The sequence below is a fragment of the Tachypleus tridentatus genome, chromosome 7 (assembly GCF_004210375.1).
Source record: "Tachypleus tridentatus isolate NWPU-2018 chromosome 7, ASM421037v1, whole genome shotgun sequence".
NCBI lineage: Eukaryota > Metazoa > Arthropoda > Merostomata > Xiphosura > Limulidae > Tachypleus > Tachypleus tridentatus.
This window is the reverse complement of record NC_134831.1, coordinates 61,027,844-61,584,019: the sequence shown is the minus strand read 5'-3', so window position 1 is coordinate 61,584,019 and position 556,176 is coordinate 61,027,844. Positions and strand designations below refer to the sequence as shown.

Sequence of the window (556,176 nt, the reverse complement as noted above, 5' to 3'; positions counted from 1 at the left end):
CATTAGTTGTGGATGAAATAAATTTATTCTTCATAATAACAATTTTATTTTACTCTTTATCAGGATGGTACAGAGGGGAAAAGAGAGCCACAAAGTTCGCTTTTCAAAGAATTTGGTGTGAACCCACTGACCACTCAAGCAATTGCTACTTCTGCATGGTGGACCCTTCCAAACGTTGGGCTGGCAAGAATGCAGCTGCTATTATGTATCCACACCTCTTGATAAGGAGTCTGCAGCCTTCAAGTACCTTCGAGACTTCTTCTTTAAGGTCAAACCTGGTGTTTTCGTTGGACCACAAATACAGAAGATCCTAAAGTACACAGAATTTTCCAAGAAGCTCAGTAGGAAGGAAAAAAAAGAAGCTTGAAGCAGCTTTGTTGTAGTGGTTCGAGGCTTCTTGGCCAAAAATTATGTGGAATTGGTTGAGGCTCTGGTGAAGAACTACGGCAAAATGGGCTGCAGGATGTCCCTAAAAGTTCGTATCCTTGATGTTCATCTTGATAAATTCAAGGAGAACATGAAAGCATACTCAGAGGAGTAAGACGAGTGCTTCCACAAAGATATACTGGACTTTGAACGCCACTACCAAGGGGCATATAACGAAAACATTATTGGAGACTGTATTTGGGGATTGATACGTAAAAGTGATTTACATTACAGTCGCAAATCTCGAAAATCTACTCACTTCTTAACATTTTTGTATAACTTTAGTATAAATACATGTAAATCTTGATTCATATGTTGTTTTATGTTGTGTAAATGAAAATGTGCAAATTTGTCCGTTTTTACATAGAAAATAGGTTAATTTCTAAATTTCATTATCCAAGTCACAAAAGCAAAGTTTGAAGAGAATAATGGCCATTTTCTGTACTTTTACAACAAAATCAATTAAGAAATAACACATACTATCCAGAAACATAATTTGTGTTATATGGTGAATTCAGTTTACTCTGAAAAAGAAATTTAATTGGTTGCCTCTTTCTGAAAGATTCGACGTTTTCCTGATATGTATTAAAGTATTTATTTTAAATATCTCGACTAATGTTAATGAAATATCATTCGTTTGATTAAAGCTATGATATACAAAAGTTAATTACGCTCTATTTGAAGCTTTATCAAGTTGTTATAGTCCATTCTGCCACATACACTCATCCTCCATCTGACGACTGTTTATCTTTACAGTATCTCAGCAGCATAATTTCCACTGACAAAGTTTGTGTTGTCAAGGTTCGTGTCTAATGCATACCTTGCCTTCTTGCCTATGCTTGTAGTGCCCAATTGTAATAACATTAAGTTTACTCTGACGTATCATAAAATTTATAATTTGTACAAGTAGAACTTAAATTATCACTGAACACAAAATCATAAATCTCATTTAATTTAAAAGTTGCATTAAAGTGTAAATATATGTTATATTTTTAAGATTATAGTTTCGTTACCTTTTTATGAATTCACTGAATACTTGTACTAATAGTTATTCTAAATACATCACCCAAGCAGTTAATGTATTTCTGATAATAATTTGTTTTGCTATCTCTCTGCCATATAATGGCTCAGTGGTAAATCTGATAGCTTATAATGCTATAAATGAGGTTCTAATACCCATGATGTGCACAGCACATATAGCCCATTTTTTTCTTTGTACTTAATATCAAAAAATAAAAAGACTATCTCTGCAGTCCTTTTCCTGAAGCAATTTATCTTCCAATATTCTATTATCTTATTTTCGTATGTGCCATGCATTTGTCACTTTCTCATAAATAGAATAAATGAAAGTTTTGAAAAGTTTAATGTCAATGAATTGTTAGCATAATACGTGGTCAATAAAGTCATGAAAATGGTGTCATTCTAGCTCTCTTTATCCCTTTTTATTCTATTCAGTTCACACCTGTTCTGGCCATGGGTGAAACAACTGTGATGCTGCACATTGTGCGAGAATGTTGGCAACCAGTATCCTTCAGTAATAGACCAGATGATATCACGAGTTAATGATTCCTCATATTTATGAATGAGAATAACTAGTCCATCGGGTAATGGTGCTCACTATGGGTAACCCAAGGCTTCTCATCAAGTTAAAAACATGAAATTTAAATATTCGTGTATAATATTTTTCATTATTTGCTTAACCTCAATTAAATTTATATAAATTCAATATAATTTTTTTCATATATTATACTAATCCACAATAAATCATATGGTCACGGTACGAATATTTTTTTTTCTTACGTATTCCGTGATGTTGTCAGGTGTAACTGACTTTTTGAAGAATATTTACTGTGTCCACTATATAATGTGTTAACATGTGTATTGTCCTTTCTTGAAATGTTGTGCCTCCCCCCAGTAGCGCAGAGGTTTCTATGCAAACTTACAACGCTAGAAACCGGGTTCCGATACCCATGGTGGGCAGAGTACAAACAGCTCATTATGCAACTTTATGTTCAACAATAAACACGAAATATGAAAGAAATAATGTGTTATAATTTAAGAGAAATATTGTTAAGTAAAGTACTCATGATTAAAAAAGAGAGAGAGTTAAATACTGAAGAAAGATACAAAAGAGATGTCAAATCCAAAAGTTCTTTTATGAACATTATGGTAGGGAAAAACAAATGATTTATGGTTGCCAAGATATAATGACATTTGGTTAATCTAAGACTGTATGAGGCAACCAGAGGAACTAAATTTCAGCTCTGGCCAAGACCAGTCAGGAAAAATTGGATTTGTTGCTGACGGTCAATGTCTGTTAGTCAGAGATATTTCTCTAGTGGGTGAGACAGTGGGCACTAACTGGAGAAGAATGACAACCAATGAGACAGTAAAAAGCTTCTCCAAGTTAGGAAATATCCTGCCAAGGCGAGTTTTGATTGTGAAGAATAATGGATTGGACAGAGTACCTTGATAAGCTGCAGGTGAGAAAAACTCAAAACTTCTGTCTTGAACAAGAAACTGATTACTAACATAAGAAATAAGGTTGCTGAGTATGTATGCTTTATGATACCCATGATCCCGATCGTATTTTAGCCAGGTTATGACTAACAACCTTCAAAGGGATGGATGTAGCCATGACCACCAAAGGTTCCTGTGAAAGAAGCCAAGCAGATTTAAACTCCAATGTTTAAAGTAATAATGTAGAAAAAGCAACCATTTTCACTTTTTGCCATTTTTCGTTTTTGCTTATTTTAGAGGAAAGCCATATTGAGTTATCTGCGTGTTCATTAGGGAAATCGAGTACCAGGTTTTAGAATTAAAAGTCTGTAGACTTACCATTGTCCCACAGGAAAACAATCAGTTTCGTCTCATAGCTCAACTTTTCTAAAAGTATTAACACCAAGTGGTGAATTCTGCCACATTAATTCCAGAAAACTAATGAAGCTCAAGATGAGTTTCATCACTGAATTAGGAAAGTATTGCAAATAGCTATGCCAAGAGGTTTAGGGGACAGTCCAGTTTTCGCATGGAAAAAAATATCAAGTTCCTCGTTAACATGGGATCAGCCAAAACACTAGTGGTCCTTGCAGTATATCAAGTTTTTAAAGTAAGATCAACATGTTGGCAAGTTGATACCAATTTCATTCTGTAAATAGGATAAGGATGAAAGTAAAGGCAAATTGCTGACTTTCTCTTGCAGTTTTTACTATATTCCAACTATTTGTATCATCAGGATATGTGTACTGCATAAATAATTGGCTAATTTTGCCGGTGCTTTTAATGAATTAAGAAAGATATCTGATTCGGGTGAGATTAAGCTCAAGAGTAGTGAACTCCACAAGTATATGTAACAGTGGAAATAGCAGTACCTCCATACGCACAACAAGTGGTATTGGATGGTCTACTACACACAAAGCTAGGGGAGTTGTCTGTTCAAGGAATAATAAAGTTCCAGCATACTTTTCTAATTATGGGCAATCAGCTATTCAGCTTTAAACTGGATTAGTCACTGGTATTGCAGCAAAGTAGAAAGTAATGAAGGCTAGTGGTAAAAATAAGGTTATATTCATTACATTATGTCTGAAAGGAAATACATTGCTGCAATTACACCTGAAATCCTTGATTGAAAATTAAGTAAACAATCTGGATCAAATGCAGTGAAAGTAACTCAGTATTATTTTGGCTTAATATATCAGTGTATTTGTAAGACCAGGTGATTGATTTAGTAATACATCAATGATCCAGCAACCACTGCATCAACTTCCTGGGATATGACCAGTGCTGAAATATATGTTGAAGGATGGGATCATACAACCTTTGGAGAGTATTTGGTCGTAATAGTAACTATAAAGAGAGAGAATGTATTTTGTGACTGTTTGTTGAACTTAAACGGTTAACCCACTTCTCAAAGACAGCAGCACCATAGCCAGCTTTTACTAAAACTGTAATGCACTTTAAATGAAATGAGAAATGTGAACAGAAATTTTGATCCCTAAAGTTAGTTTTATTGGGGCTCCAGTGCTGTCATATCTAAAAGAAGAGAGTGAGTTTTTATTGGACACCAATCTCATTGATAATGGAACTGTAATAGTTGTCGCACTTGTGTGAGAGAGTAGGATATACTTGCGTGTTAGCCATACATTCACAGCTCCAGAACAGGGACACTGCACAACAAATAAAGAACTGTTTGCAGTTGTGATCTTTGTAAAATGCTATCATTATTATTTGCATGATAGAAGGTTCATCATCAAGATAGACTATGCTTTCCTAAAATGATTATTGAATTTTCAAAGTCATGGAAGGAATGAGTGTATGTTATATAACAACCCTGAAGTAATATAACTCTGTCACAGTGCATCATCTGCACCTGAAACATAGAAATGCAGGTGGGTGATCTCGCCAAAGGATGACTTGATTAATTTTACCTGAAAAGTTGTGTCACTGATAATTTATTTCTTGATTTCTGAAAAGCAAAACGGGCTGCTTTCATGATTCTTAGATGGTAACACGTTAAATACCACATCCACAGAGTCAAAACTTTGGAAAGTAACCTGAGGAGGTTATCAAAGTAATTTTTTTATGTAAGTTAGAGACAGTCTGTTATAAGCTTCTAGAGTGTGTGGCAGTATGTAATGGTTATGTATATAGCAACACATATATATATATATATTTGTGTGTGTGTTTGTGATTTACCCCTGTAACTGAACATTACATAAAATCATTCACGTGTATCTAACATAAATTCTTCGGTTACACAAAAAATACAATGATCAAGCATCATGAGAATAGGAACAAATGATTTTACCTGACCACTAAGACTTTGTGACATGAAGTTGTTGTGATAACTGACCTATAAGGTATTTTCACTAATGCTAATAAGAGAATATTTAGCAGGTATTGAGGTTTAACAGGAGGATAAGTTTGTTTGTTTGTTTTTTGGAATTTCGCACAAAGCTACTCGAGGGCTATCTGTGCTAGCCGTCCCTAATTTAGCAGTGTAAGACTAGAGGGAAGGCAGCTAGTCATCACCACCCACCGCTAACTCTTGGGCTACTCTTTTACCAACGAAAAGTAGGATTGACCGTCACATTAGGACGCCCCTACGGCTGGGAGGGCGAGCATGTTTGGCGCGACTCGGGCGCGAACCCGCGACCCTCAGATTACGAAGCGCACGCCTTAACGCGCTAGGTCATGCCAGGCCCGACAGGAGGATAAGAGCAACTAAGAAACTTACACTATATCTAGAGAGATGACGTAGATTTATTTAGTGTTTTTCTTTAAAAATAGTGCAAGATATTTCAATTAGACTGAATTTAAATTTTGATGAGGGATGAAATTATCTTTAGTAAATGAAATTTACAGACAGAAACTTAAGTATTATAACAGATGTGACAAGTGTGAACTTCGTGTAACCCGTGCTTTTTTGATTGTGATATAATATTTTAAGTATATTGTGAAGGGTTTAAAAACACTGTTTTCCAAGTATTTTATTAATATTGTTTCAGTACCAGGTGCATTTATAATGTATGTAAATATTAGCTTTTCTGGGGGGATGAGGGGGGCTCAGAAACTAATACCCACATAATTAAATTTTATAAATCGCACCAAAACTAATACTATGCTCGTAATTAGAAGAAGGTCTTAAGGAGAGACAATATTAATGTTCGTAGATCTTGCTGGTAAACAAATGGTTTAATGTCGTATAAGCTGTGTCAACTTATGTGTGTGTAAGAACCAGTTTTGCAGTCTATACCCAATTCTTTATTATCGAAGATTGTCTCTGTTGATGTGATAACCAAATGGTAGAGAGAAGGATGATGCTGGCTTTAAAAGTCAGATGTTTTGGCTGTTATCTGACAGGAATAATGACAGAGGATATTATTCAAGTAGAGACCCGATGAAGCCAAGGGATCAGAAGACTTAGTTCACCATAGACGAGCCTATGGATGAAGATATGTTGATTGCCATTAGATAGAACATGGAAAATCTCACTACCTTTGTTATTGTATTGGCATTCAAGGTTTCTTGGGCCAAGCAGCTCTCATTATTTGTGGGAAATTCTTCAAAGCTCATGCCCATACTGGATCTACTAACTACTGACGGAACAATAGTAATAATGATATCACCTCCTGAATCCTTAAAAGCTAAGACTCTATCCTGCTGGATGAGGTTTCATTACAAAAATATTAACACAAACAGATGTATCCTCACCACTGGCAGGAACACTATATACTAACATAGAAGAGCAACTTTCTGGAGTTTAGATTCTCTTAAGGTTCAACAAAGATCTAGAGAGTCAGAGCAGGAAGGTTCTCCTAACAACCATTACAGCCTCCAAAGGTGAGATAGTCAAGATCAATGATGCCACTGCCATTTTCACTACCGCCACTATGAGTATGCTGGTTTGTGGAATATCTTCTCACCAGTATATGCCATAAATAAAGGATTAGAAACACTAGAAATTAGTTAGATCACTGTCCAGCTGAGAAAAATGAGCCAAAGAATCTCTAGCTTAACAATCATTGAGGGACAGCCTACCAAATATCCAAAAGATAACTTGGAGTGAAACTCTCAGTACAACCACTTAAAGTAATTACCACCTCGCAAACGTTAGAGCATGTTCCCATCTATAAAATGTACTGCCAGAAGGTGGATGCCAGATGAACCAAAGCTTGGGTTTTTTAACAAGTGAAATAATATCTGGTTACTGTGGAGAACTATGCCTTACTCATGGTTCAAGGGAGAGTATTTCACTCTTGAGATGAGCTCGTCAACATCAACAAGGTCCTTAACAAAGCTCAGAGCGCTGTGTGAAATACTATCACAACAGTTAACCATAAGGGTACAGGTAAGTGAATAAAACATTTTGTACTTTTCTGTTTATATCATATGTGTGTGTACATGTTGTTTGTTTTATTTTATTTCTTTGCACCCTTTTCCTTTTTCAAGAGCCTCTTTAACATAGATATTCATATATATATATAAAACACATATTACTAAAACTTAGTTCTTAGCTCATAAATGGTTACTATAATGTAGTGTTATTAAATTTTTCTTATGGTTAAATGTATTATTTTTTCCTTTTGTGTCATAAGAAAAGCTATTTCTTATGTTGTTCTGCGATTTCCTTTGAAGAGTTTCTTCGTTTTTTGAGTAATAAAAATATTTTATTAGTCCTTTTATTTAACTGTGAGTGATTCATTTTTTGTACATTGTGTCAGACACTTCATTTAGTAATATATGTTTCATTATGTTGTGGTAAGGAGTATTATCCATGTTAAAGTGCGTAGCTGATATGACAAATAAGTTGTATTCCAAAGAAAAAGGTTCTTTTAATCTTTCATATACTTTGTTGTGATTACAAATGATATTCTTTTAACACACAGACGTTGATGCTTTTTGGTGTTTTTTATAAAGACTAATTTAGTGTCATTAAGTTTGCTGTGGAAGAAACTATGATTTTGTATTTTTTTTTAATTTATGTAATTGCCTGTTTGATTAAAAGGGTTTGCTTTTGTAGTGTAGTAAGGTTTTTGTTGTTGTTGTCAAAGAGGTATTTCTGTTTCGGGATATAGTTGTATTGGTATCAAAGTTTCCTAACTTTTAATGGTAGTTTCGTCACAAAAAAGGCAACAAAACTCCTTGGTAATTGCTAGAGTATTAAGTTAATTGGTTTTGAATTAACTTTAACTGTTGGCTTGGGGATGAGCCTCAAATAAAGAGGATGGGTTTATTATGCAGATATGCCATAAACTTTTAATTCCATCATAGTAATAAAGAATTTTCCAAAAAATGCTATTAACTTAGTGTCTATGCACTTTTTGCAAAATATGTGGTCAATAAAGTCGTTAAATTGATATTGATATAGCTCCTTTGTTCCTTGTTATTTCATTTAGGTCAGCCATATTCTGTATATGGGAGACATGACTGTAATGTTTCACATTGTGAAAGCACATTGACAGTCAATGTTTTACAAGGGTAAACAAGATGGTGTCTGGAGTTACGGCGTTCCATATGTTTGAATGAGAATGACCATTTATGTTGGCAATGCTAGTTGCGATGAGTAAATCCAACATTTCCTATTAAGTAAGAAACGTTAATCTCAAGCATTCTTATAGAAGACGTTGAGTAAATTAGTTGACATTAATACCTTTCGATAAAAGAAATCCAGTATAATCAATTTACAAGGCCATTTAATAGTAGCCATCCAGCATTCGTAGGATGTCTTACTTGTGTCTTTGATTGGTTATAATTGCTTTTTACTATGTGTTAAGCATTGTTTCCAGTCTATTTATTTCGTCACTCAAACTTACAGGGGATATTTAAATCACTGTTATTGGGCAGTAGTCTACAAGTATAATGGATATTTAAATCACTGTTATTGGGCAGTAGTCTACAAGTATAATGGATATTTAAATCACTGTTATTGGGCAGTAGTCTACAAGTATAATGGATATTTAAATCACTGTTATTGGGCAGTAGTCTACAAGTATAATGGATATTTAAATCACTGTTATTGAGCAGTAGTCTACAAGTATAATGGATATTTAAATCACTGTTATTGGGCAGTAGTCTACAAGTATAATGGTAATTCTAGGAAGTTTTTAGTTCTGTGAAAATGCTGCTTAAATAATATAACTTTCTTAATAATGTGAATATAGATTACTAAAATTTAATTTAAAATATAATAAATAAAACTGATAATGAAAGAAGCCAAACAAGTGTGCAGAAAAGATTGTTGACACAAAAACTAACTGGATGAATGACTGTGTATAACGTATTATGACTTTTAATAATGATAATGACTTGAGCACGTTTACGTATTTTATATGCTATTAAGAACATAACTAAATCATATAAGCAGTACACTTGTATTTCTTGCACAGAATACTTTCTAAGCTAACCAAAACTGCACAAGAATAAAACACATAAGTCATTGTTTCTTTGTAAATATATAAAGTGTTTTATAACATTTTAATTTTTAAATCAACCAGATATAATCTCTACTGACTTCTTATTCATTATTTCCCTTTTTAAATTGTATAACGATACATTCTCAGCTCTATAGCTATTACTTACGTAGAACACTTCAACTTCCAAAGATTTATTTATTTTATAAAATCGTGTTCAGAATTAGCTGCATATGAAATATTATGGTGACCACATCTTCTTCGCTCATATCATTTAATATGTAAGAAGACAGATGTTAAGAATGTTTTGATCAGCATAAAACAAAAGCTGCTGTGCAACATATGTTCTTCAAGATAGCAGTTTACACGTGAGTTTACATCAGGTCTGGTTTGTACTTTACAATTCTTTATTTAATTTTTTTGGAAGAAGCTCACGTGTTCAGCCAATCAAGTGCGTAATAAGACAACATTATCGCACGAGGCCCTTAAATACATTTTAAATTTTGTATATGAACGTGAGGAAAGTTTTTTTTTTTCATTTTTAAGCAACAGCAGTGTTTAAGAATTATTTTAAACGTTACAACAACTAAAATTACCAGAAATTGTTACAACGAGAAATGCAATAGTTTGTTACATCTATTCATAAAACTACCAGTAATTTTCTCTAAAGGTTTATGCAGCTTAGCAATAAGAGAAAGCACATTATATTTATATGAATTCGTGTATCCCCCAGTAGCACAGCGGTGAATCTGTGAACTTATAGCGCTAAAAACCGTGTTTCGATAGCTGTGGTATATACATTCAACAGCGAAACGTCTGATGGAAGTTATAAGAAATCACATGAAGTCTTGAACAAAATTATACCAGCCGTCGAAAAAACGTAGTGAAAATTTATGCTATAGAAATAAGATTATTAATTTATATCGTATTATACATCATAAAAAGTTATTCGTGGAGTGGGTGGTGTTATAATTATTTTTAATATAATTATATTGCATCATTAAACTGTTCCTTCATAAAAAATATTAACATTCAGTTATATTTAATTGATATCTGAATTCTAAACCTAATAGTATGTACATATACAGCACCTATATCCAGGGGCGTAGATTTTTTACACCCGATGGGGGATGTTTTTTAAACCCGATGTTTGGCCTCAGCTTAGGAAATTGACTTTTGGCATTGTTTCACGATATATATATATAAATAGCTTACAAACTATAGATTACATTTATTGTTAATAGACGATTAAATCAGCAGTATAACGCAATAATGAATTAAATATCTCCTTACTACTATTGGTCTAGGTTTTCAACGTGTTTTCATAATTGATAACGCCTGTTATAAATCACCCGAATGCGTTGGTGATATCAATGAGACAAAATCCAAATACCGATGTAAGTCTACTCAGACGTCATGGAAACTCAAAGATAGATGGGAAATCCCCAGTGGATTTGGATGCTATTTCCACAGGCATTATCCGTTATGACAATAAGTTGGCAACATGAGCCAATAACAACAATGCGATGTAGGTATATATATATACAAGAATATATATTAGTGAAATTAAATAATTTATACCTAAGTGAAGATAAATGAATAAACAAAATCATGAGGAAGGATTGAGTTACAAACAGTAAATCCCAACCTCTGGATAGAGATCCTAGGATAGAAGCTACAACGTGGAATTATTGTACATAAGGATCACTTTTTAATAAAAGTGTGCAGCGTATTTTTAAAAACATTTATATTTATGTGTTTTGGTTTATGGCTTGAGTATTTTATGGTTATAACAAGAAGATATATATAAGAAATTTTGAAATTAACCAAAATTACACAGTAAAGCACATTGGTACACAGACAGAAGTTATACTAAAACAAATAAAACCAATATGTAAGTGGTACACAAACACTTACCGTACTATCACTAGCACCATGTTATACATATTTATGAACAATGGAATTTTAATATTTTTTATTATTTATATGTGGAGACATTATTAACTCCTGGGTGACTCCACTGTAAGAGGTAAAATCCTGTGATAGATCGTGTTTATTTTATACTACTTAAAAATAAAACAAACAATTCTGAGTTATGTTACTAAGTTATATAAAATTTTTTGTGTAATTCAACAGCTTTAGCAAACTAGTTAATCTGGGTACCTGCTTATTATTATTTATAAATTTTTAATTGTTGGAATAATTATTCTAAATGTCTGTAACAATAAAAATGAGATGAACAACATTTGCTGGACCTAATTAATTCTTTTTCTCTCATAGAACAATTTTGTAATCTTAATAAAGTTCCTCACTGTACGACTTTAGTACGTCCATTGTTAAAAACAGTCATTGTCCACTTTTTGTTTCATCCAACCATCTTCACTTTTCTTTTGCTCTTCGTATGCATTCTAATATTCTTATGTTATTGCTACTTAATAGCACTATATATTGTAAAGTTACATTCTGACTATGTTCTGACACAATGTTACGAAGTTACGTTATTACTACTTATGCTACGTATTATTCGGACACTACCAACCAATTCCATGTCATTACTGGACAGCTACTGGAAATGTTTTATAAACGTATGAGCTGATGGTGGGGTATTTTATTCCAAAATACAGTAGCATACATCTGATACGTTACTGTATAATCCATCTGAGGCCTTAAAAAAATTAAGGTTAGTATACGGCCTCAAACAAATAACGTTTTTGAAGACATAACGAGTTGAATATAAAATAATGAATATACAAGGTCAAGCAACAACGACAAACCTTTGCCCTTAAGAAATGATTCAAAATAACATTAGTTAAGGGGTAGAATGAATCAGGTTTAATGTACAACCTCAAATAACTGACATATGTTTTAAATATATTCTACTTGACACATAGAACATTAAGAGAACAAAAATGTGTTTGTGTTTTTCTTTTAGCAAAGCCACAACGGGCTATCTGCTGAGCCCACGGAGTGGAATCGAACCCCTGATTTTAGCGTTGTAAATCTGTAGACTTACCGCTGTACTAGTGAGGGGCAGAACAAAAATGAAAAGGAATTGTAAACTTTTATTCTCAAATGTTTCAAATTGAAGTAAAGTGTAGAACACATGGAACAAGTTATACACATTAGTGTAGAACACATGGAACAAGTTATACACATTAGTGTAGAATACATGGACCAAGTTAAACACATTAGTGTAGGATACATGGACCAAGTTAAACACATTAGCGTAGGATACATGTACCACGTTATGTACATTAGCGCAGGATACATGGATCAAGTTATGCATATTAGCCTCAGTAAGTGATATTACCAAACATACCATGCGACATTCAGAACACAAGGTACCAATAATAATAACTGAAGTTTTTATCCATTTGTAGATAGTTAAGAGGCTTGAAGATCATACACGTGTCACAATTTATGGATCTATATACAATGGTTTAATGATAAATTGTATTGTGGTTCAAACTGTTGAACACACAATTAAAAGAAACAACAAAAATATGAACTAAACTCAGTTTCAGTATGAAAACAACAACAGAATAACCTGTGTCACTAGAACTGTTCGTGAAAATAAGATAAAGTTGAGTCTTATACTTTATTCATCTGATTTAGAAATGTTGGTTTCTTCACACTGAGCGATATACTTTGTTCTAGAATATGTCTACAGAGATCCTGTGGGCTATATGTTGTGTCTACCGAGAGGAATCGAACAACTATTTTAGAGATGTACATCTGAAGATGCACCATTGTATTATCAGAGGACATCACGAATATTAACATTAGAATCACAAAAGCATCAAAAACAGAAACATTTTTGATACAGACCCAATTAAGCCCATTTAAAACAATACTCCATCCCAGCCCACAGTTATGATTATATATATATAGGCTAGCATGTGGAATACAGCCTTAATATATAAACTTTTGTTAATATGTGAACTACTGGTAATTTAATAACCGTGTTGGTCCTAATATTTTTATTATTTTATTGTCAAACAGGATCAGAAGTTCACCAGTATGAAAATATAACTTTTGTTATAACTTGTCAGTGTTGAGTCATTTTAACAAATTAATTACACATATATCACAAAACACATTATATTATCTCAGAAACTGTAAGTATATTTAGCAGCATGTAGGTGGTACTTGCTTTACGCGAAATGTGAATATTTGGATAGAATCATACATTAAAAACTTTACTAGTATATAGTATATACATTTAAAAATATACATGTAGCGTAACGTTAGAATACAAGCGTTGTGTAGATAAACAATTAGATCTAGATGTTAGGTCTAACGTACCGGCATAGCCAGGTGGTTAAGTTACTTGAGTTGTAATCTGAAGGAAACGGGTCGAATCCCTGTCACAACAAGCATACTCGTCGCGTTTTTAGTCCGGGGGAAGGAGGGGGGAGCAATTACTAAATTAGGGATGACTAGCTCAGAGAGTCTTCGTGTAGCTTGGTGTGAAATTTCAAAAACAAACAATATAGGTCTAACACTTATAAATGTAGTAAACGTTATCGAAGAACCTCAAGTTGTAGGTAAAAGGGATGACTAGCTCAGATAGTCTTCGTGTAGCTTGGTGTGAAATTTCAAAAACAAACAATATAGGTCTAACACTTATAAATGTAGTAAACGTTATCGAAGAACCTCACAAACAAGTTGTCTCCTTAGGTAAAGAAAGATGTCAATCATCAGCACACATGAAATACTCTTAAGTAAGTAAAGGTAACACTGCGTAATAAAGTTTTTACTTCTTGAACACTGTTGGGTATTCCTTATAGACTTTTGGCTGCTGATCACGAAATTTACATCCATATTTGCCCATCACGCACCGTTTCATCGAAATCTTTAGTTTCACCAGGACATTGCTACAGTGGAAAAACGATATCAGGGCAACTGGAATCCGTCAATGCTTGGTGACTACTGTTGGACACTGTAACGTGATGCATCGGACGTTGAATACAAACGAAAATCAGGAGCAAAAAACTTTTAATTATGTTGAACTTAATAGCGTATTAGAAACATAAACGCAATTAAATACATTATTGCCGGTAAACAGTTAACTGTCTATTTCTCAGAGTTCCTACGTGATGAAACAAAACCAAAACTATATTTGTGCATACCCCCCAGGTACCTGTCACATTCAGCAAAAACTTTTCAGAAAGCAAAACTTTTTTAAAAAATTGTTGTGCAGTGTGATTATACAGAACACATCTGGGTCCAGTTTAATAATTTTTGAACCAGTTGTTTACTTTCGACTACATTACCAAAATGAACGAGTCTGATACTGTACACCCAGCCTATTACAACACATCTAAACTTTTTATACCTTCAATATGAGGCACTGAACCCTAGGTAACTGAAAATATCTAGGTATTCTGTATCTGGAATGTCCATAACTGTATCTCTCTGAACAAGTGAACAAAACTAATGAATCGGCAGCTAAGTCTGTGGTTATTGTTGCAAAGTTGGAATAGGAGTTCGTCATAGACATTCCAAATTACTAACATTTCACTTTATCTAAATCATCAGTCAAAACTGTAAACACAAAACTTTCCTGCATGTAATAAACGCTACAGAAACTCGTCTTACTTACACACAAAATGTCATATAGTAAAACTAGCTCCGTTTTCAGTCAGTCACGTCTACAAGTGTCACTGTGACTTCTGAGACATCAGTATGGGTGTCACTGTGACTGAAGCGAAGATGTTATCGGTGTGAATATTGTAAAAATGGTGTTATTACAGTAACTTATAGTAAACATCCACTTCAACGTAACTATATCGAAATAAAAGTTATCACCGCTAGCCGTTCCTAACTTAGCAGTGAAAGACTGCGAACTCTTCAGCTAGTCTTTCAGTCATGAATAGTGGGATTGACCGTCACTTTATAAGGCCTCAATATCATAGCGACATCAAAATGCCAAATATTGTTGCTACTGTACCACTGGAACCTTATATTCAAGATGTTGATTTTGTTATTCAAAATTATTTTAATATAATATTCTGAACCATGTCTGTACTGCTAAAAAATATAAAATGTGATCGTATTAAATCATCACACATGAACAATTTCAATATTTCAGTAAATGTAGAAATGTTTTCTTGATCGGTTTCTGTTAAATAATAATTTAGTATTGAAAGAATCAGGTTGGATCGAACATGTTATGAAGATTTAAAAACTTGTTTGTTAGAATCTTTTAAAGAAGCCTATCTAATAATAGTAGAACTATAAAAAGATACGATAAAATGTAAATTAGTTAGTAATTTGTATTTTCAGTAAATGGTTGTATTGAAATTAACAAATGTAAAGACATTCTTCATGTTGGTCAAGAAGCATTGTAATGAAAATATATCAGACAAACTGTCTGTTTACTGTTTAAAGAATTCAGACTTTAGTTGTTGTTTTTTATAATTTTATTTATACAGCATACCTACAGTTTTGATAAAATCTTATTGCAAAAACATATACATAATTTCAATTATTCGTATCAATAAATAATCTGAACATGTGGATATAATATCTTTGAATCTCTTCTAAATAAAATGTTTCAACAATATCCTTACTATAATTGATGTTTCGGACTACATGGAATCAGATATTACTGTTATGTCATTTAAATGTGTCATTACATCTGTGATCTGCCTTTACAGGTTAAACATACAGATAAGTTATGATGGCAAATATTTTGCATAAAGAAAGCCAAATAATTATACTTTTGAACTTACAAACAGAAAGAGCAGTAGATAAGTTCATCTACAATGATTTATATGTAAACTGGGTTACACACATAAAATTTGAATACAATTTTGGTAATGTCGATTTTCAGCTTTGATTTACATCTGTAGTGTCTATATTTTTTAAACAAAAAGCTATTGTACGTTGATTTACACCGTAATTATATTTCCGATAGATACCATTTCTCATATGATGGCTTTACCGTTCAGTTTCTGCCGCTACTAGTTCCACCTACCCAAGGTTTCAACAGGATCATGACTACTTCCACTGTCGCAGCTGCTTCCAAGAAAAGAAGCACCAGAAGTGTGACTCGAGGTATCAGTGTAAGAAATTATTACGATATCTTACCTAAACTCACATTGACTTGGTTGAGGAAACAGTGATGAGCACCCTTCGGAAAGTGTCCAAATCCATCTCTATGAAGTGTAACATCCCAACTTAGAGGAATACACATGTGGGAGAACGCTCATAACCAGATAAGTCTTCGCCTATCCTGACAGTATGTTTCACTAAACTGAGTGTTAAAAGAGGATGACATCCTTAATTGTAGATATGATGGTTGGTCCACCTTTCCTATGGTAATGAGTGATATCTTAGCCAACACAGTACATCTAGACTAGTCTATCTCGTTTGCATACCACACCTCCTGGGAATCAACCTTTTGAAGAAGATATTAAGGAGGTTTCTTAACCAACTAATATTATTTGGTTGGTTCAGTACCTTTCTAAAACCAGTTCTTCCACAAAATGACCAGCAGGAGATTGTACCCACCAGTTTTCTTGTATACAATAAAGGAAAAATGATACATGGAAATGAAAAGTAAATAAGCTATATGTGCAATTAGTCCAAAAGCCACGTTTGAAACCGGAGAGTGGTGATAGTGGGATGATAATTATACACTGAGTCTGATGAATGAGTGATATCTAAGGGGAAGTACTAAGGGGTAGATATTTTCTGAAGAAGGATCAGGACTGGAAATTAAGTTTTAGCTGGCCATAAAGGTGTTATCAAAAGGATAGATGCTGGTGTGGAGTGATTGACGGATAAAACCTTGGGAAGGAAACATGCAAATATATAGGTAACTTGGTCCAGTCTTGATAGAATTAATTTACCATCTAAGCAGAACGATATGGTACTGGGGACCAAAAAGTATGACTTTTCTTTCTGAGATGGGTGGTAAATGTGTACACAGGTTGAGTATCTTACTGATTGGATAACTATCAGAACACTTGGATATTGGAAGAACACACTGTGCAAAGGTTCTTATAGTAATTAAGAAACGGCTACCAGGTTTTATTGATCCTGCCATACTCAGTGACAGATGTGAAAGTGAGTGTGACTCAGGGGTATAAGGACTTTCATTAATGTTATCACCCACAGAAAAGAAATTACTTCACTAGTAGACAGATTAGGAGCGCATCGACCTAAACCAGAGGTTCTTAACCTTGTTGTAGGTACTGAACCCCGGAAGTTTCGTTCAGCCTTTGCTGAACCCTTCGTAATTGGAAAAATAAAATATTTTTTCAAATTCAAAACATAAGCAGATATTTTATTAGTGCACAAAATGAACAAAGCCAACAAAACATGAATTTCACACAAAAACAATAACATAACTCAATGAATATTTACTGCAAATCAATGTGACTTTTGCTGTTGCCTTTCAGAGACAAGTTCAGAAATGCACGGCTTCACCTTAGCAAGTGCCACTCTCATATCATTTTCGCAACAAAGTCTGTTCCTTTTCTTCGTCTCCGATTTCAGACACATCTTCGATCTTACTTACACAGTCGTCCAGCAGGGAAAAGTTTGCGAAGTTATCATTCTCTGTTCGTCGTTTCCATAACGGTAGCTTTTTTTTCAAAAGCCTTCAGGTTTTCTTCCGCTTCGATGATGTTGACTCCACCGCCCTGCATCTGTCGATTGAGATTATTGAGAGCATTGAAGATATTGGCCATGTATGCCAAAATGAAAATGAGCTCAAATGTTTCAAAGCAATCTGCATGACAATGTTGGTGCTCTCGCAAAAACAGGATTAATTCCACACGCATGGCAAAAACACGATTCAGCACCTTTCCCCGGGATAACCACCGAACGTTAGAATGGTACAAAAGTACCTCGAATTCAGAACCCATTTCATTACACAGCTCTTTGAAGATGCGGTGCTTCAGGGCACTATTTCGCACAAAGTTCACACATTCCACTACAATTTTTAATACTTCTGACAGTTTTGAAGGCAAGGTTTTTGTTGCCAACGCATGCCTGTGCAGAACACAGTGCGTTACAATGATGTGTGGTGCATCGGCTTTCACCAGCGCACCAAAACCAGAGTTTCGTCCCAGCATGACTGGAGTTCCGTCCAAAAAAACTGCAGAAACCATATCCCACGAAAGATCATTGTCTCTGAAGAGGTCATCTACAAGTTTCTTCACGTCAGCTGCCTTAGTTATTGTTGTAAGATGCTTACAAAATAAAAAAATCTTTTTTTATCTTGTCGTTCTTCACAAGGTGCATGAATACAACAAGCTGGCTTAGATTGGAAACGTCGGTGGTCTCGTCGAGTTGAAGGCTGAATTTTGCTGTGCTTGAAATCAGATCTTCAACTACTTGAACCAAGATGTGATCACTCATGCCATCTATATCTATTCTGCTGCTGATGGTGTCGTTTGAAAGAGAAATTTGGGATAACTTATTTTCAGCAGCTTTTCCCAGCATGATATTCGCCATCTTCAACGCAGATGGTTTTACGAGTACTTCACTAATGATGTGTGGTTTGCTCTGCTTTGCGATCAAGTACGCAACATCGTACGATGCTGTGAGGATCGGTTTGTCGATGGGTACAAAGCCGAGAACAGGCAAAGTAGCCTTTTCATCTAACCTGGCTCTCTTTACTTTGAATTCAGCAAACGTTGTGTTCTTGTATTTCCTATCTCCATGCAGCTATAGGGAGTGTTCTCTTAGTTTTGCTGGTGCTAGACTAGAATTTCTCAACTTGGCATTGCAAATCATGCATTGAGGACGCTGACTCCCATCATGTTCCGTTATGCATGTGAATCCATATTGTACGTATTCGTCCGACCACTTTCTGTTTTTGCGAGACATAGTTAGTATGGAGAGATTGAATGATTAGGAAAAAATCACAAATGACGCACAATTACTACAGTCTCAAGTCGACTGCTAAGCGCACGAAGTTCCCTGCAGCATAGATATTAAGGCCAAGTGATGTGACGAGATCAACCGCAGCCAATGATGGCCAAGTGGAGCATGACGTCACGAATCATACACGTGGGGTGAACGGAACGGACACACGCACAGTGTGGGTGTCTTGACCTCTGCCGAACCCCTAAGACTGACTCACCAAACCCCTGGAGTTCCATTGAACCCAGGTTAAGAACCACTGACCTAAACGAAACGAAAGAAAATTCGGACCGATTGAAAAATGTGTTGAAAAATACTCCCAGGTGAAGAGGGTATGAAAAGTAATATGAAATTTAAGATTCGTGTTCAACTGGAGTGAATTTTGAAACTACAGTGACTTAATAACTGCACAAAATAAAAAGTAATAAACTGCCTGAAAAACGTTATAGTAAAAGCAGGAAGGAAAAAATTTAACACATCATAAACCTATTGTGTCAAATGTAAAGATGAAGATTGGAAACCCTATTCTATTATCTCCTGTTGGTTAGTTCAGAATAAATCTGGTTTTGGAAAGTTAACATTTCACACAGAGATTATATCTTCTGTGAACATCTGCCTTGAGTATCTGCATGACACTAGTTTTCAGGCAACTTCAACCTAAACTCACGTGATTCTTATTAATGGATAATGATGCTATTGTTTACTAGCTCCCTCTATACTACTCCACCCGTGAAATTTCATTATTGCGAAGGAAATATGTCGTAATTACCCAAAAGGACACATATGCATCAGAAAACTTGTGGGTGAAGCGGCTGTTTGATAAGCATATCATATACAGATAATCTGTTTTCACGTTCATTGGTTCAAATACGTGAGAATCTATACAGAAATCCATTGGGTAGATACCGAATCATGACGGTCAAGTGTTTTAAAAAAGAATTAAAAATCTGATACCTGCTCTATGATTGATGTAAAAATTCACCACAAAATTGTCAGAATGGATCATAATCAAACAAGCCACTAACAGTGGTAAGGAATACAAACATGTCCAATGAACAGAACAAAGGTCGGGCACACTGATTGGAGGAATTGCTTATGCTGGTACATAAGTTTAAGATGAGATTGTTGTTCCATGAAGTATCCCAACCAGTAAACATTAACACTTCTGAAGGTGTGTGGCTTTGGTACGATTCAGAATGAGGGAACCAAAACAGTAGTAATGGATTATTTTGTCAATTCACCTAAGATAGGTTTCCACCATCAAAAGTATAAAGATAAGACTGGAGGACTCTTTCCATGAGTATCAAAAGAGAAGGCTATCTTGAATGTAATTACGAAACCACAGCCAAAGTCAACGGAGATGTACAGCAAACGCTCTAACCACGTGACTGAAATTATAGGAGACAATGTAGTGTTTGAAACAATAAAATATAGCACCAATGGATGAAGAAAAGGCAGAATCTAGAGAACTCTGCAATGAGAATAGGAAGAAAGGCATTTGAGATATAGTCCTTATAATGGAGTAATGGCCCAATGAAGTGAAGAAAACTTTTCCAAATAAAAACGTTGGACAGTTTAATAGCTAAACCCTCTCCATGTCTTTTTAGGGACACCAAGTAAAACCTTGTGAGAGGATTGGTAAATTTCTTCACACCTAAAAAGGTCAGAATAGATTCTAAAGAGAATGAAACTAAACAGGTTAAGAACTGATAGCAAGGGAAAAAAGAACTGGAGTGAAAGCCTATGTGTAGGAATGGTTGTAATCCATCCGTTCTTTGACATGTGGGACCAGAGGAGTAAAAATTCTATAGAACAAGCCACACCAGAAAATAGGATGGAACAAGAATCATTCCAAAGGAACCAGCATTTCTATGAAGTACTTCTGATATGAGATAAAGACATGAAGTGCAAGGAGGCAAACAAAGAAGATTCAGGAAAAGACAGGGTAATTGTGTGCTTGATAGTTAAACTGAACTAAATGGGTCGGTCAGCTGTCCAAACATTCAAAATTTACACCACAGTTTGTGAATCTAGATATTGAATATAAAAATAACTATAATTCTTAATCAAGGAATCAGTAAGACTACGAGGACCAAACATATGTTCCTGGAAATGTGGTTGGTCTAAAAAGAAATCAGTATATATGCAAATGTAAGTAAATGAGGAAAAAGAAGTAATGAATCAGGATTAGATTTATACCAAAGGGATTGTGAAAGAATGAAAAAGACCTGGAATGGAATATACATGAGAAATTATGCCCGCATAATGAGAGGATGATTGAATACTGTCCTTTAGGTGTATTGTGTTGGCAAGGATGCTCCCCACTCTATTCTGGGAAAGGAGGTGGACTAGTTTATATGTATTGCGTTTGCTCTGATGTCCCTCCTCCCCACCATGGGAAAGAAGGTGCACCAGCCAGCGTATCTACAGTTGAGAATATCATTTTTATACCCAACTTAGTGACCCGTACTTTCAAGATGCTAGTAGAGTATACCTGGTTTGTGCGTTATCTCACTAGTGTGTTCCTCCAAGAAGAGAAGTCACACTCCAACCACATCCTGAGGACACTTTCCGAAAGGTGTTCATCTAGGTTCCTCCACAAAGTCAATGTGAGATTCTCAATGAGACTCCTGTTATTATTTATGTGTTTTTAGGTAAGATATCGTTTCAAAGTTGATGTTTTCTTACACTGAAAATATATTTCCGTTAGATACATTACTCTCCTCACACTTCTCATTTCTGGTGCCTCTTTTCTGTCAACTTTGAAGATTGTGTTCTACAGCAAATAGGAAGCCAGCTGCCAGCTTTGACAATAGAGTATGTTTCAGCGAAACGTTGTGCTTGCTTATTTACATGCTACAACGCAGATGAACCAAGTTGAAACGTGCGGTAGATGAGAGTTTAAAGGCGAGTAGAACTAAAAATATTTTCGCATGATGAAGGTTGAACTGAACAATAATAGCTGTTGTGTGAGAACAAAAAGATATTCTATCGAAAATAGTATGAAACTAGATATTTTAGACTATGTGCAATAATCTGATATAATTTAAAATATTTTAAATATTTTTCAAAACGATGCCTAACAAAACATTTTGCGAATCATTTTACATTGTCCTTCCAAAATAAAATGCCCCTGCTAGTACAGCGGTATGTCTCCGGATTTACAACGCTAAAATCAGGGATTCGATTCCCCTCGGTGGGCTGAGCAGATAGCCCTTTATGGCTTTGCTATATGAAAAACACACAAACACACACTCCAAAATAAAATTTGTATCAGCTAATCAAACATTTTCAATACTCTGAATTCATCCAATTAATGTGGCAGATAAACAGAAATCTCTGTTCTCCTTCGTCTCTTCTTATAGTTTCCATTAACACTTGAGCCAGTAATTTCAAGTTATCTCAGCTATTTATGCTGCAGTATATTTGGTAGAATTCTGAAAATCAAAACAAACCATTAAATATAACTATGTAAACAAAAACTCAACATTTAACATGACAAACGATGATGCAATAATATCTAAAATCAATATTTAAATAAAATCAGGACTAGTAACTTTATATCAAGTACAAAATATCTGAATAAAAATATTAATAAATAATTTATTGAAAAATATATTGAGAAATAAACATTGTTGCAAGCATAATATTAAAATAAAATTAAATAATATTATGTGTGTATGTTATTTCTGTAGTAAAGCCGTATCTGGCTCTCTGTTGTGTTAACTGGGAATAATTTAAACCCTGATTTTAACGTTGTAACTCTGTACAATAAGTGCTGTACCATATGGGGACTAAATTATATTAAAAGATATAAAACATGGTACTTGTTATATGATGGTAACCAAATGCTAGGATTAAATGTGTTTAAATTATCTGTATGTAACTGGAACTAATGATGAAACGACACCGGGTTAACCATCATAGAATATTAAGTTGCTATTGTGGGTTATGTAGATATAATTATCCTAAATTTACTAAAATCACGAACTAAAAGCAAAATTAATTAATAATACAACAATATAGTATAGGCTCTCTATTAACCATTGCAGCATTATATTATATTCAAAAAATATATTTTAGTAAATCCAATATAAAGAATTACGTTGTATTTTCTAATCTTACTATTATCTAAAGGGCATGGCGTGCGTATTTGTATCTATGTGACCGAAATAATAAATACATTGTGTCACTATCTATTAAATGGCACCACACGAAAATCTAAAAAAAAAATTCCACTTTGGTATTCTAAATTCAGACAATTATGAAAATAAGTACGATACGTACGACAAACTTTTGTTTATGAAAGAACAGAATTTTAAAATATTGTCCTCGTAACAAGAACCCGACTTTCACCAGGACTAAATGAAGGTTTGATTATATCTTTATTGAAGTAATTTATAAATACAGTTTCAAGGAAAGGAGTAAAAAAACTGTTAATTTTTAAATAAACGATAACACACTTAATAGACCAAAAATAATGTTTGCTCAGCACAATGAGAACAGTTTTCCACTGTATTAATTACTGCAAAAAATAAAATTTTTGTCTTAGAAAATGACCCATTTTTCTAAATTTTTTTAGTACGACGTTATCTAAAACAGCCCAGTATTTGCTAACCATTATTACTAAGCCTCTCACAGGTTGCAGAGTGAAGTGAATGTTACTAGTTTTCTGACTTTTGTTTCTTATTTCAGTAATTTAATTCAGATTTATAGAATGGTCTTATGTGAATATACAATTAAAATATTTATACAAAATTTTATACCAACAGATTGCACTGGTCGAAATAAATACTTGTGGAATGTAAGGTGGGTAATTTTTTTCTATAACATTTTGTTCTTTCTTCTCAAAGTACGGCTTTTATTTTAATGTCTGGTCTCCATAGTTTCTATATGCAAATATTCAGTAATATTGTGGTTCAATTTTTTGTTGTCTTTTTTCGCAGTTTGTAATGGTTGTAAGTGCAACGATACTCTTGAATCAGTTGTTGTAACGAAATGACGTAAACTAAAGAGAAGGAACATGACAGAAAAATAAAACTGATAAGTGAGGGGTAGCACTGGGAAAACTCAGAAGATATTCAAAGTTGAGTGATGAAAACGAAATTTTATCCTTTAAATATAATAAAGAAATTGTGCCTAGATTATAAATAAAGGGTATTTTCTCGCGATCACGTGTATGACGATTTGTCGGTGTAGATCTCAGAGCAACAAGTTTTAAATGTGACAAATTTTTTTGTCGTTTGTAGATTTATTCTGTACATACGACTTTAACCTTTTATATATATTTATTTATATATACTATATGTATGTATTATATGAAATATAAAAATAGAGAGAACCACAAATGTTTTAAGATTAGATTAAAGCAAACAAATAGATGTTACTAAGAAACAAATATTTAAAGTTGAAAGGTATACACAGTTTACTAAGTGATAAAAACAAACTGTAAGATTGTGTGATACTCGTGTTTTTTTAAACTATGCTTCATGGAGCCCTTGAAATCAATGTATTTCTCATTTACTTTCTATGTTTTAAGAAATATAACTAAAATGTAAATATTAATGAATAAATAGTAATATGCATGTGTATATTATACAGTAACGTACGGTAGCCGAAGTAGTATACTTTTGTAGGCCAATACGTAGTTAGGCCTACTGCATTTGTGTTATTGTCTAAACTTAGGTAAATTTAACACCACATTATACCACATTCAACACTTAACAACTTTAAAACAAGAGGTCGGTAAGTTTTATGAGCAAGTGCACAAATAACACCTTCATACACATATGCTGGGAAATTCGACAGACATAAAATAGATGAGCAGTAACACTGAAACACCTGTGACCTCAGATCCTACAGTATTTACTGAACCGGCGAAACATTGAACCATATAATAAATATTTTCACTCATTTTAATTACAATTTTATTAGCCTTAGATTGTTTGGGAATTTCGCACAAAGCTACTCGAGGGCTATCTGTGCTAGCCGTCCCTAATTTAGCAGTGTAAGACTAGAGGGAAGGCAGCTAGTCATCACCACCCACCGCCAACTCTTGGGCTACTCTTCACACCAACCGCAAACGCTTGGGCTACTCTTTTACCAACGAATAGTGGGATTGACTGTCACATTATAACGCCCCCACGGCTGAAATGGCGAGCATGTTTGGCGCGACGGGGATGCGAACCCGCGACCCTCAGATTACGAGTCGCACGCCTTAACACGCTTGGCCATGCGGGGTCGCTTAGCTTCACAGAGGTTATATAGTAATGTTACTTACTAGTTGTATAACTTTTGTTTTTTACTTCAAGAATTTAATTCAGAATTATTCAAAGAACTTATAAAAATATATAATTAAAATATTTATACAAAACGTTATACCTACAAATTGTACTGGCCGAAGTACCCATGGAATGCAAGGTGAGAAACTTTTGACTATAAAATTTAGTTCTTTCTTCTCCCAGTTCGATTCTTACTTTAAGATTTCGTCTCCTTAGTAACTATATGCAAATATTCAATAATATTACGCTTCCATTTTATTGTTATCTTTTTCAGTTTGTATTGGTTGGAAATCAAGCAATAATTGTCAATCAATTGTTATAAAGATATGACGTAAGCGAAAGAAAACGAAACTAAAGACATATATGAAACAGATAAGTGAGGGATAGCAGTAAGAAAAGACAGATGTTCAAAGTTGAGTTATGAAAAAGACAATTTCTCCTTTAAAGGTAGTTAACAAATTGTACCTAGGTTATAAATAAAGGGTTGTTCCGTGTATAACGGCTTGTTAGTGTAGATTTCTAATCAACAAGTTTTAGATGTGACAAGTTTTATTTGCCGTATTTAACCTTATATATATATTATATGTTTCAGGGGCGTAGATGTTTTACACCATATGGGAGGGGGATGATTTTGTAGCCACTTATGTTGACTGTTCAATTTGCAAATTGGTAATCTCTGATTACGTGAACCTGAAAGCTGTAAACATGCAGTCACAGAGTAATCTTGTTCCCATGATACTTCAAGGTTTCCATGTAGGTTTGTAAAAGTGAGGTGTTGTGAACAGTTTTCAAAATGTTAATAAAATAAAGACAAATGTGTCACAAATTAACTGCCACATGTATTTATTCCTGCACACTGTACAGTATAAAAAAATGGTTATTACACTTGACAAGGTTACTAATAACTTTTATTGTATGAATTACGTTTTCAAATATTAATAAAATTAGTAATTACCCTTGAAAGTTTATATCTACTGAAAAACTGTTCATGTTGTTTGATAAAAATAATTAAAATGTCTTTGCGAACTCGTGAAAATTACTCATCAATAGAATGTAGCACATAATTATTCATACTTTTCATTCAAGTAAGATTCATTTAGTCCTCTAGCTTACATGTTCCCAAACGTAGACCTCCTTTGTGATGATCTGTTTATGAACTCTTTCATAAGCTCTTCTATATTTATCTTGTCGACCTGTGAGTGTGACAAACTGCCACATGGTTGAGGCGGCACTTCTATCCAGAAATCTCTGCACAACGGCTTGAGTTTCAGTTGCCCAGAGATTTCTGGATAGAAGTTTATAACCGAGTTGTCAATCTTGCCAGATGGGATCATGTTCTCAAGTGCCAGATATTGCCTCAAGTCATTGTTATCTGCATTGAATCTAGTGGTCAGATGTTCTATCACTGTGTCTACAAATTCAAAATATTGGCTTCTGTAGTAATCTCTACCTGTTGCAGAATGGTGTGCTGAGCCATTACCTGTGATCCTTCTGGGGGGGTCTGCGAATGCGTTGTAGTTCAATAGGCACCAGATCTAGGGAAGTTACCTTTTTCTCAGCTTCATCAAATATCTTGTTGTAATTTTCCTCTGTTCGCAATACCCGCAATTGCTCAGCTGTCATTGCAGGTGCTTCAATCATGCCAGATGCTGTCGCTGATTTTGCTTGGAATGCATGGTTTAGTTCCTCTAATGCAGCTAATGGATGCTGAGCCGTCAACAATCCTAAAACTGTCTTTCCTTTGTCAAATATGTCCAGCAGACATTGTGCTTTCACTGCTGCATCTGATTTTTCATTTGCTAATTCGGACAAAGAATCAACAATGGCACTGTAGTGATCATTAGCACATGTAATTGCAGATAGGCGGCACAACCAACGTGTTGGACACAGTGGGCGGATGTATTTAACTAGACCATTGTGGCTGTCTGACGATACAATATTTTCAAAGATTGTCTTGTATTTGCCTGACCTCTGAAGCAAGACACCAAGTTCATGTACCCATTGGATAGAATCTTGAACACATTCACAACTGCATGCTACATTATTAAATTAGCCTCGTGTGCTCAGCAGTGAAAAACAAAGCTGACGGTTGCTTCTTTTTTATTTTTGCCTGGCATTCACTGCACGCACCACTCATGTTACCGGCTTCATCATAAGTTTGTGCTCTTAATCCTGACAGTGGTAAATTGAGTCTACTCAGTACATCAAGTATAGTCGAGGATATTGTTTCACCAGTTGTATTGGAAACACTGTACAAACCAAGAAATGCGTCATAGACGTCAAGGTTCTCATCTACGTATCGTACACATGTTGCTTCCTGTTCGGCACCTGTAACATCTTGAGTGCCATTAACCATTAATGCAAAGATTTCACTTTGCTGCACTTCATGTACTATGTTCCTCAGTATTTGATGGCTGAACATCTCCATTATTTCATTGTGAGCGTGGGGTGATGTGAATGTGGTTTTCTTTGACAAGTAGGCCGTCAACTCAACTCTTCCAGGAACTTCATTAACTGCAGGAAGTACCCCTCCGTATCAGTATGTCCACGTAATGCTAAACCTTGACGCAGTATGAAACGTAAACTTCTGAATATTTTGGCTAGACTTCTTTTGCGTTCTTCCTGCTGCTTCTTTTTACCATCATGTAGCTGGACAGTTACTGGAGTTACATCAAGTGAACCTTCTGGAGGTATAGCGAATCTGTGCTGAGAGGAGGATTGGTGTTTGTTGAATTTCTGTTTTGCCTTTTTCCAGTTGCAAAAACCGGTGGATATGAAGGTATACTCCAGTGGCCTCCCCAATTTTCCTGTAAAAAGGCCTCTATTTTCCGCCTTGGCACAATGAAAGCATATGACTTCTTGAGTCTGATTGTCGAAGTGCAGTCATGGGAACTCATGAAACCACTTGCCCTGGAAGTTGATATTTTGAGATTTTGCTATCTGTCGTGGTATTAGTTGTGCTTCTGGATGATATGGCTTTCCACACTGTATCTGTGGAGTGTCAGATTTTTCATTACTGCACAAACTTGTTTCACAACTATCTGGTGGATCATGATGTGCAATAGTTGCACAAGCATTTTCAGACTTGTCCTCTGATGAACATGGTATTTCTTCTGTATGACAAGTTTTTATTCCTTTGCTTGAGGAATACATGTAATAACGTTACAAGCTCAGGGTATGTGATGTTACACGTGTTAAGGCACTGATCGTCAGACCAAAATGACAGTAAAAGTTGTGCACTTTGAAAACGGAGGAAAACATCGGATTTTTCGCCAAAACCCATGCGTGTTGAATAAATTTGTTTGAGAGATCTGCAAGTGCAACATGTGCAAAATCCCTATAAAAGTGACGGGTTCTCGGTTTCCATAGTTTAGTGTTAAGCCACCGACACGCAATACAGTTACGCCAAGACTGGCTTAAGCACAACGCAACAACTCCATTCGTCGATTGGAAGCAGGCGAATTTCGATCAGATGTTGCCAGAGCTGTGAATGTCCACCCAAGCACCATCACAAGGCTATGGAATCGTCACCAACAACATGGATCAACTCGTGACTGTCCACGATCTGACAGACCTCGTGTGACCACGCCCGCACAAGATCGCTACATCCGGTTATGTCACCTTCGGGATAGGACCACCACTGCGAAGTCTACTGCCTCAACCATACCAGGGCTGCGTAGGATTTCCGATCAGACCGTACGCAACCGTCTACGAGATGCAGGAATCCGACCTCGACGTCCAGTCAGAGGCGTCATCCTCACCCAGCAGCATCGTCAAGCACGGCTGCAGTGGACTCGGGCACATCGGGTATGGCTTCATCGACGATGGAGGCATGTTTGGTTCAGCGATGAATCACGTTTTATGCTTTGTAGGCAGGATGGAAGGACCCGTGTTTACCGTCGCAGAGGTGAACGTTTTGCAGCAAACTGTGTGCAGGAAGTTGACAGATTTGGTGGCAGCGTCATGATGTGGGCTGCCATCACTTCTATCCAGAAATCTCTGCACAACGGCTTGAGTTTCAGTTGCCCAGAGATTTCTGGATAGAAGTTTATAACCGAGTTGTCAATCTTGCCAGATGGGATCATGTTCTCAAGTGCCAGATATTGCCTCAAGTCATTGTTATCTGCATTGAATCTAGTGGTCAGATGTTCTATCACTGTGTCTACAAATTCAAAATATTGGCTTCTGTAGTAATCTCTACCTGTTGCACATTCGAGGGAATCTTACGGCTCAACGATACGTCGATGTGATTCTTAGGTCCCATGTGCAACCCATCATGGTGAACGTCAATGACGTTTTTCAACATGAAAACGCCCGACCTCACACAGCCCGACTCACCACTGTCTTCTTGAGACACCACAACATCAACGTTCTTCCCTGGCCCTCCAGATCACCAGATTTAAACCCCATCGAACATCTTTGGGACGAGTTGGACCGATGTCTGCGACGGCGACAACCTCAACTGCAGACTCTACCTCAGCTTGCAGCAGCTTTGCAGGCTGAGTGGACAGCCATTCCACGGGATGTGATTCGTCATCTCATTGCTTTTATGGGCAGGAGATGCCAAGCATTTATTGATGCTCACGGGTGGCATAATCGTCATTGACGTTGAGTGACGTTAAACTTCAACTAGTGAGCGTGGACTTCGCCTTTGCAGACTTTGGATGTTCAGCAGTGAATGTGCAAAGTTACACACATGTCATACAGAACTACCCGGAATAAACTTTTTAACCATTTGTCTCAAATTTTGCCTTTTGCGTTTCTTTCTTTGAAGAGTATATTTTGTTACCAAAATCCGTTTGACTATACTTGTCGGATGATTGATTTTCAGTTTCTGTGAGCGGAGTGGATATTCCGTCAGGTTGTAAGACAGGTACAGGTTGCTTAGGAGTCCTTGGTTTGATTGGGTGGCGTCGGGGGCGTTCGGCACTAAAATTAAAGATATGGTAGTAGCAGCCATTCCGTAGAATGGTATCGGCAATATGTTTACTGGGTGTTACAACTTTCATGAAGTTTGTAGCTTGACGGGAGGATTTCGAGTAAATCCGGTACACGGCGTATATCACGGACTTGGTTTGGTTTTCAACTGCGCATTTTATTTCACTTGGTTGAATGGAGTGGTGTACTCCTCTCAGGAAAACAGTGAACAGGTTAGTAGGGCTCTTGGCGGGTGCACATCTGATTTTAATAGGGGTATTCCACGGTTCACAAAAGTAGGATAAGTTCTCAGGCGTTGACGGCTGGAGGAGAATTCCCCCTAGGCGTAGAATTCGCGTTCTGGAAGGGTCTAAGGAAGCGCCAGGCTTAGCCTGCGCAATAAACGTGGCAATTTGAAGAGGAGAAAGGTGAAGCGGTAGGTCGTTGACGATTACCGGCGGGACCGTTGGCGGGATCGGCACAGCAGAACCAGGTAATGAGAATGTCATTATGGTATTGCAGGAGGAGAAAAACACGTCTGACTAGCTCGGTGTCAAGGCTGGGAAAAAAGAATGGAAGTTGGAGGAAATAGGAAGAGGAAATACTTGGTAAGTATTTAGGTTAAATTATAATTTCGTTCTCCAAAGGTGAAAGAAAAATAACCAGGGGCGGTCAGAAACTATTGTTTTCTTCACCCCACACGAGGCAAGAATAAATTAGTCAACTGATCACGGAGATAATTAAGTGAATTAGAGTGGCTTGTTGGATGTTGATCAAGAGCGATGGTCAATAGTGACCTTGAAGTTGACAGATTAGTGTATTTAATTGAGGAGAAGCGTCGGAAAACAGCTGAGAAGCGGTTCGGCCAGCCGGAGAGAAAACGAAGAACGAAGGGAAAGGTTCAGCACAACACTCACAAGCGTCCGAAGAATTGTGTGGTGAAAATATAGTCGACGTGAAGTGAGCAGAGAGATGCAAACACAGTACGCCGACATGATTAAGACTCGTGACTTGGATGTACTAGACTTAAAACACTTATAATTTGGATACTTAAAATATTGATACTAAAGTGACGGACCTCTCTTCAGGGCTGGGATCTATAGATCCTATGAAACGGAACTTTTGCTGTGGGGGGAAACGGGAGTACCCCGAGAAAACCCACTTTCACGACCAGGGCGCCGAATAAAGGCCCTGGTCGTGCCCGGAAGAAGAGCTGTATGGAAAGAAAATACACAGATTAATAACAAGAGACATGGAAGTAGGACTGAACTGTACAATGTATTGAAGTCGGACTCGCGAATCTCACAGTGAATATCGAGCCGACTAACCGCCTGGGCATCGCTGGGACAATAATGTGTGCTAGTTACAACACAAGTAATTGCAAGTTTCTCGAAAAATACTTAAACAATCACAAATATATTATATTTCTGTTAAAGCTCATCAAAAGGCAAACATGTTGTGATATAATGTCTATAAGCACGTCTATTAAATAAAAACCTAAACAAAAACTAGCAATACAATTCGAGTAGAGGCTTCAGGCCGTTAAAATCGCTCCTCTTGTGTTCTAATTATACAAGAAAATACAATATTTTTACAATCTGTGATAAGAGAACATATTGTTCTTTTACCATAAAACACCAGCACTTTATTAGAAGGCGGTGATAATTTGAAATTTCTTGGATTAATGAGGGCCACAAACACAGGTCAAATGAGCCCTGTTGTAAAATCGAGGCTCAGACTAAAGGAAGCGGAGGGGGTGATGTAGGGCGAGTCTGGATCCGAGCAGCCCGAACCTGTCCTTAACTGTACACTGAACGTACGCTACGGTCAGCGACTTCGGCAGCTAAGGAGAGTAAGGCGTTCGACAATAAAACCGGCTAGACATGCATAAGAACAAATAGCGTAGGAAAACCACACAAAATACACATAAGATTGATGCAGCTACAAGCTACAAATGGCCTGCAAGATCTAGATCACAGGAGTTTACGCTTGGAGTAATATTTTCGAATTTCATGCTCTGTTCAATCTGTTGTGATGAAAACTTTACTTAATCTTACACTACGTATAAGACGTAGGTAGATTCTGTGATAGTGCTTGCAAGCCTTGCATGTATACTTAGGCCTATTGACTGATACTTACGAACTATCGCTTAGATCGAAAAGCTTAGAAGCACGCCTACATTAAAGATGTACATTTCGGCTTCTGAAAAAGCCTACACCTAGGCCTAATTATGTAATTCGATTGGTAAGAACAGGAGAATCACAAGAACAAACACACAGTTTGTAGGCCTGTGATGCAATGAAACAATTCAATAGACCAAACTGTAGGGGGTATGGTTGTATGCACCATACCCCCCACCTAAAGTGAAGGGGGGATGTATCCCACTCATCTGCCCCAGGATCTACGCTCCTGCCTGTATAAAATGTTTGTTTTGTTTTTTGTTTTGAATTTTGCGCAAAGCTACAAGAAGGCTATCTGCACTAGCCGTCCCTAATTTAGCAGTATAAGAACTAGAGGGAAGGCAGCTAGTCATCACCACACACCGCCAACTCTTGGGCTACTCTTTTACCCACGAATAGTGGGATTGAACGTCACAATATAACGCACCCACGGCTGAAAGGGCGACCATGTTTGGTGTGACGGGGATTCGAACCTGCGACCCTCGGATTACGTATCAAATGTTATAACTCTTTTATGTTTTATAATAAGTTACGCTGTATACCAACATATATTGTATCATATTTTACTTGATTGGCGGTTATTAGACTACCTGCTTTAAATTTATCCTTTCTAAATTAAGGACGGCTGACGCAGAAAGCTCTCAGTCAGAATAGTTTTGCGCGAAATTGGACAAAAACAAAATTTTATTTTGTCCAATCCTAATATACTGACAATTTATTTTAATATTATCATTATTATTATTAATAATTTCATATATAAAGACGATATCTAATAGTGTCACAGCCTATTCCCTATTTAATATAAATTAATCGCATATTATTAATTCGTACATGTAACTTAAAATTTATCGTTGGTAACATAAATTGAATGAAGACAAAAATATACTATCGCCTGACACAAACGGGTCTGTTTAGATAAACATAATCTGTGTTCATAATATCCGACCCTAACAGACATAATTCATCTCGACATGCCCAGCCAAATGATAACGGTAGCTCATGGCGATGCTTTTCAGGAACCTCAGTTAAATATTTAAACTACATGTAACGTGCTATTAATTTTACACTCATATGAAAAGGGTACTGAATATATAAAGGTGACCATTTGTGCTTGTCGGTGTTTAGTCTTCGGGTCAACTTTCACACTAGCTCCGACACTGAATGAAAATATACATTATTTTGTAAACAGAAAATAAAATTATCATTGGAAATAAAAGCGAAGTATTAAAAATTATAAATGAAGCTGAAAAATTAAATTTCTGGAAATAAAAAAAGAAATGATAATACACTGGAAATATAATACAATATGAAATGTTACAATGTGCATATAAAGGTAAAGTATTAAATACTGGAGGAGATCAGAGTGCAATATTTTAACATTGGAGATTGGAGTGAAAGATTAGAGTCTAGATTCGAAGCTGAAGTATTAAAACAAATCGTTAATTAAATGCATTTATTATTATCATTCAATCTACTTTAATCTAAACTGTGCACATTATAATGTCCTAACTCTTTCGAGAAGTTTTGAAATTGGTTGTATTAAAGAAGTAATGGTTTTAATTTATACTTAATAAACAAATGGTGATATCCTAGTGTTTAACTCCTTAATGAAAAATTTTCTTTTAGAAATAAGAAACTGCTGTGTGCAAAATAATATTATTCAGTTATGGATCTTCAAAGAAACAGTCCGATTACCGAACAAAATGGTCGCTCTTTAAATAGATGTATTAATGAAAATATATTTATAATAAAATACTCAAGGTTTAGTGTATTCAGTACGTTGTAGGACTACTAGAAAGTACTGGAAAAAATGAATTCCAGCCATGTATATTTTGATAAAATTACAACGTTGTTCTAGATCAATTCCTTCTCGACTTTTTGTGTTCACACTGATCTAGCATAAAAATATTTTGTAACCAAATTACAAAATTATGATTTTGAAACATATTTTATTGTTGAGCAGGTTTTTTTATTAATTATTTGATGGAATAATGTGAAATTCGGTCCACGTAACAACATCGAAGTAATCAATTTCTTTTATACTTTTGCTATAAACTATGTTCACTTTGATATAAGTTATGTCAACGTCTCAATATAAACTGTAAAGGGTGCGCCTAAATTAATTAAGTTGGTAGATAGATAAACACGTAACTTACTAGACAAGCTGAATAGCAGGAGAGACGCGATAATTAACATTAGATAACTTTTTTGTCAGTGAATATGTCACAAAATTCGCATTGACTACTCACTGCCTACCACTAACTAGTTACTCGTACTTATAAACAAGTAGCAAAATTCGTTTTTCAAATATAAAATGATGTAGGAATGGAAGTGCCAAAGATAGTACAAACAAGAATGTTAGGATGATATAGTTATACACAGATCATCACTACAAGACCTCGTAGCACGCGCATTTTACAGTGTAACCTTAAATGTTAATACTGAAAGTTACCTAGGTATAATCTATATATACACCCTTGTGCAAATTAATTGAAACAATTTTTTGCGTTTTATTTCTGAGAATCCAAAAATTACTCACAAATTAATACATGATATGACCGCCTTTATTTTTCAGAAGATCATTAATCCGCTTTGACATTCAGTCCACGAGTTTACTGCAATCTTTACTAATTTTTGGATCGCGGTACCACACCTCAATTATGGCCTCAATTAGCTTATCTTTCGTAGTACAGTCTTTCATTTACAAAATGTTTTATTATTTGTTTTGTGATGTTTTCCCCCGTAATGAAAGTTTGTATATTCTATGAATTTGTGTGTTTAAACTAAATATTATGTGCATCGATTTTGTTTCACTCCTTCACTTCGTACGTAGTATAGGAGTTAGCTGCCTAACGACACCGATTGTGTACTTTTAAAATATACTGAGTACTCTACGCGTTACACTTGTTTAACCTGTGACTGCTAAGTAATTCAGTTGCTACGACAACTCCAAACCAAGTTCAAAATACAACTCTAATGTTTCTTCATTTTGTAACTTTTTCCGTGACGCCATTTTGGATCGAAAGTGAAACAATTTGTAAGTAGGTCAAATGTATGTATGGTGCTGACATCTATCGTTGAAGTTAGGTATTATTGAGAACGAATTAACTCGTCCGTGACACTGTGTTACCGATCGGCGTGGACGAGTTATCTTGTCGACGGCACTGAACAGGTTAATGTTCTTCTGTTGTGGGCTTGTAATTCCTGTTTTACACTGTACTTAAGCTTTCAAAAGAACAACATATTTCTGTAAAAAAACTAACTTCGAGGGGTAATGATAACATAATTTAAACTAGAATCAATATTTCATTGTTATTGTTGTTTTAATACTAGAGATTGTTACTAAGTGACGAGATCGTTCACTGTTCATAAACACAGACACTGAATACTTCAAACACAAATCTCAATACGTTTTTCATCCACTACTTACTTCTCGTCACTACTCAGTTAGTTACTCGTATTTATAAACAAGTGATAATGTGGTGGGTTGTTCACTTTCTAAAATAAAAATGAATGTCAATAATCTTTTAAAGAAAAACTCTTCCGTTTTCCAGATTTCTTGTTATTTTAATTTCCAGAAATCATCAGTTATTTACAGCGTTATTTCACACTTATTTGGACTATGAACAATCGGACTCATTTAAGACGTCCTTAACATATGTTTATCGTGTTCTTTTGTTACAGGTGGTAGATAGTAAAGTTTACAATTTTTGTTTAAATTATTTTATAATAGTTATTAAACATACATACTTTTGATTCTATTTTATACAGTTATTCCTAAATTATTATGCTACATCTTATGTTGAAGAAACTTTAAAATAAATTAATTTAGTCCACTGAAATGATGAAGCCAAACTATATCAATAGTTTCAAAATATTCATTGTTCATAGGCCGTTAAAATAGCTGATTTCTTTAAATTGAGATATGGCGAAATGGTATACCTTAATGTATATATAGGTAAGAACAATCGGCCTACTTAACAGACTAGTATAATTTCATTTTCACTGTGCAGAATTCATGAAAAGTTTGGGTATTTACGAAAGCCAGTGTTAAAATTAGGATTTGAGATCGCATTTGAACAGATCTCGTCGAGTACGTTGTAAAACATACTTTTACTTGTTTTTCTCTTAACTAATAAAAGATATAACAAATTAACAACAATTTCAAGGGGAGACACTTTTTTGTCCACTCCTACAAATATAAGAAATCGCAAAAAAATTTGCTTCATTGCTTTAAAATCCGGGCCCGGCATGGCCAAGCGTGTGAACCTGGACCATCAACTGGCATGCTGCATTAAACCAGAGACTTACGGACTTATACAATGAAACATAAACCAAATCAATACTAAGAACGACAGAGACAAAAAGATCTGCCACAAAAAAAAAAACTAGAAAAACTAAGATGCAAACAACAGAAAAGACACCAACACGACAAATCGTTGACTAACCTCATAATTAACAGATCCGACCGACAATTAAACACAGACGAGATACATCTACTTAACAAAGGACTCAACTTCGCAACAGCACCTATGTACATTCCAACCATAGAAATCAAAACATGTTTAGAAGATCTAGCCAGGAGACTTGTGATACTTTCTACAGAAAACAAAAACAAGGAAACAACCAAAAACAACCAACAGAAAGAAGACAACATAGATAATTTTATTGACATCCAACAGCCAAACTTCCCAGGTAAAATTTTATATTTTCCAGAAACACCTAAAAACAACATCTTAAACGATTTTTTCAAAGAATTTTCTCACAAAACCATCAACATAATTTTACAAAACAGAAAACTAAAAACAATCTTACAAAAAGAGACATTAATTCCATTAAAAACCTAAAACAAGACAAAAATATAAAAATTCTAAAAGCAGATAAAGCAAACGTTATAGTCATAATGAACACAAATGAATACATCCAAAAGACGAAGAACATCCTATCAGACACAAACAAATTTAAACCAATACACACAAATCCAACAAAGACACACGAATAACAACTAAACAAAATACTACTAAAAATGAAAAAAGCCAACACAATTTCAAAAACACTTTATTTCTATCAGCACAAGACCGACTCACGCACACCACAAAAATACAGCATCCCCAAACCTCATAAACCAGATTGTTCATGACGACCAATAATGTCCACATATGAATCGTTTAATTACAATCTTGGTAAATACATAGCATGGGCATTCTCCAAATATGTAACATCAGCCAGCTCATTCAACAAAGACTCTTTTAATTTCAAGACTAATCTAAATCAAGTTGATCATAAATCCTCAATGGCCAGTTTCGATGTTATATCCCTCTTTACAGAAGTTCCAACCACTGAAGCCTGCAAGATAGCCTTAGAACTCTATATCCGAGACCCTAACCCAACTATAGACATTCCCAGCAACCAATTAGCAACCCTCATAGAATTCACCACGATAAAGACAAACTTCATGTTTAACAACCACAACTATATACAAACAAATGGCCTAAGCATGAGCAACCCAGTATCACCAGTTCTAGCCAATATTTTTATGACACAAGTTGAAACACAAGCAATTAACACAGCATTACATCCACCACTATACTGGTACAGATATGTAGATGACACGGTTGCGTTATTCAGATCTACAGAACACACACTTAATTTTTTCAATCACATTAACTCTATACATCCCAACATTAACTTCACATGTGAACAGGAAGAAAGCAATCAAATATCATTTCTTAACCTCAAAATTACAAGAACCGACACACAATTCAAAACAGAAATTCACCGAAAAATCACCCATACTGGACTATACATTCCTTGAGACTCAGCACATGAAACAAAACAAAAACTCAACATACTAAGAAACCAAATAAACACGGCCATAAAACTATGTTCACCAGATAAAATTAACGATGAATTAGACAAAATAAAACAATACTTCATCAACATCAATAAGTTTCCTCCACAAACCGTAGAAAACATTATACACACACACCTTGACAGAAAGCAAAATCAACCAACAAAAGTAAATATATCTCATGAATCAAAAAAATCACGAAACCATATACTGCTGCATACCATATATTCCCAACATCAGCAGACAAATAACCAACATTTGGCCAAAACTAATAACAAAATATGACATTCCAGTTAATACCAAATTTATTCAAAAACCAGGCACAAAACTGAGGTCTATACTATGTAAAAACTACACTGACAAACACCACACCAACATTATTTATAAAATACAATGTGATAACTGCCACGACTTCTATATTGGAGAAACAAGTAGAAAAATGGAAACCAGATTCAAATAACATAAAAGTCACCTTCACACGTTTTCGAACAAAGGCTGCCCAAAATACACTCAGATACGAAACAAAATTATTTTCAAAACCACGAACAGTAACAAACAAACTCCAACAGACACTCATATCACTAAACAACCATTACTACAAACTCCAACAGACACACAGATCACAAACTCCAACGACCCACAGATCACAACTAACTAACACGTACATACGCAGACGTCACACGCTCGAAAACAACACATACATTCAACCCCACAGAATTCACTAGAAATTTATTAGCAATGCTAATAGAATTGAATGAATTCCCTGTATTTGAATCAAGGCACGAATCACTCAAGGCTCTTTGTAGCCTTGCAAGTTATTACTTTCCCCATCTCAAACCACACCATCTTTCACTTAAAATTCATGCAAGGGAAGTAAAACAACACAATGATACAACACATTAAAATTTTACACATTAACTGCCAAGGAAACCTCAAAGACAAATGAATAGAAATACACAACATAAACAAACATATAAATGCCAACATTATCATCGTATCAGAAACACTCTGCACAGAGAAACAAAATACCACAATCCCCGGATTCATCACGCACAGCATACCTTACTCAGAAAACAACAGAGGTATAATAGCCTACTTTAGCACAGAAATTTCGCATTTAATATCAATAGAAGATTCCTTTAGATCTAACATAAATGAAACCACTTTTTGTAATATACACTTTAACAACCGGCTAACTATTCCGATTCTAGCCATATATTGTTCACCATCTAAAGATATTGACATTAACTTCCTTCAAAAATGTGTAAATCGCAAACCCAAACCAATTATTATTGGGGATTTTAATTCTCCGCATACAGAACTAAGGGGAAACAGAAACACACGCAGAGGGTTGTGCATAAAAAATTTTCTTTTTAGTAACAAAATGCAACTAATTAACGACCATACACCTACACACTTTTCAGCTGCCAACGGCTCATACGATGTACTTGATTTCATCATAGCACCCACGGACACAGTAAACAGAATCTCTAACTTTAAAGTACATGATGAAATCACTAGTAACCACTTCCCCATTTCATGTATGATTCAGCCTCGTCATCCTGCCGTGGCGTACGTGACTTCCTCTGCATACACCAATACCAAAAATAATTTCATATCCAGGGATAGCAGAGTAAAACAATATAATTGCATCAAATACCATTTTTCAGTTTTTGCCCAATCTGCTCCTAAATTGACACAGTATTGCAGGATAACACGAGAAAGACCACGCAGAATAGGTTCCTTTGTAATTTCACATATAATTTCGGAAAAATATCGCTGGTGTATATTCCTCAGTCTTAGAACGAACTATGTAACCATTATTGTTAAAATTCTTGAAAACAGAATGCCCTTCTTTTCAGTATTACTACTTTCACGTATTTTTATTGCATTTTTAATGCTTATTATGTTTTTAATTTTAAAAAAGTACAATTTCATATTATTTGTTACTAACGAGTTGTTATGTTCCCCGTCCAATGGACGGGTACTCCAGCTACTCTAAATTTTTCACATCCTCTTCTGATATGTGCCTCTCGACATCTAGAGAGTAACACTATACTATTTAAAAACTATTATCAGTTGATGTGTTTCACTGTAAGTTAAACTCAAACCTCTTCTCTAGTCTTTGGTATATACTATGTCCACTTTGATACAAGCTATAACGCAGGTATACAAACAACGTTTCGATATAAACTGTAAAGGGTACGCCTAATTTAATTAAGTTAGTACATAGATAAACACGTAACTTACTAGACTAGCTGAATAGCAGGAGAGACGCGATAATTAACATTGGATAACTTTTCTGTCAGTGAATATGTCATAAAATTCGCATTGACTACTCATTGCCCACCACTAACTAGTTATTTGTACTTATAATTAAGTAATAGAAAATAACCCAAAGTAACAATAAAACAAATGACACGTTACTGTTTAAAATAAATCATAATCTACTCTAAAGTTGGAGTCTGAACTAAGTTACGAAGCCTCATACCAAACAAACATTTCTCGAAATTTAAGTTAATCGAAATCACTCTAATAAAATTGTCAAGTTAAAGTAAATCACAATACGCAAACGTTGAAGTAAAACACGAAAAAACAATGATCAAGGATAAAGATAAAAGTGAAAGTTTAGCTACTTTAAAAGACAGATGTTAAACGTGATCGAGTTTTTTTTTTAGTGTAATGTAGCAATGCATGAATGATTCGTCACTTCTATAAGCGTCCTCCCCTAGTGGATCAGTAGAATGTCTGTGGACTTACAACGCTAGAAACTAGGTTTCGATATCGTGGTAGGCAGAGTAGATAGCCCATTGTATAGCTTATGCTTAACTTTAATAAAGAAACAAACTTATATAAACATTACTTTCCCCTTAGCTTACACTATATTACAGTACAATAGATTAACAGTACCAAGTGGATCCGTTTCTATGTTGAAAACATACCGTTGTTAGCTCCATGGCTTCGTTTTCTCATGGTAAAACTTTATGCTTGAGACTTAGGATGCTAAACTGAAGCGTTTGATTCCCCTCGGTGGACACAACTGACAACCTAACTTTGCTCTAAGACAAACAATCATTTTATTCCAACATGAGGAATACTTTTATTGATGGTATAACATACAACATGAAATGACAGATCTTTGGTCTGTCTTCTTAGGGTATGATTATATCTAACAAGCCCATAAAGAGCACTTAGAAACTATTGTTTCTCTTCAGCCCCATATGCAAAATTAAGGTTTGGCCATACAACAAATTAAAAGATAACATACGCTACAAGAAAGGTATAATGAATACCGATAAACTTTGAGAACATTTATTGAAAAATTCCTTCTTACAAGGATAAGTTACATACAATCTGAATAAATATCCGAAACTTGTGCAACAATCGGGGGGAAAAACACCGAAGTGAAGAAAAGGAGAGCTGATCTTAACTGTGGTTTGAACTTGGTGTGAGAGTGACGGTTAGTCAGGATCACGTGATACGTATACGGAGGTGACATCAGATGCATAGTAAAGGCAAGGTGATCTTTGACTGTCTGCAGTGACCAAGGCTGTTACACAAGTAGTGGGTTCTTGGATTAAAAATGATGTGTAATAATTAGGAATTTGTTAAGATTAAAGGTCAGTACTAAGCAATACAGAGCTTACATGTATTTAAAAAAACACAGGTATTAAATATAAAGAAAATGATGTCACTAGTTGAAAGAATACATGGAATGGACCTTACTAAATATAGCATTTTTAGCCACTGTCGCGAGTTATTGAGAGGTCGTTGCTTTGGTGATTTCTATAGTTTCTAAACAGTTTCTTTCATTTCTAGTTTTGGTTGATGTAGGAGAAAACTTTCATTCCAAAGCGACTTTGTGGCCAGTTTTATACTGGTGATACGTTAAGGAAGATATCTGAAATTCACCTCTACTGATGCGACATTGGTGTCTCATGTATTTCTTTCCACATTCACACGGGACACTACGTATGTATCAAGTATTCTAAATACGACTGGTATGGGTATCGAAACTTTAATCAAAGTAAGGTACAGAACAACATTTCCACCTTCTTAGGTCATCTTCAGGTTAACAAAGAGTGTTTGTATATAAGTTTTATTTTTATTCGTTTAGCATAAATTATTTTGTGTTAGTAAGATGTCAATCTTATATGAAGGTTTAAATGCAGTTTTCACATCAAAGCTCAGTTTGTTGAATATGCTAGTAATTTCACTGGCAATATCTGGCGTAGGAGGGAATGAAACAAACTTGCTATGTTTTATGTTTTTGATAGGTTAAAGATTAAATTTAACATAATATTTTCTGTGGTTTCTGAGTTTAATGCAAGCTTTATCCGTGATACTGGGATTGAAACCTTTTGGTTATGCAACAACGTTCTTTAAGCAGTTCTGTTCAATTGGTGTAAAACTTCTATGGGATGTATAACACGACTTACGTGAAGCAGGAGACTGTTTTCTATGACAGATCTTATGTGTGGCAGCATGGTGACAAAATGGGGCCACCTGGTGATAACTTTAGTATTTCCCCTTTTTTATATTAACCTCTGAAAAAAGTGGAGCCAACTGTTAGATTCTGCTTCACGTGTGAAAATCATGACTTTGAATCTCAAAGTGTTTAAGAATTTAATGAAATTGGGCACTGTATCTTTCCCGAGTCGCCGTATTTTCAAGACTGCTGAGTGGCCCACAGTGAGATATTCAAAAGCTCAGTATAAAAGCATTCTACTTAATGAACTAAAATGGTTTCAGCTTTCTTATGGATTCGTAAATATCTGTCATCTAATTTTTAAAGGAAAAAACCAGCAAGAGTTAATAAATAAAATGAAAGGAGTCCCGATGATATTACTGACCCAGCATGGGCATGCTCTCGACGACCTGTGTATCTTAAACACATTTCATGTTTCTCGATGTGAATGAATTTGTTTCTAAACAGTTCTTCTTCTAGAATTGACACGTAGAGGTCAGTCAGTAGAACGGATACTCGGGATCACATCACTAATCCATCATTTTATTTGTAGAACCTGCCCTCGTATGTAAAGTAAGGGTTGTTTAAGCAGTATTCTGTGAGCTTAATAAGGTGGTCTGTTACAAAATCGTCTTCAAGTTTTTCTCTTAGACTGTGTAAGGCTTATTCTACTGTGTTACGTATTATAATTTATTTCGAACGAGTCTCCAATTTATTATATTACGTATTTTAGTATTGGTCTTTCAAATGCCCTCCTCTAGGACAGCGGTAAGTCTACGGATTTACAACCTTAAAATCAGCGGTTCGATTTCCCTCGGTGGGGTTAGCAGACAACCCGATGTGGCTTTGCTATAAGAAAAACACACAAACACATACTTTTAAATAACCAGAAACTTTAATTTAGAAGTTAATTACATGTTAGTATGTTTTAAATTTTTGATATTTGCCAACGAGATCGATACACTATTTTCTTTCTTAACAAAAATACATTTATTGTACAAATAACAATACAATCTATAATAACAGTTATTACAAATAGTTTTCACAAATAATGATTTGTCATTATAGAACAGTGTCACAAACTTAGAAACAATACTGAGTCTTTTATCCGATTTCGAACTGAATATTTTAACAATGATCCAGGTCCACGATAAGCAAATTAATTCTGATTTGATATTGTTACACCTTACTTAAGCTAGCTTACTTGGCTGGCCTTATGTCACTGACTGTTTACCAATGAAAATATTTAATGTTCTCGGATAAATACTAACATTTGAAGCAAATTCATTGAAGTTGAACGGTTTTTAATATTCCAAATCTATAAATATTCCTGGTCAAATTCTGTAGTTTTTCCGACTAATAAGCATTAATCATAACTATAGTTTCCGTGGTTTACAGTATACTGATTGTAACTGACCAATAATAATATGTCTCTTACCGCATCGATTTGTATATTTTAAGGTGACATTCTCGGAGGTTCAACATAGCACCCACACATTTACAGAAACTTCAACGAATACAAAATTCAGTTCTAACTTTGGTATATAAAGTACCACGTAGCACCTCATCCACATTTATGCACAAGTATGCGAACACAGACACAATATCTGAAAGACTCTTGCATAATTCTCTAAAATATTTCAATAAGAATTGGCATAAGAATGATTTAATGTGTGATCTCGACAGATACCACGTACATGATGTAAATAGTCCTAAATACCTCTCCCTTTTAACATGTATTTAAGGAATGTTGCACAAGCTGGCCACCTTGCACTAGACACTTAATCCTTGTTTTTCTTTTAATTATCCTAAATTTTCTCATTATTATTATTATTATTATTATTATTTTAATTTTATTGTTACTACTAGTAGTAGTAGCATTTTCTCCATGGAGAAAAGCCACATAAGAAGAAAAAGGAGAAAAATACAAAAAATATATATATATTAAATGAAAATAAAGTATATATATATATATATATATATGAAAAATGCAAAAAATCAAAATGAAAATCAAAGAGAAGACAAAATACAGAAAATATATTAAAAAAAAAAAAATTAAAGGTAAAAAACGAACCTTTTCTTGTGCGTCCATGCATGGACTGTGCCCTGAAATGGGCCTGAGTACGGTGTTATACTTTTACTCTGGCCCAAAGCTATAATAAAACAAATCCCTGAACGACAGACGCTATCAACGTTCGGGAGGGAGGAAGAGGTCTAATGTACTTGACCCTCCTGGGTATTGACCATCAATACCCAAATACCCACTCAGCGAGACTCGACTCGGAGGTTCAACAATGTTCGAAAACAAGCTAGCGTTTTTGTAAAACAAATACTGTTTATTCTTACTCTCAAGAATTTTCTAGAAATTGGCAAGACTTGTGCGTTACACATCAAATAATATACGTCATATACATCAAACTGCAACAAACATAGATATTAAAATAAATGTATAACGGTAAATCCGTTACAACAGTTATTGAGGTAAATAAAGATTTAATGTCAAATATACTAAGATATCTTCTTGGTTTACTTTGAAGTTTATGATTCTATTGACAAGGTCTAGTTTTGTTTGTTTGCAGATGAGCACAAAGATACACAATGGATTATCCGTGCTCTGCCCGCTTTGGGTATCGAAACCCAGTTTTTAGCAGTCCACATAATATTGCTTCACTACTTGAAAGTGACAGACTCTAGATGATTTCTGAGAGAATATAGGTTTATTTCAAGTAAAGGGTTTATTCTCTTATCTAAGAATTTAGCAAACTTTTGTAATGGTGAGCCTATGCTAGATACTATGGATCTAGGAATGCTATTTTTGAGAACTTCTGATAGGACGTAAAAACGCTGGGGGTTTAGTAATGTGTGAGGATAAGGAAAGTTTTATAGCTGTGAGAATAGGACAACTTTCAACCAGTTTCTAATGCTTGAAGAGCTCTACTGGTGGGATTAACTTTGAATTCGGTGTATGATCCATCATTTAGTAAGGTGTTGAAACCTGCTTTCTCAGGTATTTTATTTACAAACACAATCGTGTTTGTCAGATCTCGTTATGTGTATCTTTCTGTTAGTTTTTAATTATTCTAAGACTATGACTTCTTGTTTTTTAAGGTTAACTTTTGTTTTGGTTTTTCTTATATGTAGAAAGTACACAAATTCTTCACCAACCCAAATTAAAATGCAGGATACAGTTTTCAGCTTGCTGACTATCGATCGTCTTATTACTACCATATCGTTGAGGAACATCTGTGATTTCTTTAAATACAAACCCTTGCCGAAAATAATTGGAGAAAGAACACGCCGACTTCACCGGGGTAGAACTTTATATTCAACCATTGATCCTAGAATATTTTAACTACCTTAGTGCCCCATGGAACTCGGAGTCCATCGTCAAATGTCATCCAGTTACCAGTAGTAACCTATTGGCATTGTTTTCTAGAGAAACGTGGACTTGTTCATTACTACTCAAGAATTCCGTGAATCTTTCAATGCCGTCTACCTTTCGACGATCCACGACATTCACCGTATTGTCACCAGGACAACAATAAGAACGATATCATTTACCAAAGTTGAAGCTACATTCACCTGGACCACGGACTTATCATTTACTAGAAGTTTATCTTTGGTTTCTTCTACTTTAGGAGAGAAAAACCGCGACCAAAACAATAAAACAAGACTACTTGGACTACCACCAATGACAACGCCTCTCCTACTGACGAACCTGCCGACCACAACCGCCGCGATGCTCTTCCGTTTTCCAGACGCCTCCCTCTAAACTTCCCAGTACGACAACCCAGAGTGTCTTTTCCAATAATCCCAACCTACAAGTCTCTGTATCTACCTAAATCAGAAGGTGCTTCTCATTGAAGAACCATGACCAAGTGATCCCAACAACTTCACTCAACACTCCAAAACATTATGAACAAGACAAATAAAGCAGCTGAGGCCAAGATCTCTCTGAAGTTTTACCTATCACATGTGTGACGAGTGGTTAGCTTTATGGGTAACTAGATATACTACCATAACATTCCTAGCATTTTCATGTGTCTCGACTACAATATCATCACTCATTCAATGTTTTCAAGCTAACATCTTGGGCACTAATCGGACTTCCATTCGGTCCCTACTAATAAAAGCAAGTTTTCTCCGGTTTCTCCACCCATCATACTTGTATGAAAATGAATCAAGAAACCTCTTCAGGGCTTTGAATACATGAATCTCATGTCACCATCAATAGGTGCCGTTTGTTCGAAATAGTTGTCAAAATCACATCCATGGCCTTGATCTTGAACCAGAAGAGAGACTTTTGTTACATCGCTCACATACTCACTGGCTTTGTATACAGATCATATCTGAAGAAGAGAGACTTTTGTTACATCGCTCACATACTCACTGGCTTTGTATACAGGTCATATCTGAAGAAGAGAGACTTTTGTTACATCGCTCACATACTCACTGGCTTTGTATACAGATCATATCTGAAGAAGAGAGACTTTTGTTACATCGCTCACATACTCACTGGCTTTGTATACAGATCATATCTGAAGAAGAGAGACTTTTGTTACATCGCTCACATACTCACTGGCTTTGTATACAGATCATATCTGAAGAAGAGATATTTTTGTTTCATCACTCACATACTCACTGGCTTTGTATACAGATCATATCTGAAGAAGAGAGATTTTTGTTTCATCACTCACATACTCACTGGCTTTGTATACAGATCATATCTGAAGAAGAGATATTTTTGTTTCATCACTCACATACTCACTGGCTTTGTATACAGATCATATCTGAAGAAGAGAGATTTTTGTTTCATCACTCACATACTCACTGGCTTTGTATACAGATCATATCTGAAGAAGAGATATTTTTGTTTCATCACTCACATACTCACTGGCTTTGTATACAGATCATATCTGAAGAAGAGAGATTTTTGTTACATCGCTCACATACTCACTGGCTTTGTATACAGGTCACATCTGAAGAAGAGAGATTTTTGTTACATCGCTCACATACTCACTGGCTTTGTATACAGATCATATCTGAAGAAGAGAGATTTTTGTTTCATCACTCACATACTCACTGGCTTTGTATACAGATCATATCTGAAGAAGAGAGATTTTTGTTTCATCACTCACATACTCACTGGCTTTGTATACAGATCATATCTGAAGAAGAGAGATTTTGTTTCATCACTCACATACTCACTGGCTTTGTATACAGATCATATCTGAAGAAGAGAGATTTTTGTTACATCGCTCACATACTCACTGGCTTTGTATACAGGTCACATCTGAAGAAGAGAGACTTTTGTTTCATCGCTTTCTTGTGTTTATAAATCGCTGATTGGCTACCTACTATTAAACTTCATGTTTAATGTTTTCCCATCATTTCAATTATAACCAAAACTAAATAAATAAATTGTTCTAGCGATAATTCCACACATATACACCTACGGCATTGAGCTGGATCGGTGTTTTATATTTATTACTGCATTTGAATTTTTTTGTGCATGCGAACCCATTGTTTTCACCGCACCATAAGCAAAGGGACATTAGTCTATACGCTATAGCTCTATGGCCAGATCTGAGGTAGTTACTGCCAGACTTTAATTGCTTGGGTTTGTACCATTTCAACTGTTTATCTCTGGTGCCACACTGCTATGCCGTTGCTTATGCGAACTTTATATTTTAATTTCTGACTTTTATTAAGTTTGTGTTTGCTTTGGTCACTACAGATACGATCCTTTCAACCTTTAAGGCTTATTTCCACGGAAGTCAATACCTCCTTAACCTTTCCCACTGCACAAAAACAATTTATGCCCGTAGTTATGAAGGCTTTAACCTGAGTTCTATTTTCTGACAGGTGTACTCTTATATTTTCGGGTTAGAAGGCGTTTTGTGGCCGTTGTTGTAATAAAATTTTCTTAGTTTTGCTCCCTTGACCAGGACCGTTTAAATTGTATTAATATCTGTGATGGATTTGCATATTTTAATTTTGAGGTTAATTCAGGTTATGTGTAATTACCATGAACACCCTCAATTAGTATTTTCATTTTATTATCTCTGTGCGTCTTCCTTTAACTGACACTAACGCTTTGAGCTGCATTTGAATTATTTGAGGTGGATGCGGTATAGTACTTATTTTATGTTGTTTTTTCTAACTACCTGTGTATCATTGTTTGAGCTTTCCAATGCTTGTGTAGTTTGAAAATTTGTATCAAAGTTAGTAACACGTACTGTCCTTATCAAAAGCTGAGTACTCTTTATCAGCACTTTCTTTCTGTATTTTCAACATCAGTTGATTGTGTAATTTAGCTATCTCTGTCAACGCTTTCCGAGCCTGATGTGGAGCAAATCTAATCGAGTTGATCACTTCGAATTCTTTTTACAAAAACTACCCTTTCCAAAAAGTTATAATAAGGGTAACTTCTTGATTAAATAAAAGCAGTATTCTGTTGTAACTAGGGTTAAAACCTCTGACAAGGATGGAAGGGGGTGAAACGAGAGGAACTGTCAAACAGAATCCAGCAAAAAAAAAACACAAAAACAACTGCTTTCGAGCAATTAAAGCGACATAGGCGAAGTATTAGCGAGGAAGATTCTACTTTAAATTCATGGTTTATTTCTGGTTTAAGCATAAAGCTAAACAAAGGACTATTTGTGCTCTACCCATCATGGATATCGAAATCCAGTCTCTAGCGTTATCTATACATACGCCGCTGTGTCAACTGCAGGGCTTCTATTCATGAACATGGCTAGTAAAGGTCCACTGGTATGTTCATAAAATTACGGACGTTCTTACTGCGCATGAGACGGTTGCATGAATGCGCGAACGTTGTTACCGTGAACCACTTTAAACCACACTTATTGAAAGAGTGAAATGACCACTGAGCTCGGAATCTTCCTAGATCTTATAACCAAAACCACGTCCTGAGATCATACACGGTCACAAGCTATTGGGACCAAACGTGGCATACGTTCTCAAGTACCAAGGGCAGGTGCACTAACGGGCTTTGATTTCTGCAAAGGGCCCTTTTGAGGTAGTTGTAGAAGTAATTGGGGTTAGTGGAGAAGCTTCATTGGTATAATGGAACCTGTGTAAATCGCAAAGTGACGTTTAAACCTTGCAACGAACTAAGGTATTTCATACTAGTTCTTGTAACACACCGATCACGATTTGAATGGCTCAGGGTTCATTAATTGAATTTATTCTTTATTGTAACGTGACCAACAAAGCAAGACCATAAGTAATTATCTGTATTACACGCTTTGCTCAGTTTATAATGTATTGTATTCTACTGACTTTTATTATGTTCGTGATTCTCTGTTACTTCTTCTACATTCTGTAAATACACATATTAGTATTGATTTATATCAGTCGAAACTATAACTTCATACTCGAAAGACATTTTGGAGGTTTCAAGTTCAAGGAAACTGATAATTTTTTCGGCCTCGCATAGCCTGGTGATTAAGGTACTTGACTCTCAATTCATTTATCATGGGATCAAAACCTTGCACCAGACACATTTACCCTTTTATCTGTGGGTACGTTATGTGACAGCCAATTCAATTGTACTTTAATAATTTTGCCGTAACGAAAACAAACTAATTGAAGCATTCCCAATTGGGAGTTAGCGTGCAGAACTGCGAATAAGAGGGTCCATGGTTCATGTACGGTTTTCACATGATCGCAGTATGGTCTTTGGGGCTAGGGCTATGTTTATAGTCATAAACATCACTGTTAAATCCCACTATTAATTGCAATGGCAATTAGATTTATTGACTTACTGCTTTCTCTGTAAGTGGTTAGGGCACTTGGTTAGCAATCTGCTTGTTTCTATATTTGCCAAATATGCTCGTCTTTTTACCCACAGAAGGCTTATAATGTTAGGTTAATCCTACTATTCCCTGGTGAAGAGTAATTCAAGAATTGGCAGTATGGTATCTTAATATTGTTGTATCATACAATAGAACAAAGCAATGGTCTTAAAGTAAATATCAGGTCATCCCATATGTAATGTCGTTTTTGGGGTTAGGATAAATTTAATTGCATATTTCTTGGCTAAATGAAGTTACTCTTAAAGTCATACAAGTTATATGGGATGACTTGATAGCGTTAAGTGTAAGTCAGTTCATAAGTCAGAGGAACACATAAGGCATATAACGTTTTACGAGTTCAGAAAAGGGGAACGTGTTACGGAAGCTACGTGAAGCATTCAAGAGGTGAACGGTAATGACATTCGAAATGTGAGGAAGTGTCAAAGATGGTTCAATAAGTTTAGAACTGGTGACTGCAGTTTGACATATGCACTGAGTGTCCTGTTGAGTTTGATAATGACTTGCTTCTACCAACACTTAAGGAGAATTGTAACGTAACTGTTGAAGAATTAGCCCCCAAACTCAATTCATCTCCTTCCAATGTCCATCGACATTTGCAACAACTTGGTAGGGTTTCAAAATTGGGAAAATGGGTACCACATGAGTTGTCAGCTAATATTCTGAGAAAACATCTTTTCAAGCTTCGTTTTTGAAATGCATAGTGACTGGAGATGAGTACTATATCAAAATGTTAAGCTCCGCCAACAGTGGGTTAGTGCGGGAGAACCAGCTGAATCTCAGCCATAAATGAGCCTGCACCCTAGGAAGGTTTTACTTAGTGTTTGGTAGGGAAAAGGTGCTGTAATACACTTTGAATTGTTACAACCAAACCAGATAATCGCTGCTCAACGATACTGTCAGCAACTGAATCGACTGAACACTGCACTAAAAAAAAACCGCTTTGGTGAATCGGAAAGGAGTTGTTTTCCACCATGACAATGCATGTCCACACACCACTAGGATCACTTACAGAAAAAGTGGATAGCTTGGCTGGTAGAAACTTCACAGTCCTCCTTATTCTCGTGGCACTACTTTAGATTATCATCTTTTCAAAAGCTTGCAACATCATCTCAATGAAAAACAGTTTACTTTTATGGATTAGTTAAAAAATAGCCTTTTTACCTTTTTGTCTCAAACCACCTGATTTTAATAAGCGATATATCGAAAATATTTTGAAACATTGGCAGACTGTTATTGAAAGTGATGGAAAATACAAGTTGTTATTTGAGATCCTTTTTCTCAAAAAGTGTTTGTTTGTCTTTTGAATTTCGCACAAAGCAACTCGAGGGCTATCTGTGCTCGCCGTCCCTAATTTAGCAGTGTAAGACTAGAGGGAAGGCAGCTAGTCATCACCACCCACCACCAACTCTTGGGCTACTCTTTTACCAACGAATAGTGGGATTGACGGTCACATTATAACGCCTCCACGGCTGGGAGGGCGAGCGTGTTTTGGCGTGACTCGGGCGCGAATCTGCGACCCTCAGATTACGCGCTAGGCCATGCCAGGCCCCAATTTGAAACGAAAACGTTGTGAAGGATTCAGATTTTCCTACTGTTTATTCTCTTATCTTCAGCTTTTGTTTGGTATACAGCAGCATACAACCTTAAGAATAAACCAAATGTGAAACGTAATTTATTATTATAGATTTAAAAAAAAACTCTTTTATAACATAACATAAATATAGCAATAAATATTACAATTTTGATACACAATCACAATAACACAATTAAACAGGCCAAACTTAAACAAAAACAGATCAATCCACAACAGCATTCTTCTACTCTATGGAGAAAGGTCATATTTTTCTCCCCAAGCAGAAACCAAATAGCATCCAGAAAGTTTTTTGGTTTTATGGATAGTCAGTCGTCTTGTAGCAGTTTCCCTTGAAAAAGTATGTGACCCCATTACTCCAGCAAAATACAGCATCAACTGGTCCAATTACTGCATGGGGAGGAATGACAGCTATATTTAAAAAGATCGTTATATTTTGAATTTACAATGCATTGAAAAGTTTCTAAGCTAGTGTAAGTAAAAATTGTTAGTACATTTATAACTAATGATATAAATATACACGAAAACCTTGCTCAAAATAAACAAATGTTAATAAAAAGTGGCTGATATATATTTTTGGGCATTTAGAATATGTATTAAAGTTGATTAACAAAGCCAATAATTATTTATTTACATCATGAAAAAGAAAACGAATTTTTTTTAGTGGCCAGATGTATTTTGTATTTGTCATTGACATTATTAAATGCACAATGAACTATCTGCGTTCTACATATTGCATATATCGACACTGAATTTTTAGTGCTATAAGCCCTCAATTGCTCATCGCTAAATCTGAGGGCTTATGGTTAAGAACATATTTTCCTAGAATCGGGGAAGAAACCATAACACCACAAACCTTTAATGGTGTTCAGAAATAACCAAAGGAGACGAAAATGGAAGAAATACGTTTGTCATTATTAGTATCATAATTATTAACAAATACAAAAAACTGTACAGAACTATATAAATACAGTCTTCTTAATTTATAAATACTAAAATAATTATTTTCAAAATATAATACAAAAACACTACGAAATTCATGTTATATTAAACATCTACATGTGTAATGTGTATAATGAGACAGATTCTAGGGACATAATGAACAATGTTTAGAACAGAGTTTAGAATGACTTTCAATGAAATCCGTTAAAAGCGAAATGTATTTAACAGAAAATTTAGTTTGGATAAAGATTTTTTAAAAACGTAACTTACATCACTGCCCACTTTATAAATAAACTTATTGTTTTACTTTAGCGACTCAGAATAGACTTTTGGTCTGTTCTTTTTAAACAAGAGCTAGGGCTACTATCAGCACGGGAAGTTTATACCAAACTCAAAATGCGTTGTACTTGTTTCACCTGATAATTTCCTATCCCATTTCTCATTTCTCCTATCGATAAAGCCATTTCCTTGAAAGATTAATTACAGAGGAAATATAACTGTGCAACGCAATACTGTAGTACTCATGTTTTGAAAATAAATAATCGACATATCAGGCGACTGAGAGGTCAGTTAACAATAAATGTAAATTTTAGGTTATTATTTATAAAGTGGTAACTGTTGTACTTTATCCTAATAATTTGATAAGAATAAACAACTTACAGGCCAAATTGTGGAAGGTAAAATCTTTTAAAAGCAATTGTGCTTTACTTTAAAAACTGGCCTTTATCAACTGAAAAATGCGTGTTTCTTTTGCTCAACAGACTTGAACGTGGGCTACATGGTTAACACCAGGTACATATTAAGGGTTGGGAGAGAAAAAGCAGCTACATCATGGACCCTACCACTCGGGAGCCCCGAAAGAAGAGCATGTTTAATATTTTTACCCAAAGTAGGGGCGTGTATTTGGCCCGGCATGGTCAAGCGTGTTAAGGCGTGCGACTCGTAATCAGAGGGCCGCGGGTTCGCATCCCGGTCGCGCCAAACATGCTCACCCTTTCAGCCGTGGGGGCGTTATAATGTGATGGTCAATCCCACTATTCGTTGGTAAAAGAGTAGCCCAAGAGTTGGAGGTGGGTGGTGGTGACTAGCTGCCTTCTCTCTAGTCTTACACTACTAAATTAGGGACGGCTAGCGCAAATAGCCCTCGAGTAACTTTGTGCGAAATTCAAAAGACAAACAAACAAACACTTGTATTTATTGAAGTGGCGCTGCAGTAGGCACAGAAAGTCTTTGGTTTGAGACTGTACTCTTCGCGCTTTCAGTCATGAACGCGTTTTAAGAGTGACAGTCAATCCCGCTATGATATGGCAATGTTTTTTTTTACTAAAATTGGAATAATGTAATTATAGCTCTTTCTCTAGTATAAATATGAAAATGGATATTGAGAAGTGTATTTGTAGTTAAGCACAAAGCAACACAATGCAATGGGCTGTCTGTGCTCGTAACGTGTGTCGAAACCCGGTATTTACCGTTAGTAGCCATAAGACGTGTCATTTAATCACTAGAGGGCTATATTGGGAAAAGATAGGAAATACTAATAAAAATACCTTTTATATATAAAATTTAGAATATCTGAGTAAAGCTTTTGTTGTTTAGGTTCTCACAGAAAATCTTTTACTTCAGTGTGACGCTTCTCGCTAGCTCCCTCTACCCAAGCTCAGTGTTAGTAATGACCCCTTCCAGTTCTTGCAATAAAAGTTGTGTAGTAATTTCGTACTAGAATGTCACTTAGTCTAATTTGATATATAACTATTATAGGCTGCAACAACCACATATTGCAAAGTTAGTATCATGTTCGACCCACAAAGAAGTAGTCTACCAAAGGAACATGGAGTGCAATAATTATAAAAAACTTTTAATGAAAATAAACTATTTATGTAAATCGGAACCAAGTCAATTTGAACGTTGTATGTATATATAATAATTTAAATAAGCTACATAATCTTTACAATAGATATATATTAAAAACTGAAAAAGTAGTTAACATTTTAAATCAGTACAGATAGATTTATATTAAAACAATAAAATAGCGTGAATACATTATATCCTAACCTTAGATTAAACATAGATTTATATTTTTGAAAACAAAAACAAAACAAATATAACCTTTAAACAAACATCACACGCTGGGTCACAAATAACAACGTGAATCATTATATGATATAATGTGTTCTGGTTTTTAAATTATTGGTGAAAGTGAAACCCGGAATGTAAGATAATCTCTGTAGTTGTGTTTGTTTGTTTTGAATTTTACGCAAAGCTACTCGAAGGCTATCTGCGCCAACCGTCCCTAATTTATCAGTGGAAGACTAGAGGGAAGACAGCTAGTCATCACCACCCACCGCCGACTTTTGGGCTACTCTTTTATCAACGAATAGTGGGATTGACCGTTTCATTATAACGCCCCACGGCTGAAAAGGCGAGCATGTTTGGTGTGACGAATATTCGAACCTGCGACTCTCAGATTACGAGTCGAATGCCTTAACCCACTTGGCCATGCCAGGCCTATAGTTGTGATTAAGAACGTTTCAAACTATATAGTCAATAAGCTTAGTTTACTCTGAAGCGTGAAAAACCCACACACAACCTTACAATATGCTGAAAGATGCCAAAAGGAAAAATAACTGATCGTCAAAATGTGATATATAATGTTTCAACATTATTCTCTGATTAAATAAATGTTGCACTGTTTCAAGTGTAACTATGACTCTTAAGGCAGCTAAATGCCTTGGAATCTAATTAATGACGCGTATGAATGGATTAACAAACAAACAAAACAAAAAACTGACAATTGTTTCGGCTTAAAATTTCCAGTTCTCTGAGGAACTGGAGATAACCAGATGTGCTCAGAAAGATACTTCCTCTTCGCCCCACTTTTGATTTGAGGATTAGATCGAGCGATCCGAAGAGAAAAAGAAAAGAAAAACTAATTTAAGAAAATAAATAAATTGACAAAATTAAAAAATTAACTATTTAGAAATAACCGAAAGAACAAAAATCGTGCTGATACAAATGATAAGCGAAAAACCGGCCACGTGCACCCGGTCTGCGTGAATATTCCAAAATCAACGGCCGATATATGACTTAGGATCATATATCGGCGTGGATCTATAAATCCGATGCCAAATTATTGATGTGGGGGAAACGGGAAAATCTCGAGAGAACCCACACTCACTTCCCAGACCAATTTACTTGGGAAGTGCCTGAGCTGACAGCTGGATCGAGGAACTGGAGGTGAAACCTAGAACAGGGATTGAAGTTAGTATATATGTATAGAATTTAAGTGTCAGAAACGTGATAAGAAGATTTGTAAATGCGCCATGAGTTTGGTGTAGCGACTAATTTGGAAAACTGTTTCGTGAGAGAATTTCTTACTTTCGCAGACCTGTAATATTTAACTGCAAGTTAGCGGATCCTGGTATTTGTTTTAGGTAGTTAAATATGGTAGGGGAATATATTTAGGTAAGCGATAAGCTATTCTGATCACACTGTATTGAAGGGATTCTAATTTGTTCAAGATATTGTGTGACATGTTACATGTGACCATACATCCATATTCGACTTGTGACCTAATACATACCTTATAAATGATTAAGAGGGATTCCGGAGAACACCCAGCATGGGTGCCTCCGATCTGCCTTAAGTATGCAATGCGTTGCTCGGTTGATTTACGAATGCGACTGAAATGATTGGTCCAGACTAGTGACCTATTGAAGGTTATGCCTACAAATTTAATTGTTTTCGTGAATTTAGTGTTTGTATTGAGTAGTTTTATTGTGAGTCGATTCAGTTTTTTATTTTTATTCTCAGTGGTGGCGCCAGGATATTTTCCTCAGGGTGGGAAGCTGAGGGGGGCTGAGGTAAACTGTGGAGGACTTCCCAAAATGCCATCAATATGAAGTATAGATGGTAAATTATAATAATGTAAATACCAAGGTACATTTCAGAAAGGTGTGTTATTTTGAACTGCGGTTTCAATGCAGTTTTCATTGGAAACTCATACTCTGATTAATAATTCATTATTACAAATTAGAAATAATCTGTTTATGAAAATATGCGTATATGTAAAAGAGGAAGCTCACCTAAATTCCACCCAAGGTAATACATAATAATAAAGAAAATCAAGATTAGCTCAGATTGAACATTTAATATACCATTAAGAGTAAAGCTACAAATCAAAAGAAATATAACATAAAGATAGAGCTTACATAGGAGAAACGAATTATCCCATGTGACGTTAATACACTCTGAAGAAAAATAAGGTCACTATCAGGCTAATTATCGTTCATCATGTTGTGTTTATAGTCAATATTACTTCAAAACAATGCGCCTGTTCTGGTGATTGGCAGCAAATGTGTCTATAACAGCATCAATCTCGAGTTGTTTTGCCCTCTTGAAGTTTAGTGATATGACAGCAAGGTTGCTGGTGTGGTTGTTACCACTGCTGTTGCGCAAGTATGTCTTGAGAAGCTTCAGACATGAGAAACTTCTATCACAGGCAGCTGAAGTGACAGGCAGGGTCACAGCGATGCATACAAGTTTGTCGAGATCCATGAAGGCATCCTTGTATGGCTCCAGCATGGTTGCAAACTCCAATGGTGTGGATATTTCCTGGCAATTAGCCGGTTCAACTGGTAGACCTCCAAATTGCCACGTCATCATCATATTGAAACGCATAAGTATATGTAAGTTTGGGGGTCGGAATGTCGTTAACGTATATAATATAAAGTAATGGGCTAATAGCAGACCCTGCGAGACGCCAGCCTTAAGTGTGAAACAATGTGAGAGTGCCTGATTCACTCGTACCTTTGCCTGTCTCTTAGATAAGAAACTCGATATCCACCGTATGATTAAGTGTGGGATTTGTAGACTGTGTAATTTGAATAGTAGCCCGTTATGCCAGACACAATCAAATGCTTTTTTAACATCCAAAAACGCTGCTACTGTCATGTGTTTGCGGTTGAAAGCTTGAAATACTGTTTCAGTGAGTCGAACTAAATGGTCGCTAGTTTGTCTTTTGTGTCGTTAATGATATTGTGGGTTTCTAAGAAAAACGTGAGTTGGCTGTCAATAATTTTTTCCAACAGTTTACCTGTGGAATTCATAAGACTTATGAGTCAGTAGCAAGCAGGATTCTGTGGGTCAGTGCTTGGTTTAGGGATGACTATTATTATCGCTGATTTCCAGTGTTTAGGGAAATACTCTGTTGCTAATGGTAAGTTGTGAAGTGAAGTAGTGTGTATATGTGCCTGGGAGGTTTTTAAGAATAATGTTTTAATTTGATCTTCGCCAGAGGCAGTGTTCTTGAGTTAGAAATGTGTATTTTAAGTTCAGCACATGATATAGGGCGAGATATATCAGCGTGGGTGTGAGCTACATCATTGTCAGATAAGTGTGCGAATTTGGGTTGGAAAATATCTTGGTTGTTAGCTATGAAGTTATTGACTGTATGATAGTGGTTAACGCCGAAAGATGTAGGTTTGGTGTTTGAAAGGCAGACTCGAGATATTGTGCAAATATACTGGCTTTACCATTGTTGTGGATGTTGCGCCACGGAATGTAATGACAGAGTTGACTTGCATCTTAGAGTTGTTATATATTGATTTGAACTTTTATTCAGAAAGCTGCTGGATCTTCCTTACTCTCATTCATTGAGATACAAAAGTTTTCCCAGTTGATTTATTGTGATGTTGTGAAGTACACGAACATTAGATATATGTGGTAAGAGGTTCGGTGTAGAAATGGCTAGATCTAAAATGTCTTGCGTGCTGTCTACAAGTGTGTCTGTTGGTGTACCATCGTTAAGGACCGAGAGGTCATTTGTTTCAATGAAGTCATTAAAAATAGTCCTGTTCCTGTTTGTTTTGTTGTAGAAAGTTGCTGTGTTTAGAATTGAAATCTCTGATAAAAATGACTGATGTGTTCCTGTTGAGAATTTGCTGGAATAGATTTGTGTCTACGGACAAACGTGCGAATACGTATGTTGAAACTATTGTGAATGCAGGTGTGTTAACAGGGACGAATCTACATACTAGAACTTTGTTGTGACTGGCGCTACTTGTTTCATCGTATGTTACGCTGATGTTGTTTTTGTGAAGTAGTGCGACACCTCTTCTGTTGTTGTCTTTATGGCTAGAAATAATAATGGCAGACTGAAATTGCTATTTTTGTTTAGAAAAGTTTCATTTATGCATATGATGTCAATTCCACATATACGACAAGTTTCGTATAGTTCGAACTTCTTGTGGTGTAAGCCTCCTTGAATATTTAGAATATGTAGAATGGAAACCATACTTACCTAGGACTGTTGGCATCCATAAAGCGTCTTTCCTCTATGAGCGTTTTCAGGGACTCGTGGCGGTTTCCTGGGAGCTGGAAGTAGAAACTTGTCGCTTGACAAACTTCACGACAGAAGACCATTCCAAGGAACGGGTCTCTCATTGATGCCTCTGCAACCTCAATTACAAAATAGATTAAAGCTTCACACAAGTTCACATATTGTAGAGGTGATTGAACCTCCCTCTCTTGTCGTTTTGCTTTTAATCTTGTGACTACTTCTGTATACGACTTCGGCTGGACTTTTGCTTGAGAGGGTTTGTTCCCCGGCTCAGCTTGACTGTTCCCGGCTGTTGGACGTCCTTTAGCCAGAGTATTTCCATGCTGGAACTGTTGGCTTACAGTTGATTTAGTATTGTCCAGTTGGCCTGAACCTCTCCTTATTTGTGCAACTTGCACGAATTTGGAACATCTTTTATATGAAGCCGCGTGACGGCCCTGGCAATTTGCACATCTCATATCCTCACGTGATTTGGGACAGTCAGAGACTTGATGCTGTTCACTGCATCGTACGCATCTGGCCGTAGCTGAGCAAGCGGCTTTGGGGTGCCCGAACTTCTGGCAGTTGAAACATTGGATAACACGGTGGTTGACTGACTGTTTGGCTGTTTCAACTTTGTGGTCTGAAAACCACAGATTGATACCCCCTTGTAGGTGTAGGTTAGCTTTCTGTTTGTCTTGCAGAGTAAGGCGTATTAATAGGGTTGGCATACCAGTATGGAATGATTTAATTTGCTCCAGATGAAGCGGGCTAATTTCCTGAATGAGCACTTCTTCACATAGTTCCTCAATGGTGATATTATGTTGTACCTCTCTGATTACTACGACCTGGCTGGAGTGGCACAAGGGACGTGTACAGAAATTGTGGCCCCTTGGAAAGCTGAGGGCGGCCAAGGCTTGAAAAGGGTTGAGTAGTGTCTTGGATGTGTGGTTTTGACAACAATACCCCCTTCAGGCATTTTTCGGACGTCGTGGAACTGGACTTTTGGAAATAGATTTTTAAGTCCTTTTGCAACGTCCGTTGTCTGAAGATCGGCATCACACCTTCGATGATAATATCTGGAGGGCCGAGATTTGCTGTCCTGGTGATACTAGAATCCATGGTGGGGGAGTTGGAAACACGTGATTCCCCCTTTCCGCTGTCCTTCGGAGTTGTTAGTTTAGTGACGCTTCTTTGATCGGGGTAGGTGACCTCACAAGCATCGGGTCATTAGCATCAGGTGAATTAAGGTCGAGCAGTGATTGAGCTCCCTCGGTGTCTGACGAGGGTAGAGATTGCTGCGAGACAGACGCTTCTGTCGTCACCTCGAAAAAAACTTTAGTGGCCGCCTGTTGTAAAGCACGAAACTGTTCCGGGGATAGGATTGGAGCTGCGTGCATGTCAGACGACTTTGAAACTTATTCGGACCCATCGAAGTAATAAGGCGCGAGGTTAACGTTATCAGCCCTGAAAAGGGCTAGGAAAAGAAATCCGATTAACCTTTGTTCGCTGTATGATCAGTCGTAAAGCACGTCTAACGCAGACGAAAGAAGCCTCTCGGAATGAATCAATGACTGGTGAAAAAAAATGGATTAGATTAACGCGATTCCCACTGTTCCTATCTACTATCTAGCGAAACCACAGCGAATGGAACGAACAGGTTTGGAGAAATCAGCGGGAAAAAGAGGTGTCAACAATATGCTGAAAGACTAGTCATCACCACCACGTGTTTCGTGTGAAACACGTGCTGTTTGCAGATTACATTCACTTTTTTAACTGGTTAGAACAGTTTGCCAGTCGATACCGTATTACAAATCGATAGCTGTCCCTAATTATTAAAGGCAGGTATTATTCCTACAAATAGAAAATAATTATAGTCACACAATTATGATGTATTTCAGTTAACCTGATGATGACCTAGGAAGGTCGAAACGTTGTTCTCTCCTTATCAATAAAAGTATTAATACCAATACCAACCGTTGTGAGATACATTTTTAACTTCAACAGTGTCATTTTTATTTATTAGTTTATAGTTGAAATGTGTACATGCTCATTTCATATAATAAATACAGTTTGTATGTTTGTAATTAAAGAAAACTACTTTTGTACTCTGTTTACCAGTTAATATCAACTCTGACCAGGTAGACCATATTTTATCACTTTGGTGTAAGTAAACGTAAGACTATATTGCTGGAGTATTGTAACGTATGTAACTCATTTTGTATCTCATTATGTATATATATAAAAAGAGAGTGAAAAATTTAAAAGATTCCACTTAACAAAACATGCAAAACTTACTGTTAGCAAGTATTAAACAATTATGCCACTCTGCAATATTTGTAGCAGATGCAGTTAAAATGTATTTCATTCAAAATTATTGTATATTTTTAGAGTTCTTAGTTTGGAAGCAGAGATTGGTTCGAATGACGCTAACTTTACCTGATTTGACAGCAGTTTGCTAATTGGAAGTTAACCGATTTTCTTACAGAGAAGATAGCAGCAAGTGATGTCTAGAAATAAAAAGAACGCGTTAAAGCTCAACTACAAAAGGCAGGTTTTTATGTGAAATATGTTTGATATGAAAGTCTGGCTTTATTTGTTTATTTTGTTTTCTCTCTCTGTATGGGTATTTGGGTATTGATGTTTATCTACCCAGGAGGGTCAGGTTTCGTTAACCTCTTCCTCCTTCATTGAAATGTTGGTTTTACAACTGCCAATCGTATTTATATATGGTACACGAGGGCCAGAGTAACCCGCACTTACTTATGTAAAACGTTTACATAAAAAACTCTTTAAATGTTAAGTAATTAATCCCTAAACTAATGTGGAGTCTAGTTAATAGGTGGCCTTTTATTTCTTTAGGAAATATACATTCACTGGGGAAAGGTGCTTTGGTCTATCCTCATCATGTAAACAGTATCTGTCAAGTTCGCTTACTAGTTCACTTTTTTCTTCAGTTTTTGTCAAAATAGTTTATTGTACTGTGTAGGAGTCCATCTGCTATTGTTTTCATGTGTGCGTATTTGTGCATGAATTCAGATGATGTTGTTCTGGGTACTTTATAAGCTGTTGTGAGTAGTGTATCTTGTATTGTTTGTAGTTGTTTTTTGCCTACAATGACGGGTCTAATGTATGTTTTATACATACATTATATAAACTACTTTTTGTGTGAGTAAATAAACATTTGTGTACTAGTATTTCTATTGGTGTTCAGCTTTTCTCCAAGAATGTCTTGGTCTGTTGGTTAGGGCTCTCAATTTGGAATCTGCTGGTCGCATGTTCGAATTCTAGTCATTGAATATGTTCATTCACTTAATCGTGAGGACGTACTATTTTGATGTTTAATCCCGGTGTTCGTTTGCAAAAGAGTAGCTAACAAGTTGGCAGTGAGTGGTACTGAGTAGCTACTTTCGCTAAGTTCTATCAGTTCCAATATTATGGGAAGGTATGCTCAGATAGCTCACGTGAACCTTCATGAAATTCTGAAAATAATAAACCATTGTTCAGCTACAGAAACAGAATCTGAGCTATAACGTAAATATTGTCGTATCGAGCGCATTTATTTATTGGTCGGATAAGGCAAGACTTAACTGTGAATCTCTCCCCTGTTTTTAAATATTCCTATAATATTTCACACAAATGTAATCACCAAGTAAACGATCCGCTATTTTTCTACTTTCCTTCAGTGTTTTGTTTATTTCATTCAACGATATTCTGAGATACATTTATAACATTCATATCAGAATAGTAACCATTCTTACTAAAGATCCGACAGAATAAATATTCTATACTTTATCTGAATTCCAGACGTGACTTAGTTGAAGTAAAGAGACAGAAACAAATAATCTTTGTGTGCACAAAACACTAGACAGCATAGCAGCACTCTATACATATTGATAGCATTGTAGCAGAATAAATTATGAAGATATAAGAGAACCTGGTTTATACTGAAAGAATCAACAATCTGTAATTATTGATGCCATAGAGATAACAATGTTCTAGATGTGTCTCTAGATCATCACAAACCCATACATTTCTTAAGTTGTAGATATTTTTGTTTTATTTTTGCACAAAGTTATATTCTTGCTTTTAACTTAGCTTTTACCACCGAAGCGGTTTCAATACTCAGATATTTGGTGAAACTTCAATACTAGTTACAAATACTTTTTACACATTGAAAATTATTCAAACACTTACTCATTTTTTATTTTTTTAAACTAACTGTTTCTTTCTTTACAGGTATTATTATGTAACGCTATAAGTTACGTTAAGAAGTCATTCCAGTGCAACTTGTGAGTATTACGTTTACTATTCCATTTTTTTACAATTTTGAAAATTTTTTTTCTGTTCTCATTGCATTGCTTTTGTTCTCTCCTTGGTGTTTTCTAATGTAAAGAGTGTTTAAAACAGCAAAGTAATATTTTTGTTATGATTTCTTATATTTAAATATTTTATATTTTATTCATGTGTGATACTTTTAGCACCACTAAAACTTTGTTAAACGTGATCCGTTAACGGGCCCGGCATGGCCCAGCGTGTTAAGGCGTGCGACTCGTAATCTGAGGGTCGCAGGTTTGCATCCCGGTCGCGCCAAACATGCTCGCCCTTTCAGCCCTGGGGCGTTATAACGTGACGGTCAATCCCACTATTTGTTGGTAAAAGAGTAGCCCAAGAGTTGGCGGTGCGTGGTGATGACTAGATGCCTTCCCTCTAGTCTTACACTGCTAAATTAGGGACGGCTAGCACAGATAGCCCTCGAGTAGCTTTGTGCGAAATTCAAAAACAAAAAACATAACAAAAAGATCCGTTAATTCTTGGTCATACAGACAAGTTTTCTATCGGTAGCGTTGGGCATGTCAAACCGATCTACAACAATTTAAAAAAGGTTTGTTGGCGTTCTGAATAATTTACATTGTTTATAATTTATAATAAGCACAAGTGAACGGTGAGTTGTACAACAGATATTTCACCAAAGAGTCTTTTATTTGAGAGGGGGACCTTAATGAACAGAGAATTATTTAATATGAATCGATATTAAAAGATTTATAATATTTATATTGATTCAGATAGACAGTAATTATTAAAAAATGCTATCAACTCAATCAATTAATAGTCTGTAATAATTAAACATTTTTACTGATGTTTATCAAGTGTAAATGTTGCACACTTCAATTTATTGTTGCTTTCTTGATTTTTTGGGGTAAAACCTTTATCTATAAAGACAACATGACACTTAAAAGATTATTCTCATCTTACAATTTCTGTTCGTAAATAAGAACTCAATTTTAAGAAATATAGTTCTCATAATATCTGCAGAGTAAAAATAAAATAATACTGGTATGTTAACTAGACTGATTCTTCTTCGCTTTTATATACATTAGAATATTCCTTTTCACTCGGTGTCAGTTTACAAAATGAGTTATTTTAAGAATTTAAACACAATTAATGTTTCGCCAATTATTGGAATAGTTTGGTTTCAATATTTCAGCAGTCTAAATTATTTTATGTTAAAGTGCTTTCAACTAAATTTAGTTTATAAAAGATACTACGCAGTTCTTTCATTTTAACTGTACTTTACAACTAACGAAACTATGGACTTGTGCAAGACCACATGATGTGGTTACATAATGCTGAAATAAGTAATGCTTCTACTTTCGCATCTTTCAACACTTTGCTTCATGTACGCTTCAAAGAACCATTAGTAATAAATCAAGCAACTGTTCTTTCACGTTTTATGAAGCCAACATATTTACGTTACATTGAGCTATCTTCCGAGTCCACCGAGGGGAATCGAACCCCTGATTTCAGCATAGTAAATCCATAGGAGAGGGGAGCACTGATTATGTAAAACACAGACTTGACAGGCGTGTTGAAACCGTTAATAATAAAACTTCAAGATACACTACAAACATTATAAACATCTTAGGTTATAAAATATTTTTTTGAATTTCGAATAACTTTTTGATATTATATTTATGTTACCACTTGTTCATTTCAGGCCAGTATGTAAGATCGTTAATACAGTTTACAAATGAAAAAGTTAATGCACAATTCTTGTGTTTCTATGAGTTATTCATATTTTACAATAAAAACATTTTATGTTCTCTTTCGATAATATAAGCTCAGCGGTATGTCTGCGGACTTACAACGCTAAAACCGGGTTTCGATACCCGTGGTGAGCAGAGCACAGCATTGTGCAACGTTGTGCTTAGTTCAAAACAACAACAATATCAACTGCGTATGTTTTACAACAACTGGGGAAAAGTTCGGAAAAGATAAATCAGAAAATATAAATTATATTTAGCTTATCTGGATAATTCAGTCTCTTCAGACAAAAGATCAAATGCCAGGTAATTATGCCTAACTTAATCTTTTATGACAATTTACACAAGACGAATTTCAATTTTAACAAGTATGTTTGAACAACTGATACAACTCTCTATTTATATTTCATACATAAAATTCATGTTTCGTCAAAACAAATAAGCTATCATGAATATATGTAAACAAAGAGTATGGACTTAATTATCATGCAAATACTGAAACGTTTAACAACTAAACTTAATACTGAAATTCTGTCGATAAAACTTCAAACATGATTTCATGTAGGCCACAACCTTTACAGTAAGATTACAAAACATACATGTATAATATTTTATTGTAAACTTCAACTCTGGTATTCATCATATTTATTGTTCCAACGATAGAGTGACGTAACTTCACAGTATTTAACACATTACATACCTACGTGAGAATAATCTAATTCTTAGAGTTACAATATTGGTCATTATATATCAGCTGAAATGCATTAGTTCTTGTTTCATTATTATCAAATATTGCAGGATAATAGAACAGGTTGATTACAAAGTTGAAGTCATTAACTACCATACGACTAATGAACATAAGTCACTAGGATAGTCTAACTGAAAAGAAAGAACATAAAAACTGTACGCTAACTGAAATGTGGCAGATTTGTATGAAAGTTTTTAATCTTGGCAATCCAGTATTTTATAATTCATAAATCATTCAGTTTTTGTTATTCTTAAATAGTAAAGGGTATCAAACAGTAAGCAGAATTTTCCCTTGGACAAATATGAAGAATACAAGGCTGTGAGTGAGTGTTTTCTTATAGCAAAGCCACATCGGTCTATCTGCTGAGCCCACTAAGGGGAATCGAACACCTCATTATAGCGTTATAAATCTGTAGACTTACTGCTGGACTAACGGATTAGCGAAGAACACATGGTAAACTGTAGGATGGACGATACTGAATTATTTTGTGTTTAAACAATTACGTTCTGCAGAAGATAGGCTATGTATAGATCTTGTTAAGTGATATTTGTAAACAACAGCACTTTTAAGCAACAAATATGTGATTTATAGACTGAAAAATAAAATAATAGCTTAAAATGGAAAATAACTTCATAATCTACCCTCAAATTTCGAGAATGTCACGAATGTACCTTCACCTTTCCTATCATTATATAAAGTGGAATACTAGATAAATTCGCTTGCTACTGACATTTAAGTTCAGTGACTTACAAAACCTGTTTATAAGTTAGTCTTGCACACAACTTGTATCATAAGAAGCAACAAGATTTTAATATTTTGCCAACTTTTTACTTATTTTTTTAAAGAGTCAAGACAAGAATGTATTCACATTATTTGTGATAAATCTTGGACAAAGTCGTCTTTTCCTGACTTCAACTTTTGTTAATAAATGTTTTAGTGTATGAGATACCTTAGATGTATGTTATTTTTCTTAAATTTATTTATGATACCAGATTACACTGTGGTTAAACACGTTAGTTTTAAGCTGTAGAGGATGGGATTAACGTCCAAACCCCAACACATCAGTGGACAATCAATTTAACTAGGGATTTAAAGTATGTGATATGTTTGTAAAGATTCTAAACAAACAGAAAATTTGATCATGTTAGCTCAAATCACTTTGGGGAATGATCCTTGTGTTTTGTTTACGGTGATTTATTCTGTTTGACTGGCATCATGTTAGAACAAGTTCATACCTCTTGTGTTATTACATTAGGTTGTAGGTTAGTATTTTATACACTAAGATGTTTTCAAAAACAGTATATTAGTAAAACAATTTTCCATGTAATACTGTCTCTCCATGGAACCAGAGTAAAACAACACAACTTGTAACACCATCCATCTTTGTAAAACACATGTAATATAGTTAAAAATATAAATGAAAATTATAAACATAATTTGAAACAAAGTCGAAACTAAAATGCAATCTGAAGAAAAAATATGGTAACCCTGTTTTATTATATAAACACCATATTCCTATAGATATACACGTAATATTAAATATTTAAATGAAAACTGTAAAAATCAGCTGAGGCAAGTGGAAGTCCATATACAGTCCTAAGAAAGTACAGGAACACAGTCGACCTATAAAAACTTCTTTGCATTTGAAAAACACACACAATACACCTAGTAAAACCATATGCTGATAGAATCTCATTAAAACCTTGTAATAATAGCACCATCTACCTATAGAAATACTGTCAGCCTTTGTAAAACATATGAAATATGTATGTGAAAAAAGTACAAAATAACTGTCAACACCAATAAGATGAAATATTTTGTCCAGATCTCGCTCACTTACTGTTCTACACAGTAAAAATAATACTCAGAATATGATTGTTATTGTGGTAGGTTTTAAAATCGTTATTTTAAGTCTTCTTATTAATAAAACTTATACTCTACAGGGTGGCCCGTAAGTCCCTATTCATCCAAATGTTATCATATGTTATTCAATTATGCATGTATTATAATTTTTTTCTTTTGTTTCAGAGAAATATTGCCGATTTAAGCCCATTTACACTTGAAAATGTCTCACAGAACATGGCGTTGCATAATATTGTGCAGCGAGAATGAGGGACAGCACACAGATACACTGGATACATAAGATATATGGATGGGAAGGAACTTAGAGCCACCTTGTAGTAGATAATTAGTAACATCATTTTAGGATAGTGTAAGAAAACTCACATCACTTAACATCAAGTACAAGGTAAGAAATATTAACAGTTTTATATCGAATCATTATAACACAATTAAACATATCAAAATGTAACAAACAAGAGATCAATTAATATAACGGTATTCTGAATAATTCCAATGATTGATGCAATTTTCTGAATCTGTATGTCACCTTACATCTGCTTCAGTTTTTTTCTCTATGGAAAAATTTGGTCTATTCCTTCACCCAAAGCAGAAAATGGATTGCAACCAGAGAGCTTTTCACTTCTGTCCTCATACTTTTTGTAGCAGTCTTCCTTAAAGAAGTATGTGGCTCCATTACTCCAGCGAAATACGGCATCTACTGGTCCTGTCATACCTCCCCATGTTGTAACTGGACTACACTTTGACAACATATTATTTTCGTCATCGTATCGGTAATAGCAGTTTCCCTTGAAGAAATATGTGACTCCATTACTCCAGAGGAATACAGCATCAACTGGTCCAGTCATTCCTCCCCATGCAGTAATTGGACTACAGTTCGACAACTTGTTCTTTTCATCATCATATCGGTAATAGCAATTTTCCTTGAAAAAGTATGTGACTCCATTGCTCCAGCGAAATACGGAATGGACTGGTCCAGTCATTCCTCCCCATTCAGTAATTGGGTGACATTTTAATGAATTATTATTTGACATTTTATTAGTTTTCTCCTGATACCGGTAGTAACAATCTCCCTTGAAGAAATATGTGATCCCGGTATTCCAACGAAATGCAGCATCAACTTTTCTCATTTTCTTGGTCCACGTAGAAATTGGTATACACTCTGAAAGACTATTATTTTTGGTCTCATATCTGTAGCAACATTTTCCTTCAAAAAAGTACGTATCCCTATTATTTCTTAGCAATACAGCATTTATGGGTTTACTGATTCCTCCCCAAGCTGAAATTGGCTTACATTTTGTGAGATCATCGTGGTAATAACAAAAACCTTTGAAGAAATATGTGACTTCATCAGTCCATTGAAATACAGCATCTAGAGGCTTGAAACTACTTGCTCCCCATAAGGCTATTGCTTTGCATTTAGATATTTTGTTTTGTTTGTCTTCATACCAGAAATAACACCCGCTTCTGAAGAAGTATGTGATACCATTACTCCAGCGAAATACAGCATCAACTGGTCCAGTCATATTACCCCAAGCAGCAATCGGAGTGCATTTTGATATCTTATTAGCTTTATCATCGTAGCGGTAGTAACAGTCGTTTTTAAAGAAGTATGTAACTCCATTACTCCAGCGAAACACGGCATCAACTGGTCCAGTCATTCCTCCCCACGCTGTAACTGCGACGCATTTTGATATTTCATCAGTTTTGTCCTCATATCTGTAATAACATTCGCCCTTGAAAAAATATGTTACTCCATTTTTCCATCGAAATACAGCATCCACTGGTCCAGTTAGCCCACCCCAAGCAGATAATTGTCTGCAATTTGAAATCTCGTCCGTTTTGTCTTCGTAGCGGAAATAACAAGAACCTTTGAAAATATATGTGACTCCATTTGACCATTTAAAAATTGCATCAATTGATGGAAACAAGGATTGCAAAATTTCCATTCCATTCGAATTCAGGTCTTTTTTATTAGTTTGAGTTACTTGAGAAGAGGAGAACTGGAAAATGGTGAGTAAAAGAAAGATCCACATTCCTCTTGAAATGAACCTAAATGACATTAGACAACGTAAGACAACATCAAATTAATGTTTTGACTTAAAATATCAGTAAGTGCTCAATGATTATGATAAATTTTATCCATGATTAAAATATTACAACAAGAGGATCAAAAATATGAACACCGTAAATAATTCATATATATATATATATTCTATAGAGTAACTACAGAAGCATTAATATTTTTCTCTTAATATTTTATGGTTACGTTTTATTATACTTTCAAGATGATATAGTTTTCCTTAAACTCGGTAAATCTTTTCAGGCGAGAAAAAGCTTAGAAATTTAGATATGCATAGTTACTCTTCCTATAGAAAATATTTCTATTGTATAACACCTTTCAGAACACTCCCAGTGGCTCAGGATAACTCTGAAACAATTATGACTCTTAAAAACTAGGTTTCGGTACCGTACAGATGGCTTATCGTTTAGATTTCTGATTAAAAACAAAAACTTCTCAAAATAATTATTGGATAATCAGACTTTCATATACTCTATCTATAATATGACAAAATTAATGGTATTACAAAGTTCAATAATATACCTAAATTTATTATTATTACAATGCACGTTTTGTAATTCGATATTTTGTGTAAACTACTCGAGATTATACCTATTCGGTACCAGAGGCATTACAGCTTTTTGGGTATGGTGCATGTAATCATCTCCCTACAGTTTTGTCTGTTGAATTGTTTCATTGCATCACAGGCCTACAAATTGTGTGTTTGTTCTTGTGATTCTCGTGTTCTTACCAATCGAATTACATAATTAGACCTGGATGTAGGCTTTTTCAGAAGCCGAAATGTACATCTTTAATATAGGCGTGCTTCCAAGCTTTTCGATCTAAGCGATAGTTCGTAAGTATCAGTCAGTAGGCCAAAGTATACATACAAGTATCGTGGCAACAAGATTACTCTTTGACTGCATGTTTACAGCTTTCCGGTTCACGTAATCAGAGATTACCAATTTGAAAATTAAACAGTCCACATAAGTGGTTGCAAAAATCATCCCTCCATCGGATGTAAAAAATCTACGCCCCTGCACTCCGGGCATATAGTATAAAAAAATAAAACAACACTTTCTTAGAATTAGAAAGAAAGCAATGACACTCCGAATCTTGAATTGTGTTCAGAAGTAACGACAGGCAGACAAGAAAGGGAATTAATACTTTTCTCACTATTAGTATCACAATTATTAACAAATACAACAAAAAACACTATACAAGCAACAGAACTCCAGTCTTGAACAAAATATTTTCATAATTTATGAACACTAAAATCATTATTATTAAAACATAATACAAAAACACTACGAAATGCATGTTATATTAAACATCTACATATGTAATGTGTATAATGAGACAGATTCTAGGGACATAATGAATAATTTTTAGAACAGACTTTAGAATGACTTTCAATGAAATCCGTTAAAAGCGAAATGTATTTAACAGAAAATTTAGTTTGAATAAAGATTTAAAAAAACAACGTAACTTACATCACTGCCCACTTTATAAATAAACTTGTTGTTTCACTTTAGCGACTCAGATTGGTCTATTCTTTTTCAACAAGAGCTATGGCAAACTATCAGCACGGGAAGTTTATACCAAACTCAAGATGCGTTGTACCTGTTTCACGTGATAATTTCCTATCCCATTTCTCATTTCTCCTATCGATAAAGCCATTTCCTTGAAAGATTAAATACAGAGGAAATATAACTGTGCAACGCAATACTGTAGTACTCATGTTTTGAAAATAAATAATCGACATATCAGGCGACTGAGAGGTCAGTTAACAATAAATGTAAATTTTGGTTATTATTTATAAAGTGGTAACTGTTGTACTTTATCCTAATAATTTGATAAGAATAAACAACTTACAGGCCAAATCGTGGAAGATAAAAAAAGTAGTTGTGCTTTACTTAAAAGACAGTCCTTATCAACAACTGAAAACGCGTGTTTCTTTTGCTCAATAAACTCGAATGTGGGCTACATGGTTAACACCAGGTGCATATTAAGGGTTGGGAGAAAAGAAGCAGCTACGTCATGGACCCTACCACTCGGGAGACCCGAGTGAAGAGAAATTTTAATATTTTTACGCAAAGTATGCACGTATATTTATTGAAGGGGCGCTGCAGTAGGCATCAGAAAGTCTTTGGTTTGAGGCGTATCGATACTATATTCTTCGCGCTTTCAACCATGAATGCGTTTTAAGTGTGACAATCACTCCCGTTATGATATGATATGCTTTTTATTTACTAAAAATGGAATATTGCAATTACAGCTCTTTCTCCAGGCTGTCTGTGCTGTACCCATAACGTATCTCGAAACGCGGTATTTAGTGTTGTTAGCCATAAGACGTAACATTTACTCACTAGGGGGCTATAATAGGGAAAATAATGGAAATACTAAAAAAATAAATATTTGGTTTGCAAATAACTGAAATTTTACTTTTTTAATTGGAATAACCCGTAAATGTATATATATAAGAATTTCGTTTTGTTTTCATTAATGAAAATTTAGTATATTCAAGTAAAAGTTTTGTTGTTTTGGTTGTCACAGAAAATCTTCTACTTGAGTGTAATACTTCTCGCAAGCTTCCTCTACCCAGATCTTAGGTTAGTCATGACTCCTCCCAGTTCTTATAACAATGGTTATGTAGTAATTTCACACTATAGTGTTACCTAGTATAATTCGATGTATAAACATTTTAGGCTGTAACAGCAAATGCAAATTGCATACTAACTTTCACAACATTAATCTGTATTGAAAATTGAATTGTATTTCGGGCTAGAAATAGCTAAAGTTTTTGCTCTAGGGCTACAAGTCCAAATCATCATCGTTCGCAACCTGTTATCCCAGAAATCATGTTCTAGATTTTATACGCTATAGGAGTTTTGGTCAAATTCCATAATTTGAACAGACAAGAGTTTTTATAGTCTATCAGTTCAAAATTATGGATAGCTAGAAGTAGATAACCCTCGTATAGTTTTGCGTAAAAATTCTAAATACAAACAAATTAGCATTGTGTTAATAATCTGTTATAAAATTCCGTTTATTTACTGATTCTAAAATAGTAAAATTTTAAGAAACAAAAAATAAAGTCAGTTATAAAAGATAAGTATATTGTAATAGTTAAAACAAAGAGTACTTAGCCAGTATTTGATCAGTGAGAGTTTCTCTGAAATGAAATGTAAAGTTTGTTTGATGTCAAGTACAAACCTACACAATGGGCTATCTGTGCTTGTCCACCATGAGTATCTGAACCTGCATTTTAACGTTATAATTTCACAGACATACCGTTATACTAAGTCTAATTTAATATGGGAAGGACTACTATATTGTATGCTATAATAAATGCATTTAATATGTTTGTTTGTTTGTTTTTGGATTTCGCGCAAAACTATTCAAGGGCTATCTGCGTTAGCCCTCCCTAATTTAGCAGTGCAAGACTAGAGGGAAGGCAGCTAGTCATCACCACTCACGCCAACTCTTGGGATACTCTTTTACCAACGAATAGTGGGATTGGCCATCACATAATATCGCCCCCACGGCTAAAAGGACGACCTAAAGGAAAGAGCGAGAGAAAATGAATAAACGTAGATGCTTAAGCCAACAACGTTTCACATTCTTACCACCTTTTGTTGTCTGCAGCCAAAAGTTAGTTGCTGTCTTGTTAAAAACTGAAAAAAGTAGTTAACGTTTTAAATCAGTACAACAAAGAGCTGAAATCTATAATTATTACATTCCGTTCAATTATCATTTAAGTACTCTCATTGTCAATGATATTTTCAGATGTATTCCAAGTAATATCTCATGTGGTTTAGTCAGCGTAGAATGTTCAAGTCAAACCGAAATACATATATTAAAACCATAACGCAAGGTAATCATAACAGTTGTGACTAAAAACATTTCAATTATTATAACCAGTAAGCTTAGTTTACATTGAGTATCAATATGCTTAAAATATCAAAAGAAAAACATATAATCAGAATATAATATAGGTTTAACTAACTGTAGCAGTGTTTCATTGTCATTTGATTAGTTTATAGTTGAAAGGAGGTGTACATGTTGATTCCATATAAAATAAAAACAGTTTCCATGTTTGTTATTAAAGCAAATTAAACTTTGTTTACTAGTTAATATGAACTTTGACCAGATGCCGCTTACTTTGCTTCTTTGGTGTAAGAAAATGTAAGATTATATTGCTAGAGTATCATAACGTATGAAACTCATTTTTGATCTCATTATATGTATTGATAGAGAGTGAGAAATTTAAAAGAATCCACTTCAAAAACATGGAAACTTAATGTTTCAAATATTATATAAGTGTTTCACTCTTTTGTGTTTGTATCACATGTAGCTAAGATGTATTTATTTCAAAATTATTGCGTTTTTAAGAATTCTCAGTTTAGAAGCAGAAATTGGCTCAAATGAAAATAATTTTACCTGACTTAAAAGCATGCAAGATGCTAATTAGTAGTCAACTAATATCCTTGCAGAGAAGATAGCACGTGATGCACAACAATGAAAAGCTATTTTTTAGTTTGAAGAATATTTATTCTATTTGGTTTATTTTGAATTTCGCGTAAAGCTACACAATGGGCTATCTGTGCTTGTCCACCATGAGTATCTGAACCTGCATTTTAACGTTATAATTTCACAGACATACCGTTATACTAAGTCTAATTTAATATGGGAAGGACTACTATATTGTATGCTATAATAAATGCATTTAATATGTTTGTTTGTTTGCTATTCAAGGGCTATCTGCGTTAGTGGTGCAAGACTAGAGGGAAGGCAGCTAGTCATCACCACCCACCGCCAACTCTTGGGCTACTCTTTTATCAACGAATAGTGGGATTGACCATCACATTATAACGCCCCACGGTTGAAGCGGCGAGCATGTTTGGTGTGACGGGGATTCGAACCCGCGTCTCTCAGATTATGAGTCACGTGCCTTAACCACCTGGCTGTGCCGGGCCGGTAGCTTGGAGAATAGAAAAAGATTCTGGGACGCTGCGCACTAGAATACAACTACAAAGAGAACTCTGCTAGTTTTTATGTGAAATATGGTTGATATGAAAGTCTGACTTTATTCTTCTATTTTGTTTTGTGAAGGTAAAGCCGAGATAGCCCCTCTAAGGCATAATTGTAAAACGTGTCTTTCGTCTAAAACTTTGGTAGAATTTTCTGTTTAATAAAGTTGGATTTTGTTGTACATCTTAGAATATATTACATGGTGATTTATGTTAGAAATCATTTAGTCGTTACAAGTGTAAAGCTTATGTATATATATATACCCCCGCTAGTACAGCGGTATGTCTCCGGATTTACAACGCTAAAATGAGGGGTTCCCGCTGGTCTCAGCAAATAGCACAATGTGGCTTTGCTGTAAGGAAACACACATACACTCACTTGTGTATATTTTATATCTGAAGTTAGCCTAGCTTATCTAAATAAATGATGCGCTTACGTTTGTCCGTCCCACCAACTTTTCTCACAAATTTGATTAAACGCTACAAATCTCACATGGCTAAAAGAGCTTTTGTCCGGAGAGTCTAGATTGCATATTAGCTTCTTAATTCAAAATCGTCTTACGTGTATTCAGGTCTGGCATGGCGAAATGGTTAGGGGCGCTCTACTCGCAATGCGAAGGTTGTTCGTTCAAATCCTTCTCCCACCAAACATGCTTGCCCTTTCAGCCATGGGGCGCTTAAATATAACGGGTAACCCCACTGGTAGTTGGTAAATGTAGCGCATGAGTTGGGGGATGGGTGGTGATGTCTAGCTTCCTTCCTTTTAGCGTTTCACTGCTAAATTATGCATGGGTGTCGCAGATAGTCCTCGTGTAGTTTGGCTCGAATTTGGCAAACAAATTTTTTTGTTTAGCCAAGTTTTCAATGGAATGAGTTTGGTAGACGATACCAGATTGTCGTTGCTATCACGTGATGACTGGCTTCAATTTAAACTTTAGTTTTTCATTTTCAAAGTATTTGACCAATAGTTAACTGGAATGCAATTTCATTACGACTGTACATTTACTTTTCTTTGCAATAATATAGCTTTGGTTCGTTTCATAGATTGCTATAAAGACCTTTTAGCTACTTTTTGTTATTTACTTCGGTTTTGTGTAAATGCTTTTGCTTCAGCTGGCTGGTAAAACCGTGTCATACAACGAATACTCATTACTTTATCATACTCTGTACACTAACATAAATACTGTTGCCTTATTGTTTACTTTACATGTGATTTTAATTAATAAAGTTACATACATAATGTTTTTCAGATACACCAGAAGAGTACAAGAAAATGTAGCTTATAAAGTTTTTGTAAAAATGATAAAATAAGAAAAACTTGAGCAAAGCCGGTCAGTGTCAAAGCAGCGTGTCTGCGAACACTAGAAACCATGTTTCGATAGTCATGATGAGAAGAGTATAGATCGCTTCGTGCTTAATTCTAAATGGCATGAAAACCACTGGAAATATTTTACGGGCCGAAACTGGTAGTTTGGTAATGTTTTTATCAGAGGATGATAAACGCCAAATTGTTACTGAACCGTTTATTTTTGTGAATATTAATAATGTTTTATTATTGACAATAATAATTTATTACTTATTCTACAATTCCAGCTTATATTCTTTAAATCGTGTTAACTTTTTTTTTGGGTGATATTTTAGGGGTGACCATCACACCCAAAGCTAGCTGCAAACAATCAGTGATAGTGGAGTTTGGGACGTTGTGGATTCTAACATCTGTAACGTGATTTTTATTGATAACTGTCTTATTTTGCACCTGTGTTTCAGAATCATGTTTGATAAACAAGATATTCCGAAAGCTTTTGACAATTGTTGCCGTATTTGACTTTTAAAATGGTAGCATTTGTACTTTCCACACAAATGGCAAAATGCGTTAGAGTAAATGAAACTATGAGAACTTAGACATGGTCAAATATGTCAATCAAAAGGGTTTGGCATCCTGGATCCAAAAACTGCAGTTATACCTTAATTCGATCATGAGATGAAGGAGGTACGAGTTAAAAGTTTGAATTAATAGAAACAAACAAACAACTCAAAGCCATACTTTGAGCTTCTGTGCCATGGCTAAAAATCGGATAAAAATTATATTGATCATCTGTCCATCAACTAACTTCACATAAAAGATTTTGTTGTTTGATAAGCAAGTACTTAACTATGATTCTCGTTACCATTCTATATTATGTTTTTTCTGAATAAATATTTGTTTGTTCATATAAACGACACATATATCTAAACAGTCACGTCAAGAAATTCTAGATGTATACCAGTCTCTACTGTTGAACCAGAGTGGTTTGTTTGTTCTGTAATTTTCACATAAAGCTCCACAAGAACTATCTGCATACAGTCATGCCTAATTTTCAATCAATAATCTATCCTTCTAATAATCAAGTCACAACATGAAAGTTCGAAATGTATCTCGTAGTACCACATCTCAATCCAAGACCCTTGAATCTCCAGTTCAAAACGTTATCCGCTGGTTACACACAAGTATTTTGACTGTTATTCAAAACCTAACCTTTCAGCAAAAAATAGTTATAATTTGTCTATTCCTTCCCCTTTTTTATTTGAAAGTTGAGTATTTATAACTTTTTAATAAAATTATCAAAATACAGGCTCTCCAAGAGGGCAGAGAGACAGAAGAAATAGCTCCTGGTTTAATAGAGGAAAAAAGGGAAAAGTTAATTAATAGAGGGGTGAGAGCATACAAATATTTTTCTGTTGCCCATGGGAACTCTTGGCGGCTGTGGGCTTGGATAATTTTTTTAAGTACTACTTTAAACACATTTTCATTATATTGTTTTCCCATTTACTTAACTCCATAATTACAAAATAAAATGAGAAACTCAAGTTTACAAATTTCGATTTATTGCTCTTATGATATATGATTCCTCTGAACTAATTATCTAGCGACACCAACTTATATTTTTAATTACGTATTGAGTAATCCCCGCCTATTCACTAAAACTGTAGAAGATTTGCGAGTGTTAGAATCGATAATGTATGTAAATACTAGTGCATCATCGGAACTTGTGCAGGCTGAAATTCCTGGAAGCGCCAATAGACACTTTATATTACTGTTCTGCTACAGTTGGTGTATTTTAAACCTCGAAAGCTATAACTGTGATTAACGATAATTGATCGGGAACTTTAGATATTTGACCAGGAACATTTATAAATTTCGAACATTACAAACAGTTTAACTTCAATGGATTAACAGCGGGCCCTAGTACTTTTTACGAAGAAATAATATACTTCAGAGATGGAAAACTTATATGTTATCAGAGTTAAGTGAATCGTACGGTATCAACTAAAAATTAATTCGCTCATCGTAAACCCTCGATAAGATGTCCAGTTCCAGACCAAGCAGAAAACTCAATATTGTTTGCGAGTTTGCAGAACTTTTTCATATGAATCATTATTTCTAATAACCGTTATTATAAACTGTAGCACAAATGTACAGGCTACATAGTGGAATGTAAGGGATCTAGAACATAGTTTTTGTGTAATTTTTTATTATTCAAATCTTGAAGGGTCTGATATTTACCAAAAGTGTTTGATTTGTAGCAGGTTTATTCAATGTTATATGTACTTCTTTAATGTTCAAATATGTGATTAGTACTATAATACATGTTTAAAATTCTCTACGTCCAGAAAACTTTCGATCAGGACATAATAAACTGGAAGCTCATCCGAAATAAATCGCAATGAGTAACAACATAAATTGATAAAATATATTTTAAACTTTATTAAAAGCATAAGACAGAAAAGTTCAGCCGAAAACAATTCCCAACCCTACAGCCCATGGCACAAATTATGTCTATATCATATCAGCATGTATTTAATATTAAAACTATAAAACCGTGTTTAATAATAATCGTAATAAAACATTTTCCAATACATCAACGACAGAGCAACTCCGTTATTTCATAATACCGATATCTCTCGTTTAGCGCATTTTTGTTTGAAAATGTTTTTATATTACTTCATTTTTAGGGAACATTTCAGTTCGTGCAGTCAGTAGCGAGAGCAGTTTTCAATTTTGCGCGACTTTGAAACTGAGAAAAAAAAAAAGAGATACTCTAAACTCTGAAAAAACACAAAGCTCTGAATTACACAGAAATAACAAACAAAGCGAGCAAGAAGAAAGTGAATAAAAAAATAAAAAGTTTGATCATAACTACTATAAACAACTGTAAAATGAGTTTTATATTAGCAACGCTCTCAAGGCAAACAAAAACTTTAGCGTAAAACGAATAAAGGGAAAGAGTGTTTTGCATATTATATATTACTCTAATTGCCGTACATGGACATGTCCTTGAAAGAGGCCAGCGTACGTGCTAGAAAGCTTAATACAGTTCCTGATCTTCAGCTAGTAATTATATTAATATTTTCATGGAATAAATAGTTAACATTGTGAAGAAGGAATAGGCCTAAGGTTAGTACACTTTGCCAGTCGACACCGTGTTACAAATCGATAGCTGTCCCTAATCATTAGAGGCAGGTATTATTCCTACAAATAGAAAACAATTGTAGTCATACAGTTATGATGTCTTTCAGTTAACCTGATGATGACCTAGGAAAGTCGAAACGTTTTTCTCTCCTTATCAATAAAAGTATTAATACCCATACCAACCGTTGTGAGATACATTTTTAACTTCAACAGTGTCATTTTTATTTGATTAGTTTATAGTTGAAAGGTGTACATGCTCATTTCATATAATAAATACAGTTTGTATGTTGGTAATTAAAGAAAACTACTTTTGTACTCTGTTTACCAGTTAATATCAACTCTGACCAGATAGACCTTATTTTATCACTTCGGTGTAAGTAAACGTAAGACTATATTGCTGGAGTATTGTAACGTATGTAACTCATTTTGTATCTCATTATGTATATATATAAAAAGAGAGTGAAAAATTTAAAAGATTCCACTTAACAAAACATGCAAAACTTACTGTTAGCAAGTATTATACAATTATGCCACTCTGCAATATTTGTAGCAGATGCAGTTAAAATGTATTTCATTCAAAATTATTGTATATTTTTAGAGTTCTTAGTTTGGAAGCAGAGATTGGTTCGAATGACGCTAACTTTACCTGATTTGACAGCAGTTTGCTAATTGGAAGTTAACCGATTTTCTTACAGAGAAGATAGCAGCAAGTGATGTCTAGAAATAAAAAGAACGCGTTAAAGCTCAACTACAAAAGGCAGGTTTTTATGTGAAATATGTTTGATATGAAAGTCTGGCTTTATTTGTCCATTTTGTTTTCTCTCTCTCTGTATGGGTATTTGGGTATTGATGTTTATCTACCCAGGAGGGTCAGGTTTCGTTAACCTCTTTCTCCTTCCTTGAAATGTTGGTTTTACAACTGCCAATCGTATTTATATATGATACACGAGGGCCAGAGTAACCCGCACTTACTCAGGCCTCTTTCAGGGTAATGTCCATGCACAATCTATACATACACTTGGTGCAAAAAAAAACATTTCTCTTGTAGTTCCATAGATTATTTGCACTTTAATTAGTTATGTACTAACTATAAAACGTTTACATAAAAAAATCTTTAAATGTTAAGTAATTAATCCCTAAACTAATGTGGAGTCTAGTTTATGGGTGGCCTTTTATTTATTTAGGAAATATATATTCACTGGGGAAAGGTGCTTTGGTCTATTCTCATCATGTAAACAGTATCTCTCAAGTTCGCTTACTAGTTCATTTTTTCTCCAGTTTTTGTCAAAATACTTTATTGTACTATGTAGGAGTCCATCTGCTATTGTTACCATGTGTGCGTATTTATGCGTGAATTCAGATGATGTTGTTCTGGGTACTTTATAAGCTGTTGTGAGTAGTGTATCTTGTATTGTTTGTAGTTGTTTTTTGTTTACGTTTATCCATGCAGGGGCTGTCTAGTCAATGACGGGTTTAATGTATGTTTTATATATATTTATGATGTTGTCTGCCGTAGCTCCACTGTTTTTGCCAGTTAGACTCCTAGTATAGTTTGTTCTTCGCCAAATATTTGTTCTAATATTATTTATGTGGTTTACCCACGTAATTTTTTAGCCAAACGTAAGTCCTAAAAATTTTGCTGATGTAGCAGTCTGGAGTAGTTCTCCATTCATATAGATCTGTGGTAGTGCTTTTTTATCCATTTTGTTTTCTCGGTATTTGTTCGTTTGTTTTAAAGTTCGCGTAAAGCTACGGCAGCTGTCCCTAATTTAGCAATGGAAGGCAACTTGTCATCGCCACCATATTAGGTTATTCTTTTGCCAACCAATAAATGGATTAACTGTGACATTATAACGCCTTCACAGCTGAAAGGGCGAGCATGTTTGGTGTAATGGGGATTCGAATCCACATCCTCAGATTACAAGTCAAGCGCCCTGACCACCTAACAGTATTTATATTAGTATACAGAGTATGGTAATATTATGAGTATTCATTGTATGTGGATGTAAAGCCGAGTTAGCCCCTGTAAGATAGAATCAGAGAATGTGTATTTCGTCTGAAACCTTGGTTGAATTATTTGTTTAGAGTACCTTTAAGTTTCACGTTCATTTTCACTCATAATAACTTTTTATTTTAATTCAATATTTGCCCGTTTTGATTTACTTTAACATGAGAAACTCATCAGTGACGTATATTAACTGACATTTTGACTAGTGATTATGATTTATATCAATAATAACATATCATTGCTTCATTTTTATTTGTGGTTGTTTTATATCAAAGTTTGGGGTTTTTGTTTAACATAGAGTAAAGAACATCAAACTGATAAAAGTTTTTAAGTAAAGACTTGACATTATTATTATCCATATGATATGCAACGCAACACACTTGCCATTATTATTATTATTATATAAACTGCTTTTTGTGTGAGTAAATAAACATTTGTGTACTAGTATTTCTATTGGTGTTCAGCTTTTCTCCTAGAATGTCCTGGTCTGTTGGTTAGGGCTCTCAATTTGGAATCTGCTGGTCGCATGTTCGAATTCTAGTCATTGAATATGTTCATTCACTTAATCGTGAGGACGTACTATTTTGATGTTTAATCCCGGTGTTCGTTTGCAAAAGAGTAGCTAACAAGTTGGCAGTGAGTGGTACTGAGTAGCTACTTTCGCTAAGTTCTATCAGTTCCAAAATTATGGGAAGGTATGCTCAGATAGCTCAAGTGACCCTTCATGAAATTCTGAAAATAATAAACCATTGTTCAGCTACAGAAACAGAATCTGAGCTATAACGTAAATATTGTCGTTTCGAGCGCATTCCTTTATTGGTCGGATAAGGCAAAACTTGCCTGTGAATCTCTCCCCTGTTTTTAAATATTCCTATAATATTTCACACAAATGTAATCACCAAGTAAACGATCCGCTATTTTTCTACTTTCCTTCAGTGTTTTGTTTATTTCATTCAACGATATTCTGAGATACATTTATAACATTCATATCAGAATAGTAACCATTCTTACTAAAGATCCGACAGAATAAATATTCTATACTTTATCTGAATTCCAGACGTGACTTAGTTGAAGTAAAGAGACAGAAACAAATAATCTTTGTGTGCACAGAACACTAGACAGCATAGCAGCACTCTATACATATTGATAGCATTGTACCAGAATAAATTATGAAGATATAAGAGAACCTGGTTTATACTGAAAGAATCAACAATCTGTAATTATTGATGCCATAGAGATAACAATGTTCTAGATGTGTCTCTAGATCATCACAAACCCATACATTTCTTAAGTTGTAGATATTTTTGTTTTATTTTTGCACAAAGTTATATATTTGCTTTTAACTTAGCTTTTACCACCGAAGCGGTTTCAATACTCAGATATTTTGTGAAACTTCAAAACTATTTACAAATACTTTTTACACATTGAAAATTATTCAAACACTTACTCATTTTTTATTTTTTTAACTAACTGTTTCTTTCTTTACAGGTATTATTATGTAACGCTATAAGTTACGTTAAGAAGTCATTCCAGTGCAACTTGTGAGTATTACGTTTACCATTCCATTTTTTTACAATTTTGAAATTTTTCTTTCTGTTCTCATTGCATTGCTTTTGTTCTCTCCTTGGTGTTTCCTAATGTAAAGAGTGTTTAAAACAGCAAAGTAATATTTTTGTTATGATTTCTTATATTTAAATATTTTATATTTTATTCATGTGTGATACTTTTAGCACCACTAAAACTTTGTTAAACGTGATCCGTTAACGGGCCCGGCATGGCCCAGCGTGTTAAGGCGTGCGACTCGTAATCTGAGGGTCGCAGGTTTGCATCCCGGTCGCGGCAAACATGCTCGCCCTTTCAGCCGTGGGGGCGTTATAACGTGACGGTCAATCCCACTATTTGTTGGTAAAAGAGTAGCCCAAGAGTTGGCGGTGGGTGGTGATGACTAGATGCCTTCCCTCTAGTCTTACACTGCTAAATTAGGGACGGCTAGCACAGATAGCCCTCGAGTAGCTTTGTGCGAAATTCAAAAAAAAAAAAACATCAAAAAGATACGTTAAGTCTTGGTCATACAGACAAGTTTCCTATCGGTAGCGTAGGGCATGTCAAACCGATCTACAACAATTTAAAAAAGGTTTGTTGGCGTTCTGAATAATTTACATTGTTTAAAATTTATAATAAGCACAAGTGAACGGTAAGTTGTACAACAGATATTTCACCATAGAATCTTCTATTTGAGAGGGGGACCTTAATGAACAGAGAATTATTTAATATGAATCGATATTAAAAGATTTATAATATTTATATTGATTCAGATAGACAGTAATTATTAAAAAATGCTATCAACTCAATCAATTAATAGTCTGTAATAATTAAACATTTTTACTGAAGTTTATCAAGTGTAAATGTTGCACACTTCAATTTATTGTTGCTTTCTTGATTTTTTGGGGTAAAACCTTTATCTATAAAGACAACATGACACTTAAAAGATTATTCTCATCTTACAATTTCTGTTCGTAAATAAGAACTCAATTTTAAGAAATATAGTTCTCATAATATCTGCAGAGTAAAAATAAAATAATACTGGTATGTTAACTAGACTGATTCTTCTTCGCTTATATATACATTAGAATATTCCTTTTCACTCGGTGTCAGTTTACAAAATGAGTTATTTTAAGAATTTAAACACAATTAATGTTTCGCCAATTATTGGAATAGTTTGGTTTCAATATTTCAGCAGTCTAAATTATTTTATGTTAAAGTGCTTTCAACTAAATTTAGTTTATAAAAGATACTACGCAGTTCTTTCATTTTAACTGTACTTTACAACTAACGAAACTATGGACTTGTGCAAGACCACATGATGTGGTTACATAATGCTGAAATAAGTAATGCTTCTACTTTCGCATCTTTCAACACTTTGCTTCATGTACGCTTCAAGGAACCATTAGTAATAAATCAAGCAACTGTTCTTTCACGTTTTATGAAGCCAACATATTTAATGTTTATCATTATAAAACATACCTTGCACTAATTAAGTATGTGTGTGTGTGTTTCTTTACGGTAAAGTTACATTGAGCTATCTTCCGAGTCCACCGAGGGGAATCGAACCCCTGATTTTAGCATAGTAAATCCATAGCAGAGGGGAGTACTGATTACGTAAAACACAGACTTGACAGGCATGTTGAAACCGTTAATAACGAAACTTCAAGATACACTACAAACATTATAAACATCTTAGGTTATAAAATACTTTTTTGAATTTCGAATAATTTTTTTATATTATATTTATGTTACCACTTGTTCATTTTAAGACAGTATGTAAGATCGTTAATACAGTTTACAAATGAAAAAGTTAATGCACAATTCTTGTGTTTCTATGAGTTATTCATATTTTACAATAAAAACATTTTATGTTTTCTTTCGATAATATCAGCTCAGCTGTATGTCTGCCGACTTACAACGTTAAACCGGGTTTCGATACCCGTGGTGGGCAGAGCACAGCATTGTGCTTAGTTCAAAACAACAACAATATCAACTGCGTATGTTTTACAACAACTGGAGAAAAAGTTCGGAAAGATAAATCAGAAAATATAAATTATATTTAGCTTATCTGGATAATTCAGTCTCTTCAGACAAAAGATCAAATGCCAGGTAATTATGCCTAACTTAATCTTTTATGACAATTTACACAAGACGAATTTCAATTTTAACAAGTATGTTTGAACAACTGATACAACTCTCCATTTATATTTCATACATAAAATTCATGTTTCGTCAAAACAAATAAGCTATCATGAATATATGTAAACAAAGAGTATGGACTTAATTATCATGCAAATACTGAAACGTTTAGCAACTAAACTTCAATACTGAAATTCTGTCGATAAAACTTCAAACATGATTTCATGTAGGCCGTACCCTTTACAGTAAGATCACAAAACATACATGCATATTATTTTATTGTAAACTTCAACTATGATATTCATCATATTTATTGATCCAACGATAGAGTGACGTAACTTCACAATATTTAACACATTACATACCTACGTGAGAATAATCTAATTCTTAGAGTTACAATCATGGTCATTATATATCAGCTGAAATGCATTAGTTCTCGTTTCATTATTATCAAATATTGCAGGACAATAGAACAGGTTGATTACAAAGTTGAAGTCATTAACTATTATATGACCAATGAACATAAGTCACTAGGATAGTCTAACTGAATAGAAAGAACATAAAAACTGTACGCCAACTGAAATGTGGCAGATTTGTATGAAAGTTACGTTAATCTTGGCAATCCAGTATTTTATAATTCATAAATCATTCAGTTTTTGTTATTCTTAAATATTAAAGGGTATCAAACAGTAAGCAGAATTTGCCCTTGGACAAATATGAAGAATACAAGGCTGTGAATGAGTGTTTTCTTATAGCAATACGTGATCCCGGTATTCCAACGAAATGCAGCATCAACTATTCTCATATTCTTGGTCCACATGGAAATTGGTATACACTCTGAAAGACTATTATTTTTGGTCTCATATCTGTAGCAACATTTTCCTTCAAAAAAGTACGTATCCCTATTATTCCTTAGCAATACAGCATTTATGGGTTTACTGATTCCTCCCCAAGCTGAAATTGGCTTACATTTTGTGAGATCATCGTGGTAATAACAAAAACCTTTGAAGAAATATGTGACTTCATCATTCCATTGAAATACAGCATCTAGAGGCTTGAAACTACTCGCTCCCCATAAGGCTATTGGTTTGCATTTAGATATTTTGTTACGTTTGTCTTCATACCGGAAGTAACACCCGCTTCTGAAGAAGTATGTGATACCATTACTCCAGTGAAATACAGCATCAACTGGTCCAGTCATATTACCCCAAGCAGCAATCGGAGTGCATTTCGATATCTTATTAGCTTTATCTTCGTAGCGGTAGTAACAGTCGTTTTTAAAGAAGTATGTAACTCCATTACTCCAGCGAAACACGGCATCAACTGGTCCAGTCATTCCTCCCCACTCTGTAACTGCTACGCATTTTGATATTTCATCAGTTTTGTCCTCATATCTGTAATAACAATCGCCCTTGAAAAAATATGTTACTCCATTTTTCCATCGAAATACGGCATCCACTGGTCCAGTTAGCCCACCCCAAGCAGATAATTGTCTGCAATTTGAAATCTCGTCCGTTTTGTCTTCGTAGCGGAAATAACAAGAACCTTTGAAAATATATGTGACTCCATTTGACCATTTAAAAATTGCATCAATTGATGGAAACAAGGACTGCAATATTTCCATTCCATTCGAATTCAGGTCTTTTTTATTAGTTTGAGTTACTTGAGAAGAGGAGAACTGGAAAATGGTGAGTAAAAGAAAGATCCACATTCTTCTTGAAATGAACCTAAATGACATTAGACAACGTAAGACAACATCAAATTAGAGTTTTGACTTAAAATATCAGTACTCAATGATTATGATAAATTTTATCCATGATTAAAATATTACAACAAGAGGATCAAAAATATGAACACCGTAAATAATTCATATATATATATATTCTATAGAGTAACTACAGAAGCTTTAATATTTTTATCTTAATATTTTGTGGTTACGTTTTATTATACTTTCAAGATGATATAGTTCTCCTTAAACTCGGTAAATCTTTTCAGGCGAGAAGAAGCTTAGAAATTTAGATATGCATAGTTACTCTTCCTATAGAAAATATTTCTATTGTATAACACCTTTCAGAACACTCCCAGTGGCTCAGGATAACTCTGAAACAATTATGACTCTTAAAAACTAGGTTTCGGTACCGTACAGATGGCTTATCGTTTAGATTTCTGATTAAAAACAAAAAAAAACTTCTCAAAATAATTATTGGATAATCAGACTTTCGTATACTCTAGCTAGAATATTACATAATTAATGGTATTACAAAGTTCAATAATATACCTGAATTTATTATTATTACAATGTAAGATCCAGGTGACACGTCTCGTAATTCGATATTTTATGCAAACGACTCGAGATTATACCTATTCGATACTAGAGGCATTTCAGCTTCTTAAATAATGAGAAAATATTCGTTAATAAGGTTTATGGCAATCTGGGACATTATCTGGAATAACTCTTTTCTATACAATTGAAATGTGTATGACAGATATCATTATTGACCAAGTGACACATTTTCATTTGGGATTCAAAATGAAAAAAAAAAAAAAGTGTGTTCAGAAAAAACTTTCAACTTACTAAAAACTACAAACTCGTAAAGTGAAACATGTCAACTGTTATAGGAGCGCACAGTGAAATTCAACAGAATATATCGCTCAAGCAATCATTTTTCTATTTTTCTTCCTTTTTCATAAGACACAAAATAACCATTTGCACAAATTTGATAATAAATGTAATTAGAAAACAAATAAAATACACTTGAAATGCATATTCAAAACTTCAGAATTTGTCATTAATAATGAAATGGCTCTAGGAGAAAATAAACAGTAAATAATTCTTGTATAAAACCATCATTTTATTTTTAACATTATAAATAGCTTGATAATTTATTTTCAAGTACAACATTAATTTACGTGATGAAGACTATTATTTGAATAATAAAAAATAGTAAAATATCCATAATTAGGCAACATTAAGCCTACTTTTCAAGACAGTTTCAACAATTTTAACTATGTTCTTTTCTTACTGAATGATTTTACCAATATTAAAGCTACTTATGTTAACACTATTCACTATACAAACTTGAATATATATACATTTTACCCATGTGTTTTAATAGCTCCTTATACATAAAATTAAAACAGATATTTTTCAAAAGATCTTTATATTCTGAATTTACAATGCAGTGAAAAGATTATAAACTAGTGTAACTGAAAGATTGTAATGCATGGATAACTAATTATGTTGATATATACGATAAAACGTGATTGATGGAAATAAACAACTGTTAATAAAAGCGTCTAAAATATATTTCTCGTGATACATTAGGAATTCGTATTAAAGTTTGTTGGCAAAGCTAATATTGCGTTCAAATAGTGCAAAATGTAACATCATAATAGAAACAGATATGAAGCTAAACAGTTATTTAATTATTTATATAATAAAAAGATAACTATATTTTTTGCTGGACATCTTATTTTATATTTATCATTGACACTATAAAATGCACAATGTGCTATCTGTACTCTACACACTTCAAATATGGAAACCGGATCATTATTTCTATAATCTTTCAGACTTAGCAATGACTCACTCAGACAGGGGCGTAGATCCTGGGGAGATGGGAGGTATACATCCCTCCCTTCATTTTAGGTGGGGGGTATAGAGCATACAATCATCCCCCTACAGTTTCGTCTGTTGAATTGTTTTATTGCATCACAGGCCTACGAATTATGTGTTTGTTCTTGTGATTCTCGTGTTCTTACCAATCGAGTAACATAATTAGGCCTAGATGTAGGCTTTTTCAGTAGCCGAAATGTACAACTTTAATATAGGCGTGCTTCTAAGCTTTTCGATCTAAGCGATAGTTCGTAAGTATCAGTCAGTAGGCCAAAGTATACATGCAAGTATCGTGGCAATAAGATTACTCTGTGACTGCATGTTTACAGCTTTCCGGTTCACGTAATCAGAGATTACCAATTTGAAAATTAAACAGTCCACATAAGTGGTTGGAAAAATCATCCCCCATCGGATGTAAAAAATCTACGTCCCTGCACTCCGGGCATGTAGTATAAAAAAATAAAACAACACATTTTTTAGAATCAGAAAGAAAGCAATGACACTCCGAACCTTTAATTGTGTTCATTAGTAATGACAGACAGACAAGAAAGGGAATTAATACTTTTCTCACTATTAGTATCACAATTATTAACAAATACAACAAAAAACACTATACAAACAACAGAACTCCAGTTTTGAACAAAATATTTTCATAATTTATAAACACTAAAATCATTATTATTAAAACATAATACAAAAACATTACGAAATGCATGTTATATTAAACATCTGTATATGTAATGTGTATAATGAGACAGATTCTAGGGACATAATGAATAATTTTTAGAACAGACTTTAGAATGGCTTTCAATGAAATCCGTTAAAAGCGAAATGTATTTAACAGAAAATTTAGTTTGCATAAAGATTTAAAAAAAACAACAACGTAACTTACATCACTGCCCACTTTATAAATAAACTTGTTGTTTCACTTTAGCGACTCAGATTGGTCTGTTCCTTTTCAACAAGAGCTAGGGCCAAGTATCAGCACGGGAAGTTTATATTAAACTTAAAATGTGTTGAACCTGTTTCACGTGATAATTTCCTTACCCCTTTCTCATTTCTCCTATCGATAAGCCATCTCTTTGAAAGATTAAATACAGACGAAATATAACTGTGCAACGCAATACTGTAGTACTCATGTTTTTGAAAATAAATAATCAACATATCAGGCACTGAGAGGTCAGTTAACAATAAACGTAAATATAGGTTATTATATATAAAGTGGTAACTGTTGTACTTTATCCTAATAATTTGATAAGAATAAACAACTTACAGGCCAAATCGTGGAAGATAAAATCTTTTAAAAGTAGTTGTGCTTTACTTAAAAGACAGTCCTTTCTCAACTGAAAAACGCGTGTTTCTTTTGCTCAGTAAACTCTAATGTGGGCGTATCGATACTGTATTCTTCGCGCTTTTAGCCATGAATGCGTGTTAAGTGTGACAGTCACTCCCGCTATGATACGATATGCTTTTTTTTTACTAAAAATGGAATAGTGCAATTACAGCTCTTTCTCCAAGCTGTCTGTGCTGTGCTCATAACGTATCTCGAAACGCGGTATTTAGTGTTGTTAGCCATAAGACGTAACATTTACTCACTAGGGGGCTATAATGGGGAAAAGAATGGAAATACTAACAAAAATAAATATTTGGTTTGTAAATAACTGAAATTTTACTTTTTTAATTGGAATAACCCGTAAATGTATATATATAAGAATTTCGTTTTATTTTCACTAATGAAAATTGAGTATATTTAAATAAAAGTTTTGTTGTTTTGGTTGTCACAGAAAATCTTCTACTTGAGTGTGATACTCCTCTCAAGCTTCCACTACCCAGATCTAGGGTTAGTGATGGCCCCTTCCAGTTCTTATAATAATGGTTATGTAGTAATTTCACACTATAGTGTTAATTAGTATAATTCGATGTATAAACATTTTAGGCTGTAACAGCAACTGCAAATTGCATACTAACTTTCACTACATTAATCTGTATTGAAAATTGAATTGTATTTAGGGCTAGAAACAGGTAAAGTTTTTGCACTAGGGCTACAAGTCCAAATAATGATCGTTCGCAACCTGTTATCCCAAAAATCATGCTCTAGATTTTATACGCTATAGGAGTTTTGGTCAAATTCCATTATTTGAACAGACAAGAGTTTTTATAGTCTATCAGTTCAAAATTATGGATAGCTAGAAGTGTATAACCTTCGCATAGCTTTGCCTAAAAATTCTAAATACAAAACGTTAGCATTGTGTTAATAATCTGTTATAAAATTCCGTTTATTTACTGATTCTAAAATAATAAAATTTTAAGAAACAAAAAATAAAGCCAGTTATAAAAGATAAGTATATTGTAATAGTTAAAACAAAGAGTACTAAGCCAGTATTTGATCAGTGATAGTTTCTCTGAAATGAAATGTAAAGTTTGTTCGATGTCAAGTACAAACCTACACAATGGGCTATCTGTGCTTGTCCACCATGAGTATCTGAACCTGCATTTTAACGTTATAATTTCACAGACATACTGTTATACTAAGACTAATTTAATATGGGAAGGACTACTATATTGTATGCTATAATAAATGCATTTAATATGTTTGTTTGTTTGGGCTATTCAAGGGCTATCTGCGTTAGCCCTCCCTAATTTAGCAGTGCAAGACCAGAAGGAAGGCAGCTAGTCATCACCACCCACGCCAACTCTTGGGATACTCTTTTACCAACGAATAGTAGGATTGACTATCACATTATAACGCCCCCACGGTTGAAGCGGCGAGCATGTTTGGTGTGACGGGGATTCGAACCCGCGTCTCTCAGATTATGAGTCACGTGCCTTAACCACCTGGCTGTGCCGGGCCGGTAGCTTGGAGAATAGAAAAAGATTCTGGGACGCTGCGCGCTAGAATACAACTACAAAGAGAACGCTGCTAGTTTTTATGTGAAATATGGTTGATATGAAAGTCTGACTTTATTCTTCTATTTTGTTTTGTGAAGGTAAAGCCGAGATAGCCCCTCTAAGGCATAATTGTAAAACGTGTCTTTCATCTAAAACTTTGGTAGAATTTTCTGTTTAATGAAGTTGGATTTTGTTGTACATCTTAGAATATATTACATGGTGATTTATGTTAGAAATCATTTAGTCGTTACAAGTGTGAAGCTTATGTATATATATATAACCCCCCCGCCAGTACAGCGGTATGTCTCCGGATTTACAACGCTAAAATGAGGGGTTCGATTCCCCTCGTTGGGTTCAACAGATAGCCCAATGTGCCTTTGCTGTAAGAAAACACACGTACACACACTTGTGTATATATTATATCTGAAGTTAGCCTAGCTTATCTAAATAAATAATGCGCTTACGTTTGTCTGCCCTACCAACTTTTCTCACAAATTTGATTAAACGCTACAAATCTCACATGGCTAAAAGAGATTTAGTCCGGAGAGTCTAGATTGCATATTAGCTTCTTAATTCAAAATCGTCTTACGTGTTTTCAGGTCTGGCATGGCGAAATGGTTAGGGGCGCTCTACTCGCAATGCGACGGTTATTCGTTCAAATACTTCTCCCACCAAACATGCTTGCCCTTTCAGCCATGGGGCGCTTAGTTTGTTTGTTTTGGAATTTCGCACAAAGCTACTCGAGGGCTAGCACAGATAGCCCTAATTTAACAGTGTAAGACTAGAGGGAAGGCAGCTAGTTATCACCACCCACCGCCAACTCTTGGGCTACTCTTTTACCAACGAATAGTGGGATTGACCGTCACATTATACACCCCCCACGGCTGGGAGGGCGAGCATGTTTAGCGCGACGCGGGCGCGAACCCGCGATCCTCGGATTACGAGTCGCACGCCTTACGCGCTAGGCCATGCCGGGCCAGGGGCGCTTAGATATAACGGGCAACCCCACTGGTAGTTTGTAAAAGAGTAGCGCAAGAGTTGGGGGGATGGGTGGTGATGTCTAGCTTCCTTCCTTCTAGCCTTTCACTGCTAAATTATGCATGGGTGTCGCAGATAGTCCTCGTGTAGTTTGGCTCGAATTTGGCAAACAATTTTTTTTTGTTTAGCCAAGTTTTCAATGGAATGAGTTTTGTAGACGATACCAGATTGTCGTTGCTATCACGTGATGACTGGCTTCAATTTAAACTTTAGTTTTTCATTTTCAAAGTATTTGACCAATAGTTAACTGGCATGCAATTTCATTACGACTGTACATTTACTTTTCTTTGCAATAATATAGCTTTGGTTCGTTTCATAGATTGCTATAAAGACCTTTTAGCCACGTTTTGTTATTTACTTCAGTTTTGTGTAAATGTTTTTGCTTCAGCTGGCTGGTAAAACCGTGTCATACAACGAATACTCATTACTTTATCATACTCTGTACACTAACATAAATACTGCTGCTTTATTGTTTACTTTACATGTGGTTTTAATTAATAAAGTTACATACGTAATGTTTTTCAGATACATCAGAAGAGTGCAAGAAAATGTAGCTTATAAAGTTTTTGTAAAAATGATAAAATAAGAAAAACTTAAGCAAACAGGATGATGGACGCCAAATTGTTACTAAACCGTTTATTTTTGTGAATATTAATAATGTTTTATTATTGACAATAATAATTTATTACTTATTCTACAATTCCAGCTTATATTCTTTAAATCGTGTTAACTTTTTTTTTGGGTGATATTTTAGGGGTGACCATCACACCCAAAGCTAGCTGCAAACAATCAGTGATAGTGGAGTTTGGGACGTTGTGGATTCTAACATCTGTAACGTGATTTTTATTGACAACTGTCTTATTTTGCACCTGTGTTTCAGAATCATGTTTGATAAACAAGATATTCCGAAAGCTTTTGAAAATTGTTGCCGTATTTGATTTTTAAAATGGTAGCATTTGTACTTCCCACACAAATGGCAAAATGCGTTAGAGTAAATGAAACTATGAGAACTTAGACATGGTCAAATATATCAATCAAAAGGGTTTGGCATCCTGGATCCAAAAACTGCAGTTATACCTTAATTCGATCATGAGATGAAGGAGGTACGAGTTAAAAGTTTGAATTAATAGAAACAAACAAACAACTCAAAGCCATACTTTGAGCTTCTGTGTCATGGCTAAAAATCGGATAAAAATTATATTGATCATCTGTCCATTAACTAACTTCACATAAAAGATTTTGTTGTTTGATAAGCAAGTACTTAACTATGATTCTCGTTACCATTCTATATTATGTTTCTTCTGAATAAATATTTGTTTGTTCATATAAACGACACATATATCTAAACAGTCATATCTAAACAATCAAGAAATTCTAGATGTATAGCAGTCTCTACTGTTGAACAAGAGTGGTTTGTTTGTTCTGTAATTTTCACATAAAGCTCCACAAGAACTATCTGCATACAGTCATGCCTAATTTTCAATCAATAATCTATCCTTCTAATAATCAAGTCACAACATGAAAGTTCGAAATGTATCTCGTAGTACCACATTTCAATCCAAGACCCTTTAATCTCCAGTTCAAAACGTTATCCGCTGGTTACACACAAGTATTTTGACTGTTATTCAAAACCTAACCTTTCAGCAAAAAATAGTTATAATTTGTCTCTTCCTTCACCTTTTTTATTTGAAAGTTGAGTATTTATAACTTTTTAATAAAATTATCAAAATACAGGCTCTCCAAGAGGGCAGAGAGACAGAAGAAATAGCTCCTGGTTTAATAGAGGAAAAAAGGGAAAAGTTAATTAATAGAGGGGTGAGAGCATACCAATATTTTTTTGTTGCCCATGGGAACCCTTGGCGGCTCTGGGCTTGGATAATTTTTTTAAGTACTACTTTAAACACATTTTCATTATATTGTGTTCCCATTTACCTAACTCCATAATAACAAAGTAAAATGAGAAACTCAAGTTTGCAAATTTCGATTTATTGCTCTTATGATATATGATTCCTCTGAACTAATTATCTAGCAACACCAACTTATATTTTTAATTACGTATTGAGTAATCCCCGCCTATTCACTAAAACTGTAGAAGATTTGCGAGTGTTAGAATCAATAATGTATGTAAATACTAGTGCATCATCGGGACTTGTGCAGGCTGAAATTTCTGGAAGCGCCAATAGACACTTTATGTTACTGTTCTGCTACAGTTGGTGTATTTTAAACCTCGAAGGCTATAACTGTGATTAACGATTATTGATCGGGAACTTTAGATATTTGACCAGGAACATTTATAAATTTCGAACATTACAAACAGTTTAACTTTGCAGAACTTTTTCATATGAATCATTATTTCTAATAACCGTTATTATAAACTGTAGCACAAATGTACAGGCTACATAGTGGAATGTAAGGGATCTAGAACATAGTTTTTGTGTAATCTTTTATTATTCAAATCTTGAAGGGTCTGATATTTACCAAAAGTGTTTGATTTGTAGCAGGTTTATTCAATGTTATATGTACTTCTTTAATGTTCAAGTATGTGATTAGTACTATAACACATGTTTAAAAGTTTCTACGTCCAGAAAACTTTCGATCAGGACATACTAAACTGGAGGCTCATCCGAAATAAATCGCAATGAGTAACAACATAAATTGATAAAATATATTTTAAACTTCATTAAAAGCATAAGACAGAAAAGTTCAGCCGAAAACAATTCCCAACCCCACAGCCCATGGCACAAATTTTGTCTATATCATATCAGCATGTATTTAATATTAAAACTATAAAACCGTGTTTAATAATAATCGTAATAAAACATTTTGCAATACATCAACGACAGAGCAACTCCGTTATTTCATAATACCGATATCTCTTGTTTAGCGCATTTTTGTTTGAAAATGTTTTTATATTACTTCATTTTTAGGGAACATTTCAGTTCGCGCAGTCAGTAGCGAGAGCAGTTTTCGAATTTGCGCGACTTTGAAACTGAGAAAAAAAAAAGATACTCTAAACTCTGAAAAAACACAAAGCTCTGAATTACACAGAAATAACAATCAAAGCGAGCAAGAAGAAAGTGAATAAAAAATAAAAAAGTTTGATTCTAACTGCTGTAAACAACTGTAAAATGAGTTTTATATTAGCAACGCTCTCAAGGCAAACTAAAACTTTAGCGTAAAACGAATGAAGGGAAAGAGTGTTCTGCATATTATATATTACTTTAATTGCCGGACATGGACATGTCCTTGAAAGAGGCCAGCGTACGTGCTAGGAAGTTTAATACAGTTCCTGATCTTCAGGTAGTAATTATATTAGTATTTTCATGGAATAAATAGTTAACATTGTGAAGAAGGAATAGGCCTCAGGTTCACCTGATCATTCGAGGTCTATAAGCCAACAGTAATTAAAAACCCGACAAATAACGAGCGAAAGCAGCAGAGTGAGAAGCAGAGATCTACATTGAACCTACACTTTCATTCCCACAAGCTCGGCCAAAAATAATCAATCGAGAAGAAACACGCACCTGCGCATTCGTGACATCCGCCATATGCCTTATTTTATATCGTGGTATCATTGTGATGTGTTAAGAGTGAACTGCATTGTTATTTAAAGAGAAAAACTGCTGTGAAATAAACATATAAAGCCATTAGTGTAAAGTCCAAAGCACCGACAAAGGATAAATCATTGCATAAGCTATATAGGTAGGCCTAGACTACATTTGTTTATGATACTTGTACGAATATCCTCTCATTTTCAGGGTTATTTAATGTTATATATACTTCTTTAATGTTCGAGTATGTAATTAGTACAGTAAGACATGTTTAAAATTTTCTATGTCCAGAAAACTTTAGATCAGGAATTCTGGTATTATATATATATTATGGCAGTGTCTAAACGAAGTATATGTTATGTTTACAACACGAACTGTGTATTTATTACTACTTCCTCTAATAATTCGTTGTAGTTATTCCCTTGTACAGAAAGTATAGAACTTGACTGTAGCATTACCTATTTTTCTGTATATGCAATTTAAAACTGTAAGGAAACTAGGAGTGGAGAGTTTTAGTATAAGTGGTTATTGCTACAGGCTACATAATGGGATTTAAGGGATCTAGAACTCAGTTTTGTGCAGTTTTTATAATGCAAATCTTGAAGGATCTTATATTTACCAAGTGTTTGATTTGTAACAGGTATATACGTAATAAGAGTTTTAACGTGTATCTGAATACTTGTTGGAAATTATTGTTGAGAACATTTTTCATCATTTAGTGAACGACAAAGCTCGTTATTATTAAACGTAATATTTACATATCAAATTACAACAAACAAGGAGCGCAATTTACCTTTTTCCGTCCCTGATTTAATAATGTAAGACTAGTGGGAACGAAGGTAGTCATCACTGCCTACCGCCAACTCTTGGAGTATTCATATGCCAATGAACAGTGGGATTCACTGTTACATAATAGTGTCTCACAGCTGAAAGGGCGATCATGTTTGGTGTGGTGGGGATTCAACCCAGCAACTCTCAGATTACAAGTCGAGCGCCCTAACTACCTAGTCATGCCGGGCCTCAAAAATCGAAGAGAAAAAATTAATGTTTTTAAAGTTTCTCTATGGAGTACACACACACACGCACACACATATATTATTTATAACGTCCTTATTTTTACACCTGTTGTCATAATTTCTTAACTATGCATTAAGTACTTACTGATTTTTAAGTCAAAACATTTGTTTCGATCACTTTTTGTCTTTTATTCATTTTGTAAAATATTTTAATTATAATTTAGGTTCTTTTTAAGAGGAATGTGGACTTTTTTTTTATTCGCCGTTTTTCAAATCTCTGCCTATCAAGCGACTGAAACTGATAAAAAAGAACTGAATTCGAATGGAATGGAAATATTGCAGTCCTTGTTTCCATCAATTGATGCAATTTTTAAATGGTCAAATGGAGTCACATATATCTTCAAAGGTTCTTGTTATTTCCGCTACGAAGACAAAACGGACGAGATTTCAAATTGCAGACAATTATCTGCTTGGGGTGGGCTAACTGGACCAGTGGATGCTGTATTTCGATGGAAAAATGGAGTAACATATTTTTTCAAGGGCGATTGTTATTACAGATATGAGGACAAAACTGATGAAATATCAAAATGCGTAGCAGTTACAGAGTGGGGAGGAATGACTGGACCAGTTGATGCCGTGTTTCGCTGGAGTAATGGAGTTACATACTTCTTTAAAAACGACTGTTACCACCGCTACGAAGATAAAGCTGATAAGATATCGAAATGCACTTCGATTACTGCTTGGGGTAATATGACTGGACCAGTTGATGCTGTATTTCGCTGGAGTAATGGTATCACATACTTCTTCAGAAGCGGGTGTTATTTCCAGTATGAAGACAAACATAACAAGATATCTAAATGTAAAGCAATAGCCTTATGGGGAGCGAGTAGTTTCAAGCCTCCAGATGCTGTATTTCAATGGACTGATGAAGTCACATATTTCTTCAAAGGTTTTTGTTATTACCACGATGATCTCACAAAATGTAAGCCGATTTCAGCTTGGGGAGGAATTAGTAATCCCATAAATGCTGTATTGCTAAGGAATAATAAGGAGACGTACTTTTTTGAAGGAAAATGTTGCTACAAATATGAGACCAAAAATAATAGTCTTTCAGAGTGTATACCAATTTCTACGTGGACCAAGAAAATATTAATGAGAGATTTTTCTCATATTAACCTGAGAAGAAGTTCCAAATTATCTACTGGTGTATAAGATTTATTAATAAGAAAGTTAAGAACATTAAGCTTCAAACCTATAACAATCATATTCTGAGTATTATTTTTAATGTGTAGAACAGTAAATGAGTGAGATCTGGACAAAATATTTCATCTTACTGGTGTTGATGATTATTTTGTACTTTTTTACTTACATATTTCATACCTTTTACAAAGGCTGACAGTATTTCTATAAGCAGGTGGTACAATAATTACAAGATTTTAATGAAATTCTATAAGCATATGGTTTTATTAGGTGTACTGTGTGTGTTTTAAAATGCAGAGAGGTTTCTATAGGTCGACTGTGTTCCTGAACTTTCTTAGGACTGTATGTGTACTTCCACTCGCCTCAGGTTATTTTTATAGTTTTCATTTAAATATTTAACTGTATTACCTTTATATCTATAGGAATATGGTATTTATATAATAAAACAGGGTTACCATATTTTTTCTTAGGATTGCATATAGAATTCGACTTTGTTTCAAGTTATGTTTATAATTTTCATTTATATTTTTAACTGTATTACATGTATTTTACAAAGGTGGATGGTGTTACAAGATGTGTTGTTTTTCTATGGCTCCATGGAGAGATAGTATTACATGGAAAATTGTTTTACTAATATATTGTTTATGAAAACATCTTAGTGTATAAAATACTAACCTACAACCTTATGTAATAACACAAGAGGTATGAACTTGTTCTAACATGATGTCAGTCAAACAGAATAAATCACCGTAAACAAAACATAAGGATCATTCCCCAAAGTGATTTGAGCTAACACGATCAAATTTTCTGTTTTTTTAGAATCTTTACAAACATATCACATACTTTAAATCCCTAGTTAAATTGATTGTCCACTGATGTGTTGGGGTTTGGACGTTAATCCCATCCTCTACAGCTTAAAACTAACGTGTTTAACCACAGTGTAATCTGGTATCATAAATAAATTTAAGAAAACTAAGATACATCTAAGGTATCTCATACACTAAAACATTTATTAACAAAAGTTGAAGTCAGGAAAAGACGACTTTGTCCAAGATTTATCACAAATAATGTGAATACATTCTTCTCTTGAAGCTTTAAAAAATAAGTAAAAGTTGGCAAAATATTAAAATCTTTTTGCTTCTTATGATACAAGTTGTATGCAAGACTAACTTATAAACAGGTTTTGTAAGTCACTGAACTTAAATGTCAGTGGCAAGCGAATTTATCTAGTCTTCCACTTTATATAATGATAGGAAAGGTAAATGTACATTCGTGACATTCTCGAAATTTGAGGGTAGATTATGAAGTTATTTTCCATTTTAAGTTATTATTTTATTTTTCGATCTATAAATCACATATTTGTTGCTTAAAAGTGCTGTTGTTTACAAATATAACTTAACAAGATCTATACATAGCCTATCTTCTGCAGAACGTAATTGTTTAAACACAAAATAATTCAGTATCGTCCATCCTACAGTTTACCATGTGTTCTTCGCTAATCCGTTTGTCCAGCAGTAAGTCTACAGATTTATAACGCTATAATCAGGGGTTCGATTCCCCTTGGTGGGCTCAGCAGATATACCGATGTGACTTTGCTATAAGAAAACACTCACTCACAGCCTTGTATTCTTCATATTTGTCCAAGGGCAAATTCTGCTTACTGTTTGATACCCTTTAATATTTAAGAATAACAAAAACTGAATGATTTATGAATTATAAAATACTGGATTGCCAAGATTAAAGTAACTTTCATACAAATCTGCCACATTTCAGTTAGCGTACAGTTTTTAAGTTCTTTCTATTCAGTTACACTATCCTAGTGACTTATGTTCATTGGTCATATGGTAGTTAATGACTTCAACTTTGTAATCAACCTGTTCTATTGTCGTGCAATATTTGATAATAATGAAACAAGAAATAATGCATTTCAGCTGATATATAATAACCAATATTGTAACTCTAAGAATTAGATTATTCTCACGTAGGTATGTAATGTGTTAAATATTGTGAAGTTACGTCACTCTATCGTTGGAACAATAAATATGGTGAATACCAAAAGTTGAAATTTACAATAAAATAGTATACATGTATGTTTTGTAATCTTACTGTAAAGGTTGTGGCCTACATGAAATCATGTTTGAAGTTTTATAGATAGACCTTTCAGTATTGAAGTTTAGTTGCTAAATGTTTCAGTATCTGTATGATATTTAAGTCTATACTCTTTGCTTACATATATTAATGATAGCATACTTGATGAAACATGAATTTTATATTTGAAATATAAAGATAAGTGTAATTTATATTTTCTGAATTATCTTTTCCAAACTTTTCCCTAATTGTTGTAGAATACACACAGTTAATAATATTGAAAGTAAGGATGAAACGTTTTTATTGTAAAATATGAAGAACTCAGAGAAATACAAGAATTGTACACTAACGTTTTCGTTTATATACTATACTGAAAATTTTAAAAATATGATAATACAAACATAATGTATGAAGGCTGTATGAAAGCCAATAAAGTATTTTATAACCTAAGATGTTTATTGTTCTGTATCTTGAATTTTTGATACTAAAGGTTTCCGTATGCCTGTCAAGTCTGCGATTTCACATAATTATTGTAAGGTGTGTTCTATAATGTTAATCAGTAAATATGTTGGCCTTATAAAATGTGAAAGAATAATCACTTGATTTATAACTAATGGTCCCTTGAAGGTTACATGAAGCAAATTCTTGAAATATGCGTAAATAGAATTTTTGTCTCTCAATTTTGTAGAAAGGAAAGCATTACTTGTTTTAGCCTTGTCAGGTAAACATGCCACGGTAAAGATAGAAGAATTGCACGCTGTCTTTTATAAACTAAATTTAGTTAAAAACACTTTAAAATAAAATAACTTAGATTGCTGAAATGCTGAAACCAACTTGTGCCAGTAGATGGGAAAACATTCATAATGCCTAAATTGGAATCTCGGGAATAAGGAATATTCTAAAGTATATATAAGCATGAGCAATTGGTTGAGTTAATAGACTAGTACCACTTTATTTTCACTGTGCAGTAATTATGGCTTATATATTTCTTGAAATTGAGTTCTTATTTACGAACAAAAATCATGAGAAGAGAATGATCTTTTAAGCGTAATGTTATGTCTTTACAGATAAAGGTTTTACCCAACAAAATTAAGAAAGCAAAAAAAAACTGAATGCACAACATTTTCACTTGATGAACTTCAGTAAAAATATTTAATTATTAACTGAATGAGTAGATAATATTACTTGAATAATTACTGTCTATCTGAATCGATTCATATTACCAGTAATATTTTACTCATTAAGGTCCCCCCTTTCATCTGAAAGATTCTCTGGTGAGATATTTGTTGTACAACTTAACGTTCACTTATGTTAATTATAATTTTAAAACTATGTAAATTATTTAGAATGCTAAGTCACAAACCATTCTTAAAATTGGTGTAGGTCGGTTTGATATGTCCAACACTACCAATAGGAAACTTGTTTGCGTGAACCGGGATTAACGACTAACATTTGACAAAGTTTTAGTGGTGCTAAAAGTATCACGTATGAATATAAAATATGATACTGAAAATAAGAAATCACAGGAAAAAATATTGCTTTGTCGTATTAAAGCCTCTTTACATTTGTAGACAAAACACCAAAGAGAGAACAAAAGTAATGCAACGAGAAAAAACAAGAAATATTTCAAAATTATAATAAAATAAAAAATAAGTGTAATACTCACAAGTTGCACTGAAATGTCCACTTAACGTAACTGTAATAAATAACCTTGTGACGTTACATAATACTTGTAATGAAAGAAACAATAAATTAAAAAGAAAGAAATTAGTGTTTTATACTTTTTCTAGGTTGAAAATTATTCAAAGTATTTGTAACTATGGAAGCTTCAACAAATGACTGACTATTAAAAAACGGTGGTGAAACGTAAGTTAAAAACAAACATATAATCCGGTGGAAAAATCAAAGAAGAACATCTGGCTTCAACAAATCAAGGAATGTATGGGTTTGTGATGTTCTAGAGACACATCTAGAACTCTGTTATCTCTATGGCAACAATAACTACATATTGTTGATTCTTTCAGCATAAACAAGGTTCTCTTATATCTTCATATTTTATTCTGGTACAATGCTATCAATATGTAGATAGTGCTGCTATGTTGTCTAGCGTTCTGTGCACACAAAGATTATTTGTTTCTGTCTCTTTACTTCAACTAAGTCACGTCTGGAATTCAGATAAAGTATAGAATATTTATTCTGTCGGATCTCCAGTAAGAATGGTTACTATTCTGATATGAATGTTATAATATCGGATCGTTTAGTTGGTCTTTACATTCGTGTACAATATTACACAAATATGTGTAAACATTCACAGGGAAATCTTGCCTCCAACCCATCAACGAAGTTGCTCGAAAAGACAATATTTAGTTTAAGCTCATCTCTCTCTGTAGCTGACCAGTAAGTTGGTTTCCGATTTACTAAATTTCGTAAAGTTGGACTAGAGCTATCTGAGCGTGACCACCCATAGTTTTGGAAATTATAAAACTTAGCGAAAGTAGCTACTCAATACCACTCACTGTCAACGAATAAGCTATTCTGTTAAAAACGAACAAAATGTTTGATCATCACAGCAGAACGTTGTCCTCACGACTGAAAAAAACGAGCATATTCTGTGATCAAGATTCGAACATGCGATCAGCATATTACAAACATCTCATGGTGTCCAGCCTTTCTTCTAGAATATCCTAGGCACTAGGAGAAATACAAGTACACAGATGTTTATTTACTCTCACACACAAAAAATAATATATAATAAGAAAAACAAAACGATGGCAAATGTCTGGCAATGCATATCGAATAAATAAGATTAATGTCAAGTCTTCACTTAAAAGCTTTTATCAGTTTGATGTACTTTACTGTATGTTAAACTAAAAATCCCCAACTTTAATAGAAAACAACAGTACGTAAAGATAAAAGAAATGACACGTTACTCTTGAAATAAAGCATAACGGAATCTAAAATTCAAATATGAAGTAAGTTACAAAACGTCATTCCTTTCTACACTTGTCGAAATTCCAGTTAATCTAAACCAGTCTAATAAGATTATCATGTTAATGTAACAACATGCAAGTACTGAATTAAAATATGAAAAGTTATCAAGAGTGAAGATAAAAGTGAATTTTCAAAAAAACTCTGAACAGATAAGTCAACCAACGTTTCAGATGAAACACACGTTCTTTAATTCTGTCTTATAGAAGCCATCTCAGCTTTACCTTCATAAAACAAAATACATTAATAAACCCAGACTTTCACATCAAACAAATTTCACATAAAAGCCTGCCTTTTGTAGTTCAGCTCAAGTGCGCAGTGTCCCAGAATCTTTTTTTCTGTTCTACAAGATAAAAATAGCTTTTTATTTCCAGACATCACGTGCTATCTTCTCTGCAAGGAAATCAGTTAACTACTAATTAGCACCTTGCGTGCTTTCAAATCAGGTAAAATTAGCGTCATTTGAGCCAATTTCTGCTTCCAAACTGAGAATTCTGAAAACTCAATAATTTTGAAATAAATACATCTTAACTACATGTGATACAAACACAAAAGAGTGAAACACTTATATAATATTTGAAACATTAAGTTTCCATGTTTTTGAAGTGGATTTTTTAAATTTCTCACTCTCTATCAATACATATAATGAGATCAAAAATGAGTTACATACGTTATGATACTCTAGCAATATAGTCTTACATTTTCTTACACCAAAGTAGCAAAGTAAGCGACATCTGGTCAAAGTTCATATTAACTAGTAAACAAAGAAGTTTAGTTTGCTTTAATAACAAACGTGGAAACTGTTTTTATTTTATATGGAATCAACAAGTACACCTCCTTTCAACTATAAACTAATCAAATGACAATGAAACACTGCTACAGTTAGTTAAACCTATATCATCAGGTCATCCCGTAAGTAATGTCTGATTTTAAGTTCAGAAAAAGGGAAATAATTTCAAATTATTTTAATATTATTTAATCAATAATATATGCTCCATTATTAATAATTACTTCCTGCCAACGATTCACAAGCTTCTGAATATCACTTCTATAAAATTATTGGGGTTTGGAGGAAAAGAATGTAGAGAGGGTAGTTTGAACATCTTTATGTGTTCCAAGCTCTTTTCCATCAAGATAGTTCTGCAAACTTTGGAATAGATGATAATCAGATGAGGCAAAGTCTGGAGAATAAGGAGGATGTGGAAGTTTTTCCCAATCTTGCTCTTCAATCTATGCAGGTGTGATCCTTGCTGTATAAGTCGTGCATTATTTTGGTACAGCACAATACCTTAACGATTGATCAAAGCAGGCCTCTTTTCTTTTAGTGCAACGTTCAAGAGCTCTAACTGTTGAAAATAGAAGACTGATGTAATTGTTATATTGAGTGGCAGCAACTTAAAGTGGATCACACCAACAATATCCCACTAAACGCTCAGCAAGACTTTCCTAGGGTGGTAGTCTATTTTGGGCTATGCTTTAGCCAGTTTACCTGCACTGAGTCATCGTCTGCGGCGCTTAACATTTTTATAATATATCCATTTTTCTCCTCCAGTCACTAACCTGTTTAAGAAAGGTGAGTTACGTTCACGAGAGTGCAGAGAAGTGGAAATGTCTACTCTTGCTTTAAGGTTGGCTTCTGTCAAATCATGGGGAACCCATTTTTCAAGTTTTGACACCTTTCCAAGCTGTTGCAGATGACGGTGAATTGTTAAATGGGTTGAATTAAGCTTTTGTGCTAGTTCTTCAACTGTTACAGCATAATCTTCATCATGTGCAGCCAGCAGAAAGTCATCATTAAAATCAACAGGACGACCTGAACTTGGTGCATCACTTAAGCTATAGTCATCTGATCTGAACTTCTGAAACCACCTTCAACATTTTCTTTCATTGAGAGACTCCACATCATAAACACCTTGAATGTTTCGTGTAGTTTCTGCTGCACTATTGCATTTTTTAAACTCGCAAAGCATTATATGCTTAATGTGCTCCTCAGACACATCCATCGTCATAAGGGTTTATTTGATTAATGATCTGAAAAAGTGGAGTTGGGTTAGTTTCTTTTATTTGTCTGAACGTTTTACACACATCCTACTACATATTTTGGTCACTAAAGTATTCTAGAAAGACAGAAATTATGATGCACTTTCTGTATTAAATTTTTGGACATTACTTATGGGATAACTTGATATATTTTGATGGTATGTTGTTTTTCGTTTTGATATATTCTAGCATATTCTAAGTATTACTTTTCATGCTCAAAGTAAACTAAGCTTACTAGTTATAATGATTGAAATGTTTTTAGTCATAACTATTATGATTACCTTGTATTATGGTTTTAATATATGTATTTCGGTTTGACTTAAACATTCTACGCTGACTAAACCACATGCGATATTACTGGGAATACATCTGAAAATATCATTGACAATGAGAGTACTTAAATGATAATTGAACGGAATGTAATAATTATAGATTTCAGCTCTTTGTTGTACTGATTTAAAACATTAACTACTTTTTCGCTTTTTAATATATATCTATTGCAAAGATTCTGTAGCTCATTTCAATTATTATATACATTCAATTTTATACATACAACTTTCAAATTAACTTGACTCCGTGTTACATAATTAGTTTAATTTCATTAAAAGTTCTTTATAATTATTACACTCCATATTTCTTTGACGTTTTGTACGTTTGTTTGGGATCAGGCACAAAGCTGCACAACCGGTTCTCTTGCTCTTCTCACTACGAGTATCGATATCCGGTTTCTACCAGTGTGAGTCAGTAGACATACCGCTGCAACAATGGGAGCCTCTTTTGTGTACTGACTCTCTCTGGGCCGAAAGTGACCTGGTAGTTAGAGATAAATGAGAAGTAAAGACTAAACATTTTCAGCTGTAGATGCATAATTAAAGTAACAGTTAATCCCCTTACTCGGTTTAAAAAAGCTGGTCAAAATTTTTCTGGTGGCATGAAATGATGGTTGGCTATTTTCCGTCAGTAGTTAAAAATAAGGCACAGTTACACCTAAATATCAAGAGTTGATTTGTCCACGTCCGTATGTGTGCCATTCTGGTTGAAAATTCCAGTAAGGAAAAGTGAGGTAAGATGGTATCATTTATGATGTGCTGTCGTATTGAGTAAATTATACATAACTGTATTTGCATGAGCATGTACATAAACACAATTATGGAGGGTGCAGTATTTTAAAGTGACCAAAACACCACTTCAGTTTTTTAATTTTTCTGCTTTTTAACAAAGTTGATTTAAAATGAACACTTTAGATTTCTCATAGTTACAAAATGTATATTTTAGATAATTTTATTTTACCTAATGCCTTCCAGTAACATAGCGGTATGTTTGCGAACTTAAAATGCTAAACAGCAGATTTAGATACCCATGGTGGACAATGAATAGATAATCCATTAAGCATTTTGTGCTTAACTTCAATTTACTCTAATTGGTTAAATTTACTTTGCAGAAAAAGAATATAGTTAAAACTGAAAAAACAGTCTTGAATGAAGAGTCGAATGTTGCTTAAGTATAAAGGCGTTATTACTCCATTATGGATTGACCGTCACATTGTAACGACCCCAGACTGGTAGGGCAAGCATGTTTGGCGCGACGGGGATGCGAACCCACGACCCTCAGATTAGGAGTCGCACGCCTTAACACGCGTGGCCATGCCAGGCCTTCTCTATCGCTAAAAGTTTTACAACTTCACACACGCTGTTGAGTCTTCTCTCTGGTGTGGAACTTCTTTGCTACCTTATCGATGGTTCACGATAAGCGAATTAATTTCAAGTTGATGTAACTAAAATTTACTCAACTAAGTACAAGCTTGCTCTACCTGCGTTCTTCGCACGTCGAGTTCACCACCACTGAAGTTAAATGATTTCTAATATTCGAAATTTACAAACGTTCTGGTCAAATATTTGAAGTTCCCGATTGATAAGCATTAATTACAATTGTGATTTTCGAGGTTTAGAATATACCAACTGTAGAAAATTAATAACATATATTGTTTCTATGTGTGTCGAATTAGTTATATTTATAGGTGTGAGGAGTTTCTAGAAAATTTCAGTTTTCACAACAATATAGACGATACACTATTGTTGACTTTTAGATTCGAGAATCTCGTACAATTTTAGTGGATAAGCAGAAATATCGCAATAAGATTTAACAGTTTAAGTTATGTTCATTTCAAAATAAACATTCAGCTTAAACAATCATCGATATCAAAACAGATGTATGATTGTAAATACATCACTATTCATAATTTTGGCTCGACATGGCCAGGTGATTTAAGGCGTTTGACTCGTAATTTGAGGGTCGCGTGTTTGAATTTCCATCACACCACACATGCTCGCCCTTTCAACTGTGGGAGCGTTATAATGTGACGATCGATCGTACTATTCGTTGGTAAAAGAGTAGCCCAAGAGTTGGCGGTGGGTGGTGATGACTAGCTGCCTTCCCTCTAGTTTTACACTGCTAAATTAGGGACGGCTAGCGCAGATATCCCTCGAGTAGCTTTGCGTGAAATTAAAAAATAAACGAACAATCCTCGTACTTCTTACTGCAATCTCCCTAGAAGACGTATGCGGCTCCATTACTCCAGCGAAATACATCATCTACTGGTCCAGTCATTCCTCCCCATGCAGTAATGGACTACACTTTGACAACTTATTATTTTAGTCATTGTGTCGGTAGAAACAGCTGTCCTTGAAGAAATATACGACTCCAATACTCCAGCGAAACACAGCATCCACTGGTCCTGTTACTCCACCCCATTCCGTAATTGGATTACACAGTTACAACGTATTATTTTTGTCATCGTATCGGCAATAGCAGTTCTTCTGAAAGACGTATGCGACTCCGTTCGACTACGTAAACACTGTATCAACGTCACTTGCTTGATTGATAGACACTTGAAGAATGACGAAAAAAAAGAAAGGTTCACACTTCCGAAATAAATATAAGGTATACCAAAATAATTATTTCATTGAATATAAAAGAGGGAAGATAAGCAACCAACTAAAACAAATGACTTAAAGAAATCAACAAAACATCCATAATTATCAGTGCCGCGTTAAGGCACTGGTGATTCTTGAGGGCAGTATAAACTGGCCTCTATCTCTTCGTTTAAGAAAATGCCATATAATTTGATATATGAAATGTATTACTCACAAACAATTACGGAAAAAATATACAAGATTTGTTATTATATTATTCCTATTTTTTGTGGTTCGCGTTTCATCATACATGAAAACAAAAAGTTTATTATCATAAATAATTCACGTGTATATCCTGTATTAGAATTTCTTAATTTACGGTCCACAAACCGCAAGTGGTTCATGGGCTCCTTTCAAATGGTCTGAAGGGCCGAACGAAGAAAATGGAGGCCTATGACAAGGATTCCTTTTAGGGGTCTTTTGGGAACTTTTATACTTTTGGTATGATATGTAACTTTCCATTTCATCTATTTCGTCCAAATTTCAGAGAATTTATTTTAAAGAGATCTAAATGGGGTAAAGAAAGGAAAACTAAGAAGTGGTACAATATTATTAAAAATATCAACCCCCAAAACCCATGACATCTATAGACTTGAACAGTTTTAATCTTTTGTAAAAAGAAAAGAAAAAGAGAGGGCTATTTTTGTTTTTCTATATCTATTTATATCTTTTGTTATTATCACTTTCATCAAATTTTATTTTTAAATTTTTAACTCCTCGGTGTCCCTGAGTAGTTGCCTTGCCTTTAATTCAACCCTGGTGGTCTTGGAAATATTGCACAAGTACTGAAAGGAAGCAACAGCTTACAGATCTTGGATCACATTGTAGTCTGAAGGAGTAAAGTAAAAATAAAATAAATATGAGGTGTTTCGCGAAAAACTGTTTTGAAAATCGCTGCTTTGTAAATAGCTTTAAAGAATATTAATTATTGCTTCATACGTAAAGAGTGTAAAACACAAAACCCGATTTTTTTATTTTTTTTTTGCACAATGAAAAGTCAGGTTTGTATTATTAGTTACTACAACCTTTTAGTTTCAATAGTTACCATCAGGGCTAGCGTCAATGTAGTAAGTGATCAGCTACAACAGTCAACTAACAAGGAGTGTTAGGGAAATCGTAAATGAGGGATTTCATACGCTAAACAAGTAATCCAATAGAACATGTCGATTTCCCCGTGTCTCAGGCCCGGCATGGCTAAGCGTGTTAAGGTGAGCGACACGTAATCTGAGGGTCGTGGGTTCGCATCCCCTTCGCGCCAAACATGCTCGCCCTTTCAGCCGTGGGGGCGTTATTATGTGACAATCAATCCAACTATTCGTTGGTAAAAGAGTAGCCCAAGAGTTGGCGGTGGGTGGTGATGACTAGCTGCCTTCCCTCTAGTTTTACACTGCTAAATTAGGGACAGCTAGCACAGATAGCTCTCGTGTAGCTTTGTGCGAAATTCAAAAAACAAAACAAACAAAAATAAATCAATAGAGAATTATTTGCAATAACTTTGTAATAACTGTTATCGTAAATTGTGTTATTATTTGTACATTAACATATATTTGTGTTAAGAAAGAAAACTGTGCATCAATCTTGTTGGCAAGTGTCATAAACTAGAGAGACATTTAAGTTTATTTAACTTCTAAATCTAAATTAGCATTTAACTCAGTTTCAAGCAATTCGAAATTGTAACACGTTACGAAAAAAATTTGTCTCGTCGGAATAAATTGTAATACGTGACCTAATACTAATTAAATGTGATAACATATGTGAAGTGTTCGCGATGTGTAGGACAGTGCAATAACGAATTAAGAGAAAATATGTTGTAACCATGAATATAAATGTAGATGGCCTACATAGTCGGAATAAGTGTGAGATATTCTTACCCTCGTTTAAACTGAAATTAATATTTAACAGAAATAGATAGCATCTCACAGGGAAAAGAAGAGGTTACAATTATCTGACTTCCCTGGTTTTTAAGACCGAAATCCCGACGGTGAGCGAACGAACCAAAATCAACACAGTAAGAACAAATTAAAAAAGAACAATGGGATCAATACTAGATAAAACAACAGATCCCAATTAATTTTATCACAGATAAAATGGTTTACAAACAGCGGAAAAACAGCATGAACATGCCCTGTACTTGTAATAAACAACACACTAACATGTACAAACAAGGATAAGGCAGAAGCGTTTAAACAACGCCCACAAAACACATTTGAAACAGATAGATACAGACATAAAGACACACTTCTATAGACAAGTTTACCAGCAGATATTACAAAACTCGGATATATTTACAAATCTTCCTTCCTAACAAAGGAACATAACACAGAAAACAATGAAAACGACCACACAACTCGCCAGGTAATAAAACTTAGAATTGATACAATCTATAAATGCTACAAAAAAAAAACAAAACTTCCAGGAGAGGATAACATCCTAGCCATACTCCTCAAAAAAAGTACTCGAAGATTGTTTGACCACTTAACAATTCTTTTTAACTTATTAAGTTCTGGATACCTCCCACTTTCTTGAAGCAAAAAAACAATAATGCTCTTTAAAAGAGGAAAGCCTGTTGAAAAGCTGAATAGTTGCCGTTGAATCAGTCTGATCAGCTGTTTAAACACAGCTCTAGAATCAGCCATGAGCAAGACTTTCTACTTATAAGTCACATCAAAATTACCGAAAATTCAAAACGGGTCAGAAAATTCAAATAAGAGATCATCTAGTTAAATTAACCAAATTCATAGTACATTGTTTTAAAAAAAAATACAACCCACTCTCACATGATCTCAAGAAAGCATTTAGTACTACAAGGCACAATGGTCTCAGTTTCAGAATAAAACTACCCAGCGGTATTATTCGTTGAGTATCCACTTTTCTGGAACATACAAATTGCAGAGGGGATATATTTGAAGTATTTCATTGTTGAGGTAGATGTCCTTCAAGGAGGAATAATTAGCCGAATTGTATTCATCATATATGTTAATAATATGCCCCTAGAAGACCTAAGTTCGCATTGTGCAGAAAATATTGCCATTTGGAAGAGAGAACCGATTCCAGCAATAGCTGCTCCCAATCTACGACCAAAATTAGAGTAGTGGAATACTGTCGAAAATAAATGTTCCTTAAAATCAACTAAAAAATACCAATAAATTCTACATGAATGGTACACGACAACATCATCTGAATTCTTTGGCCTGACCAACGATCATAAGTTAATGTGGGCTAAAAGTTATTGTTTATTAAGCACAAAGATATACAAAAGTCTATCTGTGCTCTGCCCACTACGGTTATCGAAACCCGATTTCTAGCAGTATAAGTCCTAAAACATACCACTGTGCCATTAGGGGGCAGGGTTATACATAATATAAAAGCGCAAGTTTAGTAACACATGAACTATGCAAGGTATCTAGACAGGAAAAACTCCTGGAATATTTAGCTAACAATATACTCAAAATATATAAAGCATTCATCTATCCAGTCCTAGAAAACTCACGCCCAGCTTGGACAAATGCAGAATAGACACACATTAAAAACCTAAAAGCAATACAGAATGCAGTACTTACAGCAGCTTACCGAGTATTAAGTTGCACATGATCAGTCTTTCTACACAAATATTTCTTGATAAACTCGTAGTTCTCTAAATTACTTTTCGAAAAACTGGCATAAAAATTTTGTAAATTTCATCGTTTTTGTGTACGTTATGAAATTAACTGCATGCATCTCTCGCCAATTAATTTCTATGTTAAAATTAAAATATAAATTGATACCATCTATATTTATCTTAAGTATTTAAATCGGTTTAAAAGAGTACTTAATATACAACGCTCTCATAGTAATTAAATTAAAGAAAAATATGTGAAATGCAACCAGAATTGTTCACGATGTGTGCGACTTTTACGCATTAACGAACAAACAGAAAGTATGTACCTCGTGTCGAATGTGATTATGCTGTTGCATTTACTCTCGTCCCATGTTATAATCAGAAGAATATTCAAGTGTAGACTAACAAGTACAGACAGAACAAGAAGTACCTGACCCTTCCAGGTCAACAAAAGGAGATGCATCCCAATTTATATGTCGACAAACACCAGCCCCAGTGAATAATAATAACCAAACCGAACTGAAGTACACTGTTGGCCAATGAACATAGAGAAAAAATATGCATTTTGTGTTGTTGGACTCAACAACTTATTTCAGTAGAGCTTCAAAAGATGAAAATAAGAAAAGAGAAAAAAAAAAAAAAAACCTTTTTAGCATTTAATAGGGAAAATGTGAACACTATGAAATTAGCCAGTGGCGGCACCAGGGGGGCTTGAGCCCCTCAAAAATGAGCCAAGCCCCCTCAGCCTCCCAATATTGTTACCTACATATATTCATAAAATATAGAAAAAAAAATCGTTGTTGTTGCTTAACAATTAACATCAAAGAGACATAGGTCTGTAGAATTCAACGTCTTCATTAAAACAGAAGTTTGTGTCATGCGTCCCATAGCAACGTACTGAATGCACTGAAACTCATGCACTGTATTGCTACTCCCTGTGTAATGCCATTCTATCTTGAGCTTTGACGAGGATTAGACATCCACGTTGATCATCAGGGATTTTACTTGATAAATCAAAGGTTTCACAGGAATTTACCCATTAATTTCATTTATCTTTTATTGAAAAGTAAAACATAGCATGCATGTATAAGTGTATTGTGCATAGGTCAAAACTATGAAGCATTTAGCCGGTGTTGTGTCCTCTGTGAGATCATTTTGCATTGTGTATCAGCCATCCAAAATTGTACTGATGATCGTGACATACACTTGAAATAGTAACTTACAATCCAATTAATGTTATACTTATAATTAGATAATAACCTTACATGTTAACTGACCAAATAATATTTCTAAACAATTGTAGAATGAATTTTGAAATTGTCATTGGGCTATTTAGAAGTACCTAATTTAATGTAATGTAGTAGTTACATTATTGTAACATGTGCTTGTCACACTTATGATAATAAGAACAATATTACAATCACAGTTTGACCTGTGTGAATAATGTGAACTTATGAAGAAACCTAATACAATCTGTCATCTCTGGTCTCTCAGAAATGAGAACTGAAGCAGCATGGAAAGACTTGGAAGAGTCTGCTAAGGATATGTGTAAGAAAGTGGGAATATGCACTGAGACGGTGCATCAAGGTGGACAGCGATCTGCTCCCAGACACCTGGACGAATTCATAATCACATCTAGTACTGGCCAACACCAGAATGAACCAACACCAGATGCCAGAAGACACACCTTCTATGCCATCATAGACAGGATGATCAACGAGATGAATAGAAGATTCTCCTTTGATGGCTGCAGTGTTCTGATGGGTGCAACTGCATTGAACCCCAAACATTCCACATTTCTGGACAAGCAAGCACTCTTAGGAATGGCAGCAAACTATGGTGTGGCAGAGAATGACCTCGCAGTGGAGGTCCACCAATTGAACCAGCTAATTTCCAGGAAGAAAGACAAGGGAAGGAAGTATCCACATCATTGGAGCCATACAAGCATACCTTCATGGATCTCCACAAACTTGTATGCATCGCTGTGACCCTGCCTGTCACTACAGCTGCCTGTGAGAGAAGTTTCTCATGTCTGAAGCTTCTCAAAACATACTTGCGCCACAGCAGTGGTAACAACCACACCAGCAACTTTGCTGTCATATCACTAAACTCCAGGAGGGCAAAACAACTCGAGATTTATGCTGTTATAGACACATTTGCTGCCAATCACCAGAACAGGCGCATTGTTTTGAAGTAATATTGACTATAAACACAACATGATGAAAGATAGTTAGCCTGATAGTGACCTTATTTTTCTTCAGAGTGTATTAACGTCACATGGGATAATTCGTTTCTCCTATGTAAGCTATATCTTTATGTTATATTTCTTTTGATTTGTAGCTTTACTCTTAATGATATATTAAATGTTCAATCTAAGCTAATCTTGATTTTCTTTATTATTATGTATTACCTTGGGTGGAATTTAGGTGAGCTTCCTCTTTTACATATACGCATATTTTCATAAACAGATTTCTAATTTGTAATAATGAATTATTAATCAGAGTACAGGTAAACATCGATATAAAACGCATCGATAAAGCGCGATAATCAGTTGGGCGCGATGGGGTCTTAGGCCCCAAATTTTTTGGGGTTTCTACAGAGGCCGCTGCTTAATATTACCACTGCTTAATGTAATCAGCCGGTTAATGTGATCAAAAATCAAAAACCAAATCCACTTCAATCTTTTTGTATGGTTTTCACGCCGCATATTGTGATCAAACCCCGGCCTGCATGTAATAATTCCTGGCGCTGTCAACTGCAGTAAAGTACATAATCTGCCAGTCATAGGATAGCTCTCAGTGCGTAGGCAAGAAGTATCAAAACTTTATTTTCATTAAAACCACAAGTCATCCTTGATCGACGGATGGATGACGAAGGATGAGTCATATACACTCATGCACCAGTGACAGTGGCATGAAGTGCTGCAAACGATAGCGTCAATGTTGAAACCATATAAATTTCTAAGAAACAGCTCGCTCCCCAGAAGCTTTCAGACGAAATAGTTTCTTGAAATCTGTGACGTCAGCTATTCCCTTTATTCTATTATCGCCGAATAACTGAAAGGTCTTGTAACGCCAGCTCGTAGGCAGAATTTCGTCGACCGAATCAATTTTATCGTGAGTGAATGGGATAGTGACCATCCGGTGGCGACAGACTGCGATTTTCATATTTTTTCAACATACAGCGTATTTATACCCATGGAGAAGAGAGGCACCAAAAGGAATGCTTACACAGTACAAGAGAAGATACAGATTGTGCAGCGAATTCAGAACGGGGAAGCAAGGACCAAGATTATGAAAGAAATAGGAGTTCCAGAGTCTACACTTCGAGGTTGGCTGAAGAATGAAGATCAACTGAGAGAATTCTGCAACCAGGTAGACAGAATGACAGGACCACAGAGGAAGAAAGCCAAGACAGCAGCAGACCCAGCAGTGGACATGGAAGTTTATGATTGGTTTGTGAGACTTCGAGCAGACAACATTCCCATATCAGGACCCATGGTCCTTGCAAAGGCAGAGAAGACCTACCAGCAACTATACCAGAAAGAAGATTGGCAGCCCACCCATGGATGGCTACAGAGATTCAAGGAGCGGCACGGCATCAACCAGATAAAGATTTGTAGAGAGGCAAAGTCGGCAGATATAGAAGCAGCAGTGGAATTCATCCCTCAACTACAGGATTACATCAAGGAGAATAACTTGGAACTGAACCAGATCTACAATTGTGATGAGACAGCACTTTACTACAAGGCTATGCCAGATGGGACATTCGCACTTCGGACAGAGACCCAGACATCAGGATACAAGCAAGTCAAAGACAGAGCAACTTTACTTTTCACCTGTAACTGGAGCGGCACCCACAAGATTCGACCACTACTCATTGGCAAGTTTCGACAACCAAGATGTTTCCATCACCTCAACATGAAGACACTACCACTTGACTACAACAGCAGCAAAAACGCATGGATGACAGCAACAATCTTTGAAGAATGGTTTCATCAGGAATTCGTCCCAGCGGTCAGGAAGCACCTCAGAACACAGAAGAAAGAAGAGAAGGCCGTACTACTATTGGATAATTGCCCAGCACACCCGCCGGCAGAGAATCTCACCAGCAGAGATGGAAAGATTACCGTACTCTACTTACCCAAAAACACCACCAGCAAGATTCAACCACTTGACCAAGGGATCATCGCCAGCTTCAAGAGAGAATACAGAGCTCAACTGGTCAAGGCCATAGTCGATGATATCAGCAACGTACCAAAGCTCTTGAAGAAGATGACCATCAAGGACGCCATCTACATGAGCAGCATAGCATGGAACAAGATAAGCCAGAGCACCATCATCAATTGTTGGAATAAAGGACTCAAAGAAGCAGCGCCAGAACCACAACCAGAACCAATAGAAGAAAAAGATGACATTTTCCATGGATTTACAGCAGAAGAAGTAGCAGAGGCAGAAAGGAAGTTTGTAGACTACCAGGATTGACAACCCTTGTGAAGCAGTGGGCCGAGATTGACGAAGTAGCACCAGTTACCCAGCCACCCCTCACAAATGAAGAGATCCAGAAAACAATAGAGAACCCAGCGGCAGCACCCACAGATTTTACCACTCCAGATGAAGAAGAAGAAGATGCCCCATTCCAGAAGAACTCGGGAATTGCATCACCTCAACTCAGGCAGTACAGTACACAGAACAACTTCTATATTGGGCAGAACACCACAATCTAGGAATTTGCAAGATACTACAGATCCAGAACCTAATGAGAACTGCAAAGAGGATGCGGAACCAAGGAGGAAGACAACAGACATTTGTGGAGGTTTTGAAAGAAAGAAGACTACTGAGTAACTATAAATTTGTGCATTTCAACTTGTTTTATGTGCTTACTATATTTTATTGTTATTAAATTTTTGAAAAATCCGTTTTTGTTTCAGTACTGAATTCGTATTTTAAACTTTGCCATGACATTTTTTTATCTGGTAATTATTTGACTTCAGTTTGTACTTAGATTTTAATAATTAGTAAATAAATTATCAAAATTAATTACTATATGTATTAACTTTTAAAATTGAACTAATTTTAATCAGCGTCTAATCGTAAAAACGATCACATGATTGCTCTGACGGAACTACTTTTAGAATATCAGCCCCCATCAAAGTAATGAATTCGATAAACTTCTTTAGAATTCTGCTTTTACATTTAATTTCAGTCTTAAAATTGAGTTTAATAAATAAAAAAAAATGCTATATCATTGGTGTAAGTAGTTTTGTTTGTTTTTCTTTATTTCACTACAAAACGCGTAAATTTTGCATTATCGCTCACCCCGAGGGTCAAAAAAATATATAATCAAATCGGTATAAGACGCAATCAGATATAACGCGGTCGAATTTTTGGACCCCAACTAGCGCCTTATATCGATGTTTGACTGTATGAGTTTCAATGAAAACTGCATTGAAAACGCAGTTCAAAATAGCACACCTTTGTGAAATATACCTTATATTTATATTATTATAATTTACAATCTATACTTCATATTGATGGCCTTTGGGAAGCTAGCCTAAATACTCCACAGCTGGTCGAAAGTTTAAGACCTTACCAAAAAGAAGTCCTAAACAGGGTAGGAAATGCCAAACAAGAGGTCTCAGTAGTGAGTTGCATGGCCGTCATTGCAAACAACTTCAAACATTCGCTTTAGCACGGTCGATATAAGCGTTTGCAGAAATCTGGTTGGAATGTTATTCCACGTAGTGAAGATGGCTTCACTGTTAGAATTGACGTCCATTTCTATATACTTCCCTTGTCATCCACCCCCAAACATTTTTCAATGGGGTTCAGTTCGAGCGAACATGCTGGATGGTCCAAAAGAATCACGTTATTCGCCATGAAAAAGTCCTTTTTCCTGCGGGCATTGTGGATTGCATCGTTGTCCTGCTGAAAGATCCAGTCATTTCCACACAAGCGAGGGCCTTCAGTCAATAAGTGTGCTCTCTCCAACATGACAATGTAGCCAGCTGCTGTTTGACGCCCCTGTATAACCTGAAGCTCCATTGTTCCATGAAAGAGAAAGCACCCCAGATCATGATGGAACCTCCTCCACTGTATCGTGTAGGAAATGCCTCCGGTGGGATATCCTTATCGTGCCAGTAACGTTGGAAGCCATCTGGACCATCCAGGTTAGATTTTTTCTCATCAGAGAACAAAACCTTCTTCCACTTTTCTACATCCCATGTTTGGTGCTTCTCAGCAAAGTTTAACCTTCGTGGTGTGGAAGGAGGCGTGGCCTTTGAAGACGTTATCGGTTTTTAAAGCCTTTCTCTCGTAGTTGCTTTCTTATTGTTTTTGAGCTGCATTCTGCGTCCATAAGGGCCTTAATCTGGTTCGACGATCGGCTGTTTCTTGCCGGACAATCCGTCGAATCCTCCTGCTCAACGCCGGCGAAAGTTTCTTGGGCCGACCACTTGAAATTATTGTTCCGTATCCCTCGGAGTCTTGTAAGAAATTTGCAACAGAAGTTTTGCTATGCCCAATCTCACCAGCCATGTTTTTACCAAATGTAACACAGGAGATGTCAGTGGGAGATGTTGACAATGCTAATGCTTGAACAGAAATGACTAAATTTCGTTACGTGTTTACCGATTAAGGCTTCGTTTCTGTATGGTCTTAAACTTTTGACTAGCTAGTATTTAGGCTAACTTCGTAGTGTTCACATTTTCCCTATTGAATGCTAAAAAAGTTTTTATTTTTATTTTCCCTTTTCTTACTTTTATCTTTAGAAGCTCTACTCAAATAAGTGGTTGAGTCTAACAATGCAAAATGCATATTTTTCTTTATATTCATTGGCCTTAAGATTTTGGCCAGCAGTTTATATAATAAAAGTGAATGGCACTTGTAACAATAGTCCCTGAATAGCACAAGTCGCAATAATTTGACACCTTTAAAGACAGTTAATCATAGCAGTTGAGCTTACAAGAATTTTGCCAACAAACTTCAAGCCAAATAATATTAGTTTTACGAGAACAAACTGCAGAAATGTAACTTGCATTAAACTTAGACAAAGGTTGAACTAAGACTGAATTTACTCCACTCTCCTTTGTGACAGAATAATTATTTTGCTTTTTTTAATACTAGATTCGAGTAATTGAGAATCGAAGCTGATGAGTATTCTGCTTTTATCAGAAAAATCATCAAACTCTATCTCTTCTTACACAGCTTCGCTCTTTCACATGTTAATGATACCTATATCTTATATTTCTGGCAAAACTCTGAGCTTTTTCTTATGAGGCAATATTTATATAACACATTCTCGTGGGACATTTTTTGACAACTAGCACCTTTCTTTAGCATCTTTAACACGAGTTAAATTTGTTTCCAAACGGACTAATTAACAGCAGCATACAGTAGACATCTGATCCAATATTCTTTCTTCATCTGCAAATGCTGCCAAAACAGTTAACAGTTTGCGGTGTCTGGTCCATCAGACTTGAACAGTACAGAAAAATGCTGGAATTCCAGATTCCCAGGATAAAATCACGGTTCTGCTCTTGTTCGTGAACTATGAACTTTTTTTTCTGGAATTAAAAGTAGTGTTGAGTGTTAACTTAAGTACGCTTTCAAAAGTAATAAGACCAAAATGCTTTGCTGTTCTAATAAAGGGTACTTACGAACATAGCTGGATCTATAAAACAGTTGTGGTACCAACATCCTTGTTTGAGTTACAGACCTCTATCACAAACTTTATAATGCTAACATAACAGGCCCGGCCTGGCCAGGTGGGTTAAGGCCTTCGACTCGTAATCTGAGGGTCGCAGGCTCGAATCCCCGTCGCACCAAACATGCTAGCCCTTTCAGCTGTGGGGCATTATAATGTGACGGTCAATCCCAGTATTCGTTGGTAAAAGAGTAACCAAGAGTAGCTTTGCGCGAAATTCCAAAACAAGTTTACGTCACCTGATGACTTGTCGCTTCAGCGGTGGCTAGTATAAATGGAATTTAAACTGTATGGTAAACTATTATTATTTAATCTATAATTTGTTTTTAAATGTAGTGACAATCACTAGCTGTTTCAGTAGAAACTGCCTTTCCTTAAATAAGAATAGTTCATTCACAGCATACGTTTCACTCCATCTTAATGAATTACATACCAAGTCTTACAATAATTTTTCACTGTATTAAATAAACGTCAAGCGTTTTGAATTTGAATCTCAAAAGAGGTACTTAATACAATTTTCCTACACTTTTACACAAATAGGGTTTAGTTTATAACTAAATGTAGCACAATTTGATAGAATATTTTCAAAACACATTAGGTACAATATTTGCAGATTACATTACTCTGTTTAAAAATCATAATTTTTAAAAAGTAATAACCTATCGTGCAATGTTACCTTTGTTTCTGGAAACTAACATTCTACACTCAAACAGAATATTGGCTAATTTAGTCACTGTTAGTAATGACAAATGTTATCAGTACAACTGTCAAGGCCGAAAAATGGGTGTTTTCAACAGATGAATTATATAATTCTGTTTTACTGAATTAGCTTGTCTGTATTTTTTGTATACTGTCATTTTTAAGCCACAGATGAAAATGTATTCACTGTGGTGATATTTAAATACGAGAAATAACGAGAGTATTAATCAACTAATTACCAGAAGACAAATATGGCCCATCACACAAATTTAAACATCGCAAAAATTGCCACTATTATAATTGAAATGTGAGAATTATAAGAATACTTGGTGACGTATTACTACAATGGAACAATGTACATATATCTATCTGTCTGAAATAATACATACAATTGACACATCTGTCATGCTAAAATACATAATTTCATTGCCAGAAATGGTGATTGATGCTAATGAAATGTGTCGCCATCTATTGAATAGCACCCCAAACAAACTTCCTTTCAAAATTAAACACTTGGGTATTCAAGATTCAGACGATTAGAAAAATAACTGTGGTTCGAGCGGCAACCATTTCTTTATAACAAAACACAATTTTTAATGAAACTATTCTCCTCCAAACAAGAACACGACTTGGTCTGCAATTTATAAATGCAGTACTAAAAAAAACGTGAAGTTCGAAAACTTTTTTTTTTCAATAATAAGCAGTACTTTCAATATATATAAAACATTACAGTTTATATCAGTATAATTTATGAAAATTATTAGCTCTGTACGTCGAATCATTTTGATACACTGAGTTGCGGAACAATCCGAATAACTTTCCATGCAATACTTCACAGAAAATCCTACAGAAAATGCCAAAACATTTTTTACAATGAAGTATGATTATTATGATTAGTAATTAACAGCACAAACAGTCGTCCTTAAGTGAAGTTTCTACTTGTTTGTATAACATAATTAAAAATAATAATAAATACAATGATAACGTCTGTTGTGCCAAAATACAAACTCTCAATGCAAAAAGTGGCGATTGAGGCTTACAAAATGTGACGCCATCTATTAAATGGTACCACAAAAAATCTATAAAAACAACTCACTTCAGGTAATCAAGAATCAGTCTTCGGTGATTATAAAGTTGTAGAGGCCACTTTGTATACTTCTATTATCTATAAAAACGTAATCCACTTACTATAGCCATAAAACTATTTTCTATATTGACCATTGATTCCCAGTTAATTTTCTGAAGTACTATTGTTAAATTTCTTTGAGCTAAAAAATTTTAAGTTTAAAAATAAAAATAAATTATGCTCACCATTTCTTAACACTGTGATAACTGAATCATCAGACACAACCACCATGTGTGATTTGATAAAATAGCTAACACAAAAAAATAGTGGATGGGTACATTTGCAGTGCAATGGTTCAGCTTAACAAGACCTTCGGAACAAACACGGTGTTGAAAACGTTCAAACAATTCATGGTGTTTTCTACATATGAGAACCCTTGACTGTGAAATCACCTACAAATCATTCAAAATAATACATAAAATTGGAAATTAATCTGAAGGCAAATTGTGAAATCTTTGTTTTTTTCTTGTAACAAAGCTACATTGGACTATCTGCTGTGTTCACTAAACCCTAATTTTAGCATTGTAAATCCATAAACTTACCACTGTCCCAGCAGGGACATAGATTTACTACTCCAAAGGTTGTCATACTTCAAGCAATGTTAATTATTATTACAACTAATAAGACCCACAACAAAATTTCAGTTATCTAAGAGTGACGTGTCTAAAAGTTCTTGTTGTTTCTTTCCTATATATTTCTCCAAGTAAACCCATTTTAAGTTTGTTTAAAGATGTTTTGAATAATGCCTGAAACCACAATAAAAAACATCTCAAAATTAAATAAAACCTGGAATCTTGCAAAAATTAAAGCTCAGAAATTCCTTGAAATGGATAATAACATAGTTTTGTTAGAAGCAAATAAAGATAATTATGTAAGTCATGGATTATTCTGATTATGACATATCTTAAAAATTAACAAAATCCTCCATGACAGGCCTTATTTTTTCTTAATTAACATCTTCCCCAAAAATTCAACACTGAACTTTTGTATTGCAGTTGAAGGAACTGGAGCTTCTTTCAAACAAACTGTATAACTTTTTCAGACCAAGAACTCCCCAGATTTATGGTCTCAAAATTCTTAAACCTGTATAGCCCATTGCCTTTGCCTAGAGAACCTTTAATTAAACTTAGGCAAATATTTAGCTTGCCTATTTTCTCCTTATGCCAGTTATGCCTCAACATTTGTCATATATTCTGAACCTTTTGTCACATTGCTAAACCACTTCAAATCTTTTATTGTTATCATTCGTTTTGATAAGAAAAACTTGTTCACACAAGTATCAGTTCCTGGAGCACAAATTGTACCTTTGATTGTTTCCCAAACAACCTTTTACCTAGATTTTCACTTTCTTGCAAAATTCTAAAAAAACTGTTTCCATTTTATCACTTCATATAACAACACTGACTTTGAAACCTCAATTGACAAGACTGAAGAATTAAGCATGAGCAATCCCATTGGTTGTAATTCTCACAAAGATATTCATGATCAAAATTGAAGATCAAGCTATATCTACATAGTCTTTTACATAAGATATACTGATTGTATAGTTGCTGGCTTTAATGATTCCTCGTTTATCGAAAACTTCTGTTCATATCTGAACCTGAGCAATTCTGACACCGTATTTACCAAAGAATATGAAGAAAACCACACACTTTCATTCCTGAATGTTCTTGTAAAAAGACATGTTAAAAAGTTCCAAACTTCCAGATGTTATCAGGATACTCACAGGTTCATTCTCACCTTGGAATTCCTGCCATGAAACTTCTCAAAAATGAAAAATTGTAAAAATTCTATTATTCCACCAAAATTATTTCTTACAGCAATGAATAATTTCAATCAGATCTCAACAAATTAAGAACAGAATTATTAACCTTAAACAGTTTTCCTCTACAATTCACCAAGTCTTCTCTACACTTAATAAAACCCCAAAGTGAAGTCTCAGCAAAAGACAACTGATAACGAAAATTCTACTTACTGCACATGCAATCAGAAAGTCTAAAAAATTGTTAAAAATCAAATTAACTGTGCAATTTTTGTTTTCTTTCCTGGCAGAAAACTAAGGCAATTACTATCAAAACATCAAGATTCCGATACTTCTAGTTCTGAGTATCAAGTAAATTGTGAACAATGCAATGAATTTTATGTTGGAGAAATCCACAAGAGAGATCCAATCTATGTCATGGAACACAACAAAACCTTCCCTTATTTGTAAAAACATGTCCAAGCATTATCATTCACTTTTGTTTCAACCTGACAATGTAAAAACTTTCAACATAAAGTACATATCCTGATGCAAAATAAAGAAAGCTTTATTATTTAAACAGTTTGAGTCTGAAATTAATATTTTGTTTTGCAGTTGTACATATATTTTCTCATCTTTGTTTCAAACATCTAAAACTGAATTACTGTACACAACATTTTATCTCTTTTACTTTTAATGTGAATTTAGTACACAGTAGAATCAAACTATATTAATCTATTAAATATAAGCTAAATCATATTAGAATTATGTTTTATACAGCAATGTCACCCTGTAAGGTATTTGAAATTGGTTTGTTGGAGATTTTAATAATATTATCATTCTAACAGCAGATAATACATAATACTGTTTATAATCTAAAAATAATGTTTTGAACTACTATTTTAGTACAAGACAAAACTGAATTAAATACAATTTCAATTCAATGACTGTTTATTGTAAAAAAACAAATACACTTTATTTTATAGTGTAGGTTCAAATTCCTTAATCTAAATTGCACAACACATCAGAAAAGCATTCAGCTTCAAGTAATCTTTAGTTGTATCTGAAGTGTTGTAACCTTTAGATTAACAAACCTGCCACAAAGTTTTCTTGACATAATTATTGTTTTATTTTTACTTAGGTTAACTTCCAGTTGTTCATTGATCAAGATTCTGTGTATACAAAAACATCATCAACTGTTTGACTATTTTCAACATCCCTTTTTGTTAACCAAATGAATTGTCATAATCATGTGTACCCTGTGTTTCCTATGATAAAATGAGTTTTTCAATTTACATAACAGGATAATTCTTAATTACTTATTAGGATAGCTTCTAAATGTTTTTTTTCTTTTTAACTTTTCTGACTCCTTCAATATATGCCATTCATTTACTGGTATTATTTTTGTCACACTACTTGCATGTCAATACAAGCTTACCTGAGTAAAATAACTAGGAAGTTACATAAAGTTATTCCTACACTCAGTAAATATTCACTTGTATATTATTTGAATAAGTGTATTAGAGTAATTGTGTGTAAGATTTGGCACACCAAACTTCAAAACAGAATATTCAGAATGGGTATTCACATAATTCAGATTCGAGTGTGTTGATACATTCTGCACATAACAACTAAAATGGTTATTTAACTTTAATTGAAGAGTTGTAGGTACATGACAACTTTATTTTTCTTTGTTTGTTTTTTGTTAGTATCTATTAAATAATAACATATTTAAATCCAAACTCAAAACTAATTTGATTGCATTCCAGAACTTCCATACAAGAACTCTACAAATACACATTTCTGGAAAGTGAAACTAATGCTTTTACAAAAACTATCATTTATCTTCCTGCCAGTCATAAGGTGTTTAAAATCATAACAAGGGCTCCTTAAATTCATCAAGGCCAATCGTCTCTTCGTCTACGGCCTCCAAATCCAGCTCTGCTCCCTCGTCCTCTGCCCCGACGACATACAGCATCTTCTGCATCTTTCTTCTCCTTCCATGCTGCATAACGATCAGCCATGGCAACCAAGTCTTCAGGAATATCCTACACAGAAAAATAGGAAACCAAATAATAAAATACCAAACAATGGAAAGAACTTGTTTATTACACAAAAAACATTATTTGATCTATCCTATCAGAATAAAATACCAAACAATGGAAAGAACTTGTTTATTACACAAAAAACATTATTTGATCTATCCTATCAGAATAAAATACCAAACAATGGAAAGAACTTGTTTATTACACAAAAAACATTATTTGATCTATCCTATCAGAATAAAATACCAAACAACAGAAAGAACTTGTTTATTACACAAAAAACATTATTTGATCTATCCTATCAGAATAAAATACCAAACAACAGAAAGAACTTGTTTATTACACAAAAAACATTATTTGATCTATCCTATCAGAATAAAATACCAAACAACAGAAAGAACTTGTTTATTACACAAAAAACATTATTTGATCTATCCTATCAGAATAAAATACCAAACAATGGAAAGAACTTGTTTATTACACAAAAAACATTATTTGATCTATCCTATCAGAATAAAATACCAAACAATGGAAAGAACTTGTTTATTACACAAAAAACATTATTTGATCTATCCTATCAGAATAAAATAATATCTTGCATTATCTTTAACCCCTCCTTAACTGAAGCACCAAAAGTGTTAAAATTAAAATCTTGTTTGTATGCTGTTTTAGTCTGGGCAAGTTAAATATAACAAAGAGCATTTTAACTTTGATTTAAAAGTTCATACAAAAAAAAAGTACAATTTGTTCCATTTAAGAACAAGGATATCATTTAAAATTCATAATGTGGGTTAATAAGTGAAAGAAAAATAGCTTAACATGACTCTTTCCATCTTTATATTTCTTTTATTGCAACACTTCTATTACACTATACATGCAATCAGACTTAATGGTATTGAACTCAGACTGTGTACTAAATAACACAAACAGATGAAAAAAAATGATAAAAAATTCATCTTTAATGAGATGAACATTCACAAACCCAGGACCTTCAACATTGCAAAAGCATCACTGTTGACCCACAGTACAAGTTAACATTCGCTCTCTTTAAAATCAATTATATTTTTTTAATCAAATTATTTTACACAAATAACCAATGTTAACAAAAAAAACAAATTCAATACACCAAAAAATAAATGTAAAAAAAATATGAAAATTAGAAATATCAAATAAAGTTGGAATATAAACTGTAGAAGGTGTCACAAGAAATAGCTAACATACACGGCACCTATATGACATCAAACCAAGATGGACGTGACACCCTCAGTTTGTAATCAAATGAATTAGTCACTTTTAAGTCCTCTTGGCATTTGTATGACATCAAATCAAGATTGACATGAGAAGTCTGTAGTTCAATAAATGAGCCATTTTTCATTTCTCTTAGCATATACACAACACAAACTGTGTATAATTAAAATAATTATGTTGATTTTTTAAAACTATTGATAAGGTGCAATAGATTTATTAATAGTATAAATTTTCCTTGGCATCATTAAGAGTGCAAATGGTGGTAAACTGTTTAAATATACTAGATATTAATAAAAATGTCAGAATACCTTGTTGTTTTTTTACTGTTTATTAAAAGTCTAACTATTCTCACTTTACTAGAAAACAGTTGAAACTTATAAAATAACTGCCCTCACTCCAGCCCTGGAAATTCCCAAAGTTAGTGTAAACTTCAGAATTTGTGTTCTCTTGGTTGAAAAACTGGGTCAGAGTGAGTGACACCAATCAAAGTAAATAAGGCTTGTAGCAATAAAATAATTCTTAAGTTTCTCTAATTATTTTTACATTAAATAACCATAAAAGATTAAAGATACAACTAACAAAGTGATTAAATAGGTAAGTGCAAGAACAAGCTATCATATATGATGTACACAGAAATATTACTTGCCTGCCCAGCTTCCTCCATAATATGAATAAGCTCTTGGGCATTTCTCCAGTTTTCTCTAGTAACTAAAGTTACAGATTCTCCTGTTTGTCTTAAGGAAGAAAAACGTTTTTTTCAACTATCTCAAAACTTACAAATCTGAGATCTCTATATAAATTACAATAATTCATATACATCAAAACTTTTTATATATTAATTATGTATAACAAATCGTTAAGTGTTCATTACTTTACACAATAATAACTTCCAAACCTTACATATTTTTACCACAATAAAACTTTTTAATTTTCAAATTTAAAAATATCTGTTCTTCCTGTTAATAAATGTAAAACAAAAGTAACAGTTTTCATGTTCTACAAAATCTTTTCTTATTAAACTTATCATACACAAACTTCTATTCTTGTTTTGAAACAGTCAACATATGTATCAAATTATAATCCATTATTTGCCACTCATTTCTCTTGATTTTTTCCTTCACACATTGGGAATACTCAACCAAATTTCATGATAAAGATACTAAATAGTATTTAGGTTTTATATAATTCTTTAGGTTAAAAATTTCCAAAATTTCACTGTAATACTTTTTAAAATAGTATATTTTCATCTTGGAATTTTAATAGTTTTTTATTCTTGATCACAATTCCTTTTTATAAATATACAGTTAATCTTAATTTGATTCATTTTTAAATGTATTTCTTTTGATACTTTATATTTTCAATGTGTGTGTTTCTGTTTATAAATAAACACAAATACTGTATAAAATGACAAAGATTTATCAGCGACCAGACTTAATCCTTCAGAGTTTATCAGATCAAAGCAGGTAAGGAACTGTCACTAACAATATTCTTGATTGAGATAAATTTTTATCTAATTACTAGATGTCACACAAAACAGCTTCCATAACTTTCAAACAAATATAGTTTAACACAAAAACACTTCCAAGTATGAAAATAACACTTAAAGAAATATAAACAAAATATCCAGATATCTGGTTTGTTCCAAACTCTTCGAAGCTTTCCATTGTTTTCTTATAAGAACTAAGTCTTGTCTCTTCCCCATGACATTATAAATTACTTTTCATGCTGCTGTATTGATATAAAATTGATGTTTAGTTTATAACCTGCTCTGTCCAATGACATAACTTGCTAAGAGCAGTCTCAAAGCCAAGTTACATTACTTGTTGTTCAGATCACAAGTTGCAACAACATAAAATGAAGAATAAAAGGCTGTTCTAATAATATAGACCCATAATAATTATGGACCCTGCCTCCCCCCCCTTTTGTTTAGCAATAACATTTCTCTACCAACTTCCTTAATGAAAATTTTATGTTAAGGTTTGAAGGTAAAAGTGTACCTACCCAGCTCTTCCTGTTCGTCCCACTCGATGAACATACTCCTCTACGTTTCTTGGAAAGTCATAGTTAAAGATATGACTGTGTGGTTTTATCAAATAACAAACAAACTCAGGTCAGAAAAAAAAAAGTGGAATTACAAGTCATACAAACTCAAATTCTAATTACAAATTAAAGTACCAAAATTAGTGCATGTAAAAAAACCAAAAAAACAAATCATTCATTCTTAGATTCATGGTAGAGAAAAATATGAAGGCCGTCATTCTTAAATCTTTTTTTTTTTTTAATAAGTTTTGTATGAATATGTTGATCTTATATTAATTTTACCTATGCTACCTATTAATCTTATATCTGTTGATTAATGTTTTTGTTCTATTTACTCATTTGGGTTACTTTGTTCTATGCTGTATATTCCTTACTAAGATCATTATTTTGTTATTATATGAAACCTAATTTATTTCAAGATTACTTTGATAGCTTAAAAATACTTAATTTTACTTACATCTTTCTTTATTCAATATACATTCATATTAGATCTGAACATATCATAAACCAAGCCTAATGTTTCCCTTATTTTAATGTAACTAGTGCCTTTTTGTTATAAATTATTATAACTTAAGTGCTGCTGGTAATTCTGTTGAAAACAGTCACTTTCAGAATTTTCCAAAGATGATAATAAAACTTACAACAAAACACTCATATGCATGTGTTGGAGGGTATTGTCATATGTTAATATAATCAATATTGAATGGCTTAAACTTAGCTTCTCTCTTGTATTACATGGATTATGCAAACATTTTAACATGATAAGACTCGTCATACCCCCACATCATACTTTTATATAAAACATGCGACAATAACTTCAGTACACTAATATTACTTTTATCAAGTTTCATAAATCACTCAAATAGTCTTCAACTGTAGCAAAGAGCAGCCCGATATTAATATGTGAGAATTTTTCAAAAGTCAATGCTTTTGTGAATCAAACAGAAACTATTTGATTTAAATAAATGTATATAAACATGTATTAAAAATGAAACCACTCACGTGATGTCCTTGATGTCAAGGCCTCGAGAAGCTACATCAGTGGCAATTAAAATTTGGACCTCTCCTGTTCTGAGGTCTTCCAGTGCTTGTTCCCTGTCACATTGTTCCCTGATCACAAAGCAAATTAATAAAAATCTCCATAACTGAAATACTTTAAAAACAATTCTGCTACTACAAAGTAATGTATGTATATGATACATTAACCATCTCTGCATGAGTATTCTTTACAGCAAGTCATAACATTTATATTGAGTTACATTCAAATTTTAAACAACTTTTAATTTAAGTTATACCAATTAGTATAGCATAAATTCATTGATAATAATTCATATTTTAACAGCATGAAAGTTTTAAGTTCTTAATTTTGTAAGGCAATATTTCTAAAAAAATCATAAATTTCTCTTAGTTTCAGAAATGTGGTATTTCTCTAGGCATCCTCTCTTCTGTAATTTATTTGCCACCCCTCAAATAAGTATAAAATTACTTACTACCAAATCATCATCACTCAAACAAACAATTTTTATTGTCTTTAATCTTGTTTGGCTACATAGCTATCAAATATAAAATCAAAACCTTCTTTCCACATCCACCTGTTACATCCTCTTTTATAATTTGTTAATAGTTCTCTGTTAGATTTAATTATATATTACCTGTAACCAATATAAAGTCAAGTATGAAATTTATCATAAAGTACTCACTATAAAATTGTCATTGCTCAGACAAACCATGATTTTCACAGCTTTAAATTCAGTTTGGCAAAACAGCCATCAAATAAAAAATCAGACACTTATTGCGATATCCACCTGTTACATCTTCTCTTTTTGGATTTGTTTATCGTTCTCTCTCATGTTATTATTTATAAACAATAAAAATCAGACACTTATTATCCATAATTTGTTTATCGTTCTCTCTCATGTTATTATTTATAAACAATAAAAAGCCAAGGTTTTCATCTATCAAATGAGGTATTATGTTGTTTTCTGAAAGGAGAATTGTCAATTTCTCTTTTAATACAGATTTTGTTCTCGCAGGAAACATGCAGACTAACTTGGATGAGCTTGTAATGGCTCTTGTCACACAATTAGAAAGTCAGACAAATTGCCTGCTTTTTACAATATTCTTTGGTGCATTATTTAATTATTATAACGTTATTAGTAGTATAAAAAAAGGAGGTTAAGTGCAATCAAACGACAACAAGAAAGTCCAAGTAAGTATTTTATTTCTTGTTTTTCACGTGTATTATTTATGTTATTATAAAACTAACTACATATGCAAAAATAGGAATCTCTTCAGGCTAGTTAAAATTAGATTAGGTAAAATAAAAAATAATATAATAAAAAATCTTTATGAGTCTTGCACTGGAGAAACTCAGAGTAGCTTACAAGTGATGTAATTCGACAGTGTAACATGAACCCCATGTTTCCCTATGTGAGTTACAACTTATAATGGTGTGAACAGTAGTTAGACTCAGTTCAAAAAGGAATAAAATAAAACTAGGTGCATTCTGTTATGAGTTTAAAGCTACTTTGGATAAACAAATGTAGTTTCATGCTACAATTTGAAGTCATTCCAGAAAGGAAAAAAAAAAAATATTTTGATTGTTACAAGGTCAGTCAAAATAATCAGCCTTATATAAAGTTATGGTAGAAAAAAATAAGATAAAATAAAGTTTTACTGAAAACAAACATTTCAAATGTATTTAAGAGCTTTTAGAGATTATGAAAAATGAAATTTAAGATTTCTAGGCAAAAGAATAGTATTTTTAATCATAGCATGGAAATCACTTTACATTCAGACTAGTAATGAAACAGTCTTGATATATTCACAAAAAAACTTATGACAATACTTTCTTAAAAAAACATTGAGTTTTTTGTGCACAAAAGACTAATTTTCATTAAATGTTAAATTTTGTGAAGATACACATAACTGTATTAAAAGTTATTGTATAAATAATTATCAAGTGCAAATTTGTATATGGGCTCAGTATTTTATACCAAGCCTGTTGCAAAAGGGTTAATAGAAAATATACATCATCCACTAACCATATACTAAACAACTATATAAACCTACCTGTCTCCATGAATACACTGACAAACAATCCCATTAACAGCCAAATCACTAGCCAGATCATCAGCACTATAGAAAAGAATGAAAGTTATTAATATTATGTCTTTCTTTTCTCATACATAAAGTTACTGTCATCATTCAATAATCTCACTTCATCTTGCACACAAATGTTTGTTGAAATAGTTTTACTTCAGTTTCAATTACTTTACCAAAAAAATAAAATTAAACAGAAAATTATTTTAGAAGTTAACAAATCTTACAAGTAAAAAAAACTAACAACTGAATTTGCTAATTTTTTTGTTTTTTACCTTAATATGGGTGACAACAGGTAAAAAAAATTAAAATACAATAAAAATAATACAAGTTAAGTCTTAAAAATAACCTAAGATTAGTATATTAGCATAATCTGCACCAAAAAAAAATCTCAAATTATTTGCTATTTAATGAGTCAATATTTGTTTGTCACGCCTTTTGATTCATGACTATTTTTGAAGACTTCTGCAGAGTTATACACAGACAAAGGCTACATGCACTAGTTATCTTTAGTTTCAAACTCTCGTACTACAAAGAGAGTGGTTCCTAAATAGCAACAACAGTCAGTCATTGCACTACTTAAATCAAAGAGTGAAATTTGGCCATCAATTTTATAATGCACTCATAGCTCCAAAATTAAGGGTAACAAGATGAGAGAAATGGATCCTTGGATGTATAATTCAGGATTCTAACCCCAAAGCTGTACCTGGCCCTTCAAGAATAATTTAGTATAAATTTTTAATAGCTTGGAATCTTCAAACTAATTAGACTTCAAAATTAGTTTTGTCTAACTAGGCAGTTATAGGATCTTGTAGCATGTACAGCTTTAACTGGTATTTGTCATTAATTTGGAATGATTATCTCAGCTACTGTGTGTGGATCATGTGGCAATGAATTGTAAATGTAAAAAATGTGTACCATGCTACAGACATTATAAACTTAGATGAAACATGTATATAGCATGATGTTACAATAAACTATAATGTGGAACATGTAAGCCATACTACTAATAACAAATTATACTATTAATCACCTTCATGTTTTGGTTTGCTTGTTTGGTATCAAGCACAAAGCTACACAATGAGCTATCTGTGCTCTGCCCACCAGAGGTATTAAAACCTTGTTTCTGTATTTTTTGGCTTGTATTTTGAAACTTAAAATTTATAATATTATAGTTTTTATTAAATCACTTGAAAAATAAAGTGGCTTAAGCCTTACATACATATAATAATATAAAAAGATACAGCATTAAAAAAAACTAGCAAACAGTTATTCATGCATATTAATTTCTAACTTAAATATTTCAATAATAATGCATTTCCTGAGGATTCATTTATATATCTGGCATTAACATTTATGCACAGATTCCACCACCTTTGACTTTTCCACTAAAATTAACATTAAGTTAAAAACAAATAAGGGCACACATATGAAGAAACTTAAAGTGAATCCTCGTTAGCACCAAACAAACAGAACAGAACATGCTGAAGCTACCAAATTTAAAAAAACTTTTCCTTAAAGTATTCCTCTTGTAATGTTTGACGGAGAAAATTCTTAAGCACGTCCAAGAACTGAGTATTTTATATTTAAACAGTTTTGAGGCCTCAGTATGTTAGTACAGTCCACCTAGCCATGTTTGGTCATACTCTACCTTATGACCATGTACTTTAACAATAGGCATAGTGTAATTTCAACTGTAATACATTTTGTTGCAAGGCTGTTATGTTGAAAGCATGCCTCAGCTTCCTGCTTACTTCCCATAACCCATGTCTGTAAGAAAGTAATAGTTTCTCAGCTCCCATTTCAATAATTAAATGACAAAAAGGTCCATGGGTATGTATCCAGTTATTTGATGTAAGGAAAAGCATGAATACTCATTTCATTCTCCAACTGCTTGAGGTATACAACAGTTGAACAGATCTACACAGAAGACAACTTAGGTACATGCAACTTCTTTAACCTTTCCAGACAGAGATCCTTCTAGATTATGTTAATTATTATTGCACACGAAATTTATACATATTTTGCTACTGACCTTTGTATTCATAGATTCTCATATGTTACAGGAAACTATTTTGTATAACATGGCTGGAGTATTTGTTTCAGATTATTTTCTGAATGGTCTCATTGTCCCAAGTTCACCCATATTCTTTTGTTTTCCATTCCCATTAGATACAAGAGATTTGTCAATCTTCAAAATTCTACCTTTGATGTTAATGCACATTTAAGAATGATTAGGATAATATATATTAGGATAATAATGTATAAATATTGTGCACTGGAAAGGGCTGCTACATACCCTCCACAAAAAACAATTGCATTTTGGTGGCATCACATTACTTATAAATATCAAACACTGTCAAAATACAGTTCTGATGCATGTTGTTTAAATGCAGCTTTACGTCTATAGTTGTTGTCATGTTGCTTTGATACAATGTACTCAAATATCTGAAAAAGCAAAATATCCACTCAAAGTTGTGTTGTATTCTTTGGTTTATCAGAAGAAAAAAAATATTAAATATTAAAAACCGACAAAATAAAGATATCTCAAAATAACAAATTTTCCATAGAAACACATAACAGACAGTCAAGAATGAACTTATAGCATTGAAAAAAAAATACTGGCAGAAATAGCAACTTCAAAAATGAAAAAACAACAACATGAAAACAGAAGTGTTAAAATAATGTGAACAATGCAGATTAAAAACTAATTACTAGAAGACCACTATCCTATGATTAATTCAGCAGTACAAGGAAGCTAGAGAAAATGGAAATGACAGAAGTAAGACATAACCAAAATAAGGAATATTTCCTTTAGTACTTCACCCCAATGACAGAAGTAAGACATAACCAATATAAGGTCATATTGTATTTCACCCCAATGACAGAGGTAAGAGATAACCAATATAAGGAATATATCCTTTAGTAGTTCACCCCAATGACAGAGGTAAGAGATAACCAATAAGGAATATATCCTTTAGTAGTTCACCCCAATGGCAGAGGTAAGAGATAACCAATATAAGGAATATATCCTTTAGTATTTCACCCCAATGGCAGAGGTAAGAGATAACCAATATAAGGAATATTTCCTTTAGTACTTCACTCCAATGGCAGAGGTAAAACATAACCAATATAAGGAATATTTCCTTTAGTACTTAACCCCGATGGCAGAGGTAAGACATAACCAATATAAGGAATATTTCCTTTAGTACTTCACTCCAATGGCAGAGGTAAAACATAACCAATATAAGGAATATTTCCGTTAGTACTTCACTCCAATGGCAGAGGTAAAACATAACCAATATAAGGAATATTTCCTTTAACTTCAATATAAGGTAAAACACAACCAATATAAGGAATATTTCCTTTAGTACTTCACTCCAATGGCAGAGGTAAAACATAACTAATATAAGGAATATTTCCTTTAGTACTTCACTCCAATGGCAGAGGTAAAACATAACCAATATAAGGAATATTTCCTTTAGTACTTCACTCCAATGGCAGAGGTAAAACATAACCAATATAAGGAATATTTCCTTTCATACTTCACCCCAAATGTGCAAATCTTATTATAATTAGATGAAAATTATGCACCTAGTAATTACTCATTAACTGTTGGCCTGTGAATAACATTCTTATCAACGTTTACCAACCTGGTTGATTTTCACGATGCTCAGACTAATATTGTAAAAGACAATAGTGAGCACACAGGGGAGATAAAATAGCAAGTATAAATAACATATATGATTAGTAATATATCTCATCTTCCACTGAGGTTTCTTATTCATGATGCTTGAAAACCACATAAACAACAATGTAAAATTCAGGTTGTGCTTCTAAAATTTAAAACTTATTAATTTTATTAGATAGCTAGTTAAAAAGAATCAGTTAATCTCTCCATCATAAATAAAAATGTCTGCATATTCAACAGCAGTTCCAAACTAGTTAAACACTATACAGGTGTAAAAGATGATAATCTTAAAACTAAGATATTGTTTTGTTTTAACATCACTTTTTGGTCACCTCATCTTATTTATGAAACTTAATGGTAGTTTGGGATTATACACACAAGTGTATTTTTATTGTATTACACTTAAAAACAGACAGGGTTTAACTGTTTTATTTTTCACACAAAGACAATACATGAAGAAAACAGTCTGGTAAGACTAAGTATTTACATTCAATATTTCTCAATAAAACATAAGGACCCTCTTGTAAACACTTCTGTATCTTTGAAATAATTTCATTAAATGTTTTGGAACATTTTTATGAACATAATGTATGTTAGACTTCTTTAAAAAACACAAAAAAAAACACTTCTGTATCTTTGAAATAACTTCATTAAATGTTTTGGAACATTTTTATGAACATAATGTATGTTAGACTTCTTTAAAAAAAACAAAAAAACCTGTATCATTGTTTAACCCTTTTGTAACAGATCAGGGTTCAAAGGCCATCACCACATTACCTGAACTGCATTCAAAATTTTAGTAAACTACTACTTTATGAATTTATGTCAATAAGTTTAGAATCAAACTTCAGATTATAATTCAAACTTTAATATTATATACAAATTAAGTTTTTTAACTTAAATGTAAATATTAAAATATAAATTTTAGTGAGGTTGAATGCAGCACTGTTTAAAATTAGATGTTTGTGATGGTAAAATATTAAGTCTATAGTTTCATACAAATTAGGAACTCAAACTACTAATATTGACAAGCTAGAATATCAAATAAGAACCTCATATCTTTTGATTTTGTTGAGATATGGCTTTTGTTTTGAATCAATCATGGTGGTGCCATTCAACTCTTTCAATTTTTTGAAATGATCCCTTATATACTCATGCTACAGTGTATAACATGTGAATAACTAATAAACAGCCTAGAATGTCCCCATAGTTGTTTTCTTAGCCATTTTAATCTTTGAAAAAGCTACCGCATTCTTTCGATCCAAATTTTCTAGGAGGTAGGATTGCATCTTTAATCTGCTCAAAGTTTCATATTTTTTAAAATCTAAATAAATCTAGTTACTAAGCTTAATAAATTATAGTGCAATTCTATGGTATCAGTATAGTTATGATTTTTTGGTCATTCAATTATATATATAAAATCTACAAAAATCTGTTTGATATCCTCCACATGATATTTTAAAAGGCTTAAAAACCTATTTCCAGCAACAACTGAGTACAAAGGTCTCAGCAAGAAGAGATATTTGTTTGCCTTACTTCTTCATTTGTTGTTCTATAAAGAAATACAAGTTCAATTTATTTCTAAATAGTAATCATCTATATACATACATAATATGCAATAATTGAAATTAGACTGTATATTACAAAATACTAGTCCACTGAAACACAGCCAAGACAGGAAAAACTAAAGGTCAATATTATATTACAAGATACCTGACCTGAATGTACATGCACCACATCAATGCAAGTTATTTAATGTTAGGTAAGCATGACTGAAAAGCCAATATAACAAAAACTAAAATATATATGTTTATATATAGCATTATGAGACTTAAGCTACTTAGACTAAACATTTGTATTTTCATGTTATAATATGTAGTCATCCGAGCATAAAAAAACCTAATTTATATTTATTTCCTAATTATATTATGATGTATCAGAGTTTGATTAAGTGGCAGATCCCACATAGTTAGAGTTCAGAGAATAAATCAAAGTCTTACTGAAAACAAACATTTAAAAAGTATTTAGGGTTTAGAGGTTATGCAAATAATATTTTGAGAGTTTTGGGATAAAGACATTTTTTGTAATCATAACATGAAATCACTTTGCACTCAGACTAGTAGTGAAACAGACTATTTTCACAAACAAATCCTTAGTAAATATATATCATTAAATAATCTGATTTATCGTACACAAAATACCTGTAATCTTTACTAAAAGTCTGTCACATTTTGTGAAGACACACTTGTTGTATCAAAAGTTATAGTGTAAATATATATTTCTTAACTGCTAATTTAAAGATATACTTACACAATTTTTTTGTCAACGAAAACAATAACTTTATCATCTGGTTTCATATCTTGAATGAATTCATATAACTGAAATTAAAATATATTTAATTTTTAATATCAGCATTAGTTGACATCTTTATTTGCAATAATTAACAACTACATGTAAAATGAGATTTTTGAAACAACTTCAAACTTATTAAAAACCTTTTGAAAGTAAACTATCTGGTACCTCTCATGCTTATTCATTCACTTAAAATAAGTATTCACACAAAAACACACCTTTGAACATACTATTTCAGGCTCATAAATATTTTGTTTTTTCATTCATGTTTGGTTACAAAAGCAGAATCTGTATAGGCTTATTGAAAAGACGAATGATAAGTCACAGAAATTTTTTGTAGATGTTTTACTTCATAACTACATGTCTAAGAACATGAATGAATCACACTGTCCTACTCATATATATAATACATCTACAAATAAAAAATCTTGTTCTGGATCCATAGAAAAATAATTTCATATGATTTTAAAATTTTACTGGTTTAATTCTATCAATAAACAACTGTAATATGACACACCATTCTGTAATATTTTGCTTATCAACATCAACTAGCCAAACTGGTCATGTACTACCTAACATTGACAAATTTCATGATGCAAACACAAAAGTAGGGAAAGCATGACCATTTTTCTGTGTACTTATGGTAACAAATTTCACAAGTTCTTTTCTGATTTCTTAAAGAATGTAATAACTATTACTTTCAGTTTGTAGCTAACATTGCTAATTTCTTTAATTAAGAACATTATAATGTTACAGTAATAAAAAAAATATTATTTTTACTATAAGAAATACCACTGTTTCCAAACTTCACCTACGTACTCCAATTTGTTTTAGAATATTTTATTAAGGAGTGGCCAACCACACTTGCAAACTATACAGTGAAACTGCACAAAATTTTCTAAAAAATATCATTTATGTGCAAAAAAAATCATTTTTTTACATTTAATATGTTTTCAACACTTTTACTCCCAAATTTAATATTATTAAAGTTTCTTGTAAGCTTATTCCTATAAAAAATATAAGAAAACTTTTGTCACAGATTACTCATAGTTTCATGTTTTAGACAAAAACATCTAAAAGTTTTGTTGTTTTTTATTCAAATACTACCATTTGAAATTTATAAAAATTTGCAATCACTGATTTACATTATGGAAAAAATAAACTAACAAAATATAACTCTTTAGTTACTCATCTAAAAAATCATATATATGTCTGACTAATTCTAATTTGTTTTAGAATCATTTAATGAATTATTTACCTTTATAACTTTATTTTGGTCATTTTTTGCTCACTAAAGAAATTACGTAACCCACTAAAAACCCAACAAATACAGTATTATCAATGACAATATCTGGTCAAATTTCACTTCACAAACTCTATATAAGCTTACATACCTCTCAACCTTAAATATCCTTGCCTGAATTATTACAGATTTCAAAACATAAATCCAGTATCTACAACAGAAATGTCTCCAAAAATTATAGAATAACTAGGAGACATCTTATTATCTCAGAACTACTTCTAAAAACATTATACGCAAGTGTGATTTTACTAGACAACTTCTTCAGAACAGACAGACCAAAATTGGCAAGTTGTTTATGCTGTTTTGAAGCTAAGAATTTCCCCTAAACAACAATTTTTAACTGAAAAGGAGACAGAGGTATGCATGTTCATCCAGTTAAACTGCAGCTCAGTTTAAACTGCTTCTGAAAGCTTTGTAATTCTACATTTGTTAATTATCAGATAAAGTAGACTTGACAAAAATAAGAAAATACATAAGCAATAAAACACAGTACTGCTACATGCACTAGAAAAATGAAAGTTCAGACATTTATCAACTTTTAATATTTTCTATAATATTTTTAACTCACAAATATTGAAATAAGTGATAATTATAATTAATTAAATTTTTAATACTGATGTTACTCAAGGTCACTGTGGATTGGTTGGTTGATTTAATGTTATGGAACAAAGCAGCTAGGCTATCTGTGCCAAACGTCCAGTAAAAAGGTAAAAGTAAATCCAATAAAATTCATAAAAGGAAATTAAGGTAAAACAAAAAAGTTAAAAAATAAATAAACATCATAAAACCAATGTTTACATCTAGTCTACAACATCAAGAGAAAAACTACAGTAATTCAAGTTGTAAAGAACTTTCTGTAGCATGACTGTAATAATCATAACTTGCCAGGAAGACTAACAGGTAAGCACAAAAACCACTGTCAGTCACCTGAAGTTGGCCTTTTCAGTCCTGGTTTCGAGTTACTTAATGTTATGGCCAGTTTCTAGTTTCAAATCGAACTAGATGAACTGTGATATTTAAAAGAGAGCCATGTTAAAAAGGTGTAATGTATAAATTAAAAAATTTAAATGGCATTAAAAAGATTAATGGCCTTTAAAAAACTAAAAACATTACCAAGATGGACAGTGTAACCATCACCAATAACACTGTCTGACGTTATGGACAAACCTTGGGACAGAACATGTTTAAAATGGTGCCGTCGTTGAAAGTCGTAACAACGACAAGAAAATAAAATGTGGCTTATTGTGATCTGAGTGTTACACAAACTACACATTGGTGCATCAGTTCCAGATAAAAGAATACAATGAGTTACAAAACTGTGACCAATGCGTAGTCTAGTTAGAACAACTTCCTCTTTCCAATCCTTACAGAAGCAAGACAACCAAAGTCCAATAGAGGGTTTTATTTGGAAAAGCTTGTTTTCATGTAGCTCACTCCAAGTCCACTGCCAGCTGGCACAGAGCCAAGCCTTGAATATAGGACCATAGTCCATGTATGGAATAGGCACAGTGGTGATAGTGCCAGAGCAGATAGACTTAGCTGCAGTGTTGACAAGCTTGTTCCCACGAATACCAATGTGGCCCGGTATCCAGAAAAACTGGATAGAAGTAGATGTGAAAGAGAAATGGACCAGTCAGTTTTGAATATCGGCGAGAACAGGGTGTGAACCAAAGTGAAGCGATTCCAGGGCCAGTAGAGAACTAAGAGAGTTAGTATAAATTGTGCATTTCAAGTACTGCTTAGTTTCTGTGTGATCCAGAGCAAGAGAAATGGCATACAGTTCAGCAATGAACACAAATACTGTAGAGGGGATTCTGCACACAACCACTGAACCTCAACAAACCATGGCAGAGCCCACACAGTTACCTGATTTCCAACCATCTGTACAAATAGGAATGGAAGGATGGTTTGAAAGATGTTCAGCAAATAACATACAGTATTTCCAACCAGGAATGTCTGCTTTTCTCAGATGACTTAAAGATAGGTCACAATTGGGAATGTAAGAAGCCATGGTGGGATGGGCTGACCAGTGGATACAGCAATGTTATCCAAGGACAGACCCAATTCGTTTAAGTGCGGCTGAATACGAAGGCCAAAAGGAGCAATGGAAGACCGTCTGGTTGAAAAGCATGGCCCATCAAGGAAAGAAAACACAACCTCAGGTGGGATGCTTTGGTAAGGAAGGAAGTTTCTAAGCATATAGTAAAGACAGTTGCAAACGGTGAAGGTGCAAAGAAGGTTCATGAGACTCTATGTATGAACTCTGAACTGGGAAAGTGTGGAAAGCCTCAGTGCAGAGCCAAAGTCCTTGATGATGAATAGGGTGTAGCATCTGTAAGGCTGAAAGTCTGGCAGAACCATAGACCAGTGATCCATAGTTGAGTTTCGATTGAATAAGAGCACAATATATCTTTACCACCTCTTGGGGAGCGGATCAACGTTCTATGGTAGCGAGGACACGGAGGACGTTCAGTGCTCTTGTACATTTGACCCAGAGCTGCTTGATGTGTGGTATAAAGGTTAGCTTACGGTCAAAGATAAGCCCCAAGAACTTAGTCTCAGAGACCACAGGCAGCACAACTTCACTGATATGGAGTTCAGGATCAGGGTGAACACCCTGTTGGTGGCAAAATTGCATGCAAACAGTTTTAGAGAGAGAAAAGGTAAAGCCGTTTGCTGTGGTCCACTTCAGTAAACAATTGAGGGCATTCTGTAGCTGCAGCTCAATATACCTCATGTTTGATGACTGACATGAAATGTGAAAGTTGTCGGCATAGAGCCCGTTTGCAACAGTGAGAGGGAGTTGTTTAGTGATGGCATTAATTTTTATGATGAAAAGTGTGACACTCAGAACACAGCCCTGAGGGACTCCATGTTCCTGAAGAAATGGATGGAAAAAGTGTCAAACCCACAAACTTGGAATCTTCTGCCCATTAAAAAATTTTTAATAAAAATGGGCAAATGGCCACGTAACCCATATATATGGTCTCGCAAAATGCCATACCTCCACGTTGTATCATAAGCCTTCTCAATGTCAAAGAATATTGATAAAAGATGTTGTCATTTGAGAAAGGCTTCTCTGATTGAAGTGCGTGCCCCAGTGGAAGCTGGATCAGGCAAACTGGCCCTCTTTCACTGCTCTTGCAGAACTTGATCCTGCCATTGTCTGTATATCATCAATAGACTACTGTGTAGCAGCAGTAACTGACTGTATTTTACAAGCAGATGCTCAATGTATTCCTAAAACCTCGACACGTTTCCACTATATCCTCGTCCATGGTAGAATCCTGCTTGCCACATGGTACGGAGGGCTCAAAAACAAGCCTGGGATACTTTTCGTAGATATCCCACACTCTCGAACTGCATCTCTCAAGATTACAGGAAAATGCTCACTGCCTCGTGGATTATTGTCAACTCTCCATGAAAAATGGGAAAATAATGAAGGGGAGCAAATTGAGAGATCAATAAAGGTAAAGAACTGACTAGGCACATGTAAATAAGTCAAAAAACCAGTATTGAAAAGAGAAAGGTTGTGATTAGAGAGCATACGCACTACAAAGTGACCCCTCCCTATCAATATCAGCACTTCCCCAGAGGGGATGATGCCCATTCAAGTCCCTCAGGATGAAAAAGGGAGACAGCAACTGTTCAATGAGAGCATCAAGGTCTCTACAGGTGACAGGTAGAGAGTACAAACAGTGATGGTACGACCCAAGAAAACACGGATGGCTACGTCCTCCAAGGGTGTGTTGAGTGACAAAGACAGGGTGGGTACATGCAGATTATCCAACAGTGCCACCCCTCCATGCACTTGTCCACCACACAGCCTGTCATTTCTGTATAGAGAAAACTGCTGAAAGGTGATTGTATTGGCAGGTTTCAGAAATGTTTCCTGTAAGGAGAGACAAACAGAATAGTGGGAAGCAATCAGTGTTTTGATGTCATCCAGATTAGAACGTGAACCTTGACAGTTTCATTGTATTAGGGTGGCCATTTTTATTTACGTGTAGACGAGTTGGGTGGAGAACCCTTCTGTTTACGACCACGTCTTTCTTCCTTACTGTCCTTATTCGAGGGAGATCTGTCAACCTCCATGGATCCTGCCCTGGGTCGATTGGGCAGGTCTTTGCTGTTGGAAGGGGATTCCAGAGACTGAGGATGTAAACAAATGATTGTTTTGCATCTTGGGGTGAGAGAGGAAGATTGATCTGAGAAAATGCTTGTACATGGAACCAAAGGATGTGGATCTTGGGGTTTGGTGTAATGTATATCAGAGACAGAGATAGGTGTCGAAGTTGATTCATCAACTTTTTTAACCATGGAGATCAAAAGACTTTTTATTTGTTTGAAGAATGATTCTTTAAGAGAAAAGAGAGATCTGTCTGCATTCCCACAGTAGCTATGGAACAAAGTGCAGCAGCATACGTCCGAGATGAGGTGGTGGACAGCAATTTTCGAGCCTCAGGATAGGCAATGTTGTGAATCGTTTTCAAACGCTGCACCTCTTTTTCTTCCAACCATTTCAGGTGAGAACAAAAGTAGGATGGATGAGAGCCATTGCAATTGATGTAATGAGTGTCCATTTCACACTCATAGGCATCATGGTCCTTGCCACTGCAATGAGCACACATCAAGAAACCACAATATAATGTCTTCGATTGACCGAACCGTTAGCACTGGAAACATCTGAGACAGTTTGGAATGTATGGCTGTACTCTGCAATTAAGGTAACCTGGCTTGATGGTGGCAGGCAGATGTGGTGACGTAAATGTCAGAATAAGGACATTGGTTGGCACCATAATTCCATCTTTGCAAGTGGAGATATGTTTTACTGCAGAAACTCCTTGGGTGGAGAAACCAGTGAGAATCTCCAACTCTGGGATGTTCTTCAAATCCCTCTCAACAATAACTCCTCATGATGAATTCAAAGTAGCATGAGTTGTAACCTCTATAGGTATATCCTCAACTGCCTTTGAATGCAACAGGAGTTCACTGTGTTCCCACCAATATATCACCAGATCGAAGCTTTTTTACTAACTTTGAAGAGCCAGCAAGTCCCTTCTAAATGATAAAGGGAGACATTTGCCCTAAAGGTTTGTCTGAAAGTGAGTGCAATATAAGAAAACAAGGTACAACAGGTGGTATGGATGAGGAGAATTGCAGCTCAGAATTTTCAAGATGTGGTCGTTTACCTATCAACTGTTTTTTCACTATTTTTTTAAGATTTTTAATTGAAGTATCCACAATAAGAAAAGGGAAACTTCAGTGCCCACTGACCCCACCCACCATGGAGCCCTACGAAGGAATGTACTACAATGTCAAACAAGGATACTGCAGCAACACCAGGGTTTCGTGAACACTATACCCAAACATCAGATATAATGTCCACAACACCTGTTGAGAACATCCAAAACTGGTACTTTGTTGACCCTAGTCCGAGTGGACTAGCCGACTAACCCAAAGGAGGCCAACCCCAAGGCCGCCCGTCTATAGGAATTCAAGGCCCAAGTGGTGTGTTAGGGTTGGACCCCTCAACTATCAGGGTCCTCTCTCCTCCCCTTCACAGGTTGCCATGCATGGCAAACACTTAAGTGGATGTTTAGATCCCAGAGAACGTAAAGTGAAAGAACAGAACCTTCCCTGGGAGATCCCCTCACACCACGTACAGGAATCCATACAGAGGGATCACTGCGAACACCAAAGAATTAATGTACATATTTACATACATTTTTATTTTGGTATGAAATTCAAACAGGTATATCGTGGAAACATTCAAGAAGAACATATATCTTTAAATGACAAACCATTTATCTAATAAGCAACTGTTCACCCTTTTCAATATTTTTGGATGAAAGTTTGAATAAATCTGTACTCACAACTCTGCGTTTTTCTTCTTGTGGAATAATCAGGACCTTTTGTGTTACACTATGTACAGCCTGAAATACCAAAAAGAAAAGAAACAATCAAGTGAAATACAATTAGTTGTTTTTTTCAGTTCTACAGCTAGAAAAACAATTAAAACCTTAGGAATAGATTTTACAAATTATTGTAAAATTTATATGTATATTATAAACTTTATACAATTCTATGGTTATATTACTTCTGACTGCTAAAATGTATTATAACTATTTGATCTATGTTAGATCCAGTGTGACACTTTCAAATTTGTATTATCAGATCAAAGGGATATTCAGTTATAGATAAGAAAAATAAATTGAGATTCCTTTTTTAGGCAATAATTTCATCATGAAAAAAGGTTAGCAGCTTCATCTAAAGATCTTCAAAAACACTTACAGCTACAACCTATAATCTAAGACAGTTGTTCATAACTGCCAGATTGTGTACTGGTGCCAGTTTACAGGGAGACATCAGCCATTCCACAAGATTGTGGGAAAACAAAAAGGAGGTTTTAAAATACAGTTATTTAAGTTTATTATTTTACAATGTAACCTAGAAGTATTTTAAAAGTAGTATATGGAGCAATCTGTGAAATTTTAAGATTAGACCAAGCATGTCATCAGTTGGAAAATTATTGGAAACCACTGATCTAAGAAATCATTTGTAACTTAGCATAAAGGTCAAACAAGTTTAAGTTAGATCTAAAGCTCAACAGCTTTAGTTGGAACTCTACATCTAAAGTTGTATTACTTACAGTTAAGTCTAATGTTCCTATAAATACTTGAAAAGGTTGAGTCATATACTGGCGTGCCAGCCGCCGAACTCCCTCCGGCCAAGTTGCACTTGTCATCACAGTTTGTCTGTCTGGTCTAATATCTAGCAATATTTTTTTTATCTGAGGTTCAAAGCCCATGTCCAACATCCTGTCTGCTTCATCCAAAACCTAAAGCACACACAAACAAATTCTAATACATATAATTTTGTTACCTAAAATAAAATAAAAGTCTAAAAATACTCCTATTAACTGTAAAATAAGAAAAATATTTAAAACATACCTAAACAGTCTGATTCCCCTAATTCATCAGTTCACATTATTCCTACTTACAACTGCTTCTTCATAAAGACTGGTATTAATTTTACTATTTGAAATGAGTACTGCATAACCTTCCTATTTGGTTGGAGTGAGCATTCCATTTGTATTATTTGGTTTCTATATACTTGTAACATCAACACATGGTTCAGAAAATTGTTCTAATTGTTATGTTCCTTTGCTCTTTATAGTAAATGTTGTCTATTCTACCTGAAAGAATAGAATAATAACATATCACACCCACAATGAAAGAATTAATGACTAATATCCTTTGCTAGCCAAACTGATAAAGTCCGTGTTACAGCAGATCAATGCTGTAAAAGAACAAGTGTCATGAGATGACACTGTTGATTTGACAAAGAAATTTAATTTACATGTTGAATTCAAGCATACCTTCTTGGTTTAGTTCTACTTAGTTCTTCAACTAAAGACGATACTTTACGACAATTATGTTTTAGTAGTGCAGAAACCTATCCTTAAAAAGTGTAAACTATGGGACTAAACACCACCTGGTAGAATGGTAATTGTGGTTCTGTCAAGTATGTATGCTGCATTTTTCTTTTATCTGATTATAATAAAGTTTTGATCTTTTTACTTAAAATTTGCCTATTTTCATAATAATATTTTCATAAGAAAACTCAGTCAAATGTACAAGTGCAGACTACTTGTCCTAGTTGAAACTGCCACCATAACAGAGAAAATAGTCCACCTAAAATGCCACAACAGGTTACATAAAGGTTTCACAAACAGTAAGTCCTCTAACTGAAGATGTGTTCCTAATAAACAAGACTTCAGATGAAATGACATGAATAGAAATATATTTTCCTCATTGAAATAATGGTATAAATAGGGGATCCATTCTTGTAAGATTAATAAAAAATATTACTAAAGCACCCATACACACAGTCATATTTATAACAAACTAAATAAATAAATATTGTTATTTTCTATTTGTTGTAGTTCCAAAATCCATTTTTTTTTGCTGATTATTTAAACATTTTAATTTCTGCTATGGTGTTTTACTCAGAAGAACATGTACTTCTTCACTGCAGGAATTATGGCACAATCTGCTTGCCTAAATTTTAAGGTGCTGTCCTTGGTGATGATTCAGTTACAGTTTTGGTGGCCACTAGCTTTAAACAGGTTTTCAAATGATACTGTTCTTTCACTTACTGTTTTTGAGAGGTTTCACTTCTTGTCTTGTTTACTAAATTTGAAAATGCAGAAGAAACTCATTGTGAGGTCTAAATACTCATTTATCTTGATATTCCTTTTAAAACTTATCCTACTGCATGAATGACGACATCTATACACCTTTCTGTGTGTGTGTGTGTTTAAATTAAAATATCCATGAATGTGAAAAGTTTATTAAAATAATTTTCCCTTACATGTTCTTTGTGTTCACAGAATACCTTCAAGTCTGCTATTCTGCAAAGCATCATACCAAAAGTACTGATTTTCATTCCGCAGTCAAATTTTGGCCTCTTCATATTATTCTTTAAGTTTCCATTCACAATACTCAACCATTAAACTTCATATCAATTTAATTACAGTGCCCTCTTGAAATTTCATAAACCATTTAACACAGTGCTAAAAGATACAGGTTTGAGGGCTGTGGAAGCCAGGGGCAATATGTCATTGGGGTAAAGCCCCTGGATTTTGTATTAAAATATAAAAAGATCAATATCTGAAATAGTAAACAGTAACTGTTTGGGCTTCTCATTTAGATCCACATCTGTCAAATTTTTAGAAAACCACCAATAACTGCTTTGTTTACAAAGTCAGACTGACATCTTCACAAACAATTATCTTAAAATGCAATATGATTCTGTTTTGCAGTGAAATAAAACTGGACAACAGCAAGGTAATGTTAATTCATTACCTACATTAAACTATTAAATATTTTTACATTACACCCTGGAATAAGGTTTACTTTTCCTTCCCCACATGGATTCTGCTTGGAGTAGATCAAAATACTTGTCTAATTTATTTCATGGCTTCACATTTAATCAAATGATATAGAGTGTCTTGACCTGCTATCAAACAGAACTTGGTCATCACAGCCCAATGCTCAAATCATATCACAGTATCATGCTGCTACTACTTATAATAGTTTAGTGTCAATAATGGGGAATGACATGGCATAAGGAGCATAGACTGCCAAAGAAAGTCACCATCAAACACAGAATAATACAAAACACACTGGAGAAAATAAAGATTACTAGAGGAAATACCAGGAAATAGTTGTCTTGTTAATTTTAGCATGATTCATACTAAAACAACATGACATTTTGGTCTGTGTATCATAACACAACTTTTGAAGACTAAATATAAAATTTTTGAATGTTCATGAAATAAGTTAAGGAATATTCTAGAGTTAATAACTACCTCTTAACATGCAAGTAATTCTGTTACACTCATATACCATTATGTTTCAACTTTTATGGTAATTACATAAAATTATTAAAAAACACAAAGTTCATATTTAAAGTACAGGATTCCCCCCTCTACCATAAACCAATCTATTAAGTTCATACTTATTAGGTCTACATTAAATTAGCATGAAATAACTGTTAGTTATCAAATTTGAAAAAAGGTTTAATTATATTAAAGCATTTCTGGAACTTCAAAATCAGCTGTGCTTACAAAAGTCCATTTTATTTCAATTTGTCCAAGAACTTCAAAACCTTAAAAGTGAATTTTCAACAAATTTAATAATTGCCTTAGAAACTGTACTTTGGTTAGGTATAATTCCTGTGTGGTTGCCATATTTTTAAACACTTTAGTTTTTGAGTAAAAATGAAACAAAATATACAGGTCCTCAAACTCAAGTTCCTCTCTGTCGTTCGGCTGTTTCCACAACGTTTTACAACTATGACGTATTAATTGCCAAACACACTTTGTTGCATGCTGAACACTTTGTTCGTTTCAGTGTGGTGTTTTATGTAAATCTATCAGTGCTTTTTTCAGATTACATACTTTGTGAGACTACTTTTTGTCTTGCTATTGCTACTTTATGTTTGTTTTATGATAACATGGTTTACTGCGTTGTTTATGGTTGTAAAGACAGTTCAGCATCAGGCAAAAGCTTCTTTACGCTTCCGTGCAAGGAGAAGGAACCGGCAAGGTGGCAACAGTGGGTGCAGATAGTCATCAGGAAGAACTGGACTCCTTCACACCATGCAAAGCTTTATCAAGTCACTTTGAATGCTCATGTTTTGTGTCGGATCCCACCGTTTTGGATTCCTTGGGTTTCAAGCCAGGCAGGTTGAGACTGAGAAAACCATAGGCAGTAGACAGGAACATCCCCACCATCTTGTTACAAGTCATAAATACCCAGTACAATGATTGTGGAAGGGCCGGGTATTAGTTACCATAGTCGGCAAAGTATAAACAAATAAAACCCAGTCTGCGATACCAATAATTTATAAACACCAGACAGGTTTCGAGATGTTTAAAATTGCATGTGAAATAATACAGACCATATTTGTTGTCATGACTTAGGCTTACCCTTCTTCCACTGGAGGTATGACTGACTCGCAACAGGCCTGGGCGCTATCAGTATCACTCACAGTTCCACTACTCTCGCTCATGGAACTGTCCTCATCACTAAAACTTGTCAGATATGTGTCAAAAGTAACTGTTCTAGGTTCGTTCAGGGTAGGTTCGAATTGATATGGCGCTACTCAACACTGTTCAGAACACAAAGTCAAAACAGACTCCACCTCTGTTTCTCCGTATGCACTGGCCATGTTTATTTACATTCAACACACTGGCATTGGCAGTTTGTTTGGCAACTGTTAAGTCACAGTACTTTTCCTAGCAGCAAACGTAAAAACTAAAACATTCGGAATGCACCTCGGAAAGGGTTCTATCTGCACCAAGTTCTTTGTTTCATTTATTAGCACATATTTTTATAAAAAATGTAAACCTGCAAAATTAATCAGTATGAGTAGTTCTTTTGACTGCAAAGTTTTCTTTTTTCTGTAAAATTCACCTTTAACACTTTAGAAAAAAAATTACTATTTTAAAATATCTTAACCTTATTATTTGATGATTTAAAAAGGATTTCTCTATGCATAAAGTAGGGAAGAGACCAAAAACAAAACAGTGGGATTAATTCTACAATCTTAAGACTTAGAAAATGTGACAAAAAGTAAATACATTTAAAAATTAATGAAAAAACAATTCAAGGAACTGAAATACTTAAAATCAATAACAAAATTATGTTATCAAAACACAAACAGTATGATAACAATAATAATTAACACAAGGAACTGTGCCTGTTCTTATTCCTTATCAAGTTCAGGTATTAAAACAAACAGTGTGAACCTGTGATAATTATCACTAAAGATACTGTACACATTAACGTGCTTTATATTTGCTGTTATTGAATTCAGGTTACTAAAGTTCTCATTATATATTTGGAAGACAGCACAAGCATGGATGCTGTAAATCCTATGGAGATTTTAACTTTTTCTTTTTAAATGCATATTATAAAGTTACCTACCAAATACGTTACACTGGACACATTAATGACATTGTTCATAACAAGATCATTGAGTCGCCCTGGTGTAGCAATGACAATTTCTACTCCTTTTTCAGCTGTCTTGATTTGTTCTTTTCTATTACCTCCACCATATATGCACACACTGTATTGAAAGAAGTAATTATTTTTCACATACTTCCTCAAGGTTTATACCTTGAACCCAATATAAATCATTAAAGAAAACATAATACCCAGCAAACTTTACCTTCATTCACTGTGCATCAGTACACAGACATTATTCTATTAAATGTTTGGTCTTTAACAATACAGAAGTATTTGCTGTATTTATACAAGTAAACTATTTTTGTTTGACCAATCCAAGTTCAGCTTTGTAATTCAAGGTAAAACTATTGTACTACCTAGCTTATGTGATTATCAGCAATTGTGAAGTTAGGAAATCCATTAAAACACTATCTTGAGTGGTGTAGTTAGACTATTTAACGAATACTGTGTGATAAAGTATTCTACAGAAGCACCATGCAGCACTTACAATTTCTGAAGTAATACACAGCTGGAATTGCAGCTTTGTGCAAAATTTATACAGTTGCTAGAAGTATTCTTTCTAGTGCAATATTTGCATCAGTCAAAGAAACTTTTTTGTAAGCTTCCCAGTTATAAAAGTATCTTCTTTGTCTTGGCTCTTCTGTATGTCTGCTACAGTCTAATGTGACTAATTTAGAGCTGGTCATTTTTATGCAAGTGTTACATCAATATGCACAACTTGTGCTAATACACTTAGATGAACACTTTCTCAGAGCCATAAAAAAGTGAGAAAACCTCAATTTGTACCAGTTACATTGAAGATGTGAAATATGAAACTATACATGTAAAATCCTACCAATAGCCACAGACAAAATATTAATGTAACACTAAGTTGTGAATAGCTAGCACACCACATATGGGATAAGTTACATATTAATACATATCATTACCTATGTTCAATATTACAACCTTTCCAGACTAACAATGGTTCATGCACAACACGTGCACTAGTGCTATTGTTGTTTGGTTGGGCACCAACATAGTGTGTGTGTGTGTGTGCGCGCGTGTCAAACCTGTTGTATCCAGTTTATAACACCTCAAACTAAAAATAAACATCTTGTGATTTGCACCACTCATATTTGTACACCTCATTTTAAAGTCTGTTGTGGGAAACATTTTGTATGGTATTTGATCTATCTCTAAGACTAATTTAGTAACACCAAAAATATAAAAACAGATACGAGTTCTTTTTTTTGTCAGTTTGTATTTGCGGTGCAAAGGAAAAAATAAAAAACATACTTATTCTGACAATAAACACTTGTTACATAATTAACTTCATTCTTACCTTTTGATACCTTTATATTCATACTTTCTGGCTTCTCTCTCAATCTGTTGGGCTAGTTCTCGGGTTGGAACTAAAATTAAACATGTAGGTCCTGGTCTTTGTTCTCTTGGACTGTAAAAGTATTCAAAATTTAATAAGAGATAAAAAGAGGAAAAACAATGTTTTATTTAACACTTTGAATTTGGCTCTTATGTTTTTTATGCATACATTTGCTGAATCTTTGCTTCCTTCAAAATATTAATTCCCTATTGTCATAGAGAGAGCTCATGAAGTTTTATTCAGTCTTTGGTAAGGTAAACACTGATTTATTGATTACTTTCAATAAAAATAATTTTACTTCAGTGTGCAGTTTCAAATATTATCTAGAACTGGAAAAGAACTGGAAAAGTTCATGTCATTAGCAATAGTGCATTCAATATTTTTGTCATTCTGCACTCTTAATAAACAAATCAGGCAAGTTCTTATGCCTCTTTAAATAATAAAACAGTCATTTTCATGTATATATTAAAGTTGTTCAGCAAAAATCAGCTTAAAAACTTGCATTTGCAAAGTTTTAGGTATCACGTAAAAATCAATGTATTATTATAAACATGGTTCTGCTACTGTAATTAATTATTATCATTATTGCTGTTTAAATTTGAAATTATCAAGATATTTAAAGTGACAACTTACTCCACAATGTTTAAGCTGTTCAAAAAGATTCTACAACTATATTACAATAAAACACACTACATATGCTAAGACAGAGTTAATACCTATTAACAAGGCATCCTATCTAAATCAATATCAAACAAACTTGAAAAAAAAATCCCAAACCTAATTAATGTTAAGTAATTAACATGCAAGGCACGTTGAAAATAATGACTGACATGCATCAAAAGGGGTGAGTCTAATATGAATTTGGCAGTGCAAAAACAACTAGTGTCCTAATCAACTGCAACAAGACCCACCAGTTAACCAGAAAATTGAGAGTTAATTAGTTTAAAAAATAAACCTTGGGTTATTAGTAGATAATTTTTTTGTATGATGCTTGTAACAAGTTGTTTCATTCAATACCATGACCCAGCAGGTTGGCTGGCTTAAAATACACACAGTGTTGGTCAAAATACCATTTACATCACATAAACTGACAACCTACATACCACACTTTGTCAGTATGTGTATTATGTACCATAAGGATTAAGGAATGAATCACTTAAAAAGTACAGTTCTTATACCATAAGAAACACTTATTTACTACTCATGAAAATAAATTTATAAAACCATTCAACTACTTTATAAATATTTCTGACTGACAATACTTGCCAACTGAAAATCTCTTCACCCTCCTCAAGTGTTAATCTTACCATATACTTTCACATTTCATTAAGAACAATGTACTGTTTATTACATTTATAAAAATGATCCAAAATGTTTAATGAAATTTTTTTCAAAGATACAGAATTTTTATAACAGGATCAATACATTTTATTAAAGAATTCTGCCAGTAAATACTCCTTTATACAGTCGTGCCACTACATCTTTATGTCTCAGGATAAAAAAAAAGTTATATCATTTCAATATTGCAGAATTACTAGTTAAGAAGGGATCTTCAACAAATATCAAAGATGTCTGAATAATCTGAATAATACTCTTTCATACACATTCCCTTCTCTCATTTTTATTTCCAGCAGAGCAATGGATGACATCATACTGAATCTGCATTTTTGTGACTAGACAAAATTGAGATATTTATTTACATAAGGTATATTTCACATCATGTAATGGAAGCTACCAAGAATATAATCCAATAAAATGTTTGGTGACAACACACACAAAAACAATTGAGACATGCATCCATATAATGCTGAATTAACTACTTCTAAGATACAACGGAGAAAGATGGCCAAGAGTAACATTAGGACAAATGAAAGGTTTGGTCAAATAAATCTTTAATTATATTAAAGTTGCTCTCTTCCCCTGTAACACAGATGCCACCAGAAGATATGGAAGCAAACAAGAAAACAGGCAGATATTAGTTTTGTAATGCAAAAACACAAAGTGTGTTAGGTCAGTCATAAGTAAATTTTATCTACACATTATTAACTTCAAGAAAAACTACACTGCTTTCAAAGATCAGATTCTTAGTAACCACATAATACATATTCAAGTTACAAACATATCTGAATGGCTTAAAAAGAGATAAGATACATTTCCTACATCTGGATATATTCATATCTTAATACCTCTGTTTACAAAATGTGCAAACTAAAACAAGTGAACACTTGTAGCTGAATGTACACTTTCTTTTCATGTTCAGACTGTGAAACCTCAGTTACTCAAAAGCCCAAGATGGTGAAAAAAATTGCTTATCTTAAGGTATATGTCTGAAGCCTGACATAACTGGCCAGCTGCACAACTTGTTTTACTACATAAAGCACAGTGCAATTTGTCTGATATATTTTTTTCCAGAAAGTAGCAAAGTTAGTTAAGTCAAAATGAAAACATAATCAGACAAACATTCAATGTACAGCTATATATATGAGAAAGGATAACCATAACTACTGAAGATGTGACACCGTGTGTGTACATAATGTTTTTTTTACTATTAATCCGAACCCCAAATAATTTAAGTACCCAGCAATTCCTCTGACTTCCAGCAGTATTTTCATCCTGAAGTGTTAGTTCTAAAATGGCACCAACCTGTTGAGCAGAGCTAACTTGATTTATAAAACCCATTTTTCATTGGTCAAGTAGACCTTTAGACTCCAGTGTTTACTTCTAGAAGTTATAACAAAGGGTTTTCTGTAGAGCATGTAAAAACGTTTTTGCAATTTTTTTTTCACTGAGTTTACATCAATATGTAGCTGGCCAGTGGCATGTCTATAAAATGTAGGAAATAACCAATCAGATTCTTATCCTGATTTTTCTAGAAATGTTTGTAAATTTTCTTTCAGTAAATAACACTGTGCAATAGCTTTTGCCAAAATACATCTTAGGCAAACTTAATGTTCATGATGAAGTTAAATGAAAATATATTTTAATTAGGAGTTTGACCATTAGATGTTGCAACACTGCTTTGACATACTCATAGCTACAAGCTAAAACTGCTGACTACAAAGTATTATTGTTTTGTGTTGGATTAGTTTTCCGAGATCAAGTTTACTTAGAAAAGTACGTTCTACTTGCAAACTCATATTTGTAAGGGTGCTTAAGAGCTTAAAAAAAAAGTAAGTTAATGAACATATCGGTACTTTTGAGTAAAACTAAGCTGATATTAGCCAGCCACTAAAAATTAAAAACAGGATTACGACTACTGTTTTTAGATATATAGCTATGCGAGATTCACTTTGTAAACATGACTGACAGGTAAAAGCCTATCTGTGTAACAGTAAAAAGAATATCCACATTCATTCAATTATTGTTTGGAATCATAAGACTACTTTACACATGACATTTTACCATTTGAATTATTTTTCCCATATTTTATAATCCCAAATTTCTATTTATTTAAGTCTCATAACTTACAAATTCTAAAAAGAAAAAAATACAAATCTTCTACACAATTTTTTTATATTAAAAGACTGTCAACATATTAAGCATAAAAAGGTATAATAGATTTTTGCTTTACATTGTAAAACATTAGAGTTAGTATATATTAATATATAAAAGCTTAATTTCAAGATATAATCCTGTAAATTCTGTTTTCTGAACTAAGTTGCCTAAAACTAATGACACTATGATGATCATCTATCTGCAAGCCAAATTTTTTTTAAACTATATATTCACATAAAGTGTTTAACTTGCTGAATACAATATGGGTCAAAAAAGTATGAACATTATGACTCTTACAGAAATGTTCAAGATTTAATTAAACTACTTAAATATTGGTGCATATAAATAAACTTGTCATCAAAACACAGCTAAAAAATCAAATCTTAATACAGAGTTAATTTCTTAGTTTCTAAATTACATGTTCAAATACATTCTCATCCCAAACTTCTTTATATGCAAAAAAATAAGAATTCAAATTTCTTGCTTTTTATATGTGTATTTTTATTTATTGCTAAAAAACTGACTGAAATATAAGAAAACATAAAAGTATTTGAAACAAAATTTTCTCTCCAGAAAACTGGATTGAACTAGCTGCTAATGAGAAATGGGCCAGTCGGTTTGAATATCAGCGAATAGGAAAGCGTGTAGCGATTCCAAGGCAAGTATAGAACTAAACAATCAGTATAAATAAGTTGGAGTACTGCTCAGCAATATGATCCAGGGCAAGAGATATGGCATACATTTGATTCTCAACTACTGACCCATAGCAAACCATACCAGAGCCCACTGAATTACCTGATTTGGAACCATCTGTATAAATAGGAACTGAATGATTGTTTGAAAATACATTGAATAAAGGCGGTACTTCCAATCTGGAGTATTCTTTTTTAGGTGACTGAAAGAAAGGTCACATTTGGGGGCTGTAATAAGCCATGGTGGGATGGGCCGACCTGTGGAATCTGCAATGTTATGACCCAATTCATCCAATTGCTCCGGATCACGAAGGCCAAACGGAGCAATGACAGATCGTCTGTTCTGAAAAGTACTGCCCACCGAGGAAGGTAAACACATTTCCAGGTGGGATGCTTTGGTAAGGAATGAAGTTTCAAGTATATTGTAAAGATAGTTGCAAGGCGAAGGTGTAGAGAAGGTTCATGAGATTCAATGTATAAAAAATAAGCAGAGTCGAAGTCCTTGGTGATGAACGGGGTCCAATCTTTAAGGCCGAGGTCTTAGACCATTGATCCATAATCGAGTTTCGATCTAATAAGAACGATATACCTTTAACATTGAACAGCAATCTGCCCCCAACTGGTAGAAGAGAGAACCGAGGAGGAAATTTCAGTTTGATCAAAGATAAGCCCCAAGAACTTGGTCTCGGGACCACTGGCAGCAAACTTCTGATCGAAGTTCAGGATCAGGGTGAATACCCGTCGATGGCAAAAGTGCATGCATACAGTTTTGGAGAGAGAGAAATTAAAGCCGTTCGCCATAGTCCACTTCCATTTGCTCAATATATCTCATGTTTGACAACTGACATGAGATGTGAAAGTCGTCGACATACAGCCCATTCGCAACAGTGAGAGGAGTTGTTCAGTGATGGCATTTATCTTTATAATGAAGAGTGTAACACTCAATACACAGCCTTGAGGGACTCCAAGTTCCTGTACAAGCGCGGAAAGTGTCGAACCCACACGAACTTGGAATCTCCTGTCCATTAAAAATTTTTAATAAACATGGGTAGATGGCCACGTAACCCCATGTATGGAGGTCTTGCAAAAGCGTATACCTCCATGTTGTGTCAAATCTTAATACAGAGTTAATTTCTTAGTTTCTAAATTACTAAGTAAAATATACAAGTGAGCTGCATGTACACTGTGTGAGGACGAACGAATAATTGTTTTGTCTCTTGTGGTGGGAGAAAAAGATGTATCAGAAGAAATGCCTGTATTTGAAACTGAAGGGCGTGGATCTTGAGATTTGTTGGACTGTATGGGAGGAACAGAGATAGGTGTGTGTAATCGATTCATCAACCTTTTTTAACCACGGAGGTCAAAAGGCTTTTCATTTGTTTGAAAACGATTCTTTTGGAGGCACAGAGAGATCTGTCTGCACTCCCACTGTAGTTGTGGAATGAAGTGCAGCAGCATATGTCGAGAGATGGAGTTGTGGACAGCAATTTCCGAGCCTCAGGATAACTAATGTTATGTGTCGTTTTCAAGCGCTGCACCTCTTTTCCTCCAACCATTTTGGGCAAAAATGAAAGTAAGAGGGGTGAGAACCATTGCAGTTTCACGCAATGTGGGTTCATGTCACAGTCATAGGCATCGTGGTCCTTGCCTCCACAGCGAGCACATGTCAGGGAACCACGACAGGATGTCTTTTAATTTAAACTACATTTTACTGCAACTTGAACTATTCCCAACAAGATGTTTCCAGCTTTGTTATGGCTGTTTATCAGATACAGTCCAAAGAGGAATACAACAATAAAAGTAAATGAGCACATATGTAAAATATTACTATCCTGTGGCTACTTATGATAAATAATTGTAATATTCCATTACAATCTGAATTGATTCTAAAAAACAAAAGGGATAATTTAGACTTAGTAGTTTTTTGTTTTAGTTTTCTTTTGGAAATTGAAAGGTGGATAAAAGGAACTGAGCTTACATAATTTAATGGTATAGAAAATAACCGAAAAAATATCAGAAAAATGCTCGATATTCATTTAAAAGTTAGAGGTTGAGCAAATGAAATTTGAACTCTAAGAAAATTACTTAATAAAACATAACATGCGACTCCAAGATAGCTATCTGTGCTGCATGCACAATGGGAATTAAAACCCCAAGTTTTAAGCATTGCAAGTCCTCAAGTTCAATGTTAAACAACTTGAGGATCAACAATTACCATGTGATTTGTTTTGAATTTTGCTCAAAACTACATGACAGCTATCTGCACAAGTCACCCCTAATCTAGAAGTAAAAGATATGGAAAGACAGCTAGTCATCATCATCATCATTCACTGCTTACTGAACAACTCTTTGACTGACAAATAGTATAATTAACCATTACATTGTAATGCTTCCACAGCTGAAAAGGCAAGCATGTTTGGTGGGATATGGGTTTGAACCATGTCAGTGGTAATGAATTAGAAATTATGCACATTTTATCTAATGAAATGGTATGCTGTACAATACCAAATTACTCAACAATCAGCTTTATATAAGGAAATTATGACTGATAGTTACTGTATGCCAAAATAACTTGAACAGGGCAATGTTTTGTTCACCAATCATTTTAGAACAAGTAAAAATGACAGATAAAATATTGATAAAAACAACTGCAGTCTTACTATACACAAGTTAAAATTACAGATAAAATATTGATAAAAACAACTGCAGTCTTACTATACACAAGCTAACATAATAATACTGCAAACTCAGTTATGAAGAAACAAAAAAGAGATAAGTCTTGCATCAGTTACTTTTCCCTAGAAATGATACATGTTCAAAACCAAATAATTTTTTTCTTATTTTCACCAGAAAAAATATCAAACTAAACCTAAATAGTAGCTTTATTATGTGAATCATTACATGACTGTGTACCAAAAATTACATAAACTAGCTATAAAATCAATAAAGCAGATGTAACATGTTCTATCAATTAAAGTAAAACCAATAATAAAACTTACATGACTTGATTGTCTATGTGAATTAAGGCAGGAAGAAGAAATGCTATAGTTTTTCCTGTGCCTGTCTAAAAAAAATATATATATATACACACACACACACACTTATTAAACTCAACACTGCACATCTATATTTGTCAACATTAAAACCATATCCACAAAGAAATATTTATCTATTTATATTGAATTTATCTGTCTGGTAAGCAAATCTACACATTTAAGTCTTGAAATGACAAAATGGAACAAAGTATTTTAACCTGTTCTTATATAAACTTATTTTTAAATTATTTGAAATAGATGAACAAAATTTGAGTGTTCTTGTTGGTAAAAATTGTTTTTTAGAATTAACAATTTAAACTATAATTAGTAAAAAAATGGTAAATATATGAAAAAATTTATGTTGCAAGTAGAGCCATTGCATTAATCAAGTAACTATACTTATTACTATCCTGCTCTACATACTGAAAAAACAAAATTCATCACATTTGGATTTTATGACTTTTGGTTGTTGAAATCCAAGGTAATCCAGAATGAGTTTCATCATAAAGCAATATGTTGGCTAGAACTCTGTAGTTAACCTTTCTTATAGTTAAATACTTTTTCTGATTATTATCACAGTACTGATATTCATCCTGAGGTCTTGATTGAATAAATGTACACCACTTCTCAAAAATTCAATTAAAATACAAGACCTTATTTATCAACCCTTTCACAACAGGTTTGGTATAATATACGAGTTTGTATACACGTTTGCATACGTTAAGTATTTGCATTATAACTTTTGACACAGCACATCTATCTTCATAAAATGTGGTCAAAGTTTAGTAAAGATTACAAATATTTTGTATAAAAAAACAGATTTTTTAATATTATATTTTTACTAAAGATTTGTTTGTGAAAATATTGTTTCATTACTAGTCTGAGTGAAAAATGATTTCATGTTATGATTTTAAAAAATCCCAAAAATCTCAAATATTATTTTCATAGATGCTAAAACCTCCTAAATACATTTCAAGTGTTTGTGTTCAGCAAAACCTTATATTTTATCTTATTTTCTATATACTATACTTAACAAACCTCGCATCTATCATAATAAAATTAGGAAATAAATAAGTTAATTTTTTTCATGCTAGAATGACCACATATTATAACATGAAAATATAAATGTTTATTCTAAATAGTTTAAGTCTCATAACACTATATACAAACATATATATTATTACTTTTTACCATATTGGCCTTCTAGTCATGCCTACGTATCATTGCACTGATAACTTGTACGTGCACTAAAGTCACATATCCAGCAATATAAAACTAACCTTTAGTCTTCCTTGTCTTGGTTGTGTTTTAGTGGACTAGTATATTGTAACACACAGTCACATTTAAATCATTATGAATTTTTTTATATATATGTATGTATGTATGCATGAGATTATTACTATTTAGAAATAAATTATTAAACTTATTTTTCTTAAAATATAGAATAATAAAACAAGTAAAGCAAACAATTATATTTTCTTGCTACAATCTTTGAACTCAGTTGCTGCTGGACATAGATTGCTAAGTTTTAAAATTTTGCACATAGAGGATATCAAACAAAATTTTTTTTTACATTTCTTATATAGCACAGATAGCCCTCAAGTAGCTTTGTGCGAAATTCAAAAAAACATTTCTTATATACAGTTGCATAACCAAAAATCAAAATAACTAAACTTCTACCACAGAATTCCACTATAATTTATTAAGCTTCATAACTAAGAATTATTTAGATCTTAAAAAATATGAAACTTGAAGCAGTCTAAAGACACAACCTAACTTATTGTAAACTTGGACCAAAAGAAAGTTGTAGCAGTTTTAAAAGATTAAAATGGTGTCAAACACCGATATTAGAATATTCTAAGCTACTTATTGATTATTCACATGCATACACTGTAGTAAGAGAATATAAGGGACCATTTCAAAAAACAGAAAGAGTTGAATGGGGCTACTGCATTTGATTCAGTACATAAGCCATATCTCAGCAAAACAAAAAGATAAAAGGTTCTTATTTTATATTCTAACTTGATAATATTAGTAATTTGAGTTCCTAATTTGTACAAAATTATAGACTAAGTATTTTAACATCACAAACATCTAATTTTAATAGGGCTGCATTCAACATATCACGTGACTCATTAAAATCTATATTTAAATGTGTTCTTTTATTATTTACTTTTAAATTAAGAAATTAACTCACAACATAGAAGTGTGAAATATAATCTACAATTTATTCTAAGCTTATTGGCATAAATTCATAAAAATGGTAGTTCAATAAAAATGCAGGTCAACAAAAGTGATGACATGGCTTTTGAACCCTGACCCATTGTGAAAGGGTTAATTAGCTAAAGTTATATGGATTATATTACTTTTTGAAAAATTTAAACATTTTTAATGCCACATTAACCACACCCCTAGTCATTAAAACCCCTAACTTGAGTGATTTAAGTTTTCCACGATCCCTTGAAATTAAATCATGCCAAATTAATTTGAGTAACAACTATAACCACATGTTTAGACAAAGTTATTTTTCTACATTAACACCAACATTTAAGATCCAGATTAAACAGTTCTATTACAATAAATTCTGAATCAGCATCTAATTGAAGTCAGAAACATCCATCACAAAATAATTTAATGAAAAAAATTAAATTATAAAGCTGCAACTTACAGCCATGTTTAAAATGAAGAAAACAGCTTACAGAACCTAATTAATGTTTTAAATGTAAAGGAAGTCATTTTAACTCACTAATACAACTTAGTTAATGTATTAGTCCTCTAATATTTTATCAATCTATAAAAATGCCTTTTTATGAATAAATATAAGTAGTTTTGAAACATAACCGAAGCTTTCACTTTTAACTCATTTAGATTACTTTATAGTACTTTTTTTATTGACAAATCAATGAACTGATTTTATTGAAAATATTTGAAAACAAATGTTAAACTACAACCAAGTCACTCTTATAACAAAACACTCTTAACATTATAGAGTTATCTTTCACTACTCTTTTAGAATGGACTAATATTACCAATCAACTACTCAAATTCTTTTGCTCTTGTTCATTTTAATATATGGAAATCTCTCAAATTCTAAATTATACGTAACTTTAACAACCAAAGCCCTTTCAATTCTATACTTGCTGTCTTATCCATCAGTTTCTTAAGACTCTTAACCTAGTTAGAGTTCATTAGTGATACAATTTCAAATAAGTGATACAGTTAAGTATATACTGCACACACACACACATATTCTACCATGTGTGTGTGTGTGTGTGTGTGTGTGTGTGTGTGTGTAGTACATAGTGTTTTGCACTATATATATGTCTATATATAATAGTACTATTATATATAGTACAAGTAACAATTGCTATTCATATGCAAGACATCAACAAGCTCTCACTAATGTGTCCATCTTGTGATATACCAGGCAGTGGAAGTTAAAGTATACAACCAACCAAAACAAATACTGAGCTGTGGAAACTACTTTATACTGACAAATAACATTCTGTTGAGATAAGTAAAAAACCAAAGTGACTCTAACAGTTATTTATTGAATATTAATGTTAAGATTATCACATGCAGACAATGAACATATAAAACCACTTATAATTTATAGAAAACAAAGTATATTTATTAGATGTAATTTTATTTCAACAACAGATAATGCTAGTTTGACTTGACACCACCAGTTACTAATAAATTTTTGTTAATTTATAGTGTTTTTTATGATTTTTAGCTGGAAGACTACTTTAGTATGGAAAATATATTTTCAATAAAAAGTTTTATGAATTTTCTGATCAACAATAACACAAATTGATATTGTAAGACAAGAGAAAGTATTTTAATTTTTTTTTCCAAAGAAATATCTCAAGAAAACTTTGGTTTTAATATTGTGAAATTTCACAATGCATATAAGCCAGTTAACACACTGAATTCTTAAAGCTAATGCATACAGCCACTAAACACTGTTCTTTAAGCTGATGGGCACAACCAGATACCATATTAAGTTCTTATAACTAACAAACAGTTTTCAAATTCAAGTAGGTTTAGGTTTTGTTAATAAACCAATAAAATCTTAAATGTTTTTTTCTATTCAGTAAATGCACTTTACAAACTTTTAAAACCTTATTAAGTAACGATAAATGATGGCTAAAAAATTATAAAATGTTTGGAATAACTTGATCTGTATAATTTAAATTTATGGCATGCAATCACAAGAAATGTCATTTTAACATGCACACTTACTTGAGCGATTCCAATCATATCATAACCTTGAAGCAGGATTGGCCAAGACTGGCACTGAAAAATAAAATCATCTAAGAAAATAATCTTTCAGATGTGAGAAAATTTCATTCAAAGAACTAATCTATATGTATTTCTTCACATGAAACTATACATTTCCTGCACTTCATGTCAATTTATGTAGAACATTTACCTATTTATGTTTTTTACAAATAAAAATAGAACCTTGAAGACATTTTACTATTTCAGTTTTGAAATTACCTGCACAGGTGAAGGATGCTCAAATCCCTGTTTGTTTATTTCATCTAAGATTTCAGCTAGAAAATATAAAGCAAAACAAACCATGACTGGTACAGTTATATAAATGTAAAAAAAAATTAAACTACAAGTAATAAGTTTGAAAACTAACACTTACTCTTCATAAGAGGCACCACATTTAAAATTTATTTAAAATTCTGTGCATGTACATAAGATTTTTTAAGACACTCAAAATAATATTACTGTTAACAAGTTCATGAATAGTTACAATTTAAGTTAAGATGCACACCTATTTACTCTCAATCCAATAAAGGTTTTCTAACATACAAAAAAGTGCTACTATACATTAAAATTCTGAAACGTTTTACATTGCATAAGTTATAAAAACTTACAAAAATGTTTAAATCCCTGTTCAAATTTCCAAACAGGATTAGGAATAGGCCTGTTGTCATTTTCATCAAGCTTCGAAACCACAATATTGTTGTTTTCGTATCTGAAACAAGTAACAGATATTTTTACACTGCCATCAAATTTGAAATTTAGATTGATAGGTTTATTTTGCATAACATAAATATTTAAAAATGCAGAAAGGTAGAATGGGGTGAAATGTTTTTACATTTCCTACATAAAAAAACTATCATAAATCTTTTCTTAAACAGCTTTATTTACCATATACCTAGAAGTTAAAAAAGAAAAATATCTTGATGAGGAGTCACAAATACAATATCATCTACTGCTAAAATTATAACCTCAAATCAAATGTTTTATGTACTTGATACTAGTTGCCTGAGATGCCACACAGCTTCAGTATTTCTAGGTTTAATGACAAGTTTTATAATCACCTATACAAAAACTTATTTTTTAGAGCAATACCCCATTAAAAGAAATGTATTTACAATGGCATACGTAATATTCAAACAAAGAAATCTTTCATGTAAAAATAATACAAAAATAGAATTCTTGTACAGCTAACAACCTAAAAATTTCATCAATATTCCTCATACTCCCACTGTTACAAAAAAATTATAAATCCTGTTTGTGTGTATAGCATTGAAACTGAATTTTGCTTCATATTTTCTAGAAATTTATAACAAGTCATGGTACTGTTTACTTTATCTGCATTCCTAAGTTTAATATCACCAAAAAATAAACAAATAACAAGAAAATTACATTTTTGATTTATGATTGGCATTAGACATTTTATATGTCAAAAAGACCCATAATAAAACTACTGTTAAGTTAAACCTTACCAAAGTGTATTTTTGAAAAATATGAAAGAAAATATTTCCATAATTTTTGGAACCCCTTTTGTGCTTATATTCAAATCTTAAAATTGTGGATACTCTAAATGTTATTCTTATCCTTTCATTACAAGTCGAGTAGAATCCACCCAGTTCAAAACCATAAAAGTATCCATTAGAGTAATTACATTATGATTTATTGATAATGTATATATATGTATACATAAGTTTGCAGGTTATTGGTAAACATTGCAAGGTTTTGTACCCGAAATATCAGGCTTTTGTATTAAGTATCAGGCTGTTGCACATGAAATATCAGATTTTTAAAAGAAAATGCAAAACAAGTACAGGTTTTGTTGTTTAATATATTTAATCAAAATATGCTTGTTTACACTTAATACACTTCTAACAATGAAATATAAATTTATAAATGCCATCTTTTAAGAACTGGACACCCTCTGATGCAACAAAACCTTCAAAGACACTTTCAATTGACCTTTAGTTTGCAAAGGTTTTTCCTATAAAAAATGTTAAAAAAGTGATAATTTCTGGTGAATATGGTGAATTATGTAAAGTTTCATATTCAAGGTCATTTAGTTTTTGAAGAGTAGCACATGAGACATGAGGTCAAGCATTATCACAAAGCAGTATGGGTCCTCTGAAATTGACTATTGCAAGATGTTTTCGTGACAATGTTCAATATATAATTTCAAGTTAATAACTATTTCTCTGCTATAATTGTTTCTCATGTGTTTATAAATGAATAATGAATCACACCTGCTGACAACCACCAAACACTAATCATAAGCTTCATAAGGTGAAGAGCTGGTTTTGGCACATGTTTTGGTGCTTTTTCACAGTCAAGCCACTGTCAAACTTGTCATCAATTGTCAAAACAAATCTATTTCTAATCACACGTGATAATTCTATGGAGAAATGGCTCATTTCTTTTGTAAGTAAGAAGTGGGGATAAATTTCAACTCATCTTGTTTGATGGCTTTCAGTCAATTCATGAGGTACATATTTATTGAGATTTATCACCTTATCAATTGCTTCAAGATGTCTGGAAACTTTTGAATAATGAATAGTAAGTTTACCAGTAAGTTCACTCATGGTTTAGCAGGTATCTGATTCAACTAAAGCTGACAATTCTTTTTAATTAACGGCTATCTGAAAGTGACCTCGAGGCTCATTTTGAAGGCTTATGTCGCCAGAGCCAAATCTCCTAACCCAACTAGTGTTGTGCACTCATTAGCTGTGCCATCACCAAACTCACCATTAATGTGCACTCATTAGCTGTGTCATCACCAAACTCACCATTAATGTGCACTCATTAGCTGTGCCATCACCAAACTTGCCATTAATGTGCACTCATTAGCTGTGCCATCACCAAACTCACCATTAATGTGCACTCATTAGCTATGCCATCATCAAACTGACTACTAATTTTATGAGCTGCTGTAACCACATTGTGACCAGGCTTGAACTTGTATAAGAAAATAACAGGCCTATCTATTTGATCCATGATGACAAAAATTAAAAATTTATGGTGTAGCTTCTGAAATAAGAAAAATAAAGTGAGCTTGAAATAAACCAAAAATTTACTAAATTAGTCTGACAAATTTGCAATAATGCTTCTCTTCCAGTCACCAAAAAACAGAATTTCAAATCTGAACATGAAAATCAGACATTTCATATGCAACAGACTGATATAAAAGATTTTTTAATTATAGAATTTCCCATAATTTTTTTTTCTTTCAGAGTGGTGACTATCCAACATGCAGAGAGCAATTTTCATATTTAGATTTAAAATACTTTTATGCATCAAATATTTTCAAATTTCACATCTTAAATCTTTAGAGCTTCCAGATAATTGTCAAATGTTTTTTAAGAAAAATTTATTTTCACTCTCATATTGCAATCTCTGTACATGTTCAATAAATTTGACAAACATTGTAACCATCATAAAAAGAATTAGGAAATTGTTTTTGTTTTGTGTTTGTTTTGAATATCTCACAAAGCTACTCGAGGGCTATCTGTGCTAGCCGTCCCCAATTTAGCAGTGTAAGACTAGAGGGAAGGCAGCTAGTCATCACCACCCACCACCAACTCTTGGGCTACTCTTTTACCAACAAATAGTGGGACTGACCGTCACATTATAACCCCCCAATGGCTGGAAGGGTAGGCATGTTTGGCGCGACGGGAATGCGAACCCGCGACCCTCAGATTACGAATCGCATGCCTTAACACGCTTGGCCATGCCAGGCCTAATTAGGAAATAAACATACATTATGCATTTTTCTTTATAGAATGACTACACATTTATAGCTCAAGAACATAACTGTTTGATCTAAATAGCTTTTTTATCATAATATTATACATTTAGATATGTTTAATTATTTGTAATATATTGACCTTTCAGCTACTGCTGGCTAACTTGATAGACGTCACAATACTGTGGTGCATGTGCACTCACGTTACAACATCCACAAATATAACACTGCTCTATTGTGTGTGTGTGCGAACTGTATTTGGGTCTCCAAAATATGAAACTTAAAACACACCAAAGACAAAACATACAAGCATGATGGTTTGTACTGAATGCAAGAAACAATGCTGTTATATTTGAAAAATGCTGAGAAAACTACTTATAGGACATCCTGAGCTTTCAAGTTGTTATTAACATGTCATATATAGAATTACATGTGTAGAAGTGACTAATTCCAAAAATCGAAGGAGGTAATCAGGGTCACTGTATTTGATTCAGTACATTAGAAATATCTCAGCATATAGAAAAGAAAGATGGCTATTATTTCATATTCTGGCCTCTAAATATCAGTAATTTGAGTTCCTAATTCATACCAAACTACAGGCTTTGTATTTTGACAACACAAACATCTAACCTGAACCAGTGCAGCATTCATCATTCCACATCACACACACAAATCAATATTTAGTTGAGTTTAATATTTACTTTTAAGTTAACAAACTAAATAATGTACAAGATGAAAATATGAACTATAATCTACATATTGATACCACACATAATAACATAAATTTATATAACAGTAGTTCAATAACATTTTAACAAGAGTCAACAAACAATGACAAGATCTATGACCCATGGTCTGTTGTTATAGGGTTATGGAAAATTTGCTAAAGTTTTTGCAAAAACACTGTTAAGGTTTAGCTAACTTCTTATGATAGGCCAGTGATTCCCAATAAATTAATGTTCAAAATTATAAATATGATGACACAGAAGAGATTTAAACAAGTTCACTCTAAAGCAGAATCATAGTTTTAATAAAGCTGAATTTTCTGAAGTTCTTTTCAGTTGCAGGTAAAAATTAAAATGGCCAACAAAAACTTATGAAAATGTCTTTTTCATTGTATCCTTAAATTATTAATAAATGAATACCTAGAATGTTCTTATAATTTTTTAAAAGGAAACATTAGCAGCAATTTAATGTTCTTTGTTCTGTGGAGTGCATCACTTTTTATTTTTGAAAGTCATGATTTAAGCTAGTTCATGTACTGACATAAGAACCCATGTTTATTCAAAAACTATACCTAAAACCTATATATTTCTAAAAGAATTTAAGACTAGGTATAATGCCTCAAACTTTTCATTTAAAATTACAATTGAACTTTATGAGAAAGAGAAATAAAAATATTGTAATAAGATAGAAAACCTAATTCATTTGAAGATTCTTAAGTCACTTAAGTAAAGTTACTACATGCATCCAGTATTTCCTCCTCTTTCAAGAAGTATTAGTTCTTTTGTTTTACAATTCAATACAACACAATCATAAAAGCTTCTAAGTTAATTATAATTCTGTTACATAATGGAATTTTTTTCTCTATTTGAAGATAGTTATTCCAAATATATTTGGTCTGATTATTCTGAATTTCATGCAAAGCTACAAGAGACCCATCTATGTTAGCTGACCTAATTTAGCAGTGAAAGACGACAAGGAAGGCAGCAAGCTATCAACTAGCATGACCATAACAACCCGTTCAATAACACTAGAATATTCAGCCACCTAATTAAAGACTGTGGCAAAAAAAACAAAAAAACAAAACAAACTCTGAACATTTCAGAATAATAGACTTGGAAAAAGATGAATGGATGCAGAGAAGAAAAGAAACACTCCCAGTTCATAACCTACAACCTAAGCTAATCAACAAAATTGCTACATCACTGCATCTCAAACTATGACCAATACATTGTGACCGAGATGAGTAAAAAGTAAAAATTTCATCCAACAAACATGTGTCAATATCTACTGAAATGGAAAAAACTCTTACATGATTCACAAAATACTTTCTTTACCTTATCAGTGCTACATCATCTGGATGCATGCAGGTAACATCAGGGTCTTCAAAATAAAAATTCTTTTTTATCGGTGGCAAATCTGAAAATCAAACAATAAATTTCAAAACCTTATTCACATAAGAACCTCTGGGGAAAACATTTTCAATCAGAAATAAATATTTTGAGCTTTGATTATTTTCCTTTTATTTCTTATTGTTTTAAAGATTAAAAGCAATAATAATTCAGACTTCACAATGGAGACTGAATTTATTTCAAAATTTAATAAATCTACTTTATTATTAATGTACATGAATAAACATGGCATTGAAATGTTAATAAATTAAATTTTAAATCCTTAATTTCAAGGAAAAATTTAAATAAATTCTCAGCATCCAAAGGAAATTGTTTGCTCCAATTTGTCCATTTCATATTTTTCCCCATCATCGTTTTATGATGTCCTGAGTTTCACACAAATTACTAATTATATTATAGATATTACAAAGGCATAGTCTAATTTCTATTGCCTTCAATGTTCTTTGCTAAACTAGCTTACCACATTCTCTCTCTTGCACAAATTGCCAATAATTAAGCCAGCTGAAAAACAAAGATTTAATTTATTAAATAACATAAAATACTTCATCATTCTTAGTGGATTTTGTTATTTCATCTTAACTTAAAGTTGCAATCACCCAATTCAAATCAAACAGTGAAGGGAATTATTTTAATGGATCTATGCCTCAGTTAAAAAGCTAATTAAATTATAACAGTTAGAGAACATTGTTTGCTTTGAGTGTTATTTTCTGTTCTTAAGTATCGAACTAAACAAGAATTACCTTATATACTAGTATCATCATTACATAAAAGTAGGTTTAAGTTTTGACAACAAGCCAACAGCAAAAATTAAGAGGTCAAAGTAAATGCTAAATTTGTTTTTAAGTATATTTTCTATATATTGTTATAGAAGTAATTAAACTGTAAAAATTAGGAAGTTGTTAGGTCAGGTGACAATGCAAATTATTCAAAAGGTTTGATCCTGAGTAGCTAGTATGTTAAGACAATCAATACCATAGTGTGAACTACACATTTATCATATGGTTTACAATTATAAGAATCCCATGACAAGATTGTAATTCAAAAAGGAATAAAGCAATAAAATTAAATAAAAACAATTATAAACTGTTACAAGCCTTAAGCTGTTTATGACAAATAATTATAGTTTCTGTTACAACCTGTAGTGATTCCAGGTAGAGGAATGTTATTTAGATTTATTTTGCATATTTAGTGATGGTTACAAGGTTGGTCAAATCAACCAAGTTAAAACAGGGTTAAATAGCACAGAGAAATTAACAGTTAAAACGTTAAGTTTTAAGGGCAAATGCATTGATATTCATATAGCAGGTTTTAAAGGATATGCAAATCACACCTGAAAATGCAAGAGAAAAGAATTTTTAATCTTAAGATAAAAATAATTTTGCACAGACAAGTCAGGCTCTCTAACTCCATACTTGCACAGATATGTCACAATAAAAATACTTATTTACAGATCTCATTGTGATGTTTTACTAAACACATGCCAAGTTTTGCAAAGATACACTTATTATGTTAAAAGTTATAGTATGTTTACTTTCAGAGTTACCAGGTAGTTGCAAGTTTAGTCAGAAACCCAACTCACAGGGAAAAAAATTGTAGTGTCCCTTAATATGAAATTTGCATAATTCTAAGTGCTATACCACACTCAATCCTTATAGTGCTGGTATAGAAGCTAATTCTCTTTCTAGAATGACTTCTAATTGAGACATGAAACTACATTTTTTATCCTAAATACTTTAATCTCATAACAGTATACAGCTTCTGATACTTAATGTTATTTGATTGCCTTCTGAACAATGTCTAACTAATAATCCTGCCACACAGGTTTTGTAAATCACTTGGTGAACATCTAGCAGCTCATATTACATCAAATTATGTAAGGTACAGACTAACTATGAGCTTCTGGTGCAAATACACTGCAAAAATATTTCTTTAGTTTACCTAATCTAACCCTATCCATCATAATAAATTGTAGTTAGTTTTATAATAATGAAGAATACAAATGAAAAAACAAGAAATGTATTTCTTGCCTGGGTCTATTTTTCTTTTGTACTGTATTATCAATGAAACTTAACCAAATTTTTTCAGACTGATAGTGCTACTAAATTTTTTTTTACATAATTAAAAAATGAACCTAAAAGCACAGAAAAATACCATGTAAAAACAATATCTGATAAAAATATATCTCAGGATGGCTGATATGGGTATCAACACTTTCTAATAAAGCAGAGAATAACACTTAGACCTCCTTAAGTCATCTTCAGGTTAACAAAGAGAGAGTTTACAACTGATCATTGCTGAGCACATCTTAGGGACAAGAGTGTAAACAGGTATGGGATTTTAGGGAGTGCTGGAGTTACATGTTAGGTTATTAATTACTATAGGTATAAAGGAACAAACTTATATTGGCTTAGTTTTGGTTTTAATTGCTGTATAAGTAGGGCTTCTTTGATTTTGCATTTGTTTATATTTGATTCCCAACTTAGTATCTGGGTGTTTTCTATGGTTATGTTGCATTTATTTAACTTGCAGTGATCAAAAATTTTGAAAAGGTGTTTTTTGTGTTATTTAAATCTAGTTTCCATTATTCTGTTTGTTTATCCTATATAAAATTGTGGAAGTTGTTTCATTGTATTTTATAAATAATGTTTATGTTGTCAGTGTAGTTTTTATACAGTATGGTCTTTACTTTTGCACATGGTTTTTGAATAAATTTGGTGTTTACTGGAATGTTGCATTTTGTTACAAGTTTTTTTCTAAATAATGTTTTTTATTGTTAATGTCAAAAACATATGATATGCAGCAGTGCAAGGTCTTATAGTTTGTCTTATCTTGGAATTTATTATTGTTTGCTGTTGATCTAGGTGTGTGCATATAACTTTTCAACAGTATTTGGAGGAAATTTGTTCATGTTAATGAAGGTGTTTTATTTTGTTGATTTCATTATTAATTTTATTGGGAGAGCATAGTTTTGTAGGTGTGTTTATTTGGATTTTTAATATGTTGAGTTTTTTTTTGTTTCATGTGCTGCTCAACTTATTCAACACTTCATCAATATCAAACAATTTTCTCTTAAAAACTGTATTGCTGAGAAACAGATGAAATAATAGCAGCAAATATTTGGAGTTTATTTTAAAATTTCTCATATTGTTTCACAGTATTACACGGTATGTACCACATATGCATGTCCTACAACTTCTTAAATAAAATATACCTTTCCATTTCTTCTTCTGATATTCCTCACTCTGAGAAATTATACTACTCCAGTCAATAATTTTTTCTTCTGCATCTTGAAAAGCACACTCTGGCCTATTTATCTGACGAGACTCTGTCATAAAAACCAAATATCAAGCACAGTTTGTTTATTAGCGACTACTTATTTAAATTCACATTTTAAGAGTCTGATCTTAATAAACTGTCCATAAACAAGTTATATCATTGTTATATAAATCTCAGTAACTTCAATTAGGAACTCTGTATAATACAGGTGATCTCAATAACCTACATATCACCAGCAATTAATTTTTATTTACTGACATGTACAGCCTACATGAAGCTATTTCATTATCAATTGAATTCTTTTAAGACTTCATGTACAGCCTACATGAAGCTACATCATTATTAAATTAATTTTAATAGCCTCCTGATACATCTTTTATCTCTGTCTAGTAACTTGTTTTACTTTATACATTCTACACCGTTATCACCTGAATTTTAATAGCCTATATAAATGCTTTGTTCTTTGTCAATTGAAATTTAGTACTTTCCATACACAGTTACACTATTACCAATATTATCATCAAATTTTCATTATGAGTTTGATCTTTTTTATCTTTTATATGTTGAGTTTTGAAATTAGTTATGCGTACAAATATGAGAACATCTACAAGTTATATAATTTAAGTTTTCTTCATCTATAAATTAATAAAACAAGTATATCTCTACAAAAATCACAGATCCCTATATTGCTAATATAAATGACATATGCCCATAATATAATAGAAATTTTGTTCACAGATTACATCTTTACAGTGAAAGTTTAAAAATTTGTTTAAGAAAATCCCATCTCAAACACCTTTAGGTTTTAAAAAAAATATTTAGTGACTGTTATCAGGTGAATCAGACAAAATAAATGTTACCTTTCAAAATTAAGATTTTGCTTTGCACTCCATTCTTCTTTAATAGCATATTGAATTTAACATTTATGAAGGAGTTGTAGTGTTTGATGTTTCATAGCCATGTAGTATGACATAAAACATTCACCACCAAACTGTAGTTATCTCATAGAAAGACATGTGATACTGTGGTCAAATTTGTAAAAAAGAAAGAAGTATCATGTTAAGAAATAAAGTCTGAAAGAGAGAACAAAAGTGTAACATACAATCAACTAATTTTTGATACAATGATAGATACTGGAAATATGAATGCCATATGAAATGTGTATTCTCGTATCTACGAAAACAACACAACTAATAGAAATACATTGAAATCTTTCAACTTAACACACTAAACACTAGAACAAGACAAGAACATGATTAAAAACCTTTGTAATCTCATGACCAATGATAAATTAAGTGCATTACTAGGAAACTACATTTGACCATTGATCCATTATACATTCAAGATTCATAATTTTTGTATGGTTTTTACCATAAAATCAACCTTTATGTACCACTTTTACTTACTCATCTATTACATGTTTTGTTTTCAGCCAAATAATCAAAACCTATTTAAAATCTTATGATAAATTTGCAGTATCTATCACTATTTTTCTTTTACTGAAGCATAAACCAAGAGAACCAAACTGAATAAACTGCTTCTTGAAAATATACAAAATCTACTTTCAGTTTTTCTTTAACTTTGTGAAGTTTTAGACATCTGAACAAAATTTAACCAACTAACACAAGAAAAACTAACCACTATGTCCACCCTGAGACTTTTGGTAAAGTAGATCTTCAATCATTTTCTTTGCTTTGCTGCAAGCATGCCCAGGTCCCCTCAAAACAACAGTTGTTTCAATTCCTCCATTTTCATTGGATTTAATCTGAATTCTTGCACCACTTTGCTCTTCCAACTCTCGAACTTTGGAACCCCCACGTCCTTAAATACAGAAAAAAAGAATAAACAAATAACATAAATCTAGCTTTAAACAAATAGAATTTGAACACCACATAATATTAGTTTAACCTTTAAATGTATAACAAAGGTCACTTGTGACCCATCCCTCTCATAAGTTAAAAGCTGATGATGACATATGTTTAGTTAGACAATACTTTTTCAATTCCTCAACTGAAAATTTTTATTAAGTTTAACATGGTTATATAACTGAAACATACAAAACTTCAAAAATACAGAGGGAATTTGAAAAAAAATGCACAAGAAGCATATTAAGTACAACATATATCATCTGTTTGTCAAATGTTAAAAATATTTATTGTAAATGTAAGTTATACATTTATCAAGATGCTATACAGAATCAAGAGTACACTGAAAGTATGCCAAATACATCAACTTCTTCAACATACAAAAGATTTCCACTGTGTCCAATCTCAAAAGACCAAACACTAGAACAACTTGTTCAAAATGCTATTTACCTATCAATTCTCAACATTCAAAAATAATTAAAATAACTGTATATAATACCTGCAGTAAATAGAGTATTACATAAAAACTTTGTAATAGAACTTTGTTATTGACTTCACTACGTATCTTGTTGGCTTTTTCATCAGATATGTTATGCTTCCCATTATTTCTTCTTCTATTTTTTCAAATTCAAATATCTTAATATGTCTCTGAATTACTCTTTGTTGATACAAGACATATTTTGTTTCATTTCATGAGATATTTAGTGTTCAGTGATGTCATCCTCTTTTTCCTAAACCTGTTAACTGTGACCCACGTTATGTAATAATGTACGTAAAATATATTGTGTATTTAAAGATTAAAAGAAAAAGAAGGTTACAACTAAATAATTATGTTTAAACCAAGTAGAAACAAGTAAGAAATTGTAAAATGACAAGATTTATTCAGTGTGTGTGTGAAATGAAACAAAAATTATTAATATATTATGAAAACAAACAGTCCTATTCTATGTGCAACATTCACATATTCTGCGGAAGGCCAAATTATGTGAAACCAACAAAGAGTCCACTTTTACTGAAGTGTATGTATGTTTTTATAGCAAAGCCACATTAGGCTATTTACTATGTCCACCAATGGGAATCAAACCCCCTGATTGTAGCATTATAAATCCAAAGACTTACCACTGTCCTACCAGAGTATATTACTCAAGTATCTAATGTGCATATCAGTTCAATTTCATCAACTATTCTGTTTTTCTAATAATGCTATAGCATGTCATTTTTTCAACAGAAATGTTTAATTTTCACACCTATTTGATGAAAATTTAGAAGTCAACATTAAAATCAGCAAAAGTATTACATGAAAATCATACACTGTACACAGGACATCTTGCACATAGAATATAGAATTATAATACAATGATTAATAATTTGCAAATAATAAAGGACAAACCTTGTATAAAATATAACCAAAGAAAGTTTTGAGATTTTAACACAGCATGTCATTTCTTGTATTTTATCTAATAAATTCTGCATTTGTTTCTGATGTCTATATAGAATTTTTTTTTTCCTTTGATTTATAAAAATCTGGAAACTACCAAAGACAGCTACATTAACTCTTTCAACACAGGCTTGCACCAACAACATGACCTCAGTGCACTCACTTGAAGATTTATCCATGATTATACTGTTTGTCTTGAATAGTTCATGTGCAAGATAAATTTCATGTTAAGATTAAAAATACTTTTCTTCATCTAAAAAAAAAATCTTAAATTGTAATCCCTAAAATATACTTCAAAAATTAATTCTTCAATACAATTTTACATTTAATGTGTTATTTTCTCTATCCTATTTGTACATTGGATGGTACAAAAATCCCTGTTACAAACAAATGGGTTAATTTGACCTATCTAACAACCACAAAAAAAATTCAAAACTTGAAGTAAATCTAAATTATCCCTCTTTCTTTCTTCACATTGTAACATAAAACTATATTCAATTATCCTGAGTAGCTTCAGGCCCATAACAGTACATATTTTTTTATAATTATATTTTACTGTTTTATTGCCCTCTGAACCATGTCTAACTGCTATTTGTGCCATTATTAGTTGTAATTCACTCAAGGAATGTGTAGCTCACATTATGCTATCAAATTACATTACCCAAAAGCTACTACAAGCTGTTCACAGGCATGCCTTGTGAAATATTTTATGATTTATTTTGCCTATTCTAACCTTAATTAGCCTGCAAAGATCCCTATCTTTGCATGTTAATTACTTTTATAATAATAAATAAAGTATATACATAAAAAACAAGAAAGTACTTATCCAATCTTTTTTTCTTGCTGTTCAGATAGTCAATGACACGTAACCCTACTTTTCTGGCTTTCTAACTATGCGACAAGAGATGTTACAAATTCATTGAAGCTTATAATCCAAGTAAAATCGATGTATATCTGTTTAGAACATGACTTTATATAATACATTAGTTGATATATGAAAATCTTGACTTTATATAGATTATAGGTAATGTATAATTAAATGTAGAAGAGAACTATTAAAAAATCCTGATGGAGAGGATGTGACAGAAGAATGTAGCAGAAGTCTGATTTTCTATTCAATAGCTCTATAATCAAACAAAATTCAAAGCTATAAAAATTATGGTTTGTCTGAGCAATGAAGATTCTACAGTGAGTAATTATGTAAACAACATACCCTCATGGCTAATTATCATAATCGCACAGGCCTGTAGACCCACTTGAGGCTAGAACCACATGCATTTATTGTTTACTTGGGATTCCCAGCAGATATTTAAACCGGAGGTCATGTGATTTCTTTGTTTTCTAGCCTGTGTAGATCATACTGTTCACTGTTTTAGAAGACTCCTTCCTTGCATATTCTGTTGATACTTGTGACGTTACAATGCCAAAAGGAAAAGCTTATACCATTAAAGAAGTAATCGATATTATCTGTAACGATGAAGAGAGTGACAAAGAGTTTGAGCCAGATGATAATGAAAGCTTACTTGTAACGGACAAGAGTGATAATGAAGGCATTCGTAGCCTGAAATCTGCCCCCGCTTTAGGTAAGCACATGGTGTAGTTAGGGTCATATAACTTATTGCATAAACAGACTGACCAAGGCTAGTTCTTGTTAATGGATATATAATAAATTGTGCACACTGCAAGAGCAATGGTGAAAACCCAGTTTCTCCAAGACTATTCAGAGAGCAGATTATTCAAAATTTGCTGAAGGGATATGTCAGCAAAGCCAAATGAAAAGGAAGACCATGTACTGATAAAGGTCAGCAGTTGGTGGAAAGACATAGTATTAGACAATATGAGGACAAAAAACACAAACCTGATTGTACTGTTTGCAGCGATAGATACACAGCTGGATGGAAAAGAAAGCAGACTAATTATTTCTGCAAACAGTGCAATCTCCCCATGTGCTTTTTACCATGCCACGAGATATATAACAACTACAAAGACTATAGACGGGCTGCTGCACAAATTGTATACAATTTATAACACATTATTGTCCTTTACATGGCACCTCTTTGTTGTGTCTCAGGGCATCTTCCTTTATTCCTGTTATTCTTATGTATTGAATTTAACATATATAGTATTGGATACAATCACTGACAATTTCAGGGACTTTTGTTGAGTTATTGCTGAGATATCATGCTTTTAGTGCTGATACCGTAATTAGTTGAAGTATCAAAAATATGTATTCAGTGCCATGCCAAACATTCAAATTTTTTATTCAGCACCAAAAAGGTTAAGCTGCTGCATGTGTATAATAACAGTCAGCTTCCTGTTGAAGTGAGGTCTTAAGAATTGCAATGGAATTTCTGTTCCTGACAACTGAAACTAGGGATCAGTAAATAAACCTTACAACTTGCATTTCAGACAAAAATTTGAAATGTTTGCAATGGTCCACTCATATATTTTAGTGGAAGCAGTTTGAAGATACTGCTCAATGTACCTCACATTTCATGACCAACATGAAATAGGAAAATTGTCAACATAAGGGCTGTATGCAATTGAAAGAGAAAAATGCTAAATTATGACTATGGTCATAGTATTTCAAAATATTATATTCAAAACAAAGCCCTGAAGCACTCAAATTTCTTATAGGAAAGATTATGATAAAAAGGTGGGGTTCATGAGAGAATAACACCCAAGAAATTCAAACAATATACAATCACTTAATATAAAAAGGAAGCTTACAAACCAATAAGTCTATTAAATCAATCTGCAGTAAGTGGAAAGGATGTAAAAAAAAAAACAACAACAAGGTATTACAAATGATATAATCTGAATGAGTATTCAATTTTCTTAAAATACGAAGAGCAAAGTCACCAAACAGCAATATCTAAACACAATAGTAACAAAAAAATATAAGCAAATAATCATCAGGCAAAGAGTTTAGGTGCAAATCAAACACCCGAGTAAGCTACAAGCAATTGCTAAGTGATTCATCTGACATAAGCAGGGCAAGTGTAGAATAAACCTAAACTTCTTGTTGTGAACAATTATATAATATAATGTATATTGTTTAGTAGCACATGAATATTTTTATTACTCTTTATATTTGTGTTAAACATTTGGCATACACCACCATTTCATTTCCATGTAAAAGTTAGATAACATAAAATTCACACTTCAAGAGATAATTCTCAACCTAATGGTTTCCCATTTATGTAATACAAGCTTGTTCTTGATATCGAAACTGAATGTTTCAGTTATCCTCAGACTACACTAGTTTATTCATAACATATCTCCCAGTCACTGTTTCAATGTTTTACATTACATATTACAGATTAATAACTCAAAATTTATCTTATCTTTTATTACTACAGCAAAAACAAACACTAAAAAAAAATTTTATACCTCACTGCTTAACTTCAATGTATTACAAATTAACTTTAGAAAGCTGAAAATGTGTACATTTCCATCTATACGTTTTACTGTTTCACTATCCATTTACTATCACACATGCAACAATTTTGTTCATCACTTTAACTCGCTGCTTCATCAAAATAAAGATAAATAAAAATTTTAGTCATGCTACAACTTTACCAATAATTCTACCAACATCTCTTGAGGAAACAATAACAGTTTCAGTGCTTTCTTGATGCTCTGAACCTCTGTTTCGCCAAGTACAGTCCTTGTCTGCTCGTCCATCTCCTTGTCTTCGGCTCCGTGATCCTGCATTTCTTCTTTCTCTATAGTAATTTTGTGTGCTGACAAGTAATAAAACAGGTCTTGATATTTATTTACAGTTCTATAAATGCTATACTTTACTGATTTTTACCACTACCTTTACTTCTTTCTGCAAATTATATCAACAATTTCAAAACAAACTGGTGCCAACTACTTTTACCTACTTATTATCAATGTAGGTACTGGTTACAAATTAAGAAGTTACTAATTTGCCATAATTACTGTAGTCTTCTCCATTTAATAAGAATAGAGTTAATGAGAAAATGACATTTCATTTAATCTACATGGCTATACAGTCTGCTAAAAAATTATAAATACTTGGTAGTTGATTAGATACCAAATAGTTTTATAATAAAATTATTAAAGTTGATGCAACAATTACTGCCCTTAGAAATAAAATTACATTTTAAAAAAGCAATTATAAAGTAATTACAGAAAATTATTTGTGCCTCAAAAAATATTTCACTATTGCCAAATCCCTAAGAAAACTTATATTCATTAAATGTTAAACTTGTCTGCACCTGGTTTCAAGTTAAAGTGTTCATATTAAATGTTTTAAAATAATTTTTATACTATTGCCTTCCATATTATTACATATAAAACCTTAAGAGAAAAAACAATAACTATACTCTCACAAAACTCAGGAGTTCCCAGGAGTTTTGCCACCTTGGTCCCCTACCATAATCACCACCAGGGTGCTACCCTAGACCTACTGCAGGCCTTGGCAGACCTCAGACCCCTCAACTGTTGGGTAGTTCCTAAAATTAACATGATACCTTTACCTTCCAAATTAAATTGAAATTCCTGATGTACAAAAAATACTGGACTGAAATAAAATATGAAATAAATATGCAATGATCCATAATAAGACTGCAGTTACTTCACTTGTAGAATTCACAGGTAACATTGCATAAAGAAGTGTAAGATTTGCTATAAAATGGAAATAACAAAAAAAACAACTAATTAAAAAACTTCTATCAAAGTGTTGAGCTTACAAGTTTAAAATATGTAAAAATAAATTTCTAGGAAATCAGCACTTATTAAACAATATTTTAAGTGTGTGTGTGTGTGTGTGTGTGTGTGTGTGTGTGTGAAATGAAAGAATTTGTTATGAATTCTTGCTAGAACATGTTACTATCAGTCTGCCTCCAAACACCATTGGTATTTAGCTCAACTGTAAGCAATTCTAAAATGTTCTCTTTCAATAGTTATTAACAGTATTTAAATTAAATGTGAAATTTAATTTATTAATCAGCACTTTTGTTTCAATTTGTTAGCATACCTTTCTACATTTCTCATATAATTTTGTAAAGAATTTTCCATTATAAATCTAATAAAAATAATACTTATTTTAAGTTTCTATAAAATATATATTATATGAATAATATTTTCTTATTAACAGAAAACTGGACAACAATTTGGTATTATGTTAAATGTCTACGACACAAGCAGAAAGTAAGAAAACAGGAAATGTTCAAATACACAAAATGTGGCCATGAAGACTAGTTTTCAAGAAAGGATAGTTCCATAGTGAGAAAACTCACAGCTCAGACAATAAGCACAAAATACTGAACAATGATGTATGAACCATTTGTGTAAGATCTACAGGTTGTAACCTCAAATGACAAGAAAGCTGTTGCTTCAGATAAAATAAGTGGCAATAATGCTTAAATGCTCATAGATGTTTTTGAATTTTTATCACTTATCTGGCATTTTATTTCACAAAGTCCAACCAATGTATCAGTATATTTATTTTAAGTAAGAATGATATATTCATTACTACACAAGTTCTTAGTCTGATGTATGTAGGAAACTTGCTTCAATTATAAGTTAATAAAAAAACAAATCAAACTAATGGATAACTTTGAAGTCCAAAATCAACTTTAAAATACCAAATACACTTGCTATAAAAATCACACAAATTGAAATTTCTTTATAATTGCTCACTTTGCTGTTGTTGAACCTCTAGACCAAGCACTATTCACAAATTCTACATTTCTATTATAAATATATTCTTCTCTTCCAGGCCGATCCTCCTGCCAAGCCTCTTCATCAAATTGAACAAGTCCTGCAGAATGTATCCGTGACATCAATGGACTGTAACCAGAAAAGAGCAGAAAACTTAAAACAATATTTTTATTCTTCACAATATAGCTAGATATTTTAGCACCATACATTTTAATTATTATGGAAAACAAGCCAAAATGCCAAAAACCTCGTGTACAACTTTAAACTTAGAGAATTTTGTTGTAGTGCAATCCTAGTCAAACTCGACTATTTGAAAATCCTATCACACCATACATATCCTAAACTATGGACAAGATATAATTTGTTCAATGAAACTATCCCTTCACACCCACTAATGCTCACAATTAGTAAAAATATTAAATCTAAACTTCAGTTTTCATAAAATTGTTGATATCCCTCTTAGCTTCAAACTTTTTTTAAAGTGATGTTTTTCCACCACAGTAACTCATTTATTCAGTCAATCAACCTATTAGAAAAATAAAATTTTCTTATCTAAAATCTATTCGAACTTTATTTTTTCCACATCTTAAACTTGCGATCTCTCATCCTATCATCTAATTATTAATTGTATAAAAATACAGCAGAATGAAATCAAGCGAAAATAACTTAAAAGTAAAAATATCTTAACCTATCTTTGTACCGTACACGTTGTACGATAACCCTTCACTGCAAATATCACTTCAATTCTCCGAATCCTTTCTATTAGATTAGTATACTTTCCTAAACTATAACAGCATAGGTTTACAAATATAGAAACTGTACACAACTATATTTCAGTATGGCTTATGAGCCCCATTCATATAGCTAGTACACGGTATTCCAAATAAGGCCTAACACCTCTTTTGTTATTAACATACCTATAATTTTAATAAAATTTTACATATATATCTATATAAACCCTACAGCTCTGTTATCTTTACAGTTTCCTACAAATGTAACTGATAATCTTTAAGTTATGAGACCTCTTGTCTTAAGCTTCTAATTACATTTCAAGTTTCAATTCGTGATAGCTTTAGCATCTATCAATTTAATCACCGTATTCGTTCAAATCTCACCACGTTGAAATTGAATGCCTTTGACTTCTCTTTACTTTCTCTGACAAGATGCAGCCACAAATGAAAACGACACAAAACAGACTTGTCAGTATCATAGACTCCCCATTAAAAAATTCACTATCACCATCTCGCTTACTCACGGAGGAAAATATTCAAGGGAAAGCTACGTCAGAGCTTTTCAGTTATCATCACTTTTTGAGTAAATTTTTTAACTGAAGCAAGTATTCTGTAAAAAACAAATTGTCTGTTTATATGATACATGCTTAAGCCATGCTTACTCTAAGCCAGCTTGTTTTTGTTTTGCTTTTTTAATTCAGTGAAGTTTATCCTACTCTTATTTATTTTAATCCGCTAAAGTAGAGAAAAACTTTTTAGCAAAACTTGCACTTTATGAATACATAAATCAACCACTTTAACTAATGTTTACCACAAATGTATGTAGTGGATGTCTTTTATGCTCTTGTGTCTTTAACATCAAATCACAGACTCATATACATATATAACGTACGCTGTGCATCATAACTTATGTTAAGATTGAAGGCCGCAGCTTTCTCACCACACTCATATAAAGCCCATCTTTCTCTATTGTTATATTATTACATGCCTATTATTCAGTAGTAATTTGATAAAGATGTATCATTTCTCGGCTTTTGAATACAACAATATATCGATCAAGGAGTATGACAAGAAACTTCTGGTTACAAGTGTTTGTTTTAGGTTAATTACATATCATTTAATTAAAAGTATCTTTGCCTAAATAAAGTACACATCAGCAAAGGCTAAAACGTTGACAGAGTTTGAACGTGGCAGAATTGTCAAGCTGGAAAAGCAAGGTCTCTCTCAACGTGCTATCACTGGTGAGATTGGGCGTAGTAAAACTGCTGTTGCAAATTTTTTTAAAGACTTTAAGGGGCATGGAACGAGAATTTCAAGTGGTCGGCCCAAGAAAATTTCACCAGCGTTGAGCAGGAGGATTCGACGGGTCGTCCGGAAAGACACCAGCCGATCGTCGAGCCAGATAAGGCCCTTACGGACACAGAATGCAGCTCAAGAAGAATAAGACTGCAAACGCAAACTAACGTGGCAGGGATTTAGTTTAGAGAGAGAGAAATCTGAAGAATTCTCTCTCCAACTGGGATGATCAGGAACGTTGTGGTTCCTCTTCATTCCCTATCGTGAAAGATTATTGAAATTAGCAGGGTTTTTTGTTTTTCTTTTTTTTCTACTTTTTTGTGTGAAGGAGTGAGGTTGGTCATAATATTGATGAGCGAGACAAAGGTAGTACTGGAGAAACCAGCCAGACCACATCCCGAAAAGCAGATGTCATAGTAAATATGAACATGAACATAAACGCGAAACGACCCAATTCAAGACATGGCAATAAAGTTGCCTTGGCTGGGATCTAAATATTCAATGCCTAAGATCTGGCTGGGGGGGTGGAGAACGGGAGTGCCCCGAGAAAACCCACTTTTACAGGACAGGCGCCGAAAGATTTACCTGTCCTGTGCCCGAGACCTGAAAAAAGAAATGCATAATATATATATTAGGGTTGTCCTTTATGTACTTTGTTGTGTGATTTGTAATTGCTGAAATATGTTGTATGGTGAAATATATTTGGTTGGTGCACTGGTTAATTTACAGAGTGATGCAGTTAGTTTGTTTCTGTGTTCTGCTTTTAAATAGTATTTATATGGCATTTCTGTTAGTCTGTTTCTAAGAGTTGGTAAGTTACTGATTTGGTGTATATAGTTTACGGGAGTGTATGGTGGGGGTCTGTATGCTGCCCTTAGTATTTTGTTTTGTTGTACTTGGATTTTCTGAAGTGTGTTATTTGACATATTATATGTGACTTGACATCCATACTCTATTAACGGACGGATGTGAGCCTTGTATATTTGAATAATGGTTTTTGGTGAGCAGTTTGAGTGTTTGTTAGTTAGAGTCATTAAATGTGAAATACGTTTTCTGATTGATGAATGAATGTTGTTAACATGTTTTTTCCATGTTAGTCTTGTGTCGAAAGTAATGCCAAGGAATGTGATATGTTTACTCATGTTAATGGGTGTATTTTCGAGTGAGAATTTTACTTTTTCTAGAGTTTTTTTTTTGTCTTTTTAGTTTCCTGTAAAAGTTGATTGCTTGTGTTTTGGTTGGATTTAAAATTATTCTTCACTTGTTACTCCAGTTCGAGACATTGTTTAGTCTTGAACGAGAGACATAGCCATTACTGGATTTCTGGAGGTACTCCAGATAGCAATGTCGTTTGCGTATTGCGAATTATGAGTGTATGTTAAACAGGGGAAAGGTATATCGCTGACAAAAATAATATACAGGAGTGTAGAAAGGACTGATCCTTGGGACACTCCTGTAGTTATTTTGAAAGATTTGGATATAGTTTTATTGACTTTTACTTGTGCTGTTTCTATCTGTTAGGAAGTTTGATATCCATTTAATAATAGTGGGATTTATTTTCAGATGTGTTAATTTGGGACCATTTCGGTCCCATCAGTCTGTTAAGTTGCCTTCTTCACTTCTGTGAAATAAATAATATTCTTCCGAAATCTCAAAATGCCTCCAGGAAAAACAGACAAACAATAGATCACCTGTTTGTTTGTTTCTTTGGAATCGTGGTGATAATGGCTTTTTTCCATGTGTCGGGGTAGTAACCAGTTGTTAGTGAGATGTTCATGATGTTTGTGAGGTGTTGTAATAGAAAAGTAGAGCCTTTTTTGAGAATAATGTTTGGTATTTGGTCGTGTTCGGGGGAAGTGTTTTTCAAGTTTTTAATGTTAATTTTGAGTTCTGTGATGGTAATTTTCCTGTTGATTGAACTTGAGTATCTTTCTAATGTCTCGCCGGGGAATTATGGAGTGCATGAAGATTGATTAGTGTTTATGAAGTTAAACTAAACCAAACTAACGTGGCAGGGGTTCAGTTTAGAGAGAGAGAAATCAGAAGAGTTCTCTCCCCAACCGGGGTGTTCAGGAACGTTGTGGTTCCTCTTCGTCCCCTTTCGTGGATTGTTATTAAGATTAATGGTGTTGTTTTTTTTATTTTAATAAATTAATTATCGTTATTATTCTTGACTTTTTGGGTAGAGGATGTCTCTCTAAATGTTGTCTTGGGTGGAGGCAAAGGCAGCAGCGGAAAGAAAGGCCGGGACCTGTTCCGAAAGGAAGAAGTTGAGCAGATGTGAATATGAATATAATTCAAATCCAGATCAAATCAAACGGCACGATTCAGGGTCTGGCAAAAGAGTTGCCTGGGCTGGGATCTATAAATCCAATGCCTAAAGATTTTGATGTGGGGGAAACGGGAGTGCCCCGAGAAAACCCACTTTCACGGGACAGGCGCCGAAAGTTTTGCCTGTCGTGTGCCCTGTATCTGAAAAAAAAAAAAAAGGAATTCATGTTAATGACATGGATTTTATTTATTTAGATTCTTTGTTGAGTGGATTGTGATTCTTGAAATATGTTGTAAGGTGATATGTATTTTGTTGGTGCACTTGATAATTTGTGTAGTGATGCCGTTAGTTTGTTTCTATTTTCTGCTTTTAGATAATATTTGAGAGAAAGTTCTGTTATTGTATCTCTTATAGTTGGTAAATTACTAATTTGGTGTAGATAATTTGTTGGCGTAAATGATGGTAGGCTGAATGCAGATTTTAATATTCTGTTTTGTTGCACTTGGATTTTCTGGAGTGTGTTGTTTGACATATTGTATGTTACTTAACATCCGTACTCTATTAGTGGACGGATGTAAGCCTTGTATATTTGTATAATGGTGTTCGGTGCGCATTTCGATTGTTTACCAGTTATAGTCTTTAGATATGAAATCCTTTTTCTGATTGATGAGTGTATATTGTTTATATGTTTTTTCCATGTTAGTTTTGTGTCGAAAGTGACGCCAAGGAATGTGATGTTTTTGCTCATGTTAATGGTTGTGTTTCCAAGTGATAATTTTATTTTTCCTAGATTTTTTCTTTGCTTTTTTAGTTTTCTAAAGAAGGTGATTGCTTGTGTTTTTGTTGGATTTAACACGACTCTCCACTTGTTACTCCATGTTGAGACGTTGTCTAATGATTCTTGTACGCGAGACATGGCCATTACTGGGTTTCTGGAGGTGCTCCAGATTGCGATGTCGTCTGCGTATTGTGAGTTGTGTGTGTATGTTAGATTTGCAAAAAGTAGGTGGCCCGTTAGCTCAGTTGGTTAGAGCGTCGTGCTGATAACGCGAAGGTCGTGGGTTCGACCCCCATGCGGGCCAACATTTCCTTTGTAATTTATGAAGTTGTTGGTTTTGTGTGTTAAAGTCGACTGAATTTAAGTCGCTGAAGGAGAATTCTTAGTAGTCGGCTAATAGGTCCGCTTTCTCCGAGTCCGTCCTTGTGATTATGTTGTTATGTGTGATGTGATGAAGCATGTAATTTGTGGTTTTGTTGGAAGAAATACTCTTGAATTTATTCCAAAATTCTTTTGGATTGTTTTTAGTTTCTTCCAAGTTTTTACAAAAGTTTTGCCAATTAATTTCTTTTGCTATTTTAACTTGTTTAATTTTTGCATTTGTTCTGTTGATCTGTGTGTTGATAGTCGGATCACGTGTTATGAAATGTGTTCGTCTTAATTGCCTGCGTTTAATTATAAGTACATGAATTTTCGGTGTTAGAGTCCATTGATTATGTTGTTTTTTTCCTTGTTTTAGGGATCGTATTTCTAATGGTTTTGTGTATGGCTTCTGTCACCTGATTAACATAATTGTCTAATTCTGTTTTGTTACTAGCATGTTCAATTGAGCGGGGTAGATAGGAATCTAGCGAGGTGTTAAACCAGAGCCAATTTGTTTTGTTGTACGTGTACACTGAGGGAGTCACGTACGCCGCAGCAGGGTGGCGCAGGTGAATCATGCAGGAAATGGGGAAATGGTCCCTGGTGATTTCATCATGTACACTAAAGTAGGAGATTTTGTTTACTGTGTCCTCGGGAGCTATGATGAAATCGAGAACGTCGGTATGAGCCGTTAGCGGCTGAAAACTGTGAAGGTGTGTGGTCGTTTATTAGGTGCATGTTGTTTATAGAAAGAAAGTGTTTTATAATTGACCCTCTATGTGTGTTTGTGTTTCCTCTTAATTCTGTGTGTAGGGAATTAAAATCCCCGATGATAATTGGTTTTGGATTACGGTTAACACACTTCTGTAAGAAGTTAATGTCGATGTCTTTGAAAGGTGAACAATATATTCGAGGGCTGTTAAAAAAATACGCGGACTGTTTGAATTGCGCGGCTCCAGTTGGTTCCAGGGGAATCCGTTTGGTGTCGCCAGGTTCGCACAGATCAGCTGATTACGACGCCATTTTCCGATTGCAGATTTCTTCATTTATGTATTAGCTACGCGGTTTTAAGTGAAGTGCGATTTTTTCGTTTGGCGGATTTCAGAATGAATGACCTGAAGGAGCAACGACTTGCTGTGAAATTTTGTGTTAAACTTGGAAAATCTGCGACTAAAACTTTTGCTATGCTTAACACGGCTTACAGTGATGTTGCTATGAAGCGTACGGCATGTTTCAAGTGGCATGAACGTTTTAAGGATGGTCGACAGTCCATTGAAGATGATGAGCGTCCTGGACGTCCTTTCACGTCAACTGACGACCCACACGTCGACAAAATCAACACCCTGGTGCGGGCAAATCGACGTCTGACTGTCAGGGAGCTTGCTGAAGAGTGTGGGATATCAGTTGGATCTTGTTACGAGATTTTGACCGAAAAATTGAAGATGCACCGCGTTGCTGCGAAATTCGGCCAAACACTCGATCACTGTTCTTCCCCACCCCCCTACTCACCTAACCTTGCTCCTTGCGATTTTTTCTTGTTCCTCAAACTCAAAAGACCCTTGAAAGGAAGAAGATTTGAGACGATTCTCGAGATTAAGGCAAATGCGACGAAGGAACTGGAGGACATTACAAAAGAAGCGTACCAGGACTGTTTCAACAAGTGGAAACACCGTTGGGATACGTGTGTGCGTTGGGAAGGAGAGTACTTTGAAGGGGTTCCAGACCTGTAACTTCTAAATAAAGTACATTTTGTTTTATGACGTCAGTCCGCATATTTTTTGAACAGACCTCGTAGCTAGGATTGGGATTATTAGCAGGTTGTTAAAATGTATGTTACAAAAAATGGTTTCATTTATGCTTAATTTAAAAGATTCTTCCACAGAGATTAGATGTGATATTTCAATATTGAAGTAAGCTATTATGTCTATACTGTTTTAAGAGTAGAGTATGCTGTATGTAATGAATCCGGGGATTGTGGTGTTTTGTTTCTCTGTGCAAAGTGTTTCCGAAATTATGATAATGTTAGCATTTATATGTTTATTTATGTTGTAAATTTCTATCCTTTTATCTTTAAGGTCTCCTTGGAAGTTGATATGTAGAATTTTAATGTGTTGTATCATTGTGATGTGCTACTTCCCTTGCACAAATTTTAAGTGATAAATGGTGTGGTTTGAGAATGGGAAGGTGAAAGTAGTGTCTGGCAAGGCTGCAGAGAACTTTGAGTGACTCGTGTATGGATTCGAATGTGGGGAATTCACTTAATTCGATTAGCATTGCTAATAAATTTGTAGTGAATTCCGTGAGGTTGAAAGTGTGTGTAACTTCTGCGTATGTACATGGTTGGGTGGTAGTGTTGGTGCTCTGTGAGTCTGTTGGAGTTTGGAGTAATGGTTGTTTTGTGATATGAGTGTTGAGAGGTTGTGTGTTGGTGTTCGTGGTTTTAAAAAGGATTCTATTACGTATTTGTGTATATTTAGAGCAGTCTTTGTAACTGGCTGCATGTGGATCTTGAAAGTTGGCGCATTTCACTTGGTTCCGCTCATTGGGGCAATGGGCAACCTCGTGAGGTCCACTGCATCTCACACATCTGTCTTTAGTGTGGTTTCTCCGGTTTGGTCATGTGTTTTTTGAAAAATAAAAAGCAACCGTCTTTTAGTAGTTTATCTTGATCGTTTTTGGTGTTCACGGTTACTTTGACGAGTGGAGTTTTTTGTTTTGTTTTGAAAGGAATTATGCGTTCTGTTTTTAATATGTCATAACCTTGAGTTTTTAGTTCGTCAGTAAGTTCATTATCTTAGATGTCGAAATCGACACCTCTGATAACTACAGTTAGTTGAGTAGTGTTGTGTTTGGGTGTGTTGATCGTGGCTTTAACTCCGAAGGCATCCTTGGGCCAGTGGGTCAAAATGTGTGCAAATTCGTGTGGTTCTGTGCATTTGATCATGATTCTTCCGTTGGGAAGTCATTTGATATCTTTAAATTAAATGCCCGAAAATAAGCTCTCAGTTGTTTCACAATCTGAGGGATGCGTGTTGTGTTGCCTATTCCTTCAATGAACAGAGTTGGGATTCTGTATTGAGGATCAGAGTGTGTGTGAGTGTTTGAAACAGTGGGGATGCTTTTAGTGTTATCAGTGTCATTGTTTGTGTTTCTAATTTCGTGTATCCTAGAGCTATTAGTAATAGAGTTAGTAGTGTTACTAGTATTAATGTTAGTAGATTTACTAGAATTAGAGTTAGTCGAGTTATTTAAAACTATACTTACCGTGACCTTTTTCTTCTTTAGCCTTCTTTTCTCTGGAGTTGGTTCTCCTTCTTTTCTTGCCTGTCCATTTGTTTTCTCTGGACCTAGATTCAGGTTGCCACTTTCCGATTCGTCTGTAGACGAACTTGAAGTTTCCGAGGCTGATCCTTCAATTGCTTTATTCAGCATTTCAATGATTTCTTCATTAGTCATGGCTTCACCGTTGGATCTTGTAACGATCTTATTCTTCACTCTGCTTCTCATCGTTTTACTAGTCCTGATATGGAAGGACTAAGGGTTTGCCTTTTTAGTAAAACTGAAGTAGATGCACAAAGTCAAAATATCCCTGGTTAAGATTACGTTTCTCGCAGCTCGTGACTGTACGTCCGATCTGATCGACGTCGACCTTCCGACTCGCATGTCTGATAAAATGGCATCTACGAGAGAAAGGCTTAAAAAACCGCAAACGTCTCAAACGGCCACGCCTCCTTCCACACCACGAAACAGGTCGGTTAAACTTTGCTGAGGAGCACCAAACATGGGACGTAGAAAAGTGGAATAAGGTTTTGTTCTCTGATGAGAAAAAACTTAACCTGGATGGTCCAGATTGCTTCCAACGTTATTGACACGATAAGGATATCCCACCAGAGGCATTTTCTACACGACACAGTGGAGGAGTGGACACATGTTCTGGGGTGCTTCTCCTTCCATGGAACAATGGAGTTTCAGGTTATACAGGGGCGTCAAACAACAGCTGGCTACATTGTCATGTTGGAGAAAGCATCCTTATTGACTGAAGGCTCTCGCTTGTGTGGAACCGACTGGATTTTTCAGCACGATAACCCTGCAATTCACAATGCCCGCAGGAAAAGGACTTTTTCATGGCGAATAACGTGATTCTTTTGGACCATCCAGCGTGTTCGCCCGAACTGAGCCTCATTGAAAATGTTTGAGTGTGGATGGCAAGGGAAGTGTATAGAAATGAACGTCAATTCCAAATAGTGCATGATTCTCGTGAAGCCATCTTCACCACTTGGAATAACATTCCAGCCAGCCTTCTGCAAACGCTTATATCTACCATGCCAAAGCGAAGTTTTCAAGTTATTCGCAATGACGGCCGTGCAACTCATTATCGAGACCTCTTGTTTGTCATGTCTTACCCTGTTTAGGACTTCTTTTTGGTATGATCTTAAAGTTTTGACCAGCCAGTATTTAGGTTAATTTCATCGTGTTCACATTTGCCCTATTAAGTGTTAAAATAGCCCCCCTCAGTCGCACATGTCTCTGGACTTACACTCTAAAAACTGGGTTTCGATACCCGTGGTGAGCAGAGCACAGATAGCCCATTATGTAGCTTTGTGCGTAATTCTAAACAAACAAACAATGCTAAACAAGTTTTTATCTTTATTTTCCCTTTTCTTCTTTCGAAGCTCTACTCAAATAAGTGGTTGAGTCTAACAACGCAAAATGCATGTATTTTCTTTATGTTCATTGGCCTTAAGATTTTGGCCAGCAGTGTATTTTATTGTAGTTTGTTTACTTTCAACTCAACATTTGTGAATCCACGAAGGTGACGTTCCTTCATTCCACTCACAGAACAATTAGTTTAAGACCACATTTGACAGCGAACATCTGTTTTTTTTATTTCTTATTTTTAAAATGACTTACAGTTATCAAATTGTTTTAATTACCCAATTAAAAAATTCTTTTACATCTCTGTCACAAATATTTATTTTATATTAATTAATTGCATTTATACCTGACAGAGAACGCTATTAAAAAGTTGGATTAAAGAATTTTGACATTTATGTCTGGTTTTGGATTTTTAAACATGTAAAATGAGTTGACGTTTTCGTTACTAGAACTATGATTCATCATCGTGGTGTAAAAAATGTGCAAGTGAATTCAACCTGATGTCCGTGAGGTAATTCATATTGTAGAATTTTGTTTTTGAGATCGTTTGCGGTGGTGTTTTCAACGTCAGGGCAAATCATTGAAGAGTCGTTTATTTTGCGGGCCCTGGTGTTATGGAGCTAGTATTTAGGCTAATTTCATAGTGTTCACATTTTCCCTATTAAATGCTAAAAAAAACGTTTTTATTTTTATTTTCATCTTTCGAAGCTCTACTCAAATAAGTGGTTGAGTCTAACAACGCAAAATGCATATTTTTTCTTTATGTTCATTGGCCTTATGATTTTGGCCAGCAGTGTATGATAAAATGTTATTTATAAATATTACTTAGTTTACATAAAATGTTCTTGTGTATCGTATTTTACTAATAATTCTAAACGTGATTCAGTTTATCCGCTCTTCATTCATTTGTTGGTTCCCTCTGGATTTGTCTATATGAATAATCCCTTCGATCATCGTTTTGTTTGTTTGTTTTGTTTCAGCGGAAGTCGTAACAACTGTCATCACCACCCACCGCCAATGCTACTCTTTACCAACGAATTTTTCACATTTAAACGGCTGGGAGGGCGAGCATGTTTAGCGCGACGCGGGCGCGAACCCACCCTCGGATTACGTCGCACGCCTTACGCGTTATGCTATATGTGTTCACTGATTTTAGCATTGTAAGTCCGAAGACTTATCGCTGTCCCAGCGAGGGACATTACAATTGGTGAATAAATGCTTTTTCTTATAAAAGTGGGAGTAGTTTTTCTGTATGAAAAAAAAAAAAAAAATCACCATTATTTTCTTTGATATACTTTTGTCAAAATTCTATTTTCGATTTCTAGTAAGAATTTATATACCCTAGAATATAATAGAGCGCAAGTTTTATTTTTAATCTAAAATGTACTCTTCTGTTATATAAAAAAAGTTAAATTTTCCTTTTATATTTGTTTATGAATCATTCTTTATACGTGAAAAGTAGTTAATAAAATTATTAAGTATAATAATTTCTCAACTAAAGTATTTTGATTTTGTATTCTACGAATCTGATTTTTACAAAATTTTCAATACGAAGTACTTATAAACCACAATCAAATCAGTCTGTGGGGTGCACTAAATGGGTATGATAAGATGGCGGACGCGTGGCTTTAGTAAAGCGCTGGCTAAGCGTTGTGTATATACACAGATCGGTGGATCAGACACTGGAATGCAAAACATGTAGTCCATTAAGTATCCAATATTAGTGCTTCAACTCATATTTGGCACTTTTATCCTGAATGGCACCTCATGTGGACAAAATATGACCAGTTCAGTGATCTAAAGTTTCTTCAAGGATAGCCATGCAGAACAACTGGTCAGAAGCAGTATAGCCAGTCAGCAGGTCTCATGACTTGCATAGCTATTCTTAACTGAATTGCAGAATTGACTGCAAATTTCAAACAGTTTATTTACAAAAAAATTATCATAACAAGTATGATTATTTTCAGTGTGTGGTTAAGCAGTTAAGGTAACAAATCTTAACTGTTTAAAACTAAAATAAAAACTCTTGACTAAGATCTGTAACTGTGTGTGGTGTTCTAAAGTACTCTGATTTATTACGAGTAACACCACAGCAATGGAGATACTACATTAACGTTTTATCGAGTTGAAACCGAATTTCTGACCTTATTGAGCTGATATAAAAGATATTAAATCCGTGTAAAACAAAGTGAAAAATCATTCTTTATTCATCTTTGTAACAGAAAACTACATCATCCATCCAGGATAGCTGATAATATCAGTCAGTATAATGCAGTTAAACCAAGCTGAAAAATATTAGTTACAAATCGTCATGAAAGATAAAGTCAATCATGACTAGTGTGAGACCTCCTCAAGTACTTTGTCAGTGAGCTACACAGATTTTCTCAAAGTTTCCGAAAATTGTTCAACTAACGCTTTAACTTCCCCTGTTTTAAGAGCGCATAATTTGTTGGTTCACTAACTGGCAATTAAGAATTTTCTGGTCGATAAGATAGATGGCATGTGTTGTCAAAAATTAGATATTCTTTCCTGTTAATAAATCATACAAGGGACAAGAGCAGCCACGTCTTAGAGGTCAACTGCCATTGGACGCAGATTTTGGGTGCTTCCAGGACTTTAACTGACCTATTTGTAAGTTTCGGATCTTTTGTAACATTGAGAAATTAGGCTTTTTCTTTTGTTTAGCGAAACGAGTAAGTATAACGTTTAGTTTTTCTTTTATTGTTTAACTTCGGATTTAGTATTTCTTATACAATTTGAGAGTTCTTTCACCTGAGGTTAAAGAGAGCTAATGGTAACTTTAAATGTAGATGAACTTCGTTTAGTTCACTGTAGAATGCATTGTTTACTGAAAATTAAGCATTGCGTTATTTTAATTTAATTTCACCTTGTGTTTTATACTAATGTTAGCTTAAGATTTCATTTCTGGTTTGAACTAACGTTTTAGTTTAAATCACGGGTGTGTATGTGGGGGAGGGCACGCCTAACGGATATGAGCTTTTGAATACTCTACATATTATCAACTACATTTGATCTTATTTTTGTTATTGTATTGTGTCTCTCCAATTGTGATATTCACAAGTGGAATTAATGAGTATTAGATAGGCCCTCTTTAAAAAGTAAATCTGAGTTTAACTAAACGACTAAATTATGCTAAGAAAATAAACGCTTTGGTCACGTGCTGCAAAGAAAGATAATTTTTATAAACATCACAGATCAAAGAAATACATTGTGCATTCTTCTCAATGTTGGGCAGTAAACGTCTACAGAATCAGTCAGTAACTTTCATGTTTTGAGATATTTTCCTTTCAAACAACTCAAATTAGAAATCTGAATACAGTTTTATATAATGAAAGGAAACACTGCATTTACCCCTAATTTAGTGCGTTACCACGTGATAAGTTGTTCTCACATAAAGTAAAATCTGCTACCTCTAGATATCTTTTATTTTGTTAGTGATGTATACTGCTGCCATTGACTTTTTCTACACAGCATGACAAAGTCTCCTTGTTCCATTTAGTATACTGTGGCAAATCTGCTCCAACTATATACGGAAAAATACCACATTCTAATTTTATTGGTAACCACAGGTCATAATGAGTCCACACCTGTTTTATGCTAATCAGATCTTTAGCTTTCCCTTTCTCAGATGTCTTTTGAAGAACTTTATAAGTAACATTGTCACAGTATACAATCACATCTTGAAAAACTCATTTACTCATTCTAATAAATAATGATCATATCATCCATTAAACATTATTAGCTTGAAATTTCCTGAAGTATTTGATAAATCATTATTTACAAAATTTTTTGGAGTATATTCTAACACATACCATGTGATTGTATTAGTCTTTTACAATTGTTAATTGTCATTAGATTTTTTTACTACAGTTCCATCTACAACTGTATATAAACTTGATTCAGATCTATCAGGTCATCCCATATGCCCAAAAATTTAATACAGAAAGTGCATCATCATTATTGTATTTGTAGAAGGCTTTAATGACTAAAATATGTTGTAGGATGTGTATAAAAACGTTCATACAAATAACAAACTAACCCAGCTCCACTTTTTCAGATCATTAGTCAAATAAACCCTTATGAACATGGATGTGTCCAACGAGCACATTAAGCATATAGTGCTTTATGAGTTTAAAAAATGCATTAGTGCAGCAGAAACTACACCAAACATTCAAGGTGTTTATGGTGTGCAGTCTCTCAGTGAAAGAAAATGTTGAAGGTGGTTTCAGAAGTTCAGATCATGTGAATACAGCTGCACCATGTTCAGGTCGTCCTATTAAGTTTAATGATGACTTGCTGCTGGCTGAAATATTTGAATATATAATCTTTCATTTTATAGTTCTGAGCATATATGCAAGCAAGACCCCCTAACTGATTATATATTTTATTAACGTAAAGTTTCTCACACCAAATAAAGTAACATCCTCATACACATTACTGTGCCCTTTTTATTGGCCAATGTTTTAATGAAATCTAAAAGTAATCTATTAAAGGATTGAGTCAATTTGATTTTGTTGCTAACTGATGTAGATGATATTTAAGTTGGGTTACATAGACTGTAGAGTAATTTCATTATCCATATAAATCATATGTTCTTGGTAAACAGAATAGTTTTCAGGTTGATGGTGTATGTGTGTGTGTATACAAAACATATCTTGTATATAATCCATATAAATCATATGTTCTTGGTAAACAGAATAGTTTTCAGGTTTGTGGTGTGTGTGTATACAAAACATATCTTGATGTCTCATTTCTGTAATGTGTGAATATTATTTATTATATTTTACACTACTTTTACATTAAGATATTACCAACTTCATTTATGATCACTTCCAGCAACTGTTATAACAGTTATTAGTTCCTACTCACTTTGCATCAGTTGACAGTGATTAACTCTTATCAATCAACATAACATTGTACATAATAGTCTGGACAAATCAGAGTAATTATATATAGCAGCAACCTAGTGCAACTGCACTGCAGTTTAGTCTAGTGTGAAAACAATTTTTGTTTGGCTACATAGACCATGGATTTCTTGCACCATTTCTAAAAAATGCTTAATGTTCTCTTATGCTGGCTGAAGTGTGAAGCATTTTCAAACTTTCTCCTGTTATGGAAGTAATTTGTGACAACCTGATTTTTGGTTGCATAACCTTATTTATTACTAGCCACATATTTACCCAGTTCGTGCAACAAGTTGATACACATCTGCAATACAGTATGATATACAGCACTAAGCTCTCCACAACAGGCCAAAAGACTACAGGAGTGAATACACACTACTAGACTGAATTAGAAAGAGAGAGAGAGAGAGACCATGTTTGGTTTGTTTCTTCAGCAACAGAATATAACTGATTGCTGAATCAGACAGCTGTTTATCTTGTCTTCCTTTAATATAGCATAGGACTAGCATTGCATTTGGGCAAATCCTTGTGGTTGATAGATCAGTATTACTGCCTTGTGTTATACAAGTTCAATTTAGGCACTAAGAAAGACTCTAATGTAATGTTCTTCAGTATTTTTAATATTGCATGCTAAAGCAGCGAAATTTGTGTTAACGTTTTTTCCATGTCTTTCTTCAACTGTAAAAACCATAACTTATCATACTGTTACTGGTATCTATATCAAGGAAAAACATTGTGACTTTTGTTATGTAACAGCTAAGGCTTTCATCAGTTTTCATTGTGGCAGTCTGGAACACACTGATAAATCACTTTCCCACAAAATGAATTTTTATTATATAAATATGAGAAAAATGCATATAATCGCAATTTTCATTTGACACAAAAATTCAAGCCATGAAAAAAGTACTTTGCTGTTTGTTTCATTGCTTCTGTCATGACAAATTCTACAAAATATTCAATCCTTCTCAAAACATACCAAAATAATTCTAGCTATACCTGAAGTTGACATTTTCCTTACCTGAAATTGTATTTCACACAAATATCTGCCTCTCTACACCACTAAGAACTATTACTTCACATGCAGGGCCTCACAGAGACTGAGAAAACTGTCCATCTGGAACTGAGGAACAACTAAAAAGTGATTCAGAGAAAACAAGTCAATGACAGGGTCTCAAATTCTCAACTTCATGAGGACAACAAAGATTAGAATAAAAGTCGAGAGTGGAGTGATAGACAGATTCTATAACTCCCATGGCCTACAAAGAAGACACCATGTTCTAAAGATGAAAAGGTTGAAAACTATCAGTGGGAAGAAGGCAGGAAAGAGGACAGGTAACAGAGATGTCTGTGGACCAGAAAAGTCAGAAAAATCCAACACTTTTGAGATTTAAAGCAATCAAACTCTGACAGAAACCAGGACAATAAGCAAAGAGACAAGATATATGTCCAAGATAGAAAAAGAAAAGATGTGAATATCCAACTGAGAAGAAACCCATGACTAAGAAACCAGGTCTAAAAAGAATCTGGACAAGAAGTGAAAACCAAAGTACAAACAAAGAATAAGTGTCTTTACGAAATCTATTAGGGTCAAAATAAGAAGTGTCAGTAAGGAGCTGATGGGTGGAAAGATAAAATAAAGAAGCTGAATAAAAACAGACAAAAAAGATATTGTACACTTCATGATAATTACTTCTTAAATAGTGGTGCATTTTCAACTTATGAGTACCATTTAGGGAAATTATTTTCCTTCCTTATCACATCATTCTAAAATGAAAATCAAGTACTGCATAACCTGGGAAACATTTAGTATTATGAATGCTGTCAGAGGTTGCTAGCAATTGCAATTAGTTGAAGCACATTCAATCAAATGTAGGTGGAATTTGTTATACAAGTTAATACTTCTGCACAGCATGGATTACATTGAGAGGAAATGGAACAAATAGAGTATATAATTTTAATAGCTCATGCCCACCACATAATTATACTTTTTATTCAAATTTAAGTTAAATGGAAAGCTTGATAATAAAATATTTGTTTTTTCAATATAATTTTTTTTCAGTGAATACACCATTACAAGTGTAAAGGAAAAAAATCATCAACTGATCACAAAAACATGTTAATAAAGAAACTGACAAATGTATCAACAACAAAGTTACAAAAATACAGAAAATATTTATTTATAAACTCAAGTAAATGAGGTAATACTTAAGAGTTTTGAAGTACAGAAACTGTGCATGTACTGTTTTCAATAATAATAGATAAACATGGTTTTGTAAATAACTTTTATTTTAAAGGGTTTCAACTGTGACAACCAAAAAAAAAAAATCCATTCATTATCATACTCTTCTGCTAATTTTTGGTTAATTAAACCATATTTATTGAAATCAGTAAGATAACAATGACATTTTTGACTCTTGATCAGTATGAACTATGTAAAAGAATGCTTTAAAGATTTACAAATTATGTATTTTCAAAAGGTTACATAACATAAGAAATAAATTTGTTTAACAATGTGCTATCATGATAATAACAGTCTTCAACTGAAGACAATTTAATAAAGTTGTGTCAGTTTTAGTTATCTGTACCATTCATAAGCTGAGCAAAATCATGAACTCTTGTGAAAGTACTCAAATAAACTATACAGTAAAAATAATTCTCAAGATGGCTCTTCTAAAGAAAGGACTTCATGCTTTGTTATACAATCTGTAATCAAAATAAAAAATAATGTACAAAACCAAACTTCTTAACCAAAAAAATACACGAGTAACGATGAAAAAAAAGAGCAATGAACACTAACTTCAAACAAGAACATCTATTTGTAAAGGATATAACATTCAATAACTTACGTGAAGTATAAGCTTTTATTGCATTAGATTGGAACTTTTACAGCTTACTTGAAGGCTAAAATTATCAAAGATACAGTTCAGGCTCAAACTGCTACATAATAAACGTTTCTGATGATAATTTCTATGTAAAATTTTAGGGTTTGACTATTATGTTAATGATCTAAGCTTCATAAAGTGTTTATAATATAACCTGAAATTATAATATTACTTCCTCAGTATTTTTATGCAAATCTCAGAGATCATGAACTATTATGAAGTTTGAAATGCAATAAGACTTTAGGCTTTATATATATTTATATAGGTTTTATATCTTGCAGCTAATGACATTCCATTTTAGTATGGAGAATATTTACAAAGATACTTAAAAATCAGAGTACTGATAAGGTTCTGAACTACAATCTGTCAATCTTCTAAAAAACACACAAAAAACCAGTGCAACTTTAGTGTCCAGTAACTTAACAAAATACAAAGTCTCCTGATCAGCATTCCACATATATTATATAGAAGTTCTGTGAACATGCGATCCATTCAAATTAGTAAATCCTTTCTTCTTTCAACAAATGCATCAAACATTTTAGTATGGAAAAACTGAGCATTATCACAGACTGGGCTAAAAACAAAGGAGAAGATACCAGAATACAGAACCAACAAGGATCAACAATGTGGTGTAGCATTAATACTACCACTCTGCAAAATACAGAGGTCAATACACTTACCAGTGCTGATTTTCACTTGCACCATTTTCCCATCACCTTCATATGCTTTTTTTGCATGAAAATTGTCTAATATTAAGTTTCAGCTTCTCTTTCAATGAATATATTTTTGTTATCTGGCTATAAGGCAAAGCTTAACTTATCTCTAAAAAGAATACTGTTCTATGTGCTTTTGGTCCATTTAACATCATTGCAAGTGAACTATCTCATACTTTAATGTAAATGCAATGACTATCACCAGTTATCTTGTTTACAGGCTGGGCAAGTGATATATGTTTTTAAATGACTGTATAGTGTTGTAGGGCTCAGTCTCAACCCAAAGGGTCTTGATCTCAGTGTTTTACATGTTTTGAAATGGTGACCTCCTGAATTTTAAAGTTTTAACAGTATGAAAATAAACATGAAGGCTGGTAAGTTTTCATATTTTATGTAATATTGTTCAAATCTCTACCATAATTATTCAGTGTGATCAGACAAAATCAGTAACCTCAACAGCAATTAACGCTTGATTAACTTAGAGTTGATATGGAAGTGTTTGGACGAGTACTACACATTTGGCCAAGAAAATTTTACCATGATGTAAACTGGAAAAACCCTCACCAGCTAATCAGCAGTCAGAGTGAGTGCTTTCTCAAGATCTCAGATCATTTATAAGACAGGTAATTGATTCTCTGTGGTTTGCTATACAAATATGAAACATATCGAATACAAAAATTACTATTTTACATAAAACAAACAAAACAATTCTAAGGTATCGTTACTGAACTGTTATTCATCACAACTATTATATCAATTCACTTTGTCATCTGATTATTCATACATTATACAAGTTATTATGCTCAAGCCATGGCAATAGTGACTGGGACAGCTGGAACTTGGTTGTTCTTTATCTTGTTATTGATTTGTTGAATAACGACTTCTTGTCAGATACAACTTATCATAGCAGAAAGGTTGGATGTATTTGAGAGGAACAACTATATCTCCATTACGGAGATGTGAAATTACGACAAATAACCTAACAATTTTAATTTAAAATTATCACCAGCTTGTAATAAAGAGTCTGCAAAATTCTGTAAGCCTGAAGACTATTTTTCCACTGATGAAAAAAGATATAATAAAGTCCATATATATAATTCTTAAATCAATTTTGTGAAAAATATTAAAAAAAACAAAATGTTGCTAGTTTATAAGAGACTAGTTTAGCTGGTTTCAATGATTGTTGAACAAACCAATGGAGAGTTTACTACTTTTTAATTACATTTACATTACTTTCAATATTAAGACTTTTGTCACTGTTAGCTTAATATATGTATTAAGGTCCAACCTAAACCTCCTATGCTGGCTAGACTTCATGAAATATTATTGACATTATGGCCAAAAATATTCTTTACAGCAAGAGCACCCAAATAAAGTAACACTGCATTCTACTCTCTATAACTAAGATACAGGAAAAGTAAATTTAGTTATAGTTTAACAATACTAGGTTGAACTAATTGTTTCTTTAAGCATGTAGCTTAGATAGTTAATTGTAATGACAATGACCCTCAGTACTGAGGTTTAACTGAAACAGTTTAAATGCTAATCAAAACTACAAAGCCAAAAATAAAATACAAAAAGTAAATGATATGTACAAGTCATTCTTCTTCTCTTCTAGTTTACTTTTCTAGCATTTTTTAACCTGTTCAGTGCCGTAGACGAGATAACTCATCCAAGCCGATTGGTAACACAGTGCCACGGACGAGTTAATTCGCTCTCAATAATACCTAACTTCAACGCTAGATGTCAGCACCATACATGCATTTGACCTACTTACAAATTGTTTCACTTTCGATCCAAAATGGCATCACAAAAAAGTTACAAAATGAAGAAGCATTAGAGTTGTATTTTGAACTTGGTTCGGAGTTGCCGTAGCAGCTGAACTACTTGGCAGTCAACAGGTTAATACTTAAATAGTTGGTGCTCAAATATTTTTTAAAAAATCAGTTCTTACTTTTCGTGATATAAGAAACCAAGTCTATTCTACTTTTTTAAAAAAAAAACTTCTACACATCCATCAATGGTTCTGACACTAATCTAAATCTTAACAATAATTGTAAGCATACAGATGATTCATTACATTAACAACAACTAAACACTAGCACTTTTGTCAGAGGAATAAGTCCTGCATCAAATGCATTATGCCTTTGTCCCTAATAAAAGTTAGTCCACATGTCAATAAAACTAGGTTTATGTGATTTACTGTTAATCTTCATTTTCTTTTTTAAAATACAGAATTGGTAAATTTTGCTTTCAAATGATAAACTTCAACTGTAGTTCCAAACAAAAATGTAATTAAATCACCAAACTAATTTATTAAACCTGATGATGAAAACAATATGAATACCTATTCATGAAAATTCCCTAGACAAATTTAAGTAACTTCTCTTATAACTTTGGTCTTATTATCTTTACATTCAAGGACTTTTACTTAACATCAAAAGACTAAAAGAAAAAATAATAAGTCAAATATTGTCACAATTTTGCTTGATATAAAATCACGTTTTCTTACAATAAACAAACACATTACAAGCTGAGTTGTGTCAGTAAAGTGGCAAAATACTTTGGTAATACATATATCTTTAAACAATTATTAATTATTAACAAATTATTAAAACAATAACTCCTATACAGCTCCTCCTAACAATTATTGAAAATACACCAACAAAATGACCTGGAATCTTGTGTAGGGATCAGGTATGTTTTCTGAATCAAGTAAGTTAATTGAAGGTGATGCTGAGCTAAAAGCAAGTTACAAGATAAATAAGCTAAACAGTAAGGCTGTGTAAATATTTTAAGCCAATGTCACATACTGCCTATTTTAAATTAAATACATACATTTAAACATTTTTACAAATTCAAAACATCACATTGTTGAATAATTGGTTCAGTTATGATCTCTACGAGTCAAAAAAGCTACCAGTTCTTAAAAGATAAGTTGTGATGCTATTACACTATATTATGTACAACAGATTAGGGGAAACCAAAAAATAAACTTACACATAGAAAAATTAATATAATTAAATACACATCTAAAAAACCAACAATCAACCTAAATTCTTCAGAAGTACAGTTTATAATTATTTTCTAAAAAAATAATAACAAACTGAAGACAAGTTCAGATAGTATCAACTTTTAAAAGGTATTCTCACCCAAAATCCACTTTTCAGAAACTTCTTTCACAGTGGAATTACTTCCTCGGCATACATGCTTGAGAGGCCCCACTGCAAACTGACATTGTCTAAAACTGGAAGTTACCTGAAATAAACAATTTCATATTGGCACACAAAATGATTTTCTCAAAATACATATAGTGAATAAAGACAAAAAACATCAACACTTGTACACGATATCAAAATTTTTGCTCTTCCCCATTCAACTGAAGAAATTAAATCATAATATATGTACTCTTAGGAAGACAATACATATTCTTGAAAACAAAAATTTGTCTTAGAACATGTTACTCAGAATTAATTCTTTTTGAACAAACCATTACTTTGATAATGATTTACTTAAAAAACTAACACACACACACAAAGCAAATAAAAACATTCTCTTTGCAAAATCCATGTGGGTTCTCTAATGTTATGCAACTTGATTTACTGCCTTCAAAAGCTAGTTAGACAAAGTCCAAAGAATCATAAATTAAGAGAAAGCAGAAGTGAAACTGCTGAAAACCTTATGCTATTCAGAATAAACAAGAAAAGCTGTGTTACCATTAACAATCATTCATTCAAGAAAAAAATGCATTTTTGATTTCATTTTATATTTTTCAACTTCTGCAACAGTAATTTCAATACAGTTGATGTAGAGAAAATAAGAGATAAATAACAAAGTTTTAATGATAAAAACTTTAATATTTGTTTAGAAAGATCTAAAGGTTATGTAACTGAATTATGAACTAGAAGAATCTAAAGGTTATGCAACAGAAATATGAAAACTAAGATGAAGAGAAGTATTTTTACTCTTAACATGAAAATTACCTTTCACTCCTACTGACTCAATAAAGGCTTCATAAATTCTAAAAATGTTGAGTAAAAATACTTTATCTGCAAATTTTGTGTACAAATGACTTGTAACAACTACTAAAAGCTTCTTATATTTTGTGAGGATAAATCTACTACTCTATATGCAAAAACGGCTTGTTTGGGTTGAGAAAATATTTTACACAGAAGGTCGAAACGTTGTTCGCTCTTCTATGTAAAATATTTTGTCAACCAAACAGCCGTTTTTGCATATATATTTCTCTACAAGTGGGTTTTCTCGACATCACTGAAATCTACAACTTCTATACTTTCATGGTGGTTTACATGTTCAGTCCAAAGTATAAAGCTCATATATAAAGTTAAGCATCCAATTTCACTGAAACTTTTTATAGGTGGTATGATGCATAGAACTAAACTGAAGTGTTCTTGATTTTTGGAATTATAAGTATATAGCTATATAAATATATACATTGTGGCTTGATTTTAACAGTCATGTGAGACAATTAAAAACTTCCTCAGACAACAACTTTAATCCTTCCATTGTGTCACAGATGATCACATGCTCTGGAACAGATTCTTACTCAAAACAGCATTTCATTCTACTGTACATACTATCCATATCCACACTGCAATGGCAATGTTTACTCTGATCTTAAACTATAATCACTGGTAAACTATAAATTTAAAACTTTGAACCCCCACAAAAGTTTCACAAGTTACAATTTTTCACAGAAAGTGAGATTTAGTTTTAAAACAAGTACAACAATTCAAACACTATTACAACCATTCTCAAGTACACAAGTTTTAACAGTAAAAGAAATGTTTTAATATTTAAATTACATTCAACCAATGTAAAAAAAATACCTATATACATAAACACACAAATATATATAAACATATATACATATAAAAATATGTGTGAAACTAAATAATTATATCTGAATGAAGTTAAATGAATAAACAACATCATGAGGAAGGACCGAGTTAAAAATTGCAAATCCCAACACCTGATTAATTATAACCATAAACTTTTCAAGCCATAAACAAAAACACATTAACATGAAATTAAAAAACTTTTTTAAATATGCTGCACATTTTTAAAAAAAGGATCCTCGGGTGCAAGCTACAATGTGGGATTATAAAATGTATCATAGGTTCTGGAGGTGACTGAAGAAGTAGGAGCCACATTGCAGTGGGAATACACCGTCTATCAGTCGTAATCTCCAATTCGCTAGTCTCACATAAGAAAATTAGAAATTAGGAGAGTGAGATGTAGGTGCTCAAGCCCACAACGTTCAACAGCTATATCACCCTTCATTGCCAGCAGACAGCTGTGGGAAGGTGACTGCTCTCCCAAGTTAGAATAAGAAAAAGATAAACATAAGATGAAAAATAATAAATAAAATAAAAATGAAAATAAGGTACTACTATTTGGGGGTAAGTAAGATAAAATTTACCTCTTAAAGTTTGCATTCCTGCCCCCAATATGATAGAGGCACTAGTTAACATGATATCAAAGTGATAGTTTATTGTGACTGTCATTCTTTTACATGTGGCTTAGCCCCCCAGTGACTCAGCAGTATGTCTGTGGACTTACAACGCTAAAAACTGGTTTTGATACCCGTGATGGGCAGAGCACAGATAGCCCATTGTGTGGAGTTATGCTTAATTCAAAACAACAACAATTTGCAGCTTAAGGTGTACATCCAGATTAAGTATTGTTAAGTTCTTAGATGACCTTATTTTTAACTAAAAATGTTTTGTAATTTTTAATATAATTTCTCTCATTTCACTTTCTTTGTATTTATTTAATACATTTTTTGTACTTATTACAGAATAATTTAATGATTTCATCTAAAATTTTTTTATTAAACAGATAAAATTATTAAACAATTGGTAAGAGCTATAATAATCAGCTTCAGAAAACCAAATTCTGAAATTGCATCACAACTCACACTTGAAACATTGACTGCACCTTTCCATTACATATATAAGCCTAAAGTTAACATTAGACAGACACAAACAATACAATCAAGACAAGGAAATACAGAAAAATCCATGAATTAAAAGGCACATAATGATAACTACACATAAAAGTTTATGAACATTTTCATCAGTATGAAACAAAACAACAACCAAAATAAGGCTAGTTTTGTACATTTCAAGGTCACTACAACATATGAGTGTAAATATCAGCAGTATGTGTGTGTAAAGCACTTAAACAATGTGTATATATTACAATACAGTATGTGTGAGGGTTATGATGCATGTCTAGTCTTATTACAGACTGTTCTTTACTGTACTTAGCAGGCAGGCCACACTGGTTAAAATAACAATATTGAACATGATTGACCAGGACCACTGATCTGTTTAATAGTTTTACAGATCACTCACTGTTTGTTTCCTTAAGATACTATACACCATTAACATGGTTTGGACCTATTTTATTTAAATAGAGATTTTTAGTGTTATAATTAAATTTTAATTAAACATTTTTTGTTTATGTTATACCAATTAACATAGTGTAAACTTGTATCTAATAATAAATGTTTTAATAGAATGCAAGTTTTAAGTTCTTACTTTTACATGGCAATATTTTTTAAAAATCCTGAATTTCCCCTGGTGCGAGAAATGTGATTTTATTTCTCTCTGGGCATCTCACCTTCTGTAATTTATTCACTACCCCTCCAGTAAACACAAAACATAAATTATTCATTATAATATTGTCATCGCTCACACAAAGCACACATTTTATAACTTTAAATATTGTGTGGTATGGTTATAGAGCCATCAAATAAGAAATTAGACCCCTCTTGCCACAACCACCTATCACATTCTCTCTTTAAAGATTTAACAGTTCTCTCTTACATTTAATACTATATTACTTATAACAAATAAAAAGCCAAGATTTTCCTCTATTAAATGACATATTATATTTTGTTGTTTTCTATACAGAAAACTGTCAATTTTGTTTTCTGTCAGGAAACACATCAACCAGCTAGAGTGAAACTGTAACAGCTTTTGTTGCATAGTCAGAAAGACAGAAAAATTGTAAGTTACAGGATATTGTCTACTTTTGCAAGTTACTATCTTACATTCTTTGGTGCATTATTTAATAAAATAAAAACTATTCAGTGCATTACTACCATTAGTATAGAAAAAGAAGTGTCATTGACAATATACAGCAATAAAACAGAACATTTGGGTGAGCACTTTATTTCTTGTTTTCAGGTTTATTCTATATTTATTATTATAAAGTAACTAAAATGTAAACGTAGGGCTATCTTTAGGTTAGTTGAAGTTAGAATAAACAAAATAAATAATAATGTACAAAAAATGTTCAAGAGGCATGCTCGCAAGCAGCTCAGAGTAGTTCATTGGTTATGTAATTTGATAGCATAATGTGAGCTATAAAAGATTAACAATTCATGATGGTGCAAGAAAAGTAGTTAGACATGATTCAAAAGGGTAATAAATCAATAAAATTTAAGTAAATATAGATGTACACTGTTAAGAGTTTAAAACTATTTATAATCAACAAATGTAGTTTCATGTTACAGTTTGAAGTCCTTCTTGAAAGAGAAAACAGTTAATTTAGATTTATTTCAATTTTGACCAACCTTGTACATAGTTAGTATGGAGAAAATAACAGTTTTACTAAAAAAATGTTTGACATTTAGTCAGGAGATTTTTAGTGTTACTAAAACGAAACTAGAGATCTTAGAGATGAAGAAAAATATTAACTTTAACAGAAAATCACTTTGCACTCAGACTATTAAAAAAAAGAAAAAGAGAGAGAGTAGATTCATGGACAAATCTTTGTTTTTAGTTTATTAAAAATCACTTCATTAAAAATCTGAAAAATTGTGTGCAAATACACACTTTAGTGATATCAAAACTAGAATAATTTTAAACAAGTACAAAGTAGTCACATCGTTGGTTAATTCAAACTAAATATGAATGCTCTTTGTGTTATATGTCTGATACAAAATATTTAACTGCTTATGACAAATATCTCTGGTTTTACTAGCATGTGAAAATAAGATCAGAACAATATAAACAATAGTCAATAAACACTACAGCTTTGTCTAACTGTGTTGCTTCTCAATGGCCAGAATTTTCTTTAAGTTGTTTTTGACTTTGCATGCAACTAATGTTTATATTTTACAACTGACTAAGAGACTTCAAGATCTCCAGATATTTGAATTTTAACAATTTCATATTTTAAATTTATGCATATTTCTGGAAGAAACAGATAAAATGTAATACTCTTCACCTTTACCATACAGGTAGTTTATCAGATGAAGAGTATCTAGACACAGCTAATCTCACCACATACAAATTAGGCTGATTAGTTGATTATTTGGAATTATGCACAAAGTTACACAATGGGCTACCTGTGCTCTGTCCACCATGGATATCAAAAATTGGTTTGTAATGGTGTGAGTCCGAAGACATGTTGCTGTGCCACTGGGGAACTACAGATTAAGAATTAGTTTAATTACAGTGACCTTTTATCAAAAATTAGCAGTTTAAATTAATGGTACCAAGACTTTGGAATAACATAAATAAATCATAGTGACATGATATCTAATTCCTTAATATACATACCACACTATAACTACTAAATTCTATCAGTTTATCAACAAGTTATATGATGAACAACATTTGTAATACATTATTAACAGATGTTTTAACAATGATTACATAAAACTGTGGTGGGTGTGACTGATCACTTTTCTGTTAGGATTTTAATTACTACTTAAAATAAAGCTCATATACTAAAAATTCCATACTGGCTTACATTATCAAAAGTTGATAAATATAAACTACACTATAATGGAAATAAATTTGTAGTACTTACTGTGCCTCCAACCAGGGTTACTAACTGAATTAATTTTTCTTTAGGTGGAGAGCTGTAAGGAGATATGTAAATGAAACCTAAACTACCAAATAGGTTTTGTCTATAATCTGGTCCTGATGCAGCTCTTTCAAGTCGACTGATCTGATACATGAAAGAAATCACTGATTAAAAATTTAAAAGTGTAAACAAATAAAGAACAGACTATGGGAGAAAGAGTTACATATTTGAATGAAAAATTATAACAAGTAAAAAAAAATCTGTACACTGTAATGCATATATATCATAATGAATATTAAAAACAAACTGAAAGGAAACTGTGAAAGTACTTGTACTAAGAAATAATAGAGAGAAAAGGTATTCAGTTTTATTTTTTTAAAGCTAAATTATGTTCCATGATATATTTTGGAAATGTTAATGAAATAACTGGAGTATAATGATTTTTTTAAGAACATGTTGGTCAAATTGACAAATTTCTACAACTTACTGGTAAATACCAAATAAGGCCATTCACTCTCCCAATTATTTCAATATCTTCCAAGAAAATCTCAGTGTAATCAATTTTAATGCAGTAACATTACATGTAAAGTGTATATATGTTGGTTCTCACCTTTATACAGGGTGTTTAGAAAGTCACTGTGCACTAATATATTTATTAACAGACAAAACTGCGCAGTGACTTTCCGAACACCCTGTATATTTTATTGTAACTAATACAGAGATGTAACACCATTTCACATAAGTTATTAAAGTTATATTTAGTTAATGCAGGGCTATTTAAAAACATAATTATTTAATTAAAAGCATAACAACAAATCTAATGTTTTTTTGAAAATCACAAAACCTGCCTTGAAATGACAATACCAACTGGATATTTTATTAAACTGTGTACTATAGGCCTGTATATGCCATCCATAAATGATTAATGCTGGTACAACATTCATTTAAAAAAAGAAAAACAACTTACAAACCTTTAGATAATTTTGCAAATAACACGACTAACTTTATCATTTAATAAGTATTTCTAATTAGATTTTGTATGTCAGAAATACACATATTTTCAGAAGTACCTAATACACTTAAATTTTTAAAGTTCAATATATTCTCAAGTTACACTGAATGATAGTTTTAAGCATAAAACATTGAGAATTTCAACTCACACATACTAATTTCTTTCGTTATTTTTTTAACCTTTTACACCTTCAATTTGGAAAAAAATACCAAATCTGAAAGATTGCATTTCTGCTGCTGTACTGGTCACATGTTTGTATAAAATTTTATTCTTCATATAATGTAATTTGTCTGTGTCTTTTACAAGTAATTAAGTAAATTTTGAAATTATGCCCCAGTTCTATTCCTTCCTAAAGTGTTTGAAAAGTTTAGAACTATAAAATTACCAAACAACCTTCTGTTGTTCTTATTTAATTTCCATAGTTAACAAGTACAATTAAACTTTTTACAGAAGAAAACAAAACTGATTTCTCTGTAAATATACAAACTACAACATTTAATTAGGTTAAAAAAAATCAGCACCTGAACTGCAGGGAAGTAATCATTCAATTCAAAAGGTTCTTCTTCCAACCATCTTCCTGATTCTAGTGATTTAAATACCTTAAAAATAACATGTTTAAAATCCAATATAGAGTAACTATCTACTGACTTTGAAAACTGCTAATCTTTCATTCATACAAAAGCTACATTTAAGTACAAATTAAGTGACAGAAATATAAAGATATTGGTGATTGAATTAAAACCAAAACTTTGTAATGAACTAAAATACATAAGCAACAAAAATGAATAATTTTAATGCAAAATACAAACTGAAATACCACATAGGCATTATAAAGATTCCTTTCACCTGAATACAAATTGGATAAGTGTAATGAGTAAATGACTAAAATGTGTGTACACCAAACAATTAAAACTACTTTCATTTAATGAATGAAATATATTGTTTCAATTTAAATGAGATAAGAACAAATAATGACAAACTATAACTTGCTAAAATTCATAAATATGGCATGAGCATAATAAAGCACCCTTCCATCTGAATTCAAGTGTATTGAATAATGTGTAACTAAATTTATATATATATATATATATATATATATATCAGAACAAAACTGTAAACAACCTTAATGCCAAAATACAAACTTAAAAACAAAATAAGGACATTAAACCTCCCACTGTAACACAGTTCAGTTCAACCAGTTTCTTGCATGGTTAAACTGTGTAAAATCTTCTGAAAACATACGAGGCAGGAAATTGAAATTACTTAATTCATCAAAATAACGGGAGAATGTTATACAACTTAAATTTCAGATGGTAATAGAAGTCTTACTTAGAACCAACTGATGTTTGGGAAAATTTTATAATACAATTTCAATTGGAATTAATCTTTTTCCAGATGGGTTAAAGGCCATTTCATCACATTTGTTGATTTGCATTCAGAATTTTATTGAACTGCTATTTCAAGAACTTAAGTCAATAAGTTTGGTATCAAACTGTAAATTATAATTCAAATTTTATTAATATATATTAGTTAATTTCTTAAAAGTAAATATTAAAAAACATAAACATCAAGTCTATAGTTTTGCATGAATTAGGAACTCAAATTATGTATACTGAGATTTAACCTATTTAGACTAAACACTTATGTTTTTATCTTGTAATCTGTTGTTATTCTAGAATGATTAGGCATAATTTATATTTATTTCCTAATTTTGTATGACGGTTATGAGATATGTCACATCCACCAAAACTGTACACAGATTTGTCAGTAAAAATAACAGATAAAATAGTTTTTTTAATGAAATATTTGATAACTATCTGGACATTAAAAGATTTTGCATGTCAAATTTGAAAATTTTCTATTGTGTAAAAGTGTTTTTAATCTCAATATGAAAATCAGTCTGCATGTTGGATAGACAACATGTGAAAAGAGAAATAAGATACAAGGAAAACATTGCTCAAAATATCTTAAGATTTAATTTTTAAAAACATTAATATTTTTCATATAAAAGCACCAACATTTACTGATAGTCTTCCAAATTTCATTAACATACATTTACTAATTTAAAAGTTAAAAACTATAACAAGCACAAAATGGTTTCTAGGATGGTCCCAGGGACCAAGCCCATGCTGAATAAGTTAATTAAAAAGGAACTTTAAATTATCAAAACCTCTTTTATTTGTGATTTAGTTACAGCATAAAGTTGAGTGTAATTAGGCAGTGAAATCTGTTAGACTAAAAGACCTTGAATAAAAAGTTAATGTTTGGATTAGGTATTCCAAAATAAAAGTGAATAACCAACTATACCAAAACATCCATTTCTTTTGAATTCTGTAGAAAATTATGAGAGCTGGCTATATTAGCTGTCTCTAATTTAATAATGAAAAACTAGAGGAATGTAAATAGATACAAAAAGGCAAGCATGTTTGGTGGAACAAAGTTTTGAACCATCAGACCCAAGACTGTGAATCACGCACCCAAACCACTTGGCTGCAAAAATGTCATGAAGAAAAAAAATTGGCTTGGATATTAAATTTAATGGATACTTCTAAAATTTGAGTAAAAACCTTTTATTCTCATTCAGTAAAGAATATGAGATCTGTGTTACTTAAATTAAATGTTACATGAAAATGTATCTTTGGTTTATATTACAGATGGTAACCATTGTGGTTTTTTAATTTTCAGTGTTTTTCCCTAATACGATTCATTACAACTTCTGACATGTTTGGGAGACATATTCTTGATTACAAAACATTTGAGATACCTTATGTTGCAGAAAAATCTTAGAATGACTGGACTAATAATTCATGCTTTGTACATTAGATATAACTAAACAAAATTATAGTGTACAATACAGAACAGCAAATAAAAAAAGATGCCACACCATCATAGCTCACATTTTGTAACAACAAAATGGAAAAAAAAAGCTGTACCATACATATATTTAAAGTATGTGAGAAAAAGAAATACAAATCTAGCACAATGTATACTTTACTATTCAAATTCATAAAATCAACACCTTTGACTTTTTCTACAAATATAATTCATGTAAACTTTCTGAATAAATTATATGTATAATGCATTCAAACACACAATTTCAAGTTTTACAATGTATTAGTTTTCACACAAGTGCAAAGCATAATCATACACCTTCTAATTAAGACCCTTTCCCTCACCACCTGTTATAAGGCAACATTATATTTGATACAACTGTATAGCCATAAGAAAATATAAACTAAGATGCAATGTTTATGAACAAAACACTTAAAGTCAATAAAACTTAATTTTGGAAACAGAAATCCTTAAAGAATTGTAGTTCTTACCCAATGTGGAGATAATATCCAACAACCTTGTGCTAAGCCAAACAATATATTAATGGTACGTCGAGGTTCTCCACATATGATGTGAGAGGTGTCTTTTTCTACGTTGCTCCGAATCACAAACCCTCCCAACTTCATGACAATGGCATAAATGGCTTCTTGGTCACTAACACAAGATATATTTTTATACTACAAGGTTTTGCAGGTTAACAAACAAGCAAAGCAACACTTGTGTGGTGTAAATGACTACAAAATAATGCATAGAAAATAAATTTTTAATTTCATAAAATTAGGTCTAAACTAAAATATTTTAAATATACAACTAGTTGAAATTAAAGGATTATCTTTTGTAAAACATTTAATTTTGTTTCATTACAGTTGAGAAGCAGGAGGTTGAGGAAAGATGCTTGCACTAAAGGAGACACACATACAAGAATAGAAATGACAGTAAAGTACAAAAATAAATTAAGAAATTTATACAATGCCTTTGAAAATTATACTTACACATCTTTAACATTCTAAAATTTTAATGAACTTGTAACTTTTTAAACTATTTTGCTATTGCACAATACAATCATACCTCAGTTTGACACTTGTCATCACAAGAGTTCGATTCATCAGATCTGTTGTTTTGCTGTTATGTAGGGAAGTATTTGAAGATAAAGAAATGTGATCTTTATTTGTTTTTAAATCTCTCTTTTTATTTTGTTTTTTCTTTTGTCCAGTTTTCTTAACTTTGAAGTCCTCAAGACTGGGTCGTGAGGATTCTAAAGACCCTTTTTCAGAACAGTTATTTTTCAAACAAGAAGGAACTGACTCTTCAGATGAAAAACTGAAGTCACTCGTTAAAATGTCCAAAGATAACTTATTCACTCTTCGCCTTTTAGTATTTACACCAGCCATTTTATTAGCATCTGAATCAGAACTACTGCTTTTTAAAACATCAAAAGCCATATTGTTTTTTTTTATGTTCTGACCTTGGCCTTCTTTTCTGAAGGTTCGTGTATTTATTGCTTTCTTAGTGGTCAATTTTGTGGAACAAATGTTTTTATTTCTATCATTTTCTACATATATATCTGGGGTGAGAGCATCAACAACATCATTTTGATTATTTGTTTTTGTGCATGAGAAGAGTTTCCTCTTCTTTTGAGTTGCTGGGTTGGACTGCAAAGCACAAGCAGTGCGTTTTTTTCCAGTTTTAGGTGTTAATGTCTTGACATAAGTAGTTTGCTCTATATATATATAAAAAAAATACAAATATATGAAATACAGCAAAATATATACAAGAAAATACAACTAAAAGTAAGGATACCCAACAGAATAATTAATTATATGAATCGTTATAATTAAAGGTCATAGTTTTTTCATTGTATTGATTAATGACATTAAATTCTTTAGTCTGTTGGCTTCATTAGCTCACGTTATTTAGTCCTGACTTATGTAATAAGCTTTTGACTAGAAGTTAATTAATACAAATATACCTTTTATTGCCTGTGACAGTAGGATATTCCTGTACCAAAATGGAACAGTTTAAAAGGTTTTGCCAACTTTCAACAACCTTACAAAACCTTTCTATATGATTCAAAGAACGATATTATTTAAAAAAAAAAAAAAATTCATGATATAAAAGTATACCTACTAACCATGCAATTCTTGACTGAATGGCACATCAGTTTTGTTTGATGTTATAACAGAAGTACAAGAGGGTTCAATTTGCTGTAATGAATAAATTGGAAACCAGTTTCAGAATTCCATGTCAGATTATGAAAGCCAATTGAAGTATACAGCAAAGGGGTTTCAGATTGAACACAAAACTTACAATACCAACATAATAAGAAAAATATTATACTTTTATACACAATGTTCCTGCATAAAAATGTAATGGGCTCACATTTCAAAAAATAGTTATAATCTACAAAAAATACACGTAAAGATATGGTTGCCTCTATTATGATACAACTACCTCAACCTGTACTTAATACTCAAAATGTTTAAAGTATAGTAAATACTTAATCAGTAAAGTAATAATTTATCTATAAAAATTAAATTATACATCTGTTTGTTTGTTTGTTTTTCAAAATACAAAATATTTGATGTAGTTCTTCACTAGAAAAACCTGTTTATTGTTCTTAGGTACTTTCTGTAATGATCTAAAAATTCATGAACAAAAGCAACTGTTATTGCAAACTACACAACTAGGGTGCAAAATACTGCTTAATCATATAACTATGGACTGGGTGAAATCTACCCAGCCTGTAACCACCAAAGTATGCATGAAATTAATTATACTGTAATTTTGATGATGAAAACATATCGACAAAATTTTGCAAGTTATTAGTAAACATTACAAGGCTTTCACATACAAAATACCAGATTTTTTATATTAAATATTAAGAATTTTGATTAAAGATCTGCTCAAAAATCTTTTTCTTTCATAAAGTTGACCATCCAACATGCAAAATAATTTTGATTTTAAGATAAAAATACTTCTATCTGAAAATTGAATTTCATTTGCATAATTGTTATATCCTCCTACACAATCACCAAATGTTTTTTGAATAAAACTTCATACCTTCTTTTTCTGCACAAAGTTACTTGAGGGCTTTCTGTGAAACTTTATATCTTTTCTGTTATTTATTAACTTTAACTCTATATGGTGTTAGTTGTGTTGACTGACCTTGTAACCATCACAAAAATTAGAAAACCTAAATTACTTTTCTTATTCAAGAATAAATGGAAACTAATAAATGTTTATTCTAAATAGCTTAAGTCTCATAACAAATACATTTGCATATTTAACTTTGTCTCACACTGACCTCAAAACCATGCCTGACTAAAAATAACGACACATAAGTTCAAGATCATGCAGCACGTGTGCTGGAAATGCTATCGTATTAATAGAGTAAAATGCAAGCTGCTGGCAAGTACAACCCATAAGATTTTTATGTTTTTCATTATTTTACCTCATAAGTTTCTATTTTATTTACATTTATGATAATAAATAGTGAAAACAAATTAAAAGCAAGAAAGCTCATTTAAATATTAAACTTTTTCCTTTTTTTCAGTAAAGCTTTAAAATTTATCTGTATAATTTCTACTGCAATATTATACCTGCTTCTCCAGGTTGTAGATAAATAATCAAAGTATAATAAAAACATCTGAATATTAATTATTTCAATGAGGTCAAAAAGTGGGCATTTCCTACAGAGTCTATTCAAATCTTGGCTCTGAGAACACAGTGGGTTAGGATTTATTGGCTTGTTTGCAGTTGTTGCAACAAGAATTGTCTGAAGTACTACATAAAAGTGATAGGAAATACATATTATATGGCTGTGCACAAAGTAGTATCAGATCCAATATACTTATTAGGCATTTAGATGTTAGTAATCTTCATGGATGGTTGGGATTTAGTGGTGGGGTGGGTGTAAAAGTGTGTACATGCTTTATGAACACCATGCTTCCAATTTTACAATGCTTACACTATAACCAATAAATGTGTAGTTTCCAGTATTTTCTAAAAGCTAGTGACACTTTGGTTATCATACATTCCATATGTATACATATATCATTACTATTTACAAATGAATTGTAAATTACAGTTATTTTTCTTAAAACATAGAAAAATAAATTAAAATATTTAGAAAACAATTACCTCCACTACTTTCAATGTAACAAAGTTGTTTTTGTACTTGTGAGTCATACTTGTTTACCCTAATCCAAATTCACATGTGGAGGTGGAAAAACATTTTTTGTAAACTTTATATATGCAGTTTGGAATATGAAAAAAAAATTATAAATGACAATACTGATACCACAAAAATCAAATGTAACTCACCAAGTTTCTTAACTATACAGTACTTGGGTTTAAATAAATTTTTTTTTGGAACATAGCATTGATCATAATACTTCAAATCTCCAACAACATAAGATCTTTTCTCACATAAATGACTTTGGAAGACTAACAGAATTACACAGAAGAAGTGTAGAGTTTTGATTAGTTACAGACTTCTAGATACAGAAAAGTAGGCATAGGTAAACAAGGCTTCTCAAAGAATGAAGTGGCAGGTAGAGTCAATATAATGCTAAATATTATGGTATCTCAGTATATGGAAAAGATAGGAGGTCCTTATTTCATATTCTAGCTTGCAAACATCAGAAATTTGAGTTTCTAATTCATAAGAAACTATACAAACATTGTATCATGGTCATCATAAAATGTAACTTAACCAAATCCAGAATATGATGTAACACAGGACACAAAAATTGATATTTGATCAGTTTGTTTTATATTTCATTTCAACTTAAGAATTAACTACTGTATAATACTGAAAACTGAATCATAATCTATACTTTTATGCCAAATATATTTACATACATTTATAAAATTTTGAATTTTAAGACTACAAACATCATGACATGCCCTCTGACCTCTGCCTGTAGCAAAATACATCTCTATAGGGTTAATATTATAAGGCTAAATGATATGTTGCAAAAAATAAACCTGCCATATTTAATGACAGAAAAAATTCCAAAATATATGAGGTGTGTTTATGAATTATAGCAACACACCACCATATACAGAATTAGGACTTATATTTGATACAGCATTATATCACGTTGTAAACAATAACACTTCCTTTATAATATACCCATTATTACAGGCTAAATAGACATATTGTATGCTGAATATAACTATTTTTACTATGCAGTTAGGCAGTAAACACTGTATAACTGTGGTTCAAGAATAACAAAATGTTGTTAGGAATACACCATATGCTGTTACTGTTAAAAAAAAAAGTAATATTTATTAAACTTACCACAGTAGACTCCACTGGAATGGGTGAAGGAGTTTTTGCAACTAAAATATTGGTTTCAATTTCAGACTGTTGATTTTTCCTTATGCGGTTGAATATTTGTTTAAGTCGGTCAGCACTACCTTCAAATTCTGTGCTGAAATCTTTGGGTTGCATGTAAGGAGGTTTCTAGAAAGAAACACAATTCTCCATTTCATTTTCTTTACTTCACAAAATGTGTGTGAACTGAAACAGAATGTAAAAACTACTCAACTTACAATGACAAAAATTGTGATCTACAGTAACAAAAATCCCAATAAAAACACATCATAAGCTAAAGACAAATAATAGTGCAAAGAAATAACTTATATTTTATGTTTTCAATAGAAGTACCAGAATATTTAACATAAAAAAGAAATATTACAACAGCACTGATATACTACACATTCAAAGATGCGGGACAGACAATATTTGATTCATGAACACATTATTAATGTTACAAATGCCATAAAACAATGTAGATAACCATAAATAACTTACATTTCTGAATTTCTATTACCTTTTTATTAGTTAACCAAAGTTATCAAAGTACTGCTTTTAACCAATTGTTGAGAATCATCAAGCAAAATATATTCTATATGATTGATGTTTGTAATATTCACTTCAATATTACCATTTGCAGTTTAACTCAAAACAAGTTTTTTTTCAGGTGCTTACTTTTATGATTTTTGTAAAAATGTACTCCATTAATGACACTGGCATTCTTGTAAATATAGTTTATTATTTCAGCTACCACACTGTTGATATCCCACTACAATTTACTAACCATTAAAAATCACTAAAAACATGTAATATTTTCAACAATACTTTAGTGATATTAACACTACAGGATGTTCAGAAAGTCACTGTGCAGTTTTGTAATCATATGTTATTATATTTCAGATTTTCATCCCAATATGGTTTTAACACTGAAGAAAGTGTATGGCTCGTCAAACACGTATTCTGAGAAGGTGGTAGATACACAGATGTAGAGCGACAGTGATTTGCTGAAAAATTTCCAGATACATCTGTTCCACATCGCAATGCAGTTCGTAACTTTGATGATAAGTTTTGAGAAACAGGATCAGGGGATGATGCCAAACGCTGTAAAAGGCCAGCAAAGCTATCGGAGGAGAAACTGTTGGATATTTCTGACAGTGTGACGCAGAGTCCATCAAAATCATTACGAAAGTTAGCTCAGCAGCATGATATTGGTCTTGGAACTGCTCATAAGGCCATAAGAAAGAAATTATAGCTCTTCCCATACAAAATAATGGCAGTACAAGAACTGGAAGCAACTGATAATGAAAAAGGAATACGCTATTGCAGATGGTTTAACTGATTTATCGAAGAGAATACAGCTAACATGTTGGATGTGACCTTTTTCACTGATGAAGCATGGTTCCATCTCTCGGGTTACATTATTTCACAAAATTCAAGATTGTGGGCATCCAATAATCCTCACAGTTTGCACAAAACACCCCTACATGATTTCAAGGTTGGTGTGTGGGTTGTGATTTTCAGACATCGAATTGTTGACCCTATTTTCTTTGTGAACACAATGAACAGCAAGCGCTATTGTTTGAAGATTCTTCACACCTTCATCGGTCAGATGACAAGTGATGAAATCAATTACTCACGGTTTCAACAGGATGATGCTACTGCCTACACATCTCACAGATCTATGTGGTTAGTAAAGGAATGTTTTGCAGACCACATTATTTCTAAAGACGTGTGGCTCCCATGCTCACCAGATCTTAATCCACCAGACTTTTATCTATGGGGAGCAGCAAAATCTGCAGTGTATCGAAATCGTCTGCGCACGGTGGATGACTTGAAAGCAGTGATAACAGCATTCATTCAATTTTGTTCAAGCCAGCAACTGACAGCAGTGTTTAGAAACAAAATAAGAAGGATCCAAGCCTGTATTGATGCCAACAGAGGTCACTTTCAACATTGTTTGTAATTGTCATTCATATTTACCTCCTGTATTCTATATTGAAACATGTTTGTTAATAAATATATAACTGCACAGTGACTTTCTGAACAACCTGTATAATGAAGAAGAAAAGATCAGAATAGAGGTTTATCTGTAATAATTTCATTTCTTTGTATCCCACACACAAAATTTGGACTTTGGACTGTTCAAAATGATTACTCTACAAGTGAAATAAAGCATTAAACCCAGAAGAAATTGTTAGTCAAAAACTTTTAAAATAACTCAAAACTCTCTCTTTCTCCCTCTCTCAAAACAAAGTCTGTCCTCAGACCTTATTTCAGGGTCATTGGACAACTAGTAGTTAGGCACTACTGTTTTGTGGTAATCTAGTTTAATCTTACTTTGTATGCCACTTGATATTTATGATAGATTAATCTCTTCAAATTTAAAATACAGAATTTTTTATATCTTAAGAAATCAAGAATGCCAATAAATCTTTAATTATTGCATTTAATTAGTTTGTAAGAAGTCATGATCTTTTCATGTACTGAAAAGAGAAAATGCCGAGAATACATTAGGAAACTTAAAATTGGACAAATTTAAATGTTGAGGAATCAGTGTTTACCACTTCTTATAAGATTTAAGTGCAGTGTAAAACAAAAGTATGATGTCACAATCTTTAAAAGTACACTTTCAGATAACATAATGCATGCAGCAGGGATAAAGAAATGCATAACAAAAACTGATACATATGCTCTTTGTGAACTTCATCATCTCAAATTGCTAACATGAATTATGCTTGAACAATTTAAGATGATAATAATAGGTCAAAAGGTTATTTAAGGCTCATTATATCAAACAATGATAATAGCACATATTCAAACTAGTATATCATTGGCTCAACATACAGTTCTAACAACAGAAAATGTTTCACATCACTGTGCCCCATCTCATATTGTTGTGATAAGTCAGGAAACTTACTCTTAACTTAGTAGCCACTGGAGAATCATACGATTCAGGCACGTGAGCAGGATAAAGATGTTCTGAAGTGTGAGCCCTTTCTTTTTTACAACTGTAAGGTTAGAAAATTATAAAACTACAAGATTATAGGATTATAAAATAAAATGTACCCTCCATTATTTTACTATATCCCACATATATAGTATGTGGGGATTTTATAAACCAAATGTGCATTCTATGATTAAATCATTGACATATGAACCAGTAAAGTGAGAACTTGGGTGTTAAACAATGAACAATAAGATCAGTCCAACATTTACAGATAAAGAAACACATAATAACTCAGTTAACTATTTGCAAAAACAAAAAGCAAACAAAATGTAAAAAAAAAAAAAAGACTAAACAAAGAATAATCTTGTTTAATAACAACTTATAATGCTAAAGTAGAAAAATATCTAAACCTCATCTTAGGTTCCAAACTTTAACTTCCAAAGAATGGTCTAATCCAACCTGTATTTCAGGTCTGTAACCAGGGGTGCATTACAGGGAGTATAAAGGCACTCAAACTCTTTGCAAAAAAAAAAAAACGTTTCTTTTGTACTTTGGAATGACATTCTTAAAGGCTTAACCTAAGAGTTGTTAAAACTGATGCACTAAAGTTGACATTTGTTTATGGCAAGTTAAATGCATAAATTATAAGGTAGAGCATTATGTAATGAGTACAGATTTCTGTGGTACTGGCAGAAGTAAGACCCAAACTGCATTGGAAGTATCCCATCTACCCTGTGTAACCTCAATTTTGCCAGCCTCAGATGCTTAAAAGAAGAAATAGAAAGAAGATGGAAAAAGGAGCAGACATGAGTGTTCAAGCCTAAAATTTCGTACATCTTCACTATTATTTGCTGCCTGCTGCCAAAAGTAAGAATCTGGTTGCTCTCTTATTAAACTTAATTTATAAAATACAAAACTGAGTACAAAAAATAATAAAGTACTATATATATATTAATGGTGAGAGAATAAAACTGTCCTTGAAGTTTAATCTTGAAATTGAGGTAAACTGGGTAGGCAGGATATCAACACAGTTTGGATCTTACTTCCACTTGTATCTCAAAAACCAGAACACATCATATAATGATCCACTTTATAATTTGTGCCCTAGTGCTGAATGTTTATTTTGTGGCATCATCTTTCCCTCAGAAAAATTAAATACAAATATACTTCATCTAAAGGTTTGAGTATGCTGTGTTCACACTATTTTTCCTTTTAATGTATATCTGTTGCAAATAAACAAAACATTGTAGCTTATTTTCATAGAACAAATTAAACAACAAAATAAGCTTGTTAATGTTTTAAAATCTATTTGTGTCTAATCTTTTTCAATATTGTATTTGAAACATTTCTGTAAACCACTTATTTCATCTGCCATTTGAAATATGATCAAAAACTATGAAAAGATTGGACGTTCTTATTACTTCAATGCTTAGGTTTTAGTTACTCATATGCAAGGAAACTAAATATGTACATAACACACAATAAAAACCAGTTTACTTGTATATTTATAACTGACTACTGTACCATATTTTAAGTCTTATTTAGCATTCATCCTTGATATGTTAATTATCCATAGCTACAACTGTAGCTATCAGTAAATGTTTCCCACTTTCAGCTACTATATAATAGGACTAATTGATCATGGATACAGTAGGAAGAGGTGCAATGAACTGATCAAACTATACACAGGGCAAAACAGGGTGAAATAATGCCATTATTTTCCCACATGATCTACAGGAGTTTAGTGTGGGTTTTTCAAATCTTTAATTAAATAAAGTCCTATATTAAATCCTGTGAAGTATGGATCAAATTATGAAAACAGTTTAATAATTGTTTTTAATATACAAGTTAGTCATTTGTATTGGTTACTAGAAAGTTTTGATGTGATGGGCCCATGATATCTACAGGCTATAGTTTGTAAATTTTGAGTTTGTATCAACAAAGTTCTGGAGATATGAGAGATGTTAGCAAGTTAGTGACTAATGTTATATTAGTGACAATAGAAGTCCCAATGCTCAATGAATTTGCACAACTTATAGAGAAGAAATAAATTGTGTTCCTTTTTATAACGTGGGCTGAACTTGGAATTATATTTTACTGATAAACCAAAAATAGTTCTTCCAACAATAGAAATCTTAACAATACTGGTGTAGATAGTTTTATTTTTTTTATTTTATTATTATTAAAGGTTACAATAATTGCTCAAATAATGAAACAATGGAAAGAAGGGCAAGGAAAGAAAGGAAAATTTAAAAAAAAATCAAGAAAAACTTGTGTTACTTATAGGTTAAATGCTTGTATTATACATGTTAGTAAAAATTCAGTAGCTTAGGATATGAAAATTGGGATTTAACAATAACTGAATTTAAACTTAGTAGACCTGCATCAAAATGGTGTAAGTTTCATTGTAAAGTACTGAAACTTAATCAATAGCAGCACTATTCGATAACAACCCACAACAGTGACATTTAGCTAAATGCATTCCCATCATATTTAATAACTTTCAGCAAACTATAAGGAATCACAGAAAAGGTAAGTTTGTTCCAAAAATATATATTTCAAGCACAAATACAACATGACAAAAATGAAAAGGAAAATTTGTTCAGATGGCTTCAACATTTCTGTAGCCTAATGCCACACCCTTGTTAAAGCAGTATTAGTCAGCTCTCATGGCCATCTCAACAGACACTTTACACTCACTTATTTTTCAAATTTATTACTCCACACTCTTTAACCTTTACTCTTATTTACTTCTGAAAAATACTCAACAAATCAAAACCACTAAAGTTTCTTGGTCTTTTGGCTTCTACTGTAGAAAGTAGTTTGTAATAAAGTGAGTTAGTCTATTTCCAGTTTTATCTTATAGTAAGAAAAACAATATTTTTGACACATTGATTCAGCTGTGTCTCAATCCCAGAAATTCAAGAGTTCTGAAGTCTACTAAACACATAAGAAAGATGAAGCTCAGAAGAAACTACATGAGTGCACTTTATAGTGAAAGTACACAATATAATCAGATATTTACAGTAACAGGAACTTTCATGATATAAAACAATTAAGGTTTTAGTAACCTCGCATAAACAATTTAAGAATAAGGCAGTGTGAATGATGGTGGAATATATGTTTCAGGTATAACACCTAAAAAGTACAGACTAGTGTTTTATAGAAACATGTAATATACTAAATCATGAACAAAACTTCCTTGTGATTAATCATTGTTTGCCTACCTATTATTATATTAGCATAACATGCTTCTTTACTCAAGAATCAAAGTTTTTTAATATTTTTTGATAAATTATATGTGAAATAAATGTATTTTATTCTTTGTCATTAAACTTGAAGAATGTACATCCATTTCTTAGTTAGTAGTATACAGATTAATATGCTGGATTTTTTGTATGTAATACAACAGTACTTCTACATTGGCATCATAGTTCATGATACCAAGAAATACATTGTAATAACATATCATAACAAATTGTTATTACAAGTTACAAGGGAAAAAAATTAGTTTCTACCCCTGAGCAAAGATTGAATAAATACAAAAGAACATCAACAAAGCAAAAATACAAATAATACCAATAAAGTAAGAAAAGCAAAAACAAATAAAATAGGATATTAATGCCAAAATGAAACAACAAATGCAGAAATCAAACCAAATATATTTATGCCCACATATGATAAAAGTATAAAAACTTGAACACTATATTTAGTATAGAAGAACCTACATGGTCTACCTCTTTCAAAATTACTGCTGTGTCACCAGTAGTTGAAGTAACTCCCTGGACTACTGGAGTTATATCACTACCAATGAAATTACAAAATTTATCAGATCAATATCATTGTCCAACTAGAAAAACAACAGAACATGACTGAATATTACCATCAGAGGCATACTGGGTGAAGACAATCATTCTTATAATGCACCTATAGACCCAAAGTGCAGAAGGCAATTATTCTTTTTTTTAGTGACAAGAGAAAGAGAATTATTGGCCATAGGATCTACTGCCCAACACAGTAAATACCACACTATGCCTGGCCTAACCATATTATTTATTTTCTATTTCAAATTAATCTTAATAATTGCAGCTATTAGAAGATTTAGTTTATTAAATCTTTGCCATGCCTAAAGTACATAGAACCAGTGCTTTCAAACTCTCGTTCCAATGGCACAAATGGATGAAAATGGTGACCCATTCCCCCTGAACAGGATGCCAGTCTATTGCAGGTTAACCCCAACTAATAGCTAGGTACTACCATATAGCTGGGCAGAGAGGGAAAAGTGAAGTAAAATGTCTTAGCAAGAACACATCAGCATGTTGCAGGCCAGCCTTGAACTTGCAACCATTCAACTATGTGTCCATGTGTGCATTTGAACGAGCTCTCTTCCTTACACATCACAAGAATATAAGAGCAGAGTAGGTCATCCTCCTTTTGCAGCACTCCCTTTAAGCAATTTGTGTAAACCAAAAACTAATTCTTGATGAGACAAATACACATACCAAAAGTGAGGAGATTAAGTAGATGGTTCTTTGGAGAGGGAAGTATTTATACAAAGTAAATTTCAAGTAAAAAAGATGTTAACTTCATACTATGTTACTCACCTTCTCATACTTCAAGGTTAAAATGTTAGAGACCTGAATTCCAAGTGGTAAAGGAGTGGAAAATATGACTGGGCCTTTAAATAAAGGCAATGAGAAGAACCTGTAGGGAGTGGACCAGTGTGAAGAATGAAATTTAAAAGGTGAATTCCTTTCAGAGATTATAGCAAAACAAAGGGTAAATTGATGGCATGTCTCCAACCAGAAGGAATTACTTAGTTAAAGCACTTAGTGAGAGAAACCATATCCATCTCAAGCAGGAATAATGGAAGTGAAAAAAGTTCTGTTTGCAATGTGGGAAGTATACAGACTGTTCAATCACCCATTTGATGTCCCAAAAAATTGGTAGACCACATAAATCAATTATGGCTAGGGCATCATGTCAGGTTATACAGTATGGGAAAAAAAATGTCTCTCAATGAAAGATTGTGCAAAGGGATACCATGAACACATACACCAGGAGCTGTCCAACTGAGTTAAATGTAGCATCTTATCTTTATTTCTTAGTTCATCATTGTTAAGAAAGTACATGTGTATATACCAATAAAGCAGTATTGTGGAAAATCCCATCTCAACAGTGAGCACAAAACAAGAAAATATGGGCTGAACACTTTTATTATCCACACACTAGACATGAACTTTTGAAACACAAAAGTATTCCCTGTGAGTCAACATTAAATACCCAGTGGGTTCCTTTGTTTCTCTCTTTTTCATCTCAAGTAATCTCAAGGAAGTAATCACATTTGTTCTTGTTAGTGTTGCCTGAATGGATCATATATCTCTGTAAAACTTCTAGAATATATGAGATGGTGTCTGGAGGTTGATGAGATCACAACACAATGTTGATTATGTAACAAATAGACTTTTAGAATCATCTACATCCTCACTTACAGGATTTTTAACAAGACACAACTGATGGAAAAAGGGAAGGAAAGCTGTGAAGTGATGAAATGAATGGAAGTTGACATTAAAAAGATAAAAGTGTCATCTCCTATGAAGAAAAAGATAAATCAGAATGAGATGCTGAACCTGCCCATACAAAGTGAAAGAAAAACTTAAGAAATAAAGGGATCTCAAAATAGGAAAAGATTATACTTAATGCCTTTATAGGAGACTGTGTGAGGAATGCAACATCATACTGCTCACACTGGATAAAGATGTTAATCAGAGAATGAATGAAGAATAAGTGAATAGAATGTGACTGAAGAAACATTTTACCTTTACTCCCTTGGTTGCCCAATCCTTGAGATGAAAAGAATGGTTTGAAATAAAATCAACCCATCTCTGTAAATAAAAGTGCAGGAGGTGTGAATGGCAAAAACACCAGACATTACCCACAAGTAAGAAGCAAAAGAAAACACATCTGAAGAAAAACATCACACAGTTAACAGGTAGTCAAAGATCCAATTGGAGAATTTCTGACCAACAAGAATAAGAATGAAAATGGAATACTGGAAAAAAGCTGGTTGTCTTGCAAAGGTCTGAACAAAAGGTGCATGTGAAGAAGTTATGACATATCATGGTGAAAGATGCATGTCCAAGGTTGATGTAAAAGAGTTCTTTCAAGGTGAAAACATTAGAGGAAAATATCACTGCGACCATCCAATAAAGGCAATGAGAAAAATCTGTAGGGAGTACTATGAATTAAAGAAAGCACTCATGGAAAAAATAAAGAGAGTTAGGCAAAGCAAAAAAAAAAAAAAAAAAAAGAGAGAGAGAGAGAGAATGGACCAATCCAGACTCATAGTATCCACTCTAAAGCTGAGTTACAGAGACTGTGACTGGTGATAAAAAGAACAGAAGCTTGAGGTGGGTGGCAGTGGCATGTGCAACAATAAGAGGACTTGCAAAGGACATAAGGATCAATTTATAAGAATGGTCCAGTCTAGGCAAGATGGCCTGTATGCCACATCCCACCAGCTATGTACTTAAGTGTTGAACTGGCCGACCAATATCAGGATATTGTGATCATGAGCCCAAATAATAAAGAGCAATAGAGTGAGACAGTAAAGGTATTAAGAACAAATATCTCCTTCTCAAATGACATAAGAAATAATGAGGGAGTTGTAAGAATGGGTCCCAAGTCAGACATTACAGAAGAAGGTAACAAGCTAAATGAACAGTCAACATATTAAAGGATAGCAATCTAGAGAGACTGCTCCTCTAGACACAAAACACTGGAAACAGTAATAGTGTCCAGACCTATGCCCCAGCTGGTTAAAGAAACATCCATGAACATATGTAAATTTGAGCAAAGTGAAGGAAAAGGGGGATGCTCAGGGTAATGTGGGAATAATCAAACCAACATGACAGCAACAGATGAATAACAGAATTCAGTGGATTACTGTATATTCTGAGTACACTGAATAGAATGCATAAAGAAGGGACACTAGAAAAGGCAGAAAACCCTGAAAGAATCTCTTGCATAAGAAAGGAACCAAAAGCTCCACATCTCAAAGATTTAAACCATACTGAGCCTACCAAGCAAATGAACTGTGAAATACTCCTAAATTAATCAGATATGGAGTGGGAGTCTACACCAACTCAGAGAATCTGACCAACTAATGCAAATGAACAGACTCCAGAAGGAGAAAGAGGTCACAGCAGAGAATATATCCTACAAAAGGGACATAAAAGAGCTAAATACTGATATAGTTGTGAAACTGCATTATCAATAACTAACTCCCATGTGAAAGGTTTCAGAACTTATTTGAAGACAGGGAAGTTTGAATTTTGAAAGGCAGAGAAAATCCCTGGAAGAAAATCTGTATGTGACTCATGGAACTTTTGCAAAGTGCAAGAGCCAAGCTCCCACTGGACTAGTGATGAGGGTGTCTCTATAAGTACCTCAAAGTCCCATGACAGTTGTCCTGTTGGAAGGAAAGAGGGAAGGGGGGAGGAACAGGACTCTGCTCAGGAGCTACAGGATAAAAAAAATCTAAAAACTTCATCTCAAAGGAAGTGTGCCAAATGGAGTTTTCCAAGATAAGATGATGAAGGGATCCAACTCAAAGGCTAGTTGACTAAGAGAGACAGATGCTACTGATCGGTTGATGCAAATAAAATCAATATTTTTTTGAGATTTGCAAGCTAGCACGTAAACAATAGTAATCTCTTTGTATCTTATTATATATTATATGAAAGTAGTGACTTTGATTATAGTGGTTTAGAATTAATATGCTAATTTCTGAAAATTTAGTTAGATTTTACAGTAAGATATGTATTGAGAAAAGTGTCTTCCTTATGAAATATATTTCTGATAGAATTTGAAATGTTATGAGTGATATTTTACTTTTATATTACAAGATACATATTCAAACTAGATGTTGCTCTACTAGCAGAAACTATGTACAAAAAACAAATGATTTAGAAATAAAGCTACAATATAAAAAATGAAATATGTACCTCGCTTTCTAATCATTAGTTCTAAGTTCAAGAAACAGCATCATGTAGTTATGTACCTCCCAACAGTTTAATCTACATGCAATGAGACAAAGTAATAAATTATCAGCAACTGAAGTGTGATGGCACTCTGAAAATCAATGAGCCATTTGTTTAAATGACATTGAAGGAAACTATAAGACCAAGTACACTACAGTAAATGATATTCACACAGCTTTAGCTAATAGCTATATCATTAAGCAACTATATATATGGAAATAATAGCTACTGCATTAATAAAACTAGAATAAATTCAAGTACTTTTTCCACATGCAATTTTTTTTCTCTTATTGTGTAGGTTTATCAGTTTGTTAAAAGTTAGGAGTAAACAAATTCAGGCAATAACTATTTGATTTTGTGTAATGACCATTAAAATAATTAGTTATTAGTCACAGTGAACAGCAGTGGCTTTTCCTCTTGAAGAAGATGCAATAAAACAAACAAATTCAAATGAATTGTGCAACTGCTGAAGAAATAGAGGTACCATGGAGAAAAGGTGAGTTTGCCCTTTCACAATAAGTGTCAATTTTTTTTTAATAATTGTTTTATAAATAGAAATTATTTACACCTGCACTTATGGCAAAGCAATTAAGGTTATCTGTGACCAACCACAGTACTGAATGACTGACTACAAGGAACACAGCAGCACTCAGTACCTATACTAAGGAACTGACCAGCACTTATATAATTGTGCCCTCATTCTGATGTACTCCATGGATGTGAAACTAACTTGCCAGCTCATAATCTAGATCTCTGTTACAGGGCTAACCAACCCCTTCCCTATGAACCAGATGAAATATGTGGAGAAAGAGAAAAATAAATTTCTATACCTGAATTATCATTGTCAAAGTTGTCCAAAAACATCACAGGCTCAGTAAAATATACAAAAGCTGAAGACCATACGAGTTCTGTTTCCAAGAAGAATGTAAGACATAACCAAGCACTTGATGAACAATAGTAGTAACATTGATCACCATCAAAGTACTTCCAGTTGCAATTTAAGTAAACTATGACAACTCTTGTGGAGGAGTGTCTATAGACCCTTGGGAGGTTTGAGAAATCTGGATACAAGAAATCTAAAATCCTTAGTGAAAGTATTATCATTCATGTATTGTTTCTTTCTTTTTCTTGCAGTTATATTTTGCTTGTTGTACTTAGTAACTTTCATATTGACAAAACAGATTACTGATTTCTGTTAAAACTATATTGCATGATTAATAACAACAGGTAATATTCCTTTCAAAGTCACCATATCAGTCTTTGGATCATGTGTTCCAAATCTCGTGGTTTGATTATGTAATAAAACTAGATTAATATAAGAAAAGATAATACCTTGTACAGTATGTTTTAACTAAAATTTAATTCAATTTAAAAGCTCAGTGCAGAGCAAAGAACCCTATGTTTAACAGTGCTTAAAAACATGTCTAATTACTGAGCTGTAGGTTTAGAAAAAGTGCTCAACAGAGGTGCTATGCAAGAAGGAAATGTCACTCTCCTTTTGGATGAGTTGAGTTTCAGGATGATTACATCATAGACTAGTGTTGCTCATGTTATGTTCATAATTGGGATATGACCAAAAATTCTGATAGTAGCACAGAGCACTATTTCTTGTGTGGAGAGAAGAGTGGTACAGTCTGAAGTATATTTTTAATTTATTTATTTATATGATCTTACATTACTTTTTCACGTAGTGTTATGGATTTCCATAACATGGTACATTTTCTCAAAATTAAGCTCTTCTAATTTATATCCATTCTTCAAAATTAAAACTGATTTCATTACTAAACCATATATTTTAGCTTATTGTACTCATATTTAAACATTTTATTTATTCCTTTTTCTGAACCATTTTTGGTACCACACAAATTTTAACTTATGTTTATGACCTAAGTTACATGTCACTCATCTTCTCATCTATTAGGTTTCAAGTTACTTTGAACTTCACATTATTAGATTGGGTTTGTAAATAAACCCTCCCAATCCTACCAGAGTTAAAATTGCCTATTAACATTTTTTTTTTTTTTCCTTTCTATGATGTTGACCTCTCATTATATAATTACTATTGTAACACTGTACATACATGTGGAAATAGCATTTTCATACATAGAGAAAATTTACTAGAAATGTTTATATGCAATAATACAAAAGGAACCATTATATATTTTGGAATTTTTTCCTTCAAAACTAGCTACTTAAGTTACACATAAAATGGGTTCCACTTTAGACCAAAAAAAGGCCCTGTAATTCCAGACCTGGCTACAGGCTTGCTTTCTTCTGCCATATTTTAAATTCCTTTCAGTTGTACTTTAAAATCATTACAGTGAAGGTTATCCTTTACTTTTAAGTTTAATATTCAAGGTTCTAACTTGCCTGTCAACCCATAAAACAGAAACTATATGTATTCCTTTCGCTAGTGCTTTCAGACGTGTAGCTACTCTTCCTTCTTTAAACACCAGGTGAGTGACATCACGACTAAGTCGAGGGACAACTCTGGCTCCCATTAACTGAAGCTGTTGTTCTATAGCCTTGGATCGATCTTCTCTTCCTGATCGAACTTCCACACAAGCAACTACACCTACACATTTCAATAAAGAAAATGATTAATAAAAATTTCATGATAACAATAAATAAAACAGACTAATTATCAATATAAATATACACTGAATATTTAAAACATCCAAGTATACATTACAAATTTATGTTTTGAACATATTGCAAAAAATCATCATACTTAACTTTTAGATTACTCAAAGTTGATACATATACAAAATGATGTGATTTATGGTCACCTGTTTTAATAACTAAGAGAAAAATAGTAATCTTTTATCAGACGCTAGATAACTGAGAATGTCAGAAAATAGTTCACAAATAAAGGCAGGGACTTATGATTACAAATGTGACAATCAAGTTCTTTTTAAAATGTTCAATAATCAGACTAACCTCCAATGATAGAGTTAACTGAAACAGACAGCTTAAAATACTGTAATAATCTTCAAACCAAATTGGGACAATATAAGCATTCAGATTAATTTCTGCATTATCACTTTTGAGAAGATAATGCTTAAAAAAAAACACGATTGAATGGCAAGATCAGCAACAATTCTGAGATACACTGGTTGTAATGTTGCAGTTTATGTCACAAAGTTCCTCTCACCATTACATTACCTCTAAAAACTTATGCTGTCAGAACAACTAAAACACAGAAGGTGGTTCATTTAGTTTTCATCATATTTTTATTCTCACTCCAGTAAAGAAAAAGGTGAAAAACAACTCAAAGTCACAATATGTTCTCCCAGTCAATAAATGCTTGCAGTTATACTTTTCTGTTTAAGAAACAAAAAAATTCTGAAAAAATACTCATTTGCCATATAACAATTTCTCTATGGTGTCTCATAAGGTAAAGGTGTGGTCAGTTAGATACAGTCTGTTTGCTGTACTGTTTAAATGTTCTTTACCATTCTTTTGCTACCAATAAGTTACCATCAATTTGTTTACTTACAGAATTCTTTTCAACTGTCACTCTTGAAAGATGGATTGATAATGACATCCAACTTCAAAGGAAACCAAAGTCATAAAACTTTAAAATTCAGAAGTCCTTCATCTTATTCATTGTTTTGCAGAGTAACAGTAATAAAACTAAAGTTCCTAATTTATAGTTTGCAAACAGTCATCACTTGACACATATTTGGTTTGGTTTTTTTATGTGATTCCTGGTATGCAAATATGTCACAATTCCTGTAAAGTATATCTGTATTATAAAAAAATGTTTAGTTTTTCTAGATTTAAATTTTGAACCATTCTGTAACAGTATGTTCAAGGACACTATTAACTATTTACAAGGAAATGCTTTACAACTTTCACACAGAACAGAAATACCTTCATATACTTATGATACAATTTCAAAAATCCATGTCATGAAAGAGTTCAGGCAAAAACCAAAACAATAAAAAGTAAAATAAAAAATAAAAACAAATGAAAATTTTGGTCAATTTTTTTTATTTATGTTACATCTTTTGGTATTTTGTTCTTCCCCAAACCTGATTGGATGCACATAAATATAGCACAATATTTGAATGTTTTTTGTTTTTTACTTTGAGTACCATCCTATACATCCTCCACCTCAAATTCTCAACAAATGTCCCCCATGCAAAAACTTGCTTTGTTTCCCTAATTTATCACCATTCAACCTGTATTACCCTCTAGAATAGACAGATAGAGAATTCTGTTTGTTTTGAATTTCACAAAAATATACTCAAGAGTTATCTATGCTAGTTTTCAATAAATTAGTAGTAATAGATTAGAAGGAAGGCAGCTAGTCAGTACCACCCACCATTAACTTTCAATGAATTGTGGGATTAATCAATATATCATAATTACCCCATGGCTGAAAAGAGAAGCATGTTTGTTGATAGGGAATCAAACCTGTGAGGTGAGTGCCATAGAACCATCATAGCTAGAGAGAGAACAAGGATTGTGAAAGTAATTAAACATTTTAATATTTTCAATATTTTGTTTGCTGATCATACGTGTATGCACTTCTTCAGCGAGCAAGTTGAACAGTATTCAGGTTATTTACAAAAAAAGGCTTATTGTCATCTTGATATAATAATGTTTTTCCTTTAATCTTTAGTTAAATATAATTAACATTGTTAGTATTAATCATGATGCATTTGTTTCAGTTCATCTATTTACTTCTTTAATAGTGATTATTTTCAGCTGAATTTCACTCAGAATCTAGGTTTTTCATTACACTTGCAACAAATAAGTACAAACTTCACTGATGTGAGGATCCTATAACTATGCTGAGATTATCCATGGATAACCATATACAGGAAAACAGTACTATTCACCTGCATGTGTCTGTGGGATCCTGACAAGTAGTTAATTGGTGCAAAGTTAAGTAAGGATTACTTTGAAAAAATATCAATACCTAAAAGAATGAGAACACAACTGGGAAAGAAGTATCTTTATGTAGATTTTTGAAAACTTTGTAAATACTGTGCATATGTTCTTTCAATTTCTACACAGTTCTATCTGTCATCATGTTATTTTCAAGGATAAGGTGGGGAAAACAGAGTTATTACTATTAGACAATAACAGATTAATTGGAAAGCAGACAGGGTTGCTGCCCAGGGTCTCTGAGGCAAATGGGAATTCAACACATTTTAGGATAGGATACAGTACATAAATATGGTCATTGGAAAATAAATAATAAAAGAAGTTACTTTTTAAGTGTTTCTTTTAAAATGGGAGTACTACATGCACTTCCATTATAATTATAAAACTTTTGAGCAAGATTTATGTTGTTAAATTAGGATTAAAAATTAGAAATCTACATATACAAAAAAAAAAGAAAAGGAATTTAGTTGTAAATATATACATACACCCATCTGAAGACCTGGGTGTATATTTAACCATAAGTAATGCTTGATTTGTACAACAAACATGATACACATTACAAGAACACACATTACTCACTGTCAAGGTCTTACTCTACCACTGCTACCAGACCAAATGTTAAATTTTTTTGTTTCATATGTGATGAAACATTGTATTAATATATATATTATATATATATATACACACACATTTCTAAATGTATTATATACCTAATTTATGGTTGTAAACATTACATTATTGTCAAAACAAGTAACTAATAGTACTTCCTTAATAAAGTTTACTGGTACATATACAAAAACCTACTGCTTCATTAAAATAATATCAGAATAGCACTAACAAAGTTAGGTCAGCCTATGTAACTTGAAGTATAAAGATTCTAATATTTCCAGTATTCTTTGTATCTATTCTTTGGCTCAGGTTACAATTAAAAAACATGTACAGTAATCATCTCCTTTATTTCATATGACTTTTATGTACTCTTATATTTTGGTAACTAATGGCCACAACAAAGAATAGGAAAGCTTCATCTCTTCCAGTTACATCTATTGTAAAGTGGATTATTCCACGTCAAATAAACCACCATCTTAACACTTTATATATTCAATACCTCAGAGTTAACAGCATGCAAAACTACCAGAAGTGTGATTACCTTGATAATCAATTACCTATGAGCATTAAATCGAGAGATATTTAAAATAACTGATTAACTGAAATCAAGAGTAAGTTGATTAATATTATTAAAATAATCAGCTAATTGATACTAGTGTTTCCAATTCTTTCAGTTATTCAAGTAACTGACATATTGCCATTATAATTTCTTGAAATTTTCATAAAATTCAAATTCAAGGCTGTTTTAGTTAATCCATTGGTATCAATACTTATAATAATGAAATAAATCAACTTATCATTAGTGTTTCCAATTATTACTATATTTAATCATTCCAAATATACAAGTCTCATGTCAAAATGATTAGTTGAATATAATCAATTGATAAGCCAGAAAATTAATGGAATACAAATTTCAGTAAAAGTCTAGCTGAAGATGTTTCTGAGAAAATTACTGAACTGTAACAATACAAATATTAAATTTCCTGGTCTTGTTAGCTTATGAAGTTTCCAGTTAATTACCAGTCAATGTTTATAATAACCAACAATATTCTGCTTCAAAGCTATCAATCTGTCTGAAGCATTAACACTTTTGTAACTGGCACTTACCTTGTGCAACTCTCCGAGTTGTATTGTATCGATACTTTTTTACGTGAGTAAAAAAACAAATTTAACATTCAACTAATTTTGTTGGCCATTTGTAATACCTGCATTAAATGAACACACTATTTTACTGTTGTTAGACAAATCCTGACTACTAGTAAGAAACATACATTTTACTTCAGGCAACTGTTTTTAAGTAATTAAAGTAATGTACTTTAATTTTACACTCACAAACTATATATGATTTTTTTTATAACTGTTATCAAGTTCAATGTTAAATAGACTATGCTTACACTGCCAAAAGGCAACCTTTAATGATCCCTAAGTTGATATTCCACAAAAGTTAGTTTTTTGGGAAATGAATTTGGGCTAGTTATCCTTAAGGACTAAATCTTCATAAGGTTGTCAACTGGCTTTTTGTAATCAATAATTATTTTGTTGAGATGTATGTATTACTGCTTGTTCTTAGTAAGCATGTAAATGTTTTGTCCTTTATTAACATTTAGTAAGAAAATGATTGGTCAAGAAATCTACTTCACCAAAGGCCGATTCCTTAATAAAATGAAATCTTCCTTAGAAGAAATTTAAATATCTTTTAGTAAAAAGTCATTTGGCAAATGTACAAGTTTTTATCACCATTGATTTGAACTGAACAATGAGATGTACAATATTAGTTACATAGAATTTATGTAATTCTCCTTGTGTATTGACAATTGTACTTACTACACTTGCTATTCACAGTACTAGGAGTCTTACATTATATACTTAAATTGTCAACCAAATTCTAGTTATGAAACCCTTACAAAAGAAAATAAGTCATACTGTATCAACCACACCACATTCATCATACTCAACACTAATGATGCTTTTTACCCACTATCAGAAAGCATCAGGACATTTGGGATAAGACAAAGAACTGGTCAAGGTGCTATTTATATAATCAATTTCACAACCAACAAAGATCAAACATAAACCTGAACAGACACACAAGCTGATAATATGTACACATGGCCTTAGCACCTGAAAATATGCCTTTTTTTTTATTTATTTAAATGTTTATTTGAAGTACCAATCTCAAATTTGGAGTATATATTGCAGTATTAGTATCACCATCTATAACATAACATTTTCATCCATATTAACCCTTTGAAACAGATTACGGATCAAAGACCACGTCATCACGTTTGTTGACTTACATTCAAAATTTTATTAAACTACTACTTTATAAATTTATATCAGTAAGTTTGGAATCAAATTGTAAATTATAATTCAAATTTTAATACTGCATGCAAGCTAATTCCTTAATTTAAAAGTAAATATTAAAACATAGATTTTAGTGAGTCACATGGTTTGTTGAATGCAGCACTATTTAAAATTAAATAATTATGATGTCAAAATACTAACTATAGTTTTGTACAAATTAGAAACTCAAATTACTGATACTGACAAGCAATAATATAAAATAAGAAACTCGTGCCTTTTTATTTTGCTGAGATATGGTTTATGTATTGAATCAAACAAGATGGCCCACTTCAACTCTTTCCATTTTTTTAAAATTGTCCCTTATATATATATATATCTTTCTACAGTGTATGGCAGGTGAATAACCAATCATGGCTTAGAATGTCCCCTTTGTGGTTTTCTCAGCCATTTTAATCTATGAAAAGTTTAACATCTTTTGAACCAAGATATCATGAAGGTTTGTTCTGTCTTTAGCCTGCTTGAGGTTTTACATTTTTTTTAAAATTTAAATACATCTTATTTACTAAGCTTAATAAATTAGAGTAGAATTCCATGGTATCAGCGTAGTTATGTTTTTTTTGGTTATTCAACTGTGTACATAAAAATTAGAAAAAAAATTTGTTTGATATCTTCCACATACAAAATCTTAAAAGGCTTAGCAACCTATGTCTGGCAACAACAAAGTTCAAAGGTTGTAGCAAAAAGATATGTCAGATGAGTGAACATGCACAATGTCAATGAAAGTTAGGCATGACTGGAAAGTCAATATAATATAAAAATATATACATGTTCATACATAGTGTAATGAAACTTAAGCTAGTTAGAATAAACATTTGTATTTGTGTTAAAACGTAGTCATTTTAAGACTAAAAAGACAATTTGTATTTGCTCCCTAATTTTAATGATGGTTACAAGGTTGGTTGAGTGAAAGGCCCACATAAAATATAGAAAATAACAAAATATAAAGCTTTGCTGAAAACAAACATTTGAAATGTATTTAAGATGTTTTAGAGATTACACAAATAACATTTGAGATTTTTGGAACAAAGAATAGTTTTTTAATCACATCATGGAATCACTTTGCACTCAGACAAGTAATGAAACATGCTATTTTCACAAACAAATCTTTAGTAAAATATTTCATTAAAAAAATCCAAATTTTTGCATACAAAATACTTATCTTTACTAAAAGTCTACTAAAATTTGTGAAGATACACATTGTATCAAAAGCTATAGTGCAAATACTTGATGTGTGCAAATGTGTAGATGAACATGTATATATAACACCAAGCCCATTGCGAAAGGGTTAAAATTTGTGATCTACTTACATTGCTCATAAGAAACACAAGGACTCTTATTTTAGTTTCCACAGCTTCTACCTGTATTAACATGTGTAGTATTGCATATTTACATTGAAATTGAATGAATTAGAATTGTAGCACAAATTCTAATAAGATAATTCAAACAAAAGTGCCTTCATTTCATAATAAACTGATAAGCCCAACTTCACTAAAACATGCAAAATGATACGTGTTATTCTTTTAAGTTACTTTACAATTTCTTCTTTTAACAACATGTACTAAAGTAAAGCCTCAAACCAGGGAAGATTAGCTTTTCAAGATATCTGAGCAAAATCTTTTTTCCAATGTGATGAGTGAAATCACTACCCATGTGCACATATTTAGTAAACTGACATTAATGATATCAAACAAACATGTAGGCTAAAGAAGTCTTGATACAAAATGATAAAAACCCTATAACTCAAGGTATTTTGAAATGTGGCCCTTTTCACTTCAGGGGCAAACTTTTTCAGTTTTTTACCATTTTGTCCTAAACTAACAATTAGGATTTTATCACTACTGCTGCTACTTTAAAATAATCAAAAACATCTATAAGAGAAAGTATCAAACTATCAAGACTTTAATAAAGCTGTACAGTTAACTTAGATGCATGTACATATGGAACTAAAAGTGTAGCATATAGTTTATGCTTCATCATAGTGGTGCTATATACACAAAAAATTGGCAGAATTACAATAAACAGACAGACTAGAACATGTTAATATGAGTACAACTAGGTGATTAGTAGAATTTGCTAAATGATTAATTGTAGGGTCTACTATCATCACATTCAAGTAACTAACTTGAACAGTTGAAACAACAGAAAACAGTAATAACAATAATTTCCAGCAGCTGATTATTGTGTATTGTGACACCAAGTGATCAAGTTTAATAACCTTTAATTAATAAAAAAATAACAATAAAAAAGCATAATGCAGAATTTTGATTATTTGTATAGTTGAAATAATAATAAAAATTTAATTATTTGACTATTTTGTGACATTAATCATAGGTAATAGATGATATCAATTGATTAAAACCACCAACTCTATAGGCAGTACACCATGGTGATATATAAAGCAGCCCATTTGCTGAATATTACATCAATAACCACAGTGCACAATAAAAAAAAAAAAAATCATTTTAATACCAAGATATTCCCAACATATTGCACCTTTTAAATAGAAACTACAAAGAAAATCTACACATACAAAAGAAACATCCAAACCTAAACTTCAAGATTCTTCTCCTTTTTACTGTTAGGTAGCATCTTGAAATAAATAGGCATCAAAATGTGTTAAAAGTATCATCAATGACTTTACTACTATGAGTGTCTTTAACTTGCAGGCTCTTTGCAATTACTTGGTTAAAAAAAAAAAATCCAGGCCACTTATTTATAATGTAAGTTTTGCATTTCTTCAATAGTATTCTACATGCATTTCTCTAATGTGTGTAACTCACAAATAACATTTCCAAAAGTATCAAATTTTCCATCACAGGTCTCATCCCTTGGCCACTTATATTTTTTTTAGATCTTACTCTCTCCAAACTAAAATTGTTCACCACTTGTCTGCATAAATACACTAATAAATCATTAGAATATGATGCTTAAAGAATGATTCCCAACATCTAGTTTGACATGACCTTTTCAAATTCATTATTTTAAACTGAGGTTGTTCTGAATTGGCATGTATTGAACTTTCAGATATTTAATACAAAATTTGTTAATTATGTCATGACTGATTTAAGTTATTTAACAAAAGTCCCACAAACATATCTTCAGGTTCTTCAAAGTACTTCTTGAGGGTACAAACAGTGAAATTTAAACATTCAGTCAATAAGATTAATTGATGGTACTTTAAACCTGACTTTCTTTTGTTCAAAAGAGATTGTTGTATACCAACCTTTTAAAATTTCATTTAGTGGCTTGTGATTTCTTTGTTCTATACTTCTTGCTTCAAGCTTCAGATCTTCATCCTCTAACACAGAAATTATGTTGGCTACCTGTTCATTAATGTTTTGATTCTGACTATTTGTAGACTTTTCTTGATCAACTGTCAAAGGACTGAAGGTTACACAAGAACTTGTGGTTGTTGTAGTAGACTGTTGGTTAACAAATGGTGTGCTATTTATACTAATAGATTTATTAGGAGGTGTCAGAGCAATTGATTGAAAATTTTGGTCTGTTTTGTTATTTGGAGATTTAATGAGTACCAAATTATTCATGCTTTCTCCAGTTTCCAAAGATGAACATTTAGATTTTAAACCTTTCTCCGACAACCTTACTTCAAATGTTCTAGCATCATGCTCCTCACTTCTTATTGGAACTTTAGAGTGCTTGTCATTTGGCTGCAACTGTTTTTCCTCACAGGTCTCAACAGGTATTTTTCTTGATTTAGTTGCTGGAATTCTATTTTTGGTTTGAACTTTACCAAAAGATCTCCGTGAAAATTTAGAACTACAAAAATCCAACTGGTTCTCATTTATCTGATCAATTGAGTCACATCTTGCATTTATCATCTTCCTTTGAGTTCTTTTAGAAGAAAAGTCTGGAGTAAGAAGCTGGGATTCCTTATTATCTTTATAGAGATGTGTAGAATCATTCTCAGATTCATTACTGATGGAAATAAGATTGGAGGTAGATGGATTAGGAGTTTCAGGGCTCTCATTTGCTAAATTACAGGGTAGAGAACCCTGTTTACGAATACTCCTTTTGCCAACTTTTGGTACAGACATTCTTCAAAAATCACATTTTACTCCCAATTGAAAAAGAAAATAAAGGACTATTTTTCCAGATTTTGCACTTTAAAACAATCTTTGTGGAATCATCAGTTCTTTGACACTAATACTGAAAAACAAAAAATGTTTTATAGTAGTCATTTAATGTAACTGGTTATAAATAGTAACAAGAATAAAAACAATTCTAGAAAATTTATACAATTACAAATCACATGCTACTTTAATTAACTATTCATTTCCATATAACTCACTATGCTGTTCATCCATGGATCTTGCAAAATTGAGTTCAGCATTAACTGATTGAAATTTAAACCAAAGAGTTCATGTTAAAAAGAAAACTTAATAAGGAAATTATTTTAACAAACTGATCCAGCAATTTATTTAAGGTGCATCTCAATATGCTATTAATGGTATTCTCTGTTACACTCAATATACATTTGTCACTCATCCTACAGACAAGTCTTCTGGCCCATTGATAGCATCTGACAATGTACAACTTCAAACATGCATATTATGCTACTTCAATCTTCCTATCATGTGCAAAACAGAAAAACATCAAAAGGTCACTTTATCCATGAGGTCAGAGAAGGCCATTGGGTTTATAACCCACAAATATCTATAACAAATTCACAAGGGACCATTTGGTACTTCAAGACTGTTCTTTCACACCTACTCTGCAAGATTTTATAAAATAACCTATTAATAAAATATAACACCATCTAGTCTAGTTTATCTTTGATGCAAATTTTAAAACCTGTATCTTCATGACTTATCTTCAGAATCCAGCATAAAGAAGTAGGAGATCTTAATACTATAATTCATTACAAAAAATGTTAAAAACCTAAATATCCATTATTATTATTCTTTTCTACAGAGAATACAACAGAACTTATCCCTACAACTTTTCTACATCTGGAATAATTCTTGTAGTCCTCTCCTGAACCATTTATATAACATAACATTTTAGAACACCTTGGGTCCTACTGATCCATTTTGGCTGTCTCATCCTCTAAACTAACATAATAATAAAAAGAAATTTTAAAGCTAGCCTTTATCATTCATATGCTTATTAAGCTTTCTGTTAAACTCACTAAAGTTTACTGCTTCTACAATATATGAAAACCAACCACCCTGTTACAAAAATTAAACTATCTTAACTTAAAATGACTCCAACCATGTTAAGATTGATATTCGTGTTCCCTAGTTCAACTATTCACACTGTTAAGTATGCATCAGCATTTTTATTTTTAAACTGCAATTTTAGAAGAAATTTTCATTATAAAACCTTTTCAATAAAAGCTTGCTTGTTTGTTTGTTTTTTGAATTTCTCACAAAGCTACTCGAGGGCTCTCTGTGCTAGCTGTCTCTAATTTAGCAGTGTAAGACTAGAGGGAAGGCAGGTAGTCATTACCACCCACTGCCAACTCTTGGGCTACTCTTTTACCAACAAATCGTGGGACTGACCGTCACATTATAATGCCCTCATGGCTGAAAGGGCAAGCATGTTTGACGTGATGCGGATGTGAACCCGCAACCCTCAAATTACAAGTTGCACACCTAAACAAGCTTGGCCATGCCGGGCCAAAAAGCTTGCAGTAAAGGTTTCAAGTTCTTACATTGGGACAAAATGGCAAATTCTTCCTCCTTATAAACCAAAGTGTGGAATGAGCTTACTCCTTGAAGTCTTAACATTTAGTATACATACAAAATAAATTTAAAATTATGGAAGATATTGTCTTTTGTATGGCACTTTCATCCTAATAATACAAATTATCAGTACACCAGTGCAATATTAATTTCTAAGGAACACAAGTTCTTTTTAGCTTTGAAATTGATAATAAAATTTCAAAATTAATTGGACAAAAATTTGTACGTTTTAAATGTTCAAAAATAACACTAACATGCAAAACCACTTCAATTATTCAACCTACCTTTATAAATAGCTTATCAGTTCCCTTTTAACTACAATAACACAATTTTAGAACATCCAAATTATATAAAAATAATGCACTGATACTAACATTTTACAGAGTGTGTGGTTGAAATTTTTATTGCTAACTTCACATTTAAAGGAGTATTGATATCCTAAACAGTAACAGTCTTATTAAACATCTTAACCATTCCTTCGTTTCTGTGTAAGTTTGGTTTGTTTTGAATGTCGCGCAAAGCTACTCGAGGGTCATCTGCGCTCCTGTGTTAGTTATAATTCTTTATTTGTCAATATAAAACAATTTCAGAGATCTTAAACAAATCTAAGTTAAAATATTTTCACGACAAACTTACCATTCCAGGTGTAATACCTGAAAATATGCCGTTCTTGATAACAGTGTATAAGTTCAACGTAGGCCTAAAGTATAAGCAGGGCTAGGAAAGTTAACATGTACATTTGAACTGGAGTTCGCGCACTGCGAACGAGTACAAGTTGCAACATGCGTAGCTAGTTGTGTAATAAGAAATAAATGTTAACATTATTTATTATAAAAGTACTAAAGTATTTGATGACATAATACTCTTCTAATAATAATTTGCATTAAATAACATTTGAATAACTGATTTAATATTAAAGTTGAAACTTAAAGTAACGAGGAAGATCAATTTCACATAGAGTTTAATAATAATATAATTATGCATAATTTCGCTACATTAAGCTAATAATAAAACAAATTTTAACAAAATCCCATACCATAATGAAATAAAATCAGTGTGTTCATTTTGGAATTGTTTAACGTTTAACATTGTTATCGAGTATTAATTTAAATCAACTATATTTTTATTTAAAAGTTGGGATTTTATGTGTGTGTGTGTTTTCTGACAGCAAAGCTATGGGGCTATCAGCTGAGCCCTCCGAGGAGTTTGTTTTGTTTTGTTTTGGAATTTCGCACAAAGCTACTCGAGGGCTATCTATGCTAGCCGTCCCTAATTTATCAGTGTAAGACTAGATGGAAGGCAGCTAATCACCACCAACTCTTGGGCTACTCTTTTACCAACGAATATGGGATTGACCGTAAATTATAACGCCCCCACGGCTGGGAGGGCGAGCATCTTTAGCGCGACGCGGACGCGAACCTGCGACCCTCGGATTACGAGTCGCACGCCTTATGCGCTAGGCCATGCCGGGCTCCACCGAGGAGAATCGAATCCCTGATTTTAGCATTGTAAATCCGTAGACTTACCGCTGAACTAGCAGGGGGCATACGATTTTATACAAAGTGCTTAAACCTAAACTCACAAACAGAAAGACCAATTCTTAGTGAACTTTGAATGTTAAATAAATAAGAATTTTGTAAAATTATAACTTTATTATGAATTATTAATTGGGAAAATATGCAAAGAATAGTAAAAATGTAACAAATTTTTATGTGTGATAAGACCATTTAGACATAGTACGGAGAAAAATTAACTCTGCTGCTCAACATTGAATTGAACAAGTGGAGTAGACGAACTAAATCGTCCCCCAGTGGCTCAGCGGTATGTCTGCGGACTTACAACGCTAAAAACCGGGTTTCGATACTCGTGGTTGGCAGAGCATAGATAGCCCATTGTGTAGCTTTGTGCTTGATTGAAAATAAGAACAAGAACAACGAACCAAATCTGTATTAACACCAATGGTCGATTATAACAAGAATTTAAACAACTTTTAGGATCGAAGTTTGTAAATAAATGTTCGGAAGGAGATTGTTTTTCGAAGCAAAGTTAATTAATTAAAATACTTTAAAATGAAAAACAACTCAATGTCAGTGGTTGAATAAACAGTAAATGTGTTTTAAATCAGTGATGACGAGAAAAATCACTTGTAGAGAAAAAAAATGTGTTTTAAAACTTCATCCTGGACTGATCGAGGTTCAATATTACTATAACCTAATTTGTATTTAGTAATTTAAGTTAATACCTGCACAATTCAGTTGCAGAGCTAATGGAGAACCTGGTCGTGCAACGACACATCCACTTAGCACCCAGGCCCATCCAACTAGAGTTTATTTGATGGTTTAAATGTCATAAGTAGCTTTTTCTCTCACTATCTCTTCCTCTTTTATTTTTAGCTCTCTGTTACTTGCTTCTAAGAATTTACACGCATCCTAACCATTCTTCTTCGTAACATCAGGCACACCTAATATTTTCTAGCTAGCTACATACTAGAATACAAGTATGTTATCTCTATAGAAATGCGTATACCAATTTTGTTAGGTATTTTGAACGTATGTGGTTGTCGCTTTTCAGATTGTCAAGAAGGTTTATAATTTTACCCCATTTCAGCTGCATTTGCTCTTTTGTCAGTCTCTAGAAATCGTATTTGTTCTGCTCATGAAGGATCCTGGCTGTAATGGTAAATATTGTGCAAGAACAGAGACATAAGTGTCATTTATTGATAGACCAGATGACATCTCAAAGCTACAACTTTCCTTATATTTGAATTAAAATGACTGGCCATAAGGGTATCAGTAGTTTCTATGGGTAAATTCAATGCTTTAAATTTAGTAATTAAAACTTAATTTAAACATTCATGTACTAGATCTTTCAGTTTAGAAGGAAAACTCCCGAACTAAGAATGCTAATTTAATCAGTTCATGAAACAAGTGAAAGATAACCATCCAACATCCACAAAGAAGTACTCAAACTGAACTGTGTTTCTGTGTCTTTGATATAGATTAAGAATTAACTTAATAGTGTTGTACATATCATTTATTTTTTGCTCAAACGCCGTTAGTTTTAACTAAATTCGACATTACTTTATGATATATCCTCCAATTATATATACGTATCAGACATAAATTTACTTCTTTAGGAATCAATTTCTTCATATACTACCACAACGTAAAGGTAAACTGAATACAACACAGAATGGATTGAAATGATAAGTATTTGATGCAGCGACCACACGATGTTTCATCTCACAAGTTTCTGTTTTATGCTTATGTGTATGGTATTGTTTACTTGAACTCTTATGAATTAAGTTTCAAAAGGTTTTGTTGTTATGAAAGAGGCATTTTCCACCCATTAATACGCTTGTAACCAAGATGGACAATTGGCCATTGAGAGAAGATAGTTTTGTGAAAGAGCTATTGAGAGTAGAATAAGTTCTCTCCTGGTCACTGGACTTCTATCACTGTTGTAAAGTTCATGACTTTTGTCTCATTATACCCGACAATTCAAGTAAAAGAGCCACTAATGTCTCATAGATTCACAATGGCCTGTCATGTTCTTGCCCTGAGAATTGACTTTGGTGCAAAAAAAATATGGACAGCTGAGAGTCATAATGGTGGTGAGTCTAGAACCAAATGGGGTAGTTTGTATAGGGCTATTAGATCCTTGTCACCATGAACAACTCAAGAATACAGAGGAAAGACTAGGAATGCCATTGGTACATCACACACACACCAACAAGAATCTTCTCACTATTGATTGAAATAATGTATACCAAGTTGAAGAGTACATATACTATTCAGGCAACTGCCATGGATCAGAGAAGAGCCTGTGGTCAAGCAAACTACTGGATAAATTGCTAACAGCAACTCACTGCTTTGCTCTTCTGTCTATTGGATTATCTACTCAGAGAACATTCAATGCCCCTAAAAGTGCTCACCACACTGTGTCCACAATTTCAAAGACAGTTCAATCAAATGATGGCTAAAAAGTCGTGAGTGAGAGTTTCAGACCACAGGACTGTGACAAGACTGATTATCTCTCTCACAATACTCAAGGGTGTATCAAAGGAAGATGTGGACCATTTCTTAAAGTGATTCATACAGGTAACTACTTGTAACATCTGGTCTTATGAGAAGACTGCTCAATGATATAAAATCAACAGAAAACCTAGGCATACCTTTTCTACTCGAGATGACTAGGCTCTGAAGTTTTTGTTAATCTTTCTTTTGATATTCATTGTACCTCAGCACTATCTATCTATAGTGCTCCAGAGAAGCTTGGACATCAGTTCCATAATCGGTTGTTCAGCATCTTATTCAATAAGTCACTGAATTATTATTGTTTTGGGTCTAGATTATTTGCACAATCCCCAACCAACTCTTAATTATAGATTTGTACTTTATAATTTTGACAATATCGAAATGTAATTGAAATTTCCATCTGTGAAACTGCTGAAGTATCTATTTTGTCTTCATGTTAAATCGAGGGTTTGCCTTTGTTGTTGTGGCATTATGAAAGTATTCACCATAGTATTGTGTATAAATATTTTTGTTTTGCATTTTTCATTTGTAGTAAAACATGGTTACAAATTTACTACTGTTATTTAAGTTTTTGTATGTTATATTGGTAACTGGTGCTGAAGAATTTCGCAGTATTGATTATCATTATTAAATTATTTTTCTTTAATGGATATAAGTTTAACATGTATCCTAGATTAGAAAGGTCTTATTTTCCTTGCCAAATAAATCTTAGTAAGGAATGTTTGTTTGTGACCATACTTTGTTTCGTGAAGTGAAAACAGTTTGCTGTGAATTTTGATTTCGTACTTTTGCAGAATAGTTTATGTTGAAGTGTTTTTATTTTATTTATTGGTGTAAGCTAAGTTTTTTAATATTTAATTCAAATGTTTGCTGGAGCGACATTAAGATCGAAAATGTTCAGTAAAGTTAAAAATCGAAAAAGTTACGATATAAATACAGATAAGTAATTGATGTGCAAATTTGATGACAAAAAATCCGCTTTGCGACTAATAAGGTTTGAAATGGCTTAAATGGACAATAAAAAACTTTATTAGAAATTTAAGCGTCCGGTATGGCCAGGTGGTTAAGGCACTCGATTCTTAACCCAAGGGTGGCGGGTTTGAATCCACGTCGCACCAAACATGCTAGCTCTTTTTGGAGGAAGAGGTCTGATGTACCTGACCCTTAACATAAATACCCACTCAGCGAGACTCACTCACTAGAAATTTAAGAAGAGTCAAACATAGAATGTTTTGACAAGATTTTGTCATTATCAGATAAAAATAGTTTATCAAGACATACGAAGATGTACACAGTCCGTAATTAAGAAGTTATATGATTGGATACTATTAAACAACTTAGTAAAGATATTTTAACAATGAGAATTCTTGGTTTCTAGTAGGGCTGTTTTCTTCAGTTAAGATGGCTTCTTAGATCTTGGGATTGTTATTTGGTTCCTTGTTTGAAATTACAGTATGTGTAATAGATATACTATGATTTTCGCGCGTGTTTCATTTGTAGTAAATATAGGTTTTGGTTCTTTTTTCTTGTTATGGTCAGTGAATGTAGTTTCAGCTTTTCTTCCAGTTGCACAGGTACAGAATTCTGGGTGATTATTGCACATTATTTTATAAATGATGTTGGCGTTTTGTGTTTCTAACCATTTTAATTTAGTAAGGATGTTAGTTTAGGGCCAGATTTTTGAGTACCTTTGAAGTTGACAAGAAGTTTCCATGTATGAATTATGTAAATTGATATCTAAATATATGGTTATCTCCAGGGTAATGTTGCATTGTTGGTTGGTTCATTGCTATAATTTTGTGTGTGTGTGAATATGTGTTTTAATTTTTTTACGTTTTTTTGTAGTTGTTTTGTGAGATTTTTTTACAGTAATTGGGTAACATGTGGATATTGGTATGAATTAAATAATACTTTAAAAGATTGGTTTCTTCATCAGTATTGTTTATTGAACAGAGTCTTGCGGCTACGGTTATGAATCTGTTAATATATTGATCTTTTATTTTATTTCATGAAGGAGCCCGGCATGGCCAAGCGTGTTAAGGCGTACGACTCGTAATCCGAGTGTCACGGGTTTGCATCCCGGTCGCCCCAAACATGCTCGTCCTTTCAGCCGTGGGAGCGTTATAATGTCACGATTAATCTCACTCTTTGTTGGTAAAAGAGTAGCCCAAGGTTGGCGGTGTGTGGTGATGACTAGTTGCCTTCCCTCTAGTCTTACACTGCTAAATTAGGGACGGCTAGCGCAGATAGCTCTCGAGTAGCTTTGTGTGAAATTCCAAAACAAACAAACAAACATTTCATGAAGGGAATTTCCGAGGATGTGGGGGACGAGAATTTTGGTTTTGAATTATATTTCATCACTAATAATGTTGATTTTAAGAAAGAAATGTGACATGATATTCCTATATTCGATGACAAATTTAGTGTTTGGGTGAATGAAATTAATGCATTGTAAGTGAGTTTTCAGAGCAGTTTATCTCGCAAAAGTGTCTGAACGAGAAAAAAAAAAGAGATGAAAAGCACAATTCACACTTTGTGTTTAGATCTGTGTTGTAAATATGTTGGCAAGAATAGGTAAAACAGAATTGTCTGTGTTTAATTGATCTATTTGAAGATAAGTTTTGTTGTTGAACTTGAAGTTAATTTTGATTGTAGTAAAATCTTAGAGGAAAAATATAAAGTGTGAAGAGGATGTGAATTAATGGATTGGGTTACTGATGTAGAGGTCGAATGCAATATTACAAGTTTCGTTGATGGAACTTCAGTAAAGAGAGGCACGACATGAAAGTTAACTACAAAAAGGATTTAGGTTTTAGTTAGTCTAGAGTGTTTCTGAAATATCATGATTTTAATGACATCAAGTTTATTAAACTTAAGAATTTAGATGGTTAAGATATGAATACGAATAAGTAATTAATAAGCAGTTTTTATGAGTTATTGAGCATCCATTGAGTAATTCAGTCAGTTCAGAATCAGAATCAGAAAACTTACGCAGTGTTAGCAGTGAAAGTTATCACATCTTTTACATCATTAAGTTACTCGGTAAATCTCGTGTTTATTTTTGCTTAAAGCTAAGTAAGTTAAGCAGAATACCATTATTCTCGAAGTGTCTGTTAAAATGTTGTGTTTGAAGTTAGGCCTCCAAGGAAACATGGCTGCAGCATATGTTAAGGAAAGATAAATTTACTCATATTCGTCACTTGGACTTGACTTAGCATTGATTTTACCAAATTATCTAAAAAACATACCAATTAACACACCACAAGAAATAGTATAATGTTAAAATATCAATTTTCTGATTCTATATACTGTGTACTATGGTTTAATGTTGAGCGATTTTCAATTATATTCTTGGTTCCTGTTCCTGGAAGTTATGAGTAATTATTTGTGATGTACCAGCTATATATGATTATACAGTTGTGTTCTTTACCAGGGGATTGTATTGTCCATGTAGCGTGTAAATGTTCATAAGAACAAAAGGGAACATGCATGGTGTTTATAAGTTTTGAAATTAGTGTTAATCTTTTGCTTGAAGACAAGCCTGAATTAAGGCAAACCAGAAACATGTGGTATATAAACATGTCATGCATTTTGTTAAATAGTGATTTTGTTCCAGCAGTATTTGTTCTTTTTCTTTCTATTGAAGACATCCTGCTGTGGCCTAGCTGCATGTTGTGCAAAAATGTAGTTGACATTCATTCTCTTTCAATAATAAATCAGGTTATATGGCAGGGCAGCCTTCCTTATGGTTAAATGACAATGACTTGTCTTATACGTGGTTCTAGCTACTCTGAGTAAATCTGATATTACCTGTGTAGTTAGGAGCCTTGAGTTTAAACAATATCATAGATAATTTTGGCCTGATAAGTTGAAGAAAAAATTATTCCAATCTAGTAAAAGTGACAGCTGGTTCATCGTTCTCAGCAACTACACATATTATGTTTGTGTATTCTGTCATAACAAAGATTATGTTGTTGTTTTTTACTTTGTGTCTTGTCTTTTTAATTCGTTCTCATGGACTTAGATATTAAGAGATATACAAATGATTTTATAATAAATATTTTGTTGGTTCTCGGTTGTGTTTTTTTTAATTGTGTGAACCTGTTGCAATGATCTAAGGAAGTTGGTTTGTTCTGAAGTGGAGGCAAGACCAAGTGTGGTTGTCATCCCAATTATTTTCAGAAGGGCCTGAAACAATCTTTCTACTTTTAAGAGACTTTAAGCTTCTCAAAAGGGATATATTCTAAAGATGATGCATTAAATATTTATAGTTGCAAAAGACTAGGGGTGATAAATTACATTTTTTTCTTAAAATGTTGTACAAGAGTGTGGTAGGAATGAAACAAAGTAGTACAAGGATGGAGTGAATGTAACCTCTCACTATGGGTTCGGTATGTGTGACCCAGATTGTATCCATAAAGTAACTATCAGAATTCTCATAGTATAATCCCAAACAGTACGCAACTGTTGAAACATAATTTTATTGTTTAATTACCATTTGAACACTGTGTAACTTATGAGCCTGCCACAAAAGTTGAAAATTACTCTGAACGTGCATATTTGTTACTGTATCAATTTACAAAACGCATAAGCTGCCTATGAGTATATTCAAAGGAGAATTGGCCTACTTGGACACACCATAATTGCTCAGGTGGTTAGTGCATTTGATACACTTTCAGAAATTGATTTTATAATTTGATTATTTAGTCAATATGTAGCATTTGAAAAATTACTGAACAGCTGTTAGAGAAATTTCCTGTGCTAGTCCTTTAATGCCAATTTGCCCCTGAGTACACTTCATGAAAACGTTTCATTATCATTATTATTTTTCATTATCTTACCTAATCTAACATAAGTTTCAATTTCTTTGCATTTTAGTTGCTTTTATAACAACAACTAAAGAACACACAATAAAAACAAGAAATATAGTATTCAGCTTCACAAGTTTCACACACCATACCGATAAGTATGTTTTCTATTTTCTATAGCGATGTAGACGTTTTCAAAATTTTTTATTACTTAGTTCCTATGGTGGTAACACATGGTTTGAAAAGTCATTCTCATTACTTTGTTGGGTTTATTTAATTTCTTTGTTTTCTTTAACTGGTGACAGTCTCTGCCCAGGAGGATATTTCATTGTTGCATGGGGTTGAATATGGTAATAATAGAATATTCTTTGTCGGTCGATTACGACAATGACTGAAGATAATACCCAAGCAATGCTTTCTAGCAGCTTGTGGACGAAAAAATACACCAACAAAATACATTACAGTCGCAACTTATATCTTAGAAAACTTGGGAACTAGTTTAGGTATTCTGAAAATATAGAAGTGTGATATTAAGAATTGAACATAACAAATTATTACCAACATATACACAGCTGGCCAAAATCCTGAGGCCAATGAACACCAAGAAAAAATATGCATTTTGCGTTGCTAGACTCAACCAATTATTTGAGTAGAGCTTCGAAAGAGGAAAATAAGAAAAGGGAAAATAAGAATAAAAAACTTTTTAGCATTTAACAGGGAAAATGTGAACACTATGAAATTAGCCTAAATACTAGCTGGTCAAAAGTCTAAGACCATACTAAAACGAAGCGTTAATCGGTAAACACGTAACGAAATTTAGCCATTTGTGTTCAAGCATTAGCGTTGTCAACATTTCCCACTGACATCTCCTGTGTTACATTGGGCAAAAACATTGAAAAAGCTAAAAAGTTGACAGAGTTTAAACGTGGCAGAATTTTCGACCTGCAAAAGCAAGGTCGCTCTCAACGTGCCATCGCTGGTGAGATTGGGTGTAGTAAAACTGTTGTTGCAAAATTTTTAAAAGATTCTGAGGGATATGGAATGAGAATTTCAAGTGGCCGGCCCAAGAGAATGTCGCCGATGTTGAGCAGGAGGATTTGACGGGTTGTCCGGCAAGCTACCAGCCGATCGTCGAACCAGATTAAGGCCCATGCAGACGCAGAATGCAGCTCAAGAACAACAAGACGGCATCTACGAGAGAAAGGCTTTAAAACCGTAAACGTCTTCAAAGGCCACACTTCCTTCCGCACCACGAAACAGCTCAGTTAAACTTTACTGAGAAGCACCAAACATGGGACTGAGAAAAGTGGACGAAGGTTTTGATCTCTGATGAGAAAAAAAATCTGGATGGTTCAGATGGCTTCCAACGTTACTGGCACGATAAGGATATTCCACCGGAGACATTTTCTACATGACACAGTGGAGGATGTTCCATCATGATCTGGGGTGCTTTCTCCTTCCATGGAACAATGGAGCTTCAGGTTATACAGGGGCGTCAAACAGCATCTGGCTACATTGGCATGTTGGAGAGAGCATCCTTATTGACTGAAGACCCTCGCACGTGTGAAAATGACTGGATCTTTCAGCAGGACAACACTGCAATCCACAATGCCCACAGGACAAAGGACGTTTTCATTGCGAATAAAGTATTCTTTTGGACCATCCAGCGTGTTCGCCCGAACTGAACCCCATTGAAAATGTTTGGGGGTAGATGGCAAGAGAAGTCTATAGAAATTGACGTCAGTTCCAAAAAGTATGCATGATCTCTGTGAAGCCATTTTCACCGCTTGGAATAACATTCCAGCCAGCCTTCTGCAAACGCTTATATCGACCTTGCTAAAGCGAAGTTTTGAAGTTATTTGCAGTGACGGCCGTGCAACTCACTACTAAGACCTCTTGTTGGTCATTTCCTACTCTGTTTAGGACTTCTTTTTGGTATGGTGTTAAACTTTTGACCAGCTAGTGTTTAGGTTAATTTCATAGTGTTCACATTTTCCCTCTTAAATGCTGTAAAAGTTTTTTATTTTTATTTTCTCTTTTCTTATTTTCATCTTTCAAAGCTCTGCTCAAATAAGTGGTTGAGTCTAACAACGCAAAATGCATGTATTTTCTTTATGTTCATTGGCCTTAATATTTTAGCCAACGGTGTGTTTTATTGTAGTTTGTTTACTTTTAACCCAACATTTGTGAATCCACGAAGATGACGTCCTTTCATTCCACTCACAGAACAGTTAATTTAAGACCATGTTTGACAATGAACATCTGCCTTTTTATTTCTTATTTTTCAAAAAATGACTTACAGTTATCAAATTGTTGTAATTACTTAATTAAAAATTCTTTTACATCTCTGTCACCAATATTTATTTTATATTAATTAATTGCATTTATACCTGACAGAGGACGCTATTAAAAAGTTGGATTAAAGAATTTTTGAAGTTTATATCTAGTTTCGGGTTTTTTAAACATGTTACATGAATTGACATTTTTGTTATTAGAACTATGAATCATCATGGTGTAAGAAATGTGCAAGTGACTTTAATCTGATGTCCGTGAGGTAATTCATATTGTAGAATTTTGTTTTTGAGATCGTGTGCGGTGGAGTTTTCAACGTCAGGGCAAATCATTGACAAGCTGTTTATTTTGCGGGTCCCTAGTGTTATGCAAGGTAAATAAAAATAAATATCTGTAGCTATATCTGAGCGGTACGGAGCTTTTAAGAAAATATACACCGGGTAGTTTGAAGTATTAAAAACACTTCTGAGTGTGCATTTAAGTTTTTCCTATGATTCTAGAGTATCAAATTTTTATTTGGAGAACAGAATAAACTAAGTTTGCCGTAAGTTTTCCATAATATTACTATGAGAACTTGTCCTGCCAATAAAGAATAGTAATACTAATGCTCGTACTTTTAGTATTAGTTTACTATGCAAATAATGTTTATCATTCATCCACGTAATCTATTTTACACCACAACACTAACAGCTGTTTTGGAGCATTTATGTCATTGATGTGCACAGCCAAAGCTGTAGCCAGTCATTTTTGTACATGGGAAAGTTTCCAGTTGAATAGTTATGTGTGAGTGATTGAACAACAGCCTTAACATCATTACCGAGTTTTAGTAGTAGGACTATGCTCCCCACCACATATCTGTGCCCTGGGAATTGTATTACTATGACTTTGTATGTATCATTTAGACCACTACCAATACTATGTGTCTTGTACCATAACTGATCCCATGGACCTTTGTAATAGCGTTACTGGCTGATAAGTCTGGTCGTTGTTAGGTATGATGGATGTAGCCTTGTTGACTGAAAAATTATAACATATTCTCCTTTGTTTTAACTCATGGGTTCTCAGAATTACTAAGTGTCAACCACTAGTATTAGTGGATCTACTTATCAATACTATTAAAAATAATAGAATAACTTGTAAGTACACATTGTAATAACTTTTGTCTTTTATAAGTTAAGAATTGGGATTATAATGTTCAAAATCTTCAAGTAATTTTTCACTTGTAAGTTGCATCTGCGTTTGCTTGGAAGATGATCATGGAATTGGATGACTTCTTTAATTTCTTTTGTAGGTTCTAGTTACAGAGTTTGATCATTTGTTTTAATAGAGATTATAACATTTTTATTTATACAAAATTAGTGTAATTAAATGTCTTACATATCTCTGCTTTTATTTTTTTATTTAGGTAAACAGAGAATAATTTTAAAAATCAGCTTTGTATTTAGTTTATCATATCAAATAAAGCATTTCTTCAAGTTCAAAAGATCCCATATTAATGCCACTTCATTCATGTATCATGTACTCATATATATAGTGGTTGCAAAGCTCCCTTTATCTATTATTCAGGAAGAAAAGTCGATTATTTGAAAATGCTAGATTTTTTTTTTTTCTTTTAAATTCATTGCACCTATTTTGTGTGAGACTTTTCATCAGAAGTTACTATGCAGTATGGATTCATGAACACATTTATCATTTCCATGTACTTCTGCTACCCACACATTCAAACTACCAGAGACAATTTCATTGATGGATTTCAAAGTTTTAGCAATGAACCATACAGATTTGGAACTTCTGGCTAAAGAGTGTCTTTACTTCAAAACGAAATCCTTCCAGTTTAAGTAATAACTTCTGTTCAGTTAAATTTATTTTGATTCCTACATATCAGGCATATCTTATTTATTGTAGATCCTTATCCAAGTTAATATATTCACTTTTACACATTATCCCCATTTGAATCTCACCATTTGTATCACAAATATTTAAGGTTGTATCCTCCAAAAAATTATATTTAGAATGTTTGTTTTTTACAATTATTGTTTGGTATTTATTGTGGGAATTTGTTGTGGTTCAAATACGTATGCTCAAAAGTTTCAGTAAATTTGTTTTTTGTAACTTATTTAATTATTTTGTTCATCTTTAGCTACAGTTTCTTATGTTATATGTAACAGTATTTTTACCACTTTCAGTATCATCTAACATAGCAGAAATACTGACCATTTCATCACACCTAAAGCTATGAAAGGAAAAGAAGAAAAAATACTGTTAGGTAAGTATACCACTACATATTAGATCATGTACAAATTATTTATAATAATGTTCACTATTAAAATTTTAGTTTTACACTGGTCTTGGCCAATGTGTGAGGCAGTGTAATATTGACACTTGGTTACTGAGATCCAAAACATAACATTTCTGCTCAATGTGGTACCATAGCTTAGTACATCAATATATTTTGGATTTGCACATATTTAATGGAAAACTTCTATAATAAAAATATTTTATCCATAAGAGATCTTTACTATTTTAGTTTATATTTAAGAATCTATTTAAACTGTTTAGTATTAAAATTTGAAAATTAATATGCTAAAAAGTAAATTGTTAAACTTCAAAATGAAATAATCCATTTTATTACACTTGTAGGTTATTACACTTTTCAGGTTTTAGTTTTGCATTTTACACACGAGTTCACAAATTCTATAAAAAAAGTTGTAATTTATTATTTATGGTTATTTCTGATCAATGTGCATTTATTAAAAAAAAACACTTTGAGTATGGTTCTGTTAATAAGATTTCTAGTTCATTACACATACAGGAATTATTCAAAACTATGAAGGTTTCAAAGAAGTTAAAATATCTTTTTTTCCAAAAGTAAATGACAATTTATATTACAACATGGCTATGGAATTGCCAATGTTTTAAATAAAATGCTTCAAAATTATTAATAATATATATCTTATTAATTGTTTGTAATTCTAAGCTATAGTTTTATTTTGGAATTGTGTTTGTGAATAATTTTGTTTTTACCATTATAGTTTTTGTAGTGTCTGTTGAATCAGTTGTTTTGCCTTATTTGGAAAACTTTAATTTGTCAATGTAATTGGTCAATTTGTAAACATGTATTTTAGAATTAAATGTATAAAATTTGCTGGACAGATGAAAAATGTGAAGTTTTTAAAGAAAATCATTATACATTTTCTGAATTAAAAAGATAATTTTTATTGAAGCATACACAAGTACAAATCACCTTTTATTGAGAACATGTTGTTTCTGTTAAAAATCTAAGTATAAATCCAATAAATGTTTTCTCAACCAGGCAGTTAGAAAAAAGTTTTATGCAACACTGAAACTTAAACTTTTTCTGTATGTGTTTGTTGCATTTGCAGTTATCATGTAACTTTCAATTGGCCAGTGAAACATAAACATATGCATCTGAACAACAGTTTACAATAAAATGTTATTAAAGTATTCTGATGTTGGTCATAAAGCTCATCTTTCTGTCTTCTAATGTTTTAGTATATTTACATTGCAAATAGTGTAGTATGTTCAGTATTGAATTAATGCATAGGCCACCTAGGCTCTGGTCTAGGGTTTTAGCCATACAAAGGACCTGCCAGGCACACAAGTAAAAATATTTGGTTCATAACACTAGCAGAACAGAGGTAAAAGTGAGTTATTATCATTATAGTTCCAAAATATTGCCCCTTGGTGTGAATTACTGTACGTGGTGAGGGGACCTCCCAGGGAAAGTTCTTTCAGTTTACCTCCTCTGTGATCTGAACATCCACCCATGTGTTTGTTGTGAGTGGTGATCCATGAAGGGGAGGAGAGGACCCTGGGGGTTGAGGGGTCCAACCCTAACACACCATTTTGGCCTTGAATTCTTGTCTGGCATTGTAGTGCATCCCCTCATGTGGCTACATGGTGGGTGGGGTCAGTGGGCACTGAAATATTCTTTTTTTTTATTATGGATCCTCCAAATAAAAGTTTAAATAAAATAGTGAAAAAGCAGTCCATAGGTAAATAAACCACATCTTGAAGATTCTGAACAGCAATCTTCAACATCTGTAATACCTATACTTCATTTTCTTATACTACATTCTCTTTCAGACAAACCTTCAGGGCAAATGTCTCTCTTCATTCAGAAGGGACTAGAGGGACTTGCTGGCTCTCCAGAGTCAGTCAAAAAGCTTTGTTCTGGTGACATATTGACAGAAACATTCACATTTCAACACAGTAAACTCCTGGAATGTATGTTAGGGACAGAGATGAGTGTTGACGTTGATTCCTCAACTCTTTTAATGTCAACATCCATCTCTGTCCCTAACATGCATTCCAGCAAACCCCAAGACCCACATCCTTTGGTTCCGGGTACAGGCATTTCCTCGGGTACATTTTCTCCTACCCAGTATGCAAAATGATCATTTGTTTATGTTCTCAGATGCTGGAATTCTCTTCCAACATCAAAGACCTGTCCAATCGGTCCAGGGCAGAATCCACGGAGGTCAACAGACCTCCCTCGAATAAAGACAATAGAGAGAAAAAAAGACGTGGTCATAAACAGAATGGTTCTCCACCCAATTTGCCTACACATAAATAAAAATGGCCACCTTCATACAATGGACTTGTCGAGGTTTATGCTTTAATTTGGATGACATCAAAGCACTGATTGCTTCCTACAATCCTGTATGACTTTCCATGCAGGAAACATTTCTGAAACCTGCTGATACAGTCACCTTTCAAAAGTTTTCTTTGTACAGATATGACAGGCTGTGTGATGGATAAGTGCATGGAGGGAGGGATGGCACTGTTGGTTGATCAGCAAGTGCCCACCCTGTATTTGCCACTCAACACACCCTTGAAGGCTGTAACCATCCATGTTTCTTTGGGTTGTACCATCACAGTTTCTTCTCTCTACCTTTCACCTAGAGAGACATATGATCAATCAGCTCTTGATGCTCTCATTGAACAATTGCTATCTCCCTTTTTAATCTTAGGGATTTTAATAGACATCAACCCCTTTGAGGAAGTGCTGATATTGATGGGAGGGGTCACTCTGTAGATTGTATGCTTTCCAATGACATCCTTTATCTTTTCAATAGCACTTCTTATACTTATTTTCATGCACCTAGTCAGTCTTTTACTACTATTGATCTCTCAGTTTGCTCCATTTCACTATTCATGGAGGGTTAACAATAACCCACAAGGCAGCGATCATTTTCCTATAATTTTGAGAGAGACTGGCTGTGGTCGATGCCACCTGACCCAGTGCCCCAGTGGAAGCTGGATCAAGCAAACTGGCCCTCTTTCACTGCTCTTGCAGAACTTGATCCTTCCATCGTCTGCAAGTCATCAATACACAACTGTGTGGCAGCAGTAATTGATTGTTTTATAGAGGCAGCTACTCAATGTATTCCTAACACCTCTACACGTTTTCTACGATATCTTCATCTGTGGTGGAATTCTGCCTGCCACATGGCTCGGAAGGCTAAAAAAACGGGACTGGGATGCTTTTCGCAGGTATCCCACACCCTTGAACTGCATCGCTTTCCAGCTGGCATGTGCACATGCTCGGTGGGTAAGATGTCAAAGTAAGAAGGACTCTTGGATTAAGTTCACAACCAGCATATCATCCCACCAGTTCTAAAGTCATATTGGACAAAATTCAAAAGTTGAGAGAGAAATATAATTCTGTACACCTCTCAATCTTGCTCTCTGATGGCCAGGAAGTAGCTGATACCCGGAGCATCGCTGATACTCGAGATGAAATCTTTTGCCAGGTATCTAGCTCTTCTGCTTCATCCTCCACCTTCTTACCTATCAAGACTCAGGCAGAGTGATCATCTCTTTCCTTTTAGCTGATTGTCCCTATGACTGTAATCATCCCTTTACACTGGTGGAACTTTCCCAGTTCAGAGCTTATACACTGTGTCTCATGAACCTTCTCTACACCTCTGCCATTTGCAACTGTCTGTACTACAGTGTATGCTTCAAAACTTCATTTTGTACCAAAGCATTTCAGCTGGGATTGTGGTTTACTTCCTTGGTGAGTCATGCTTTTTCAGAACAAACAATCTACCATTGTTCCTTTTGGCCTTCATATCCAGGTGCAGTTGAATGAATTGGGTCTGTTCTTGGATAACATTGCTGTATCCACTGGTAAGCCCATTTAACCATGGCTTTTTACAGTCCCCAAATGTGACCTTTATTTAAGTCATCTGAGAAAAGCAGACACTCCTGATTGGAAATACTGCCTGTTATTTGCTGAATATCTTTCGAACCATCCTTCCATTCCTATTTATACAGATGGTTCGAAATCAGGTGACTGTATGGGCTCTGCCATGGTTTGTTGTGGTTTGGTGGTTGCACACAGAATCCCCTCTACAGTTTCTGTGTTTATTGCTGAACTGTATGCCAGTTCTCTTGCCCTGGATCACATAGAAATTAAGCAGTACTCAAATTGCATTGTTTATACTGACTTGCTTAGTTCTCTATTGGCCCTGGAATAGCTTCACATTAATTCTCACCCTGTTCTTGCTGATATTCAAAACCAACTGGCTCATTTCTCTTTAACATCTACTTTTATCCAATTTTTCTAGATAACAGGCTATGTTGGTATTCGTGGGAATGGGCTTGCCGACACTGCAGCTAAATCTGTTTGCTCTAGCACTATCACTGCTATGCCTGTTCTTTACATGAACTATGATCCTGTATTCAAGGTTCATCTCCTTGCCAGTTGGTAGTCGACTTTAAGTGAGCAATGTGAAAACAAATTTTTCCAAATAAAACCCTCTGTTGGACGTTGGCTGTCTTGCTTCCATAAGGATTGGAAAGAGGAAGTTGTTCTAACAAGACTACACATTGGCAGCAGTTTTTTAACTCATTGTTTCCTTTTATCTGGGACTGATGCACAATGTGTTGTCTGTGTAATATTCAGGTCACAATAAGCCACATTTTACTGTCTTGCTATTGTTCGGACTCTGAAGGACAGTACCATTTTAAACGTGTTTTGTCCCAAGGTTTTTCCATAACAGTAGACAGTGTTGTTGGCAATGATGACACTGTCCATCTTAGAAATGTTTTTACTTTTTTAAAAACCATTAATATTTTAATGCTATTTAAGTCTTTTGTAAATTTATACATTAGACCTTTTTTTAATGTGATTCCATTTTAAGAATCAAAGTACATCTGGTTCAATTTGAAATTAGAAAATGGCCGTAATGTTAAATAACTCAAAACCAGGACTGGAAAGGCCAACTTCAGGTGTCTAATGCTACTGTTTGAACTATCCATTAGTCATCCTAGTGAGTTATAATGATTAAAATTTTGCTACAAGTCTTTTAAAACTTATATTATTTTACTTTTGAAAATGACCATAATGCCAAATAACTTGAAACCAAGACTGATTTTTGAACTTACACGTTAGTCATCCTGGCGAGTTATGATAATTACAATTATGTTACAGAAAGTCCTTTACAACTTGTATTACTGTAGTCTTTCTATTATTGCTGTAGTTTAGATATAAAAATTGGATTTAATGCTATTTATGTTTTTAATTCACAAATTAAACTGTTTTATTTCATCACAATTTCCTTTTATGAATTTTAATAATTTGACTTTAATTTTAACTTTTAACCTGATGTTTGGCACAGATAGCCAAGTGGCTTTGCACCATAAAACACCAAAACAACCAACCAACCAACCAACCCAAATATTACATAGACCTAGGGCCTCACTAAATTTCAATCCAACCTTGAGTAAGTCCATCATCCTGTGCCAGCACATTCTTGTTTCTGTTCAGCCATGTTATCAGCTTTAAAAAAGCTAAGGAATTGAATTGTATATGTATGCAAAAATCAGTTGTATCTTGTTAAAACTGTCTTTACTATTGCTTAAATGAAAATCAAATTATTATGGAAAAATATTGTACTACTTTTTACATTTTAGAATATTTTGAAAGACATTGGTATAAAAATATTTAAATAGTATATTAGACTGATGTTCATGAAACAAGTGTCTGTCTGTATTCAAGAAATGTTTTTATAAAACAAGGATCTGATGAAAGACATTTAACAGTTGAAAACTTTCATATAAAATGCTCGTATTTAGGTGGTGAGAAGGTATCTGAGGATTGGACAACTGCTGAGTTGCTTATGTTTTTAATAGTTTCCCTGGAATGTATAATACAAGATAATCTCTTTTCTGTCATGTAAGACTACCTAAAAGAATCTGATTAAAGAAGCTTTACAAAAACTGGTGAAATATAAAAGAAAATCAACAAGAATTCTCTAAAAGGAAATATTTGAATAATCTGTTAAATGTTTGTGTGAAGATGTTACTTGTTAATGGGACAAGGGAAAGAGTGTTTATTTGATGCATGTGTATTTAATATGGTATCACACATAAAATGAGTTAAGAAAATCATATTGATAAATGTATGAAGAAAAGTTACTTGGATTGCAGGGTGGTTGGTTGGACTGGGGAATTAGCTTGATTAATCTGTGTAATGAATTAGCTGTGAGCATTGATTAGTATTACATACAAAAATAAATTAATCAAAATTATGATTTAATTGATTAATAATATCTTGAAAGTAATTGATTAATTAAAATTTCATGTTTTCATTTATTACTATATTTTGATTGCTACAACTATCCAACTTTCATAAAAATAACTGAGTAGTTAATCATCATCACATAATGAGCCTAGTGATTAATTGATTAACAAACACCACAAATTGCTCAGCTGTGTGTTTTCATGAGAGAAAGTAAAGGCCATTTATGTAGTCCTGTCAAAGTGATTCCTTGTTAAACGTAGAGTGCCTCATGGGGACCATGTGCTTACACCTTCTGTTAATAATATTTTGTAGTTAAGATATTGGTAGGAGCAGAGTTAGTAAATTAGTAGAGTTCACACATGACATTACCCTTCTGGGTATTTCTTGTATTTAAAATACTGAGGTTTTGTAAAATGGCTTGGTTCAGTTGTTAAGTTGGATAAATATTTTGGAAATGAGCTTTGTTTGTAGTAAGTGTTATTATAATATGAATTACATGTTTAATGTAGATAGGAACCAGTCAGTGGTATGAGTAAAACAGTTCTGTCTGATTTTAGGGTGTATTATGACATTGATTTCAAGTCAAAAAGGCAAAATATTGTACAGATCATTAAGTTAACCCCTGTTTAAGAATACTGTTTTGGATTACTTGTCTAAGAAATGATATTAACTTTTTGGAAAAGGCTCAGAGGAGGGATTCTTGGATGATTTTTGAGATGGAAGAATTATCTTTTTGAGATTAATTACAATAATAAAAAGTTAAGAGGTGTTCATATTGAAGTTTATGAGATTATCTAAGGGGATCAACAGGATAAAGGCTTCTGATATGTTGTTGCTCCAATTTGAAGACAATACAAAGAGAAGACACAAATTTATGATTTTGAAAAAAAACATACAGGATATATTCCAATTAAATCAGTTTTATTTTTATAACAGGGAATAGCTTATGAACTTGTATGCCTATTGGCAGCACTGGAGGCTGACACTTTATAAGAGTTCAAAAGTGGAATGGATAATTTAAGAAAAATAAAGACAAATAAAATAAAGGTGCTTTGAGGTTCTTAGGTGTGTAGGGGCAGTCTGGAAGTACCAAATGGCTTCTTGTTGCCCATATGTTAAGTGCAAATTCTGTACACAAAAAATATTATTTTGATGTTCTATTTCAAAAAACAACATCAACAGAATTTTTAAAGTACTCATTAGTAATTAATCCATAACATTACTATATGGTATAAATACAGTTATGTATCCTCATCAAAGATGTTTAAAACTTTTCTTTTTGGGGCATAGAATCTGATTTAAACTTTCAAACAAACAAAAAATTAGTAACCCTAACTTGTATGTTTTTTGAGAATGTTTATTAAAACTCAGATGTAGTGAATTCATAATATCTTTAATTGTTGTATGCAAAATCTAAATACAATTAAGAACTAAAATGTTTAATTTACTAATAAAATAAATATAAGACTATTTTCAAGTTTTGATTTGTTTTCATAGACCTCAAAATATATTTTTATAACTGGAGTTTGATGCCCCTCTAAAAACAAATTAGTATGGACTCAGGACATTTGGTCTTACAAAGTTATCTTTTGGTGTCTGTCCTTAAGAATGGACATAAAGACCAGTTATTGAAGAATTAAAACTAAAAAAATTTGAATTTTTTGAGTCAACATAAGGAATTTTTATTTGGTTTAGTTGAATGATAACTCAACTGTGTTTCCCAGTTTGAATGTTTATCTGTATAAACACAATGTTGGCATTGTGAAAACAATGAACATATATTTCTTTGTTTCATCATTCTTTAGATGAACTTAAGGTTGAATGTTTTATACATAAAACACATCAGTAAATACAAATGATATGGATTACATCATAAAATTGTACAGTAACAATGCAGAAGCAACTGACAAATTTAGTCTGTTTTTTAAGAACAGAATGTGGTGAAGGTTTTATATTTATTCAGTGGTAGCTTAATATGTTAAGAAACATACAAAGAATAACTTTTTTTTTTACCACATTTAATATAGAGTTTGCAAGAGGACTATAAGTATGCTAGAATATTTAGTTGAAATGGAGATTTTATCGTGTACTTTGAATTGTCTCCTCCCTTTATCTCATATATGTTATGAATTTATATTACATATTATTTACACATATGCACATGCTTTGACCAGATATGTCTTTTAAGTAAGAATGGAGAAAAATTCTTTATTGAAACCTTCTATTTAAAATAAAAAATATATATTTTTATCTTAGTCAAGAATTGTTTTTCATTCACAAGAGAAAATATTAGTTGTTAAATAGTGTATAGTAATAAATAATATGATAACCATAAAATCTGGTTGCACAGAAGAGGAGATTTACTTGTATTTTTTGTATTTATTAATTAGCACGCCAAGGATCTGTTAAAGATGAAGTCACTTCAAAATCAAGAACAAGAACAAAACTTAAACAGCTGTTGACAGAAAAAAGGTATTTTCAGCTGTAGTTTTTTATGTACATAATATCTATCTCAAAAATTAAGATTGAATAGAGTGATTAAAATGAGGGAGAAATTATTGAATTGTTTGTAAAATTTGAATACAAAAGGCAGTGTCATTTAATTTGGATCACCAGTTTGTTAACATATGCATCACAAATACTGTCAGGGATTTTGTTTATATAGGCAGTAGGTGTCTGACTTGTTGGCAGTGAATACTAACAATAAATGAAGAGCACATAATCTACTTGTTTTAAAATAATACGTTCAAAACAAGTCAAACTATAGGATATCACAGTTGTATTTAAAATTCCAAATAATTCTTTTTTTTTGTCAAAAGTCCACACAAGCTGATTCAGTTATTTTAGAATACAGTTGATAAGACAAATTATTTTTCTCTACTCCATTTATAACTATACAGTCTGCAATAAATTAACTTGCTTCATGGGTTACTACAGTTGTATTCAGAACTTTGAATAATTCTCTCTCTCTCTCTTTTTTATCAAAGTCCACACAGATGGGTTCCATCACTTTAGAACACCCTTAAATGAAACAAATTATTCTCCTTATTTTTGTTAAACCTGTGCAAATCATTTAAATATCACCCTTTATGGCTAAACTAACAATCAGTGAATTATGTTTTTTGACTTCACTTTTTCTAATTCAACTTCTTTTCTTGGTTACCACAGTTGAATCTGTTTTTTTTTTTTCATGGAATGCCTACATAGGTTAATTCAGTTACTGTAGAACTCAATTGACAATACAAGTTATTTTAATTAGCTCTGTTGTTACAATAAAGCTGAGTAACAAATTACTGAAATCATTTGTTAAGGCCAGTCACTCATGCACTGGCTAACTTCATATATTCTTTCACTGACTAATTATAATTTTGTTTTCTGACTGAACCTGCTATACCTGCACATATTTATAACATGCAATAGAAAATTTTAGAACTATCTATCCTTCTAGTAATAATAGTATTACATAATAACTAGTAGAACTTGGAAGTTTTGAGTAATTAAAATTGTTTACATAATCTAAAGTCTAGCACAAGAATCAAAATGCATACGCAATGTATAACCTGTTTAGAGTTACATAAAAAACTTATCATAACTGTTACCTTTAAAATAAATACCTTTTAACACTGTTATGAAAACTTAACAATCATTAAATGGTAAGTCACTAAATAATAACTATTAAGCTAAACATTCTTGTATATCTAACAAAAAGTAACCTGCTGTGCATATTGTGATATGAAAGCTTTGTTGTTGGAAACGTCTTTACGTACGTGTATCATCTTCAGTTTAGTACTGTATGTTTCATTGTGAAGAAACTTTTTTTTTTATCTGTAAGATTTTGTATGTGCTACTGCTCAAGAATCACAATGTGACAGTAGTCTGTATTTTAATTAAAGAGGCCAACATTTGTCTCTGCTGAGCAATCCTAACATGGCCAATTTAGACACCAGAAAAATTTAAACTCTCTATATCATTGCTTGTGACCTGCAAAGAGGTATCTTTGTACCAAATCCAATGATGTACACATAAATAGTTCATGACAACCACAAACCTTGCTGGAAAGTTGAGCAAAAGACAAAAATTACAAATCTGTCTACGCCACTGTTGGAGACCTGCACCAAGTATCTTTGTACTAAATCACATATAAATTGGTCAAAATATGACCATGAAATAGACCAAAATCTCTAAAAGTATGCTTTTCTAACCTTTTTCTCCCCCTTCCCACATGACCAAAAATTGGCATATCCAACATTTTTGTATATATAAGTATGGGACTTATAGAAAATTATCTTTGTACCAAATGCCATGTAAGTTAGACAAAATCTGACCAAGTAATTGACAAAAACAAAACAAAATATTACGATCTTTTGGGGAGCCTTTGACCTCCCCAAAAAAAGACTCAGAATTTGCTGATCCAGCTATTTCACATTTCAGTATGTTGGATGAATGGAAATGTATATTTGTGTGAATTTTCATTTTGATTGCTATAAATATGACTATAGAGGAGCAAAAAATATACATTTTTGTGCTTAACATTTTACCCCACAAACTTCTTTGAAAGGAATTGAATCATAAAAATATAAAATGTGTCTTGAGTGTATTAGACCCACATTTCAAGCCAAACTGCAGAGATATGAAGGAATTGTAGTCAATTGAAAAGTGTTTGGAAGAAAAAGAAAGAAGAAACAAAAGAAAATGGTATGTATGTCTGTCAAGACATAACTAAGGTTTTGATGCATTTATGGTCTGTAGAGAAGTTTTTTGATCTACATGTTATGTGCATTGACTTTGGTGTCACATTTGTGAATACATTTAGCTCTAATTTACTTAATGTTTACAAAATGCAGTACCTCTTGTGTGGCATTCAGAAATGAAGTAACATTCATTATAAGGTTTTTATTTAAGAGTGTTTTTTATGTCTTGAGACAAAAAGGTTCTTTATATAAAGTTCATGCAGTATATGACATTCAGTAATGTTATGTACAAGTTCACCTTCATTGTAGTTTCCAACCTTTTTCTACTTTAGAACCAGATAGTTTTGATTCCAGAAGTTTTGAACTGCTTCATACAGTATTAATTTTTAAAGTACTTTTAAATTACACTGTAAAACAATATATTTAAGTAGTTATATTTAAAAATAAAACATTTTTTTGAAACATTTTGCAGACTGGCTGAAATCTTCCTGTGTACAGGAAATTTGGAACCACTGAGTTTTGTGATGTGTGGATAATGATGGGCCATTTGATCTTTTAAGGCTATTGTTGTACACCCACACTTGATAAGAGTAAACATTGAAATATTTTTTCTTTACTTCTGTAAAATGCTGTTACAATATGTGGACATGTCATCAATTTTTTATGTTCTATGTGATATGGAGCTCTTTAAAAAGTTTGTTTAACTTATGCACTCATGGTGGCTACACATGTTTTGAAGGTTGATTTGTTTCTTTGTTGTATAGTAGATAATGGAACCACTTCCTGCAGAAATATATAAGTATTGCATATATATGTACAATATACATATACTACTCTGAAGGGGAAGCACTGAAATATCTGTGTGGCTAATTTTGATATTGGTTGAAGATAAATGATCAATGTTTCAGGGAACATTGTTTATGAGGTTGCACCATCCACTGGACAGAGAAAGTGATTACCATTCTAGAATTAAGTGCACTTTTTTTGTTCACTCTACTCAGTTTTCATTGTGACTAATTTAGTAGAGATTCATTCTGAGGTGTGGAAAGCTGATGAGCTATTCACTGATCCAGTTGAGGTGGACAGTCACTTGTCTGTGCTGGTATGCACATTGGTTGTTTTTTTTCTTGTGTGTAAATAAAGATTGCTTTCACTGTCTTTCAAACTTCTCTGATCTGTTTATTTCTCACACAAAATTCAATTAAGTTACCAGCTACACAGCACCCTATTTCTTGATCCAACTGTCTGTCAATATGGGTTTATCTGTATCTGATTATCTGCAGCTGAATTATATTTTTGCTGTAATGTATCTTTGATTACAGATCCTAAACATGTGCTAGGTATATATACTTTCAATACACATCACTTTATTTGTATATATGTTTTCTACAGATGTTTAGGGTAGATAGCTCCATTCTTTGCACTGTAAAACTTCCATATAATGACAACAACCAGAATTAATATTAATTTCTACACACGATAATAAGTGTATTATTTGTGCTACTGGAGTACAATATAGATGTTAATATACAGAATGATAACATGATGTAAGGGATAAACCAGTTTTCGAATGTATCAGACATGTACATAACAAATAATGAAATATCTTCACTGTTCCAAAATATAATTTAACACAAATGCTAATTTGTATATACTCATTACAGCAAGTTGCATTTTGGTTATTTTTTTTGTATAACAACAAGAATAAATTATTTTGTTTGTTTCTTCTGTGATGTTTTTAACCTAGTGTGTACCTAGTGCTAAGAATATTAACCTCAATACATAGATACTTCAGTGTGATAAAATACACATGTAATCCTCTGTATTTCCAAATAAGCTTCATATCCTGGTGTGTCAGTAGTCAATTTAAACTTACAATACTAAAAACACTTAATATTGTGCATTTTTAAATACATTTAGTTTCTTGGTATTTTAGTGGCTAGGTTTGGCTCACAACACTGAAATCCAAGGTTTGCTTCTATACAGTGGATAGAATGTAATAGCACATTGAGTAGCGCTGCATTAAACAACAACAATAGTGAAATCTGTTTAAGTTGATTAAGGCTGGATTAAGCACAGGCCTAAACGTTTTGGGCTTATGAGATATCCAAAACAATCTATTTTAGTAATTTAGGAAAATAGATAATAATAACAATGCAATAAAGTATTGTTTTGTAAGAATTTTAAAGCAGCCATCATAGCACACCCATTGAGAAAAGGTTTGACTATAAAAGAACTGTGGTATGAGTTAACCCTGGCTTTACTATATGTTGAAAGTATATTTTAGGTGACAAAAATTAGTATTTTTCCTTTCTGGTGTTATGGAGTCTGTGAATACTACAAGACAAAGAAGTAATGTGGTGGTGATGTAACTTGGTGACAGGAGGTGGTGGTGTACTTTCCTAAAGAGTATATATCTAATCTATTATTTAAAAAAAAGTCTGTGTGTGTCAGTTTATAACTGAGGAATTGCTGGATTAATTGTTGCCAAACCTGGGCATGTATCATTAGGCATCTAGGGGAATGACATAGGGGGCTGGTGTTCAGTTTTAATTACCTTATGTTACCTTTGGAGTCTTCATATGTGTTGAATCAGTATGTGTGCTAATACGCATTATTTAATTTAATATTTGTAAACATTGATTCATGTACTGAAAGTCAGCAATGAAACTGTCTGTCTAGAGCTCTAAAATTTGTAAGTTTTAGCACTGAATGTAACCAGCAAGTTTATGTGTTTAAATAAAATTAAACAATAAACTCATAAGCATCATGTTTAAGTAATTGTTTTGTTTGTTTGGTGTATGCAGTGATTTTGAGATTATTGCAAATGTACTGTGTCTCTAGTCTTGCTTGTTTGTCAATAAACAAAGTATATACAAACATTAGAAAAGGAAAAGAGAAAACCAGAATTTTTTTTGCATATAAATATGTTTAGTTACAAAAGTGATTTATGTTCAACTTTTTACTGTATGTATAACATATGTCTAGAATTTTAGATGTCTGTTACAATGTTGTTCAAATTTTAGAATTATTAGTTATCATCCAGTTAAGGTAATCGTTTTGTTAACTGTTTTTGATGCATTTTTGTGGCCAGATGCTAACCTTGGGATACTGTTTTACATTGTTATGGTTTACCTGAGTTTTTAACCATGTGTAAAAAAATATTGTGATAATTAATTTATACTGATGTTTTTTTAAATTTTAGGATTACCATGAATTAGTTTATTTCTAAATAGAATTTGGTAAGATGTTGAACAACATCCCAAGCATGGTTGTAATTTGTTGTCAGAATGAGTTTTAGTTTTACCTTATGGTGAATCTGAAGATTTAAGGCTTGGACCCAAGAATGCATTGTGAATAGCTGAAAAATTAGAGATGGGTGTGTAGTGATAACCCTTGTGTAGCTTTCTGCAGAAACCTGCAATTAAAAAAAAAAAAGGAAAATACTTCTGTCATGCAAGTAGACAACAAATTATATGAAAGATATAATAACTCTGGATATATCAATATTTCTAAAAAAAATAATCCAAAAGAATTGTTTGATCTTTTCAACTATCTCACCTTGGAATCTTCTGTGACCTGAAGTTTATGAAAATTTGGTAAATTCTGAAAACATTTTCACAGATAATTCTTCAACCATGCAAAAAAACAAAAATACTGACGTATCATAAACTTGAGTCTTGGAACAGTTATTTTTATTTTATGTTTTGTACTCATTTAATTAATTGATCAGTAATGTTAAAAATTCTCTTGTGTAAAATATTAATCTCTTTTGTGCATGATTTTCCAGCGAGGAATGGGAAGAAATGTCAGGATTGAAACAGGTAAGATATTTGATGAGAAACTTGACTAATATTTAAGGTAGTTTTATTGCATATGTAGAAATGATTAAAATGGCAAATAAAATAAATAATTTTACTGAAGAAAATTTTTATATCAATTTATTAAGTTGTAGAGGTAAAGCAAATGAAATATGAAAATTGTAAGATAAAAAATAGGAGTTTTATTGTTAGCATAAAAATTACATTGCACTCAGATTGACCCAGTAAAGGTTTTGAATATTCATAGACAAATGTTTAACACAAAAATATATTAAAAATAAGTTGTTTTTTGTGTATGAGATAATTGCTTTTACTAAAAGATTGCTATGTTTTATGATACACTTTTTACATTCAAAGTTACAGTATTACATACAGATGTGTGTATATATATATATATATATATAGTTTCACACTTTATTAGTTGTTTTTTTTGCAAGATTCACCTGTGGAATATTACACTGCATATTATTTATATAAACTTTAAACATTTCCTGTATAAAAAGTGACTTTTACATGTATTCATGAAACAATTCTTACTGATAGCAAATGTTTTTTTTGGCGAATGTTCTTTGTAAATGATAGCAGATTAAATCCTGTGAAATATTGTTATTTTGAAAAGAAATTGGTGATTTTGTGTGTGAATGGGCACTTAATATCTATTTTTCTTTAGTGAACCTAAGAATAAGAATTTGACTCATTTAATTTATATTTTTATGAAATATACAGAGGCTTGAGTACCTTATATTAAAGTGATTGCATCAGATATGAAAGACTTTTTAGTGAATGTAGTAATATTAATTAATTTTGCATTTGTTCTTCCTTGATGTTGAGGCTATTGAATACTGTGTATGTGTGTAAGGCTATGGAGATTTATAGAAGACCATCTGATAGATTTACAAACAACTGCAACAAGATGAGCAGGAAGATAGTAAAAGTAAAGTCATGTGAAAGAGAAGTTTGATCAGAGAAAAGTTAGAAAATTTAAGTTAACCATCACAGGAGTGAGTGGCTCAAATGGTTGATATGTTAGAGTGAGATTGACAGCTTGAAAGAGATAAGGAGAATAACCTTGTCCTGTAAAAGGGTGTTCTAACCTAATTAAACCTGTTTGTGTGGACTTTGAGAAAAGGCAGATGATTATTGCATGTTCAGGAGACAACTGATGTAATTTATGTGACAGAATTAAAAATATAGAAGAAAAACTTAGCTTGTCAACCAAGATCTAAATCAATTGCAATGACCTAAGTGGACGTTTGACAAAAAGAGAAATAAATAGTGTTAGATACATCTACAATCTCTATACTCTAAAGAATTTTTGTGCATATGTATATATTACTTTAAAAACATGTTGAGTGTGTGCTGTTTGTTTGTTGTCATCGACACTAACTGCAGAAGAAAAGTATGTTTCTGACATTCTGAATGTGCAAATAAGCAAGCCACATGGGAACCACTACCAATATAAAGTTATAGTAGAACCTCATGTATGAGAACTACAGTTTGATATTGTTTGGGCTTAATAGGTAGTGTGATGTCATCATAAAATAGTTATTTTTGGGAATGGAATGTATCTGTTCTTTCTGAGGCAAAACATAGGTATATTCATATTGTAAAGATTTTTTTAGATTGGAGATATTGCACTGAAAAACAAAGGAATATGAATAAACTTGGGCACCAAGATCATACAGAGACCTGCAAAAAGTCATACCCAAACTGTGGAAAGCAGAGGGCAACATATTGTAACAGATAAGAATATAAAGGTCAGCGGCAAAAGCTGTATCAGGCAATAGGATGCAATATTAAGAAGAAAGGAACTCTATCAGGATTATGCCAACTTGGTATGGGTTCATCATGATAAACTTTCAGTCATATTTTCTATCAATCCTCTCACATCTCAAGCAGCTGCAGAATGGAATAAGTATCAATACTATTCTATATAAAGGCATGCTAGTCAAGTTATTGGACTTGTCATTTTTTTGGATTACTATACAATTGGACTGTTGAAATGGTTGCTTAAAAATTATTATTCTTGAACATATATTATGGACAGACTTCAGTCACAAGTGGTGTGCTTTGGACATGAAATTCCAATGACAGGGATTTTTTTTAAATGGAAATTATGCTGCAGGGTTATTTTCAAGAAATACTGTCATTTTAAAGGACGAGATATGGTGACATGGACTGTAACAGCTTGGTGAGGTTTCAAAACTATTTTTGGGAATGTATTCAACCTCTGTATTATGCTAATTCAGATACTAAGAATGTGTTGAATGTAAAGAAATTGTACTACTAATTAAATTAAGACATTTTAGCCATGTGTTGTTCTTTTAAGGTATTTTTAATTATCACATCCTTCAGGAGCCAAGGGGTATCTTTACACTACAATTTGTTGAATGTTAAAAAATTCAACACAAGTTTTCATTTGTTCAGTTTATTAATTTTTAAGTAAAATACATCCTTAAGTGTCCATACAAGAGAGTATTAAGGTCTACCAACTATGAGAAAATTCAGTGTATATATCAGTAAAGCCACGTTCTGAGCACTACTAATTAAACAATTGCCCACCTTTTATGCTTTTGCTATTACCTTTTCATGTGTAGATTTCAATTGAGATACGAATGATTTCACCTGCAATTTGGTAGGGAAGGTTGAAGCATTGTGATAGTCTACAGTAGAATGAGAAGACATGAACACTTTGAAAGTAGCTACAGATATAATATTGTACTTGGCTTGCTGCAGAAAATCTACCAAGGTGGTTCTGACCTAAATGTCTTTATATGTCATCTGGAGACTTCCATGCTTCATCTGTTTGACTGTTATGTTCTTGATGTGCTAATGGATTTCAGTTACCTTATTATTTGAAATTACTTTTTACCCAATGCTAAAATAGTTTTGAAAATGCTTTATTTTGGCCAATAAATATGTCCAAAAATTTCAGTTCAAATTAAGAAAAACTGGATTCCAAAGTTTTTATTTTTTTCCAAAAAATTATCCCCACTGGCTCATGAGGGGCTTGTTAATTTACAACCTTTCTATGGATAATGTCATTGAAACATCTTAAGGCAGTTGCTGTTGTTATTGTAACCAAAAACTTGTTAATGAAATAAAAACACTGTTAAGGAAAGAAACTTTCTTGTAACATTTTAATTTATAAAGATCCAATTGTTATATGAACCACGTTAATACTTTATAATGAATAGAAAGAAATACTATTGTTTAAAAATATGGGTATTATATTTTGTTTAACAAAATAATAATGCTGATTAACTTTGTTAAACTTGAAGGGCAATCTTCAGTTTCTATCCAGTTCTACAAAAATGTCAAAAAAATTGAGCAGTGTAGTTAATAATGGCAACAGTAATATGGGCTTTATTGTGGAAGATCAGGAAAGCAGCCTTGGCACTAATCAAACTGATATTCATGAAGTAGATTCAAAAAATATTTCAAAGGTTGACTTGGCTTCTAACAAAAAAGAGGAAAAGAAGACAGAATCAAGAAGCTATGGATATTTTAAGGTAGAACATGAAACAGATGAAGAATGTGTTAAAAAAAATACTTCTGAAGGCACATATTCACAAAAGATGGCAGACTGTTCGAATGAGCTTATCGTCATGGCTAACCAAAGTCCAAGAAAAAGGAAGAAGAAGAAAAAGCCTCCACAGGATAATTCTATTGAAATGGATACATTTGAACAAAAACATAAAAATATTAGCAAAGAAAAAAATCCAGAAAAAAAGAAATCAAAAAGTAAACAGAACTTGAAAAGTAAAAATATTGAAGGTAAGAAAAGTTTGTGAAATAATAATACCTGTAGTTACTGTACAGAGTGTTTGTAAAAGTTGTACACATTTTGTTATTTAGTAACTTTAAAACAAAGTATGTGGTAAAGTACAGTTGGGTTAATAATTTCCAAGTAGCACAGATAGCCACACTTCTTTGCACCATTAAACCTTAAAAACCACACTATCAAACTCTCATGCCTTATCCTATCTCAGCAGTATTTGTTTGATTTGTAACTCTGTCTTTTGTCATCAGATATAGCTAAAATTGTGACTACATAAAAAGTAACATGATGGTGTTTTTTTCTGAACATGTGATACATAGAACTCCAACAAACCTGTCGCAGATAAGCACCATTATATGATATAACTTGATTATGGTGCAAGTAGTTCAAGTGTAGATGAAGTATGTAACCCAATAGAAGCATCAGATAATCCATCATAAAGGAAGACAAACCACTTGACACAATGACTGTCCTTCACTCATATAATAGCTTCTATTAACAACTCCAACTCCCTCTATGTGCATATTTTTACTTGCCACTAGCCTCATGTTCCCACCCAAATTTGTGTGTTTGCATGTGTTGCAACTGTGTAGTAACATGTAAATGGACATGAAACAACCTTCTACCAGTAGAAGTGTGACACCTTCCTGGTGCAGCTTACTCTATTTATACTTGATTTGACACACTCAAGTGCAGACGTGTTTTTACTTCATATTTTCATATTTTGCCTAATTTATTCAACAAATGACATAGTTGATTTTACATTATGTATTCTTCTGTGATAATTTGTGTGTTGAATTTTTTAAATCCACTCAAGTTTCTTTTTGAATTCTTAAATTAGTGTTACAGCTACTTCATTTGTAATACTTACATCTGCCATTTCTGTGGATTCGGGCTTCAGTATCTCAGTATAGGTGTAAGTTGTTTCAGTCATCTTTTGCCAAGAATTGGATTTCATCATGTGGCCTAATATGACTTTTGCATCAGGGCCAGGTATACCATTTCCTGTTGTGTCTGGTTTGTATGATGATGTTTTGTACAGGTATTTACCATCTTCTTCCTTTGCCATGCAGTTAAGGGCTGTGAATGTTCCCATGTTTTTTGCCAACCATTACGTGACATATTATCCCAGGTATGATACCTTTTTTCTGTTTGTTAGCTTGTTCTTTGCCCTTTCTGTACAGATTTCAGTGCTCATACTGTTTTAGCTCATGATGCAGTTAGATTCTGGGATCAGCATTTGTTCATGGACTCTTTAACTTCAAGTCTTCCTTTTGGCATGAGGATCATACCATGGAAATCTAATGTACTTTTCACAGCCCTAGTTTTTCTGTTTGTATCTACACTTTCTCCAATTTTTACGTTACCTTTTTGTACACTTCTCTTCACTAAGTCTATCCACTAGACCTCTCTGGAGTTTTTGTGGGAGACTTGTACTTCCATATCTCTCCTCTTCCTATTCACTTAGCTCTTTCTTTGGTGGGATCTTCTTGATGGTGTGCACTGTTGAATCTAGTGGATCATCCTCCATCAGTTCTTCCTTGCTATTTATTTGACTTAATATTTTGTGACCATTAGTGTGTAGGAGTCTTCCTATCTCATTAGAGTCCAAAGAGGTGTGTTGATTTTCTGCCTTATTTTTTTTACATTCCCAACACTATTAGGGTCTGTTCCTATGTCATGAACATCTTTCTCCTATTTCTCAGTGTTTTCAGGTTTTGGTGTCATACTGCATTTCTTACATTTATCATAAATGGTTGATGCTTCATGCATGCTGGATAAGACTCTTCCCATTCTTTACTCTTGACAAACCTTTTCCTTACCTCCTTGGATCCCACATTTTTCTCACCAGTATCTATCAAAATTGGTAGGGGCTTATTCTTAGTTGGGTCTTTATCTTACTGGTAATCTAACCTCATCTGGAGTTATATTCCCAGTTGTTTGTAATTCATTTTTATAACAGAGTTGATGTCTTGTAATTATTTTCCAACTTGTAGCATTTCATTGACTTTTTTCATTCTGTTATAAAGCATTTGTTTTTTCACTCATTGGTGAGTTTTTTTTTTTAAAGCAATAGGTGTTTGGCTGACCAAGGTGAACATCTCAGATGCTTCCCTTCACATACTTATTTTCCACTGCATCCTGGGTATTGCTTTTGTTCTTATTCTTTGAGGCATCAGGTCTTGTGCACTATACCATTAGTTCTGCCATGGATTCCATCCATTTTAGTCAGGTGGTCATGGCTTTTTTCTGCCTTCTATCAATTTTTTTTCATCATGTGGATGACTGGCTGTCTGTCTTTAATTTAGTCTTGTCAGGTATTTCTTGCTTATGTACTTATCTTTTGGGAAGGCTACATGTATGGGTTGACTTGGGTAGCTGGAGAAGTACTTTCTTGTCAGGACCCAACACCTCATCATTTTTGGGATTTTCTTTAACTTCTTTTTTAGCTGGATCCAATATTTTTTTTAGTTGTGTTCATTGGAACTAATGGTTATCAGTGCTGAATCCTCTCCTTCATTCACTGCTGAAAAGGTTCTATTAATTTTGAGAAATTGGGTAATCATGAAAGCTCTTCTTCCCTGGAGTTGTGCTCTCTTGCTTGACCTTCAGTAGTTTTGCATGATCTATGGAATCTGGCTTGGGATCTGTTGGATTCCATTTATATCCTTCCATTCTCTTTACAGATCATTTTTGCCTGATGGCTTTGCAAGGATATTGCCATGGCTGACATTCTTCTTCCACCTCCCTATCCCTTGTTGTACCTTTTGGTAGATAAATCTTAAGAGTTCATTGTTTTTTAGTCTTCATTTCTGTTGATGACCCACATCACTCTTTTGAACTTATTGCAATTTGTTGAGTGTTGAACAGTTTTTTCTCTTTAGTATGGAACAGGTTGGTTATGATCCATTTTGACTGTTTTACCATCAATTTTTTTCAACTATTGACTAGGAGGCACCCATTCTTATTCTCTTTGAACGTTGGATCTCTTCTCGTGGGTTCACTCATTACACATTTGCCTGTTGGCTTGTCACATCCTTGGTGCTCTCATTCTTTTTGTTGAACTGTTATCTCTTCTAAACACAATTCTCCACATGTAGTGGTTCCTAGATTTAGTGGTTCTACTTCCAGTTGGTTACTACTCTACTGATCAAATTTGCTACACTCTTTCTATTCTAACCTATTGTTCTGGCAATGAATGCCTTCAATCTGGATTGGACCAACAATTACAGGTATGCCTACCCTTCTGTATTTCTCCTTTCCTGATTTTAGTCTGTCATTCAAGCCACCTCAGGTTGAGTCCTTTTTGCTGTCCCATTATATTCTGCACATCTTTTGTTCCATGTTTTTCCATTGCTTCAGGTTCAAAAACAGCATAATATTGTAACATCTTTCCAAAGTTAGTGGACTGTATGTCAAAATGCATGGGTTCCCAAACTTAAGGTGAGACTTGACAGAGGTTATCTCATTTGACAATCGGTCTTCTGACAAAGTAAAGTAAAAAATATTCCTGTACAGTACTGCTTTCTGATGCTTGTGTAAATGTTCTAATAGAATATATCACCTCCTAAGTGATAATGTAGAATTTGTAATGCAAATTGAATAACCAAACACAACTATATTGGCAGAAAGAAATAAGTTTTTGTTATGAAGTAGTAAGCTCTATAAATGAGTATAAATATAAACTAATTTAACTTCAGAATAATTCAACAAAGTAAAAATATCACTGTTGTACAATAAAGAGTAAACTTGTTGAGAGAACTTAATATGAAGATACAGATAAAAATTTAAAATAAAACATTTGAAGAGAACACAAATTCTTATAACAAGTACTGCCAAAAGAGAAGTGATAGTTTGGTAGAATTGAATAATAGGGAGTCACTTGTGTCTCTCAGTATGTCACACACATATTGGTGGAGAGTTGTCTCATGATGTTGCATTGGAATCAGTCAATTCCAGATTGGTAGGATCTTCAAGATTTGTGGTATGTGTTAACAATTTTGCATATAGAAGGAAGCACTGAATTGAATAATAGGGAGTCACTTGTGTCTCTCAGTATGTCACACACATATTGTTGGAGAGTTGTCTCATGATGTTGCATTGGAATCAGTCAATTCCAGATTGGTAGGATCTTCAAGATTTGTGGTATGTGTTAACAATTTTGCATATAGAAGGAAGCACTGAATTGAATAATAGGGAGTCACTTGTGTCTCTCAGTATGTCACACACATTGGTGGAGAGTTGTCTCATGATGTTGCATTGGAATCAGTCAATTCCAGATTGGTAGGATCTTCAAGATTTGTGGTATGTGTTAACAATTTTGCATATAGAAGGAAGCACTGAATTGAATAATAGGGAGTCACTTGTGTCTCTCAGTATGTCACACACATTGGTGGAGGGTTGTCTCATGATGTTGCATTGGAATCAGTCAATTCCAGATTGGTAGGATCTTCAAGATTTGTGGTATGTGTTAACAATTTTGCATATAGAAGGAAGCACTGAATTGAATAATAGGGAGTCACTTGTGTCTCTCAGTATGTCACACACATTGGTGGAGGGTTGTCTCATGATGTTGCATTGGAATCAGTCAATTCCAGATTGGTAGGATCTTCAAGATTTGTGGTATGTGTTAACAATTTTGCATATAGAAGGAAGCACTGAATTGAATAATAGGGAGTCACTTGTGTCTCTCAGTATGTCACACACATTGGTGGAGGGTTGTCTCATGATGTTGCATTGGAATCAGTCAATTCCAAATTGGTAGGATCTTCAAGATTTGTGGTATGTGTTAACAATTTTGCATATAGAAGGAAGCACTGAATTGAATAATAGGGAGTCACTTGTGTCTCTCAGTATGTCACACACATTGGTGGAGGGTTGTCTCATGATGTTGCATTGGAATCAGTCAATTCCAAATTGGTAGGATCTTCAAGATTTGTGGTATGTGTTAACAATTTTGCATATAGAAGGAAGCACTGAATTGAATAATAGGGAGTCACTTGTGTCTCTCAGTATGTCACACACATTGGTGGAGGGTTGTCTCATGATGTTGCATTGGAATCAGTCAATTCCAAATTGGTAGGATCTTCAAGATTTGTGGTATGTGTTAACAATTTTGCATATAGAAGGAAGCACTGAATTGAATAATAGGGAGTCACTTGTGTCTCTCAGTATGTCACACACATTGGTGGAGGGTTGTCTCATGATGTTGCATTGGAATCAGTCAATTCCAAATTGGTAGGATCTTCAAGATTTGTGGTATGTGTTAACAATTTTGCATATAGAAGGAAGCACTGAATTGAATAATAGGGAGTCACTTGTGTCTCTCAGTATGTCACACACATTGGTGGAGGGTTGTCTCATGATGTTGCATTGGAATCAGTCAATTCCAAATGGGTAGGATCTTCAAGATTTGTGGTATGTGTTAACAATTTTGCATATAGAAGGAAGCACTGAATTGAATAATAGGGAGTCACTTGTGTCTCTCAGTATGTCACACACATTGGTGGAGGGTTGTCTCATGATGTTGCATTGGAATCAGTCAATTCCAAATGGGTAGGATCTTCAAGATTTGTGGTATGTGTTAACAATTTTGCATATAGAAGGAAGCACTGAATTGAATAATAGGGAGTCACTTGTGTCTCTCAGTATGTCACACACATTGGTGGAGGGTTGTCTCATGATGTTGCATTGGAATCAGTCAATTCCAAATGGGTAGGATCTTCAAGATTTGTGGTATGTGTTAACAATTTTGCATATAGAAGGAAGCACTGAATTGAATAATAGGGAGTCACTTGTGTCTCTCAGTATGTCACACACATTGGTGGAGGGTTGTCTCATGATGTTGCATTGGAATCAGTCAATTCCAAATGGGTAGGATCTTCAAGATTTGTGGTATGTGTTAACAATTTTGCATATAGAAGGAAGCACTGAATTGAATAATAGGGAGTCACTTGTGTCTCTCAGTATGTCACACACATTGGTGGAGGGTTGTCTCATGATGTTGCATTGGAATCAGTCAATTCCAGATTGGAAGGATCTTCAAGATTTGTGGTATGTGTTAACAATTTTGCATATAGAAGGAAGCACTGAATTGAATAATAGGGAGTCACTTGTGTCTCTCAGTATGTCACACACATTGGTGGAGGGTTGTCTCATGATGTTGCATTGGAATCAGTCAATTCCAAATGGGTAGGATCTTCAAGATTTGTGGTATGTGTTAACAATTTTGCATATAGGAGGAAGCACTGAATGAAAGTGACTGTTTATGTGAAAGGAGTTGAGTAACTATAGGAAATTCATTTCAGTATAGGAAAAGTTATAATTTGGATATGCTTTTGTACTAGTCTTGTATCTGTCATCTTTTTACTTATCCATGCTATTCTCACTGCTGACGGTAATTTGCATGTTTACAAACTCTACTGATTATCATGTGTGATAATGTGTGTAGTGGAACTTCTGCTAGAGTGCTTGGCTGTTCTGTGTTATCTCTTACTATAACACTTGTCCTGCTAAAATACTTTGGGACTATTAACCTACACAATTGTATTGTTCTTCAAAGCATTGTATGTTGCAGGGTGTCTTTATTTGATTATTTGTCCTGTGAACAGTGTTTTATAAAACAACACAGTAGATTACTTTTCATATTATATGCAACAAAACAGTTTGGCAAAACAAAAATTAACTATCAGGAACATTGTTACTCACCTTAGGCATACTGTTGTATTATGACTCAAATATAAGCATTATTTAATTGGTCTAATAACATAAAACTTTCTTAAAGTGAAGTATGTTTACAGTTAAGCTTGCAGTGTTGAAAAATCTTTCTCTTGATATAAAAATCAAATATTGATACTTTATTTAAATTATTTTTAAAGTTATAGAAGTAGTGTGAGAAATGTAACTAAGATAATAGAAATTTCAAAAGCTGTATTGTTGGTGTACTAGATGTTTAAATAGAAATGTTAACAACCTTGCAGAAGAGTCTGGGAATGTTCCATTAGAAACTATTTTTAATGAGGCTGAACCATCAGAAAGGCACAATAACCCCATCCTAGGAATTGTAGTCCACCATAGTGACCAACTAAAATCTGATCCACTTTTGTCAAATCCTGCTGTAAGAATCCATATTGTGGACATGAATTCGGGAAAGTACTTAAAGAAACTGCATGAGTAAGTTGTAATTTAAAGTTTTTAATTTCATACTTGTATCTGCTACTACAACTTGGTATCTCAGTAAGTAAGTAGCATAAGTTATAAGTATTTAAGGAAAAAAGAAAAAGCCTTATAAGTTAATGTATATATAATTTTTATTATTATTAATACAAGTTCTATAAAAACATTTGTAAAATAAGAAAATGCTTTGGTTCTAGTGTATATGTATAACATTTGTGGTGGTAGAGTATGGTATTCCCAGTTTAGGGAAATAATGGTTCAGAGATAAGAATTATTTCCACATGACAAGAAGTTTGAAGATTTTGATGAATGAAGTGGTTACATGAGAACAAAGTTTGATATTAATTCCCAGTTGGCATATAAATAAAGTACCAATATGAAAACAACCCTTATAGCACAACTTGACCCATTTAAAGAAGCTAATCTCTTTAAAAGAGTCAGAAACTGCTAACACAATACACATTATTTTTGTAACTAACCAGTCTTAAATTATATCAGAAGAATTGTGAAACATCTCTGCTCCATGTGACAGTCATAAAACTATTTGCTGTACATAAGGTGAAAACAACTACATGAAAGAATTAGATAGAATTTGTCATTAGACCATGCTACAGAATTTTGCATGTGAACTCAGAATTAGATCCTGGAAAAATTTTAAAAATTTGTAAGTATAAAATACAGGAGAGTTAGATATGTAATATTTGCATACTACAAAAGTAGTATTGATTGTAACTATAGATAAAAAGAGGTCTTAATCATTTACTGTACAGTTAGATATTTTTGGATATGTAGTGGTGAAGTAAGTAAATACTTTTTATTGTTATTTGATAAAAATTAATTAGATGATTCAGTGAATTCGAAAATTGTGTTTTTAAGAAAAAATATTGAAATACTCTTGTATCTTACTGCATTATTGGACTGTAGATTAAATTATTAGTCTCTGGGCTCTAAGAACAAGGTATTATCTTGATATTGATTACACATAGCATGTACCAATATGCAAATATTTGACAGTCATTCTAAAGAATAATAAGCTGCATTAGTCTGTGTAAAAGAATTAAGGAAGACTTTATAACTGAAATGTTAGTGTGAAATGCCCATTCAGTTCCTTGTAAGTAAAGAACAATATTGTATCAATAAATTAATCTATTTTTCTATAGGGCATGCTGTGGCTGATTTATATTTTAAAGGCAGTGTTTGTTACAAAATCATTTTGTAAAGGAAAGTGTCCCAGTTACCTCTACTTTTGTGAGAAGATGAATAAGAAGCTTCATTTTGATGTATATTTAAATATTTGCAGTGTGTTGGATTACAGTTAAAAATTATATTTGAAACTAGTTAACACAGTTTTTTTGTTTTCTTACAAGATCAAGGGCAGTTTCATTTTACTATGAAACTCAACGTGATGTGGATTACATTTTGCCAATGATGACACAACCTTACAATATCTGCAAGAAAAAGTGAGTTTTCAGTATAAAGCTCCTTATTGTAGATCATCCACTGAGAATGGACAAATCCAAAATAGTTTTTTTTTCAACTTTTGTTCACCTACTCTTAAGCTTTAATTATTCATGTATTTTAAAATCAGACTCAATTAATCTTAAGTTAGGTTATGTTTCATTGCACACCTTTTTTACTTTTTGTAGTAAAGGAGTGATTCAGGTTGTTTAGTTTTTTTTTTAGTTAGAGCTAGCCCTCTGGTTGTCTTATTTTGATATGTGTTGTTAAGAGAAATGAGTTTACCCACATTAGATAAAAACAAAACTCCATACCATTGCACAACTGATAAGTGTCAAGTTGTGTAGCTTTCTTTGAGACAATAATCATTGCATTATATTACCTTAAGTGATCACTTGGGTATATTTTTTAATAATATACTCTGCTGCATTGAAAAATATATGGAATTTCTGTCAGTGCTGTTGTTTTCAGTCCATTGTAAGCTTCAAGGTATAGTTGTATGTTCTTAACTTAGATGTACATATATATTATTGGTTAGTTCACTTCAGTTTCTTTTTACTTTACATGTACATATTTTCATCGTTTGGTTGAAACTTATTATAATTATTTTAGTGAGGGTTGTACTTTCTTTCATATATTTTTGCTGGTTTTCTGGCTCTTTTTTATTGGAACTTACAGGTTCACTTATGGAGTGGAGTAGTATGTTTTGTGATTCCTGTCTGTTTAATTTGCATGTTATCTTTTCTTTTCAAAATTAAGTTAAAGCCTGTGCTTGGTCATTTTACCATAACCTAATCACTCATTAATGCTCTCTGGTAGTTGAGTGATAGGCGTAAAGGCTTGTAATACTAAAATTGGGGGGTCAGTCCCTGTTTTGTTACTGTGCCATTACTTTATTTGCTGTTTTGTGCCCATATACTTATTCATTGCTTTCTATGGGCCTACTTCTTGTTCACACATCCTTCTGTAACATTTTCAGTTTGTATTTTTTGGTAGGCTTCTTTCCAATAATTTGTGAGAAATAATTCAGTGCTGTAGTTGGTTCTTTAAGAAACAAGGTTTTCTCATCACCCTTTGGGGTAGGTTAATCTGAAGCCTGTATTATCAAGAACTGTTATTATCAGAAAAGTTCCACAGTCTGACTTAAGTGGAGGAAGATTTTTAACTATTTCAGTATGACCTCACTTTGCTGTTCAACCCCAGGATTATCAAATCACTTAATAAAGCTTAATACATTTCCTAGATACTTCTCTCTATTTGTGTTTTGTGTGACTCAGTTTGCTCATGCATTTTGTTTACATCAGGGAATTATCTTCCTTTTAAAAATAAAATTACTGAAGAAGTTTTCTTCCCAGCTTGTTTTTCTTTTTAATTATGGCAAGTTTTGATATAAGCTTTGTACCTGTCATATTTTCAAGCAATACTTGGAGAACTACATTTTGATTAAAAAAAAATTTCCAGTATAATACAAACTATTTTTTTCAAACTTAGAATTAAATTTAATAAATAAGCTGATATGAACTAATGCATAAATATTTTGTTTTAATAAGATTTTATAATAGATTATTAATTTTTAAGGAAATTCATTAATTAGCATCTGTTAAAAAACACAAAAAACAAAGTACAGTTTCAATATCATCTGTAGAGTTTAATACTGTATTGAGGGTATCCACATTTTGAGAATATCTAACTTAGTGAAAAAGATTAAAGGTCCTGTTGTCAATTCCTGTGTTATTTTCTATCTCTCTTTTATTTTTTTGTTATTTAGCATTTCACAGAATTGAAGAAACTTTCATGTGTACCAGACTGTAATTACATTTAGATATCAATTTTCACCATTATATATATAGTTGTTTGATTGTGTTTTCTTTTTTTACCTACTATCTTTCACTTTGAGACAAGTTCTTGGAAGGTTTATAGATCTTTCTGTCATTTAGGGAAAACAAATATTTGCTGATCTCAGGGGAACAACATTTCTTTTTATGAGGTTAATGAAGTCCATCCAGTTTTTCCTTGGTGGTTGATGTGCTGTTTCACTAAATATTACTCTGTATATGCCATTCAGTGTTTGGGAGAGCTTGTAAAGCTGTATGATTTTTTTTTTTTTTTGAGGAACAGTTTAAAGTAATACATGCAGGTGATCATTGAACATTTTTGTTGTATTCAGGTTGTGGATGACTATAGCATGAGATTAAATAATCAAGTAATCAGGCTTAAAATATTTCACAACTAATTAGTTCTATCTTGAAATAGTTTACTTCTAAAATTAATTTACAATGATAACTGACATGTTTGTTTAGACTGCAAAATATTCTAAACAGAATTTTAGATAATACATTACAAGGAAACCTGTATGTTGAAAGTATTGTAAAAATTATTGTTCAGAGTCACAAAATAAACATTTTGATAATCAATTTTCAAGTGCTTTTACTAAAATTTTGATTAATAACAACCTTTGTACAGACAAAAAAAAAATATTCCAAGTCTTAAGTGCTTTGCCATAATTTTTTATGAATTACAAGCATATACAGGTAACATAAAGGTAAGTTAAAAAAAAGTTAAACATTTTGAGTTCTTTAGTGAAAATCTAAATGTGTATATATATATATATCAGGTCATCCCATAAGTAATGTCCAAAATTTATACACAAAGTGCATCCTCATTTCTGTTTTTATAAAAGGCTTTAATGACTCAAATATGCAGTAGGATGTGTACAAAAAATCTTCAGACAAATAAAAGAAACTAACCCAACTTCACTTTCCCAGGTAAATTAATCAAATAAACCCTTATGAAGATGGATGTGTCTGAGGAGCACATTAGGCATATAATGCTTTATGAGTTGAGTTTAAAAAAGGCATTAGTGCAGCAGAAACTACACAAAACATTCAAGGTATTTATGGTGTGGAGTCTCTCAGTGAAAGAAACTGTTGAAGGTGGTTTTAGAAGTTCAGATGAGATGAATACAGCTAGTTATGCACCATGTTCAGGTCATCCTGTTAAGTTTAATGATGACTTGCTGCTGGCTGCACTTGATGAAGATTGTGCTGTAAAAGTCAAAGAACTAGCACAGAAGCTTAATTCAACCCATTCAACAGTTCACCGTCATCTGCAACAGCTTGGTAAGATGTCAAAACTTGGAAAATGGGTCCCCCATGATCTGACAGAAGCCAACCTTAGAGCAAGAGTGGACATTTCGTGAACGTAACTCACAGGTTAGTCACTGGAGATAAGAAATGGATATTTTATAAAAAATGTTAAGTGCTGCATACAATGGCTCAGTGTAGCTAAACTGGATATAACAAAATGGACCCTCCACCCTAGGAAAGTCTTGTTAAGCATTTGGTGGGATATTGTTGGTGTGATCCACTTGGAGTTACTGCCACTCAGTGTAACGATTACATTAGACTTCTATTTTCAACAGTTAGAGCACTTGAATGTTACACTGAAAGAAAAGAGGCTTGCTTTGATCAATCGTAAAGGTGTTGTGTTAAACCAGGATAACACATGGCCCCATACAGCAAGGATTGCATCTACAAAGATTGAAGAGCTAGATTGGGAAAAACTTCCACATTCTCCTTATTCTCTAGACAGCTATTCCAAAGTTTGCAGAACTATCTTGATGGAAAAGAGCTTGGAACACATGGAGATGTCAAAGCTACCCTCTCTATATTATTTTGCTCCAAACCCCAAGAATTTTATAGAGTGGCATTCAGAAGCTTGTGAATCATTGGCAGGAAGTAATTAATAATAATGGAACATACATTATTGATTAAATAATATTAAAAGCATTTGAAACCCTTTCTCTTTTTCTGAACCTAAAATCGAACGTTACTTAAGGGATGACCTGATATGTATGTTTGTGTGTATATGCGTGTGTCTTTTTACTTGTAGAAACTAACTCCAACATCATTTAGTGCTGACATGTACAATAATTATTATAGTTATAAAATTGCTATTTTGGTATTATAAAAACTTTTCAGATTGCTACTGTATAATTCTGAAACCATGAATACCTAACATTTTAAGTGTATCCACCTCTTCAGAGTGAATCCTCCAAAAATTCATATTATGTGATTAGTTCTTGAGGCAAGAGATTTTATATGTAGGTAAATGTTTATACTTGTAACCAAGGAAAGTGTGGCCTATATTTATTTTGTGTGGTGATTCTAGTCTTGAAATAATACATGCAGGAAGTATATCTGAAATCAGTGTTTTAGCATCAAAATTAAATGCAAGAGATGATTTAGCAGCAGTATGCTTTTGTCATGTCCAAGCATTCAATTTATTGATTCATTTATGGAATTCTGAATGTTTGTTAGTACAACAGTTTTAACCAAGCAAGGTAGTTTAGGTAGTACTAGTAAATTCACATTAGTGTCTATAATGCATTTTAAGACAGTGAGAAATGTATGGACAAAAGGGAATGATGAGACATTTTTCTTTGTAGAGAAGAGGAAGGAAATAAAACAAGTTAAGGCTAACAAGATATGTACTGATATTTTATTAGCCATGCATTGAAGGAGGAACCATCAAATGGTGTAAGAGGTTAGCCTAGTGTAATATGAATGAAAATGTTCATGATAAAAAATTTTTTTTCTTTATTTGATAGATCTCTCACTCCATTTTGGGAAGAATTATTGATCTGGAATGAAGATTTTGACTATTTTCTTCAAGATGATCCAAAAACTCTAGTCATTTTTGAGGTAGGTTCAAAGCTTTGGCTTGTACTAATAGACATTTCACTATATTGTACTTCACATATTTCCAATTAAATATCCACCTGCTCTTAAATTTGCATGTCATTAATTTAACTGAATTTTTAAAAATTTTTTTTCGACAGTTATTTAATTTATATCTTTAGGAAGTAACATCTGATACCTTATATTAAATTTTAACAAGACCAAACAAAAAATAATGTGTAGTTCTGATTATTTCTATTTCAAAATTAAGGTAAGTTGGAAGGGATATTTTTTAATCATTTCTGAAACATTTTACCATGTTGTTTAAGACAGTAGTGTGACTTAATTGTTTATTTCCTTTGAAAGGCACCTACAAATTGAATATTAAGTATGCTTTTCTAGAAGAAGATAGTATTGTTGGACTAGTGCACAGTTTTATAGACATGCTGTTAATCTTTGGAGGGGAATTTTGAAAATGTTTAGATGTGTGTATTTTGTTGATGTTATGACACCAATATAACTTGTTACTTCTAAATGTATGTAATTGCTCATAAATAATTAAAACCTGGAATAATGCAAATTTAAAATAAATCTTATCAACAGTTTAAGTTAATTGCTATGCAAAATGTTTTCTACTGTTACTCATTCTGAAACTGATAATTACATTGATCTGAATATATTTTTTTTCAGTTCAATGATGTATTTTAGATTCAACTGACATTTTAATATTGAAAAAGTTTCTCATGTTGAATGGCTGTAGTGGTGGGGGTAGAACTTTAGAAATATTTTTACAATCAGGTTTTGTTTTGAAGCTGGAACTTATCTCAGTCTTCCTTTGTAGGATCTTTGCAATTTGACATCACTACTTCAAAAGCATTAATTTACTTTTTGGTTATGGAATCAATGACAACCTCAGCTTCAGCAAAATCATTATACTCTGCCATTTTTTTGCTACAACAGTTGTTACAAAATTATAGATATAATCTTGATATTTGTAACTTGCAATTTAATTATCATTAAATGAAATCTGAAAAAAGTGCAGATTTTCACTGTATATATAAAATTAATACAGTCCAAAATATCAGTTTTGATATAACTATACATATGCATGATACTCAAGTATAAACAGATAGTTGTGGTGTAGTTATACTGAAGGAAACTCAGATTTATCGTAATGCCAGTATACCTGTATTCAACTTGTGCATACAGAAAACATAAATCATATTGTACAATAGCTACAAGTAAAGAAAAACTTTTTAAAATAAAAGAAGTTATTGTACAGGGTGGCCCGTAAGTCCCTACCCATCCATATGTTGTGTCTAAACAACGTTATAATACTAATGATGAGTTGAAGGGAGCTGTTACTGCAGCATTTGGAACTATTGTTCCCCTGCTATGTTAAGAAAATGTCTCACAGAACATGGCATCTCATAATATTATAAACCAAGAATGAGGGACAGCATACAGATACTCTGGATACATAAGATATATGGATGGGTAGGGACTTATGGGCCACCCTGTAGTTATGGCTAATATTCAATATTCAAAACAATGTAAACAAGATGATAGGGATGATATTTGCTTCATCTCTACGTAACATCACAGGTCCACAGTGTAGTAAAATGTTAACAGACAAAAACAGAATACAGTAAATTGTGTTTAAACAGATATATATATTGCTTTATGTTAATTCTTTCCCATACTGTTATGTAAGAATGATGCAAGTGTCATTCCTACTATCTTGTTTCCATTGGTTTTGAAAGATTGATATTAGCCATCTCTATAGTTAGTTCCTTTACTTGTTTTTTTTTTTTTTATAATGCAGTGTTTCTATAGACATAGCAAGGTTGTAATATAATGAAGTCCTAAATGTAATGAGATTCCAACTATAATATTTATTGTTTATCTCTTATTTACTGGTGATTCCTGTTTCACCCTGTACTTGAGTTTTTTAAAGGAACACCAAATTTCTGTAAGAGGTAAAGAAAAAAATCATTTATACTAGAATTATGATTTTTTTTAAATCACTACTATATAATAATACTCATAAAAGTGGATACTCCTTTTGAAACTGTCACCTCAGTGAAATCTTTTGACACTACTGTTTTGGTTTTTGAGTTATCATGTAATGAAAAATAAGCAGAAGAAAGAAAAACAAGAAATTGAAATTTTTTACAGACATCCCCAGAACTTGTATATTATTATAAAAGGAAACACAGTCTTATTGAGGAGGTATTTAAAATACTATTTCAATGAACAATCTGAGCTATCTCTGCATAGGCAGTGCTACTAGTAGCATGCCTGATAATATTGTATATATGTATTTCATTGAACCTGGAACAGAAGCAATCTACAGACATTTCAGATTGTGATGTGTAAAGCAGAAGTTGTTAGATGAAAGTAAAACAAATGTTAATCATATTATACATAATTGTTTCTATTTGTGCATTACAATCACATAAGAACAAATATAATTTATAAAAGCTGCTTATGTTTGTGGCATATGTATAATATAATGCAATATGTGCATTTTACAGTCAAGTATTACTACAGCATGCTATTAAATTTGAAATTCGATTTTTTTAAGTGTGTATGATAGATGCAGTGAAAATATTAAAAGCAGAGATAGTTAAATGTGTAAAGTATTTGTACATTTAAACTTTTGAAAATTGTAAAACCACACAACTAAATGATTTGGCCTGTGTTTATAAGTTCATTTCAGTTGCTGAGGGAGTTGTTGGAAGCTTGCATATTCAGTTACTTGTGAACACATCACTTTTTTTTTGGGTCAATAACACAGTTGTCAAATTTCAAAATTTTAGTAAAGATTGTTTTGACTCTCAATATGCAAACATATTTTAGAACTGACATTTTGTTATTTTGTAACATTTAATTTGATATAATTCACAAAACAAATTTAAAAAAATGATAAAAGAAACTCATCCATTTTGAATATAATTATTCAGCTTTTTTTTGCATGATTTTTCAGTTATTTCTTTCACAGAATTTATGAAGAGGAACTTCAGGTTCCTATCATTTTTTGACCTCTCAGCTTGCCACTAGGTTGTACCAATTGAAGTTGAGCTGTGGAACAGGCTACAGGCAGAGTTTAAATGCCATTGGATATAAAGGGAAATACTGTGGGCAAATGAAAAGGAGATGATGCATTATAACATTTAACATTTTATGCTTTTTTGTGTGTGTGACAAAGACTTACAGTTCAGTAATGTAATATAAGAGAACTGTTTGGAAATTTATTCCAGTTTCTGAAATGAAGAGGGTCCAATTTTGGAAATGTTTCCATATGTTAAATGGTAAAGTAAAAAATTAACTTTGGTTTTCTGAGAATTCCAATTTACAGAAGTTTTACTGTACACTTATGTATGTTTTAGTTGTGTGTACATTTATATTACAATGTGTTCTAAATTAATGATATGTGATAAAGATCTCAAACATATATGTAGTGACATTGCATATAGCTATGCCAAAAGTTATCACACACTGCCCATAACAGTTAACACATCTAAATGAAATTAACAGAATAATTTTAAAAAAATTTGAGTTTTCAAAACAAATTAAGTGTAGGTAATGCATTCAGAATTAAGGTATTTGCTGTTCATTTTCAAAAGTTTGCATTACAAGTACCAGCAGATGAGAAATCCACAGTGTGACATGAGCATAAATTAGTTCATCATAATAAACATCTTGAATTAAAGCCACTTTTTTAAGTAAAAAAAATTAAATAAACTTTTCTGATGGTAATATAAATGTTGATAAACTAAAATAGGATAAATAGATAAATTTTGCATAATTACTTTTTCTAATACTGAACAAATTGGCTAAAGTAATTCACAGTAAACAACTGAACTTGTTCTGAACAGTCACACACTATGCAGCTGTGTTTCTCCTGCTATTACAATTATGTATAATTGGTACAAAATATGAAAGTCTTAATTTGATTGAAGTGACATAAGTAACAAGGACATGTGTATTGGAAGCTTTTACTGACTAATAACAGACTTTCTTGTTTGCAGAAAAATGAAGGTTGACTGTCAGTCTTGCAATAAAGATAACTAAGTGAAGAAGGCTACACATACAACAATCCAGTTTAAAGTTTAGAGACAGTTTGACAAAACATGTTGAAAATAATATGAGAAGCTTTTGGACTTATTTCTCAGTTACTTGTAACCAAAAAATAGAAAAATTTTATTATCTCTGAGGCTAGAGTATTATATTTTTAGTTTTGACAAAAATTGTATTTTGCTGTATGTTGTTTACTAAAATCAATGCATTGTAAAAAGCTCTGTTGTAGTTTTCAGTTTGTTCAAAGGTTGCCTCAATTTGCAGTTTGTTATTCAATAACTTCTGTTTTCTGAAAATCAAGACATAAGGTTGTTTATCCTTACAGCTAAGTATGAAAAACAATTGCCAAAATATTACATAATATTCTTAAAGCTACCAAATATTGTACCGTTTTATAATGAACATAGGAATTGTTTGACCAGTACCATGCAATACACAATATATTCTTCTTGGATTATACAACTAATATTTTTCTCCATATGTGTTTATAACTTCTGCAGTTAAACCTTTGTAAAAAAACATCTGACTTAGCATAAGGCTGTCATTATTGTAACTTTGTACCATTTTTTGTATTAGATTGTTGATGTCATCTCACCCTCAAGATTGGGTAGTCATTTTCGTTTTCTCCAGGGTAATCATGGTTGCTCCAAGATTGCATGGGCTTTTCTGAAGGTAAGGATTAGAGGAATGTTTTACCTTTCATAATGTATTTTGTTTATCTAACAGTTACTTTTGGCTGATGGGAAAAAACAACAACTTTCCACTCTACCCTGTTCACAACCTTATGTCATGAAGCATATTATTACTTAGATGCAAGTTACATTATTTTGTACTTCATATTTTCAAATCATTGAGTGATGATGATTAGTTCAAGCTATTATACTTCCTAAGATCCTGTCTTGCTTACTTAAGCACTAAATATTTCCTTATTCTCAGGAATTTTGGCATTATATGTGTAGACTGTTTCAGTTTTTTACTATGATTTTGTTATCTTTCGGTTTAATAGACTAACAGAAAATATTTTGTACAGATCTTTAAATATTAAATTTTATTCTAATTGTCAGTTTATTTTTTAACGCAGTTCCTTAAGAGATAGTCAAATACATTTCTATGACATGTACCAAACCAGTGGAAGATCTTTAGAGAAGATTGTAAAAAAATATGTTAATCTTTTTGGAGCTACAGAAAACTGATGTTACTAGTAATTTCAATGTATATTTAACAGTTAAGGGCTTTAATTCTTTTCACTCTTGGATATCAAACTTCTGTGATGCTTGTACCCTTTTTTGGTAAAGATATTTTTCTACTTTAAAATCTATGTAGGCAGTACATTTAATGATAAGAAAATAAGTCACTATGGTTATTGACTTATTTATAGTGATTTATTTTGTGCCAAAACAATTATTTTGACTTTTGTTTATGGTTTAAGACTATGAAGGCATGCATGGCAAAATTCTTTTTGCTTCAAAATATGACTGCATAGAATGATTTATGTATCCAGTGGAACAGCAGTAAATTTATTGATTTACAACTCTAAAATCCAGAGTTTTGATTCCAGTGTAATTTTTTTAATGATTTATAAGTTCTGACTAACTTTTTCATTTGTCTGGACTTGAATGTAAAGGTGAAGTTTTAATAAGAACAGTTAATGGCTTTATTTGGACAAGATTTAATTATTTATGTATTCTGTTTGATAGTGCCAAGTATATTCTTTATTGTGAAGTTTTATTCAGTTGATTATTGAAACTTGATTGAGTGAAGTGCATCAGGTTGTGCTTGAATAAGTTCAGTATAGATATTCATGAAAATAATGATCTAGGACTAAGCCTATATCTGATACTGTAGTATTGTGAAGGATGTTTTAAATGTCAACGTTGTACCATCTTCCTTAAAGATCTAGGAACTCTTGAAGGTAACAATAAAGCCAAAGACAGTTGACAAAACATGTTTTATTTACAAGGCTCAAACATTTCAGAATACACTAATTTCATCTTCAGCAAGATCTGAAAATAGTATTAAGAAGATATTTATTAACTACCAGAATAGTATCAAAGATCACTGGTTTACTTAGTTAATGAGTAAATTGGTAAGCAGATAAAAGTAAAACAAAAAAGATTATACAGTGTATTATGAAACAGTTGAATTTTAAGTGTGTAAATTTAGAATAAGTTTAAAGAGGATTGTAAATTCTTAAGAATAGGATGGTCTTTAGCTGTGAGTAAACTTTCTTTAATATAGACTTCAAGGTCTAAAGATTCTGTTGTAATGGTAGAGAAATTATCATATATCAAATGTTGTGACCTGTAGTTTAAACATGAATGAAAAGATGAGTGGCTGGGTTAAAGTAATGGATAGCTGGTTCTGTCTGATACTCCTAAATGTTCACAGACTAGTTTTCAGGTTGTGTTTTTTTTTTTTTGCCATTGTACCTTACAGTCACTACACAAACCATGAGTGTATAAGTTTAGTTAGTTGATCTTTACATTGAAATAAATGTTTAATGTAGTCTGAGTTGAATTTGAGGATAGAGGTTTTTCTTTTGAAGGGAAGAGTTGTTTTTAATTTGCAAAGATTGTGAGTTCATAAAAGGAAGGGAAATAATGAGAGGAAATTTGGTGATGGTGTGCATATTTACTGATGGTTGAAATTTGTTATTTAGGAAATTGCAAGTAATATTTGCTTGAAAATCAGTTGGTTAACCATTACTTAACATGTATTTGCAAAAGTGTAATATTTCTGTGTAAAATTGAGTAATTCATGAAAAAATTAAAAATTATTTTTAATAGTGATGTGACTAGATTACATTTGAAAAACTCAGGGATAAAACTTAAAGTTAGTATAAAGGCTTGAAAACAAGTATTTTTGCAATAAACAGAAGTAATGATTCATTTTTTGTGTGTTTGGATGTGAACTTGATATTGGAGTGTTGGGAATTAAGATACAAAAGATATTTAGGAATGTGACTTGCTTGTTGAAACATTAAGAAAGTATCATTGATAAAGCATTTTTAAAGGACAGGTTTGAATTTGTGTGCAGTTTTCTAGTGACTTGTTCATGGTAGTACAGAAAACTATTGGCTGTCATTGGATGCAGCAGGGATCCTATGTTGATTCCATTTATCTGGTCATGACATTATTAAGAAAGAAATGGTTTAACTTTGTGAATAGGACAAGTTTCAAGAATTGTACATGGGTGAAACCAACATCCTGCTCAGTGTCAGAAGGAGATATTCCATGATTAAATTTAAAGTTTCAGCAAAGTGAATATAAGTATTGAAAGATTAAATATCAAAGCTGCCTATGATATATTTATCAGCAAAGGAAATTTTAGAGATTACATAGGCAAAAGCAAAAAAATTGGTGATAGTAAATGAGTTCAAAATGTGAGATTTAAGAATAAAAATGATAAAGTTAGAAAGGTAATTGAAGGAGCTGATAGCTGAGAAAATAGGAAGGATAGGATATTCTAAAACACACCTCCATTTACACTGACAATTATTCCTTGATTTTCATGTTTTCAACTTTGCTTACCTTAGCATTGGTCTCACTTGCCCCAGTCTTTTATACCCCACTTAAATGGCCTTGGCAATATTTGTCTCATGATATTCTCCACCTGTGTACTCTACCTAAGCACCTCACATGGATAATGTAATCACTTTTTTCATGACAAAACATTTGATCATAGTTTTCTCTGATACAGTACTGTGCTTGGTTATGTTATTTACTGTGATTTTTGGGTCACTTTTTGGATTTTCATACAATTATAATTTCCTAAAAAAATTTTTGATGTGCTATTTATAGGCATGAATTCCCATGTTACAGTACCCCTATTCCATCTCTGTTATTTTAAAAACAAAATTGCATGGTAGTAATTTAGGTTATATTAATGAAAAATAACAATGGGCAGTCAGAAACATCAGTTTCTTTTCACCCCACTACATGATTAAGGATTATAGGGTGCATAACTTTTGAGTTTACTTGATCTGTCAAGATTCGCAGATGATATAACTTCACTGATTAAAGTTCATGAAGAAAAAGAATGGAGTCAGGACAGGTTGTGAAGATGCTATGAAAGGTCAGGGGAGAAGCCAGGAGGCAGGGTAGAAGGAAAACTTCAAAGGGTTATTTCTTGATTATGGAGAAAGATGTGCTGTGTATATCAGTTCCTGTTTAACTAGAAAACTGTATTATTCTGGTTAGGGGAATTTAGTGATAATTAACTTATTGATTAATCTTTAAGTTTGTATTAGCTGAACTTACATTGATTAAGAACAGTCCTTGTCAGGGCTGGGACCTGTGGATCCTATCTTAGTTAGGAGTTTTACTGTGGGTGGAAATAGAAATACCCAGAGAATAGTCATTTTTACAGCCAGAGCACCAAATAAAATTGCTCTGACTGTGCCTGGAAGAGGGTGTGGGAAAAACAAAAAAAAAAAAAACAAGAATTAATATTCATAAACATTTAAGTGTGTGAAACTTGATCTAAAAGAAGCTAGAAGGAAGTAGAGTTGCTGTGTATCTAGGTGAGTTGGAGGCAGTGGCAGGCTTGGCTGCTGGTGTTCCTTGGCTAACCAGCATATGAATAGCTTATTTTGAAAATTTATGATGCTACATGGTTTCATTGGTGTGGGTGATTGGTGGAGAATTCACCAGCTAAGGAAACATTGTAGCAGGAGGAGAAAAAGGACACATCTTACTTACATGAATGCTATTTTGCAACTTCTCATGGAGAATATATGCAGCCTGCAGGTGCTTTCCTGGGGGTTCTGAGGCTGCATTTTTTGATGATCCAGGTCATTCTTGGGAGAGCTTTTCCCATGTCTTTCGTTATGAGATTGGCTTTTCTGTGAGGTTTTGGAACTTTCCCTGATTACATTTGAATCTACTCCTTCCCTCATGGGGGAAAGGTTGAGGGGGACTATTTAGTTTTTCCTCCATAACCTGATATTACTGTTCATGCTTGGAGGTTGATCACTCAGTTATGTGAGGGATAGCTATATCTTGTCCCCTACATTTGTCAGAACAGCATGCTTTGGCTTATCACTGCCAGGAAGACTTCTTTTTAGATTCACAAAGACTTGATCCCTTTTTGACATTTGGGTTCCAGAGTAAAGTCTGTGATCAGTTTGAAGAGAATACAATTTTCTCACATTTGCCTGATTCTCACTACTGTCCTGAGATATTTATCTTCTCTCAATCTTCTGTCTGAAACCTCTCAGCATTACTCATGTCAGTTCATGGATGAATTAGGTCCTTTGCCAACTTCCAAATGACTAGATTTTTAGCTTCTACTCCCTCTTTGGTGCCCTTGCTTGTGTGTTGTTGGGACTTATGGGGTAGAGATTCTTTGTTGGAGGGAATTTGTCTACCTGCTGCTATATTCTGTGAGTTATGAGAGGCTCCTTTTCTCCATCCATTGTTATTTTCAGATATTCTTGAGGTGTTGGAATCAAGGATTGATGTTGCCCATTTACATTCCTCCTTGTCATTCTTGTTCTCTTGACTTTCTTTGGTTTCAGCATTTTCTTTTCATGTGTCCTGAATTGCACCTTCAGTTCCTTGGTCTATTGATACAATAGATTCCTTCCTTATTGTTGTAGCTCCTCCTTTTGGGCAGACCAGTGCCAACAACATCAGTGACTGTCCTGTAGCTGAAGAGTCTGTAGTTGTGCACATCATTTTCTGGACTTTGTACTTCCTTCACCACAAATCCATGGGTCCTCCAGGTTCTGACATTAGGACTGGTCATTTAGTTCACATTTCCACCTCCTTCATTCTCCCACCCTGTGGCATTTCCAACATATCCACAGAGAGTGCCTCTTCATTCCTGGGTTGTAAGGGACTTGTTGATCAAGGAGGCAGTGGAGAGGGTCAATCCCATTCTTACAGGATTTTATTCCCATTGTGCCCAAAAACAAACACAGATTGTTATCCAATCAGTGGTCTTGCTTGTTTCAACTAGTTCTTAGATCCTCCTTGGTTTAGCATGGAGTCCTTTCTCAGCCTACAATGGCATTCGTCACCAGGTCTCTGGATGACCAAGCTCAGTATTGCTGATGCATACTTTCAATTTCCACTAGCTAAGTCATTCCACTGATTTCTATGTTTTGTACACAATGATCAGGTTCTGCAGGCCAGGGCTCTACTCTTTGATTTAGTTCTTTGGATGTTCTCTTCTGAGCTTATTTTCATTTTATCAGTCTTCTAGATTGCTGTGTTCTGGTGGTGATAAATTTAATAATGGATCATCAGTCTTGACTCAGTTGCATTTTTCCAACTGAATGGATGTTTCATTGCCAGGTCTTCTGGTGGATTTGCTTGCATTTTTGGTCTCCAATAATTGAAGTATTTGCCACTCATTGGAAGTCAGTCTCAAATACAAGCTTTTTGGTCCCTGACACCTCATCCTTGTGCTTTGGCAATAGATGCATTCAGTTAGGACTGGACAGGTTTGCACATGTATGACTTTCCCTGATTTGTCTGCTGCTCATAGTTGTGGCTGTTGTTCAGTCCACTCCCGATCAGATACTGCTAGTCGCCTGTATTGACCAATGCAACCATGGTTTTCTCTTCTTTAATATCTTTAAGATAATTGGTTTCTACCTCTTCTCTTGGATCATTTCTGTTGAGGCAACCTTGTTCTAACATTGTTCATCAGAACTTTTAGAAGCTCAAACTTTTTGCTCAGATGTTATGTTGTTCTTTGCACAACTTCAGGTCATAACTTGTAAAGTTGCTTTATATTTGGCTCAATCTCTCTGTAGAGTCACAATGGCCATTAATCAACATAAATGACTCTTATTGCTAGTGGGGTCACAACAGGAATTTAAACCCACTTCACCTAACTGTTTCTGCCATATCCCATTTTTAACCTGGTTTTCTGTAAAAGATATTTCTTTTTCTACTGTTGCCTTATGTAAGGCAGTCTTGTTGACTGCTTTTTGGTATTTGAAACATAGAAAAGTTTTTGAGTTTCTTGTTCTGTATGGCCTTTTTAATTCTTTTTGTATTCTGTGTCCCAAGAGGCTTTTTCTTGTGCTAATCTGGAATATTAAGGTGGTATTTTGTGTTTTATCTCATCATCTTTTTGAGCCTTTAGCATCATGTTCCATCTCTCACCTTTCTGTTTGTGTTGCTGGTGTGTGGACCTTGTAGGCCTGACTTGTTTGCACTGCATGTGCACAAGACTCTTTATCACTTTTCCTATGTCCTGCTCTATCTGGATATATATTTTTCCTTTCTAAGACTCTGGCAGCTAAGGAAGAAGGTGAATACTTCTCACCAATTCACTTACAGGCTATCTCCTCATAATTCTGAACACAGAGTGGTCCCATCCTATGTCCTTGGTTGATCACAATAGTTCCATATCCTCCTCATAATTGCAGGGACAAGTGGAATGCTCCTACTCATTTGGTTCAGGAGTGAGGATGCATGTTCATAACTTTCAGACTAGATGAGTTCTGTTCCTTTAGATGGGTAGAGCATATGTGATCCCATCATTCTGAGCATGAGGTGTTGCCTTTTGACCATCTTTGGGTGGAGGAGAAGGTTTGTTCACTTCAGTGCTGCTTACTTTCTCCTCATTGTTTTTAATGTGTAGTTAACTGTGTTTTCTGAGGCTGCAAATTAACTGTACAATTTCTTAATTTAACTATTAAGTTTTTTTATTCTTTGAATCATAAAGCTGTTAAACTGCAAACATTTCTTGTTTTGAATTTTTAAGCTAGTATTTGTCTACGAACCAATAGGAAATTTTAATCAATTATCTTTAAATAACTCTGGATATAAATAGGGAATTTCTCTTTTTAAACAATGGAAAGCCTGTCTGACCATTCAGATAACTTTAGTTTTTCAAGGCAGATATAAGTGCTGTACAAATTATTAGTTTACTAGTGGATAACCACAGAATATTTATGGTCAAATTACTATCTTTATTCTAATAGTACTTCTTTAAATACATGATTTCCAGAATAATTCAAAAGAATTTTAGTTGCAGACACTGTAATCTGTGAGCCCACTTATCTTAGGCTTAATATTAGTTAAGCTTTAATAAAGGATGGCCTGTATTTGATAGAGATAAATTAATGCTATAAGTTGTGTGTACTTTTTGCTTCAGTTTAGTTAAGACTAAGCTTTAGCATACTTAATATTATCAGTGATTAAACTTTAATGTTATTCTCTGACCTAATGTTACACCTTTCTAAAATTTGATAAACATTTAATAAGATATACAAAATGTATACTAAAATATATCCACCTTTGTTTACATTGCTTGAAATGATGTGTGTCTGTGCATTGTTGGGACAGACAAAAACTGTATTATTATTATAATAGATTTTATTATGACTTTTTATGCAGCTGTTTTTTTGAAATATCTACAGGTAGAATTGTTTAAGAATAAGTCAAATATCAAATGTGGTTTTTGTACATGGCAATATCCATAGTCTGAAGAGAATTTTTACATGCTGTAACAACTTTGTTTATTCAGTTTGAAAATTTGGGATGAAATTTAAAAATCCTGCAGCTAATTAGAACAGTAAACTATGAAATTCTGAATATTGTATGAGTGGAGGAAGCAAAATATTAACCCAAGTTGTTCAATTTTGAAGATTTATAAATATTTTTTAATAAAACTTTTGTTGTTACATGTACAAAAACTGTCATCAAATGCTTTCCATTTATCTGCTTCCACAAGTACTGGAACTAATTTGGTGATTTTGAAAATGCATTACTTAAAATTAAAACTGTGAAGATTGTAATGTTGGAAAATTTAGTTTTTAGTAGTGTATTAGTGTAGTTGGTTGTTATGATATTTATAGCACAAATAACTATAGTTTAGCATACTATATATGTAAAAACAGCTGGTATGGGTAGAGAAAGCACTTAGTAGAGGAGCAAACATAGTGCTTTCCCTTCACATACCAGCCATTTTTACATATATAAATTTCTCTACAAGTTGGTTTTATTGTCATCATGGAGTTTAGCATACTATTATGCTGCTAAATTCTGCCCCTGTAATGGTGATGTGTGTAATGTAATGCAAACAAGAAAATATAAAATGCTTGGTGTGTTTAAAGAATAACATTGGCCTATAATAAGTAATAATGAAGCATATTATCTTTCATTTCTTTTGTGTAGATTTTTATAAGTATTGTTTTTTTACTTGCATTATGTAGCCATCTGTCCATTTTTGTAGTCCACCTCCCTCTACTTAACTTGAGAGTGAAACATTGTTTATAACAACATTGAAGGGGTGATGTTATACGTTAGTTTATTTTTCATATGAAGTTCTTATATGTGTGTTTGCTAATGCAGTACATGGTTCATAATTTGGCAAATCTTATGTCTTTATCTGTCACAAAATGTACACATTTCTAGTGTTTGGTGCATTTAGTGACAACTGAACTCCTAGTGATACCCTAACAGGCACTTTCCCACTAAAGTTAAGGTTGCAAAGTAAATGCACCTTGTACAAAGTATAAAGTAATTAAAACCTGTGCATTTGTGAATCATACCTGATCATGTCATATTTAAAAATTTGAAAAAGTAATAAAAATTGAACTCTGGGCATTGGTTATTGAGGTTCTCTATAAATAATGTTTTAGATTCTTTTTGATTAACTATTTTGCAACAAATCATGGGTCAAAGGCCATGCCATCACATTTGTTGATTTGACTTGCATTCAAAATTTTATTGAACTACTATTTTATGAATTTATGTCAGTAAGTTTGGAATCAAATTGTAGATTATAATTCAAACTTTAATGTTATACGTGAGGTAATTTCTTAATTTAAAAGTGAATAGTAAAAGAATACACCTAAATATAGCTGTTAGTGAGTCATGTGGTATGCTGAATGCAGTATTGTTTAAAATTAGATGTTTGTGATGTCAAAATACTAAATCTATAGTTTCATACAAATTAGAAACTCATATTACTAATATTATCAAGCTAGAATGTAAAATAATAACTCATATTTTGCTGAGAAATGACTTGTGTACTGAGTCAATCAGGGTGACCCCTTGTGACTCTTTAAATTTTTTGAAATGGTCCCTTATATACTCTCTTTACAGTATATGATATGTGAATAACCAATCAACAGCTTAGAATGCTATGTTTGTGGTTTTCTCAGCCATTTAAACTGTGAAAAAGCTACTATGCTTTCGAACCAAGATATCATGAAGGTAGGCTGTGTCTTTAGTTTGCTTGAAGTTTCATATTTTTAGAAATCTAAATACATCTTAGTTACTAAGCTTGATAACTAATGGTGGAATTGTATGGTATCATTGTAGTTATTTATGATTTTTTTGGTTATTCAACTGTATATAAAGAACCTAAACAAATTTTGTTTGATATCCTGCATGTGCAAAATTGTAAAAGATTTAGCAACTTATCTACAGCAGCAACAGAGCTCAAAGGTTGTAGTGAGAAAAGATAATTGTTTGCTTTACTTCTAATTTATTGTTCTATATTTGAAGAAAAATAATTTATTTGTTAATAGTAATAATATATATGCATAATTGAAATGTGAACGTATCTTACAAAATACTAGTCCACTAAAACAGCCAAGACAGAAGATCAAAGATCAGTTTTATATTACTGGATATGTAACACCAGTACACGTGCACCATGTCAATGCAAGTTATGTAATGTTAGCTGGAAGGTTAATATGATAAATATATTTGTTAATATGTAGCATTATGAGACTCCAGCTACTTAGACTAAACGTTTATATTTTTGTGTTATAATATCTATTCATTCCAGAACTGAAAAAGCATAATTTGTATTTGTTTCCTAATTTTTTATGTTGGTTGTGAGGTTGGTTAACTGACAGACCCCACATGGTTAGAGTACATAAAGTAACATAAAATATAAAGTCTTACTCAAAACAAACATTTAAAATGTATTTAGGAGGTTTTAGAGATTACACAAATATTTGAGATTTTGGGGAAGAAGAGCAGTTCTCTTAGTTGTAATATGAAATAACTTTGCACTCAGACTAGTAATGAAACAAACTCTGCTTTTACAAACAAATCTTTGAAAAAAAATTTCATTAAAAAATCTGATTTTGTTGTACTCAAAACACTTGTAATATTCACTGAATGTCTACCAGATTTTGTGAAGATACACATGCTGTATTAACAGTTATAGTGCAAATACTTGAGATGAAGAAATGTGTATATGAATTTGTGTATGTTATACCAGACCTATAGTGAAAGGGTTAAATCATCAGTTGGTGGCATTATGGGGGATCAAGGTGAGTAATTGCCTCCTGCTTTTGTTATTGTGAGATATGGTATGAAATATGAGATTTTCAATACTTAACTCAAAAACTGTGATTTAGTAACAGTTTATCAGTAACATATTTCATAACATAATTTTTGTTAAACATTTAAATATTTAGGGTGGCATAAGTTTTGTAACTGTACTGGTCCACTGCTTTTTGCAATCATTTAACAACAGATATCAAGCATGAACTTTTAAACTGTAGACTCATTCCATACTTTGATCTAATTTCATTTTAAATATTTTGCCTCTCTTCATATGTCATGTAGGTTTGCTTTTAAATTGTTGATTTACTTTATATAATGACTTAATTTCTACAGGCATTTAATTACTTTACATAATGAATTGTATCACTTTCTGATTTCTGGTTTAAATAGAGAAACTGTATCCTGAGAGTTGTATTAGATGGTAGTGATTAAGATATTTGTTTCTTTTAAAATATTTTAAGTGGCAACCAGTATAAATTGTTTTCAAACCAGCTTTAACATTAGTAATACAAAGGTTATTGTAAAACAAAATTTAATGTTTTGTATAAAAAAAGAACTTATTATTCTGTATGTAGTATCAAAAGACTGAACTTCCAATTGTCTTAGATTATTTAGGCATTATAATTTCATTATGAAAAACTGAAAATACAAAACTTAAAGCAATAGCTTTTGGTGATTAAGAATACATATATTAAATGTCTGAAGTTTTATATACACTTCTGGCCATAATTTTAAGGCCAATGAACATAAAGAAAAAATATGCATTTTGCATTGTTAGACTCAACCACTTATTTGAGTAGAACTTTGAAAGATGAAAATAAGAAAGGGGAAAAAAGGAATAAAAAACAGTTTTAGCATTTAATAGGGAAAATGTGAACACTATGAAATTAGCCTAAATACTAGCTGGTCAAAAGTCTAAGACCATATTGAAATGAAGCATTAATTGGTAGACATGTAACGAAATTTAGTCCTTTGTGTTCAAGCATTAGCGTTGTCAACATCTCTCACTGACATCTCCTGTGTTACATTGGGTAAAAACATGGCAAAGGCTAAAAAGTTGACAGAGTTTGAACATGGCAGAATTGTTGAGCTGCAAAAGCAAGTTCTCTCTCATGTGCCATCAGTGGTGAGATTGGGCATAGTAAATCTGCTGTTGCAAAGGTCATATCTCCATCCACACTACGAAACAACAGCTCGGTTAAACTTTGCTGAGAAGCACCAAACATGGGATGTAGAAAAGTGGATGAAGGTTTTGTTCTCTGATGAGAAAAAAATTAACCTGGATGGTCCAGATGGCTTCCAACATTATTGGCACGATAAGAATATCCCACAGGATACATTTTCTACACAACACAGTAGAGGAGGTTCCATCATGATCTGGGGTGCTTTTTCCTTCTTTGGAATAATGGAGCTTCAGGTTATACAGGGGCATCAAACAGCAACTGGCTACATTGGCATGTTGGAGAGAGCATCCTTATTGACTGAAGGTCCTCGCTTGTGTAGAAATGACTGGATCTTTCAGCAGGACAGTGCTGCAATCCACAATGCCTGCAGGACAAAGGACTTTTTCATTGCAAATAAAGTATTCTTTTGGACCATCCAGCGTGTTCATTTGAACTGAACATCATTGAAAATGTTTGGGGGTGGATTGCAAGGGAAGTCTATAGAAATGGACGTCAATTCCAAACAGGCATGATCTTCATGAAGCCATCTTCACCACTTGAAATAACATTCCAGCCAGCCTTCTGCAAATGCTTATATCAACCATGTCAAAGCGAAGTTTTGAAGTTATTCGCAGTGACGGCCGTGCAACTCACTACTGACACCTCTTGTTGGGCATTTCTTACCCTGTTGAGGACTTCTTTTTGGTATGGTCTTAAACTTGTGACCAGCTAGTATTTAGGCTAAATTCATAGTGTTCACATTTTCCCTATTAAATGCTAAAAAAGTTTTTCAATTTTATTTTCCCTTTTCTTATTGTCATCTTTTGAAGCTCTAGTCAAATTAGTGGTTTAGTCTAACAACGTAAAATGCATATTTTTTCTTTATGTTCATTGGTCTTAAGAGTTTGGTCAGCAGTGTAGGAAATTCATTAAAATTGTGTTGACTGCAAATGTCTTAAAAAGATAGTATTATATACTCACATGGAAATTATTTTGAGAAAAAATAATCTGATATACTGTATATGACTAGTACCAAAAACCAAAGGAAACTGAACTAAATCTCTTAATACAGCAAAGTTTGTAGTGTGTATGTCTATAGCTATTTAGAAAATGTATATAGACTGGACAATAATAAATGAAATAAATTTATATTGTATGCAAAATTTATATCTAAGTAATTTTGATAACTCAGTTGAACTCTTAGTTTTGAGCCTTTTGCAGCCTTTAAACTCTAAATGATATACGGAGTTAGTAGGATGTAATGGCTTATTTGACTTGAATTCCACTAGTCCAAAAATAGCTAATTGATCTTGTATCATTTGACGTGTAGTTATGATTTTACATTAAGTTCTTGTAAACAAACAGTCTATCACAAAGCTTGAATTGATTCATTTTTTATAGCTTTTTACCATTAATGAAGTTGGCGGGTTCCTTGTTTAATATATTCCAAATGATAAATTATAATGACTTAATTGAAAACTAATATTTCACCTTTTCCTTATCCTACACTTGTTAAGTGGGCCAGTGTAAAATTAAGATGTTATTTCTTACACAGCTGATTTATTTTTTATAGCTTGTTGGAGCCAATGGATCCCATAACACAGAAAGGAAAGTTCGTCTACAGTTATACAGACCACCATTCCGCAGTTTTCAGTTACAACAGGGATCTGTTGAAGTAAGGCTTTTTTGTTGTCCATTTTTGTTTTTTATCCTTTTTTAATGAAAATAGTATTTCATCTAAAAAGATTAACAAATGCGATTTTGCAATTGTACGTCTAATCCAACTCAATAAACTGATTATTTAACATCTTTTATGGACTTTTTATGGAAAAAGAACAATAGTGAACTAGTGAATAAAATTTGCAACCTGAAAAATTACTCAGCCATGAACCTGTTTTTCTGTGATACAGCAAATGTGTATCGTATAGTTTTATTTTTCTTGTGTGATTTTGTCATGTTTTTCTCTTTTATTGGAATGCATTCATAGTAAGTTTTGTTTATATCCATAGACAAGTTTAAATATTATTTAACTTTCACGTAGCATAATTAAGTAACACCAATGTTGTGTTATAATTATTTGAAATGAATATTCAAGTTTTATCTGATTGTTTATTATTAATCTCTCTGAAACTGGTAAACTTTCAGGTCTATCAGTGGTGGTCGCGCTTGTCAAGAGTTATTTATCCAGCAACCCTCTATGTTTCTGTCAAGTCCCTGGTTCCACCAGAAACTGTGGAACCTTCCCTTCGATCTTTCTTTCCTATGCAACAGGTACTTGCATAAAACAAAGTCTTCATAATGGTGAATCTGTTTTAAACTCAGTCAGGCATTTGAAATTAAAATTTAACAGAAGCTAGTGATTACATACTGCATTCAACATGTTAAATTACTTGATTTTTGTGCATCATCTGAGTGGTTCTGAAGGATGAAAGCATTTTTATTTTACTTTTCAGGAGAGTGGACACACAACATTTGAAGATATGCAGCAGAAGTTGAATAGTCCAACTGTTACAACATACTTGGATGGAGAGAGGTATTTTACCTTAGTCTTTATATGATTACAAATAAAATATAAAGACAGTGTAGTGTGGCACAAATGAAAGTCTTAAAAATTGTTGTTTCATGAAAATGTGAGGATTGTTTGACAATGTATTATCATATAGCCAGTGGGTAAAAATGAGAAAGAACTTACTTTATAATTTGATGTAACAGATTTTGTAGTGAGAATGTTTGTTGGAAGTCTGAGAAAACATGCTTCAATATCAGAGTAGCTGTAGTAGAACAGCATTAGCACAAGTTAGAGAAAGGGTTGTTGTGAAGTAGATGGGAAACATGATAAAATATTTTGACTCTATTAATGAAAAATTAATGCCTTCTATGCTTATAAATAATAAAATTTTACATTAAATATGAATTATTTTTATATTGATCTTATGACAATTTATGTCATGGCCTAGTAATTAGTGTACTTAACTGCTGAGTTGAAGGTCCAAAATTGAAACTTTATGCTGAATTGTTTTTGTATTACTTTAGTTTTTATGACTATTTTAAGAAATGAATATCTGAGCATGCTCTAATGGAGTTTAGTCCAGAATTTTAGCCACTATATGTCATTTGAAAACTGATATGTGACTGTTATGACTGGAACAGTTGTTCTCATTATTTGATTAACAATAGTTATGTAAGTGGTAAGTGTTTGTGATTGTTTACATTACTTCTGGTCAGTAATTTTAAATTAGAGTGGCTGTGTCCATACCTTGGAGTCTCTCATCTTTTTGTTTAGCTCATGTGTTGCTTGAAGTTGAAAAATATTATATGCCAAGACATTCAAATTGTATGATAAAATGATAAAATTTTATTTGGATAAGTAGCAGATTTCAAATTAAGGAAAATAATGTGCTGCTGTTTTTTGTTTGTTTAGTATTTTTATCAGTTTGCTTAAATGTTTTGTTCTGTTGAAATGGAATTTTTTTTAAGATATTGAGGTAAATATTGGAAAGATGTAGTGTTCTTTTGTTGTGACATACAGAGAAAGCTTCATGATAGGAAGATAAAATTTAGCATTTGCATTTGTTTATTGTAATATTGTAATATATGTTTTCTGTAGAAATAAGAGTGAATGTAGATATGTTACATTAAAAACAGCAAAAGGATTTGTTGTTAAAATTACTAATTACAACTGGTAAGATTATGGTAAAAACATGAGTGGAAAATGATCTTTTTACCTGAAGAGAAAGCTTGTGCTGTAGTAACTGAAATATAGAAATTATATATATATACACTGTGACTTAAAAACTATTTAGTGCAATATTATGAGGTTCTATTTGTAATATAATTTCTCCTTCCTTTTTAATTGAATGTCAGATTTAAGAAATATTTTTAGCTGTGTCATGTCTCTTTCAAATCACTTTGTTGAAATCCTTCACTTCTTATTGCAGTGTGGTTTTCAAAATACTATTTATATGATTGATATATTTATAATTAGATCCTTTCTTGTGTGTTTTAACAAATTTACTGCCTTTATTACTAAGAAAATGTAAATGTGTAAGTTGTAGCTAAGAAAAACAAACAAAAACAACAACTTTGGTGAGGTTGTATGGTTTGTGTTTCAGTGTTCTTTACTAAATGCATGTATGGAAGGTGGGAATGTTTTCCATAAACTTGTTTCTCTAAGGCAGTAATCAGAATCTTTTTTAGTAATGATAATACAAACGAGAACTCTAAAGTGGTACACATGTAAGAACTAACCACTTTGTAACAGTTTGTCTAGTTTTGAGGATAGTTAAAAATCAGTTAGAAAAATATATTGTTATCTACAATGGTTAGTTTTCACTTGTGTTTTGAGGAATCATTGCATGTTATTACAAATAAATTATTTTCAAATTTTTTGATATGGTTGCTTTATAGTGTAGTTTCTTCTAAGAAGAAATCATCAGTTTCAACCCCGTTGGAGTGGATGAGGCTAGCAGGTCAAGCATGCAAAGTTCCTAACACCCAGATACTTCAGCTACCATCATCTCAGAGAGGTTGTTTTGTTGTCAAGTTTTCAAACAATGGGAGGTTAGTTTTTATTTTATCATTTGAGAAGAAATATTTCTGTATGAATGCACATGGTATTAGCAGTTGTAAAATATAACTGTAAAAGTAGAAAGTTCTTCAATATCTTAATGTATGACATTATCCAATTTAGAAAAGCAGAATGTTATGTTTTATCTTACATTCTTTTTTTTTTGGTAGTGTGTTGCATACTCTTTGTGTTGTGTCTGTACAAAAATATTTCAATCTTATAAATTTGATCCAACGTGTAAACTAAGAACTTTATTTTTTATATCATGATCTTTTTACACTTTCAGTATTGTTTTGTGGTGGACTGATGTGTTCTTAAAATACTTTTTGTTTTTTTTATAGATTAAGTATGCATTTGTGGCTGATTTTCAGAGGAACATTATTTTGGAATTTACAATTTACTCATTTATTGTAGCTAGGCAGATGCATCTCCCACAGAAACATGTAAAAGGTTTTATTTAATTAAGATTTTATTCACATAAAGAAAAAAGAAAATCTCCATTATTGAATTATGAGTAGAGCAAAAAAATATCTGTCATCATGAGTTGGCCCATTAGTTTAACCTGATCAAAACCAAAACAGACATGAAAAAAAGGATAATCAGGTATAAGTCCACAATAAATTCATGTAATTTCTTCATAGAAGAGAGTAAGATATAATTCAAGAGTGTTAATATGTTGCAGAAGAAAATGTGTCTGGCTGCCTTCCCTGGTAAGTAGTCCAAAGTTAGCCTTTATATTTTTGCCATAAATATAATCATTGGGTTAAAAATTGAGAATGTCATCAAATTTCTGCATTCTAATTAACCAATCATAGGAAGAAAAATGTTCAACTTGAGTATTACTTTGCAACTTTGTTAGATTTTCTACTTATATTATTCAGGAAAACAGTATGAATGTAGTTATCTTTACTGTCCAAATTATTTTATTTTTAGGTGTATTTTATTCACTGTACTATTTGTATCTATATAAAAACTAATATAATATTTTTATTATTTTAGGAGACTAGCAGCAGGATGTCTGTCTTTAAAAGCATGTGAAATTGTATTGTATGAGGTAAGCAACAAAACAAGTATTTAAGAGTTCATCTGCTAGGTCATAAAGTTTTGAATTTACTAGGAATTTCAAGTAATAAAACATTCTTCTCTTTGCTCTGTACAGTTATTGGCTTATACTGTTAACAGCCTAAAGTTTTTTTATAAACAGCAATTCCACAGTGACTTTGAATCTCAAACTTTAGTCATGTTTGCTATTTTATTTCTCAAAAGGCCAAACTCTAAATATGGGGGTTTATGTTTTGTCTCCTGTTGTTGGGAGACCACTTTACACTTTTGAGTCATGAGTTCAAAGTAAGAGTGACAGTTGAATTGCCTTAATTAACCCTATCACCACAAGTGTTCTTTATTGTGCATGACAAAGTTTAGTATCTTACATTCAAAATGTTATTAAACTTTTTTTTGTCATACTAATTACAACAGCATAAAAACTTAGCTAATAATTCATATTTTAATAGTATGTAGGTTTTAAGTTATAATTCTACAAGGCAATATTTTAAAAAACTTGTGAATTTCTCCTAGTATGACATGTGATAAATTTTCTTACAGCATGTCGTCATCCATATTTTATTTACCATCCCTCAAAAAAGTATGAAATTAAACATAGATTAATCTCTAAAATCATCATCATTCAGATAAATCACATTTATTATAATCTTCAACTTTGTTTCCTTATAGAGCTCTCAAATAGAAAATCATATTCCTCCTGCTGTATCTATGTGTCACATCCTTTTTCGTATTTCATTAATAGTTCTCTCTTTTACATTTAATTGTATATGGTTAAATGTCAATTTCACTCAGAGCACCACCATCATTCCCATGGGAAAGTTAACAACTAGCATGGATGAATTTGTAATGACTTTTGTTGCACAATTAGAAAGCCATAAACATTTTAAGAGGTAAGGGAATTTGTCTGATTTTGCATGTTAATATTCTATATTGTTTGGTGCATTATTTAATGAAATAAAAATGATTAGGTGCAATTCCATGAGTAGTATGAAAAATTAGAGTTAACTCTTTTTGACAATCAAGGGAAGAAAAAAGAAGGTTGGATAAGTTACTTTTATAAATATACATAGAGTATAAAAGTAACTAAAGTGTAAAAATAAGGATTTTTCTAGGTTAGTTAAGATTAGATTAAGTAAAATAAAAATGTTTAATGAGGCATGCATGCAAAGTGCTTGTACTAGATGTAGTGGCTCATTGGTAACGTAATTCAAGAGCATAATGTGAGCTGTACCTGTCGTGAGTGATTTACAGTTTATAACTGCACAGACAGTAATTAGATATGCATGGTTCAAAAGGATGTGAAACAACATAATTTAATTATAAATAGATATATACTGTTAAGAACTTAAAACTACTTTGGATAAAGGAATGTAGTTTCATCTTACAAGTCATTCAAGAAATGAAAAAAAGGTAATTTAGATTTATTTCAGTTATTTTATGGTAATTATGAGGTCATTCAAACTGACCAATTACATTTTGAAATAGGGTAGAAAAAAACACATAAAGAATAAAGTTTTACTCAAAACAGAATTGAAATGCATTTGGAAGGTCTTAAGGATTACACAAATGAAATTTGAGATGAAAAGAGTTTTTTTAATTTAAACATGAAAATGACTTTGCACACAGACTAATCAAAACAAATAGTCAGTATATTCATGAACAAGTCTTTATTTTATTAAAAATACTTCACTGAAAGTATTATGTTTTTGTATGTTAAGGACTTAATAATATTAACCAAAAGAGTGCCAAATTTTGTGAAGATTTACACACTATATTGAAAGTTTAGAAGTACTAAATCTAAAAAGATTTTAAATGAATACAAAGTGGTGATGTGTTTGGTCACATAGACTGAACCTGTATTGAGAGAATTAATCATTCAAGACCATTCCAAGAGTTGGTGTTAGGTACTTTTGCCTTCCCTGTACATTTTTAGCTGAAAATTTGAGATGGCAATCACAGATGGTCTTTGTGTAACTTTTTTGTGAGTATTCAAAAGAAGCAATCTTATCCTTAATAATTCTATGATGAAGATACATTTAATTGAATAATATTTTTCTTGATAAGTTTTAGTTTTAGCACTTAGGAGAATTGTTATAAATGGTGTCATGAGCTAAATATAACTTTTAACATATTTATTAGGTCTAATAAGCTTTGTTGCTTTGCTGGCATAATCACTTTATCTTACAATGTTTTCTTAATTTGTTTGTGTTTTGTACAGCATTGAACATGTATTAACACTTAACTGCTGTAGACTGTCATCAAAGAAACAGTTGTTTACATGTACATTTGATAAATTTCATACAAAAATATTTTAAGTTACTACTAAACTGTAAATTATATCAGTATTAATTGTAACTTTTTTAATTTTTGATGATTACTTTAAGAGTTTTTGTTAAGAAGTTCCATTTTGTAAAAGTATGGACAATACCTAAAAAATTAGGAGCATTTTTACATGTTTTTTAAATGTTTGTTTCATTTATTTACTGTTGTGATTTCCATGTTCTTACATATTAATGTGACTACATATTTATTCAAAATTTTGAAGATGCCACATATTTTAACTGCTTTGAAGGCATAGAATAAAATTTCTTATGCATTCTACATGTTTTTATGATTTTAATGTGATTGATAGTGACAATCATACCTAGAATATGAGAATTTTTTGCAACTTATTTTAATCCTGTACAGTAAATTATTTGCATTTTATTATAATTTTGCAAATGGAAACTGTATTCTCTTCAGAATTGTGTATAAAATAATCATTGTTTTTAAAATAATTGTCAGTTTTTAACATTATTTGCAACCTTAAACTACAAGTAATTTTGTAACATCCAGTTAACTAGTTTTATTTCTACAGGGTTCAACATATCACTTCAGTTCTGTTGATTAATAGATATAAACATGAAACTATTATTCTAAAGTTAAAACATACTGAGTTTACATGTCCAAATTTTGAACAAGTACAGTATTTGATATGCTTGTATAATCATTTTTGTACCAGGTGTACATGTTTTCATTTTTGGATAAGTACACCATTTCATATGATAGACATTTAACCACTTTTTGTACCAAGTGTACACATCCAAACTTTGAACAAGTACAATATTTCATATGGTATACATTCAACCAACTTATTTTTAGATTCCTTCAGGGAACCAGGTAACAAAGTTTTCTGGTCACTCGGGGAATATTTACGACTTGGACTGGTCTTCAGATGATAGTTACCTTCTTTCTGCTTCTGCTGATGGAACTATCAGGTTTGTTTGCATACATTTCTACTGTTGATTGCTTTCTGGGATTTCTTCTTCTGGCTTTTTCATTGTGCTTGCTTGAACAGTTTATTTATTTTATGTCCATAACAGTTTCATTTTAATGTACAACAGTGTTTTAATGATAATTAAATATGTTTTTTTATAGTTTAGGTAAAGTCTGTTATATTTTACTCCAATACCAAGTTATTTGTATGACTGTATGACACTTTGTTTTCAAAAATACACAAAGAAATTAATCATTCCCTTTATTACTTTGTTTTGCATGTCAATAAATGACTCACAGTGGTTACTCTGCCAAAAAAAGAAAATTTCATTGTGTGATGGTATATTTATCTGAAGAAATTTTGAAGAAAAATTAGAAAACATTTTTTTCACTTTTAATGAGACAGAAGTATGGCACTTGTTTTTGATGTTAAAGTTTAATGTATTAACATTTTTGTTTCTATTCAACAAGTGTAAAATTGCATTTTGTTTTCAAAGTGCACTAAAACTGCAACATATTTTACTTTAGATTTTTTAGTAAGTTGCATACCTACATGTGTAACAAAATTATGCTTTATATTTGAAAGTAGTTTTGATATGATTTTTAGTTAGCTGGCTAGTCTCAAAATAAAGCTGACAACAGTCAATTCTTTCAATGTCTTATTTTACAGGGTATTGTCATTTAGTTTATATATACTTTGCTAATAGGCGAATGTGACTGGCATCTTCAAGAAATGGTATTTTGCAATGGAAAATTGTTTTTCCTGTGAATACAAGTAACAAGTAACAGAAAATTTAACTGACAAATATTATTGATTCAGCTTTCTGCAGTAGCTTGCAGTATCAAATAAGACTATTGTTTTCTTTGACTTAATGTTAAGCTGCTATTCTTGTAGTATTTTTTCATTGTGGTATAATATTTGTATTTTTTTCTTATATAGTTGCTTCTCCCAAAGTATTTTTTAGAAATCCCATGTATAAATTTTGTAATATGTTTCTTTTTTTGTCCTGTAACACTGAATATGCCAAATGTTACTTCATATACTACTTAAACAGTCACAAGGTTCTTGTATCTAACTCGATTATTTATTTGCAGACTGTTGTATGTTTGTAAACAAATTCAAACAAATTTCACATCACATATTTCACATATTTCACATATTTTACATTTAAAGATTCAATCAACTATAGAGTAAAAATTCATATTTAACAATTTTATGTAGCTACTTTTGAATTAACCTTTAACCTTATTATAATGTGCAGAATATGGATAATACTACATTGATTCCAAAAACCTAAATAAAATTATTTTAACTGTTTATAATTAATTTTGTTTTTCAAATGCTTGAATATTTTGTTAAGAGAAAAAAAAGCTTGCATCACAGGTGTTGATGGGTCAAAGATCAAGCATTTTTATAAAATTATTTGCATGTGCCTTTGTCAGAGTAATATTTAATGTATTTCCTTCAAGTATATAAGCCATTAAGTTAGATGATCATCTCTCACTTTTCACCAAATTGAGTATGATATTTATTATACCATTTGATATAGTATTCTTATTTATTATGGTTGAGTTTTTATATATATATGCTCACTATGTTTTTTTTTTTTTTTTAGAATTTGTTACAAAAGTTTCTGTATTTTACATTTTGCTTAGATGTAACATGTACATATTACAGAATTTGGAACACAGAAAAGCTGTCATCATTTCCTCTTGCTGTCTTACCACATCCGTCCTATGTTTACTCTGCTAGATTTCACCCTCACATTTCAAATATTGTGGTATCAGCTGGCTTTGACCATGTGTTATATGTTTGGAAAATGCTGCCTCTTGGTGGAGAACAACCTGAATTAGTTCAAGAATTAGAAGGCCATCACAGCATGGTTAATTCACTCTGCTGGGACTCTTCTCAGAACAAACTATATTCTGCTGATGGTGATGGAAAGATTATAGTTTGGAAAGCTGGACCTTGCACAGAGAATGGTTGGATGATATTTTCTTTCTGTAAAGACTTTGTGTAATGTAAACTAGAAATATTTGTTAGATTGTATATTAAAAACTAGAATACCTTTATAAAAAGGCAGGAATATAGTACTGTTGATAAGGATATTCTTAATTAGATTTGAAAAATGGTACATCATACTTTATAATTCACCCTATTACAGGTTTATGTGAGAAACATAACATGTAAAAGTAGCAATACTTATGCTGTATGTCACTGATGTGGCCTATTACATTTTAATTTTGTTTGATGTTATTTTAACTTGTGAAATAAAATGATATTTTATATTCTGTGCAAAATCAAGACACATGATAGTATGTCATGCAGCAAAAACATTATGCCAGGCACAGTATGTGTTATTAACAGGAGTGACAGTTGAGCAATTTTCCACTTTCTATTGCTCATAATTTGGTAATCTAAATTAGCATATATTTTCAGTGGATGTTTTCTGACAGATCTTTATCTCATGTTCCAAATTTCTAGGCATTCTATTAAGAAATACATGAGATATAAAATCTCCAGTTTTTATTTTTTCCTATTTTTGTTTCTTCTTGCTGAAAATATGGAAGCTTTATTTGATAGAGAAACATACTTAACTTTCATGGATTTTTTTCAAATTTGATGCACTGATAAATCTTCACAACTAGCTAATTGTCACATTTAGCATAAGTATAATCCACAAATGTAAAGTTATTCAACAAAAATCATTTCACACACCCTACACAAAAGTCACATTAGCTATGGGTCTGAAATATCTCAACAGCTTTACCTAAAATAAAGGTAGAGTGCTTTTAGTTTCTGTTGTGGAAGTTAAAGACAGTAAAACTATAGGGTGAAAATTTGTGCAGATACATTAAGTATTTCTTAAATCAAGCAGTTTCTAGCTAAAGTTTTCAAACAGTCATACAAGTAAATGGTTATTATTCATTATTTAGTTGCCAAATTTTAACTACATAATTTCAAACTTTTATGAAATTATCCTAATTAAAGAGCATTTAGCATCATGTGATATTACTTTAAGCAATTAGCATAAATAATAATGTCTGATACGGCTGTACCAAGTTCATGATTTAGTTGCCAAATTTTAAGTACATAATTTCAAACTTTTATGAAATTATCCTAATTAAAGAGCATTTAGCATCATGTGATATTACTTTAAGCAATTAGCATAAATAATAATGTCTGATACGGCTGTACCAAGTTCATGATTTAGTTGCCAAATTTTAAGTACATAATTTCAAACTTTTATGAAATTATCCTAATTAAAGAGCATTTAGCATCATGTGATATTACTTTAAGCAATTAGCATAAATAATAATGTCTGATACGGCTGTACCAAGTTCATGATTTAGTTGCCAAATTTTAAGTACATAATTTCAAACTTTTATGAAATTATCCTAATTAAAGAGCATTTAGCATCATGTGATATTACTTTAAGCAATTAGCATAAATAATAATGTCTGATACGGCTGTACCAAGTTCATGAGGGTAATGATAAGAAACTTCTAATCTAAAGTCCATTGCATTACAGTAAGAGAAGTTTCCTAACACTATTTTAGAGCATAAAATCTACCACCATACATGTTAAAGAACCAGGTTGGTTCTCTAGAGTAAAGATCTGTTCCAAATAGTAGGGTTGAGATTCTGAAACAAATGGTGGTCACTGTTGAGTGTCACTTTTTTACTTGCTGTAGTTTGTTGGTGTGTATTAACAAAAAGTCATGATATCTAATTGAAAATTAGTTTTGTGCACTTAGAGCATAGTTATAAAGCTCATTTATTTTATAATGATCATAGGACATTATGTGATTTGTGCATGTTATTATTTGGTGTTCTCAGCTGAATGGGCTGGCGTGGCCAGATAGTTAAGACACTCAACTTGTAACACGAGGTTTGTGGGTTTGAATCCCTACTATACCAAACATGCTCATGCTTTCAGCCACAGGGGCATTATAACCTGATGGCCAATCTCACTATTCATTGGCATTCTTTGTTGAAGAGTTGGCAGTGCGGGGTGATGACTAGCTGACTTTCCTTTAGTCTTACACTGCTAATTAGGCACGGCTCATGCAGATAGCTCTTGTGTAGCTTTGTGCAAAATTCAAAACAAACAAAACTCAAATGAATATTTGAAATGAGTAAAAATTCAGTAACAGCAATGACAACCATAGCTAAAATTAAGTTTAACTTTCATCAATATGTTGAGTCCCCGAGTGAAAAAAGAGTACAAGATTCAGATACAAATATGAACCTTTGTTCTTATTTAATTTTTTATTTTATTTATAATGTAATATGTAGAAACTTGTTTAGGTAGATAAGAAAATATAAATGAAGAAAAGTTTAATGAAAACATTTTCTGCAAAATATGAATATGAGAAGGTAATGTGTTACATAATTCAGTACCATAACTTGAACTGTGCATTTTCTGGATGATTTATAGCATATTGTGTGGGTTTAGTTGTTAGACCCAGTTCAAGGAACAATAAAATAGTAATATTAAATAACATGTTAACTGTTGTAAATATGAAGCTGTTTCAGTTAAGTAGTTGCATTTTTTTGTTACACTCTATAGTTATTCTAGAAATAAAAAATTGCAGTTTAAACTTCTTTTTTTGTGTGGTTACAACGTTAGCCAAATGGACTGATACCACTGTAGAGAAAATACAAAAATATAAATTGTTACTGACAAAACTTATGATATTCATTTAGAAGTGATGGAAATGAAATCTGGAAAATTGTGAGATGAAAATAAATAAAACATTATTTTTAATCTGAAAAGCACTCAGCCAATCGGCCTCACTCCATAAATTCACAGACAAAGTTTTATTAAAAATAATTAGAAAAGGTTTGATTTTTTAAAGTACAAAAAACTTACAATGTTTACTAGAAGCTTACTAAATTTTGTGAAGATGCACTTACTGTAATGAAAGTTCCCATATGTTTAGATAACCCTAGGATTACATGATGGTTGTAAGGTTGGTGAAAATGACTAAGCTCTTACAGAAATAATTAAGTCTATCTATGTGTTTAGCAAAGGAAATGTTATTTCCAAAGTCCTTTTGCTTGGTTAAATTTCAAAAATTGTGAATAGAGCTATTTTTGAATGGGAAAAAGCTCCTAAGTATATTATATATACTTTTTTGTTAAAGTTTAGGCTAGAAATCTAACTAACAAAATTGAATACTTGTTTTTTATGATGTAAACTGGAATCCTAACACCTGCAAGTCAGAACTTAATAAACAATTACAATTTATGTCTGTTACAGTTATAGCATGTTTCTTTTAATACATGATTTGTGCTTGTAGAGGAAAAGTTTAATAAAAAATATTTTATTTGGGTTTTATGAACATATTTTCAAAGTTAAGATGATGATATTTATGTCACTGATTTGTACTATTGCATAAAGATATGAACACATTATATCATAAAATTGTAAAAATCCAATAACCCAAGTGCTTTTGGAAGGCCCACTTTTTGGAAGTGATTGGATTATAGGTTTTGCATTAGGACTTTTCAAGCATACAGGTTTTTTTTTTTTTTACATCACCTTATAATATAAATATTTCCATCTGAACAGAATTCAACCAGTGGACTAAAGAAAAGATTGTCAGTCTTCCAGAATTGAAAGTAAGTGTAAACTTCCTGTAAAGAACTATATATGTTCATATTCTAATAAGAATAACTGAGCTGAAAGACTTTAAAAACTTAATTTTAACCTTTATGTCACTGTAAGTGAATTTATAACTAAGTATCAATATATATTGCTTCATCATATTGTATGCCATATGATTTTAAAATACTGTAACATTAGCAGTGATAAATGTTTAGTATCTGTTAGCATATTTACAAACTTTCTATTAATTTATATGATATGTTCAGGTATTTTTACTAATAAAACTCATTCCACATTAATAATGTCTAAGAGTTTTGTTCAATGGTGTTAGAAACTGTGTGTGTGTATAGGAGTTAAACATACTTATAAACATTAATTTCACAATGGAGATCGTAGTTGTATCTTAAATGCTATACAGTTTTTATCTTGTGAAAAGTCCATATAGGCTAATGGAATTGCTTTAGAATTCAGTTGGTAAGTGTAACTGTTTTTTCTCTACTTTTATTTTGGTAGTAACTGAATAATTTACTTGCATTAAGCTAACTTCACATTTTCTAGCTATTCTCTAACTGAAATTCTCTTTCACTTTATTCTTATTATGTTACCAATATCATTGTTACCACTATTTATGTTTATTACTGAGGCCTCTAAACATTTCTATAATCTCAATCATTTAATTGCAAACATAATGTAGATAGTTCTTGACATCAATGAATTACAAACACAACATGTAACTTACTGAGCTACTTATATTTATTTTAACTATACATGCAAAATATTATACATCTTAAAAGTACATACTTAAAAATAATTGTAAGACCACTTCACTGTAAAAATGTCAGTTATAGTATTAAAAATATTCACATGTCATTGTCATATGAACTCTTTCACTGTGCATGTCCTTCACTGTGCATAACAGAAAGTTTCAGTGTCTTACATTCAAAGCTTTATTAAACTATGCTTTGTTTATGTTATATCAATTAGCATAGCATAAAATATTAGCTAACAATCCACATTCTAATGGTATTAAAAGTTTAAATTTTTAAACAAGGAAATATTTTTAAAAATCCTTATTTTCTCCTGGTATGACACACACATGCATGCACACACTGTCTCTAGGCTTCTTCTCTCTTTTATCCACCACTCCTTGAAAAAGTGTGAAAGTAAAAATGAATTACTCATTATTGAATTGTCATTGAGTTAAGGTAGAGAAAAATAACAGATAAAATATAAAGTTTTATTGAATAAAAATGTTTGAAATGTATTTAGAGGTTAAACAAAGGAAATTCGAGACATTTGAGATAACTGTTTTTTGTATGTGAAAACTTGTAATGTTAACTGAAAGACTGACAAATTTTGTGAAGATATACATGCTATATTGGAAGCTAGAAGTTTAAATCTATAAAGACTTTACATGAGTACAAAGAGGTCATGTGGATGGTTAAATTGACTGTTCCAGGATTGAAACAGTTGACTCTATCTATAGAGGGTTGGTGAATTCCATCTACCGTGAATTCCCATACTATAACTTCTAATCTGGTAATTGTTTTGTTATGAAATTTGGCAAGCTTTCACTAAACATTACACGGCTTCTGATGCAAAAAAATTAGAATATTTTTTAGTATTTTTACTTGAGATTTATCCATCAATATATCAACCAAAAGCTGTTGAATGCTCTCAGTGCAAAGTGATTTTCATGTTAAATTAAAAGAACTTCATCTGAAAATTTTCAAATTTCATTTGTGTCACCTCTAAAACTTACTAAATAAATATCACATCTTTTTTATCAGTTAAACTTTGTGTTTTATCTGCTGTTTTCTCTTTGTTAATGCTATATGAATTTAATCATTTTGACCAACTTTGTGACCACTATAAAAAAAAAAAGGTAACTTAAAATTTAAGTTATCATTTTCTTTCTAGAGTAACTACAGATTGTAACAGAAGACTATAATTGTTTATCTTAAATAACTTAAAGCTTGTTAGAGTTTGGAACTGTTTGTAATTAACATTATTCTTTTATTGCCTTTTAAAGTGTCTAATAATTCTGCCACATAAGTTGTAAATCACTCTTTGAACATGCAGCTACTATTACAATATTGAATAATTTAATGTGGGAGCTACTCATGAGCTAATGTAACAAATTTCCAATTTTTACTTTTATTAATAAAAATATACATGAAAAACAAGAAATTTAATACTTATATTTGACATTTTTTTGTTATTGGTTTCAAATGAAATTTAAGCTTTTGTAAATGGCAGTGGTACATTAAATCATTTTTATTTATATAAATAACCCAAGAACACAAATAATAAAACACAGAAAGCAAAAATGTTTTATAGCTATTATAATTTAACTGGATTTCCAACTGAGGCATAAGAACTGTGAAATAATTCCTGTTGCTGTTCAGTCTGAAGACCATGAGATACATTTTCAAACACAAGGCAAAATTTATAATACTGTGTACTATAAAAAGTGATGAAACACTGTGCCATTTGATAGATTAAAGCTTTGTCTTTCTGTTAATTATAAAGGATGTAAAACGTCAGAGAATATTATTGGCAATTTGAGGTAGGCACTGCAAGTGGGTCTGTATGTATCTATAAACAAAGAAAATTGAAAGCTAAAGCTTAAACTGTGCCTCAGTAATATTTTAATTATAATGAGTAATTTACTGTAAATTATGTACTGCAGTGTGGGGTAATAAATAAATCAGAGGAGGGAGAAGATTCAGAAAGCATCATGATTCTCATACAAGGGGAAGTTGAGGATTTATTTAAATATTTCCTTTTAAAATTAAGAAATTAAAACATATGTAATATTAAAATCTGAGTTATGAAATACATTTTAATGTCAAATGTACTCTTATAGATTTGTAATAGAATAGCATAATTAAATTTTGAATGTGACTCTAAATAAAAAGTTGTGAAATGTTCACTTTTACTTATTTGTAGTGAAAGAGGGTTAACTTATGCATAACAGTTTTTATTATTTTTCCTGATTATTTTAGAGGGATTGTGGCCAACTGGCTAGGGTGCCAAACTGTGAATATGAGGTTTTGTGGTTTATGCCTGTTTTAACACAGAAAAATAAAACAAATCGAGCTCTGCACTTAGAAACCATGAATGTGTTTATGAGTAACAATGACATCCCACTACTTGGTGTGAAAAGATAAGTCTAAGAGTTGACAGTGATTTTTGTTGACTGTCTGCCTTTCTTCCAGTTTATCACTTCAAAGTAATGGACATGTAGCACAAATATCCATCAACTAGCATTACACAAAATTCAACATCTCTAAGTATTCATTTCTTTAGTGGATGAATAAGTTGTTTTTGAGATACTGTTTTAGATGTTGGAGCTGACTAGTCAAGTTCAGATCCCTTGGATGCCACAAAATATTCCATACATTTAAAATGTTTATTCCATTGTAAGAGTGACAGTCTGTTTCTTAGCATGGGTAATGAGTTGTTTGTGACTGGCTGCCTTTCCTGTGATCAGTAGTTTAAAATTAGGACAAGCCTCCTGGGCTGGCCAAACTGTGTGAAACATTATTGGATTTATAGGTAAAAATATTATTAATGATGACAGTACACAAAAGATGAAACAATACGTTATAGCAATTATAATAAAATTAGTAAGCACTGCAAATATACAACAGTGTTTGACATGGTCAGCACATGAAACATTTCCAACTAAACTTTAATTGGTAATTTTTGTGAATTTTTAATGACTAAATATCGCATAAGGATCATTTGGAAATACTCTAAAACAAAGCAGCAGTTAAAAGTGGCAAAACATATTTTGTAAAGCTAAGAGTATTTTATTAGTGTTTAGTTGAAGAATTAATACAGGGTGTTAAGAAAGTCACTGTGCACTTATATATTTATTAACAGACATGTTTCAATATAGAATACAGGAGGTAAATATGAATGACAATTATAAACAATGTTGAAAGTGACCCCTATTGGCATCAATACAGACTTGGATCCTTCTTATTTTGTTTCTAAACACCGCTATCAGTTGCTGGCTTGAAATAGACTGAATAAAGTATGATTACAAAACTGCACAGTGACTTTCCAAACACTCTGTAGAATATTGCTTTGTGTTATAGTTGCACTGATCTGGAAGCCAGAAAACTTCATATAAAACTGATGGATTTTAATTCCAACTTTGCTTAATTCTAATTGGACAAATGCTTTGGCCCTTAATTATGAGAAAGATGACACAAACATAATCTTTAAAATGCAATAGCAAAGAAAAGATACTAAAGAAAACTGCAAAAAGAAACCATAGAAGGATCTGAGGAAAATAAGATTGTTATTAAACTTTCAAACCATAGCACGTAATGTAAGAGTAGTTCTTGGGTATAATATTCCCAAAGTCATGAAGTTGAGATGTAACTTGACTATAATTTCCTACTCAAGATGTTAATAAAGATGTTAAAATAGATTTTTCATTTGATAAATCCTTTTGCTGTGTTTAATAAGTTAAAGATTAAAAACTAAATTACATTTTCAGTTTGAGATTTAATGTATAATTTTCCTAATATATCCCATTGCTTAAAAAAACCCACAAAAAACCCATTAAATGTCACTGTCAGTAGGTGACACTCAGATTTAGTAGAAAGTAAGTTAATCTTTGTATGTGTTCTCTACTATAGAAAATATACAGTTTTTTGAAACATTTTGTTCATTATGCTGATAAGCAATGTTGGTATTTGTTTTAACACTATTGCAGACCAGTTCTTATCAGGAGAAGAACTGCAATTTTATCTGTAATGGTTTTGTAATTTCCTTGAAATTTATTAAGCTAGATTATCTTTTATTGTAACCTTATTTTGAATATTGGTGTTTGATTAATGTTAAATTAGTATAATTTAGTTTTTTCACTTGTGTTGCAATAATTTGTTAACTTTTTTTTTTTCTCTAGGGAGTCCCATTAAATTCTCTTTCTTTACATCCTTCTAAAAGAAAGTTATTAGTAAGCTGCAGAGATGGAAGTCTGAGGTTAATAGACATAAATGTGTATGTTTGAAATTTATTTTTTAGTATTCATTAAACTTTTAATTTATGTGAAATTTCAAAATATGATGTAAAAGTACATAAAATATTAATTAAAAAATTTGGTAAATCAAACAAATTCAAGCATCAACACTAATCAAAATAACCTTTACATTGAAAATGTGTAACCATGAGAAATATTAAATTCACTAAACAACAAAAATATTACTTTTCTGTTATGATTGCCAATTGTTTTACAAAATAATTTTTGTTTTATGGTTTAATGAGAAAGTAGGTTTTATGTATTTATTTTACAAAGTGTTGTTAAAGTCTATGGATTATATATTTCATTTAATGTATGTATATTTTTGAAATGTGCTGTATTGTATTTATTAATAATTTGATCAGCTGTAATTATCAAAAGTACTTTTTTCAAAGTTTCTAAACATCTTAATACTCAACCTTTATTTGCTTGAAAAGCAAGCTATTGTAAAAAAAAGTGAGATCATAAGTTATATAGCTTAAAAAAACAATATTTCCTCACATGTTTTTTAATGGGGAAGGCTTTCAAATGTCCAGTAATATTAGTTCCTGATGATGGTATACTAGTTTAAATATTTATATTTAAAGGCTATTTACAGCTGTGTATATGTAAAAGTTGCACATTTGTGTATAAAGTGGTAGGTCATTCAGTATGAATAAACATCAGTGTGCACTCTAAAATAGCATTCCATATGTTTATCTTTGAATATAATATACAAATAGTAATAGTGCGTAAAATATAACATGCATATACAAAATAATTATTGAAAACATTAGATAAGGGATAAGTGAACAACTATAGTCTTTGATGATCAGCTGCAAAGTGATCTGCGAAATGAATATAAATATAACATTTAACTTGACTGACTTCACCAAGTGTTGAAATGTTTCTCTGTAGTGGAATTACAAAGCTTGCTCTTACAAGTTCAGTTATTTTAACAACAAAATGTAATTATCAGTAATAGGATCAAGTAATAAAGAGAGCTAAAGTTTAAGTACATCTCTGTGAGCCTCTCCTTTATGATATACAAGGAAATCTGATGAATTTCTTTCAGTTTGAGAGGCTTGAAAAATCTGCATTAGATCCATCATAAAACTTGTGTTAAAAAAACCCAGCTCACACTCAATGTAAGCTGCACAGAAGATGGCCAGAGTTTTAACTGGTGATGAACCACACCATTTGCATGTATTTGTAGTCAGGTGTAATGATTAGATATAATAAAACAGTTATCTATTTAGTTTTTCAAATTGTCAAATGAAAAACTGTAGTACTTTTCAAAAAGGTTCTGCAGTTGATTGAATATTCCTGATGCCTTTGTATCAGAGAATACTACCACAACTAGTGAAGATTCAGTTATTTTTCTGGCTTGGCATGGCCAGATTATTGAGGTGCTTGACTTGCAATCTGAGGGTTGCAGGTTTAAAACCCCATCCCACTAGACATGCTTGCCCTTTGAGCTATGGGATAGGGTTATAATGTGATGGCCAATCCCACTAATCATTGGTAAAAGAGTGGCTCAAGAGCTGACAGTGAGTGGTGATAACTAGCTGCCTTCTCTCTAGTTTTTCACTGCTAAATTAGGGATAGCTAGTGTAGATAGCTATCATGTAGCTGTGGGCAAAATTCAAAACATACAGTTATTTCTCTATTTTCACTGATATATTCAACAATGAAAGAAAGTTGGTATTGTTTGATACAGTCAGATGTCTTATCTGGGAAGATGAAACAATACTTTGCATTTTTAATACCACTTCATACAATGGCTTGATGAACAACCTCAGAACTGGTAAAATTCATTTTATTTTGAGAGTAATGTGAGGTATGACCAGAGTACTTATGGGGATTAGCTTTGGTTTTTTTAATAGATGTTTAGTCAGATTTTGTAAATTCAACAACTACAGTTAAAAATTCCTCTGGGTAAGGATTTGATTTGACCATGACCTCAGAGGAGAAGAGGCTTAGATGGGTCAAAGTATTTGTAATATGTAATAGATACAAATATATTGTCATTTTTGTCTCTTCTTGTTTGCTTGCAATAGTTTTCTGTTCTATTCTTTGCTAAGCATTGTATATAGAGGAACACTGTTGTTGAAATTTTTCCAAGTTCCAAATATATTCAGCATAATTGTGGCTTTTGTATGCTTATCAAAGCCATTTATAGCTTATAGTGATTTGGGCCACTGTCAGTATCCATCATTTTAAAATTTTGTGTCATATTGATATTTTACAAAATCCAGATTGGAAAGCACAAACACTATCTTTTGTTTTTATTGTAATTCAACCCAAGAACTTTAATTGAACGTCTGAGATTAAAACTATTGAAAATAGTCTTCAGATAAAAGTTCAGTTTCAGATGGATGTATCCACTTCTGATGTATGCATTATCAGGAAAGACTAGTAACACAAATCATCAAGCTCTTCAGTTGCATCTTGGACTTGGTGTTGGTTACAATGACTTGATATGATTTGAAGATAAAATAAGTACAGGTTCTAGATTTCAGTGATGATCACTTTGTATTTTATAAATAATGTTGGTGTGGTGTTTGTCAGTGTAGTTTTTAAACAGTATAGACCTTAGTTTTGTGCCTGGTTTTTGAGTAAATTTGGTATTAACTCGAATGTCATATTTTGTTACTAGTCTAATTCATCGTTAATTTTATCTGGTGAGTTTTATGGCTGTGTTTATATGGTTTCTTAATGTGTTGAGTTTTTGTTATGTTTTATGTGCTGAGTCCCAAGGAATCTTTAGTCCAGTATGGGTGATTTTTCAGTGGATTTCTGTTTTAAATTGTGTATCGGTTCTTGTAATTTTTAGGTTAAGAAATTATATTTGATTGCTTTCTTCCTGTTCACATGTGAAGTTAATGTTGGGATGTATAGTATTAATGTGATTGAAAAAATTAAGTGTGCGTTTTGTAGTTGTGAATCCCGCAATTGTGTCATCTACATATCTGTAACAGTATAGTGGTGGATGTAATGCCGTGTTAATTGCTTGTGTTTCAACTGGTGTCATAAAAATACTGGCTAGAACTGGTGATACTGGGTTGTCCATGCTTAGGCCATTTGTTTGTATATAATTGTGGTTGTTGAACATGAAGTTTATCTTCATCATTGTGAATTCTATGAGGGTTGCTAATTGGTTGCTGGGAATGTCTATTGATGGGCTAGGGTCACTGATATAAAGCTCTAAGGTTATCTTGCAGGCTTCAGCAGTTGGGAATTTTGTAAAGAGGGATATGACATCAAAACTGGCCATTAAGGCTTTATGATTAAGTTGATTAAGATTAGATTTGAAGTTAAAAGAGTCTTTGATGAATGAGCTGGCTGATGTTATATATTTGGAGAATGCCCATGCTATGTATTTACCAAGATTGTAATTAAACGATTCATATATGGACATTATTGGTCATAATGGACAACCTAGTTTATGAGGTTTGGGAATACCGTATATTTGTGGTGTGCATGAGTCAGTTTTGCGTAGGTAGGAATAAAGTGTTTTTGAAATTGTGATGTGGATTACATTTTGCCAATGATGACACAACCTTACAATATCTGCAAGAAAAACTGAGTTTTCAGTATAAAGATCACTTGGGTATATTTTTTAATGATATTCTCTGTTGCATTGAAAAATATATGGAATTTCAATTAATGCTGTTGTTTTCAGTCCATTGTAAGCTTCAAGGTATAGTTGTGTGTTCTTAAGGTAGATGAACATATATATCATTGGTTAATTCACTTTGGTTTCACTTTACTTTACACACACGTTTTCATTGTTTGGTTGAAACTTATTATAATTATTTTATTAAGGGTTGTATTTTCTTTCATATAGCCTTACTTATACAACAACTCAAGCCCAAAATAAACCAATACAAAGGAACACCTTTGTACCTATATATATATATATATATATTCAAACATCTAAGCATGCCCTCTACATTCCTACACTCAGTTACATGACCCCCTTCAAACATATGGTCAGATACCTCTTTCTTTCTTTGTAAACCTGACGATGACCGAAGAAGGTTGAAACATTGTTCACTTCTCTATATAAAAAATTTTCTCAACCCAAATGAGCCGTTTTTACATGTATATAGATTCTAGATTTGTATACCTTATAAAAGATTAAGAAAATTTATTTTTATAGTGTATTAATTTTTCAACAGAGAATTACTCTTTGACATTGTATTAATAGACTTGTATAAAAAAAATATATACTAAATAAACCTAATCACATAAATAGATTACTGTTAAAACTTTAGAATGATATTAAAAAAAACAAAAAAACAATAACTTGGAAGTTTAAGGTAACCCTACTGAGATAGTTCCAGTGCTTGGTGACTACAATTGTTTCTTTGAAACTATACCATAGCAATGTTTACTATAATTATGAATTTACAATGTGAATATTTGTGAAATTTGGCAAAATTTGGTTTTTGGAAACCATTAAAACCTGTTTTACAAAAAATCAGATTTCTCAATAAAATATGTTGATGAAACTTTCTGTAATTTCCAGAGTCAATCTGACTCAGTTTTTGAGTGATCTGAATGTAAGGCAGTTTTCACTCCTAATAATAAAAATAATTCAACTTATTTTATATTTTTATATTTAATTTGATTAACATCTAGAACTATCAGCAGTGTTTGAAGTAAATGTTTGTATTTTGTCTCTTATTTTCTCTACCTAACACCATTTGTAGCTGAATCATCAATGCACAATGAAACTGAAATGAAAATTTAAAAGCTATGAAATAAAATGATCTTACAGCTTTTATTATTCCTCTTTCAATAATTAATGTTTCCAAAATAGGAATTTGTGGTATTCGTAATTTTTACAGTTTACATTTTCACATGAAGTTTAATGTTTTGGTTTTATTGCCTGGTTTGTATGGCCTACAGTTTATTTATGCATGAAATATTTGAATCACAGTATAAACACATTATCATTTTCCTTTCATGCTTGCATACTGTACTTACAAAATTTTCACTTGTCTTCTACCAAGTTAAACTTTGTTCAAATTTGCTCTGACTTACTGGCTGAAAAAGATTTTTATTCACATTTCAAATATGCATTTTAAAACACACACAATATATAATTCACAACAATAGCACCCAGAACCAGCAATAATTAAATATTTCTAATTAAGTTGTTAAAAAGTATGAGCATCAATTCATGGTGATGAAAAACCCAGTTGAAGTAAAAGTGTATCTCAGGATGGCTGGTAACCTCAAGGTGACCTTATGTTAACCTGAAGATAACCTAAGAAGATCGAAATGTTGTTCTCTGCTTTATGAGTAAAAGTGTATCTCAGGATGGCTGGTTAACCTCAAGGTGACCTGATGTTAACCTGTTTTGTTAACCTAAGAAGGTTGAAATGTTGTTCTCTGCTTTATTAGTAAAAGTGTTAATATCCATACCAGTCGTCCTGAGATACATCCATTAGTATGAGCATCAGCTTCCTTTACTACCAAGTTACAAAATTAAGCCATCTTGTTAATGTATGTTGTCATCAATTTCAAAAGGAACATTGAGAGCTTGTAATTCACAATGAATACTTTCTGTTGATTACCAACAAGAACATCAGATAAGGTAATGTGATTTTAAAACCTGCATTGAAAGTGAAGGATAGATGGGAAGGGCTTCTTTTGCAGGTTTTTGAAATTTTTTTATATTTCAGTTAAGCAAAGACATTCAAATGCTGAAACTGTACACTGAATCTTAAATTATATAGTATTAAAGTAACTCAAAAATCCCAATATATAAATGGTTTATCTTATTTTATACACTATTTAAAAATAATTTAAGATACAGTGTACAGTGCCATGATCTACAAGGCCTTTACTTTAAAGAGTTGGCTAAAGTATTATTATGACTTTTCTTTCTTTTACATACATGATCTTGTGTTTTGCATGCTCAAAGCATGAATCCAAGGATTTATGGTATGTGGACCATATATGTGCTATAAGAGTGACAAACGAATCTCGCTACTCAATCAGACAAGACTACGACTCGTAATTTGAGGGTCGTGGGTTCGAATCCCCGTTACACCAAAATTGCTCACCTTTTCAGCAGTGGGAGCATTATAAGTAACTGTCAATCCCATTATTAGTTGGTAAAAGAGTAGCTTAAGAGTTGGTGATAACTAGCTGCCTTCTCTCTTGTCTTACACTGTTAAATTAGGAACAGCTAGTGGAGACAGCCCTCGAGCAGTTTTTTGTGAAATTCAAAAACAAACAAACAAGAGTGGCCCAAGGGTAGGCTGTTGGTGCTGTTAACCAACAATTGCCCCTCTACTCCATCCCCTAAAAATTAGGAATGGCTACATGTGAATGACCCTTTGTGAAGCTTTTCACAAAAGTTATGAAACAAAACTTTTTGGTAACTTGATTTGAAGTTTTCATGAAGAAGATAAAAATATAAATCTAACCATTTATTGCTAGATCAAAGGAAAGATAATGGTGACTTGTTGGACAAAATTTAATTTACTTAGCACAATAAAAATCATCGTCAAAATAAAGTATATCTGTTACTGTTTAAGACTTTGTGGCAAGTATATGTTTTGAAATAAATTGTATAATTTTTTTATTTTATTCTGTAGAAGGATTATGATTCTTAGTTTTGAAATTGAGTTTTAATGTTTAAAAAGTAAAGAATATAGATAAATATACTTGTCATGTAACATTATCATTTGAGGCTTGATGTAGTGAACACATTGCACTGGAATTCTATTATTATACACTTATTCTTGAAAGTCTCTAAAGGACAAGACAAAGGTTGCAGTATTAAAAATATTATAGGCCTAAAAGCAATGTCTTATGATGGGTATAGTGAATTTATCATACTTTACCAACTTGTGAAAAGGAATTCACACTATAACAACATTTATGGCTGTTTTTAAAGATCTGTATATCTTAAATGAATAAATGCATTTCCAGACTCCTCTGATGGGATAGCAGTAAGTCTATGGACTTGCAACACTAAAATCTAGGGTTTGGTTCCCTGTAGTGGATACAGCAGATAATCCATTGTGGTTTTACTCTAAAAATAAATCAAACAAAGCATTTCCAAAATTTTGTTATAAAATGTCACATAAAATGTATTGTTAAGTTTAACCTTGGAGGGAAATGAGAACTTAAGTTTAGAATCTTACATGATATACCTTGAAGTTGTAAGTTGTTGAAAAAGTGTTCTTAATTAAAGTAGTAAATTCCAGTTGTTTTATTGCAACTAGTAAAGGTGCACGTAAAATATAATTGTGTAATGTAGTTGTATTAACTTGTGCCAGGCAGAAAAGATAAATCATACATAATAAAAAGTAGGTGATTATATATATGTTTTAAAATGTTAAACTATTGAGAATTACGTATTTTTTATTGTTTGATTACAAAATTCTATACAGAGATATACTTGTTCAACATTTTACTGGTGTTGTCAACTTCCATTACTTGCTGAGAACTTGTCTGTCACCATGTGGTGGATTGGTATTTTCTGGTGGAGAGGATGGTCCAGTACATGTGTGGAATACTAATACAGGTGGATTAACTTATCACTTTGTGATATATAGTAAAAGATAGAATATTTGTCATTATTTTTGTAGTTTTTCTCTTGAAGTAGCTTTTGCATATATTATTTGTTACCTTTAATAGCATGGAATATTTCTTAAGTGACAAAATATCTACTCAGTCTCAGCATGCATGAGTATGTAGTTTATTATTCGGAAAGTAGATTTAGTTTTGATAGGAAATAATATACATCTTATTTTCCTAAGGATAGAGTAATCTATGAAATGCCTGTAAAGTGTGGTAGTTGGTATTCTGTAACACAAAGAACAAGCCATGCAATCTTTATATTCCTTTCCCTTGGAAGTGTTTTCATTATCAGCAGTTTTGACATTCAAAGGCATCTTGTTGTGGTTCTCTGACATTTGCTCCCAGCGGTAGCAAAGACTGTGATACCTGGAGTATCAGTTGGATTCTTACTGCATCGATTGTGGTGGTTCTCACACCTCTTAGTTTCAATCTTGTCCAAAGTGGCTGGAAGAAAAGGAGGTACAAATTTGTTTAATATAAACAACATCTCTTACCTTGAGGCTCAAAGGTTATTATTTTCATGTTCTGTCTCAGACATAACCTGCTGCTCTCTGATCCACTGCTACAGTGGAAGAACAGCCAAATTTTTCTGCATTTCCACCAAAGTCTTTCTCATACTATATGAAGAGTCTATTCCCCACCATTGCTTTCAGTGATTACTTGGGTCCATCTCCGTTGACCTCAATTCCCTGCTGGTACAGTAGTATGTCTACAGATTTTTAATGCTAAAATCAGGAGTTTTGATTCTCCTTGGTGGACAAAGTAGATAGTCTAGTGTGGCTTTGCTATAAGAAAACACATGCAGACCTTTGACCTCAAGGTGTAGAACAGATATTCTGTCATGTTCTCAGTTATTGGAATCTCCTTCTTCCAACAGAGATTTTCCCAATCAACTCAGGACAGGGATCATAGAGATCAATAAACCTCATTCTACCAAAGAAGAATGTTGTGTTTACAAACAGAAAGGTTCTCTGCCTGGTTCTTCTAACCTAGATAAAAATGAGCTCTTTAATAGAACTGTCTAGGTTTTTAATTTGGATGACATTAAGATATTGATTGATTCGTATCATTCCACATGTCGTTTCTCTAAGGAAACATTTCTGAAACCTGCTGATACTGTTACCTTTCATCAGGTTTTTTTATACCAATGAAAGGTTGTGTGCTGGAGAGTTCATAGAGCTGTAGCATTGCTGGTTGAATAGCACATACCCACCTTATCTGTGCCATTCAATGCATCCTTGGGGGTTGTTGCTGTCTGTATCTCCATAGGTCATACCATCACTGTTTATTCTCCCTACCTGTCTCTAAGAGGGATTTACAATCAGACCTTGATGCTCTCACAGAACAATTGCATTTAACCCATTTTTATCTTTGGAGACTTTAATAGACAACAGTTCACTTTAGAATGGTGCTAATATTAATCTGTGGAGCATATGCTCAGATCACAACCTTTCTCTCTTGAATGCTTCTTTTATCAATTTCTATGCACCTAGTCAATATTTTATTACCGTTGATCTATCTGTCCATTCCTCTTCTTTCTGCTGTTGACTTGGGGTGAAAAATTTCACACAAGATTTTCCAGATGAAACCTATTGGCATTTTTTGGCCATCTGGTTTCTGTAAGGATCAATGAGATCTTGTGTAGGCTATGCATTGGTCATAGTTTTTTTGCTCATTGTTTTCTTTTATGTGTAGCTTTTGTGACACTTAGATCACATATTGTCACATTTTACTTTCATACTATTTGCTATGAACATCAGCAGCAGCACCATTTTGGATGTGTTTTCCAAGGGTTTACCCTGACTTTGGATGGTGTCATTGGCAAAGGTGACACTGTCCCACTTCATTGTGTTTTTAGTTTTTTATGGGCCACTGGCTTTTTTTACTTCTGTTTAGATTTTTACATAATTTTTGGGCATTGTTTTATTTTTTAACTTGTTTTCTTTGTACATTCTATTGTATTTTATTTACAGTTTTTTCCGAGTTATTTGGAATAGATAGCCAATAAATGCTAAACAATTAATTCAATAAACAATCAGTAAAATTTAAAAAAATTGGTAAGATTTTCTTAATTTGTAATTAGCTTTTCATACTTAAAGTCACAGAGCTTCACACTGAAAGCTGCTAAATCATTTGAAATTAATAGGCATAATATTTGTTATAAAATCAATCTTGGCTACAGGTGTTGTTTTTTTTCAACATTACACTTAGTGGTGTATAATACTTGACTCTGTATGCAGCAAGTCAATGTTCTTATTCACAACTGAAAATCCATCAGCTATAGTGGATTATGATGGTCAGTATAAAAACACCTTAATGGTACATGTTTATGTAAGTGGACATTGACAAGCCAATAATGAAAGAATTCTTAAGATATATTTTTCACTTAAAAGAACTGTTGACAGCACAGCTGTATTATGTTATTGCTAAAATTTTACCTCATACGAGGACAAAATTTTTCTCCTACATCAATTCAAAACTAAAAAGAAAGATATTGTTCAGAAACTATAAAAAATCATCAAAGCAAAGGACTTCTCACTAAACCATGATAATGGCCCTTGTAGCATCAGCTGTATCTGGAAAGGTCTATTTACTGTTCGTACACTTGTCCAGACTTTAACTCTACCTTATATCTTGTCACATGCTGACTCAATTTCCATCACATTTAATCTGTTCACTGTTCATACACAATAACCTTCCATTGGCTCTGTAGTATGTCTGACAACTTCACTACTTGAAATTCGGTTTCAGTACATGTGGTTGGCAGAACACTGATAGCCTATTATATTGGGCCTGGCCAGGTGGTTAGGACATTCTGTTTGTGATCTGAGGGTCACAGATTCGAATCTCTGTCCCACTAAACATGCTCTCTTTTCACCCATGGAGGGGTGTGTAATGTGATGGTCAATCCCACTATTTATTGATAAAAGAATAGCTCACGAGTTAGCAGTGGATGGTGATGACTAGCTGCCTTCCCTCTTTTCTATCACTGCTAAATTACGGATGGCTAGTGAAGATAGCTCTCGTATAGGTTTGCATGAAATTCAAACCAAACTTGACCTCTACCTATATTTTTTTACCTGCTGACACCACTTCCAATGCATTTAGTCCCTGTTGTATTTATAAGAATATATAAACCTTGGATTTTGTAGTACTGATTGTACGTGAAGAAGACAGACTAACATTTTGTAAAAATATGTAGTATGTTCTAACATAAATAAAACTTTTTCTTATGCTTATAACTCATTGTTTGCCTAACTAACATTTATTATTATCACACATAAACCCTTCTTCAGTGTGAGTTACTTTTTCACTTACTAATAAAAATTGCATATTATTAATGAAAAAAATTACTACCAAATTTTAATTTTGCAAGCCTCCTCAGATGACCAGTGTAGATAATTAAAATTTTCAGAGAAATATTCATAATGCATAGATTTAAACCTAAATTTGTTAGCTAGTCAACCTATTTTGTATTATTTCATACTGAAAATTAACATATTAAAAGCATAAAATCAAATATTAGCACTAGATTATAATTTTAGTCACTGCCTAAAGAAGATTTCTGTATTTAGTTGTAAGTTACAAGGATTCACAGATCATATTTAGATGTAGCCTTAAATTCAGTGTTAAAATGGTATATTTTGTTTCTTACCACTGAAAATATGATGTACCTGGAAGAAAGTTAATAAATTGTCACCCTCAAGTTAAGATACATTTTACCATGTGGTAGAAAACAGTTTACAGAACTATTTTAACTTTTCATTAGAAAAAATAAATGTTTCTGTTGATAAGTTTGCTGACTGAAATCTATTTTGTTTTTAAAAAAAGAAGTAAGATTTTACTTAGATCTTCTTTTGAAACTGTCAGTAACAAGTTAAAGCAAGAGCCAACCTTATGGTTGATATCTAACAGGTTGGTTAAAAGAATGCTCTAAACCATTAATCAGTAACTGTTTTTTTATCCATACAAACTGTCAGTAACAAGTTAAATTAAGAGCCAATCTTCTGGTTGGTATCTAACAGGTTGGTTAAAAGAATGCTCTAAACCATTAATCAGTAACTGTTTGTTTTATCCATACAAACTGTCAGTAACAAGTTAAAGCAAGAGCCAATCTTATGGTTGATGTCTAACAGGTTAGTTAAAAGAATGCTCTTAACCATTAATCAGTACCTGTTTGTTTTATCCATACAAACTGTCAGTAACAAGTTAAAGCAAGAGCCAACCTTATGGTTGATATCTAACAGGTTAGTTAAAAGAATGCTCTAAACCATTAATCAGTAACTGTTTTTTTTATCCATACAAACTGTCAGTAACAAATTAAAGCAAGAGCCAATCTTATGGTTGGTATCTAACAGGTTAGTTAAAAGAATGCTCTAAACCATTAATCAGTAACTGTTTGTTTTATCCATACAAACTGTCAGTAACAAGTTAAAGCAAGAGCCAATCTTATGGTTGATGTCTAACAGGTTAGTTAAAAGAATGCTCTTAACCATTAATCAGTACCTGTTTGTTTTATCCATACAAACTGTCAGTAACAAGTTAAAGCAAGAGCGAACCTTATGGTTGATATCTAACAGGTTAGTTAAAAGAATGCTCTAATCCATTAATCAGTAACTGTTTTTTTTATCCATACAAACTGTCAGTAACAAATTAAAGCAAGAGCCAATTTTATGGTTGGTATCTAACAGGTTAGTTAAAAGAATGCTCTAAACCATTAATCAGTAACTGTTTGTTTTATCCATACAAACTGTCAGTAACAAGTTAAAGCAAGAGCCAATCTTATGGTTGATGTCTAACAGGTTAGTTTAAAGAATGCTCTTAACCATTAATCAGTAACTGTTTGTTTTATCCATACAAACTGTCAGTAACAAGTTAAAGCAAGAGCCAACCTTATGGTTAATATCTAACAGGTTAGTTAAAAGAATGCTCTAAACCATTAATCAGTAACTGTTTTTTTTATCCATACAAACTGTCAGTAACAAATTAAAGCAAGAGCCAATCTTATGGTTGGTATCTAACAGGTTAGTTAAAAGAATGCTCTAAACCATTATTCAGTAACTGTTTGTTTTATCCATACAAACTGTCAGTAACAAGTTAAAGAAGGAATCTGTATTCTGTTTGACACACAGGAGACTGGTTTAACTGTAAGATGATTATTAAACCAATAAATCAAGAAGTCTATGTGTTCACACTAAGAGATTACTAACAGTTATTTTTTTTTTATTTCCCTTAGGAGACAAGTTAACAGTGTTTACAAACCTTCCATATAAACAGCCTGTGACATGTGTTGACTATCATCCTTTGGACCATATGTTTGCCATGTGTGCACCAGAAGAAGAGGCTCCTGTTTTGGTGTTTAAGTACAGTCCTAAAGGTGAGTTTATGGATTATTTTTACTTATATCCATATCTTGAGTGAAAGATAGAAGCACTGAATATTTCCTTCAGAATACAATAAACCTCTCCAATATTGCTAAATGGATATAATGTCCAGTGTTAGTAATTATAGGCTTCCATGAACTATAGAAAGAAAGAAATTAATTTAGTGGCAATGCCAAGGGATATCAGTGACACACCCATCTGTTTCAAAAAGGTTTAACCTATTTATTGCTGACTTTGTGTTGTACACTCACTTTGATACTGTTAAATCAGATAAAGTCTTGGTAGTTTGGAATGTAAATAACAAAGTTAATCTTATTCGTGATATACCATACAAAACTAGGTGAAATTTTATTAAGCTATTCTTTGATTTTCCAATAATTGTGAGAAATGTTATATTTTAAATGCCCTGCATATTTTGAGTTAATGGCTGTGAAAAGTAATAAAATAATTATTAATTGTACAAAAAATAAAATTATTTATTATATATATATATAGATTAAGTGTACAGTCAGTACTATTAATAGCATTTAGTTTTTTGTTTATAAAATTACATATTTTAATACTTTTAATTGCTTTTTTGTATTTTTAAAGTGGTGTAAAATTTATTTTTATTACTGTCTGTATGTATTGTGGTTTAAGCAATGGTAACATAAATCACAGTCTCACAACTTGATTGTTATCCTTACATGGTAAAATGAACTCTTTTATTTTTAATATATTATAATATATCATTAACAGTTTTTATGAGTCTCTTTTATACATAAAAATTTTCTTTTATTACTTGAAAATATAATGTAATACTTTCCATCATGTTGTTGTTATTATACTATTTCTCTTTCTTTTACAGAGGCCTTATTAGGTGTTCGTATAACACCCAAGTCTTCTACACCTAAACATTCTAAGTATGCTTCTCAGTCTGAAACTTCAAGTCTAGCAGCTAGTCCAGAAAAAGGGCAGATGTCAAGATATGAAACAATACAATTAACCTCTACACCTGTACCAAGTAAACTTGCTTCTGATTCTAGCCATCTTAATCCAGCCATTAAACAAATGGAACAACAAATTTCAGACAGTCCAAAGAAGCAATCTGTTTCAGTAGAAAGAGAAAAGTCAGTTGTCTCCAGTGATAACTTGTACAGTTCTACCATACGAAAAAGCATAACATTTGATCCAGCATTGGACAGACATTCTCGTCTGAAACAAGTTTTACATAAATTGGATTCTGTCATGATGGTTACGGTAAGAAAAATCTGTTGAACTTTGGTGTTCAGAGTGTTTGCATACAGTAGACTATAGTAGTTAAGCTCATGTTAGTTTATTCTGCTTGTTCATTTTGGTGCAAAAATGTTAATCAGAGCCATAAATTAATGTTTTATTCATAAATATCTTAAGTAATTATGTTATATAAAGTAATTAAAAAATGTTATACATATATCTTTAAATTTCTGAACACCAAATGGTCATGTGTGTTAAAGAAAATATATATAAACTTTACATCAGAATTTTGTCATTATTTTTGCTATATTTTGAACAGTTAAATTTTTTTGTTGAATATATTAGTGTCAATTTTTTTAAGACTACAAGTGAGACAGGAACCTATGTTCCATCTCTGACTTCACCCACAAATGCTTCTTCACCACTCGGTTATGCTCACAGTTCTGATTCTACATTTCCGGGATCAGCTACTCTTTGTACAAGAAGATCATCTTTGTCACAGGTTGGTATTACTTTAATCACTGGTATGCTTGTTTATTTATCAGCAGATTTCTGGAACTTGTGTATAGAATTATTTAAAGCAACTCTCTTCATAAATATTGCAGTATCTGATCTTGTATTTCTTGGATGATAATACTAGTCATTAGCAGTTGCAACTAACTGTAAAACAAGATGACTCATCTGAAGGAAGAAAACTATTAACATCTTTTAAAGTTGCACTTTTCTGGCAGATTATGTGTCTGACAAGTATTAGTACATTTTTTTTTCTCTCAAAAAGTTTGTTACTGTTGCAAGTTGTTTTTGTTTGTACTAGACAAGAATAAGGTCATTCTTTACATTGTATGTTTTCATTGTAGTAGATTTTTTTTATGTTTCAGATAAGTAATATTATATTATCTACTGTCATCCAAGATTTAAATGTTATTGTATCAGGTAGTTAGGAATAATGTTTCAGTATGTATATATCTTCATTTCCAGTACATTTTTTTAATAACAGATGCTGTAAGTACATATATTTTTCAGGTATCTTACAATTACTTTACCTATGTTTTAGCTTTACCTAGCAAACTCATCTGCTTTATCTTAAATAACACAATTAATAGTTTGTACTGAAAGTAGATGTAGTATTTTACCTTTTTTTTATCCAATATTACATAATTAGGTCCTGGTTGTCATAGAAAAATGGGTTTAATTCTACTGTTCCAACATCTTTTGTGCATCATAAAGTGTTTTTTTTTCATGTGTACTATGCTCAAACTTTCATTGGCTCAGAAGAGTTTAAAATAAAATTTTTCTGCCTTCTCACACCATAGTGAGATCATTCATTGCAAAGCTTTAGGTAGAGAGTATGAATTCATCCATCAACATACATTTCACAGTGAGATATCTCAGTATTAAAACATATGGTACTAAACTGTTTGCATAACATCGAACATGGTAGTTCTCAGGCATGTAATTTTTATTCTTTTGTGTGCCACCCCATTGGAATAACAGTGTGTTTCTGAACTTTAATTCTAGAAAGTGGGTTTCAGTACTCATGGTAGGCAGAGCACAGATAGTCTATTGTGCAGCTTTATGTTTAATTGCGGACATTCTTTCATGTACCTGCTCATTTTGATAAAATATGTTTGTTTAGCTTGTGTTTCCATACATTTTACAGATGTTAGTGCTTATCTTATCTGTCATCATAAATTAGTTAGACTTATGCTGCATATACATAACAGTTATTTATATATTTCATATTTAATTTCTTTTTCATCTTTTTCAGTAGATTCTAGTAAGTTATGTTCCAGTTAGATAATGTGTATTCATCCATCTTTATGAAGTATGTTTTTACTGTAGGTTTTTGTTTTTGTTTTTATATAATACACATATTGGTACACTGCTTGTCTTTAAACATTCCATGATGTATCTTTGCTTGTGAGAAGTACATACTTCTTGTAATGAGATGTTTAGCACTGAAATAAAATAGGTTTGATTTATATTCTTTTTACTTTCACAAGGTTGATCTGTTATATCTTATTTAATTTTAACTAACAAATATTTGTGTATTTTATAATCTTCCATGCTTTTTGATGGTAAGGTAGTATTCTCATACTTGTATTTATAAGTGTTTCAGTGTGCTAAGCAGTATAAAAGACTAATCTGTCATATTTATATCTCTATACTCTTCAGTTAGACCTTCCATGCTTAAAACAAAGAGTTATTATTATTCTTATGTTTTATAATTTTTTCAATCAGGTTTTTACCTGGTATGGTCTGATGGTTAGGGTACTTGCAATCTGAGGTTCATAGGTTGAAGATCCCATTACTGAAAATGTTCTCCTTTTCAGCCATGGGGTCATATAAGGTAATGTTCAATCTCACTATTTTGGTTAAAGAGTAGCCTTTCAGTTGCCACTTGGTGGAGTTCAATTAACTTATTTTACTGACCATTGGAGAACAACAGCAGAAAGTAACAAGAGTATAAATTTTGATAAAATTCCTTGAAGAATGAAGCTTTTGGTAATGGCTAAAACACAGGAGTAGGAAAATGATTTCATTTTTAATTGTATGAGACTTTCTTTAAGAAACTGATTTCAGGGGTTAAAATGGACTGCTTTCAGCAAATGTTTATTGTTTATGCTATTCTAGAAGCAGGGATTTCATTGATTGGTACCTTTCTGAACCTTGGTTAAACAAGGTGTTAACAAATAAATAGGTCTTATACAATGTTATTTTACAGTTGACAGTTAGGACAAAATGAATGGCTTGCTTTCAGATGTGCTATAAAACAGTTTTGAATGTACAAATCAACAAGTAATATGTAAACTACAATCAATATGGAGTCATGATGCAATGGTTTGTATCAAAATTACATTTTTATATTATTTGGCATTTTGTTGGTATGATGCGATCACATTGAAAATTGATAACTTTTGGAAAGGGTAAGTAACAGTGCTTTCTGACACAAAATATTCATACACTCAAATTGTAAATATTTGTTCAGGTTGGGGGTTTATCTTTTTCAAGATGGGGACATCATTTGTACTTAAAGCATTGGAAACAAAAGAACCTGCATCAACTTTGGGAACCAGGACTATAAACAAAGAGTCCTGCAACAAGTCATACCCAGTACTTGGTAAGCAGAGTATGGTGTCTTGTATCAGGTGAGGTTACAAGAATGCAAAGGTCATTGGCAAACATTATCTGCATGTTCTAGGCAACAGCTTGTAGCATGATCAAGAAGAATTTCCATCTGGAAATGAATTTAGTTGGGTTCACCAAAATAAGGCTTTTATCCATACTTCACCTTCAACTGTTGCAAATCACATACAGCTGAAGATTGAAAAGGGCATTGATGTTTCTCTATGAAAAAAAAATAACAGCCAAGTTACCAGATTAAACATTGATTTCTGTGCAGTTGTAGTTTTGAAATGGGTACTGGGAAATCATCATTCTTGTACAGTAGACAGACTATGGAAATCCTGTAGAAATGGAGTGCTGTGCTTTTGCAGTGGAAACTGTGCTGCAGGACTATTGTTAGGATACATTGTTGTCAGGTAAAGCATGACTGAAAATTACCACATAGACTTTAACAATTTGTTTAGACTTGAAAACTTTTTAAATATAACTTATGCAACTCTCTGTACTTTATGTCACAGAACTATGAAACAAATAAGTATTTTAGAACTTATGAGATAATACCAAAATGATGATAAATATATTCTTTCAGTGTAAATGGTAAACTGTCATACACTATCAAATTTCAAAATGTGAATAAAATAAGTTATCAAAAAGCTTGAATTTTCGAAAATGTGCATGTCAGTTTGTTTCAGCTATTTATCATAAATTATATATTGAAGTAATGGCATACTGTGTAAATTGTATGATTATAGGACTGAGGGATTAGTTAATCCCAGTTTCCTAATAAAAACACATTTACATGGTTTTAAAGCCTTGGATTATAACTTATCTATTTCATTTATTTGTTGTTGTTATTACAGCTGTTACAGCTTTCATTGATCTTTTCTGCATAAATTACATACAATTTAAAATGTAATTTGATGTAAACATTATTTACATCAAAGTTAAGTGCCTGGTATTAATTTCATTATGGCATTTTTGGATATATATATATATATATATTTTTTGTTCTGAGAAATGAATTGATTTTCATTATGTATAAGATTTGTGTATTTTTCAAATGTTTCATTATCCTTTTCTATTTTTGATGTATAATATTGTTCATATATAAAAACAATATGAAAACTATATGACATTTCGAATGTCATATAGGTTTTACGTATGCAATATTTTCAATTCATATGGCTTTATATATCTAATTTTTTGTTCTGTTTTGATGGTTTTTTTTCTTATTTTCAAAAATTGAGGATTTTTTCATAACTTTTGATAGAATTAAAAATTTCTTGATTTTACTTACTTTTCTGATTTATTCTGTGTTTTAAATGTTATTCATTTATGTATTCTAATTCATCCTTTGTGATCTCATCCACATTGTATTTGATTCTTTTGGTTGCATGTATACAACTAGATCTTTGTGTTACTTAAGTGGACTCGAGATATTTTTAATCTTTTTATCCTGTGGTGCAAAGTGCGTAAGATAAGTATATGGTTTAGTCTTAATTATTATAGATTCTTTTTCTGCCTGAAATGAAATAGAAGTATGCTGTTCTTTTTGTACAGTTAGTAAAGAAAAAAAATGTAAATACAGTCATTTGATTTTGTTTGCAGGTCACAAAAAATATTTTTTTTACTGTTTGAATTTCATAATATTGCAATTTGATTGTTTATTCATGTTTGATATATATATATATATATATATGTATATATTTATACTTTATGTGTAGCTGCCACTGATGTAAAATATCATGATTTATATAAAAAATCCTGCATTTTATATATAAAAAAAAGTAATTCAAATGCTGTGATACAATGATTAGTGCTTTAAACATAAAATTAGAATGTCTCAGAGGGTTTATTCATTTTTCTTTTCAGCCAAGAAGTCTCACCTCTGATGTTCAGCATCCTAAAAGCCACAACAAGTCACAAAAGGTAAAGCATTATAAAATTATTTGCAGGTATATGTGTATGTCCTAAGTTTAACTACCATTTAAATACTGCACCATTTTATGACTACAACTTATTATTATTTTAAGTAATTATGCATTGTTAAAGTATGTTAAGGTATCTATGCTGTATTAAAAAGGAATATTGAAAAGACCCAGCCATACAATAATGATTTTCTTTTTGTGGATAATAGTATCTTGGTGGATTTTGTCTTTTAACTGTAAAAATAACGTATATTTACATGTTATAAAATAACATAAAATATAAAAATAACATATTTTTATATATGTATTTTGTGTGTGCATTAAACACTGAAACATGCAAATACTTTGTGACAAATAACATAAAATGTGTAAGTTTTCTTTAAGTTGACAGTCAGTGTTTTTCTTTCAGTTCCTTCAGGGAGTGCTTCACTAAAAAGCAAACCATATCTGATAATGCAAAGCTTCAAAATGGTTATAAGGTCATTTATTTCTAGTATTAAAGTCTGTTATACACCAGTATGCACTAAAGAAATTAAATAATACCATCAGTGCTTGCAGAAAGTTATGTCACACATGTATGAATTGTTGTTAATTGAAAATTAGATAATACTTATCCTTTTTATTCTTTGTGGATTATTCTTAAATAGAATTCTAAAACACAGGTGGGGTTTGTCTTCTTTTATAGTGGTTTCCATCTGAGGTCTACAGTTTCATGAACTGCTTTGTCAACAATAATTTTTAAAGTACTTTTAAATTAAATTGTAAAACAATATACCTAAGTAGCTAAATTTTTATATTTTCTTATGGAACATATCAAATATCCCTGTGGACTGGTGGTTAGAAACCACTTTTTGCATTATACAATTCTTCTGTGTGATATTAATCATTGGTAAGCATATATTTTGTAGGAATGTCTGAAAAAATAATTCTTCTTTGATGAGATTAAAATTATATTTATTTTATGATATTGGTACATAAAGTTTATCAGGTGAATAAGTATACAGAATATCAGTTGGAAAAGTACAAGTGTTGATTTGTATGTTGTAAGTCAGTATTGTTTACTGGCAAGAGGAAAAGAAAGAAAGCTCTTACTTTTAGAAAACATAGAAATGGTTTCTCATATATGTTCTAAAGCTACATATAATATTCATAAATATCTAAATGTTATTTAAGAATAAGAATCTTCTACCAATCAACAGATTTTTCATGAGTCACTATAATAAGTCTTAGTAGAAAGTTTGGGGAGTGTGGAATGATAACATGCTCAAAATTAAAACATGCTTGAAGTTGAATTTCTCTGATCAAGTGCCACAACATTTCATACCCTCACAACAATAACATATTTTTAACATTTTAATATCTTGCATATAACTTCTACAATTTTTGATCAGTCAGAAATTAGTTCATATCCTTTCCTGGTCTTATAGACTGGTTTATCTATAGTACAGATATTTTGTGAGAAATATTCATTGCAAGTTTGCACATAAGTTGAATTTATAAATGGAATTAATTTTAAAAGTGAAATAGGTTATCTAGCAACATTTGAAGGAAGAGCTAGAGAATTTCATGGTGTGGTTGAAAACAATTCAGATGGGACTCGTTAGAAAAAGATCTAAAAGTTGTGTTTAATGTTTAGACTACAAACAGTGAAATCAGAATTGGGATAATTCACTTAAAAATGGTTGATTTACCAGGAAAATCTTTATGTACAATTAGAGTTGAGTAATTTAATCAGTTAATTGACTATGTACAAGCAACAATTACATCAATTACTGTCTCTTAAACTAAACAATTAATATCACAAAAATAATCAACTAATTGAAATTAGTATTTCTAATTATTATTGCTTTCAGTTACTCCAACAGTCAGTTAATCAGAAGTAAAAATTAAATCGTTTGTTACAAATATAATTAACTAGTGAAAATCAATATTTCTGATTAGTTACTATGTTGAATTGTTGCAACTATCTATGTAATAGAAATACAGAATTATAGTTGTTAACTCCTACTGCTATTGAATTAGTTCCACTATATTTTTTTTCAAATTAATTACTATTTGATGTTGTGTCAGTAGTTCAAAATGTTTGATTTTAGCTATTTTCATATCAGTAACAACCTAGAAATAAAGATATAGCCTTTGAAATAAGTGGATTATAACCATAATGAGTTAATCATTTATAGAATATATTAACATTACTTTAAATGTATGGCTTGTTTAGGTTATCACACCATAATTGAAAAATGAAACATTACTACAGTGTTGTGTGAAGTTAGATATTGCTCTTCTTTGCTTGAAACTTCATTATGGTGTCACTTTAAGTGTTTGTTCATTTACTAATGAAACAGCCTTAAAAACAGCTATAACAAAAGTTTGTATATAACTGGATATAACAAGAATTAGATTGTCATGTGATAGTAAGAAAAATATGTAGCTTTAAGAGTATCATTGATAAAGGTGACAGATGAATGAATAAATCTTTTATAATTTTTAAATATTAGACAATGCAGTTGCATTGCATGTTTTCATATATAAAGTAAAAAATATATTTTAGAATTGATATTATTTCATTTTTTGACATTTATTTAATGTAATTTATGAAGGAAAATGAATCTATTTTAAGTTCTGCACAGCTTCAGAGTTTTACCTGTATACAAAACAACCAACTGTCAAATTATCTTAGAATTTTGTTGCCCATCCTTTCAAAAAGTAACTATTTTTATAAAGAACCAATCATCCCTTGAAAACATTATTCATTGCTTGATTTTCATGCGTTTCCATTAGTCTTTGTACAGGTCTTGTTTGAAATTTCATCATGATACCTCATCACATGCTTTGGTCACTTATTAATGACACATAACATTGAAATTGGCTACATGGAAAATTTAAACACTATTGGATAGAGCAGATTATATGCTACTTAAATCAATAGACACTGAAGAAAGTAGTGTGAGAAGTGAAGAATGGTTTTCTGGGGAAGTGATCAAAACAAATCTTCTGCAGAGGGATATCTAATCTTTGGGGAAGTTTAGAAGCGTCAGGAATAAACTACAGATCTTGGAACTTATATGTAAGTTCTTCAGATGTTTTCCTGTTTCTGAAAATGTTTTCATGTTATGTGCTTCAGAAGATACAAAAACGTTCTTCCATGATAAGATACTTAAGCAACAAGTATGGTGGGTAACAGCAAAATATTTCAGTGGCTTAAATGTTTATTTATTAAGCTTTTTTATTGGATTCAAACAATGTGTACAAATAATATAACTTATTATTTATTCAAAATAAACCATATTTAGAAGATATAAGTTGATCTTTGACCAAGATGTTGTCAGCAAATATCATGATACCTAGCTTGACAAAGGTAGTGTTATTTTGATAGTTTGGATTCTAAATCACCAATAAATCTCTGTCAGTTTTTGCTGTGTTTTTGTATGATATATGGTTGGGTGACTACTGCAATTGGTAAAATAAGTCTCAAAATAAATACATTAATGAATGGTAATGTATAGGGCAGGGGTTTCCATCTTAAGAGTGCCTGAGGGCCACAACTATATTCATCATTCTAGTAGCAGGCAGCATTATATTTTTGTCAAATTAGGGCTTGTTGGTGTATTAGGTAATGCAAAATAAAGAGTAAATAGAGCCATGGTAGGGTGAATTTATATCCTTTTAACATGGTAAAATGAATTATGATTGGGAAAGGAGTTAATCTGAATATGACTTACTTTACATTACATGATATTTGGTCGGGCATATTTGTGAAAAAAGATGTATTTCATTGTGAAAATAAAAGGAAAATGTAATTTAAACATGTTCAATTATGTAATAAATAAATTTAATGAAAAAATGCTGTGTATAAAAGAAATTAAAATAGCAAACATATCTATGATATTTAATGTAGTAAGGACATAAAATTTTAGATGTCAACTTTGAGGTTGCTCAGTAGCACTGACCAAAATGGGTATATCAGCATGAAGTTCTGTCATTGATAGTCTCAGGAGATGAAGCAAAGAAGAATCCATGAGGTGACTTCTGTCATGGTTCTTAATAAATTTCATTGTGGAGAACACACTTTTACATATGTATGTGCTACCAAACATTGATGTCATTTTCTGTCCAAAAGCGTGCAGATTTGAAAATCGATTTTTTTGAAATCTGGTCCTTTTTCTTGTCTGGTTTGCAGAAATGGATCAGCTTGCAAATCACATAATTCAAGTTGAACATCAGCTTGTTGATTTTCTATGTCAACACAAAGAGGATTATTGAACAGCTCTATCCTGCTTTTTAGCATTTTAAATTCTTCAAATCTTGCATTAAACTCATCTATGATATCTTCAGTATTTACACAAAATTTTGAAAAAGCAAGTGGCTCGTTATCTTTGAACTGTTCTGTTAATTGCTGTCAACTTGGAAAGTAGGCCAAGTCATTGTTTTTTAAACAAACATTGAAGTTGAAAATTCTTGACTTATTTCAAAACCCATTTATGCTTTCCATTAAATCTGATACCATCTGGTTCTGACCCTGGAGCTTCAGGTTGAGATTTCTTCAGGCAGGGATTTCTTTCCTTATTCCAAGGAATCATTTAAGACACTTTCCGGCACTGAGCTACCTTACTTGGTTGTAAAGAGCCAAATCCCCATATCCTCCAAAAACTACTTCAGCTGTCGAAGTAAAAGAGCTTTGTTTCCTCCACAATGAAATGTTGAACAAGTTTTTTAATTTTCTCTAAGAAAGGCAACAAAACCTAATTTTTTTTCCAGTTATCGCAGATGCACCATCTGTCACTATTGCTGAGCACTTATTGAAACCTCCGATTTCATCAACTGAATTTTTCACTGCCTTGAAGATATCCTCTTCTTTTGTGATCCCACTAAGAGCACATATGTTCAATAATTCCTCTTTCATTTAAAAATCTTTATGAATAATGTGTACAAGTATTAGCAGCTGATTTTCATCTGCTTGATAAGTACTCTCGTCAAGACAAAGCAAGAAATAAGTACTTTTTCAACCAATCTAACCAGTTAGTTTTCTAATTGTTCTCCCATATCAGTGATCTTTCTTCGTATGGTTTGATTGGAAAGCGGCACTGATTTAAATTTCTCAGTAATTTTTACATCCCCAAATGCCTTTGCCATTTAAAAAGCACATTTATTCACTAAACTGCCATCAATAAAAGATTTCTTTGCTCTTGCAAATTCAAGAGAAATGATGTACGAAACATTCAAAGCAGATATCTAGCTTTCTGACAACTTGCTAAACATACTCGTTTGTTGTTTTAATTTCTTGCTGAAATCCACAATCTGAACTTTTCAAGTTTCTCCTTCATATTTTTTACACTCTTCTTCATGCATTGTTGAATAATGCCTTTTCACAATAAATTCTTTTGGCACTGATATAATTTGCATACAAACCAAACATTGCAACTTGCCGTTATTGTATGTAATTAAATAATCAAGTTCCCAACATTCCTGGTACACTCTATTTTCACTGTCAATCGTACATTTCTTAAAAACTTTGCTCATGTTTATATTTACCAAGAAACTGTACAGTGATAATTTACAACATGTCAACTTCCACAACAGCAAATGGAGAGACTAGCAACAGCTTCCAGCTGGGAAAGTTCACTTTGTCTAGCAGAGGGGAGGGAGTATGTAGCTGATCAAATCTGCTTTGTCCAGCAGGGGGAATGATGGTATGATACACAGAGGTATATGTGATATAATTTAAAAGCTATTACTATCAGGTTATTACTGTAATATTATAGAGGCATGAATAATAAACATACAGGTGCACACAAAATAGATTTTAAAATTTCATTAGTGAATGTCGGTTGGAGCTTTCATGCATTTTAGTCTCGCAAGTCAGAATTTTTCATTTCTTCACTACAAAAATAAACCTTTGCAGGTCACATAAAACCATGCTGAGGAAATCCCTGGTATAGTGTATATACTTATCAATCCATCAAATGTTATCAATTAATTAGTTTATTAATTTATTGATCAGCATATACAACTAATTACTCAGCTCTATGCACAACATACAACAAACATATGAACAGTGCTTGATGGCACTGCTCTGCAATTTTGACACATGGAACAACTAAAAAATACAAAGGACTGTAAGATATGTAAATGAAATCTGGTTAATTTACTGTAAAATTTAAGAATATTGTGTATGACAAATGTATGAAAAAAAAGAAAAGATGGGAGATGTTTTAGAGCTTCTAATTTTAGTTTTTTTTTTGTATTACCAGTTTGTAGCCCTCTATGATTATCAGCCTGAACGGCAAGATGAGTTGAAGTTAAAGAAAGGCTGTGTGATAACTGTTTTGGATCATGAAAACCACCATTGGTGGTATGGTGAACTTGAATCTGGGAAGAAAGGATACTTTCCAGCCAACTATATCACCCATTTAGGTAAATTTTCTTGCTTGAGAAATTAATATAAAAAAGAAAATTGTAATATGCAAAAGAAATGAAAATTTGAGTTTCATCTATAAATAATGCATTTTTTTTAAATGTAGAAGTATGCTAAGCTACTAGTTTGAATGTTACAGACATTTGCTTTGCCACCTTTATATGCTGTCAAAACATGTGACTTAAACAATTATGAAGAGAACTCAACTTTGAAAATAACTATATCCAATAGCTAAAGATGGTAGAATAAAAGAGATCCTTCTTTATCTGTGTCAGTATAATGTAACTAAGTTGTTATAGCAGAAATTTGTGGTTTACTGGTTACCCAGAGTTACTGTAGTGGTGAAAAGGCTTCCGTTGTGAAGTTTACAATACTTAGGAACAAATCAAAGATCTTGAAATTTTTTCAGTAGCTTCTTTTAACATTATTTATGAAAAGGTTTTCATATTAAATTGTCTGTTTGAAAACTACAGGAATTTTCTTTGATAATTACAACAATAGCTACACTTGTTTGGTTTAGTGTGTATGGTGAGCAAGATGTTTGACCTTTTTATACAATATTATTGCTAATTTTATTGTATTCAAAGAATACACAAATAAAAGAACTTTATTTACTGAAAATAAACTATTTTTTTATTAGATATAATATTATTTTGACCAAGGATATTGACAAAAATTGATACCTATCCTGACAGAGGTAATGATGTCAAATTGAAAAATGAGGTCCTAGGTTACTGATGGATCTTTGTCAATTTTTTACTATGATTTTTGTGATTTATATCTGGCAAAATAAAGTATTTAAAGAAATGTGTTAATGAATGCCAAATGAATCAAACCTGACTATATATATGTATAAAATAGAACTTCTATCAATTATAAAAAAAAATTATATTTAAGACAAAATAAAGTACATACAACAGTGTCTCAAGCAAATTTTGAAAATGCCATAGAATATAAAATGATAGAAATATTAAATTAAACTACATTAATTTTCTTGAGCACAAACTAGATGCTATTCAGAAAGTTTATTGTAGGTTATTACTCTGTTTAATTCAGCTGATCGTTTTATCTGTTTCTAAAATTTAAGACTTGCTGAGAAAGCTTATTTTACTAGTAAAGCTATATTTAACAGATGTGGATTCAGAGGACTCTGAAGTGATAGAAGATGACAGTAATGAAAGTGTAAGTATTTATTTTGGTTGATTTGTTTGTTACACAGAATTTTATGAAGATACCTTTTTTAGAGTAAGGAAAATGATTTTGTTTTCCAGCATTACATTTGTACTGTTCATAAAAAGAGGTATAATATTATAACCATTTTGTTATTCTAACACTGCTGTAACTAATTTTACACGTGTAATGTTCATAAGCAACAGTTGTGATACCTGTTATAATAGTCATACTTTTAATGAGATATATATTTGCAATACTAAATGCCAAATGTCATGTCTTAAGTTACTTGAAGCAGGCAAATTGTGAAAAGTATGATTATCCAATTATTTTGCATAGAATGTAGTTTAGTTTCTAAGTATAAATTTGAGAAAAAAATAATAGTGTGATTTCAATTTTCTTTATAATATTTTCTTTACAAACTACATGTATAGCAATCTTTGCCCTGCCTTGTAAATGCATAGAATGATAACAGATTACAATAAAAGTTGTTAACACAGTGTTATTTGAGATATGTTAGCAAAGAATATTTATTTGAGATTCTAGTTGAATATTAAATAAACTACCTTTTTTTGCTAAAAACACTTTTATTTGTTTAATATAACAGCTTATTTTTTATTTGAGCAGTATACAGCAGTTCTTACAGAAAGTGGAAAACTGAACATCGTAGCTGCTTCTGAAAAGGAGAAAAAAACTCTGGAAATACTAAGGCTACAGAGCAGGTATGTCTTATACTTGTCTTTGATTTTCTTTTGAGTTAAAGAGAAGAGATTGTTTAAAAAATATTAGGAAGGAGAAATATCTGTTTTATTGGAAGATTTTATTGCATAAATAAACAAAGACAGATAAATATACATTTGTTAACCAACTGTGGATAAAGTTACAACAACAGAAGATACAAGTTATGCAGACATTGATTAGTTTTACCATTTATTATTATAACTTAAGTGGATCAATTTAAGTTCTGTGAAAATGGTATGTTTTTTTATATAATATTTAATAGTCTTGCTATTTGGTTTCAAAGGAAACTGCAATAAAAAATAATGTGTTAAGTTGACTTTGTAGAATACACTGCTATTAACTTATGATACCAAATCTAAAGAATGGTATTAATATTTTCAAACATCAGTATTACAGAACTAAAGTAACCTAGTTTGCTTGCAGATTTAACTGTTAATTGTTTCTAGTAGTAACTATAGTACTGTTCTTATACTAGGTCTTAAGAATACTTCTTAAGTTACATAGTCACTTGTGTTAGATTCTTATATTGTTAAGCTGTGTGAAAAAACTATATATAATTGCCTTTTACTACAGCCTACAATATTTTAGGTTCTTAGAATAGGGGACATATCGAAACCTAGAGTACTTATAAATAAAGCAGATTTAACCAAATCTATCAGCTTTTGGTAAAAGATATATTTGTTATTATGCTGTACTAAAAATACATTGCTTCTTAAAATAGAAGAAATAGATTTCCAAGGAGAACCAGAGGAACAAGGAAAGAAGAATAACACTACAGTTCTCTAGTCAGCAATCCAAGAAAATGAATAGGATTTCAAAACTTTTTAATAATTTAAACAGTTCCATACTCTACAGAGAAATTAATGCACAAAATACCACTGGTAATAGCTTGTAAATCACTTTATATGAATGTAGAAGAACTTTCTATCTTTGTCAGGTATTTAATTTTTGAGATTAAAGATTATTTTTCTAGCTGATGTATGTTACTTTACAGTGTCAACTGTACTTTTGGTGTGAATTTTGTACATAATATATGAAATGTTTTACAGTTAAATGTAATAATTATTTATTAATAAATACATTATTATAAAGATTAGCTATGGTGTAATTACCATTTTACATAACACTGGAATGAACCATTAAAGTCTTATTAGCATTATATTGATATTTCATGAAGGAGGATTTTATTCTTTGTTTGGTTTTTAATTCTCTGCAAAGCTACACAAGGGCTATCTGCACTAGCAATTTCTAATTTAGCACTGTAAGACTAGAGGGAAGACAGCTAGTCATTACCACCCACTGCTAACTCTTTTACAAATGAATAGTGGGTTGATTGTTACATTATAGTGCCCCCATGGCTGAAAGGGTGAATATGTTTGGTGTGAGTGGGATTCGAACTCATGAACCTCAGATTATGAGTCAAGCACTTTAACCACCTGGCCATGCCAGGCCCAATTTTAATCTTAAGAATATATTTTGTTTTAGTATTAACATTCCCTGTTTATAGAAAATTCATAAGAGGTGTATCTATTTTTATGTGATGCTTAATACAGCTTTGTTGGATTTTTCTCTCTAATTCTTAATTATAGAACCTGAGCAATAGCTTGGGGAATATCTAACTTATTGTAACAAACATACATTTATACTTATATTGTGATCAGCTTTAGAGTGAAGTATCTTTCCAAATAATTATGATTGTGATGTTTTAGCTCATTGATACATGATTAACAACCCAGTACTTAAAATCATCTCCATAATAATACATTTAATCACCCATTTGCATGTAAGAACTTTATACTGTTAATATTTGTTGCTGAATAAATATCACTGTTTATACCTGTTTCCAGTATTTTGGTGATCTGTAAATACCTGTAGTGAAGGTGTTATACCAGTTATGTGACATTACCAAAACAGTATTATGAAATACAAGCTAACATTTCTTCAGGTAAAAGCTATATACCAGTTTGTTGCTTTCTCTGGCTTCAGAATTATGTTGAAACTTTAATCCAGAATTTGTAGATTATTATTGAATATGCTGTGAGGCTTGGACATTGAACTCTGCATAGAATATTCTCACTGGGTATCCAAAACTTATCTTTCTCAGTTCAGTGCTACTATTTGTTTATATGAATACAGTGTGAGTGTTCCCAAGTTCTTCAGAGAGGTTTTAATTCATTACAGTTTAGTATGTATCTGCATTGATAGACACAAGAAATGAACTTAATTTTATACAGGAAATAGTGTTTTCTACCTTATCATTTGGTTTATCTGAGCCATTATGGAAGATTCTTATAGTTTCTAATGCATAGTAAAAGAATGAATAGACTTGTAGTTTCTCAGATAAAAAAGTGAATCTGTAAAGGCAATTATCTTGTTGACTCTACCAAGAGGCTCAGCTTAATTGCAATGACTTTTTGGGTTGGAGGATTGTTTTTGTGGAGGAAGATGTTGCTTGGAATTGATATTAGGTGTGATTTCAGAACTTACTCCTAAATTTCGATCTGTGCAAATGTTTACACACCTGTGGAGAGCAATGAATGATTTTGTTCTCTGTGATTTGTATTTTAACTCCACCACATTTAAAAATCTTAATGTTAGAATATCTTCCCAAAGAAATTACTAACATATTTCTCTAGTGGTGTAATTCTTTTGAATGGTCTGGAATTCATTTTGAACAAAATTAAGTAAATGTTAAACATGTTGCGTGTAGTACTGTAGCTCATTTATGTGGCATCATTCCACTACACCAACATATAAAGTGTGATTAACCCTCTATAAAATAGTGTCCTGCAGATGCAATATTTATAGTAAGTAATAAATTAGTGCTGAAACAAGAGAAAGTTTTTTGTGCAAGCATTCAATACATGAAATTGTTTTTCTTGCAAGATTTGCAGTGATATTTTAAAATAACTTGAGGAAAACTTCCATTCATTTTGTAAATTGTACTAAGGTATAGAAAGGAGAAGGTATATTATCTGTCTTTTATCGACCTTGTTTAAGGATACCAGTTTTTTATAATTTATTTTTTCCGTTATGTAATGAGATATATCACTGAAAGGTATGAGAAAGATTTTGTTGCACATAGTTTCTGCTAAGGAGAAGTTTCAGAGTAGTACAATAATTTTATAACTAGTGACAACTCTGAGTAAATAGGTTACTGTTGTATATATTTCATTCAACTCTTTAAAAGCAACTTTTGGAGGACAGAGACTAGGTTTTGATTTAATGTGAAATAATTCGTGGATTACAACTATTTGTTATGCTTTTGAGAAGTTACATTTTAATTTGATGAATGTTCAAAACCTTTTTGAAGGATTCTACATTAATCTCTTTTGTATAAATTAAGTATTATTGCTTTGAAATTTTTTTATTGATAAAATAAATCTTGATCGTACAGACAGCTAGAAAATATTGTAGTAAGATTTCTATGTTTTACTTTTTAATGCTCTGTATGGCAAATTCTGTCAAGAATTTTCTAAAGTAGATGATAAAAGGTTTTCAGATGTTCTTACTGTGATTTTATATATTCTAATCAAAAGATCTATTATTCTATCTAATTTAGTTTTAGAGGAAGTATATAAAAGTGTAATTCCTAGTTTCTTTGTTTTTCAGTGTTGTGATGTCAAACTAAAAAATGTCAAATTGTTGATGGTTCATACCAGTTTATTTTAAGATCTACACCTTAATGCCCTGTTGCATTTGTACAACACAACATTACTTATGATAAATTCAAGGCTACACCAACTACACAGTAATCTTATTTTTACAATAATTGAGAATCATGGGCTTAGTATGTAGAACAACACTAGATATGACCCACTGGTGGTTAATATGGTCTTACACTAAATTTGGGAGTTTATGGTATGCAGTATGTTGCCTCAAAAATGTGCTCTGCACTTAAGAGGCCATAGATGTGCTATGTCACTGAGTGACAATCAGATACCATTATCTGAATAGAGTTGGTATGTAACAGCCTTTTCTGACACAAAATATTCATAAATCCAATCCAAAAAAAGATGTACTGACATTAGGAATTTAGAATATCCTAGATAAGGAAATTTCTTGCATTAATGGCAGTGAACAACAACAAAGAGGAAGAAGGACCATCCAGGAAGAGATGTGCAACAAGACATACCTCTAATCATCTTTTTGTTAGTAACGGTCAATTAAAACAAAAGCTGTCTACATGTGCCAAACAACAGTATACAACACAATCAAGGATTTCTATCTGGAAAAGTGACAACTCAAGTTACTTCCATTACATATTCACAAAAGGATGACCAACTGTGGAAATTTGTATGAATGGAATCTAGCTGCTAGAAAATGATGGTATATGGTACAATCAATGAAGTTTATATGTATTTTCATAACTGGTACAAGCCTTTTGTCATTTTCTGCCCATCAATAGGAGAAAGAGGAAAAAAAAAGTCCACAAATGATACATGGCATGTTTCAAATCTTTTTGTAAGGGCTTCACAGTCATTGCTGAATACTGTATTAAAGAGAAGTTAAGGATTAGTAGGGTGGATAGAACAGTCAAGGTGTGCTCTCCTTATTATAAGACTAATTGTTTGGACAATTTTTCCACAAAGAAATACTATAAACAAGGCCAAGAATGTAGGGATTTCAGTTATAATCAATCATGGCATATCTGAACCAGCTATAGAATAAAATGGATATTCTACTAACCTATAAGAAGATATTCCAGTAAGATTACTGAATATGGTGCCTGTGGACTTCTTTATGATTGGAATATTGAAATTCAGTGGATAAGTGCTATCCCTGCTTATGGAAAGCAGGTAAGGAGCAGTAGTGTGCTTTGGATATGATAGCCTTTTAGCAGTGATACTTACACTGCAGGCCTATTGTTAAGATATATGTGGTAAGAATCCAAAATCGTATAATAACATCTATATGTGGTATTTCTCTATCAGATATTTAAAGTTACAGAAGTTGAAGGTTATATTACCTACTAGTTAAAGTACCCACCCCCTGAACAGAAGTAATGTAAATTTATGATTAATGAAAGGTTATCTCGAGATATTAAAAGTTGCTTTCCTTATATGTTATTGTGAAAAATGCTCATAAAAACCACAAAATGTATGGACTCGATGAACCAACTTTTGTGAAGTAGTGAGAAAAAAAATGCTCGTGAAAAACTAAAAATGTATACGTACTATTACATGGAAATAATGAACTTCCGTACCAACTTGGGTGAATATCAGTTCACCCTTTAAGTAGTTATAAGGACATACAATAGACAGGACTTGTATTTATATAGATTTATACAATTATAACACATCCAATTTTAGATATAAAACTTGTATATAAATGTTCTATTAAATCTTTCACTGATTTAATATAAGAATTATGGGGCCTGGTTGGGGTGCTTAACTTGCAATCTGAGGGTTGCAGGTTCAAAACATGCTCCCTTCCTGGCTAGGGGGGCAATATAATATTATAGTTAATCCTATTTGTTGGTAAAAAAGTAGCCCATGAGTTGAGAGTGGGTGTTGATACTAGTTCACTTCCATCTTGCCTTTCATTGCTAAATCAGGGATGGTTAGTGCAGCTTTAGGAAAATATTGATCTGTATAAGAACAGGATATCCTCTAAAGCAGCTCTTTCTAGCAGTATTTTGTCAAACTCCATAGTCTATGTGCATCAAGTACAGTAAATTGAGGAATTCAAATAGATGTGTTAGGAGATGTGTGACTATCTTTATTCTCTTATACCAATAACTGAAACACCCAGAGAAAACTAATTGTATAAGGGTACACAGTTTGGGTCTTTTCTATATTTTTACTAAATCTGAACAGTATACTAATTTTTGTAACTTTTTAACAGTTTTCTTTGTGTGTGTGTGTGTGTGTGTGTATACACACACAATTTGTATTTTCTAGGTTGAATACATCATTTCAAGGTTGCTCATTCTTTAAAATGTAAGTCAGTAAATTAATATTTACTTGCATTATATCCCTTAAATTAGTTTTCTACCTCCCATGTCTTTACTATATAATTTTCAAATGTGTGTTAAAAAAACAAAAAACATTCAGGTACTAAAACACTAATTTCCAGATTTTATTTTTAGAAAAGTACACACACAATAGCTAAAACGTTTGAAAGCTGTTGTTTTATTTCATCTGTTCATAAAACAACTTGCCCACAATGTTTGTAAATTCAATTACATCCACTGTTTGATAACAACAGACACATTTGAACAAAATTTGCACTACACATTCCCTTGACTCAATATTTAAGTGTCACCTTTGAATACAATTTAACATACTATAAGAAGTAAGCCTACAATGAGTAGCTAACTTGAAACGAATATCAGGTTAAACTAACCAGCGGTGGGATTTATTTTTCCCTAATTACATAATAGGTTTGGGCAATTTTATGGAGGAGGCTTGAATTACAACATACAATTACTTCTTAACCAATAATTTTTTATTTAAAGATACAAGGTAAACTAATAAAATTGAAGTTTTATCAAAATGTTATATTTCTTTCCATTACCTTTTAACACTAACTTAAAACTTACTCTTTTTACTGTTGTGTAATGTAACAAAAAAGAATTGCTCTGTTGAAGCCTGTAGTATCACTTACACAAAACAAGAAAAAGTTTTATAAAATATAAAATACTACTGCCTAAACAAACAGGAGAAAGAGAGCCTATATTTTTCTTTTGATTAAATTTACATGCACGTATTCATCAATGTAAGAGATCAGCTATTTTTACTGAGGTCTGAAAGTAACTAAAACAAAGACTTCTTAAAATATAACAATCTTTCATTTGCCAACAGGCACTGTCAGAACTAAGAAAAATAAATCTTTAGTTAAACATGAAGTTGAAAATTTTACTTTACTCTCAAAATCATTTTTGCAAAAGTTGTTTTAATATTGAATATGGACATTTTTCAGTAATATAATTGAGCTTCAAATTTTTTTTCTAGTGATTAAGAAAAGAAAGCACCAACAAATGGCAGTGTACACAATTTTAAACTTATTTTGTACGTTTCAGGAAAATAAACATAATTTTATGAAAGGTACCTTTCCACTTGCAGGCATACAGTTTTTCTTCTGTAAAATTATTGAACTTTTAAACAAATGTTTGGAGTCAAAGTAGTGAATAAAATATCAAAGATAACGACCTACAGTTTAAAGTTTATATTAATCTCCTACCTTTTTATTAATTGAATATATTGTTTTGTAGGGCTGTGCTTAGAGTTGCTGCAGAATTTGTTGGCTTATACAAAGCTCATTATATAATAAATTGAACAAAAAATAAAGGAGCACCTCAGACCTTTGGGGATATTAACCTACATAAATAATTTTATGTCAGCACCATGCTTAAGCAAATTTAACATTTTTCTTACTTCTAGTAGCTCTTTTTGGATGATACTGGGGCAAGTACTGCCAGCATGTTTTTAATACTAGAAGTACAACTCTGATGCACAATTGTTAACCTCTATATTACTTTCAGAATATGATACTGCATTAAAACAGCTGTTTCTCTTATGGTTTGCATTGGTCTCCAAAAACTCTTAGGGACACATTGTAATGTGACAACAGGAATGTAACTCTGGAAAAAGATACTGTTGAGTTGGTCCCTAACATGTATATCTAATTATCTGATCTCACTACTTGTGATTGATAGACACAGATTTTTGATGGTATTTAAAAAACAAAAAAGGTTAACTGATGAAAACAGCTATTTTTTTTTTGGGCCAATATGGTATTACAAGGCACATGCACAGAAACTTAAGGTAGTTGTATAAATTACAATAAAAGATTCACGATATAGTGGAAAGCTAAACAACTGAATGTATTAGACATAAAATTAGGTAAATTAATAAGTTATAAAGATAAGCTAAAACACTATAATACTGTTAAACTGTAAATATGCTTTTAACTGACCTACAAGTTACTCCCAATTCAAATTATTGAGCACATCTTGCACATTAGCAAAGCATATAAAGTAACATTTGAATACCATTGTTCAAAACCACTCAACATTATAATTTCAGTCAAATTCTAAGAAACTTGATAACCTAAGCACTTTTGAAAAATCTATCAGAGTTTAGTGAAAGAGTTGTCAAAAACATCAAAGCATTGGATTCATATTTACATTTTTAAAATGACACATTATGCAACAATGACTTGTATACTAAGGAGTAAAGAGAAGAGTGCAACATAGTAACAGATAATTTACACAAGGTTATTGATCATGGAAGTCTACAGAGGATATAAAGTGGTCGCAAAAGTAAAACAAAGGATATTACATAAAGTGCTACATATACTACCAGAAAAGAAAATGTGGCAAGTAATGAAGCTAGTTTAATGGTTTATCCATGTATGGAAGTACATGGATGTTAATATAATAGTATACTGGTAAACAGTGATATGTGTGTAATCAAGTAATTTTAGTTTGGGGCACATAATAGACTAAGGATTAAAACACTTTAGTAGAGAACATGTTCATTAATTACAGAAGCTATGTTTTCATATACTCAGTTAATGTAAAATCATGACACTGTCACTAACGGTGGGGTAGGTAAGAGTTTCGTTTTTAGTATTTTGCAAAGTAATTTTACTTGGCTCAGAAATTAGGGGTAAAGTGTAGTACATTTTTATAAAAGCTATACAACTGCACATGAAGCTACACAATAGGGTAGCTGTGCTCTGCACAGCATAACAAAATCTAATTTCTGGCATTATAAGCCCACAAACTTTTCACTGAGCCACTGGAACTTAAATATTTTAACTGTAGTGTGTGTGGTTCATATCTATGGTATTGTTATAGATTTTCCTTTCTATAATAAGGGTCAGTATTCCTCTTTGTAGTGTATGTGGTGAAGACCTTCTTAAGGTCACATATCAGACATGAAGAATTAATTGCTTTGACATAATAAAATTTTGTAGAATGCACAGCAACTGTCTGTTGCCATCCATTCTACAAAGTTTCACCATGAATACTCTGCCTAAACAATCTATCAAAGAATGGTCTGACATACTTGTAAGCTGGTTGTATTGTATAATTAAAAAAACACAACTCACGCTTTAAGGGTCTGTCAAAGCATCTCATTACATAAGCAAATGTTCAGTAGCTGGTAACTTGAGTAAATAACATAGACTGTCATTAAGCTAGGATTAATTATTAATAGTATGAAGACTTTTTCATTAAAAGAGCTGACAATCACAGTTGTATATTTTATATTTAACTGCACTTTCACCTTGAAAAGCATGCTTTATACAGGCTGCACCCCCTCTATTAACATCAAACCTATTAAAGAATTTCACATTTGAGTTAGTAGAGAATTAGACAGAGTAGAAAAGCAGTTACATTGTGTTACTAATGAAAATTAAACCTTTAGTTTTCTATTAGAGCAAAATATTTTTTTTGTTGGTCAAAATCTTATTTCCATACAGGCCAGATTAACTGGATTTTAAATCATTCACCAAAATCTACCATAGTATCCATCAAATAAAGTAATAGAAAACAATAAGAAATGTAAAAAAATGTGAATGGAAGGCTGCATTCAACTACGGTAGCATACAAAAACTATAATCATAAAAAAGTAAAAATTTCAACAATAATAGTACAAGTTTTCTTTGTGTTTTTAAAGAGTGACAGTTAACCTATACAATTTCAGAGAAATGTACAAATCAAATGATCCTCTGCACATGTAAGGTATTACCTACATAAATCTTGGTAGAAAGCTAAATATATTGTGAACTATATAACAGCAATATTAAGTTATGATGACAATTACAAAAACACCAGACCATTTGTATAACAGTAAAACTCAAAGATATTTGTAATACAATTAGAATTAATATATAACAGAGCCTAGTAATAATATTAGAATCCATGGGACCCATTGCATTGTTGAGTACATGTTTAATAACAATATGTAGTACTGGTTACAGTTCAAACTAATTTGTAGAATTAAACGAACTGCGTTTCTTGTATTTCAGCTGGGCATGAGATGTAATGCATTTTCAAATTTCTCAATGTTGCTATTTGTAATAAAAAAACTTCAAGAGTTATACATAAATTAATAAATATACAGATTTAGAAAACTAAAGAACATTACTACATGCTTATCTGAAAACTATTCTTTAAAGTAAAATGTTACTATATAAATAAATAACACTCATTAGGCTGGTTACAAACCAAAGAGAGAAATTAGCAAAAAACTAAATATTTCCATCTGTAAAGTCAGCCAAACATACTATTTTTTAGGGAATAACTGAATTAAATACTTTTCTTTCTACTTAGATTAAATTGAGCACTGAATGCATTCTTGACACAAACAGTTATGGTCATTAATTGGATGACACCATGTTTGATTTTGTGGTAGATGACAAAAAATAGTAATAAAAGAATGCTGCCTCTCTTAAGACTAGTTACATGTCTACAGTGACACCACACTGACTGCTAACATAAAAAATAAACTAAAAAACATCAACCTCAGAGACCACAATAAGATACTGTAAGGTATCAAATGTAAGTCATACAGAGGTTGAGTAAATTATATTAAAATAAACCTGGAGCCTTACATGTCATTACAGTCTATGTTACCACATGCAGTCATCATCTATCTTGGCAACAGGCCTGTAATATAGTTTCCATCACAAAATGTGTTATCACAAGCTGTGGTGCCAAAAGCACACTACTGCTCTCAGCATGCTTTCCATAAGCTAGCTCTTAAATTAGAATGATGGGTTCCAAGTACCTGGTTCAATTTTATTATCTTGCAGAAATCCACAGACACTGTCTGGTAACTTTGTTTGAAGTTACATCAATACCTATTTAATTCTCTAGGTATTTGAAGAATGCAACTGCTAAATGGACATGTCACAACTGTACCTTTTGTACAAATGACTGTTGTTGCTTTTCCAGATAGGCTTGCTTGTGATATGTATAGATGATTTTTGTTGCTCACCTTTGTGTTTGTGTCTTATCTGTTACCAGATTCCACATGTTGCTTACTGCCTCTAGATCCCAAATTTCAAATCCCCCCCACCAGAAAATGATTAATTTTTGGTAATATTACATTATTTACAAACCATAAAAAAAATGTTAAAATGTATTTTTTTCTATAATTTCATATTCTATTACACAACCACTTTATATCAGCCAAGGCTCTCATGACTTGTTGATTTGTGTATTCAAAATGGTTTTAATACAATACCTCAACAATCTGTATTATATTATAACACATCAAAATGCTAAACTCTGTTAGTGAAGTTAAATGAAACAACACAACAGATACAGCATTCTCACCATAAACCAAACAATGTTAAGAGAAATTTTAAATTTACATGTGGCAATTCATATTCAAGGTGCAAAGCAACAGTTGTGCTAGAATACATGTGTCCTTTCACTGTGTGGTCCCTCGAGACTTCATCACAACTATATTAATAGAAAATTCTGAAAGAAAAACAAAAACAAGCTTACTCTCATACCATGCATACCCTAACAAAACTGGTGTTTCAAATTTGCCAATTTTGTTTCCACTTCATTACTCTGCAAACTTTAATCTTTGAAATAAATTTTTTTTCTGCTATTGTTCATTAATTTTCATATGCACATGCATATCATTTGGTTCACTGTGCACCCCTAATATCACTAATATGATTTCACAGATTATATATTTATTAAGCGAGATAGAATGTGTTAAGTTTCTTTGCATATTCACGACAATGTCTAATTATGAACTTACTTTCCATGAGTACATGTACTTGGTGTCACAGAAGACCATTTCCTTTGTAACTGTCCCTTTGACAGTATATCTATAAGTTTATCAAAACATGACAATATTCTATCAAACATTGAAACAAGTACAATGCAGTGAATGAAAGTGAAGTTTGTCAGAAAACCAACAAACTTTGTGCAAAGATGACCTTTAATACATCTATAACAATCATTCCATACAATATTCAATATATTTTAGAAAAGTTAAGGAAAATGGGACTTGAAGATTTTTCCTTTGGAAATAAAAAATAAGAAAATCTTACATTACTTATTTTTTGAACTCTTCTCATTTTTAAACAAATGAACCATGTGCATATTTTTAATGCAACTAACACCAGAAATTTAAATCTTCTAGCAACTCTACACTGGAACAACATGTTAAAAATATTTAACATACAACACAGCATAAAAGCTCACACTTATAATTCCACAATTTTTTTTTTTACACAACTTATTTTGTGATGCTTATTAAATATCCAATTAATAAAATCTTCCTTACCAAAATTATTTTAGTAGCACAATTCCACTTCAAAGCAATTTTATTACAATTTCAGCATGCATATTCAATTTACACGAACTGTCATTCATCCAACATGTTCTATTCTCTTAACCTTTTAAACATAAAAAAAATTACTTTTATTACATTTATATCTACAGTTACCACAATTTTAATTACAAAATTTTGATTCCATAAATAAAATAATACTGAATAACAGTTCTGACATTGAAGAAAAAAGGTAACTGCTAGTTCTAACAATAAAAGCACAAGAGTTAAAGCACTGCATCACATTTGAGAAAACTAATATTCCTTGTTTCACAGTTGGGATACAAATTTACACAAGATGCTCTTTTAAGCTATTTTTTCAATCATTATGAACCATACAAGAGGGTATCTTCTGCAATTTATGCAACATATTTTGTATTACCGTTTTTACATAATGTCAGTAATGTTTTATTATAATATGAATAAATTCTGAAATATAGCAAGCACTAGTATGTTAGTACTGCTCACTTCAAGTGATCAACCTATTATTCGTAATTATTTTTGTTGGCTGATTAATAAACAGTACAATAAAAATTGTTTCTTGAATTGTTTTTGACTAACATTGTATACAGGTGATGCATTTGACAGTCACTATTTGAAACTGATAATCTGTGTTAGCAAACAACACATTATTTGTATTATCTTAAAGTATAGAACTTGTATACTTTGTTAGTGTTAGCCAGAGAGAAAGGAAAACACAAGACTACAGTTTGAAGCATTCTGGAAAAATATATTACACACCTTTCAACATGCATTCAATGTCAGTCTCAGTAGTAAAATTTCTCATCATTTTTATATAAAAACAGACAAGATTAAACACAAGCAGAATGTAAGTGGCACTATCACAGAACTATGTATACCTCCAAAGGTGAAAACTATTGTGGAAAATGTATGATACCTATTTATACTAATGATGAAAACTTTATATTATTGAAATATGATTAATAAGAAGAATCCATACTTCTAAATAAAATACACTTTAGCAGTACTGTTGAGCTGTTAAGCATTGCTGTTATGAATTGAATGCTAAACACTGATATACACAACTTCTGAAGTTATACCTTTTAGTGTTAATTACACAATGTATAACTACCTTTTCTGAGAAAAATTTAAATTTTAATTCTAATGTATCAAATCAAATTATTTAAAAGCTAAAAACAGCAATTAAAAACATTACATCAATTTCTTGCTGTACCGTTAATGCTTATACAATTTTTGTTGGAATTCTAGAAGGAAGTATTTTTGTAGGCATAGAGATAATGATGATGAAAATGAAACTTCTACATACATACACAAATCATCTTTTTAATATGAATGCCTTCCTCAGTTTCACCATTCATATCACAATCAAGTTTACAAAATGAATGTAGAAAATAAAATGTAGCTTAAAATTTCCTAAAGACTCAACTACAATATAAAAAAACAACATTTCTCCCTGACACAGGGAAAATTGTAAAAAAACCACACACAACCATGTGCATGTCCCATTCTAAAGGTCTGTTAAAATGCCAACTTAAGGAGGAAGTACTGATGTCAGCTTTAGCAATAGTGATTCCTCTGGATCCTGATCAAAGAAAAACACAAAACAATATTAACTCCCAATTACCTTTTCAGATCGAAACTAAAAATCATCCCAGTAATGCAAATAGCAGATTTAATATACTTAGACTGTTACTCATAATGCGTTGTTTTATCAGGTAGGTATCTTTAAAGATCAGGTATCTTTACTGTATTTCTAATTGTGACACTTAGATATTGTATTCCAAAATTAATTTGAAACTACCAAAATAACTTGTGTATTTGTTTCATTGTGCCAAAAAGTAATGTTTCAAATACTTTTTAATACTGCAGATTTCAACAAAGAAAATGAACAAAACCAAGAAAACTTCCTCTTTCAAACAATTAACCTCCAAAACAAGTTACACAATATATACACAAGGTACTCCTCTCCACTAAAATATTAATTCTATACACTATACCTAGCTTAGTAGTGAAATACCCATTTAAAGCAAAGTATGAAAGACTTAATATTAGCATTTAGTATTTCTCAAATTATAAATTTCTTCATCTGCTTCTAGTTTGTCTTTTTATCCATATACCAATATTTCTTGAATTTTATGTCAATGGACCAAATTTTCACATGCAAAGTACTGTTGGAGAAAAAAAAAAGATACTGTAGTTCACTGAATCAAGCAGTAAGTGAAAAAAGTGAGAATGTACCAAAGAAGAAACTAGTTTGAATAAAATATAGAAAAGGTATACTTACATGTACATAGAATAAGTCAAAGAAATACAAGGGAGAAGTAAAAAGACCAAAAATGAAGTATATCATAACTGGTTCTCATTCATATACATGACTGTACAATGTATGACACAAAAAACAAGAAACACCAATATACAACATACATTAATCAATACCTTCAAGAGTTGCTAAGCTAGGTTGATGTCACTATCATGATTCATTACACTCCATGGCTTTTCTGCAATTAAAGAGCCACTTGATGACACGGGCATTTTTTTCGACAATAGAAGTCTCCAATGGACCGTGATCTCGTAGATCCTGGCCCCTGAGACCATCCTTTCCTCCACCATCATCCCATTCATCCTGGAAGGAATCTTCACTGCATACATGAGACTGGTGGTCATCAGTGTTAATGGAACTACCTGAGCCAAAGAACTGGGGTGGAGAAGAAGCAGTTGAAGTACCAGTAAGCTGTTTCCATACACTGGACTCCAGCCCCATGTTGTTAAAAAATCTCTCAAGTTCAGGAATGCATTGAGTAGTCATTCGTTGGGATGCTGTAGAATGGTGGTTACAACCATATCGGTACCCAATGTCCGACTTGGAACGTAATACAGGCTTTCTTCGCATACCACTATTTTCTGAACTTGGGGTGTTTAATGCTGATGTAACATTACTACTCTTTTGCTGGTTAGTCTGTTTCAGCAGCTCATCAAGGTCACTCTTAGTACCATATTTTTCATTGTTTTCATCACTGTAAATATCACATTTAAAAGAAGAGCTTCTGGTCACATAATCAGGTGTAGTGAAAAGCCTGGGTCTTGGTGTTATCTCATATCTCAAATGACTTGATCCAAAAGATGATGTTCCCGAGCTCTCAGAAGGTGACTGCAAATAAGCTTGTGCAGCAAGTTTTGCTTGTGCAGGAGAAAGGTCTGGCATGCTTTTATGAATGCTATAAGACTTTTGTGTGTTTGGTTGATATGAAATCCAATTTTCCTTGGGAACAGGGTCTGAATTACCTCTGTGAACTTTTGCTCTTTCTGGGGATTCAGCATAATTGTGATGGAGTACCTCTGTCTCCTTCCTAACAGTTAATTGTTCCAAATTTTCTGTCATTTGGCTTGTAGAGTGATAAGGAGAGAGTTTTTTAGGTACAGGAATGTCTCTAGACTCAGACTGCGACTTGGCTCGAGCCCTGATAACTGGTCTTTGCTGACCCACAGTTCTACAATCACCATTCAGTGTTTCATATGTATGTGAATGTTTAGACGTCCCCATGATCAAAAAGTCCAGGTGAGAGCGAGAAGACAGTTGAAGACAGGAGCTATGTTTGAAAGATTGTTTACTATCCAGCACTCGTTCAGACTTGACATAGTTGGCTTTGCTCTCTTCCAGTCGTTCTACAGCACTTTTCCTATGAACTAGAGAATAAATGTTTGAGTTTAAACAGCTTAGCATCACAGTAAATAAAATATTTATGATCTAGTATATACAGTAAGGTGCCTCATTATATGCTATCCTTTTCACTGTCCTAGAAGTCACGTACAAATGTTGATGCATTTTATAAAGAAAGTAATATAACTGAAAATATCACAAGTTTTCATATGATGTCTAAAGATTTTGAAACATTAAGCCATTATGTTCCAAGATAATTTTAAATTTCAGAAACAGAACTTGTATATAATGGAAAAAGTAAAATCTACTTCAAAGGTTAATTAATTTGATAGATTATTATTCACAATACTCATCAAAAATCAAGACTTGAATCAACATCGTTATTTATATTATCAAGTCAACTGCTGATCACAGAGATGTACAGTATGATTTACATATTGTGAAAGTATTCAAGTCTATGATGACTTTGTTATAGATAAGAATTTTAGAAAAGCCTGGACTGTTGCCATTTCAAAACAAATCTTCTGGAACTCCTACACTGCATGGTATAAAAGGTTATCTTCATATTAACCTTTGTGCACATAATTCAAACATGAATACAACTTTAAGAAATAATAATATTGCTGGGAAGAACTATCATAGTTGTTTACCTGAAGTATGCAGTGGCAACATTTATGTATAGCATGAGATAACTACTGGCATGTTGCTCAGCATTGAAAAAACAATCAGCTTACTTAACCATTATATTAGACATTTACAATGTTACTCTTAGATAACCAACAAACATTACATGATAAATATGGAGTTCTTAAGCACCATGTAAAGTTAAAAAGTAAGACATTTATAAATTCATGGTTTATATTATAGCAGACTAATCTGTAGATATTTTTTAAGATTGTAACTAATTTAATTCCTATGGCATTTGAAAATATTTTGGAATAAGCACACAATAGGAAACACTGCAAGACTAATCAAGTAGTTATTAACAGTATCTGAATACTCTGTCATGGGTTACCATCCTTGTTGAGCACTTATAAAAGTGCTTAGCAAGATAAGGATCTATTAAAACAAAGTACAAGAACATATTAATATACAAAAGTTGTACACTCAATTTAAATATGAAGAAACTGCTTGAAGATATTATCCACCATCTTTTTTTACACTGTAATATTAATGAAGTTTCAGTAACCATATTTATCAACTTGCTAGCTTTTTACCAGTTATGATACAGGCAGAAGTGTTTAGTTACATGAGCTAAAAACTTTTGTATCTATAACTAATCGGCAGATTTAGCCTATTTTTCACGTAAAACAGTTTCCCATGTTGTTTATAACTAAGCCATTCAGTGACGTGTACTTTAGACAACCTAAAGAAATTTCAAAACTATTAAAATCCAGAGTATAAAGTTACCATCAAAGTTTGAACTTTGTGTAAATTGATAGCTTTATTTTTCATCATAACTGGAGTGTTTTAAGTCATTAAAAGAAAACTGGGTGCTGCTGCATATCACAACAGATGATTCATCATCCAGTGTTCAATTATAGCTAAAAATAAACTATTATACATATGTAGAAAAATTACTATATAACATGCAATTCTTTTTCCTTATTTTCTGATGTATTTGTAACAGATGCAATTTGAGTTATTTTCAGACAACATATATGAATCTCAGCACTGTTAATATCACTAATCCAAGATAATGCACGTACACAATTTAAAATTGACAAAAATCTACACATATACAGAGAAGAATAGAAAAGATTTTTTCCACTAAGCCATTAATACGTTACTTACAAAAAAATAATTAAAATGTGGTTAACTGGCATAATATATAAACAAATTTTAGTCAACTAATATTTTAGAAATTTTAGAAATACTATTAGAATAAAACAAACCATAACAAAATATGAAGTAACAAAACAAAGTACAATTACAAAATACAGTTTATTTAATAATATACTGCTAAATGTTCAAAGGTTTTTTTATAATCACTGAAACTTGTGCAATTATTGGACATGCATTACCGATTGTGTTACAAAAATATAGTCACAACACATGAGAAGAGAATAAACAAGTATAATTTTTTTAAAAATAAAAACCTACCAGCATTCTGTCGTAAGGACCCTCCACCAGGTCTCAGAAAACTAGAGCTACGAACTACAGAGCTTAAAGGCTGTTTACAGTTGTTGTTAGGAAGACAAGTCTGAATGGATGTCATCATGAGCCCTTAACTACAGATTGCCTCCAGGATTTAGAAAATGTATTTGAGTTTGTACAATCTTCATCTTTCTCCCACAAGGAAAACAAGCAATTCCTGTAAAAGTTTTCTCAAATTAAGGATACAGTACAAGTATATAGATAAAAACTATATATTTTAAAACTGTTTTCCCATTGTATTGGAAAAGATTCAGTAAGAGAAGGCCATCCAACAAAGAAATCAGCCCTATCAAATTATATAATCTCTGAAAACTAAACAACTATCTATAGCTCAGATATTTAGAATTTATATAGTTGTTTTCAGCAATATCTGGGAGTTCAATCCCATCCTTAACTTTCCATTATTCTAAGAAATCTCCCAGTGGGTAGTTTATCTAAGCCCTAGTGATTTTAAACATTTAAATCAGATTATGTCTAGTTTTGGATACTTGAGAAAAGATCCATAAATCTTTGAGTCTTTCCTTTTAAATTGAGAATAAGTAATATATCATACCTCTAGGATAGATTTGAGACACTTTTAAAAATATATTTAAGACAGCATGTTCTCAAACAGAAGACTCACAAGGTCAAAACTTCTGAAATTGGCTGACAAATGACATGAGAGACAATCAGTAATACCATAAAAAAAGTTTAACTTGACATACACTATGAAAGATCTATAAAAAACTATAGAAAATCTAAAGAGATGGTCAAAATAGAAATTATGAATTAAAAACATGGGTTACAAGAAACAGCTGGTTGGCAATGTTGAAACTAACAACATAAAAATAAACATAGCCAAACAATGTTTTATTTGAGCTTAAAAAAAAAAGTAAAGATCAGATATACAAGCTCCTATCTCCTCGTTTCTGTCAGATTGAAAGGCAATGAAAAGTTGAGGACCTAAAGGAGCTGCTACTGTTACTCCAGTTTTTTAAAAAAAGTGAAATAGGCCACCCAGGAAAATATAACACAGTAGTCTGGTTTCTGTTGAGAGAAAGATTCTATAACATGATCAAAGAAATTTCGTAAGATCGTTTATAAGAATACCATAAAAGAAAGCCAATATGGATTCATTAAAATAATTTGTCTTACTTATATATTGACTTTTTCATTATTATTATTATTATTATTATTATTATAAGTGAAGATACTGCTTATTTAAATGATTAAAAAATTAGGGATTTTGTGTATTTAAAAAGACTTCCAATAAGATGGTACACAGAAGGTTAGATAAGAAAATCACATCAGTGAGTATTCAGTAAAGACTATTTCATTAGACTGTACAGCAGACAGGTCAAAGTAAGCAAAATATTTTATTAATGAATCAGGTTAAAAACAAATTAAGAAATACAAAATGAGCTTGAGAAAAACAGCTACTTAATAATATTGAAACTAACAGCAAGAATTCTTTTAAGTATATTATAGGTATGCAAAATGTTAAGATTGGGAACTGACTCATTAAAGGACAATGATGGCATTTATTATTAAAAGATTATGAGATGGCTAAACTTCTACACATTTTATTCCACTTTAACAAGAGAAGGTATTAGAAATATTCCCAAACTCTGAGAATTTCATGAGAAATATCAGGAATGACCAGAATTGAATAAAGACAGATTAAAAGTAAACAAGTATAAAAAATTTTTAACACTCCTACGAAAAGAGGGGCCTAATAGGCCCCAGAGCAACTTGAAAGGTTATTAATGTTAGGCTAATAATTTTGTATTTGAATGAAATTGCCATTTAAATCCATTAATGAATGGATTAACGACATTCCCACTGTCCCTATCTACTATCTAGCGAAACCACAGCCAGGGGAACGGGCTTGGAAAAATCAGGACTAGAAACGTCTTTTCGTAGGAGTGTTAAATGAAAATATCAGGAAGTAGAAATGGGAGCACGAAAAAGAAACCAAATAAGTTACAGATGGGTGAGGTAACTTTACAACAGTTTTGTTTTGTAAACACAGTGCAACTTCAGAGTTAGTGTGATTATTATTATACCAATTCGTTACTTTGTATTTTAGTTTAAATTTTGATCCAATTATAGACTTGAACTGAATTTTATCAATAGCCGATCCTTTCTAAATACTCAAACTTAAAAAAATATATTAGAAATCAACTTCTGATATTATTTTTTTGGCTCATCCCTTACCAATCAGACAGCTATAATATCTCTCACAAGCAAAGTAGGGCTATTGGAACTTTGCATCTTACTTTGACATCAAACTCTTCTCCCCTTATGTTGTGATGTATTTTGTTAGGGCCACAATTTGATTACAAATGTATACGTGTTTAGTTATTGAAACAAAGTTTACAACAGAGAAATTTAGCCATACACACACACACCTTTCATTTAGTTTAAACAAGTATCAAGTTACATAAAGCACATGAAGTAGGAACAGGTAGAATGATGGTTACACCTACTCTGAGATTGCACCACATCAAAAACTATTAAGTACAATAATTTTATCCTGCCCATTCCTACCCTGTTTCTTTATCTACTGGTGCTGTCGTTCCTACTTCCTAATCTTCATATTTATATGTTTTACACGTCTCATAGAGTTTGGTACTAATCTTGAAAGTGACTGGGCTTTAGAACTATCTTTCTCGTAGCTTTTCTTAGAGCCATCTCTTGACATTTCCTGATATCTTTAATATCATTTTTCATTCATCTAGTCAGGTTGAGTAGCCTTTTCTTTAACTGGATTAATGGCTAAGGCTTGTTTCACATATTCAACATTACTTTTTCTAACCCTTTATATTTTTTTCAGCAATATTCTCTCTTTGCTAGGGCAAAGACCAAGATTATCAACATAAAATTTTCTCCTTTTCTCTTTGTTTCTTTGAAAGGCACATTTCAAAAATTGTACTGTTAAAAGTACAACCTTAGATGTCAATAGGCCACATTTAGGTTTAAAACAATGCAAAGATAAATTATACAACTCATTTTTTGTTTTCATTTTGAAGCAATCACGTAAAATTGTGCAAGATACTGACATTTATGATATAATTACTTTGTCCATCACAAAACCCTCGAGTGAAATATAGAGAACCAAAAGAACCTAGATCTATAAACTATATCCAGTCCATGTTTTTATGTCTAGTTGATAACAGCTGTTGGTTGATCACAAAGCACATGTGAATAAGCAATTCTGCATTTACACATGATATGAGAGCAGCTTGTTACTTGGAAACTCTGTGTGGGTGCTCATAATATAGAATATAGCTACTACTGTATTGTTAGCTTGGTTGTTATTTCTTGTTATTTTGAAGGTTATAAGTAAAACTAAAAAAATTTAGCCAAGATAGCATAATTCAGTCGTGCATTTAGGTTTCCATAATCTGAAGACAAGAGAAAGCTATGCCTTTTCAACACTGTTACTTAGACGAATTCACAAATTTGTAGTTTTGCAAAATTTTTTCTTACTCAGCCAACTTTATCAAGTGTTTTGGCAACTAGTTACTCTGGAGTTGGTTTGTTCACTACTCATCAGTGCATGTAAAGTACTTATAGTTCTGTTTACATGCTATTTGTAGTATGATTGAGATTTTAATCTGTACTGAACATCTGGGTCATTCTTATGATAACGTACAGGGATAAAGCAAGGTTTTTCCTGTGGTCGTAAAGGAGGTCAGAGATTATACATCAAACCTCTATTTTGAAGTCTAACAGAGATGTCTAACAATTAGATATTTCTGAATGTACACCCAGTAACATTGTCTCTTACAATGTTTTGCCATCTTAGGAAATTTGGAAATCTAGCTTAGTCTTAAATCCTTATAACAAAATAATAATGCAAACTAATTTTTATAATAAAAGTATAATAATAGTAATAAAAAAATACATTTAACGTTAACCTAAACTGTCAATGGAAATACTATAAAAATATTTATGGAACATATGAACACTAGCTGCTATCTTCAAGTGCTGTTGTACATTTAGTGTTTGTTAAACAATATCAGTGTCAATTGTGTTGCTTGTTATCTGGACTAAGGATAGAATGTAATATTTTTAAGAGTGTTTTAAGGCATTGTACAAAAGATGAGCTTAACATTAACAGAAGTTTGTTAACGACATTATTTGGACTGCTGGGTGGCAGGAATGAGAGAGCAATATATTTATTATTAAAAGGTGTTCAGTCAAACTAGGCTACTGTTACTATCAGAGTACCTCAGGAGTCAGTCTTTAGGTATTTCATCTTTCTTATTTACATTACTGATACTGATAGTGGTATGATTAGCAAATACTTATGTAATGCATTTGTGCTATCATAATTTGTATCATATATTTCATACAGATAAGAACCCACTCAATAGCATGATTAAAGAATATTGTAATAGTAATGGATAAATCACTCAAGCTGCATAAGCAGTGACCCATTATTTACATATTAATTATCATTGCCTTCTGCTTAAAAAATTTATCTGGCTGTAAATATCCTATAAAAAAACAGTTCACATGAGCTTTAGCACTTCCTTGTTCCAACTGCATTTTCTAAGTAGTTGAAATACTGTGGAGGTTACATATGCAGCAGGAAATCAAGAGGTATGTATATGTCTGCTCCCACAAAATAAAAAACAGTTCAACATGATGACACAACTAGGCCATGGTTAAAGTTCTTGTAATGTCAGGTAACAACTTACTACTTTGGAGTATAATTATATTTTCTTAAAATAATTTAAATATCTATAATAATCAAACCTATCATGTGAAATAAATATATGGTAGGTATTATGTAATTTACTGACTGGGTTTTAAAAAGTACTCAAGAAACAGCATTTTATGGATACTTGTGGGAATCAGTACAACCACATGCGTTTTCTTATAGCAAAGCCACATTGGGCTATCTGTTGAGTTCACCAAGGGGAATCAAACCCCTGATTTTACCAGTTTAAATCTGTAGACTTAGTGCTGTACCAGTGGGAGGCATCAGTAAAACAGTGTCTCCAAAACAGAACCACTGAATTACATAATTAGTGTAAGGTGAAGCTTGAGTCAAAAAATGTATATCATGCCATTAGCCACGAGACCTATAAGGGTTTGAAAATTGAGACTATAAAAAACATCATTTCCAGTAGTTTATGAACACTTAAAAACAACATGAACAGAAATAACAATGAGAAAAGTAACACCATTTTATTTGTTTTCCATACCTTTTAGAGTAATGGTGGGGACAAATGTTTTTGAATTATGCAAAACTAGTCAATAAAGTATAACTTTTTCTTCTTTCATTTAGCTTTGTTGCAATATACTGGCTTTCTGATTAACAATCATATGCCACTACACAGGGATGAACACAATGCTTTCTAAGTGCACACTGCTAACAGTAAGAGGGAAATATATGGTTGTACAACAAATGCTACACTTTTCTTACTTGCACATATAAAAAAGAAATGGTTTCAAAATTATTTCAAACTAACTTTTCAAAGGCTAAAGGACTCAAAAAGATCACTAGATGCTGGTGACAAAGTTTCTCCATGCTTAACCAAAAGGGGATCCTCAATATCCACAGCACTTGAAAATCTCTTAGGCAGGATTAAGGAAATCTACAAGACTTTTTTATTAACTATATTTTTGTGTGCCAACAGTACCAAGTATGGGGTGTGTGTATATATATATATATACACCAAACTTTACTACTCATCAATATCTCTAACAGTCTACCCTCAAACTGAAGTACTTTTAGGCAGGATTAAAGAAAATTAATGTACAAGACTTTAGGTGTGGTCAAATACATCAATCTAAAGATTTTGATCTTCTAAGTCCAAAACTGTAATTAGATCTCAAACCAGATGAGAGATGAAGCCACGAGTTAAACGTTTGTACTTGTAAAAAAAATTATTGAATACCCTAACAGAGGCAATTCTCATTCTAAATAAATCACAAGAAAGGATACCGATATTTCCAAGAAGGGTAAAACATTTTATGGAAATTTTGCAGGAAAATGTTTTATTCTAAAACAGAACAACACTTTTCCTATCCATATGATATAAACTTGAAAAGAATGATTACATTGTTTTTCTTCTTATTTCTCTTCAAATATAGGCAGATGAGAGTTTGATGAAATGAATGAGAACCCTGTTAAGCCGTGTACATTTTTGCTAATACTTTACAAAATATAGAATGGAGTAGTACATATAGTATGTTCATAAAACAGTGGAAAAGATTATTCTCAAAAATAAATAAATATATTACAAATATTATTATTACATTTCAAATATGTAACTATTAGGCAAATAGCCTTGTGTGTACTGGATTATATGGATATAACAAAGTGTGATTAACAAATATACTCTCTTTTACTTTCAGCTTTAATCACAGATTATTGGTGTTAGAGAATATAAATTGTATAATTGAGACAATGGGTGAACTAAACCCACAAGCCTAACAACAGATTGCAACTTGAAAAAGCAGCAGAATCAATCTATACCAATCTCTTCGCTGAAAAACGACCAAGTTCCATTTCAGTTGGCCTACATTATAACTCATTTTACCATTGTTAGTTTAACACTTTCATTGTGTATGCAAGTAAAGGTTTGATTTTGTTCTATTTCTGAAAGTTCTTTTTTTATTATTATTTACACTTTAGGACTTAAATTATTTATCGTAAACCAAATTAAAATTATCTACATCGTACATGTTTCAATAGAAAATTGGTCTGTCAAAATTTGTGATACTGTATGTTCTCTACAAAAAATTTTCATTAAGCTTACAAGTTACAACTCACAAGTATGAAAAAGACAAATCAATGTAAATACTATGGAAGCTATTAAATTAGCGTAATCATGTGTTTCATACACAGCGTAGAAATTTACTTGCTACTGTGTTGGCGTTATGGTTAGATCGATTTCTCAAAACATTCTTTAACTGTAAGAGATAGTTAGGCTTATGTCGATACTTCATGTTAAAATATTTTATATTTAAAATGAGCTCACTAGAAGTTCAAAAGTCGGCAGGCTACTAACACTATGTAAATCATTAACTAAACATTAACCATTAACTATACAAAGCTAATTTATTTTAAGGTCTTAATCTCTTTCGTAAATTATATAATTTATATCGCACAATGTTTTAAAAAATCTTCTCCAAAGTGCAAAATTATGTATTTCAGTCTACAAAATATCGTAAGTTTTAAAATACACAAGACTAAGTTATAAAACATCAAACTGATGTTAAATTTATAATTGGCCTAAACAGTAAAACTAAGTTAAACTTACAAGTTACAGTACTAAAGCTGAGCTACAGAAGTTTAGATCGTGACAATATCCGTGTAATATGTCACAATCTTCACAGCAAGTTCATAATCACTATTATTTACCCATTATAATTTATTAGTTATTGCTATTAATATTGTTGTATACTCTCGCCAAGATTACAATATTCATACTGTACTAAACTCTCCTGTACTTGTTAAGTCCTATATACAATTTCTAAATTCTGCAGTTCTGTAAGTAGCTGTTAATTTTATTGTAATATTATTAATACCGTTAATGTTACTGTTTAATGTTTATAGTTCATACTATAGCACTATTACACTTACAGATCACAGTCACTGATAATTTACATATACATAAACCAAGGTACATTTACTTACCTTATAACTCATTTTCCTGTTTAACTTCAAGTCAAAATACGTTCTCGTAAATATAAAGCCAAATTATAACCCAATATTCAATGTGCAAATTAAGAAGAAATTGTTGAACAAGAAATAGGCTTAACACGCAACGGTAAATTACTTTCCAATGCTCCTTTATGACAACCTAACTTCTACTCTACGAATATACCTTGACTCTTCATCTAATTTGGACGACATCGCAGCTACTGCATGTTTATCCATTACGTCATGACAAGTAAACACCATGTCAACCAATCGTAGAAAGTGCATCGAAGAGCGCCAAATTTATTTTACTAAAATAAAGGTCTTGTGCACCTGACCCTCCTGGGTATTGAAAAATTAAACATACCCAAATACCCATGAAGCGAAGCGAAGAAGGAAGAGGTCTTTTTGCTCCTGACCCTCCTGGGTATATAATTATCAACATACCTTAATACCTATAAAGAAGCGAAGCGAGAAGGAAGAGGTCTCTCCCGTTAGTATCTATTTTAGAAATAAGAACGTAATCAAGCCACCGATCACTAAACTATAAAACTCATTTAAATTTAGTCCTTATATCTTAACACCTTAAAATAAAAATAAACTACCTATCTGACAATTAATATTAAGTAAAGAATTAAAACAAACATGGACATTCGATCTACGTGTAGTTTCAACACCAACACCCTACAGCAAACAAATTGATAGCACTGACAAGAGGAAGAGCTCCAAGTGAACCTGACTGACCCTCTCTGGTCTATAATACCAAAAATTCGACAAGGATGAAAGCGAAGCGAAGAAGCAACGTAGGAGAAGGAGGTCAAGACTGTAGTTGACTCTCCCTCGTCCACACAAAGACCTAAATACCGATAGAATGAAACGCGAAAAGCAACAAGAGGTATAACCTTGATCTATAAATTAACTCTTACAATGGCTAACATAAAGTTTGAAAGCTCAAACGAGTGCATAGCCATAGATGTTGTTATAACAAATAACTTCAAAATTCAATTGCAGGAATATACTGTGCACCCAGCAGAATCCTGGACACAAAATTATTTAATAATATAGTAAACCATAACAGAAATTATACTGTGATACGGGATCTCAATTTCCAAACATACAAATTTTGAATACTGAAGGACAATAACAAATTGATCTCGTTTACTGCAATTCACAAATAATACAGACTCTGTATTTTTAAAAGATTTAACGCACATGTACAAGTTCAGGTGAAATAATACATTTATGCATTGTCTTCTCAGAGCTTAGTTAGAAATGCTTAGAATTTTATGTTGGACAGAACAGAGACAGCGACCATTTTCCGATTTGGCGTAACTTCGATCTCGCTCCCCACCAGAACAAACAAATACCTCAAACAAGTTTTAACTATGAACTGCATATTTATCCATTACGTTATGACAAGTAAAAGCTATGTCAACCAGTCGTAGAAAGTGTTAATACCCATACCAGACGTTCTGAGATACATTTTTATTTCAAGTGGGTTTCTCGTCGTCAAGAAGATTTAAAGTAAACTGTTAACGATACAAAACAAAACTAGATGTATTATTACCAGCTTCAGAAGACAACAAATGCATTGTGTCTACAAGACAGAGATAATTATTATCCAGTAATAACTGAATGCATTACAAAATCAACAGAAATAGCTATCCCAAAACAACAAAATCACACAACAATACACACAAAGAAACCACACAAACACATAACAGATATGATTAAAGAAAGACGCAAACTACAAACGCTATATATAGCACCGAACCGCAAATAAATGCACTACAAAACGGGGGCTATTTGCGCTAGCCATTCGTTATTTAGCAGTGTAAAACTAGAGAAAAGGCAGCTAGTCATCACCATCCACCGCCAACTCTAGGGCTACTCTTTCACCAACAAATAGTGGGATTGACCTTCACTTTATAACCCCCCACGGCTGAAAGGGCGAACATGTTTGGTGTGATGGAGATTCGAACCCGCGACCCTCAGGTTACGAGTCGAGTGCCTAACCACCTGGCCATGCGGGGCCTCCAAATTGCTACGTCAGCAAAATTTCTTGGTCTTACCTATCGCGCAGAATTAACTTGGGAGAAATATGTAAATAAAATCTCAAACAAAATCTGGCAAAAAATAAACCAAGATAGAAGTCTGTGAGGGAACAATACAGGAATAACACTAACTAACATTAAAAATATACAAACAATACGTGCGACAAATCAGACTCGATCAACGTCGCACCAAAAAAAATTAAAATTAAACAAACACAACAAAATGCAATATTCGCCAGCGCCTACAAAGTTCTACGCTCAACAAACTACAAATTCTTACGCAAATACATAACCACTTCGTGACAGACTTGTAAGCAGAACATTCACTTATTTCAAGCAAATCTTAAATAAAAACATGTTACGCGCATTAGATCGCTATATCATACAAGATAGAAATAAGCCTAAGTACTTCTCACCCTAAAATATGTACCATAAATTCAGTAATATGCCATCTATTGCTAGACTTCTCTTATTCATCATACTGTTGTTTAACCATATAGTGTAGTAAAAGGGTATTTATACAAATACACGTACAATAATCCAACAACACGAAAAACATTGGAATATATGGACTATGCTTGTTTGTTTTTGAATTTCGCGCAACGCTACTCGAGGACTATCTGCTCTAGCCATCCCTAATTTAGCAGTGTAAGACAAGAGGGAAGGCAGCTAGTCATCACCACCCACCGCCAACTCTTGGGCTACTCTTTTACCAACGAATAGTGGGATTGACCGTCACATTATGACGCCCCCACGGCTGAAAGGGCGAGCATGTTTGGTGCGACCGGGATTCGAACTCGCGACCTTCAGATTACGAGTCGAACGCCTTAACACGCTTGGCCATGCCGGGTCGATATGAACTATTTATACAGCGAGTGTATCCCAGTGTAAATGATGAACGTATGAACATAAATGGACATGGCCCTAATAGGGTTTTGAATTCATGTCAGTAAACCTTTGTGAAAGCAATACCCTCCTTTATGTTATGTTCAACATTTAACAGTTGCCCCAAACATAAATATTAATAACTCTATAAATGCGGAAAGAAGGAATCAAGATTGTATCTGATCCTCCCAGGTCCACCCAAAGGACCTAAATACCGATAATTAGAAAAGAGAGGCAAAAGAGGGAAGAATAGATAAAAACTGAGCTTATTTCCCCCAAAAGGTTACAACCTAAAATACCGACACTGATTGAAGAAGAAGAAAAGAAGCCCCAAACTAAATACTAAACAAACTAACATTAAAATGTCGCCACGGCCGCCAAGACCAACATAATGGATAAAGAAAACACAACTACAATAGACGAAGAAAAGGACCCTAGAAAAACAGACCAATTAAAACAAACAGAGAAGCAGCAACAACCAACGCAAAATACAAATAAACAATGATCTACACCCATCTTTACAGTAATTATTAACATGATAATCGACTTCATGGCAGAAATACAAAAATCAAACGAAGACAAAAGTCAAATTGTTATACTCATTACATTAGCAACTAAACATTTAGTACCAGTAATTCTCCCGCAAATAATACAGACATTCATGATAAAACCCAAAACATAAACTCACTGATTTTTATGTAGATATTCAGGGTGGTCTTACTTCCAAAAGAGATCGAAGAACAATTTTGATTAATAAATATTATATGTATTTTCGAGATCCTTATCGCAAATACACCATCTCTAAAATTTAATTGTTACATAAAGATTATGGCTAACACAAAACATCACAGAGGCCCTAATCGGGGCATAGCCCTTGTCTGTAAATCAGCTTTGGCCATTCAAAGCTTGAATTTCAAAAGCACAAACGAGTGCATAGTCGTAGATATTACTACATTAAATAATAATAAAATTACAGTATCAGGATATTGTTGCTTTGGCCCGGCATGGCCAAGCATGTTAAGACGTGTGACTCGTAATCTGAGGGTCGCGGGTTCGCATCCCCGTCGCGCCAAACATGCTCGCCTTCCCAGTCGTGGGGGCGTTATAATGTGACGGTCAATCCCACTATTCGTTGGTAAAAGAGTAGCCCAAGAGTTGGCGGTGGGTGGTGATGACTAGCTGCCTTCCCTCTAGTCTTACACTGCTAAATTATGGACGGCTAACACAGATAGCCCTCGAATAGCTTTGTGCGAAATTCAAAAACAAACAATATTGTTGCTCAGCCAACAGAACCCTGTATACACAACTTCTAGAAAATATTGTAAACTATAACAGTAACAACATTGTGATTGGGGATGTCAACTCGAAAGATAAACATTTTGGGTGTTAATAGAATAACATCAAATGGTTCAATAATATTAATATTTTTCAACAGTACAAACTCAGTACTTATCAATGACCAAACATCAACTTATTAGTACTCTGCTATTGATTCATGAGAGATTCGAGATTTATGTATAACTTCCACAGACTTAAGAGTAAAATGTTCAGAATTCAATCTAGGACAAAATATCAATAGTGACTGTTTTCCTATATAGTGTAACTTGGATCTAACCTCCCATCAAAACTAACAATCACTATATAATGTAACTTGGATCTAACCTCCCATCAAAACTAACAATCACTATATAATGTAACTTGGATTTAACCTCCCATCAAAACTAACAATCACTATACAGTGTAACTTGGATCCAACCTCCCATCAAAACTAACAATCACTATACAGTGTAACTTGGATCTAATCTCCCATCAGAACTAACAATTACTATACAGTGTACCTTGTATCTAGCCTCCCATCAAAACTTACAATCATTATACAGTGTGACTTGGATCTAACCTCCCATCAAAACTAACAATCACTATACAGTGTAACTTGGATCTAACCTCCCATTAAAACTAACAATCACTATACAGTGTAACTTGAATCCAACCTCCCATCAAAACTAACAATCACTATACAATGTGACTTGGATCTAACCTCCCATCAAAACTAACAATCACTATACAGTGTGACTTGGATCTAACCTCCCATCAAAACTAACAATCACTATACAGTGTGACTTGGATCTAACCTCCCATCAAAACTAACAATCACTATACAGTGTGACTTGGATCTAACCTCCCATCAAAACTAACAATCACTATACAGTGTAACTTGGATCTAACCTCTCATCAAAACTATCAATCACTATATGGTGTAACTAACTAATATTTTAACCTAAATTAAACTACAAAAAAGCCAAACTGGAAAAAATAAAACACAAAATGAAAATGGACGAACTATTTCCACATATAACTAACTACAAGTGCCTCTCGCACGCGAGACACAGATGATTACCGCCAAGCAATAACTTAGTGCATGATCAAAGCTGTCGAAACAGCTACACCTAAACAAAAAAAAACTTTAACACGATACAACCATAGAAACTATATTAAAATATAACTGACTTGATAAAAATAAAAATAAATAAACTTTGCAATAAAGAAAGAAATAAAGTCAAACTACTGAAACCGCACAACTGTTACTGTGGTAACGTGAATGAGCAACAAAATCAGTAAAACATTCGGAAACACCTAAAACAGTACAAAAAGAACAACAAACTTAACAAAATCTACCAAACCCTAATTCATGACAACAAACCAGCATATACTAACGCAAAAAAGGGTACATACCAGTTTCTTGGAAAGAAGCGAATATTTTCATGTTTTTGAATGAAGGAAAACCAGGAAATGAGCCTGATAAGCTGCGTAGGGAAAATTCTGGAAATAATTGTAAGTAGAAGATTAAATAACTACTTAGAAAGCATCTCAAAATTAATTGATGCACAAAAAATAAATAAATGTATAAAAATTAATCATATCAAAACAGAAAACATTAATTACAACAAAGCAAACTGGAAAAAGTTTGAATCAGTATAGTACCGATTAGTGTCCAAAACTATTACCAGTGCTGCCGAGAACTCATCAGAAATAGATACATATTGTCAAATAATAACCGAGTGCCTTACCAAAGCCGCTAAACAAACAATACCAAAACATAAATGCTTAGTATTATACCATACCGGGCAAAGACACATTTACACATACAACTATTAACATGGATTAAAACACGATGCCAATTACGAAGACAGTTTTCTCGCTATTGAGAAAGTAGTTGGCACTGTTTGTCATAATGGTCTGAGATTCCTCATTTCACAGATGGAACTGCTGCCCGATATTATTCACTGGCTAGCAAACTTTCTGGAAAACAGAAAATATAGAATCAATGTTGAGGGAACCTTCTTGAAGTCATTTACTCTTAAGGCAGATGTTCCTCAGGGCGGAATGGCTGGCTTTATTCTGTTCATTACGTATGTTAACAATATGCCTCCAAAAAACCCGAATCACACGTACTCGTCACAATTCGCAGATGATGTGGCAGTCTGAAAGATATGTCCAATTCCACTACTGTTAGCCACAAGCCTACAAGCTCAGTTAAAAAGAATAGTATAATATTGCCAAAAACATCGAATTGAAAGAAATCACTCCAAAAATCAATTAGTAGGTTCTTCTAAACTAGTAAAAGACAAAAAAACAAACAAACAGACCCACCAGTACTCTATATAAACGGAACACTTCTTCAAACTACGACATCACCAAAATTCTTAGGACTAACATGCGATTCTAAATTGACGTGGACCAAACATTTAAACAATATAAAAACCAAAGTTTAGAACTTTACACAAATTAATAAAACAATAGTGTATTTAACACATCAACTATTACTTTAATTACCTACTTCGACATCCCAGTTGCACCAAACATGCACACTCTTTCAACCATGAAGGCGCTATAATGTCACGGTCAATCTCACTCTTCGTTGGTAAAAGAGTAACCCAAGAGTTGACGGTGGGTGGTGATGACTAGCTGCCTTCCCTCTAGTTTTACACCGCTAAACTAGGGACGAATAGCGCAGATAGCCGTCGTATAGCTTTGCGCAAAATTCAAAAATAAAGAAACAAACAAACGTACATGGACACTGCCTTGAAAGGGACAGAGTAAGTACGTGGACTAGCTAAACTTTGATTCCATTATAGTAACTAAATAATATTATACACAATGTGCTGGGGGAGAGAGAGATCAAATGAGCCTGACCATTCCAGGTATATAAAAGATCTAAAGCCCGAAGCCGATAGTACTGTTAAACTCTGATAAAAAAAAATACTGTGTTAAAGGTTCAGGAGAAAGAGGTCTGAATATGGTCTGACCCTTTCGGATCGCGTACAATGACCTATTACCTATCCAGACACACCAACAGCTTGTTAAGGACTAATTTCAATTTATCTGCCGAGAACAAAACTAAATATTAAAATATTTGTAATAAAAGGAAACATTACAACGTAAAATTGTAAAATAGAACACTTAAAGGACAAACTAAGACACACGCACACACACACACACACAAACAAACAAACAACAGCCAATATGATTAAAATTCATCCATACGAGACACAGGAGATCCAAAGTCTGGTACCAAACGGTATTATTGTCTGGCATCAGAGATTTCAGATATATAATAAAAAAACAAACAAACGAACAAACAAAACGCCGGCCGTATTTGTGATGTTTCAATTACTAACGCTTCTGACATGTTAAGGTAACTTGTCAAACTCTCTCACGCTATGTGGGCTGAGGCGGACATCATCATATTGCATATTGACCGAAAGAACTCCAAAGTACATACTGCTTTAATTTTAAGCAACAACACACGTCAAACTATTAATAGTTGGAAATACAGAAAAGTTAAAACAAAAATCTACAACATACACCATAACAACCATACCACAGGAAAAAATATACAAAGCACGCACACAAACCATACTCAGCAAACAATTACACACGTACAAGACACCGACGATAGAGCCCACACCTACATATTTCTATGTTACAGCAGTTAATACATAACCACGTAGTATACAAAAGTATCACTAACACAGACCCAAAAGAAAAGAAGCACAGAAACGCGACCTAACACATTAACTGATCAAATAAATACAAATCACAAATATACCGTACTCAAACATACTAACAATACCTGCAACTTCCTTTACAAATACAGATAATTGTCTTGTAATGAAAGTTACCAAAACACTTCATTAACGGCCCGGCATGGCCAGGTGGGTTAATAAGTTTGACCCGTAATCCGAGGGTTGCGGGTTCGAATCCCTGTCGCACCAAACATGCTCGCCCTTTCAGCCGTGGGGGTGTTATAATGTGGCGGTCGATTCCACTCTTCGCTGGTGAAAGAGTAGGACAAGGGTTGGCGGTGGGTGGTGATGACTAGCTCCCTTTCTTCTAGTCTTACACTGCTAAATTTGGGACGGCTAGCGGAGATAGCCCTTGTGTAGCTTTGCGCAAAATTCAGAACAAGCAAACAAACAGTTCATTAGCAAATTTCAAAACCTTGTTAAACAACCCTTACTTTACTGCTCACAATAACCAAGAAACATTTCACACCCATTATTCCATACATAATGGAACAATTCATTGACTCTCTTCTCACCTAAAAATATCCAAGGTAGTCTTGCTGAAAAGACCTATACCTGGATTCTAAAATACCATTTAGATTAAGACATCAAACGTGTATTTAAAAGGCATTTTTGTGAAATATGCATCTAATAATTTAATTAAGTAAAAAGGTAACGATTTTCTGCTGTAACTGTTTGTGAAGTGTAAGACTATTAGATAATTAAATTAAAAGAATTGGCAGAAGAAACGCTAAATGCTTCAACTTTCACACTTACGGGCATGGCTTTGAAAAGGGGAGAAGGTTCAGAGTAATTATTATTTATTCTTGAGTGTATTAATCTTGATTTCATGATGCAAGTCGTCAAGCTTTTTTTAACTGTAAACTATACACTGACAAGGAGAATGCCCCCCCGCTAGTACAACGGTATGTCTCCGGATTTACAACGCTACAATCAGGGGTTCGATTCCCCTCGGTGGGCTCAGCAGATAGCCCGATGTGGCTTTGCTATAAGAAAAACACACACACACAAACACACAGACAAGAAGACCTCACCTTCGCAGATCGCACGCACAAGATTAAACACCAATCAAATCAGTTAGCATGTTTCGTGATTCTTATATCTTATGCGTATACACGGTTACAGCCAAAGCTTGAGTGCAAATAAGTCCAGTATGTAAAATATGCTTAACAGATAGATCAAATATTCTTCACAAACTGTACTAAATTTCCTTATTTGAGGGGTTTCTGGATATTTGATCTCATTAGTTTGAGTTTCTGTAACCAGTTACAAAATCCATAGTTGTCACCATCACCTCACCATTTAAGCCTTACTATTAGTATGTGATTACGTGTCAGTACATTTTTTCTACTGTCAGTGTTAATTTCAGCACCTCAACAACCATGACAAAGCAGTTTACTTCTGAAACTGAGATCTATCTAGTCTCGATCAGTATCACCCACGGGCGACGGGGCAGCAAATAATCTGTCCCTGGCCCGGATCTCTGACCACCAACGTTTCATGTGTTCACATGTATGAAACAAAGCAGACACTCACGGCCCGGCATGGCCAAACGTGTTAAGGCGTGCGACTCGTAATCTGAGGGTCGCAGGTTCGCATCCCCGTCGCGCCAAACATGCTCGCCCTTTCAGCCGTGGGGGCGTTATAATGTGACGGTCAATCCCACTATTCGTTGGTAAAAGAGTAGCCCAAGAATTGGCGATAGGTGATGATGACTAGCTGCCTTCCCTCTAGTCTTACACTGCTATATTAGGGACGGCTAGCACAGATAGCCCTCGAATAGCTTTGAGCAAAATTCAAAAACAAACAAACAAACAAACAAGCAGACAGTCACATGGTACCATTCTAGTCCTATCACTGTGAATGCCGTCTTGAATAAACATCTGCATTCAGCGTCGATTTTCATGGATAAAAGAGTTTTTTTTTTTGTTGTTGTTGTTGAATCGCTCAACCGAAAAAAGAAGTGACGGTTATTTTCGTCAAAGTATCCATGAAGCTTTTCAGAAGAGGTATTTAGTATCTGAAGTGACCCATTACAAAAGTCCGGTTGTTTTATTGTTACGTCTAAGAAACTGAAAATATAATTAGATAATATTTTAATGTACAGGAGCTGGGCTTGAAATACAGGGTATGGAGAGGGGAAGGTAGGTCGAATCACCCTATTTAAAACGTGCAACATCTACCCCCAATCAAGCTGTTATATTATCTTGCGATTAAAATATGTTTTATTTGCTGTTCTTCTGAATACAAATTTGAAAATAAAAAATATGAAATTCCGATCACCCCTCCTAAAATATTTAATTCAAGTCGTGTATAAGACTACATGCACAGCAGCAACTTAACTAGTGTTTAATTAAGGAACTATTGTTACACATAGGTACCACACATAGGTACCACTGTGTTTCTTGTTTAAAGTATGTAGTGACATGTTTTTAACAAATTTTCTAGAAAGGTATGATGCGTTTAATTACGAATTTACTTGTTAGTACACCGTATAAGTGGTAAATTGCAATTATATGCCAATTACATAAATTGTTTTACCTTAACATGATAGCTGTAATGTAAGTCACGCTGTTGTGTATCAACTAGTGTCATAACTTACCATTAGTGGTCAGATATAATGCCAATTTTGAAATAAACATTTGCAATGCATTATATATCATCAGTACAAAAATGTAACCTTTCGTTTTCTTTTCTAAGCGTTCCCACGGTTGAAAAGGGTACGGAGAATCGAACACGCGACCCTCAGATTACGAGTCGAGTGCCTTAACCACCTGGCCATGCTGAGCCTTTTTCGTGGGTAAGTGGTCATGTGAATTCAACAAAGACTTATGACTACTAATAGTTTGCGTGGGTTTGAATCCCCGTCACACTAACAGCCGTGGAGGCGTTATAATGTTACGATTAATTCCACTATTCATTGGTAAAAGAGTAACCCAAGAGCTGGCGATGGGTGGTGATGATTAGTTGCCTTTCCTCTAGTCTTACACTGCAAATTTAGGGACGGCTAGCGAAGATAGCCCTCGTGTAGGTTTGCTCAAACTTCATAAAACAAACTGAAACATTTACTGTGAAGAGATTAGGGAAAGATGGTCGGGTTAAAAGCTTGATGTTAAATTTCTGGGGGAAGGGTCGAAACAAAAGACTTGTCCTGGTCTGAAAATTTTTCTGGACGGCTCTGCACTTTAACATTCCTGTGCTTCCTAACAGGTACTTTAACATTCCTGTGCTTACTCACGGGTACTTATATTATAAGATAAATCACACAGTTCAAGTGAAAAGAAAAGACGTTATAAAAAAACAAACCCTAATCAACAATCATCAACTCCTCAAAAGGAAACTTTACAACAGAAATTGAGTTTTTCAGAATAATTATCCACAGAAATTAATCAAGAACAAAGTTAATTTCTTAACAACACTTCTCCACTTTATGAACTTGTAAACAACGATTTAATGAATACTTTTCCACAAGTGGAAAAATTAAGACGTTCGTTGACAAATATATGGACACAGTTTTCAAATTTCCTTATACTCTTAAAAAATATTTTTAAATGTTTTAAGAAAAATCTTCAGTCAATCAAAAAAATCCTACTTATGGTATTATGTCGAATAAATCAAGCCTTCTATTCACATCCGAAAGTCTGAACCTTCCAAAAATATCAGATACTATATCTCCCGCTGGGTCAGCGGCAAGTTTACGAACTTACAACACTAAAATAAAGGAGTTCGATTCTCCTTGGTGGACAAAGCAGACAGTCTGGTGTGGCTTTGCTATAAGAAAAAATACACAAACACACACATCAAATATTATAAGAGAGATACGTCAGCACTAACCTAATATGATATAGAAAACAACCACATCTTAAATGTATTTGTAGAAAACAGTTTGATGCTTCGTTACTGTTCTTTGATCTTGTCTGTAAAGTACGAGGAGTTTCTCCAGTGTATTGTTTTTTATGTTGAAAACATTCAAACTGAGTGATATGAACTACGATATTTGTGAGATGAGAAGATGGGAACAGGGTGGTTTACTTTCGTAAGACTGTTGTGTGGAATGGAAGAATGCTGTGGTGTTAAGTATTCGTCACTCTTCGAGGTTTGTCCCGATGTCTGTTAAATAAGGAAATAATTATTATTATTTTTAATTTCCGTTGTGGTTCATTAGTAGTTGAGATAGTTTGAACGTATAACACAGAGTGCTTGGATAAAATATAAGTGGATAAGAGCAAACTACGTAAGAATTTTACCTGTTGATATTAAAGGTACTTCGGTAGATAATATTTTCAAAAGTTATAAGATCTACTTTTGAGAAATAACTAATTATACTTGTCCTGTCTCTTTTAATGTTGGAAAACCGAAACTAAGAATTAAACATCTTTCAGCATTCAGTATTATGTGCAGTTTCAAAGCACCCAGAAAAATATCTATAAATGTTTAAATAATTACGAAAGTCAGCCTGTGTTTTTAGACAATTCTACAATGCCCAATCAAAAACAACCAATCTAAACAACCAAAAAAGTGTTTTAAGATTTCTGGATTACTTTATTGTACATGATAATAAAAAGGCTGACTATACACTCTTGATACATATCACTTGCCATCTAACGCTAGGCAAGTAGGACGATCTACTCGCAATCTGAGAGCCGCAGGTTCGAATCCAGGTCACATCAAACATGCTCGCCCCTTCATCCGTGGGGGCATTATATGTGACGGTCAATCACATTATACATTAGTAAAAGAGTAGCCCATGAGGTGGCGGTAGGTGGTCATGGCTACCTGCCTTCTCTTTAGTCTTACACTGCTATTTAGGGACGGCTGGTGTAGGTAGCCATTGTGCAGCTTTGCACGAATTCAAACAAACCTGAAGTTAAGTAAGAGAAAATTCGAGGTAATACTATTTGAATTAAAATTGGACTGCTTGTGAAGTATATGAAGGTTAAACTTTTAACAAATGTTAGAGATAGTTTGTTTTAAAATGTACATATTTACGTGTGTGCGACGAATATGAGTATTTATGTATTTTGCTTATATTGTAATTCCAATTTCATTGTCGATTTTCATTTAAGTAACTTGTGATTCGTTTTCATATAAGCACTCATTACACGTATTGGTCTAGGAACCTAATAACTGTTTCAGTATTTCTTTTGTTTTTGTATGCAATGCTTTTTCGAGATGGCTGCAAAATAAAAGAAACAAGTTGGCTCACAAATGATATAAAATTCAAGAATGCCATTATCAGGTTACTGCTTGTGTGGATCTGAATATTGGAATTATAAAGGTTTGATTTGTTTTTAATTTCGCGCATATATTGTTCGACGTCAAGAGGCTCATAACTGGACTACGACGACGTAACGTCAGGGAACACCTATAAAAATATGAAATATCTATATCTTTAACAAACATAGCACTTTAAGTTTATTGTTTTTTTGTTTGTTTTTGAATTTCGCGCAACGCTACTCGAGGACTATCTGCTCTAGCCGTCCCTAATTTAGCAGTGTAAGACTAGAAAGAAAGCACCTAGTCATCACAACCCACCGCCAACTCTTGGGCTACTCTTACTCTTTTACCAACGAATAGTGGGATTGAGTGTAACATTATAACGCCTACACGGCTGAAAGAGCGAGCATGTTTGGTGCGACGGGGATTCGAATCCGCGACCCTCGGATTACGAGTCGAGCGCCTTAACCACCTGACCATGTCGAGCTGAATTATAAAGGCTGGCAATGAATGCTTTATTTAGTTTTAAAGTTTAGTTTAGTGAATGAGATAGAGTAGACTGACCAAGTGGAATTTTGTTTTCCTTAAAGTACTCGTATGTATATGTACAGTTCCCCATGTAATGGAAATTTAATGACATATATATAGGGCCCGGCATGGCCAAGCGTGTTAAGGCGTGCGACTCGTAATCTGAGGGTCGCGGGTTCGCATCCTGCTCGCGCCAAACATGCTCGCCCTCCCAGCCGTGGGGGCGTTATAATGTGACGGTCAATCCCACTATTCGTTGGTAAAAGAGTAGCCCAAGAGTTGGCGGTGGATGGTGATGACCAGCTGCCTTCCCTAATTTAGTCTTACACTACTAAATTAGGGACGGCTAGCACAGATAGCCCTCGAGTAGCTTTGTGCGAAATTCCAAAAGAGACATATATATATATTAAATTTACTTAATTATTTAAAAGAACAAAGAACAAAATTTCGGAAATAGTGTGAGTTAGGTATATTAAAGACGTTATTTGAATTTTCTTTGGCACTGAGTCTCATCTACAACATTTCATATATTATACCCACTCACTTTAACCCTTCCTAGAAGGCACTACTCTATTTCTTGATGGAATCCTCTTTGTTAACTCAATTTGGTTTGCTCTGAATTTAAATTTCGCGTAAAGCTACACGAAAGCTATCTGCATTAGCCGTTCCTTATCGTCTCAATCCACTACTAAATCTTGGGATAGATTTTTATTAATGAATAGTGAGATTGACCGAAACCCCCATGGCTGAAAGAACGAGTGTGTTTGATGGGAAGGGGATTCGAATCCGCAACCATCAGACTGCGAGTCAAACGCCCTTATCACCTGGCCATCCCGAGCCTCCTGTTAATTTGGGCATAAATAATAGTACAGTACATTTTAAATTCAGTGACACACATACTAATTCATATGTTACATATTGTCATCCAGCACACTGAAAATAACATTTCGAAATCACAATTCATGACATTACGGATGCTTGTTAGTGAATACAATGAATTTATTCTCCATATTAAAGACTCAGAAACGTTTTTCTCTAATTCTGGGTATCCACGACACGTCCTAAGCGAAACCAGAGAGATTTCTACAAGAAAAAAAATAACTCGTAAAATCAGAAACAAAAACATCATCTCTAAACTTCCAAAACATGACTTGTCATCACGTGCCATCAATAGACTATCAACTTTACAGAAATAAGGCACAAATAATATTTTTACTAACCTTCTTTTAGTTTGTTATAAACACGATACCAGTATTGGGACAACTACATATAGGAAAAACTGGTAGATAATCGTAGAAAGTACCTGCTAACGAGTCTAAGTTGATTGATTTCTTGGAATTTAGCAGAAAGCTACACAAAAGGCTATCTGTGGTTTCCCTACCACGGATATCAAAACCTGGTTCTTTAGTAGCGTAAGTCCGCAGACATACTACTGTGCCACATAGGGACACATATTTAAGATATAATTAAAATTAATCCTGATAAAGAAATAACTTGCTCTTTCAATTCCTCTGACCATATACCTGGACCGTTTGCGTAAGTGTGTTCCTACAACTGTGGGAAAGGAGGTATCATTTATGGTTAAACTAATTCCCTGAATATTTCAAAACTGTAAACCTCAGTGCCGCCCCAACAAACACACTATAACGAAAGCTTCTTCAAAATGAAATGATACTTCAATTTGAAGCAATCAAGAAGAACGACATCAATGGAGTTTTATTTTTTTAGTGTAAATGCCCTCTTTACACTAAATAAAACATACATCTTATTACTTAATTTTTTTTACAGCAAGAAGAGTATGTTTCTCAGTAAAATAGTCCTCTGCATAAACCTACACGTTCATTTTGCAAATGTATATGTATACATATACAACTGATCATATATATACAGTCATGTGAAAAAGTTAGGACACCCTATGAAAGCCTGTGTATTTTTGTAATATTTTTGGATACATAGATATTTAATCTCAATTTCAACAATACTGAGAGACTATAGGAATATAACTAAACAATTAAAACTGAAGAAAAGACTTTTCAAAATATTCTGTAAATGTAATTCTACAAAAATGCATATTCTAACTGAGGAAAAAGTTAGGACACCATACCCCCTAATAGCTAGTGTTACCCTCTTTGGCTGAAATAACTGCAGTGAGACGGTTCTTCTAGCCATCTACCAGTCTCTCGTTGGTCTGAAGAAAGTTTTCCCCACTCCTCAATGCAGAATTCTGTCAGTTGTGAGATGTTTGAGGGGTTTCTTGCATTTATAGCCTGTTTCAAGTCACCCCACAGCATCTCAATGGGAATAAGATCTGGGCTTTGACTCGGCCATTCCAGAACTCTTCATTTCTTAGTTTTCAGCTAGTCTTTGGTGGATTTACTGGTATGTTTTGGGGCATTGTCGTGTTGCAGGGTCCAGTTCCGCTTCAGCTTTATTTTTCGTACAGATGGTCTCACATAATTCTCAAGCACCCTCTGATATACAGTAGAATTCATGGTGGATTCTATGATTGAGAGCTGTCTAGGTCCTGCTGCAGCAAAGCAGCCTCAAACCATGGTACTTTCACCTCCATGCTTCACAGTTGGTATGAGGTTCTTTTCCTGGAATGCTGTATTTGGTTTACGCTAAACATGTCCTCTGTTCTGGTGTCCAAATAATTCAATTTTGGACTCATCTGTTCAAAGAACATTATTCCAGAAGTCCTGGTCTTTGCCTACATTCTCTCTGGCAAACTTCAGTCTGGCCTTGATGTTTCTCTTAAAGAGCAAAGGTTTCCTCTTTGCACAGCTCCCATGCAAGTTAAACTTGTGCAGTCTCTTCCTGAATGTAGAGGCATGCACTTATCAACAGTAGCCAGAGCCTGCTGTAGGTCCTATGATGACATTTTAGAATTTTTTGGAGACATTTTTTAGCATCTTGCAGTCTGCTCTCGGGGTGAACTTGCTTGGACAACCAGACATGGGCATGTTGGCAGTTGTTTTGAAAGCCATCCACTTGTTGACTGTTTTCCGGACAGTGGAATGGCCGATTTCAAAATATTATGGGATCTTTTTAAATCCCTTACCAGACTCATAAGCTGCTACAATTTTCTTTCTGAATGCCTCAGACAGCTCACTCTCACTTCAACAGTCAGGAGCACACCAAACTAAATGCCTGAGGTTTAAATAGGGCAAGCCTCATTCAAAATGCTGAGTAACGATCTTCTAATCATGTGCTGGTGTGATACACCTGTGTGTGAATTGAGCCATTTTCATTGGAAATAAATGTGGGAGTGTCCTAACTTTTTCCTCAGTTAAAATATACATTTTTGTAGAATTACATTTGCAGAAGAATTTGAAAAGTCTTTTCTTCAGTTTTAATTGGTTAGTTATATTCCTATAATATCTCAGTATTTTTAAAATTGAGATTAAATATCTATATATCCAAAAATGTCACAAAAATACACAGGCTTTCATAGGGTGTCCTAACTTTTAACATGACTGTATATGCATGCAAAAAACATAAAGTCTTCAATTTTATCATCAAGTAATGTTTAGGATGTCTTAAGTTTAAAAGTTTGTCATTTAACAAGAAGCGTGTTTATGTGTTCGCATATGTATACATATTCGTATTATATATGTACACTAATTCATATACTTCGTTTATATTACACTTTCAAATTTTCTTGATGAATTTTAATTAAGTAGCTTGTATATTGTTGCTACGCGGGTTCTCATTACGAATTTTCTTCAAAACATCGAATACAGTTACTAACCTCAAACTTATTAGTGACTTTTATTTGATGAAGGGTACATCTGCGAAACGTTTTACGTCAACTGTATGAAAATATAAGTATTTTATTTATTACCATCTCTTGCGACGTTTTTACACAACTTATCTGCTTGTTCTTTACAGCTCTGGCCCGGTATGGTCAGGTGGTTAAGGCATTTTACTCATAATTTGAGGGTTGAAGGTTCGAATCACCGTCACACCAAACATGCTCGCCCTCTCAGCCGTGGGGGCGTTATTATGTGACGCTTAATCCCACTATTTGTTGGTAAAAGAGTATTACAAGAGTTGGCGGTGGGTGGTGATGACTAGTCTTACACTGCTAAATTAGGGACGGCTAGCTCAGATAGCCCTCGAGCAGCTTTGCGCGAAATTCAAAACAAATCAAACTTTATAGTTGTTTTGTCACTGGGGGAACTTTTTGTGGGTAAGTGGTCAGTTAAATTCAATGACGACTCCAATTTCTACGATCTTCTGGGAGTAGCCTTTGCAGGAACTCCGGGGTACTCAGAAAATTGAGTTTCTACTGCCAAGTTCTTCTCTGTAATTACCCAGTTTGTCTTTCGCTCACTATAGTACTTTCAAAGATGATTACATTAAATGGCCTTTGACTTTGATCGTCTATCTGTCTGTATTTCGTGAACCGCATCATTAAACATTAACACCGTAGGTAATGATGGTAACTATGATGCCCAAACTAATGGGTCGAAATATCTACTAAAGTTATTATTTTTCATTCTACTAGAAGTTTTGTTGTTGTTTTTAAATCTTAATATGCATTTATTGATTCACATCCCAGATATTTTATACTGTCGCCATTTTTGTAATTAAATGATGAATCTAAGACACAAATATTCGACCTTCTAAAAAAAAGAAAAGAGGTTCGTGGATCTATTATGATAAAAAGACAGGGGAAATGAAAGATCCAAGACACTGTGTTTGAAGTCAGAACAAAAATAAAACACTTTATTTACTGATGGGAAAGAAACTAGGGAACACAAGTGATTGTCAGAGTGGTATGAGATTGTACGAAAAATAAAAGAAGAAACTGTAAATAAATGAAGTGAAACGAATAGTGACGTATCCGATCAGGGGTTAGAAATGCGGTTAAACCAAAATGAACATCCACAGTGAGCTTTGTTCACAAGTTAAATTGAAATTTTCACAAAAATACCATTCTACGATACACATTCCTTCTGTAATGGACCAATCGCTTTACGGTTATCGAACTGCAGAAAATATCGTCAGTCGTAAGGTAGGGTACAACGTTACCATTCCATGAAACGATAGATGAGGTCCATGGCTTGTCAAGTTACAAAACTAACACCTCGCTTTCAATTTAACAAGTGACCTTAAATTAAGAACACACATACTATATAAAAGTAATATATGTAGTATTTGGACACTACACGTTCGCAGTAGACACTGCGAACAGTACTGCTTACTTGCTAAACTTTCCAATCTATGAAACTTACGACGTATCTGTTATTACTTTGTCAGTAACAGCATCAGCGAACGAACTACATAACAAATAAACTAAATAAAATAACAGCTCATTACCTGAGATTCAATATAACTTACTAGTTAGTTAGTTTAGTTATCACCATTAGATTCCATTGAGGAACATAGGGCCGCAATCGCTTGCGGATTCTTCAACAAGTATTTAAGTGAGTAGGTTGTTAGCCCACTGCACCGAGCCGTCCCTAATTTAGCAGTGTAAGACTAGAGGGAAGGCAGCTAGTCATCACCACCCACCGCCAACTCTTGGTCTACTCTTTTACCAACGAATAGTGGGATTGACCGTTACATTATAACGCCCCCACGGCTGGGAGGGCGAGCATGTTTGGCGCGACACGGGCACGAACCCGCGACCCTCGGATTACGAGTCGCACGCCTTACGCGCTAGGCCATGCCAGGCCAATAACTTACTAAAATAGTTTATAATTATTTGCTTTAGTTGAATTCGCATTTTATACTATTTTAAAGCCCCAGAAAGCATTGTTCAAACATCTAAATTATAAACACGACCTATAATAGTTTAGTGTGTGTGTTTTCTTATAGTAAAGCTGCATTGAGCTATCTGCTGAGTCCACCAAGGGGAATCGAATCCCCTGATTTTATCGTTGTAAACCTGTAGACTTACCGCTGTACCAGCAGGGTACATAATAGTTTGGTGACAGACAGAAATTCTATCTATTAAATATTTTATTCAATTTAATATTTAAGCTTAAGCTTTGTTATTAGATTAATGAAGGAATGAAAATACACAGTTATACGTCTGCAAACTTATTGTACTAGAAACCTTGTTTAGGTACCCGTGATGGGCAAAACACAGATAGCCCTCTGTGTAGTATTGTGCTTAACAACAAACAAACTTATATTTTTTTAAAGTTTTAATATAGAAACTACATATTTTGTTTTTAGAAACTTAATAGATGTAGTCTAAGCCCAGATATATTGCACAAGCTCATAGCCATCCACTTGTTGAATTTCCATTTCGTTTTGGAAAATATTCAGAGAAGTTCTAGTTTTTGCCTTTGGGTCTTCTTTCTGAGCTTCGTTGAAGGCTTTCACGAAAAAAAAAAACAAACTTTTATTCCCTCTTTTTTGGAAAAAAAATATTTTTCCTTAACTTTCATACTTTCAACCTTAAAGGTAGTTTATGAAATAAATAAGTTATAAGTGGTAAAGTCAGAAATTCAAGGTACAGTATAAGTATCTCTAATCTAGAAATGCTGACCAAAATAAAAACAAACAGCATTCGACGTTTACAAGCTATTTTTAAAGGATTAGAAGGATTGAGTGTCACGGATATACCCACAGCTGAACATTTGGAGCGTGATTTGTATATATCATAGCTGAAACTTTAGACTTTCTTATCTGCAGCCTAAGATGCTATTCACTTCTCATCAGAAAAAAGACTGATTGTGCTTTTAGATACTGTTACGTTTTATCGTTTATATTTGACTTATTCTTGTATTTCTTACGTAAGTAAAAGATATTTACTCCTAAGAATAGACATACATGCAGAATATTCTTACGTCATACAATCTAGTTTTTCGTGCCTGTTGTTCATGTTTTAGAATTTTCAGATCTGAGCGTTTAGTAACGTCACAAATCTAAGACTGTTCTTTGAGTTGCATTGATTCATGTAGCCTATTTTATTCATGAAAGACCAACATTTCTTTAACCACCTGAATATGCTGGTTAACTTTCTCTCTCCTTAAAACTTTCAGATATGGTCTTTTAATCTTTAAATAATTATGAAATTCTTCTGACACGAATTATTGCCATAAAGGTGACATACTGTGAACTTGTTCGGTCAGTAAAGTGAAAAGATTGCATTTTTTTGTTTGTTTCATTGGACTCAATATGTAATTAAAGTCTTCAATAATTTTGAAAGATATTGTTAGTATTACATTTTTTGCACGAATTTTAAAAATAGATTTATACTAATACTACTAACTCGCCTGTATATCTGTCGTTTTCAGTAAACCTCTAAATTTTAAAAGCTTGGTCCCATTCTATCCAAACAGATTCTACGATACCCTGTATTTCTTCAGAAGAAAAAAATCACATATGAAATATTTGTCTAATATGGGTAACATGTTAATTTTTGGTCTGTTTATATAAGTACAAAGCTACACAACACGTTATCTGCATTGTGCTTATCGCGGGGTTCCAACTATGAATTTAGCATTATAAACACTCAACAGTCTATGTTTCTAACAAGTGCTTAACCGTTTCAAACTTATTACAGTCTTATTTACTCTGTGATGCTATATAATATTTACAACTGGTTGTTCAAAAAAAAGATTTGTTGTTGTTTATTTTTTAAATCTGTTTTTTTTTGTACTGCAGGTCCGACACTGCTATTATCAATCTAACATGTTCTTCACGTAATAATACTCAGATGCCCTTTCTTTCCAAACTAAAAGTGAAGATAATTCTCCAGTTAACATCATTATTCCAGCCTTCGAAGGAGTTGTTTGTAAAGTAATATTCACTTTTTGACAGAAACAGTTGTTTTTGTTTTGAATTAAGCACAACGCTACTCAATGGGCTATCTGTGCTCTGCCTACCACGGGTATCGAAACCCGGTTTTTAGCGTAGTAAGTCCGCAGACGTACCGCTGAGCCATTGGGGGCGACAGATACAGAGCGGTTACCTTTAATGAGTCGCATTTCATTTAATTCAGAATTTATCAGTGGCATTTCTTTTTTATTTTTTTATTTTAATTCTACGATTCATGTCCCAGACACATTTAAAAAAAATTCACACCAATTCTGGTCCTTTAATAAGGAAAGTGATACAATTTACAAGCACACCTGTTTTTAGATTAAACTGCCAATGACCTGAACTATGTTTGTATAGATCGTTGTTTCCAGTCTGCTGTGATTTCTTCATGGCAACTTGGATCTCCTCCCAAATTTGACGAACTTTCTATGTTTAATATGTGTAATTTCACGCTGTTTTATAAGATCGGTTTGTTATTAGTGAAAAAATCATTACATTACTGTAAATTTACATACATACGGAGGTGGTAAGTTACAAATCATATCACCATTACAAGCTAGAACTGGAAAAATTAACAGTCAGTTGACTAAAACAACCACAGTCCTCTGTGAATACTAATTAAAAGCTCAAAAAGAAAGTAATAGTTATATTTAGGATTGTTACAATCAGTGACAAAAAGTTACAGTTACAAAAAGACAAATCACAACAAACCTATTAAAACAGAAAAGATTTCATACACAGTCAAAATATTCTTAAGTGTATTATAAATTAATAGTGACTCTAAAGCTTGGAAATAATTTATAGTCGTAACTAACAAACTTATAGTTTCTTATAGAAACACAATAAACAGACAGAATTAGAAGATTCTTAAGTCTATTATAAATTAATAGTGACTCTAAAGCTTGGGAATAATTTATAGTCGTAACTAACAAACTATAAGAAACACAATAAACAGACAGAATTAGAAGATTCTTAAGTCTATTATAAATTAATAGTGACTCTAAAGCTTGGGAAAAATTTATAGTCGTAACTAACAAACTTATAGTTTCTTATAGAAACACAATAAACAGACAGAATTAGAAGATTTTTAAGTCTATTATAAATTAATAGTGACTGTAAAGCTTGGGAATAATTTAAAGTCGTAACTAACAAACTATAAGAAACACAATAAACAGACAGAATTAGAAGATTCTTAAGTCTATTATAAATTAATAGTGACTGTAAAGCTTGGGAATAATTTAAAGTCATAACTAACAAACTATAAGAAACACAATAAACAGACAGAATTAGAAGATTCTTAAGTCTATTATAAATTAATAGTGACTCTAAAGCTTGGGAATAATTTATAGTCGTTCTTAACGCACAATATCGCACTATCAGTTATATCCACCGAAGGGAAATCAAACTTCTAATTTTAGCATTGTAAATCTAAAGACGTACTGCTGTTCTAGTAGATAACCACACAATAAGAATCACATTAAACAAGTAGAAAAAGGCAGATTGCTACTAAGTTGTTTTTTTTTATTCTAATTTCTGAATTTTGGATATGATAAGGGAAAGCATAGGTGACCTGTTAGCTTCAGCGAACCGCACAAGAAAACGGAACACCGTTTCAAGGCGATACAGATGTTTGTCAAAATGACGTTCACAGTGACGTAAGTGCCTTTATTTAATACGTTGCGACGCTCTCAGTGCTACTGAAGAACAAAACTATGGATCTGTGAAATTTGAGAGAAACAAAATGTTCAGTTGCTCTGTGCATCATACATTAACGGGATGTGATATGAATAACTGTTTTCAACTGGATATGATACGGATTTTTTTTTTTAAAACAACAACAAAACTATTATTTTTTAATAAAAGCTCCTTGATAGCTTTGTTTTAATCTTCCTGGGATTCTTTGAGCTTTTCAACGCCTACTGTTTAAGAGAGACTTCGATTGTTGCTATCGTAGCTATAATGAACTACACGGTGATTCATCAAGACCAGAAATGTCGAAACCTACGAGGAATCTACGTTTCCAACAGCACGGTAATAAAAGATATATTATAAACGAATCGAAATAAAAATTTTATAATTGATATGCAATTTATTTACAATTCTTAATCTAGATCTATATCAACAAAATATCTACAGTAAAGGCCTTTCTATAATTAAGATAACTAAACTTGTCGATAATTTTGATCTATCACTAATGGTCACAAGATTCCAAAAAATAAGTTAAGCAAGATTTGTTACCACATTTGCATACAGTTATAAATAAGTAATTTAGCTTTGACAGGACACTATAAACTGGAAATGTACTTGTTTTTGAATACGTCTAAGTTCAAACTAACCATCAGCAACAGGATGAATGGATTTGGATAGAATGTTGGTATATATTTGGACTGTGATCCAACTTAGAAGTGTTTAGCTTCTGAAGGGTATAGATCACGGCAAGGTCACGAAAATAGAAAATCTCCATCTGTTAACACAGGGATCAATTTCCACACGATTTTTGCTATATAACGCAGTAAAAAATGATTGGATTTTAATGAAACTTAGAGGACGTATGTAGAATGTTATTCTTCATTGTCGTACCGAAAATGGTCCGTGTTCGTTGATAACGACAGACATATGGACATATTTTTGTATTTTTTGAGAGAAGAATATGATTAACGCTACGTGGCAGAGATATGAAGACTACTGAGTGACCGTCTAATTTCATATGTATTGTTACATATGTTTCATTGACGGTGTTGAAACGTTTTTTGTTTCACTTCTCAGCTTTATTACATTTTTTACAATGGAACTTTAGAGTCAAATTATTATTCTTTAGTTAAAAACATTACATATGAAATTCAATTTAACTTTTTCTTCAACATAAACACTATTATTACAGTAATAAATGTGATTTTGATAATGTATAATGAACCACATATGGTATATTTTTATCATATTCTATCTTATCTCCAAACACTTTCTTTCTTACTACATAGAGTACTTGTAACCAGTTTATAATTGTATAGAGCTACACGTGGAGTACTTGGAACCAGTTTATAATTGTATAGAGCTACACGTCGACCATCTATGATAGCTATTGCTAATTTTAAAGGGATAGATATAGAAGGTGCTTATTTCAGTGTTTTAGGAACTAAAAATATTTCCTTTCTTAAATAACAATTACGCAACCCAGATTTTTTTTTATCACAAGTTTGATCTGCTACGTGTGGTACGTATTCTGGTTTTTTTCTTTTCTATGACTCTCCTTTGGATCATCCTCTTATCTCCAAACAGGAACTGATGGAGATCCGGGAAGAAACCAAAAATCCAGTAACAAAAAAGTGGTAAGTGGATCTTTTTTGAAGTTACCAACGTGTAATTAGCCTCAATTTAAAAATGAGATATTTCAAGAATAGCCTTATTATAACAACTAATCTTATATACAACTGTTGTCTCTAATTTGAACTGACAAATTAACAAGAAAACATTCATTAAATAACATCTTGGAATTCTCTTGTTTTACAACATAGTGTAGTTTGACCGTCATTTTGTAGGTACACATGACCTCAAGAAGCGTAGTTTACCGGAACCGGACGCGGACCTTGAATCTATGCTAACTACTAGACCACACCCAGCCTCAATATATACAAGTATACAGCTTTCATTTTTTATTGTACTTTCATTGAAACAGTTGATAAACACATGATTAATTCACAGAAGTTAATTATATATTATAGTAATTCTTACAAGAAGGAAATGTAGAATTGTAATCATTGTAGTACAACTACCTTGATACGAACATATTTTGGACTTAACGAGGGGTTTTATACATAGCTAACTGACGTGAGATCTTATTTAAAGAATATTCTATACTATGATAGTACACAGGTAAGTGTTCTTATCTTTCAAATCACAGTTTTTTTAGAGATAGAGTTAATATGTTTTGAACTTGCTGTGTATTTTTATAACTCCCAGAAAGTCGTTTATGGCTGTCAGGTTAGCCTTTATGTTTAGGAACACTGTACTGTGTACAGTTACAACTTACACTAAATGTTAAGTTATAAGCATCCGGTAGATATTAATTGATAACCATCAAGTGTATTGTGTTTTAGTTAACTATTTATATATGATATGAAGGGTTAACCGAACAAAAACGATTCCTTTCGTAATCACATTATCAAATTTGTTTTGCTCTTTGTTATAAACTTTTGACACAAGAAACTTAAAGAGTTTTGAACCTAGAACTTCGAAGATATATATATATACATTTAAATAAATAAGCAAATTAAAAGAGATGCGAATAACATTATTATTACTATGTGTATAATAAACTGCAACCATTTTGATAAGTATTTTAATTCTCTAAGTCCCATTTTATCCTCGACAGAATAGTTTCGTTTCTTCTTTGTCAAATCTCTTCCTAGCTATAATAAGCTGCTTGATAGGATATTTGGTTGACTGGATTTTTAGAAAGAGGTGGTTTAACCTTTGTCTTCAAGAGGAAACTGGCTAATTCTGTTGATGGGCGAGCCAATATATTATTAGTGGAATTATTTACGTAAGTTATATTATTTTCTTATGTTTGTTTGTTTAATTTTTTAGCATCTTATATCTTTTATCACTTACATCACTTCCTGGCAAATGTTCTATGAAAGTTAATTTTAATGTTCTCCATTTAGTTTTGACAATTCAATAGAATAGATCATGTTTCCTTTCCAGTGTTTTAAGAAGAGTTAACATCCTGAAAGGACTAACATTTGAATCTTTGTGATGTGTTTATTTTTTACGTTTTATTTAAATACTTTTTTTATAATTAATCATAATTAAAATTTGCCTCAAGTGCAGCACATGAACCATGTTAAAATGTTGTAATATATCTTATTACAGGTTAAAAAATACATAGTAAGTCGACATTATCGAAGCACTCGTATTTAACTTAACGCACCACTGTTAAACGATCTCTTTTTACAGGATTCTACAGGGTGTTCGAAAAGTCACTGTGCACTTATATATTTATTAACAGACATGTTTCAATATAGAATACATGAGGTAAATATGAATTACAATTATAAACAATGTTAAAAGTGACCCCTGTTGGCATTAATACAGACTTGGATCCTTCTTATTTTGTTTCTAAACACCACTATCAGTTGCTGGCTTGAAATAGACTGAATAAAATATGATTACAAAACTGCACAGTGACTTTCCGAACACCCTGTATGTTCCCACTCTATGTTTGATGGGAGTACCAAACTGTAACCACACAGTAGTTGTTAGTAGGTTGGCTTTAAGCATGGGAAGTGACGGATTTATGTTTACAGTGTCTCTTGTTGTCAGTGTACATATTATACCTAATCATGCTTGTAAGAATATATTTTATAATCGGTGTCACATAACTGGCTGTGACTATTTCTAGCTTAAACTGTGGTTGTAAGGATAGAAGCACATTGATACATAACTCATATAAACGTGACATTATATATGACTTTGTTATAAAAATGAATGTCATTAACACGAATTATAAGCTGTTCTGTACCTACTTTGGTATTTCCTATACAGAGCGTGAGTTTATCGAGTGACTAATTTCTAGTTATTCTTATCTCTTTAATATAAACGTCTTGCAGGTCAGAAGTCGGTCCTAATGTGGGCGTAACTGATTAAAAGTTACCATAATAACCCTAATTTTTACGTTGCTACACGAGTAATCATTATGCTTTATCACTGCTGTATGCCTGCTTGTAGAGCATGACTTTACTGGTGGCATTTGTTTTGAGAACACCAACCACACTTCACAGTGGTATATCTGACTATGAGGTTGTTGCATGATTTTCTATAGAGTATCATACTTCATTATGGTATGTTTGACTGTGAGATTTTCTATAAAATATCATACTTCATTGTGGTATGCCTGTTTGTGAGGCTATTGCACGTTTTTTTTAGAACACCATACTTCATTGTGGTATGCTTGTTTGTGAGGCTATTGCATGTTTTTTTTAGAACACCATACTTCATTGTGATATGTTTGACTGTGAGATCTTCTATAGAGTATCATACTTCATTGTAGTATGCTTGTTTCTGAGGTTATTGCATGTTTTTTTTAGAACACCATACTTCATTGTGGTATGCCTGTTTGTGAGGCTATTGCATGTTTATTAGGACACCATACTTCATTGTGATATGTTTGACTGTGAGATTTTTGCACGGTTTTCTTGAAAACAGCATATTTTAGTTCTTATAACGTATTTAATTAACATGCCTCTTTGTTTTACCTTGATCACGTTTAATTGTCATGGCACGGCTCATTTTGAAGCTGTTGCATGTTTTTCAGAACACTATATTTTGCTGCGATATGTATGACAGTGAGGCTGTTTTATGGTTTTCTTGAGAACATCATACTTTAGTTATTATGATATATACTAAATTAACAAACGATTTCGTTGTACCTTCATCACTTTTAACTGTTGTGGTTTTCGCACTGACAGTTCTAAACCTGAAAAGTTGGTAACTGAACGCTTCACATGGCAAACAAAATAAGTAGGATGCAAGACCTAAGCCCAACACTGCCTGCTGGAACTATTTACTGCAGTAAAAGCTAGTGTGATGTTATTCGATAAAGGTATGTAAGTTTTGATTAACTTATAGTTCATAGTAATGGGAGAAATTTGTTTGTTTGTAATTCAGCACAAAGCTACACAATGGGCTATCTGCGCTCTGCTCACTTTGGGAATCGAAACCCGGTTTCAGGCGTCTTAAGTTCGCAGACATTCCAATGTGTCACTGGGGTTGGCAATGGAAGAGATATGATTTTACTGAAGAATCATCAATATTTTTATGAATGCTGTGTTCGTAGAACATGTGGAATTGGTTTACTGTTTTACTTCCTTTCAAGAGTTAGTATGAGTCTGTCAAACGGAATACCAAACTTGAATGATTGTTGCTCCTCACACTGTTAGGATCATTACTTGAGAACATGTGAGACAAACACGTATTTAATTTAAAAATCACGAAAAATCAAAGTAATTTTTTTCAAGTGAATTTATAATTGTTCGTCAAAGTAGCCTAAACGTATGTTTGATGTTAATCACAAAGTTGACAATGAGCTATCTTTATTGTGCCCACCGCAGGGATAGAACTCACCGCCGAGTCAACGGCAGGGACGTCACGTTATATTTTCATAGTTTAGATTTGTGGACCAGCTAAATATTTATACCCTTACATTCTTCATACTTAGTAGAACTAATAATTACTTAATTAAACATTCCTGTTTATTGGATTTTCTTCTGACAGTTTTCAAAACTCCAGTGATAGTTAAAGCCGCTTAGAAGTTTAACACGAACTGAATTTTGATCAGACTACTAGCACCGTCGAGCTAATTCAATACTGTTATTTTTTTTTTTGTTTTAATGTTGGTAGTTTAAACCTGTTTGTTTGTTTTTTGAATTTCGCACAAAGCTATTCGAGGGCTATCTATGCTAGCCGTCCCTAATTTAGCAGTGTAAGACTAGAGGGAAGGCAGCTAGTCATCACCACCCACCGCCAACTCTTGGGCTACTCTTTTACCAACAAATAGTGGGATTGACCGTCACATTATAACCTCCCACGGCTGAAAGACCAAGCATGTTTGGCGTGACGGGGATGCGAACCCGCGACCCTCAGATTACGAGTCGCATGCCTCAACACGCTTGGTCATGCCGGGTCATTTAAACCTGAGTGTACCATGTGTTACATGTGTCATTTTCAACTCAACGACACTTTATTTGACACATGAGCTAAGCGGCTAGATCACAGATCACAAAGTCCGAACACAGCCTTCCTTATTTTAGAAATGGCAAACAGAAAGAAAGCAGTCGGTCAGCAGGGTACGTCGTCCATACGATTACTTGGAACTGAACAGCGGGAGTAACAATACAACTTATAAAGTCCTCACAACTGAAAGTACGGAGTGTGTTCAGCAGCATCTCACGACTCGGACCTTGGACTTTCCGATTCGCAACTTGGTTCCTGTTTCAATTTAGAGTTGTAATTTATATTGGATTTATATATAATGCATCTTTCGAGTATTTTTGTTACAGCACTAATTGTGACCATGTTAATTTACAACGCGATAAGCATGTGCCTGTCTTTTTTTTCAGTAAACATTGCAGTAATGAAAGAAAATATTTTACGTAGGAGCCACAGTTTATACTCTTTTTGGAACAATCTTTATGATCCTTGGCTCGGCTGAAGACAATCATGGAATAACGTATAATATTTCTATCACATACTGTGTTCTAAGTTACCAGCTTCAGCTCAATAAACCTAAACTAAAATTTTTTGAAGAAATAAAAAATCTTTGTTTATTTAATTTATTTAGTATCAATGTTCGATCAGTTTACAAACTTTCTGAACCATATGTATTTTGTATGTAAATATAAAAAGAGATGACAGACTTTACTAAACTAAGTTTATCTGAAGAATGTTAAATGAAAACAGTAACCTGTTCTGTAAACATAAATGTTTTTTGTTTTTAATATAAACTATATATATGTTTATATGTATGTAAAACTACTAGAATTTGCATTGTACAATATTAATCATGAAAAGCTCTGGTATTGTCTAGTGTAATAAAATTAACTTTTAATAGGTTTTATTCAAGAAGTGCTTACTTTTGTCCAACAGACTATTTTGCTGTGAGTAGTACAGTGCTTAAAAATGTGCGTATTCATTTTCGTTTCTTTTTACATCTAGATTATATCTTTAATGGTAAGCTAGATCAGAGAAATGATTCTGATAATTTTAATTCCGGTCCTGACAAATATTCCATTGAATTGAGAAGTTTTATATTTGTTTATATAAAAATTTTCCACTTATTTCCATCATATATTTTTTAAAGTATAAATTAATTTCAAGATTTTTCGAGCAAAGCCATTTTCACAAAATTACCATTATAACTGATTAATGATTAATTATGTTATAATTGTGAATATATAGCTTAATACATTGCATTTCGTAAAGCACACGGGTTGGACTTGTGGTGAAATACTGAATTTCGGATCTGGCGCTCGATTTCACTTCAACTTTTCTACTCCGAATTTGTCGAATTGAGAGAAAGCAGAAACGAATACCGTTCCTGGTGTTCAAATGAATATTGATTTTGGCCCCTATGTTAATAAACTAGTGTGTGTGGGAAAACGTTCAAGACTGAGACTGACTAACTCAAGGAGTCATGTTTGTACAGTTATAATCGTACTTCGTCTTTCAGTGTCAAACATTAATCGTTAGTAAGAATGATTTTACTTTACTTTTAATGTTTGTTTTCATGTAAAGTTATCATTAAATCTTAATTTTGATATCGTTAGTAACTGGACAATGAAGAAATTTGATTGATGACAAATATATATGTGATATTACTAGGATAGTATTGTATTTATTATTATTGTATTTAGGGTTCTCATTGTTAAGTAGCTGCAATGTCAACACCGATAACACATATTCTACCAATTGTTGGATGATGTCTGGACGCCCTGTGAAAGGCAAACCTGAAGATACGTCACTTTCCTAAGTTTGCTCGTCGTTTGTTTTCGAATCTTAATGCAAAGATACTCAAAAGGTTATCCGTACATGACCGTGCCTAAATATTGAAATGATAGGCTAGAAAGAAGGAAGTTAGTTAAAAGCATTTACCACCAATTTTAAGCTAATCTTGCCTGTGTACTTCTAGGAAGTACAATATATTTTATCCGCTTTTAAACAAAAAGTAAAAATGCTCAAAATTATGTTGTTTTTCATACTTTTCCGATTTAACACAGAAAAGCTTAAGTGGGTTACTGTTTTTAACTTTCTTTATGTGGTTAACAGAAGTATAGGCTAAGACCATAGCTGCTCGTCTGGTTCTGTTACTGGAATGATTACGTTGTTTGTAATTTCAGAGCTTACTTTTTATTGTCAGCGAATTGAATGACAGTTACGAGTGAACTTGCTCTCTATCCTTACTGCCTGATAAACAAGTGTTTTAACAAACTTCAATTACTTTATTCTTGTGGATAGAAAGTTGGAGATTTATTGATGTACTTTAAACAGCATTAGAGACTGCAAAATAATTTGTGTGGAATTAAACAGGTTTTACACCAGGATTATGGAGAATTTAACAAAGATTTTACATAAATGTACGAAGATTTTCATGTGTGTTTTTATTCCATCAACGTTTATAGCTGAAACTGGTATTTTCGTTTCGTTTAACTCTTAAATTTTGTGTGTCTCTGCAGGTTTATGTTGGTATCTCTTTTTTTTAAGGAAACTCTTAATGTTTTAGCTTTAAATGAATGAAATATAGATTTAGCTTTATTTTAAGTGTGAAGCTTAGCTAGTAAAGTGTTAGCTACGTTTTTCTAAGAGTTGTTTTAACTAAACTTATAAAGAGGGATACACGAACCAATGGGAGTATATTTTATTTAAATAAAGTTTTTATTAACTGCTGATTACACTCTTTTTATTTAAAGCTTTAAAGTACACGATCTCTTACCCTTTGTATTATATTGTATTGTGTCAGTACTGATTGTTCTCGAAATATCATATCTGACGGAATTGTAGGATTTCACTGTAATTCAGATAGAATGGATTGTTTATTTGTTTGTTTTGAATTTTCGCTCAAAGCTACACGAGGGCTATCTGTGCTAGCCGTCCTAATTTAGCAGTGTAAGACTAAAGAGAAGGCAGCTAGTCATCATCACTCACAGCTAATTCTTTGGTTACTCTTTTACTAATGAATAGTGGAATTGACCATCAAAATATAACCGGGGCTGAAAGGGCGAGCATGTTTGGTGTGACGTGGATTCGAACCCATTATCCTCAGATTACGAGTCGAGTACCATAACCACCTGGCCAGGTAGGATGGTGAAAGGTAGTTTAGGATGGAACAAAATACTGTGAAGGTGTAGAAACGAAGGGGAAGGAAACTATAAATCAAGCAGCAGTCTTGAACAAAGCATTTACCCATTACCACAGAGTTATCGCTGTATGGTAGATTTGCTGGATTACAGACATGTTCTCGTTGGAAAAGAGAAGTGAATCAGACAGACAACTATTATTATAATTACAATGAAGCACACGCGGGATACATGAACCTTGTACCTTCGGATTCTCACGTTCCTAGCATGCTAAATCTAAACTGAGCTCGGTTCTGTTTGAATCTACAGTTTGTCTTCATAAAACGTAGATACGATCAGTAAAGAATCCATACGACTCTTTAATAAGCTCATTTGTATTATTTGTGTGAAAATAAAAATTAATATAGGTTTTTATTTGAAAAATTTCCTCTCAATGAATCAGTGATAAGTCTCCAAACTTTCAACACTAAACTCCGGGGCTCGAATCTTCACGCTGTTGACAGAGCGTGGTTAACCCAATATGTATCTTAGCGCTAAAACAATATTTGAAAATTAACTGGGGGAAAGTTAACATATTTATCTTTGTATGATATATAACACAAAGAGATATGACGAGTTTATTTGTCATATTTTGAAAGTTTCATTTCTGTAATAACTTCGTAATGCATACTGTAGGCGAAAAAAATAAAGACATTTTATATCTGTAGTTTTGTGTCAGTAACGTCGAAGCAGATGAAATTGTTTGAATGTTAAATCCTCTAGAAGTGGTTAGTGAATAACTGTCATCGTTAAAATAAAATTAGATACAAATAATATATAAATATTATATATATATTTATAGTAGTATATAAAGCGTTCGTTTAAACCAACAAAAACTGAAATATAGGATACACACAGAGTTTATTAACTATCGTGAATTATTAGACAAACTCGAATTTTTCTTTTTCTTTTTACCACTTTGAAAAAATATTGTACACAGTAGATATACCTTTTTAGCGAGTAGTACAATAAAAAGGCTTATAGAACAAATTTTGATGTAGGTAATATCTTGAATCCATTGTATCTTTTTAATAGAATCTCTTAAAGACAGTTTTCAGTCTCAAAGGTACAATGAAATGCCAATAAGTTACTATACAAGATTAAAATAAGTAAAAACCCGATGAAACTGGGAAACAGTCTCATACATATTACATGTTTCAACGTATATTAATGTGATATCCTCAAAAGTGTAATATTTTGCAAAATATAACACTTATTTATACAATTATCAGGAGACCAATTTGAATATTAAAGGATTTCATTCCATCTACCGACAACATTTTCATCAGATCCATCAACCTTCTTTAAACATTTATATTAATATTTTTGTATTTAATTATCTTAAGAAATTCACTTATATTCATATTAATTAAATTTCCAGGTTGAACTGAAATAACAGTTTTTTTCCCATTGAATTTTAGGTTTAGTTTCACTGATGTGTTCTGCTAAAGATGAAACAGTAATATTATTTTTTTAACATTTGTTTCATGTTAATTAATGTTGTATTATAAATATAAAATATAAGCATCGTGCTTATTGACAACAAATAGCGCCATAGGAATGATACTCAACTCTTTCCGAAGCGCGTGTTTCTAATATTGAGAACTCGAATTAATTCTGCACTATATACAGACATTTAACCATTACATTTAACCATACAGACGTCTAACCATTACAATAATAGCGATGTGTTATCAATTATACATCATGTCTCTTTCAGTAAGGAAGTATCCTTTAACTTACAAGTAAAATAATGAGGATGTGTAAACAATTACACATTATTACTGAAAACCACACATCATATGTGTCTTTTAGTAAGAAAGTTTTCTTTAACTTACAATTTAAATAATAACGATGTGCTACCAATAACACATTATTACTGAGTACCACACATTGCACGTCTCTTCTATAAAAAATATCCATTAATTAACTCTTACAGCTCCACTATATAAAATCCATTAATACAGAAATTAGATTTAAACATCATTATATAATTAGCTTAACGAGACGTTGTAACTCAACATCTACTTAAAACCACAAGTTTCTTTCGATACAGTTTCTGACTTACAACGAACTGTTTCTACTGAAGCTGCTGGTATAGAAGAAGATGCTACAAGTGAATCTTTGCTGTTGGAGTCCTGTATATCATTCCAAGGCTGTAACTCAGCTGAACCAAAAATAACAAATGTTGTTCCAAACACGATATAAACTGTTGCTCCTACGTAAAAAACTTTCTTCCACTGTTGCAGTGTTTGCTATAGAAAATTAAATTAACAGGAACACTCGTATTGAGTTATTTTTCGGGCATTCAACAGAAATCTAAAGAACACTGTGATTAAGTAGGAAGTGAATGAAGATGTTACTAAACAGTTCAGGGTGGTTCAAATGTCACCTTCGATATTATATGAGTGTCTAGAACCCAATAAGCACACAGTTATGAAGCTCAATGTGCAGCCTACTGTTTCTATGAGGAAGACAACGGTTACGTTGAATGAAATTTTGTACAATAGCCTTTATACCTATATGTGCTTCGTAGTGTGAGCGGGTCAGCACCAACACTCCACACAATTCATAGTTCTCTTCAAATCTCACAGAAGCATACTTTCACAGTCAGACATTACACAGTCAGGATGAATGATATATCGTTGTATTTCTGTTAACCTGGTGAGGGGCGATTTTATCCTTTTTTTTTTAAACAAAAGGAACAGGAAACTCGTTTCCATCAATTCGAGTACTGTGTGTGCATTGTTTTTATGTAATCACACACTGATAAACACTGTGTGTGGATTGTTTCTATATAATCACACACACTGAGTAGCACTGTGTGCGTATTGTTTCATTCACACACTGAGTTTTAAAACACTTTATACACTAGTTTTCTCAACCGAACTATGTGGACAAAGAAGTGTTATTTGAAACAACTAGTATATTTTTATAGCCTAATCAATATATAAATAGAGGTCTATATACAAGAATAAAGAAAACCATGATAACCATTAATAAGATACACGAATCTTAACAAGTAAAGGGCTTAAAAAGAAACTACTTAACAGCATACAAAATAAACAAGACAAGAGTAATTCATTCACAGTAGGAGAAAGGAACCACAATAGAGAGAAAGTCTATCTATTTGATATTAATGAAGATTTTGAGTTATTTTTAACTCACCATGGTGTGCTGTTTTTGAAGTTCGTACAGAACTACTCGAGGGATAACTGAGTTTGTTCATGAGAACGAAACCACAAGGAGCTGTGTCCATCACGGGGAATCGAACGTAAGATTTTAGCGTTATAACGTCTTACCGTTGTCTCAGCAGGGGAGCCTTGCTACCTGTTCTTGTCATCCTTAATTTAGTGAAGATAGACTAGACGGAAGACAGCTAATCAACAACACAAACCGCTGATTCTTGAACTACTCGTCTTACCAACGAACAGTGCGATTGACTGTCAAATATAATACCCCTCTGGCTAAAAGAGCAAAGCGTGTTCGGTGAAGGAAATTCGAACTCGCAATCCGCGAGTCAAGCTTCCTTACCACACCATATACTGACCTAAATTAATTATGATGCATGAATAATATTAGGTGTACTTAATATTGAAGGAAATAAAAGAACCATGTAATAATATGTGATATAAATAACGGGAAATTATTATATTACAGTTATTACAATGGGTAAACAATTACTTCACGATACGTCATTTGTCACAAACGCTAAAACATTTTGTTAAACAAATCAGCAATAAAAACGTAGTTAAAACTTATTGATCTGATAGCTTTTAGTTAGGACTAATATTCATTTTGTTATATTGTATTAGTAAAAACTTCTCGTTCTGTTCGTTTAGGAACATTATTTATGTAATGCAACTGTGATATAATGTTACACAGAACTTTTACATTTTCAATGCTAATGAGATATGTATTAATATTGGAATCAGATTAATGCACGTTGGAATTATACAAATATAACTGCAGACAAAATTAATAACAGTTAGCATTAACCTGAAGACGAACCAAAATGCTGTACATGATCTATAGTTGAATTGATTGGAACAACACAAAATCATGTTAATTAAAGTTGTGAAAATCTGGAACAAATGAACACTGCTTAGTTTGTGTGTATATATTAGTTCATATAAACAAATTCAAGGATAAGCAAGTAAAATAATCTAACAGCTCAGAACAAGGTAGAAAAAGTCTAATGCTTTGGAATATTTACATTATTGTATGCCGTTGTAATATTTATAAGACTTGTAAGTTTTTCATTACGTTTTAAGTGTATAATTATTTACGTAATCAATTTAAAAATAGCTTTACTGTTTTACTTTAGTACTCTGTGAACTAAGCTTGCCTTACCTGTCCCTGAATAAGAATACCAACAACGTAAGGAACAATGAATCCATTCAGATTTCCTACTGCGTTCCCAATGCCCATAAGAACCCCTGAAAAAGAGAAATAAAGAAATGAAAGAGATAGATAGATACAGGTAGATCTACGAATAAAACAAAAAATATGATTTTCTAGGGAATGGCCAATACTGAACGTGTTATAATGCAAGATGGCAAATTCACTTTATAAACCATGTTTTAATTTTTCTTTAGTACATTGAAGTTTTTCAAAGAAAATTCCTATTGGTTGTTCTTTCTATTTTGAAGCCCGGCATGGACAGCACGCTCGACTCGTATTTTGTCGTTCAGTCACACTATTCGTTGGTAAAATAATACTCCAAGAGTTGGCGGTGGGTGGTGATGATTAATTGCCTTCTCTCTAGTCTTACACTGATAAATTAGGGACAACTAGTGCAGATAGCCCTCGTGTAGCTTTGAACGAAATTCAAAACAAACAAACATTCTGTTTTGAAACCGATAATTAGTAACTGTTTCCTAGCAGTGAGAATTGTGAGAACAGTCTATGGGACTACAATATTTTAGAGATAGCTTATCCTATTTTGTTACAAAGTATCTTTTTCTCCATGAGCAAATTCATGTTTGTTTCAAATTACGTCACTATTGATATTACCCAGTGGAACAGCTGCAAAATTTAAAATGTACGTGGCTACTTTACTTGCACTTCCCCAATTCGGTTACATCCGTTTATTTGTGTTTTAAAAACATATCAATCATGAGACATGTTAAGTAATTACTTGAGTCCTATAAATATGGGCATTCAATCATGTCAGAATAAGCATATATGACAATGGGAAAGAACAAAGTTCTGTCTGGCTTTCAGACGAAATGATAACACAAAGCTGCTGACTGTGAGAATTGTTCTTACAGACTATCATCTTGATGAACTGTTCAAATACATACATGATAGTTTATCAACAGCGACAACTGAAAAAAAATCTACCATAGATGAAACATGTGACCACCAGTTTCTTGTGACTGACTGAGTTTGTTTGTTTGTTTTGGAATTTCGCACAAAGCTACTCGAGAGCTATCTGTGATAGCCGTCCCTAATTTAGCAGTGTAAGACTAGAGGGAAGGCAGCTAGTCATCACCACCCACCGCCAACTCTTAGGCTACTCTTTTACCAACGAATAGTGGGATGGACTGAAACATTATAACGCCCCCACGGCTGAAAGGGCGAGCATGTTTGGCGCGACCGGGATGCGAACCCGCGACCCTCATATTACGAGTCGCACGCCTTAACACGCTTGGCCATGACTGACTGAGAAAAGTATGATTGGATGAACTTTTAAAGTACGACAAACAATAGATATATTTCTGCATCAGTGATGAAGATTTGAGTGTCTCTAATTGTTCTGTGTAATATATCTATATTGCATAGAACGATATATATATATATATTTATATATACGTAAAACTGTTATATGACAGCTGGAAATCGCCAATATATTTATTTTAAATTGGAAACTATGAATTAATAGGAAAGTATTATGCAGTCTGGAATGTAACGCTTCACCTCTTTCTATACATATACTAATGTGAAGAACAGAACATGAGACATTTGTCCACCTTTATGTTTGTTATCCAGTCCGAAAAATGTGAGAGGTGATGTAATAGTGAGAGAACCTTTTTCTTACACGTTTTAGGGCTTTTGTTTGTTTTAGGAAGACGAACAAAGCCTATGTTTATCTGAACGTTGTCGGAATGGCATGCAGTCCACACATTTATTTATTTTTAACTATGATGGACAATTGTTCTTCCAAAACTACAATGTAGCAACTCACACTCACATAGTCCGAATATGAAAGAAGCTTCGGCATAGGGATAGGAAGGAGTTTTGAGAGGGAATACAGTTTTTACTTGAATGAGGTTACAAGTAGGAAACTTCTGCTATTAGTTTTTCCAAAGTGAAGATAGGAATTTTCCGAATCACCATATTTTTGTTTTTAATTTATCCCAAATGAAAAATGAAAATGTACCCGAATGGCTGTATATAATGCAAGCTAAGGAGGAGAGACTTCCGCCTTCCTAGTCCCTCGCTTCTTACGTCTATGGGTTTTAGGCATATTCATTAATCAAAAAATAAAAAGAGTTCTTAATCCAATGATGGGTTTCAAGACTGAATTTCAGTATTGTGTTTGTAAATGTAATCTTTTGTCTACATTACAAGAATGACAATAAAACAGTTGGGACTATGTAAATGTTTCTCAGCATTTAAAAAAACTTACCGGCATAATTTGGTGCCATGTCAAGACCCACAATTAGAAATCCAGAATATGTGAAACCATTGAAACCGAGGCTCAAAGTAAACATTATAATGGTTAAAATGTAGTTACAATTAGCCTGGGTTACTATAATCAAGCACAAAGCAGGAATGTAGAAACCTAGAGATGAAAAAAGATTTGAATGCAAAATATGAATAGTAAAACAGTAAATAAGTTTAATGGAGAGATTTTAAATTGTATAAAGTCATAAAATAGTTAATCAGACCTCGAAACTTTAACTATTATTTGTTGTCAACATTTTAACCAAATATCTTTAAATACTGTCCAGAGTTTATGTTACTTGCATAATTCAATCTTTCAATGTTTAGATAGTTCCATAACTTTCTATCTTATTTTATATTGTACTTAAGTCTTTATAATGTGTATTGGGAAAACATTTCTGCTCAAAAAAGTAAGAAATATACTTTTATTTTACAAAACCCTTAACTTATTCATGATGTTTGAAAGGTATGATGAAAATGCTTTCATGTGCCTTTTACGTACCTACAGAGTTGGTTATCTTTCTTAACATGCTAATCGTAAACCACTTTTTCTGATAAATAAAGTCACTCAAAACACCTGCTAAGCAGCTAACCACAATCACAAGGAGGTGAGGCAGAGCAGATAACAAACCATTCTGTTAAAATCAAAGGTTAATAATTAGAATAAAAACACACTTTGTGTTTGATGAAGTTACATTTTTATAGCAAGTAACATTCGTTAGATATTAGTAAACTCAAAAGAAGTTTACTTCCAAAATTAATAACATAATACATCAACATAACCTTCTTTTATTTAAAAAAGCAGTTTTTGTACTCACAAAATACATTTTAAATAGTCCGTTTGAGCGAGTTGAAACGGGCACTAAAATGAAATGTCTGCCAAAATTGAACCCTTTGTCCAGTTGGTTATTTATTGAAACTTGATCTTTGAGATACCCACCAAAGTTTCTTTACCAAATTCTCATAACAACTTGTAATGTAAAGATAACAGACAGGCAGAACGGACAGCTCTGATTTATGTGTGTAATACTTTCATTAATCTGTTTTTTTTACACATATAACCAATGAAATTATTCCCAAGAAAATTCTTGATTTTCCAAATTTTAATATTTGTCATACTTAAACTATGAAAGAAAAAACATCACGTTAATGATACCTTTATAGTAGATAGCAGTTTTAGCTTTTATAAATGTTAATTGCGAGAAATGAAAGCTATCATGCTGTACATACCTACTGACTTGAAATTTAACAATAACTACAAAAACAAGTAAAACTCTACATAACTTGCAGCTCTAAAAACATATAGAAATGATTGACTGGTACGATTATGAAAATAATATTTCAGAGAACAATTTTATAACATAAATTTTTACCTGGTGTTCATCTAAAATAATCTCCATTCATGTCTTTCTCATATCCATCCAATAAAAATATTATCAAATTCAAAAATATCCAGTCTAATATTTTTAATGTGAGTCATAAGAAAAATCCAAACATTTCATACAGAAAAGTCAACAGTAGAAAATATCTTGGAAGTTTGAAGGTAATAACGAAAAAACAACAACACTGTATTAGGAAAATCATGTTAGAAATTCAGCTAGACTAAAACAACCATTAAAATACTGACGAAGATAAAACAATAGTTATTGAAATTAGGTCACCTATTACCGAAAACCAAGACCACTCAACACAGAGAAATATTTATAATAACCAAAGTTTTTCTAATTATTACTTTAATTATGTCGACAGATTTCGATTTTTGCTTTTTTAAAGTAGTAATACACCTTCTCTGTGTTTAAATACAACTTGGATGTTCCTCGGTGTGACAGCTGTAAGATTACGGACTCAAAGCGCTAAAATACAGTGTTCGATTTCTAGCTGTGGATACGGCAGATAACGCAATGCGTTTTTATTCTAAAACAAACAAAAAAAACTTGAATTTTCCAGTCTGGACTCTTGAATATGGCTGTGGCGACTGAATATCAATCGTTGTCATGGCTGGTAACTTATGACATGTCTGTTACCAATCATGACAAAGCTTATTTCTTGTTTCCCTTTTAATTTCACTGAAGAAATTTTGAGCTGACTTAATACAACTAACTCCATTCTGATTATGATAGGGCTTTTTCTTTTATCTCATAGAACTTTCATAACTGTTTTCAATTGAAAATACGCTCAAGTACAAAATTCTGAATTATAGTTTTTCTGTATAGAATATGTTACTATTTTATACAAACAAGCAGAAATGCTACTCTCTGAAAGTTTCGATTTTACAATTTACAATAACAATCGTATCCAATTGGGTTGATTTCTTTGATAGCACTTTATCTGATACTCGATCACCAGGCAGCTCAAGGTAAACCTGAGTGTTTATTATGCAAAAAACCGAGTTTAAACACCCGCGGTGTGAAATTCTTAGACAGTTTTGTGTTGAGCAACAACTACAACAATCTTTAGACTCATCAATATGTTAACCTTACATCGTTGAGTCCCACTGTTCTAAGTTCCATGTTTTCTTTTTTTTGTTATTTTCTTACTTTTAAATCTCATACTATAAATATATTCCTTTGTTTTTGACTATTGTTGCTTTTTAAAGTTGTAATTCTATGGCTCTTTCCTTTCTTAATAGTTTCTATAAAGATCATTGTTTTTATTGAAATAAATTCTCTCCCAATGATTATACGGGTGAATGTTCTTTGCCAGTCCTAAGTGAAGCACCTATTGTTCGAGTTGTTTCAAATAACCAATCTGGAAGTTGTCTCAAATAAAGTGATAAGTTTGAGTCTGTTGCAAATTACCTGATAATTGCTTATAAGCTTACAACACACGTCTTTTTACCGATAATTCGTTCTTCAAATCCATTAGATTGGAACTTATACAGTGACAAAAAATAGTTTTAACTAGAACCTTAGAGTTTTAAATTTATCTGAGAGAGATCGCAGTTTGTGGTCTTTTCTTTTTTCTTAATTTTTTATTACCACATTTGAAATATAAACAGTTTAATCTAAAATTAATTTTTCTTTTTAACAACTACTTATAAAAACTTGTCGATATATAAGCCCTGTTTAACCCCTTTCAGTTTAGACTGTTTCATCTAATATAATTCTATCATAGCTAAATGGGTTTTAAAATTTTGAGGTACGTAAATAACAATATAACATGAAATTTGATACAATAAATATTGTTATTTTATATGGTTATGAATATATCTTACCATGATGAACATAGTGTATATGTCAATATCTATGTATGCAACCAAACCTACAGAAAAGTCTTCAAACAATCAACATTTCATCTCTTCATCAATGGCCATTTTTTTTTATGTTTAAAAGAAACCCATTCAAGATACGAAGGACAAAATGTGTAAGCATGATGACGAAAGGAGAGCGCGAATAAGAAGGGAAAAGAAAGGATTAGTTATTGCTAACAGTCGCCAGTTGGCGCTGTTTGTGATAATATTTCTAGTTTTAACTATTATTTGTCTGATGACAACAAGTGTCAAAAATAAATTTAAATCTAACTTCAGATAACTAATATAAATTACAAATAAATTATCATAAGCACAGGAAGATAATTTTTTGTAAAGTTATGCTCCTTAATTCTAATATATCATAAATACAAAACAGATTCAGACATATTCGTTTTCGTATCATATATAGTTTATAAAATGTAGACTCATCGTATCTCATCATGTATCATTTTTGGTCATCAGATTTAAGCTTTATTGGTTCACATTTTAATGACAAGTATAATTATAACGTCAATAATATAATTTATGAGCTTTAGACTTACCAGTTATCATTATGATATCATGTATATTTTTTGATATATAGGCTTGTTGGTTACAAATAAGATATCTTGCATGATTATCAGTCTTATACCTATTGATTCACATTACAATACTATGTATACTCGGTCACATTTAAACCTATTGGTTCTCATTAAGATACCTGAATGATTATCAGATTTATACTTCATTCGTTCATTTTAAAATATCATCTTTAGTTTATCAAACCTGAACCTAGAAGTTCACTTTATAATATTACGTAATATTTATCAAATCTAGATCAATAAGCTCACGTTATAATATCATGTCTAGTTTATCAAATCTAGACATTCAAGTTCATATTATAATATTATGCATAGTTTATCAGATTTAGACCTACAAGTTCAAACTACAATATTAGTCATATTTTGTCAAATATAGACCTGTTGGTTCTCAATAAGATATCGTGCATATTACCAAATTTAAAACAACTGATTTCCATTACAATAATGTTGAAATTCTCAACCGGAACAACACCTTATGCGCTACGTGGAATAAACTGGTGATCTCTGCTATTTAAATATAAACGGTTTATTTTTAAGCTATTGAGAAGAAGAGATGAAATGGTGACACTCATCGCCATAGGAAGAGACGACATAGACTGTAACAAAACATAACATGATGTTTATAACGTAATATTATAATTAGGAACAACAAGATATTTCTTGGTCCATCTCGGCTGTCCCATCCTCTAAACTAAACTATCATAAATAAAAGAAAATCTTAAGGCCAGCCCGTATCATAAATGTAGTTATCAAGCTTTCTCTTAAACTCATTTAAATTTACTGCCTCCACAACATTCAAAGGCAACTCATTCTAGAGAATAACCATGTTGCTGAAGATGACTTCTACCTTGCTAAAATTTTTGTATTTGTGTCACTTAGCCCTACTATTCTCATTGTTAAGTATGCATTAGCACTATCAATCTCCTTTGCAATCTTGAACACTTCAATCTAACTCTTCTTTTTTTCAAAAGAAACTATTTTAAAATCTCATATGATAAACCTTCCATCCCAGGCACTATTCTAATAATCCTCATTTGAGCCCTTTCCAACAACTCAATGCCCTTTCTAAGGTAGAAAGCCCATAACCAAACACAATGCTCCAAATGTGGCCTAACCAGTGACTTATAAAATGAAATTATGACCTCTTTAGACAATACTTCTGTAGATACAACCAAAATTCTATTTGCCTTATGACTAGCAACACAATGCTTGAGTGGTTTAAAAGAGAGTTCAACCATTGCAGCAAGATTACTGATGACCCATATGTATTATCTTGCATTTATTATAATTAAAACCGATCTGCCATTTATGCAAATGATTCGAATTATTTTGTAAAGCAGTAGCTTTTTCTTTACATCTCACAAAATTCAAATTCTTAATTTTTTCTGCAAATTTAAGTAATTTATTGAGAATTCTTCCATCTTTTTTCTTGATGTAAATCAAAAACAGTAAACGTCCCAAGACCAAGACCTGAGGTGTCCCACTTGTGACATTAATTCAGTTTGGCCGAACTCTATTTGTAAGAACCTCCTGCTTTCATCTGTTCAGCCACTCTTCTATCCAATTAATTAACTTATTCCCCACACTCACAGACGTACTTTTGTTTACAAGTCTTTTATGAGGCACCTTATCAAAGGCTTTCTGAAAATTCACATACACCAAGTATACACTCTTACCCTTATCTACACAAGCAGTAACCTTTCCAAAGAATGTTCAAAGATTTGTAAAGTTAAACTTTTATTTTAATGAAATCATGTTGACTAGTGAATAAAATTCTAAACTTTGTTAAACGACATTGCAAAGCTTTTTTTATTCCACTTCTTAAACCTTTTCTCACAACTGATGTAAAATTAATAGGCCTATAATTTCATTACCACCCTGGTGAATTTCTAAAATATTTTGATATAATGTATTCAACCTCTATTGATTGGAGAGCATATTTAGCAGGTACCAAAACAAAACAAAAGATAAATAAATAAAATTTGGACATCCTTCAGATTAAGCAGATTTTTGGTTGTTATAATTGTTCACATTTGCGCTTTACAATTATCACGAACATATATTTAATGGCAGATAAAATAAATTAATTCGTAAAATAATCTGGCAGATGTAATAAATATTAATACAAAAGGTTTAAACAAAATGGACTACCAAGTAAATAGGATCCATCTAGTTTCTACTGCTACCGTAGAAGGCACTTAGTAAGAAAACCATATAGAAATATGAACACTCACTTGTTCCAGGTCAAAATGCAAAATATTCTTTAAGTATGTTGGTAGATCAGCTAACAATGTATAAAACCCCCAGTCAGTTCCGAAGAATGCTAGCACAAACGCCCAGACAGGAACAGAAGTGAGAATCTTCCGCCATGGGATTGGTTTATTTTCCTGAGTGTAATAGATACATCAAAGCGTTATATTAGTATAAAAAAAACAACTAAAATATTTTCTATTAATTCACGCTCGTGCTATGAAGACTACTTAATTAATTTGTTTATTTTACACGATTTTCGCGCAATGCTATATAAATGCCTATCTCTCTATAGCAGTTCCTAATTTTGTACTAATAAACTGGAGGGAAGGCAGTTAGCCAAATGTGCTCACCGCTAACTAATATGACAGTTAATAATATGATAGTAGGATTTGGCCATCAGTCGTAGAGTGCATTTACGCCCTAACACTAAGGATTGCGAGTCATGAACCCTAAAATTCAAAGTCCCAGCACGCTGAAACCATTATATTATAGTTGCCCTACTTAATTAGGAGTTTTATCAAACAACGGCATTATAAACATCTTCTGAAGGCAATTGCGAATAATTAAAGTAGTTTTTATGTAAAAATTGTCACTGAAAAAGGAAAATTTTATAGTTTTTATGAACGAAAATGCTAGAAAAATAAATAAATAAAGGACTGACAATTACTTAATAATTTCTAATAAAACTGCACAGATATTTTATGTTTTCTTTTAAACTTACCAGACACATGTTACGAGCAAAATTGATAAAAAATATTTTAACAAAATTACTAAAAAATATTTTAACAAAATTACTAAAAATATTAAAATTATAAAAAAAATATATACTATATGTTTGTAGTCCTCAATTCCAGTTTTTTCTTGAATATCCATCAGTTCCTGTTTAGAGATGCGCGGGTGATCCAAGGGAGAATCATAGACAAGAAAAAACCAAAATATGCACCATACACAACTGACGAAACCTGATAAATGGGAAAACAGTCTACGGTTAAAGTGTTATTGAATGAACAATTTAAGCCTCGTGAAATATTATCATGTTATAAAAATATCATAAAATTCAACTTTTAAAGTTAGATTTGTGACATGCTTACAATGCGAGTGCATTACGAAAGGTCTGTAGAAAAAGGAAGATTTTCTCAATCATAGCTTACCAAACACATAGAAGGCAGCCGGCCATCCACCGAGAAATTCCGAGTTACATAATACACCAGTCAAAGGCATCGCTACGACGGTACCTATCTGAGCACCATTTAAGATGAAGGAGGATATGAAACAAAGCTGGGATTTTGGAATCCATCTAGCCAATAAAACCTGCATAGCTGGGTTTATCATTCCCTGGGGAGAACATACCATCTTATCTGAATGCATACATTTATTTCTGTAAAACATTTGAACAAATCTTATATATATATTTATTGATTCATAAAGTTACCGCCATACTTAATACAAGTAACTGCAGAAAAAAAAATACAAAAACACCTATACACATATTTATTTTAAATAACTTGGTACTGAGAGTCAATCAGTTATCTAATGGAATTCTTTTTAGAGTAATTGTTTTTGGTTTTTTTATTTTCGCGCAAAGCTACACAAGAGCTATCTGCGCTAGCTGTCCCTAACATGTCCCTAACTTGGATTACGAGTTGATCGCCTTAGCCACCTGGCCATGCCGGGCCCTTTAATTTTGTAAAACAAAACAAACACACACACGAAATAATAATTTTATTATAAGGTATACGCTCAACTACGGATGAAATAGATACCTACTGATAATTGTCCACATTTTCTGGATTATCACCTTTGTAAATAGGTACGATCTTAGTAAGTTGAATTATTTTGGAAATTCTCACGCACTACGTATTTTATCTACAAGTGCAGTTAAGAATCCAAGTATTGGTTCATTAGTAGGTTTCATTATTGACGGTACTACATCATCCCAACCAACTGCTTTAAGAATTTCAGTCACGGTTGCAGTTGCAATATTAATGGTTTTAACTGTCGCTTTGTCTGGACACGTAGAGACATCCTGCACAGTAAAATAATCATTAAAACAGTCAGTAACGCTTTTAGGATCTAAAAATTTGAGGATCGATCGAAGTTGTGCGAAATCATATCTTACCATAAATGTCTGATACAACAACAAGAATTGTATAATTAAAGTTTGACAAAATTCTATGAAAAATGTTTGTTAGATCATCTTCACCAGATAGTTCAACCAAACAAATTAAACGTATTTTTGAATATTTTTTTTGGTTTTATTTTTTTTATAATTAAACACAAAGTCACACAGTTGGAGTATCTGTACTCTGTCTATCACAGGTATCGAAACCTCGTTTTTAGCCGTGTGAATCTGCAGACATACCAATGCGACACTGGGGGTTTTTCAATAAATAAAGCAACATTTTTGCTAAATATTTTTGTACGTAAAACGAAGTAATAAGTTTATGTAAAAATAGCTTTATTATAATTACATGTAATATACGCTTACAATTGTAGGGTAGGGTAATTAATCCTTAGATTAACGACTTTTTTAAGTACTGTTCATTACGCGTCAGGTTCCATATCGCGTCATTTTGAGTCATTTTGTGCTTTACCTGTCACAACGAGCAGTATGGAAAAACAACTGATAAAAATTAAACTGGTTGAAATTACTATTTTCGACGTAAAATACATATTAAATCTTAATAGTTGTTAGTAGAAGTAATTTCGATATCCATGGCATATTTGTTTACCATTTATCGTGACTTGTATCTTAAGGATCCCGTATCTAATAAAGTTATGGGTCTATAAGAAGTTTGGTTTATGTGTTTCTTTTGAATTTCGCACAAAAATACACGAGGGCTATCTGCGCTAGTTGTTCTCATTTTAGCAGCGTAAGGCTAGAGGGAAGGAAACTGGTCATCACCGCTCGCAGCCAACTTTTGACGAATAGTGATATTGGCAGTCACATATAAAGTCCCATGGCTGAAAGGGTGAGCATGTTTGATGTCACGGGGATTCGAACCTACGACTCTCTCATTGCGAATCGTGTGCCTTAACCACCTGGCCATGCCGTGCCGAAGTAGTGTGATGTGTAATTTAGAGAAATGTGTTTAGAGACATACAGATTCCATTGATAATTCTAGGTTTGAACAGCAAGAGCAACACGTTATGTTTACGGTAACAGAAAACAACAACAAATGTTTCCTCTTATGTGTCAGATCTCACACTCCTGTCTTTTCGTACTTTCATTCATTTATTACTACCAATTAGTCACTATTCCGAATGAAGTATTTAGAAAATGTTAAAACTTCTAGTTTTCCAAGCTGTCAAAACATCTTCTCAGGCCCTACCTGTTTGTGTGTTTCGCTAGAATACAGTGGCTTTATTTGAATGTTTGTTTCGGATATTTGCTCAAAGCTACAGAAGGATTATTTGCGTAAGCCATCTTCAATTTTAAGCTAATAGCCTAGAGAGAATGAAACTTTCCTAAAGCACCCATCGCTAACTCTCGGGCTACTCTAATTAAAGAGTGGAATCTGAACATCATTTCTTATATCGAACCCATGAACTAAAGGTGTAGAATGTGAATTAAAACAGAAGGACGCGAATCACATAGTACAAGGAACAACATCATAGGAAGTGTTTATACCATAATATTTGGCGTCTTAAACTTGCTATTTAAAATCATTTTAATAATACTGGGCATCTTAAAAGTGGTTATTTAAGAACACTTTGTATATAGTACATAAGACTATACGTTTCAATCGAGAGCACTTTCTTTCAAAACGAAAGGAAATGACATGACGTCTGTAAATTTATCGCTGACCCATTGGTGAAAAATACATATGATGGTAACAGCATTGAAAAAGTGTAAATAAGCTCGATATCGGTTCAAATATTTCCCTGAAGGTCAACGGTAAATCTCAGAATTACCACGATAAAGTTGGGGGTTTGATTCCCTGCTGCGTTGAGAACCCAGATAACCCATTGTGTAATTTTATATAGTTATTGGTACATAATTAAACACTTTAGCATGAGCTAAAACTATAATGTGAAAAAACTGTTTTAAATTTTCAAATCACCGAAACATAAAACTCATTAATATATAATATGGTTTATCGGTGGTTTTGCGATAAAAACACACACATAGAAATGTTTTTTCCCAGTAAACAATATGGTCCTTACCTGACATCCGCCCTCTATTATTCTCATAATGATGTAAACACTAGTATGAAGTTTTATTGAAGGTGGTGACAGTACGGTTAACACAGATGATATAAGCATTCCAAATCCAAATGACATTTTCGGACCGAATTTTTTGACAAGTACGCCTCCAAAAAGATTTAATGGAATGTATCCGAAAAAGAAACTTCCTAAAATGATCCCTTGAACGTACTCGTCCCAGATAAGTTCTCCTTCCTAAAATGTAACATGAAAATATACTGAACATTAATATATATATTATTTACTGTAACATATCATGAGCTGAAACTATTTTCCTGCTTTAAATATTTTTTCCAAAGATGAAACGCACTATAACAAAAAAATGAGAGAAACAAACACATAATATACTTTAAAACGTAAATGCAATTCCAAATATCTATTATATTGTTAGTTTCACGTATTCTGCTCTTCGAATATTACATGTGCTACTTCCATTGAAAATATAGTTCCTTCATTTGATTTTCAGGTGTATGGTTTTTGGTTTGAGAAGTGCTTCAGTTTAGATTTTTATATCTCTCTAATTGTGTGATAGCATTTTATAATGGTGAAGAGTGGAGGTTTGTGATAAAAGCACAAAACTTCAAAGTTATTCAAGTGTTGAAAACCGGCAAATATAGGGAAAAGTCTATTTTATTTGGACGTGTGTTAATCATTAATGGAAATGTGCACACTAGACATCTTAGGCAAGATGGTGGAAAGTCAATTACTTCACATGTTGATTTCTACCTGCATAACATGGTCTTTAAGACTTGGTGATTCGCCACTGCTTATGAGCTAAATATGGGTTTCAGGAAAACAGAATGGCTATAAGAGAGACAATTGGTGAGGAGCAGACTTCATGAGCTTGGCTTAAAGTACAGAAAGCCTCTCTGAGTCATTTAGCTAAGTGTATAATTTATTAGGGCATTTGCTGAGATTACAGGAAGAAGAAACGTCGCTACTGGATGTTATATTTCTGAATCTACTGTTCGTATTTGGGGTGGTTCAGCTATAATATAAGAAAGTCTTGTTTCCACTGGGATGAACTTTCTGCCTGACGATTCATGAACTTGATATTGAACATAACCGTGCAATCTTTTGCGGGTCCATTTGAACCAGACTTTGCCCTGATGTACAGGCTCACAATGTTTGGATCGGGATGAACTACCTTGAACAAGAAACTATAAAAGTCACAGATTGGTTGAACAAGAAATGATAAAAGTCACAAATTGGTTGAACAAGAAACTATAAAAGTCACAGATTGATCAGAAGATGATTCCAATTAAAATCTCGTCCAGTGCATGTAAGCTTTGTGAATGTCATTCTTCAATGTCTTAATTCATCATGTTATTTCATAGAACATCACATCGCACTGATTGAAAAATGTAATGTTTTCTATTGATTTCTGAGAAATATATCTCATATATACGTAAAAATTCCAAGGAGGACTGTTTTTCTAAACATGGTATTTTTAGGTGCAGACATTTATATTTTTATTACTTCTTCTGCTCCAAGTTAAGAGTGCTTTACCAATTGAGCTACAGGGCTAATCCCTTAGTGCTTGCTAGTAAAGCACTAAAAGAAAACAAAACAACACCAAATTGAAAGTACTATATTTTTCCCTTTTCACAAACAATTCCTGTTATCGGTCATAGTAATTGTAAGTTTTATTATTGCTTTCTGGGCTTCGATTCGAACTCAAGGTGAGTATTTTAGAAACTAAGCTAAAAGGTTCAGGTTTCAGATACTAAATATTTAAATGTTGAATGCCAACAAATCAGTTATACCATTAGTTTGTGTGTTTGTTTTGAATTTCGCACAAAAATACACCCTTTAGCCTTACTCTGCTAAATTAGGGACAGCAGTTACTCATCACCACCCACTTCCACCTCTTGGGGAACTCTTTTACCAACGAATAGATGGATTGACTGTTACATTATAATACACCCACGGCTGAAAGTGCGAGCATGTTTAGTGTGACGGAGATTCGAACTCGCGCACACTATTGGTAGCCATATGTTTGTTTGTTTTTTTGAATTTCGCACAAAGCTACTCGAGGGCTATCTGAGCTAGCCGTCGCTAATTTAGCAGTGTAAGACTAGAGGGAAGGCAGCTAGTCATCACCACCCACCGCCAACTCTTGGGCTACTCTTTTTACCAACGAATAGTGGGATTGACCGAAACATTATAACGCCCCCACGGCTGAAAGGGCGAGCATGTTTAGTGCGATCGGGATTCGAACCCGCGACCCTCAGATTACAAGTCGAACGCCTTAACCCACCTGGCCATGGCGGGCCTGGTAGCCATATGTCTGATATAAAGCTGGTAATGGAGTTCAAGCGTAACCTATTTCTTAATAATTTACTTTGTAAATTTTTGTGCACATTTGCCAGTTTGATTTTTAGCCATATCGTTATCCTGATAATTATTTATGAGACTCTGATGTGTATACGATTTTACTTCATAAGCTCACAATGTCATTTGATTTTGTAAAGCTACTGTGAAAGAACCTACAAGTCAGTATATCAAAGAGGTTAATCAGCAGTTCACGCACTTTTATTTAATGAAATCTCACTATTAAAAAAGATATTAAGCACGGAAATGATAATAAACGATCATATATTAACCCTACCTTTGTGACCGTGGAATTGGAGTTGAAGACTCCTTGAGGGTTCGGACATTCAGTGGTCTCTATGTAGTCTTGATGGATTGCCGTGTAGTTAACCATGGCTACTATGGCAACATTTAAGTTCACCCTTGTACAGTAGGCGTTGAAAAATCCAAGGAATCCCATGAAAACTAAAATGTGTTGTGCTCGAAATCGTTCTTTGGAGAAAAAAGGAAGATAAAATCACCATTTAAAAGGAGCCCGAGCAAATGTTTCACTCAACTTTTAATATGTGAAAAATATAACAGAGTGAAGAAAAACCACGCAAGTTCGTTTTTCAGAATCTTTAATTTAGGAAGATTTAATCTTAGAACAACTGCATTTGTTTGATTCTGCATTTTAGCTAGAGAATGGTAAGCTGCTTTATCTCATATCGTTTGTTGGATTCTTGATGACGAGAAAGCCACTTGAAATAAAAATGTATCTCAGAACGGCTGGTATGGGTATTAACACTTTTATTGATAAGGAGAGAACAACGTTTCGACTCTTTCTTAACCTGAAAATGACCCTGGTTAACAAAGAGTTTGCAAGTGACCGTTGCCTGGCACATGTCTTAGGGAAGAGAGTATAAAGATTAGTTCTGCGACGGTCACTTGCAAACCCTCTCTTTCTCAACCTGAAGATGACCGAGGAAGGTCGAAATGTTGTTCTCTCCTTATCAATAAAAGTGTTAATACCCATACCGCCGTTCTGAGATACGTTTGTTGGATTATCTCATTGTTCCAATTTTGGTAAAAAATGTTCGTGAAAGATTCAGAAAATCTTTCACTAAAATTGGTTTCCAGTAATTCTTGTAGTGATCAAAATGTCATTACTAAAGTTGGTTTCCAGTAATTCTTGTAGTGATCAAAATGTCATTACTAAAGTTGGTTTCCAGTGATCAAAATATCATTACCGTTGTATTTTATCGTTACTCTTAAGTAATGTAACTGATCTTGTCGGTGTAAGACAAATACAAGTGGGTATAATCTCTAAGCGGGACATTTAACACACGTGCAGTTACATGAATTAAAGCAAGAAGGTTTACCTAGAGGACAGACTGTAAGACAAATGTATTAAATAATTAGCTACAATCATTAATCACATTAGATACACAAGGTTAACTGCTCTATTTTATAAATATAAAACGAATGAAATAATATCCAGCCGAAGACGTTAGTTTTAGTGTCAGAGCGACATGATTAACACCTTTATACTTGGTTCACAGCGAAAGCTAGTACAGACTGATTTATGGCTGGATGAATGTTTTAGAACCCTTACCAGAGAAGATTATAGAGACCCAGTAAGTACTGAAGGACACATTCCAGGTATAAAGAGGGCCTTTTCTTCTAGACAAATAATTAAAGTGATTTAAAAGAAAGTCAAATATTTATTACAAATTAGAAAATTAGTGAAGCATTTTGACATTTTAGAATAATGGAATGGTCGTTAAATTATTTCTATCTATAACCCTTCCATGGCGACGCCCCTGGATTATTGGTATAAGAGATTACTAAATGACTTAGATTAAAATGGTACAACATTTCGAAGAAGGAAATTTTCATTGGTTTCCAAGAAGGTATAAATACTCGCAAAGAATAGCGTTCAGGGCAGAAATGGGTTTAAAAATCATACCCCAAGCCAATCTTCAGTAATATCTTTATCAGAAGATAAAGGATAATATTACCAAGAGAGCTTCGTGATCCAAAACAAATATTATAATTAAACTCAGTGCATCTCTTGAGCCATCAACAAGGATTTGAATTTGACGATGATTAACAAGCCATCGTTCATGAGCTATTTCTTAGAAAAAGTTGGTTGAAGAAACTACAGTAAAAACAATACTTCTCTACCATATTCAAACCTAATATTCTGATACCGCTCTAACTGGTTTCATTAAATACGATCTTGGATGCTTATGTCCACCTGGAACAGAAAGTCTGTGAAAAACTTGCCAAAACATTTGGTCTCAGATTAGTCTCTCTGTCCTTTCTAGATTCTTATCACTATGGAAGTTTTGTTTGTGAACGATAGTATTTTATTATGGTCACCAGAATAAGGACGAACGAGGCTGGATGAAGTAATTTGAGAAAAAAGCAGAAAGTTTGGAAGACGGTTTTCATAAAGTATTATTAGCCATGAGAATAAGGTAGTTAATAATATTGAGAACATTTGTTTTCAACACTTTGATAAATAATACCGTAATTGAAGATGTTTCATATAAACTGTACCTACGGTATAAAAATATTAGGATGTTAAGAATTCAACAAACATTTTATAATTATTTTATATGTTCATAGTTGGACTAAAGGTACTTCTCACCTCCACATGAAGGTTTCCGGGCTCCATCAGGAATTAGTGGTTGTTTCTCACCATCATACAACTCGGTTTTAGCACTGCTGCATTCTTTTTGTTTCACTTTTAATGTCATTTTATTGAGTTTTAAATTTATTCACTCCGACTGGCGGTATATAAAATATTTACTACTTAAACGATATATTCCACTTGTAATTAAACTTTAAGTTCCAATAAGACACTTCGTTCATTTCCCATTTCAAAACGAATAAATCGTATCTTCATTTAGTTATGCACACTGAAGGTTTTCAAAAATACCTTGTACTTTGGTGATGACATTACACGAGTGTCTATCAGCTGTTTTTTTGAACAATGTGCCGCAGCTATCACACAGATAAATCAGATAAATGTATGAACGTTTCAGAACTCGTTTTGTTGATAAAGCTTTTGTTAGGAATATTAGAAATCAGAAGGATAACGTCATTTTTGCTTTTTCAATAGTAAATCATCATATATAATAAAACCATTGCTCAAAGTATAGGGTGTTCGTAAAGTCACTGTGCAGTTTTGAAAGCAGTGATAACAGCATTCATTCAGTCTATTTCAAGCCAGCAACTGATAGCGGTGTTTAGAAACAAAATAAGAAGGATCCAAGCCTGTATTGATGCCAACGGTGGTCACTTCAACTTTGTTTATAATTGGCATTCATATTTACCTCCTGTATTCTATATTGAAACATGTCTGTTAATAAATGTATAAGTGCATATTGACTTTTCGAACACCCTGAAGATCGGCCACGTGAGTTCAATGGAACTAAATTTTATAACATATACAAACATCATGATTCATACATTTCTTGACTAAAGCGTTTGCAATCGAAAATATTTTAATGTAGGTAAAAAGTTGAGACACGATTCTGAAATTTTAAAAACCATGTAGAAATATATTTCGTAGAAATGGTATGAAATTATGGGAATTCAACAATTTTCGGTGGTAAGATAAGAAATTCCGAGATAACAGCATAGATATATTATACTGTAGATATGTTTAGACTCAGAGAAATTGACGTCACTTATTATTAATAAACGCAGTCTAGATTGTCAGAATACATTGCACATATCGATAGTAGAAATACATTTATCGAAGTTATAAGAAATCATCTTAATCAACAAGAAAAAGTTGTTTTTAAAGCATTTGTTTGATGAATTAGCTGAAAATGTAAGTCCCTTGTGTTTCTTAATAGTAAAATATTATTTTCAGATGTAAACATTTTTACTTTCTTGTTGTTATTGGTTATGAGTAAAATTGTTCACATTAACAAAGTCTATAACGTTTAAGAAATTTGTAAAGTTATAGAAAAATCACTAATGTAATGTAAATCATAATTAACAGTATTATTTATTGTTCTGATAATAAAATTAGCAATTAAACATATAGATATTTAGAAATTGAATAATTATCCAGGTTCCTACAAAATCACACATTCATCTAGGGTTAGTTCAAAGGGTTGTTGGCATTACATTTAAGAGTATTTGACATCCACTTCTTTTAATTATATAAAAATACTTCATTGTTACGTTCAAAATGCAGTGACTGGTACCTAATTAATACGAACTATTTATTTTGAATTTGAAGGCAAACAAAAGGGATGTTGTTGTTTGTTGTTTTGAATTAAGCACAAAGCTACACAATGGGCTATCTGTGCTCTGCCCATCACGGGTATCGAGACCCGGTTTTTAGCGTTGGAAGTCCGCAGACATACCGCTGAGTCACTGGAGGGCAATGAAAGGGAATTATAATATGCTAGCTGCATTTTTATATCTATAATTCAACATATTCTTTTTTTATGAAAAAATATTATTGCATACGTTAAAATACAGTAGAATAATAAAACTGATTTTATGGTTTATATCATATAAACACTCTTTTACGCATTTTGCAACGAATATTAAAATAGTTTGTATCTTACCAGTGTACCTGTTTGAGGCCCGGCATGGCCAAGCGCGTAAGGCGCTCGACTCGTAATCCGAGGGTCGCGGGTTCGCGCCCGCGTCGCGCCAAATATGCTCGCCCTCCTAGCCGTGGGGGCGTTATAATGTTATGGTCAATCCCACTTTTCGTTGGTAAAAGAGTAGCTCAAGAGTTGGCGGTGGGTGGTGATGACTAGCTGCCTTTCCTCTAGTCTTACACTGCTAAATTAGGGACGGCTAGCACAGATAGCCCTCGAGTAGCTTTGTGCGAAATTCCAAAACCAAAACCGTACCTGTTTGATTTCAAATGAAATTTTAAACTACCTTCTCAACATTACTCTCGTTACAGTGATAACCCTTTTAGCTGTTTACGCTACATCAGCAGTATTGACATTATGTATAATTTGTTTTGTGGCTTTGATTAAGTTTGCAACTTGTAGTGTGTAATATGTATCATGCAATTCATACCACTATATATCGCAAAATCCCATATTTGTGCTCAAATAAATCATTTTTGAACATATTTTAAGATGGTTGTCACATAACATCGTAGTGTTGAATCTGCTTTATTCTACAGCAGCGCCACTTGGGTTTGAAGTCACTTTTAATACATGTAGAGAAAATATTAACTTCAACCTGTTTGGAATAGCTGTAATGGTGTGAAATGCAATATTTTACCCTTACATAGCTACTGAATAATACACTTTTAAATAGGTGTATTCAGTTATTTTTTAAAAATTATCATGCGGATATGCTTTTCAATTAGAGAGCGTTGTCATTGTGAGCCGACCGAAGAAAGGTTTGGTTTGTTTTGAATTTCGCGCAAAGCTACTCAAGGGCTATCTGCGCTAGTCGTCCCTAATTTAGCAGTGTAAGACTAGAGGGAAGGCAGCTAGTCATCACCACCCACCGCCAACTTTTGGGTTACTCTTTAACAACGAATAGGGGGATTGACCGTAATATTATAAAATCCCCACGGTTAAAACGGCGAGCATGGTTGGTATGACGGAGATTCGAACCCGCCACCCTCAAATTACGAGTCGAGTGGCTTAAGCACCTAGCCATGCCGGGTCTTAACTTGAATGATAATTCAGATATGCAAGTTTGGTATTGTAGGATTCCGCAAAAATAAAATACCCTGGTGTAATTTAACAATGTAGCATAGGATTATTCTTGATCTTATCGTTGTCATGAGAGGTAATTTTTGGAGCTAATACGAGTTATAACGCATACGAGTAAGACAAATTGGAAGCATTTTCACTGTTTAAAGTGTTTAAATTTTCATTTTATTTGTTCACTTCTGATGCTTTTCTTTACTTTTCGGATCGTGTTCATTTTATTTCTGTCTCACATTTCTAACACGTGAGTTTTGTATATAATAATCTGTTGGACATCATTGTGCCTGAATATCACGTAGATACTAATAATACAACAAGCAGTGCTTTTGAATTGTTAAAGTATTGTTAATACTGGCTGAGCTTCCGAGGATGTGAACAGTGGCCATTGTTGATACGGTTCCTATAGTTTTCTAGCCTACGTTTGTTTTAAAAAGTTATATTCTTTTATAACTGAATTGAATTTTTCAACATGAATGATATCTTATGCACGCGTGACTAAATTTTGAACTTGTTGGTTGATCTGTTGTTGTTAAACCAAAAGCTATACATTGGGTTATCTCTGCTCTACTCACTATAGATATGAAAACACCATTTTTAGCGTATTAAGCAGAAACATTAACAGTTTTTTGATGAATTTAATGTGATATTAACGCAAAAGAAGAAAAATATTTTATTTCAAGTAATTAATAAATTGAGTACTTTTATATAATTCCTAATATCCATAAATTAAAATAGATTAATGAATTATTTTGGGTAACAAGTAGTGAATGTATTCATATTGGAAAAGTTCCAAATATTTCGAGAAGACTTATTGTAGGAGTCAATCAGAAAATTACTGAACATGTTTTAGAAATATCATAAAACTTTATTAGTTCATACTATGAGTCTTATGCATAACACTGCACAACAAAGTTATTGCTTCTTGAACACTGTTGGGTGTTCCTTGTAGATTTTTGGCTGTTGGTCACGAAAATAATATCCAAATTTGCTCATCATGTACCGTTTCATCAAAATCTTTAGTTTCACCAGGACATTACTACAATGGAAAAAACGATATCAGGGCAACTGGAATCCGTCAATGCTTGCTGACTACTGTTAAACACTGTAACGTGACGCATCGGATATTGAATATAAACGAAAATTAAGAGCAAAACACTTTTAATTATGTTGAACTTAATAGCGTATTAGAAACAAACGCAGTTAAATACGTTATAGTACCGCTGTACTAGCGTGGGGAAGATTGTGAGCTCTCATTCCATAAATAAAATTGAACTTTCCCGTAAATCTTTCAAATAGATTATATCGTTTTGCTTCCAATAAAGAAATTAAAGTTAACAGATTATTGGAACTAAAACAAATTCTTAATTCAAGATATTTTAAAATTGTGAAGAATAACTTTTAAAGTAAAAAAATCGTTTAAACAGAAAGCTTAATTACAATAAAGACGGCCTGGTATAGTCAAGTGGTTAAAGAACTCGACTCCTAATCTAAGAGTTGCGGGTTCGAATCTCTCTCATACCAAACATGTGCGCACTTTCAGCCATTGGGATGTTATAATGTGATGGTGTATCCAACTATTCATTGGTAAACGAGTATCCCAACAATTCGTGGGGGGTGGTGATGAATAGTTGCCTTCCTTCTAATCTTACACTGCTAATTGGGCTTGTGCAAAATTCAAAATAAAGATAATATTATTCATTCTATTGTGATTCGCTGTCTAAATATACATATTTCATTTGTTAAACGCAGTTAAAACAATTAGTAGATTGGTTTGGTTTGTTTTGAATTTCGTGAAAATCTCTTGTGTAAGACTGGAGGGAAAGCAGCTAGTTATCATCACCCATTGCCAACTCTTGTGCTACTCTTTTACCAACGGATAGTTGGATTGATCGTAACATTATAACGTCCCCACGGCTGAAAGATCGAGTATGTCTGGTGTGACGGGAATTCGAACCCGTGACCCTCGGATTACGAGTCGAGTGCCTTAACCACCTGGCCATGCCGGACTCATTTAGTAGATAACACTGAAATATATTGTCGAAGATATAAAATTACTTTATCAAGAATATAACGCAAAAACGTAAATAAAGAGATTTTTTTCTAAAGAAGGTATCTTCATTTGTGACAAAGAGGACTGTGCTTTATGTAATTTAGGTTACATGAAAGTTACGAAAACAATAAAGAAAGTAACAAAGAAATATTGTTGTTGTTTTTATTAAACCTCATTTAATTTAAATTCTCAGAACGCAAGATTTTTTTTAGAATGTGCAAGTTTTCGTGAATTATGTATATATATGAGACAAATAATTTAAGATTTAGGACAAATTTACATAATTTATATGTTAAAAAACTGGATTATATTTTCAAAAAAATTACAATTCTAAAATTCATGTTTTTTCATTTTCGGATGTGTAAAACATAAAAAATCATTTTTCGAAAAATATGTTATAAATTTTTGGTGCCATTTTAAATAGATAGAAGTAAGATGACAGAAGTAACTGGTTGTGGGAAGTCAGTAAGAATTGAGGGACTATGAATACTAATATTAAAACATACATAAAAGAAACAATAAAGTAAGTAAGAAATATAAAAGAAGAGAATAAATAAATTACAGTTATATAATAACAGTATTAAGTGTTTTCACTTTTGAAAAATATATATATTTAATTTAGAGTATTTCTGTTTAGTTGAAAAACGGTATTGAAATGATTTTGTTATAGATATTCAAGAAAATTATAATCTGAAGAGTAAGTGATCTTTGAACTCACTTATATATAATAGATTAATATTTCAATGTATTGTCATATATATATACACACACTTAGTATATAACTTTTATAATTAAGGATTTCAGCTGCAATGTGCAGAGAACTTTATAAGAGCAGGGTTTCATTGATAAAAAAGACATTTCAAGGCAAGCCCTTTTTTGGATTGAGATGGTGAACTGTTGAGCCTATGGATTCCTTTTGGTCCAAAAAAACGTAAACTAAACCTATAAGAATAAGTTACTCCTCTTTCATTCCCATCCAATAGGTTTTATAAAATCTTTCAGATTCTAAAACAAAGCAGTGAGTTCTAGTCGTTTGTAGTGGTTACCTGTTTTACCCAATCCAAAGACTATGCAATGTTTTGTCTGTTAATCAGTCATTAAACACTAAAATGACCTGTCACATAAGGGACTCTAACGTTGCAGTTTGTACTGCTGTTACGTCAGTAAAATGTGCTTATGCTATAAATCACGAAAAGAATTATGCACCCTGTAGGCTACAACATAGCATGGCATACGATAGGCATAATTTTTTTTTTGTTTTCATCAAAGTTAGTTATTTTGAAATTCGCGCAAAACTACTCGAGGGCTACCTGCGCTAGCCGTCTCTAATTTAGCAGTGTAAGACTAGACTATTTTTTTACTACTCTTTTACCAATGAATAGACCTTAGATTACGAGTCAAACACCTTAACACACTTGGCCATGCCGGGCCTTAATCAAAGTTTTAAGTAGCAATAGATTTAAGATACGACAACATAATTTAATATAAAACACTAAATATTTTTTCTTGTTAGACGTTCAAGATGACTCGCCTATTTTGAATAGTTTCAATACAGAAAATATATTTTGACAATTAAACACTGTTTTTATTCATATTTTTGTTCTATAAGCAGTTATATGTATTAAACATCATATATGTAGATCAAACACTATTGAGTAACACAAATAAAACATTTTTCTTTGTTTTATGTCCAACGTTACCGGTGGTCAGAACAGATTTTTATATTTGTTATTCATTTATTTATCAGATTAGAATACCAATAATCTACACCACCTGCATACTACAGCTATGCTTGACCGAACTAGTAAAACATGTTCCAGTACAATATGATGGAATTGTTTCACTAAATCAAGTTGTCCAGGTATGTAAGGTCTCAAATAATCACGAATTGTTTTTTTTTGCTGAAGTACGTTTTTCGGGAGTATTTGATGAAACAACTGACATAGGACAAGCTGGTTCTTCAGTCTTAGAACTTCCAATATCATTCCATGGCTGTAACTCAGCCGAACCAAAAATTACAAAGAATGTTCCACAGAAAGTGTAAATTGCAGCTCCGATAGGGAATACTTTCTTCCACTGTTGCAGGGTTTGCTGTACAAACAAATCACAATACGTTGGAAAGAGAAACTCGTCAATATAAGTAACGTTACTTTAGTTGTAGTAACCTTACGCAAACAGTCCACTCGAGCATACACATGTTCAGTACACTCACCAAATAAAACAAAATAAACAAAACAACTATGTAACAACAACTAAATGCAAATGAAACAAATAACTAACAATCACACTTACTAAACGTCCCTACCTGAGAAATACCCAAAACAACTTTTATAGAATTTATCCAAGAGTACGAAAACCCATCAAACCAAACAGATGACATCACATTATTATTACACATAACCAAGAAACACTTTGTATCAAAAATACCACACATGATCAGAACAATTATGAAATTCTTATTTATATAAAAATTTGTAAATCGCCCAGAACTTACAAGAGTAACTGGATTGTGGTCATTACAACACATAATGCTGTATACAACATTTCCTAATAAAGGATCAGTATAAACACTATTAAAATCATTCATTTTCTAGCCCTGTTTACGCGAACCTTTAAACAGTATTTCGCAGTATTTAAACATATACCACAAATGTATAAATTGCACCTGATTCTCTCAGATTACAAATTCAAAACCCTATTCATAGTCATCATTATCAGGATATGTTCATGTTGAATTTGTGCCATGCTTGAATTTCAGTTTTATCCTTTTTTACCACAAAATATCACTCTAACCAAATTATACATTGGTTTTACTTTTCTAATATGTATTGCGTGCTTTTCTTAATGTTGGATATTTTTAAAGTATACATGAACACTTTGTGATGATATCGTTCTATAGGAAGAAAACATGATATTTTAAAATTAGTTTCTTCAAATGGAAAGGGAAATAATATTTACAAAATTGTGAAGTATTTGAAAACTGCGTTAGAGATCTATAAAACAATTTAGGTTTCTAATATTTATTTATTTATTTTTTACACTTAAGTCTTTACTATGAAATCTGGACAACATAATAACTCTTGGCATATTGAGTTAAGCTAACTACTGTGTACATCTTAGGGTAAGTATTGCTTGACCTACCTGTCCTTGAGTAAGGCTACCAACGACATAAGGGACAATGAATCCATTAAGTTGTGATATCCTGTTCGTAAGTCCCATGAGAACTCCTGTACAGAAAAATATTGCATGTGCTTCTATGTCAAACGAAATAAAATTTATCTGTAAAACAAGTTGCTCATTTTTGTTAACAGACTGAAGATCATAATGGTAGTATATAGTTTCTTTCCATGTTCATTCTTAAGAATTGACAAATGACTCCGTGATGACGAGAAAACCCATTTGTAGAGAAAAACATACATGTGAAAACGGCTGGTGTGGGTTGAGAAATCACTATGTAGAGGAGCGAACAACATTTCGACCTTCTTCGGTCATTATATTTGACAAATGACTCAATACTGTAAAACCAAAGTTAGTAAACCAGTATGAATATTCTACATTTATTTGTTCTATATTTTTTTATGTTATAATTAACAACATATCGAAATTTCACACAATTTATTTCAAGATAATCATGGTATGGTTATGTGTTTTAAACTGAGATTGTTTGGTTAGTTAACAAAAAAAAAAACTAACAGTTACAACAGTTGGAAATAACCATGTTCACTGGATTTAAAATGTTTTCTCTCTCAACCATGTTCACTGGATTTAAGATGTTTTCTCTCTCAACCATGTTCACTGGATTTAAGAGGCGTTCTCTCTAAATCGTTTCCTTTTGGGATCTGTTAGAAAACTCTGTTCGTTTTTATTGCAAAGCCATATTGGGCTATTTGCTTTCTTCAGGACTAGGAATTAAACCCCGAATTAACCGTTGAAAGTCTGTAAATTTACCACTGTCCCATAGAGAGACGAGTTGTGAAATACTGTATATTGACCATTTTAATGTGATAATGAAGTGTAAATACAGTCACTGTTTGTTTAAAGCTTTATGTCATTCTGCCATAAGCATAGAAGTTAGTGGTGGGTCGTGCGCTTCTAGTAATTCTAAATAAAATCGTCCGTGGAGGAGCGAAGTTTGGTAATCACTGCTTTACTTGGTTGTTACGTAATGTTCTTCTTTTTACAGGTGTTTTATTTAATTATCTGAATAGTGGAATAATTTACTGTGTTGAAAAATGTAATATAAGAAATAAATTTAAAAACTTAATTGTACAACTGAGTGTAAACTAGTAGTCAGTTTGTCCAACTAGGTATTCAATGTTCCTAGTTCGCGTCCCATTGTTTCAAAATCGCGCTTCGCACTTTATCACTGCTACTGCATTAAAATAGTGGGGGTTAAATCCCATTATGCGATTGGTGTAAACAAAGAGATGGCGATAGGTGTTGTGAACTTCCAGTCATCCTTCTAGTCGATCACTTCAAAATTATTGTCAGCTAGTGCGGCCTGTATATTTGAGCGAATGTGCAACACAAACAAAATTTAATAAAAATGTATCTCAGAACAGCTGGTATGAAGATGAACTAGGAAGGTCGAAATGTTATTCTCTTCTTTATTAGTAAAAGTGTTAAACCCATACAAGCCGTTATGAGATTCATTTTTATTTGAAGTGGGTTTCTCGTCATCAAGAATTTACGAAATGAGCTTGTAAAACAACAAGAAACAACTTTACCTGAAGCAAACGTTTTTGTTTATTTTACATGTGTAGAACAGTATTTGGTTAATTTGCAAACTGTGAACTGAGATTACATACACGTAATTGAAATGTTTTTCTTGCTGTACTTCCACACCAAGTCTAAAAAGATAAACTGACAGTTAGGACTTTATGATTACGATAAAAGATGACAGACTTACCAGCATAATTTGGAGTCATGTCAACGCCCACAACAAAAAATCCGGGAAATATGAACCCGTTGAACCCCATGCTTAAAGCCAAAATAGTGACGGCTAAAACATGGTCACAATTAGCCAAATTCACTGCAGATAAACACAGAGCTGAACCGTAAAAGCCTAAAACAAAGAATAATTGTAATATATTGTAAAATTAATACATTAAAACTGAAGTTACATTTATATATAATTTGAAGAAAGTGTAAAATGGTGAATCGAATGATAGATTTAAGTAAAAATGGGTCGAATATCGAAAAATATTGAGATCAGTAGATTAAAAAAATGTAATATATCTCTTTATATCAATGCCAATTAACCAAGAAAAACTCGTTAAAAGGTTCCGTCTGTATACAGTTTGGGAAGTTTGACATCTGAAATAAGTTACCACAACACGTGCTACTACTGTTAACTACAAAGACGAGTAGCAAGGAGGTATAAGTAGTCTAGAAGAAAAAATAAAACAATAAAAGTAGTATTTATAAAAGGACAAAATAATAGATAACAGTAAATAATAAATTAAATGAATAATAATAATAATAGTGCCACAAATATTTAAATTATAATCAAAATAACCAAGCTAAATGTAATAAAGACACTAAAAGGGTTTTGAAACATGCTTCGAAACCTCAAACTAATAATAGTATGAAGTATTAAAAATATCAAAAATGTGTGAATAATCATTTCCAGTATTTTTAGAACACTTAAGATCTTTCCTTTATTTTTAGCTTCGCTTATCTTAGTTTTATTTACTGTAACACGTTTTGGCTGGTTTCTAATATAATGCTTAGCTATTTTAATTTATTTTTCATTTCTTCATTTAAAAGTTGCTATTAAGTTATTAAGCTAAATGCGTTAGATTATTTGATAGTGTGTGGCGTTACTGGCTGAAAATATAAGGGAGCTAAGAAGAGCTGATTGTTGACATCTGCTAAATAACGGAAACTATGATATAGGTATAGTATTTTATCTTGACATTTCTGTTAAACAAAATCAAATTAGCCGAACATAAAAGAAAATATAAAATTAAACTTTGTTTTAAAATAGCTTATCATACAAAACTGAGCGTATCTACATATAAAAACAATTACAATAGAGAATTAACATATTTTATAAAGATAAAATGTCTTATAGGTGACCTTCGTTTAGGGCCCGGCATGACCAAGCGCGTAAGGCGTGCGACTCATAATCCGAGGGTCGCGGGTTCGCGCCCGCGTCGCGCTAAACATGCTCGCCCTCCCAGCCGTGAGGGCGTTATAATGTGACGGTCAATCCCACTTTTCGTTGGTAAAAGAGTAGCCCAAGAGTTGGCGGTGGGTGGTGATGACTAGCTGCCTTCCCTCTAGTCTTACACTGCTAAATTAGGGACGACTAGCACAGATAGCCCTCGAGTAGCTTTGTGCGAAATTCTAGAACAAACAATTAGTTATATGTTTTATTTATACATTTAACTGTTTTACATAAATTTTACAAAACTGGAATGTGTCACTAAGGTACTGTAGGCGGATGGTATTTCTAGGCAAATCGTAGTATTGAGATTAGTGCTGCTAGAACAGATGGTGTATCTTTAAACGGATTGTTCAACAGGTTGACGAGTTCATCGTAGGGTGTCTCAACGTGTGATTAAGTCATTAATTGTAGTTTGTTGGATATATAAATATAAGAGTTATTATTTAGTTTAATTCGTGATTTAATATTTAATTATTATTTAGTTTTCATAACAAGAGTATTAGAGCAAGCAACAGAACATATGAAAATAATTCTTTTTGTCAACAGGATTTTAAATAATTGATTCATCATATGTTTACTCTTGACTAAAAAAGAGAATTATTTAGAGTTTTAGATATAATTGTGATATTCTATAGTGTAAAGAATTTTTGTACATACGTTTGACTTGCTTTGAAGCTATTAGTTTAAAGCAAGTGGATCGTGTGCTGTCCGTCTATTGTTCGAATTTATTGCCAACATGTCACAGACACCAATTGTAAAAGAATTCCACCTTACGTACGTAAAGCTCTGACACAGTCTAGACTTAATTATATGTTTTAAAAAGTTGCAAGTAAGGCCATTATTTTAATGGGAGAACTATTATGGCATAAAGTATTGTATATGTCAGTTTTTATCACACATACTAACTTTATTTAGTTATATACTATTTCAATGAGATAAAAATTGTAGAATAACCAATAATTTATTTTCTGCATACTCTTATAACTATCTATCCTGAAATAATTTTATAACATTACTTAGTTTTTGTGTCCTGAAAATGAAATGTGCATACTCTTCATTTCAATGGATGTAAACAGTTGTAAAAGATGTAAATAAATATCTCATAATAATAGATGTTTTGTACAACAACGTATTAATTATTTATTTATAGTATTAAGTATATGATAAAGTTTAGTCTTAACTAAACTAAAGCAAAAAACAAAACATATACATGTTACGGTTTTAGTCTGTCTCTTTATCGATTATTAACCGTGCTTAATACGGGCTTAACTAATGTTAGCTCTAGGATAAATGAACTTATTATAATAGTGCAACAAAACTAGATTTCAAACAAGGACTTTGTAATAGAACAAGAGTGGAAGCTTGGAAGCTGTATTCTTCGAGGATACATGACAGATCTCGATAAATAGAGGTTCATTCCTCGAATAACATTGAACCCTTTAGATAGAAATATACCTTTTCAACTCAGACAAAAATAGCTCTCAATTATACTTTCATATTCTATGACTATAAACAAGTTGCAAGGCAAGACTTTGACATTTGTATTTATATTGCTAAACCTGTTTTTCACGAGGATAGTTTTATGTATTTTTTTTCCAGAGTAAGAGGTTTTGAATCTGATAAAGAATTTTCTGGTAGAATAAAAAGAAATCCTGTGTATGACAATAAGTGTTTTGCGTGTCTTTGAATAGAATAAAATAAAATATTTCTTTCAGGTTCCACCTGGAATCATAAACAAACATTATTAAATCTATAAGTTTTAGTCGGAACTTAAAAAAATTAGTATCACTTCTTTAGGAATATATCACAGCTATTGATAAAATTACTAAATCACTACGAACTGCAATCACTATTGTTATCAAGGCAGCATTGTTATTTCAAGAAAAAAACAACAACAATAGCAAATATTGAAATATAAAGGTTATTATCTGTGTCGTTGAACTCATATTAAACTCATGAATAACATCAAATAAATATTATCTCTTAGGTATCATGTGATCAACCAGTTATCTTCAAGATGTTATGTATTAACAAAAATTATCAAAGAAAACAAGCATCAGCACAACGACCCCAATCATAATCACCAAATAAGGTGTGATCGTAACTGCGGATTTTAACCGGGAATTTCACTAGATAATATTGTCTCTAATTTGTTTTCTGTCAAAACTCTTTAGACAGAAGCAGTGTCATTATGGGTTCTATTATAAATATGAGCAAAATATAATATTTTATTTATAACTTTATAATAAGTTTTAATTATAAATCAAGTGATTATTCTTCCATGTTTTGCAAATGCAACATATTCACTGTTTATTTTCAGAAAACTTCAATATTAATAGACTTGAACTTACAAATTATTGAATTACCTTTCATGCAACGTTTTGTTCATATTAATATTTCTATTAAAGTTTATAATATTCATTTGACTAACATTGTGTGAAAACAAACACTTAACTGATCACGAGACATCGTACTAAAGATATTTACTACATAAATAAAGGATTTAAACATGTCATTATAGTCAAACATTATTATCTGTGGTACCAATAATATTATTTTTCACACTACATGTTAAATACATGTAAGATTTCAGTTTGTAAGCTCAGGAAAACTAGCTTACATTTCAAACAGATATTTACTTAGATTTTGAAGGAATGCTATTGTAACAAGTGATGCATTATCTCTCACGTATTCTTTACAGAAAGATCATCAGATATGTTAACCATTAGTAACAAGTCAGTCTAAAGATCAAATTTCAGATAATTATGTGTCTACTTTAGTTTTCTATGATGAATTATATCCCATGAATATCAATCTTTAACAAGTATTTTTGATATATGTTACAAATCTCCATTTATATTTTTATATAAAACTTGTGTTATATTTCATCATAGTCCAATATTTTATAATTAATACATGTAACATCACAGACTTACGTATCATACATGCAAAAACCTTTATTAACAAAATTACAAGATAAATTAATATATTATTCATCTTAATTCATAAAATACCGACCAATATACATCTAGCTAGTCTTTTATGGTAAATTACACTCTATGAATTTCAGTTTCTAACAAGTATGTTTGAATAACTGAAAAAACTCTCCAGTTATACTTCTTATATAATTTTTTGTTTGCTTGTAATTAGGTACAAAGCAACACCATGGGCTATGTGTACTATATATTTCTATCATTGTAAGTCTGCAGACATACCACTACACCACTGGAGAAGTATTATATAAAACTAATGTTTCACCATGCTATCATTAATATATCTAAGTTAAATCACAGACTTAACAAGCATCACATATACCAAAACAAATATTAATAACCATTCAAAAGACATTTACATACTATTTATTATAACATCTTAGTAAAATACTATCTTACAGCCCAATGTAATAATACATACAGTATATACTTCTTCTAACATGTAAGTGGTCAAACAGAACAAATTAAAAAAAAACATTTGTGAAAATGCATATAAAAAGATAAGAACAGTTATGGTTAAACCTACCTGTTTACATAGATCCTTTAAACTTTAGTGGAATAAATCAACTTATAAATGAAAAAATGAAATTATTGTATATTACTTAGAGGTTTAAATAAGCACCTTTTTCAGGATTAAGATATTTTATAGCATATATTGATTATAGAAATAAATTAGCAATAAATGATTTAGTACAAAATGTAAGGAAGTGCAAAATGTGTGCCACTAAAATTAGATATAGAAGTAAAAACCATACTACAGTGTGTTAAATGTGAACAATTAATTGTTTCATGGTTATAAAAATGAAATATTAGGTATGAGAAAATCCTTTCAGGAGAGATAATAGCAAGAGTATGTAAAGTAAATTATTGGCTATTCTATAACACTTATCTCCTGTATATAATGAATTAATATAGTATGTGAGAAAGAAAGAGACCTATGTAATACGTTTAGCTATAATAGTGCTCTCTTCACAATTATGGTTTTACTTGTACCTTTTTAAGATGTATAATTGAAACTACACTACAATGTTGTTGATTAATCACATGTTAAAACACATTGAGACACACTACAATGGACTCCTACTAAACAATCTGTTTCTCTATTGTACCAGCATTAACCATAATAACATGATTTGCTAAGTAATACCATCCGCCTAGAGAACCTTTGTAATACATTCTATTTGGTAGCATCATCCACCTTTGTGGCCCGGCATGTCCAGGTGGTTAGGGCGCTCGACCTGTAATCTGAGGGTTGCGATGTCGAATGCCCACCACATCAAACGTGATCACCCTATCAGCCGCGAGGGCGTTATATGTGACGATTAATTCCACTATTTATTGGTAAAATAGTACGTTGCTTAATTAGGGACGGCTGGCTCTCGTGTAGCTTTGCGCGAAATTAAAACCAAACAAACATCCGCTTTTGTAAAACAATTAAATATAGTTAAATATATAAATGAAAAACATAAAGATAAGTTGAAATGAATTGAAATCTATATACAATCTTACAAAAGTATAGTAATGTTGTCCACTTTTGTAAAACACAAACATACATTGCCCATATTCAAGTATAGCGTATTGCACACCTGCCAATAGTATCCATTTGCAAAATACATACACTGGAAATTTGTTCTAAGAATTATTTATAATATATCTTTAATCTTATCAAAAGATATACTTTCGTATTTCTCTGTACAATACATCACATGTGACCCATATTGCGACCATTTCGTGTTTCAGTTACTTTGTTTTACACTTTCAGCAATTTTTAATCGTTTCACTTTCTCAGATTTTCATAATTTACAGCATTGTAGTTACTTTACGTTATTCAAAACTCTCAGAAATTTCTCAATGTGAGATTTTTTTTGGGGAGAGAAAATTGCACCTTTATTAAAAAAAAAAGATAAATTATAAATATAAGTTTAGAAAAATTGTGTCCTAAAAGACAACATACTAACCAAATAAGTAGAAAGAAGATGGCCAGCCACCAAGAAAATCAGAGTTGGACAATACACCAGTCAAGGGCATTGTGACAACAGTGCCAATCTGAGCGCCGTTGTAGACAATTGTACTCGCTAAACTCAGTTCAGATTTTGGAATCCATCTTGCCAATAAAGATTACATAGCTTGGTTCATTATGACCTGGGAAAATAATATAAATTCTCAAATCAAAACTAAGGTTCCATGAAAACAGTTCCTTCCACCAAAAGTAACAAAACAACTTATGTTTCATTAACTGGTTCGTGACATTACGGCTTTTGTTTAAGTCATATTATTTCGAAAAGGAAACACATACACAAATGTAGATGTCGCAATAAGTTACAAAAACAAAATTACGATACATTTAAATTTGAACTTTCTGACAATCATGTAGGAGGTACTGATATAAAAGACTCGTTAAAAAGCGACGAAAAATACGCTACCTATAAAATGAAAGATGAGATAAAAAATCGACCAAGGTTAATAGAATAGAAAAAAAAATTGAAAGACACAAATAAGTGTTTTGATTTAAACGCATTAACTCCAATTTTTAGTGCCACTCATTAAAAATACTGAGTATGGAGAAAACTTCAACAAAATTAAATGTAACAGAAAATAAAAGGATTTTGAAAATAGATATTAACAAATTAACACTTTTTACACCACCTATGTTCAAATAGGCCAAAGAGTTTAATATAATTAATGGTATCGTTTTCAGTTTACTTACTGATTAAATATATTTTACTACGGGTTACACTTTGTAATGAAAAAAATTAATTAAATTAATATATTGCTCGAATACTTTCAATATTTATTATGGAATAAGTTCATACAACTACTTCTTTTATTTAAAATGAGAACCTTTCCTACTCCGATGTTTCTTTTATATACGTATTTCAAGAAACTTTTAACAGTATGTACCATAACAATTAATCTATTAACAAAATTCAGTTGTTTTTTCACTTGTTTCCCAAAAATATATATAAATATAATAATCCTGTGTGTTGTACGTCCATGTAACTACTTCGCACGGTATGAATAGATCTTCACCAAATTTCATATGGAGGTTCATTGGGTCTATGGGAGTTTTGGCGCTTTCTACAATTACATATAAATAAAACAATTTTTTATGTTCTAAGTTAACATTTCATTAATCATCAATTTATATAACTTCCGTCTAGAGGACGCGCATACTTCAGCTAGCTTTGTAATATTTTGTGTTTATCCAAAAGTGATTTAGCAGTATTCATTTGGATTTATGCTCTCGTAACTTTTTGTGATCAAAATAATTTTTATATTGTATCATTAGATGAAAGATCTTATTTGTTAAACCATCGGTCTTTCCGTCAGCTTTTAAGTATTTCAATTTTTTGTCAAGTTTTTTCATTGAATTCAAAACGCTCATGGAAGAACGAATACCCTTTTTATTATATATATTCGCAAATGTCTAATTCGAAGATGTTCTTAAGTTTAACTCATGTAGTTCTGCGCGAAATTAAAAAAAAACTAACAAATCTTTAAAACGTACAACGAACGAAACAAATACATTTATATGTTATTGATACGTTGAAAATGAAAGAAGTTACGATTTGTTTTTAATTTTCCTTTTGCTCATGTGTTTCTTGCAGTATAAATAAAAGTGAAATATATTATTATATTCTGTAATTACTTCCAAGAGCACTATTTTGTATTTTATATTTATGACAAAGCTACCAAGACTATTTGCCACCGTTTCTGGTTTTGAATAAAATAGGTTATCAAGTTTTATATTTCTTTTCTTCAAGTTTTGTTGTCGCAAAGTGCTAATCAAATAAATAAAACAATATTTTTATGTTCAGTTGTTGGTCATTCATTATTTTGAGCAGTCGATAGTGTTTAAGTTGAAACCCGTATATTTGTGTGTCTTTAACTCGACTATATATATAATAACATTCATATATATAGACGAGAATTGTAACTGAACATCAGAATCAGGTACTGTATGTAAAGAATTTATTTGTATTTTAAAATTGTCCAGTTACTTACAGGGAGACAGTATGTTCAGATATCAGGCAAATGTATAGGTTTAGATACCAGAATCAGAAAAAATAAAACGTCATATTCGAGGTGATTATGTTGAGTTTAGTACCAATAATAATTATCTGTAAAAACACTTATCATAGAAAATCGTAAATACCGTGTTTAGGTCGTTATACATGTTTAAATGTCACAATGGATGGCGGATTTAAATCCCATTTCTTTCAGTTGAACAATTAAAGTTTTAAAGCTAAGTACATGAATATAAAAAACTTTAGATTTGATTCAGCTGAAGCTTAAGATTTATTATAGATCCATTGACACGCGAAAAAACACGAATCAAACGTTTTATTTCAACAGGTTTGGTTTTTATTTAAATATCGCGCAAAGCAACACAATGAAGATCTGCGCTCGACGTCCCTAATTTCGGAGCGAAAAACAACAGGGAAGGCAGCTACTCATTACCACCCACCTCGAATTCTTGGAACTGCACTTTTACCAACGAATAGTAGAATTAACCGTCACACTATAATGCCATCACGGCAAAAAAGGTGAGCATGTTCGGTTGGAGGAGCATTTGAACCTGCGAGCAGAGCACCCTAATCAACAGCTATGCTCGGCCTGTGTCAATAGGAATATTCCCCTTTAAGCGTTAGTATGTAATTCAGGTTTGCAGACTTTGTATTCGCCGGATCTATATTTCATTATTGCCAGTTTAAACTGTGGTTTTAAAACTAAACATGTGGAAATAAAATGATTAAGTATGTTACAAGTGATGCTTAAGATTAATTTTAAACTCACTGGAAAATTCGAGCGGAAAAACGTTTTGTTTCAATCGGAACGCTGGCCTTAAAAGTTAGTATAATTCAGGTTTGCAGAATTTAAAGAGTGTTTCCCTAACTCTAGCTAACCCTCTATTACCTTCAATGTGATAAACCGTAATGATCCACAGTACAGGTGTCAAAAAATTGTTAACCAAATATTATTATATTACCGAATATCTTTGATAGAATGATCTTGAGTAGGTTTGTTAGAATATAAGCAACTTGTGATGATTCCTTGAGTGTTCTCATCCTAGATAAACTCTCCTTCCTTAAAAAGGAACAAAATAATTCATGTCAGTAACATTAATTTCCAAAATTTTAAAATATTTGTTTACTTTAAATAAGTTATGTGTTCTTACCTGACCAAGACCCTCTACTATTCGTTTTGCAATAAAAACTCCAATAGGCAGCTGTAGTGACAGAGGTGTCAGAAGCGTTAGTACAGATGAAAGAAGAATTTCCAAACCAAATACTCTTTTATCACCAAATCTCTTTGCTAGCGTGCCTCCAAACAGGTTTGTTATAAGGTAGCCAAAATAGAAGCACCCCAATATGATTCCTTGAGTGTATTCATCCCAGATAAACTACCCTTCCTGGAATATCATGGAAGGAAAATTAAGAGTTTTTGACTGCATGAAGGGTTTACCTACAAATTCATTTTAAACATTTTTCTGTCTCATTTTCAATTACAACAGGTACTCGAGCTTTCTTTTGGTGATATTATAGGATAACCTCTGTATTAGTAAGATGTGTAGTATTGGTTGTATCAGTTACAAGTCTGAGTCCAACGTATCAACACCGAAATATTTAAGAAAGATTCCAATAACAAATTCTGTTTTGGCTTACAGCATATAGTATATATTTAATATTAGAATATTACACATAAGCGTTTATGCTCGAACATAACAAATTGAATATTTAGTACTAATAGTTTTTCTACAGTTTTAATGATATGAGAACATTATTCAGCTATGAATAGCATCAATATTTTTTTCCTTTTTCAGATTATTAACATCGTGTAAGTTTAAACTACCGGTTCAGGGACAACAAGAAACCTATTGGTCCACTTCAGCTGTTCTTTCCTCTAAACTGAACTAAAACTATTAAATAAGTAAATTTAATGGAAAATCTTAAACCCAGCCTTTGTCATTCGTATAGTTACCAAGCTTTTTCTTAAACTCATTCAAATTTACTGTTTTCGCAACATCCGAAGGGAACCAGTTTCAAATGCCTACTACCATGCCAGAAAAATAAAACTGTTTTGACTGAAGATCGCTCCTACTTTGCCAAAATTTGTACTTATGTTAAAGTTTTTAGCATTCGTTATTAAGTAATCAACTATTTTTATTATAATTACAAAACAATATGACGGTAAAGCACAAACATAAACACTATTTGTTGCAAAATGTTACAGCAAACTTCATTTCTCTCAGACTTATAAGGAAAACGTGTTTATTTCCAAACAAAGAGTGTTACATATAAAGGACAGACATACAGTATTAAAAGATACAAATTGCACTGTTAGTAATTTAAAATGCATCTTAGTATGACAGGTTGATGTGGAAGTAAGACTCACGCAGTGGTGAAGATACTGTACATTGCCAGGTTTAAGCCCCATTCAACATAACATAACATAATATGTAGGGACAATAAGAGACCTATTGGTCCATCTTGGCTGTCCCATCTTCTAAGCCAAACTAAGTTTATTAAATTAATTAATTAAACTCAGCCTTTATTACTCACATTTCTTTCAAACTAACTCAAATTTACTACCTCTACAATATCTGAAGACAGCTCGTTCTGTAGGTCAACCTCTCTATTTGAAAAATAAAACTGTCTTAGTTGTGTTCCTTAGTTCTTTAATTCTTTAAGTATGAAAAACACTGATATATAAACATTATTCATTTCTTTTACAATCTCAAGCACTTCAATCAGATGACAACTCCTCCATTTCAAATGTGGCCTAACCAATGGCATTATAATCTCTTTAGACCTGTGTTCAGTATTTCTGAAATCTTACTTGCCCTACTACTAGCAATAGCACACTGTTTAGAGGACTTAAGAACTGATCAACTATTATACTAAGATCATAACACTGTCAAGGTTATTCCCATCCAAATTGTATTTATAATTCAAATTGTGATAACCACGCGCAATATCTTGCATTTATCTTAACTAAAACCCATCTGCCATTTAGTCACCAAATTCAATAACTAATCCTTTTGTAAAGCAGCAGCATCCTCTTCACAGTCAGCAACACCATTTATTGACCATTCCTTCATCCCTGTCATTAATGTAATTCAAAAAGAGCAACAGTTCTAAGACAGAGCTCTGAGCAACACCAATCGCAACATTAATCTAGTTTGAATTAACTCCATTTATAACAACCCTCTGCCTTCTTCAATCAAGCCACTCTTCCATTTAGTTAGTTAACTTATCCCTCAACTCTTCAGAGATAAGTTTCTTTACAAGTCTTTTATGTGGCACTTTATCAAATGCTTTCTTAAAATCCAGATACACCAAATTTACGTCTTTACCCTCATCCACATATGCAGTAAAATTTTCGAAGCATTTTAAAATATTTGTAAGGCAATACCTTCCCTTAGTGAAACCGTGATGACTGTCTGATAGAAGATACTTTGCAAAGTCATTTAAAAACTTTACAATTTTATCAGATAGTCAACATGATTTCATTGAGAGAAAACCTTGTCTTACGAATATTATCAAAACTTTCCAACAACTGACATACGGCTAACAGACCTATAATTACTGAGAAAACTTCTATATTAATTCCGTTAAAGATAGGAGTACATTAGCTAATTTACAATCTGTTGGCACTTGTATATTATGATAAGTGGCTCGTATATCTAGCTCTTGGCCTCCTTTAAAATTCTCGGGGAAATATTATTTGATCCAGAGGACTCATCATTCTTTAAACTTCCCAATTTTATTTTAAGAAATAAACTGCAGAATTTATACAATTTTCTAGTTAATTTTATTTTCATATATCAGTTGTTCAAGATGGAGAATATTACTTAAGTCTTCATAAGTAAAAACTGAAGAAAAGAAGAATTTAATAACACATCTGATGTTTAAAACCACCAACAAGTTTTTAGTCAGTTGCGGGAAGGTATTTACTTTTACTCTATTCCACTACCTCTGGGTCTGACATCTTCAGATACGTTTTTTTTAGTAAGTTACGTTTTACCTTTCTTAGATTTTATTTTATATTACAGTATTATGAACTGATCCAAGATCAGGAGGCACTTCAGCATAACAATAAAATGAATTATAATATGACAACATATTCTCTTATCTTCATTGATTTTTATTTCAAGCACGAAACTATGTTTGTATAATATATTTGTAATTGTTATAAAATTAAAAAAAATATTTTCATCTGAAAAATGATATATTAATTAATACTAACGTGTATAATTATGAATGGCTTACAAACACAAAATTTATGTGTTATACGTAAAATTTCTAGAATCAACTCATCATTACTAAATCATCCTGATCCTAATTATTTATCATTTTTATCCAATCATCCCGTTAACTTCTATCATGTGCTTCCCGATTTTATTTTTTTCTGTACCTTTCTTTAACTTTGTTACATGTAAATAATCCGTTTTGAATTTGTAGAAACAGACTTAATTTTCTTTATTTGTTTGTGAATTTTGTTCAAAGCGACACAAGGGCTAACTGCGCCAGCCCTCTCTAACTTACTGGTGTTAAACAAGAGCAGTGGTTCTTAACCTTGTTGGAGATACTGAACCCCGGAAGTTTCGTACTTGCATTAACTGAACCCTTCGGAATTGGAAAAATAAAATATGATTTTTATCAGTAGATATTTTATTAGTGCACAAAATGAACCATGCATCAGTTGCACACAATATCACTGTGTTAAAAAAACAAAACCACCAAAACGTGAACTTCACACAAAAACAAAAACATAACTCAATGAATATTTACTGCAAATCAATGTGACTTTTGTTGTTGCCTTTTGGAGACAAGTTCAGAAATGCGCGGCTCCACCTTGGCAAGTGCCACTCTCATATCATTTTCGGAACAAAGTCTGTTCCTTTTCTTTGTTTTTTATGTCTACTATCCTCGAAAAGAATTGCTCGAAAAGATACGTTGTAACAAACGGTATGAGTACCTCAAGGGCTTTCTTAGCAATAAGAGGGTACGCTACGATTTGGTGACACCAAAACGTTGAGAGCGTTGCTGTTCTGAAAAGTTGCTGATGAACCTGGCTCTGCTGAAGTTCAATGATTTCGTCGAGGTATTCATCATTGACATCTGCTGTCGCAACACTAAACGTGAACGACTGTCTCACCCATGCTGGATATATGATTCTCTGATGGGGAAGTATCCGTCAAGAGACTTTGCGAACTCGTCTAAGTGCATGGCAATTGCTTGCTTCAGTTCCCCGGGTACAGAAATGTCTCCGATTTCAGACATCTTCGATCTTACTTACACAGTCGTCCAGTAAAGGAAAGTTTGCGAAGTTATCATTCGCTGTTCGTCGTTTCCATAACGGTAGCTTTTTTTGAAAAGCCTTCAGGTTTTCTTCCGCTTCGATGATGTTGACTTCACCTCCCTGCATCTATTGATTGAGATGATTGAGAGCATTGAAGATATCAGACATGTACGCCGAAATGAGAATGAACTCAGATTTTTCGAAGCAATCTACATGACAATGTTGGTGCTCTCGCAAAAACAGGGCTAATTCCACACGCATGGCAAAAACACGATTCAGCATTTTTCCCCGGAACAACCACCAAACGTTAGAATAGCACAGAAGTACCTCGAATTTAGAGCCAATTTTATTACACAGATCTTTGAAGATGCGGTGCTTCAGGGCACTAATTCGCACAAAGTTCACACATTCCACTACAATTTTTAGTTATTCTGCCAGTTTTGAAGGCAAGGTTTTTGTTGCCAACGCATGCCTGTGCAGAACACAGTGCGTTATAATGATGTGTGATGCATCGGCTTTCACCAGCGCAACAAAACTAGAGTTTCGTCTCAGTATGACTGGAGCTCCGTCCAAACAAACTGCAGAAACCATATCCCACGAAAGATCATTGTCTCTGAAGAAGTCATCCACAAGTTTCTTCACGTCGACTGCCTTAGTTGTTGTTGTAAGAGGCTTACAAAATAAAAAAAAAATCTTCTTTTATCTCGTCGTTCTTCACATAGCGCACGAATACAACAAGCTGGCTTAGATTAAAAACGCCAGTGGTCTCGTCGAGTTGAAGGCTGAATTTTGCTGGGCTTGAAATCAGATCTGCAACTACTTGAGCCAAGATGTCATCGGTCATGTCATTTATTCTGCTGATGATGGTGTCATTTGAAAGAGAAATTTGGGATAACTTAATTTCAGCAGCTTTTCTCAGCATGACATTCGCCATCTTCAACGCAGCTGGTTTTACGAGTACTTCACTAATGATGTATGGTTTGCTCTGCTTTGCGATCAATTATGCAACTTCGTACGATGCTGTGAGGATCGGTTTGTCGATGGGTACAAAGCCGAGAACAGGCAAAGTAGCCTTTTCATCAAACCTGGCTCTCTTTACCTTGAATTCAGCAAGCGTTGTGTTCTTGTATTTCCTATCTCCATGCAGCTATAGGGAGTGTTCTCTTAGTTTTGCTGGTGCTAGACTACAATTGCTCAACTTGGCATTGCAAATCATGCATTGAGGACACTGACTCCCATCATATTCCGTTATACACATGAATCCATATTGTACGAATTCGTCCGACTACTTTCTGTTTTTGCTCGACTGAGTTAGTATGAAGGGATTGAAAGATTAGGAAAAAAATCACAAATGTCGTACGATTACTACAGTCACAAGTCGACTGTTAAGCGCAAGAAGTTCCCTGCAGCATAGATATTAAGGCCAAGTGATGTGATCTGATCAGCCAATGATGGCCAAGTGGATGTCACGAATCATATGAGTTGGGTGAACGGAATGGATACCGCCGAACACCTGAAACTGGCTCACCGAATCCATGGGGTTCGATTGAACTCTGGTTAAGAACCACTGGATTAGAGAGAAGGCAGCTAGTAATCATCACCCACTGTCAACTCTTGGGCTACTCTTTCACCAGCGAATAGTGGGATTGACCGCACATAATAATGCCCCCACGGCTAAAAGGGTGAGCATGTTTGATGTGACGCGATACGAACCCGCGACCCTCAGATTACGATTCGAGTGCCTTTACCGCCTATCCATGCCAAACCGACAGTCTTTATCGGAAGAGCATAAATATTTTCAAATTATATATCATATTGTTAATACGTTTAAGAGCTTTTGTACGTGGTTTTCTTTTTACCATAACACTGGTAAAAACTATCAACTAACACAATGTAAAATATTTATGAATAAAAGTTGTATACAACATTTACAAATGCTAACTTAACACAATGACTCAAATTCGAGGGTCGCGGGTTCGGGCCCGCGTCGCGCTATTTAGCCGTGAATCAATCCCAAGTTGTATACAACATTTACTAAATTAGGGATATAGCCCTCGAGTAGCTTTGTGCGAAATTCCAAAAACAAACAAGCTAACTTATTTGACAAGTTCAAGTACTAGTATTATTTTTTTATAAGATTGATTTCGAAATTTTCTAGGTTTTCCTGTCAATTTTTGAATTAAATATTGAACCATACACTTGATTTCCTAAAAAAATAAAAACTACCTTTTCTATTGTGCTGTTAAAGTTAAAGACTCCTTCCGAATTTGGACATTCAGTTATCAATGGCTGGTCATGGTGAATCTCTGTGTAGTTAACCATAGCTACTATGGCAACATTCAAATTCACTCTGACTGTATAGCTGTTCACAAAGTTTATGAATCCCAGGAAGACCAGGACATATCGGGCACGGACACATTCTTCACATATGAAAAAGAGTAATTTAAAAAATAACAAATCATTCTTTAGATAGATAAGATTTTGCAATCTATTTTTAGTTTTATTTCAAACCTTGACAAATAATGCATGTTGCGTAACAAATCAGTTGGATCAATGTGAAGAAAAATATTGAATCTATGACCGTTGAAAAGGTTTAAAAAATAATTTAGCAATGTGTAATTTGACAATGAATCTTGAGAAACATAATAATATCAATTTTATATTTCTGATGTACAATATAATAAAGTTAAAACAAGAATAGTAACATTAGAGAAACGTCATGAAACCTTTTGTCATAATATTGTGATACTATCGGTGAAAATTAGAAATAAATGTTAACGATTACTTATAGAATATTGTAAGTCACTTCACGTTCTCATAAGTAAAATAATACATGTAACTAATTTCTCTAAATGGAAGTAATTGATTGATATAATTCATTAAAATGCACACCATTAAACATTAATTAAAACGACTTGTGTTTTTTTGACAAGCACTTTAACAGAAGTCTTACCTCCACATGAAGCTTTTGAGTTTGTTGTTAAAATCAGTGGTTGTTTCTCATCGTCTGTCGGTTCTATGGATCTTTTTTCAGTACCTATAGTGTTTCGTTGTGTCAGTAATTTTGTTGTTTCATTCAGGGATTCAGCGAAAGAATTCATCTTAACTGTCATGATTATTTATTTTAATACTATAAGGTATTTTATAAAGTCGTTGATCGTTCCTTCAGTTTGAGCTAAATAAAGTATGCTTTTGTTGTAAATCACGAGGTAAGCTAAATAGGGCGATAGCATCATTACGTAGCACCCCCTAAAAAGAAAACAAAGACAGATATCAGACAATGTGTTAACGATAACATGAGTACTTTATCTTTCAGAATCATTCAAGTAACAAGAGCAACTATTGAACCGATAGTTAATGTTAATTTGTTAGTATCGTAACTGTTGTTAAAATATCACACTACGAATAATAGAAAAGCTGATGTTTAAATATAAAGTTCTGTTTACAGCAACGTGTAGAGGATAGTAAAGTGACAGGGGATCACTGACAATTAACGGGCACCTTTCAAACAAGCTATGTTTGAGGGAATGCTGGTGTTAGGTGACACTATGAAGATTGTTGGGTACCTCTGGTAAAAAAACATGAGAAGTACACAGGTCATATTTTATTACAATTCAATCGGTTTTCATAAACGTTTTTAAAAACCTGAAACTAAACTGCGAACTCATTCGTATTAACACTTTCTGATCTATCACAGTTATAATTGTATTGGAAATAACTTTAATTTATTGTCTTTCCCTCATTTTAAAACCTATTTTATTTTAACCTAGTAATTTGCAGGAAGCTAAACATGGAATCAGGCATATCTCTTAGTAGTTGTTGAAACTGTTTTATGACTGAAGAAAGAAGCAGATTGGGGCATCACATAAGGAAGGCAGGAGCTTGATCTCCTCTTGCCCAATGCCCGGTGCTATGTATTGCAATAATGATTAGATTAAATTATATTTACAGATGTTTCTTTTGAACAAAATAAGTTAGTTTGTTGTGATTCTCATGTAATAAATAGGGTTAGGTTTCTTTATAATTTTGAAACTTGCATGAAGGCAGCTGGTCATTATTAACCACTGCCAACTCTGGGTTATGAATAGTGGGATTGATCGTCACATTATAACGTCTCATCGGTAACTCTTGGGCTACTCTTTCACCAACGAATAGTGGGATTGACCGCACATAATAATGTCCCCACGGCTAAAAGGGCGAACATGTTTGGTGTGACAAGGATTGGAACCCGCTATCTTCAGATTAAAAGTTGAGTGCCTCAATCATCTGACCATGTCGAACCATCAATATACGACCCGTCAAGACTGAGGTATATATGTATATATCCTCATTTTGTTAAATGCTATCAAGTAAAAATTATGCATTGAAAAAACAAACTACAAAATGTAACTTTGAAAACACATAAATTAAAAACTATAAAAATAATCCATACAAAAATTCAGCTGTATAAGAATTCAACGTTAAAATATATTAAATCACATATAGTCGCCTATACAGGTCTGTGATGGTAGAAAGTTACATAAAATACTATTGTAAAGATCTGTTTTGTGAGCTTGTAAAAAAACCTTTAAAACACCATAATATTTTATTACAAGTTATGCTGCAGTATTAATGCCTTTCCAGACTGTTTGGAAAATGATTGTGTGTAAGTGGTCTATCATCCTCTTAACTTGGAATCGAAGTGTTCTAATACAAAAAAAAAAAAAACCTTATTAACTATATATCACATGTTCACGTATATTTTACTGTAGTTAACGTCAGTTCAAAAGAGTTTGCTTGAAACTTACGTTTAGAATTTTCCTTTTGAGACACTGTTATAAAAGCATGAATTTTACTTATTCTCTTTGTTAGAGTGTTTCCATATTTTATATAGAAATATATTTAGTTCTGGACTTATAATTAGTAAGTTAGATGTATTATTTCTTTCTCTTTTGAGCTTTTGAAAATATTTTGATATGAGTGCATTTTATAGAAAATTTTATTAGAACTTATATTTTATAAAAAAATTTCCATTATATCTCAACCTGTAATTTACAAGTATAATAGTGGTATTTGTATTCAATACAAATGAGGACTGAGTGGAATTTGCTTATCCAGCCAATCGAATCAGTTGAAAAATTCTAAAAGTATATGGCTTATTTTAATCATCAAAAATTGACTGTCGAAAGACAACTCATATTGTAATATTTTCAGGTTCACTGATTTCCTTTATAGTTAGGAGATAAAGAAAAATATAATGTTTGTTTGTTTTTCGAATTTCTCTCACAACTACACGAAGGTTACCTGCGATAGCCGTTCCTAGTTTGGCAGCGTAAGAGTAGAGGGAAGGCAACTAGTTATTACCACCCACCGCCAACTTTTCGGCTACTCGTTTACCAACGAATAATGGGTTTTGATCGTTACATTATAACGTCCCCATGGCTGAAAGGACGAGCATGTTTATTGCGACGGGGATTCGACCCGCCACTCTCAGATTACTAGTCAGGTGCCTTCACTACCTGACCATTCCGGGCCAGGAAAATATGAGAGTCGGCTATAAAGTTTTTACGGAACAAATTCTGCGTTCTACGACTTAAATTGAATTCAAAGTATAGAAACAGACTGGACACTTTCCAACCCGAGTGAAACAATCGGTATTTTAAACAAACAACACTCAAAGTTTAAAACATTATTGTTTTAGCATGTTTACTGGAGAACTTTGAGATAGTAAATGTAACTAAATCAACCTGATAACCTAAATTTTATACCATTTCGTAGAATTATATACTAAAAACAACAGTACTGTTATTTTCAAGACGCATTCGCTATCCACGTGACTGAAAGTGTTTTTTTGACTATCAATTGTTCAGCATATGAAAAGTATCACTGTTTGTTTTTATACAGCGTGTATTCTGCGTTCCAAAAGCCTTTGACTGAACAACTTAGTTTCGTGAGTAACTAAAGCGAAAGGACTTTAATGGTTTCATTAACCAACGTTATACGTTGCCACTGCATACACAATATCTGGAGAAACTTTGAAAAGTTTGTATTACCACAATACCACAGTAAAAAATACCTGACAATTTTAAGTTTTTATGTTAGTAGTACATGAAATTTTCATTTTAGAAAAATAGGAAGGTATAAAAATGAAATATAGTAAAGTTGTGTAAACTTTTATGTTTTAATTTTTAAGTCTATCAGTTTTACTTGTTGGTAATTTGTGAAAAAAGAAAAATTTTAAATACATAAAAATCTTATCAATTTGTTCATTATTTTTATTTTCTTTCATAAGTATTTATATGTACCAAACACTGTATACATAGATCAAACATGTCCACTGCTTCTCGTGATCAAAAGAGATCACAGTCTTCATTTTTCTGCTATTTAAAACTAAATTTAGTGTTTTTAGTCTGAAAGTACACGAGCATAGAGCATTTTGTGTTCGTAAAAACCAGTGAATTTCAAGGCTTATAAACTATTTTCATACTTCATTTAAGGTGGTTTCTATTATCACATTTAATAAACAATTAAAATTAATAACGTTTTCGATCTGTTTATTTATTAATAGACCGTAAAATATTTTACAAACCCAAACTCTGTTTTTTACTTTAATGTATAAGTATGCTAAATCAGGAGGAAATGTATTTACAAGGATGTTCTATATGTATTAATATAGTTTCCATTTAGGGATCTGAACATTTTTTCGACACGAAAGTGTACTCTGCTATCTTCCAGAACGTATGCCTTTACTTTGAACAGTGTTACTCTGGTAATCAGTGATGTCGAGAAAACCCATTTGCAGAGAATTATATATGTAATAACGGCTCGTTTGGGTTGGTTGGTTCACTCCTCTACGTAAAAAAATTTCTCAACCCAAACGAGCCGTTTTTACATATATAGTGTTACTCTGGAAAAAAAGATAACGTCTACTTCATTCTTCAAGGTAGATTTTGAATTTATGTACAAGAACTTAATGATAGTTTGTTACACGTATTTTATACTTAAAGTTGGTAATACATAAATACCACTAAACTAATAATAATCAAGTAAGAGATAAACGACTACAGGATCTAAGTAAGAAGTGGTTAACAACCGAACTATAAGTTCTGTCTTTGATTCTAAAGCCAGTCTAATGAGTCTTGATATTTAAAATGGCCTCGTCAGTATAACCAATAAGAATTGTGTGGTTGGCATTTTGTTATAGATTATTATTTTCATTCAATAGGTTCTTAAAAGTACACAAGTATAATTTAACTGAAAAACGTGGGCCATGGTTGGTCTTCGACTCAATGTTGCCAACAGCTTGTTAACAAAACCAGCCACTAAAATACGAACGTTAAACAGATTAAACAGTAACATTAAAAGCCCATTCAAACGGTTGCAGTTATCCAATAAAGCCAAAGAGTTTGTTTTCTGACGAGATTTTTGAATAGCAAAGATTCAGACAATAAATTATTCATATCAGTGTGTAAATATGTTTCCTAATTTAAAAATCAAAATACATCTATCATGTACTTCCGTATTCTAGCTAAATATTAATTCAAGATTGAGTTTACTGTATTTGCTAGTATTGAAAGTACACTTTGTTATTTCTCTTTTTCGGATTAGAATACCAAGAATCTACACCATCTGCATACTGTCACCTTGATTGTCCGAGCTAGTGAAACATGTTCCAGTACAATATGGTGGAATTGTTTCGCTAAATCAAGTTGTCCAGGTATGTAATCTCTCAAATAATCACGAATTGTTTTTTTCTGCTGAAGTGCGTTTTTTGGGAGTATTTGATGAAACAACTGACGTAGGACAAGCTGGTTCTTCAGTCTTGGAACTTTCAATATTATTCCATGGCTGTAACTCAGCTGAACCAAAAATTACAAAGAATGTTCCACAGAAAGTGTAAATTGCAGCTCCGATAGAGAATACTTTCTTCCACTGTTGCAGGGTTTGCTGAACAAACAAATTACAATACGTTGGAAAGAGAAACTCGTCAGTATAAGTAACGTTAACATAATCGTAGTATAAGATAAAATTTACTACCAAGTCAAAACAAGTAACAAGTGAACAGTATATCAAGGATATAATGAATTTTTTAAAAATAATCAAATCCAGAAAATAAAAATAATATACATATTTGATTTGAAAAAGGTGAGTTTAATATTAGAGAAAATCCAGCATTTGGTAGCAACAAGTTTTAAATATATGTAGTTTATAGTACTTAACAGTGAAATAGTTGTGTTTAGCGAAACCTAAAATTATGAAACAACAATTTATGTAATTAATTCTGTAATACAGTTGTGACAAGAACACAGAACCTTCAATCTGAAATAAAAATGTTTCTTGTCCCACGAACAAAAGTTCTTGATAATTAAAACATGTCACAAACATATGGGAATTATATGACTGTAATATAATTAATAATTGTTTATTTTGTATGTGTTTACGGACTTTTCTTTAATCAAACTACTCCATTTGTAGTACATTTGTGAAGACATTCTGAAAAATGTGCGAGTTGAAATTAAGAAAGTCGAGTACAAATATTAATTTTCAGCATGGACAAAAAAACGTACGCCTGTAATTTTTATACTATTTTTAACTCGCTTAGTGGTTAGGGTATTCTGCTCGCAAACCACAGACTGGAAGCTCAAATTTCCGTCACGGAATATGCTCGCTCTTTCAGCTGTGGGGTCGTAAAATGTGATGGTTAACCTCACTGTTTGCTTGTAAAAAAGTAAACCAATAATTGACGGTAAGTGGTGTTGATTAGGTGCTTTCCCTCTAGTCTAGTACGACATTATGGTTGGCTAACACAATTAGCATAAATAAAAACCAAATCAACAAATTAAACAAACACAGAAAAATGAGAAAACAGCTACTGAATGACAACAAAATGCATTTCAAACAAATAACCACCAATCACACTCACTAAAATCCCTATCTGAGAAATACCCAAAACCATTTTTAAAGAATTTATCCAAGAGTGTGAAAACCCATTAAACCAAACAGATGACATCTCATTATTATTACACATAACAAAGAAACACTTTATATCAAAAATTCCACACATGATCAGAACAATTATGAAATCCTAATAAGATAGGTATTAAAATCATTCATTTTGTAGCCATGTTTACACGAAGTTTCAAACAGTATTTCGCAGTATTTGAGATACCAAGAGGTCAATGAATATCTTCATGTTGACCTTGTGCCATGCTTGAATTTCAATTTTATCTTTTTTAACCCCAAAATATCACTTTTTTCTAATCTGTATTGTGTGCTTTTCTTAATATTGGATATCTTTAAAATACTTGTTCTACTCAAATACATGAACACTTTGGGATGATATCGTTTTATAGGAAGAAAACATGATGTTTTAAAATTAGTTTCTTCAAATGGAAAGGGAAATAATATTTACAAAATTGTGAAGTATTTGAAAACTGCTTTAGAGATCTATAAAACATTTTAGGTTTCTATTATTTCCTTCTTTCTTTTTTACACTTAAGGTTTTACTATGAAATCTGGATAACACGATAACTCTTGACATATAGAAGTAAGTTAATTACTGTGTACATATTAGGGTAAGTATTGCTTCACCTACCCGTCCTTGAGTAAGGCTACCAACAACATAAGGAACAATGAACCCATTCGCTGTTGCTATTCCGTTCGAAAGTCCCATGAGAACTCCTGTACAGAAAAATATTGCATGTTCTTCTATGTCAAACAAAATAAAATTTACTTATCAAAGAAGTTGTTCACTTTTATCTTCTTGTTACCAGACTAAAGATCATAACGGGAGTATATTAAGCCTTATGATGGTAGTATATTGCTAGTTTTAAAGTTCATTCTTAAGAATTGAGAAATTAATCAATACTTGTGAAACTAAAACAAGAAAACGTTGTGAATGTTCTGCATCTAGTTTTTCAATTCCACGTTCTACGTAACAATATATCGTACTTTCATTTTTTTCCTGAATTTCTAATTCAAATAATATATTTCAAACCAATCAAGATAATCATAATCTGGTTACGTGTTTATAAACCGAGAATGTTAAGTTAGATTGCCACAATACTGTTAGAACACCTGGAATCTCGCGTTATCACTGTATTTAAAAGGTGTACACTCCATTTCAGTGTTACCTCTGAATTCGGTTATGACCGTTTTTGTTTATAGAGCAAAACTACATTGGGTTACTTGTCATGTCTACTGAGGGGAATTAAACCCAAATTTTAGCGATGTAATTCTGTACACTTACTGCTGTCTCGTTTGGCTTATTTTCCTTGTTCATTACGAAATGTTTTCCTATTTACAGGTGTTTCATTTAATATTATAAGTAGAATAATTGTTGTTGGAGAACTATCTCAATGTTATTTTCATATTAAAGACTACAGAAGGCTAGGTTTGATTAATTATGAATGTATTGATTTTGGATACACCAAAAATTGACAATAAAATATATATAAATGACATTGTTTATTAAAGATAATCAAATGTGTTTATGAATGAGCGTTGCGTAACATTTTAATAGCTGATCTGATATGTAATATTATTTCACAATCTAAATACGTATAAGAAGTTTCTGTACTTGATTTGGTTAAAGATAAGTAGTCTATTATTATTCATAAACAACCATCAGGTTTTAATATGATGCTTGACATAAAACAAAACTTCAACATTAAATAAATGCTGCTTTTTACGCGATAATCTTTCATCATATATTTTAACATCTGTTTTAACACGTTCTCTATATTTTTGATTATGTACTCTATTAATTGTTTCACGTTTTTGAGGTGTTTTTCTAAAGATAATAAAGAAATTGTATAGAATATAAAATTCACTAAATTATAACTATCAAGCAGATCTCCTATGAGTCATTGTTATGCGAATTTCCTGTGTTAAAAATAATGTAACATAAACAATTAAATTAATGACTTAATAGAATAGCTGAGCGTGACCTCCCGGTTAGTATGCTCGAGTACGTATCCAATGATTCATGTTTCTCGTTCCATTATTTCCAAATAGCGTTGCTAGTACTTTATAATAGTCATTTAGCGTAACACAAGATATGGCGATAGGTGTTGTGAACTAGCTACCGTCGTACTAGGCTATCACTTCAAAATCAGTAACAACTAGTGTAGCTTGTATATTTTATCGAATATATAACTTAAACAAACTTAATAAATGAACTTGTAAAACAACAAGAAAAAAATTCATCTTTTTTGTTTATTTTACATGTGTGGAATAGTATTTGGTTCATTTGCAAACTATGAACTGAGATTACATATACGTAATTGAAATGTCTTGTTCCTGTACTACCACATCAAGTTTAGCAAGGTGAATTGACAATTAGGATTTAATGATTAAGATAAAAGATGGCAGTCTTACCGGCATAATTTGGAGCCATGTCAACACCCACAACTAAAAATCCGGGAAATGTGAACCCGTTGAAACCCATGTTTAAAGCCAAAATAGTGACGGCTAAAACATGGTTACAATCGGCCAGAGTCACTGCAATTAAACATAGAGCTGAACCGTAAAAGCCTAGAAGAGAGAATACGTATAATAATAATAATTAACACAATAATTCGGAAGAATAAATGAAAATACAATAAAAATGGTGTTTTTGTTGACTTCTTCTCACCATAGTGAAGTTAAATTTATATAGTATTTGAAGAAAGTAGCGAATTATGAATCTAATGTTAGATTTAAATAAATATCACTCAAATATATATTGAATAAAACTGAGAAAATACCAGAACCTGCAATAAATATGTTAATATGCAAATAAATCTGAAATACTGGATTCTATACAAAGATAACAAAATAAATTAAATAAAAATTGTTCCGGTGATAGTTTCTCTATGCTTTTTTTTTTAACCAATAGCTCATCGAAATTATGAAGGTTTATAATGCTAAAACCGGGTTTCAATACCTGTGGTATGTCCAGCACAGCAAACAAACAAGCCAAAAACTTTATTTTTCAAAACATACCATATTACGTTGTTTTGCGATACCTTCATATCTTCTGGAGTAAAGATATAGAAAAAAAAGGGAAAGTTTTCTGTGAAGTTGTATTAGTTTTGTGATTTAATTGGTCAATATTAGTTTATAAGAAAAGCAAGGCAGCTTTCTACTTAAATCAGAAACTCCAAGTTAACACAGTAATGAATATAGATATTTTAACATCCTATATTTCAACTAAATTCCCAATAATATCTATCAACAATTCCCTTTCCTTGAAGCATTTCGATATCAGTAGATGAAAAACTTGATAGTTCCTTTCCTATTAACGTATATTGACTAATTAAAGCCCAGGAAACGACACCAACTGCAAAAACTAAGAGATGTTTGACATCTGAAATAAGTTACCAGTATGAATGTAACTGCTTTCAACTACAGAGACGAGTAGCAGAGTGGTATAAGTAGTGTAGAATAAAAATATTGTCATTATTTTTTCTAATCAAATAAACGTATTAAATATTTTTACAACACTTTATTTACTATGACTATTTATTTCTGCAAACTTAACAGATTTAGGCTGGTAATATTGTAATTTAATTTTAAATTGTTCATTTAAAAATTAATAGGGTGAGCATTTCAAGCGATATAATTTCATACAACAAGTTTGATACTACATCTGTGTACTAAAATATCTAATTTAATCTTTATAAAGGAACTATACAGCTGGCGATATCAGGTTATATTCTAAGTGTTTACCATCAGGATATTTGGATAAACAGTGTTAGATTATTTGATAGTGTGTGACGTTACTAGCTCTAAACATAAGGCAGCTCACAAGAGCTGATTATTGGACATATGTTAAATAGCGGTAACTATGATATAGGTGTGATATTTTATTTTTACATTTCTGTTAAATAGAAAAAAATTGAGCCGAATATAGAATAAAATTACACTTTATTTCAAAATAGCTTATCACACAAAACTAAGCATATCTACATATATATATATATATTATCATAGCGAATTATCTTATTTAATTAACACAAAATATGTTTTGGGTTACCACGTTCTTCCTTCAATTGTTTTATATTGACATGTAGTTACATCTTTAACGACGAAAATGGTTTTAGTTTGTTTACAAATAGTTGTGACGGCTCACGAAAATATTTAACGAAATCTACAGTAGATTAATCTGAAACTAAATAGTGAACATTTTAATATGTACGATTGCCTCAGTTTAATATATAATTATAAATGCATTGTTAAATGTGTATTTCGAAGTCATGTATATTCTCTAAATTTGCAGAAGATTCTCGAGTGTAAGAATCAACAATATATATTTTAATAAAGCACTAGCGTATTTTCGAACAACTGAACTTTGGAAAACTTCACCCTGAATGTTTATAAATCCACGCACTAAGAGACAGTTTAATATTATTGGTTTGGCGCAGTTAGTATGCTTGGAATCTGTTATTGTATTAAACGATTATTAATTGGAAAACTACAGATATTTGACCAGGAATATTCAAACATTACAAAACTCCGGTATGGCCAGGTGGTAAGGGCGCTCGACTTGTAATCTTAGAGTCATCCGTCACACTAAACATGCAAGCTTTTTATAGCACTGCCCTCGTTGTAATGTTATATTAAATCCAATTATTCGTTTGTAAAAATAGCCAAAGAGATGGATACTTTTACACTGCTAAATCAGGGATAACTAGGGCGGATAGCCCTTGTGTAACTTTGCACGAACTTCAAAACAAACAAATAGTACAAGCTGTTTATCTTCAGTAAATTAACTTCGGACATTAGTATTTCTATAAGGACATCGAATAACTGCAGCGGAAAAAAACTTACTTTTGAAGAAGCTAGCTAGCCTACCCTCAAGTGAAGTGTACCTGTGTATTAACACAGAATTAATTCACTCATCGTGAACAGTTGATAAAATATTCAATTTCAGACGAGATGGAACACACATTATTACATCATTATAAATCATATAATGATTTAATATAAATCATTATTCGTAATATCCATTATTATAAACTGCATTGTATAGATATGTGTTAAGAAAGAAAACTGTGTGTATCAATCCTGTTGGCAAATATAAAAAAATCAATACATTTTGACATTTAATTAATTTCTAAATCCAAATCGTAAGACGTAATACAATAAATTGGAAATTCGTCTGGGATATATTATAATACATAACAGCACATCGTCTTTATCCATTAAGATTAAGATAAACTTAATCCTTAAACCACTAGCATTATGAATAGTAGTTTTAGAAAATATCATGGTTTTAGTTCACGTATAATTAAAGCAAGTTTTCTAAAACAATAAAAATTTCAGTAAAAGGTTGGATTTGTTTGTTTTCTTTCTCAGGCCACAAAATTACTTTGAAAGATAACGTGGTGTATATTACAGAATAATTATTTAGAATAATAACCTAATTAGATGAAGTGAAAAATGTGCATATAAACGTTAAAAACTTACCAAAAGAATTAGATATTTTCCTTAACACAGTCACTCTAAACCAGTTTTTACGATAAATCAAATCTACAGCATACCCCGCTAAGCAGCCAATCGCAAACTGACAAAGATAAGGCAGAGCAGATAAGAACCCGTTCTGTTAAGAATGAAATAAGGAAATTAGTCAATGACATTAATCAACATACAGAGAAATAGAGATTATTATAAACAGCATAAAATCACTTGTAAAACCTATTTTGTTTTTTAATTATCATAACTATTTATATTTGCATGATCTCCTTACTAAGATTTGAGGTATATAATTCTAAATATTAATGTTTTTCTCTATGCGTGGGGTCCAGTGTGGGAAGGTGGTTAGTTTTAAAATATTGTAGCCTAATCATAAATGATACATCTTCGCCTCGCCGTTTCGGGAGGGAGGGGAAACGTGGGCATTGGAATTGAAACAGTAAGCTATTGTTTCATTAGGGTTAGTATTAAATATGTGCCTCCAAGTGGCACAGCTGTATATCTGACGACTCACACATCTAGAAACCGGATTTCGATACCCGTGGTGGACAGAGTACAGATAGTCCTTTGTGCTTAATTCCAAACAATCAAGCAAGTTAAATATGGTAGCTAGCACTTTCATATAATAATCTACTAGCATTCCTATGTGTAGTTATGTTAATATTGGTATCGTGTTTATATGAAACTAAAAGGAGGTTAGGGAAAAATACTTGTGTGTGTGACTTACTTGTGTAAAGTTGATAGTCTATAGATGACACGTGATGACAAGTGGTGTTCTAGAAGTTTCTGATTTGTTTGTTTTTAGAGTTTTGTTCAAAGCTACTTGAGGGTTATCTGCGGTGTAAGTCTAGATGAATGGCTCGTCATCACCACCCACCGCCAACTCTTGGCTACTCTTTTACCAACGAATAGTGCGATGGACCGTCACATTATAACGCCACCACAGCTGAAAGGGCAAGCATGTTTGGTGCGATGGAAATCCGAGCCCGCATCCCTCAGATTACGAGTCGAACGCCTTAACCAACCTGGTAATGCCGGGCCATTTTTGGTTCCGGATTTATGCGTTATTTTTTTCTTGTAGAAATCTTTCTAGTTTCGTTTAGGACCCAGGATTAAAGAAAAAAAATTCCGTTTCTTTAATATGAAGAATAAATACATTTTCATCATTAACGAGTATCCGTAATGTCATGAATTGTGATTTTGAAATGTTATTTTCAGTGTGTTGGATTACCATATATAATATATAAACAACTATGAATGTTAGTTAATTTAAAATGTAGTGTACTATTAAATTTTTCTGAGTTGACAAGGGTCCTTGAGAAAGCCAAATGATGAGTGCACTCGAATTGTAATCTGAGGGTCGCGGGTTTGAATTCCTATCACACCAAACATGTTCATCCTTTCAACCGTGGTGGCGTTATAATGTGACGTTCAATCCCACTATTCGCTGATAAAATTGTAGCCGAAGAGTTGGCGGTGGGTAGTGATGACTAGTATTGCGCTGCTAAATTAGGGACGGCTAACGCAGATAGCCCTCTTGTAGCTTTGCGCGAAATTTAAAACAAACCAAACCACGATAGGTAATGTTTAAAGTAAAATGCAGCCTAGACTTAGCGTTACAAAATTTAAATACTTATTAATATTAGACCCAGTGTTTCTGCTAAACGTTATATTTGAAGCAAAGGTTACAAATAAATATTTAAATAATTAATTGCGACATTTATTTTAATAACGTGTTATAATTTTGTATTTTACATCGATTGGGTGTATTGGAGTTTTCTTATGGCGAAGCCACATTGGGATAACTCTTGAGTCCACATCGATTGCTCTTCTATGTGTGTTGTATACAGCAATTTTAATTGTTAAAAATTACTTATGTTTCCAAAGACTTAACAAAACAAAAACTCCCAAACTAAAGGTGTGTTATGCAGTCGGAGAAGAATATATCATGTTATTTATTTATGTTTTCTTATAAAGGTCACAACGTGAAAAACATCACATGTTGTATCTGGCACACGACAGCAAATATATATGTAATAAAATTAATAGTATCTATATTATAATAACTCTGTTGTTCGTTAGAGGGAAGTGTCATGTAAAACGTCCGATTTGTTTCAAATGTTTTAACTAACAGAAAACTAAGGGGGAAAAAGTGTAAAATAATAAGCAAATTCATATAGAATTTTACATTTCTGGGAAGATAGCGGATGAAAATATTTTTAATATCTAGTTTACTTAATTGATTTAAATCTTTATAAATAAAAAGTATATTTCATTAATTGTATTGACAGTCAGGATTATTTTCAGTTTGTTTTATTTTTACGTTTTACCGCCAAGCTGTAATACAAACTGTATTTCCAATAATCACCACTGGAACTACACTGAAAATATTAGCGTTATGAATCCGTAAATCTGCCGCTGACTGAGAAGAGTACTTGGTTTGAAATTTCGCTCTAATTATATAGCTTGCTCTGAATAGAAGTTAATTATATCTTTTACTGTAATATTGGATATTTGGAAGTTCTTCTACATTATTTTAATGAACTATAGTATTAAGAAAATACAGATTTGTGAAATTACAAGCAAAAGTATGTTTTTGTTTTGAATTTTGTTCAAAGCTATTCGAGGGCGATCTGCGCTAGCCGTCCCTAATTTTGCAGTGTAAGACTAGAAGGAAGGCAGCTAGTCATCACCACCCCCTGCCAACTCTTGGGCTACTCTTTTATCCACGAATAGTGCGATTGACTGTGACATTATAACGCCTCCATGGATGAAAGGGCGAGCATATTTGGTTGCGACTGGGATTCGAACCCGCGCCCCTAGGATTATGAGTCAAGCGCCCTAAACACTTGGTCATGCTGGGCCCTACAAGCAAAAGTACTCGTCCACAATGACGGGAAATAATAAGTGATGTCAAGAAAACCCACTTGTAGAGAAATATATATGTAAAAACGGCTCGTTTGGGTTGAGAAAATATTTTACATAGAAGAGCAAACAACGTTTCGACCTTCTTCGGTCATCGTCGGGAAATGTTTAACTTAATGTGCCAATTGAAATTACTACATTGTGATAATTGTGCTGCACTCTTGATTTCTTTCAAAGCCAATAATTTCTGTAATGCTAAGAGCCACTCAACAATAACATATAATAAATCTGCATTTTTAATTTTAAATTACTTCACATTTCGAAACGTCTTTTTCTTATAGCAAAGCCATATCAGGCTATCTATTGTGTCCAGCGTGGGGAATATAATTACACCTATCCCAGTGAGGAGTTTGAAATTTGAAAGATAGTGTAAGTAATTCCTAACAACTACTGTTAAATATCCTGCTTGCGCCATAAAATATGGCACCAACATTATTCATGTCTGTTCTCCAGTCATTTTGATCCACGAAGATAAGCAACGTCGGGCCCGATTAGTACTTGGGAGGGTGACCACCTGGGAATACCGGGTGATGATGGTTTTTTAAATGGCTCGGCATGGCCTAGCGTGTTAAGGCGTTCGACTCGTAATCCGAGGGTCACGGGTTCAAATCCTGGTCGCACAAAAACATGCTCGCCCTCCCAGCCGTGAGGGCGTTATAATGTAACGGTCAATCCAACTATTCGTTGGTAAAATAGTAGCTCAAGAGTTGGCAGTGGGTGGAGATGATTAGTTGCCCTCCTTCTAGTCTTACACTGCTAAATTAGGGACGGCTAGCGCAGATAGCCCTCGAGTAGCTTTGGGCGAAATTAAAAACAAACAAACAAATCAGTCATTTAAAAATGAATATTGAGTTTTTGCCTGCGTTACTAGCCTTTCAAACGCAACGCGTAAACAGGAGACAGACGACGAACAAACAAACATGGCGGTTCGCAAATGTACATAAGATTCTCCAACGATTAATCGATAAATTATGGGGTTTTGCTTAACAGATAAATTACATTCTTTGCAAATACGAACCATCATAAAAGCTGAGATCTTTTGACAATATTATTTACGTCAGATGATTAACACGTGCAAAGAAACGTACAAGTAAATGATCATAACGTTATCATTTGAGGTTGTGGTTATCCTGCCCACAGCTTATCATGGACTATCTGCGCATAATCATTCCTGACTTTAATCTAATAGATGAAATAAGGGATTCTTAGACTGTGATATGCAAATCACAAGCTGTTTGTAGAACAACGACAACTGAACGCGAAAAATATTAAATATGAAAATATTTCCAACCTGTGACAGTTTCTTCAGTAAAAGTGAATAAATTGAATAGACACGCCCAGCTTACGAGAACAATGGCCATGTGGTTCAGATACTCGACTTGTTATCCGAGAGTCCTGGGTTTGAATCCCCGCCACACCAAACGTGCTCGTTATTTTAACGGTGGGGTTGTCATATTGAGTATGGTCAATCTCACTATTCGTTTGCAAAAGAGTTGGTGGTGGGTAGTGATGACTAGCTGCCTTACCACTAGCCTTATGCTGTTAAATTTGAGACGGCTAGCGCAGATAATTCTCGTGTAGGTTTGTGCGAAATTCTAAAATAAACAAACAAACTAATCATGAGAACATAGATGTTCATGAGGTTTTCCATTTATGCAATAACATATATATATATATATATATAAACTAACTACAAAATAAAGAAATTGAATATTTGTATTACATATATAAGACCTACAAGAGAAACACCATAATCTCACTTCTAGCAATAACGTCCCCCTCTGGGACAGCGGTAAGTCCTCTACAATCAAGGGATCCATTCATCCCGGTGGACAGAACAGATAACCTGATGTGGCTTTGGTGTGAGAAGTACAGACACACAATAACAAAGAACTAACAATTTACATTCTATCATGCTGGCCCCTTACTAGCACAGTGGTATAACTGCGGACTCACACTGCTAAAAACCGAGTCTCGATACCTGTGGTGGGCAGAACAGAGATAGACCATTTTATAACTTTGTGCTTAATTCAAAACAACATCAACTATTATGCTGAAAGTAATTTTAAACATAAATCTATATAATTCTTACCTGTTCAATGTCGAAGTGTAAAATGTTCTTTAAGTAAGTTGGTAAGTCAATCAGGATTGTATAGAATCCCCAGGAATTTCCGTAGTGTGCTATTATAACGGCCCACACAGGAAAAGAAGTCAGGATTTGCCTCCATGGGATTGATTTGTTTTCCTTTTTTGTAATGTTATCTTGGGTTAATTGCATATTGTATTACTATATTTAAAGGTGTAAGGAAACATATTTTTCTTCGTATATATACATTTTTTTCTAAAGATTTTAATTTTTATCAAACAGACAGTTTATAAGAAGTAACAATTTTCAATTTAAAAATGAAAAAACATATTAACACTGGAACTAAACAAATACATTATATATATCTCATAAACAACAAATAAAATGTGACTTTATTATCTTCATTAAATCATCTTACCATTTCCCTGTTATTTTGAATTCCTTTTTCTGCTTCTATCTCCATGAGTTCTTGTTTGGATATTCGAGGATGATCCGAGGGAAAATCATGGACAAATAAAATCCAAAAGATGCTGCTCACACAAGTGATTGCACCTGGTAAATAAAGATCTGGTTTCTGATCCACAATAATAATAAAATTCAAACTATATTGTATACATTTGCCATACTGGAAGTAACATTATTGATAAGATAATTGCTTTGGTTTAGGTTGCAACCAGAGATAATTGTGAATAATAATAATTACTAAAAACATAATTAAAGTTACCAGTGAAATTTATCCACAAACATGCAGAAGGGATCGATTTGTTAACATAAGCTATTCTGATGATTCATTGGTAAGCTCGACGGCTTATAAAGCTAAAAATTCGAAATTCAGTCTCTGCGGCAGACACAGTTCATTTAACTCATATCTGATGTGATGGGTATTCGAATCCACGACTATCAAAGTGTAAATCGAGCGTCCTATCTACGTGTCCATACTGTACCCCAAAAGCTTGGAAGTTGTCATACTGTCAGATATCACGTTACTAGGAGATATTACGTGGTATCTTAATTCAAGTGTTGCTCAACAGAGAGCATCTTTCTACAGATAGGGTATCAACACGTAACTGCTCTTACTAGGCACACTACACGTGCTTTAGAAAGGCAAGTGGTATTTCTATAGGTGGAAAACGTTACTAAGATCCTTTCGACAGATGGTATTACTGAGCAAATTACGTAACCGATGTTAGTGCAACTAGAACAGATGGTTTTTCCATAAAGAGATAGTTGAATGAGTAGATGAGCTTATTGTAACGTGTTTGAACGTGTGTTAATAAGTTCTCAACATTGTTTTTATTTAACTATGTGTCCTAAAAGGCTACAACAGTTTTTAATAGTTTCACTTTCTCAGATTTTCATAATTTACAGCACTATAGTAACTTTAAATTCTTGAAAATTCTCAGAAATTTCTCAAAGTGAGACAGAGCAAATTACACATTTCTACATGAAAGCAACGATAGTGTATAGTCGTAAGTTAAAACAAATAACGACATGAAAGGTACTATACTAACCAAATACATAGAAAGCAGATGGCCAACCACCAAGAAAATCAGAGTTGGACAATACCCCAGTCAAGGGCATTGTGACTACAGTGCCAATCTGAGCGCCGTTGTAGACAATTGTACTTGTGAAACCTAGTTCAGATTTTGGAATCCATCTTGCCAATAAAGATTGCATAGCTGGGCACGTCACGCCCTGTGGAAAAAATATAAATTCTCAAATCAATATTAAGTTTCCATGAAAACAGTTCCTATCGCGAAAAGCGAAAAACAAACTTATGTTCAATTAACTTGTTCGTGACGTCAGATTATTTCGAAAAGGAGGCCTTATACACAAACATAGATATTGCAACAAGTCACGAAAACAGCGTTATGAAACATTTAAATTTGAACTTATTGACATTCATGCAGAAGGTACTGATGTAAAGAACGTGTTAAGAAACAATGGGGAAACGCCACTTATAAAATAAACAACTAAAAGTAACTTAGAGTTGGCAGTGGGAGGTGATGACTAACTGGCTTCTCTCTTGTCTTACACTGCAAAAGTAAGATCGGCAAGCGCTGATAGCCCTCATGTAGCTTTGTGCAAAATTAAACAAACAAACAAAGGTACTATTTTCTTGTTTTTAACACTTGCATAATAACTTATTTATGATTCTCCGTCACGTGAGTTCACAAAGTTGTGCAGATAAAGTAGATAAGTGCACCTTCTCAAAAATTCGACGGTACGTTAACAACGTTTTGACCAAACAATATGTTTTAACAATCTAAACATCGCAGTTTAGCTCATACAGCGACATTTTAATGAAACTGCTAGCGCAGATAACCCTTTAACAGATTTGCGTGAAATTCAAAAACAAACAAATCGTACAACGAACTAAACAAATATATACATATTTATAAAATGAGTGTGAGCTCGTGTAGGTTTTCGTAACAATATAAAAAGGATAATTTTGAAATAATTGTGAGCAGTGTTGACTCTTGTATCGTGTAATAATAATAACATGCATTTTATCAGTGTACAAAATACTTTACCAGCTTTTAGATTTCTCTTTCAAGATTTTGTTGTTTGCAAATGCGAATAAAATAAAGAAAATAAAAGTTTATGTTCGATTGTCCATCATTCTTTTGGGTAGTTTTGATTTTGTTTATATTGAAACCTATCTATTTGTGTGTTTCTAACTCGTCTACGTATGTAATGACATTCACAGGTATAGACGAGGGTAGTTATGTTACTTATCTCAAACTCATGTAACTGTACATCAAAATAAGACACTGTGTATAAATAACTTTTTGTATTACGAAATTGCCCAGTTACTTTCAGAGAGACACTATTTTAAGATCGTAGGAAAATGTATACGTTTGTATACTCGGGCCAGGTATACCGAAATGGCATAATAGTGCTTATATTTAGTATGCTTCTAAAGAAATATGTCCGTAAAAAAAACATCTAAATAGGGTCATCTTGAGTTTCAAGCAGGGAATAGGGTGTTTAGATTATTATATTCAAACTTAATAGTGGGTGGTGAATTTATAACCCATTCATTTCAGCTGAATAATTGTGGTTTTAAAACAAAGTATATGGAAATTAAATAATTAGGTCTGATACGGCTGAAAGATTCTTATTTGAAAAGAACGTTGGCCTTAAAGGTTAATACGTAATTTGGGTTTGTATACTTTAAAGTACGTGCACTGGCTCAAGCTAAACCCTTTGTTAGACTAGAGTTATAAACCGTAATGACAGGGGGGGGGGTCAGAAGTGTTAATACAGATATCAGAAAAAATTCTTATCCAAATGTTATTTTATAATCGAATCTCCTTGCTAACATGCCTCCAAATAGGTTTGTTAGAATGTAGTCAAAATATAAAGAACCTAAGATGAATTTTTGAGTATTCTCATCCTAGATAAACTTTCTTTCCTGAAAAGAAACAAAATAATTTGTGTTAGTAACATTAACATCCAAACTTTTAAGCCTAAAATATTTGTTTACTTTAAATAAGTTATGTGTTCTTACCTGGCCAAGACCCTCTACTATTCGTTTTACAATAAAAACTCCAATAGGAAGCCGTAGTGACAGAGGTGTCAGAAGCGTTAGTACAGATGAAAGAAGAATTCCTAAACCAAATACTCTTTTATCACCGAATCTCTTTGCTAGCGTGCCTCCAAACAGGTTTGTTATAAAATAACCAAAATAAAAACATCCCAATATGATTCCTTGAAGGTATTCATCCCAGATAAACTCCCCTTCCTGAAATAGCATGTAAGAAAAATTAAAAACAACACTAAAATTAATTTTGATTATATTAAAGATGTGTCTACAAGTTCGTTTTTAACATTTTTCTGTTTCATTTTCCATTCCAAAACGTACTTGAATTTCTTTTAGTAATATCGTATGATATTCTTTGGATTATTTAGATGTGTAATGTTCGTTGTATCGGTATAAGTCTGAATCCAAAAGTCTCAACATCGAAATGCTTAATAAGGATCCCAGAGCAAATTCTGTTTTGGCTTACAAGTTATATTTTTATACTATTGCTGTTGTTAAATTTGAACAAAGTTCATTAACACTATCAGTTTAACACCTCCAGTAGAGCAGTACGTTTTACATCAATGTCTTGTTGAATGATGAATCTCGTTCAACTGAATGCTATCTACTGGTTACTGCATTACAAAGTTTGATGTCATGGACCTTCTTCTTCTCATGACATTAAAAATTACTCACATGCACTGTAAAAAACAATCTCATACTGCTACAACAGTTTCACTGGGTATTTCTGCAATCTAACTTAAACTTACTATAGGCACATCTCCGCATAAAAACTTTTCTAAAGTTTCTAGTCGTAGTATTCTTTATTAAATGACCAAATATTTTTATTTTAGGTACAAAACGGTATGACGGTAAAGCACAAACAGAATGAAATATTTGTTGCATACTGTTACAGTGAAATTCGTTTCGCTTTGTTGAACTCAGTCTTAAAACGAAAACTATCCGTTAAAAAGTAGAGTACGTTATTTGTATTTTATTATAATTTTTAGGCTGGGAACAATCTCATTTAACAATATATCAATATTGATGTCTATTTCTATAAAGTTTTGGTGCTGTGCTAATTTTCTCATATAATGAGACTTAAGCTCGATATGACAGCATCTCCTTGTCTTATATAATTTTAATTTCAAGCATAAATCTATATTTTTAAATTTTTTCTAGTAGTATAAAATACACACATTATTATATGAAAAATAATATAACAAATTGATATTAACTTGTGTATTTAAGAATTACTTGGGTATATAAACATGAGATGTTAAACTTGACACATACAGAATCAACCCATCATTATCAAATTATTCTGATCCACATTATTTATCATGTTCATCTAATCACCATCAAGTAATATCTACTTCTTGTTTTCTAATTTTATATTTTTCTGTAATTTTGTTACATTTAAATCTTTGGCTTCGAATTTACAGAAATGGACTTGATCGGAAGAGCATAAATATTTTCAAATTATATATCATATTGTTAATACGTTTAAAAGCTTTTGTACGTGGTTTTATTTTTACCGAAACACTGGTAAAAACTATCAGTTATGGACACATTGTAAAATATTTAGGAATAAAAGTTGTATACATCATTTAAAACTTCTGGTTCGTGCTGACTTATTTGACAATTTCAAGTACTAGCCTTATTTTGTTTTGAGATTGATTTCAAAATCTTCTAGGTTTTCCTTTCAATTGATTTCTCTAAAAAACAAACCTACCTTTTCTATCATGTTGTTAGAATTAAAGACCCCTTCCGAATTTGGACATTCAGTTATCCATAGCTGGTCATGGTGAATCGCTGTGTAATTAACCATAGCTACTATGGCAACATTCAAATTCACTCTGACTGTATAGCTGTTCACAAAGTTTATGAATGCAAGAAACACAAGGACATATCGGGCACGGACACATTCTTCACATATGAAAAAGAGTAATATAAAAAATAACAAATCTTTCTATGGATAGATAAAATTTGTAATCTATTTTTAGTTTTATTTCAAACCTTCACAAATAATACATATTGCGTAACAAATCAGTTGGATCAAAGTGAAGAAAAATATTGAATCTATGACGTGGAAAAAGTTTAAATAAATAATTTAACAATGTGTAATTTGACAATGAATCTTGAGAAACTTTCAACACACAGAATAAATCAATTTTATACTTCAGATATACAATGTAATATAGTTAAAACAAGAATAGTAACATTAGATAAACGTTATGAAACCTTTTGTCATAATATTGTGATACTATCGGTGAAAATTAAAAATAAATGTTAACGATTACTTATAGAATATTGTAAGTCACTACACGTTCTCATAAGTAAAAAATACACGTAAATATTTCCTCTAAATGGATTGATATAATTCAATAAAATGCACACCATTAAACATTAATTAAAACAATTTATGTTTATTTGAGAAGCAGTTTAACAGAAATCTTACCTCCACATGAAGCTTTTGAGTTTGTTGTTAAGAGCAGTGGCTGTTTCTCATCGTCTGTCGGTTCTATGGATCTTTTTTCAGTACCTAGAGTGTTTCGTTGTGTCAGTAATTTTGTTGTTTCATTCAGGGATTCAGAGAAAGAATTCGTCTTAATTGTCATGATTATTTATTTTAATACTATAAGGTATTTTATAAAGTCTATGATCGTTCCTTCAGTTTGAGCTGAATAAAGTCTCTGTGTGGTTGAAATCACGAGAAAAGCTAAATATAGAGATAACATAATTACGTAGTACTTACAAAAAACAAAAACATCAGACATCAGACAATGTGTTAGCATCACATGAGTACTTTATCTTTCAGTATAATTCAAATAACACGAGCAACTATTGTTCCGATAGTTGATGTTAATTTGTTAGTATCGTAACTATTGTTGTTGAAACAATATACCACGAGTAATAGAAAAGCTGATTCTTAAATATAAAGTTCTGTTTTCAGCAACGTGTAGAGGATAGTAAAGTGACAGGGGATCACTGACAATTAACGGGCACCTTTCAAACAAGCTATGTTTGAGGGAATGCTGGTGTCAGGTGACACTATGAAGATTGTTGGGTACCTCTGGTAAAAAAAATGAGAAGTACACAGGTCATATTTTATTACAATTCAATCGGTTTTTTAAACGTTTTTAAAAATCTGAAACTAAACAGAGAATATATTCGTACTTGTATTATGTGTGTAATCAGGCATATTCATCAAACATAGTTGTTGAAATTGTTTTACGATTGAAGAAAGAGGCAGCTTAGGGCATAAAATTAAGAAGGCAGGGGCTTGAGCTCCTCTTGCCCAATACACGACGCTATCTATTGCGATAATGATTAGATTCAATTATATTCACAGATGTTTCTTTTAAACAAAATAAGTTAGTTTGTCGTGATTCTTATGTAATAAATAGTGTTAGTTTTTTTATAATCTTGAAATTTGCATGAATATGACAAACATTATATCTGGTTAGTACGTATCATAAAATATTTTATTTGTTACGTAATATACTTAATGTTGTTTTTTATCAGAGTTATGTATGGATGGCACGGACGCTTGTATTAAAGCAATACAAACGTCATCTGAATTTTATTTTCTGGCCCGGCACGGCCAGATTGTTAGTGCGCTCGACTGATGTTTTTGTTTACGGTCAAAGGTTCGAAACCCTGTCCCACCAAACATACTCGCCTTTTGGCTCTGGGGATGTTATAATGTGACGAGAAATTACACTAACTGTAGGTGAAAGAGTAGCTCAAGAGTTGACGATGAGTGGTAATGACTAGCTGCCTTCCTTCTGATCTTACACTGCTAAATGAACAACGGCTAGCACAGATAACCATCGCGTAGCTTTGCGCGAAATTCAAAACAAACCAAACCCTGCACTGGTCACTCCTAATTCAGTTGGATCAAAAATACAAAGAACATTTCAGACTACAGTATCAATGCTCTCAAATTGCAAATATAATAACTGGCCAGGAAAATATGAGAGTCGACTATAAAGTTTTTACGGAAATAATTTTGATTTCTCGAACTTGACAACCTAAATTTTGAACAATTTCACAGAATTATTTACAAGAAACAACAGCACTGTTGTTCTCAAGACGCGTTCGTTGTCCAAGTGAGTGAAAGTGTTTTTTGATTATCAACTGTTCAGCATATGGAAGATATCACTGTTTATTATTGTACAGCGTGCATTCTGTGTTGCGAAAACCTTCAACTGAACAACTTAGTTTCTTAATTAACCAACATTGTACGTTGCCACTGCATACACTATATGTGGAGAAACTTTGAAAAGTTTGTATTACCACAATACCACAGTAAAAAATACCTGACAATTTTAAGTTTTTATGTTAGTAGTACATAAAATTTTCATCTTAGAAAAATAGGAATGTATAAAAATGAAATATAGTAAATTTGTGTAAACTTTTATGTTTTAATTCTTAAGTCTTTCAGTTTTACTTGTTGGTAATTTGTGAAAAACGACAAATTTTAAATACACAAAAATCTTGTCATTTTGTTCATTATTTTCATTTCCTTTCATAAGTAGTTTTGTGTACCAAACACTGTATACATAGGTCAAACATGTCCACTGCTCCTCGTGATCAAAAGAGATCACAGTCTTTATTTTTCTGCTATTAAAAACTAAATTTAGTGTTTTTATTCTGAAAGTAGACGAGCAAAGAGCATTTTGTGTTCGTAAAAATCAGTGAATTTCTCGGTTTTTTCAACCATGACTGAAGTGAGTTTTTTCTGTAATTTTTGCAAGTTGTAACATCAGATTATTACAGTGGGTTTTCTCGTTGTTTAAAGATCACATTTATATGTATATTATTTTTCTCTCTGGAAGTTTAGAACTTAAATAATTGCAATAATTTCAGAATAAAGCACTCTCTTTATCTATTTCGTAAGTTCAATACTGGCGAATGTTTATTTCAAGATTAATGGGTTTGATTCAAGATAGCAGTTGTAGACGTACGTATAAACTTAACTAAAACATATTTTCATAGTTCATTTAAAGCGACTTGAATCAGCACATTCAAAAACAAATAAAATTAAAAACGTTTTCGATCTATTTATTTATTTATAGTCCATAAAATATTTTACATGGAGCTCCTATCTAAACCCAAACTCTGTTTTTTACTTTAATGTATAAGTACGCTAAATCAGGAGGAACTTTATTTACAGTGATGTTCTATATGTTATAATTTCCATTCAGGGGTCTGAACATTTCTTTTTGACACGAAAATGTTGTCTGCTATCTTCCAGAACGGATGCCTTTACTTTGAACGGTGTAGCTCTGGAGAAAAATGTAAGGTCTACTTCATTCTTCAAGGTAGATTTTGAATTTATGTACAAGAACTTAACGATAGTTTGTTACACGTATTTTATACTTAAAGTTGGTAATACATAAACACCACTAAACTAATAATAATTAGGTAAGAGGTAAACGACTACAGGATCTAAGTAAGAAGTGGTTAACAACCGAACTATAAGTGGTTATATCTTTGAACAAAAGCCAGTCTAATGAGTCTTGATTTTTAGAAAAGTTTCGTCGGCACTCAGTATAACTAATAAAATTAGTGTGGTTGGTATATTGTTATAGATTTTCTTTATTTTCATTCAATAGGTTCTTAAAAGTACACAAGTATAATTTAACTGAAAAATGTGCGCCACGGTTGAGGTTATTTATGATTCCTCGACCCAATGTTGCCAACAGCTTGTTAACAAAACCAGCCACTAAACTATGACATTCAAACGGTTACAGTTATCCAATAAAGCCAAAGAGTTTGTTTTCTGACGAGATTTTTGAATAGCAAAGATTCAGACAATAAATTATTCACATCAGTGTGGAAATATGTTTCCTAATTTAAAAATCAAAATACTTATCATGTACTTCCGTATTCTAGCTAAACATTAATTTAAGATTGGATTTACTGTATTTGCTGGTATTGAAAGTACACTTTGTTATCTTTTCTATCTTAGATTAGAATACGAAGAATCTACACCATCTGCATATTGTCACCTTGATTGTCCGAGCTAGTAAAACATGTTCCAGTACAATATGGTGGAATTGTTTCGCTAAATCAAGTTGTCCAGGTATGTAAGGTCTCAAATAATCACGAATTGTTTTTTTCTGCTGAAGTACGTTTTTTGGGAGTATTTGATGAAACAACTGACGTAGGACAAGCTGGTTCTTCAGTCTTGGAACTTCCAATATTATTCCATGGCTGTAACTCAGCCGAACCAAAAATTACAAAGAACGTTCCACAGAAAGTGTAAATTGCAGCACCGATATAGAATACTTTCTTCCACTGTTGTAGGGTTTGCTGTACAAACACACAATACGTTGGAAAGAGAAACTCGTCAATATAAGTAACGTTAACATAATCGTAGTATCAGATAAAATTTACTACCAAGTCAGAACAAGTAACAAGTGAACAGTATATCAAGGATATAATGAATTTTTTAAAAATAATCAAATCTGGAAAATAAAAATAATATACATATTTGATTTGAAAAAGGTGAGATTAATATCAGAGAAAATCCTATATTTGGTAGCAACAAGTTTTAAATACATGTAGTTTATAGTATTTAATAGTGAAATAGTTAAGTTTAGCGAAACCTAAAATTATCAAACATCAATTTATGTAATTAATTCTGTAACCTAGTTGTGACAAGAACATAGAACATTCAATCTGAAATAAAAATGTTTCTTGTCCCACGAACAAATGTTCTTCATAATTAAAACATGTCACAAATATATGGGAATTATATGACTGTAATATAATTAATAATTGTTTATTTTGTATATGTTTCAGGACTTTTCTTTAATCAGGCTACTCCATTTATTGTACATTTGTGAAGACATTCTGAAAAATGTACGAGTTGAAATTAAGAAGGTCGAGTACAAATGTTAATTGTCAACATGGACAAAGAAACGAACGCCTCTAATTTTTATACTATTTTTAACTCGCTTAGTGGTTAGGGTATTCTGCTCGCAAACCACAGACTGGAAGCTCAAATTTCTGTCACAGAATATGCTCGCTCTTTCAGCTGTGGGATCGTAAAATATGATGGTTAAACTGACTGTTTGTTTGTAAAAAATTAACCTAATAATTGACGGTGAGTGGTGTTGATTAGCTGCTTTCCCTCTAGTCTAGTACGACATTATGGTTGGCTGACATAAATAGCACGAATAAAAACCAAATCAACAAATTAAACAAATACAGAAAAATGAAAAAACAGCTACTGAATGACAACAAAATGCATTTCAAACAAATAACCACCAATCACACTCACTAAAATCCCTATCTGAGAAATACCCAAAACCATTTTTATAGAATTTATCCAAGAGTACAAAAAACTCATCAAACCAAACAGATGACATCACATTATTATTACACATAACCAAGAAACACTTTATATTAAAAATACCACACATGATCAGAACAATTATGAAATCCTTACTTATATAAAAATTTATAAATCACCCAAACCAGAACTTACAACAGTAACATGACTAAATTATTAAGTGTGTATTTATAGAGTTTGTATGTTAAATGTCTACTTAATATGATAATCTGGTGGAAGTGTTGAAATTAGTAATAAAAGAGTTGTAAAGTGTTGTATTCAACCAAGTGAATCGATATAGTGACTACAGCACTTAATGCTGTGCACAACATTTCCTAATAAGCTAAGTATTAAAATCATCCATTTTGTAGTCCTGTTTACACGAACCTTTAAACAGTATATCGCAGTATTTGAGATACCAAAAAGTCAATGAATATCTTCACGTTGACCTTGTGCCATGCTTGAATTTTAGTTTTATCCTTTTCCTACCTTTTGCGTGCATTTCTTAATATTGGATATTTTAAAAGTATGTATTACACTCAAATACGTGAACACTTTCGAATGATATTTTTTATAGTAAGAAAACATGATGTTTTAAAATTAGTTTCTTCAAATGGAAAGAGAAATAATATACTCTTCAAAAAAAGAAACGCAAAAGGCAAAATATGAGACAAATTGTTAACAAGTTTATTCGGGTAGTTCTGTATGACATGTGTGAAACTTTGTACATTCGCTGCTGAAGATCCAAAGTCTGCAAAGGCGAAATCCACGCTCACTAGTTAAGTTTAACGTCACTCAACGTCAATTACGAGTATGCCCCCCCGTGAGCATCAATAACTGCTTGGCATCTCCTGCCCATGGAACGTTGAGATGACCAGTCACATCCTGTGGAATGGCTGTCCACTCAGCCTGCAAAGCTGCTGCAAGCTGAGGTAGAGTCTGCGGTTGAGGTTGTCGCCGTCACAGACGTCGGTCCAACTCGTCCCAAAGATGTTCGATGGGGTTTAAATCTGGTGATCTGGAGGGCCAGGGAAGAACGTTGATGTTGTGGTGTCTCAAGAAGACAGTGGTGTGTCGGGCTGTGTGAGGACGGGCGTTGTCATGTTGAAAAACGTCGTTGACGTTCACCATGATGGGTTGCACATGGGGCCTAAAAATCTCGTCGACGTATCATTGAGCTGTAAGATTCTTTCGAATGTGCAAAAGGTCTGTTCTGACATTGTAGGCGATGGCACCATGACGCTGCCACCACCAAATCTGTCAACATCCTGCACACAGTTTGCTGCAAAACGTTCACCTCGACAACAATAAACACGGGTACTTCCATTCTGACTACGGAGCATAAAACGTGATTCATCGCTGAACCAAATATGCCTCCATCGTCGATGAGGCCATACTCTATGTGCTCGAGTCCACTGCAGCCGTGCTTGACGATGCTGCTGGGTGAGGATGACGCCTCTGACTGGACGTACAGGTCTGATTTCTGCATCTCGTAGACGGTTGAGTACGGTCTGATCGGAAATCCTACGCAGCCTTGGTATGGTTGAGGCAGTAGACGTCGCAGTTGTGGTCCTATCCCAAAGGTGACGTAACCGGATGTAGCGATCCTGTGCGGGCGTGGTCACACGAGGTCTGCCAGATCGTGGACGGTCACGAGTTGATCCATGTTGTTGGTGACGATTCCATAGCTTTGTGATGGTGCTTGGGTGGACATTTACAACTCTGGCAACATCTGATCGAGATTCGTTTGCTTCCAATTGACGAATGGCGTTGTTGCGTTGTGCTTAAGTGAGTCTTGGCGTAACTGTATTGCGTGTCGGTGGCTTAACACTAAGCTATGGAAACCGAGAACCCGTCACTTTTATAGGGATTTTGCACATGTTGCACTTGCAGATCTCTCAAACAAATTTATTCGACACGCATGCGTTTTGGCGAAAAATCCGATGTTTTCCTCCGTTTTCAAAGTGCACAACTTTTATTGTCATTTTGGTCTGACGATCAGTGCCTTAACACGTGTAACATCACATACCCTGAGCTTGTAACGTTATTACATGTATTTCTCTTTAAAATAACAAAAATATCCCTTTTGCGTTTCTTGTTTTGAAGAGTATATTTACAAAATTGTGAAGTATTTAAAAATTGCTCTAGGGATCTATAAAACATTTTAGATTTCTGTATTACTTTCTTTCTTTTTTACACTTAAGTTTTTACTATGAAATATGGATAACACGACAACTTTTGGCATATCGAAGTAAGTTAACTACTGTGTACATCTTAGGGTAAGCATTGCTTGACCTACCCGTCCTTGAGTAAGGCTACCAACAACATAAGGAACAATGAATCCATTCAGTTGTGATATCCCGTTCGAAAGTCCCATGAGAACTCCTGTACAGAAAAATATTGCATGTTCTTCTATGTCAAACAAAATATAATTTACTTATCAAAGAAGTTGTTCACTTTCATCTTCTTGTTAACAGACTAAAGATCATAATGAGAGTATATTAAGCCTTATAATGATAGTATATTGCTAGTTTTAAAGTTCATTCATAAGAATTGAGAAATTAATCAATACTTGTGAAACTAAAACACCAAAACATTTTTAATATTCTACATCTAGTTTTTCAATATCATCCACGTTCTACGTAACAATATATCGTACTTTCATTTTTTTTCCCTAAATTTCTAATTCAAGTAATATATTTCAAACCAATCAAGATAATCATACTCTGGTCACGTGTTTATAAACCGAGAATGTTGAGTTAAATTACAACAATACTGTCAGAACAGCTGGAATCTCGCGTTATGACTGTATTTAAAAGGTGTTCTCTCCATTTCAGTGTTACCCCTGAAATCGGCTATGACCGTTTTTGTTCATAGAGCAAAACTACGTTGGGCTACTTGTCATGTCTACTGAGGGGAATTAAACCCAAATTTTAGCGTTGTAATTCTGTACACTTACTGCTGTCTCGTTTGGCTTATTCTTCTTGTTCATTACGAAACGTTTTCCTACTTACAGGTGTTTCGTTTAATATTATAAGTTGAATAATTGTTGTTGGCGAACTATCTTAATGTTATTTTCATTTACTACAGAAGACTAGGTTTAATTAGTTCTTGCCTAATAATTAATATAATAATCCAAACAATAACACTATGAGTCCCCGCCGGCGGTGTGTGTGCTTCTGTTTGTTTTTGTTTTTGTACTCGAGAGCTATCTGCGCTAGCCGTCCCTAATTTAGCAGTGTAAAACTAGAGTTAAGGCAGCTAGTCATCACCGCTAACTGTTGGGCTACTCTTTTACCAACGAATAGTGAGATTGACCGTCACTTTATAACGCTCTTACGACTGAAAGGGCGAGTATGTTTGGTGCGACGGGGATTCGAACCCACGATCCTCGAATTACGAGTCTAACGCCTTAACTCACTTGGCCATGTCGGGCCCTTGCGTGCTTCTAACAAAGAATGAACAATGAAGCCAAGGGCTTTTCGAGTTTATGGAGAAACCTATGAATGTAATGCTTTTGGATACACCAAAAAATGACGTTGTTCATTAAAAATAATCAATTTTGTTTACAAATGAGTATTGTGTAACATTTTAATAGCTGATCTGATATTTAATATTATTTCACAATCTAAATACGTATAAGAACTTTCTGTACTTGATTTGGTTAAAGATAAGTTGTCTATTATTGTTCATAAACAACCATCAGGTTTTAACATGATGCTTGACATAAAACAAAACTTCAACATTAAATAAATGCTGCATTTTACACGATAATCTTTCTTCATATATTTTAACATCTTTTTTTACACGTTCTCTATATTTTTGATTATGTACTCTATTAATTGTTTCACGTTTTTGAGGTGTTTTTCTAAAGATAATAAAGAAATTGTATAGAATATAAAATTCACTAAATTATAACTATCAAGCAGATCTCCTATGAGTCATTGTTATGCGAATTTCCTGTGTTAAAAATAATGTAACATAAACAATTAAATTAATGACTTAATAGAATAGCTGAGAGTGACCTCCGGGTTAGTATGCCCGAGTACGTATCCAATGATTCATGTTTCTCGTTCCATTATTTCGAAATAGCGCTGCTAGTACTTTATAATAGTCATTTAGCGTAACACAAAATATGGCGATAGGTGTTGTGAACTAGCTGCCGTCCTACTAGCCTATCACTTCAAAATCAGTAACAACTACTGTATCTTGTATATTTGAGCGAATATATAACTTAAACAAAACTTAATAAATGAACTTGTAAAACAACAAGAAACAAATTCACCTTTTTTGTTTATTTTACATGTGTGGAATAGCATTTGGTTCATTTGAAAACTATGAACTGAGATTACATATACGTAATTGAAATGTCTTGTTCCTGTACTACCACATCAAGTTTAGCAAGGTGAATTGACAATTAGGATTTAATGATTAAGATAAAAGATGGCAGTCTTACCGGCATAATTTGGAGCCATGTCAACACCCACAACTAAAAATCCGGGAAATGTGAACCCGTTGAAACCCATGCTTAAAGCCAAAATAGTGACAGCTAAATCATGGTTACAATCGGCCAAAGTCACTGCAGTTAAACACAGAGCTGAACCGTAGAAACCTAGAAGAACGAATAATTGTAATATTTTGTAAAATTAATATATTAAGTTAAAGAATAAATCAAAAATACAATAAAAATGGTGTTTTTTGTTTACTTCTTCTCACCATAGTGAAGTTAAATTTATATAGTATTTGAAGAAAGTAGTGAATTGTGAATCTAATGTTAGATTTAAATAAATATCACTCAAATATATATATTGAATAAAACTGAGAAAACACCAGAACCTGCAAATAATATGTTAATATGCAAATAAATCTGAAACATTGGATTCTATACAAAGATAACAAAATAAATTAAATAAAAATTGTTCCGGTGATAGTTTCTCTTTGGGTTTTTTTCACCCAGTAGCTCAGTAACATTATGAAGACTTATAACGCTAAAACCGGGTTTCAATACCTGTGTTAGGTCAAGCACAGCAAACAAACAAGCCAAAAACTTTATTTTTCAAAACATACCATATTACGTTGTTTTGCGATACCTTCATATCTTCTGGAGTAAAGATATGGAAAAAATGGAAAGTTTTCTTTGAAGTTGTATTAGTTTTGTGATTTAATTGGTCAATATTAGTTTATAAGAAAAGCAAGGCAGCTTTCTACTTAAATCAGAAACTCCAAGTTAACGCAGTAATGAATATAGATAATTTAACATCCTATATTTCAACTGAATTTCCAAAAATATCTATCAACAATTCCCTTTGAATTCCCAATAATATCTATCAACAATTCCCTTTCCTTGAAGCATTTCGATATCAGTAGATGAAAAACTTGATAGTTCCTTTCCTATTAACGTATATCGACTAATGAAAGCCCAGGAAACGAAACCAACTGCATATACTTAGAAAATTTTGACATCTGAAATGAGTTACTAGTACGCATGTAAGTGCTGTCAACTACAGAGACGAGTAGCAGAGAGGTATCAGTGGTGTAGAATAAAAATAAAACAATAATAAAAGTAATGTTTATGAAAGGACGAAATAATAGATAATAGTAAATAAAAAATTAAATGAAAAATAACTGTGCAACTAATAGTGAAATTATAATGAAAATAACCAAGTTAAATGTTATAAAAACACTAAAATATTTTCAAATATACTTTACCATACATAACCCAATAAAAAATATTGTCATTATTTTTTCTGATCAAATAAACGTATTAAATATTTTTACAACACTTTATTTACTATGACTATTTATTTCTGCAAACTTAACAGATTTAGGTTGGTTTCTTGTACCAGCCAAAATATTGTAATTTAATTTTAAGTTGTTCTTTTAAAAATTAATAGCGTGAGCATTTCAAGCGATATACTTTCATACAACAAGTTTGATACTACATCTGTGTACTAAAATATCTAATTTAATCTTTATAAAGGAACTATACAGCTGGCGATATCAGGTTATTTTCTAAATGCTTACCATCAGGATATTTGGATAAACAGTGTTAGATTATTTGATAGTGTGTGACGTTACTAGCTCTAAACATAAGGCAGCTCACAAGAGCTGATTATTGGACATATGTTAAATAGCGGTAACTATGATATAGGTGTGATATTTTATTTTTTACATTTCTGTTAAATAGAAAAAAATTGAGCCGAATATAGAATAAAATTACACTTTATTTCAAAATAGCTTATCACACAAAACTAAGCATATCTACATATATATATATATATATTATCATAGCGAATTATCTTATTTAATTAACACAAAATATGTTTTGGGTTACCACGTTCTTCCTTCAATTGTTTTATATTGACATGTAGTTACATCTTTAACGACGAAAATGGTTTTAGTTTGTTTACAAATAGTTGTGACGGCTCACGAAAATATTTAACGAAATCTACAGTAGGTTAACCTGAAACTAAATAGTGAACATTTTAATATGTACGATTGCCTCAGTTTAATATATAATTATAAATGCATTGTTAAATGTGTATTTCGAAGTCCTGTCTATTCTCTAAATTTGCAGAAGATTCTCGAGTGTAAGAATCAACAATATATATTTTAATAAAGCACTAGCGTATTTTCGAACAACTGAACTTTGGAAAACTTCACCATGAATGTTTATAAATTCACGAACTAAGAGACAGTTTAATATTATTGGTTTGGCGCAGTTAGTATGCTCGGAATCTGTTGTGGTATTAAACGATTATTGATTGGAAAACTACAGATATTTGACCAGGAATATTCAAACATTACGAAACTCCGGTATGGCCAGGTGGTAAGGGCGCTCGACTTGTAATCTTAGAGTCATCCGTCACACTAAACATGCAAGCTTTTTATAGCACTGCCCTCGTTGTAATGTTAAATTAAATCAAATTATTCGTTTGTAAAAATAGCCAAAGAGATGGATACTTTTGCACTGCTAAATCAGGGATGACTAGCGCGGATAGCCCTTGTGTAACTTTGCACGAAATTCAAAACAATCAAGAGTACAAGCTGTTTAACTTCAGGGAATTAACTTCGGACATTAGTATTTCTATAAGAACATCGAATAACTGCAGCGGAAAAAAACTTACTTTTGAAGAAGCTAGCTAGCCTACCCTCAAGTGATGTGTACCTGTGTATTAACACAGAATTAATTCACTTATCGTGAACAGTTGATAAAATATTCAATTTCAGACGAGATGGAACACTCACTGTTACATCATTATAAATCATTATTTGTAATATCTATTATTGTAAACTGCATTGTATAGATATGTGTTAAGAAAGAAAACTGTGTATATCAATCCTGTTGGCAAATATAAAAAAAAATGATACATTTTCACATTTAATTAACTTTTAACCCCAAATCGTAATACGTAATACAATAAATTGGAAATTTGTCTGGGGTATATTATAATACATAACAGCACATCGTCTTTATCCATTAAGATTAAGATAAACTTAATCCTTAAACCACTAGCATTATGAACAGTAGTTTCAGAAAATATCATGGTTTTAGTTCACGTATAATTAAAGCAAATTTCCTGAAACAATAAAAATTACAGAAAAAGGTTGGATTTGTTTGTTTTCTTTCTCAGGCCCCAAAATTACTTTGAAACATAATGTGGTGTATATTACAAAATAATTATTTTGAATAATAACCTAATTAGATGAAGTGAAAAATGTGCATATAAACGTTAAAAACTTACCAAAAGAATTAGATATTTTCCTTAAAACTGTCAGTCTAAACCAGTTTTTACGATAAATCAAATCTACAGCATACCCCGCTAAGCAGCCAATCGCAAACTGACAAAGGTAAGGCAGAGCAGATAAGAACCCGTTCTGTTAAGAATGAAATAAGGAAATTAGCCAATGACATTAATCAACATACAGAGAAATAGAGATTATTATAAACAGCGTAAAATCACTTGTAAAACCTATTTTGTTTTTTAATTATCACAACTATTTATATTTGCATGATCTCCTTACTAAGATTTGAGGTATATAATTCTAAATATTAATGTTTTTCTCTATGCGTGGGGTCCAGTGTGGGAAGGTGGTTAGTTTTACTTTATTCATGGAAGTTGCGTAATCATAAATGATACTTCTTCGTCTCGCCGTTTCGGGGGGGGGGGAAGAACGTGGTTATTGGAATTCATAGTGACACAGCTGTATATCTGCCGACTCACACATCTAGAAACCACATTTCGATACACGTAGTGGACAGAGTACAGGTAGTCCTTTGTGTAGCTTTGTACTTAATTCCAAAGAAGCATGTTAGCTGTCACTTTCATACAACAATCTACCTTTATTCCTATATTTAGTTGTCTCAGTATTGGTATCATGTTTATAAGAAACTGAAAGGAGGTCAGGAAAAATACTACTTGTGTGTGTGACTTATTTGTGTAAAGTTGATAGTCTATAGATGACACGTGATGACAAGTCATGTTTTGGAAGTTTAGAGATAATGTTTTTGTTTCTGATATTACGCGTTATTTTTTCTTGTAGAAATCTCTCTGATTTCGCTTAGGACGTGTCGTGGATACCCAGGATTAGAGAAAAACGTTTCCGTATCTTTAATACGGAGAATAAATACACTGTCAATACTAACAAGTACCCGTAATGTCATGAATTGTAATTTTGAAATGTTCAGTGTGTATATGAATTACTATGTGTGTCAGTGAACTTAAAATGAACTGTACTATTAACTATTTCTGAGTTGACAGGGAGTCCGAGATGGCCAGATGATAAGCGCACTCGATTCGTATTCTGAGGGTCGCCGGTTTGTGTTCCTGTTACACTAAACATATTCGCCCACACAACCGTAGAGGCGTTATAATGTGACTTTCAATCCCACTATTCGCTAAGCAGCCCAAAGGTTGCCGGTGGGTTGTGATGACTAGCTGTCTTCCCTTTAGCCTTACACTGCTAAATTAGGGACGGCTAGCACAGATAGTTCTCGTGTAAGTTTGCGCGAAATTCTAAATTAAAGAAACAAACTAGTCATGAGAATATAGATGTTCAGGAGGTTTACAATATATGCAATAATATATTTGTATAAAACAAAATTAATTACAAAATAAAGAAATTGAATTTTTGTATTAAATAATGTATAATCTATAAGACCTAAAAGAGAAACACCATAATCTCACTTCTCGCAACAACGTCCCCTCTGGGACGTTAGAGTCCTCTAGAATCAAGTCATTCGCGTCGGTGGACAGAACAGATAACCTGATGTGGTTTTGGTTTGAGAAGTACACACACACAGACAATAACAAAGAACTAACTATTTACATTCTATCATGCTGGCCCCTCACTGGCACAGCGGTATAACTGCAGACTCACACCGCTAAAAACCCGGTTTAGATAACCGTGGTGGATAGAGAACATAGCCCTTTTTTTTTTGCTTTGTGCTTAATGCAAAACAACATCAACTGTTACGCTGAAAATAATTTTAAATATAAATGTATATAATTCTTACCTGTTCAATGTCGAAGTGTAAAATGTTCTTCAAGTAAGTTGGTAAGTCAATCAGGATTGTACAGAATCCCCAGGAATTTCCGTAGTGTGCTATTATCACGGCCACACAAAGTAAAGAGGTCAGGATTTGCCTCCATGGGATTGATTTGTTTTTCTTTTTGTAATGTTAACTTGGGTTAATTGCATATTGAATTACTATATTTAAAGGTGTAAGAAAACATATTTTTCTTCGTATATATTTTTTTTCGAAAGTTTTTAATTTTCATCAAACAGATTATAAGAAGCAACAATTTTAAATTGAAAAAAACATATTAGCACTGGACTAAACAAATACATTATTAGTTAGTGCAACTAGAACAGATGGTTTTTCCATAAAGAGATAGTTGAATGAGTAGATGAGCTTATTGTAACGTGTTTGAACGTGTGTTAATAAGTTCTCAACATTGTTTTTATTTAATTATGTGTCCTAAAAGGCTACAACAGTTTTTAATAGTTTCACTTTCTCAGATTTTCATAATTTACAGCATTATAGTAACTTTAAATTCTTGAAAATTCTCAGAAATTTCTCAAAGTGATGCAGAACAAATTACATATTTCTACATGAAAGCAACGATAATGTACAGTCGTAAGTTTATAAAAAAATAACGACATGAAAGGCACCATACTAACCAAATACATAGAAAGCAGATGGCCAACCACCAAGAAAATCAGAGTTGGACAATACGCCAGTCAAGGGCATTGTGATAACAGTGCCAATCTGAGCGCCGTTGTAGACAATTGTACTTGTGAAACCTAGTTCAAATTTTCGAATCCATCTTGCCAATAAAGATTGCATTGCTGGGCACGTCACGCCCTGTAAAAATAATATAAATTCTCAAATCAGTACTAAGTTTCCATGAAAACAGTTCCTATCGCGAAAAGCGAAAAAACCAAAAAACGTAAGTTTAATTAACTGCTTCGTAACGTCAGATTATTTCGAAAAGGTGGCCATATGCACAAACATAGATATCGCAAGAAGTCACGAAAACAGCGTTATAAACATTTAAATTTGAACTTTCTGACAATCGTGCAGGAGGTACTGATGTAAAGAACGTGTTAAGAAACAATGGGGATACGCCACTTATAAAATAAACAACTAAAATCAACTTAGAGTTGGCAGTGGGAGGTGATGACTAACTGCATTCTGTCTTGTCTTACACTGCAAAAGTAAGATCGGCAAGCGCTGATAGCCCTCATGTGGCTTTGTGCAAAATTAAACAAACAAACAAAGGTACTATTTTCTTGTTTTTAACACTTGCATAATAACTTATTTATGATTTCCCGTCACGTGAGTTCACAAAGTTGTGCAGATAAAGTAAATAAGTGCACCTTCTCAAAAATTCGACGGTACGTTAACAACGTTTTGACCAAACAATATGTTTTAACAATCTAAACATCGCAGTTTAGCTCATACAGCGACATTTTAATTAAACTGCTAGCGCAGATAACCCTTTAACAGATTTGCGTGAAATTCAAAAACAAACAAATCGTACAACGAACTAAACAAATATATACATATTTATAAAATGAGTGTGAGCTCGTGTAAGTTTTCGTAACAATATAAAAAGGATAATTTTGAAATAATTGTGAGCAGTGTTGACTCTTGTATCATATAATAATAATAACATGCATTTTATCACTGTACAAAATACTTTACCAAGTTTTAGATTTCTTTTCTTCAAGATTTTGTTGTTTGCAAATGCGAATAAAATAAAGAAAATAAAAGTTTATGTTCGATTGTCCATCATTCTTTTGGGTAATTTTAATTTTGTTTATATTGAAACCTATCTATTTGTGTGTTTCTAACTCGTCTACGTATGTAATGACATTCACAGGTATAGACGAGGGTAGTTATGTTACTGATCTCAAACTCATGTAACTGTACATCAAAATAAGACACTGTGTATAAATAACTTTTTGTATTACGAAATTGCCCAGTTACTTTCAGAGAGACACTGATTTAACACAGTAGAAAAATGTATACGTTGGTATACTCGGGTCAGGTATACCGAAATGGCATAATAGTGCTTATATTTAGAATGCTTCTGAAGAAATATGTCCGTAAAAAAAGATCTAAATAGGGTAAGCTTGGGTTTCAAGCAGGGAATAGGGTGTTTAGATTATTATATTCAAACTTAATAGTGGGTGGTGAATTTATAACCCATTCATTTCAGCTGAATAATTGTGGTTTTAAAACAAAGTATATGGAAATGAAATAATTAGGTCTGATACGGCTGAAAAATTCTTATTTGGAAAAAACGTTGGCCTTAAAGGTTAATACGTAATTTGGGTTTGTAAACTTTAAAGTACGTGCACTGGTTCAAGGTAATCCCTTTATTAGACTAGAGTTATAAACCGTAATGACAGGGGGGTCAGCAGTGTTAATACAGATATCAGAAAAAATTCTTATCCAAATGTTATTTTATTACTGAATCTCCTAGCTAGTATGCCTCTGATAAGGTTTGTTAGAATGTTGTCCAAATATAAAGAACCTAAGATGAATTTTTGAGTATTCTCATCCTAGATAAACTTTCTTTCCTGAAAAGAAACAAAATAATTTGTGTTAGTAACATTAACATCCAAACTTTTAAGCCTAAAATATTTGTTTACTTTAAATAAGTTATGTGTCCATACCTGACCAAAACCCTTTACTATTCGTTTTACAATAAAAACTCCAATAAGAAGCTGTAGTGACAAAGGTGTCAGAAGCGTTAGTACAGATGAAAGAAGAATTCCCAAACCAAATACTCTTTTATCACCGAATCTCTTTGCTAGCGTGCCTCCAAACAGGTTTGTTATAAGGTAACCAAAATAAAAACATCCCAATATGATTCCTTGAGTGTATTCATCCCAGATAAACTCCCCTTCCTGGAATAGCATGGAAGAAAAATAAAAAACAACACTAAAATTAATTTTGTTTATATTAAAGATGTGTCTACAAGTTCGTTTTTAATATTTTTCTGTTTCATTTTCCATTCCATAGCGTACTTGACCTTCATTCTAGTAATATCGTATTATATCCTTTGGATTATTTAGATGTGTGATATCGGTCTAAGTCTAAATCCAATGTCTCAAGATCGAAATGCTCAAGAAGGATCCCTGAGCAAATTCTATTTTGGCTTACAAGTTATATTTTTATACTATTGCTGCTGTTATATATGAACAAAATTCATAAACACTATCATTTTAACACCTCCAACGTTTTACAACAATATCTTGTTGATTGTGAATCTCGTTCAACTGAATGCTATCTACTGGTTACTGCATTACAAAGTTAGATATCATGGACCTGCTTCTTCTCATGACCTTGAAAATTACTCAATGCACCGTATAAAACAATCTCATACTGCTACAACAGTATCACTGGGTATTTCTGCAATCTAACTTAAACTCACCACAGACACATCTCCGCATAAAAACTTTTCTAAAGTTTCAAGTCGTAGCATTCTTTATTAAATGACCAATTATTTTTATTGTAGGTACAAAACAGTATGACAGTACAGCACAAACAGAACGAAATATTTGTTGCATACTGTTACAGTGAAATTCGTTTTCCTTTGTTGAACTCAGACTTAAAACGACCCATCATTATCAAATTATTCTGATCCACATTATTTATCATGTTCATCTAATCACCATCAAGTGACCCGTTAATATCTACTTTTTGTTTTCTAATTTTATATTTTTCTGTAATTTTGTTACATTTAAATCTTTGGCTTCGAATTTACAGAAATGGACTTGATCGGAAGAGCATAAATATTTTCAAATAATATATTATATTGTTAATACGTTTAAAAGCTTTTGTACGTGGTTTTATTTTACCCAAACACTGGTAAAAACTATCAATTATGGACACAATGCAAAATATTTATGAATAAAAGTTGTATACAACATTTACATATTCTGGCTCGTGCTAACTTATTTAACAATTTCAAGTACTAGTATTATTTTGTTATGAGATTGATTTCGAAATCTTCCAGGTTTTCCTGTCAATTTTTGAATTAAACATTGAACCATACACTTGATTTCCTAAAGAAAATAAAAAACTACCTTTTCTATTGTGCTGTTAAAGTTAAAGACTCCTTCCGAATTTGGACATTCAGTTATTCATGACTGATCATGGTGAATCGCTGTGTAGTTAACAATAGCTACTATGGCAACATTCAAATTCACTCTGACTGTATAGCTGTTCAGAAAGTTTATGAATGCAAGAAACACAAGGACATATCGAGCACAGACACATTCTTCACATATGAAAAAGAGTAATTTAAAAATAACAAATCATTCTTTAGATAGATAAGATTTTGTAATCTATTTTTAGTTTTATTTCAAACCTTGACAAATAATACATAGTGCGTAACAAATCAGTTGGATGTGAGTGAAGAAAAATGTGGAATCTATGACGTGGAAAAAGTTTAAATAAATAATTTAAAAATATATAATTTGACAATGAATCTTGAGAAACTTTCAAAACACACAATAAATCAGTTTTATACTTCAGATATACAATGTACTAAAGTTAAAACAAGAATAGTAACATTAGAGAAACGTCATGAAACCTTTTGTCATAATATTGTGATACTATCGGTGAAAATTAAAAATAAATGTTAACGATTACTTATAGAATATTGTAAGTCACTTCACGTTCTCATAAGTAAAATAATACACGTAAATAATTTCTCTAAATGGAAGTAATTGATTGATATAATTCATTAAAATGCACACCATTAAACATTAATTAAAACGATTTGTGTTTATTTGACAAGCACTTTAACAGAAGTCTTACCTCCACATGAAGCTTTTGAGTTTGTTGTTAAGATCAGTGGCTGTTTCTCATCGTCTGTCGGTTCTATGGATCTTTTTTCAGTACTTAGAGTGTTTCGTTGTGTCAGTAATTTTGTTGTTTCATTCAGGGATTCAGCGAAAGAGTTTGTCTTAACTGTCATTATTATTTATTTTTATACTATAAGGTATTTTATAAAGTCGATGATCGTTCTTTCAGTTTGAGCCAAACAAAATCTGTTGCTGTTGGATATCACGAGAAAAGCTAAATAGAGAGATAACATAAAAACGTAGTACTTACGAAAAACAAAAACAACAGAAATCAGACAATGTGTTAGCATCACATGATTTCTTTATCTTTCAGAATCATTCAAGCAACAAGAGCAACTATTGAACCGAAAGTTGATGTTAATTTGTTAGTATCGTAACTATTGTTGTTAAAATATGACACTACGAATAATAGAAAAGCTGATGCTTAAATATAAAGTTCTGTTTACAGCAACGTGTAGAGGATAGTAAAGTGACAGGGGATCACTGACAATTAACGGGCACCTTTCAAACAAGTTATGTTTGAGGGAATGCTGGTGTTAGGTGACACTATGAAGATTGTTGGGTACCTCTGGTAAAAAACATGAGAAGTACACAGGTAGTATTTTATTACAATTCAATCGGTTTTTTAAACGTTTTTAAAAACATGAAACTAAACGGAGAATATATTCGTACTTGTATTATGTGTGTAATCAGGCATATTCATCACACATAGTTGTTGAAATTGTTTTACGATTGAAGAAAGAGGCAGCTTATGGCATAACATTAGGAAGGCAGGGGCTTGAGCTCCTCTTGTCCAATAGATGACGCTATCTATTGCGATAATGATTAGATTTAATTATATTCACAGATGTTTCTTTTAAACAAAATAAGTTAGTTTGTCGTGATTCTTATGTAATAAATAGTGTTAGATTTTTTATAATCTTGAAATTTGCATGAATATGACAAACATTATATCTGGTTAGTACTTATCATAAAATATTTTATTTGTTACATAATATACTTAATGTTGATTTTTATCTGAGTTATGTATGGATGGCACGGACGCTTGTATTAAAGCAATAAAAACGTCATCTGAATTTTATTTTCTGGCCCGGCACGGCCAGATTGTTAGTGCGCTCGACTGATGTTTTTTTTTTACGGTCAAAGGTTCGAAACCCTGTCCCACCAAACATACTCGCCTTTTGGCTCTGGGGATGTTATAATGTGACGAGAAATTACACAAACTGTAGGTGAAAGAGTAGCTCAAGAGTTGACGATGAGTGGTAATGACTAGCTGCCTTCCTTCTGATCTTACACTGCTAAATGAACGACGGCTAGCACAGATAGTCCTCGTGTAAGTTTGCGCGAAATTCTAAATAAAAAAAACAAACTAATCATGAGAACACAGATGTTCATGAGGTTTTCAATTTATGCAATAATATATATATATATATATAACAAAATTAACTACAATATAAAGAAATTGAATTTCTGTATTAAATAATGTTACATCTATAAGACCTAAAAGAGAAACATCATAATCTCACTTCTAGCAATAACGTTCTAGCAATAATAGCACAGTGGTATAACTGCGAACTCACATCGCTAAAAACCCGGTTTAGATAAACGTGGTGGGTAGAGAACAGATAGACCATTTTTTAGCTTTGTGCTTAATACAAAACAAAATCAACTACTACGCTGAAAATAATTTTAAACATAAATCTATATAATTCTTACCTGTTCAATGTCGAAGTGTAAAATGTTCTTCAAGTAAGTTGGTAAGTCAATCAGGATTGTATAGAATCCCCAGGAATTTCCGTAGTGTGCTATTATAACGGCCCACACAGGAAAAAAAGTCAGGATTTGCCTCCATGGGATTGATTTGTTTTCCTTTTTGTAATGTTAACTTGGGTTAATTGCATATTGAATTACTATATTTAAAGGTGTAAGAAAACATATTTTTCTTCGTATATATTTTTTTTCTAAAGTTTTTAATTTTTATCAAACAGACAATTTATAAGAAGTAACAATTTTCAATTTAAAAATGCAAAAACATATTAACACTGGACTAAACAAATACATTATATATATCTTATAAACAACAAATAAAATGTGACTTTATTATCTTTATAAAATCATCTTACCATTTTCCTGTTATTTTGAATTCCTTTTTCTGCTTCTTTCTCCAGGAGTTCTTGTTTGGATATTCGAGGATGATCCGAGGGAAAATCATGGACAACTAAAATCCAGAAGATGCTGCTCACACAAGTGATTGCACCTGGTAAATAAAGATCTGGTTTCTGATCCACAATAATAATAAAATTCAAACTATATTGTATACATTTGCCATACTGAAAGTAACATTATTGATAAGATTATTGCTTTGGTTTAGGTTGCAACCAGAGATAATTGTGAATAATAATAATTACTAAAAACATAATTAAAGTTAACAGTGAGAGCTATCCACAAACATGCAGAAGGGATCGATTTGTTAACATAAACTATTCTGATGATTCATTGGTAAGCTCGACGGCTTATAAAGCTAAAAATTTGAAATCCAGACATAGTTCATTTAACTTATAATTGATGTGATGGGTATTCGAATCCACGACTATCAGAGTGTAAATCGAGTGTCCTAACCATCTGTCCATACTGTATACCAGAGGCTTGGAAGTTGTCATGCTGTCATATATCATGTTACTAGGAGATATCACGTGGTATCTTAATTCAAGTGTTGCTCAACAGAGAGCATCTTTCTACAGATAAGGCATCAACACGTAACTTGGCATTCGACTCGTAATCTGATGGTCACGGATTCGAATTCCTGTCTCACCAAACAGGCTCGCGCTTTCAGCTGTGGAGGCATTATAAGATGACGGTCAATCCCACTATTCGTTGGTAAAAGAGAAGCCCAAGAGTTGACGGTGGGTGGTGATGACTAGTTTACTTCCCTCTAGTCTAATACTGTAAAATTAAGGAAGGCCGGTGCAGATAGCCCTGGTATAGCGCGAAATTCAAAAAACAAAGTATTTTCTTGTGCTCCCTAGTAACACAATAATATGTCAATGGACTTCATGCTAAAAATCGGGGAGCGACACCAATTGTGTGAAAGGTACGGATTACTCATTGTGTAGCTTGATGTTTAACTTGAAACAAACAGACTTGTTTTTATTTAATTTTGTAATACTTTTTAAGTGATATATTCAATGCAACTTGGCAGTATTTTCGGGTATTATGGTCTTTTAAAGTACTTGTAATCGCAACAATTTATAAATTACATCGTTAGATAACAGATCTTATTTGTTAACTATGCGGTGTTTCATTCTGCTTTTAAATGGTTGCATAATCTATAACAATGATTGTAGTAACAGTTAATGAAACAGTATGTACTCCTCAGTAGCTCACTTTTGAACGGTAATCTTGAGGCCTTATATGTGGAGAGAACAAAGTAGTTAGCTCATTGTGTAGCTTTAAATATATTTATATGCATAATTTTAAAAACTAATACGTTAAAGGCAAATATTTTTTTAACATTATTCTTAATATGTCAAAGTGGAATTAAATATCAGAAAAGAATAAAAGAAGCATTGCGGATCTACTTTTAGTCTCCCATATATCACTGCTCAAGAGACCTTAGTTGATTTTTACAGTGAGGGATAAGGGATCCCATTAAATGCTGTTTATATATGTGGATTTATATTTAGTTTAAAAGTCTAAAGCAATTGTTTCTTAAAGTTTTAACATTTAAATAATAACATATTTATGATTCCCCGTCACGTAAGTTCACAAAGTTGTGCAGATAAAATACATAAGTGCACCTTCTCAAAAGATCGACGGAACGTTGACAACGTTTTGACCAAACAATATGTTTTAACAATCTAAACATCGCAGTTTAGCTAATATAGCGACATTTTAATTAAAATGAATTCGCTAAAAAAGCCAGGTCTGAATCCCGTAACAAAAAACACACTTTCTTTTTCAACCGTGAGGGCGTTATAAAGTGCAGTCAATTGCACTATTCGTTGGGACAAGAATAGTACCAAGAGTTGGCGGTGAGTGTTGATAATTAGTTGTCTTCCATCTTGTCTTACACCGCTAAATTAGAGACGGCTAGCGCAGATAACCCTTTCACAGATTTGCGTGAAATTAAAAAACAAACAAATCGTACAACGAACTAAACAAATATATACATATTTATAAAATCAGTGTGAGCTCGCGTAGTTTTCGTAACAATATAAACTGGATAATTTTAAAATAATCGTGTGCAGTGTTGACTCTTGTATCATGTAATAATAACAATATGCATTTTATCACTGTACAAAATACTTTACCAAGTTTTAGATTTCCTTTCTTTAAGATTTTGTTGTTGCTAAATACGAATTAAATAAAGAAAATAAAAGTTTATGTTCGATTGTTCGTCATTATTTTGGGTAGTTTTAGTTTTGTTTATATTGAAACCTATCTATCACAGGTATAGACGAGGGTTGTAATGTTACTTATCTCAAACTCATGTAACTGCATATCAAAATAAGACACTGTGTATAAATAACTTTTTGTATTACGAAATTGCCCAGTTACTTTCAGAGAGACACTATTTTAAGATAATAGGAAAATGTATACGTTTGTATACTCGGGTCAGGTATACCGAAACGGCATAATTTGTGCTTATATTTAGTATGCTTTTAAAGAAAATTGTCCGTAAAAAACATCTAGGTTTGATAATCTTGAATTTCAAGCAGTGAATAGAGTGTTTAGATTATTATATTATTCAAACTTCACAATGAATGGTGAATTTATATCCCACTTATTTCAGTTGAATACGGCTGAAAAATACTTGTTTCAAAAGAACGTTGGCCTTAAAAGTTAATACGTAATTTGGGTTAGTAAACTTTAAAGTCCGTCCACTACCTCAAGCTAAACCCTTTATTAGACTAGAGTTATAAAACGTAATGACTAAGTGGTCAGTTTTGTTAATACAGATATCAAAAGAAATTCTAATCCAAATGTTATTTTATTACTGAATCTCCTAGCTAGTATGCCTCTAAATATGTTTGTTAGAATGTTTTCAAAATATAAAGAACCTAAGATGATTTCTTGAGTATTCTCACCCCAGATAAACTTTCTTTCCTCAAAAGAAATAAAATAATTCATGTTAGTAACATTAACATTCAAATTTTTAAACCTAAAATATTTGTTTACTTTAAATAAATTATGTGTTCTTACCTGACCAAGACCCTCTACTATTCGTTTTACAATAAAAACTCCAATAGGCAGCTGTAGTGACAGAGGTGTCAGAAGCGTTAGTACAGATGAAAGAAGAATTCCCAAACCAAATACTCTTTTATCACCGAATCTCTTTGCTAGCGTGGCTCCAAACAGGTTTGTTATAAGGTAACCAAAATAAAAACATCCCAATATGATTCCTTGAGTTTATTCATCCCAGTTAAACTCCCCTTCCTGAAATATCATGGAAGAAAAATTAAAAACAACACTAAAATTAATTTTGATTATATCAAAGATGTGTCTACAAGTTCGTTTTTAACATTTTTCTGTTTCATTTTCCATTCCAAAACGTACTTGAAGTTCCTTTTAGTAATATCGTATGATATCCTTTGGATTATTTAGATGTGTAATGTTGGTTGTATCGGTATAAGTCTGAATCCAAAAGTCTCAACATCGAAATGCTTAATAAGGATCCCAGAGCAAATTCTGTTTTGGCTTACAAGTTATATTTTTATACTATTGCTGCTGTTAAATTTGAACAAAATTCATTAACACTATCCGTTTAACAGGACAATATGTTTTGCATCAGTATCTTATTGAATTATGAATTACGACCAGTTGAACTCTATCTACTGATTATTGCATTCATGACATTAAACATTACTCACTTCGACTCTATAAAGCAATCTCATCTGCTACAAATGTTTCACTGGGTATTTTTGCAATCTAACTAAAACATACCACAGTCACATCTCCAAATAAAACCTTTTCTAAAGTTTCTAGTCGTAGTATTCTTTATTAAATGACCAAATATTTTTATTGTAGGTACAAAACAGTATGACGGTAAAGCACAAACAAAGCAGAATATTTGTTGCTTTCTGTTACAGTGAAATTCGTTTCGCTTTGTCGAACTCATACTTAAAACGAAAACTCTCCGTTAAAAAGTACAGTACGTTATTTGTATTTTATTATAATTTTTAGGCTGGGAACAATCTCATTTAACAATATATCAATATTGATGTCTATTTCTATAAAGTTTTGGTGCTGTGCTAATTTTCTCATATAATGAGACTTAAGCTCGATACGACAGCATCTCCTTGGCTCATATAATTTTAATTTCAAGCATAAATTTATATTTACACAATTTTTCTAGTTGTATAAAATCCATACATCATTATATGAAAAATAATATAACAAATTGATATTAACTTGTGTATTTAAGAATTACTTGGGTATATAAACTTGAGATGTTAAACTTGACACATAGAGAATCAGCATACCATTATCTTATACTTATTGTACGAGCCTTATTTTGTTATGAGATCGCTTTCAAAATCTTCTAGGTTTTCCTTTCAATTTTTGAATTAAATATCTGACAATACACTTGATTTCTCTAAAAAAACCTACCTTTTCTATCGTGCTGTTAGAATTAAAGACCCCTTCCGAATTTGGACATTCAGTTGTCCATAGCTGGTCATGGTGAATCGCTGTGTAATTAACCATAGCTACTATGGCAACATTCAAATTCACTCTGACTGTATAGCTGTTCACAAAGTTTATGAATGCAAAAAACACAAGGACGTATCGGGCACGAACACATTCTTCACATATGAAAAAGAGTAATTTAGAAAATAACAAATCATTCTTTAGAAAAAAAGTTTTGTAATCTATTTTTAGTTTTATTTCAAACCTTGACAAATAATACATATTGCGTAACAAATATATTGGATCAAAGTGAAGAAAAATATTGAATCTATGACTCTTGAATAAGTTTAAATAAATAATTTAAAAATGTATAATTTGACAAAAAATCTTGAGAAATTTTCAACACACAGAATCAAACAGTTTTATACTTCAGATATACAATGTAATAAAGTTAAAACAAGAATAGTAATATCAGAGAAACGTCATGAAACCTTTTGTCATAATATTGTGATACTATCGGTGAAAATTAAAAATAAATGTTAACGATTACTTATAGAATATTGTAAGTCACTTCATGTTCTCATAAGTAAAAGAATACACGTAAATATTTCCTCTAAATTGAAGTAATTGATTGATATAAATCAATAAAATGCACACCATTAAACATTAATTATAACAATTTATGTTTATTTGACAAGCACTTTAACAGAAGTCTTACCTCCACATGAAGCTATTGAGTTTGTTGTTAAGATCAGTGGTTGTTTTTCATCGTCTGTCGGTTCTATGGATCTTTTTTCAGTACCTAGAGTGTTTCGTTGTGTCAGTAATTTTGTTGTTTCATTCAGAGATTCAGCGAAAGAATTCGTCTTAACTGTCATGATTATTTATTTTAATACTATAAGGTATTTTCTAAAGTCGACGATCAATCGTTCAGTTCGAGCTAAATAAAATCTGTTGCTGTTGGATATCACGAGAAAAGCTGAATAGAGAGATAACATAATTACGTAGTGCTTACAAAAAACAAAAACAGACATCAGACAATGTGTTAGTATTAATTTGTTAATGTCATAACTATTGTGGTTAAACAATATACCATGAATAATAAAAAAGCTGATCCTCAAATATAAAGTTCTGTTTTCAGCAACGTGTAGAGGATAGTAAAGTGACAGGGGATCACTGACAATTAACGGGCACCTTTCAAACAAGCTATGTTTGAGGGAATGCTTGTTGGGTACCTCTGGTAAAAAAACATGAGAAGTACACAGGTCATATTTTATTACAATTCAATCAGTTTTTTAAACGTTTTTAAAAACATGAAACTAAACGGAGAATATATTGGTGCTTGTATTATGTGTGTAATCAGGCATATTCATCAAACATAGTTGTTGAAATTGTTTTACGATTGAAGAAAGAGGCAGCTTAGGGCATAACATTAGGAAGGCAGGGGCTTGAGCTCCTCTTGTCCAATACATGACGCTATCTATTGTGATAATGATTAGATTTAATTATATTCACAGATGTTTCTTTTAAACAACATAAGTTAGTTTGTCGTGATTCTCATGTATGAATCTGGTTTTATTTCATTTATAATCTTGAAACTTGCATGAATGTAACAAACATTATATCTGGTTAGAACGTATCATAAAATATTTGATTTGTTACATAATATACATAATGTTGTTTTTTATCAGAGTTATGTATGGATGGCACGGACGCTTGTATTAATGCAATAGAAACGTCTTTGGATTTTATTTTCTAGCCCGGCACGGCCAGATGGTTAGTGCGCTCGACTCAATTTTTTTTACGGTCGAAGGTTCGAATCCCTGTCCCACCAAACATACTCGCCTTTTGGCTCTGGGGATGTTATAATGTTATAAGGACGAGAAATTACACTAACTGTAGGTGAAAGAGTAGCTCAAGAATTGACAATGAGTGGTAATGACTGCCTTCCTTCTGATCTTACACTGCTAAATGAGCGACGGCTAGCACAGATAACCATCGTGTAGCTTTGCGCGAAATTCAAGACAAACCAAACCACACCCTGCACTGGTCACTCCTAATTCAGTTGGGTCATAAACACAAAGAACCTTTCAGACTACAGTATCAATACTCTCAAATCGCAAATATAAAAGCTGGCCAGGAAAATATGACAGTCGACTATAAAGTTTTTACGGAACGAATTTTGATTTCTCGAGCTTGACAATCTAAATTTTGAACAATTTCACAGAATTATTTACAAAAAACAACAGTACTGTTGTTCTCAAGACGCGTTCGTTGTCCAAGTGACTGAAAATGTTTTTGATTATCAACTGTTCAGCATATGGAAGATATCACTGTTTATTATTGTACAGTGTGCATTCTGTGTTGCGAAAACCTTCAACTGAACAACTTAGTTTCTTAATTAACCAACATTATACGTTGCCACTGCATACACTATATGTGGAGAAACTTTGAAAAGTTTGTATTACCACAATACCACCGTAAAAAATACCTGACAATTTTAAGTTTTTATGTTAGTAGTACATAAAATTTTCATCTTAGAAAAATAGGAGGGCATAAAAATGAAATATAGTAAATTTGTGTAAACTTTTATGTTTTAATTTTTAAGTCTTTCAGTTTTACTTGTTTTTAATTTGTGATAAACGACAAATCTTATATTCATAAAAATCTTATCATTTTGTTCATTACTTTCATTTCCTTTCATAAGTATTTATGTCTATAAAACACTGAATACATAGGTCAAACATGTCCACTGCTCCTGATGATCAAAAGAGATCACAGTCTTTATTTTTCTTCTATTTAAAACTTAATATAATGCTTTTAGTCTAAAAGTACACGAGCATAGAGCATTTTGTGTTCGTAAAAACCAGTGAATTTTTCGGTTTATAAAGTGAGTTTTTTCTGTAATTTTTACAAGTTGTATCATCAGATTATTACAGTGGGTTTTTCTAGTTGTTTAAAGATCACATTTATATGTATATTATTTTTCTCTCTGGAAGTTTAGAACTTAAATAATTGCAATAATTTCAGAATAAAGCACTCTCTTTATCTATTTCGTAAGTTCAATACAAGCGAATGTTTATTTCAAGATTAATGGGTTTGATTCAAGATAGCAGTTGTAGAGGCACGAATAAACTTAAATAAAACATATTTTCATAGTTCATTTAAAGCGGCTTGAATCAGCACATTGAAAAACAATTAAAATTAAAAACGTTTTCGATGTATTTATTTATTTATAGACCATAAAATATTTTACATGGAGCTTCTATCTAAACCCAAACTCTGTTTTTTACTTTAATGTATAAGTACGCTAAATCAGGAGGAACTTTATTTACAGTGATGTTCTATATGTTATAATTTCCATTCAGGGGGTCTGAACATTTCTTTTTGACACGAAAATGTTGTCTGCTATCTTCCAGAACGGATGCCTTTACTTTGAACGGTGTAGCTCTGGAGAAAAATGTAAGGTCTACTTCATTCTTCAAGGTAAATTTTGAATTTATGTACAAGAACTTAACGATAGTTTGTTACACGTATTTTATACTTAAAGTTGGTAATACATAAACACCACTAAACTAATAATAATTAGGTAAGAGGTAAACGACTACAGGATCTAAGTAAGAAGTGGTTAACAACCGAACTATAAGTGGTTATATCTTTGAACAAAAGCCAGTCTAATGAGTCTTGATTTTTAGAAAAGTTTCGTCGGCACTCAGTATAACCAATAAGAATAGTGTGGTTGGTATATTGTTACAGATTTTCTTTATTTTCATTCAATAAGTTCTTAAAAGTACACAAGTATAATTTAACTGAAAAATGTGCGCCACGGTTGAGGTTATTTATGATTCTTCGACTCAATGTTGCCAACAGCTTGTTAACAAAACCAGCCACTAAATTACGAACGTTAAACTGATGAATCAGTGACATAAAAAGCCCATTCAAAAGACTTCAGTTATCTGAGGATACCAAATATTTTGTTTTCTGACGAGATTTTTGAATAGCAAAGATTTAGACAATAAATTATTCATATCAGTGTGTAAATATGTTTCCTAATTTAAAAATCAAAATACACTTATCATGTACTTCCGTATTCTAGCTAAACATTAATTTAAGATTGAATTTACTGTATTTGCTAGTATTGAAAGTACACTTTGTTATTTCTCTTTTTTCGGATTAGAATACCAAGAATCTACACCATCTGCATACTGTCACCTTGTTTGTCCGAGCAAGTGAAACATATTCCAGTACAATATGGTGGAATTGTTTCACTAAATCAAGTTGTCCTGGTATGTAAGGTCTCAAATAATCACGAATTGTTTTTTTCTGCTGAATTGCGTTTTTCGGGAGTATTTGATGAAATAAGTGACGTAGGACAAGCTGGTTCTTCAGTCTTGTAACTTTCAATATTATTCCATGGCTGTAACTCAGCTGAACCAAAAATTGCAAAGAATGTTCCACAGAAAGTGTAAATTGCAGCACCGATATAGAATACTTTCTTCCACTGTTGCAGGGTTTGCTGTACAAACACACAATACGTTGGAAAGAGAAACTCGTCAATATAAGTAACGTTAACATAATCGTAGTATAAGATAAAATTTACTAACAAGTCAAAACAAGTACGAAGTGAACAGTGTTTTCACGATATACTGAATTTTTAGAAAATAATCAAATCCAGAAAATAAAAGTAAAACACATATTTTAGTTGAAAAAGGCGAGATTAATATTGGAGAAAATCCTGCATTTGGTTGCAACAAGTTTTAAATATATGTGGTTTATAGTATTTAATGATGTTTGTTTGTTTGTTTTGAATTTCACGCAAAGCTACACGAAGGCTTTCTGCGCTAACCGTCCCTAATTTAGCAGTGTAAGACTAGAGGGAAGGCAGCTAGTTATCACCACCCACCGCCAACTCTTTGGCTACTCTTTTACCAACGAATAATGGGATTGACGGTCACATTATATCGCCCCCACGGCTGAAATGGCGAGCATGTTTGGCGCGACCGGGATGTGAACCCGCGACCCTCAGATTACAAGTCGCACGCCTTAACACGCTTGGCCTTGCCGGGCCCATTTAATAGCGAAATATTTGTGTTTAGCGAACCCTAAAATTATATTACAACAATTTATGTAATTAATTCTGTAATCTAGTTGTGGGAAGAACACAGAATCTTCAATCTGAAGTAAAAATGTTTCTTCTCCCAGGAACAAAAGTTCTTCATAACTGAAACATGTCACAAACATACAGGAATTATATGACTGTAATATAATTAATAGTTGTTTATTTTGTATGTGTTTCAGGACTTTTCGTTAATCAGGCATAACCGTTTATTGTATATTTGTGAAGACATTCTGAAAAATGTGCGAGTTGAAATTAAGAAAGTCGAGTACGTTAATTAATTGTCAACATGGACAAAGAAACGAACGCCTGTAATTTTTATACTATTTTTAACTCGCTTAGTGGTTAGGGTATTCTAGTCGCAAACCACAGATTGGAAGCTCAAATTTCCGTCACGAAATATGCTCGCTCTTTCAGCCGTGGAATCGTTAAAAGGTTATGGTTGACCTCACTGTTTTTTCTAAAAAACTAACCTGATAATTGACGGTAAGAGGTATTGACTAGCTGCTTTCCCTCTGGTCTAGTACGACATTATGTTTCGCTGACATAAATAGCATAAATAAAACCAAATCAACCAATTAAACAATCACAGAAAAATGAGAAAACAGCTACTGAATAACAACGAACTGCAAATCAAACAAATAACCAACAACCACACTGAATAAACATTCCTATCTGAGAAATACCCAAACCATTTTTATAGAATTTATCCAAGAGCACGAAAAACTCATTAAACTAAACAGATGACATCACATCACTAATATAAAAATTTACAACTAACCAAAATCAGAACTTACAACATTAACCGATTAAACTATTAACTATGTATTCATAGAGTTTAATGCAAACTTAATATAATAATATGGTGAAAGTGTTGAAATTAGTAATGAAATTGTTTGAAAGTGTTGTGTACAACCAAATGAATCGAAATGGTGACTAGAGCACTAAATGCTGTATACAACATTACCTAATTAATAAGGGAAGTATAAACACTATTAAAATGATCCATTTTTCTGGCTCTGCGTGAGCTATTAAACAGTATTTCACAGCATTGGAACATACACTAAAAAGGTCTAAATTGCACCTGATTCTCCCAGGTTGCAAATCTAAAACCCTCATCCAATGTCATCATCATCAGAATATCTTCATGTTGACTTTGTGCCATGCTTTAATTTCAATTTTATCCTTTTCCTACCACAAAATATCACTCTAACAAAACCTCTATTGCGTTCATTTCGTAATATTGGATATTTTAAAAGTATGTATTACACTCAAATACGTGAACACTTTCAGATAATATTTTTTATAGTAAGAAAACATGATTTTTTAAAATTAGTTTCTTCAAATGGAAATGGGAATAATATTTACTAAATTGTGAAGTATTTGAAAACTGCCTTAGAGATCTATAAAACATTTTAGGTTTCTATTATTTCTTTCTTTCTTTTTTACACTTAAGTTTTTAATATGAAATGTCGATAACACGATAACTTTTGGCATATCGAAGTAAGTTAACTACTGTGTATATCTTAGGGTAAGCATTGCTTGACTTACCCGTCCTTGAGTAAGGCTACCAACAACATAAGGAACAATGAATCCATTCAGTTGTGATATCCCGTTCGAAAGTCCCATGAGAACTCCTGTACAGAAAAATATTGCATGTTCTTCTATGTCGAACAAAATAAAATTTACTTATCAAACAAGTTGTTCACTTTCATCTTCTTGTTAACAGACTAAAGATCATAATGAGAGTATATTAAGCTTACAATGGTAGTATATTGTTAGTTTTAAAGTTCATTCTTAAGAATTCAGAAATTAATCAATACTTGTGAAACTAAAACACCAAAACATTTTGAATATTCTACATCTAGTATTTCAATATATTCCACCTTCTACGTACCAATATATCGTACTTTCATTTTTCCCCCTAAATTTCTAATTCAAGTAATATATTTCAAACCAATCAAGATAATCATACTCTGGTTACGTGTTTATAAACCGAGAATGTTAAGTTAGATTGCCACAATACTGTTAGAACACCTGGAATCTCGCGTTATCACTGTATTTAAAAGGTGTTCTCTCCATTTCAGTGTTACCTCTGAATTCGGTTATGACCGTTTTTGTTTATAGAGCAAAACTACATTGGGTTACTTGTCATGTCTACTGAGGGGAATTAAACCCAAATTTTAGCGATGTAATTCTGTACACTTACTGCTGTCTCGTTTGGCTTATTTTCCTTGTTCATTACGAAATGTTTTCCTATTTACAGGTGTTTCATTTAATATTATAAGTAGAATAATTGTTGTTGGAGAACTATCTCAATGTTATTTTCATATTAAAGACTACAGAAGGCTAGGTTTGATTAATTCTTGCGTAATTAATATAATAATCCAAACAATAATACTACGAGTCCTCGCCAGTAATGTGCATGCTTTTAACAAATAATGAAGAAACATTTTTATAAAGTCATTATACGGTACCGTAAAATATTTTATCTCAAGAGGAGGTTTTCTGCTCATATCAAGAAATGATATTACTATATACATAGTGCCATTGCTAGAGATGTAACTAAAAAAAAACAATGTAATTACGTATGTTATAAGGTGTATAAATTGTGAGGAGTTAACAATTAAGAGTCCAAAGACGAAAGAGTAATGATGCCGACATCTTTTGGAATTTATGGATAAACCTATGAATGTACTGATTTTGGATACACCAAAAATGACAATAAAACATACATAAATGACATTGTTTATTAAAGATAATCAAATGTGCTTATAAATAAGCTTTGCGTAACATTTTAATAGCTGATCTGATATTTAATATTATTTCACAATATAAATACGTATAAGAAGTTTCTGTACTTGATTTGGTTAAAGATAAGTAGTCTATTATTATTCATAAACAACCATCAGGTTTTAACATGATGCTTGACATAAAACAAAACTTCAACATTAAATAAATGCTGCTTTTTACGCGATAATCTTTCTTCATATATTTTAACATCTTTTTTTACACGTTCTCTATATTTTTGATCATGTACTCTATTAATTGTTTCACGTTTTTGAGGTGCTTTTCTAAAGGTAATAAAGAAATTGTATAGAATATAAAATTCACTAAATTATAACTATCAAGCAGATATCCTATAAGTCATTGTTATGCGAATTTTCTGTGTTAAAAATAATGTAATATAAACAATTAAATTAATGACTTAATTGAATAGCTGAGCGTGACCTCCTGGTTAGTATGCTCGAGTACGTATCCAATGATTCATGTTTCTCGTTCATTATTTCAAAATAGCGCTGATTGTACTTTATAATAGTCATTTATCGTAACACAAGATATGGCGATAGGTGTTGTGAACTAGCTACAGTCGTACTAGCCTATCACTTCAAAATCAGTAACAACTAGTGTAGCTTGTATATTTTATCGAATATATAACTTAAACAAAACTTAATAAATGAACTTGTAAAACAACAAGAAACAAATTCACCTTTTTTGTTTATTTTACATGTGTGGAATACCATTTGGTTCATTTGCAAACTATGAACTGAGATTACATATACGTAATTGAAATGTCTTGTTGCTGTACTACAACATCAATTTCAGCAAGATGAACTGACAATTAGGATTTAATGATTAGGATAAAAGATGACAGACTTACCAGCATAATTTGGAGCCATGTCAACGCCCACAACAAAAAATCCGGGAAATATGAACCCGTTGAAACCCATGCTTAAAGCCAAAATAGTGACGGCTAAAGCGTGGTTACAATCGGCCAGAGTCACTGCAGTTAAACACAGAGCTGAACCGTAAAAGCCTAGAAGAATGAATAATTGTAACATTTTCTAAAATTAATATATTAAATAAGAAAAATAAATTAAAAGTAAAATAAAAATGGTGTTTTTGTTCACTTCTACTCACCATAGTGAAGTTAAATTTATACAGTTTTCTGTGAAGTTTTATTAGTTTGATTAGTGATTTAATTGGTCAATATTAATTTATACAAAAGCAAGGCAGCTTTCTACTTAAATCAGAAACTCCAAGTTAACACAGTAATGAATATAGATAATTTAACATCTATATTTCAACTGAATTCCCAAAAATATCTACCAACAATTCCCTTTCCTTGAAGCATTTCGATATCAGTAGATGAAATTCTTGAGTATTCCTTTCCTATTAACGTATACCGACTAATGAAAGCCCAGGAAATGATACCAATTGCATATAGTTAGAGAAGTTTGACATCTGAAATAAGTTACTAGTAAGCATGTAAGTGCTGTCAACTACAGAGACGAGTAGCAGAGAGGTATCAGTGGTGTAGAATAAAAATAAAACAATAATAAAAGTAATGCTTATGAAAGAACGAAATAATAGATAATAGTAAATAAATAATTAAACGAATAATAACTGTGCAAAAAATAGTGAAATTATAATGAAAATAACCAAGTTAAATCTAATAAAAACACAAAAATATTTTTGAAACGTACTTGAAATTCTCAGACTAACACATACATAATCCAGTAAAAAATATTCTAATCAAATAATTGTGTTGAATATTTATACAACATTTAAAACTTTCAACCTTTCCATTGTGTTTGTTTCACCTATTTTAGATTTATTTACTATGACTATTTATTTCTGCAAACTTAGCAAATTTAGGCTGGTTTCTAATACCAGCCAAAATATTGTAATTTAATTTTAAGTTGTTCATTTAAAAATTAATAGCGTGAGCATTTCAAGCGATATAATTTCATACAACAAGTTTGATACTACATCTGTGTTCTAAAATATCTAATTTATTCCTTATAAAGGAACTATACAGCTGGCGATATCAGGTTATATTGTAAATGCTTACCATGACGATATTTGGATAAACAGAGTTAGATTATTGAATAGTGTGTGATATTACTGGCTGAAAACATAAAATAGCTAACTAGAGTTTATTATAATTATCAGACATATGCAGGGATGCCAACCATTACGATTTGAGCGTAATCATAACGATTTTGGTGTATATATTACGACTATACGCTCATACAGACAAATATTATGACTTGTTGCAACTCCCAAATTATTATATATTATATAGGCCTATACAATAAAGTGATAAATTGTTCCTCCAGGGATTCAAAGGGGTGAAAAGAAAATATATAGTGAGATACAAATAAATTTTGATAAAAAATAAAACACATAGTCAAAATGGCTACTTGCAATAATCATGTTTGTGCTTGAAATAATAAAAAAAATATTTGTATCTCTGACGTCTACCAATAGTTTGAGTGCGGTGCTTCTCCATACTGGGTACGTGGAGGAATCAATAGTGACGTCATCAGTGCTTGACAGCCAATCAGCGATCGCGTAGATGGGTATTTCTTGTTTTCTGAGCGGCATAGAAACACCAATGCGATCGCTCACAAGTTGGAAAAAAGAGGCCTCGTTCACCAGATTTTTCCTTTTCTGGCAAACCTAAAAGGACTAAAACTGTGAATCAAAAATTTAGGAAAGACTATAGTGCAAAATATCCGGTCATTGCATCAAAAGACAGTGACAGTCATGCGTTTTGTACAGTTTGTCACATCGATTTTTCTGTGGTGCATGGCGGGTTAAACGATTGTTCCAGACATACAAAATCGACGTCTCACCAACAAAAGGCTGAGGCGAAAACAAAAACGATGCAGATAACGACATTTATGAGTAAGAATTCAGAATATGAAAAAGAATTTTTTAAAAAATTATTTATTAAATACACAAAACACAGTCATAAATGAGCAATCTATAATAGTATTAAATTATAATAGTTATAATAATGATATAATAATAAACAGCTTAGAAATATTGGTCAGGCCTAGTAGCCGCAAATGATAAAGGGCTCTGTCTACAATCACTACGCTCAGTCATTTGAAATAGTTGACATCTCTGCATATGTTTAATACCGGAAACGGTGATATAGGTGTGATATTTTATTCTGAAATTTCTGTTAAATTGAAAAAAAATTGAGCCGAATATGAAATAAAATTTAAAATCACACTTTATTTTGAAATAGCTTAACACAGAAAACTAAGCATATCTACACACACATATATATATATAAATAATTATAATAGCGAATTATCTTATTTAATAAACACAAAATATATTTTGGGTTTCTACGTTATTTCTTCAATTGTTTTATATTAACATGTAGTTACATCTTTAACGACGAAAATTGTTTTAGTTTGTTTACAAACAGCTGTGACGGCTCACGATAATATTATAACGAGAACTTTAGTAGATTAATTTAAAAACTAAAATGTGAATATTTTAATATGTATGATTGCCTCAGTTTAATATATGATTAGAAATGCATTGTTAAATGTGTATTTCGAAAGTCCTGCCTATTTTCTAAATTTGTAGAAGATTCTCAAGTGTAAGATTCAACAATATATATTTTGCTAAAGCACTAGCGTATCTTCGAACAACTGAACTTTGGAAAACTTCACCCTAAACGCTTATAAATGGACGCGATGAGAGGCAGTTTAATATTATTGATTTGGTACAATTAGAATGCTCAGAAACTGTTATTGTGATAAACAATTATTGATTGGAAAACTTCAGATATCTGACCAGGAATATTTATAAATTTCAAACATTACAACCATCCGGTATGGCCAGGTGGTAAGGGAGCTCGATTTGTAATCTTAGATTCATCCGTCACACAAAACATGCTCGCTCTTTTTAGCATTACCCTCGTTATAATGTTAAATTCAATCCAACTATTCGTTGGTAAATATAGCCTAAGAGACGGCTACTCTTAAACTGCTAAATCTGGGAGGTCCGGCATGGCCAAACGTGTTAAGGCGTTCGACTGGTAATCCGAGGGTGGCGGGTTCGAATTCCCGTCGCACCATACATGCTCGCCGTTTTAGCCATGAGGGCGTTATAATGTTACGGCCAATCCCACTATTCGTTGGTAAAAGAGTAGCCCAAGAGTTGGCGGTGGGTAGTGATGACAAGTTGATTTACCTCCAGTTTGTTTGTTTTCTTTCTCAGGCCCCAAAATTACTTTGAAACATAACGTGGTGTATATTACAGAATAATTATTTAGAATAATAACCTAATTAGATGAAGTGAAAAATGTGCATATAAACGTTAAAAACTTACCAAAAGAATTAGATATTTTCCTTAAAACAGTCACTCTAAACCATTTTTTACGATAAATCAAATCTACAGCATACCCCGCTAAGCAGCCAATCGCAAACTGACAAAGGTAAGGCAGAGCAGATAAGAACCCGTTCTGTTAAGAATGAAATAAGGAAATTAGTCAATGACATTAATCAACATACAGAAAAATAGAGATTATTATAAACAGCATAAAATCACTTGTAAAACCTATTTTGTTAATTATCATATCATGGTTTATCTATGTATATCTGCGTGGTCTCCTTACTTAGATTTGAGAGTTATATAATTCTAAATATTAATGTTTTTCTATGCGTGGGGTCTAGTAAGGGAAGGTGATTAGTTTTACATTAATCATGGAAGTAGCGTAATCATAAATGATACCTCTTCACCTCGCCGTTTTGGGGGTGTGTGTGTGAACGTGGTCATTGGAGTTCAAACAGTAAGCTATTGTTTCATCTGGGTTTGTATTAAATATGTGCTTCAAAGTGACACAGCTGTATATCTGCCGACTTACACACCTAGAAACCAGATTTCGATACACGTAGTGGACAGAGTACAGATAGTCCTTTGTGTAGCTTTGCACTTAATTCCAAAGAAGCATGTTAGCTTAGTTGTCACTTTCATACAACAATCTACCTTTATTCCTATATGTAGTTATCTCAGTATTGGTATCATGTTTATAAGAAACTGAAAGGAGGTTACGAAAAATACTACTTGTGTGTGTGACTTATTTGTGTAAAGTTGATAGTCTATAGATGACACGTGATGACAAGTCATGTTTTGGAAGTTTAGAGATAATGTTTTTGTTTCTGACATTACGCGTTATTTTTCTTGTAGAAATCTCTCTGGTCTTACTCTCTACCCAGAGTAAGAGAAAAGCGTTTCCGTATCTTTAACACGGAGAATAAATACACTGCCATTACTAACAAGTACACGTAATGTCATGAATTGTGATTTTGAAATGTTCAGTGTGTATATGAATTACTATGTGTGTCAGTGAATTTAAAATGAACTGTACTATCAATTATTTCTGAGTTGGCAGGGAGTCTGAGATGGCCAGATGATAAGTGCACTCGATTCGTAATCGCAGGGTCGCCGGTTTGCGTTCCTGTCATATCAAACATATTCACCCATACAACCATAGAGGCGTTATAATGTGACTTTCAACCCCACTATTCGCTGGTAAAAGAGTAGCTTAAAGGTTGGTGGTGGGTGGTGAGGACTAGCTGTCTTCCCTCTAGTCTTACACTACTAAATTAGGGACGGCTAGCACAAATAGCTCTCTTGTAGTTTTATGCAAAATTCAAAACAAATCAAAACAAACCATGATAGGTAATTTTAATGTAAAATGCAGCCTAGGTCTAACGTCAAAAAACTGAAATACTTATTAATATTAGACCCAATATTTCTGCTATATTTCAAGTAAAAGCTGCAAATATATATCAAAAAATCGATAGGGACATTTATTCTGATAATGTGGTGTGATTTCGTATTTTTTCTCGATTGCTCTTCCATGTATGTTGTTCAAAGCATATTTTAATTGGTCAAAATTGGATTATGGGTTCAGCGTCCTAACCATCTTGTCATGCGGGGCCCTACAAGCAAAAGTACTCGTCCAAAATGACGGGAAATATTCAACTTAATGTACCAATTTAAATTACTACATTGTGCTAATTGTGCCGCACGCTTGATTTCACTCAAAGCCAATCATTTCAGTTTTGCTACGAGCCACTCAACAATAACATATAATAAATCTGCATTTTTAATTTTAAATTACTTCACATTTCGAAACGTGTTTTTCTTATAGCAAAGCCACATTAGGCTGTCTATTGTGTCCAGCGTGGGGAATATAATTACACCTATCCCAGTGAGGAGTTTGAAATTTGAAAGATAGTGTAAGTAATTCCTAAAAACTTCTGTTAAATATCCTGCTTGCGCAATAAAATATGGCACCAACATTATTCATGTCTGTTCTCCAGTCATTTCAAAACGTTGAGTTTTTGCCTGTATTACAAGTGTTTCAAACGCTACGCGTAAACGGGAGACAGACGAACAAACAAACGGTTCGCAAATATACATAACATTCTACAACGATTAATCGATAAATCATGAGGTGTTGCTTAACAGAGATGAATTACATTCTTTGAAAATACAAAACATCATAAAAGCTAAGATCGTTTGACAATATTATTTACGTCACATGATTTGTTAACTATTATTCTCTTTTAAAACAAAATAACTTCTTTAGATGTGTTTCTGGTTTTTGTATTAAGTAAAATTTTACACAAATGGCTATCTGTGCTCTGCCAACAACGGGTATCAAAACGTGATTTCTAGTGGAATAAGTTCGCAGACAAACCGCTGTGCCACTGAAGGCATCTTATTTGGAATATTTATGAACTCGTGCAAAGAAACGTGTGAGGAAATGATCATAACGTTATCATTTGAGGCTGTAGTTATTCTGCCCACAGCTGATCATGAGCTATCTGCGCATAACCATTCCTGATTTTAATCTAATAGATGAGATAAGAGATTCTCAAACTGTGGTATTATGCAGACCACAGGATGTTTGTAAAACTAATGATAACGGTAGGCGAAAAATATTACTATGAAAATATTTCCGAAGTGTCACAGTTCTTTCAGTAAAACTGAAATTGGCTCAGGGACGCCCAGCTCATGAGAATGATGGCCAGGTGATTATGGGACTCGATTTGTCATATTATTTTCCAGCCACACCGAATATGCTCGCGCTTTTAGCGGTGGGGTTGTTATATTGTGTATAACTATTCGTTCGCAAAAGAGTTGGTGGTGGGTAGTGAAGACTTTCTGCCTTCCCTCCAGCCTTAAGTTTGTAAATTAGGGACGGCTAGCACAGATAGTCCTCGTGTAAGTTTGCGCGAAATTCTAAATAAAAAAAAACAACTAATCATGAGAACACAGATGTTCATGAGGTTTTCAATTTATGCAATATATATATATATGTGTAACAAAATTAACTACAAAATAAAGAAATTGATTTTTTGTATTAAATAATGTTACATCTATAAGACCTAAAAGAGAAACATCATAGTCTCACTTCTAGCAATAATGTCCCCCTCTGGGACAGCGGTAAGTCCTGTAAAATCAAGGGTTTCATTCGCGTCGGTGGACAGAACAGATAACCTGATGTGGTTTTGGTTTGAGAAGTACACACACACAGACAATAACAAAGAACTAACTATTTACATTCTATCATGCTGGCCTCTCACTAGCACAGTGGTATAACTGCGGACTCACATCGCTAAAAACCCGGTTTAGATACCTGTTGTGAGTATAGAAGAGATAGACCATTTTTTAGCTTTGTGCTTAGTACAAAACAAAATCAACTACTACGCTGAAAATAATTTTAAACATAAATCTATATAATTCTTACCTGTTCAATGTCGAAGTGTAAAATGTTCTTCAAGTAAGTTGGTAAGTCAATCAGGATTGTATAAAATCCCCAGGAATTTCCGTAGTGTGCTATTATCACGGCCCACACAGGAAAAGAAGTCAGGATTTGCCTCCATGGGATTGATTTGTTTTCCTTTTTGTAATGTTAACTTGGGTTAATTGCATATTGAATTACTATATTTAAAGGTGTAAGAAAACGTATTTTTCTTCGTATATATTTTTTTCGAAAGATTTTAATTTTTATCAAACAGACAGTTTATAAGAAGTAACAATTTTCAATTTAAAAATGAAAAAACATATTAACACTGGACTAAACAAATACATTATATATATCTTATAAACAACAAATAAAATGTGACTTTATTATCTTTATAAAATCATCTTACCATTTCCCTGTTATTTTGAATTCCTTTTTCTGCTTCTATCTCCAGGAGTTCTTGTTTGGATATTCGAGGATGATCCGAGGGAAAATCATGGACAAATAAAATCCAGAAGATGCTGCTCACACAAGTGATTGCACCTGGTAAATAAAGATCTGGTTTCTGATCCACAATAATAATAAAATTCAAACTATATTGTATACATTTGCCACACTGACAGTAACATTATTGATAAGATTATTGCTTTGGTTTAGGTTGCAACCAGAGATTATTGTGAATAATAATAATTACTGAAAACATAATTAAAATTACCAGTGAGAGTTATCCACAAACATGCAGAAGGGATCGATTTGTTAACATAAACTATTCTGATGATTCATTGGTAAGCTCGACGGCTTATAAAGCTAAAAATGCGAAATACAGACACAGTTCATTTAACTTATAACTGATGTGATAAGTATTCGAATCCACGACTATCAGAGTGTAAATCGAGTGTCCTAACCATCTGTCCATACTGTATACCAGAGGCTTGGAAGTTGTCATGCTGTCAGATGTCACGTTACTAGGAGATATCACGTGGTATCTTAATTCAAGTGTTGCTCAACAGAGAGCATCTTTCTACAGATAGGGCATCAACACGTAACTTGTCATACTATAGACACTACATGTGCTTTAGAAAGGCAAGTGGTATTTCTATAGGTGGACAACGTTACTAAGATCCTTTCGACAAATAGTATTACTTAGCAAGTTAAGTTACTAATGTTAATGCTGCTAGTAGAGATGGGTTTTTTTATAAAGAGATAGTTGAATGAGTAGATGAGCTTATTGTAACGTGTTGGAACGTGTGTTAATATGTGATTGAGTTATCAGCATTGTTTTCATTTAATTATATGTCTTAAAAGGCAACAACAGTTTTTAATTGTTTCACTTTCTCAGATTTTCATAATTTACTGCATAATAATAACTTTAGATTCTTTAAAATTCTCAGAAATTTCTCAAAGTGATGCAGAACAAATTACATATTTCTACATGAAAGCAACGATAACGTACAGTCGTAAGTTTAAAAAAAATAACGACATGAAAGGCACCATACTAACCAAATACATAGAAAGCAGATGGCCAACCACCAAGAAAATCAGAGTTGGACAATACGCCAGTCAAGGGCATTGTGACAAGAGTGCCAATCTGAGCTCCGTTGTAGACAATTGTACATGTCAAGCCCATTTCAGATTTTGGAATCCATCTTGCCAATAAAGATTGCATAGCTGGGTTCATCACGCCCTGGGAAATAATATAAATTCTCAAATCAATACTAAGTTTCCATGAAACCAGTTCCTATAGCGAAAAGCAAAAAAAAAAAAAAAAAAAACTTATGTTCAATTAACTTGTTCGTGACATCATATTATTTCGAAAAGGGGGCCTTATACACAAATATAGATATTGCAACAAGTCACGAAAACAGAATTATTAAACATTTAAATTTGAACTTTCATGCAGGAGGTACTGATGTGAAAAACGTGTTAAGAAACAATGGGGATACGCCGCTTATAACATAAACGACAAAAAGTAACTTAGATCAACAAAATAGAAGATAGAATAAGTGTTGTTTATAAACACATTGACTCCAGCCGTAAGTTTTACTAACTAATCAACACTAAGTATGGACAAGACTTTAACAAAAATATATCTCAAACAAAATTTAATGGACAATGAAAGGATCTTTAGAAACACATATTGAAAAACCACTTTTATACCATTTATGTTAAATAGGCCAATACATTTTACAACAACAATAACATTTGAACCTATGGTTAATTAACAAAATCAATGCCTGTTCATTTATTTTCTTATATGGCTTGGCATGGCCAGGTGGGTTGAGGCGTTCGACTCGTAATCTGATGGTCACTGGTTCGAATTCCTGTCTCACCAAACATGCTCGCGCTTTCAGCTGTGGGGACATTATAAGATGACGGTCAATCCCACTATTCGTTGATAAAAGAGAAGCCCAAGAGTTGACGGTGAGTGGTGATGACTAGTTTACTTCCCTCTAGTCTGTAAAATTAAGGAAGGCCGGTGCAGATAGCCCTCGTATAGCGCGAAATTCAAAAAACAAAGTATTTTCTTGTGCTCCCTAGTAACACAATAATATGTCAATGGACTTCATGCTAAAAATCGGGGAGCGACACCAATTGTGTGAAAGGTACGGATTACTCATTGTGTAGCTTGATGTTTAACTTGAAACAAACAGACTTGTTTTTATTTAATTTTGTAATACTTTTTAAGTGATATATTCAATGCAACTTGGCAGTATTTTCGGGTATTATGGTCTTTTAAAGTACTTGTAATCGCAACAATTTATAAATTACATCGTTAGATAACAGATCTTATTTGTTAACTATGCGGTGTTTCATTCTGCTTTTAAATGGTTGCATGATGTATAACAATAATTGTAGTAACAGTTAATGAAACAGTATGTACTCCTCAGTAGCTCACTTTTGAACGGTAATCTTGAGGCCTTATATGTGGAGAGAACAAAGTAGTTAGCTCATTGTGTAGCTTTGAATATATTTATATGTATAATTTTGAAAACTAATACGTTAAAGGCAAATATTTTTTTAACATTATTCTTAATATGTCAAAGTGGAATTAAATATCAGAAAAGAATAAAAGAAGCATTGCGGATCTACTTTTAGTCTCCCATATATCACTGCTCAAGAGACCTTAGTTGATTTTTACAGTGAGGGATAAGGGATCCCATTAAATGCTGTTTATATATTTGGATTTTTATTTAGTATAAAAGTCTAAAGCAATTGTTTCTTAAAGTTTTAACATTTAAATAATAACTTATTTATGATTCCCCGTCACGTAAGTTCACAAAGTTGTGCAAATAAAATACATAAGTGCACCTTCTCAAAAGATCGACGGAACGTTGACAACGTTTTGACCAAACAATATGTTTTAACAATCTAAACATCGCAGTTTAGCTCATATAGCGACCTTTTAATTAAAATGAATTCGCTAAAAAAGCCGGGTTTGAATCCCGTCACAACAAACACACTTTCTTTTTCAACCGTGAGGGCGTTATAAAGTGCAGTCAATCGCACTATTCGTTGGGACAAGAATAATACCAAGAGTTGGCGGTGAGTGTTGATAATTAGTTGTCTTCCATTTTGTCTTACACCGTTAAATTAGAGACGACTAGCGCAGATAAAAACATCTAGGTTTGATAATCTTGAATTTCAAGCAGTGAATAGGGTGTTTAGATTATTATATTATTCAAACTTAACAATGAATGGTGAATTTATATCCCACTTATTTCAGTTGAATACGGCTGAAAAATACTTGTTTCAAAAGAACGTTGGCCTTAAAAGTTAATACGTAATTTGTGTTAGTAAACTTTAAAGTCCACTACCTCAAGCTAAACCCTTTATTAGACTAGAGTTATAAACCGTAATGACTAAGAGGTCAGTTGTGTTAATACAGATATCAGAAGAAATTCTAATCCAAATGTTATTTTATTACTGAATCTCCTAGCTAGTATGTCTTTAATTAGGTTTGATAGAATGCAGTCCAAATATAAAGAACCTAAGATGGTTCCTTGAGTGTTCTCATTCCAGATAAACTTTCTTTCCTCAAAAGAAATAAAATAATTCATGTTAGTAACATTAACATCCAAATTTTATTCTTATCCAAATGTGTTCTTACCTGACCAAGACCCTCTACTATTCGTTTTACAATAAAAACTCCAATAGGCAGCTGTAGTGACAGAGGTGTCAGAAGCGTTAGTACAGATGAAAGAAGAATTCCCAAACCAAATACTCTTTTATCACCGAATCTCTTTGCTAGCGTGCCTCCAAACAGGTTTGTTATAAGGTAACCAAAATAAAAACATCCCAATATGATTCCTTGAGTGTATTCATCCCAGATAAACTCCCCTTCCTGGAATAGCATGGAAGAAAAATTAAAAACAACACTAAAATTAATTTTGATTATATTAAAAATGTGTCTACAAGTTCGTTTTTAACATTTTTCTGTTTCATTTTCCATTCCAAAACGTACTTGAAGTTCCTTTTAGTAATATCGTATGATATCCTTTGGATTATTTAGATGTGTAATGTTGGTTGTATCGGTATAAGTCTGAATCCAAAAGTATCAACATCGAATTGCTTAATAAGGACCCCAGTACAAATTCTGTTTTGGCTTACAAGTTATATTTTTATACTATTGCTGCTGTTAAATTTGAACAAAGTTCATTAACACTATCCGTTTAACAGGAGAGTATGTTTTGCATCAGTATCTTGTTGAATTATGAATTCCACCCAGTTGAACTCTATCTACTGGCTATTGCATTCATGACATTAAACATTACTCACTTCCACTCTATAAAGCAATCTCATACTGCTACAACTGTTTCACTGGGTATTTTTGCAATCTAACTAAAACATACCACAGTCACATCTCCAAATAAAAACTTTTCTAAAGTTTCTTGTCGTAGTATTTTTTATTAAATGACCAAATATTTTTATTATAGGTACAAAACAGTATGACGGTAAAGCATAAACAAAACAGAATATTTGTTGCTTATTGTTACAGTGAAATTCGTTTCGCTTTGTCGAACTCACACTTAAAACGAAAACTATCCGTTAAAAAGTACAGTACGTTATTTGTATTTTATTATAATTTTTAGGCTGGGAACAATCTCATTTAACAATATATCGATATTGATGTATATTTCTATAAAGTTTTGGTGCTGTGCTAATTTTCTCATATAATGAGACTTAAGCTCGATACGACAGCATCTCCTTGTCTTATATAATTTTAATTTCAAGCATAAATCTATATTTATACAATTTTTTCTAGTTGTATAAAATCCATACATCATTATATGAAAAATAATATAACAAATTGATATTAACTTGTGTATTTAAGAATTACTTGGGTATATAAACTTGAGATGTTAAACTTGACACAGAGAATTAGCCCATCATATCAAATTATTATGATTCACATTATTTATCATGTTCATCCAATCACCATCAAGTGACCCGTTAATATCTACTTTTTGTTTTCTAATTTTATATTTTTCTGTAATTTTGTTACATTTAAATCTTTGGCTTCAAATTTACAGAAATGGACTTGATCGGAAGAGCATAAATATTTTCAAAGCATATATTATATTGTTAATACGTTTAAAAGCTTCTGTACGTGGTTTCTTTTACCGAAACACTAGTAAAAACTATCAATTATGGACACAATGTAAAATATTTATGAATAAAAGTTGTATACATCATTTAAAACCTTTGGTTCGTGCTGACTTATTTGAGAATTTCAAGTACTAGCCTTATTTTGTTATGAGATTGATTTCAAAATTTTCTAGGTTTTCCTTTCAATTTTTGAATTAAATATCTGACAATACACTTGATTTCTCTAAAAAACAAACCTACCTTTTCTATCGTGCTGTTAGAATTAAAGATCCCTTCCGAATTTGGACATTCAGTTGTCCATAGCTGGTCATGGTGAATCGCTGTGTAATTAACCATAGCTACTATGGCAACATTCAAATTCACTCTGACTGTATAGCTGTTCACAAAGTTTATGAATGCAAAAATCACAAGGACATATCGGGCACGGATACATTCTTCACATATGAAAAAGAGTAATTTAAAAAATAATAAATCATTCTTTAGATAGATAAGATTTTAAATCTATTTTTAGTTTTATTTCAAACCTTGACAAGTAATGCATATTGCGCAACAAATCAGTTGGATCAAAGTGAAGAAAAATATTGAATCTATGACCGTTAAAAGAGTTTAAATAAATAATTTAACAATATGTAATTTGACAATGAATCTTGAGAAACAGAATAAATCAATTTTATATTTCTGATGTACAATATAATAAAGTTAAAATAAGAATAGTAACATCAGAGAAACGTCATGAAACCTTTTGTCATAATATTGTGATACTATCGGTGAAAATTAAAAGTAAATGTTAACGATTACTTATAGAATATTGTAAGTCACTTCACGTTCTCATAAGTAAAAAAATACACGTAAATATTTCCTCTAAATGGATTGATATAATTCAATAAAATGCACACCACTAAACATTAATTAAAACAATTTATGTTTATTTGACAAGCAGTTTAACAGAAGTCTTACCTCCACATGAAGCTTTTGAATTTGTTGTTAAGATCAGTGGTTGTTTTTCATCGTCTGTCGGTTCTATGGATCTTTTTTCAGTACTTAGAGTGTTTCGTTGTGCCAGTAATTTTGTTGTTTCATTCAGGGATTCAGCGAAAGAGTTCGTCTTAACTGTCATGGTTATTTATTTTAATACTATAAGGTATTTTATAAAGTCGATGATCGTTCTTTCAGTTTGAGCTAAACAAAATCTGTTGCTGTTGGATATCACGAGAAAAGCTGAATAGAGAGATGACATAATTACATAGTACTTACAAAAAACAAAAACATAAATCAGACAATGTGTTATCATCACGTGAGTACTTTATCTTTCAGAATAATTCAAGTAACACGAGCAACTATTATGCCGATAGTTAATATTAATTTGTTAGTATCATAACTATTGTTGTTAAAACAATATACCATGAATAATAGAAAAGCTGATTCTTAAATATAAAGTTCTGTTTACAGCAACGTGTAGAGGATAGTAAAGTGACAAGGAATCACTGACAATTAACGGGCACCTTTCAAACAAGCTATGTTTGAGGGAATGCTGGTGTTAGGTGACACTATGAAGATTGTTGGGTACCTCTGGTAAAAAACATGAGAAGTACACAGGTCATATTTTATTACAATTCAATCGATTTTTTAAACGTTTTTAAAAACCTGAAACGAATGTATTCGTATTATCACTTTCTGATGTATCACAGTTATAATTGTATGGGAAATAACTTTAATTCATTGTCTTTCACTCATCTTAAAACCTATTTTATTTTAACCTAGTAATTTGCAGGAAGCTAAATATGGAATCAGACATATCTTTTAGTAGTTGTTGACATTGTTTTATGACTGAAGAAAAAAGCAGATTGGGGCATAACATAAGGCGGGTAGGAGCTTGATCTCCTCTTGCCCAGTGCCCTGCCCTATCTATTGCGATAATGATTAGATTAAAATATATTTACAGATGTTTATTTTGAACAAAATAAGATAGCATGTCGTGATTTCCATATAATAAACAGGGTAAGGTTTCTTTATAATCTTGAAACTTGCATGAAGGCAGCTTCATCACCCACTGCCAACTCTTGGGATACTCTTTTACCAACGAATAGGGGGGTTGACAGTCACATTATAACGTCTCCTCGGCTGAAAGGGCGAACATGTTTGGTGTGATAGGAATTTAAACCCGCGACCCTCAGATTACAAGTCGAGTGCCTTAATCCTCTGGCCATGCTGAACCACCTATGTACGACCTGTCAAGACTGAGGAAGATATGTATATATGTAAAGTCCTTATTTTGTTAAATGCTATCAAATACAAATTGTGCATTGAAAAACAAACTACAAAATGTATCTTTAAAAACACATAAATTAAAAACTATAAAAATAATTCACATAGAAGTTCAGCTATATAAAAATTCAACGTTAAAATATATTAAATCACATATAGTTGTCTATACAGATCTGTGATGGTAGAAAGTTACGATTGTAAAGATCTGTCATTGTAATTAATTATAATCCTGTTTTGTGAGCTTGTAAAAAGCACTCACACTGTGGTATTTTATTACAAGTTATGCTGCAGTATTATTGCCTTTCCAAACTATTTGGAAAATGTGACTGTGTGTAAGTGGTCTATCATCCTATTAACTTGGAATCGAAGTGTTCTAATACAAAAAGAAAAAAGCCTTATTAAATATGTATCACATGTTTACATATATTTTACAGTAATCAACGTCAGTTCAAAAGAGTTTGCTTGAAAGTTACGTTTAGAATTTTTCCTTTTTGAGACACTGTTATAAAAGCATGAATTTTACTATTTTCGTTGTTAGAGTGTTTCCAAATTTTATATAGAAATATATTTAGTTCTGAACTTATAATTAGGTAATTTAGATTCATTATTTCTTTCTCTTTCGCGCTTTTGGAAATATTTTGATATAAGTGCATTTTATAGAAAATTTCATAAGTACTTTTATTTTATAAACATTTCCATTATATCATAACCTGTAATTTACAAGTATAATAATGGTATCAGAACTTCTGATATCAGATTGTTTAAATATATTTTGATTAACAATTCTACAGGAACACCAGACATTGTTAAAACGTCCAATGTTTCCTTTAAAGTTAAAATTATGTGATTTGTTCAGGTTTTTTGTTGTAAATTCAATACAAATGTGGACTGAATGGAATTTGCTTATCCAGCCAATCGAATCAGTTGAAAAATTCTAAAAGTATATGGCTTATTTTAATCATTAAAAATTGACTGTCGAAAGACAACTCATATTGTAATATTTTCAGGTTCACTGATTTCCTTTATAGTTCGGAGACCAAAAAATTTTTATGTTTGTTTCTTTTCGAATTTCTCTCACAACTACACGAAGGTTACCTGCGATAGCCGTTCCTAATTTGGCAGCGTAAGACTAGAGGGAAGACAACTAGTTATTATCACCTACCGCCAACTTTAGGGCTACTCGTTTACCAACGAATAATGGGTTTTGATTGTTACATTATAACGTCCCCATGGCTGAAAGGACGAGCATGTTTATTGCGACGGGAATTCGAACCCGACACTCTCAGATTACTAGTCGAGTGCCTTAGCCACCTGACCATGCCGGGCTAGGAAAATATGAGAGTCGGCTATAAAGTTTTTTACGGAACGAATTCTGAGTTCTACGACTTAACTTGAATTCAAAGTATAGAAACAGACTGGACACTTTCCAACCCGAGTGAAACAATCGATATTTTAAACAAACAGCACTCAAAGTTTAAAACATTATTGTTTCAGCATGTTTACTGGAGAGCTTTGCGATAGTAAGTGTAACTAAATCAACCTGTTAACCTAAATTTTAAACCATTTCTTAGAATTACATACTAGAAACAACAGTACTGTTATTTTCAAGACGCATTCGCTATCCACATGACTGAAAGTGTTTTTTTGAGTATCAACTGTTCAGCACATGGAAGATACCACTGTTTATTTTTTATAGCGTGTATTCTGCGTTCCAAAAGACTTTGACTGAACAACTTAGTTTCGTGAGTAACTAAGGCGAAATAATGGCTTTATTAACCAACTTTGCACGTTGCCACTGCATACACAATATGAAGAGAAACTTTAAGAATTTGTATTGCTACAATACCACGAAAAAAAACCTGACAATTTTAAAATTTTATGTAAGTAGTATATGAAATTTTCGTTTTAGAAAAATAGGAAGGTATAAAAGTGAAATCTAGTAAATTTGTGTAAACTTTTATGTTTTAATTTTTAAGTCTTTCAGTTTTACTTGTTGGTAATTTGTGAAAAAAGACAAATCTTGTATACATAAAAATCTTGTCATTTTGTTCATTATTTTCATTTCCTTTCATAAGTAGTTATGTGTACCAAACACTGTATACATAGATCAAACATGTCCACTGCTCCTCGTGATCAAAAGAGATCACAGTCTTTATTTTTCTGCTATTTAAAACTAAATTTAGTGTTTTTAGTCTGAAAGTACACGAGCAAAGAGCATTTTGTGTTCGTAAAAATCAGTGAATTTCTTGGTTTATAAACCATAACTGATGTGAGCTTTTTTTTGTGATTTTTACAAGTTGTATCATCAGATTATTACAGCGGGTTTATCTAGTTTTGAAAGATCACATTTACATGTATATTATTTATCTGTCTAAAAGCTTAGAACTTAAGTAATTGCAATTGTTTTAGACTAATGCACCCTCTTCATCTATTTCATAAGTTCAATACTAGCGAATGTTTATTTCAAGATTAACGAGTTGGATTTAAGGTAGCAGGTGTAGAACTACATATAAACTTAATGAAACATATTTTTAGACAAGTTTTAAAGTAGTTTATATCAGCACAATGAAAAAAAAGTAAAATTACGAACGTTTTCCATCTGTTTATTTACTTGTAGACCACAAAATAGTTTTCAAGGACTTCCTGCTTAAACCCAAACTCTGTTTTTTACTCTAATGTATAAGTACGCTAAATCAGGTGGAAATTTATTTACAGGGATGTTCTACATGTGTTAATGTAGTATTCATTCAGGGTTCTGAACATTTCTTTTCAACACGAAAGTGTTCTCTGCTATCTTCCAGAACGGATGCCTTTACTTTGAACAGTGGAGGAAAAGGTAACGCCTACTTCATTCTTCAAGGTAGATTTTGAATTTATGTACAAGAACTTAACGATAGTTTGTTACACGTATTTTATACTTAAAGTTGGTAATACATAAATACCACTAAACTAATAATAATCAAGTAAGAGATAAACGACTACAGGATCTAAGTAAGAAGTGGTTAACAACCGAACTATAAGTTGCTATGTCTTTGATTCTAAAGCCAGTCTTATGAGTCTTGATATTTAAAATGGCCTCGTCAGTATAATCAATAAATATAGTGTGGTTGGCATATTGTTATAGATTATTATTTTCATTCAATAAGTTCTTAAAAGTACACAAGTATAATTTAACTGAAAAACGTGGGCCATGGTTGGTCTTCGACTCAATGTTGCCAACAGCTTGTTAACAAAACCAGCCACTAAAATACGAACGTTAAACAGATGAATCAGTAACATTAAAAGCCCATTCAAACGGTTACAGTTATCCAATGAAGCCAAAGATTTTGTTTTCTGACGAGATTTTTGAATAGCAAAGATTCAGACAATAAATTATTCATATCAGTGTGTAAATATGTTTCCTAATTTAAAAATCAAAATACACCTATCGTGTACTTCCGTATTCTAGCTAAACATTAATTTAAGATTGAGTTTACTGTATTTGCTAGTATTGAAAGTACACTTTGTTATTTTTCTTTTTCGGATTAGAATACCAAGAATCTACACCATCTGCATACTGTCGCCATTTTTGTTTGAGCTAGTAAAACATGTTCCAGTACAATATGGTGGAATTGTTTTGCTAACTCAAATTGTCCAGGTATGTAAGGTCTCGAATAATCACGAATTGTTTTTTTCTGCTGAAGTGCGTTTTTTGGGAGTATTTGATGAAACAACTGACGTAGGACAAGCTGGTTCTTCAGTCTTGGAACTTTCAATATTATTCCATGGCTGTAACTCAGCTGAACCAAAAATTACAAAGAATGTTCCACAGAAAGTGTAAATTGCAGCACCGATATAGAATACTTTCTTCCACTGTTGCAGGGTTTGCTGTACAAACAAATCACAATACGTTGGAAAGAGAAACTCGTCAATATAAGTAACTTATATAAAATTTACTACCAAGTCAAAACAAGTAAGAAATGAACAGTGTTTGCACGATATACTGAATTTTTTAAAAAATAATCAAATCTAGAAAATAAAAGTAAAATATGTGTTTGATTTGAGAAAAGTTGGGATTAATATTAGAGAAAATCCTGCATTTGGTTGCAACAAGTTTTAAATACATGTAGTTTATAGTATTTAATAGTGAAATATTTGTGTTTAGCGAAACCTAAAATTATATAACAACAATTTATGTAATTAATTCTGTAATACAGTTGTGAGAAGAACATAGAACATTCAATCTGAAGTAAAAATGTTTCTTGTCCCACGAACAAAAGTTCTTCATAATTAAATCATGTCACAAACATATGGAAATTATATGACTGTAATATAATTAATAATTGTTTATTTTGTATGTGTTTCAGGACTTTTCTTTAATCAGGCATAACCGTTTGTTGCACATTTGTGAAGACATCTTGAAAAATGTGCCAGTTGAAATTAAGAAAGTCGAGTACAAATATTAATTGTCAACATGGACAAAGAACGTACGCCTATAATTTTATACTATTTTTAACTCGCTTAGTGGTTAGAGTGTTCTAGTCGCAAACCACAGACTGGAAGCTCAAATTTCCGTCACGGAATATGCTCGCTCTTTCAGCTGTGGGATCGTAAAATATGATGGTTAACCTCACTGTTTGTTTGTAAAAAAGTAATCCAATAATTGACGGTTAGTGGTGTTGATTAGCTGCTTTCCCTCTAGTCTAGTACGACATAATGGTTGGCTAACACAATTAGCATAAATAAAAACCAAATCAACAAATTAAACAATCACAGAAAAATGAGAAAACAGCTACTGAATAACAACTAGATGCAAATCAAACAAATAACCACCAATCACACTCACTAAACATTCCTATCCGAGAAATACCCAAACCATTTTTATAGAATTTATCCAAGAGTATAAAAACCCATTAAACCAAACAGATGACATCTCATAATTATTACACATAACCAAGAAACACTTTATATCAAAAATACCACACATGATTAAAACAATTATGAAATCCTTACTTATATAAAAATTTACAAATCACCAAAATCAGGAATTACAACATTAACCGATTAAACTATTAACTATGTATTCATAGAGTGTAATGAGAACTTAATATGATAATATGGTGAAAGTGTTGAAATTAGTAATGAAATTGTTAGAAAGTGTTGCATACAACCAAATGAATCGAAATGGTGACTACAGCACTAAATGCTGTATACAACTTTACAGAATTAATAAGGGAAGTATAAACACTATTAAAATGATCCATTTCTCTAGCTCTGCGTGAGCTTTTAAACAGTATTTCGCAGTATTTGAACATGCACTAAAAAGGTCTAAATTGCACCTGATTCTCCCAGGTTGCAAATCTAAAACCCTCATCCAATATCATCATCATCAGAATATCTTCCTGTTGACTTTGTGCCATGCTTTAATCTCAATTTTATCCTTTTCCTACCACAAAATATCACTCTAACCAAACCTCTATTGCGTGCATTTCTTAATATTGGATATTTTAAAAGTATGTATTACACTCAAATACGTGAACACTTTCAGATTATATTTTTTATAGTAAGAAAACATGATGTTTTAAAATTAATTTCTTCAAATGGAAAGGGGAATAATATAATATTTACAAAATTGTGAAGTATTTAAAAACTGCTTTAGAGATCTATAAAACATTTGAGGTTTCTATTATTTATTTATTTCTTTTTGCACTCAAGTTTTTACTATGAAATCTGGGCAATATAATAACTCTCGATATATCGAAATAAGTTAACTACTGTATACATCTTAGGGTAAGTATTGCTTGACCTACCCGTCCCTGAGTGAGGCTACCAACAACATAAGGAACAATGAATCCATTCAATTGTGCTATTCCGTTCGAAAGTCCCATGAGAACACCTGTACAAAAAAAATATATCGTACTTTTATTTTTCTCCTGAATTTCTAATTCAAATAATATATATCAAACCAATCAAGATAATCATACTCTGGTTACGTGTTTATAAACCGAGAATGTTTAGTTAAATTACAACAATACTGTTAGAACACCTGGAATCTCGCGTTATCACTGTATTTAAAAGGTGTACACTCCATTTCAGTGTTACCTCTGAATTCGGTTATGACCGTTTTTGTTTATAGAGCAAAACTACATTGAGCTACCTGTCATGTCTACTGAGGGAAATTAAACCAAAATTTTAGCGATGTAATTCTGTACACTTACTGCTGTCTCGTTTGGCTTATTTTCCTTGTTCATTACGAAATGTTTTCCTATTTACAGGTGTTTCATTTAATATTATAAGTAGAATAATTGTTGTTGGAGAACTATCTCAATGTTATTTTCATATTAAAGACTACAGAAGGCTAGGTTTGATTAATTATGAATGTATTGATTTTCGATACACCAAAAATTGACAATAAAATATATATAAATGACATTGTTTATTAAAGATAATCAAATGTGTTTATGAATGAGCGTTGCGTAACATTTTAATAGCTGATCTGATATGTAATATTATTTCACAATCTAAATACGTATAAGAAGTTTCTGTACTTGATTTGGTTAAAGATAAGTAGTCTATTATTATTCATAAACAACCATCAGGTTTTAATATGATGCTTGACATAAAACAAAACTTCAACATTAAATAAATGCTGCTTTTTACGCGATAATCTTTCTTCATATATTTTAACATCTTTTTTTACACGTTCTCTATATTTTTGATTATGTACTCTATTAATTGTTTCACGTTTTTGAGGTGTTTTTCTAAAGATAATAAAGAAATTGTATAGAATATAAAATTCACTAAATTATAACTATCAAGCAGATATCCATTGTTCTCCGAATTTCCTATGTTAAAAATACTGTAATATAAACAATTAAATTAATGACTTAATTGAATAGCTGAGCGTGACCTCCCGGTTAGTATGCTCTAGTACGTATTCAATGATTCATGTTTCTCGTTCCATTATTTCCAAATAGCGCTGCTAGTACTTTATAATAGTCATTTAGCGTAACACAAGATATGGCGATAGGTGTTGTGAACTAGCTACCGTCGTACTAGGCTATCACTTCAAAATCAGTAACAACTAGTGTAGCTTGTATATTTTATCGAATATATAACTTAAACAAAACTTAATAAATGAACTTGTAAAACAACAAGAAACAAATTCACCTTTTTTGTTTATTTTACATGTGTGGAATAGCATTTAGTTCATTTGGAAACTATGAACTGAGATTACATATACGTAATTGAAATGTCTTGTTGCTGTACTACAACATCAAGTTTAGCAAGATGAACTGACAATCAGAATTTAATGATTAAGATAAAAAATGGCAGGCTTACCGGCATAATTTGGAGCCATGTCAACGCCCACAACAAAAAATCCGGGAAATGTGAACCCGTTGAAACCCATGCTTAAAGCCAAAATAGTGACAGCTAAATCATGGTTACAATCGGCCAGAGTCACTGCAGTTAAACACAGAGCTGAACCGTAGAAACCTAGAAGAACGAATAATTGTAATATTTTGTAAAATTAATATATTAAGTTAAAGAATAAATCAAAAATACAATAAAAATGGTGTTTTTTGTTTACTTCTTCTCACCATAGTGAAGATAAATTTATATAGTATTTGAAGAAAGTAGTGAATTGTGAATCTAATGTTAGATTTAAATAAATATCACTCAAATATATATTGAATAAAACTTAGAAAACACCAGAACCTGCAAATAATATGTTAATATGCAAATAAATCTGAAACATTGGATTCTATACAAAGATAACAAAATAAATTAAATAAAAATTGTTCCGGTGATAGTTTCTCTTTGGTTTTTTTTTCACCCAGTAGCTCAGCAACATTATGAAGACTTATAACGCTAAAACCGGGTTTCAATACCTGTGTTAGGAGAAGCACAGCAAACAAACAAGCAAAACACTTTATTTTTCAAAACATACCATATTACGTTGTTTTGCGACACCTTCATATCTTCTGGAGTAAAGATATGGATAAAATGGAAAGTTTTCTTTGAAGTTGTATTAGTTTTGTGATTTAATTGGTCAATATTAGTTTATAACAAAAGCAAGTGAGCTTTCTACTTAAATTAGAAACTCCAAGTTAACACAGTAATGAATATAGATAATTTAACATCCTATATTTCAACTGAATTCCCAAAAATATCTATCAACAATTCCCTTTCCTTGAAGCATTTCGATATCAGTAGATGAAAAACTTGACAGTTCCTTTCCTATTAACGTATATCGCCTAATGAAAGCCCAGGAAATGATACCAACTGCATATGGTTAGAGAAGTTTCACATCTGAAATGAGTTACTAGTACGCATGTAAGTGCTGTCAACTACAGAGACGAGTAGCAGAGAGGTATCAGTAGTGTAGAATAAAAATAAAACAATAATAAAAGTAATGCTTATGAAAGAACGAAATAATAGATAACAGTAAATAAAAAATTACACGAATAATAACTGTGCAAAAAATAGTGAAATTATAATGAAAATAACCAAGTTAAATCTAATAAAAACACAAGAATATTTTTGAAACGTACTTGAAATTCTCAGACTAACACATACATAATCCAGTAAAAAATATTCTAATCAAATAATCGTGTTAAATATTTATACAACGTTTAAAACTTTCAACCTTTTCATTGTGTTTGTTTCACCTATTTTAGATTTATTTACTATGACTATTTATTTCTGCAAACTTAGCAAATTTAGGCTGGTTTATAATACCAGCCAAGATATTGTAATTTAATTTTAAGTTGTTCATTTAAAAATTAATAACGTGAGCATTTCAAGCGATATAATTTCATACAACAAGTTTGATACTACATCTGTGTACTAAAATATCTAATTTAATCTTTATAAAGGAACTATAGAGCTGGCGATATCAGGTTATATTCTAAATGCTTATCATCACGATATTTGGATAAACGGAGTTAGATTATTTGATAGTGTGCGATATTACTGGCTGAAAACACAAAATAGCTAACTAGAGTTTATTATAATTATCAGACATATGCAGGGATGCCAACCATTACGATTTGAGCGTAATCATAACGATTTTGGTGTATATATTACGACTATACGCTCATACAGACAAATATTATGACTTGTTGCAACTCCCTTATTATTAAATATTATATAGGCCTATACAATAAAGTGATAAATTGTTCCTCCAGGGATTCAAAGGGGTGAAAAGAAAATATATAGTGAGATACAAATAAATATTGATAATAAATAAAAGACATAGTCCAAATGGCTACTTGCAATAATCATGTTTGTGCTTGAAATAATAAAAAAAATATTTGTATCTCCGACGTCGACCAATAGTTTGAATGCGATGCTTCTCCATACTGGGTACGTGGAGGAATCAATAGTGACGTCATCAGTGCTTGACAGCCAATCAGCGATCGCGTAGATGGGTATTTCTTGTTTTCTAAGCGGCATAGAAACACCAATGCGATCGCTCACAAGGTGGAAAAAAAAGAGGCCTCGTTCACCAGATTTTTCCTTTTCTGGCAAACCTAAAAGGACTAAAACTGTGAATCAAAAATTTAGGAAAGACTATAGTGCAAAATATCCGGTCGTTGCATCAAAAGACAGTGACAGTCATGCGTTTTGTACAGTTTGTCACATCGATTTTTCTGTGGTGCATGGCGGGTTAAACGATTGTTCCAGACATACAAAATCGACATCTCACCAACAAAAGCCTGAGGCGAAAACAAAAACGATGCAGATAACGACATTTATGAGTAAGAATTCATAATATGAAAAATAATTTCTTAAAAATTTATTTATTAAATACACAAAATACAGTCATAAATGAACAATCTATAACAGTAATAAATTATAATAGTTATAATAATGATATAATAATAAACAGCTTAGAGATATTGTTCAGGCCTAGTAGCTGCAAATGATAAATCACCACGCTCAGTCATTTGAAATAGTTGACATCTCTGCATATGTTTAATAACGGTAACTGTGATATAGGTGTAATATATTTTTCTGAAATTTTTGTTAAATAGAAAAATATTGAGCCGAATATGAAATAAAATTTAAAATCACACTTTATTTTGAAATAGCTTATCACACAAAACTAAGCATATCTACATATATATATATATATAAATAATTATCATAGCGAATTATCTTATTTCATAAACACAAAATATATTTTGGGTTACCAGGTTCTTCCTTCAATTGTTTTACATTGACATGTAGTTACATCTTTAACGACGAAAATGGTTTTAGTTTGTTTACAAACAGCTGTGACGGCTCACGATAATATTATAACGAGAACTACAGTCGATTAATCTAAAGACTAAAATGTGAATATTTTAATATTCTACATGATTAGAAATGCATTGTAAAATGTGTGTTTCGAAAGTCCTGCCTATTTTCTAAATTTGTAGAAGATTCTCAAGTGTAAGATTCAACAATATATATTTTACTAAAGCATTGGCGTATCTTCGAATAACTGAACTTTGGAAAACTTCACCCTAAACGTTTAGAAATGAACGCGCTAAGAGACAGTTTAATATTATTGATTTGGTACAGTTAGTATGCTCGGAATCTGTTATTGTGATAAAGAATTATTGATTGGAAAACTACAGATATCTGACCAGGAATATTTATACATTTCAAACATTACAACGATCCGGTATGGCCAAGTGGTAAGAGCGCTCGATTTGTAATCTTAGATTCATCCGTCACACAAAACATGCTCGCTTTTCTTAGCATTACCCTCGTTATAATGTTAAATTCAATCCAACTATTCGTTGGTAAATATAGTCAAAGAGACGGCTACTCTTACCTGCTAAATCAGGGAGGCCCGGCAGGGACAAGCATGTTAAGGCGTTCGACTCCTTATCCGAGGGTGGCGGGTTCGAATTCTCGTCGCACCAAACATACTCGCCCTTTCAGCCATGAGGACGTTATAATGTGACGTTATGATGTTATAATCCCACTATTCGTTGGTAAAAGAGTAGCTCAAGAGTTGGCGGTTGGTGGTAATGACTAGTTCATTTCCCTCTAGTCTTACACTACTAAATTAGGGACAACTAACGCAAATAGCCCTCGAGTAGCTTTACGCGAAATTAAAAAAAAACAAACAAGCTAAATCAGGGATGGCTAGCGCGGATAGCCCTTGTGTAACTTTGCACGAACTTCAAAACAAACAAATAGTACAAGCTGTTTATCTTCAGTAAATTAACTTCGGACGTTAGTATTTCTATAAGGACATCGAATAACCGCAGCGAAAAAAAAATTACTTTTGAAGAAGCTAGCTAGTCTTCCGTGAAGTGAAGTGTACCTGTGTATCAACACAGAATTAACTCACTCATCGTGAACAGTTGATAAAATATTCAATTCCAGACAAGATGGTATACTCACTATTTTTTGTAAAACTTTTGTATATAAATCATTAATTGTAATATCCATTATTATAAATTGCATTGTATAGATTTGTGTTAGGAAAGAAAACTGTGTGTATCAATCCTGTTGGCAAATATAAACAAAAATGATACATTTTCACATTTAATTAACTTCTAAGTCCAAATCGTAATAGGTAATATAAGAAATTGGAAATTCGTCTGGGGTATATTATAATACATAACAGCACATAGTCTTTATCCATCAAGATTAAGATAAACTTAATCTTTAAACCACTGGCATTATAAACAGTAGTTTCAGAAAATATCATGGTTTTAGTTCACGTATAATTAAAGCAAGTTTTCTAGAACAATAAGTAAAAGGTTGGATTTGTTTGTTTTCTTTCTCAGGCCCCAAAATTGCTTTGAAACATAATGTGGTGTATATTACAAAATAATTATTTAGAATAATAACCAAATTAGATGAAGTGAAAAATGTGCATATAAACGTTAAAAACTTACCAAAAGAATTAGATATTTTCCTTAAAACAGTCAGTCTAAACCAGTTTTTACGATAAATCAAATCTACAGCATACCCCGCTAAGCAGCCAATCGCAAACTGACAAAGGTAAGGCAGAGCAGATAAGAACCCGTTCTGTTAAGAATGAAATAAGGAATTAGCCAATGACATTAATCAACATACAGAGAAAGAGAGATTATTATAAACAGCATAAAATCACTTGTAAAACCTATTTTGTTAATTATCATATCATTATTTAACTATATATATCTGCGTGGTCTCCTTACTAAGATTTGAGAGTTATATAATTATAAATAATAATGTTTTTTTTATACGTGGGGTCTAGTAAGGGAAGGTGATTAATTTTACATTATTCATGGAAGTAGCGTTATCATAAATGATACCTTTTTGCTTCGCCGTTTCGGGGGGGGGGTGGATGAACGTGGTCATTGGAGTTCAAACAGTAAGCTATTGTTTCATCTGGGTTTGTATTAAATATGTGCTTCAAAGTGACACAGCTGTATATCTGTCGACTCATACATCTAGAAACCAGATTTCAATACACGTAGTGGACAGAGTACAGAGAGTCCTTTGTGCAGTTTTGTGCTAAATTCCAAACAATCCATAAACTTAAATATGTTAGCTGTCACTTTCATACAACAATCAAACTGCATTCCAATATGTAGTTGTCTCAGTATTGGTATCATGTTTATAAGAAACTGAAAGGAGGTTAGGAAAAATACTACCTGTGTGTGTGACTTATTTGTGTAAAGTTGATAGTCTATAGATGACACGTGATGACAAGTCATATTTTGGAAGTTTAGAGATGATGTTTTTGTTTCTGATATTACGCGTTATTTTTTCTTGTAGAAATCTCTCTGGTTTCGCTTAGGACGTGCCATGGATACCCAGAGTAAGAGAAAAGCGTTTCCGTATCTTTAACACGGAGAATAAATACACTGCCATTACTAACAAGTACCCGTAATGTCATGAATTGTGATTTTGAAATGTTCAGTGTGCATATGAATTATTATGTGTATCAGTGAACTTAAAATGAATTGTACTTTTAACTTTTTCTGAGTTGGCAGGGAGTCTGAGATGGCCAGATGATAAGTGCACTCGATTCGTAATCGCAGGGTCGCCGGTTTGCGTTCCTGTCATATCAAACATATTCACCCATACAACCGTAGAGGCGTTATAATGTGACTTTCAACCCCACTATTCGCTGGTAAAAGAGTAGCTTAAAGGTTGGTGGTGGGTGGTGAGGACTAGCTGTCTTCCCTCTAGTCTTACACTACTAAATTAGGGACGGCTAGCACAAATAGCCCTCTTGTAGTTTTATGCAAAATTCAAAACAAATCAAAACAAACCATGATAGGTAATTTTAATGTAAAATGCAGCCTAGGTCTAACGTCAAAAAACTGAAATACTTATTAATATTAGACCCAATATTTCTGCTATATTTCAAGTAAAAGCTGCAAATAAATATCAAAGAATCGATAGGGACATTTATTCTGATAATATGGTGTGATTTTGTATTTTTTCTCGATTGCTCTTCGATGTATGTTGTCCAAAGCATATTTTAATTGGTCAAAATTGGATTATGGGTTCAGCGTCCTAACCATCTTGTCATGCCGGGCCCTACAAGCAAAAGTACTCGTCCAAAATGACGGGAAATATTCAACTTAATGTACCAATTTAAATTACTACATTGTGCTAATTGTGCCGCACGCTTGATTTGACTCAAAGCCAATCATTTCAGGTGTGCTACGAGCCACTCAACAATAACATATAATAAATCTGCATTATTAATTTTAAATTACTTCACATTTCGAAACGTCTTTTTCTTATAGCAAAGCCATATCAGGCTATCTATTGTGTCCAGCGTGGGGAATATAATTACACCTATCCCAGTGAGGAGTTTGAAATTTGAAAGATAGTGTAAGTAATTCCTAACAACTTCTGTTAAATATCCTGCTTGCGCAATAAAATATGGCACCAACATTATTCATATCTGTTCTCCAGTCATTTCAAAACGTTGAGTTTTCGCCTGCAGTAAAAGTGTTTCAAACGCTACGCGTAAACGGGAGACAGACGAACGAACAAACGGTTCGCAAATATACATAACATTCTACAACGATTAATCGATAAATCATGAGGTGTTGCTTAACAAAGATGAATTACATTCTTTGCAAATACAAAGCTAAGATCGTTTGACAATATTATTTACGTCACATGATTTGTTAACCATTATTTTCTTTTAAAACAAAATAACTTCTTTAGATGTGTTTCTGGTTTTTGTATTAAGTAAAATTTTACACAAATGGCTATCTGTGCTCTGCCAACAGCGGGTATCAAAACGTGATTTCTAGTGGAATAAGTTCGCAGACAAACCGCTGTGCCACTGAAGACATCTTATTTGGAATATACATGAATTCGTTCAAAGAAACGTGTGAGGAAATGATCATAACGTTATCATTTGAGGTTGTAGTTATTTTGCCCACAGCTGATCATGAGCTATCTGCGCATAACCATTCCTGATTTTAATATAATAGATGAGATAAGAGATTCTCAAACTGTGGTATTATGCGGACCACAGGCTGTTTGTAAAACTAATGACGACAATTGGCGAAAAATATTACTGTGAAAATATTTCCGAAGTGTCACAGTTCTTTCAGTAAAACTGAAATTGGCTCAGGGACGCTCAGCTCATGAGAACGATGGCCAGGTGATTATGGGACTCGACTTGTCATGTTATTTTCCCGCCACACCGAATATGCTCGCGCTTTTAGCGGTGGGGTTGTTATATTGTGTATAACTATTCGTTCGCAAAAGAGTTGGTGGTGGGTAGTGAAGACTTTCTGCCTTCCCTCCAGCCTTAAGTTTGTAAATTAGGGACGGCTAGCACAGATAGTCCTCGTGTAAGTTTGCGCGAAATTCTAAATTTAAAAAACAAACTAATCATGAGAACACAGATGTTCATGAGGTTTTCAATTTATGCAATAATATATATATATATAACAAAATTAACTACAAAATAGAGAAATTTAATTTTTGTATTAAATAATGTTACATCTATAAGACCTAAAAGAGAAACATCATAATCTCACTTCTAGCAATAACGTCCCCCTTTGGGACAGCGGTAAGTCCTGTAAAATCAAGGGTTTTATATGCGTCGGTGGACAGAACAGATAACCTGATGTGGTTTTGGTTTGAGAAGTAAACACACACAGACAATAACAAAGAACTAACTATTTACATTCTATCATGCTGGCCTCTCACTAGCACAGTGGTATAACTGCGAACTCACATCGCTAAAAACCCGGTTTAGATAATCGTGGTGGGTAGAGAACAGATAGACCATTTTTTAGCTTTGTGCTTAATACAAAACAAAATCAACTACTACGCTGAAAATAATTTTAAACATAAATCTATATAATTCTTACCTGTTCAATGTCGAAGTGTAAAATGTTCTTCAAGTAAGTTGGTAAGTCAATCAGGATTGTATAGAATCCCCAGGAATTTCCGTAGTGTGCTATTATAACGGCCCACACAGGAAAAGAAGTCAGGATTTGCCTCCATGGGATTGATTTATTTTCCTTTTTGTAATGTTATCTTGAGTTAATTGCATATTGTATTACTATATTTAAAGGTGTAAGAAAACATATTTTTCTTCGTATATATACATTTTTTTCTAAAGATTTTAATTTTTATCAAACAGATTATAAGAAGCAACAACTTCAATTTAAAAATGAAAAAAAACATATTAACACTGGAACTAAACAAATACATTATATATATCCCATAAACAACAAATAAAATGTGACTTTAATATCTCCCGAAAATAATTATACCATTTTCCTGTTATTGTGAATTCCTTTTTCTGCTTCTATCTCCAGGAGTTCTTGTTTGGATATTCGAGGATGATCCGAGGGAAAATCATGGACAATCAAAATCCAAAAGATGCTGCTCACACAAGTGATTGCACCTGGTAAATAAAGATCTGGTTTCTGATCCACAATAATAATAAAATTCAAACTATATTGTATACATTTTGCCATACTGAAAGTAACATTTTTGATAAGATAATTGCTTTGTTCTAGGTTTACCCAGACATAAATGGGAATAATAATAATTACTAAAAACATAATTAAAGTTACCCGTGGGAGTTATCTACAAACACACAAGGGATGAATTTGTTAAGATAAACTATTCTCATGATTCATTGGTAAGGCTTATAAAGCTAAAAAATTGAAATACAGTCTATCCTGTAGACACAGCTCATTTAAGTCATATCTGATGTGATGGGTATTTGAATCCACAACTGTCCGTGTGTAAATCGAGTGTCCTAACCATCTGTCCATACTGTATCCCAGAGGCTTGGAAGTTGTCATGCTGTCAGATATCACGTTACAACGAGATATCACGTGGTATCTTAATTCAAGTGTTGCTCAACAGAGAGCATCTTTCTACAGATAGGGTGTCAACACGTAACTGCTCTTACTAGGCACACTACACGTGCTTTAGAAAGGCAAGTGGTATTTCTATAGGTGGAAAACGTTACTAAGATCCTTTCGACAGATGGTATTACTAAGCAAATTACGTAACCAATGTTAGTGCAACTAGAACAGATAGTTTTTCTATAAATAGATAGTTGAATGAGTAGATGAGCTTATTGTAACGTGTTTGAACGTGTGTTAATAAGTTCTCAACATTGTTTTTATTTAACTATGTGTCCTAAAAGGCTACAACAGTTTTTAATAGTTTCACTTTCTCAGATTTTCATAATTTACAGCATTATAGTAACTTTAAATTCTTGAAAATTCTCAGAAATTTCTCAAAGTGATGCAGAACAAATTACATATTTCTACATGAAAGCAACGATAATGTACAATTGTAAGTTTAAAAAAAATAACGACATGAAAGGCACCATACTAACCAAATACATAGAAAGCAGATGGCCAACCACCAAGAAAATCAGAGTTGGACAATACGCCAGTCAAGGGCATTGTGATAACAGTGCCAATCTGAGCTCCGTTGTAGACAATTGTACTTGTCAAACCCAGCTCAGATTTTGGAATCCATCTTGCCAATAAAGATTGCATAGCTGGGGTCATCACGCCCTGGAAAAATAATATAAATTCTCAAATCAGTACTAAGATTCCATGAAAACAGTTTATATCGCGAAAAACGAAAAAAAAACAACTTATGTTTTATTAACTGATTCATGAGATCATATTATTTCGAAAAGGAGGCCTTATACACAAACATAGATATCGCAACAAGTCAAGAAAACAGCGTTATTAAACATTTAAATTTGAACTTTTTGACATTCATGCAGATGGTACTGATGTAAAACACGTGTTAAGAAACAACGGGGATACTCCACTTATAAAATAAACGACTAAAATCAACATACAGTTGGCAGGGGATGGTGATGACTGACTGCCTTCTCTCTCGTCTTACACTCCACAATTAAGGACAGCTAGCGCAGATAGCCCTCATGTAGCTTTGCTCAAAATTAAACAAACAAACAAACTATTTTCTTGTTTTTAACATCTAAATAATAACATATTTATGATTCCCCGTCAAGTAAGTTCACAAAGTTGTGCAGATAAAATAGATAAGTGCACCTTCTCAAAAGATCAACGGAACGTTACCGACGTTTTGACCAAACAATATGTTTTAACAATCTAAACATAGCAGTTTAGCTCATATAGCGACCTTTTAACTAAGGTCAATTCGCTAAAAAAGCTGGGTTCGAATCCCGTCACAACAAACACACTTTCATTTTCAGCCGTAAGAGCGTTATAAAGTGACAGCCAATCCTACTATTCATTGGGAAAAGAGTAGCCCAAGAGTTGGCCGAGGGTGGTGATAATTAGTTGCCTTCCATCTCATCTTACATCACTAAATTAGAGACGGCTAGCGCAGATAACCCTTACACAGGTTTGCATGAAATTCAAAAACAAACAACTTCTTATAGAAGTACAATGAACTAAAGAAACAATATAAACAGGATCATTTTCAAATAATTGTGAGCAATGTTGACTCTTCTATCATGTGATAATAATAATGTACATTTTATCAAAGTACCGAATACATTTCCAAGTTTTATATTTCTTTTCTTGAATATTTTGTTATAGCTAAATGCGAATCAAATAAAGAAAATAAAAGTTTATGTTCGATTGTTCGTTATTATTTTGGGTAGTTTTAGTTTTGTTTATATTTAAACCTTTGCGTGTTTGTAACTCATTTACATATATTAAAACATTCACAGGTATAGAAGTGGGTTGTAATGTTCCTGATCTTAAACTCATGTAACTGCATATCAAAATAAGACACTGTGTTTTAATATATGTTTTTGTATAATGAAATTGCCAGTTACTTTCAGAGAGACACTATTTTAGCACAGTAGAAAAATGTATACGTTTGTATACTCGGGTCAGGTATACCGAAATGGCATAATAGTGCTTATATTTAGTATGCTTCTAAAAAAAATATGTCCGTATAAAACATCTAGGTTTGATAATCTTGAGTTTAAAGCAGTGAATAGAGTGTTTAGATTATTATATTATTCAAACTTCACAATGAATGGTGAATTTATATCCCACTTATTTCAGTTGAATGCGGCTGAAAAATTCTTGTTTCAAAAGAATGTTAGCCTTAAAGGTTAATACGTAATTTAGGTTTATAAACTTTAAAGTCCGTGCACTACCTCAAGCTAAACCATTTATTAGACTAGAGTTATAAACCGTAATGACAAAGAGGTCAGTTTTGTTAATACATATATCAAAAGAAATTCTAATCCAAATGTTATTTTATTACTGAATCTCCTAGCTAGTATGCCTCTAAATATGTTTGTTAGAATGTTTTCAAAATAAAAAGAATCTAAGATGATTCCTTGAGTATTCTCACCCCAGATAAACTTTCTTTCCTCAAAAGAAATAAAATAATTCATGTTAGTAACATTAACATTCAAATTTTTAAGCCTAAAATATTTGTTTACTTTAAATAAGTTATGTGTTCTTACCTGACCAAGACCCTCTACTATTCGTTTTACAATAAAAACTCCAATAGGCAGCTGTAGTGACAGAGGTGTCAGAAGCGTTAGTACAGATGAAAGAAGAATTCCCAAACCAAATACTCTTTTATCACCGAATCTCTTTGCTAGCGTGCCTCCAAACAGGTTTGTTATAAGGTAACCAAAATAAAAACATCCCAATATGATTCCTTGAGTGTATTCATCCCAGATAAACTCCCCTTCCTGGAATAGCATGGAAGAAAAATTAAAAACAACACTAAAATTAATTTTGATTATATCAAAGATATGTCTACAAGTTCGTTTTTAACATTTTTCTGTTTCATTTTCCATTCCAAAACGTACTTGAAGTTCCTTTTAGTAATATCGTATGATATCCTTTGGATTATTTAGATGTGTAATGTTGGTTGTATCGGTATAAGTCTGAATCCAAAAGTCTCAACATCGAAATGCTTAATAAGGATCCCAGAGCAAATTCTGTTTTGGCTTACAAGTTATATTTTTATACTATTGCTGCTGTTAAATTTGAACAAAATTCATTAACAGGACAATATGTTTTGCATCAGTATTTTGTTGAATTATGAATTACGACCAGTGAACTCTATCTTCTGGCTATTGCATTCATGACATTAAACATTACTCACTTCCACTATATAAAGCAATCTCATACTGCTACAGCTGTTTCGTTGGGTATTTTTGCAATCTAACTGAAACATACCACAATCACATCTCCAAATAAAACCTTTTCTAAAGTTTCTAGTCGTAGTATTCTTTATTAAATGACCAAATATTTTTATTATAGGTACAAAATAGTATGACGGTAAAGCACAAACTAAACAGAATATTTGTTTCTTTCTGTTACAGTGAAATTCGTTTCGCTTTGTCGAACTCACACTTAAAACGAAAACTATCCATTAAAAAGTAGAATACGTTATTTGTATTTTATTATACTTTTTAGGCTGGGAACAATCTCATTTAACAATATATCAATATTGATGTCTATTTCTATAAAGTTTTGGTGCTGTGCTAATTTTCTCATATAATGAGACTTAAGCTCGATACGACAGCATCTCCTTGGCTCATATAATTTTAATTTCAAGCATAAATTTATATTTATATATTTTTTCTAGTTGTATAAAATCTATTCATCATCATATGAAAAATGATATAATAAATTGATATTAACTTGTGTATTTAAGAATTACTTGGGTATATAAACTTGACACATAGAGAATCAGCCCATCGTTATCAAATTATTATGATCCACATTATTTATCATGTTCATCCAATCACCATCAAGTGACCCGTTAATATCTACTTCTTGTTTTCTAATTTTATACTTTTCTGTAATTTTGTTACATTTAAACCTTTGGCTTCGAATTTACAGAAATGGACTTGATGGGAAGAGCATAAATATTTTCAATTATATATTTAATTGTTAATACGTTTAAAAGCTTCTGTACGTGGTTTTCTTTTTGCCAGAGCACTGGTAAAAACTATCAATTATGGACACATTGTAAAATATTCATGAATAAAAGTTGTATACATCATTTAAAACTTCTGGTTCGTGCTGACTTATTTGAGAATTTCAAGTACTAGCCTTGTTTTGTTATGAAATTGATTTCAAAATCTTCTAGGTTTTCCTTTTAAATTTTAAATGAAATATCTGACAATACACTAGATTTCTCTAAAAAACAAACCTACCTTTTCTATCGTGCTGTTAGAATTAAAGACCCCTTCCGAATTTGGACATTCAGTTATCCATAGCTGGTCACGGTGAATCGCTGTGTAATTAACCATAGCTACTATGGCAACATGCAAATTCACTCTGACTGTATAGCTGTTCAGAAAGTTTATAAATGCAAGAAACACAAGGACATATCGGGCACGGACACATTCTTCACATATGAAAAAGAGTAATTTAAAAAATAACAAATCATTCTTTAGATAGATAAGATTTTGTAATCTATTTTTAGTTTTATTTCAAACCTTGACAAATAATACATATTGCATAACAAATCAGTTGGATCTGAGTGAAGAAAAATATTGAATCTATGACGTGGAAAAAGTTTAAATAAATAATTTAAAAATATATAATTTGACCATGAATCTTGAGAAACTTTCAAAACACAAAATAAATCAGTTTTATACTTCAAATATACAATGTACTAAAGTTAAAACAAGAATAGTAACATTAGAGAAACGTCATGAAACCTTTTGTCATAATATTGTGATACTATCGGTGAAAATTAAAAATAAATGTTAACGATTACTTATAGAATATTGTAAGTCACTTCACGTTCTCATAAGTAAAAAAATACACGTATATATTTCCTCTAAATGGATTGATATAATTCAATAAAATGCACACCACTAAACATTAATTAAAACAATTTATGTTTATTTGACAAGCAGTTTAACAGAAGTCTTACCTCCACATGAAGCTTTTGAATTTGTTGTTAAGATCAGTGGTTGTTTTTCATCGTCTGTCGGTTCTATGGATCTTTTTTCAGTACTTAGAGTGTTTCGTTGTGCCAGTAATTTTGTTGTTTCATTCAGGGATTCAGCGAAAGAGTTCGTCTTAACTGTCATGATTATTTATTTTAATACTATAAGGTATTTTATAAAGTCGATGATCGTTCTTTCAGTTTGAGCTAAACAAAATCTGTTGCTGTTGGATATCACGAGAAAAGCTAAATAGAGAGATAACATAATTACATAGTACTTACAAAAAAGAAAAACATAAATCAGACAATGTGTTATCATCACGTGGGTACTTTATCTTTCAGAATAATTCAAGTAACACGAGCAACTATTATGCCGATAGTTAATATTAATTTGTTAGTATCATAACTATTGTTGTTAAAACAATATACCATGAATAATAGAAAAGCTGATCCTTAAATATAAAGTTCTGTTTACAGCAACGTGTAGAGGATAGTAAAGTGACAGGGGATCACTGACAATTAACGGGCACCTTTCAAACAAGTTATGTTTGAGGGAATGCTGGTGTCAGGTGACACTATGAAGATTGTTGGGTACCTCTGGTAAAAAAACATGAGAAGTACACAGGTCATATTTTATTACAATTCAATCAGTTTTATAAACGTTTTAAAAATCTGAAACTAAACAGAGAATATATTCGTACTTGTATTATGTGTGTAATCAGGCATATTCATCACACATAGTTGTTGAAATTGTTTTACGATTGAAGAAAGAGGCGGTTTTAGGGCATAACATTAGGAAGGCAGGGCTTGAGCTCCTCTTGTCCAATACATGACGCTATCTATTGCGATAATGATTAGATTTAATTATATTTACAGATGTTTCTTTTAAACAAAATAAGTTAGTTTGTCGTGATTCTCATGTAATAAATAGTATTAGTTTTTTTATAATCTTGAAATTTGCATAAATATGACGAACATTATATCTGGTTAGTACCTATCACAAAATATTTGATTTGTTACAGAATATACTTAATGTTGTTGTTATTTTATCAGAAGGATGTATGGACGGGACGGATGCTCGTGTTAAAGCAATACAAACGTCATCTGGATTTTCTTCTGATCGTAAGCAAGAAAAGAAGAACTAATTGGCAAGTCTCTCTATTTCATGTGTGTGTGTATGTCTGTGTGTGTATGTATGTCTGTGTGTGTATGTATGTGTATGTGTGTGTGTGTGTGTGTATGTCTGTGTGTGTATGTGTGTATTATGTATGTGTGTATGTCTGTGTGTGTGTGTGTGTGTGTCTGTATGTATGTATGTATGTATGTATGTCTGTGTGTGTGTATGTATGTATCTCTGTGTGTGTATGTATGTATTATGTGTGTGTGTATGTGTGTATGCCGCTTTTCAGCCATGAAAGGTGTTTAAAAATTGGAAACTTCGTTAGTAAAACAAATAGAACCAGAATTTGCAATAGTAAAATGTTACTCTATTGTAAAATAGTTATAAAAGTACTAATCTATATTTACCATTTATGATAGTACTTAGAGAAATAAATATTTCCTGAAAACCGGATGACCATGATGTCACTTGATTACATCACCCCTCCCAGTTTGCATCTGAAGACGGAAGGTCCACCTTTCCAAAGTACGCTGGTAACAGGGTTTCTTTTTGGTTAACTAAAAGGAGTTATTATGATGAAATTTGAATTCTGTTTACGTTTTAGATAGCAAAGTGTTAGAAGCCAGTAATCTGGGGATTTTATTCTCCGTGTAGAGTTAAGACGGCTCAGCCTGCTTTATGATCACTAGCCGGATTAAGTGGTATGTCCATTTCCATTTCTATCTTGTTTATTTCCTTTTTTTATAAAGTTCAGCAACTAGCCCTAAATAACTATTTTTACCCTAATTTTTTTTTCTTTAGACAGAGGAACATTTCTTGCTTCAACAACAGTGACATGGGTAACGCATGCGCACTGGGAAAGGTGATGTTATTGCGTTCTAAATACAATCACTTTGCTCTATCAGTTTGTCACAGATTATCGTAATAAGAGCAGTACGTTGATTACGTAATCTCTTTGTACGACAAGAGACACTGTCTGTCGTCCACGTGTTTACTTCGATTGTTTGTATTTATTGTAAATTAAGTTTGCATTGCAATTGTTGACAATGTACCCACTTTTCTCTACTTTCAACTATTTCAGAGCTATAACCCAGAAACTATGATACTTCTCCGTCAATCATTCTTGCGGTTCCTACTGTTATTTGAACAGGAAATCAGTGAAACTGGAAGTCCCATAGAGTCTTTCTAAACAGTAAACACATGACTTTAGTTTTTGATATGAACTAAAACTTTGTGAGATTTGATATTTATTATCTGTTATCAAATATATGTTAAATAATAGACCTAAATTAGCTGGAACTGGAAGTAATGAAATTTCGCAACAAAACCTTATATTTCCCTTTAGCTGGATAACATTGTCACTGGTTTGTGACAAGTTATCACCTGCGATATAGTTTGTTCGGGTGATACCATTTCAGTGAAAGGCATTTGATTCAAACGTGCAAAATAAAAATAGAAATTCGCCACATGACGTTTTTAGTACTTCTTTAATCATAAAGAAAACAATCATAGCAAGAACTGTAAAGCGACATCTATTCTATTGTAATAAATGATATGTGTTGAAAAAGTTATTTTCATTGCTATTTTTATTACCTCATAGTTAGTGAGCTTGAATGCTTTGTTTTTATAAGTAAGCCCACACTGTCTTATCCCATGAGTCACAACCCCCAGCTATTGCGTAGGGAACAATCGTATGTGCATTATAAATAGCTATATGTGAGTTATTTTAATTACCACACTTGGTTCACATTTTACACTATTTTTTGTGACGCAAGCTTGATTTTACAAATAAGTACAACATCTGTCGCACATTTTTTGTTGAATGAGAAAAAATACCGAATTTGAAAAGTAAAGATTGTAAATTAGCATATTTGTCATAACTTAAGATGACATCAATGACAAGTTTAGTTTTAATGAGTTATGTGGCATGTTAACCTTTGAATGAAATCCATCTACAGTTAATAGTACTTACAATTATAACAAATTATAGTTACATTTTTTTATTATTGTTTGCTTTCATATGCTGAATAAAGTCCGCCAAAGAAAATTCTTTTACATTTCAAAAACAATTCAAAGTTTGAGTTAATAAAGAAACACGTAATGCTACTTGCCCTTCTTTTTGTTATATAGTTATGGAACTATGTGTACGTTAAATAGCCATTACACACACATATATATATGGTATTTTGTAATACTAATCGGGGAAAAAAAATATGGGTAATTACTGGATCATCCACTACTCCCAACTTTTGTGCTTCCTTTAATGACTATTCAGTATTGAAACAGAGGACGCTGTTTGTTTGTTTTTCAATTTCGTGTTATACGAGGGCTATCTGTGCTAGCCGTCCTTAATTTAGAAGTGTAAGACTAGAGGGAAGGCAGCTAGTCATCACCATCTACTGCCAACTCTTGGGCTCATCTTTTACCAATGAATAATGGGATTGACCGTCACTTTATAACGCCCCCACGGCTGAAAGGGCGAGCATGTTTGGTGCTACCGGGATTCGAACCCGCGACCCTCTGATTACGAGTCGAACGCCTTAACCTACCTGGTCATGTCGGGCCCTAGAGGGCGCTGTAAAGAAAGAACTTCGTGTCGATTAAAAACTAAAGTTACTGAAATTCTTAGTTTCGATATTGTTCATACCCGTTATGAAAATACGATTCAATAAACACTCCCATAGTAATTAATTCATATTTACTGAAATTTAACTGTTTTCAAAATATTAATTTGTAACACCTCAAATTTGGTTGAGAACCTTTACTAGATTCAGCATAAAGTATAATTTCCTGAAGCAGGTTCTGGTTATTGAATCTAGCAGTTATTTCATGAGGTAGTTGTATTGTGTCCTACTTTACCATATTTTTAGATTAATGCTATACCACTGTCACATGAAGGAGAAATCA

The 556,176-nt window shown here is 32.6% G+C and overlaps 14 protein-coding genes, 2 long non-coding RNA genes and 1 other non-coding gene across 58 annotated transcripts; 5 read left to right on the top strand and 12 right to left on the bottom strand.

Moving 5' to 3' along the window:
- Positions 1-49,296: 49,296 nt before the first annotated feature.
- On the bottom strand, positions 49,297-61,206 carry LOC143255794 (uncharacterized). Of its 4 annotated transcripts, none has more exons than XR_013030848.1 (2): positions 53,562-53,848; positions 49,297-52,760 (listed from the first exon to the last, which is right to left on the bottom strand). XR_013030848.1 is itself a non-coding variant. In XM_076512018.1 (2 exons), exons 1-2 carry the CDS (start codon positions 60,336-60,338, stop codon positions 52,724-52,726), a joined length of 786 nt encoding a protein of 261 aa, XP_076368133.1. In that variant the 5' UTR covers positions 60,339-61,206; the 3' UTR covers positions 49,297-52,723. The 4 variants fall into 4 exon arrangements, 2 of the variants coding, with proteins under 2 accessions (XP_076368133.1, XP_076368134.1); XR_013030849.1 differs by having other exon boundaries at positions 49,297-52,739; XM_076512018.1 differs by lacking the exon at positions 53,562-53,848 and adding an exon at positions 59,590-61,206.
- A 6,660-nt stretch (positions 61,207-67,866) lies between these two features.
- On the bottom strand, positions 67,867-71,968 carry LOC143255791 (uncharacterized). The gene is made up of 2 exons (XM_076512014.1): positions 71,815-71,968; positions 67,867-70,311 (listed from the first exon to the last, which is right to left on the bottom strand). Coding segments are annotated over exons 1-2 (1,500 nt in total). The 5' UTR covers positions 71,817-71,968; the 3' UTR covers positions 67,867-68,813.
- Positions 71,969-85,757: 13,789 nt separating this feature from the next.
- On the bottom strand, positions 85,758-90,168 carry LOC143255792 (uncharacterized). The gene is made up of 2 exons (XM_076512015.1): positions 90,005-90,168; positions 85,758-87,223 (listed from the first exon to the last, which is right to left on the bottom strand). Coding segments are annotated over exons 1-2 (1,047 nt in total). The 5' UTR covers positions 90,007-90,168; the 3' UTR covers positions 85,758-86,178.
- A 6,141-nt stretch (positions 90,169-96,309) lies between these two features.
- Positions 96,310-101,344, top strand: LOC143255793 (uncharacterized). The gene is made up of 2 exons (XM_076512016.1): positions 96,310-96,741; positions 97,831-101,344. The coding sequence occupies exon 2, from the start codon at positions 97,847-97,849 to the stop codon at positions 98,816-98,818; it is 972 nt and encodes a 323-aa protein (XP_076368131.1). The 5' UTR covers positions 96,310-96,741; positions 97,831-97,846; the 3' UTR covers positions 98,819-101,344.
- Positions 101,345-124,309: 22,965 nt separating this feature from the next.
- Positions 124,310-190,934, bottom strand: LOC143255789 (putative ATP-dependent RNA helicase DDX43). 11 transcript variants are annotated; one of them, XM_076512011.1, is made up of 20 exons: positions 190,795-190,934; positions 182,070-182,219; positions 179,979-180,142; positions 174,732-174,914; positions 173,029-173,142; positions 169,743-169,824; positions 164,561-164,661; positions 164,172-164,227; positions 163,914-163,967; positions 159,633-159,697; positions 152,408-152,518; positions 151,042-151,183; positions 146,196-146,384; positions 145,420-145,479; positions 138,199-138,266; positions 132,168-132,233; positions 130,098-130,205; positions 129,057-129,131; positions 127,702-127,789; positions 124,310-125,810 (listed from the first exon to the last, which is right to left on the bottom strand). In XM_076512011.1, exons 2-20 carry the CDS (start codon positions 182,210-182,212, stop codon positions 125,661-125,663), a joined length of 2,019 nt encoding a protein of 672 aa, XP_076368126.1. In that variant the 5' UTR covers positions 182,213-182,219; positions 190,795-190,934; the 3' UTR covers positions 124,310-125,660. The 11 variants fall into 11 exon arrangements, with proteins under 11 accessions (XP_076368126.1, XP_076368117.1, XP_076368119.1 ...); XM_076512002.1 differs by lacking the exon at positions 190,795-190,934 and adding an exon at positions 183,206-183,496; XM_076512004.1 differs by lacking the exon at positions 190,795-190,934 and adding an exon at positions 183,206-183,420 and having other exon boundaries at positions 174,744-174,914.
- TRNAI-GAU (transfer RNA isoleucine (anticodon GAU)) lies at positions 187,398-187,471 on the top strand. The gene has a single exon. It is a non-coding gene; the product is annotated as a tRNA-Ile (tRNA).
- Positions 190,935-199,259: 8,325 nt separating the features above from the next.
- MCPH1 (Microcephalin) lies at positions 199,260-244,071 on the bottom strand. The gene is made up of 12 exons (XM_076512001.1): positions 243,923-244,071; positions 240,805-241,748; positions 232,080-232,284; positions 221,638-221,728; positions 218,703-218,867; positions 215,529-215,601; positions 214,466-215,117; positions 213,889-214,051; positions 211,087-211,164; positions 209,557-209,697; positions 203,859-203,964; positions 199,260-199,814 (listed from the first exon to the last, which is right to left on the bottom strand). The coding sequence occupies exons 2-12, from the start codon at positions 241,634-241,636 to the stop codon at positions 199,768-199,770; spliced, it is 2,553 nt and encodes an 850-aa protein (XP_076368116.1). The 5' UTR covers positions 241,637-241,748; positions 243,923-244,071; the 3' UTR covers positions 199,260-199,767.
- Positions 244,072-254,523: 10,452 nt separating this feature from the next.
- LOC143255785 (jouberin-like) lies at positions 254,524-353,301 on the top strand. 9 transcript variants are annotated; one of them, XM_076511985.1, is made up of 27 exons: positions 254,524-254,685; positions 256,610-256,689; positions 265,368-265,449; positions 271,459-271,492; positions 274,771-275,266; positions 282,251-282,443; positions 283,814-283,906; positions 288,514-288,607; positions 293,243-293,338; positions 306,673-306,774; positions 307,245-307,370; positions 307,553-307,632; positions 309,507-309,659; positions 310,666-310,720; positions 313,870-313,985; positions 315,662-315,966; positions 319,563-319,612; positions 324,526-324,620; positions 332,037-332,170; positions 337,463-337,603; positions 338,458-338,849; positions 339,187-339,327; positions 343,824-343,880; positions 350,131-350,293; positions 351,427-351,476; positions 352,092-352,186; positions 352,927-353,301. In XM_076511985.1, exons 2-27 carry the CDS (start codon positions 256,659-256,661, stop codon positions 352,973-352,975), a joined length of 3,423 nt encoding a protein of 1,140 aa, XP_076368100.1. In that variant the 5' UTR covers positions 254,524-254,685; positions 256,610-256,658; the 3' UTR covers positions 352,976-353,301. The 9 variants fall into 9 exon arrangements, with proteins under 9 accessions (XP_076368100.1, XP_076368102.1, XP_076368099.1 ...); XM_076511987.1 differs by having other exon boundaries at positions 254,524-254,796; positions 274,936-275,266; XM_076511984.1 differs by having other exon boundaries at positions 254,524-254,796.
- Positions 353,302-358,273: 4,972 nt separating this feature from the next.
- On the bottom strand, positions 358,274-378,439 carry LOC143255787 (uncharacterized). 8 transcript variants are annotated; one of them, XR_013030847.1, is made up of 5 exons: positions 377,950-378,243; positions 370,257-370,467; positions 366,932-368,179; positions 364,469-364,580; positions 358,274-363,645 (listed from the first exon to the last, which is right to left on the bottom strand). XR_013030847.1 is itself a non-coding variant. In XM_076511998.1 (4 exons), exons 2-3 carry the CDS (start codon positions 370,372-370,374, stop codon positions 366,966-366,968), a joined length of 1,332 nt encoding a protein of 443 aa, XP_076368113.1. In that variant the 5' UTR covers positions 370,375-370,467; positions 377,950-378,243; the 3' UTR covers positions 358,274-363,645; positions 366,932-366,965. The 8 variants fall into 8 exon arrangements, 6 of the variants coding, with proteins under 6 accessions (XP_076368113.1, XP_076368115.1, XP_076368111.1 ...); XR_013030846.1 differs by having other exon boundaries at positions 364,469-366,077; positions 377,950-378,241; XM_076511998.1 differs by lacking the exon at positions 364,469-364,580.
- A 22,198-nt stretch (positions 378,440-400,637) lies between these two features.
- LOC143255784 (uncharacterized) lies at positions 400,638-411,058 on the top strand. 6 transcript variants are annotated; one of them, XR_013030842.1, is made up of 5 exons: positions 400,638-401,536; positions 402,782-402,831; positions 403,042-403,137; positions 403,958-404,045; positions 405,970-411,058. It is a non-coding gene; the product is annotated as an uncharacterized LOC143255784 (long non-coding RNA). The 6 variants fall into 6 exon arrangements; XR_013030845.1 differs by having other exon boundaries at positions 403,912-404,045; positions 407,620-411,058; XR_013030841.1 differs by having other exon boundaries at positions 403,912-404,045.
- Positions 411,059-411,233: 175 nt separating this feature from the next.
- Positions 411,234-432,991, bottom strand: LOC143255781 (putative inorganic phosphate cotransporter). The gene is made up of 10 exons (XM_076511981.1): positions 432,302-432,991; positions 429,965-430,158; positions 427,315-427,548; positions 424,299-424,482; positions 423,976-424,109; positions 423,129-423,281; positions 417,566-417,698; positions 417,026-417,181; positions 414,745-414,830; positions 411,234-412,646 (listed from the first exon to the last, which is right to left on the bottom strand). Exons 1-10 carry the CDS (start codon positions 432,408-432,410, stop codon positions 412,416-412,418), a joined length of 1,614 nt encoding a protein of 537 aa, XP_076368096.1. The 5' UTR covers positions 432,411-432,991; the 3' UTR covers positions 411,234-412,415.
- A 4,685-nt stretch (positions 432,992-437,676) lies between these two features.
- Positions 437,677-460,550, bottom strand: LOC143257683 (putative inorganic phosphate cotransporter). Its single transcript, XM_076516725.1, has 8 exons — positions 460,476-460,550; positions 458,837-459,132; positions 458,110-458,303; positions 451,757-451,981; positions 448,536-448,689; positions 442,322-442,477; positions 440,554-440,639; positions 437,677-439,503 (listed from the first exon to the last, which is right to left on the bottom strand). Exons 2-8 carry the CDS (start codon positions 458,994-458,996, stop codon positions 439,294-439,296), a joined length of 1,185 nt encoding a protein of 394 aa, XP_076372840.1. The 5' UTR covers positions 458,997-459,132; positions 460,476-460,550; the 3' UTR covers positions 437,677-439,293.
- Positions 459,185-488,604, top strand: LOC143255783 (uncharacterized). 5 transcript variants are annotated; one of them, XR_013030837.1, is made up of 4 exons: positions 459,185-459,479; positions 484,070-484,186; positions 484,837-484,950; positions 485,673-486,479. It is a non-coding gene; the product is annotated as an uncharacterized LOC143255783 (long non-coding RNA). The 5 variants fall into 5 exon arrangements; XR_013030836.1 differs by lacking the exons at positions 459,185-459,479; positions 485,673-486,479 and adding exons at positions 481,811-481,959; positions 488,483-488,604; XR_013030839.1 differs by lacking the exons at positions 459,185-459,479; positions 485,673-486,479 and adding exons at positions 481,812-481,959; positions 488,483-488,604 and having other exon boundaries at positions 484,070-484,162.
- Positions 462,163-481,530, bottom strand: LOC143255780 (putative inorganic phosphate cotransporter). Of its 2 annotated transcripts, XM_076511978.1 has the most exons (10): positions 481,318-481,530; positions 480,592-480,785; positions 478,845-479,078; positions 476,842-477,025; positions 475,749-475,882; positions 475,337-475,489; positions 470,314-470,446; positions 467,242-467,397; positions 465,458-465,543; positions 462,166-463,809 (listed from the first exon to the last, which is right to left on the bottom strand). In XM_076511978.1, exons 1-10 carry the CDS (start codon positions 481,475-481,477, stop codon positions 463,600-463,602), a joined length of 1,644 nt encoding a protein of 547 aa, XP_076368093.1. In that variant the 5' UTR covers positions 481,478-481,530; the 3' UTR covers positions 462,166-463,599. The 2 variants fall into 2 exon arrangements, with proteins under 2 accessions (XP_076368094.1, XP_076368093.1); XM_076511979.1 differs by lacking the exon at positions 478,845-479,078 and having other exon boundaries at positions 462,163-463,809.
- LOC143255782 (putative inorganic phosphate cotransporter) lies at positions 484,204-500,900 on the bottom strand. The gene is made up of 7 exons (XM_076511982.1): positions 500,546-500,900; positions 496,390-496,573; positions 495,722-495,810; positions 493,950-494,082; positions 490,661-490,816; positions 488,504-488,589; positions 484,204-485,180 (listed from the first exon to the last, which is right to left on the bottom strand). Exons 2-7 carry the CDS (start codon positions 496,553-496,555, stop codon positions 484,971-484,973), a joined length of 840 nt encoding a protein of 279 aa, XP_076368097.1. The 5' UTR covers positions 496,556-496,573; positions 500,546-500,900; the 3' UTR covers positions 484,204-484,970.
- Positions 500,901-510,731: 9,831 nt separating this feature from the next.
- On the bottom strand, positions 510,732-529,929 carry LOC143255779 (putative inorganic phosphate cotransporter). Of its 4 annotated transcripts, none has more exons than XM_076511974.1 (10): positions 529,470-529,927; positions 528,753-528,946; positions 527,014-527,247; positions 524,406-524,589; positions 523,315-523,448; positions 522,909-523,061; positions 519,476-519,608; positions 515,997-516,152; positions 513,887-513,999; positions 510,733-511,735 (listed from the first exon to the last, which is right to left on the bottom strand). In XM_076511974.1, exons 1-10 carry the CDS (start codon positions 529,627-529,629, stop codon positions 511,526-511,528), a joined length of 1,671 nt encoding a protein of 556 aa, XP_076368089.1. In that variant the 5' UTR covers positions 529,630-529,927; the 3' UTR covers positions 510,733-511,525. The 4 variants fall into 4 exon arrangements, with proteins under 4 accessions (XP_076368092.1, XP_076368089.1, XP_076368090.1 ...); XM_076511975.1 differs by having other exon boundaries at positions 510,734-511,735; positions 513,887-513,972; positions 529,470-529,925; XM_076511977.1 differs by lacking the exon at positions 527,014-527,247 and having other exon boundaries at positions 510,732-511,735; positions 529,470-529,929.
- Positions 529,930-532,245: 2,316 nt separating this feature from the next.
- On the bottom strand, positions 532,246-552,391 carry LOC143255778 (putative inorganic phosphate cotransporter). Its single transcript, XM_076511973.1, has 10 exons — positions 552,135-552,391; positions 551,407-551,600; positions 549,694-549,927; positions 547,600-547,783; positions 546,515-546,648; positions 546,107-546,259; positions 542,663-542,795; positions 538,098-538,253; positions 536,567-536,652; positions 532,246-534,644 (listed from the first exon to the last, which is right to left on the bottom strand). Exons 1-10 carry the CDS (start codon positions 552,292-552,294, stop codon positions 534,435-534,437), a joined length of 1,644 nt encoding a protein of 547 aa, XP_076368088.1. The 5' UTR covers positions 552,295-552,391; the 3' UTR covers positions 532,246-534,434.
- Between the last annotated feature and the right edge of the window lie 3,785 nt (positions 552,392-556,176).

Coding starts and splice junctions, on each gene's coding strand:
- LOC143255794 (XM_076512018.1), bottom strand. CDS start 60,338: ATGCCAACCCTATTAATACGCCTTACTCTGCAAGACAAACAGAAAGCT. Junction 52,761..59,589: donor ATGGATGCCAACAGTCCTAG/GTAAGTATGGTT, acceptor TTTTAAATATAG/CTGTCATTCCTCCCCATGCA.
- LOC143255793 (XM_076512016.1), top strand. CDS start 97,847: ATGTGGACTTTTTTTTTATTCGCCGTTTTTCAAATCTCTGCCTATCAA.
- LOC143255789 (XM_076512002.1), bottom strand. CDS start 183,300: ATGATACTGACAAGTCTGTTTTGTGTCGTTTTCATTTGTGGCTGCATC. Junction 132,234..138,198: donor TTCGTTGACAAAAAAATTGT/GTAAGTATATCT, acceptor TCTTTTCTATAG/TGCTGATGATCTGGCTAGTG. Junction 127,790..129,056: donor GGACGAACAGGAAGAGCTGG/GTAGGTACACTT, acceptor TTCTTCCTTAAG/ACAAACAGGAGAATCTGTAA.
- MCPH1 (XM_076512001.1), bottom strand. CDS start 241,636: ATGTCTGTACCAAAAGTTGGCAAAAGGAGTATTCGTAAACAGGGTTCT. Junction 203,965..209,556: donor TAACCCTGGTTGGAGGCACA/GTAAGTACTACA, acceptor TGTTTATTTCAG/GTAACTTCCAGTTTTAGACA. Junction 199,815..203,858: donor TTCTGAAAAGTGGATTTTGG/GTGAGAATACCT, acceptor TTTTGATTACAG/ATTGTATAACAAAGCATGAA.
- LOC143255785 (XM_076511985.1), top strand. CDS start 256,659: ATGAAAGGAAAAGAAGAAAAAATACTGTTAG. Junction 343,881..350,130: donor GCCACAACAAGTCACAAAAG/GTAAAGCATTAT, acceptor TTGTATTACCAG/TTTGTAGCCCTCTATGATTA. Junction 351,477..352,091: donor AAGATGACAGTAATGAAAGT/GTAAGTATTTAT, acceptor TTATTTGAGCAG/TATACAGCAGTTCTTACAGA.
- LOC143255787 (XM_076512000.1), bottom strand. CDS start 370,374: ATGATGACATCCATTCAGACTTGTCTTCCTAACAACAACTGTAAACAG. Junction 368,180..370,256: donor GTCCTTACGACAGAATGCTG/GTAGGTTTTTAT, acceptor TTTATTCTCTAG/TTCATAGGAAAAGTGCTGTA.
- LOC143255781 (XM_076511981.1), bottom strand. CDS start 432,410: ATGACATTAAAAGTGAAACAAAAAGAATGCAGCAGTGCTAAAACCGAG. Junction 427,549..429,964: donor CCAATTCCACGGTCACAAAG/GTAGGGTTAATA, acceptor GTTACATTTTAG/GAAGGAGAACTTATCTGGGA. Junction 417,182..417,565: donor AAAGATAACCAACTCTGTAG/GTACGTAAAAGG, acceptor TTTCATCTCTAG/GTTTCTACATTCCTGCTTTG.
- LOC143257683 (XM_076516725.1), bottom strand. CDS start 458,996: ATGACAGTTAAGATGAATTCTTTCGCTGAATCCCTGAATGAAACAACA. Junction 451,982..458,109: donor TTAACAGCACAATAGAAAAG/GTAGTTTTTATT, acceptor CAGGAAGGGTAG/TTTATCTGGGATGAATACAC. Junction 442,478..448,535: donor ATCTTCTTTCTACTTATTTG/GTTAGTATGTTG, acceptor TCTTTGTTTTAG/GCTTTTACGGTTCAGCTCTG.
- LOC143255780 (XM_076511978.1), bottom strand. CDS start 481,477: ATGACAATTAAGACGAATTCTTTCTCTGAATCCCTGAATGAAACAACA. Junction 477,026..478,844: donor TAGTAGAGGGTCTTGGCCAG/GTAAGAACACAT, acceptor TTTTTTCCACAG/GGCGTGACGTGCCCAGCTAT. Junction 475,883..476,841: donor ATCTGCTTTCTATGTATTTG/GTTAGTATAGTA, acceptor TTTATTTACCAG/GTGCAATCACTTGTGTGAGC.
- LOC143255782 (XM_076511982.1), bottom strand. CDS start 496,555: ATGCAATCTTTATTGGCAAGATGGATTCGAAAATTTGAACTAGGTTTC. Junction 490,817..493,949: donor GAAAATATCTAATTCTTTTG/GTAAGTTTTTAA, acceptor TCGTTCTTCTAG/GTTTCTACGGTTCAGCTCTG. Junction 488,590..490,660: donor CATGGCTCCAAATTATGCCG/GTAAGACTGCCA, acceptor TTTTCTGTACAG/GAGTTCTCATGGGACTTTCG.
- LOC143255779 (XM_076511974.1), bottom strand. CDS start 529,629: ATGACAGTTAAGACGAACTCTTTCGCTGAATCCCTGAATGAAACAACA. Junction 523,449..524,405: donor ATCTGCTTTCTATGTATTTG/GTTAGTATGGTG, acceptor TTTATTTACCAG/GTGCAATCACTTGTGTGAGC. Junction 516,153..519,475: donor GAAAATATCTAATTCTTTTG/GTAAGTTTTTAA, acceptor TCATTCTTCTAG/GCTTTTACGGTTCAGCTCTG.
- LOC143255778 (XM_076511973.1), bottom strand. CDS start 552,294: ATGACAGTTAAGACGAACTCTTTCGCTGAATCCCTGAATGAAACAACA. Junction 546,260..546,514: donor TTCACAATAACAGGAAAATG/GTATAATTATTT, acceptor CATTACAAAAAG/GAAAATAAATCAATCCCATG. Junction 536,653..538,097: donor CATGGCTCCAAATTATGCCG/GTAAGCCTGCCA, acceptor TTTTTTGTACAG/GTGTTCTCATGGGACTTTCG.